At 37.1% G+C, this 576,716-nt stretch overlaps 11 protein-coding genes and 1 pseudogene across 18 annotated transcripts; 6 read left to right on the top strand and 6 right to left on the bottom strand.

The window, feature by feature from the left end:
* Positions 1–54,455: 54,455 nt before the first annotated feature.
* Positions 54,456–72,571, bottom strand: LOC131429732 (tRNA-specific adenosine deaminase 1). Its single transcript, XM_058594055.1, has 2 exons — positions 71,624–72,571; positions 54,456–54,855 (listed from the first exon to the last, which is right to left on the bottom strand). Exons 1-2 carry the CDS (start codon positions 72,568–72,570, stop codon positions 54,468–54,470), a joined length of 1,335 nt encoding a protein of 444 aa, XP_058450038.1. The 5' UTR covers position 72,571; the 3' UTR covers positions 54,456–54,467.
* Position 72,572: 1 nt separating this feature from the next.
* On the bottom strand, positions 72,573–90,308 carry LOC131429733 (glyoxal reductase-like). Of its 2 annotated transcripts, XM_058594057.1 has the most exons (7): positions 90,150–90,308; positions 89,787–89,867; positions 89,613–89,720; positions 89,274–89,387; positions 88,955–89,127; positions 73,434–73,790; positions 72,573–72,704 (listed from the first exon to the last, which is right to left on the bottom strand). In XM_058594057.1, exons 1-6 carry the CDS (start codon positions 90,199–90,201, stop codon positions 73,440–73,442), a joined length of 879 nt encoding a protein of 292 aa, XP_058450040.1. In that variant the 5' UTR covers positions 90,202–90,308; the 3' UTR covers positions 72,573–72,704; positions 73,434–73,439. The 2 variants fall into 2 exon arrangements, with proteins under 2 accessions (XP_058450040.1, XP_058450039.1); XM_058594056.1 differs by having other exon boundaries at positions 72,573–73,790.
* Positions 90,309–98,228: 7,920 nt separating this feature from the next.
* LOC131429730 (coiled-coil and C2 domain-containing protein 2A) lies at positions 98,229–102,912 on the top strand. The gene is made up of 6 exons (XM_058594053.1): positions 98,229–99,445; positions 99,645–101,097; positions 101,160–101,452; positions 101,527–101,988; positions 102,043–102,530; positions 102,582–102,912. Exons 1-6 carry the CDS (start codon positions 98,321–98,323, stop codon positions 102,883–102,885), a joined length of 4,125 nt encoding a protein of 1,374 aa, XP_058450036.1. The 5' UTR covers positions 98,229–98,320; the 3' UTR covers positions 102,886–102,912.
* Positions 102,913–102,919: 7 nt separating this feature from the next.
* LOC131429731 (peptidyl-prolyl cis-trans isomerase E) lies at positions 102,920–104,145 on the bottom strand. The gene is made up of 3 exons (XM_058594054.1): positions 103,449–104,145; positions 103,214–103,386; positions 102,920–103,097 (listed from the first exon to the last, which is right to left on the bottom strand). Exons 1-3 carry the CDS (start codon positions 104,031–104,033, stop codon positions 102,950–102,952), a joined length of 906 nt encoding a protein of 301 aa, XP_058450037.1. The 5' UTR covers positions 104,034–104,145; the 3' UTR covers positions 102,920–102,949.
* Positions 104,146–117,572: 13,427 nt separating this feature from the next.
* Positions 117,573–119,228, top strand: LOC131429727 (ATP-dependent RNA helicase DDX47). Its single transcript, XM_058594048.1, has 2 exons — positions 117,573–117,842; positions 117,898–119,228. Exons 1-2 carry the CDS (start codon positions 117,663–117,665, stop codon positions 119,194–119,196), a joined length of 1,479 nt encoding a protein of 492 aa, XP_058450031.1. The 5' UTR covers positions 117,573–117,662; the 3' UTR covers positions 119,197–119,228.
* A 678-nt stretch (positions 119,229–119,906) lies between these two features.
* LOC131429725 (transcription factor E2F5) lies at positions 119,907–121,920 on the top strand. Its single transcript, XM_058594047.1, has 3 exons — positions 119,907–120,297; positions 120,378–120,487; positions 120,756–121,920. Exons 1-3 carry the CDS (start codon positions 120,115–120,117, stop codon positions 121,543–121,545), a joined length of 1,083 nt encoding a protein of 360 aa, XP_058450030.1. The 5' UTR covers positions 119,907–120,114; the 3' UTR covers positions 121,546–121,920.
* Positions 121,921–129,882: 7,962 nt separating this feature from the next.
* On the bottom strand, positions 129,883–277,008 carry LOC131429722 (MLX-interacting protein). Of its 2 annotated transcripts, XM_058594042.1 has the most exons (14): positions 275,930–277,008; positions 275,124–275,856; positions 223,108–223,214; positions 214,596–214,669; positions 214,407–214,526; positions 136,964–137,093; positions 136,722–136,895; positions 136,186–136,663; positions 135,098–136,131; positions 132,895–133,523; positions 132,702–132,829; positions 131,156–131,279; positions 130,965–131,094; positions 129,883–130,905 (listed from the first exon to the last, which is right to left on the bottom strand). In XM_058594042.1, the coding sequence occupies exons 2-14, from the start codon at positions 275,624–275,626 to the stop codon at positions 130,712–130,714; spliced, it is 3,825 nt and encodes a 1,274-aa protein (XP_058450025.1). In that variant the 5' UTR covers positions 275,627–275,856; positions 275,930–277,008; the 3' UTR covers positions 129,883–130,711. The 2 variants fall into 2 exon arrangements, with proteins under 2 accessions (XP_058450025.1, XP_058450026.1); XM_058594043.1 differs by lacking the exons at positions 223,108–223,214; positions 275,124–275,856; positions 275,930–277,008 and adding an exon at positions 214,854–215,255.
* On the top strand, positions 177,866–214,414 carry LOC131429723 (gustatory receptor 68a). Its single transcript, XM_058594044.1, has 3 exons — positions 177,866–178,412; positions 207,815–207,976; positions 213,796–214,414. The coding sequence occupies exons 1-3, from the start codon at positions 177,876–177,878 to the stop codon at positions 213,901–213,903; spliced, it is 807 nt and encodes a 268-aa protein (XP_058450027.1). The 5' UTR covers positions 177,866–177,875; the 3' UTR covers positions 213,904–214,414.
* A 5,429-nt stretch (positions 277,009–282,437) lies between the features above and the next one.
* On the bottom strand, positions 282,438–283,404 carry LOC131433043 (RIP-like protein). Its single transcript, XM_058599771.1, has 2 exons — positions 283,136–283,404; positions 282,438–283,067 (listed from the first exon to the last, which is right to left on the bottom strand). Exons 1-2 carry the CDS (start codon positions 283,253–283,255, stop codon positions 282,576–282,578), a joined length of 612 nt encoding a protein of 203 aa, XP_058455754.1. The 5' UTR covers positions 283,256–283,404; the 3' UTR covers positions 282,438–282,575.
* Positions 283,405–289,449: 6,045 nt separating this feature from the next.
* Positions 289,450–499,220, top strand: LOC131429719 (ATP-binding cassette sub-family C member Sur). 6 transcript variants are annotated; one of them, XM_058594034.1, is made up of 29 exons: positions 289,450–289,521; positions 312,401–312,895; positions 339,568–339,890; positions 346,711–346,892; positions 355,238–355,465; positions 372,915–373,515; positions 380,254–380,780; positions 394,806–394,943; positions 395,366–395,528; positions 412,591–413,094; positions 413,384–413,899; positions 414,322–414,427; positions 421,927–422,188; positions 422,381–422,518; positions 426,346–426,479; positions 426,893–426,986; positions 435,724–435,962; positions 457,186–457,341; positions 457,425–457,586; positions 457,678–457,826; positions 470,459–470,691; positions 470,884–471,105; positions 471,191–471,348; positions 480,153–480,598; positions 480,829–480,956; positions 494,713–495,004; positions 495,078–495,274; positions 498,608–498,811; positions 498,904–499,220. In XM_058594034.1, the coding sequence occupies exons 2-28, from the start codon at positions 312,675–312,677 to the stop codon at positions 498,788–498,790; spliced, it is 6,702 nt and encodes a 2,233-aa protein (XP_058450017.1). In that variant the 5' UTR covers positions 289,450–289,521; positions 312,401–312,674; the 3' UTR covers positions 498,791–498,811; positions 498,904–499,220. The 6 variants fall into 6 exon arrangements, with proteins under 6 accessions (XP_058450017.1, XP_058450021.1, XP_058450018.1 ...); XM_058594038.1 differs by having other exon boundaries at positions 289,450–289,656; positions 312,738–312,895; XM_058594035.1 differs by having other exon boundaries at positions 289,450–289,656; positions 413,387–413,899.
* LOC131433365 (U4 spliceosomal RNA) lies at positions 473,309–473,475 on the bottom strand (annotated as a pseudogene).
* Positions 499,221–529,447: 30,227 nt separating the features above from the next.
* Positions 529,448–570,362, top strand: LOC131429720 (cGMP-dependent protein kinase 1). The gene is made up of 9 exons (XM_058594040.1): positions 529,448–530,034; positions 557,951–558,826; positions 558,894–559,583; positions 559,642–559,880; positions 568,477–568,574; positions 568,805–569,015; positions 569,389–569,620; positions 569,695–570,044; positions 570,147–570,362. The coding sequence occupies exons 1-9, from the start codon at positions 529,951–529,953 to the stop codon at positions 570,307–570,309; spliced, it is 2,943 nt and encodes a 980-aa protein (XP_058450023.1). The 5' UTR covers positions 529,448–529,950; the 3' UTR covers positions 570,310–570,362.
* Positions 570,363–576,716: the final 6,354 nt, after the last annotated feature.

Below are 576,716 nucleotides of genomic sequence, written 5' to 3'. Positions count from 1 at the left end.
CAACTTCTCAACCTGTTTCCCGCTCAGTATTTGTAAAATCAGATTCGAATTCGGATTGAGTGCCTAATCGATTGATTTTCTCTTGCTCACCGTTCAAAAATACAACTTACAGTTTCCAAGTTAAAAGGATTTGAAAAGTAGTGTTGGTCTCTCCATCGGTGTAAAATACTGAAAACGTTTACAAATTTCATCTAAATCGAAATATCACTTCCGGTGAAGCTCTCGTGGCTCGGCGGTGTGACACCGCGAAATACCATCGGTGGTCAAAAACAGTGAAGTTCATGTGACTATAAACGAAACCGCTGAATGTATTATTGTAACCTTTCCAATCAAACAAAGAAATAAGAAGAAGAAATCGAAATATGTAAAATTCAGTGGAATTGATCAATGGCAAGATGCCAAATCCTCTCAAAGCTGAATGCATTAGTTTTTTTCAATTCACGTAAGATTTCATGATTTTATATGAAACATTCAGTTAGAAACTATAGGTTCAACTTCTCAACATAATTTCATACATTGACATGTGTCAAGAGATAAATTCCAAAACAATGTTTAGCCTTGCATTTATCTAGAGGTGACGGTTTTTCGCGATTGTGATTCAGGATAGATAAGCAGCTTATATGATCAAGTTTATGCCTATGCTTCTCATACACACGAAATGGCTCTCTCTAGGAAAAAGTTTAATAACGTTGCTTAGTTTGTCCCTCCCGGTCGCAACATATTGCACAAACTCCCACACGAGAACCAAGCAGTGTCACTATTATGTATACTTAGGAAAGCGATACGTGGACCGATTCCCTACCATTTCTCAATCCATATCGAACGTACATAGATTAACACCAGATCGAGAGTATAACTAAGCGGAGAAAATACCACCATGAACGTGTCAGGTCTTATTTATTCAATCCGGTGCCTAGAGAAAGGATGCTTATCCTTTCCTATTCGCATATGTATACTGATGGTAGCTACGAAACGAACAATTGAAAAATTGGATTTTCCCGTCCACACCAACAACTTATGGGTCACGTTTCACAGTGGGATGTATTTCCGACAGTGATAAAGCTAAAGAGAGCAAAAAAAAACAAATGACTCCGGCGGTCGTGTGACGACATTAACTTAGGGCTTGTTTGGATTCCAGTACCGTTAATGGAAAGGCGCGCGACCACTCGATTCACTTTTTTTATTATTCCCGTTTGACCCAGCTCTGTTTGATTTGGCCTGAAGGTTCTTTTCGCTGTGTACCACGAGCAAGAAATTTATTCAAAACCTTTGACCTTCCGCGCTCGTGAAATGCTCACTTGCAATTTACTTGCAAATTCACAGCAGGATGATCAAAAATGACATTTTGACGAACTGTTCCGGAAAACCACTACAATCCGTTTTTTTTTTGTTTTTCACTTCTATGAGCACTGACCACTGGATATGCAATCAACATGTGCTATCTTTATTCCATTCTTACATTGTTGACTCGAGGACCATTGAAAAACTGTGTTGCAGAAGTAGATCCGATGCATGTCTGGTAAGCAACAAATTCGGTAACAATCTGACTAACATTTTTGTATATATTATAGGATTATGAGATTAGACGATAACACAATAGTGAAATGAATAAAACAAAGCCTACGATTGCTAGATTTACTTAATATAGAGACGCAAGAACACAAACTCATCCTCGAGAATGTTCTGATGAAATGAATCAGTTGAGCAGTTAATTTCCTTCTTTCGGTTTCCATCTGTTGCTTTTACAAGACCTTATTAACCGCAATAAAATTATACTAAATTTCCCAAACACACTACAATCCAAAAACAACTAGCTGGCCACTACAAGTGCTGTAAGAGATGACAGTCCATTTGCTGCGTTTATCATAATTAGCCCAATGATTGATTTAGTACCTACTATTTTTTCCGAAATTCGCCAAACAAAACTTAAATTCGAAATGGATTATCGTCGAAAGCATTTGGATCATTTCGTATTCCACGAAAGCTTTTTTCCACGTTTTTCAGCTCCACCCCAGCAAATTAATCCGTCATGCTCAATTTGGGTGGTTTCATGCTGCTTTCATGAGAGTTATTGTATAATGATGTTCCCCTTTCCTCGCAATCGAAGTGAATAATGTTTCATGCTGTACTTAAGCCGCTTTTCAGAACATTCAAGCTACCCGTTGCACGGAAATTGGATTAAATACATATTTACCATTGGGACCAGCCCCAGCAAACAATTTCATCGTCCAGCGTGACATCACTGGTTTCGGTTTGGTTGTGGGTCGTTGCGGGGCAAAGACTAAATTCAGAAGAAAAATCAACCCGACAGGCTCTGATAAACCGTGCATGTGAGCATGAAAACGGGCGAAAAGCTATTTACGATGTCACTTGATTAAAGTTATGATTTATTTTACACCTTCATTGTCGCCTCGTTCTGTCAGCTGTCCTCGGCTTGGGTGCCCGGGAGACCCAGTAACCGGGCCAAGCAGTAATATGCACATAATGTGTGGGTGGCTTAACGCTGCTATCCGACGCGTTTTCCCTCGTTATATCCCACTCCAGTCTACTCCAGAGACATTAGATGAGAAATAGCTCGTTTCCTGTGTTGTGAGTCCGAGACTCTCGCAATATCCTTTTTTCATGTTTATTTATGTCTGTACCGAAGTGCAAACTAAGGGAGCCTTTCCTGGCCTGAAAACAACTCTCGTAATAAGGCACTCTCTGTCATTCCGTACCGTTTCGTATGTACACCAAAAGAGCCACTTCGTGGGTTCGCCGTTTGCCCCAGCGGCTGTTTGGTAGCGAGCAGGATTCCGCCAGATGATGCTTGAGGTGGCCCGGCATAAACTAATATACGTACGTTGAAACTGAGACAGCACGGCAAGGTTATGCCGTTGAATGATGCTCAAGTATTTTTCTCGCAGCAAAACGGGAATACTGTAGCCGAGCTGGCGCAGGACGTGCCAACATCAATACAACAACAAACACACCGCCGGCAGCCATCTGTTGATCGTGCTCGTGCCAACATTGGTTGATGAAACGGTTTAGCGAGCAGTCAGGTGTCATGTAGCAGCTTCGAAATTTAGACGACTGCTCATAAATCATAGACGAGAGTGTGTTTCACAGTCCAGGGGTAGATTTGTATATATCTTACTGAAGTCACAACAGTGCGACTCCATCATCAAATAGAAGTGATAATATGTTCCATTGTGGTGGTGTCGTTCAAGTGACAAGTCACTTTGAATGTTTTTGCCTTTCCTGTACAGAAATGCTATGCCATCGCTATTAAAGCCGACTTTAGAACCGAAATTCCGAGGTCAGAATTTCATATACCATTCAAATCAGTTCTTCAAGAAAGGAAAATGTCTACGGTTCCGGAATTACAGGGCGATATTTGCAAAATAAGTCGAATAATATGCATTCCATTTATTCAAATATGATCACATCATTCTTCACCAACTAAAAATAAATTGTGGCATATTGAGATCCCATATCGAAATCCTGAATTCAAACCAATTTCCCAGTTTCATAATTACAGGGTGATTAGTGTAAAAATATCAAGTTCCAAGTGACTGAGTGAAAATACGAATTTTGCGCCAAATCGTATTCACAGTTGGCAACACTCTTTCAGATTCAGATGAAACCAGCCCCCTGCTATAACTGTGGCCAGCATCCTTCTGCCAAAAAACCAAAACAACAAAAACTTCGAGATTACTAACTACTTGTTTATTCAGTACCCTTTACCGCACTTCCCCACAAATTATCGATCAGAATATCAGAACTACGATAAAAAAATTAAGATTTTACTCGATTTGAAATGCTCGAATGTTGTTTACCATACTCTGAGCACTCTGATTGCCCACCAAATATCCCAGATGTTGGCTACGATAGCACTTGCTTGAGCGCCTTATCCTTGCCACCGGACTGAATAAAACTTTCTGAACATGTAGACTTTGTCGCAAAGCGCCTTTTTGCATACATTGTTTTTGTCTTCTGATAAGGGCCAAATTTTTTCTATTTGTTTTTTGCCTTTCTCATATCGAAAGGCTATGCAATCGCTGTGAAAACCGATTTTTGAGGCCCGAAGACCATTCGACTCAGTTCGTCGAGATCACAAAATGTCTGTGTGTGTATGTATGCGTGTAAGTGACAAATAATGTCACTGGATTTTCTCAAAGATGGCTGAACCGATTTTCACAAACTCGGATTCAAATTAAAAGTCTTATGGTCCCATAGATCGCTATTGAATTTTATCCCGATCCTACTTCCGGTTCCGGAATTACAGGGAGATATGCTTTTCTCAAAGATGGCGTGACCGATTTTCACAAACTTAGGCGGAATTACAAGGAAATATGTGCAAATTTATGAGTAAATGTGCACTGAATTTTCTCGGATATTTCTTAACCGATTTTCACAAACTAAGAAACATATAAAAGGTCTTAAAATTCTTTAAAAAGTCTCTGAAAAGTTGATCCAGATCCGACTTCCGGTTACGGTATTACAGTGCGAATACTGAAAATTTTCAATTTCATGAATATTTTTTCACAAGTGATGGTGAAACGAGGTGCACATTTTATTAAAACTTACTGCTAAATTCATCTAGTTGGCAGATCTTGTTAGTTAGTGAATATAAATATACCTACTTTGGGAGTACTAGTCTCCTGGTTCCGCTTCCGGAACCACCGATAATAGTGAAGGAAAGCCCCAAAAACGGAAATCAATTCGATTTCTCGGAAACGGTTAAAAAGATTTCCACAAATCATGATTCAAATCAAATCTCTCAGTGTCTTGAAATGTTCTGTGCAATTTAATCCAGATCCGACTTCCGGTTCCGAAATTATAGGGCGATGAGTGTAAAAACATTCAAATCGTCATTCAAAATGACGATGGAAAACTGGTACGCATCGGTACGTGCGGCTTTGCTCTATTCGCAGCGTGCTTTGTTCAATTTCGTATAGCGTGCAGAATTGCCACATTTAAATCTTTATTTTTCATGTGAAAAATATGCAAATTTGTAAATCTTTTATTCAATTCCTACCTACTATTTAGTGTTATTACAAAATCATGGTAACGATGCTTGTCTATAAAGGAACAATCACTTGAAAAATTGACTAGTGAAATAGTGAAAATTGGCCGGAGGGCTAAGTGTTGTATATCGGTCGATACAGTTCATCGAGCTGAGCAATGTCTGTGTGTGAGTATGTGTCAAATAATGTCACTCATCAAATAAAAAATCTCATAGTCCCATAGATTGCTGTTGAATATCATTATGCTTTCATAGGGTAAAGTGTGTTTAAAATTGCTTACCGTCATTTAGAGCGACGATGCAAAAAAGTGTAAAATTCTTCTATATTTGGCTCAAAACTGATTTAATTTGTAGGCTATATGAGTTACTTACGAAACGAACCGACTTCAGCTATACTGGTTGCAAGTTCCCGGTTCAAGAAATTGTGGCCAAAAACTATGGAACGAGACTCACTCAATTTTCTCAGAAATGATTTGATCGATTTCCACAAACTTAGGCTCAAATAAAAATTTCTATAGTCTCATAGCTTGCTGTTTAATCATTTAGTGCGACGATGCAAAATAAAGAAAAATTCCTATCGAATGAATCTTCCAATGAAATTTTTGAAAAATGACTAAAAAGTGTTGTGCTAGTAATTTTCCAAAATCAGTCAAATTTTCGAAAAAAATACTGAATGTCTGAAGTCCCACACTGAACAAAATTGACTTTAAAAATTGTAAATCGATTTAAAAAAACCATTTTTTGATTTTGAAAATAAATTGTCACAAGATAAGTGTTTATATTCCCTGCAAACCGTTCATACATTGCAAGATGAACACTTTTGAGAAAAAAAGATTCTCTAACAAAAACTTCGGAGAGTTGGCAGCACTGAGAGTACGATGCGGTGCCTAAGTGATACCTAAGTCTAATTTCAATGTGTATCAAACAACTTAAAGTAAAGTAATTGATCGGAACAGTTATTTTGAGTAATAGTGAAGCTGTGACTAGTCAGTGTCATTTATTGAATAATGTTGATTCTCTAAACTAGAACACGTTCATGCGATGGATACTGCGAATTTATCGCCCAAAATTGAATTATGTCAACCAATCGAAGCGCCATCTGCATATCATTGTCGATGTTATCAGATTTATATTATCAGATTTGTATGGAAAATGTGAAAATATACAAGTCAATTGTGTTTTAAGCTAAAAATTTAAAATTGGTCTGCAGAAAACCCATCCACGAGTGTTTATTTTATTTTATTTTTAGTAGTAGGGTGTCATCTTGCGTTGTTTACAGCAATGCAAATAGGAGAAGCAGAATACTGGCAGAAGCGTTCCTTGGAGATATTTCACATTTTTCTTATTTACAATTTAATTTATTTACAATGTCACCAAAACCAAACTACGCGATAGTTGTAGTGATGGACAATACGGCCCATTTCAATAAGTGGTTCTGAACCGAACGCTCTTTCGTAATAGCCGATTCAATTAAACGGCTCATTGGCTCTTTCTCAATAAATGTCAATGTGGAGTAGCGGTTTCAGAGAGTGAGTGTGAGTGCCACGGAAATACACGAACGATATGACAGATCTTACGTTGTGATGTGTTTAACGTGTGCAAGAATGATGACTGCAAGTTTTACTAAACGCAAGAGAAAACAAATTTCGACTTCTAAAATCATTTACACATTATTTATTACGATGGCTGTTACGACTGAAAGATGAGTTTTTACAAGTATTGGCGGTTTTCTCAGTCACAAATCACTATGCAAACGTTTTAATTCTTAAATTATCCGACGTTTTATGATGGCCTTTTTCAAGGGAAATATAGTCAACAAAGCTAAGTTTAAGTATTAAATCGTTTGCCTAGTGATTGAGAAAGCAGTCAATGCTTATAAAAACTATCTATAACATTGGTTATACATGCGAAAAGTTATTTTTAATTTAAGATAAATCATTTTCTGCCTCTGTTATTTTTGCAGCACCCAGTTTCAAACAATACAAATTTTCAGTTCCGATTTCAACATATGAGAAAATGTTATGTTGATCAGTTTCAAATGATTTTATTCGTTTCGTTCATTATGAAACGAAATGTCACTTGAAGGACCGTACAGATGCGCTAACTCAACCAAATATACGATATTATGATGATTTTTACTGCCTTTTTACCTTTTTTTATAAATATAAAAAATAGGTATAGAATTCGCTCAAACTTTAGAAAATTTTTCCGAGGCCCGGAGGGCCGAGTGTCATATACCAATCGATTCAGCTCGACGAACTGAGCAAATGTCCGTGTGTGTGTATGTGTGTGTGTCTGTATGTGTGTTGTCAACTAAGAGGTCGAGATCTCAGAGATGGCTGAACCGATTTTGATCAAACTAGTCGCAAATGAAAGGTTTCCCCGTCACCCAGAACGCTATTGAATAGTTTTGAGATCAGATGTTTACTTTTTAGTTATACGAAGTTTTATGTCAAAATTTTCAGTTTTTTGACAGTATCTGTCACAATTGACCTTGAAAACAGAATATATTCTCAGACTTAGATTCCGCACCGTAATATCTATTCAACAAGCCATAGTTTGTTGAAATTCGTTCATTTTTAACGGAGATATCGATATTTTCGTGTAAGCGACTTTTCGCCTTATTCCAGTAGTAGGAGTTTTGAGCGCTGTATGACAAAGCAATGCTTATGAGCAACGTGAAACTCGATTTTTATACTGTTACATACAATTGTTTCTGAGTACCAAAAAGACTGTGTACAGCATCCTTTTTTATGTCATTTTGCCTCGGACCGATTTTAGCACGATTGTTTTTGGCAACATAATCGTTCGAATATGACATATGTAAATTAGATGATGGCAAAGATGGCAGCATTTTCGAGTTGAAAACAATTGCATAACTATACTGATTCAAACTAATGGCAGTAATTAATATTGGAAGAACATAACACCAATATACCATTCGAATCAGTTCGTCGAGATCAGCAAATGCGTGTGTGGAAAATAATTTCACTCAATTGTCTCAGAGATGACTCAACCATTTTCAACAAACTCAGATTCATACGAAAAGCTGTATGCTCCCAAACAAATTTCCTGAATTACAGGGCGTCCGACTTCTGGGTCCTAAGCTACAGGATGATATGTCAAACGATATTAAAATAGTGTAACTCATTTTTCTCATAGATGGCCGAACCGATCTAAGATTCATACGAAAGGTATTAAGATTCTATAACACATCTTACTTTTTTGTCAGATACAACTTCCGGTTTAGGGGATACAGGGTGATTAGTATAAAAGCGTCCATTTCACATAAATTAATCAGGTTTATCGGGTATGCAGATTTGGATAGTCGATAACCAAATAAACTTATTTCAGTTTCAGTGGTATTCAGTTTTCGATTCGGAAATTTAATTCGCATTACGATTTCTCAAACATGCCTGCACTGATTTTCGAACATTTTGAATCAAATGTAAAATAAACAACTCCTCAGGTGAATTTAACTGACTTCGCGTACACTGATTTTCGAATTCCAGTTCCAGCATCGAATCATTTCTCAAAGCACAATCGTTTTCTCAAAAAAAAAACCGTATCGAATTTCAAAAACTCAAAACAAAGTATTTATGGTCCCATGCAAAATTAATGAATTTTATCCAATTCTGATTTCCGATTCTGGAATTACATAGTGATGAGTTTTTAAAATTCAAGCCGAAATAGAAGATGATAATTCCAAAAAGTTTCAAAGTTGGACTCAAAACTATTGCAATTTCGTCATATTATTTTTTGACCATACGAATCGTTTTGGGTTATACTGAATACCGGCGCTGGAAGTAGCGTAAATAACCATAGACTCTAAACTGGAACTTACTTCGCAATCTCATGGAATGTTCAATCGATTGTCACACGTTTTGATTCAAATTCGATCCGGTTTGCAACTTCGACATTACAGGGTAATGAGTGAATAGAACTTTGAATTGTCACTAGAAACGACGGTCATTAAAATAATTTCATGAGCACTAAAACACCGAAGAATATTCATGCAAAAAACTCATGCGGATTGATAAAAAAAAGGTATTATCTCACTGTTGGGTGGATTAAGCACGTTTTTCTCTAGCGTTCGAAATAACCTCAACTGAACCGAAACAAATTCCGCATCTTGGTCAACATTTCTTATATAATTAAACTTCCAAAATAAATAAAATAGATTTATTTTCAAACGGGATATTGAAATAAACTAGTTGTGTTTCTAATTGGAAGAAATCAATGTTGTTTCATTTTGTGAGGTTATGTCATGTTCGTGTAGAACCTTGGCTTGGCTTGGCTACACATTTGGAGAAAAACGTGTAAATTTTCGTCTCTACAGGTGCAAAAGGATTGTCGTAATTCACTTAAATTTACAATTCAAAGCATATAAAAATAAGTCATATCTTTAACTTCAAATTCAATATCGATATAGACTTGGAAGTTATTTTTCATGTTAACAGATGTAACATAGTGCCATAATAGTTCAATCTTCAAGAGCCCTGATTCGTTCGCTCATTGCTACAAGTCAGTTTAAATGAATGGCTTTTCTGCATAAGAACAAATAATAGCAACTTCGGTTCATGGCCTTTCGCTATTGGCTAATCTAGATCGATTATTGGCTAACAATTACTAATCGTTAAACCATCCAGTGTTTATCCAAAGTGCTCACCAATATACATACTTCACCACCGCCGAGGTTTTTATTGTCCATGAAAGTAGCGATCCGTACGCACACATTTCGGAAACCGGATTTATGTGGTGCTAAATTGTAAAAAAATCCACGCCAAACATTCGAAACTCTCCAAATACCAGAAGACCACTTGCAATGGTCTTGAAAGTGATTATTTATTTTTATGGCACCTTTGATAATAAAAATAAATATATTATCCGCAACAATCCGCTCAGCACGAACATTTTTGTTCTGCCGTGCACAATCACAGTCCCTGGTAGTTGGTGACAGGATCCACGCCGGCTTGACTGGCTTGCGGTCTGAAATACCTATGCACAAGGCAGCAGTAGATAATTTCGTCGAGCTTTGCGGAAGAAGGAAGACAGTTTGGCAATGTAAATATGCGCTTAACAGAGATGATTTATTCCGTTAGTTAAAAAATTTCGGATGGCACACTTCCAGTCTGTTCGCTTGTTGCGCGTCCGTTGCTTCGAGCTCCAGAAAGAAAAATGGGACGTTATGGCTTGATTGACGAAGTGGCATGTCGGGAAGGAAATGACCCAATTTGCTCAAGCAACTTCGAATAAAAAACAAACTTTACGTTTCCAATTTGTTGGGCTTTTCTTGAACCAACTCTGCAGCAGGTGAGAATGTTTGAAAAAAAAAAGAAAATGTATTTTTTTTCTTCATTCGGTACCGTGATTCGTACAAAATTCAGATAGGCCCAAAACAAGTTCACTTCTTGGTAGGAAAACGTCCCACGGGAATTAAAATCGAACGAAAATAGAACGGGACTGTAAAAAGCTAACATTCTACCTCTACATGTTTCGCTCGTGAATCACAATCAGTCCGACAGGACCGACCATTCATTTCCCGGCAACTAGCGTGGCAAATACGCACAAAAAGAGTTAATCATTTATTTACCACTTTCCAAGAAGAAAAAAGTAAACTGCTCAAACAAGCCACAATCAGAAAAACCGTACAGTCCTGTTCAGGTTTTTTGCTACCAGCAGCGCCATCCGTTTTTTTTTTGCGACAGTGAACGGTCGACTACTGGAAAAGGCGCTCCTATTCCACAAGAAATATTCAACCATCCGGCTATTGGATGCCACTATGAATCATAAATGAAAGCGGAGATTCGGGTAATTAAAATAATTAATGGTAAATTTGGATGAAGCTCGAGCTCAGGAAAAAGCTCTGTGAAAATACTGGCAGATGTTTGCTAAAACACAGTGATGAGAAATTTCTCCTGACGAGTATACCAGTCTATGCCCATATAAAAACTGTAATCCATGTAGTAAAATCATTTCTTATGCATACTTTGGAGAAACAATCTTTAAAATATATGAGCTATAATAAAAATAGTGAAGAGACATCAAACAGAAGCTGTTCGTTCCAATCTTCAGCTGCATTTGAACAGATCTATCATGGTTTCCATGGTTGTTTTTTTTTTGGAAAGAAAAAACCTCCGCTGTACCCCAGGGAAGTCACCTTAAACCACTTTTGCCTTAAACCACTTTTGGTCATGGTTAACATCGAAGACGGTGATCTCTTTTTTAAGTACTTGAAAATTCTGCAAATTAATCTTCAACATATAAATTCAAAGTGATACCCGGATTCGTCGGAAACCACTTGATATTTTCGATAACTCAGAACAACAAAAACTACAAAAATCTGAATCAACATTCTCTAATTTCAATGGAACTATGCACATATCTTCAGTATGGCAAACCATTAATTTGGCACGGAGGAAGGCACCGATTCCCCTCAAGGCTGGTTTTTCAAAAAGAGTGTGCAAGTTTTGTGTGCACTTTACTTAAATCCTTGTAACCCGAAAACTATTAGTTTTATAAAACGGTGTCAGAAAATCAAGTTGACACAATACAAAAATGAACTGAAAGTTTGTTTAATCCATTTTGAACTTGTTTTTAGAACCCATATTCAAAACTGCGCAATCCAAAAGTAATCTATGTATGGGTTGTTGGTTTATTGGTTTATTGGTTTATTGGTTTATTGGTTTATTGGTTTATTGGTTTATTGGTTTATTGGTTTATTGGTTTATTGGTTTATTGGTTTATTGGTTTATTGGTTTATTGGTTTATTGGTTTATTGGTTTATTGGTTTATTGGTTTATTGGTTTATTGGTTTATTGGTTTATTGGTTTATTGTTTTATTGGTTTATTGATTTATTGGTTTATTGGTTTATTGGTTTATTGGTTTATTGGTTTATTGGTTTATTGGTTTATTGGTTTATTGGTTTATTGGTTTATTGGTTTATTGGTTTATTGGTTTATTGGTTTATTGGTTTATTGGTTTATTGGTTTATTGGTTTATTGGTTTATTGGTTTATTGGTTTATTGGTTTATTGGTTTATTGGTTTATTGGTTTATTGGTTTATTGGTTTATTGGTTTATTGGTTTATTGGTTTATTGGTTTATTGGTTTATTGGTTTATTGGTTTATTGGTTTATTGGTTTATTGGTTTATTGGTTTATTGGTTTATTGGTTTATTGGTTTATTGGTTTATTGGTTTATTGGTTTATTGGTTTATTGGTTTATTGGTTTATTGGTTTATTGGTTTATTGGTTTATTGGTTTATTGGTTTATTGGTTTATTGGTTTATTGGTTTATTGGTTTATTGGTTTATTGGTTTATTGGTTTATTGGTTTATTGGTTTATTGGTTTATTGGTTTATTGGTTTATTGGTTTATTGGTTTATTGGTTTATTGGTTTATTGGTTTATTGGTTTATTGGTTTATTGGTTTATTGGTTTATTGGTTTATTGGTTTATTGGTTTATTGGTTTATCGGTTTATTGGTATATTGGTTTATTGGTTTATTGGTTTATTGGTTTATTGGTTTATTGGTTTATTGGTTTATTGGTTTATTGGTTTATTGGTTTATTGGTTTATTGGTTTATTGGTTTATTGGTTTATTGGTTTATTGGTTTATTGGTTTATTGGTTTATTGGTTTATTGGTTTATTGGTTTATTGGTTTATTGGTTTATTGGTTTATTGGTTTATTGGTTTATTGGTTTATTGGTTTATTGGTTTATTGGTTTATTGGTTTATTGGTTTATTGGTTTATTGGTTTATTGGTTTATTGGTTTATTGGTTTATTGGTTTATTGGTTTATTGGTTTATTGGTTTATTGGTTTATTGGTTTATTGGTTTATTGGTTTATTGGTTTATTGGTTTATTGGTTTATTGGTTTATTGGTTTATTGGTTTATTGGTTTATTGGTTTATTGGTTTATTGGTTTATTGGTTTATTTTTTTATTGGTTTATTGGTTTATTTTTTTATTGGTTTATTGGTTTATTGGTTATCGAATCGATAATTGAATATAACTTTCATTTCTGCTATTTCATCAAAGTAAAACTAAGCTCAAGTCGATTCATACGTCATGAAGAACAGCACTAAAATAATTCGGTATGTCGTTATTCGCATGATGACATCCGAAGGGTTCCTAAACACTAAATAGTGAAATTATCCAGCATTAACGTGTTAGAGCAGTGTATTAAAAACACACCCCTCATGTGTGTCAGAAATGCCAGGTCTCCAGATTTCTTATATAGTGCTGCAGGCGTTTTTTGTTGCAGACTTTCATCAAAATCTACAGACTTTCAAATAGCCGCGATTTTTTTTTAGTTAGTTTTTTGTATCAATATACTTTAAAGAGAAATTGAAGCCCGCAGACATTTTTCCAGGTTTACAGACTTTTTCAACCCTATCTGAAAATATTTGATATTTTTATCTGGCATCTTTGGTCTGTCACCTTACCCACCGTTTGAATTAGATGTAGCTCTTTGATTATGGAAATGTCATCGCAAGAGGAGGAGCAATGCATCAAAATTTTGTTCACACATCGCGAAAACCCGAACTACTCGCTCGGTCAGCTGGTGAGACTATTAAACGTGGTCAAATTAACTGTCGCCAATGCAATAAAAGTGTTCGTAGGACATTTTTCGATAGCCAGGAAGACTATATCGGAAAGGAATTGAAAGCCGGAGACTACAGAAATGTCAAAAAAGTAGCCAGCTGACTTTAAACAGTGCTTTTGTATAAGCATATTATACAACAACTGGAAGAAACTCTTATCTACTTCCAATTGCGGTAAGGAAAAGAGAGTGCTCTACTTCATTTCAATCGAATATTATTAGATGAAAATGAAATTTATGGCCATTGACTGTCAGCATATACAGTAAAAAAGGTGGAATGAATAGGCATGAACATCAACTCGATAACAAAAACTCTCTCTGGCCAGAATTATAAATAGAAGATGGCGGTTTTCATTTAAGTTTTCGATAATTTTCAACTGTTTGAAATGTATTGAGATGTTTTCCAAAGTATTGCAAATGAAAACTGAAAGAGAGAATAAATAATTTATTATTTTTTTTAAAGTTATTTTTATTCAGGCCTATTTGCGTACAAGCTTTACGTGGCCGATTATGTTGAGTTTTTAGCTAAAAAAATAAGTAATTTATGTTTATTTTGTAATTGATATTTCAGTTATCATTACTGGTTTACCTTTCATCCATCTTCTTGAACCAATTCGAATGTTTACATGAACCTCTTTTGAAGGCCGCACTCTCTCATTCAACTGTAAGAGATATTTTATTTCAAGTGATCAACTGACTGTCGTAGTTGAACTAAGTTTCGATTGGAAGAGAAACGAATCAAGAACTGAATGCTACCCGTTCTGTACGTCAGCAGAGGTTGTGTGTTAGAATGTGAAGTTCACTGCAGTAGAGTGGTAGTCAGTGTGTTCCTCATTCGGTTTCAATTGAATTGAGTGAAGTTTTGCAGCACTGGGAGAAATACATTAAGCTGTGGAAGTTCGCAACGAAATATCTCGTATAGTCAGCCGTCTGTTTATGTTTCTCGTAGAGCGTTATTTACATAGCGACCGGAACAATCAAACAAAAAAATTAAGTGCTAAAGTACCTTCGAAAACAACCGATATCTTTCCTCGAGTAACATAATTATTCCATTCTGATTTGATCGTATTTGACATCATGCCATTACGGATTATGGAAATTTCTTGTTCGCTAAAGCTAGAGCGAATCATTTTTTTTTTATTCAGTATGATTCTTAAGGTGAAAGAAAAAAAATATCTTCATTTAGTATTTGTTGGCTTTGGTTAACAGTTCGATATAATAATTCGGCTGTCTTTAACATAATGTTTATAACATTGGTTACACGCATTTCAGTTCTAATTTCAATTTGTATCATACACACTAGGATTTGATTCCATCGTTCGGTAATTTTTTTTTGACGAAAACTTGCGGTAATGATTAGGAATAACCGATTTTGCAGTACATCAGTTATATGTTAGATTTTATTACAGAATTCTGTAAATAATTATACGATTCATATGGTAAATCTGAATAGTCACCAAGTCGTGATAACTAACTGTCAAACATTTATTGAAATTTTCAGTGTCTTTGAAATTACCAAACAAAAAAAAACATTTAGAGAGGCTCGTCGAATGGATTGAAAACATTAGAATTACAGAATTTGAATTAGCAGAAATCAGAAGAAATAGTTAAATCCCATCTTACTATGCCCTCGTCACCGACTAGTAAAAAAAAAGCTTAAAATGAAATTCGTGAGGTTGAACTAAAAGCTAAACTGAATACCCAAAATTGTCACCCGCATGAGCAAAGTAATATCTAATTTAATTTTATTTTATTTATATTTTAAAGTATTTCGAATACCAAAATAATAGCACAGAAAAATCCAAATGTAGAATACAGTGACTAAACTTAAAATGTATTTGAATTATCTTTGAGGGAATACAATTGACGGTTTCGAAAAGTATTTTTCTACTGTTAACTCATACCAAATGACACAATAATACAAAACGATGAGTGACTATTTTACTAACTCTGTACATTTTATAATCCAAAATTTTCACGAATATCACCTAAAATTTGAGTTGTTCTTGCATTTTTACTACATTCTCTGAAAAAATCAAAAACTTCTCTACAAGCTCTAAAAATTTTCTAACAATTTATTCAATACGTTAATCTTATATCTACATAAATTTTATTTTCTCTGAATTGCGGAATGATAACAAAACAGGTATTGGGGGAAGTGTAGAGCGTGATTGGTTAGTTGACACCTTTCACGAAGCCCACCTGGGTTCGATCTCAAACCCCGAACATAGGGTCAGAAAGCTTTTCTGGCCCGAAAGTGCGAATGACGTTAAGATTAAAACCTCTATAATTGAAACAAAAAAAATCGTGAATTGAAAACTAGTGAAAGATGATTAGTCGACCGTACAAATATTTTGCATTAATTATGGTTTCCGCTTTAGCGGTCTGTTAAATAATCACGGCTGTTATATACTGCCCGACGTTTCGACCACTGGTTATGGTCTTTTTCAAGGGAAATATCTTATCGTTCCTCGTCTAAAAATCGTATGCCCACGAACGGTTGTTTACATTCGTGGGCATGTAAACAGACCGCTAAAGCCGAAACCATAATTAATTGAAAACTAGTGTTGTATTTTTTTTTGGAAAGTCTAGCTGTTATTGTCATTCGTCTTTCCAAACTGCAATCGTGTGCGTTGACCAAGATATTAAAATGCGAGGTGGGAAAAGAGGCCCAAAAATTAGATCAAACAAGTGTTCGTAATTTTGTTTCATTTCACCGCTCAACCACGTGTTACGTTCCTAGTTAAAGTCTATTCAAATGAGAGTATAATAACAATTTCATCTCGACAGAGCCTAAAAAGTTTACGTCTGCGTGGTAAGTAAATCGTCAACACTTAGAACAAATTGCGTAAATTTACGTCTCTATAGATGCACATAAAAGGACTGTCGCTATTCACTGAAATTTACATCATAAAGCAAGTAAAAATGAGTCATATTATTAACTTCACAACTAGTTTTGCTGAAGTTGACATCAAAATAGACACAACATTTTTTTTTACATGTAAAAAGATGTAATACTCTGTCGTCACCCAAGAGCTTACGGCATATTTGGATTCAAATTCCAAATACAGCAAATTTTCATTTTCTTTGTTTCCTTTATATTTCATAATAATGGATTCTGTTATATTTGTTTTCATAATTTTTTCCCTGCGAGTTACAGTTTTTTTTTCATCCAAATAGTCTCAAAACAAGTTACCGTAATATTTCCCAGCAATGGTCGCGAAAACATCTCCAATCTTAACAGAACCGAAAGTTTTGGAATTTTTGATTCTCTTTTTTCTTCAGGAAGTAAACAAAACATTAACTTTAAATAGAAAACAGGTTAATAGTCTTCCACATATAAGATTGTTTTCAATAGACGAGTAACGATACCGTAGGCTTGCTTTATTCTGAATTAATTTTTGCATTGTATAACAAAATGATTAGGCATAATATGTGAAAAAATTCGAAGAAACTCTGTTAGCCTTGTCATGACTGTGTTGCATCATCTCTCAATACTCCACGTAAGGTGAATCGACTGCATCAATTGTGCCATCTTCAGCACATTGTCCGGTATCGGAAAGGCACGTGTGTTGCATTATTTAAACAACACGTGTGTTAAATGGAAAGAAAGTACATCGTTATCATATATACGACCTGAATGATAACAAAATCGTATCAGGTAAGACAGCATAAGATTCTTCGGCCGTGTTGCCCTGTGTATATTTATTTTATTTTAACGCAATGTGATTTTACCGTGATCAAAATTTGCTATGGTTATTAGTATAAACAATTACTTAAAATTTATGAAAATTATACATATTTAAAAGCTGTGGAAATTGACCTTCGGTTTCAATAGACTCAATTTGCAGTAAAATCACTTTTACAATCTTAGCTGAGCATGAGCTCAGAATAACTGTTACGTTCTATTCTCGTGCTTTTTAAGAAATGTAAAACCGAACATTTTTGCCCTCTACGAACCTCAAACTAAATGAAAACACTATCTTTATTTCGTTTACCGGTACATTGAAACACACTAATTTCAAATGAGAATTTAAAAATGCATCGCCTTATTTGGACTGATGATTGGAGATACAACAAACCGAATAAAACATAACGGAATGTTGAATTTTTCAAATAGGCATCAAACTTTAGTCGAGTTAAGTAAAATTCAAATGAAAAACACTGAATATCAGTAGAGCCACGTAGCTAGAAGTTTCATAAGGTTCATATGTTGTTGTATTTTGAAAAATTTCTACATCTAATTTCTAATGAAATTCTCGAGGATAGATTTGGGAAACGAACGAGTAATTCACCTCCTATTCATTATTGAACAAACTAATCAAATCCGGCTGCCTATTGAATGTTGAGAAGAAAACAACTGCTGGAAAATATGGAACTCAATCGAAAACAATTTTCCACATAACTGGCTGTTACAGTGCGAAACAATCGGTGTTATGGAAAATACTAACTAGAGTGGAAAAGTTTTTCCTCTGGAACGGAAAACATCCCGGCCACTCAGTGTGATTGCATTGTTTCTGTGCACTAATGGAGCGATACTGGTTGCAGCAGACAATTGCACGGTTAGAAGATGGGTTGGACCAAACATTTATTCCGAGAAAGAGAGATAGAGAGACAGAGAAAGTGAAAGAGTGCCAAGATAGTTCACGCATCTAGCAGTAGCAGAGAGTACAGTTGAAAATAGTTTCAATTCACATTCGCATCTGATTGGTTACTGATAGGAGTCCGTCCGCCCTTCTGTCCAGAGTCTGCATACGATAAATGTGCATATGTATGCGAAGGAAAGCGCAACGGATTTATCGTTTTCAATTCCATGCGATAACCATCCGATCGAGCATTTTTATTCCGCATTTTTCCAGGATTCGGTTGTTTAGCTGGGATAGGGATGGTCGAAACATTCGGAGGTAATTTTTGAGTCATTGCCGCAGCAAAGCAAAGTCTTGAAACTGCATTCCGTTGTGGATCTCGTACTTCAGTTTTGAATTTGGAAATCACTTAGGAATTTTTGAAGTCACTTATAACTGTTTATGTATTTATTCAGGGGTAAGGGAAAATCCAACTGAAGCTAGGATTCTGTCATTCTCCTTTTCAAACAGGCATAAAACCTTGTCATCTCTTGTATCAACATACATCCACATGATACATAACAATCATCTTATCTTATATTATCATTATCACAATCAGAAACTTTAACGCTAACACTATTAAAATAGTATTATTAATAAAGTTAGCAGAAAAAGAATCTTAGTGTTCTTAGTGTCAGTATGATCCATAGTACTAGCCATGCAATGATTCTGTACACTAAGAATCGGCTGCGAAGTCTGTTGAAACAGAAAGGCCAAATTCCACCAAAGGAATGTAATGCCAAGACTTTGCTTCAGAAAAAGAATCTAATAAATAGGTTTTTAACAGTATTGCGAGATAAATGAAGATCGAACTCGTTAGAGCACCTGTTGAACAAGCGGCACATACTGAAGACTGGTTAAATGAAACTCTAGTTAGTTGTAGCGCGAGGAACTCGGAGAAAAGGATTGAATCGCAAATTACGACGATTAATGTCAAAATTCAGCAGTTGTTGGAGGTCTACGCAATCAATCCAGGACTGCGTTAAATCCGACACGAAAACAGCTTTGATAGTATCCCCGAGAGTAGACAGCAAATCGAGATATATGAGTGCAAACGCGCAAAGCGAAACGAACGAGTTTCCGCTGAACAGCTTCAATTCGCAGCTTATCAGTTTGATACAAGCAGTGCCCAAATAACGACAACGTACTTAAAGGTTGAGCGAACTAAAGCACTATATACCGCGTAATGAGATGACGAAAAATTGTGAAGGATTTAGAACCATCCTGTTAAAGAATACATTCAATTGAGACTGCAAGAAACCGGTGTCATCAGAATTCTTGGTGAGATGAAATAGTGTAAAATCATCGGCAAAAATAGCTTCGTGCACTTCCACGAAAAATTCAAAACATGAACGGCCCCAGATGGCTTCCTTGGGGGCTCCGAAACATGCGATAAATGATGAAGTGACACAGTTACCTAGGTATGATTCACGCCAATTAAGGAATGATTCGCTGAATCCTAGCCTATCAAGTTTGGCAACTTAAATAGCAATCAATTGATGTTGTGAAGCAATAGCAATCATTTGAAAGTGATGTAATTTGAGTCCATACACCCTTTAAAGTGTTGCATCGAGTGAGATCGATTTCCATCTATATATAACTATTTCCTATCTTCGATCAAATACAACGACTCAATTATCGCAATCCACAGTTCCAACAAATCTCCATAATTTTATTGTCATTATCATTGTTCTTCTTAGTGTAAACCTGTTGCCAACACCATTCATCCAAAGACACTTGAATTTAAATTTAGATCCTAACTGAATTGAAAAATACCACAAGCTCCAAACTAGCTTGTAGTGAAGTCCCCGTGGGTGGTGAGAATAAAGCTCTGAAAATTTTCCGGAAGGAACGAACGACATAGTTGCACCCGTATTGTTACAATAACAATCAATTATCACAATCCAAATGTCTTGCAGGCCGTTCGGGAAGCATAGCAGAGACATCCCTACGTTCCAATTGTTTTCACAGCTTGAATTGTTCCACTGCCGTGCTTTTCCGAATGGATATACTGTACTTATATCGTATCAACTGGATGAAGCCCTAGTAGACTGAATCTCTCCAGCGTATAATCTACTTGATGCCATAATTCTGCCTTTATGTTTCTATAAACAATTAACTTTTATGAAAGCAGAACGTCAGTGGATGGTTTGTTTCCAACTCACTCCCCGCTGCCAATACTGAATAAAGAAAACTTTTCAATTTCATATTTTATATTTCCCCTTTTCTAAAGCTACTATTGTCAACGATAGGGCAGTATAGCGGAATCCTCTTTTTTTCCTGCTTGGAATTTTAAAACAGTATCTCTTTCATACTGTTTTCTCCCCGCTGGGTCTCGGGCAGTTTCCATCACGTAAATGAGTCCTTTTGTCTATTTTGTGTTGCAATTGCAAGAAAGCTTTTAATGCCGCTTCACGCTTGGTGTAAATTTTGGAGGGCGCCTTCGCTGATGGCTCGTTCACGCACTCGGAAAAGCGATTCAGAGGAAAAACAAAATCTCACTATCGCCGACAAGCAACAAAATAAAACAACTCACAAAGCACTGGTCCAAAGAAATCACTTCAGCCACATCCGGGACAAGCGGGATTGAAGGGCTGAAACAATTAAATAAATCTTCTCACTCTAGCGGGCCACAGCGTTCCAGTGAAATGTTAAGTGCTTTATTGATTTTACCCCAGATTACAGAATAACCGTTTTCACTCCAATAAACACTGGCAAGGATGTTTTCCACCACAAATTAGGACAAAAACTGAACTCATTAACCCTCTTAACGTTCGCAGTAGGATGCTGTTGTACCATCAAATTTAACCTTGAAAAAGCTCTTTCATTCAAAACATATTTCAATGAAATGATTCCCCCCGCCGATTCGATATTATCCCATCAAATTAGTTTGTTGTTGGCGTTGACTGCCAAAATCAAGCACTGCTGGAGGCCACGATTCCACGGAAAATAATTTAGTTTTGAGAATTTACATATGTCTGAGAGTTTTTGGCCCAAAGCGTGGGCTTGAGAGAAGTCGAAAATTAAATTCTACCGGAATGGTGGAAAGTTTTAACAACGGAACTCGAGATGATACTGGCTAAAGGCGATCGAACAGATGCCGCCATCTTAATAACAACTTTCCGATGATTGTGCCCCGCGATAACCCGATCTTTGCTCTGTGGAAGAATCGCGCACGGTGTGAGTTTTAGTGCATCACATTTTTCGGTACGGATAAGTTTCGCCCTGCGAGGTTACTTCGACGTTTTATGTTCTAATCTTTCGCAATTCTGAAATTAATTTTTGTTTTAAATTTATGCTGGGAACTATGATTATACTGGCAAAACATTCGATGGTTTGATATTAACCAACAAAACTGACTATTTGTGAATATTGAGATTTTGCAGAACAGTGCAGCCTTGTGAAATACGTATATAAACATTGCATGGCTGGTTCTACTACGATTCTACTGACACTAAGAATTCTTCACGGTCGGGGCTCGAACATACGACAACTGGCTTGTAAGACCAACGCCCTATGCATTGCATCGCTCGATCCGGATAAAGCATGTGTATGAACTCCAATTTGGTGGTCCATATTGATAGATTGAATAAGACTGACGAGCATAGAGTATGACTAAAGCTATTCATTAATATTCAATATAATATACGTCCTTAAAAAATATTCTTGAAATACGTTCAACCAAATCTTCAATCAAACCCCAGTATACGAGTAATTGAAAAAAAAAACCTTTTTTAATCCACCTAGAGAACAGAAAGTCGGATCCGGATTAAATTCAGGAATTCCGTATGGCATCGTGAAACCATTTAATTGAATCGCAGTTTGTGGAAGTCGATTCAACCATCGCTGAGAAAAGTGAGTCAGATCCATTTTGAAATATATAACCACTATTTCCGGTGCTTCCGGAACCAGAGACCGGGATCCAGGATAGCCGGAAACAGTTTGTTTAGTTGCCTATTAATAATGGCTATAAATTTGTGGAGTTTTGAGTCCGATTTTTGTTTGTTGTTTCACCGGTTTGAGTAACGGTGTACAATATTTAACACACTTTACCCTATAACTCCGGAACTGGAAGTCAGATCCAGATAAAATTCAGGAATTCCGTATGGCACCGTAAAACCTTTCATTTGAATCTAAATTTGTGGAAATCGATCAAACCATTACTGAGAAAAGTAAGTGATCTAATTTGGAATATATGACCACTATTTCCAGTGCTTCCGGAACCGAAGGCCGGGATCCAGGATAGCCGGAATCGGTTTGTTTAGTTACCTACTAATAATGGTTATCAATTTGTGAAATTTTGAGTTCAGTTTAGAAAAAAATTTGAATGAATCTCAGTTGAAAAAAATCTGTTGAGCGGTCTCTGAGAAAATCGAGTGCACTTTTTCTTCATTTTTTTTAGCACCCTATTGGGCCAAGAGTTTCATTTGAGTCAAAGTTTGTGAAAATCGGTCCAGCCATCTCCGAGAAAATCGAGTGCTCATTTTTGTTACACGCACACACACATACACACACATACACACACATACACACGTAAATACATACACACATACATACATACACACATACACAGAGAGAGAGAGAGATTTGCTCAGTTCGTCGAGCTGAGTCAAATGGTATATGACATTTTTAACTACGATTGTATAGCCGTTCTATATGCCAAATTATATGAGAAAGGCAAAAAACGATCAAATGATGTTAGATCCAACTTGGATCACCCATGGGCATAGTATTTTAATGGAAATTAGAACATACCTGTTTACGTCCGTGTCGACCATTCGACAAATAAATACTTTGGAACGTATACGAACAAGCCAGTTTTGTTTTCACTCGAATGTATTCGAACGCGACTCTCTTTTGCCACAAAATATTGAAATAGCTGTAAATTTCTTCAAACACTTTTCTTTACTCTTAAAAAATTCTTCAAACAAAAGCTAATCCATTTAGCAATCGCTTGATTAACCATACACGAAACGCTAGAATTTATGGTAGTTTAGTTTATAGCGTATATTCGAACATCATTCGTACAAACGAGAAGTCCCACTCTGGTTCACAGACGAATACACGAAATGCAGATTTCTTCGCAACTTTCGACAATATAAACCACCAAATCGCAGTTTCTAAACTCGAAAAACTTGGATTCAGCGGATCTTTACTCAACTGGCTTCAATCATATCTTATTGATCGGAAAATGTTTGGGAAAATCGGTGAATACACTACAACAACGTTTGTCGTAGGTTCTGGAGTCCCTCAAGGCAGTCACTCTACCTCAATGATCTCAACTTTCTATTGAAATAGCACAAACTATCTTTCGCAGATGATTTTAAGCTATATCATCTAGTAAGATCGCCCGACGACATTGTATTTTTACAGTCACAGCTTGAATTATTCGTTGACTGGTGTAATGACAATAGAATGGTTTTAAATGCCTAGAAATGTTCCGTTACGTCATTTACTCGCAAACACTCGCTAATAAGCTACGACTATAACATTCCGCAGAAGGTTCTGAAACGAGAGTCAACCGATAAAGATTTAGGTATCAATCTTGATACCAAGTTGAATTTCAAAAGTCATATCGATTATGTGATCTCTGTGGCCCCTAAGCTTTTAGGTTTTGTTTTTCGCATTACTAAGAGCTTTGTCAATATGCATTGCCTTAAAGCATTATATTGTGCTCTAGTCCGCTCGACGCTTGTATATGCAGCTGTTGTCTGGTCACCCCATTATCAAATCGATATAGAGCGAATCGAAGCTATTCAACATAAATTTGTTATATTTGCTCGTTTAGCACCCCCTATGCACCCCATCCACTATGCTCCTCTCTCTCACCTTTTAAGTAAAAGCACGCTTACTGACCTGTTATGCTTGGTGTTATCAACTAGTTATAGTGTTATAAATTTAGTTTTACTGTTAGTTATAATTGTAGTATTAAGCCTAACTGTATCTGTTGGATCAGTCAGTTCAATGTTGCGAATGAACCGTTCAGCTGCATTGGAACTAGTTGAACTGATTTTCAACAGTTTTCCTTTCGAATGTGAAGGAGACTTGCAATCAAATGATAAATTTGTTTTTTTGAATTTAACAGACATAGTAAAAGGCTTGTTTTTTTCATAGTAAAAGACTTGTTTTTTCAGGTTTAAAGTTAGGTGCTGTTCTTATGTTTTAAAGTACGATTAAAAAGCAAACAGTAATACGAATTTGACATACTTTCGAAAGTTTCGCATACGACTGTAAACAAGAATGGAGTTGATTATGTCAAACTAATTAAAAAAATAGGGAAATGAGTTTGAATAACATATTTTGATTCACCTTGACAGAAATTTACTTCTAGAAATTTGACAACTACTTCCGTTATTTCCAGAACTTGTTTCCGAAAGAGGTATAGAAAGAAGTATCTATGGACTCCAACAAAACCCTCATTCAGGCTTCGACTCGTCAGTGCATAACAGTTTACGCCGAACAGTTATGCCACCTGGCAGAACAACATAACCGCCCAACAGACGTAAACCACATACTTTATTTGAGTCGACAACGAAGTATGTCGTGCCTACTGACGTGCTGAACGTAAACGAGTTTCGACTTACTGGTCTTCACGATTCTGTTTGTGGTCATTCAGGAGCTATCCCAATTTTGTGCTAAGAGCACATAACCATACTAAATTTTGATTACGAAGAGTCGAAATTTAAACGTGAAGAAAATAAATTTTGTTATGTGCCTCTAGCACAAAATTTACATAAATACAAACTGAATAGAAACTTTTTTATGTTCGATACACTTCTGTGTACGTGTGTAATTTTAAAAAGTGGTAACTCAAGTAGAGTTATAGTTTTACGTTTGCTTATCGGTTTATGTTGAACTGCTAGGTGACATAACAGTTCAACATAAACTGTTATTCACTGACTAGCCGTAGACGAAACGTAAGGAAAATTTAAATAAAAAAAAACAAGTTCCGTTTTAGAATTCTTGGTCACAGTTTTTAATATTTTCAGAACCGGAAACTGGTTACTGATATAAATAAAGTCGGCTTGCTTTACCACCAACTGACAAGTTCCCCGAATAAGAAAAGTATAGATATAATTGTAGTTAAAAATCTGATTTAATCTACCTAGTGAAGTGATAATGCTTTTCACATATCACTCATACTTTTAAGAATATTACTATGGTATTATTAAAAACTTCTCATTGAATAGAAACAGGAAAGCTTGTCCCGACTTAAACTAACATAACCTATAAATCGAAATAGATTTTAGACACTCATAACATTCCGGAATACCTTTTATTTGGATCTTTTGTTTGTGAAAATTGGTTTAGCCATCTCTAAGTAAAGTAACCAAATTTATTTTGAAGGTTTTTAAAAATATATTTCAGTATCTCAAATTACTGAGAGTCCGTATATCCGATGTGAGTTAGTGGTAGTCAGCTTCCAATAAAAGCAAACTAATGAATTTCCAATTCTTCCACTCGACACTCTGTATTTTCGGATCCGGGAGTCAGATTCATATGAAATTCAAAAGTTATCTATAAGGCAGAAATGCCTTTCATTTAAGTCTGAGCTTGTGAAAATCGGTGTCTTTCTTTATGAGATAAGGAAAACGCTTCTACGATCTTTACGTTATCATTTTAAACGGCGGTTTGTAATTTTCAACACCCACCTTATAACACCGAATGTTAGTTTTGGATAAATTTTATCAATCACCTAGTTTTATTAGAATTATTGGTATATAATTTCAAAAAAAAAATTAACTACCATATCTACGAGAATTCATGATAAATTTCAATTCGAAATGTTTGACCACTATTCACGGTACTGCCAAAAATAGGAACTGCCAACCATCAACTAACAAAATCTACAAAGTTGAAATTGACATTAATGCAGCTTTGAAGAGTTTTCACGTGATTTACGTCGTCACTTTTTACAGCGGTTAAAAATTTTCAACATTTATATACACAGATAAAAATATTTTGTGATTTTACATTTATTTTCATGCACATATTTGGAGCAGGCAATTGAATGGAAATTTACATTACTAAACGAAGCGGTTTGTAAATATACAGTCTTGTTCAATGAAAAACTAAATGAATTTTTATGTAATTTTACATCAATCATGGTTTAAATCAGATTTTCGTTTCAACTGATGTCTATTTCATAGTACTATCGGTTTACATGTCGTGTAAGTTTCATCTTTTCTTTCTGTGTAATATTTGAACCGGAAGTCCATTCATTACTCTTCTGGTACTTCTGGAAATGAAAATCTAGAATCAGTATTGAGTTTATTAAGTCATCAACTAACGAGTTCGAATTGATAGAAAAATGAATTATAGATTACAAAAATTTTCTATGGGATCCTTGAACTGAAACCGAGTTTATAAAAATTTTCCGTATCTCTCTAAAGGATTTCGGTTGCATTTTTCGCCTTATCAATTCATATAAACTTCGAATACCATCCGGGTCCTGTGCATTTCTAGAATTGGTGACCAAGTCATTACATACTTCGATTTGGATGACTCTTTGCACACGATTTCCGTATAGGTTGTTTGTTTTGTAACGGGTGTTGTTTGGCAAATCATCATGGATAGGTTGGCTCCAGAACAACGCTTCCAAATCGTGGAAATTTATTTCCAAAGTCGGTATTCAATAAAAACTCTTTATAGCGCAAAATTCTCTTCTGTGATGAGACGCATTTTTGGTTGAATGGATACGTCAACAAGCAAAATTGCCATATTTGGAACAATGATGATCCCCAAACCGTCCAAGAATTACCGATGCATTCTGATGAATATACTGTTTGTTGCAGTCTATTGGCTGATGAAATTATCGGTTTTTATTTCTTCAAAAATGAGGAACGAAAACGCATTACCGTGAATAAAAATAGATATAGAACCATGATCAATGAATTTTTGTTGCTAAATCTTCGATATATGGATGAGGACGAAATGTGGTTTCAACAGGATGGTGCCACTTGTCACACTGCGGCCGAAACAATCGACTTTCCGAAAGAACATTTCAACGACAACATTATATCGAGCAATGGACCGGTAAATTGACCTCCGCGATTTTGTGATTTGACACCTCTCTATTATTTTTTTTATGGGGATACGTGATGTCATTGGTTTATGTGGATAAACCAGCAACGACTGATGCTTTGGAAACCAATATCCAACGTGCAATTGCTGAAATACACTCTTAAATGCCTGAGCAAGTGGTCGAAAATTGTACCTTCAGAATGACCTTTGTGAAAAATAGTCGTGACGACCATATGCCCTCAAACATATGTAAATGTTAAATGCCAAGAAATTATTTACCAAATAAAAAAAAATTGATCATTTCTTAATTTGGCATGTGTTTTATTTAAATTTCAAATCAGCTCTTAAAAAACTTTATTTTTGCTACTACCTGATTACCTTTCAACCGAGAACATGCTTTGTGTTCAGAATAATCAGAACTAATTGGCTCAAGTGGCACGTTCCCCTAGTTATTTGGAGATTTGTGCCTATAAGAATCTTATTTCTTCTTGCGATGTTTCGATGGAACATTTTTACAAATTCCACAATAACAGTGAACCTTCACTTATGAAAAATCTTGTGATGATTCAGGTACATACGGAAAACACATTCGTTTACTCAAACTGTTAAAAAAACGCTTTGCACAATCAGGTTTCCTTAGACACCAGATTCAGCCGATATTCAATTTTTGAAAAACAAATAATGTCATGTTTCAACTAAAAACAAACTAACAAATTACATCCTTTTACAGAAACTGTCAACATATCGGCAAACCCATCTACCACATGGAGTTTTTCACTTAATTACATTAATGCATGTGCAACCTTGCATAATCAGCAGGCATCCTGAATTCGTCGGCGTTTTTTTTTCCAGAATGTCCCGGTGCTTCCTTTTTCCCTATCTTAAAGCGAACAAAGATGACTACCTCGTGCGTTTTCCATTCATGCGGTGATTTCCCGGAGAACGACGCTGAAACTCGACCACATCCGCCAAACCGCAAATTGGATGAAAGCTTTAACTGTGTGCAATCGTCGAAAATGAAACCAAGTACTAACGTTAAATGTTCAAAGATTCACTGGTGCAGTGATGGGTAAACCGAAACGCCATTCGAAACCGGCTCACGAGCTCCGATGGTGTACCATTCAGCACTAGCAGCATAATGTGATTTTCAATTTTCTTAGTGTATTCTTTCCTCTTCCGACGAACCTTCATTCTGCCAATTCTTTTCTCTTATTTTTTTCCCTGTCCATACGGAAAAGTGGAAACGTTTGAATTCAAACAGTATTATGGCGATTATGTAATCATGGTGCCATCAGGAGTGAATCGCTTTTAGATTATGCGAACGGTTTTTTAATTGCTTCGTTACCAAGTACGGTTTGTGCGAGTGAGAAACGGATCTGTCTGTCCTGGGATGGCTAGCAGAATATAGCCGTTTTGTTCCGTCTTGCCGGAGGTCAGTGTGGTTTCAGAATTGAAAACGGCACCAGGACATTTTATCGTGGAATTGTAAACATCTTGTTTTGGTCGTTTGATGTTCGTAGCAGTTAAGAACATGTTCAGCGTTTGCACTCGCAAAAAAACGTCTTTTCAGCTGTTTCTGAAGCAGCTTGAAAAGCGGATGACAGATGGTAATGATTGTAGTTATCGTTGATTTTCTTTCGGTGAGGATAATGTTTTCTACATTTGGCATTTTTTTATTACAAACCGGAAAAATGGTGTTTTTAAGCCATTTGAATTATGCCGGGGCTTCTTTCGTTAGGGTAACATTAAAGTCCCATTTTTTAAGTTAATTAATAAGTGAATTTTCTTATGTCTTGCTTATCCTCGCTACTTTCGAGCATCTATATATATAAAAATCCAGAGATCATTCTTTCTAATCGCATCACGTGAGAACGGCTGGACGGATTGAGATGCTTTTTTTTTGTTTGATCAGTTTTTACCCCCACCAGGTTCGTACATCAAAAATATTAGAAAAACTTATCGGAAAAGTGGGAAAAACCAATAAAGTTATTTTGTATGGACAATGGAATTTTCCACTGAAAAAGTCGCCAATGATTGCTAGATCATCGATAGGTGTTTGGCGCATAACGAGTTGCATAAGTGTTTGGCCGTCGAAGAAAGGAATACTAGATCGTTGAAAGAATCATTTGGCGCGCAACGAGTTGTTTTGTGTGAATTCATGTGGTTCGTCATTTCGAGCCACGTGCCTAATTGGGTATCAACATTATTGATTGCCAAATGATTCAATGATGGAACGCATATGGGTGTTCTAGCTATACCGTAAACATGATCAAAAGTTCTGATACTGTTTAGCAGAAGATGCATTGTGTGCAATGTAATCAGTTAGTTGTTTATTGTTGGCCATCGTAGGCGTGAGTTGAACAAATCACCTTATAAATAGAACGATTTTTGTACGAATCAATGATAAGATGCTGCTGTTTAAATAATGAGATCAATCATAGAGGTTTGCTTTGAATTTAGCATGCTGAAGTTCGTTCGCGTCGGGTAAATTCTGGTGGATTGAAAACCATTAGTTGTGAGATTTTATGCATTGACTCGAACGATAAGCTGCATACTGGTACAATCACTCCTCATCTTCACTCCTCTATAACAGAAGAACTGCACATTATTTTCATATAAAACTTTCTGATATAGATTCTCAGTGCCGAACTCCACCATTCATTAATTGTAGGTGGGGTACTAAACAAAATAATGTGGTGTTGACTAATGAGATGACTATTGATAAAGCTATTAAACGAATGCAGTGTTCATGTAAAAGTTAATGGATACAATATTTAAAAGAATGGTAACTTGAACTTACGAATGTCCAAGAATTACTCATTCTATCATTCGATTTTTTAACAATATCAAACTAACCATAGTACTCAAGGAGGAGTAAGGATTTGAAGATAAAGTGCGGAAAATTCGACGTAACAACGTTCATTTAAGTAAGAAGAAGATTTCTCGCATCTAAACTTTCACCCTCTACCAGAGGAGTCGAACTTAGCGATGCGAAACATCCGAGTCTCTGATATGTTAAAATTTTTTTTTGCCCACCACTCCCCCACACCAAAAAATATACTAAATAGTTACTGACTGACCAGAAGTCATACATTAAAAGTAAAAATAAAGTTTTATCGCTAAATTGTTTCTTCCTGTGATTGTCACGCTACGAACATTCATCAAACACGATTAAATAATATCACCAGACTAGCGAAAAGTGACGAACTACAAGTCGCGAGGGCAGCTTGTGTAAATTTGTTCTAATCAATTTAAAGTAGTCATCTCAGTTATTTTTGCTTCACTTTTTATTCCATATGTCGAAACCATAGTCTGAGAGAGATCAACAATCGCTATTCGATGCACCGACTCAAAAGATGATTCGCGGTGCATTCGCTTTATTTTTGCGTAACAAAAGCTTTTAACATATTCACAATATTTTTATGAATTCATCGCAACCAAGTAATCAGTAAAATAATGGAAAGATACATTAACAGCATAACGTTTCACAATTCTACTGTCCGAAAACATAAATAAAAAAAAAACGGGCGAGACGAAGTTCGACGGGTCAGCTAGTGTTTTATATTTTCTCATTCTCATGAAAAGGCTATGTAATCACTATTAAAACTTAGGCCCGGAGGAAGTAATCATGTATCATGTCTCTCTGTGTGAATGTAATCATTTTGTGCACTTGTTTATTTTTCGGAGATGATTGAACCAATCTTCACAAATGTACATTCAAATGAAAGGTTTTATGACGTAAATGTCTTGTAAATTAAAGACCAAAGGAACTTACTCCGGAATTATGTTCCGGTAAAACCGCAAGTAGTAATGAAACAAATTCTAAAATGAAAGTTTCATTACTTTATCGTATTAAAAGTAATGAGAAGGGATGTGGATAAGAAAGTTTCCCTATCGATTTATATACGTTAATAGGTGCAGTCACTTAGAATTTTCATACAATTAAGCTGAGTGTAGAAGCTTCGTTTTTCAAAGCAGTGGACAAAAAATCATCTACCACGAGGATAACGGGACCCAAGCAACCCCAGTACTTCTGAGACAGCCATCAACTACAATCAAACACACTAATCATAGTGCAAATTTTGCAAAAAATAAAACAAAGTACGCCAGCTCTAGCTAACAACAAACCTGGGTGAATAGGATTGATAATGATGTTTCTGCCTAAATTAGCGACTCTGAAACAATGGACGGAGGCATGAATAGCGAACCATTACTCCTCCTCCATTCGTTGAATAGCAATGAGAACCATAACATCTGACACATAATTCGTGAAAAAGTTGTTCAAGAGTTGATAATTTAGTTAGAAGAAACATTGAAAAAATATAATGTCCGGCCAGCGACTGGCACCATTAAAAAAGGTGACGAGCGATTATAAATACACTCTCATACTCAATGCTTGATCGGATAAATAGGTATAAAGCGAGAGGACTAGTGTTTGATGGACAGAGAAGATGTTTGGATGTAAGGTATCGGTCGGGTGACGGCCAGGATGTAGACCATGTTCGATGTACGTTGCTACTATGTCTGTTTCGAGTTTTAGAGTGGCTAAAACAAGATCAGAGTGGCGAAATGGTAGCGCGTATGCACGGAATGCATAAGAACGCAGGTTCGAGTCCTGTCTCTGAGCGTATCTTTTTCCAAAAATTCATCTTTTCTGTTAGTTTTTCTTTCACTTGGCTTCTCCAACATATATTTCCGCTCAGTCATTGCAAAAACTGAACTTAGTCATGGCGGTTTTACGTCAAACTAAAAATTAATAAATCGTTAAAAACAATTGCGGTTTTGATTTTCCGTAACAATCTGCTTCTGGTAGGAAAGGGCAGACAATCAATACAACCTTCATAGGTGTCTGTCGCAGACGATGTCCAGCCAGCGACTGGCACCATTAAAAAAGGTGACGAGCGATTATAAATACACTCTCCTACTCAATGCTTGATCGGAGAAATAGGTATAAAGCGAGAGGACTAGTGTTTGATGGACAGAGAAGATGTTTGGATGTAAGGTATCGGTCGGGTGACGGCCAGGATGTAGACCATGTTCGATGTACGTTGCTACTATGTCTGTTTCGAGTTTTAGAGTGGCTAAAACAAGATCAGAGTGGCGAAATGGTAGCGCGTATGCACGGAATGCATAAGAACGCAGGTTCGAGTCCTGTCTCTGAGCGTATCTTTTTCCAAAAATTCATCTTTTCTGTTAGTTTTTCTTTCACTTGGCTTCTCCAACATATATTTCCGCTCAGTCATTGCAAAAACTGAACTTAGTCATGGCGGTTTTACGTCAAACTAAAAATTAATAAATTGTTAAAAACAATTGCGGTTTTGATTTTCCGTAACAATCTGCTTCTGGTAGGAAAGGGCAGACAATCAATACAACCTTCATAGGGGTCTGTCGCAGACGATGTCCAGCCAGCGACTGGCACCATTAAAAAAGGTGACGAGCGATTATAAATACACTCTCCTACTCAATGCTTGATCGGAGAAATAGGTATAAAGCGAGAGGACTAGTGTTTGATGGACAGAGAAGATGTTTGGATGTAAGGTATCGGTCGGGTGACGGCCAGGATGTAGACCATGTTCGATGTACGTTGCTACTATGTCTGTTTCGAGTTTTAGAGTGGCTAAAACAAGATCAGAGTGGCGAAATGGTAGCACACTCTTGTTTCGCCTTTTTTCTCCGTTTGTTAAACCGATATTAACAAGCTTCGGCTCGTTTCAGAGACACAATTGAGCCGTGTAGCATGTTTGAAGATCAAATGGCTGTTACCTCCGATTCCAGAGATAGGATGGTATAAGTGATGTCACCAACAAAACGCGCTTTTCCTTTCCGTAGATGACTGAACCGATTTTCACAAGGTTTGGTTCGTTTGGAATTTACTATTGGTTCCTTAAACAGGTTTCAAGTTCAAATAGCACTTACTTACACTTACACTTGGGATTTGCACAATTTACGGCACCTCGTGCTTTAAATCGGTACAACGAACGTTCAACTATTGAACGGAGGTGAAAAAGAGGTCAAAATGGATTTCCGTATATTGGAAAGGATCACAAGCGGGTAGTTCAAGCTTTCAAGAGCAATCCAAACAGCTGTGTAAGAGATATGGCGAAAACACTGCATTTCAGTAAAACGTTCTTGCTAGACGCGAAACAACGTGAAGATACTATACACGTATAAAGCTCAGAAGGCACTGAATGGCAATGAACGGCAGAATACGGCGGGAAATTCACATGCACGGAAGCTCTACATCGGGATGTTGACAAAACCGCTATTGTGGTTGACGAGACATACGTGAAAGCAGATTTCTGGCAGCTTCCGGAAGCCTTGTTTTTTATTACTTATCATAAGACTGATGTTCCAGAAGACGTGCGGAATCAGAAGATGTAAAAGTTTGCCACAAAATACACTATTTGGCAAGCAATTTGCTGATGTGTAAATTGGAGCATTTTAAATTTGTGACAACCAGTACGATAAACGGATGGGAATGCCTCAAAAAGCATCTACTTTCACAGCTAAGATCACTACGCTTATCTGTCCAGATTTAGCCTGTGTCATTACTCGAAAGATGCTTTGGCAAATGAAGTCAACTTTGTCACAAAGGACTTCAATCCTCCGAATGCACCGGAACTGCTAATCGCAAATTGAACAGTACTAGAACATCATGAAGCAGGCACTTCGGGCAGAAGGTTAACCCCTAAATGACCATCCTAAGTAAGTCTGGGAAAAATATAAAGGAAAAATGGGTGTTGGTCCAAACGTTGTACAAGACCCTATGAGTAGTGTTAAGAGGAAGGTTCGTGCATTTGGATATGGTATTGAAATTGAATAAAGCGAACATGTAAAATGATAAAAAAAGGCATTGAGTTGATTTCCTGGAAGTTTGGAGATGATCGGTTGGAATGGGTGAATTTTTCCGAATATTTTCTTGAGTCCGTACACCTTATATAGGCAGTCGAAGAATGACACAATGAGGAGAAAAGCGGAACAATCAATTCTATTGCTGAAAGCATAGGCAGAAGCCCGAGCCATATCCCGTCGTACTCATTGCGTATCAAGACTAATAAGTAACCTGACAATGCAATAGCTTGGTAGTTGGCGAAAATTGTTTCACGATGTCGACCGAAATCTACACGGATAGACCGAAATCAGCATTTTGGTGAAAAGAAATAGTTGATTTTCGGATTTTAGTTAGTTATTTTTTAAAACTGCTTAAAAAAATCTTACTTTTGCCAATTTAGATATTTTAATTCTCATTCCCTTGATAATGATAAAATATTAGTTCAAATGGCTACATTCTCAGTTGAATTCACCAATGAAACCTGCTGTCATTGCTTAGCTAAGGCACACTCCATTTCCATTCTACAAATTTGTTAGTTGAATTGGAAAAAGAAATATTTTTAACCAACATGAATGGTTGAATTAGCCTCTGCAATCTTAACTACATGGCGCACTGTCACCGAAAAAGTGTTAACACTGTAATGACTACTTGTCACTAAATGGCACACTACCACCGAAGAGATATTTGCCGTCGTGGTTGTCTTTTCTATGTTGGCAGGTAGAAATATAATAGCGACTTCTCATGTTGTATTTGCGGCAAAAAACATAAACGAAACACAAACTTCTTTTTCATGAAAATTTTTCTTCTGATATACTCGACTACGCGAAATCGATTCTTTCACTAGAAACTTTCAACACTCGTAAAGCAAAAACTGAATACAAGTAGTACTCTGAACGGCGTAGCCCGTGCCAAACATACCATGGAATATTAAGAAGGCACAGAGAAGAGCAACCGTCTACTACGAGTATTCTACACAAACTATGAAGGATCTTATTTTCCTGATCCAAAACTACATTTTTAACATTCATAAATGTACCTTTCTTTTTGTTTCGATTAGCCTTCAACTGAAAAAACTAGTACCAGTTGTAAAATAGGTTGGAAAGTACAACGAACTTCGTTTGACATATACAATTAGAGTGAAACATTCGAAAACCACTTCACTTTTCCACTCAAAAACATTATTACGCATAATCGCTTCAAATGAGCACAAATTCTGAATAAATACAATTTTCACTAAGAGTTTGCCGCATTTTTACATATTTTTGCGTATATCCGAATGCATGCAAAAAAATCAAAACATTTGCAAGTAGTTTCAGCAAGACTATCGTTTTTAGCTATTTAATGGATCGTTTTGTTTTGACACTTCTCATGAGTGTTTGGCTAAGAAATTAATTCATAAAACCAATTTCATCTTTATTTTCTTTGTGCTGCCTTTCTGCAATCATGGTGACAGATAGATAAAGTCAAATTCTCTGATTTCAATCACAAAATTAGTTGCCATTAGTTGAGAATTTCGTGTTGGGTTGAAATTTTACTGGTTTGTGTCCAGGATATTCACCAACTAAACACATTCTTCAAGAAGAAGAGTTTTCCTTAAGCAAAGTAAATTCTGAAATACAACTAATGTAATAGTTATTTAGGAAATTTTAATGTTAAAATCAACTAATTCAAAAACAGTAATACGAATTAAACGCAGAGCTAATTTCCGTCGTTCCGTGTATGAGCTCCGTTTAAATGGTGAAAATGCTAAACCACAGAAAGCAGTACTCGAACGATGAGCAAAGAAGTGAGCAGTAATGCGATCAGAAGCAGTATATGTACATGTGTAAACCGTTAAGCATTACGGGTCGTCAAATGGTGAGAAAACTAAGTCCTCACCAGTTCCTATCTCATGCCTCCCCGTGTGTCTATGATGACATTTGGTCAATAGAACGGTGTCGCCTGGGTGCTATCGCCTTCTGCGTTAGTAGCAGAATGAGAGGGTGCGAAATGACTTATAAGTTAAAGCCGATCCTAAAGTATTTATCATAGTATATTACAACATATAATTCTGTTGTTTATTGCATCGTGTATTATTATTATTATTATTATTATTTTTATTATTTTTATTATTATTATTATTATTATTATTATTATTATTATTATTATTATTATTATTATTATTATTATTATTATTATTATTATTATTATTATTATTATTAGAAGAGCATAACTTACATTGCGATATCAACTGTTATATTGTATCATAGCATATTATTTCATATATTATCGTCTTACATTATTTTATGGTATTATATATGTTGTATATTATTATACTGCATTGCATTATATCATATTCTATTGTATTATATTATATTATGATATATTGTAGTATATTGTATTGTATTATATTATATTATAGGGCTTATTATGAGTACTATGTACCACTGCGCAACATATAAATTTGTTTTCTTTGAAAGTCATCACCTTTAAAATAATCTTTTAACTAAATATCAAGGTCGTCACAAGGTGAGCTTGGTCCTCACATGTTCCTGTCTCATGCCTACACGTGTGTCTTTGGTGACAATTGGTCAATGGAATGCGTTGACGGCAGAATGATAGGATGCGAAATGGTATATAAATTCAAGGCCACTATATATCACAGCATATCGCAACATATCATTTTTTTATTCTATTATTTATTATATATTTGATTGCACTATATTTTATTGTTTTTTATTATTATTGTCATTATTATATTTATTGTTATTGTTATTAATTTGTCATCAATAATAATACCATATATTATTTTTATAAATGAGGATATTAATATTATTATTAGAAGAGAAATATTTTACTTCCTGCAATATTGCGAAGATAGAAGAGCATAACTGACACTCTACATTAACTGTTATTTTGTATATTGTTTTGTAAATAATATATTACAGTTAATTATAGTATATTTATTATAGTTAATTATAGTATATTTATTATGTTATATTGTAAGACATTGTATTATATAATATTAAATTAAATTAAATTATATTATATTGTGTTGCATTATATTATATTATATTATATTATATTATATTATATTATATTATATTATATTATATTATATTATATTATATTATATTATATTATATTACATTATTTTGTAATCTATTATATCATTTTGTATTATATTAATTTCATTACACTATGTTTCATCGTATTTATCAATATAAAACATTTATCACGGGGACGTAAAGAGAAGGGAGCATCATGGCATCGGACGAATTGATGACTAGAAGAGGGATTGTGGATAGCCAGCCCAAGTCACTTGAAGGAAACTTGTTTCCTTCTGAAGGTTTGACATGAGTCTGACGCGCCCTTCTCAAACAAACCATCAGGCGGGTTCAAGCATGTATAGCGATATGCTTCATCCATGCACTGGATATTATGGTTGGAAGAGCATCTTTTATTCCCGCGGAATACGAGTAAGTGACTCTACTTAAATATCCGCCCAACCCTTTGTGGTTCATGTCTGCTTTGAATGCAATCCGTAAGAATATATTAGATTGGGGACGGGTATAGCGTGATGGGTAAGTCGATGCCTTTCACGCAGCCCGCTTGGGTTCGATTCCCAACCCCACACATAGAGTCAGAAAGTTTTTCTGTCCCGAAGAGGTGAATGACATTAATGTTAAAGCCTCTATAATAGGAAAAAAATATATTAGATTTTAATTACGAGTTTGAGGCTTGTCCGAAGGTAAAAACTTCATGCGCTTATATTTTCATCGTGAATGTATGGATAAAAATAAGAATTATTACTAATCGCCTTGAAATAAAAGCAGTTTTTGGCGAATGCTCCCATGATTTATGAAAATTATTTTTTGTGATTCATCGTCATTTTTGTACAAAACTATTTCGTGGCGTTAAAACTTGTGCATACGTTCTGAAAATGAATCATGAAAGTTCATCATATTTCCTCGTTTTTGCATTTCGAGGTTTATTTGATGTCACTAAAGGCTACCGGAGTAAAAATTTCTGAAGTGGCCTCCCCATTTTTCACGAGGTAACCGATTTTACAATAAGTGTTATTGTTTTGTAGTATTAGTATCTACGAACATGTTCATGAAATATTTCGTCGATATTCAAATTTTTTCTACTATTTTTAGTTACATTAACTTTTATATACCTTTTCATTGTAATGCTTCCTGAAACTCAAGCTCTCTTTCGTATTATACGAAATTTGCAAATGGATAAACAACTATTTTTGGCATAGAATGAAGAAAAACTTGTTTAAAAATGTTCAATTTTACTCAAATTTCTACTTAAGTTTTCCAAAGAAATTGATATGAAAGTACCTTCTTCACGCGATTTTTGTCTCTGTTAAATGCTAAAATGTTGCATATGTTATTGGTTTTCATAATCAACAAAAAAATTTTTGTGCTCAAATAGGGTTTTTGAAATATTTGATTTTTTGTATACGCGCGCTGTATGCAAAGTGCACCGCGTGAGCGAATCGGTATGGTGCGGCAGGGTTCGGTAGGGTGCGATGTCGTCGGTGCGACTGAAGCGAGCTGCGACAAGTTTTGAAAAGTAGGCATGGAAAATGATTTTTTGCCTTTCTCATCTCAACTTTTTTAAATTGTAGTATTTCGATGAGTTTTTGGTGTAATATATAAGAGAAAATGAATAATATGAAAAGAGCATCATTACAGCACTAGGTAGATTTAAACAGGTTTCTCTATTAAATGTACGTCAGGAAATTTATTAATTACATATTATTTCACAAGTTCGACTCTAGATTATTCTATATTTTCTGGTGGTTTGAACAGAACATTTACTACAAATTCTTCGTTGTCAGTAAAAATCTTACATTCGCGTGTAGTTTTAATCGTCATTACGTTTTTAAATCGATGTTTTTGTTGTCTATCCTGAATGTCTGGTTCGTTTATCATGCAAAAATCAAAATTTGTGTTTTTGAATGAATCCTTTACTCAATTGAATAGATTATGCGCAGTTGGAATTCGATTGGTTTTGATTTGATGCAAACTAACTTTGTACGCGTGTCTTTTCACGGTTCTTCGAAAGATAACTTTTTTTCCCATGTGAGGCTGCGAAAGAATTCCACTCGGTCCCAATTTTATAATCTTTCTCATGAAGTGCAGTAAATGCACTGAACTTGTATCGTTAATCTTTTTTCCGGAATAACCACAAACTTTTGTGTTTTCCTGGGCTATTTTCGCGTAAATTTTTTTGTTGATTATGAAAACCAATAACATATGCAACATTTTAGCATTTAACAGAGACAAAAATCGCGTGAAGAAGGTACTTTAATATCGATTTCTTTGGAAAACTTAAGTAGAAATTTTAGTAAAATTTAACATTTTTAAACAAGTTTTTCTTCATTCTATGCCAAAAATAGTTGTTTATCCATTTGCAAAGTTTCGTATAATTCGAAAGAGAGCTGTTGTTAATGTTAATGTAACTAAAACTAGTATAAAAAATTCGAATATCGACGAAATATTTCACGATCTTGTTCGTAGATACTAATACTACAAAACAATAACACTTATTGTAAAATCGGTTACCTAGTGAAAAATGGGGGGGCCACTTCAGAAATTTTTACTCTACGGCAAAGAACATCATAGTGGCGGCCATGAAATTTTCTTTAATGAATATTCTACTTAACCTAAGAAGCAATAAATCAAATAGCTCATAACAAATGTGCCATAAATGCACTTTGGAGGCCTCAAATTTGCTCTGAGTGAAACTGTCATCCAATGAACAGGCAAACACACAAAACTAGATTTATGAAAGAATTTAACTGACAATAATGTTTTAAAGAAAATGTTTGAAAGCAATATTAAGAGTGTTTGCATGGTTTTATTCTTGTACAAATTGTTTTAATTTTAATCCAGTTTTTAGTCTAGGAAAAGGGTTTTATAAATGCTTTAAAAACTATGCTATTACTTGTCAAAAGAGACACTTATTATAGTTGTCATAAAACAGGTGGTGATTGAAAAATGAATTACAAAACTCCTATAAATTATAATCAAAACCATGAGCCATTCGAATTGTTACTTGGGTACTGACAGCTGCCAGAATCTAGTCAAATTTCACAAATGGGTCCGGAACACGAAGAGAGTCATGATATTCGAACCTTATTAATTCTATCCATCGTATCTGTGATCAAGTGCATAAATTTATGAGGAAACCTTATTGGTGCTTTCTAAAATATGCATTCAAATCAACATTCAATTTTACTGTATTTTTTTCGTATAATAAAAACAAGAAATTTACTCCAAATCATAAAACCATATGCCGCATATTATTAATTACCAATCCATCAATAAATTCAACTCTTTTCGCTTCCACTGAAATTTCATAGGAATTCATTACATCAAAGCTCGCAAATTTTATTTGATATGCTTGAACGGAATCATAACACATATCGACAGTTAATCATGTATGGAAACAATGTTTACCTCCAAATCAACCCAATGAAATAACCGACAAATTAAATCAAACGTATTCCAAATAGGATTCCAACGAACTTACTTGGTTTCCAGGAAAAGGAGCGAGCTACCTGGCAGCGTACATCTGCCATCGGTGTTTTTCTGTCCCTATTATTATTCATCGCCAACCAGGTATCCAGGGCTGCACAAACTCGGTTTTATTCGACGGTAAACGTACTACCGCTGCTGATGTGGCTTCCTCTGATCTTCCGATACCACAGCACTTCTGTTCTTCTGGGTGGAAATAATCTGATGATAATGTTATGATAATGCTTACGAGAATAAGAAAAAAACTCGTAGCCGCCGAAAATTTCCTGCACATTTTACCTATCCGTCGTTGCATGGCATCTCGGGGTTGGCTTCTGCATCGAAGCCTAGTTTTTCCGACCTGACGAAAGATACATACAACTGTGGGATGTAGAAGATGTTGATAGTAGTACCCTTACATCGGCGTGGAGTATCGCTCATCTCGAGGATACTCTCCACTAAGATGTTCGGTATTAATTAAGGAATAGTTTTGAGTAAAAATCAACAAAAATGAGAGCGACATTAAATTCAACCAGCACATGGACTATTCTTTAAATTTGTTTGTAAAAATCAGCATTTTATCTCATGTAGATTTTTTTTTAAACTTTGTATATTCAAGCACCGTTCCACTGGTTTCAGAAAATATACCAACGGTGAAAAAGAAAAATCTCTACTGATGCGGTAGGAGGAGGCGCGTATGCACAACTATGTTTTACATTCAGATTATGATGCCAAGCGAAGTAGTTTAAATGTTCGTTTATCCCAACCGTGTTGAAACTCTAGTCAGCCAAATGATTATAGCTATCCTGCTTCGAAAGCGGATAAGTACTGGCGTGAAAAAGGCTAATAGAGTTGTACTGCAATAGAATAAATAGTGCGGCTAAAGCGGAAACGTACACAACACAACTAGGTAGTGCAGGTTCCACTCGTATTTGGAACACGGAAAAATAAAGCTATTGTAAAACTCGTTAGAGCACTGGTAGTTTGCGGGCAAACTTCGCAACCCATTCATTCTGCCTGCATGTGTGTCTTTCGCCATTGACTGGCTGCAAAATAATAGACTGGAGGCCTTTTACTAGTTCATCTAGCAATTTCCCCGGAACAATTCATATGCACAGATTTTTTACCGCAAAACTCAGTTGTTGTTTTTTTTTATTATTTTCCAGAATTTTACACTAGCCCTCTACCGAACGAATCCAGTGCAGAGAAGGACAGATAGCCTAAGGTCTCCATGCTTCACAGCGAATCCATACTGCATACGAATATTGTTAACTCCAAAATTGATAGCTCTGTTGGGTTTCGTTCTCGCCTGCAACCTAAACCACACTATTCGCATATAGGATTTTCACGGTTCGGATCTTTACAACAATAATACAGAATACAGTCATACGATGGGACTGGGACGAATCATCCAGAGCTATTAAATCTGCTTCAGAACGTGATTCCTGGTCAGTTCAGTACGATGGAAATGGTTTATGTGTGCACACTGGTATTCCCATAAATAATTCTAGGGGGAGGGGGGGGTCATGGAAACACGTGTTTCCGGCTGACAAAGATTTTTCCAAAGCTGTTATAGCATTGTCGAGTTGTTGATAATTAAATCACTGGACTGAACTAATATATACTACTATACAGAATGAATAAATTAAAGTTACCCAAAGGTAGCGCAAAACTAGAAACAATGAACAAAGCAAATTTTTGCAATCTAGAACAGAATTGTTGTTTAGTCCATTCGGTGATCCGTACTATCTATTGTGCTCTGTTCAGTCCATTTTAGTCAGTTTTATTACAGCAGGAAACATCTTTTAATTTGCATTAAATACCGTCACGCATCTGCTGCGCTGGAAAATGTGAACCGTCAAAAAATACGAATTCAAGTACGGATACAAGGAAGTTACAACGAGACAATGATTTTGAAAAGTTTTAACATGTCCGCTGTATGCAACACTTTCCTTAGTAAACGACTTTCCATTGCGCGGGTAAAAATTGACGCATTTTGGTAATGTTTATATGTTCCATATTTTGTTACAATCTGTCTGTCTAGAAAGTTTGGGTACGGTCGTAAAAAATCCCGACCAGTCACACAGCTGTTTCCGTCTGAATGGTCCAAAGACGCTCCGGAGAGTGAAAGTCGTCAAATCTCAATCTGTGGTTACGGGAAATCCAGCAAACCGTAACACATGGGCTGAAAAGTCCCGGATCTAACACATAGATAGCGCTAGTTTTATTGCGTCACCTTTTTGCCTTTCTCATATAGAAAGGTTATGCAATCACTTGAAAAACCGACCAGTGAAAATTGGCCCGGAGGGCCAAGTGTCATATACCATTCGACTCAGTTCATCAAGCTTAGCAATGTCTGTGTGTGTGTATGTGTCAAATAATCTCACTAGGTTTCTCGGAGATGGCTGAACCGATTTTCACAAACTAAGATTCAAATGAAAGGTCTCGTGGTCCCATACGGAATTCCTCAATTTCATCCGGATCCGACTTCCGGTTCCGGAATTATAGGGTAAAGTGTGTTCAATATTGTACACCGTCACTTAAACCGGCGAAACAAAAAAACGTAAAAAAATTCTAAACTGGTCTCAAAACTACACAAATCGATAGTCATCATCAGTAGGTAACTAATCAAACCGATTCCGACTATCCTGGTTCCCGGTATTCGGTTCCGGAAATACCGGAAATAGTGGTCATATATACCAAAATGGATCTCACTCTCTTTTCTGAGCGATGGTTAGACCGATTTCTACAAACTTAAATTCAAATGAAAGGTCCCCCAGTCCCATACGGAATTCCTGAATTTCACTCGGATCCGACTTCCGGTTCCGGAGTTATAGGGTAAAGTGTGTTCAATATTGTACACCGTCACTTAAACCGGCGAAACAAAAAAACGTAAAAAAAATCTAAACTGGTCTCAAAACTACACAAATCGATAGTCATCATCAGTAGGTAACTAATCAAAACGATTTCGACTATCCTGGCTCCCGGTATTCGGTTCCGGAAATACCGGAAATAGTGATCATATATACCAAAATGGATCTCACTCTCTTTTCTGAGCGATGGTTAGACCGAATTCTACAAACTTAAATTCAAATGAAAGGTCCCCCAGTCCCATACGGAATTCCTGAATTTCACTCGGATCCGACTTCCGGTTCCGGAGTTATAGGGTAAAGTGTGTTCAATATTGTACACCGTCACTTAAACCGGCGAAACAAAACACGAAAAAAAATTTCTAAACTGGTCTCAAAACTACACAAATCGATAGTCATTATCAGTAGGCAACTAAACAAACCGATTCCGGCTATCCTGGTTCCCGGTATCCGGATCCGGAAATACCGGAAATAGTGGTCATATATACCAAAATGGATCTCACTCACTTTTCTCAGCGACGGTTAGACCGATTTCCACAAACTTAGATTCAAATAAAAGGTCTCCGAGTCCCATACGGAATTCCTGAATTTCATCCGGATTCGACTTTCGGTTCCGGAGTTATAGGGTAAAGTGTGTTCAATATTGTACACCGTCACTTAAACCGGCGAGACAAAAAACGTAAAAAATGTTATAAACTGGACTGTAAACCGTTATTCCCAATCTTAGAGTCAATTGAAAGTTCTTATGGTCCTACCAAAAATTACTGCATATTTTCGGATGCAACAAACATTTGAATCGTAATTTAGAGTGCGTACTAGTAGAGTTTGTATGTTAGTTGGTGGCCGTACGAACCGACTTTGATTATACCGGTTCTCGGGTTCCGGTGCCGGAAAAGCATATAATAGTGAACCCACTTCGTTTTCTTAAGGTTGACCTACGCAATCAAAGCACTGTTTTATTCTGTATGTTATACTAGTTAATGCCCAAACAATCTCTTGGTTTCTTTCAAAAATCGAAGAAAACATTTTTGAATACAATACCACAATATTATACATGACAAAAGTGATATTGAAAGGTTAGAGCGGCGCTGGAATGATTGCGTTGCGTTGCTCTTGATGGAGATTACGTTGATGTATTTTGAACCAAAGAAAAATATGTGTTCTCTTTGTTAAGCCCGAGACTTTTCAGCCCATGCGTTACATATAGAGTGAGCCAGTCTCTGTTGATTAGTGAATCACTAGTGAGCTTTGAATGGAAAAATAAAAGAAATCATAGTATTAACCATTGTTAATATCTGGTCCACCTTTCTGGCACGGATAGAAATGTTCGTCTCTAGAAACAAAACAGTCTGACACCCAATTTTTCACTTATTCGCTCAGCCCATCGTCGAAAACAAATGGTAGTCGTAAGGGGCCAAATATGATGAATACCCCTGATGGGATAACAGCTCCCAGCCAAGGACTCTGGTTGTATCCTGAACCGGTTTTACTTTGTGTGCCGGTGCATAAGGAGTGTATCGAAAATAAACGATCCACATACATTTGTGTTGTACGCATGTATTTGTGATAGTTTTTTATGCTCATATCGCAGCATGCTGTGCGTTTGGCTGTCATCTTTCGATTCTTTACTTGTTTGTGCGGTTGAAATTCTGCGTTTTCAAAATGTCGCGTATTGAAAAGGAAGTGGAAATTAAAGTTCTGGACACATGGCTAAGTAAGAAGGGTATTACTATGCGAAAATTGACGAAGCGGTTTGGATTTCATCATGCCAGTGTTAAAACATAATTAATAAGTTAGGGGAACATTATTCTTAGGGTGAGCTACCAGGCAGAGATGGCATTTCACCAGAGTGATACACGCTGGAGTCAGATTCTTGTCCACACCGAGGATGCAAAAAACGAAGCACCGCACAAAGAGGAAAGCGCACTTCTTCTCAGTGTCGAATAGACAGCATTTGAGTGTGTGCTTGTGGTTAAAGCAGCTGGCGCGAGTGAAACACATTCTCTTCGCATGAATCGCTCACACGCGCTCTTGTCTAAATACACCCAAGTGACCACTGGCGCGCGATGGTGAGCGAACACTTCTGTGAACTTCAATTAATAGAGAGTATATCTGGCCTTGCTATGAAAAATTTGCAAGGAAAACCGAAAATTTTACGATAAATTGTTTTATTTTGCTGATTTTGCGTGTCCACGCTTCTTCTACGCAAACGATACAGCAGAGTGCTCACCGGCGTGTACACCTCTGTGAAAGTATCTGCATCCACCTCAGAGAATTTATTAGCTAATGCTCTAGCACTTTGGTGCGATTCAGTGGAAGAGGTGAAGGAAATAAACAAAACAGAACAAGTCAGAAAACCCGGTTCGTCCAACCCGAAACAGGATCAGAAAGTTGTATCTCTAATCATGAAGAACAAATCAATGTCAATACGTGATTTTGCCAAAACAGCAGGAGCGAGTGTCGGAATGGTCCAGCGTATCAACACGCGAAATCACCTAAAGACCTGCAAGAAGCAGAAAATCTCGGAACAAAGTGTAAAACAGAAGAAGCAAGCAGCAAGAAGGGCTCGGAAAATGTATTCGGGTCTATTGCAGGGTCCGGATGCATGTGTTTTGATGGACGATGAGACTCGAAAACCCTTCCAGGTCCACAATACTTCACTGTCGTCGTTGGGGAGAATGTGAGCGATGCGGACAGGTCGATTCAAGTGGAGAAACTCGGTCGAAAGGTACTGGTATGCCAAGCAATATGTTCCTATGGTTTGAAGTCAACCAAAAAGAAATCTATCGATCTGAGTGTTTCCAGAAGAGATTGCTGCCTTTATATAAGAAACATAGTACACCTCTACTGTTTTGGCTGGATCTGGCGTCGGCTCACTATGCCAAAAGAACTCTCAATTGGCTTGCGGAAGAGGGTATACATTTCGTTGAGAAAAATATCAATCCACCAAATTGGCCAGCTTCGACCCATCGAACGTTACTGGGCAATCGTGAAGAGGGTCTTCAAGAAGACTGGTTAGGCAGCTGGGAACATGCAGGAGTTCAAAAAAATTTAGGCTCAAGCGTCCAAAAAATGCGATGCAACACTTGTCCGGAACTTGATGAAGAGCCTTCGATCAAAAGTTCGAAAACTCGTGAAGAAATAACTTAAATTTCATCCGGTTTTCTTTATGCTCAAGTTTAACCTCGTACAATAAAGGATCTTTTTTTAGTTTGAATAAAATATCGTTTTTAATCAGAATTTGAAAGAAAAAAGTGTGGATAGCTTATTTTCGATACACTCCTTAGTCCTGTAACAAAATTACTTTTCCATGTCTTCTTGCCCATTTTGGTTCGTTTTTCGATCAAGTCATGATACAAATTGTTGACTGTGGTAATTAGTATTAACAATTTCACCATAGATAGATCACACCTTTCTAATCCCACTAAACAAAGAGCATTTCCTTCTTAACGTATCGATCCAGTTTGCAGTCGATGTTAATGATTGTCCCGAATTAACCTATTCTTTTTTTGTTTAGGATTCTTAAAATAAATCCGTTTTCATCGTCAGAAACAATTCGATGCAAAACTGATTTTCTCTCGTGTTCTTGAAGCACAATTGCACAAATGTTTTTTTCGGTTTTCCTTCCGTCTTTCATTCAATTCATGTGGCACCTATTTTCCACCTTTTTGAACTTTTTCCATAGCTTTTCAACGATCCGAAATTGTTTGTTGTGCAACATTTAACATTGCTGCCATTCGTTTTTGACAAGAAATATCAACTTCATACAATATTGCTTGAACTTCGGGTTTTTATGGCCTTCCTCATTCTTCACTCCTCAGATCAAAATCATTATCTGTGAACCGTTCAAACCATACATGTAGTTCTAAATCTAATAGAACATGATCACCATTATCACTTACTGGTAGATGGGGTAAATCGTACCCCCTAAGGAAATGTTTCTATATCTAATATCTATAAAACTTCTTAAGTTTTCCGGTTCTCTGGTTTTGTCTTAGAAATGCATGAAACGTCGAAGTCTGGCGTTATTCGATTTTTTTTTCGAAAAAAATTTCGTGTTTAGATTAAACCAGATCTTGACGTTCATTTCTAAAACACTAGAAATCAAAAACAAAACTCTCCCCCGGTGAACGAACAAAATGGTGAAAATCGGGGTAAAATAAATTATATAAAAATGATAATGGAAATCTAAAAATTTGTCTAAGTCTCAGAGTCGACTACTTTCAAATTCTTTTTTTTTTCAGAGATTAGACTAGATCTGGACGTTTCATGCATTTCTAAGACATTTGACATACAAAAAAGAATTTTCATTTTTGAGTTTTTTTGTGCGGATTTCTGAAGTTACGGTCCAAAATTCTCACGTCTCAAAGACGATTTTTTTTTAAATTTTTCGGAAATTACATCATATCTCAACGTTTCGTCCATTTCTATGACATCTGGCATACAAATTTTTTTCAATTTCGGAAATATTTTCTTTTTTTTTTTTTGTTTTGCGGATTTCCGAAGTTTCTTGTTTTTTCCGCAGATTTCCGAAGCTACGCGGTTTTATTACGTGGTAAGATTCCTCATCGTAAAAAGAGATCTAAGTTCATGAAATCTACTGAACCGAAATAAAAATTTTGATGCCAAATAGCTTAGCATTGCATGAAACATGTTTGAGATAATCGACTCAAATCTCTTGAGATTTCCGAGATCGAAACGAAAATTTTGCTAACAAATTATATTTGATATCTGAAATGTTGTTTTTAAGTCTCAAAGTCGATATTTTCAAAAAAAAAATATTTTTCTAGATGACACCAGATCTTGACGTTTCATGCAACTGTTTCATGAAATCTTACCTTTATTACTAGATTTTTCGACGTGAATCGATGTCTTGGAATTGCATTGAAAAATATTTATCTCTTATTTTTCAAAACTCTTTACAATTGTCATTTGAAATATACGGCATGACGCTCGATCGTGGAAAACATGGAAAATATAAAAAATTACATATAACACGGACATAATTGGTTTTTGATTATTTTTTCAGTTATGATTGAATCATCACTACACAAATTTTATAGTAATCTATTGTCATGACACATTTTTAGTTTCATGAAAATTTCAGTGAAAAAAATTGGTAACGTTTGAAAAAAGCAAGAGGTGCATTTTTCTTGTCATACCAACCAAACGAAAAAAGGCATAGGTATAGCGTTCACAACCGATTATAATATTCTAATGAAGGACACATTAATTCGCTGGGTTAATTAATAATACAATAGGCCTATGATATGAAAAGTATGAAATATATCTACGGCTTTCTACATTAATATTTCTAGCAAATACGAGATCAATACATGGACCTGCAAGCATAGTAGCTTCGCTTTGTGGATTGTTTCTGGCGAAATATATAAATTACTTAACAGAGTTTTTATGTCATTTAGAGTAATATCAATTGCACATATATCACCGAAATTGTCAGCCAAAGGCAAATTTTTGGAATCAGGTTCATTTCGCCGAAAGGGTTATTGCGCCGAATGACATTTCGCCGAATGGGCCACTTCGTCGAATGCCATTTTGCCGAATGCCATTTCGTCGAATTCTGAGATCGTCTTTAAACCGTAATTAGAATTGATTTAAAATAAAGACAAACGAAAGATGATAGCGTTAACGCCCGTTTTGTTGACCTACAATTGTACTTCTCGAATAAAGATTGATTCATGAACCTCAGAACGGAGTTTCCAAGAAAACTTGTTGACTATTAGCTACTAAGCATCAAAGCAATTGCATAAGTGTATCTAGGCAAATGTATGTAGTATTTTCCGTTTATTACGTGAAAATGAAAAAAAAATCTAATGCGTCAACGCCACATCGTTTTGGTTCAGGTGCTGTGACCTAACTAAAGCAAAGAAACCTAACTCTGAGTAAACCGGACAAACGAGGCGGTTACAGGTTTGTATGCAAGGGACCGCTGCTTCCGACGGCGGGTCGGCGGCCGACTCAGCTGGCGTCGGCGGCTTTGTGCCGCCGAGCCATCTTGGTTTCGGTTATGTGGCTGCGCCAAATCATTTATACAGGACACATAACATACAGGAGACATTACACCACCATCTCTACAATTAGAACGTTTGGATTCGGCGGTACAATTATCGCCTGGTGTATTCACTGCAGAAAAGTTGTCTAACCAAGGTTCACTAAATGCTAAAATATCAACTTTGGATAGTATATATTATATTATTCCTTCTACAGATCACTGAGCAATGAGCTTTCAAAATACGAGAAAGGCAAACACGCGTCATGAGTTTTCCTCTTTGATACTCGTTCTTTCTTTTCGTCACAATTAAATCTGTATTTTTCAGGAGAAATATAATACAGATTAATCTGTATATGTGGCAACCCTGTTTCGCAAGACATATTTCGAAACGACACCCCTACTAGTATAAAGATGTGCTCTACATCAATGGTCGCACTGCGTGGGAGTGCTGTCCGTCGTAATTGAATGTGTTAGTGACGGCGCAAACTTTTTCGACTTCCATTTAGATGAATCTGATGCTTTAGGTAGAAATGGAGAAAATTCAATTAATGGTGATCTGTGGGACTGAAAAGTTCCTTGAATTGTCACGACCAACAGGATTTGCATTTAGATCTGAGATGGTTCTTTGTGTGTACACTCGGTAAACTCGTTAAAAATTTGACTCGGAATTCATTGTGATTTCCAATTGGATTCCAAAGAAGATGAAACAATTGTTTACGGGCGAAATTAGTAGGTGCATTTGGAACTCACAATGACTTGCGACTCAAATTCCGAAAAACTTAACTGAGCAGCGCTCCCATGACGACTGACGACTTCCACTGGCAGGCCTTTGGTGTGGTTTTGCTATATGCCCGGTTGCGACTGTTCTTCGGAACAATTCTGCTGTTTGGTGCTCGCTTCATTCCAAAAGCGTGAGGTGCTCGATGTTGCTCTCCCGTATGTTTTGCTTCGACAACCGTTGTTCAGAAAATCTGGTGATTGGCTGGTGCTCACATGACTCAAAACAGACAGGGTTTTCAATGGTGTACTATTGAAACACAAAATATCCATAATGTAAGGATTTTTCAAGAATATCAATGAATCGGAAGTCGTCATATTGGATTTCCAGAACACCTCAAACATCATTTTCCGGAATGTACTCTTTAAACCCGTTCCAAAAATAAATGAGCTGGATATTTTTTCACTGTATGCAAAAACCTTTTTTACGAAGTAGGTTCGTAAGAAAAGTTTACGTTACACCCAAACCTCCTTTTACGAACCTTATATATGTATGTATGTATGTATGTATGCTTACACACTCACTCGTCTGCATATATGTGTAAATATTTACACAAATAAATGATCGCTTTTACTTCACCAATATTTATATGTATTAGGAAATACAAATATTTGCACACATGTGTACGTATATTAATACATATATACATATATAGATTACGTAAATGGAGGTTTGGGTGTATTTGGGATTTGGTTTGTCAAAAAGATTTACGTAAAAAGAGGTAACGTAAAAAAAGTGTTCGTAAACGGAGGTTTAGGTGTATTTGTTAATTTTTTTTATATTGAGCCTCTCTACGCTCACTGAAATTGTAAAAGACTATCAATTTCAAAAAGCTACTACTAATAGTTCCCTACTCAACAGAGCAGCGGCTCGATAGCAGTTATAAAATATTATTTTTCATATTTATCACCCTACGTGCATCTAAAATATCGCAATCATTGTTTCTCAGTTGCGTTTTCGTTGCGAATTTATTCAGCAGAGATTGTTTGATGAGAACACATTAATTAAATCTTGCACGAATCACTTCCGTGTCGAGCTGAAGCGTAGTGGAAATTCAGCATCGAAACTACCATCGGTGACTCTTCTCCCGCTTTCGGTAATCTCTTAAGCAATATTTATGTGAGTAAAAAAATTGTTATGTTCGCTGACACAATAAGTGATTTGTGAACTTTGAGATTCAGAGGATGCTTGTTTCATAAATAAAAATCTCGGAAGGTAAAACAATAAATAAAAATCACGACGGGTAATAAAAAGAACTTTTTCTGATTATGTTTGATGTTAATTAAAGAATTGCAAAATTTACCAAAAAAATTAAAACAAAATGGTTCTTCCAATGCAACTATAGGAAACTAATTGTAATCTGGTGTTAAACAAAACTTCTTAACAATATTTATTTTTCAATATTCAGAAGTAAATTTTAGGAATAAATTCGAAGTCGGCAGTCTTGTGGTTGCAGAGAGACAACCATGTCCACCGAGTTTCGTGAAAAAATAAGACAGTTCTCGAAAACAATGCTACAGTCAAGGATGATTACCTGAAACTGAAAAACCTGTTTTAATCCACCTAGTGGTGTAATGATGCCTTTATCATATTACTCATTACATCATAAATATTACCGTGAAATTCACAAAAACAACTGTTCTTTGAGTAGAAATAGGAAAATTTGTTCGGACCTAATCTCACAAATTCTATAAATCCTGTTTACCCTGTAGTTCTGGAAATAGTATCCACAACAAATTTAGGAATTCCGTGTGAAACTGTAAGATTTTTCCTTTGAACATAAGTTTGTGAAAATCGATTTGGCCATCTTGAAGTAAGTTGGGCGATTTGCTGTTTTCGATCACAGTAGCTTTAAAGACTCATATTATCTTTGATTCAAATCAAGATTTGTGAATGTCGGTTCAAGCATCGCAGAGAAATCGAATTCTATTTTTAGAGTTTTTCATCAGCACTTTCGGTGCTTCCAGAACTGGAAAAGGGGGGACCAGTAGTGTCGAATGAAGTTTTTATGCCCACAAATTAACAAACTCTGCAATTAGAAAAATTGATCAGAGTTTTATGGGATTTGTACCTGTTTTAACCAACGTTCGTGAAAAAATGCTGATGAAATTGGTAGTTTTCCACTAATTACGCTTTAGTTCCGGAACCGGAAGTCGGATCCAGATAAAATGTTTTGGAAACTATAAGACCTTTCATTTGAATCTTAGTTTGCGAATATTGGTTGAGCTGTTCCAGAGATAAATGATTAATTTTTTCTAAAATTTTCACATTTCACCATATAACTCCAGAACCGTAAGTCGGATCCAAATGAAATTCAATAGCAGACTATGGGATCATAATTGCTTTTATTTGAATCTTAGTTTGTGAAAATCGGTTCAGCTATCTCTGAAAAAAGTGAGTGCATATTTTTTCCTGTTTTTTGGTACATATCATCCTATATCTCCGGAACCGGAAGTCGGATCGGGATGAAATTGAATAGCAAGCTATTGAAAGAAGAGACCTTTAATCTGAATCTTATTTAGTTAAAATCGGTTCTGCCACCTCTGAGAAAAGTGAGTGCATATTTTTGTTATATACACATACACACACGGAGGGGACACGCACACAGACATTTGCTCTGTTCGTCGAGCTGAGTCGAATGGTATATGACATTCGGCCCTCCGGCTTTCAGTTAAAAATTCGGTTTTCACAGTGATTGCATAGCCTTTCTATATGATAAAGCAAAAAGGTGACTGCGATAAAACTAGCGCCATCTATGTGTTACGTACGGGACTATTCAGCCCATGTTTTATTTTCGTCAAAATAGGTTGATTCCACCTCTTGCCCTAAGCACCTTTGACTAAACTCCATTTATGTAATCCTATGGAAAATTTGAGTCTTATTCTGTACACAATTTCAACTGCTTTTCCTACAAATCCCTTCATAATATTTTTCTAGGGCGAAATTCTTGAGATTTCGGTACAAAATCAACACCATTAGCTTTGAAGAACTACTTAACCGGTTTCGTGTAATTTTCCGATATTAGATTCGGCCAAAAGTGAGTGTCACCGTCATGGGACCGAAAGGAAGGCAGCAAGCGCTTCGGCTTTTTTATATTTAGCCAGTGCCGGTCGTTATGTTCGGTTTGCTGAATTTGCCGCACCAACAGATCGCCTGCTATACCATGGCAAATTGCTCGACCTTCTTCTTCCGAAAATTCTCCGGAACAACCAAGCGGGGCTTGCCGACGAAAAACTCCAGTCCGAGGATTTGCTTGGTGCTTGAATTTCAAAGCATACCGATTGCTAATTAAGCATCATTAAACAACTCTTGAAGAAACTGAATTATGAAAGCACTCAGTATTCAGACTGCGTTCACAGTATAACGCAAAACAATCAGGACTGCAATAATGGCGAATCCTACTTAATTCTAAATTGAAACTAATTACCAATCGTATTTGGCTTTCCGGAACATCTCTCTATCGACCAAATTTCTAATCTTCTGCTAGTAGGTTTCTATACTGGAACAATTTTCTGCTAATCGATGCTCATAATCCAGTTTTTGTAGATTTCCAATCCTTTTTCTCACACCGTATGTCGAAAGTCCATGTACTTCTGTTTTTCACCTATAGTGACTTCAGTACTAAACTCTCAGTGCAAGAGTAAAAGCTGTTCATAAATGTAAGTTGCTGTCGTCTAGCTTAATACAAACTCCTGTTTTCAAAATGAACACATTAAACTATATCGGGTACAGCAGCCCCAAATTTTCACACGAACGAATTTATTTTCAATCCGAAATGCAATTATGATCTTTGTAGTTCTAGGCCAATTAAAGCATTACCTTCATATTACCTTAAAGGCAAGCATGTCTTTTGGAAATCTGTATCATGTAGCAAGTCTATAAATTAATTATAATAGACTCTACTCTCGAGCTTGCCCAACACTGGAGAGCGTCTTTATCTATGTGGAGACTGTATTTGAGACGTTACTCATACCATACGACCACTGACGATGTTATGCATGCTTAATTGAATCTCAACCCGCACTAACAAGCATTTGAGTGAATGCGGTGTCGCCATGGCCCGTAGAATGGGTAACATTCTTCACTAGGCTTACAACCTAACCTTCCCGTTCATCCAATGAATCAACTGATTTTAGAATTATATTATAAATGTCATCCTAGTCTGATATTAAAAAAAATGCGCTTGAAAAACATTTATTTCAGTATTTCCTATCTTTTGACAAAGCACCCGATTCGAGGGTGAAATTCAGCAAACTGCTCGGTTTCTCACTCCAGATCCGAAACACTCGAGTCCGCAGCCTGGTCCACTGTTCATGATACGCCCGAGACAGCGCCTTTGCGTCAACGTACCGTAAGCTGCTACAATCAGCAACAACCGTCCCAGCATCAGACGATAAATTCATCCCAACGTCAGAGCAATTTGTTCCATCGCCCAAGTTGTCCTTTGGAAACGCCAGCAGCTCATTCCTTACTGCAACGAACGCTGAGAATAATTCAATTTTCGAGATCTTCAGTCGGGCTGCCGGTGTGCCAAGGATTTTCTTGGTGATGCCCTGCCGTCGGCCACCAATCTCCACCTCCAATTCCCTGGCAGAACAACATCCCGTGACAGGCAGGTGTGCGAGAATCAGGGATCATAACCAGTCATCCAGAGGTGCAAGTCAACGCCCATCAGCAAAGTGTACCGTGTAATCGTGGTTTCCGAGAACAGCAGCAAGTCGCAGCGCATGAAGAACAAGAAGAATAAGAAGAAAAAGAAATTGAATGAAAATAAGAAAATAATTATCCGCCGTTAATTATAATCACCAACAGAGGTGGAACCATTTTAAAGACCGAGCAGTCGTAGATTGCAGCTGTGTGCAAGGTAGAAAATAATTATTTGATCGCCCTTCGGAAAACTGTGTTACTGCTGGCGACACAGAAAAGATGGAGTCACAGTCTCAAAGAAGAGTTTTTATTGTTGCTAAAGATTTACTGCCAGTGGAATTGTTAGTTCATCATAAGCGAATGAAAAACGAGCACAAATTAAAAATACACTCACTACCTATTTAATGCTCTTCGATTTCGGTTGATATTTGAGTGGCCGGTTTCTTACATTTGGAAATTTTATGAACTGATTTAAATATGCTCTACTCGGTTTATTGAGTGGTCATAAACAGACCACACAGAATTAATTCCAATAGTGATTCACTTACACAGAAACCACTTACATACAAGAACTTTATATATTTCAGTTTTGAAATTTCTTCTGATTTATAATTGCGATCAGTTTTATTTGAGTTGCAACAACCGCCCAATACACTTGAGCACGATAGTGTTTTTCACCGTAACTTGTTTATTAAAGATTCCTCCCCATTTAGACGTCTGTTCGCTGTGTTCTTCTGCTCGTCACGCCTCATCATAGAACAGATCTTCCCTCAAAATTGCACAGAGTATTCGTCAATGCGTAAGGGCTAATTAGGTTCTTTCTCTGCAGACAACCATGGAAAGGAAAACTAGTTGCAGGGGGAAATAATAATTAAGGAAATTGGTCTACTCAGCTCAGTTTAATTGCAATGCTGAGGAAAACTGCCGTACTTCTTTCGCAGATTCAATTTATCCGCAAACGTTTGTAATTTGTTCCTTAGATGCCAAACAGTGCCGAACAAACTGCAGAATAAACTGCACCGCTGTTAGCAATTAAAATCCATGCTTCATTGATCATCGGGGTTGCGAACAAATTGCTTACTTAGTTCGCATCTGAATTTTCCTGTATAGCAGTGCTACTTTCTTCGTTGTTTTTAAATAATGACTAATCGTATCTTGAAGGTTGTCCAATCCCAAGTCGTTTCTGATATAAATCGAGCAAACCGCTATATCTTACCACGTATCACAAAACCTATCAAATTTTCCTGTAATTAATATATTTAAGGCAGGCAGAGTTAAGCCCTAAGATTTTGAGGGCAGAGACCTATCAGTTGCCATATGTAGCCTAATCTGAATACAGAGATACTGAGTCAATTTTGAAGATTTGTCTTGTTTCGTATTCATTTATAACTTCGCACAACCAGTGCAGTTATTAAAAAGTATTGGTTAAATAATGGAACAGATATAATATATTGCGCATCTTTCGTTTTCTATAATGCAAGCATACGAGAAGTCATTGAGAACGGTGGAGAGGTTATGACAAAGGCATAACCGGATCACTGTGAATAGGAGAAAGTATTATAAAGCGCTCCTACTGGTCAAAATGCGCCCTTCCTTTTTTTAAGTATTCAAGACTTTTCTAAACAAAAGTTTTATCACTAACACTATCTTTTCGTAAGATCTTTCTGCTGTGCAAGTGAGGCAGTTGTTGTTTGCTGGGAAATATGAAAAAAACTGAAAATATCATTAGGCAGCTTTTCGATGTAAGGTTTAGCTTCGACTAAACAAGCATTTTAACCGTGTAAAACGTCTGAAGGTCGATTGCTACTTAGTAATTAACTTTTAGCAGTGCTAATGTCTCTATTCACAGTATAAAAATCCAGAGAAACAAAGCCATTTCTTTGATATACGAATTTTCTCACTCAACGGAAGTTATGCCCCACCTTCGATTCAACAGTATGCTTCAAATTAAAATATTGGTTTGAAGATTTATAACGGTTATTAAAACAAAATGTAGCGTTGGGTGGATCAAAAATTTTGGTTTCCAACAATGTTGCAAATATTCTTCGTGTAACTAATTCATTCACGCATCCACGCTGTGATTATACTGCCTTCGAATATGCCAGTCTCGAACAACGTTGAACTATTCACTTCTCGAAAGCGAGAAGGGTGCAAAAGGAATAAGCATAATCGTAGAGAACCCGAATATACTAATACATTCTTCGCTGCTTGTATACACCCAAACCTCCGTTTACGTAAACCTTTTTTACGTTACCTCTTTTTACGTAACTCTTTTTACGACATAAATCCCAAATAACGTAATATTTTTTTACGATGAAAATACTTCGTAAAAAGAGGTTTTTGCATACAATGAAAATCGTTTCCGGCTCATTTATATTCCATGGATATTAGTACAATTTAGGTATTTTCGGAACGGGTTTGATGAGTAGATGTCGGAAAATGATGTTTAAGGTGGTTCTGAATTCCAAGATGGCGACTTCCGGTTTATTGATATTCCTTGAAAACCCTTACAATGTGGATATTTTCGGAACAGGTTTGATGACTAGATGTCGGAAAACGATGTTTGAGGTGGTTCTGGATACCAAGATGGCGACTTCCGGTTTATTGATATTCCTTGAAAACCCTTACAATATGGGTATTTTCGGTACGGGTTTGATGAGTAGATATCGGAAAATGAAGTTTAAGGTGGTTCTGAAAACCAAGATGGCGACTTCCGGTTCATTGATATTCTTTGAAAACCCTTACAATATGGGTGTTTTCGGAACGGATTTGATGAGTAGATGTCGGAAAACGATGTTTGAGGTGGTTCTGGATACCAAGATGGCGACTTCCGGTTCATTGATATTCATTGAAAACCCTTACAATATGGGTATTTTCGGAACGGGTTTGATGAGTAGATGTCGGAAAACGATGTTTGAGGTGGTTTTGGATACCAAGATGGCGACTTCCGGTTTATTGATATTCTTTGAAAACCCTTACAATATGGGTATTTTCGGAACGGGTTTGATGAGAAGATGACGGAAAACGATGTTTGAGGTGGTTCTGGATACCAAGATGGCGACTTCCGGTAGATTGATATTCCTTGAAAACCCTTACAATATGGGTATTTTCGGAACGGGTTTGACAAGTAGATGTCGGAAAACGATGTTTGAGGTGGTTCTGGATACCAAGATGGCGACTTCCGGTAGATTGATATTCCTTGAAAACCCTTACAATATGGGTATTTTCGGAACGGGTTTGATGAGTAGATGTCGGAAAACGATGTTTCAGGTGGTTTTGGATACCAAGATGGCGACTTCCGGTTTATTGATATTCTTTGAAAACCCTTACAATATGGGTGTTTTCGGAACGGATTTGATGAGTAGATGTCGGAAAACGATGTTTGAGGTGGTTCTGGATACCAAGATGGCGACTTCCGGTTCATTGATATTCATTGAAAACCCTTACAATATGGGTATTTTCGGAACGGGTTTGATGAGTAGATGTCGGAAAACGATGTTTGAGGTGGTTCTCGATACCAAGATGGCGACTTCCGGTTCATTGATATTCCTTGAAAACCCTTACAATATGGGTATTTTCGCAACGGGTTTGATAAGTAGATGTCGGAAAACGATGTTTGAGGTGGTTCTGGATACCAAGATGGCGACTTCCGGTTCATTGATATTCCTTGAAAACCCTTACAATGTGGGTATTTTTGGAACGGGTTTGATGAGTACATGTCGGAAAACGATGTTTGAGGTGGTTCTGGATACCAAGATGGCGACTTCCGGTAGATTGATATTCCTTGAAAACCCTTACAATATGGGTATTTTCGGAACGGGTTTGACAAGTAGATGTCGGAAAACGATGTTTGAGGTGGTTCTGGATTCCAAGATGGCGACTTCCGGTAGATTGATATTCCTTGAAAACCCTTACAATATGGGTATTTTTGGAACGGGTTTGACAAGTAGATGTCGGAAAACGATGTTTGAGGTGGTTCTGGATACCAAGATGGCGACTTCCGGTTCATTGATATTCCTTGAAAACCCTTACAATATGGGTATTTTTGGAACGGGTTTGATGAGTACATGTTGGAAAACGATCATTGAGGTGGTTCTGGATACCAAGATGGCGACTTCCGGTTCATTGATATTCCTTGAAAACCCTTACAATGTGGGTATTTTTGGAACGGGTTTGATGAGTACATGTCGGAAAACGATGTTTGAGGTGGTTTTGGATACCAAGATGGCGACTTCCGGTTCATTGATATTCCTTGAAAACCCTTACAATATGGGTATTTTTGGAACGGATTTGATGAATACATGTCGGAAAACGATGTTTGAGGTGGTTTCGGATACCAAAATTGCGACTTCCGGTTTATTGATATTCCTTGAAAACCCTTACAATATGGGTATTTTCGGTACGGGTTTGATGAGTAGATGTCGGAAAACGATGTTTGAGGTGATTCTGGATACCAAGATGGCGACTTCCGGTAGATTGATATTCCTTGAAAACCCTTACAATATGGGTATTTTCGGAACGGGTTTGACAAGTAGATGTCGGAAAACGATGTTTGAGGTGGTTCTGGATACCAAGATGGCGACTTCCGGTTCATTGATATTCCTTGAAAACCCTTACAATATGGGTATTTTTGGAACGGGTTTGATGAGTACATGTTGGAAAACGATGTTTGAGGTGGTTTTGGATACCAAGATGGCGACTTCCGGTTTATTGATATTCTTTGAAAACCCTTACAATATGGGTATTTTCGCAACGGGTTTGATAAGTAGATGTCGGAAAACGATGTTTGAGGTGGTTCTGGATACCAAGATGGCGACTTCCGGTTCATTGATATTCCTTGAAAACCCTTACAATGTGGGTATTTTTGGAACGGGTTTGATGAGTACATGTCGGAAAACGATGTTTGAGGTGGTTTTGGATACCAAGATGGCGACTTCCGGTTTATTGATATTCTTTGAAAACCCTTACAATATGGGTATTTTCGGAACGGGTTTAATAAGTACATGTCGGAAAACGATGTTTTAGGTGGTTCTGGATACCAAGATGGCGACTTCCGGTTCATTGATATTCCTTGAAAACCTTTACAATATGGGTATTTTCAGAACGGGTTTCATAAGTAGATGTCGGAAAACGATGTTTGAGGTGGTTCTGAATTCCAAGATGGTGACTTCCGGTTTATTGATTTTTCTTGAAACCCCTTACAATATGGGTATTTTTGGAGCTGGTTTAGTGCATAATACGTAGAAAATAATGTGGATTGCTGATCGTATCCTATGTTATATTATTAGTGGATTGCTGATCGTATCCTATGTTGTATTAATATTTTCGAAATGGGAAGAGTCGCTTAAAACAAACTATGTTGTGCCTCTAAAAATCACGTGATATACTGTGAGTCCAAGTGTTTCACTCTGTACTCCAGTTCTTTCACACTTGATGAATAAAAAATTTATTGTAATCCGTCCAATGTAATGTAAAATTATATTGGCTATTTTATGCAAATATTATTTAATTCTCAATTTATCGAATAACTAAGGTTTTCATTGTTTAAGTCATAGTCCTCCATTGATACCTTTCACTATCTATATATGTAACACATGGTGACTGGTAATAGGTGTTACACCCGGAAAGAGGTGATAGTAAACCTTTTATATAGCCAAAATTTGTACAGGAAGGTAGGTCCGAAAATCATCCTCAATGAGTTTTTGCCAAAATCAATTTGATTATTGTGTTTACTCTCTAATATGGTCGTCGACGTTTCAAACATATACCGAACGCTTTTGGATGGAAAACTGTGGTTATTTAAAAATAGAACTAAAATGTCTTAGTTCATCATTCATCGAGCTGAGTTGAATGATATATAACGATAAGTGTCTCCGAGCTTTAAACAAATTTTTATTTTCATTCAAATCTATATTCTTTCTATAGAGAAATGCAAAAATAATGGAATGTACACGACTCAACAGTGATCAAAATCGAAATAGATGTTGAATATGGTTGACAGTGCCAAACCATATGATGTACGTTTTCTTAAATCGGTCAGTTTAAACTGGAGCTTAAGTTTTAGTGTAGGAAATGTACTTGTGAGATTGTTTTAAGCCTCACCGCCTTTATAACAGGAATTCAAAATTTAAAAAAAATCACTTTTTGTGTACTATTAAATCCGTAAAGAATATTGAAACATTTGCAAAAAACCTGCCGGTTGAGTAAAATATGCAGCTAAAAATTAGAAAACTTCAGAATTGAAAATAGTTTTGTTAAATGTGTTTTGCCTTTCTCGTATAAAAAGGTTATGCTAGTCGAATTTCTAACCGAGACCCGGAGGGCCGAGTGTCATATGCCATTCGACTGAGTTCGTCGAGTACGCAAAATGTCTGTGTGTGTATGTGCGCATGTGTATGTAACGTTTTATTACACTAAACTTTATAGGAGATGGCTGCACAGATTTTCACACTCTTAGATTCAAATGAAAGGTCTTGAGATCTCATACAAAATGTGAAAATAAGTACAGCATTTTCATCAATTTATGTATTTGTTTGACAATTCGATTGTAAGTGTCAAGCTAATATTATATTGAATTTAGAATAAAATTCCTGAAGTTTAGTTTTAAAAACTTTCTTCCTCATATTGGCTCGTAAAATCCATTCCAAAAGTAACAATATTATAAAATATTCGACAGTAAGTCGTAATTACTCAAACAACGTTTAATAAGAACTCTTATTTAAACTCGTTCCGAAAACATTCGTTTTGCTACGGGTTTCGAGAAACACCATCTTGGATTTTGAAATGACTTTAAACATCATTTTCCGATATCTACTCACCATACCCGTTCCAAAAATACCCATATTGTAAGGGTTTTCAAGGAATATCAATAAACCGGAAGTCGCCATCTTGGAATTCAGAACCTCGTCAATCATCATTTTCCGACATCTACTCATCAAACCCGTTCCGAAAATACCCATATTGTAAGGGTTTTCAATGAATATCAAGAAACCGGAAGTCGCCGTCTTGGAATTCAGAAACACCTCAAATATCGTTTTCCGACATCTACTTATCAAACCCGTACCGAAAATACCCATATTGTAAGGGTTTTCAAGGAATATCAATTAACCGGAAGTCGCCATCTTGGAATTCAGAACCACCTCAATCATCATTTTCCGACATCTACTCATCAAACCCGTGCCGAAAATACCCATATTGTAAGGGTTTTCAAGGAATATCAATAAACCGGAAGTCGCCGTCTTGGAATTCAGAAACACCTCAAATATCGTTTTCCGACATCTACTCATCAAACCCGTACCGAAAATACCCATATTGTAAGGGTTTTCAAGGAATATCAATAAACCAGAAGTCGCCGTCTTGGAATTCAGAAACACCTTAAATATCGTTTTCCGACATCTACTCATCAAACCCGTACCTAAAATACCCATATCAAACGGGTTTTCAAGGAATATCAATTAACCGGAAGTCGCCATCTTGGAATTCAGAACCACCTCAATCATCATTTTCCGACATCTACTCATCAAACCCGTGTCGAAAATACCCATATTGTAAGGGTTTCAAGGAATATCAATAAACCGGAAGTCGCCGTCTTGGAATTCAGAAACACCTCAAATATCGTTTTCCGACATCTACTCATCAAACCCGTACCGAAAATACCCATATTGTAAGGGTTTTCAAGGAATATCAATCTACCGGAAGTCGCCATCTTGGAATTCAGAACCACCTCAATTATCATTTTCCGACATCTACTCATCAAACCCGTTCCGAAAATACCCATATTGTAAGGGTTTTCAATTAATATCAATCTACCGGAAGTCGCCATCTTGGAATTCAGAACCACCTCAATTATCATTTTCCGACATCTACTCATCAAACCCGTGCCGAAAATACCCATATTGTGAGTGTTTTCAAGGAATATCAATCTACCGGAAGTCGCCGTCTTGGAATTCAGAAACACCTCAAATATCGTTTTCCGACACCTATTCATCAAACCCGTTCCGAAAATACCCATATTGTAAGAGTTTTCAATGAATATCAATAAACCGGAAGCCGCCATCTTTGAATTCAGAACCATCTCAAATATCATTTTCCGACATCTGTTCATCAAACCCATTCCGAAAATACCCATATTGTAAGGGTTTTCAAAGAATATCAATAAACCGGAAGTCGCCATCTTGGAATTCAGAAACACCTCAAATATCGTTTTCCGACATCTACTTATCAAACCCGTACCGAAAATACCCATATTACAAGGGTTTTCAAGGAATATCAATTAACCGGAAGTCGCCATCTTGGAATTCAGAACCACCTCAATCATCATTTTCCGACATCTACTCATCAAACCCGTGCCGAAAATACTCATATTGTAAGGGTTTTCAATGAATATCAAGAAACCGGAAGTCGCCGTCTTGGAATTCAGAACCACCTCAAATATCGTTTTCCGACATCTACTTAACAAACCCGTACCGAAAATACCCATATTGTAAGGGTTTTCAAGGAATATCAATTAACCGGAAGTCGCCATCTTGGAATTCAGAACCACCTCAATCATCATTTTCCGACATCTACTCATCAAACCCGTGCCGAAAATACCCATATTGTAAGGGTTTTCAAGGAATATCAATAAACCGGAAGTCGCCGTCTTGGAATTCAGAAACACCTCAAATATCGTTTTCCGACATCTACTCATCAAACCCGTACCGAAAATACCCATATTGTAAGGGTTTTCAAGGAATATCAATAAACCAGAAGTCGCCGTCTTGGAATTCAGAAACACCTTAAATATCGTTTTCCGACATCTACTCATCAAACCCGTACCTAAAATACCCATATCAAAAGGGTTTTCAAGGAATATCAATTAACCGGAAGTCGCCATCTTGGAATTCAGAACCACCTCAATCATCATTTTCCGACATCTACTCATCAAACCCGTGTCGAAAATACCCATATTGTAAGGGTTTCAAGGAATATCAATGAACCGGAAGTCGCCGTCTTGGAATTCAGAAACACCTCAAATATCGTTTTCCGACATCTACTCATCAAACCCGTACCGAAAATACCCATATTGTAAGGGTTTTCAAGGAATATCAATCTACCGGAAGTCGCCATCTTGGAATTCAGAACCACCTCAATTATCATTTTCCGACATCTACTCATCAAACCCGTTCCGAAAATACCCATATTGTAAGGGTTTTCAAGGAATATCAATCTACCGGAAGTCGCCATCTTGGAATTCAGAACCACCTCAATTATCATTTTCCGACATCTACTCATCAAACCCGTTCCGAAAATACCCATATTGTAAGGGTTTTCAATGAATATCAATAAACCGGAAGCCGCCATCTTTGAATTCAGAACCATCTCAAATATCATTTTCCGACATCTGTTCATCAAACCCATTCCGAAAATACCCATATTGTAAGGGTTTTCAAGGAATATCAATAAACCGTAAGTCGCCATCTTTTAATTCAGAACCACCTTAATCATCATTTTCCGACATCTACTCATCAAACCCGTACCGAAAATACCCATATTGTAAGGGTTTTCAAGGAATATCAATAAACCGGATGTCGCCATCTTGGAATTCAGAACCACCTTAATCATCATTTTCCGACATCTACTCATCAAACCCGTTCCGAAAATACCCATATTGTAAGGGTTTTCAATGAATATCAATAAACCGGAAGCCGCCATCTTTGAATTCAGAACCATCTCAAATATCATTTTCCGACATCTGTTCATCAAACCCATTCCGAAAATACCCATATTGTAAGGGTTTTCAAGGAATATCAATAAACCGGAAGTCGCCATCTTTTAATTCAGAACCACCTTAAAGGACTATTCACACATTTCAGTTCCGTGACGGTTCAGTGAAAGTGCCTTCAGGGCGCCGTCAGTGTTCTTTTTTTATCGGAACCCTTTCGTTCCGTTTCCGTGCTGGTTTCGTTCCGGCACAGCCAATGCAATGACATACCGACTTCAGTAAAAATAAAAAATATCGGTGACGACGAATTTGAATTTGCCGGACGGACGCTACACTGACAGCGAGCTACACTGAAACGGCACGGTGCCGGATAGGTGTGAATGCGCGCATAGAAAACGAATGAAATAATATCAGTATTCGTGCACGGTGTCGTGCCGGCACTGAACCGGACCGGATATTTGTGAATAGTCCTTAATCATCATTTTCCGACATCTACTCATCAAACCCGTACCGAAAATACCCATATTGTAAGGGTTTTCAAGGAATATCAATAAACCGGATGTCGCCATCTTGGAATTCAGAACCACCTTAAACATCATTTTCCGACACCTATTCATCAAACCCGTTCCGAAAATACTCATATTGTAAGGTTTTTCAAGGAATATCAATAAACCGGAAGTCGCCATCTTGGAAATTTATGCTGCTTAGAACATCCTTTTCCTGTAAATACTCGTAATTTTCGTTCCATAACTATCCAATATATTATACATATCTAATAATACATATACATAAGGAAAACTTTTTTTACGTTGAAAATTCCAAATAACGTAAACTTTTTTTACGTTGAAAATTCCAAATAACGTAAACTTATTTTACGTCGAAAATTCCAAATAACGTAAACTTTTTTTACGTCATAATTCGATTTACGTAGTCCCGATTATTACGTAAAAGGAGGTTCGGGTGTACATCGTGCATGTTCGTTTTATACATTCGTTTGTCATTCGTTCATTTATTTTATTCTTCGAGTTGGATCGAATAGCGTCACGGCGAAGATCGTTGGTTTCCATTCTTCGCGAAGCATTCATCATATTTCGTTGGGTAGCAGCAATGGGAGAATGCTGGAATATGGTTCATCACATACACATAAGACTATGGTAATAGTGCGGGGGGAAACATCTTAATTTGCATGTTTCAAAAACAGCACGAACGATCATCGCGAATTAGGTTTGGCGATGATCGCTGTATGAATATTCGTTCGATATTCGCGTTAAGTCATTCGGGGGTATGTCCAATGCGAATAACAACTGCAAGGAATAGGGCAACGGCTCCCTATTTCATCTGAGCTCCTATTTCCATCTCATCCCTTCACCTCATAACTTTGAATATGAATTATATTTTACAACTTACCGGAAACAAACTGTGAAATGTTTTAAAATGATTTGAACAGCTATTGTCACACTTTCCTATTGAAAGAAATGGTTTTAAATTCTTCGGTGATCGATTTTTTCGTTTAAAATAAACTCACTTTTCGATTTAGGACACATTTTCGTCTCAAGATTTACAGTTCGTCATGTTTCTAATTATCTACTAATCGATTCGTCTTAAAACATGATCACTATTTCGCACATTTACACTTCTAATGAATGCTTGATGACTTCATAATTAGTAATGTTCACTTGTCACTTGTTTAATCAACGATTAAAAACTTAAAAAACTACCCGACAAGCAATAAAAGTCTTCGAAAATATGAGATGAAAGTTTTTCACTTCGTTCACTTGATTATGCTTTGTTTTCATCTCATTTGGTTTCGCAAAGTTGCCAAGTTATCTCATAATGTTACAAAACAAAAATTGTTTATCTTCTTCAAATTATCATCAAAAAGTATGTTTTTGGTATCCGTGACATTAGTTTAATTATATTATTGATATTAATATTTCAATAAAACTGTTTCTGCTTCGAATATTGCCAGAAAGAACGTGTTAAATACTAATGAAATAACCATTGTGGCAAATCTAGTGGCACTGGTTTCATTCCGCTATACGCCAACATAACGCTGTGAAGTGTGTGTGTGTTTCATCGGCTGTGCACAGAGATGCCAGGTATTTTCATAGCAAATATGTATTACTTTGCATAGAATATCTATATCTGTTCTATCTGTTTTCACTAATAAAATGATGTTAAAAGATAGTTCTTTAGATCTCCGTAAGTCATTGCCCCATTATTTAGATAATTCAACGAGTAAATTTTTTACCAATATAATGTGGAAAAATCCTGGTGGGTACGGTTGTATCGTTTGAGTTGTATATCTGGCAGCGGTAAGGCAGTCGGTCACCAGAATGTCTGCAAGCCATATTTTTCCAGCTGGCAGCGTTTACTCAGCCATCTGGCAGCCATGCTAATGCGGGTGAGAGTGTAATAGTGGAATATTTTGTTTTGATTGCTGTCGCCATTGCTAATTTATAGGATGAATAAAAGATCAACGATAGGATGGATAAAAATCCATTGAGATGAAATTAGGAGCAGAGTAGTGAAAACATCATTAGTGTTTTTAGCTGTTTTATAAATATTAGTTGAATTTTCAAGAAATGTGAATCAATTTTCAACGTGGAGCAAGGCGAATGAAGCAGTAATATGAAATAGTTACAGTGATTTTAGTGGCTAAATCGGAGTTTGAAGGCGACGTCCTTACAAATGAGATGAAATAGGGAGCCCTTACCCTAGATATTCGTGCGAGTAACGCAGCAGGGTCGGTTTCGTTCGCACTCGAATATACGGACAAGTCCGAATACCAGAACGATTATCGAACAAAGGCGAAGGGAAGCGAGCGATGATCATTAATATTCCTTGTATTTCTGATATTCGAGCAACATTGGCTTCCAATTGTAATTAATGGATTATGAAATTGATTTCTGATGCAAAGAATATCTTCTTTATCTGCTTTTCTTCTATATCGACATTTCAAGGGACATATTGCATCATTATTGTGGGACATACCACTGATTTGTTGTGAAGCATATTATACGGGGCATTATGCCTAACGCAAACGAAAAAACTGAGAATGTGGTCATTTTGAAAAATGTGTTTATGTCAATCGATTCTCATCACTTCTGCCGAAATTATAGAAAACTATGTTCCTCGGGCATATTTCAAAGAAATACATACATTCTCGAAGCAAATATATCAGCACATTTAGATATATCTCAATGTTTTCTTAAGACGGTAATATTATAACACTTTACCCTACGAATGAAATTGAAAAGTTTTTCTTTTCACTATATATTAGCTTATTTCAATATCATAATCGCTTCTTTGAAATCGACTTATCTAAAATTGATCTCTTTTTAGTACAATGACAGCAGATGATACTTTACTTTATGACAGTGTTGCATTGCTGGGAATTTCTGTCTTCAAAGTTTTGGGGTTGCTTTGGATCAGTGCCCACTCAGCAAGCGATTATATTTTGTTTGTCGTTGAGCGTTTGTTGGACGGCATACTGCACGAAATAATCGTTCAGTTTGCAAGAACGGTTTGTTGTTGTTTTTACTCCTCCAAAAGTAGTGCGAAAATTTAGTGTTATCTTCATATAAAAAGAAAATTGGTTTTTCTACATAAAGTAGAAGTATTCTACAGGTATGTAATGTTCATTTAAAAAAGCGTGCTCAATCCACCTAGCAGTGAGATGGAACCTTTTTGCCTTTCTCATATAGAAAGGTTATGCAATCACTGTGAAAACCGACTTTTGAAGCAAGGCCCGGAGGGCCGAGTGTCATATACCATTCGACTCAGTTCGTCGAGTACGCAAAATACCTGTATGTAACGTTTTTTTTGCAAACTTAGATTCAAATGAAAGGTCTTGTGGTTCCATACAAAACTCCTGAATATTATTTGGATCCGACTTCCGGTTCGGGAGTTATGGGGTAAAATGCGAAAAAAAAAAGAAAATATGTGTTCTAACTTTTCTCATAGATGGCGTGACCGATTTGGGTTCAAATGAAAGGTCCTGTGGTCTCATACGTAATTACTGAATTTCATGCGGATCGGACTTCCGGATCCGGAAATATAGGGTATAGTGGGTTAAAAATTGTATACGATCACTGAAATCCACCTCAAATCTTTTCCAATTGATAGTTTTTATCAGTAGACGGTCAAACAAACCGATTTCGGTTATTCTTTTAAGAATCGAAGAAAATTATTTTGAAGAACACCACAGTATTATTTATGATAGTATGATTGATATGAGAAAGGCATCATTACACCACTATGTAGATTAAAACAGGTTTTTTATCAATCCGCATGTGTTTTTGCATGAATATTCTTCGGTGTTTCAGTTTACACGACATTATTCTAATGTCCGTCGTTTTAAGTGGCAATTTGAGATTACTCTGTAATGTCGAAACTGCAAATCGGATCGAATTTGAATCAAAAAGTGTAACAATCGATTAAACAACCCGATAAACCTGATTAATTTATGTGAAATAGACATTTTTATACTAATCACCCTGTATATCCGAAACCGGAAGTTGTATCTGACTGAAAGATAAGATGTTTTATAAAATCTTAAAACTTTTCATTTGAATCTTAGATGATTCTTAGATTTCATTTGAATCTTAGATCGGTTCAGCCATCTACGAGAAAAATGAGTTATACAGTTTTAATTTCGTTTCACATATCATCCTGTAGTTCCGGAACCAGAGGTCGGAACCAAACACAATTCAGGAACCTTGTTTGGGAGTATACGACTTTTTATATGAATCTGAGTTTGTAGAAAACGGTTGAGTCATCTACGAAAAAAATTGAGTGAAATTATTTGTCACACACGCATTTGCTGATCTCGACGAACTGATTCGAATGGTATATGGCTGTTATGTTCTTCCTGCATTTATTGCTGTAAGTAGTTTAAATCAATATAATTTTGGAATAGCTTTCAACTCGAAAAATCTGCCATCATCTGGTTTACATATATTTTATGTTGCTCCCAAGCATTTCTTTGCCAGACAGCGCTCAAAACTTCTACTGCTGGAATAGAGGAAAAAGTCGCTTACACAAAAATTTCGATATCTCCGTTAAAAATGGACGGATTTTAACAATCTATGGCTCGTTGGATAGGTATTACAGTATGGAATCTATATATTTTGTTTTCAAGGTCAACTGTGACAGATACTGTCAAAAAACTGAAAATTTCGACATAAAACTTCGTATAACTCAAAAAGTAAACATCTGATCTCAAAACCATTCAAAAAAACTTCCAAAATTCTCCAGTAAAACTAGCCCAACAGTGTACCAACTCCTCATATTGAAAATGGATCAACAATGGACCTCTGTCTGCCAGATTTATTGAACGAAAAAATTGCGCTAGGTTCAATGGTCTGTTTCAAAACCGGCAAACGAAGGTCCCGTTTTGGCCTCCCGTTGAACGATTAATTGGACGTTGATTGGACCAACGATACAACGTATTGGACCAACGAAAGGCTACCGTTGAACGTTTTATTTTTCTAAGAGGGATATGCCCCTTGAAATTTCGATATAGAAGAAAAGCAGAACAAGGATTATTTGCATCAGAAATTACTTGCGTAATCAATTAATAGTAATCGGGAAGCAACATTTTCGATCCTCTCAACGCTACATTTTGTTTTAATAATCATCATAAAACGGTGATTTTTAACGAATTTTTACGTGTATGCTTTTCACAGTCTTTTTTGCAAAAGACTGTACTAACTTGGTCGCCTGTTCTCTGTGCTTTCAACAATCAGACTGAACCCAATATGAATTTTAGATTAATAGTGATAAATCATTTTGCTATTAAGATATCAATTAAACCATTTTAGCTTAATCACTTCAATTGTTACTCGTACTAATCATTAATTGGAATTCATCAAAATCAAGATCACCCAAGTCGCACAGTCCTAACGGGACATTTTCCCACATTCCCAACACTCACACGATCTCTAATGAATCCTTCTCACGTCACACATCATAACAATCAAAGCAACATGCACCAAAAGTATCCTTAATAAGAACTCATACATCCTTTACAGCAAAGCCAACATCGATCCCAAATTTTCCCAAGAGCCAGTTGCGAAACCAGATAGCTCATATTAAGTTCCCATATACTAGCCAGCCGCGTTACAACATACTGCACACGACGAGAAAACAACATTCCCATCGTGCCGCCGTTCTACACAAGCGACAAAATAGATCTTGCATAATACACTATCGGTGCTACATCACTCTCTTTTACGTTGTTCCTTCTCCCTTTCTTCGGGCTACGTGAGCCATAAGTAAAATAGATAGCTGTAAATTAAACTGGCTCCTTCTACTATAGCATGTATTAACTAGAAACAGTAAGTTAGCTAGATTAGGTTAGGGTTCAATCGAGAATAAAATCATCATTGTTGCAACCATCAACTTATGTAGTTTGATTATTAAGATATGACACATATGCGATAATCGATTTTTTTTTTCGAAAGCTATTAATCGTGTCTTCTAATCCATTGCTCAAGCTAAGCTATCTGTTGTTAATAAAAAGAATAAATAACTGCACTATAGTTTTCAAAACACTGAGACCTTTTATTCTATTCGCATTCATTTTTCAATAATAAGATAGTGAAAATAACTCTCCAAGTCGCGATCCAATCGTAACATTGAGCTACTCTGAAATGTGAAAGACTACAATTGAAAATTCAATCCAACAGAACAGTGCACCGCAGATATACACTGTGTACGGTCGGTAAAGGTCCAATTTGATCTTGGATCCGCCGTTGTCTTACATCACACATCACACATCTATACACAAGTAAACCCCGAGGATTAACAGTCTCCCTACAAGCTTTGTTGAAAACTATCAGCTGATGTATGATCGTGGAGGAAATACTTTTTCGCATATTCTTTTTACATTAATTTAATCATTTATCTCTTCTAATTTACTAAACATTGAGATTTCAAAGCAAACATAAATCGACGGATTCTAACCTATACGGCACATTCCTAAGTTCAATTCATACTCACTTATCAACTCCACTGCACCAGACGATGCCCCCGGGTGCCGGTTGAAATTTACTTCCAGATGGAACGGATCTATTTTTCCTAAATCGAAAATGCTTTCCATTGTCGGCGATAACAATTTTTGGTCGATTCTGTCTGAAAGGAGAGTTCACCGTCTCCTGTATCACTTCCTCGTCCCACCGTTTCCATAAAGCTCGCTCAATTGCTTCTCTGTTGTGATCAGTTCCGGCACACAATACAATGCTCTCCAGATAAATGGGAGCATCTAGAAGCGACATAAGAAGGGAACCCTGCACACCTAGAACATTCCAACGGGCCATCTTGTCACTGCAAGACAGCGACAACGTACGAATACCTTTGCCCGGTTTCGTCCGTATCATACCAACGTGTTGTGCCATCAAATCATCTCCATCCGCTGAACTCACCAACTTTCCACCAGTCATTCCATCAGCATGTTCTACAATCGTCCCAACGTCGGAAGTACCACCGGTCGACCTGAATCTTTTCGCCGTCGGTTCATCGTTCAATACGTCAGATCGAGCATAAATACTTGCATCACCACAAGGACTGTGGGTGGTGAAAAAATGAAAGGACACGCTTTCTTTCAATACAAACTTTCCAATGTCCTTGCAGCAGTTGAAAACATTCGACCGATTCGATAAACTTTTCTTCATTTCATTCAATAAGTATCGTACAAACGCTCTTCTGGCCAAAACTTCCGCATGACTGTCGTTAATGATATCACCTTTATCGCTAAGTTCGGTAGATCCTAAACATTTCGTTCCCGTACCAAGTGCCACAACAGCCAATTTCGGATCCCCGTCGCTGATTTCAACCTTCACAATGGTCGACAAAATTGTCCATTCAAACTCCACATTAGGTTTCCCTGTTTTGGGCAAACTATCGAACTTTTCAAGGCATATTTTCGAAATTTTATCAGCTAACTCCATGATAATAGATGAAAAGTTTATTGCGAGAAAGTAACTGTAACAGTACACCGTTCTTAAATAAATATGAATGATAAAACTGACTTCTCTAAAAGGCACCAAATGAACAATGAAAGCGTTTCTATCCTGTCATCCACATGGTTGCCACATATACAGATTAATCTGCATTTTACAGATTTTTCAGATAAATTTGTGACCAAGATTCTGTATATGCAGATTTGCAGATTTTTGGCAAAAAATACAGATTTGTACAGATTTTTGATAGCGTGGATTAAAAATTGAATAAAGATCAAGTTAAAATATATTAAATAATGGTATTGATTATTTTTTCAAAGTGAAAACATTATCCTGATTGTGTGTTAATTCTAAGAAGAGGATAAAACTAAATATAAAAGAGTAAAGACAGTAAACACAGATGTTCTATCTGCTAATAAAAATTTGTTATTGCTTACTTTTATTTACAACTAGTGTAGCGTAATTGCTTATGCTTTCAAAAATTGCTTCCGATAAGATGAAAAGATGATGGCCTCGGCCATAACGTAAAGATTGCCAATTGATCAATCAGATTAAGTTTCACTTTCAGATTGGATTTCGAAAGTTTTTCGTCAAATCATTATTTCGAGAGGCTCCAACGCAAAAAAACAATTTCCAGCGTTTTTTCAATTACAAAATCATAAAATTCAGATTAAGAAAAGTTTTGGTTTCTTCAAATTTGGGTTCTAAAGACTTTTTCATTCCGTTGTGTTTCGATTTCTTATCACTTCTATATACAGATTTTCAATGCAGGTTTTTGAGCTCCCGATACAGATTTACAGATTTTTCTTCTGAAAAATGCAGATTTAAATGTGGCAACCCTGGTCATCCACCAAACATTAAACGACCGTGTCCGGATCCCACGCATATTTCGCACCACTAGTGACCCTGAGACCATCGAGCAATTCCATATCCTGCGGGGGAATTTCGAAGTCTAGAGCAATGTTCTCTTCGATGTGATCTCGTGATCGCGCTTTCGGTATGATGCCGACGTTTCGCTCGATTGCCCAGCGCAGCAGAATTTGCGCCGGGGAACGACAAAGTCGGACCGCCACCTCCCCGACCACAGGATCGTCCCTCAGATCGGTACTGAGTGAGGTACCGAGCGAAGAGTACGCTTGCAGGAATATTCCCTCCGTCTTGCACAGCTCAAGCAGCTCCAGCTGGAAGTAGTGTGGGTGCCATTCCACCTAAAAAAAATAAAAAGCAATTTAGTGTGGGGATTCAAATCATTCGGTTAGGGATTTGGAAGTGTTTTTTTATTATGTGAAAAATTTCATTTAAATTCGAAGGTCGTTTTTTTTGACACAAGTTTTGCATAAAAAATAAACAGCGTAATCAAGTAACATTTGATCGATCAAATAAGGCCCGGCCTGGCGGTTCTGTGCATAGGGCACTGGTCTTACAAGCCAGTTGTGTCGTATGTTCGAGCCCCGACCTGGATTCTTTAACGATTCTAAATCGGCTACGAACTCTGTTAAACCAGAAAGGCCAAATTCCACAAAAGGAATGTGTAGTACCAAAACATTAATTTTTTAACACTAATAATCGATTATTAAACTAATTAAATAATTCGAAAAATCTCGTTACAATAATCAAATAATTAATCGAGTATTCGAATAATAACTCAGATAATCGATGAAAATTTAATTGATTAGTTTGAAAACTATACTAGATTATTGAATTATCAAGTAGTTGGAAAAATCCGACATCCCTACTGGCAACATTCGTGTACAATTTTGATTCTAGTCAAACTTTTGTGAAGAACTTAGGCAAAAATTCCTTGATAATTTTCAGAAACATAGTGGCTCTAAACTTTGTCTGAACTCATACAAGATATAGGAGTGTAAGGAAGGTTTAACAAAGATTAGGTGGAATCAGCAAGTGGAAGCAAGTTTAAGAAGGATAGCACGGGATCGGAAAAGTCTAGGGGGATTTCACGAGACTCGAGAGGTTTACTACGGATTGCAAAAAAGTTTTAAAAAGTTTAACAGGGATTAAAGTTTCAGAGAGGGATAAGAGTTAGTTCAAAGTTTAGAGTGATTTGCCTCTTGTCTTCAACAATATTTAAGGTATTTACTGGGGCTATTGGAGAAAGAATACACTGTATGAAACTTCTTGAAATTTCAAAACAATAATAAACGACATTCATTCAAAACCGATGATCTCTAAAAAAGAATTTCTGGTTTTTTTTTTTAATATTCAGCAACTGATATTCTGTTCTTTTTTACTTGCCAATCAAAATTTTGCTAAATGAAAAAGGTCTAGAAAATTTAATGACTTTCTATACCCTTGTGACAAATCATTGAACATAACAAAATTGTCAACGTTGACGTTAATTATGCTTTCTGACAGCTTCTTTACAACCACTAATTCAAATCCGGCTTAAAGCAGACGGACGAACAATGTCACAGACGTAGGGTAAGGGCTCCCTATTTCATCTCATTTGTAAGGACGTTACCTTAAAAACCTGATTTAGCCACCAAAATCACTACGATTTTTTCACATTTCTGCTTAATTTGCCTTGCTCCACATTGGGAATTAATTCACATTCCTTGGAAATTAAAATAATAATTAAAAAATCAGCTAAAAACACTTCTGATATGTTCACTACTGTGCTCCTAATTTCATCTCAAAGGTTTTGTATTCATCCTATCGTTGGTCCTTTCTTCATCCCATAAATTAGTAATGGCGAGAGCAATCAAAACCTTAAAAAGGGCCTAATGCCAACTATGACACAACACACGATATTTAAAAAAAACAATTTGGAATCATTTCGACGTTTAAAATTTTTTGGATCGTTTTTATTATCTTTCGTTTCAAATTTAAAATTTTACTCTGCAGTTAATTTGGAGCACTTAAAAAAACAAAAAAAGTTATGTTATGTTACTATTTAGGCATTTGCCCTTCTAAAAACAAAATGTAGAACCAGAGATGCCATTCATACACATTTATCTGTATTGTATAGATTTTTGCGTTCGCGTTCGTTAAATCAGATTGCAGATTTTCTAAATTTAATACAGATTTGTAAAGGTTCATAAAAAGTAAGAAGTAACACGTTAGACTTTCCTCTCTGTGTATCTATTAGTATTTGATTACAGTACTTCTTTAAAAGTTTATTAATCAACGAACAAATCACATGTTAAAATGGAAATCTTTTGTGCAAATGTTTGATTATGAACACTGATAAACATTTATATCAAAATTTAAAACCAATCTGAATTTAATTTGAATTTGAATTTGATTCATTTTATTAGTGAAAACAGATAGAGCAGATACATATTTTCTATGAAAATATCTGGCATCTCTGTGCACAGCCGATGAAACACACACATTTAACAGTGTTATGGTGACGTATAGCGGAAAGAAACCAGTGCTACTAGATTTGCCACAATGGTTATTTGATTAGTATTTACCACGCTCTATTTGGTAATATTAGAATCCGAAACAGTTTTATTTATATATAAAAATCAATGATATAATTAAACTAATGTCACGGATACCAAAGAATAATTTAAAGAAGAAAAAATAATTTTTTTTAACATTACGAGAAAACTTGGCAACCTTGCGATACGAAATGAGATGAAAACAAAGCGCAATCAAGTGAATTAGGTGCAAATTTTCATTTCATATTTTCCATTGCTTTTATTGCTTATCAGGTGATCTCAGAAGTCTTTATTCGATGAATAAACAAGTGGAAAGTGAACAACAACAACTTTTACTGCTTCGCATCTAAATTGTAACGATCCATCTACACTAAAATACGACTTTTTGACGACAAACATATTCTGCATACCGAGAAAAAATCTTGTAAATAAACGTTTTCTGAGAAAAAAAAACATATTAGAGCGTCAAAAATGACTCATTTTTACTGTTTTAAACACTTAAACATGTAGGTTTACATGTCTGCTTGGAAGTTTGACACATATTTAAATCATTTTTGTAAAACTCTGTCTTTTTTCTATTTCCCTTCCTATGTATTGTGTCAAAAGGTGATTTGCGTCACCTGTAAATTTCATTATTTTATCGTGAAAACGATTTACTTTACAATGGTGCGATTTTTCAGAATTTGCCCTGTACAAGAATGGGTAGAACTTAGAGCAAATTCAGCAGCTGCAAGATTCATATGGGTAATCCATAATATAACTGAAACTAAAACAGACGTATCCCCAGCAAGCCGTTTTAGTTTTATTTATTCGAACAGTTCTACTGTCAAATTTAAAACTGGTATACGCTGCCGTTCTATTTTTCTATATTTCAAAACACAGATAAAACGCTGCTTGGGCTGTCAGTTTATTTTGTTATAAATTCTAGATTAAATTGTTTAAAACTGACATAAATTACGCATCTAGAACTAGAACACTCCTGAAAATGCCCTTAATCGTTAGGACATATTCAGAAATGTTCTAGTTCTAGATGCATAATTTATGTCAGTTTTAAAATTTAAATCTAGAAATTATAACAAAGCGAAACATGTCACTATATTTATTCAATATTTTTACTTGCAAGTGGTTCCACGTTTCTTCGAAGATTATCCATTTTTTCACTCGAGAATTTCATCAGAAAATAATCGCACAATGCGAAGCGAAAATATAACGCGGCAATAAATGACAGCTGTCGTGCTGAATATCGGCAACAGCTAGCGCATTTTCCGAAATCTCGGCAAACGTCTCTGCTGATGTCGGCATATCTGTTGTTTACTGATAAAGTCAGCAAGCAATTATGCCAAATTTCGGCAAAGTGAAGCATTTTACCGAAATATCAGTGAATGCATTTAACGAAGTTCAGAAACATGCGTATTGATTACTGAGCAATCAGCAAATTTAGGTGTTGCTGATCAGTTTCGGCATTTTATTATGCCGAGCTCAAGAAATGGTTTTAAGTGTGTATACCAGTTTTAAATTTGACAGTAGAACTGGTCGAAAAAATAAAACTAAACGGATTGCTGGGGATACGTTAGAGCAATCAAAACCTTAAAAAGGGCCTAATGCCAACTATGACACAACACACGATATTTAAAAAAAACAATTTGGAATCATTTCGACGTTTAAAATTTTTTGGATCGTTTTTATTATCTTTCGTTTCAAATTTAAAATTTTACTCTGCAGTTAATTTGGAGCACTTAAAAAAACAAAAAAAGTTATGTTATGTTACTATTTAGGCATTTGCCCTTCTAAAAACAAAATGTAGAACCAGAGATGCCATTCATACACATTTATCTGTATTGTATAGATTTTTGCGTTCGCGTTCGTTAAATCAGATTGCAGATTTTCTAAATTTAATACAGATTTGTAAAGGTTCATAAAAAGTAAGAAGTAACACGTTAGACTTTCCTCTCTGTGTATCTATTAGTATTTGATTACAGTACTTCTTTAAAAGTTTATTAATCAACGAACAAATCACATGTTAAAATGGAAATCTTTTGTGCAAATGTTTGATTATGAACACTGATAAACATTTATATCAAAATTTAAAACCAATCTGAATTTAATTTGAATTTGAATTTGATTCATTTTATTAGTGAAAACAGATAGAGCAGATACATATTTTCTATGAAAATATCTGGCATCTCTGTGCACAGCCGATGAAACACATACATTTAACAGTGTTATGGTGACGTATAGCGGAAAGAAACCAGTGCTACTAGATTTGCCACAATGGTTATTTGATTAGTATTTACCACGCTCTATTTGGTAATATTAGAATCCGAAACAGTTTTATTTATATATAAAAATCAATGATATAATTAAACTAATGTCACGGATACCAAAGAATAATTTAAAGAAGAAAAAATAATTTTTTTTAACATTACGAGAAAACTTGGCAACCTTGCGATACGAAATGAGATGAAAACAAAGCGCAATCAAGTGAATTAGGTGCAAATTTTCATTTCATATTTTCCATTGCTTTTATTGCTTATCAGGTGATCTCAGAAGTCTTTATTCGATGAATAAACAAGTGGAAAGTGAACAACAACAACTTTTACTGCTTCGCATCTAAATTGTAACGATCCATCTACACTAAAATACGACTTTTTGACGACAAACATATTCTGCATACCGAGAAAAAATCTTGTAAATAAACGTTTTCTGAGAAAAAAAAACATATTAGAGCGTCAAAAATGACTCATTTTTACTGTTTTAAACACTTAAACATGTAGGTTTACATGTCTGCTTGGAAGTTTGACACATATTTAAATCATTTTTGTAAAACTCTGTCTTTTTTCTATTTCCCTTCCTATGTATTGTGTCAAAAGGTGATTTGCGTCACCTGTAAATTTCATTATTTTATCGTGAAAACGATTTACTTTACAATGGTGCGATTTTTCAGAATTTGCCCTGTACAAGAATGGGTAGAACTTAGAGCAAATTCAGCAGCTGCAAGATTCATATGGGTAATCCATAATATAACTGAAACTAAAACAGACGTATCCCCAGCAAGCCGTTTTAGTTTTATTTATTCGAACAGTTCTACTGTCAAATTTAAAACTGGTATACGCTGCCGTTCTATTTTTCTATATTTCAAAACACAGATAAAACGCTGCTTGGGCTGTCAGTTTATTTTGTTATAAATTCTAGATTAAATTGTTTAAAACTGACATAAATTACGCATCTAGAACTAGAACACTCCTGAAAATGCCCTTAATCGTTAGGGCATATTCAGAAATGTTCTAGTTCTAGATGCATAATTTATGTCAGTTTTAAAATTTAAATCTAGAAATTATAACAAAATAAACTAGCAGCCCTAGCAGCGTGTTATCTGTGTTTCAAATATAGAAAAAATAGAACGGCAATGTATACCAGTTTTAAATTTGACAGTAGAACTGGTCGAAAAAATAAAACTAAAACGGATTGCTGGGGATACGTTTGTTTCAGTTTCATTTACATTATAGACCACCCATATGAATCTTGCAGCTGCTGAATTTGCTCTTAATATCGCTTGTTGTATTTGAGGCAACAACATAATTTTTTCTCCATATCATCGGAAATATGGTCAGTAATTTATGATAAGATTTTCAGTACTATGAGATAAACACAAACAACTCAAAAATGAAGTTTTCTAAAATGTTTGGTATGAACGAGCATTACGATGAAATTCAGTGCCAAAATAAAGCCTGAACTGAACGAATAATTGCACAAAGCGTATTGTGCAAAATCGACACATAGTAATGCGGTATGAATCAGGGTCATTTCGCCGAAAGCCATTTCGCCGAAAGCCGTTTCTCCGAAAGTCATTTCGCCGAAAGGGTTATTTCGCCGAATGGGTCACTTCGCCGAATGCCATTTCGCCGAAAGGGTCATTTCGCCGAATCCTGAAATCGTCTTGAAATCGTAATTAGAATTGATTTAAATTAAAGACAAACGAAAGATGATAGCGTTAACGCCCGTTTTGTTAACTTACCATTGTACTTCTTGAATAATGATTGATTGTTGTACTCTTGAATAACGATTGATTCATGAACCTCAGAAAGTAGTTCCCAAGAAAACTTGTTGACTATTAGCTAGTAAACATCAAAGCAATTCCATAGGTGTATCTACCAGGCAAATGTAGGTGGTATTTTCCGTTTATTAAGTGAAAATGAAAAAATACTAATGCGGCTACGCCACATCGTTTTAGTTCATGTGCTGTCCGACCTCGCTACCGCTCGTTCGGACCTAACTAAAGCAAAGAAACATAGCTTAGAGTAGACCGGGCAAACGAGGCGGTTACAGGTTTGTATGCAAGAGACCGCCGCTTCCGACGGCGAGTCGGCGGCCGACTCTGATGGCGTCGGCTATGTTGCTGCACCACATCAGTTATACAAGAGGCATAACATGCAGGAGATATGACCCTTACGGCAAAATTACCCTTTCGGCAAAATTGCCCTTTCGGCGAGATTACCCTTTCGGCAAATTGACCCTTTCGGCGAAACGACTTTCGGCGAAATGACCTATTCGGCGAAATGGCTTTCGGCGATATGACCCGCTCCCATGGGGTATATTTTCATTGATTGAGTACAGTTATGTTTTGTACGTCAGTGAAACAGACATTGACTATGTACGGTTATAAATCATAAGTGTTTTCAATTGACTAATATGATAAGGACACATTTAGCTGATTCCAACTATGCATCATTTTATAAAACAACTAAATAATATTCGAACAAGTTCTATTTTGTTTGAAATTACAAATGACTGGTAAGATGTTCACTAAAAATGTCTAGCTTGTGAAATGCATATCATATTAATATATAAGTGAATATTGTAATATCTTATGAATGTTGAAGGAATTATAGATACTGTTTGTTCACTTTTGCCGAGTGGTTATTAATAATTTTATTTTTAAAATGCATAAAATCGAAAATGACGGCTTTCGGTTTGTGGATATTATTTCAAACCGCTATACAATTTATATCTTCGAAACAGGATTCACAAGTAAGTTATTGAAATCAATGTTATATTAATTCCTAATTTAGACCCGAAATTCCTAGATGACTTAAACACGTTTTTTGTGGATTTTTCATTTCATGAAGGAATTCGAACATCTCGTGTGTTCTGCCTACAATTCGATAGTCCCAGGACAAAAAGGCCTAACTGCAAATGAGAGCCTCTCTTTGTTTACTTTCTCTTTTGATTATTACTGAGCCATTATTGCAAATTCTCTAAAGTTTCCAATATAAATCGAAAGCTTGTAGTTTTCCCTTAAAATTTTTGCGAAGAGTAAAGCGTCGAAAAATTCACACAATCAATTAACTAGTACGTGCGATTAACGATATTCGAAAGTGTGGGAAGAGCATGTCAGCTTCATTCGTTTACACGTCATCCCGTTATGTCTCTAACATTACCCACCCACTTTTTTTTGCTGTGTACCAGTCAATATTATGCAATAAATAAGAGTAAAAATTCAAAAATCATGTTATAGTTACTAATAGTACTGTTGTTGTACCGTTGAATTCCACTATATCACGTCATTACACTCTCACAAAATCACTATTTTCACAGTCACTATTTTTTCGAAAGTGTATCAAACGTTTTAATACAGATACGTATTTCGGAATGCTATTTGCATCCTTCTTCAGTGTATCGGTTTTATAAGTTTATTCTTATAAACTTCACTTCAATAAACTTATAAAACCGATACACTGAAGAAGGATGCAAATAGCATTCCGAAATACGTATCTGTATTATAACGTTTGATACACTTTCGGAAAAATAGTGACTGTGAAAATAGTGACTTTGTAAGAGTGTAATGACGTGATATAGTGGAATTCGGTACAACGGTACAACAACAGTACTATCAGTGAGAATATTCTACTAACAGCTCAAACAGAAATTTAGTGAAGTTATAGTTGTTTTGACGTGAATACGTCTTATTTTTGCTATGGTACGATTTTCCAAAATTCCTTATTTACAATAATGGGTAAAACTCAATCGCAAATATCTCTTGTTATATTGAACGTAGCCACATAATTTTTACTCCATATCATCGAAAATATGGTCAGTAATTTATGATAAAATTTTCAGTTACATGAGATAACCGCAGATAACTCAAAATTGAAGATTTCTAAAACGTTTGGTATGAACGAGCATTAAGGTGAAATTCTGTGCCAAAATAAGACGCGTAAAATTTCAACAGCATGAATTGTACGAATCATTGCACAAAACGTATCATGCAAAACCAGTGGGCTTACGACATGTTTAGTTCACTAGTAAAACCGACACTAACTATGTATCGTTATAAACCATGAGTATTTTTAATTGACTACTATGAGGGAGACACATTTGTGCATGTCGTTTAAGATGGTCAATTTAATCATTCAATTTATAATCAAAATTCTCTTACAATTGATTTTCTCACCTTTGGCATGATTACAATACTTCACCAGACTCTGACTCCCATCATGCATCATTTTATAAACTGAACAATATTCAAACAAAATTTTTTTTTATTGAATTCAACTGGCTTGGAAGATGTTTACTTTAAATATCTAGTTTGATAAGTGCATGTCATATCAGTATATCAGCGAATAATATTTTACCATTTGTCATGAACTTTTTTAAGGAATTATAGATGCTGTTTGTCCACGCACAGCAACGGAATATTATTAATTTATAGTTTAAGAATTCTTTAAATAGAAGATAAATTTGTATTTTCGAGACGGGTTTGACAATTGGGTTAATGAAATTGATGTCATATTAATTTTTACTTAGATTCAGAAATCATAGACGGCTAAATATGATTTGTTAAAGATTTTTCAAATTATTAATGAATTTAAAGAACGCATTTTTGATTTAATCGGTCTTGTCCCCAACACAATCCAGTGTTCCGCCTTATAATTGTATCGTTACAATTATGCAAGTGTCAGTTTTATTCAAATTCACGTCATCAAGTTATGTTTCTGACATCACCCTCCCACCTTTTTTGTAGATTTACATACATATCATATCCTGGATTTGTTGCAGAACACTGAAGTTGAAACCCTAAATCACCCTAAATACTGGAATAAAATTTTGAACACAAATTAAAGAACTAAATCTAAATCTGACAGACACATGCAAGCAGAAGTTTTTTTCCAAGAACGGTCGGGATCGGGCTCGGAAAAAAATTTCGAAATCTTGCCGGGTACGGGTAAATTTTTATTTTTAATCGGGTTGGGTCCGGAATAAAGAATTTGCATACCCGTCCATCTCCAGTGTGCATTGTGTGGAGTTTATTAATAAAGCCTGAACTGAACGAATAATTGCACAAAGCGTATTGTGCAAAATCGACACATAGTAATGCGGTATGAATCAGGGTCATTTCGCCGAAAGCCATTTCGCCGAAAGCCGTTTCTCCGAAAGTCATTTCGCCGAAAGGGTTATTTCGCCGAATGGGTCACTTCGCCGAATGCCATTTCGCCGAAAGGGTCATTTCGCCGAATCCTGAAATCGTCTTGAAATCGTAATTAGAATTGATTTAAATTAAAGACAAACGAAAGATGATAGCGTTAACGCCCGTTTTGTTAACTTACCATTGTACTTCTTGAATAATGATTGATTGTTGTACTCTTGAATAACGATTGATTCATGAACCTCAGAAAGTAGTTCCCAAGAAAACTTGTTGACTATTAGCTAGTAAACATCAAAGCAATTCCATAGGTGTATCTACCAGGCAAATGTAGGTGGTATTTTCCGTTTATTAAGTGAAAATGAAAAAATACTAATGCGGCTACGCCACATCGTTTTAGTTCATGTGCTGTCCGACCTCGCTACCGCTCGTTCGGACCTAACTAAAGCAAAGAAACATAGCTTAGAGTAGACCGGGCAAACGAGGCGGTTACAGGTTTGTATGCAAGAGACCGCCGCTTCCGACGGCGAGTCGGCGGCCGACTCTGATGGCGTCGGCTATGTTGCTGCACCACATCAGTTATACAAGAGGCATAACATGCAGGAGATATGACCCTTACGGCAAAATTACCCTTTCGGCAAAATTGCCCTTTCGGCGAGATTACCCTTTCGGCAAATTGACCCTTTCGGCGAAACGACTTTCGGCGAAATGACCTATTCGGCGAAACGATTTTCGGCGAAATGGCTTTCGGCGATATGACCCGCTCCCATGGGGTATATTTTCATTGATTGAGTACAGTTATGTTTTGTACGTCAGTGAAACAGACATTGACTATGTACGGTTATAAATCATAAGTGTTTTCAATTGACTAATATGATAAGGACACATTTAGCTGATTCCAACTATGCATCATTTTATAAAACAACTAAATAATATTCGAACAAGTTCTATTTTGTTTGAAATTACAAATGACTGGTAAGATGTTCACTAAAAATGTCTAGCTTGTGAAATGCATATCATATTAATATATAAGTGAATATTGTAATATCTTATGAATGTTGAAGGAATTATAGATACTGTTTGTTCACTTTTGCCGAGTGGTTATTAATAATTTTATTTTTAAAATGCATAAAATCGAAAATGACGGCTTTCGGTTTGTGGATATTATTTCAAACCGCTATACAATTTATATCTTCGAAACAGGATTCACAAGTAAGTTATTGAAATCAATGTTATATTAATTCCTAATTTAGACCCGAAATTCCTAGATGACTTAAACACGTTTTTTGTGGATTTTTCATTTCATGAAGGAATTCGAACATCTCGTGTGTTCTGCCTACAATTCGATAGTTCCAGGACAAAAAGGCCTAACTGCAAATGAGAGCCTCTCTTTGTTTACTTTCTCTTTTGATTATTACTGAGCCATTATTGCAAATTCTCTAAAGTTTCCAATATAAATCGAAAGCTTGTAGTTTTCCCTTAAAATTTTTGCGAAGAGTAAAGCGTCGAAAAATTCACACAATCAATTAACTAGTACGTGCGATTAACGATATTCGAAAGTGTGGGAAGAGCATGTCAGCTTCATTCGTTTACACGTCATCCCGTTATGTCTCTAACATTACCCACCCACTTTTTTTTGCTGTGTACCAGTCAATATTATGCAATAAATAAGAGTAAAAATTCAAAAATCATGTTATAGTTACTAATAGTACTGTTGTTGTACCGTTGAATTCCACTATATCACGTCATTACACTCTCACAAAATCACTATTTTCACAGTCACTATTTTTTCGAAAGTGTATCAAACGTTTTAATACAGATACGTATTTCGGAATGCTATTTGCATCCTTCTTCAGTGTATCGCTTTTATAAGTTTATTCTTATAAACTTCACTTCAATAAACTTATAAAACCGATACACTGAAGAAGGATGCAAATAGCATTCCGAAATACGTATCTGTATTATAACGTTTGATACACTTTCGGAAAAATAGTGACTGTGAAAATAGTGACTTTGTAAGAGTGTAATGACGTGATATAGTGGAATTCGGTACAACGGTACAACAACAGTACTATCAGTGAGAATATTCTACTAACAGCTCAAACAGAAATTTAGTGAAGTTATAGTTGTTTTGACGTGAATACGTCTTATTTTTGCTATGGTACGATTTTCCAAAATTCCTTATTTACAATAATGGGTAAAACTCAATCGCAAATATCTCTTGTTATATTGAACGTAGCCACATAATTTTTACTCCATATCATCGAAAATATGGTCAGTAATTTATGATAAAATTTTCAGTTACATGAGATAACCGCAGATAACTCAAAATTGAAGATTTCTAAAACGTTTGGTATGAACGAGCATTAAGGTGAAATTCTGTGCCAAAATAAGACGCGTAAAATTTCAACAGCATGAATTGTACGAATCATTGCACAAAACGTATCATGCAAAACCAGTGGGCTTACGACATGTTTAGTTCACTAGTAAAACCGACACTAACTATGTATCGTTATAAACCATGAGTATTTTTAATTGACTACTATGAGGGAGACACATTTGTGCATGTCGTTTAAGATGGTCAATTTAATCATTCAATTTATAATCAAAATTCTCTTACAATTGATTTTCTCACCTTTGGCATGATTACAATACTTCACCAGACTCTGACTCCCATCATGCATCATTTTATAAACTGAACAATATTCAAACAAAAATTTTTTTTATTGAATTCAACTGGCTTGGAAGATGTTTACTTTAAATATCTAGTTTGATAAGTGCATGTCATATCAGTATATCAGCGAATAATATTTTACCATTTGTCATGAACTTTTTTAAGGAATTATAGATGCTGTTTGTCCACGCACAGCAACGGAATATTATTAATTTATAGTTCTTTAAATAGAAGATAAATCGGTATATAATTTGTATTTTCGAGACGGGTTTGACAATTGGGTTAATGAAATTGATGTCATATTAATTTTTACTTAGATTCAGAAATCATAGACGGCTAAATATGATTTGTTAAAGATTTTTCAAATTATTAATGAATTTAAAGAACGCATTTTTGATTTAATCGGTCTTGTCCCCAACACAATCCAGTGTTCCGCCTTATAATTGTATCGTTACAATTATGCAAGTGTCAGTTTTATTCAAATTCACGTCATCAAGTTATGTTTCTGACATCACCCTCCCACCTTTTTTGTAGATTTACATACATATCATATCCTGGATTTGTTGCAGAACACTGAAGTTGAAACCCTAAATCACCCTAAATACTGGAATAAAATTTTGAACACAAATTAAAGAACTAAATCTAAATCTGACAGACACATGCAAGCAGAAGTTTTTTTCCAAGAACGGTCGGGATCGGGCTCGGAAAAAAATTTCGAAATCTTGCCGGGTACGGGTAAATTTTTATTTTTAATCGGGTTGGGTCCGGAATAAAGAATTTGCATACCCGTCCATCTCCAGTGTGCATTGTGTGGAGTTTATTTTGCTCAATGAAAATGGTTTTAAGTGCCATGAACAAACAATAATTTATAACTGAACAACCTGACACTCGGTTTCAAAATTACGAGCTGATGAGTTATGCCAACTTTCAATTCTTTCAATTTGCAGCTTTTGGTTATTGAAACCCAAACAAAGCCATTGCCAGCTACACTGTTCTTTCCGGATCGAAAAGAAGTATTACTCTTAACCACCAAGTGCTAATCAAATAGTAATTCACGGTCTCCTGTGTCGTGCCCATGGTTACTCTTCTTGTTTCCGTCAAACAGACAAGTCACAACGCTCAAATATGCAAGATCGGTAATTACGTTAGAATCATTTGCCTCTGATATCTAACTTCAATAATTGCACTCCAATTCAATCATAATCACACGATTCATACTGGTGTCAGTTTTAAGTTCAATAACAGCGCAGGTTAACCCTACAGCAATTAACGTTACTCATTAATTCTAATATTTAGTCTATCATAGGGAAAAATGTACCACTTTAAGATTGTCATGCTTTCAATTGTCTATTATCCCAACCAATACTGTAGCAATGATGTTATTTATATTTCTGTTAATTAACATATGAACGACAGAATGCAAAAATCGGATAAGTGAAACTTGGTTTGGAGAACCGGTTTAAAAATTTTTGAATGCGAAATCCAGTTGTAAACATTGAGTGCAAAAACTGGAAACTGATTTTTCAATGCATGAATCGTTTAAAAACATTTTTTTGCAAGAACTGGACAAATAAATTTTAAATGTTGAAACCGATTATAAGCATAACAAGTTCTTCTGAAACAAATGTTTGTATCTGGTTTTTCACCGACTCACTGTCACTGTGGATCGCGGTATGGATCAGGTTCACAGCAGCAAAAATTGTATTAAAATATTTCTTTCGAAAGAACCTAAAGCATTCGAAAATACCTAAACTAGTTAGTTTATCAAGTTTTTGTATTCTGCCGTTCATATCAAATTAAATATATATAAAACCAAAGTCTTGGTATTACATTCCTTTTGTAGAATTTGACCTTCTGTTTCAACAGACCTCGCAGCCGATTTTTGGCGTACAGAACCATTGCGTGGCTGGTGCTACGATCCTACTGACACTAAGAATCCTCCTAAGGCTCGATCAAACGAGAACTGGTTTGTAAAACCAGAGCCCCATGCATTGAACCGCCAACCCGGACATGGCATGATTTAATATACGCACAATTGAATTCAATGACCTTCGCCTTAGCTTTTACTTAGACGAATTTTCCCCAGTTGCACATTTATGAACCGTATTTATAAGTAAGTCATATCTCTATAGCTTGTTTTTACAATAATTACTTTATCCATTTGAAATCATTATATTCACTAAACACACGAAGCAAAATTGTTGCCAACATATCCATATATCTATTTCTTTAGTTCAAATTGAACTGCCATCTCTGCCTAGCAGCAGTTACACTATTTATGTAACACTCTATGGATGGCCGGAGATGGTAGTTCAATTTGAAATGTTTTTCTACGTGAAGAATTTGAAATAAAATATGTACTTTTTGCATAGAGTAACGAAAGCCTCAAACGTTCATATTAAATCTAGTCAAACTTTTAATCGCATTCAGCTTACTTTTCAGCCTGCATCTCTTATCAAACAAAATTCGGTATATTTAGCACGTTACAAACACGCAAACAGGTGAGCTTCGTTACCGGAACTGAGTACATCTTGTTATCTCTCAACTCTGCAATAAAAATGGTCTGACCGATGATGCAACTTCAGTGCACCACTCAAGATTGAAGTATTCTGCGTGCCAATATTGTGACGTATTGTTCTTTCAATAGTAGCGTGGATGTGGAATTGTCCTGAACGATACTGATCAGCTGTTCGGAAACGGAAAGTGGTGCCTAGACACGACGTTCCTTTTAAACCTTGGATAAATTCATGTTTGTTGGAATGAAAAATTTTCAATACTTTTCCTTAGCGTCCTATCCCGGTTAGCATATGTTTATGTATGTTAGACAGGTAAAGGTGAGTAAAATGGCCTCATCCCAACGGTGCTAGTTCCTACCTGGTTCACTGCCGGACGAACACCGTTACAATCTTCCAACAGCTCTCGGATGTGCTTGACCGTATAGTTGGATACACCAATCGATCGACACTTGCCCTCGTGGTGCAGTTTACAGAGCACTTTCCACGCTTTTTTGCGATACGGAACGTTATCGGGATGAGATACTTGCAGGCCTGTAACGGATTATTAAAAGTCGTCACTCAAAGTTTCCCCCGTATCGGAAGCACGCGTTGCAAGCGTTTCCACAATAGAGCTGTAGTAGCTTATGGTGTAAAAAGCGCCATTTTTGTTCGCACGATCAACTAAAGAATCAGCTTACCGTTAACACCGGGCCAGTGGATGAGGAAAAGGTCAATGTATTCGGTTTGTAAATTGTCCAATGACTTCAGGACGAGTTCCTCTATGAACCGTTCGTCTTTATTGTATTGAGATACTACACGGAAATTAAGCAAGTTTAATAACAGTTCTGAATCAATTATAGTATAATGATCCCTTGACTTATCCGAACTATGAGGTCAGATGGGAGGTAATAGTAGAGTATCCAATGAGCAATTTCGTTAGAAAATGAGCTTTTTATTCCACTCATTCTCCTCATTGTCGTTTGTTGGGTGATAAGGTTAAAGGGATCAAAGGTGTTTCCATGAAAACTAAAACTTACTCAACTTTGAAGTAATAAATATATCTTCCCGTTTCAAGTTGTATTTTGGAAGTAAAGTCTGCAGGGCTTTTCCAATGTGCTCCTCATTACGATAAACGAGGGCAGTGTCTGTCAAGAGGCATGAAAAAACGATTTTTTTTAAACTAAGCACAACATTGCGAATAAGTTACTGACCAATATGTCGATAGCCGGCCTTTAGAGCATAGTCCAACGTTTCGTTGATCAAATGGTTGCCACGAATCTGGTACGTACCGACTGAAAATGTAGGTAGATGAACAGTAGTTTGCCACCGAATTCAAATAAATTTAAAGAACATCGAAGCGTTATAGACTAAGCTGCGCTAAGCTAGGTCGAATGTCCCATAGCCTCATTTCTTAGCTATCACAACCCAAGAAATTTACATTTCACTGAATGAATAAGTAATTTCTCCCCATTAAATAGTGTTGTTGTGTAGCAATAATCCCAATTAATTACATAAGTTTATGTGTTATCGATTTCGAAATGGATTATCATTTCCTGAATCAAAAAGGTACTCACAACCGATCAATGGAATACTATGTCCTGTATTTAGTTTGAATGTAAGATTCATATCTCACCGGGCTCCTAAGCTACTTTTCACAAGAACACACAACGAAACACGATCGGCGAACAACAAACGTATACTGTCGGTCGATACAGAACTGTCAGAGTGACTACGGTTCCAACTACACGCGACGGCAAACCATTGGCTCTGTATATGGACAAAATATACAACACATGCAACAGGTCGAACGTAGAACAGTGACAGACAGTCGGGTCGTTAAGCAAAACGGGAAAAGCTACAGCTAAATGTTTCGCTTTCGATTATGTTTGAAATGACAGTTGGGCGTAGAAAAATAACATAAAATGATATTTTTCAATGCATTCTAATTAAATTCGTTTATTTAACCACTGTTTTTACATCTAGAATACTGGCAGGGTTTTCGAAACTGATATAATCTCTCAAAGATACAAGAAAGTAATAGATTTGTGATTAATAATGTCAAGTTTCTTCTATCTTTTATTAAAAAAACCAAAAAAGAACCTTATTATTTTTTCTAGCGAAAGACTTTCCGTTAACAATATCGCCCGGAGAACTGTGACTAATCTACGAACTTCAAAAAACTTGTAACAAGCTCGATGTGATTGTCAATTGATATGCAAAAAAATTATACGTACTGAACATAAAAGGCAATAATTTTCTGTTTTCGAAATATCGTACGTTATTACATCAAAGCAACGTATTGAGTACATTACATCACCTTAACTGAATACTATATATGATTTTGATATGAAATTATGCACCTTTTCGTGTAATATTCACCCTTATTCTGAATAACGACGTATTGATTTTTCGATCGTATTTCATTTGTATTCCTAATAACGCAAGCAAAATCAAAGGTAGCTAGGATTCGATCGAACCACATTCCATCGAAAAATCAACACGTCGTTATTCAGAAAAAGGGTGATTACTACCATTATAACGACACCAAAGCAGCCCTTACACGTGACAATATTATTGTCAATCCAAAGTATTGTCAATACCGTCAATCCAATTGACTTGGTAACTTGAGTCCGCATTTTTCGAAATAATTAAGCGTTTGAAGCTTCAAATATTGCAACTGAACATTGAAACATTGAGAGAAGAGTCCATTGTACATATTTGACAGTTTCCTCTCTGGAGAAAAAGTATTGTCGGATTGATGAGCAGTTTTGATTTTTTGACAATATTTTCGTCAATCCAATGAAGTTTCCATTACACGATCAAAAGTATTGTCAATACTCCTTGTATTGACAATAATATTGTCTCGTGTAAGGGCTGCTCAAGATTGTTGTGCTATTATACCGTAATCGCTGCACATCAGTAGTGAGTAGTGATGTCGTCGGCCTACACTGAAATGAAAGTCTTACTTATATTCATTAGATTTGTCATATGAATCGTATGCAGAATATAATTTATAAAGGTTATATGGAAACTTATTATCTTTATTTAAAGTGTACGTTAAATCTAAATAGACGTTGCCACAATGAAAGTTATAAGAATATCCCATATTATGTATATCGGAATCCGATGAAACCTAACTCGTTACATAATTTATATTCATTGGATGTGTCTTATGAATCGTACGCAGATGGTATTTCACAAAAGATATATGACAACTTATGACCTTTAATGGAACTCTACATAAAATTGAAATGATGTTCAATAAATTTTATATCTTCGCAATCTTTATGCTTTGATAAAAATACCATATACAAGCTATGCGAAAAGTCGTTAAACCTAAGCCAATATAATTTTAATATTCATTACATAGCATGCTGATTATGTTTAATAAAAGTGATGCGAAAACTTATAATTTTCATTGGAAGCGTACATCAAATCTGCAACAAGGAAGAAAACGAGACAGCTGAAGAAAATAACAAGAAATAATATTTTAACTTAGACATATAATGGAGGTTGTTTTTACGAAAGAATAGTTGTGAATCGTACTACTTGAAGCTGAAGAAAGTGTTGTGTCCTCGATGTTCATCGACTGCTCCAGACAGTGTTTTAGGAACTTCTGTTATTTGAAATCGCTGACAAGACAGCTCATTCAACTTCGTTCAAGGATATGCCCTAATGGACCATGAAATAAATATCCGATACGTTTCATTACTCTGTCTGTCTAGTATGAGGATTTAAATTTTTCATTTATAGTTTCTGGATCCCACGTCTCCTCCGCAGGTCATATGGTATAGATAAACCTATCTATATTAATTCGAAGTGAATATAATATGCGCTTCATGAATTGTTTCAATGTATGTTGTGTGGATATCTAGTAATGGTTGTAGGGCGTGCCAATAAATTTGACTCAGACTGGCAATTTCATTCGTTATATGAAAATCTTGTAAAAATAACGTTACGAAGAGTTTTAAGTTCCATAAGATTATCTTATATTTTTGACATGATGTTTAAAATACTTTGTAGCTATCATTGGAATTGCTAATAGTGAAAAATCATTGAAATATCATATAATGTGAAAATGAAAATTTAGCTCAGTGTAGCATTTCGAGTATTTTGTCCGCAAACGATAAACGAACTCCATAATATGCCGGTTTCAACTGCTGGGTGATTTTGACGATCTTATATGAATGAAACGATAAATGTTCTTTGACCATTCGATGGACAGAACTACGAGAAATTGAAGAGCAGCCGCAAAGCACAGAACCTATTTTTACGAAATGTTTCACCAACAGCTTCACATTGTTAAGCGAAGGCACCGGAATTTTCGCCTTCAATTTAAAATATTTTTTAAACTCACGAATAATTGTAAAGTACGACTGATTCTTCAAAAACGAGTCATAAGTTAAAACGCTGTGTGCGACACTCCAGTGCTCCATGATAGAAAACTACAAGACTAAAATAAACCTTCTGCTTTCCGATGCCGTGTTCGGTTTCTGTGTAACCGTAGAACAAAAAGTGTCAATTTTCTTTCGCGCAATTCTGTACAAACTCAAGATTACAAAGCTCAAAACAAACCATCCAAATATTCGATCACGAGCCGTAAGAACTGAACCTAGTTGCGGTGTAGGAACAGATTAGGAGCTTACGAAACGTTTTTTTTTGTACTTTCCACGATCACAATTCTTCATATCTGTAAGTATTGAACTTTAGTATGACAGTAATTGTAACTTTCAATACATTCTTTTCATCAACAATAATCTGTTTTGTCAAAATTTAAAATACATGAAACGAAATACTTATGGAATACAATACAATCAATCCAAATCGCGATAAATGCGTGTAAAAAATTGTGAATATGCCTTGTGAGGATGATCTTGTCTGATATCATTAAGTTATTTTTCTGATTGACTAATTCGAGTTGCTTCGGAAACGGTATTGGAAATTGATACCATTCCAATATCTCAGCAGTGTGATTATCAGCATTACCGGCTGCCCCATATCTATCGATTATTGTTGGTAATGTGGACGGGTATACGGGATCTAGGAATCGCTCTATACACCAATCCTCTCTTTTTGGGTTCAGTAATAATTTTTTACGGTTGGCGTCTGTAAATATAATTTCTTCTGAACGATCTGTAGAATTTATCCACGTTGCAGTAAAAATTGTTTGGTGTGTGAGCAAGCGATGCGGTTAATTTCACGCGTTTTTTTTTTTTCTTAAGAACGGCCAATAAGCCACCTGTCAACTTCCACAATTGCAAGCGAGCTATGAAAGATAGAGTATTAAATTTAACACCAGACGAAAGAGAAAACTTTTCTCTGCCGTTTATTATTATGACTTACTTTCAGCGAGTGCCGAGTCATTCGAAATTACTCTTCAAAGTGAATGTTGATGGATGGCTTATTGATCGTTCTAAAAAAAAGGCGTGATTTTAACTTTTGGTTTGATGTTGTCAAAAATCTAATGACACTTGTTTGTCTTTCTGTGCTCGAGCGACGGTTTTGATGAAGTGAGTGATATTTTCGAGTTATCAACTGAGTAGGCATAAAATATAAAAATTGACACGTTACATTCATTCTAGCCTGCACTTTTAAGGTCTGAGGACATAGGGCCACGTGTTGAGTTTTAAATCGACCACGTGGCTCGCTCAATTTCCTTTGCACATCGTAAGATTGAATGTCTGTGTGTTTGGCAGCCTTGTCGAGCCAATTTTACTTCTCTCTCCTTTTTCAGAATGCTATCAGGAAACCAAAACAAAAAAAATGGCGGATGCATTGAAACTGACTTTGTTTCACAGAAAAATATAAGACTTTATTTTTATCGCGATAACATATATGTTTTTATGTACTAATCGCATCTAAACTAAATTATCTAGACTTTGTCACGGTAGATTTATGATACAAGCCTTCAAAGCCGAGATATTCGATGAACAAATAAAGGTATGCATTTCCGAGCGTTCCAATTTTCAGCAGTTCTTCAGTCAGAAAAAATACAACACGACCGCTAAACTCAATGAATGATTCTGAAAATTTCACAGAATATTCTCAACTAAATTTCGAAGACATTGTCAGGTGGGATTTTCTATATTCTGCACCGTTTCCAAGAAAATTTAATTTGAAACGGGAAAATATCAAAAAACCTACCACTTTACGGTACTGTCCTCAGCCCTTAATATCAGCAAATTAATGATCAAATAATTGTTCTGATAATTTCTTCCATTCAAATTATTTTTAATCATACCGTATGTACTTCTTTTTTCATACCAAATTTTCGGTAACTCATAGAAGAGCGATTTCTCCTAAAAAAACTCGATTTTCAGTGAATGCATATATCTAATGTCGTTTTCGCTTAATGTTAAACCTAACCCAGTTTCCACCTTAATTACTGTTAAACCATTTGTTTGACATCAGTTTCGAATCCAGTTTCAACGTCATTGAACTGAAATTCGAGTCGGTTTAGAGAATCAGTCTTATATCGGGTTTCCTAACACCTCGTTGCTAGGTGGGATCTCGAAGGTAGCTAAATTTTTCAATATCGTTCATATTACAATTCGATTTCAGCGTTTTTCCAAAATGAGTACCGCGTACGCTACGTGCTTCGAAGTAGTTTTTTGTGCTCGCACCCGAATGGTCCCCAAATGACCCAAGCTGCTGAGGCGAAATATGAAAAAATCGAAACAGTTTGTGAGCAAGTGGGTTTTAAAGAGGTGAAAAATGTCGACGACTTTCCAAATCACGGCTCTGTCGGTGCATTGTCGGAAAAATACGAAAAAGTGATTTGTGAAGGTGCTTCAAAATTGACCAAAAAAGGTTCAAATATATCGTACGGAACTGTTCGCAGATATTTGATCGCAAATAATTGGAAATTTCGAAGTACTTTACAAAAACCGATGTCGAGTGAAAAACATGTGCAAAAACGTCTTGAATGGGCAAAGGAGCAAAATGGTGTCGTGACCTTGAATTGGCCCTCTCAGTCGCCGATGCCAATCCAATTGAGAACGTTTGGGTTCAAATGAAGATGAAGCTTGGGAAGAACTGACCACACAATTTGAAACAGCTTGTTCGCCGAATACACAAATTTGGAGGTCGTTTTCAGAAGAATACGCGCAAAATCTTAATCAAAGTATGCCTCGAAGATGTTAACGCTGAAGGGAATTGGACTTGCTATTAATGTATTTGCATGCAAGTTTTTGATCTAGTAAAACAAAAAAAAAAACAATATAATATTTTCATGTCTTTTCATTTTCTCACAACAGTGATCACGCTCTTATGTAACAGACTGTAAACTGTCGATGAATCAAATTCATCTTTGACAATTATCGGTGGTTTGTTTTCACTGGAATGACAAGAAACCAGGCGCGTATACAGGGGGGTGTTTTAGGGGTTCAAACCCCCTCCGAAACTCAAAAAAGTATGATATTATGTAAACTCTTTTTTTCAAATAAGTAAAAAATAAAATGAATAATTTTCAACAAACGACTCCACAATAAAAAAATTTCAAATAATTATATAAAAAGTTCCATTTGTATGGAAATTGATCAACATGTTCTGAAACACCCCCCGAAATTTTTTTCTGGGTACGCGCCTGCAAGAAACACAATGGAACGATACAAGAATAGTATGGTATTGAATGGAATGATGCAGAATAAACATATAAAAAAAAACCACTGAAAGCTGTCAAACGATGTTCATTCGGCTCATTTTGTGAAGCTATGTCATTTTCGTGCAAAACCTAATAGTACGACGTCGACTGGGTTTTATGTTGTAGCCTCTATCGCAATTGTAATGAATTCAGTTGTTATTTTATATTTAAATTGGTCAAAATTAAAATTGCAAATATTCAGATTATTCACTGGAACGAATTCTGATTATTCTGCTTACTTAAATGACCCTGGTCACGTCTCACTTTTCCGCACTTTATTCTTCACATCCTTGCTCTTCCTTAAGTACTATGGCTCTATCATTTCATATTCTTTCTCTTCTTATAATCTCTAGTTAGTTTGATATCGTTAAAAATCGAAAAAAGTAAAAATTACTGACTGACCAGATGTTATAAATAGAAAAGTAAAAAGAAAAATTTTATGGGATTCCATCACACACAGTGATGAATGGAGCGCTGTCCGTGCGCCGCTTGCACCCTGGGACGCATAGCCATACGCTACAACTCCAGGCACTCAAGCAATAGTTTCGGACAAATCTTCCATTCCGGTGTTATAACTAACTATATAGAGATGAGGAAACATCAACACAATGAAACACTTTGTGTGAGAAACCGTCGTGGGCAGAATGTGACAACTTCTCGTAACTTTAGTTTTGCCGGTTCGGATAGTAAATGGCAGACGACCTTTGCCTTTACTTTCTGACATATCAGAGACTCGGATGACTCGTATCGCTAAGATGCCTAAGTTCGACTCCTCTGGTAGAAGGTAAAAATTTAGATACGAGAAGCCTTCTGCTTACTTAAATGACCCTTGTCACGTCTCACTTTTCCGCACTTTATTCTTCACATCCTTGCTCTTCCTTGAGTACTATGGCTCTATAATTTCATATTCTTTCTTTTCTTATAATCTCTAGTTAGTTTGATATCGTTAAAAACCGAAAAAAAAAGTCTGAAGAAAAACTATACTTGCTTACTTGGTGGCTTTTTATTTGCTCTAGCCGCTCCGTTCCCTTTATAAAAATGTTTTATATAATGCAAAATTTAGTGATCTGTAGTAATAATTTTTTGTGTTCGACCGATTTTTACCAACTACCTTTGACTGGTGTTGAGCTTTTCTTCGATTTCAGGTGTCGTATTTACAGAGTGATGAGTGAGTGAAATTTCTTTCCGTCATACAACTGACGAAACAAAAAAAAAATTTTTCTAAACATGTTCTAAAACTATTCTAATTTGTAGGTCCGTCAACTAACTAACGATCATTCAAAGTCATTTGAGGCATTGGAACCCCTTGGGTTCCGGTTTGTGCTAAAGTGCACAAGACTAATTTGAATTATTTACGTTTCGCATTCAGCTCATCAGTGCATTAGCAGATTATGTTGATCTACTAATGCCACCTCACGGATCAACATAATCCGCTAATGCACTGATGAACCGAATGCGAAACGTAAATAGACCATTAAAAAAATTAATTATTCGAGTTTACTCAAGTCAAAATCATCAGTCAGAATTTTTTGAGATACGAAAACAAAAATCAAGGTACTACATTTCATCAAAAGTAAAATCTCGAATATATCACTGCTGACTTGCGAGACCAGTGACTCATATTCTAAATCTCTGACCTTATTTTTTTCAATATTACTTTAATTTAGAAGTAAATTTTTATCACAAAATTTACAAATCAGTGTCAGATCGTCAATGCCAAAAAAAACAATTATAATGTGAAAATCTAATCATATTTACTAAGCAGGAATAATTTTGAAAACGAAAAAAACTACGAAACGAACTACTGAACTGACAAAATTGAACTTCAAGTTGAAAATCCACAAATGATTTCAATTTACCTAGTTTCTAATAACACAATTATTCTATCAGTTGTATCGTTGCGGTATTTCACGCAGATGCAACAGGTGTCACTTGAAATCGCCCCAATAATTTATATAGCAACCGTTGCTAAGGAACAGTAAAACATCACAAATAAATCACCAAATGATAGTCTGTAAACATCATATTGAGAATTATGGAAATTCTACATTAAAATTAGTTAAATAACGAGAAGCAATTCAATAACTCAAACGGGACTTAGAAATGAGTGATTCGAAACCGAAGTCTCCACGTAAACGCCGATCACGCGGTCGACATAGGAAACGCCATTCAATACCAGCGAAAACCACCAAGCAACCACAATCCGACGCAGTATCCGCTGTCACACAGGCACCAGAACCAGCTATCGTGCGGAAACCAAAGCCCAAGTTAAATCCTGACTTCATCCAAGAAGAACAGGATATACAAAAGTCTCTGGAGCAACTGCAAAACGATTCCAATGGTAGTATACAAAATGAATATGATCAGGAAGTGCTGTTTTTCCTTGATGCCATTCCGGAAATATATCACGATACACTAGAACATCCGTTCCAGGATCCAACCGGAGCAGAAAATGAGCCTGTCACGCATGAGAAATCTCCCTCGATTGAATCGGCATCCAACGAACATGAATCTCCGACACACCTGGCCTCGTCCTACATTCAAACCGATGAAGACCGCGTGTTTGAACGTTACCGGCTACAAAAATTAACATTTGACGACACATTGCTATTCGTACCCGCCAAAACTCTATCCGATGTACGGGGAATTCTCGAGCAGGTGACGATTTGCTCGGAAGGCGACGACAGTGCGGATCCCGTGCCAACTCCAGTAAAACCAATTCTCAATGAAGCTAACAAATCACGCCTACTGAATCGGTTGATCGAGGAAGAACAGGAAGAATGGTTCGATGCTAGCGGCGATTTGGTGCAACTGCAAAGTTTCGTCACCGACAAACGAGTCAAAGGAATCTGCAGTAAAAAGTTCCATCCCTTCTATGTACCACCGATACCGTTATGGCAAACGGCAGAACAGCTCCCAGTGGAAAGAACCGTCAAGATACTGATAGGGAAGCTTCAGTTCGAGAATCATCCTTCGCTCGGAGAAAGCATGAGATTGCGACTGAAGTTGGAACAAGTCTACAAACAGTATTACAAAACAAGAAAGCTTCAAGTGGTCAAAAATTTGCTGAAGACTTTGAATGATATAAGACGTAAAGCAGAGGTTGGTGGCGAGGAGAGCAGATCCTTGAAAATTCAACGAAGAGATTTGAGAAAATTGCTCTACAAGGAAGCCAAAGTCGAACGTCAGCTGGAGAAAAAAATAGTTGAAATCTGGAAGGAACTCAAAGTGTGTAAAAATCTTTTTTTATTGTATTTTTTCAATGCTTACAAAAATCTCAACAAAAAAAATCCCTAAATGAGCAATAATTACGCATAGTTCTGTAAATTTTATGTCAAAATTTGGTTCTTATACATGGTCCTTTCAATTCATTTAATTGAATCAAAGGAAGATTGTGTTAAATTTTTTTTTTCGTTCATTACAACAGGACCAAAAGGCCGACCACGGGTACAAAATGACCATTACCAGCGAGGAAGTTGATCCGGATCAAAACAGTACAGAGTGGAATGATCGCCTAATCGCGGAATTGGAGGAAACTTTGGAGGATGAACAAGAGTTGTATGCCAAAGAAAAGCAGGATTACAAGACGTATCTGCGCGAACTGGAGCAAAACCTGGACGAAGATGGAGTCGTAGCTGTTACTAAACCAAAGAAACCGGATCTGACTCGCATCAAACAGGAGTTCCGAAAATCATACATTGAATCTTTTCGCACTCCTGGGGAACCAATAGTGGATATAACGCATCAGAGGGATCCCGAAAATGACGTAGACGGGAACCTGAACAAAGATATCCGTTTTAAAGTCAAATTCTACATCGACAACAATCATGTAGCGTCCACGAAAGCTCGACACTTTCAGAACGGATTTTTAGTAGATTTCAACACCTCTTTTTCAGTCAAATTAACTACAAAAATTCCGGAAACAATGAATATACAGTTATATGAGAAAAATCGTCTTAACATAAAAACCAAATTGCTAGACCTTTCCATTTCTCTGCCGGACTCAAAGAAGCTGTTTGATGACGAAGATTATGTACCGTATGAATTCTCCACGAGAAAATCATTAAGATCGAATGAATATCGAAGCGGTACAATCGATTTGAAAGTGGGTTGGTTGGAGGCAATAGAACTTAACGGTTCGAGTCCTTCAAAGAACAAAAATAGTAAAAAAGAGGCTCATCTTTCGAAAAAGCAAATTGAGAAATGGTTCGACGAACAGGCTTTGAATCCAAACGATTCGGACGCCGAACAGCTTGTCGAAGCTTTGGAGAAACAAAACGCCAGTCATGATTCAGAGGACGAGAAAGAAGACCAACAGGAAAAGGACGACGCTTTTGTGTTCAACGAAGATCTCTTAGCATTCTGCTCTGAAGAAGAAATCAACGGTAATGAGCGCTTGAACATGTTATGTCAAAGATTCAACAACAATCTGAAGTACAAGAACATAAAATTTATACCTCAAATGGAACGAGAAATTGAAGTCCCCGACGAAATGAGGATAATCGACGAAACGCTGGGAACTGATCCGATTGACCTGCAGAGGCACCGCGGAAAACGATATCTTAAGACGATTTACGACACGATCACCAACCATTGCAACGTGATCAATCAAGATAAAATTGACGACAACTTGCTAATTGGTGATCAGATTCCAACGTTTGGTTCCTTAAGTTTGGCATTCCTTGAAATTTTTGGCCCCAGAAGACCATTGAAGCCATCGCGACGTTCTCCTTTGAGCCGAACATCTATCCGGGTATCCGACGTGAATCAGTTTCGGATTGTGGTAACTGTTGTCCGAGCGTTCGGAATTCCCATGCGATCGGACGATCATGTTTCCTCAGCTGGACGAAGAAATAGCAACCTCTCTTCTACCAAATTTTGTACGAATAATCATAATGATCCGTTATATCCAAATTTACTCACTAAACCGATGCACTTTCAGCAATCCGATCATCGAACGTACGTCCGTACATCACGATTTCCATCAAAGACAAAATACAGCGAACATCAACAGCGGACGGAACGAATCCCACGTGGAATGAGCAACTGTCGATTCCACTCGATACCAAAAGTGATCAGATTCGGAGGTTTTTAAATATCGACCTATACGACGAATTTATGGAAGATTTACTCGAAGACGATCGATCCCGACCTACGGAGGTATATCAGAGAATAACAAGTAAATGGCTCGGGCAGCTAAGGATCCCGATCAGTACGATTTATCTGAACCAGAGGGTAAAAGTTGATGTTGAAATGTTTTGTGGACGACGCAAAAAAATCACGTTTTTCATTTTTTTTTTCACAATTAGATCGAAGGAACGTTTGAAATCAAAACGCCATCGGTGTTGTTTGGGTACACGCGCAGTAACGATGAATCGCCGGAATACACATCGATGCTGATCGGATCTGACTTACCAGGCATGCGAGAGTTAACTCACATCTCCCTGTTCATAAATCTGGAACCGAATGTTGAGATTCCGAAATTTGACACCAACGGACTGGAATGCGTAGAATTGGAACAAACGATGACTCGCATATATCTATGGTTCGAAGAATACCGCAATGAATTCCCAATGAGAGCAAAACTACCGCTGGTAACACTACTCAGCGGTAAACGGGTTTGCATTACAAGACTGCTTGGACCCATCAACGTTCCCTTTGTGCTCGATGACAACGTGGAGAGAATGGTGCGGCGATATGTGTCCCTTATACCGGTTCACTACAACACGGACCCCTGCTCGCAACTTGGTGGCATTTGGCTTACCAATAGGGTAAATATTTAAGACCACACGTGAACGCTTACGGTAACTTGATTCGTTTTTCAGGAAATAATGAATATGATGTGCGCTTCGCCGAAGGATTTAGGCGTTTTACTGTTTTGCTTTTATACTGTCCTGGAATATGATGTCTATTTGATCTTGGGGCATAGTTTGCTCACTGGTGAAAGTACGTTTGTTCTTTTACGAATGGATAACGAGTTCTATATTGTAGACCCTATCACCGGTACGAAATACAATAGTTCCGACACGTACTGTCCTTTGAGTAGAATATACTACATTGTCAATCAGGATAACGTCTGGGGAAATATTCAAAAAGAGAACAGAGTTTTTCTAACGCAGCTGAACGTCAACAAGTCATCCTTTTGGAGACCGCTCTTCAATCGAACTTATGATGCACCGACAGGTTGTGTTCACGAAGGAAATTACAAGTACAGCAATGCTCTTAGTGTACGAGATCTTCAGAAAACAATTGAAAGAAAACTCATTAAAAAGATCGCTTTCTGGAGAACTCACCGCAAAACTATTTGGAATCGGTATGTCTAAGAAATGGCTCTCAACTTTAACCAAACAACTCTCAATTTCAGTTACGTTAGTGACCAACTTAAACACATCCTTCCTAGTTTTGAAATAGATGCCTGTCTAGAAACCAAAACGGATCATCAACTGGAACTTTTGAACCAGTTATTTCCTTCCTTCAAAATCAACGGATTTCCCATCAATTTACCGTACATCAACCTTTCCACTATTGTTGCCAAAATCAAAGGCACAGGAATTCACCTAAATTCCGAAAATAAAGTAGAATTTGCACTAGGTGTATATGTAAAAGATTATCCCAACAATGTCTACTCGGTATGGATATTTTTAATTTCACTGACACCAAAAACTTAAGACTGTAACTTCATCGCGGTAATAAAAACACGGCTTTTAAATAAAACTGAACAATTTATTACCATCATCCTTTTAGTTCCCCACACGCAACTATCATCACTTTTTGGTTTACTTTCCCGGCTTTCGTGCCACATCGTTCCATTTTACGAACTACATCTGCTCCACTGATTACATTACCAAAAACAACATGTTTACCGTCCAGCCAATCGGTTCTGAAAAGATTTCAGATATTTTGATTAGAAGCATCAAAACCGAAAAGTGCTTCCCGGCGAACGACCAAAATTAGGTTAAAGCCGGGTATAAATAAACGATATAAAAAAGTGCTTACTTTTCCGTGCATATGAAGAACTGAGAACCGTTCGTGTTCGGACCAGAGTTTGCCATGGACAACACACCAAATCCAGTGTGTTTTAAAATAAAATTTTCATCGGCAAACTTTTTCCCGTAAATCGATTTTCCGCCCGTTCCATTGTTGGCAGTGAAATCGCCCCCTTGGCACATCTAAAATGGTATGTCGATGCTGATGAAAATGAACAGTTAAAAAAAATCAAAGCAATACTCACGAATTCTGGGATAATCCTATGAAAAGTAGATCCCTTATAGCCGAAACCTTGTTCGTTAGTACAAAGTGCTCTGAAATTTTCCGCCGTCTTCGGTACAATATCAGCCCGAAGCGACATAATAATCCTACCCACATCGTTGCTTCCCACCCGAATATCAAAATATACCTGAGGATTTCGTTTCTTCTCCTCCGGAGCTTTGGCCTCACTCGGCTGAGTGGCCTCGATCGCTCCGTCTTCCGCTTCCTCTTGGTTGTTCAACGTCGCTCCGGCATGCTGCATCAGCCAGGCATCCTCCGCCCAAACCGGCTTATTGCTGCCTTCCTTTATCCGCTGAGGTTTTGCTACATTAACCCGTATCGTTCTGCCGCATAGTTCCGAGTCATTCATGTTATCCACTGCGGCGGCAGCATCTTCGGCGCTTTCGAACTCGATGAACGCAAACCCGCGGTGCTTCTGGGATTCGTAATCAACCGGCATTTGTATATCGACCAGATCTCCGAACGGTATGAACGCATCGTTTATTAACTTTTCGGTTACCTCGTCCGATAGACCTCCCACATACACCGTCCGTTTGTCGTTGGCCATTTGTTACAAACAGCACTACTCTCCGCTAAATAATACTATTAGTTTGTAATCGTTTTAAAGTATTCACACTTCTTCTTCTTCTTCTTCTTCGTTCTTTTGTGACTTACTGACATTTCATGTCTGTCACACTGTTTTATGGCACAGCACCTTGCTATAATGCCAGTTAGTTTTTGCTCAATTCGAGTATTGGTCGTATTGGTAGATTTTTGTTTATTTTTGTTTGGATTGTGTTATGTTTGCTATATTTCTATTTTCAGTTCTTGGAGTAAACTTAACATGTTTTTCATCAAATCGATGTTTTTTGTTTCAAATACTTCCTGAATTGTCTTATAATTGGATAGCTTATACTTATCGCGTATCGCTGTATGTTCTACACATTGTAGAATGATGTGCTCGGCATTGTTCCTTTTCTCGCATATACTGCAATATCTGTTGTTAGTGTTTTGCATTATACTAAGCCAGTAAGGCGAGTAGTCGTGTCCAGCAATTAATCGGTTCAGTGTTCGTACATCCGTATTTGATATTGGTAGATTATGAAACCATGAATGTTTATTAATGCCCGTCTGGTAATTAAAGAATTTTCTGCCTTTTCCTTGTTCCTGAGTGTAGTTAACATACCACTGTTGTACTTCTTCTATGTTCCTCGAATTGCATATATTGTACACATCATGTGGGAAGAGCATATTACGTGATCTTTCATTCTGGCACAAACCGTTTTTTGCCAGGGTGTCTGCTATTTCGTTTCCTGGTGTTCCGATGTGACCGGGAATCCATTGGATGCACGTATTCGTATGTGCTGCCTTTTGTATAATTTCGTGTATTACTTCGTCCCTTTCCGTACTATCTAGTTGTTTTTTTATAAATTCGCATCCTGCTTTCGAGTCCGTTAATATTACTACATTGGAAAAGTGGTTTCTTTCTACGTATTGTAGTGCTACATAAATCGCTTCAATTTCCGCTGACATAGAACATACTTCATTTTCCAGCCTTAGACTGATCCTGAATTTACTTCTGTCATCGTATATTCCTATACCACACTTCTCGTTCGCCTTCGATGCATCCGTATAGATGTGAATACGGTCTTTGTATTTGCCGTTTAGTAGGCCTAAGGTTAATTGTCGCAGTACTTTATCCGATGTGTCTGATTTGGTCCATTGATGCTTCTCCAGGGCAGCTTCCACTGTTATTCGTGGTAAACTGCAATCATGTACCATCGTGTGTGACATCTTTTCTAGAATGTGTTTGTTGTTCCAAAAAGCCATTTCAAGGCTCGATTTAACGGGTGAATTAGCTTTACTTTCGTCCATCTGTAAGAGCTGTTTATAGACAGGTGACTGATATTGGACATGTTTGATTAATTCTTTGTTGATCGAGAGATTTCTTCGGAGATTTAAGGGCGTTTGGCTTGCAATCGCATGAAGGGTGTTTATTGGAGTGGTTTTTGTGCAACCAGTGACTTTTCGTAAGCAAGCGTTGTTTGCGACCGTTATTGCTTCTTTGCTTGTTTTTTTCGCGTTGTCGTATATAGAAGCTCCGTAATCTAAGTAACCTCTGATGATTCCATTATATACAAGTCCAATTGTTTGAGGGTGACCTCCATATTTCGTGCTGTTAATCACCTTTAGCATGTTTATTCTATCCATTGTGCTGCGTTTCATCTCTCCTAAATGGGCACTGAAATGTATTCCTCTATCGAACGTAATTCCCAGATATTTGTGTGTATTAACGGTTTCAATTTCTTCGTTATTTAGTTTTATTTGGTTTTTTTTATTGCTCATTTGAAATAGAATCGTTTTGGTTTTATCAGTATTTATTTCGAAATTTAAACTTATTGCTTTCTGGTTGAACTTTGTTATGTATCGTTGTGCTCTGGCTTCTACTAACTCCCGTGTTTCTCCCTCTACCACAACAGCAAAGTCATCCGCGAATTGTACTAACACTACGACTTTTTCCTGTATTTCATGTAACGGTGTGGTATAGATGTTGAACAAAGTCGGAGAAAGGACGTCTCCCTGTGGTAACCCATCGCTGATTGTCCTTTCTAGGGTTTCTGTGCCTACTTGAATTTGCATTCTTCTATCTGTCAGAAATGTTGATGTCCAATTCATTATTTCTCGGGGTGTGTTATATTTTTGCAAGATTTCTTCTAATGTTGATGTTTTAACTGAATTATATGCGTTAGCCAGGTCTATAAAGACTATGGCAGTCACTTTTTTTTCCCTTTTTGTTTTTGTAATTTGATTTAGCACAAAATTTAAACATGTGATTGTTGACCTATGTTTTCTAAATCCGAATGATGTGTCCGAAAGTATCGTATTTTTAACTAAAAATTTTTCCAGACGTTCCAGTACCGCTGTGTTAAGCACTTTCAACATGCAATTTATCATTGCTATAGGTCTTATATTCTGTATTTGTTCGGGGTCTTTTCTCGGTTTGGGTACTCCGATAACTCTGATAGATTTTAGAGATGGGTCAATTTTTCCAATTTTCCACATTCTGTTTAATTCTTTTATGATTTCCAACGTTATTTCAGGTTTCAGGTTTCTTAGCATCTCATAAGTAATCGCATCCGGTCCGGGTGCGGATCGTTTGGTTTTCTTACTTAAAATATGCGTCCAGTTTTCAACTGTCAGGATATCGAAACTGCATTGTGCATTTTGTATTACTGAATATCTTTCTCCGAATGGGAAGTGTATGTCCAAAAATTCTGATGCTAACTTAGCGTCAACGTGTACAATCGCTCGATCGCATTTTCTTTTTTTACCTGTAAAGTTACTTATTTTTTGCCATAGTACTTTTGAGCTTGTTTTTGGATCTATCTGGCTCGCAAACTCTCTGAACTTTTTAGTTTTTTCGTCTTTTTTGCATTTGTTAAATATGGCTTCATATTTTTTAAATTTTATTAGATCTCCTATGCTTCCGCTTTTATTGAAATTTGCTCTTGCCTCATTTTTCTTTTTCCATGTCGTTTCTAATTCGTCCGTCCACCAAAATTTTGGGACATATTTATTTCTTTGTCTTGCTCTTTTGAGAATTTTTTTTGTTTCTTGTTGTAGTATTGTAACGTTATTGATTTTCAGTGGATTAAGATTTTTCCATGCTGTCGCGACTATTTTTTTGTTGGTAAACCATCTGTTCCTCTCTATTTCATCGTTTTTAATCTTGATACTCAATGCGAGGTGTCTACTTCCGACTCCGTAGTCTAACACTTCCATTTCTGTTTCAGCAAATTGAGTTGCTGAGCATATCACGAGATCTATAGTTGATGAATTTTTATTTAATTCCGCTGGTATGAAAGTTGGTTGGGTACTATTCAGTAGGATAGCGTTTTCTTCGTTGATAATATTATACAGTATGTCTCCTCTCTTGTTTTGCCCTTTGATATCCCACGATATGTGTCGAGCATTAAAGTCTCCTCCTATTATATATTTTGTCGTGAATACGACTTACTTTACTATGGGGCGCCTTTTCGAAATTAGCCATATGGAAGAATGGGCAGAACTTAATCGTGAATATCTCGACTTGTATTAATGGTAGCAACATAATTCTTTCACCATTTCATCAAAAATATGATCAGGAATTCAGGATAATATTTTGATCAGTGTGCGATAACCACAAACAACTCAAAAATTAAGTTTTCTTAAAATTTGAAAACAACGCGGAAAACACCTTACTTTCGCTTGGGTTTTTCGCGCAAGGACGACGATTTTGAGGTAGTCAGGCACATATCTTCAACTGAATGCGTATAAAAGGGGAACCGTGGTCAAAAATCGATCATTTCTTTTCGTGCGTTCGATGGAAGCAGACGTCGTGGGAGTGGAATCATCAACCAGCAGCGACGGACCAAATTGAGTTCCTCAATTTGGTCCTTGTGAATGCTAGAACAGAATCCCTACAGCATATTGATAATTTCTTTCAATAAATTATGCAAATCCGAAATGAAATAATCGACAATAAAATTCTGTATGTGGCTATTTTTATAGCCGTTAGGACCGCCCATTAGTGAAAAAGCTACAAACGAAATCACATAAAAGGAAATCTCTTAACAAAAATTCAATCAGTTTGGATTCAATCACCACTGCGAGCAGATGTGTTTTGTGTCGTCTGCACGCTTTCGACAACAGCGATTACGTCACAGTTGCCAGTCATTAGCAGTGGGAAAAAAACAACGGTGGAGAGCATTGCACAATATCAGCCGTTCTAATGGCTCTAAAAGTTTTCTAAAGAACTATTAGGATTTGTTGTTCGCAAATCGTAGGGAAATATCCTCAGTTTACTACAAATCAAGAATAGTTTGCTTAGATTTGTGCGCTTTCGCTGTGTGAAATTCACAGTAATCGAGATCATGTGAAGCCTTTTTTGCAAAAAATGTTTTAGAGTTTAATGTCGTAGAGAATTACGCAATTTGACTCTTCTGAATGCTGGAAACGAATCCCTACAGCATATTGATAGTTTCTTTCAATAAAATATGCAAATCCGAAATGAAATAATCGACATTAAAATTCTGTATGCGGCTATTTTTATAGCCGTTAGGACCGCCCATTAATGAAAAAGCTACAAACGAAATCAGGTAGAAACAAGCCTCTCAACAAAACTTAAATCAGTTTGGATTGTATCGCCACTGCGAGCAGATGTGTTTTGTGTCGTCTGCACGCTTTCGACAAGAGCGATTACGTCACAGCTGCCAGTCATTAGCATTGGGAACAGCATTCAGAAGAGTCAAATTGCGTAATTCTCTACGACATTAAACTCTGGAACATTTTTCGCAAAAAAAGGCTTCACTTGATCTCGATTACTGTGAATTTCACACAGCGAAAAGTGCACAAATCTAAGCAAACTGTTCTTGATTTGCAGTAAACTGAGGATATTTCCCTACGATTTGCGAACAACAAATCCTAATAGTTCTTTAGAAAACTTTTAGAGCCATTAGAACGGCTGATATTGTGCAATGCTCTCCACCGATGTTTTTTTGTCGTGAATACGACTTACTTTACTATGGGGTGCCTTTTCAAAATTTACCCTCTGAGAGAGTGATAAGTTTTTGATCGTGAATATCTATTGTTGTATCTAATGAATCAACATAATTCTTGCGACATGCCATCGGAAATATGATCACAATTATATGATAAAATTTTCAGTTTTGTGACATAGTCTCAAATAATTCAAAATTAAACTTTTCTGAAATGTTTGGTATAAACGAGTATCAAAGAGGATAATTCATAAGGCGCGTTTGCCTTTCTCGTATTTTTAAAGTTCATAGCTCAGTGATCTGTGAAAGGATTTATATAATATAACTACCAATAGAATCGAAATTTTTCAATTTTAACGTGTATAGCAAAAGCATTGAAGTATTTCAATAGTACACTATTGAAAAACCTATCTCATTTGACCCATATCAACACCAGCCAATCAGAACGCGTTCTGAGGAAGAGAACAAAATAGCTGCTGCTGTACAACAAATCGTCCGGGAAAAATGTTCCGAAAAGTGGTGAATATCGCAGTGAGTTCCTCAATTTGGTCCTTGTGAATGCTAGAAACGAATCCCTTCAGCATATTGATAGTTTCTTTCAATAAATTATGCAAATCCGAAATGAAATAATCGACATTAAAATTCTGAATGCGGCTATTTTTATAGCCGTTAGGACCGCCCATTAGTGAAAAGGTACAAACGAAATAACATAAAAGGAAATCTCTTAACAAAAATTTAATCAGTTTGGATTCTATCGCCACTGCGAGCAGATGTGTTTTGTGTCGTCTGCACAGCTAGTTTCGCTTTCGACAAGAGCGATTACGTCACAGCTGCCAGTCATTAGCATTGGTGAAAAAACGACGGTGGAGAGCATTGCACAAAATCAGCCGTTCTAATGGCTCTAAACGTTTTCTAAAGAACTATTAGGATTTGTTGTTCGCAAATCGTAGGGAAATATTCTCAGTTTACTGCAAATCTAGAACAGTTTGGTTAGATTTGTGCACATTTCGCTGTGTGAAACTCACAGTAAACGAGATCAAGTGAAGCCTTCTTTGTTTTTGCGAAAAATGTTCCAGAGTTTAATGTCGTAGATAATTACGCAATTTGACCTTTCTGAATGCTAGAAACGAGTCCCTTCAGCATATTGATAGTTTGTTTCAAGAAATTATGCAAATCTGAAATGAAATAATCAACATTAAAATTCTGAATGCGGCTATTTTTATAGCCGTTAGGACCGCCCATTAGTGAAAAAGCTTTAAACGAAATCAGGTAGAAAAGAGCCTCTCAACAAAAAGTGAAGCCTTCTTTGTTTTTGCGAAAAATGTGCAAAGGGGAATGCTTGCATAATTCATACAATTGATCAACTAATTGATATTCGGAAGTGTTAAGGAACATGTCAGTTGTTTTCGTATTCACGACATCCAGTTATGTCTCTGACATTACCCACCCGCCTTTTTTGAACCGCGATACACTCTGGAATATACTCTGTATATGATTTTTAAATTCTATTAAGGGTGTCTTGGGCGCAGCATATACGGATACAACTGCCAGATCATATGTGTATATAAACCTTCCAACACATTGTATGTTTTCTGAACTTTTCATGTCAATCGCGCGGTTTGATACCGATTTGTGTATCAGTATCATTGCTCCGCCATAACCATCCTCTCTGGAATCATAGTAATTGTTATAATGGGCTATTTTATACTTTGACTCTTCTGATTCTTTTTTTGTCCAGCTTTCTGATATGATAGCGATTTTGTATTCTTCTTCGATTAAGATTTTATTTAACTCATCTCGATATTTGTCAATACTCTGGATGTTGTTTTGCCAAATTTTAATGGACATTTTGTGTTTCAATATGGTTTGCTGTAATTATATCTGATTTTACTAGCAGGATTGCATTGACCTACCTGATTTCTATCGATTGCTTTTTCCATTCGAGAATTTTGTAATATCATCTCTTTTGAGGCTCTGTTATAGGTTTGATTTTGAGAATCCATTATTTCGTCGGTCCAGGCCGCTTGTTGATTCATATTTTTCCCTGTGTAGGGCTGTAGTTCTTTGCGCCATCGAAGTTTTTCAGACTCACTGACTTTGTATTTGTTGAACAGCGCTGTGCCGTTTGTAGAAGTACTATTCGTTGTTTTTTGTCATGTAGCGTTTGGCTTGTTTCTTCGTCGTCGCTGTAATCCGTTTCGAGGGCTGCTCTCTTTCCTATTTGGGCATTTGTTTTGTTTTTCGTTTTTGTCAACGTTTTACGTTGGACTACTTCTGCAAAGGATTCCATTAGTGTGGGGTGACTATCTATGTTTTCTAGGATGCTATATTGGTTTTCCGTGTAGATAGGGTATTGTTCACGCGCTTCTACTATCGTCATGTTTGATTTTGACATTATAATTTTTATATTGTTTTGCCGGGTTCTCTCTGGACAGTTATAATCTCCCGATGCGTGATCTCCTTCTGTGTGACAGTTGAGACATTTTACGACTTTATTGCACTCGCCGTATCCGATTTCGTCGTGGAATTGTGCGCATTGACTACATCTTTGACGTGATCTGCAATTGATTTCCTTGTGGTTGTATCGTAGGCATTTCTGACAGAATACCACTTTGTTTGTGAAAGGTTTGACCGTGTTATTGCAACAGAATATTCTGACTTCGGCAGGTAGTTTATTACTTCTGAACGTAACGGCGATTCTGGTGGTTTCTACTTTTTTTTCGGCTTCATATTTGTGCAATCTGTTTACTCCCAGTATCGGAACTGAACTAATCATGTTCTCCTGTATTTCTTCGACTGTCAGTTCAACGGGTACTCCCGTAATTACTCCCGAAATTGCAATGAAGTGTTTTGGTATGTAGACTTTATAATTTAGCTCGTTCAAAGTTTTATCTGCTTGCATTTTGTTAGCAGTTCGAGCCGATTTGACGAATATAAATAGCTTCTGTCGTCCCATTGGTTTCATATTTATAACATTATCTTTATATTCATTCGTATTTGTCAGTATTTTTCCAAATGAAAGTTTTTTGATTGTTCTCGTATTATCCAGTGTGTCAATAAGCTCTACCATAACCCTGTATGGTGCTGCATCATTTTCTGTATATTCATATGTTAGTCGTTTTGGAATGGCTCCAGTGTCCATTTTCCCGCCACCTGGGTCCCCAGGATCCTTCATCTTCTCCTTTACTTTACTCTTATCACACTTGTACAGTTATTGAAAAGGTTTGATTTTTTCCGTTCCCGAAATAAGCTCTGCGAAAAATAAACGTGTTCACGTAGTCTGAATTGCCCTACAACAAATGAGCTGGTTGATCTTTCTAAATATTTTGAAAGTATTCACACAAAAATTGTTTTGAGCCAAATTATGAACTCAAACGAAAATAAACAAATCTGGAATACCTTCTTTCGCAAATAAAGCCGCAAAAAACAGAAGCAGGGATGCCAGTCAAATTAAAAAATATTAGGTTTGTGAAGTAGCATTTTTCGGATAACGGTCAATAAGCCATCTCTCGGTTGATTTTGCAAAAGGACATATAAGCACAGACTAACAGACATAACAGTATGAGTAAATTCTTATAAAAATAATTTTTCGTGATGCACTAGTTCCACCTATATTGTACTGCGCGAAATATTTACTATCTGTACATCCCTTGTGTTATGTAAAAGTTTTTTTTTTACTAGTTGGTTTCCCCTCGTTTGTCAACACCGAACAGCTGCTTGCAGGGATGCCTGATTTCATCAAAATATTCGAAAATGAATCGAAATGAATAAATTATTGGATTACGTTGATAATATATTTAACTTTGTTCATATAGATCTATTTTTTATTGTGTTGGTAGTTTTCACCCGAAATTGAGTGGCGGCAGACCAGAAGCAAGTAAATATTGTAACAAAACGGGTTCGATTTTGAATTGCGTTGGAGGATGAGAAGTAGGCACAATTATGTATATAGTTTTGGCAATATGTATTAAATCTGTATCCTGCATGAAATTCGCATGGACGTATACAAATCAATACATTACAGGTAATTCTGTATGAATGGCAACTCTGTTGGTAAATGAAAAAAATAAACACAGTCTAGATGACAGACAGAATGTTTTTGATAGGGTAACGTGGCGCCATCATGACACATGTGAGTACTGTCCCAAATAAAGGAATATTCGAAATGATCGTTAAAATAATTGAAGAATCTAATTTGAGTGTCCTGTCTGTTAGTCTGTGATATAAGCAAGTGACAGTTTCTCTTTGTTTACTTTCTCTTCTAATAATTACCAAGCGGTTTCCACGTTTATCACTCAACTCTTTGCATGAAATTATACCCGAAACTTTCGACTATCAAACAGAATAGTGATATCAAAGAAAATCTTATTAATCACATCACAATAATCGAAAGAGAGAGTGATTAAAGAGAAACTGTCACTTGCTTATACGCCCTAATGAAAAATTAACCGAGATCTGTCAACGCGGTAATTTACAGTCATCTAATATACGAATTCCATTACTTAGAGTGATATAAACTGTCTCTCTTAAAGTACGATAATTCTTTTAGAGTAAGATGAAAATAGGAACATTGCCTTCGAGTTTTTCCGTCTCTATAATAGCAGTAATTCACTCTTCTCAATCTATTTTTTCTACGGTATTACGGTAGCCGAAGCAAAGATGTTGTATCCAATTTTATCATAATTGGTTGATTGTAAGTCAAGTAATACATGGTAATAACATGGTGACTCTACTAATGAAATGACTTGTTGAAAAAAAAAGTTTTTATGACGCTATTTTAATGCAAGAGTATGCCATATCACACCACTAGGTGGATTGGGAACAGGTTTCTTCAAGTATCAAACGAAGCAAAGTATTTGATGAGGTATGAGTATTCATCATCATTCTGACTGACGGGATCATCGCGCCGACAGGACGCAGTAATTTGTCAATTTTTTTTTATATCTTGAATTCGATACGATAGCGGATTATTCATCAGTTCAATCGGTTTTTCCAGTTGTTGTTTTGAATATTTTTCTGTGATATTGATAGTGTCCCTCAATATCAACCGGTAGACTTCATTCTATTGAATTGTCATATATCGCAGCTTTGACCGAGAATCTAGTGAACTTTTGTGCTGAGTCTGAAGCATTATTAAAACTACTTGGATTGAGCTTGAAGCATTGGTAAAACTACTTCAAATTTCCGTTTGGCTCTCGCTGGCAAAAATAATGTTTTCTCTTTCGATTAATGTTAAAATTATTACTCGAACAGTCATCGTTTGTCAGAAATTCCTCTTCGAAAAAGGTGTTGACAGTTTAATCAGGAATGAACGTGTGAAGTAGGGATGGTACTCGGAGGGCAAAGTATCGATACCTAGGGTATCGGAAAACCGAAATTTTTTGTATCGATACAAGGTATCAAAAGGCAATAAAGTATCGATACTTGTAATTATCAATTGATACTTGCGCAGCAATCATTTCGGAATAAAATAAAATTGTCGACTATGGCGTTATTTTATGATGTACAGAAAAGTTTTTCCATAAATTTGTAGCATCACCAGTATACGTGTTACGACCAACAGTGAACCCCTGGATGATGTTCTCACCTTCACATAAAATACATTCATATTTTTATTTTTTGTTGTTGCCAATACTGTTATTAAAATTAGAATAAATAAGCAACTTGCGAGAAAGGACGTAATTTCTTTACAACAGTTTTTTTTCTTTAGCCTCTTTTCTTGCCACATAGCACTGATGAGTCGAAGGCGAAACGTGAAGAAATAGAAACAATTCCTGTTTCCATTACGACGGGACCGGGGACGTTCTCGACAATCTCGTGTCGTCCCACAGGCGCACTGAGAGAAAGTAATATGAGTGTCGAAGCCGAAGAAAAAAAAAAGTTCCATTGGGGACGGGTATAAACTGTACCCACAGACTAACAGACATGACAGAATGAGTAACTTCTTATAAAAATAATTTTTCGTGATGCACTAGTTCCACCTATATTGTACTGCGCTAACTATTTACTATCTGTACACCCCTTGTGTTATGTACAAGTTTTTTTACTAGTTGGTTTCCCCTCGTTTGTCAACACCGATCAGCTGCTTGCAGGGATGCCTGATTTCATCAAAATATTTGAAAATGAATCGTCACAATAAATTATTGGATTACGTTGATAATATATTTAACTTTTTCGCGATGTTGGAATGTAACCATTTATTTGACTCAACGTTGTTCATCTAGACTATTTTTTATTGTGTTGGTAGTTTTCACCCGAAATTAAGTGGCGGCAGACCAGAAGCAAGTAAATATTGTAACAAAACGGGTTCGATTTTGTATTGCGTTGGAGGATGAGAAGTAGGTACAATTATGTATATAGTTTTGGCAATGTGTAATTAATCTGTATCCTGCATGAAATTCGCATGAACATATACAAATCAATACATTACAGGTAATCCTGTATGAATGGCAACTCTGTTGGTAAATAAAAAAAATCTCGGTTGATTTTTCATTAGGGCGTATAAGCAAGTGACAGTTTCTCTTTAATCACTCTCTCTTTCGATTATTGTGATGTAATTAAAAAGATTTTCATTGATATCACTATTCTGTTTGAAAGTCGAAAGTTTCGGGTATCATTTCATGCAAAGAGTTGAGTGATAAACGTAGAAACCGCTTGTTAATTAATAGAAGAGAAAGTAAACAAAGAGAAACTGTCACTTGCTTATACGCCCTTTTGAAAAATTGGCCGAGAAATAAACACAGTCTAGATATCAGACAGGATGTTTTTGATACACGCTCTTTGAACATAACTCATGGTTTGAGTTGCGTTTACTTAAATTCATAAACTGGAACAATATGTCAAAACTTGAGTATGGATTTGAGTAAAGTTTACTAAGGCCATGAGTTATCTCGCATTTATTCATACATTAGAGAAAGCGTTGATTTTCCAAACATTTGAGTGAAAAAAATACTTCTAGCAGTTCAGTGCGTTTTCTTTATCGGAATATTCTTATCGAATTTAAGAGTCCAAGAGCACGCCGTTTTTCATTACCTTTTCTAGATCCGGCTTTTGAAATCATGAATCATCAATCATAGGTGTGTTCAATAGTAATTTTGTGGTTTCAATTATGCTAAGTGAGAGATCCTACATAAGGATATCGAAATCGTTCAATTTTGACTCCAATGCGGTCAAATTGAACGCTTTTCAATAACTGTTTTGCCCTTCCGATTTAAAAGAAAGAAGAATGATTTTAATTAGGGAATCCTTTTATATAAACATTAACGGAAAAGAATTTATTTATTTTGAGTGCAAAAAACTCAAATTTAGAAAAATATATTTTTTCCATATTTTGAGTAAAATATACTCAAATTTTGACAGCTTCGTCCCTTACTCAAAAATAAGTAGATAGGTGGTAACTCAAGTTCAGAGTACGTGCACTTTTTAATGAATTTGAGTGGTGTGTCACTCAATTTTGAGTTATGTTCAATGAGAGTGTAGGGTAACGTGGTGCCATCATGACACATGTGAGTACTGTCCCAAATAAAGGAATATTCGAAATAACCGTTAAAATGATTGAAGAATCTAATTTGAGTGTCCTGTCTGTTAGTCTGTGGTATCGATACCTCAAAGTATCGACTCGGTATCGGACATCCCTAGTGTGAAGAAGACTGTTGTCTGGTCTGGTCATAGTAGAAAACTTGCGTAATTTGCAAATGCAAAACTAAACTGAATCGATGGCAACTATGTGTGTTAAACTTTATCAGAGATGCCATTTATACAGATTTATCTGTATTATACAGATTTTTACATACGCATACAGATTTAATACAGAGTACAGATTTTATACAGATTTTCTAAATTTTATACAGATTTATACAGATGTCACAGAAAGTAAGAAAGAACAAATTTAACTTTTCTGTCTGAGCTATCTTTTAGTATTTGATTCCAGTGACGATATAAAAGTCTATCAATCAACGGACAAATCACAAATTAATATGAAAATCTGGGAAATCCATTTATATTATAATTTGAAACCAATTTGAACTGATATTCAATTTTTTCAATGACTGAGTGAAAATTGGAGAAGCCAAGTGAATGAGAAACTAACAGAAAAGATGATTTTTTGGATACGCTCAGAGACAGTTCTTTATTTAAGGAAGTAATGGCATCATGAAACTTGACTGTCAAACTGAGAGTTGTATGAACCGACTTGACGTTGCATATTGGGCGTTGAAATTCCATGTCAAATTATAAAGTCATCAATTTCAAATTAGATAAATATATGGAATTGCAATTCAATTGTGGATAAAAAAAAACTATGAAACTTTGTCGTTGAATTGACTGATTGAATCTACCATCCTACAATCACAATCTATTGGAATAACATCTTTTATCATCATTTTGTTGTAAGAATTTCATTTTATTACTGAATACATATTAATACAGATTTTTTATACAAAGAATACAGATTTTCTATGAAAATATCTGGCATCTCTGAACTTTATAGAAGAGGGTGTGCCACAGCCAAGGCCTTTTCAATTTTTTTTGTCTGAAATCAACAAGAAAAGACTTTTGCTTTCGAGTCTCGATATGCTGTCATTTGGTTAACAGGCAAAACACGTTTTAGTTCATTCGTTCGGTTGTATTTCTATCGTATTGTAAAATAGTTATACTTTAAAATGGATAGTTCAGATAGCGAAAACGGAAATTTAACTGATATGGAGCAAGAAGGACAGGTGGAAGCCTACTCCAGTTCAAATGGACAGCAAAGCAATAATGATAGTGGTCAAGACTCTGGTGGTGAGCAAATGGTTGAAAATGGTGATTCGGCTGAAAAGTCTGCTACTTGGGAAGATATGGTATGTTTCATCACTCGGTAAAATAAACAGCAAGCTATATCTTTAGCAATTACAGGGTTTAATCGATACATTATGCAAGGCTTGTCGATCATTAAAGTGGAAAGTACCGTCTAAGATTCAGCGAGAAGCGATTCCACTCGCTTTGCAGGGAAAAGACATCATCGGACTGGCCGAGACTGGTTCCGGTAAAACTGGAGCGTTTGCATTGCCCATCTTGCAGGCATTGCTAGATAACCCTCAGCGTTATTTCGCTGTTGTCCTAACGCCAACTCGCGAGTTGGCCTATCAGATTTCGGAACAGTTCGAGGCTCTGGGAGTATCCATTGGAGTCAAGTGCTGTGTAGTCGTCGGTGGAATGGATATGGTTTCGCAAGCACTTCAGTTGGCGAGGAAGCCGCATATTATTATTGCTACCCCTGGTCGGTTGGTGGATCATCTGGAAAACACGAAAGGGTTCAATCTGAAAGCAGTGAAATACTTGGTAATGGACGAAGCTGATCGAATTTTGAATCTGGATTTTGAAGTCGAGCTGGAAAAAATTTTGAAGGTTATTCCGCGGGAAAGGAGAACCTTCTTGTTCAGTGCCACAATGACTAAAAAGGTGAAGAAGTTGGAAAGGGCATCACTTCAAGATCCTGTAAAAGTTGAAGTTTCGAACAAATATCAAACAGTGGATAAGCTGTTGCAATATTATATTTTTATTCCTGCTAAATATAAAGATGTTTACTTGGTTCATATTTTGAACGAGCTAGCTGGGAATAGTTTCATGATATTTTGCAGTACATGCAACAACACCGTTCGTACTGCGCTCATGTTACGTGCCCTTGGTCTAGCCGCTGTGCCTTTGCACGGTCAAATGTCACAAAACAATCGACTGGCGGCTTTGAACAAGTTCAAAGGTAAAACCCGTCAGATTCTCATTTCAACGGACGTCGCTTCTCGTGGACTGGACATACCCCATGTGGATGTGGTTTTGAACTTTGACATTCCCACGCATAGCAAAGATTACATCCATCGGGTGGGTCGTACTGCACGTGCCGGACGGGCGGGAAAGGCGGTCACCTTCGTAACGCAGTACGATGTGGAATTGTACCAGCGGATTGAGCATTTGCTTGGCAAAAAACTACCGCAGTTCAAATACGAGGAGGACGAGGTGATGGCTCTGCAAGAACGAGTCAGTGAAGCTCAGCGAACGGCACGTCTCGAGCAGAAGGACATTGAAGATCGTAAGGGTAGCAAACGAAAAAATCATGCACGCGTTGGGGAGTCGGACGACGATGATACGGAGCAGTTTAATGGAGCACGGAAGCGTATCAAACAGGGTGGAAAATGGAAGGGAAAGTTTAAAAAATAAACCTCAATAGTAGTGATGACCTGTGGAAAGTATTGACATGTTTGTTCTAAATCGAAAGAAATCATTTTATTTTATCAATTATTACACAGCCCGTGTGATTTCAGTAATAGTTTAGGTATGGATACATTTTTTATAGTTTGAAGTAAACATTATCACAATTCAAAAATGCTTTCAAAGCCAAAATTCAGTAAGATTGTGGACAAGATTATCGACCATGAATAGCAGCTTTGAACGAAAAGGACTATTCTGCTTTAATCTATTAAATTTTATAAACGGGCGATAGCCATCAATCCATGATCTGTCAAATACTCTGAAGTGTGCGTTTGTGACGTCAAATATATTTTGCCAGTAAAATCACATCAAAATGGGTATGTGCACCTAGCATAAATTTGTGGGTAAAAAATAACTTTTTTTCTTCAAATTGCTGTTTCCACACAAAAACATAACTCGTTCAAAATGAAGAATGTGAATTTTTACATTCGATCGAAATGCAGAATTGGATGATGTTTGCAAAACTGTCTATATTTCCGTAAGGTATTCAGTAGCATCAAGTTAATTTGCTTTATAACCAATTTTGTGATTTTATAAATAAAAAAAGTATGCACATACCCCTTGACGCTAGGAAAAATGCATTTAGCCAGGACCATGTTCTTATAAATAAGTGAAGACACAAACCCGTTCCCAGAACACACTGACATTTACCCATATGATGTCACAGAGTGCATCTAATGGCGGAATTCTGCTCCAAATCGGTCTGATCCTCCTATTTTTTCTGTCCTAGCGGCAACTGTGACACGTTATTGTATGTTTTACCATTAGAAAGTGATTTTAGATGTTCTGTTACTGTCGCTGATGATGTGTTTATGTGCAATAAGATAGATTTTTTTCACATGTCAGTAAACTAGTCGTGTGTCGTGAATGGTATCATTGCAGTCAGTGACGATGGAGATGCAAAAGACAGATAGCGCTAAGAAGCGCCAGCAGGCAGAAGATGAGCTTGAATCCGGAGTAAAACGACCGGAAAAGTCACTTGCTATAGTGACGGTCAGTGTCGTGGATCTGCTGAAAAAAGCCCCCAACGGAATATTGAATTTGGGCAAAGTAATTCACTGCAAATGTCGAAATGACGAGCGCTTATTTTTTTTTGTTGACTTCATATACTACCTTGCACTTGATTACAGGCCACTCAAATTTTGGACATACGCCAGAAACGTCGTATTTACGATGTGACCAATGTGCTCGAAGGAATCGGATTGATCGAAAAGCACGAGAAAAATAGCGTGAAGTGGCGGTAAGTAGGATCTAGTCCGGTAAAAACCCTTTTTTCTTCCTCCTATGGAGGAGGCGCGCAAGGTTGCATTTCAAAATAATGAAAATGGCGCTTGCAAAGTACCTGTGAAAATTGCGCGCTCAGCACAAATGGATTGGCTGAAAGTGAAGGGTTGCTATGTTGAAATTATTATTTACTCGTTACTCTTCTCATATAATGTTGTACCTAATTGTTGTTGGTCCTCGTCTAATTATTCAATTATAATTAATCAAGTTTTGTAATTTTCCAGCGGTGACTCTATTGCTCCGGATCCAAGAGATGTGGCACGGCGTACCCGAGTGCTAAAGCACGAACGGAACTCTTTACTGCAATACGAAGCTGCTATTAACCGGCATCTGAAAGTCATTCAAGAAGCCAATGCAAACTCGAGGGCCGACGAGTGCAACACTTCCTTTGCATACCTCACAAGTCAAGACCTTACAGAAGCTTTCGGAGATCGAACAACCAATCTGGTGGTAAAGCACCAGTCCAAGCAACCCGAAGCAATCAATGTCGACAGAAAGACGAGTGTTCTCCATGTTTCCTCTACCGAAGGACTCCCACTGGACGTTAGATTGCTCCGTGAACCGCACGGATCGTGCTTTACACGACCTACAAGAAGAGCCAACATTCAACGAAGGCAAAGAAAACACCAGTTTAAGCGGATAGATGATCACTGGCGGGACAAAACGAGTGCAATTCAAGTGCAGCAGCAGCAGATGGAAACAAAACACAAACAAACAGTACAGACAGAAAAAGCCGAACAAGAACGCCTTGGTGCCGAAGAATTACTCGGTTGTAAACTAACCAATCACAGCCACTTCCAACCTGAGAGATTTTCGGAACATGAGGATTGTGATCCCGATTCACCTTTTGTTTCCATCAAACTGCAGGAAACCATTTGTTATCCTTTCGTGCTAACTCCCAAAGAGGGCATATCGGATTTATTCGACATGAATCCTCCGTCCACCGTTACGCTAGAGTCCCAAGACTCAACCAATTCAATTGATCAAAACGGCACAGAACCAAGCATGGCTTAGAACCTTTCGACATAAATTAATTATTCGGGATTGTGAATAGCTGTAGCAAAAATATATCCTTCCTCCGAATGTGCGGAAAATTTCCATGTCTAGGCTTAGTCAATAATTTATGTGACCAATTATGTATATCAAGTTTAAAATTATACATTTTTATTCTGGATCATGATGGTGGTAATTGACGAACGAAACTGATTAGCTTATTTCTATGCACTCGAGTTTGTTCGAGTAGTCCGTCATTATGCAGAATAATAGCGATACGCATCACACCACAGCATGTTGTAGTCCACCAATAACCGAATACGAATATAGTCACTAAAGTATATAATATCCCGGATATAGTCACTAAATAAAGTATTCTATGATTGTTGCAATAAATGTTGACTGTTTATTTGCTAGAATAATCCACTGCTGTTAGGTAGCTTACTTCGTACAGTGTCGTAGTGAAACATATAATGAAATCCAATCAAAACTACGAAGCAAGTAAACCTAAACGAATGTGGTTGTATGCTTCATACTTCTCAGACTCTATTAAATTACCGTCTGAAGTAAAATTCGGTTCAAATTGAACACTTTGTTCGGTGGCTGGTAATTAAACGGATTCTGTATTTTTTATCGAATCGTATACTATAGTTTTCCGATCGAATATCAAACTCCCATTCTGTAATTTTATTGAGTGCTGTTTTTTGTATGGAAAAATGGAACTTGATCGAAATACATAACCGGTATTATAATATCATAGAAAATTTATTGTAGCATTCGAGTATTTGCAATTACAACACTGCGAGAGCTGGATTCTGAAACGGAAATTTATTTGGCAAAGTTTGACTTCAATCAGTAACAGCGGTACGGAAAATTGATTCAGAAAACACTATCCGAGCTATGCGTTGGTATGCGATACGTTCGAAAGTATGCCAAGTTCGTATTACCGTTTACGTTCGAATCAATCACACTTTCAAACATCGTACATGCGTAAGAACAACGCCAATCCAACTTTAAATCATCAGTTCTGGTACGAACTTAAGTTTTAATGGAAAATATTTGGTATTATATGTTATTTGACTTGTTTTTTCGCTGATTTTGTGTCATCATGCTTGTTTACGTCCGTATCGACTATTCGGCGAACACATACTTTCGAACGAATGCGAGCAAGCCATTCTTGTTTTCACTTGAATGTGTTCGAACGCGTTCCCTGTGCTAAAGAAGGGTCGGCATCGCAGGCATTTTTTTAGGAAGAGGAGAAAATAAGTTTACTGATATTTCAATATGCTGTGGCAAACGAGTCGCGTTCGAATACATTTGAGTGAAAACAAGAATGGTTTATTCGTATACGTTCGAAAGTATCCGTTCGTCGTATGGTCGATACGGACGTAAACAAGCATGATGACACAAAATCAGCGAAAAAACAAGTCAAATAACATATGATACCAAATATTTTCCATTACAACTTAAGTCTGTACCAGAGATGATGATTTAAAGTTGGATTGGTAAACAGAATGAGATCATTTTTGATTGGAATAATTAAGTTACTCTTCAAAGAAAATACATTGATGAATAAAATCGTAATTTGCCAAAAATGTTGTTATCTTTGTCCGAGCGGGGACTTTTTAATCGACGTATTAGGTTACTTGAGTTCAAGCTTGAGCGACCACCCCTGGTTGCTACTCCGTTACTGATCGGGATTAGCTGAAATTGTACAGGGAGTTTCTAGATGATATGACTTGGGACTGGTAAATCATCCTTCAATGTACATCAGTACCGGCGCCGGCCAGGCCCGAACGTAGACCGTCTAAGGAATGGGAAGGGATGATAGTTGTTACTAGAGGCCGTATATACTACTGCGCACTTCACAAGTGTCACGGGAGATGGATTTTGTTAGTAAAAATTTCAGTATTGGTATTATTCGCGCGCGACTCAGTATGTTCCGATTTCAAGATGCTCGGATGCACCACTAAACTCACTGACTTCCCGAGCGAACGTTTCAACAATATCCTATATTGAAGTCCTGGGAAGTCTTGATTCGCAGCTCTTATTCGAGAAAACTGAACAAAAATTTGCAATACTATCGCGTAAAGTATAAAAACTTCAGAATTTTTTATAAATGAAATTACGTGATACAAAATAAACGAGTGAACAGGATTCAGACAAAATAGTTGATTCATTACATTGACATATTCTAAACGGTTGTTATAAAATCATTTTAAATCACCAAATAAAGGTCAACAGATTTCACGCGAGTCTTGATTCTTTATTATTTTAATTATTTATTAAAATTATTAATTGGTTATATTGATTAATCTGGCAGCCGGCTACCGAGAAAAATATTAATTTATTGTTTGAATATTAATATCAAGTGTTTTTGCCTTTTCTATAGAAAGGTATTAGAATTGCTGGAAAAATCGACTTTCGAACGGAGCCTCGGAGACCCATAGTGTTATATACCATTCGACTCAGTTCGACGAGATCGGAAAATATCTGTGTATATATGTGTGTGTGCACTTTTCGAAGATATTTGAACGCGCTCAATTTTCTCAGAGATGGCTGAACCGATTTTAACAAACTTAGGCTTGTTTGAAAGCCACTGTTGCGCCATTGATCAAGTTCAAAGATCAAATGGCTGTGACTTTTGGTTCCGGAGATATGATTGTATAAGTGACGAAGCCGACAAAATACGTTGATTTTTACCGCTCTTATATATATATATATATATATATATATATATATATATATAAGGGTGCCAATATTTTGGGATCACCTCTAATTTCTTAAAGTGCTAGTGCTCAAAAGTTCAAGCACCTTGAAAAAAATCCTCATGCAAAATTTGAGCTAAATCGGACATGCTTAAGAGGTGCTGCCTGGCGGTAAAAGTTTGAAAATTTTGGATCTTGGAAAAGCACCATAGGGGAGAGTACATGAAATTTCCAAAATAAAAATTTTTTTTGATGCCAAAAGTCTCAAAACTGCATGAAACGTCGAAATTTAGTAACATCTACAAAAAAAAATTTTTTTGAAATTCATAAACCATACTGCATACAATCGAAAATGTACTAAAAAACTGGACCGACCGTATGGCGTACTACAAGGCCAGCCAAGGCAGCCATTTGAATGAAATTATATTTCACAATTTACCGGAAGGATTGTACTTTAATATGAAAAAATTAATCTTGAAATCGAATGAACCGTTTGTGTATTATTGCATGTTTAAAAAAAAGTTACATGGCGGACTCTGTACATAAGGGTGCCAATATTTTGGGATCACCTCTAATTTCGTAAAGCGCTATTGTTCAGAAGTTTAAACATCTCGAAAAAAATCCTCATGCAAAATTTGAGCTAAATCGGACATGGGTAAGCGGTTAAAAAGTTTAAAAATTTTCGATCTTGAAAAAGCATGAAATTTCCGAAATCAAAAATTTTTTTGATGCCAAAAACCTTAAAGATGCATGAAATGTCGAGATTTAGTTGTTATCTAAAAAAAATTCCCAGAAAGTCGATATTTTCCAAAAAAAAAATTTTCAAGATGACACTAAATCTCGACGTTTCATGCAATTCTAAGACTTTTGCCATCAAACTTTTTTTTCGATTTCGAAAATTTCATGTACCACCCCTACCCAGCCCCTTTTTTAATCGATGTATTAGGTTACTGGAGATAAAGTTTCCAGTATTCAGTTCGATAAGCACAATCAATCTCCTGCAAGATTGTACAACTTTATGTCAATCTCACCTTCAGGAACAAGGTACAGTTTCTTTACCATTGGTTCCAGTATCATTACGGTAAGTGTTGAATCTAGTGATTGCTTGTTTCAACAAGGCTGACATGACTATTCCTCGCAAAAAGCATCGTGCAGACATTAGTTCAAATGGTTCTACATATAGGTGCATCCCTTATATCTGCACTTGAAACTCTAGATACTTGTAAATGTACTAGAGATGGTCAGGTTTCGGGTAATTGTACACTCAAATGAAAATTCACATTCGATTTACTTGAAAAATCACGAAAAATGGTTTTAAATGTCAAATTGAATATATTACGTGACAAAATGAATGTTATACGAACATCCCTTAAAATGAATAGAATCATCACATAAGGTTTACGTGAACTTCCGGTGTGTTCGATTTTGAAAATGATCCTTAAAGTGTAAGTAGTTTGACCATTTGCGGGAAATGTTTATTGATTACAATTTTTGGTAATAAAAGTGGCCACTTAATTGATATTGTTTTCAAAAGCTAGTCTAAAAATGGTAAGGAATCAAACTGAATGTAAATACATCGCTTATAGAAATCGGTTTTGTTTCTCAAAATTTTTCAATGTTTACATACCGACATAAAAGATGGAGCACCCTGTTCATTTCAGACCGATTCAGGGTGCGATCGAATACTGCACAATAGCGGCCATTACACGAGCATTATTTTTGTCATTTTTAATGATGACTAAGTAATAGCGGCCCTTACACCAGTCATTAAAAATGTCATTACTAAAAAATAATATCATTTTAATGAACGTGTAATGGTGCAGTAATGACGAGATTTCTATCAAATTTGAAATACATCATTACTTAGTCATCATTAAAAATGACAAAAATAATTCTCGTGTAAGGGCCGCTAATAATGTATTTCAAATTTGATAAGCGGCCCTTACACGCGTCATTAAAAATGTCATTAGTAAAAAATAATATCATTTTAATGAACGTGTAATAGTGCAGTAATGACGAGATTTCTAACAAATTTGAAATACATTATTACTTAGTCATAATTTAAAATGACATTTTTAATGTTCGTGTAAGGGCCGCTATAGAAATCTCGTCATTACTGCACCATTACACGTTCATTAAAATGATATAATTTTTTAGTAATGACATTTTTAATGACTCGTGTAAGAGTCGCTAATGAGTTGAAAACTTGCAAATTCGATGTCGCAGCAGGACTTCCGGTGAGTTCTTAACGAGTGAACACGTTGTACCTTGTTAGTGCGGTAAAAATTTGAGTATTTTCGCGAGAAAGAAAGGATTTTCATCCGTACTTTGGCAACTCCACGTTGTCACATAGCGAGGTTTTCACTTGTAGTCCAGTGAAAATAAAGTACATTGGACTATAAACGAAAATTTACTGACAATATATCTAAGTCGCTGTGCCATTAATCGGTGTCATCTCAAGTGAGGTGACGCCACCAGAAGTGAAAAAAGAAGAAAAAGATGTCGCAGCAGTGCAGGAATTTTGTTGGACTAGACAAATCGGATGGAAAAGGGGGCATCGAACGGTTATCGTGATTTTTAACGAATTTCCACTTGTACACGGTTTTTAAAAAAAGTGAAAATGGTTCTTCATTCTACTCCGTTAGGGTGACCGTGGACAGAAGCCAAGGAAAATAAATGTAAAAGTATTGGTGAAACAATACTTTTTCATATAGTAATATAGGGTGATTTTTTAAGAGCTTGAGAACTTTTTTAAACAATAAAACGCATAAAATTTGCAAAATCTCATCGGTTCTTTATTTTAAACGTTAGATTGGTACATGACATTTACTTTTTGAAGATAATTTCATTTAAATGTTGACCGCGGCTGCGTCTTAGGTGGTCCATTCGGAAAGTCCAATTTTGGGCAACTTTTTCGAGCATTTCGGCCGGAATAGCCCGAATTTCTTCGGAAATGTTGTCTTCCAAAGCTGGAATAGTTACTGGCTTATTTCTGTAGACTTTAGACTTGACGTAGCCCCACAAAAAATAGTCTAAAGGCGTCAAATCGCATGATCTTGGTGGCCAACTTACCGGTCCATTTCTTGAGATGAATTGTTCTCCGAAGTTTTCCCTCAAAATGGCCATAGAATCGCGAGCTGTGTGGCATGTAGCGCCATCTTGTTGAAACCACATGTCAACCAAGTTCAGTTCTTCCATTTTTGGCAACAAAAAGTTTGTTAGCATCGAACGATATCGATCGCCATTCACTGTAACGTTGCGTCCAACAGCATCTTTGAAAAAATACGGTCCAATGATTCCACCAGCGTACAAACCACACCAAACAGTGCATTTTTCGGGATGCATGGGCAGTTCTTGAACGGCTTCTGGTTGCTCTTCACTCCAAATGCGGCAATTTTGCTTATTTACGTAGCCATTCAACCAGAAATGAGCCTCATCGCTGAACAAAATTTGTCGATAAAAAAGCGGATTTTCCGAATGGACCACCTAAGACGCAGCCGCGGTCAACATTTAAATGAAATTATCTTCAAAAAGTAAATGTCATGTACCAATCTAACGTTTAAAATAAAGAACCGATGAGATTTTGCAAATTTTATGCGTTTTATTGTTTAAAAAAGTTATCAAGCTCTTAAAAAATCACCCTGTAGTATTTGTGAGTAGAGAGGAATGAAATAATAATATTTGTGTGCTGAGAGGAATACAGGTGCAAGAACAAAATGTAAACATTGAAACTATTCAAATCACAGAGTGGATCTCATCTTCATGCTCATTCTGGAGTTAACAAATTGCAATCATGCGACCAAAAAAATTGTGCCAAAGAAGATAGTTTACTGTTTGCCCTCGCTTGGTTCTTTGCATTTTTCTTACATTACAAAGTAAAAAGGAAGCTGTTACATTGATGGCTTAAGTATAGTAACACGAAATCAGAACAAACTCTGTTGCAATGGCTTTTTATATAGATTTTAATTTTTCAATATGAAGCTCCCATATTCAAAAAACACAAACCAACAAATTCTACATTTTCCGTTTTATCAACAACATCATCGTTTTCGGATTGGAAAGCAACCTCACCCAGAGAACAGTCAAGTGGCACTTGACGAGAGGGCTTGATTTATTTATTTATTTATTTATTTAGGTATAATCAACAGACACAATATGGTCCTAATGATAATTTCTAGTAATATATAAAAAATTTCCAAGTATCCTACTGCGTGATAGATTGAAGTCAAATCCTGATGAAACGCGGTTGAATGATCTCTGCAAGCCAATAATAGCATTGTTAGCACCGTAGTTAGTTCGTCGTAAAGGAAGTCGAAGAAATGCACTGTTGCGAAGAGCCCGGGGTCGGACGTTGATATTAATTTCGCGGAGCAAAGCAGGGCAGTCAATCCTATCGGTCAAAACATCCGCTATCAGTGAAGCACGTGCCACATCTCGACGAACTTGTAGTGTATCGAGACCGATTAATAACCCGCGACTTTCGTAGCTTGGTAGTTGGTGAGGATTGTTCCACGGTAAGCGCCGTAGGGCGAAGCGAATGAATCTGCGTTGTATCGATTCGATTCTATGAGCTCCGTTTATGTAGTGAGGGTTCCAAACGACAGAACAGTACTCCAAGGATGAACGAACAAGCGAGCAAAACAGAGATTTTAAACAGTGCACGTCTGTAAAATGTTTAGCCATCCTCATAACAAATCCTAGGTTGCGAGAAGCTTTAGAAACGATATAGCTGATGTGTTGCTTGAATGTCAGTTGCTCATCGAGAAAGACACCAAGGTCTTTAACACACGTCGTTCTGACTATCGGGGATCCTTCCAGAAAGTAATCAAAATGAAATGGCTCTTTCTTCTTCGAGAATGTGATGGTCGAGCATTTGTCAGGATTCAATTTCATACGATGACAAATCGGCACGAGAGGGCTTTGTCATCGGCTATTTGCTCTAAAAAGATTTATCATGCAAATTTGACAATATAATTTCATATATTGACTAAAATATTTTAGAACTTTACCTATTGATACCAAATTATTGGATCCAGTACAGTTTCTAAAATACTTGGTATTGTTTTGAACCGGCACATCTGCCATTTCTTCCACTGTTTGAACTGATGAGTCCCGCACATACTCACTACCCAAAACACACTCTATCAACGTATTCCATCTATTTTTCTATTGATTTTCGCGAATAAGCGCTGCTTTCCTCTTCTTAGCTGGACGAGGCATTTTGACAAGATTGCAATACTTGAACTGTTTGTTTATTTTTTGCATTCCATAGCGGCGGTAAATAAGACAACAGGGAGAGGGAAGGAGAAGCAATGTTTGAAATGGAAATAAGCGGAAGGTGGAGTGAGAGGGTAGGTGGATTCTTAGTTGCCATTTGTGGCTCGCTTCCATGGTCACCTTAGGCACAAGAAAAGAAAGAGCATAGCGTGAAAGGTGGATCGATCAAGTGAAAGGTGACTTACGAAGCATCCGTGTCTTGAGTGGCTGGCGAAAAACGGTCATGGATTGAGCTACATGGAGAGGTTTGCTGGATACAGCAAAAAACACCACAGGATAAGGCTGAAAGGGAATTGGTAAGTTCAACCGTTGGCGATCTATTAATTCACTCTTCAGAATGATTATTCGGATATATGACACTATCAGCGACTAGTAGTCTTCAAAAATATATTTTATTCTTTTTTGTTTGGCTTATTCTAACATGGTATGTTGTGTTACCATTTGTTAAAACTAGGCAAAAATGTAATAACTAATTAACCCACTAGATAGTGGTTACACTTATTCAACTAGCCGGTATTAAATTCGCTCTGGATTTCTCAACACTCGCACATACAATAACTTGTTCCGCGGAAAATACAACAAACAAAAAAGTGATACGGTATGACACTTCAATAATCATACTCTTAGTGGTTTTCCAACAAAAACCATCAATGTGATGACACAACAATGGGTTAATGAGTAAATTTCTTTCCCGTTTATGGAAACATGCTTAATCAATCCAGTAAAAATGCTATGCCGAGTAATTCCTTTGGGCGGAACTGAAGCTGCTCTGCATTACGTGACTCTCTGCGTTCATATGAGGCATGACCGAGCAGTGTACTGCTGTGCTGTGCTGTGCTGTGCTTTGTGGCAATCTATGAAACAATTTAATCATATGTTTAGTTTAAAGCATCAGCGATCGATCACGTAATTGTATCAAGCCGCAAAATTAATTTTAAAAACAGATGAAATGGTTAGCCAGCAATCGATATATGTACTGCAAGAGATCGTAACTCAGTTGTTGAACTGTTCTGACCATTTTGTTACGCGATCATATCTATTTTTTCAGATAGTTCCAAACTCTTCACTTGTGAGATGAAGCACAACCTGCGCTGACGGAGTGTCGTGCATTTACTAAGGCACTACTGAATTTATTCCACCCAATAGATTTCAAATGGACTATTTGTATTTCTGATGTGTCAAATAAAAACTGCGGCGTTCGTCTACTGTAATCCACCAGAGTTTCGGTTGGGGCTGCTGCCGTTGCTTCCACATCGACTTCCAGAACTGTCGCCATTGGAACCGGGCAAGGGCAGTGAGTTGGAAATTGCTTTCAATACTTCTTCGTGCAGGGAAGTTGGAGGATCCGACAAGATATCTGTCGTCGTTGACAACTGTCGTAGTTTATTGGAAACAGCTGAAAATTTGCACCGTAAAACGATTGAATTTCATCGCAAAAGGGAGAGTAGCTCCTACCTGGCCTAAGTTCAACTAGTGAGCAGTGTTGATCGACCCAAAGCTGCGAGGTTCGACACATTTCGTCCAGACTTGCGACCGACACGGTTTGGTTAAAGGTGTTCATCAGTGGCTCGAAGATAAGACCAAACTACAACACCAATGAAAGATTGCTGTAGAAGATTGTGGGTTACATACAGTAAAATACTTACGATCCAAAACTTCCAATTGTCGAGGGTACGCTGTCGAACGTATTGGTGGTAAAGTTCCTTAACACGTCCGGTTCGTTGGCGTGAAACCGGAGCACCACTGGCTGGTAGAGCGGTTTGTAGGTTACTGAAATGAAAAGTAGATTAGTTTAGCTTCAAGCGAGGAAGCTAAATTGTTTTAATTGTACATAAGAATTATTTTAAACGAACTTGCAAAAAAAGGTTCAAATTGTAATCACCATCGTCATTGGATTGATATTTTTTTAAGGATCCTGCATGCGATACAGGTAGTCGATTTTTGGAAACACTGTTCTCAACTGGAATCTTTATATACCAAAACATTTCATATTCAAAATTTAGAAATGAATGGAAATGTGGAAAATCAATATTTTAGAAATGAATGGAAATGTGGAAAATGAAGGAGATTAGCAGGAAATTGAAGGTGTTAATGAACCATTTCATATGTACACATTGCATAGACGGAGAGATAATATGAAAATGCATGAAATAGCGAAAAATTTTGCGAAAAAGTATCGCCCAGAAGAAGGACTCAAACCTTAACGCTTCTCCTTCAGCCCTCTGGACGATATTTTCTTTCGCCAGATTTTTATTTTTCGCTGTTTTAAGCCTTTTCACTTTTCGAATAAGCCCCGTATAACAAGTTCCTTCTGCCCTTGGCATCTTAGAGCTGCTTAGTACCTTAAACTTATATTATTATTAAATCATTTCAATTGAAATTAAATGTGTGCACACACTGACTATCACTTTACTGCAGTAAACATTATTAATGTTTCGAAACACATCTCAATACATTTCAAACAGTCGAAATAATCTGTTTTGACTTGCTGGTGATAATTGAAAGCTTGACTACTTGGCACTACAAACTGAGCAAGCAAAACTTCGGTTATTCAATTAACGATGAATAATGAGAGCTTCGGCAACAAAAGTAAAATGAATGATAAGGGATATACTGACAGTCAACAAATTTCATTTTCATCTAATAATTTTCGATTGAAATGAAGTTTTACCGCACTGCTCAAGACTGTAAATAGTACACACTTAAAACTTATTTTTGATCTCACTGAGATAAGATGCCGAAAACGAACGGGGAGGCGATATTTTACTGAAATTTCGGCTAAGATAACTTTTTCCAAAATACCTGGTATATTTTTCCCGGTTTCTCGGTAATTCAAAATATTATACTGATATCCGGTTTTGCAATTTACCGTGTTTACCAGCAATTGGTCGTTTTATCGAAATCAGCAAAATAATGATATCAACTTAACTCGGTAAACTACTTCAAAAACAACCGAAATTCGGTGATTCATCAAAGTAGTTATTTTTCTTCAGGGCAAAACTGAGCAATGTTAATGTGGTGATTCAGTTGCAACTAAAAATTTAATCCGAATATAACGATATGTTCCGTGATATTAAAAAACTCCTAATTCAAAATTCATCCCTGTATAGAAATCAAAGATGTATTCCACATAAGAAAGAAAAAAAATGCCCCGAAAACTCGGGTCGAAAGCTTCTCATTCGTGTTACTTACCTCAGAGAATTGTTAAGGGCCTCAATCTCCCTGCGCAGTGCGTCCATCTGTTCACTGGTAGCTGACCGCTCCGATCGAAGTTGCTTGATATAGTCGGCCCCTTTCTGCAGCATGGCGGCTTTGCTTAGCTGCGATAATATGACATAAAAAGCATATCAAAAATGTTTTTTTGACTGAAATTTCAAGACCCAACCTTGGCATTCGGGTTCTGCTGCAACTGGGGAATGAGCGAGTGCAGCATATCAAAACCATTCTTAATGTTGTACCGACGTTTTTGCTCTGCGTGAATGTGCCCTGTACGGCGCTGGTTGTCACTGCGAGCGCATTGCTGCTGATGGAACTTGTTACCAACTCCACCGCTGCTTCCGCCATTACCACCACTGCTGCAACTTCCGGTGCCTTCACACGCTAGGCCACCAATGCAAACCGGTGACATCGGTGCGTCATGATCGAGCACGGACTCTGGTGAAAGGCTCTGTGATGACAGTGAAATACCAGCGCTGGGAGATGAAGATGCAAAACTGAGCACCGATGTACCCCCCGATGAATTTACCACGGGAACCAAATGCCCTTGTGTCTGAAGCTGTGGACTATGCTGGGACTGATTGAGCTGTAACTGGGAGGATGTAGGCGAAATCGAGGCAGCCAACGATATTGGCTGGTAGATCGATTGGTGCGATTGTTGCTGTTGCTGCTGCTGTTGGTGCTGTTGCGTGATCTGCTGGTGCGATTGTTGCTGATGCTGCTGCTGCTGTGGTGAAAGACTTCCTATGGCACTTGTTGACGAATTCGTCTGCTTAGCGTTTAGTAAGGTACTAGAATCTGCGGGGAGGGTTAAGATTTAGAATAGTATTTGAATATTTTGAAAAAATTAATGCTTGAAGTAAACGAAATAAACAAACTAAAGAAAAAACATTGCATTTGCAATTGTGTAGCAAAAAGTCCGCTCGAAATCATAGCAGTTCACATTGAACTGACATAGTAGTTGTACATGCATTGTATTGCACTAACTAATCGAAGACAAAACTGACTCTTCAACGAGAATACTGAAGAAAAATAATAACCTATACACTCAAGTCTTTTTTCGTGCGAGGTATACGTATCGCATAAATAAAATTGCATAAATTTGAAAGGCTACGATGAATCGAGTATTGTGCGTTGTTCGAGTAGTGGGGATAAACTCGAGTCCCTTCGAAACTAGCAGAGGGTTACGGCAATGTGATGGCCTTTCGTGTCTGCTATTCAACATGGCTTTGGAGAGTGTGACAAGAAGAGAGGGGATAGACACGAGTGGCACGATTTTCAGAAGGTCCGTCCAGTTACTCGGTTTCGCTGATGACATTGACGTTGCTGCACGCAACTTTGAGAAGATTGAAGAAACGCACATCGGACTAGAAACTGAAGCCAGCGGATCGGACTTGACATCAATGTATCAGTATATGAAAGGCAGGAGTTCTGGAACGGATAATGTCAGCCACCCATTACAAGTTCTGATTGGCGGAGATGAAATCAAAATAGTCGACGAGACGAGTGTTGTTGGACTCACTAGTAACTGCGATAATGACACTAGCAGAGAAATTCAAAGACGCATCTTGTTCGGAAATCGTGCTTACTTTGGACTCCGCAGGACGCTTCGATCAAGCAAAATTCGTCATCGTACGAAATTAACTATCTACAGAACTCTGGCTAGACCGGTTATCCTCTACAAGTCCTGGACAATGCTTGTGGCGGATCATCGTGCACTAGATGCTTTTGAACGGAAGGTGTTTCGAAGCATCTATGGCGAAGTGCGGATGGGAGACGGTACGTGGAGAAAACGAACGAACCATGAACTGCATCAGTTCATGAAAGGACCAACCTTCGTTCAAACGGCCAAGGTCGAGCGGTTACGGTGGGCCGGGGATGTTGCTAGAATATCGGAGAACAATCTGGTTAAAATGGCAATGATTTGACCGGTATAAGAAGAAGACGACTTGCGCACCCTTCACCGATACCGAGGCTGGCGGAGAAAAGCCATAAATCGAGTGGACTAGAAGCGCTTCCTGAATACAGCAGAGACTCGCGTGGCCTATAACTGAAAGAGTAAGAGTAACTTTGGAAATTTGCATAAAAAATCGCATAGCTTAGAAAATTCGCTTGAAAAGCGATATAACTCATAAAATCCACATCAAAAGAAACCGCATAAAAAAAGACTTGAGCGTAATTGCTTTTTCGGAAAAAAACATTCAAACCCTGAATATTAGTATCAAAAACATCTCAATGTTTAGTGGTGATAAGAAATAATGAATCGTTCTCAAAATGGTGAAGACAGTTCCAAGACTACCCTTGATAGAGCCACGAAACTTTTTCACACCTTAGCATTCGGAGTGTTAAATATGTAATCTGTGTCAACTTACTGTTATTGGTCAACAGCTGGGCTAGCAACGCACTGCTACCAACGTTCAACATCGGTTCACTGGTGGTCGTATGTAGCGATGGCAGTAGATTCGTACTACCGATAGCAACCATTGCACTGCCACTGTTGCCACCGGGTGCTTTCATGATCATCGAATTGCTTCGATTCTTGAGCTTTGGGGTCGATTTGGCTTGGTACCGTGGTACGGCAAAGTTTTCCTCCTTCGGTGGCAACGGGAAGGTAGCGTTAATGGGCAGGCTGTTAGAGCGGAACATTTCTTTGGTCGGATGCGGCGGGTGTCGTTTCGGTTGCGATTGTTGCGACTGCGCCTGCGGAGATAGCTGTTGTTGCTGGAGATCTTGCAATTGCTGCTGTGTTTGTTCTATCGTTGACTGTTGAATCAGGGATACTGCCTGGGATTGATGCCCATGGGGCGGCGAGGAATGTCGCATACTGCGACCACCACTACCATAGCTGCCGGAAGACTGGGAAGGAATTTTGTATGGCTGCGGCTGGTGGCTGTGGTAAAATTTGTAATTTGAGCTTTGTGTTGGATGTAACGATCCCTTGAATGCATCCTGTTGGTGTTGTTGGTGAATGTTTCCTGGAGGGGAGCTCTGCGATGCGAGGATGTGTGGATAGTTTTGAGCTGTGGGCATCGAGTTTGAGCGCGGTTGAGTCTTTTGTTGGTTGTTTTGCACCGGTAGCGACTGGCTATGTGTTAGCAATTTTGAACTCATGCTCTGCAGTAGATAGTTTGGAGTGTTGTTTCCGGGAACGGAGTTACTGGACAAGTTCATCGGGTTCGGTGAAGATGCTGTAGGTTGCATTTGAAGGCTGTTGTAACTGAGCACATTTTGATTGGGAGGAGTACCGGACATTTGAATGATTCCTCCCGGTTGAATTTGATACGTTGAGGAAGGGTACGCAGCACTGTTGAGAAGATTTGGGTTCAGATGAGGTTGCTGCACCAGATTGTACGCCATAGTTTGATGCGTTGTCGGTGGACACTTGTCGTAATTGTGAGGCTCACGACTGAAAGTATAAAGTCTCAGAACGAAAATCAAAAGGGAACATTAAAAAGCTTACCCTAAATGTTTCAGAAAGTTGCGAGAATACTTCGCCTTTGCGTCCTTTATAGATTCCTCACTGGAAGTCACCACTGGAATGACGGTAGCTGTATTTTCACTGGAACTAGATGCAACAGGTACGTTGGCCGTTATAATCGGCTGTTGAAGTTGAGCAGATATATAAGATCCTATTGCGTTACTCAATTGTTGACGCTGTTGCGGAGACACACTCGACACAGAAGATGTCGTTGAATCGCCGCTCACGTTGAGGTTCTGTGTAAAAATTTTTGCTGAATAGTGGATTGCGGCAGGGGCAATAGAGTTTAGGGTTGTTTGCTGTTGCTGCTGCTGCTGCCCTAGGTTCAACAGGGCACCAGGCCCCGTAATCACAGAACTGGTATTACCACTGGGTCGTGTGGATGTTTGTTGTTCAGCTGCACTCGCAGATGTATCTGTAATATCTTGAATGCTACTGCTGCTGTTCGCTTGATTAGAAGCTATGGACACGAAACGATTAGAAGCTATGAAGAACATACAAAATATACTGTGACCAACCTAATGGATAATTGTAATCAATTGCCTTCAGGATATCTTCCGATCCCTCCTCGGGCACTGGGGCCAATCGTGTAAAGTTAAGGAAATCTAAATCTAAGTCCATCAAATCGTCAAGATTCGGCTGCAACGGACCGAGGCTTGGCTGAATGAAGTCTGCTCTACCAGCTCCGCGTGCTGTGGATGAAACGAATCGATCAGAAATTAGTTGGCAATTGCGTACCATTTATGCTTGAATTAGTTACCTATTTCTCTAGAATCGGGAAATGGATACTGCGATAGGGTTGAGAACAGGGTATCCGTGGGCATATTATCGGTAATCATAAACAGTGGTTCACTGCTCGGAGACCATTCTAAAAAGTCTAATTCACTAGCCTGAAATATAAAATAGAAACATTAGTTTCGTCTATGACCGTATAATTACTGCAAGAAGAGTGAGCATGTCTTTGTGCAATTCGTAAGAAAACCTGATGGGATACAATTGAATGAAATGTAGATCACCACAATTGTAATTGATTTTTGTCGTTTTGCTGGGATGGATGAAACTACAGCTAGGAGATTCTAACTTGTTTTATGGAAGTTAATTGAATGAAATGAATAGTATTAATCTCGAGTTGGCAGTTATACGCAGAGAACGCTGCTGTAGTAAGTTCGAGTCCTAATCCGGGAGAGAGATTCTTAGTGTCAATAAAATCGTAACATTAGCCATGCAATGGCTCTGCACGCTAAGAATCGGCTTCGAAGCCTGTTGTAACAGAATGGTTAAATTTTGAAAAAAGGAACATTATTCCAAGACTTTTCGTCTAGAATAATACTAATATTTACTAAACTCACCCTCCAGGGAGTTGACATTGAGTACAAAGTTAATAGTAACATTTCCGTTTCCGTTTGTTGAACTCACTGACTGACTGTTCCAAAGTCCGTAAGTTTTTTTAACCAGCAAAAACAAAAATCAAATTTAAAATACACGTCACCCTGTAACTCCGGAGTCGGAAGTCGGATCCGGATAAAATTGAATTGCAACATATGTTACCATAAAATCTGTCCAAGCAATCCAAGCAATTCTGTCTCACCTTGTGAAAATATGTTCTATCGTTTCGGAGAAAACGAAATGAGCTCCATTCTGGAGTTTTTAGTCAATATTTCCGGCAATTCCGGAGCCGGAAAGCGGGCACCGATAAAGCTAAAGCTAGCAAAAAACTTAAAAATGAAATTTTTAGCATTTCTGAGTTTTCAAGTTCTTTGCACAGCCTCATTAAAAAAAAGTTTGAAATTTTCAACTACCTTCGCTCAATAATTCCGGAACGGTAAGCCTGATGCGAATAACATCTCGTAGCAACCTATGAGACTACATGACCGTTCATTTGAAAATAAAAATCGGTTTAACGGTCTCTGATAAATCGAGACTCAGGTTGGCGGCTCAATACATACGGCGCTGGCCTTTCAAGCTAGTTGTCATATGTTCGAGCCTCGACCTGGAAGGATTCAAAGTGTCAGTAGGATCGTAGTACTAGAGAAGAAATGATTCTGTACGCTAAGAATCGGCTGCGAAGTCTGTTGAAACAGAAAGGCCAAATTCCACAAAAGGAATGTAATGTCAAGACTATGTTTTGCTTCGTTTGTTTTGGAGGGTTTGACCTCTACTTCCGGTACTTCTGGAAACGGAAACCATTATAGCCAAAATCATTTCGTTTGACTATCGGCTTACAAAACAGTTTCGCATAATTTTTACGTTCTTTGAATAGTTACTAAATAATATTTTAATATTTTTTACCTTTAATTCCGAAAACGAAAATCGAATCTGAATAAATTTTTATCGCAATCTATGCGATTATACAATCTTTCAATTGAATCAAAATTTGTGAAATTCAGTCGAACCGTCTCCGAAAAATCGAAGTAAGTTTCAAGAAGAGAACCGATACCACCAACATGAAATTGTTTGGCCATCAACTAACAAGATCTTGCTACCCAGTTTTGAATATTGCGCTTCTGTTTGCATGGTCACACTCATGAAATTGATTGTTTTTATCACATTGTAACTCCGGAACCAAACGGCAGTTCTAAACAAAATTCAAGATTTTTCTATAGGATCTTGAGCCTTTAAATTTTAAACTAAGCTCGTGAAAATCGGTTCAGTCATGTTCGAGAAAAGTACGGTACCGGAAGGCAGATCCGGATAAAATTCAGAAGGGACCACAAGACCTTTCATTTGAATTTGACCTTCAAATTGTGATCATTGTTTGTACGGTTTTTGACCTAGTTTCAATATGTATTTCTATATAGAAAACAAAGATGTGGTCTAGCGTTAGCAAATATGTTAAATTGAGAGGATTATTGAAAGTCCAGCTTTGAAAGTCTTTTTTTGCGGTTTTTTATGCGACTTTTTTATGCGAAGTTTAAGAGTTATGCGCTTTTTTTTATGCGAATTTTCAGAATTATTCGTTTTTTTATGCAATTTTTTCAGAGTTATGGAAGTTTTGTTGGTTTTTCATGCGAATTTTTAAAGTCATGTGATTTTTTGAACAAATTATCAGTCTATGGCTTTTTAGGTGATTTTCTGAATAATTTTTTTTGTATGCGAATTTTCAGAGTTATACGGTTTTTTTATGCGAATTTTCAGAGCTATGCGGTTTTTTTATGCGGTACGTAAACTCGTACACTTGCGGTACGTAAACTCGTAACTTCAGTGTACACTGAGGTCTCTTTTTACGCGGGGGATACGTACCGCGTAAAAAACCGCGCAAAAAAACGCGTTACTTCGGAAATCCGCGTAAAAAAAAAAACAAACCAAAAAAAAACCCTATTTTGATGCCGAATATCTTAGAAATGCATGAAACGGCCAGATCTGGTGTAATCTCAAAAAAAATTTTTTTAGTGACTTTGGGACATAGAAAAATTTTGAGACTTCCAAAATCGAAATTTTTTTTGGTGCCGAAAAAAATCCCGTAACTTTGAAAATTCGCGTAAAAAAAAACGGGTAACTTCGGAAATCTGCGTAAAACAAATCGCGTTACTTCGGAAATCCACGTAAAAAAGCCGCGTAAAAAGAAACTGCATAAAAAAAACGCGTAAAAAGAGACCCCAGTGTATAGAATAGTAACTTATATGGTTTAAAAGATGTATCTCAAAATATTTCCTCATGAAATTTTACTATTTTTTTGTTCTTATGCATCAAATTATTTATATCAGCTATTTCCAACCTGTGGTCTGCGAATCCCTGGTTTTTTTGGAGGTCGCGAAGTTTTTCCATACATACACTGCCGTGACAAAGTGTAGAAATATTCTCACTGGTAGAGAGAATGTACTTCCCAAAGCGAAACAAGTTTGCTTCGCACATGTACCGGCGAAAAAATTGCGTATAAGCGCTGATTTAACTATAGCCAATTTTTTAAACTGAAAGAATTTTCTACTTCTTCTACTCATTGATTTAATATTATTGTTTGGGATAATGTACGGAAGCTTTCAACCGACACTGTAATTGTATTTCTTTGTTGCATCACAACGAATACGGAAACCGATATGAAATCAATACTTAACTTTGTCTTGTAATCTTTCACTTTTTCATTGTCACATTTCGTTACGGTGACCAGTTGCCGACTAAAAACAGTCAATGCGAGCACGTTGTAAGTGTTAGATTACCGAAAAGTTACGTTGGAACTTATTGTAACTTAGTGGGATGAGATGTCAATTCGTAACATTATTTTGACTCCATTGTCACCATCATAATACGACTTGTTTCGTCGTGTTTGTCATGCGACCATTATGCAGCATCTGTTTTATTTCGTTTTTTATGAACAAGTTACATGTGCTACTTGGGTAGAAACTCCGGAAGCTTTTAGTACAAAACGGTGCAAGTTTGACCCAAATCCGAGAATCCAAAACAAGTAAAAGCAAGTTTTGTTATTCACATGATGGACTTTCCCCCAACCTGATATAATTTTGTCACACAGTAGGGAGTACGATCATTTACTACAATAGTTACATAAATTACAAGTAGCAGGTTCCAACTACGATTCATTCGAAACCCACTCACTTCGATATCACCACGACTTCCAAATCCCTAACCACAGATAATCAGAATGAATATTCTGATGAAAATGGACTTTTAGTCCTATCCGTAGTCGCGCACCGAGTGCAATATGGGTATGTTCGCAATGTTTTCTAGTCGTCACAAAAATGCACCACAAATGGATAAATTGCATTGCATTATTCATATGCGGCAATGATTAGCATAACTCGTCCTGACATTTTCGAATGAATGTCACTGTCCTCACCCATATTGCCATGGCATTCAGTCGAATGCCATTATTATCCTGAATGTTTAGTAGCATTTATATAGTTGATTTTAATTCACGTTGCCTAGTTGCGTGAGATGGATTTGCGACAGTTGTTTACCAGCATTACCAAAAACACAAATGTTTTTGCCCTGACGTCGGTTAAGTTGGATCCTCGAAGCGGTTTGTTTCGTACTTCTAGAAGTACCTTTCTCGTGTTGTTCAACGTTACTATGTTGCTTTTGCTTTGCACATGGATTATCGGGTATGCAGTGGATGTTGAACTTACGCTTCTCGGTGAAGATAGTAGGACGGTGTTGATATTTTTCCTAGTCGATTGCTGTGCATATCCGCTACAACTTTTGACGGCAGTAGGAACAAATTTGATTAATTCGAATAAGCTCGCCAAACTGTTGAATCAAATTCTACAGCTGGAAGAAGCAATGCAGATGCAACTACTTTACCGACCCGACGTGAAACGGATAAACGACTTGCGCAAACGGATGCTGGGCATCATTTTGATTTGCTATGGCAGCATCAATATCGTTTTGGCATTGTTCATTAGTCACGCTGTTGGCAGTTGGACTTTCATTCGAAATGTTTGTGTTTTCACCTTCTTTTCCGCCTCGAGTGGTATGAACCTGATTCTATCCATAACGGTTACTGTAGTGGTGAAAGATAAAAGTGATTTCCTGATTTCAGCATTAAAAACTCTAGATATGAAATCATTCGGAAGCCTAACGAGCATCTTCATGTGTCAGGACAGCATTTACAGGACGGTTGTGATCTTTGGTAACTACTTCGGACCATATGTTATCGTTGTATCGATAACTGCGCTGTCTGAAGGCACCATGCAGGGCTATCACCTATACAAAAGTATTCTGGTGCAGGATTACTTTGGAGTAGGTATAACAGGTAGTCTACATGCGGCCGCAAATGTACTGTGGTTGCTGGCACAGCTGGCAGGATTGATGACCATCGTTGTTACTCTTGGAAGTGTTTCGCATAAGGTTCGTACTGTAGCATTTGGTATTCCTTTTAAGAACTGTGATTTTGTATCCCAAAATGATACCGAATCGTGAACATTGATGCCAACCAAACTTTCAGATCTTCCCATATTGGAACATAATCTTAGAGCAATTCTGAATTGCTCTTTAAACTAATTACTCGGTGGATTTAGTAGGATTAATACAGGAATGACAATGATTAATCACCTTGTCATGTTCGAATGATTTCACATTTCAAATGTGCTATCAGCACATTCAAGCGCCATTCAATCGAACACTGTTATACATAATTTATACTAGTTTATAAGTTCAGCAGATACATTTGAAATTGTGAAATTACGTGGGATGGATGTGCGGCAACTGTTTGCTAGTATTATTAAAACAACAAACATTTTTGGATTGACCTCGGTGAAGTTCGACACTCGAAGTGGCCTTTTTCGTAGCACCAGAAATGCTTATATAGTATTGATCAATGTTTTTACGATAATATTGCTTTGTATGTGGATGGTGACGTGTGCAGTGAACGTTGAATTGTCATTCTTTGAAGAGAGTGGTAAAACAATGGTAGCATTTCATCTAGTCGATTATTGTGCCTATCCATTGCAAAATTTAATAACCCTTGGAATAAATGCGATAAATTCGAAGGAACTCGCTAAGCTTCTGAATCAGATTATTGAACTGGACGTAACAATGCAACTGAAATTATCTTATCGACCCAATGTGGATCGAATTAATGTGTTGCGCAAACGAATGCTGTATGGACTATTGATTTACTATGGGTTTGTTAATATATCTTTGCGCTTGCTTCTTAGTTACTTTCTTGAAAATTGGTTCCATATTCTAAACGTCATTGTGTTCACATTTGTCGTCATTTTGAGTGGTATGTATTTGATATTATTAATAACAGTAGCTCAGGTAGTTAAAAATGGAAGTGATTTTCTTATGGTATTATTAAGAACCTTGGGCAATAATCTACAAAACGAACGAAAGAAAAAATATCTTGTCTTAACGAATATATTCAAGTGTCAAGACGAAATACGACGCATTATAGTAACATTCAGTAACTATTTCGGGACATACCTTATTGTCATGGCATTGACTGTTCTGTCTGAAGGCGCTGTGCAAGGATTTTATCTATATGAAAGCTTAATGTTGCGAGGATATCGAAAAAGAGGATCGATAGGTGGTCTACATGCAACTGTAAATTTGATGTGGCTGTCGTGTCAGCTAATAGGCCTAATGGCAATAGTCGTGACCTTGGGAAAAGTAGCTCAAAAGGTTTGTATTAAAACGTTTGCAGTGTTAGTACAATTAACGTTAATCAATAATAATAACTTGTTAGATATTTGCAATCATTTTGAACACTAAATGTAGAAAAAATTCTAACCTTGTTTTAATTCACCTTGTGGTGCAAAGGTGCCTATTTCATCAAAGTTTATATAAAACCGTTTTGTAGATTTTTTAATCCAAAGAAATTGGTCAAACGCACGCAACTGTTATTTTCCAATGGGTATTATAAATTAAATAAAGTAATTCCGGAACGGGAAGACGGATTTAGACAAAAAATCAGTAATACAGTCGTGGTGGAGTAATATCATCAATGAAAACTGCTAATAATATTAACATATACGCTGCGATGAATAATAATTATAATGATAAGAAAAACATGCCCAATTACAAAGCAATGATAAGAAAAACATGCCCAATCAGCGCTATGCAGCTGGTTAATCCCTATTTAGTTTGAATATCCTACACAGAAGTAACAGGAGTGGAGGATTTTGCTACACCAATTCAAATGCACCATTCAAACGCTGCATCAAATGTTGCGCTCCTGTTATATCTATAAATCAAATTCATGTCAAATAGGGGTTTGTTGGGTTCAATCTAAGTAGTGCACGAAAATTATCATCAGCATCAGCCAACTGGAAGTAAAACAAAGTCTTTTGTCACTATAATCACTATTTGGTGTGGCATACCTTTTAAATAATTTTGCATTGCATATTGCTATTGCGCAGGGAAAACTGTTAAATTCACATTATCAATGTGATTGCAATCCAAACTGATTATTTCCATAAACCCTCCATCTAGCATTCATTTCCCTTCATCTAGTATTCATTTTATCGCGAATTAAACAATAGGTTCCGAAATCGAACACGGTTTGTATCAAACGAGAACATGTGTTGAAACTTCGTAAGCCGTGCCGTAACGAAACCGGTGTTTTTCCCAACTCTAGTGATTAGGACTGTTAAAGGAGCATTCCCGAAAGTTACACATTGACAATTTTTCCCAATTTGAGCGCCCTAATGCATTCAAATTGACAAGAATCATTTATGTACATGCGTCTTTAACATTCCTTATCACCCATCACTAAACTTAACAAAGTAAAAAAATTGGCAATTTTCAACGATTATAAAAGTCTCAAGTTTTCAACTACAGTTCGTGCTCGCATCTCAGCCAACACAGTCCAAAATCGTTTGCGGTCGAAGCAAAAGAAACAAAGACAATACAGTGCAGTGAACAATAGAGTGTACGAAATGGGCAAATACGATTTAACAAAGCCTGAAACTTGGCCAACAAGGCCAAATTCAATTTGTATAGATTTCAAGCGTTGCAAAGTTAGACCAGCAGCAAATGAAATTGAAATCTTACTTAAAGAACGAATGCATCTAGATGCTAATAATGTAACTGAGATTCAATTCAACAAGGCGTCGAACTGTGTGTACATTATGTTTAAACGTGAAAGCGATGCAATTGCATTCGCTTCGGTTAACAACGAGGTGCACAGCGTTGAGTGTGACAATATTAAATACAAAATTCCTGTGCACATGGTGGACAATGCCATACAAGTACGCGTGCATGACCTTCCCCCGCAGTCCAGCGATCAGTGCGTTCGGGAAATTATGTCGCAATACGGTGAAGTTCTTTCCATCGAAAGAGAAGTATGGCGGAATTTTTTCCCCGGCATCCGGAATGGCGTGCGAGTGGTACGTATGCAACTACGTAAGGCAATTCCATCATACATCATTTGTGGTCAAGGTGGGACACATCCGTGTAAAACGCTGATTACCTATGAAAATCAGCTGGTTACATGTCAGTTTTGTGAACAACCTGCACACTACGGTAAACCTTGCACTGAAACTGCGAAAAGAACATCTTCAACAAAAGACAAGGTCAACCGTTCAACAACGAAAACTAGTGAGCGTAGTACTCCTGTTTCACCATCAAACCAACTAACAACTGCAACCAATGTACAACAAGGCGCTCCTACAGCAACTAGCAACGAGCTCAAGACTGCGAACAACAAGGAAAACGAAAAGAAGACGGAAATCAACAACAAAACCACCGATGCGGCAATGGAGGACGAGACGAGCCACGAACAAAGTGCCCCTCAACCCTCGCAGGAGGGAAATGGAAGCTCTCCTCCTAGAAAAAGAGTGACAACGAGATCCACTTCGAAAAATTGTTTATTTAAAAAATCGGCTAATTCGGCCACGTAAAGCTTGTACGCAAATAGGCCTGAATAAAAACATCTTTTAAATAAAAAGTTTTCAACTAAGGATTACAGTTGTCACTAATTTTCACATCCCCGACGAGGGGACAATTTAGACGTATATCAATCTGCACTCATGTCTGATATTGCTTATATGTGATTTTCTTCCACAATGTTCAGAGCTGATCGAATCGTCCAGTGATTTGATCTTACAGAAATCAGTGATAGTAGTAGCTAAAAATCACTATCGATGTTGTGTGATGGAAGATCAGTATTAATTTTGATCGATGTGATTCAAAGATCGCTGATCAACTGATCTTAAAAATATTTTTTTTATCATTTATTTTACCCCGGCTTTAACCATTTTGGTTGTTCACCGGGGACATCTTAAAATGATTAGATCAGTAGTGATCTTTATTGGGAAAGATCACGAACGATCATTATCGCTAGTGATCATGATTTCATGATTTTTCGATCTTGATCCAGCCCTGACTCAAGAGTATCTTCAGTTTCACTGCCTGTAAAGTTCAAGAATTCAACTGCAGCATTTTTAACATATGGATATCGCTTTCTAATAAGGTGCAAAAATTTGAAAAAAATGATGTCTAAACTATTCGTAGATCCTCAGCAAAACGTTCTATCGAATGAGCATACAAAGCAAACTATTTTTGCCTTTCTCTATAGAAAGGTATTAGAATTGCTGAAAAACCGACTTTCGAACGGAGCCTCGGAGACCCATAGTATTATATACCATTCGACTCAGTTCGACGAGATCGGAAAATGTCTGTGTGTGTGCACTTTTCGAAGATATTTTTATCGCTCAATCTTCCCAGAGATGGCTGAACCGATTTTAACAAACTTAGGCTCGTTTGAAAGCTACTGTCGGGCCATGGATCAAGTTCGAAGATCAAATGGCTGTGACTTTTGGTTCCGGAGATATGATGGTATAAATGACGTAACCGACAAAACGTGTTGTTTTTTTACCGCGCAAGTTTCTCAGAGATGGATGAACAGATTTTAACAAGTCTAGGCCCGTTTGAAAGCTATTGTTACTTTTCCAATTTTAAATCTTATTTAAACTTACATTACATCGAAACAAACACATATCGTAACTTGCATTTGATCAAAGCAAACTGAAGCATTAGCAATAATTTCATTATTTATAGATTCGCGTGCTTTCACAGTTTCGCTTGAACATTGAATGACCAATCATATTCCTAACTGATATGTCACATACTCCTTCAAAATCACCGTCTATGTTAGGGAAAGCCTGTAAGCCAGCAGTCCATCATTCATTTCTAGCTGGCACAATATGACACTGCTCGCAATTTTTCAAAATTTCTAATTATCATAAACAATTGAAAATGCATGGCATTATCCATTCAAATCGATTCATTCGAACAAATCTTAAGTCTCTCTATAAGACGAAAGAAAAATAAAGAAACTGATCGGTAAATATGTGTCGTTGTGAATGATACTTGCGACATGAGACCTGGGCAAAATTAATTATAACTTCGACAGTGCTTAATCAAATGATTATTCATCTTCTTTCTACGAATAGTTTAGACATGTCTTTGAACTTGATCATTGGTCACTTTCTGAAAAAAAATATGCGAATGGAAAAAAATGATTTGTCGGTTGCGTCACTTATACGATTATATCTTCGGAACAGGAAGCATCAACCATTTAATTGTCGAACTTGATCAACATTCCAGTATTCGTCTCAACCGTGCTTAAAATCTTTGAAATCTGTTCATTCATATCCAATAACATTGAGCGGCAAAAGAAAAAAAAAGTTTTGTCGGTCACGCCACTTATACCATTATATTTCCGGAACCAGAAATGACAGCCATAAGATCTTCGAACTTGATTCACAATCAAAGAGTAGCTTTAAAACGAGCCTGAGATTGTTGAAACTGGTTTATACATCTCCGACAAAATTGAACGGATAGAATGCTAAACCGATGTCAACAAGCTTAGGTTCGATTGGAAGTTACTATTGGGTCATTGATCAAATTCGCAATTGAATTGGCTGTCATTTCTGGTTCCGAAGATATAGTAGCATAAGTGACGTAACCGACTAACCGCATTTTTGTCGGCACAATTTTCTCGAAGATTATTCAACGAATATTTATGAACTTAGGCTTATCTCGAAGCTACTGAAGCGAAAAATTATATTACGTATTCTTTGAGTATACCTGCTACTGCTTTTACTGAACGCGAGGTGTACAACAATCTACGACAAGTCGATGGATCGAAAGGGCCAGGATCTGACGGGTTACCTCCGACGCTCGTGAAGGAATGTTCTTCTGCTTTGGCTTTACCTGCACTATTTTCCAGCGAAGTGGAAAGAAGCTCTAATAGTTTCTGTTCACAAAACTGGAAACGTGCACGATGTCACTATAGAGGATTTTCTATTCTAAGCTGTTTACCAAAAGTATTCGAACGCATGGTGTTGGATGTTCTTTACCCTTCAGTAAAGCACATTATCGTCACTGATCAGCATGGGTTTGTCAAAAAGCGTTCTACTACCATCAATTTAATGAGCTACGTTTCTTTATTGATCGACAAACTTGAAAAACGACAGCAAATCGATGCGGTGTATTTTGATTTTTCAAAAGCATTCGATTGTGTTCCTCATCAGTTCGCTGTGGAAAAATTGAGGCGTAGTGGATTCCCTGATTGGTTAACCAATTGGATTCTATCATATCTCACGGATCGTAATGCTTCCTTACGAATCGGATTTGCACTCTCGGATTCGCATCACGTTACTTCGGGTGTACCGCAAGGGCCCATACTGTTCCATCTCGGACCATTTCTTTTCGTGTTATTCGTGAACGATCTTTACAGTGAATTGTGACTAATCAAACGAAACACTCAAAACTTCAACGACGTGTATTGCCTCAAGACAGTTTACATCGCACTAGTACGCAGTATTCTGGAGTATGGAGTTACAATTTGGGCTCCGTATGACAGTGTTCACATCGATCGGATTGAAAGGGTGCAGAAGTGCTTCGTCCGATTCGCACTCCGAAGACTACCTTGGATAAATCGTCCTCAACTACCTCGTTACGAGAATTTCTGTGCTCTCATCAACCTACCTACTTTACAAAACAGACGAATATTCCTTCAACAACTCTTCGTGTTCGACCTACTGAATGACAACATTGATTGCCCCATACTACTGGAAAGAATAAATTTTAACGTTCCGGGAGAAGATCATTGCGAAGAACGGAATTTCTTCGTCGCTCACTTCATCGCACACAGTATGGCCAAAACAACCCAATGGATGTCTGTTGTCATCGTTTCAATAGCGTGTATCATTTATTTGATTTTAATATGAGCAAAGACACATTCGAATCGTAAATAATATTTTTAAGTTAACATAAGTGTGTAGCTATAGAGTAAAAGTCTGGTCACCTCTAGTCGAAGACAATAAAGAAATAAATAAAAAATTATATTTTGTTTTTCAATTATAGAGGTTTTAACCTTAAGGTCATTCGACTCTTTGGGCCAGAAAAGCTTGAAAAGCGTGAAAGGCATCGGCTTGAAGCCAGCGTGAAAGGCATCGACTCTATACCCGCCCCCAGCGAAAAATTACGTTTCAGAAGATGTAATTTTACAGGTGACATAACTGACAGTTCGCAGTATCAGTCCCATATCGATTTTGGCCAATTTTGAGTTAGCTTGTGGAATGACATCTATCCTCAGTATACTCTCAGAAATTGCAAGAAAAATTGAGGGATTTGTTCAGTAAAATGTGAAAAAATATCAATTCATGTCTGTCCCATATGCAAAGTCCCCGCATATCAGTGCAAATTTCAATAATTTCATTTGTTGCCACATTGAAATAGAAAAGGTGTATTACCGATATTTCATGTAATAATACCATGATTTAGCTTTAAGTAGCACAAAAAATAAAAAATATCGGAAATAAAATTTTGATCGTCTTTTTCTCGACATGCCGATTTTCCATATGGGACTGATATGCAACTATGGGCAGTGTATCGGTGTCTAACGTTTTAAACGCGTTTGAAAGTTACTATTAGGTTATTTGATTAGCTCACAATACTAATGTCGAACATTAATGATGCTAATTAAATGAAAAGAGAATGGCATTATCATACCACTAGGTGGATTGAGAGCGTTTTTTTAAATCCTTGATACCGAAGCGATTTACAACTCCACAGTCAATCTGTTCAATTTATTCTGAATTGTTATTGGATTGGAATTGCAGTTATCTGTAGCATGAGAAAACCAGTAAACCCAGGAATCCAAAGAACTGTGTACGATCCACATATCACAAATGACATACACAACAGGTCACCGTATAGTCACGATCAAGCTGTGCACATTTATTGCATCTACTTTCATATCTCTAGAAGTAATTGATTATCTACTATCTACTGATACAAAAAAATATTACAGTAACTGAAAATAATCATTCCATTTGCAAGCGGGAATGACAAATGAATTAAAAATTGATGAGAAATCACCTTGGAAATTTTCCGTTAAGTGAACACACACCATTCAATTAAACATTATTATCCTAAGTGTTGATTTTTTTTAATTTAACGATGCGGAATCATTTTTATCATACTTTATTTCATGTTACGGACTTGTGTGCGATGGACTTGCGGCAGTTATTTTCCAACATAACTGTTGTAACTAATACGTTGACCTTAACGTCGGTAAAGTTGAATCCTCGCAGAGAGTTATTCCATTCTAATAGAGGCACTTGTTCTGTGTTGCTTAGCATTAGTATATCGATTATGCTTAGCATATTCATTGTTTTGTATGCCGTGGACGGTGAATTATTACTTATTGGCGAAAAGAGTCACACAGTAGAGGTATTCTCCGTAATCGAAAGCTGTACATATCCATTACAACTTACTATAACGATTGGAATGAATCTGATCAATTCGAAAAGACTTGCCAAACTTTTGAATCAAATTATTCAACTAGACGAGGTAATGCAGTTACAACTACTTTACCGACCCGATGTGAAACGAGTAAATGGCTTGCGTAAACGAATGCTGTGCGTACTCATGATTTTCTACGGATGCATTAATACAGGTTTAGCGATGATTGTTAGCTACCTCATGAACGACTGGACAATCATTAGAAGTGTTTGTATTTTCACGTTTGTTTCCGTTTCGAGTGGTTTATACTTGATATTATCAATGACAGTTGCTATAGTGGTGAAAGATAAATGTGAATTCTTGATTTACGTTTTGAAAACGTTAAATGAGAACACAACCGGTAAAAGTAAAGTAGGCTATCAAATCCTAACGAACATTTTCATGTGTCAGGATAGCATTCAAAATATTGTGGAAACATTTAGTAGTTACTTCGGGGCATATGTCATTGTTTTGTCAATCGTTATCGTTTCGGAAGGCACTATGCAGGGATATCACATATACACGAGTTTTACGGTGCGTGACTACTTCGGAACAGGATTAGCACGTGACTTACATGTAAGCGGAAAAGCACTTTGGTTATTGTCACAGCTGGTAGGATTGATAGCTATAATTTTCACCCTTGGAAGAATTGCTCATAAGGTTTGTATTGTAGCATTTTCGTTGCAAGAAATATATGGAAAGCGTAATCGTAGCTTTATAATGAAAAGATGAAGAAGCATACAAAATTCTCGTTTGTTATTCAGGTTACAATCATTCTGGACACAACAAAAACTGATTTTCTTTCGGAACCAATCACAATGTTAGGTACTCAAAATGAAGATAATTTGTTGCACTTCAACGGGGAAATAGTGAAGATATATTTCCGATATGGGTTCAAATTAATCTCGAATCATAATTTAAACACTCTGTTGGCTAACCTGAGTTACCTCCATTTCTGTTGCATCCCGAGTCATCTTTCCACTATTCTTCAACGGAGTCGGGGGCAGTTAGGTGGATTGAATTTATTTTCGAAGTAACAACCAGGCCTTCCGAATGCTCATGTGTACACAAATGCGACAGCGAGAGCGCACCGATAATGTGTGTGTCGCATATTTATCCTGTGAGCGTGAGCACCGACTCAAAGAGCAAACCAAAAGCAAGTTAGAGACGCATAGCGGGTACATAGAAACGGGATGTGCTGCTTGAAATTTCAGAGCATCGCATTTTCTTCTGCGCGCGACTCGTGCGCTTTGGTCTCACGAGACAGCGCACGAGATTTTTTATGAGCGCAGCTTGTGTGCTATGTGAGCCACAGTAAAAGCTGCTGTTATAATTATTTTTTCGTGCCTAGAGCGGTTCGTGCGACTTGTGTCCTAACCTAAAGGAAGAGATGAAGAGGATGAAAATAACGTACAAACCGCTCGTAGATCGCATGAAACGAGCGTGCCGCGCTATCTCATGCGACGAGAGCGCTTGAGCCTCGATCTTGGCAGAATGCGATGAGATTATACAACGAAGCGTGCATCAGTTTCTGGTGCGGTGCGTAAATGTGCCAAAGAGTTCTCTTTAGAGCGGCAAAAGCACGTCGCATGCGCGTGGTTGTTTTATGAGAATGAGAATTAATTTGTCTCAGCGCAAAATAAAGAGCGCGCGTGCATAAGGCCTGACAACATGTCCACTTTGGTAAAAACTTACCAAATCAGACCAAAACTCTACAGGTCCATTGCGAGCATTGTTGTACGGAAGAACCACTGTAGCACTTTTTCACTACGCTTGTTCAGGTACTCCGGTTTGTACATTTGGAAGTTCATAGTGTGGTTTGTCACGAAAACCGCAGTTACAAATATCTTGTCAGATCATAAGCTTTTTTGCAAATTTATCGACAAAAATTAATTTAACTTCGCGAGAGATAGCACTATGACCACCAATTCCATAGGGATCGTCTATTGGCCACAAGATTCTAATTAAGTGTCCTATTCGTTTGCTTACTGTTCCGACGACAAGAGCGAAATCTTTCTCGCAGAAGAGTCTTTCAGGTATTGCTTTGGCTGGCATTGAGTTTCTTGACGATATAAAAATCCGACTACCCACCTTCAGTGTCTGATTTTTAGCTTTAGGAAGAAGATGATTACGACTGCATAATTTTATGTTATCAAATGATATTAAACAAAGTGACGAGAAACGCGATGAGATGAACAAAGGGAGAGTCCTAAGCGCAGAAACTCATGGGTTGACCTTGATCAAACAACGACATGAGCTGCAAAGCCTAATCGCGTCTGAAATCTGATGGAATTTAACCCAGCATTGTTCGAAAAACGATCAGAATCAGAAGCACGACAACGCATCATTTCGTAGCTCAGCTGGGAACTTTTGCCAGACCCGCCATACTGCCCGGACTTTATCCCACTTTGGCTATTATTTATTTTGATTTCGGTGTCTCACTATTACTTTCACAGAAAAAAATGGATTTTACAGGTGACATAATTCTATACAAACGATACAACTCATAACAACTTAATTTGCTAAATGAAGGAAAATTCCATCCGTGCATAATTTCACAGGTTTCCTAGTGTAATTTCCTCTCGGCTACCAAGTGTTGCTGTATGGGTTTATATGTATCAATTATTCATTAGGCAGATATATGCTTCTGTGGCTCAGTCGATTAACGGACGTGCTTCGTGATCTCATGTTTCTCGGTTAAAGTCGCGCTGTTGCAATCTATCCTTTGTTTTTTATTTCATTCGATTTCAAGCCATGATGTAATTTACAAATCACATAATTTTACATGTTCTTGAATACAAATTTATGTGAAATACGACGCTCCATTTATGTTCACCTTATAAGATGTGAAATCACAAAAAAAAATTCGAGCTGTGTATAATTAACGTATTGTCATCCAAAAATCACGCATTTTTAACTGGCACACCTAGTAGAAGATGTTAGTTGATACCGATACTTTCAGCAATCTGAATATTATGAGAAACATTTTCAGCGGTCAATTTGACCTAATTCACACTAAATCAAAGTATTAAGTTGAAATAATCAATACCACTTTCTAATTGAGCATCCTATCGCTTATAGAGGACCCACACACTCATGCATCTTTTACTGTTTGATGTGCTGTACACAATTTGAAATCATAATACAAATGTGCTACGTCTAAGTGAAATATTGCTTTACATTATTTACATACATGAATGACAAATGATAAATGGAAATTGAATGGTGAATCACCTCGACCTTTTCGAACAAATTCCACTGGCATCATACCTGCCGCATGCTATTATCCTGATTGTCGACTTTATCATTTAACGACGTGCGATCCTGAATCATTTGTTAACATGTGCCATTATTTGACATTCCGGAATTGTGCGCGATGGACCTGCGCCAGTTGTTTTCCAAAACAATTGAAAAAACGAATATTGTTACGTTAACGTCAGTGAAATTCAATCCTCGCAGCGGTTTATTTCAATCTAACAGAAGTGCTTGTCTCGTTCTGATTAACATTAGTATATTGCTTATGGTCAGTATGTGGATTGCTAAGTATGCATTGGACGGAGAACTACCAATTCTTACTGAAAAGAGTCAAACAGTGCAGGCATTTTATGTTGTGGATAGCTGTATATATCCGCTACATCTTCTTGTTACGGTTGTGATAAATTTAATTGACTCAAATAAGCTGGCCAAACTACTGAATCAAATTATTCAACTAGACGAAACAATGCAGTTACAACTTCTTTATCGACCCGACGTCAAACGGATAAATGGCCTGCGCAAGCGAATGTTGTACGTACTTTTTCTTTGCTACTGCTGCGCTAACCTAAGTTTGGCTGCACTATTTAGTTACTTTGACGGCAGTTGGATTTTCGTTCGAAATGTGTGTATTTTCACTTTCGTTTCCGCTGCCAGTGGTATGTACTTGATTCTATCAATAACGGTTGCTATTGTGGTGAAACATAAATGTGGTTTCTTAATTTCAGTGATGAAATCTTTTGATATGAACACACTGTGTAGAGTGAAAGGAAATTATAGACACGTAACGAACATTTTCATGTGTCTGGACAGCATTCACAAAATCATGGTGACAATTAGCAACTATTTCGGGATGTATGTTCTCGTTGTAGCAATTAACGTTTTATCTGAAGGCACCAAGAGGGATATCACATGTACACAAGTTTCACAGTGCAGAATTACTTTGGAAAGGGATTAGTGGGTGGCTTACATGCAACCTCAAATGCACTGTGGTTGTCGGCGGAGCTGGTAGGATTGATGACTATAATTTTAACACTTGGAAGTGCCGCTCGTCAGGTTTGTAACATTTTGTTTGAAAGGTTTTGCTGTCAGACTTCCGAACGAGAGTCGATCGAATCATACAAGTCGAACGGAATAAAGAATGCAAAATTCAAACCCGAACGAAAGTGTAGAAAAATCGGGACCTGAAAGTCTTAGAAAGCAGATTTCCAGTTTTGAGACTATTTTTTGAATTGTGTATACAGAAACGATTTGTGATTCAGTCTATTTTCATTAATTTATTCTGTGTGGCAGTGGCACCCTTGTTCGCACCCTTTGCCGGTTGCTGATCTAGAATAAACACTAGATAAGTTTAGGAGCCTAAGAACATGTTTAACGTCACGAGTCACTATTAAGGAGTGTATCGAAAATAAGCTATCCACAAATTTTTCTTTCAAATTATGATAAAAAACGACATTTTATTCAAATTTAAGTTATTCCTTCACGAATTTTCGAACTTTTGATTGAACGCTATTCATCAAGTTCCGGACAAGTGTTGCATTGCATTTTTTGGACGCTTGAGCCCAAATTTTTTTTGAACTCCTCCATGTTCCCAGCTGTTTTACCAGTCTTCTTGAAGACCCTCTTCACGATTGCCCAGTTACGTTCGATGGGTCGAAGCTGATGGCAATTGGGTGAATTGATATTTTTCTCAACGATTTTTATACCCTTTTCTGCAAACCAATTGACAGTGGTTTTGGCATAGTGATCCGACGCTAAATCCTGCCAAAATAGTGGAGGTGTACTATGCTTCTTATATAAAGACAGCAATCGCTACTGGGATCAGATCGAAAAATTTCTGCATTTATAGTTTCGGTAGTGTAAAAATGGTTGATTTCAAACCACAGGAACATATTGCTTGCCATACCAGTACCTTTCGACCGAATTTCTCCACTTGAATCGACCTGTCCGCATCGCTCACATCCTCCCCAACGACAACAGTAAAGTATTGTGGATCTGGAAGGGTTTTTGAGTCCTCTTTTCATAAGTGTCATCGTCCATCAGAACATCCGGACACTGCAAAAGACGCGAATACAATTTCCGAGCCCTTGTTGCTGGTCGCTTCTTCTGTTCTACACTTTGTTTCGAGATTTTCTGCTTCTTGTAGGTCTTCAGGTGATTTCGCCTCTTGATACGCTGGATCATTCCGATACTCGTACCTGCTTTTTTGGCCAAATCACGTATTGACATTGATTTGTTCTTCATGATTAGAGATACAACTTTCTAGTCCAGTTACGGGATGGAAGAACCGGGTTTTCTGTCTCTTCCTGGTAGCTCATCCAAAGAATTGTGTTCCCCAAACTAATTAATGATGGTTTTAACACTGTCATGATGAATTCCAAACCACTTCGTCAATTTTCGCATAGTTATACCCTTCTCACTTAGCCATGTGTCCAGAACCTAACTTTTCACTTCCCTTTTAATACGCAACATTTTGAAAACGCAGAATTTCAACCACACAAACATAAGTAAACAAACGAAACCTGACAGCCAAACGCACAGCATGCTGTGATCTGAGCATAAAAAACCTTCACAAATACATGCGTACAACACAAATGTATGTGAATAGTTTATTTTCGATACACTCTTTTATAGCTCATGTCTCGACCCTGGAGAGTAGAGTCGATGGTCGGTGAAATTATGAACGCGCCACACATTAGGCTGACGAAGATAACTTAAGTAAACTCAACACAATGGATTAAGAAATGCTGGATGACTCGATGCTCGCTGAGAGTTAGTTTTAAAAGCAAGCGGAAAAGATTTGTTCCTCTTCCGTAAGGTTAAAGCTGATATTCGAAAGGTCATCGTTCGTCCGAAATTTCTCCTCAAAGTAGATGTTGATAGATGGATTATTGGCTGTTATCAGAAAAAAGCGTACAATGTTTTCTACGCATTTTATGCGATCTTTTCAGGCAAATTTCTCACGTTAAGCGGTTTTCATGTGAATTGATTTACGTGGTTTTCATGCGGTGCGGATTTTTGTATTTCAAAAAGGAATTAAAACAGAAGTTTTTAAAGTATTTTCCAAAAATGTGTTTTGTCTTTCTCCCATAAAAAAAGCTATACTCTACCGACTGCGACTGGGAAAAATCGGCTTTTCAGCCGAGGGCAGAGCCGAAGCCAAGTGTCATCTACCATTTGTGCATGTAATAAAATATTTGCTTGAAAAAGGCTGGAACGATTTACAGAAACTCAGATACAGATAAAAGCGCCTATAACCTGCCATTCAATCATATTTGGAGTCGATCTTCGGTTCCAGAATCAAAGTTTGATATGTGCACCTAATTTAATTTTGCGCAAACAATGAAAAAATGTGCACCTAATTTTAAGAGATGACTGAACACATTTTGTCCTGAATACGACTTACTTTACTATGGGGCTTTATTTTTTGAATATAATTCAAGGTTCAGAATTCAGTTCCAGAAACAGAATCAAGCATTCAGTTCTGCTGCGGGACGGATTTGTTTTGTGCACCGTTCGCAGTGTGAGTTTTGTTTCAAACAAGGGCAATTACATCAGCATTCAGCTGCTGGTCGTTTGCATTGGAGAAAAAAACACACCGAAAAGTAGATCTTTTAAGGGCTATAAATGTATACAAAAGAACTATTAAAATTACTTATTTGTTTAAATATGCAAATCAAAGAGAGAATAAATATTTTAGTGCACCTTCGCACCAAACGAGAGAAAATAAAACCATCATTCAGCCGCTTTGTGTTCGAGAAAAAGGCATGTTGGTGATGCCAGAGACGTAACTGGGTAGACGTGAATACAAATAACATTGGCTCGCTAGCACTCAAACTGTGCCCTTATAAAGCAATATCAAATATGACAACATACAACGCACGTATTTAAAATAATATCATTTATTTAGCCCAATTTTACCCTGAATTTATCTGTATTTCGCCGGGGTTGATATCGTGCTATATAAGGGCACAGTTTGAGTTTCAGTGAGCCAATGTTATTCGTATTCACGTCAGTTCGGTTATATCTCTGATATTACCCACCCACCTTTTTATTTTTAGTTATTTTATTTCAGTTTTTTTTTGGTGCAGGGAAAAGCCCGGTGGAGTTAGTATCTATCAAACTTGCTCTCCAACAGGCAAGCAATCTCCCCTTCTCTTACATCAACAGATTACAATTATCCAAATGATATATTTTATTCAAATCTCATATTCAGTGATGGCCCAGCACACGAGCCAGCTCTCATACAGTCCGTGTGCTGTACCTTTTCAAAAATACGCACACGAAGTCTGAAGCACAAGCTCGTGTGCCGTGTTGCTACTAGATTGAGAGTCGTATGTTTCGAAGAACCAGCTCGCGATGCTGGCTCATCTGCTGGTTCATGAGCTGGAATGGGGAGCTAGCTCGTAAGCTGACTCATGTGCTAGCTCACGAGCTGAGTTGAGTGTCCGTTTTTTCTATTCAATAATACATATAATATAATTTTTAAGCACACAGTGTTTGCTCTTGTATTGTCTCTTGTCAGTAGGTGGACACGTGGACACACAAATAGCACACGCTCATGAGTCTGGGTTGAAAAGCACAGCACACGAGTTTAATAGGCATACACTGCAGGTATAGAGCAGCTCGTGTGCTGAGCTCGGACATCACTGCTCATATTTCTAAAGTAACTAAAAGTAATTAGATAGTAGCCTGAGGAATAAATTCTTGACAACATTTGTAACCAATGAAAATCTAATGAACTGGAACACAGGCTAGCAAAAGGCTCGTTATACCCATTATTAGGTCTAGCATAGGGAAGAAATAAATAGTTACGAAGATTAGGGAAATAAATATTCAATTGTAAAAGCAGTAAGAGTTCGAAGCTATCGATTCGTAATTAAAGTAGTCTCACTAAAATTTCGACGGATATCTGTCATGGTAATTCGAAAGATATAAAATACATGCGTACAACACAAATGTATGTGAATAGTTTATTTTCGATACACTCTCTTATAGCTCATGTCTCGACCCTGGAGAGTAGAGTCGATGGTCGGTGAAATTATGAACGCGCCACACATTAGGCTGACGAAGATAACTTAAGTAAACTCAACACAATGGATTAAGAAATGCTGGATGACTCGGTGCTCGCTGAGAGTTAGTTTTAAAAGTAAGCGGAAAAGATTTGTTCCTCTTCCGTAAGATTAAAGCTGATATTCGAAAGGTCATCGTTCGTCCGAAATTTCTCCTCAAAGTAGATGTTGATAGATGGATTATTGGCTGTTATCAGAAAAAAGCGTACAATGTTTTCTACGCATTTTATGCGATCTTTTCAGGCAAATTTCTCACGTTAAGCGGTTTTCATGTGAATTGATTTACGTGGTTTTCATGCGGTGCGGATTTTTGTATTTCAAAAAGGAATTAAAACAGAAGTTTTTAAAGTATTTTCCAAAAATGTGTTTTGTCTTTCTCCCATAAAAAAAGCTATACTCTACCGACTGCGACTGGGAAAAATCGGCTTTTCAGCCGAGGGCAGAGCCGAAGCCAAGTGTCATCTACCATTTGTGCATGTAATAAAATATTTGCTTGAAAAAGGCTGGAACGATTTACAGAAACTCAGATACAGATAAAAGCGCCTATAACCTGCCATTCAATCATATTTGGAGTCGATCTTCGGTTCCAGAATCAAAGTTTGATATGTGCACCTAATTTAATTTTGCGCAAACAATGAAAAAATGTGCACCTAATTTTAAGAGATGACTGAACACATTTTGTCCTGAATACGACTTACTTTACTATGGGGCTTTATTTTTTGAATATAATTCAAGGTTCAGAATTCAGTTCCAGAAACAGAATCAAGCATTCAGTTCTGCTGCGGGACGGATTTGTTTTGTGCACCGTTCGCAGTGTGAGTTTTGTTTCAAACAAGGGCAATTACATCAGCATTCAGCTGCTGGTCGTTTGCATTGGAGAAAAAAACACACCGAAAAGTAGATCTTTTAAGGGCTATAAATGTATACAAAAGAACTATTAAAATTACTTATTTGTTTAAATATGCAAATCAAAGAGAGAATAAATATTTTAGTGCACCTTCGCACCAAACGAGAGAAAATAAAACCATCATTCAGCCGCTTTGTGTTCGAGAAAAAGGCATGTTGGTGATGCCAGAGACGTAACTGGGTAGACGTGAATACAAATAACATTGGCTCGCTAGCACTCAAACTGTGCCCTTATAAAGCAATATCAAATATGACAACATACAACGCACGTATTTAAAATATCATTTATTTAGCCCAATTTTACCCTGAATTTATCTGTATTTCGCCGGGGTTGATATCGTGCTATATAAGGGCACAGTTTGAGTTTCAGTGAGCCAATGTTATTCGTATTCACGTCAGTTCGGTTATATCTCTGATATTACCCACCCACCTTTTTATTTTTAGTTATTTTATTTCAGTTTTTTTTTGGTGCAGGGAAAAGCCCGGTGGAGTTAGTATCTATCAAACTTGCTCTCCAACAGGCAAGCAATCTCCCCTTCTCTTACATCAACAGATTACAATTATCCAAATGATATATTTTATTCAAATCTCATATTCAGTGATGGCCCAGCACACGAGCCAGCTCTCATACAGTCCGTGTGCTGTACCTTTTCAAAAATACGCACACGAAGTCTGAAGCACAAGCTCGTGTGCCGTGTTGCTACTAGATTGAGAGTCGTATGTTTCGAAGAACCAGCTCGCGATGCTGGCTCATCTGCTGGTTCATGAGCTGGAATGGGGAGCTAGCTCGTAAGCTTACTCATGTGCTAGCTCACGAGCTGAGTTGAGTGTCCGTTTTTTCTATTCAATAATACATATAATATAATTTTTAAGCACACAGTGTTTGCTCTTGTATTGTCTCTTGTCAGTAGGTGGACACGTGGACACACAAATAGCACACGCTCATGAGTCTGGGTTGAAAAGCACAGCACACGAGTTTAATAGGCATACACTGCAGGTATAGAGCAGCTCGTGTGCTGAGCTCGGACATCACTGCTCATATTTCTAAAGTAACTAAAAGTAATTAGATAGTAGCCTGAGGAATAAATTCTTGACAACATTTGTAACCAATGAAAATCTAATGAACTGGAACACAGGCTAGCAAAAGGCTCGTTATACCCATTATTAGGTCTAGCATAGGGAAGAAATAAATAGTTACGAAGATTAGGGAAATAAATATTCAATTGTAAAAGCAGTAAGAGTTCGAAGCTATCGATTCGTAATTAAAGTAGTCTCACTAAAATTTCGACGGATATCTGTCATGGTAATTCGAAAGATTCAAAAGGTATCTTCGTGTCAAACTTGAACACAGACTGTTTGTAACTAAAGTAGATGACGGAGCATTTGAAGGCAATCGAAACCGCTCTGTTGATATTACACCAATCAGTCAAATTATTCAACTCCTTTTGTAAAAATTCGGTGTCAGCTGTGGATTTGATGATATGCAATAGTTTGAAGTCATCGGTGAACCATGGATTCATACACTTGAGCGGAAAATAAAAATATAAATGGAACTCAAGAGGCAACAGCGAATGGTAAGGTTGTATAGTCTCCTATTCCTAGTATCATTTCACGACTAGTAAGTTATGATGAAAGGCAATTGAAAAAATGGTCCATCCCTGTCTACTTAACTTGGAGATTATCTTGTCATACACCGCGGAGAAATCGGTGTAAATAGAATCTACTTGTAGTCGTGCTCGTGACGAAAGTATGATAGAGGAAGTGTAGGATACTAACTTTGTAGATGTTGAACACTGCGGCATAGGGAAAAGAGTCTCCGAAGATATTTCGATGCAGAATTTCCACTACGCTTCAGTTCGACACCGAAGTGATTCGTGCAAGATTGAGTTATTATATTCTCTTCAATAAAAAATCTCTACTGAATAAATTCGCAGCTGAATCGCAACTGAGAAATAATTACTGCGATATTCTCGATGCACGTAGGGTGGTCAATATGAACAATAATATTTTTTTCCACATTCTAAACAATGATTATAGCGACGAAAGGCTGATTTAATTCTAGCTGGCTGGTTACACTGTACTATTCCGATTAAACCTTTTAAAACGCTATTTAGCATGAATTTGATTCATAGAAGTAACAGGAGCGCAGCATTGGCAGTATGTCTCGAACACACAGTAGGCGGAGTGTTTGAGTGGTGCGTTTGAATTGGCATAAGGGTAGATTGCGCTCCTGTTACTTCTGCGTACTTTATTCAAGCTGAATTGGTGAATATTTTTTAATCAGTTGCATAACATGATTTGTGATTGTTTTTATCAATTGTCATTATAACTATTAGATAACTATCGATTATCATTATAAATATTATTAATATTAAGCACTTGCTACTTTTATAAATGATATTACTCCACCATCCTACGCACACTGAATATTTTCAGAAAGGTTCAGTTTTTTGTATTCTGCAAAGTGTCGAGATACAACGGCTAATTCATTTCCTAAAAATCTTCTGTTCGAAAATCATATCAGATTTATTCAATATGCGAACTTTTTTCTTGAATATCATCGAGTAGAATGTTCGCTAGTGAACCTTTCACAACTGATTTTTTGCCATGTGAAATCAGTTTCAGTGAGAATCGCGTTCTCAAAATATCAGTGCTTAACTTTTTTTGCAGTGAGTTTTCTGATCGATGATTTTTTTATCTAAAAATCACGTGTGATATTTTGATTTTTTCCCAACACTGAGTGGAACCAGTAAACTGTTGGAACCATAGATGGCATTTCACCAGAGTTATACACGCTAGAGTCAGATTTTTGCCACACCGAGGATGAAAAAAACGAAGCACCGCACAAAGAGGAAAGCGCACTTCTTCTCAGTGTCAAATAGACAGCATTTGAGTGTGTGCTTGTGGTTAAAGCAACTGGCGCGAGTGAAACACACTCTCTTCGCATGAATCGCTCACACGCGCTCTCGTCTAAATACACCCAAGTGACCACTGGCGCGTGATTGTGAGCGAACACTTCTGTGAACTTCAATTAATAGAGAGTAGATCTGGCCTTGCTATGAAAAATTTGCAAGGAAAACCGAAAATTTTACGATAAATTGTTTTATTTAGCTGATTTTGCGTGTCCACACTTCATCTACGAAAACCATACAGCAGAGTGCTCACCGGCGTGTACATCTCTGTGAAAGTATCTGCATCCTCCTCAGAGAATTTATTAGCTAATGCTCTAGCACTTTGGTGCGATTCAGTGGAAGAGGTAAAAGGAAATAAACAAACGCACTCATGATGCGTGCACACTTACACAACAGTGGTGTATAAATGTGAAAGAGAAGAGCTCTCGTTGAAGTTGTCAGTGCGAGGGGAGAAATTTTGCTTGCTCTTCGTCACACAGAGGAGATAGACATCTCTGGTTGGAACTCCATCGGGACCAGAACTAGATGAACATTTAAACTTGGCACTATGCTGAACTTTCCTAAACTTTGATTAAAATGAAAGGTCTTACGATTCCATATGCTGATTTTTGTTCAGATATTCAGCAATTCTCAGAAATAACTGTGCCGATTCTAACAAACTTCGTAAGGCCAAAATAATTGATTTCGGATGTGTCGGTTCTCAGTTACTGATTCGAATAAAAACACCAAAACAGAATCTATCCCTTTTTCGCAAACAAATTTCATAGACTGCTTTTGAATTTCATCCGGATTCGACTTCCGGTTCCGAAAATACAGGGAGAAGTGTGTTCAAGTTTTTAAACTGTCATTTAGAGCAACGAAGAAAAAAATGGAAAAAATACTAAACTTGACTCAAAACTAGCGGTTATCGCTTCAATTTGTAGGTTATTTGTAGTTTGCGCCCGAACAAATTTTATTATTTTCATTCAAGATTTGATGAACAGTTTTTTCGAAAAATACCACTGTAATGTTGGTTGTTAGTTCCACATAAACTGTTATGCACTGACGAGTCTATGATGTAAATACGGTTATGTGTACCAAGCACAAGCGTAGGACAACCCCTTAATGGCCATACCTGAATCGGTCAGTATAAGCCGAAAATAATGTTCTCGTTCAGCACGTTGCTTTTAGGTGCTGAGCTGAGCTGAGCTGAAGTAGATCACCCGTAGTTGCACTTCGTGATTGACCGAGTGAGTGGAAATGTACAATGAACCGAGAAAATGAAGCTTGGGAGAAGCAAATCATTTTCACTGTACATACCCACTCATTCCTAACTTTTTATTAAATGATCAATAACGACGCTGGCTACGACCAAAGGCTGTGCTACTGAGGGAAAGGAAGGAATGTTAGTCCGATACTCGTTGTTTCTAGAGACCGCGGGTACCACTGTATCTCCACAAGCATCACAGGATAGGAGATGTGTTAGTAGGGAGGGAAAGAGATCCGGATATGTTTTGGTAAACAATATGATCTCAACAAAACCTGATTTGCGATATTCAGGAGAAATATAATGAACAAGAAAAATATAAAATATCTTCAAGGAACGATCTCACCAGTATCCCTTTTCTCCTGCTCGCTCTGCTGTCAGCAACGCGAGATGAAAGACGACCACTGAAAGAATAAAATAAAAACACTCGCGAATGGGTTCGCTACAGACCAACTCTAGACCTTCAGTCTGAATGACACGATCGACTTGTAAACTTTCACACATTCTACAGAAATCCCACAAAACCGACAATGACATGCAGACGGCGCTTCGATCGATTAACAGGTTAACATCATTGAATTTTGGGACGGCAAATTCACAGTATCCGCCGCTTGAGCATCTTTAGTGTCGCGGATCAATATTATTCAATAAATAGCACTCTCATTGCTAAACACACACTTGTCACACCTGCACTATCACTCAAAATAACTATTTCAACCAAATTCCTAACTATACGTATCAAAAAACACATTAAAATTATACTTTTTTGAGAACAGCACCAGGACACCGCATCGCACTCACAGTGATGCCAACTCTCCTCCGTTCAGCACGTTGTTTTTAGGTGCAAAACAAAAAGTATTTCGCAAATAGGATTAACTTAGAGTTTGCTTAGCGGTTTACGTTGGACTGCTAAGAGATATAACAGTTCAACATAAACTGTTATGCACAGTCTAAGACGAATCGTAAAAAAAAAGTAAACCGCAGTAACATTTAAAAGTAATAGGAGAAAGGTATTTCCACACCGCTAGGTGGATTAAAACAGGTTTTTTTTCATTGGTGACAGTGTGTATATTTGGGTCTTGTTAGTTAATAGTTAAATTCGAATAATAATGATAGCGTTGCGTTGCGTTGAAAATATTGCCCAATTTTATGAAGTGCTGTGCCATTAAGCTACCCAGTAAATGTGGTGGAAACACAGTTCAGAATTTATTCGATAAAGTTATGTTAAGGTAGATGTTTGTTGACCCAATTGAGAAACATTCTTGCAGTTAAATAGATTTTAAGAGCGCGGTAATAAAGCAACCAGGGCTACACCAAACACGTATTCGATATCTGCTTTGAAATCGTAACAAAAATTTTACCGACCAGATAAGAATATTGTATTGCGTTATTTGTTTGCGAAAATGATAAATGATGGAATGTATGAATTATTTATCACCGCGACCTTTTCGTGAAAGTGACCTCATATGTGACACATTTTTCTACACCGTTAAATTGAACGCTATCATCGAAAGCATCGAATGTATAATTTAGCAATGTGGAATTCTGAATCCATTTCAATGTTTGCCATTATTTGACGCTCCGGAATGGTTCGTGATGGACCTGCGACAGTTGTTATCCACCACAATTGTAAGAACGAACATTTTCACCTTAACGTCGGTGAAGCTTAATCCACGGAGCGGATTATTTTATTCTACTAGAAGCATTTGGCTTGTGTTACTCAACATCAGTTCTTTGCTTATGCTTAGTATATGGATTGTTTTGTATGCGGTACACGGTGAACCTCAACTTTTTGGTGAAACGAGTACAACAGGAGTGATATTTTCCGTAATCGATTGCTGTGCATATCCATTACAACTTACTATAACGGTGGGAATGAATCTGATCAATTCGAATAAGCTGGCCAAACTTTTGAATCAAATTATTCAATTGGACGAGGTAATGCAGTTAAAACTACTTTACCGACACGATGTGAAACGGATAAATGACTTGCGTAAACGAATGCTGAGTGTACTCTTGATTTATTATGGCATCGTTAACATAGCTTTGGTGATACTGGTTAGCTATCTTATGAACAACTGGACTTTCACTCGAAATGTTTGTCTAGTTACATTTTTGATCGTTTCAAGTGGTTTATATCTGATACTATCAATAACGGTTGCTATTGTGCTGAAAGAAAAAAGTGATTTCTTAGTTTCAGTGACGAAAACGTTAGATATGAACACTTCTGATAAAGGAAAAAGAGATTATCGAATCCTAACGAACATTTTTATTTGCCAGGACAGCGTACGTAAAATTATGGTGATTTTTAGTAATTATTTCGGGGTTTATGTTGTTGTTAAAGCAATCAATTTTTTGTTGGAAGGCACTATGCAGGGTTATCACTTATACACAAGTTTTACAGTGCAGGATTACTTTGGAACCGGATTGCCGGGTGGATTACTTGCAACTGTAAATGTGCTGTGGTTTATGATGCAGCTAGTAGGATTCATAACTATAATTTTCACTATTGGAAGAGTTGCTCAAAAGGTTTGTATTGCAACAATTCTACTTGAAAGAATTTGCGATGACGAAGCTTGTGCCATAGTACATTGATAAATTGATTATTAGATTAGCACCGAGTATCGAGTATCGAATAATAGTTGCGTTGAACAACTCAAATCGGCGAACCCATTCGAATTCATAGAACTGCTCTGCCGTTGAGCAACCTTGGTAATGAGGGGAAACTTCATTGTTTTCTATTCGTAACAAATATGCACCTTGAACTGATAAAAATATTGCATTGAATTATTTGCATGTGAAAATGTCAAATGATTAGTCACATCAGCGGCACATATAGCTACATCATTCAATCAACCCAAAGTGCCTTATTAATTATTTCACGAAGTGAGATGGTGAATCATTTTTCACAGTACATTATTCGTCGATCCGGAATTGTGTGCGATGGACCTGCGAAAATTGTTATCCAACATAACTATAAGAACGAATATTTTTACCTTAACGTCGGTAAAGTTTGAACCTCGAAGTGGTTTATTTCATTCTACTAGAAGCATTTGGCTTGTGTTGCTTAGCGTCAGTATACTGAGTATGCTTAATATGTGGATCGCGTTGCATGTACTGGACGGTGAACCTCTGCTTTTTGGAGAAACGAGTACAACAGGATTGGCATTTTTCATGATCGGTAGCTGTGTGTATCCATTACAATTGACTACAACAATTGGAATGAATCTAATTAATTCGAACAAGTTAGTCGAACTTCTGAATCAAATTATTCATCTAGACGAAGTAATGCAACTACAACTACTGTACCGACCTGATGTGAATCGAATATATGGCTTGCGTAAACGAATGCAATGGGTACTGTTGACTTACTATGGCATCTTTAACATAGCTTTGGTGATGCTCATCAGCTATCTCAAGGATAACTGGACTTTCATCCGAAATGTTTGTATTTTTACGGTCATTTCCGTTTCGAGTGGTTTTTACCTGATACTTTTGATAACAGTTGCTACACTGGTGAAAGATAAGTGCGAGTTCTTACTATATGTGCTAAAAACGTTAGACATGAACACATCCGATAAAGTAACAAGCAATTATCGAATCCTAACGAACATTTTCATGTGTCAGGACAGCATACGTAGTGTGATGGTCACATTTACTGATTACTTCGGAGCATATGCTATTGTTCTATCGATAAATATTGTGTCGGAAGGCACTATGCAGGGCTTTCACATATACACAAGTTTCCTAGTGCAGGATTACTTTGGAAAATGTCTAGCAGGGGGCTTACTTGCAATTGATAACGGACTGTGGTTGTTATCCCAGCTGGTTGGACTGATGACCGTAATTTTTACACTAGGAAAAGTTGCTAAAAAGGTTTGTATTTTCATTTCAAATAACTTCTAGGAAGTAATTATAAAATATTAAGAAGTGGAATAGTTTTTTTTTAAATAACTATTCATTGGAATATGAGTTAAAATTAAATTATTAAGATTTAAATTGGGTGTTCAGCCACAAGTGGTGACTTTTCAGCCCTATTATATATATATATATATATATATATATATATATATATATATATATATATATATATATATATATATATATATATATATATATATATATATATATATATATATATATATATATATATATATATATATATATATATATATATATATATATATATATATATATATATATATATATATATATATATATATATATATATATATATATATAGGTAGTGCATAGTGGTAAAACAGGCTAATGTTCAAAACAAACGTTATTAGTGCAACGTAAGAAATCAATTTAATTAAAATATTTTAATGATTGTAAGTGAATAGGTTTTTGTGATCGCACATATATTCTTTGTATCTTTTAGAAAAGTGACGAAAGAAGCTTTGACCGCACTGGTAGATCATGTCATACGGTACCAACATAATTTTGATTTAAGTCAGACTAAAATCATAGATCGTAGTTTCAAATCCACCTCTTTACCCATATTAGAAATGTGTCATATTGTAAACACTCCTAACACTATCAATCACCGCACAGATATAGACGGTTTAAGTACTACATACGCAGGCGTACTCCACACAGTTAAAACTACCCACTCTAAGATCTCTAGATCAAAAGCACAACAGAATGATAAATTACCATCTCACCATTCTCACTCAAGCTCAGTCACGCAAATAAGTTCACTGAATTCAGCACCATCTAATCATTTACCCACCATCTTTGAAAGTGACGTTAGGTAGTGCATAGTGGTAAAACAGGCTAATGTTCAAAACAAACGTTATTAGTGCAACGTAAGAAATCAATTTAATTAAAATATTTTAATGATTGTAAGTGAATAGGTTTTTGTGATCGCACATATATTCTTTGTATCTTTTAGAAAAGTGACGAAAGAAGCTTTGATATTATGTAAACAACCGTTCGTGGGCATACGATTTTTAGACGAGGAACGATAAGATAGTGAGTTTTTAAATATTTTTGTAATATCTTTTATAACCAATAAACTTACAGTTTCCCTTGAAAAAGACCATAACCAGTGGTCGAAACGTCGGGCAGTATATAACAGCCGTTCTTATTTAACAGACCGCTAAAGCCGAAACCATAATTAATGCAATATATATATATATATATGATTTGGTTGTTACTATGAGGACATCATTTGCTTCCGCAATTCTGAGATTTTTGTGTAGGGAAAATTCTAAACCTACTTGTATTGTGTAATGGGGAAAAGGAACTTATATACTAACTTACTAACTAATACAGAGAGCGAATCGATTCAATTGAAGATTGCATCGATTTTTGTCGGAATTTAGTGGAATAGTTTTGATTTTCGACATATCCAAGAGACAAGAACACAAACATTTATACCGCGAAAAAATGGATGAAAAGATGACTTTTTAAAATGATTACTTGACGTTATTTGGGACGCGGGAATGACAAATATTAATTACCTTGTCATGTTCGAATGCTTCCACAGTGGCATCACTTCATTCAAACGCCATATAATCAAGCACTATCGCACCGAGTTTCTACTTTATAAGTTCAACATTTGAAATTGTGAATTTGCGTGGGATGGATGTGCAGCAATTGTTTTCTAGTATGATTACAAAAACGAATGTTTTTGGTCTGACCTCAGTGAAATTCGATTCTCGAAGTGGTCTGTTTTATTCTACTAGAAATGTTTACATAGTGTTGGTCAACATTTTTACGATACTTTTGCTCAGTATGTGAATTGTTACATATACAGTGTACATTGAACTGTCACTTCTTGGTGAAAATAGCAAAACTTTGGCAGTCATTCATCTGGTCGATTATTGTGCCTATCCGTTGCAGAACCTAATAACCCTAGCAATAAATGCGATAAATTCTAAAGAACTCGCCAAGCTTCTGAATCGGATTATATAATTAGACAGAACGATGCAATTAAAACTGTACTACCGACCCAATGTAAAACGAATTAACGTTTTATGCAAACGAATGTTATACGGACTTCTACTTTATTATGGATGTGTTAATGTATTCATGCGCTTGCTTCTCAGTTTTTTCGTTGGAAATTGGAACCATATTCTAAATGTATTTGTTTTAACCTTCATGGTCGTTTTGAGTGGCATTTATTTAGTATTATTAATCATAATTTGTCAAGCTGTAAAAAGAGGAAGTGACTTTCTAATTTTAGTATTGAAGACGTTGAATAGCGGTGCACATGACGAAGGAAAGCAAAACTTTCAAATCTTAACAGATGTTTTCTTGTGTCAAGACGAAGTACGTCGTATTATGGTCACATTTAGTAATTATTTCGGATCGTACGTTATCACCATGATATTAACTGTTCTGTCTGAAGGAGCTGTTCAAGGGTATCACATATACGAAAGTTTACTGATGCGAGGCTACCGTAGAAAAGGATTAATAGGATGCCTACATGCGACTGTAAATGTGATGTGGTTGCTGTTTCAGCTGATGTGACTAATTGTAATAATTTTGACCCTGGGAAGAGTGGTTCAGCAGGTTTGTATACAAAACGTTAGTGCCTCACAAACTGAACTTAATTTCTGGTCTGGTTTAGGAATCGTTGAATCGTAACAGAATAATCGAAGTAAGATAATTGTGCTTATATGAATCTCAGATCGCCAATTCAGCTCATCTACTCAAACTATTGACTACACCTTTTTTGTCACAATGGTTAAAATTCCACGTTTTTCAAAACAATAATGTTTTGCTGCAATAATGTTTTAATGTTTAACATATTGGCTCTCATAACAGCAATATCGTTGGTTGTAGACCGAGTAATCAATAAAATATAGTATTGCTTCGGTTAATGAGAAAAACTGTTAGCTTGATCGTGGTTTATTTCCATATCAATAGAAACAGAAGGAATTAGGAAAGGTGTGTGGGTTCAATTAAACAAAACGAAGAGTTCTACATACATTCAATTCTACTTGGCGTGCAATGCAGTTAAATTCGCAGTCCTCAACAACAATAAATACTATGTCTAACATGAAAATGTCAACTTCAACACACTGATGTAAGTAAATAATTATAATTAGAATATAATTAGCATTTCAAACGCTAAACACGATTTCATTTAAAGCAGCATGTCGCAGTACGATGATATTCTTTCCTTTAAAAGAGAAGTATAGTTTCCGTATATTGCAAATGCTCCTGAACACACTGAGTACTTTTTATGTAATTTTGTAATAACAATCGGCAGGCCAACCCTCGAATGTTGTGAATTTTCATCTTCTGACATATTCAAGTGTCAAAAATGACTTATTTTTATGATCGATTTAACACATGTTTAATGCGTCAAGGCATATTTTTAAATACTTAAACATGTAATTTTTTACGCCTTTTCGAAAACAGGGGGAAGGTTTGACACATATTTAAGTCATTCATGTAAAGTCATTTTACGAATTGCGTTCTCATGAATTGTGTCAGACCAGTGAACCAATAGACCCAGCGTCATTGGATGATAATGAGTGTAGGATAAAACAAAAAATTAGAAAGACCAGAATTCTTAAAAGCAAAGTCGGAGGATTTTAAACTTGTTTAAGCAGTTTCGTTAGTTTGGGAGTTATTTTGCTGGGAGTGATGCTACTTTTGTTATTTTGATGCGTGGTGTAATATTTATCGACTATCTTGAGAAAGGAAATACCATTAACAGTGAATATTATATAGCGTTATTGGAGCGTTTGAAGGCTAAAATTGTTACCGCATATTGCAAAGAAAAAAAGTTGTTTCATCAAGACAACGCACCACGTCACAAGTCAATCAAAACATTGACAAAACTACATGAACTTCGAATTACTCCTACATCCACCGTATTCGCCAGATTTGGCTCCCAGTGTTTACTGGCTGTTCGCAGACCTGAAAAAAATGCTCGCCGGTAAGAAATTTCGCACGAATCAAGAGGTTATCGTTGAAATTAAGGCCTATTTTTAAGCAAAAGATAAATCGTTCTACAAAAGTGGTATCAAAATGTTAGAGCGGCGATGGAAGGATTGTGTTGCTCTTGATGAAGATTACGTTGATGTTTCGCAATCTCGGGACGGTTAATGCCGGGGTTAAATAAAACTAAATAATGCTAGTTATAACAGAATAATAGACTCAATTCTCAACAGTATTGTACAAGAGAGTGTTTAGTGTTGAAAAGCAACAAGTGTCCTACTTAAAGTCCTACATTAGTATGTCGAAAGATTCACACCGAAACGACAGAAACATTGTACAATGTAGTGAACAATAAGATGAAATGGAAATAAACTAACCCAAGGAACAAAAGGGGCTGGGGTCACAATTGAAGAATACAATTGATGTTGACTTCAAACGGTGTCGTTTTAAGCCATCTGTACAACGCACTGGAACCTTACATAAATAGTAAATGTAGGGGAAGGTGTTCGGTTGCCGGCAGTGTTCGGTTGCCGGCACCCCACCGTAACTTTTGACAGAAAGCTCAATCCGACAAATGTCATGTGTGTGTGTAATAGCAGCACGTTCTTTTTGTGCCGAATTACGAAGCAAACAGTCACTTGTACTTTTTGCTGCGTTCAAAATAACTTTTAATTACGTGAATATCAACACAAAAGTTTTTTCTGACTTTTTTAGAGTATCATAAATTGAAGAGAATCAATCGAAAAGGTGAGTGCATTGAATATTTATGAGGTGAAATAGACCTATTTCGTGATTTAATACCGGATGCTACCAAAATTTTCGCAACCAAAGATTTTTTTTTGTAATTTTCAAAATGTCTACCAATTTCGGTTACCGGCACTCCAGATGTTCGGTTACAGGCACCCCATTTTTTTTCGACAAATCGTGAAAAATTGTCAGTGATATGCAGGCTGCTGTCGAGACAAACATCTAGCTGCTCATACAGCAGATGCTCCGGCTAAGAAAAAACGTTGAAGACCGGCCAAATTAATACCACAGGCGCCACCATCCAAATATTCGACCAAAAGAGCCAAGGCGAAGTCACAATCAGACAATGAAGACTTTTGCCAAAAACGCTTCCAAAAAGAATAAATTCTGTTTTTTCTTTGAATAGCTGCAGTCTTTACTTATATTTTTCCATTTTTAGCGAAATTTCTTGGAGTGCCGGTAACAGAACACCTTTTTTAAAATGACCAAATTTATCGCTTTACTAAATTGATAACAATTTTTTTTCAATCAAATGAATCAACTTAGTTTCTTAATCAGGTATTACCTTATGATCAAAAAAGAACTGGAATTTTCATTTTAAAATTCCCGCGCTTGTCTAATCGGTAAACTTTTATTCTCTCAACGTTGACAACACTTTTATACACATTCTGTCAAATTTTGACGCATATCGTACGATTAGTTTTTGTTTGGCGTCTATACAAAGAAGTTGAAAAATTTTCGTGTGGCGATTTTTATAAGGGATGAAAATTTAGAACAACGTGCGTGCATCAAATTTTGTGTTGCAAATGGATTTAAGTGTTCCGAAACGTTAAAAATGTTAGAAAAGGCCTTTGGTGAATCGTGTCTAGGAAAAACACAGGCATACGAGTGGTATAAACGCTTCAAAGGTGGTCGTACAAGCTTGGATCATGATGAGATCCCTGGCCGCCCAACAACATCTGTTACTGAAGAAAACATTGAATCGGCGAAGCAAATCGTGTTGCAAAATCGTTCTGTACCGATTAGAGAGATTGCTGTGTTGTTGGGCATCTCTTATGGATCAGCCGAACACATTTTAACTGATGTTTTGGGTTTGAAACGCGTCGCTTCTCGGCTGGTGCAAAAAAAGCTGAATTTCATTCAAAAACAGCGTTGATGTGGCCAAAGAGATGATTTCCAACGCAGATAGTGACCCCACATTCATCGAATGCATCATAACTGGTGATGAGGTGTGGATATATGAATATGACGTCGAAACCGCACAACAATCGACCGAATGGCGCTTCGAAGGCGAGCCGAAACCGGAAAAAGAACGCCAAACTCGGTCCAAAATCAAAGTTATGCTGACTGTTTTTTTTTCTCGATGTTCGTTGTGTGGTGCACTATGAATTCCTTCCGGACGGTCAAACGGTTAATAAGGAATATTATTTGGCCGTTATGCGTCGTTTTCGTGAGGCCATTCGCAAAAAAAGGCCAGACTTATAGAAGGAAAACTCATGGATTTTACACCACGATAATGCGCCGGCTCACACAGCGTTGGTTGTGTCGCAGTTTTTGGCCAAAAACTCAACCAATATCATCAACCAAGAACCGTACTCTCCAGATATGACCCCGTGTGACTTTTTCCTCTTCTCCAGACTCAAATTTCCATTGCGGGGAACGCGTTTTGAGACCATAGATACCATAAAAGAGAATTCGCTGCGTGAACTAAAGGGCATACCTTCGGCGGCCTATAAAACTTGTATGGAAAATTGGATCAAGCGTTGGCATGCATGTATTGCTGCAGGAGAAGAGTACTTTGAAGGCGATAATAAAGAAATTTATTAAAAATTGAAATTTTGCGTTTCTTAATAAAATTCCGGTTCTTTTTTGATCATAAGGTATAAGGCAATATGTGCAAATTTATGAGAAAATGTGCACTCAATTTTCTCGGAAATTTCTCAATCGGTTTTTACAAACTAAGATGCAAATGAAAGGTCCTGAAATTCTCTAAAAGGCCCTCGGAATGTTAATACAGATCCGACTTTTGGTTCCGCTATTACAACGCGATAAGTAAAAAAATTCAATTTCATGAGAATTTTTTTCAAAAGTGGTGGCGAACCTAGGTGCAAATTTTTATAAAATTTACTGGCAAATTCATCTAGTTAGGTAGTGGATTTATATATCTACTAGATAGCTATATCTATAAGAATAGTGGAGAAAAGCTCCAAAAACGGAACTCACTTCGGTTTCTCAGCAACGGCTCAACCGATCTTTACAAATCATGATTCAAACTAAAGTTCTCAATGTCTTGAAAGATACTGTGCAACTTCATCCAGATCCGACTCCCGGTTCCGAAATTATAGGGCGATGAGTATCAAAACTTTCAAACTGTTATACAAAATGATGCAAAATTGGTACGAATCGGTACAAATTGAAAAGGTTATGGTAGTTTGTACCCAAATATAGTTTTCGATTTTATTGAAGTTTTAAAAAAATCTTGACAGAATCTTCTAGTGATGTCTTCGAAAATATAAGTAATATGAGAAAGGCATCATTACACCACTAGGTGGATTGAGAAAGGTTTTTAATACAGTTCGCTTTCACATCTCATCCAAGTCAGTCGATAAAACAAAACCGCTTACGTTCGGGACAGAAGAAACCGAGTACAGTATAGTGTAGTGAACAATAGAACGACCTCGAAACGAGTGAACCAAACGAACAAAAGCTACCGCCGACACGAAGGAATACAATTGTTGTTGACTTCAGGCAATGCAAAACCCTTCGATACGAGAACTTGAAGGTTTGCTTAAGGAGCAAATGCATCTTGACATTAAAATTGTGCATTTACTTCAATACAATAAGACGAATAATGTTGTTTACATCCAGTTTTATAAAGAGTTGGATGCAATTCAATTCGCAAAAGACAATAACATTGTGCACTATATGGAGCACGAGAACATTAAGTACAACATTCCAGTATATATGGAAGATAGTGCTATAGAAGTGCGTGTGCATGAACTTTCCTCAAGCGTCACCGATTCATATATTCGCAAAACTATGTCCCAATACGGAGAGATTCTCTCTATCGAAAATGAAAAGTGGAAGAATTTTTTCCCCGGTATTCTGAATGGCGTACGTTTATTTCGCAAACACTTGAAGAAGGCTATACCTTCTTATGTGATTTTCGGTCAAGATACAAGAATTCCGTGCAAATCACTTGTTACCTATGACAATCAGATGGCCACATGTCAATATTGCCAAAAAGCTGTTCACTACGGTAAGCCTTGTGATAAACTGGACAAGGACAACTACAACTACACCAAAGGACAACGGTGCTTCCTTCACACCAACCCCAGTACACCTGTGACAGCCACCAACAACAATGAAGCATCCCCTTCAACGAATCCATTATCATCCCCTATAGAACAAAGTACACCAGCTGCATTTAACAACTTACCCTCCAACCAACCAGTAATTGCAACCAATGTACAACAAGGTGCATCTACAGCAACTAGCAACGAAAAGAAGACGGAAATCGACAACAATACCATCGATGTAGCAATGGATGACGAGACGAACCACGAACGAAGTGCCCCTCAATCCTCGCAGGAGGGAAACGGAAGCTCCTCTCCTCCTAGAGAAAGGGTGACAACGAAATCCAACTAAAAAAAAATTATTTAAAAAATCGGCTCAATCGGCCACGTAAAGCTTGTACGCAAATAGGCCTGAATAAAAATATCTTTTAAATAAAAAAAAAAGGTTTATAGTAAATATATCACGAAGTATAAGATCACCACGAAGATGAAACAATAAGTATTCTCTTTGCTATGATAAACTGTGACGATATCAGTAGTGATATTATCTGCCCATACTTGCATATCAGTCCCATATGGAAAATCGGCATGTCAATAAAAGGACGATTAAAATTTTATTTCTGATTTTTTGATTTATTGGCCTATATAATGCTAAATCATGGTATTATTACATGAAATATCAGTAATACACCTTTGCTATGCCAATACTGCAACAAATGAAATTATTGGTTTTTGCACTAAATGGGACTGATATGCGGGTACTTTGCATATATATTTTTTTCGCATTTTAAGAAACGAACCATCAACTTTTTTTGCAATTTCTGAAAGTATATTGAGGATAGATTTCATTCATCAAGCTAATTCAACATTGGCGAAAATCGATATGGGACTGATATGCGTGTATGGGCAGTTAATATCGAACAAATTTAAGCTATCTACACATTTAAGTGGTCAGATTTTGAGAGTTGTTAACTCAGTCATGCCTCATGGTGTTGGCTTATTTTACCATTAGTATTAACCAGTAATACTTTTTCAATCAGATTTCAACACGTCAATCAGTGAATGAATTATTGGAAGCATACTCAACATTTAAGAACTCGGTTTTGCCAGATTCTTGGTAATGCTTCAGTCTCGTTTGACAAATTGTACCCTTAGAAGTAAACAATCAAATTTGCCACCAAAATTCTGAATTAAACGAAAAGCTTTGTTTTTTTTTTGCTTAGTAGTTTACGTTTTAACGAAAAAATATAGTTCAAGTAGACAACGAAAAACCAGATTAGTAAACGACCAACCAAACCAACAAACGACCATTCACTTTTTCCAATTGGCTAAAGACAATCTGAAAAAAATAAAACAAATTTATTTTTATTTATAAGGTCTATACAAACTTCAGATTTTAAGGGATGATTGATTAAAAACTAATCAGAAGCTATTCGAAAATGTTCACGAATTCGTCAGAGCCAAGGCACAGAAGAATGCAAAACTTAATCTTCTTCAACCTAAGCAATTGCTGTAAAATTGAGATTCAAGAACATCAATGGTTGAATTTATGAGTTTTTTTTAGGAGACGCTAATTAATGAAGGATGATTAATAGTGCCTTAAGCTGAAGCTGCCATGTCAAAATGTCAAATTCACGATTTATCGAGCATTTCATAGCATGTCCCTTTACATTCACATGTCACAGCAAGAAAAACAACACTACTCGCAGGTGAAATGGTGATAATTTGAAAAGCGATTTCCGCACAGTGTTCTACCAGTTACCAAGGCGTGATGGCCCTGGTCGAACCGGTTAGTGTTGTTCTGACTTTTACAAATCTTTTCAACGAAACATCGGTCGTCTACGATCGCCAGGCGATGCAATTTCGCTCGGTGAAATTTTCCTTTCCCCGGATAGTGGTTTACTGTGGAACCATTCTGTTCGTGTGCTACAACTGGTTGACGTGGTCTCGAGCAATATTCGAAGTTCAATTTCATCGGAAACTAAGCGTACTGGAACTTGTGATTGAGTATCTTTATATTATATTCTTCGTATGCAGCAATTATGCATCGGTTTGGAATGGATTGATGCATAACGGCACAATTATTAATTTGTTGAATGCCCTTTTGGAAATTGAGGTTGACTTGGAGCTGCAGTTCAATCATGCCTTTAAAATGAAACAAATCAGCCGAATCATGAAGCTCGTGATTGCGATATCTGTGTTTTATTATATCGTCATCATAGGGGGACTTTATCTACTCAACAGTGTTCTTGCTGATGATTACACGTTGCTGTTTACATCGTTCATGCTCTGCATTTTCACAATTCCCAGTATAGGGAATGTTCTACTATGTGCCACCATAATTTTAATAGTGAAACAATATTTCACAATACTTAACAGAGAAATTGGCAGGACTGTTGCGAGCAATGTCAGTTACAGAAAAGTTTTTACTTGTTTAAATTTTGTATCCAGACTTTTTCGGCTGAGAATAGTCTTCTTGACCTATTTCACCGGGCCATTCATGATGTTCTCGTTATTCTGCATACTGGTTAGTAGTTTGCAGTGTTTCGAATTAATTCAGCTAATGATTAGAACGAATCGAATAACACTCGCTGAACAAATACATATGAGTACGACCACGTTATGGCTGCTGTCGCTGCTGTGTCAATTCGTGATAGGAATCCTAGTGATAGGGCGTACCGATGCACAGGTAAATAAGTTATTTATACGTTTCATTACTTAGGCGATATTGAATGATGAATGTAAAATAAGCAAAATAATAGCTTACAGGTTTAATCATATCTTCTCTTTCAGCACTGTGAAGCAAACGAGAGTCACTCGATTTAGTTATACTGCTGTCGTTATGCGTAACTGTTCAGTTTTATTTGTAAAACTACTTTTATTACGTTATAATTTTAATAGAAACATCTAGCCATCCTAACTCGGATAGGTAAACTTTTCAATAATACTGGTTTCTGATTTTTCACCAGATCCACATAATTATTCAAGAGAACAGTCTGTTAGCATTTTTTTTTGCAATTACTGAGTGGAAACATATATTGGAGAAGCCAAATGAATGAGAAACTCACAGGAAGGATGATTTTTTGGAAAAAGATACGATCAGAAACAGGACTGGAACCTGTGTTCTTATGCAATCCGTGCATACGCGTTACCATTTCGCCACCCTGAAGCTGTGATAGACACGGCTCTATGACACGACTGGGTCTGGTAAGCGTACATCGAACATGGCCTAAATGTAAATGTCGCTCTTCATGCTACAGGAACAGGTCGCCGGATACACTTGATATTTCTGTGTAAGCTTTGACCGGTTTATGTGTTTGAAAATCTCTAGGAAGGAGTTTAGATTCTGTCTTGACGTAGATTAAGTCATCCTGTACCACGCAATCAAACCTCGTCAGCATCTTCATATGCTGCTTCCGCGACTGTTCGCACACCGATTTGTTTTGCTCATCGTCACGATTTGGAGTAATCACAAGTGGATAGTTCGGCTTGTTTTTCTGCTTGATGTACGGTTTCATACAACACTCCCAGTTTGCTTGCGATATCTCGGATTAAGAAGTTGAGGTTGTGCCTGTTGAAATGGCCGATCACTCATTCCCGCGGTTTTAGATATCTCCCCGATCCAGTTAAAAGATATTTTATTCAGGCCTATTTGCGTACAAGCTCTACGTGGCCGATTTAGCTGAGTTTTTAGATAAAACTTTTTTGTGTTGGATCTCGTTGTCACCCTTTTTCTAGGGGGAGAGGAGCTTCCATTTTCCTCCTGCGAGGATTGAGGGGCAGTTTGTTCGTGGTTCGTCTCGTCATCCATTGCCGTGGTATTGTTGTTGATTTCGTTGCTAGTTGCTGTAGATGCGCCTTGTTGTAGATTGTTTGCAGTTACTGGTTGGTTAGATGGTAAGCTGTTAACTGCAGCTGGTGTACTTTGTTCTATAGGGTTTACGTTGGATGGTTTCGTTGAAGGGGATACTCCCTGTTGTTGTTGACTGTCACAGGAGTACTGGGGTTGCTTGGGGTTGATGTGAAGGAAGCACCGTTGTCCTTTGGTATAGTTGTCTCCTTGTCCGGTTTCTCACATGGCTTACCGTAGTGAACAGCTTTTTGGCAAAATTGACATGTGGCCATCTGATTGTCATAGGTAACAAGTGATTTGCACGGTATTCTTGTATCCTGACCGAATGTCACATAATAAGGTATAGGCCTCCTCAAGCGCATGCGTAACAAACGTACGCCATTTAGAATACCGGGGAAAAAATTCTTCCACTTTTCTTTTTCGATAGAGAGAATCTCTCCGTATTGGGACATGGTATGGCGAATATAAGGATCGATGACGCTTGAGGGAAGATCATGCACACGCACTTCTATAGCACTAGCTTCCATATATACTGGAATGTTGCACTTGATATTTTCATGCTCCACATAGTGCACATTGTTATTGTCTTTTGCGAATTGAATTGCATCCAACTCTTTATAGAACGGGATATAAACAACATTATTGGTCTTATTGCATTGAAGTAAATGCACACGTTTAATGTCAAGATGCATTTGCTCCTTAAACAAACCTTCAAGTTCTCGTATCGAAGGTCGAATTTTGCACTGTCTGAAGTCAACAATAATTGTATTCTTTCGTACCGGCGGTAGCTTTTGTTCGTTTGGTTCACTCATTTTCGAGGTCTACTGTTCACTACACAATACTGTACTTGGTTTCTTCTGTCCCCAACGTAAGCGGTTTTGTTTTATCGACTGACTTGGATGAGATGTAAACCCGAACTGATGGTGATAACAGTTAATTTGGCCTCAAACCACAATTTCATCAACTTGGCGTGCGAGTAGTTCGGATTTTGGTGATGCACGAACGAAATTCTGATTCGTTTCTGCTCTTTCATCGTTATCATTTTCCATATCATTCCAATGCTGAATTCGATTTTCTGTTTCAACGAACTGAAACATATTTTGGGGATTTCACGATATTAGCTATCCTAAAAACTTCGACCACGGCTGGAATAGTCTACTTTATAATCGTTGAATGAAAAATCAGAAATGATTTTTTTTTTAATTAATACCTCACAGACTGTATTGAAATCTGTAATCTTCTCCAATGTGGGCAAATCTTTCTGCCAATTGAATTGCTCTGGATATGCTAAAAACATTGCTCAGACAGTAATCCGATTGAACAAAACTTGATCTCGACACAGTACGGATATTTACTTTTCACGATCTAGTTACACTGCTGTCATGCGTAACTGTTCAGCTTTATTTGTAAAACAACTTTTATTACGTTATAATTTTAGTAGTGCAAAAATCCATCCAGCCTAACTCGATTAGGTGTATTTTTCAATAATACAGAATTCTGACCAGATCCACATACATAATTATTCGAGAGAACAGAATAATAGCATTTTTTTGCAATGACTGAGTGGGAACATATATTGGAGAAGCCAAATGAATGAGAATCTCACAGAAAAATGATTTTTTTTTTTGGAAAAAGACGCTCAGAGACAGGACTCGAACCTGCGTTCTTATGCAATCCGTGCATACGCGTTACCATTTCGTCACCCTGAAGCTATGATAGACACGGCCTTACCACCTTAATAAATTTGTTCAACAAGAAAAAATATTATTCAAACTTTTATCAATTGAAACAATTATAAATTCGATTCTAATAGTTGTGAACCAAGGCCCCCGCCATTGCGAATGTGTTGGGCCAAATATCAACAAATCTTCAAGTTCAATTTGTATGTATAAATTACAAAAGAATCTGTTTACAAAAAATTCACAACGAAGAAGGTAAAATATCAAGGTGGGGAATTTTGAAATGCCTTTCATTCACAGTCATAAGAAAATGTCAAGTGAAAAATGGCCAAAGACTGTCGTTTCTCCCCTACCACTGTCTGTCCTATTTGTGCTAAGCGTTCATTTTTATTTTTAGGATACATTTTAATATGCTAAAAGTTTCCTCTTGCTTTCGGACAACATGAAGCTGCTTTGGTCTAATTTTGCAGCTGAATGGAAACTTCACCCTCGGAAGCAGCAGCTCGTTTATGACATTCACAATAAAAGATCACAAATCATCTAATATTCGTGCAACTATGTTGTTCAATCATGTTTCGAGCACAAAAGCTGTAAGCGCATATGAAAAAAATTTTCACCTTCATGTATCATTAGTGTCACAAATTTCATTTGTTTTTCGATGTGGAAAATGTTATTCATTATCTTGAAACCAATTCATTTAATGGCAAATAAATCGATTTCATCAGCTTATCACGTTACATCATTCCTGCGAAGCATACAAATTTGAATACCAGTGAAGGAATCGACTAGTGCATAGCATCATCTCCGATGAATCGAAGCGACCCACTGGAAGCTATTTTATCGGTGTCCAATGCACTGGGCCATGTTCTAGTGCGGTTTGATAGAACTTCCGGTCGTTATTCGCTTTTGAGAAGACGAAAGTTCATAGTTCTTGTGAATGCTGTTTTTCTTGTCACTTTGAATATAGTATACACATGTTACAGGATAACCACGCATGACGAATATTTTGAAAAGAACGCCCAAGCGTTTCTTTTACTAATTGGTGTAGATAATCAAATTTATTTCTGTTGGTGCTTTGTAATGATCTACAACGGATGGACGAAATCGAAGGATATGTCGAAGCTACTCAACTTATTCCATGGTGTTAGACAACGAATCGTATCTTCGTTCGGGGTGGCAAATTTCGCGTACATTCGTTGGTTCGTTATTTTAGGGATAACCGTTAGTGTGTTGTATAATGGTGTTTTTATTAACGTTTATTATTTCACAATTGCTTGGACAGATCTGTTGTTTGGTTTACTACAATTCATTAGTGACATGCATTTCACTCAGTTTAACGTAATTCTGCTGATGCTTCTGAAAGAACTGAACTTGATTGAGAACATTTTCGCGAGTTCCGCGCTACATCAAAGACGTAGTTCCATGCTAGCTTTGGTTGAGATTCACTTTGATGTGTTATCGATGATGAGATTATTGACAAAATACTTTGCCACACCGATCTTGATCTGTGCTCTGTTGACATTCATTGAAGGTACAGCACAGATGTATCAGTTCTTTTGTATCTACTCCGATGGTATATTCGCGGAAATGGATTTCCGAAATTCCGCAAGTTACATTGTTTGGACAGTTCCACTAGTTTTGAAGACGTGTATTACTGTGTGGTTAGCAAATGAAGTTAGTAGTAAGGTAAAATTTAACTGATATCTGATACATCTAGATTACCTGGTATTTAATGTCGCATGATTTTATTCCGCATAGTATAAAAATTAGTTTCTGTTTACGTACATTCTATAAATTTCAACATTAACCGGTGTATTTGTTCCAATGTCTAAATTGAATTTAGACTGAAAAAAAATACAATAATCGAGAACGCGATAATCGACTCCATTGAAAATAAATCATTTTTTATTGTAATATGATAAAACGAAAGTATATGTAACAAACTATAATGATGTACATCGACTTTAGCGGTTTATTAAAAAAGATTGGCTGTTTTATACTACCCGACTTTCCGACCGCTGGTTGTGGACTTTATCAAAAGGGGGGCACACAATTTTCAGACAAAGAGCATTAAGATATTTCCCTAGATAAAGATCAATACCAGTGGCCTAAAGTGGTGGTCAACAACCATTCTTGTTTAAGGGGGGCACGCTATGAAACGGTAGAAAAATTGTTATTTTCTTTATTTTTTTTAGGTAATAAAACAATAGTAGGTCGGAAAATACCATTTGGAAAATCTGTTGATGTTCGCTTGAATTCTTTATGTTTTCGTCAAAAATAAAATATTAAAACAATTTCTATTATACAAGCCATCTCTGTTCGTATAACTTGAACACAGATTCGTGTCAATTGGGGCGGCTTTGAGAGAACGAGCTACAAAGTTTAGGACAGTAGTTCCCAAACTTTTTTGGTCGATTGTCCATTTTCGATACATTAATATTTGCTCTACCCACCAAGGGATAAACTTTAAAACTCTGTGATATTCAGGATTTTTTCTAGATTTCGTTTGATTTTTCAAAGTAAAATAGGAAGAAATGGAGAAAACTACAAGATTAAAAGAAAAGCAAACCGTTATTTTCATAAAATTGGCCTAAAAAAAATAAACAATAGAATTATCTTCATAATTTAGCTAAAAAAATGAAATGTTTTAGGTGAATACTGCTTTAGTCATGAGAAGAATTACAAGTTAACTCCATTGAATTTAGTGTACAAATGTGCTGTGTACGCGATGTCACATTTGCACTCGTTCAAATACCATGATAGAGTCAAAAAGTTCATTGAACGACTGATATAATTTCTACTTGAAAGCCAATGAGCTTCCATATTTAGTGACAATTGAAACAAGACCTTATAAATGATTCCACAGAGCTTAGTTATCAAAAATCCCACTGTAAATAGCATTACTCCGATAAAATTGTAAATATACAGGGTGCTCCATCTTTTATGTCGTTATGTAAACATTGAATAACATTGAGAAAAGACAACCGATTTCTATAAGTGATGTATTTTTATTCAGTTCAGTTTAGTTTGGTTCCATACGAATTTTTGGACTAGTTTTCGAAAACAATATCAATTAAGTGGCCACCTTTATTAGCAATTACAAAATGACTACTTTTTTCTGCGATTGGGGTTTACGTTTTCGAGCATCTCGGATGTTATAGCGTCGAATTCAGCACGAATGTTTGCCTTGAGCTCGGGGGGAATCCATGGCAAAAATTGACTGAATTGACGTTTCCAAAACATATTTGAAGTTCGGTTGATCAATGTTAAAGTAATTCAGTGTTTTCAAACCGACATAAAAGTTGGAGCACCCTGTAGTAACTCCAAACGCTGTAAAATGGCTGATAGTAGCGCCAATTTGAAGAATATGAAACTTGTTACACTGACAATTTTTTCTCGAGCCGGTGCTGGCGTATATTGCCGTGAAATGAGATTCGAGTAATCTCCTTCACAGGGTGATTTCTGCAACGTATTTCAATTAAATTCTCTGCGATCCAATTGTTTTGTGCTGTAATCTCTTAAATTCTCATCTACCGTTCCTTCTTCCCCTGTTCTTTTCTTTCTAGAAATAACAGGAAGACACAGAAAACCCTAAATCTCTGAATTTGACAGGGAACGTGTTATAATTACTTTGTTATGTGTTTCTACAGGGCTTGATTATCCATAATCCTACTGTTCAAAACACCAACATTTTATTTTCTAAACGAACTTCGTATTATACGATAAAATTGTGAATGTAGTAAATTGTACCATCAGAAAAGAACCGGAATTTTCATTTTAAAATTCCCGCGCTTGTCCTATCGGTAAACTTTTATTCTCTCAACTTTCTTTTCCACTGGAACTGATATTGTGTTACATTTTATTACGTTTACTGTTTTGTTTTTTCTCTAACACATGTCTGAGACCTTCTAAATAATTATATGTTTTTGATTTCGGGGTACGTGACTGAATTGTAATCATATTATACGAATATGTGTAAATGGAATTAATTAGGGTCAGTCAAGCCATGAATTTTACATACCGTTAAGACTGCAATGAATAATTTGAAGACTATAATAATCTAGGGTAACATTTTGTTTTCTCGTTGTCTGGTGCAAATATTGGTTATCTAACCAGAGACAATCGACTAGGAATCATTCGAATCATGGAACTGTTGATAGCTGTAGTTTTCTCCATCAATCGAACATCATTAACAACAACAGGGTCTGGTCTGACAATCGCATTATCAGTGGACTCCATCAAATTGCCAGTGGACTCCATCAAATTAGCATTTCGGTTTTTACTCAAATGGGTACCGTTCTCTCCGGGAGAACCGGTGACCTTGATACAGGATGTTGTACTACTTTTCTGTGTTCAATTAATTTGCTGTATTAGTAGAGTATCAACCTTGCAATGGAGTAAATCGTGCACGGAACGGATCGGGTTCCACTATGACCGAAAAGGATCCTTTGACAAATATTTTGCTATTACCCTTGGCATCTTAGAGCTTAAGCAGTGTGCCTTAATATTATATTATATTATTGAATAAAAAAAAAAAAAAAAAATATTTTGCTAGCGAACAGACTAGTTGCCCACACTTTGGTTTCATTTAATGAGACTTCCGGTCGGTTTCAGACGACGAACAAACGTGTTTTCATTGTGTTTAGCAATGTGCTTAGTTTTCTTGTGGTGAATTCGTTGTATTTATGGTATACTGTTGAAAATACATCCATCAGATTGGAACAGTACGGAATAGTTTTGGGTTGGATGTTTGTACTTGACAGTCAATTATGTTTTTGTTTGAATTACGTGATGGTGATAAACGGATGTTTCAAGTCGAAAGTTATATTAAAGTTTTTGAACTCATTAGTGAGTGTTCGTAGAAAAATCCAAACCACATTTGGTGGTCCGATTTATCAGAAAACTTACTTACTGGTAAACTCGTGCATTATAGCAAGTGTATTCTACAATTTTGTGTTCGTGTGCTGCTTTCAAATATGGACTTCGAACAATTGCAACGATTGGATCAGAACGGCACTGGATTTAATGTTCGCTACCATCTCAGTTGTTAATGATTTGTATATAATACAGTTCGGAGCATTTCTGATCGTATTACAAGCGGAGATTGACATTATTAACAAACATGGAGCCAGAACCGATTGTGATGCAAACGATCTACCGTTTCTGGCGGAAGTGTATTTTGAATTATTATCCCTGATGCATTTACTGGTGCAAGCATTTATTCTTCCGATGATATTCTTCCTGCTACTAATGTTCTTCGAGGGAACCTTACAGTTGTTCCAACTGTTTCAATTTATTATAGATTCAACGGGTAAGGTGCCGCTGGAAATTATCATGCGGGAGGTGGCCGGTTATGCCGTTTGGCTCGTTCCACTTATACTTGAGGTGTGTCTATCGATGAGTTTAGCCAATGACGTAAGTCGAACGGTGAGTTTACAAATTACAAACCAAAGATTTGTTTTGTTTTTGTTAGATTTGGATCAGCAGATTCGGAAAAGAGAAAAATATAGCGTTTTGTCGATCACGATCGATCGATAATGGTACAAGTACATTATATCTCCGAGTTCGAGCCCCGACCTGGAAGGATTCTTAGTGTCAGTAGGATCCATAGTACTAGCCATGCAATGATTCTGTACACTAAGAATCGGCTGCGAAGTCTGTTGAAACAGAAAGGCCAAATTCCACCAAAGGAATGTAATGCCAAGACTTTGCTTGACATTATATCTCCGAAACTGAAAATAGCAGCCATTTTATTTTTGAGCTTGATCAATGAACCAATACTAGCCATCAAATGAGCCTAAGCTTGTTGAACTCGTTTCAATCATCTCCGAGGGAATTAAGCGAATAGAAAAATGTTTGAAGTGAACATATACATCCACAGACTTTTCCGATCTCATCGAGCTTTCGCTGTGTTCGAGTGTCAGAACGAATAACTATGAACAACAAAGTTTGTTTGCACCCTGTTTTTGTTTACCCTGTCATTTCGGAAGTTCAGTATCATAAGACATTTAATTCGAATTTATGTTAGTCCAGACACCTCTGAATAAATATAGTGCTCATTCATCATTTTGTGCATATCTTACCTCGTAATTCCAGAACCGAAAGTCAACTCTGGAAAAAATTAACAGTGTTCCATGAATTTATAAGGCCTTTATTTTGACTCTACGATTTCGAACCATCTTCGAGAAAACCAAAGTGAAAAAATCTTTTGTTACACACACAGAAATTTTGCGACCTCAGTAGAGTCGAATGTTATATTACTCGGTTCAAAAATAAGTATTCCCAGCGATTGCAAAGCATTTAAACATGAGAAAGGCAAAGTTTGAATACGTGTATTAGAAAAGAACCGCAAACCATTCTCCTACCACTTTTGAAAAGTCAATTTTATTTCTTTGTATTTTCTTATGGTAAATTATTTCAAGAATGTTTTGTCAAACTTTCAAGTCCATCGAAACAAACCTCCGGAAGTTATGGACCTTTATTTCCTCTTGTCTCATACTGCGATGAGGCAAGAGCTCGGCGTCATGTCACTAGAGCAAGCGAGCGAAGGGCAGAAAAAGAAAGAGAATAAGACGGAAATTTGAAGAAAAAAAGAAACCGAAGACAACGAATGTACTTTATGGAGTTGGAGTCGAGTCTACTCAGTGTGTTGAAAATTTATTGTTTCCTTCGATTTAATAGACAGTAAACTTTAAACGCGTTCCTCTCTAAAGCACATTTTCATAGTCCGTGTCCATCGTCACAAATTTTGCACACACTTCTGCATATAAAATATTTTTTTTTTATATCGTTTTATTTATACCCGGCTTTAACCAAGTTGCGGTCGTTCGCCGGAGGCACATAAAATACTCAACCCAAACGTTTCCTTTTTTTTTTTTGTTATTCGGGGATGTTTTACAGCTACAAAATGGCGATTTTTTCGTGAAAAATTGCAGTTGTGACGTCAAACAACCACCAAAAACACAAACATATAAAAGGCCTAGGGGTCGCTGAAAATATCTATTATAACTATGCTGCTTTGATTTTTGACTTCAGAAAATTCTGCACTGAGAAACAGTAGAACACTACATATCGTGGTTTCTAAAAAACGTCCTGGTGCTAATCATAAGTATTTTTCAAATAAAAATAACTTTACGTCAGTTTTAGTAATGAAAAAAAAAGATACGCTCAAAGACAGGACTCGAACCTGCGTTCTTATGCATTCCGTGCATACGCGGTACCATTTCGCCACCCTAAGCCTTATGATACACACGACTAGGAATGATAGATCGTACATCGAATATGGTTGTACATCCTGACCGTCTCACGACCGGTACCATACATCCAAACATCTTCTCTGTTCATCAAACACTAGCCTTCTCGCTCTATACAAGCACTGAGTAGAAGAGTGTATTTATAATCGCTTGTCACCTTCTCTACTGGTGCCAGTCGCTGACTGGATATCGTCAGCGACAGACCCTATGAAGGTTGTATGATAGTCGCCCTCTACTACCAGAAGTACGTCTGCCTAGCGGTTTATGTTGAACTGCAGGTGGCATAACAGTTCAACATAAACTGTTTTGCACTTACGAGTCTAAGACGAAATGTAAAGTTAATGAAATTGGTTATGTACCCTAGCGCAAACAAGGTTGATCCCTAAATGACCATATGAATCGGCCAGTAATAGCTGAAACTTGTTTTCGTTCGGCACGTCAGGAAGGACTTGGCACTTCGGTGCTAATCATAAGTGTTTTGCAAATAAAAATAACTTTAACAAATCGGCTGAAAAGTTCGTATCGTTTCTATGAGAGGGCGCCACTAGAATTAAATCCATATCATTTTCAGTTAGTACCAACCTTCAAAAGATACGTGTATAAATTTGACAGCTATCTGATTATTAGTTTGTGAGATATTGCATTTTGAGTGAAGCTACTTTTGTTATTGTGAAAAAAATGGAAAAAAAAGGAATTTCGTGTGTTGATGAAACACTACTTTTTGATGAAAAAAAGTGCCGCCGATACCAAAAAATGGCTTGATGAGTGTTATCCAGACTCTGCACCGGGCGAAGCAACAATTCGTAAGTGGTTTGCAAAATTTCGTACTGGTCATATGAGCACCGAAGACGATGAACGCAGTGGACGTCCAATGAAAACGTGAAAAAAATCCACAAAATGATTTTCAATTACCGTAAAGTGAAGTTGATCGAGATAGCTGGCACCCTAAAGATATCAAAGGAACGTGTTGGACATATTATTCACGAATATTTGGATATGAGAAAGCTTTGTGCAAAATGGGTGCCGCGTGAGCTCACAATCGATAAAAAACAACAACGAATAGATGATTCTGAGCAGTGTTTGGAGCTGTTATATCGAAACAAAACCGATTTTTTTCGTCGATATATAACAATGGACGAAACATGACTCCATCACTTCACTCCGGAGTCCAATCGACAGTCAGCTGAGTGGACTGCACGCGATGAACCGAACCCAAAGCGTGGAAAGACTCAACAACCGGCCGGTAAGGTTATGGCGTCTGTATTTTGGGATTCGCATGGTATAATTTTCATCGACTACCTTGAAAAGAGAAAAACCATCAACAGTGACTATTATATAGCGTTATTAGAGCGTTTGAAGGACGAAATTTCAAAAAAACGGCCTCATTTGAAGAAGAAAAAGGTTTTGTTTCGTCAAGACAATGCACCGTGTCACAAGTCGATGAAAACCATGCTGAAATTGAACGAATTGGGCTTCGAATTGCTCCCTCATCCACCGTATTCTCCAGATTTGGCCCCCAGTGACTTTTTCCTGTTCTCAGACCTCAAGAGAATGCTCGCTGGTAAAAAATTTAGAAGCAATGAAGAGGTAATCGCTGAAACTGAGGCCTATTTTGAGGCAAAGGACAAATCGTACTACAAAAATGGTATCGAAAAGTTGGAAGATCGCTATAATCGCTGTATCGCCTCTGATGGCAATTATGTTGAATAATAAAAACGAATTTTGGCAAAAAAATGTGTGTTTCTATTAAACGATACGAACTTTTCAGCCAAACTGTTACGACTGCTTAGCGGTTTATGTTGAACTGCAGGTGGCATAACAGTTCAACATGAACTGTTATGCACTGACGAATCTAAGACAAAACGTAAAGATAACAAAAATATCCATTTTCTAAGTTTAATTTGATTGTTGTATAACGGGTGGCAACTTAAATTTTTTTAAATTTCTTTCTCAAGCTGTCAAAAAAGACAAACATACTTGGAGAAGATCTGATTTATTGAAATTAAAGATCATTGTTGAAAAAAAAATAGTGAACATTTGAAAACGATCCGTAATCGGATGTTCGGCGAAGCTTCCGTTTGATGTCAGAACAGGAGCGTTGTACAGCCTTCATGTTAACTTTGCGAATGCATCTCTTGATTTTATTAATCAACTGTTAGCAATTCGTGGCTCTCCAGTTATTTCTGTACACCAAGGAGCTCAAAATCCCGAAGAAATTTTCGATTGGGAGACACTGAGGTAGATTTATCGGGTTGTGGTTTTTGGGTACAAATGGGATCGAATGGGTATTCAGGAACGATTGTGTTTTTTGGCGCAATGCGATGACGCTTTATCCAGCCAAAACACGTATTGTTCATCAGCATGATGTTTTTGAAAAAACGGGATCAAAACTTTCTACAAACATTCGTTCTGGTACACATCTTGATTGATTGCCAACCCAGATGGCTTGAACCATGGCTTAGAAATGCCTTTCTCGAAATTGACAATGTACAGCATCACTTTCTGTTAAACTTATGTTAAAACTTATATTTTATGTTCGGAGGTGCAATAGAACTATCCGTTGAATAGTATCGATCGTTTGCGGGAATCTGTCTTCGAAAGAGGGGAGTAACTTTCGTCGTCCAAAACAAAACTTTTTCCGGAAAATTTTTTAATCAACCAGCGGCATTGGGAATTCAGCGTTGAAATCTGTGCGTCAGTATATCCCGGGGCTCGTGTCTTCTTTCGGTACTTTATTCCGAGTCTTTTCAATGTTTTGCAGATGTACTGGAGAGAACAGTTGAACATTTTTGCGGCATCCTTTTGACTCAGTTAATCCTTGTTGTTGAAGGCACGAGAAAGAGAACGAAGTCCTTTTGCGTCCATAATTTTGCTGGTCTTCCACTACCTTCCTTACGAGCAGTTGTTGGGCATCTTAGGATATTGTAAACTGTCGAAGCCGCAACATTTTTGCTTTTAAAATGTTGTACCGTATTCTATTTGCCGAGATTTCTGTGCAGTTCGTAGAACTGTACAATGCGCTCGTGAAATACTTCTTGTTTCGACGGCATTTTGAGCAAGACTGATCAAGCATGAACAGAACAGAAAATACTAGCAGAAAGAGGAGAAAGAGAGCTAACACATACACACTCTTAGTTCTTTCTGAGCTCGTTTGTTTTTGAGCATACAGGCCTCGAAAAAATTCCTAAATTTTAGTTGCCACCCATTATTTCTAATTTCATAGGACGCTGGTTATAAGCCAGTTGTCGTTTGTTCGAGCCTCGACCTGGAAGGATTATTAGTGTCAGTAGGATCCATAGTACTAGCCATGTAATGATTCTGTACACTAAGAATCGGCTGTGAAGTATGTTGAAACAGAAAGGCCAAATTCCACAAAAAGAATGTAATGCCAAGACTTTGCTTTGATATTTCTAATTTTACAGTTACTTCAGGGTTTGAGTATCGTTTATGAGTAGCTTCGCGTTTTTCGGAAAAGCATGCTCCGCTGTGATTGAAAATGATGTCGTGAACGAAAAACAGACCGGAAGGGGAAAATATATGAACGAAATAGATAAGAATGGAATTTGCGAAAAAGAATTCGTCATACTTAAACCCGCAACCTTCTGCTAAATGACCTAAATGACCATACCTGCATCGGACATAGGGCCAAAATGGCCCGAAGAGGCGAATGACTTTAAAGACAAAACCTCTTTTCTTGAAAATAATAAAGTAATAAAGACGTTTTCGTTCGGCACATCAGTAAAGACATGGCAATTCGGTGCCAAATAAAAAAAAAGTGTTTTGCAAATATCTGCTTAGCGGTTTAAGTTTGCACTAAGCAGTTCAATTTGAACTGTTCTGCATTCACGAGATGTAAAGAAAAGATTATTTAGTGAAACACGTAGGGTGGGGGGCTTCCTTCCCCTACATAATTTTTTTCATGGCATTTAACAAAATACGGTCCATCAATCGTAATAATTTCCTCTGTTCAATCATGGGATTCTCACTTTTGTAGTGGCACATTTCCATGGAATTGTTTTGAATCTTCTCTCGGGCCAAATTCAATTCACGTAAAATAATGAAAGGTAAAAAAAAAGAGAAAAATCACAATGTTGAACTTACCTCGCTATTTCAACACTATTCACGTCGGTTACATTCTTAGTGTACAGCTAGTGCTACGATTCTATTGGTACTAAACTAATCCTGACCTATCAGCCATCGCTTTACCCTTTTTCGATAAAATTATTAAGTAGGCTCCAGCCGTGCTGATGGCCTTAACAGATACCGCAGGAAACGGACAAATGTCACAGGATAATTACATGGTAAACAACTAAATTAAACCCGTGAAGGGATCTGGAATAGGAACGGTTAACACTATCGTTTGATAAGCATGGCCGAAAAGAACCCCTTGAGCATAATTCTGCCAGTGACCAAATGTTTGGCCCATACTATGGTATCGTTCGACCATACTTTCAATCGTTATAAGCGTGCGAATAAATATGCTGTAATTGTTTTCAGCAATATTTGTTGTATCATAACAATGAATACTCTTTATCTGTGGTACGTCGTAAACACTACTTCCGCAAGACTTAAATGGAATGGCCATGTTCTGGGTTGGTTGGTTGTACTGGACAGACAATTTGGTTTTTTCTGGAGTTATGTGATGGTGTTAAATGGATGTTGGCAGTTAAAAGCCATGATGAAATTTTTGAATCTACTAGTTAGTGTTCAACGGGAAATAGAATCTTCGTTCGGTAGTCCAAAATACCACAAAATATGATTACTGGTTAAAGCATGTATCATTGCAAGTATATCGTACAATTTTCTGTTAGTGTGCATCTCTAATCTGTTTCCCAGTGTGGATAATGTATGGATCGATTCGGGAATAGATGCTATATTTGCTATAATAACAGTCATGAACGATGCACACGTCATACAGTTCAACACATTTATGATCATTCTTCGAACGGATTTAGTGCTCATCAACCAACGCATCCTCAAAACAGCCGGAAAACCAAATGAAATTCGGCTTCTCTTGGGAATATATTTCAAAATTCTCTCATTGATGCGCAACCTAGTGCAAGCTTTTGCTCTACCTCTGATGTTCTCTTTACTACTGTTGTTCTTCGAGAGCACTATGCACTTGTTCCAACTATTTCATCTGTTCTCCAGTGCATGGAGCAAAACTCGATTGGAAACTGTCATACTGGACGGCGTAGGCTACACTATTTGGCTGTTACCGTTTATTGTGAAAGTGTGTCTAACGATCGGTTTGGCAAATGATCTCAATCGGAAGGTGAGTATTAAAATGGATTAAAATTGGGAACCCACGTGAATAATTACGATTAGTTTGAGATTCCACTAAGCGGTTGTAAACTTTAAGTCGATATGCCTTTAAAAAGGTTCGATAACTTTACCTATACTTTCCACATAATTACTATACGAAATTATCTCAATTAGACAAATTCGTGCTCATAGACAGAACAGTAATTGTTCAGTCTAACTTATTATCAGTTTTTATATTATTCGAGAGACAGACTGAAAGACTGATGCATTAAATTGAAAAAAAATATTCAGAAACGGGACTCTAGCCCGCGGTTTTCTTCCACCGAGAAAATTTTCTACATCAAGAGCAAAGAGTCACCCAATTCTTCCAAATTTCGTACATATTCAGACTTCATACGGATAGTGTGTGGTTCGATTCTTAGTTTCGGCCCTCCACTCCATATGCAATAACCTATTTAACACCTCTTTCGCCGCTTGGGTTTTACATCTTCATCATCAACGCAATTCTCTTGGTAGTGAAAATTCCCGATCAACAAAGCATAATAGAAATCTCTCAAAATTATATCTGATCTTGGTATTTATATCTCATTCAGTTATAAATATGATTCCAAATCAGAAGCAAACGTTCAGATCGAATTAAAATTGTAGTAATTCTGAATATTATAACAAGGGTTGTTATATTTCAGGTAAAAATATACTAAAGAGTTGAAATATAATAATCCTCTTCAGTTAAGAGCTGAGGCCAGTAGGTCGCGTAAAACCACGTGGATCGCTGTAAGTATTACATTTCTCCCCATGCTCTCTCGCAAATAATGTGCAAAATGACTCTCGATGTGGTCGGGTGGCCAAGAAAGTTTTGATATTTTCGGTTACAAGTTTGACTACATCACTAAAAAATCCAATGAAGCTATCGTTTGTTTTCAGCCTTTCTGAGCCGATTTTATTTCTCTCTCAGAAAAAATGGCGCCGTCATAGAAATCGACTTACCTTCACTTCATTTTTATCGCGACAACATATATGTTTTTATGCACTAATCGCATCTAAATTAAATTATCTAGACATTGTTAAGATAGATTTTTGATCCATGGTTTTTAAGGCGAGATATTCAAAGAACAAGTTGAAAGACGGCGTTTTCAGGTATGCAATTCTTCCTTCAGAAAAAAATACTTTCCCGACCGCTAAAGTCAATGAATCATTCTGAAACTTTCACAGAATAATATAAACTTTTTTTTTTATATTCGTCACCGTTTCTGAAAATCAGGTTTGAAACGAGAAAATAGCCCTCTAAATCACTCTAAAACACACTGGCCTCAGCCCTTAAGCCTTTTGTTCCTTAAAAGAGTTCAAGTACTTTTATCGCTCATGATTTGATTTTCAACACGAGTAATGCCAAGCTATGCCTCAATAAAGAGGTCTAGAGCAGGAACAAAAACATTTTACTATTTCACATAATTCAAAATACTTTATGAGAACAATATTTTGGTATTTGTTTTTTAAATGGTCTTGATTTAAAATTTTAGAACGTTCCTAAGTAACTCCTACTTTCATTGAGTATAGTTTTTATTCAAGAAATAGTACAAAAGATTTCTTCAAGCCACTTGCTAAAGAATATTTCTGGGAAACTCTTGCGAAAAACCACTTATACGCATCTTCTAGAGATGAAATGAAATGGTCCCTTATTACGGAGTGGATATCGAAACTTCTTGTGACATTTGGTGATCAGAATATTGGTGTTTTGGATTCTTCGATTTATGCGTGTGTCATAGCGCGCATATGACAGTCGATAACGGAAAACCACGTTAGAAGAAGTTAAATATTTTTGATAATACAGTAATTCCATTAGAAAAAGATATACGACCTCTCAGAAATTCGTAATATTTTGTACAATCGTTATCCATCGAAAAATATCCTGTCTTTTTATAATTTTGCCATTAGGATGACCATTTTAATGTTAGGGAAAAATACCTTCTTTTGAAAATTCATAACTTGATAACCGATTTTCTCAATTTTTGGGTATGTTGTCTAGAAATAGTAAATAGTTTCTAGGAAAAATGCGTAGATACACAGATAAAAATATTTTGTGAATTTACATTTATTTTCATGCACATATTTGGAGCAGGCATTTGAATGAAAAGTTACATTACAAATCTAAGCGGTTTGTAAATATACAGTTTTGTTCAATGAAAAACTAAATGAATCTTAATGTAATTTTACATCAATCATGGTTTTAAATCAGATTTTCGTTTCAACTGATGTCTATTTCATAGTACTATCGGCTTACAGGTCGTGTAAGTTTCATCTTTTCTTTCTGTGTAGATAAAGTTGGAGCTTTGTGGTTCATAACGTCCAATGCATTTTTTTTAGCGGTTTTCATGTTTGTAAATAGAAGACCCCAATTTTTTTTGGCCGAATGTCATATACCATTCGACTCAGCTCGACGAACTGGGCAAATGTCTGTGTGTGTGACAAAAATTGTCTCTCACTTTTCTTGGAGATGACTGAACCGATTTTCACTAACTTAGAATCAAATGAAAAGTCTTATGGTCCCATACAACGTTTCAGAGTTTTATTTGGATCCGACTTCCGGTTCCGGAATTACAGGGTAATATGCACCAAAAGTGTAAAATAATGTCACTCACTTTCTTTGGAGAATGAACCGATTTTCACCATCTTAGATTCTACTGAAAGGTCTTAAGATGCCATAAGAATATACCAATTTTCATTCAGATCGAACCCCAGGTTCCGGAGGTATAAAAATATCAATTTCATAAATACTTTTTTTCATAAGCTATCTCTTTATATTAGCTAGTTTGCGGACCATAATAGTCTGTATCTAAATATCTAAATAAACCATAAATGATTTTCCAGAAAATTGAATAAGCATTTTCTCATAGATTTGCACATATTGCCTTGTAATTCCAAAACCGGAAGTCGGATTGGGATAAAATTCAATATGGGACCATGTGATTTTCAATCACGACGACAAGTGTCATGTAGATCGTAGGTCACCTACGAAAACCAATAAGTCACATATCAATACTGACCGTTCACAATAGCAAGTATTGCACAAAAATGAACAAAAAAGCTTCCCGACTCCTAGACAGTGGATTTTCTTTTGCAAGTCACATTTAAAACCAGTACTTTGGAGACAGAAACTAAGCACACTCTAACACATTCATCAAACAATCCATCAACTGCTACCAATATACAACTAAACGAAAACAAGACAGACAAATTTGTGCAATACAACAAAAATCTGAGTTCTGTGGATTTCACGACTAAATTATATTTGGGGCGACTACTGCTAGGGGCAAGTCCACTATGAGAATATTCATGGTATTTGATCTGGTGTTAAAATATTTTTTTTTTCACATCAAAAGTTTCAACTTTTACCAATGTCTGTTAATTGTTTAAACCCTAACTTTTCGGAAAGTACAAATCGCATTAACTTCAAGTATGGGTGCTGCGTTACTGATCGGGATTAGCTGAAATTGTACAAAGTATTTCTAGTTATCAGACCTGGGTCTGACAAATCATCCTTCAAAGAACATCTACTGGTAACCCCAGAATTTATTGATCAGTACCGTTGCTGGCCAGGCCCGAACGTAGAATGGAATGGGGAAGGATGTTAGTCCAACACTTGTTGCTAGAGGCCGTATATACTACTGCGCACTCCACAAGTGACACGGGAGAAGGGTATCTGTTAGTATATGATAGTATTAGTATGACTTAGTATATTCCGGTTTCAAGGTGCTCGGATGCACCACGAAACTCATGGACTTCCCGAGTAAACGTTTCAACAATATCTGATACTCAAGTCCCAGAAAATCTTGATTATTATTCGTGGAAATTAAAGGCAAATTTTAAACGCTATCGTGAGACGAATAAAAGCTTCCCTAAATTTTTCATCCAAAAGCTCAATTTCACAGATGATTTACGTGTATTAAGTATTCACGAAAAATGGTTAGTTGATTACATTCATTGATTTAATATACCGTTTTACGTTATTTCTGTTATTAATATAGTAATATCATGGGATTTTCGCGATAGTTGATTTCAATCGTTCAACTTATAGTCTTAAAAGACAAGTAATAACATGAAGGAGAAAAAAATACCAATTAAAACTTTTCTCAGAACTTTGATGGAGTTAGATAAGAAATACTTTTGTCGTGAAATCATGAGACAATATTTATTAAAAAAATACTATTCAATAAAGGGATAATTAAGTAACACAGAGCAACCAAATGTAAAACGTTCAGAAAAAATCTGATAACGATCTCTTTGCTGTTTCTGTCCGGATAACGGTAATAGGTACTATCAATCTCCTAATGGATCCTATGCTCTAAATAAATCCATATTCTATACAAAAAATATTTCATAGTTAGAAATATTCATAAAATCATTTACTTAACTAAGTCAACACCAAAATGACACATTCTTATTGCATTTACACGGTTGAACATACAATACAAATATAAAATACGTTTCAAATCATCTTTTAGTCAACGTAAATTATTATGTTCACATCTGAAACCTATAAATCCGTGTGCTTTAATGTACAGTGAAAAAAATTTACTACAAGCACTTTTGAGGTACTACAAAACATACTTTTCCTTTTTTCTGTAGTTTGCATCAATGCGCGAAATGCGGCTTGTTTCAAACTGCATTAATTTCCGTTGAAAATTATGGTATCCGTGCAAGGTGATCGCAGTCAAACATTATCTCTTAATTTCTTCGAAATAGATTGTAAACACCGTCCAATGTCCGTTTTCCGACAGTACAGTTTTCTTGCCAATATTCCAAAAGTTTTTTTTTAAGATTCAACACATTAATAAGTACGGCAAATGGGTCGTACACGGTAATTAGTAGTCAATACTAGTAATGTTTCCTACTTGCGATAGTAAAAATAGATATGCCCAGTATTCGGGCACGTGTTTCAGGATAATTATACTGCAAACGACTGTGGCTGGAAAGATACAAACTAAATAAAAATTGCTGCGAAATTAGATTTCACAGTTGTTTGGTGAACATGTTCGAGAAGGACCCATTGAAAGTTATCTTGCCAGTGTCCAAATTTTTTGCTCATACCACTGTATCGTTCGACGGGGCGTCTGGTCAGTTCCAACATTCGAAAATTCATGCTAACATTGTACTGACTAACATCTTAGGTCTGTTAACATTGAATGGTCTATATTTATGGCATTCTGTTGAAACTATAGCTAGAAGACTGGAAGTGAACGGAAATGTTCTCGGATGGTTGCTCGTGCTGGACAGTCAATTGTGCTTTGGTTGGGTGTACATAATACTATTGAACGGATGCTTCAACTCAAGAACCATACTAAAATTTTTAAACTCCCTAACTAGTGTTCGTAGGAAAATCACATACTCATACGGTGTTCAAGACTATTCAAAGACATGCTTGTTAATAGTGTCATGTATTATATTGAGCGTATTGTATAATATCGTCTTCATGTGCATTTTTCAAATGTTGATACCGAGTTATTCCAACGATTGGGCAAGTGCCGGGATAGATCTTATATTCGGTACAATTGCGGTCATAACCGATGCTTACATGATTCAGTTCAACGTTTTTATGATTATACTACGATCGGAGCTTGCGTTCGTGGAAAAATGTGCCACAAGAGCAGCTATTCAAGTGAGTGAAATCATGATTATGGAAGAGATATATTTTGAACTGTTAGCTCTAATGCATTTACTAATGCGGGCGTATGTTCTGCCGATAATGTACTGCTTGCTGTTATTTGTCTACGAAGGAACCGTGCAATTGTTCCAGCTGTTCTATCTGAGCATCGATTTGGCCGGTATAGTGCAAGTGGAAACCATTCTACTGGAAACCGCAGATTATGCTCTTTGGTTGTGGCCGCTTGCAATAAAAGTATGCATAACGATGGGCCTAGCTAACGACATTTCACGTAAGGTAGGTATTGCTCAGATGAGAAAATCTGAGTGAAATCAAGCATATTGACACTGTATTTTAGTCAAAACAAATTGCAATTGCAATGTTTTTAGTCGAAACTTTGATTTCAAATTTACTAGGTGATAAGCACGGCCAGCCAGGGAATCTTCAAAATAAACCGAACCCGCAATAGTATTAAAACGATACCAAGCTCTCTAAAAAGAGTACCAAAATGAATGGCCTTGTAAAGAAAGTTTAGTTCGTATTAAGTAATAGTGTTGGCCAAAATCGTCACTTCTAAGGCCTCAGAATGAATCCTTAACAGATTCACTATCTGTTCTTCGATAAAGAATTTAAAAAAAAGTTGCTTACTTCAGTATGTGTACACATCTATCTGAGAGCCGAATACGACTTACGAAAATTACTTCTTGTTTTGTTCCTGATTGATATCTAAATGACAATCAAGTCTAAATACAATTAGGTGCACAAGTTTGCTTTCACCTCGACGCAAGCATAGCCAACAAGATCGGCAGGCAAGGACATCCAGCTAATATGATGTGTTCGAGATTTTGTTCGAGCTGGAAAAATGTAACGATCTAATGCTGTAACCAGTGTTAGGAAAAAATAAAAATTTCGAAAAAAAATGATTTTCGAACAAAAAACCTTTTTTAATCCATGTTTTCAAAATCATCACTAGAAGATCCTGTCAAGATTTGTTTTCAAACTTGAATAAAATCAAAAACTTTATTTTGTATAAATTACCATTACTGTTTTAATTTTAAAACAGTTGTCATGTTAATATAGATTTAAATGTGGCAACCCTGCACGCTATACAAAATTGAACACAGCACGCTGTGTGCTAGGCGGGACCGTTTTCTTCTTCTTCCGTACCAGCACGTACCGATGCGTACCGATTTTGCATCATTTTGTATGACAGTTTGATAGTTTTGATACTCATTGCCCTAAAACATCGGAGCCGGAAGTCGGATCTGGATGAAATTGCACAGTATCTTTGAAGGCACTGAGAGCTTTAATTTGAATCATGATTTGTGAAAAGCGGTTCAACCGTTGCTGAAAAATCGAAGTGAATTCCATTTTTGGAGCTTTTCATCGTTATTACCGTAGTCCCAAAGTAGATTTATATATCCACCAACAAACAAGGTCTGCCAACTAGATGAATTTACCACTACATGTTATAAAAATGTGCACCTCGTTCGCCATCGCTTGTACAAAAATACTCATGAATTTGAAAATTATTACTAATGGCACTGTGATACCGGAACCGAAAGTCGTATCTGAATCAACTTATAGGAGACTTTTGAAAGAATTTCAAGACCTTTCATTTGCATCTTAGTTTGTAAAAATCGGAAATTTCCCATAAAATTGAGTGCCCCTTTCTCATATATTTGCACGTAATATATTTGCATGTAATTCCGGAACCGGAAGTCGAATAAAGATAAAATTCAATAGCCATTTATGGGACCATAAGACGTTTTGTTTGAATCTAAGTTTGTGAAAATCGGTCAAACCATCGCTGAGAAAAGTGTGTGACTTTTTTTTTGGTACATATCACCCTGTAATTCCGGAACCGGAAATCGGATCGTTATAAAATTCAATAACGATCTATGGGCTGCTCGGCCATCCATGGAAGTTGACCATCAATGTTAACTTCCCTCTCTGAGCAGCCTAGATAGCCGTGTAGTGTCGGTAGCGGTTTCCCAACTGGCTAAGAATAACGCTACGGTCCACCTGTACCGGTGGTATAAGTCCACCAAACAGGTAAGCCGTGTGGCATCCGGCGGAATTATTTTTTACCAAGAATTGATCCACTGGTTTCCTGTTCCATGTCGTAAAAGGCCACAAAAATAGGAACTCCTAAGTCAAGGTGTATTTCCGTGCCGATGGCTGAATGGCTGCAGGAGGTTAAACATTGCAGTCGTAAACGGAATAGCTTGGGTTTTTCCTCAAGGTGGTGTACTATCCCCACTTTTATGGAACCTAGTCGCTGATGGTTTGTTAAGGAAACTTAATAACCTTGGATTCCCGACTTATGGTTTTGCCGACGATTATCATATATTGATGACCGGTATAAGCATTAACACTCTCTTTGATTTAATGCAGCAAGCCCTGCGATCTGTTGAACAATGGTGTTGCCAGGTTGGATTATCTGTAAATTCGGGCAAAACATCAATGGTGCTTTTCACTCATCGTAGGATAATTACAAGAGCTCGTCCGTTGCAGTTCTTTGGTTCAGAGGTCACTGTGGTCGATCAAGTTAAATACGTCGGGGTTATTCTTGACTCAAAACTGAATTGGTCTGCTCACATTGACTTCAGGATTGAAGGAGCTTGCATGGCTTTCGGCCAATGCAGACGAGCTTTTGGAAAATCATGGGGACTCAAACCCAGATATATTCATTGGATCTACACAACTATTGTTAGACCAATTTTAGCATATGGATGTCTTGTATGGTGGCAGGAAGGAGAAGTCGCGACAGTTCAGTCAAAGCTAAATCATCTCCAAAGGATGGTCCAAATGGCGATGACAGGAGCATTCACGACAACTCCTAATGCTGCTCTAGAGGCGCTATTGTGTATTAAACCACTACATGTGTTCCTAAAACAAGAAGCATTATCTTGTGTATACCGTCTTAGGGTTACAGGACTTCGGAACACAGTCATTATATTATGCTACCATTTGCTATGCTACCAGCCACACTCGCTTGTGGTCTCAAATGGTTACGTGGGAAGAGTATTTACTCGCTCCTAGTGACCTAACTCTCACATGCAGTTTTCCTTTTAAAACATTCAATGTGAGCTATCCTCTTCGTTAGGAATGGTTGTCTGGTTGTCTGGAACGACAACTTTATGAACACATAGTTTGTTTTACGGACGGTTCTCTGTTGAATGGTCGTGCTGGTGCTGGTGTCTACTGTCGTGAAATGAGGCTGGAGCAGTCTCATTCACTTGGTAGATACTGTACTGTGTTCCAAGCAGAAATCTACGTAATTCTGTGTGGAGTACAATCGGCTCTTCAGCAGAGGATCTGTGGTAAACGTATTTATTTTTGTTCCGACAGTCAGGCAGCCTTAAAAGCACTCAGTTCGAATGACTCACGGTCGAATCAAGTGATCGCATGTCGAACTCAAATTGAAGACCTCAGCATTTCAAATGCTGTTTACTTCTTATGGGTACCCGGCCATTCTGGTATTACTGGGAATGAATGGGCTGATGAGTTGGCTAGAGCTGGTGCAACGAATGATTTCGTTGGTCCTGAACCAGCTTTACCACTTTCAACTAGTTGGATAAAGCACAAGATACGTTCTTGGGCTGCATCCAAACATGCCAGCTACTGGCGCAGCTTGCAAACTTGCGCTCAGACAAAAGCATTTCTACCAGATTTAAATCTGAAAATGTCAAAGTGTCTACTGCATTTCTCCAAGTATCATTGAAGTATTCTGGTCAGAGCTCTGACTGGACATTGCAAACTCAATTATCACATGGCTACTATTCAACGTGCTGAGTATTATTCGTGTGATTTGTGTAAATGCGATTATGGTACTTTATATCATCTGATATGTAACTGTCCCGCATTGACGCAGCTACGTATCCGGGTTTTTGGTTCTCCATACATGGTTGAGTCTGTGTATGCGGAGCTAAAATTGAAGGATATTCTCTCGTTTCTCACCCAATGTGGTAAGGAGCTATAGTCAGAAGGGTTCATCGTTCTTCCTGGAGTGAATGAATCCCTTCTGTATTCACCTTAAATAGGGTTTAGCAGATTGTTTGGCATCCTTTGGGGGGTACCGAATTTACTTATGCTCGTACATACTGCGAATCGTTCTGCATTCTTCCGGGAGTGCAGAATGGTGTCGCTTTTGTAAGATCTCTAAATCCTCTCGGGGGTTGGAGGTTTTATTAACAGCAGACTGTTCGGGACCTCGTAGAGGTTCAGAATTTCCTTCTGCTTCCACTAAATGTGATCCTCAGCAGATTGTTCAGCATCCCTTGGGGGTGCAGAATCTACTTCTGCTTTTATGTGTTTTTGTGTCGTCAATTTTTCCCATCCTCCTAGTCCAACACTTACCATTTCCTTTCAATCCTTCCCTCTTATATATCGGGAAAATGATGCTAAAAACAAGTTGATGGCAAGGCACAAATCTCCAAATATCAAGGGGAACGTGCCATTTGAGCCAATTTGTTCTGATTTCTGATTCCTGATGGGTCTTAACCTTTGATCTGAGCTTGTAAAAATCGGTGCAGCCATCTCTGAGAAAATCGAGTGACATTATTTGTCACATACATACGTACATACATATATACATACATACATACACACACACTCGTCGAGCTGAGTCGAATGGTATATGACATTCGGCCTCGGTTCAAAAGTCGGGTTTTACAGTGATTGTATAGCCTTTCCATATGAGAAAGGCAAAAATCATCGACCAGAAAACTTACTGTTCAAAATTGCAGTACTGATTTTTTGCAAACGTAATTCTCACTGGAACTGATTTCACATGGCAAAAAATCAGTTGTGAAAAGTTCACTAGCGAACATTCTCTTCGATGATATTTAAGAAAAAAGTTCGCGCAATTCAGTAAATGAATTTTCATAGCCGTTTTATCTCAACCCTTTGCTGAATATATTCGCGATGAACAAAAACTGGATCTTTCTGAAAATGTTCAGTGCACGTAGGGTGATAACTGGATCGATTGAAGTGGTGTATTCGGAATTTATTCGACAATACCGTGGTGGTGGGATAATATCATTTATAGAACAGTTAATAAAAGTTATGATGATTTTTTCAGATTTTAGAGGTTTTAACCTTAAGACCATTCGTCTTTTCGGGCCAGGAAAACTTTCTGACTCTATGTGCGGGGTGGGGAATCGAACCCAAGTGGGCTGCGTGAAAGGTATTGACTTACCCATCACGCGTTACCTGTTTCCTTCGTTCTAATGATAATAAAAATATTAACGAAAAAACAATCACAATGTTATATAGCTGATTAAAAAATATTAGCCGATTTGGCTTAAATATTACACGCGGAAGTAACAGGAGCGCAGGTTATCACTACGCTGCGCCTGCTGTGTGTTTGAGACATGCACAATGCTGCACTCTTGTTACTTCTACAGACCAAATTCATGCTAAATAGCGTTCTATTGGGTTTAATCTGAATAGTAGAATGTAATCAAGCAGCTGGAATTAAAACAGCCTTTCGTCGCTATAATGACTAGTTGGAATGTCGAAAAAAATGTTGTTCATTATGACCACCACACGTGCATCGAAAATATCGCAATCATTAATTCTCAGTTGCAAATTTATTATAATTAAATTTTGCACGAATCACTTCGGTGCTGAACAGTTCATCATAGTTTTATGGTTGCTTGTTTCATGAATTAAAATCTCGGTTGCAAAGCACCCATTAATGAATTTTTCAATGAATAATAAATGCAATAATGAATTACAGTATTTCTGTGCGTTACAATTTAAATGCCTAAATTTTGTTTTTTGAAGCATCCTCTCCAATCTGTGAAGCTTTGTAGTCAATTGAAAATATCAGGAGATGCATTTTTAATGAAAATAATGATAATAATAAATCTATATTATCTAAGCAAAGCGATAGAAGAGAACAGATATACAATTATACTAATTGCTTGTGTATTCTTGTGTGCGATATAAATCTGCAAAACTGAGCAGGGATGCAGAATGATTTGTTCTTTGTTGTTTTGTCCTTCCATCTTACACCACACCACATATGCCCTTTCCATGCCGCTTTTATTCTTCGCTTCGCATTAGGAAAATGATCAGAGCAGCACCAGTTTAACGTATGACAAAAAACTCACTTTCAAGGATCACATTGAAGGAATCCAGGCAAAGTGTAATAAATATATTAAATGTTTATATCCTCTTATAAACAGAAATTCTAAGCTCTGTCTAAAAAACAAATTGTTAATTTATAAACAAATTTTCAGACCAGCCATGCTTTATGCAGTACCAATTTGGTCAAGTTGTTGTTCCACCAGGAAGAAAACGCTTCAAAGGATTCAGAATAAAATTCTGAAAATGATTTTGAAGCGTCCTCCCTGGTTTAGTACAAATGAGTTACACAGACTCACAAATATAGAACCATTAGATGTAATGTCACATAATATTATAAGCAAATTCCGACAAAAATCGATGCAATCTTCAATTGAATCGATTCGCTCTCTGTATTAGTTAGTAAGTTAGTATATAAGTTCCTTTTCCCCATTACACAATACAAGTAGGTTTAGAATTTTCCCTACACAAAAAACACTCAATTTAAATCTTAATAATTTAATTTTAACTCATATTCCAATAAATAGTTATTTAAAAAACATCAGAGCAGAAGCATGGCAGCTAATTACTTGAACTAACTACTTCTGATTCTGATTGCTTGCTTGATTGTCTTTTAAGTCTAACAGGTGATACTGCAAATAGAATTACACCTTACCGTGCAAAGTGTACGGTGTTCTGTGTTCTGTTTTTAGTGTTGGTAGATGAGTTGACAGTATAAGTTCGCGATTTGCCACTGAGATTATGCCCTTTTTCATGTTTTTCCGAAACTTTTTTTTTTTGTTCAATGGAGAGGTTTGTCTAATTTTATTGATTCGAACGCGGTTAGTCACGAATGTTGCAGTAAAAAACAATGACTAGACTACTTAAGAAAATGTAATTCATTTGTTAAATAGATATGAATTATATAGACTATGCTTGTGATTGGCACTTTTGCTGATATTGACAGTTTTAATACGCACTACAATGGAAAGTGAAAATAAGACCCCGTGTAAAAATGTTAAATTGCATGAAAAATAAATGACTTTAATTTGCAAATGCTTAGGCAAATACAGTGAGTGGTATTTTATTCTAACCTGTCTGCAGTAGATGATCAGTATGTGAGAGACTTTCCACTGTATTGGATCGAAATGAAGCTAGAGAAACGCTTCTGGCTTATCTATGCCTACTTGTGTGTGCTGGGGTTGTGTTTGAACCGTAGATACATCCAACATAAGAGGAATCGGATCTTATATTTCATTTACATCAACTTCATTTCTTTAGCATGCTTTGTGCAGCTGTCAGTGAATGCTTTCTACGGAGAATTATTCCAGAAGATCTTGAATCGAACGGGAAAGTTAACTATTTTTTGGATGGAAATTGCGCTGGCATATCAATCGCTGGTGACACTGTGGATTCTCAGAAATTACTATCTATTTCATTGGAATGAACATGCAAGACTGCGTGAAGTGATGGGGGATTTGTGTGTTGAGTTTCGAACTAGAGCTGAAAAAATTAAGCGGACTAGTCTCGTTCTGCTTGTGCTAGTATTGCTCCCGAAAATAATAATTTTACTTCCATCTTATCGATTTTTGTTAAACTGTAACGGGTGGGCACTGATCCAGTTGGCCTCTATTCTGATAGACTCAATGACTATCAATGCCATCGAACAAGAGTGTACCGTAATTGTAGGTGTTCTTGGCGAATTATTCAGTGTACTGAACAATGCAGACAAACCGAGCGAATATTATGACCGTTTTGCCATTTATCTACTAGAATTCGTCGATGTTTTAAATGATTTCTATGGGCCTGTGTTTCTTCTTGTGTTTCTCCAGCAATTACTCGCGATGATAGTGTTGACCTATAAACATGTTTTGTTCGCCCATGAGATGCATTCCTTTCAAACCTTTACTTTGCGAAAGTTGAACTCGTTTGTCCGGGGAGCTTCCGTTATAGTTACTTTAGTGTTGGTAGTGACGTGTAATCGAACAATCTCTAAGGTTAGTGCTTCTTGGAAATTGCAATTTTTTCGATTACAATTTTACGTGTCATTCAAACTCTCCACGATTCTCGGTCATACGGTAGGAGTTTAATTCTCGTATATACGAAAAATTTTTTGTACTAAATCACACGGTTTCAAATGCATATATTATCGAGCAATAAAAATCTACCTTAACAACCGTTTTACATATTCTACGAATAATGATGGTGTATTTTTACGACATGCTATGAAAAAACTACTTTACTTGCAGCTATTAAAAAAATACATACTTCCTGTATTTAAAAAAAATGATTTAAGTTGAACTTCTATCCGCTTTGTACTTTCAGGCGAACGAAACCGCTCTCTGTACGCGACATTTCGATGATTACACGATGAAAAACACAAAGGTGGCCAAACAGATCAACAAGTTTTTGCTGAAAAATTTGCACCAGAAGAAAAAGTTCTCGGCCTATGGTTTTTTTGATATCGACAACAGTGTGATATACACGGTAAGTCGAATGGAAATTATTAGAATGCGACAAATGTTTATTTTGCAATTCATTTCATTTTTTTTTTCGATATACAGGAAACACGTAGATTTAAATTGTTTCTATTACATCGTATCATTTGTGTTTTCATGGGGTTTTCCTAAAATAGACTTCACATTCAGCAATGGCTTCTTTGTTTGAGATGAATTTCTTACTATCGAGCTTTTTTTTTAGGTCATCGAATAGTTATTAGTCATTGGGTCCAGATTTGGACTATATGGTGAATACAATTCGAAGTGTAATTCGTTCAACTTAACCTTCGTTTCCATGAACTTGTGAATCGGTACATTGCCTTGGTGAAATAGTGGTATTTTCTTCGACATGTGAGGTCGTTTTTTCTTGATTTCGCTTTTGGTCGTTTTTCTTTTCTCAAGATAGTCGATGAAGATTATACAATTTGTGTTCCAAAATTCTTCCAAGCCATATCATTCTCAGCTGACTGTTGTGTCTTCGGACGCTTCGGACGGGATTCACCGGCTGCAGTCTACTCAGATGATGATCGTTTTGATTCTGGAGAGAAATGATGGCTCCATGTTTCATTCATTGTCACATATCGACGTCAAAAAACTGATTTAATTATTGTAAATATGGCCAAATACTGCTCTAAATCATTAAAACGTTGTTGTTTTTGATCGACTGTGAGTACCCACTTTCAAAAAAGCCGTCTCATGGTCGAATGGTCATGGATAATTTTAAATACACTGGTTTCCAATATCTTTACGGCCTCACCTATATCAAACAATTTAGCTTTTTTTTCTATTAGATCTAACCGATTTGTGGACTTTTCTGATGTTTGATGGAGTAAGCATCTCGATTGGACGACCAGAACATCCACCTTCATCGGTGTTCACGTTCAAATTCAGCAAGCCAATAACAAACTGTTCTTTTCGATTGGAGTAGACACTTTTGAAGCCATTGCTGAACTTGTACAGTATCTTTTTTTCATCAAGAAGCACGCCCGTACTCAGAATTTCGTTTCGTCAACTGGCAGAATTTCGTTTCGGGAGAGTCAACTGACCTTTATCAGATCCTGAAGCACCGGTAAAAGCAATCAAAAACGTCAGAACTCCGATTTCTCAGATATTGCTTGGCCTGTTTCACGAGCTTATATTCAAACGAAAGGTGTTATTATCCCGTATGATATTAAATTTAATCGAGATCCAACTTCTAGGCCCGGAAATTATCAGAAGTAACGATGCAACGCAAAAACAGAAAAATCTTTTTCGCTTAATTCAAAACAGTTTTAATTTCAAGGTCTTATTAGTTAGTTTTTCCATACAAAATTGGCTTAACCGGTTTTCAGTTCCGGAAGTACCGGCCAAAAATTCTAAAACAGAACGCACATAGCGCATTTACCTGATATGACTAGGCCGATTTTCACAAATGTAAGAATGGATCAAATACGTATCCGGCTTCTGGTTCCAGAAATTTGAGCGCCGAAAATCTCAAACAGTCATACACGTTTCTGTTTCCGCATTGACTTCTATTAGAGTTGAAGAAGTACTCGTCGTTTTTTTGCAGAGTTGGTAAGTTGATGAGGGCACAGCGATTCACGTAAAGTGGCAATTGAAGACGATTCAGCCAAGGCCGATGTGAACCCAAATTGTAACTTCATATTTACGAATACTGCGTACTAGTGCAATGTAATGTTTCTTGAGGCAATAACCAACGTGAAAGCTAGAGCAGAGATTTGGGAACAAGTAATAGTTAGAGGGAGCCAAATCAGGTGAGCAAGGTGGATGGACAAGTAATTGGAACCCTAAACCGTTGATTTTAACCATGGTATCGATGCTCATATGCTTCAAATCAAGCCATTTCACAGCGAATTCGTTCTTTAATCGCCTCATTAATGTACGCTAATGCTCGCATTTCTGCTATACCAGGACAATCCCAGAAAATCGGCATTATCATCGTTCCAACTCGTTGAGCCGTGTCGCTTGGAAGCACTCGTTCTGACTTCAGTCCATTGTCGGGTAACCATTCTGCTCTCTGACGTATAATAATGGATCCAGCCAAACACGTGTTTGAAGTGCGCTTGCGTTCGTCTTTTTAGTCTAGAAATAAGTATGCGCGGGATCCAGCGAGAGGACATCGTTCTTATCTGCAGAATCTTACCCAACTATGGTATTCTTGCGCATTTTGTCTTCCAGTTGAAATTTTTTGTATTATTATTATCGTTTATTTTGTCATAGTTTTAACCTTCATTTTATGTACTTTGGACTGACAGCAGTGGAGTTTCGACCATTACGAAACTCTTAAAACCTCTATTTCATTATGTAATCTTAAGGAACAACAGCCATTTTTTTTGTTTCGGTTTCTGATTTCGGCAGGGGGCAGAGTCCTTCCCCTCCCCTCTTGGTACGTGCCTGTCAAGAAGCAATGATAAAATAACACACGAAATTGTTTTGAACCCATTGTTTTGAAAATGACAAAAGTATAGATTCACTTAAATGACTTATCGAAATGTCTTGAAATTTCACATATAACCTTTCGAAAGTTGGTACTCCATAAACGTCATATGCATTTGACAATGATAGCACCAACTGCAGGTCAGTCACACAACTTATTGAGTGATGTCGTACATTGGTCGTTCATTGTTGTTGATGACTGTTTCAGAAGGACTAGGACTTGTTCCTCCATGTAGACTGGTATATATGTTGAACTTGAAGTTCTCACGCTCAACGTAATGCACGCTGTTGTTGTCTTTAGAAAATACAATTTCTTACCACCCCTTACAGAACTGGATAGAGATTACGCCATTCGTCTTATTTAGCTGTAGTAAATGCACCTGCTTAAATTCAAGGTACATTTGTTCCTTAAGCAAGGTTTCAATATCTTACAACGAAGTTAGAAAGTCACTTTTGTTCGTTTGGATAACGCATTTCGAAATCGATTTATTGTTGATCCACTGTCTTGTTTTTTTTTTATTTCTATCATCTCGGCCGTTAACGGGTTCTCATGAGTGATAGTCTTGGATGCAGTATGAAAGCAAACTGAAGTAACCTGCATTGATTTGACCATGTCGCGTGAATGCCAGAGTAGAATCCGGTCTATTGAATTGATACACTGATGAATGTTGCAAATGCGCTCCGAAATGCTAGTATCTGTGTGTTATTATTTCGTGATATTAGTGCGAAATAGTAAAGCGTTTTTAATTCAGTGGAAATAAAACGAATCTATTTTCTTTTGAAACGATTAAGTTTATTCCACTAACCGCTCAAAAAAAGTAGTTTTAGGAATAACTCATAATTCAGCAAAAATATCCAATACCGTATATAAATCAGATTGACATATTGAAAAGATCACAGAGATTTATGAAATTACAGATTTTTACACTAGTTATATTAAACCTGCTTTTCGATTTAATGTTTGATTTTCTCTAGTCTGCACAACACTGTTTAACATCGCAGAGTATGCGCAGACATTTGAGCGTCATTAGATAATAACACATGGACTGAAAAGTCTCGGGCCTAACACATAGATGGCGCTAATTTTATTGCAGTCACTTTTTTCTGTTAATACTAATCTTTGAAAGACAGCTGTTAAAATTTCATCATATTCTATTCATTAGTTTCTGAGTTATGGTGCTAAGAGTGACGGTACTTTTGTAGAACAATGGAGCAAAAACAATTTCGTGTGTTTTACAACTGCTTCTTGATGGAAAAAATACCGTTCAAGCGAAGTGATAGCTTGAAAAGTGTTATGGAGTCTCCGCTTCATCAGAAATAACAATAAAACGTTGGTTTGCTGACACCAAACGTATTTGTAGAGACACCAATGATGCAAAACGCAGTGGACGTCCAAATAAGGCGGTAATACTAGAAAACATAAAAAAATTCACAACATCGTTTTGAATGATCGAAAAGTGAAGCTGCGTGAGTTAGCGGACATCGTAAAAATATCAAAAGAACTTAATATTGCATGAGCATTTTACTATGAGAGAGCTCTGAGCGTTTACTCGCTATTGACCAAAAACGAGAACGTGTTGATGATTCTGAGCAGTGTTTGGCCATGTTTAAACGTAACAAACCGGAATTATTATATGTGACAATGGATGAAACATGGATTTATCACTTCACTCCGGATTCAAAACGATCGTCATCTGAGTGCACAGCAACTGGTGAACCTCGTCCAAAGCTCCAAAGGAATGTGCGTGGTGTGATATTTATCCACTATCTTGAGAAAGGAAATGCCATTTACAGTTAATGTTATATAGCGTTATTGGGGCGTTTGAAGGCTGAAATTGCAAAGAAACAACCGCATATGGAAAAGAAAAAAAAAATGTTTCATTAAGATAACGCACCGTGTCACAAGTCAATCAAAACAATGACAAAACTACATTAATTGAACTTCGAATTGTTTCCATATCCACCGTATACGCCAGATTTGGTTCCCAGCGACTACTGGCTGTTCGCCGGAAAGGCCTATATTGGTGCAAAAGAGAAATCGTTCTACAAAAGTGGTATTGAAATGTTAGAGCGGCGCTGGAACGATTGCGTTGCTCTTTATGGAGATTACGTTGATGAATAAAGTTAATTTTGAACCAAAAAAATCGTGTTCTCTTTGTTAGGCCCGGGACTCTGCTGCTTCCATATACGATTTATTCGATGTGTTGGAAAAACCGATATGAGTATCTTGCCTACCTAATAGTACGCAGACTTTGCTATTTTCACAACGTCTTATCACTGGAGACGAAAAAACCTAAGATAATTCCAATCGCAAAAAAAAAAACAACATAGTCATGTTAAGTTAGCCGGTCAGCGATCTCACACACTATCAGACTTGACTCGGCGGAATCGTAAAACCACTTGTTCCGAACCTTGGGAAATGTATCAAGCGAAACACGTTCCGCTTTAGTCGTTAAAATGTTGTTTAATTTCTCCTTGGACTCATAAAATGTTGAAATAGTGTGTTAGAAAATCAGAAATTGCTAGAAAGATGGGAGAAGATTTTAGTTCCCGTTTGACAACTTAGAAACTTAGTCATTCAGAGGTTTCGGTACCTCAAAGGTGCCGGTTTGTGCTGAATGCACATGGCTTTTCTAGTTCGGTTAACGTATCATCGGCTTCGACTCGTCAGTGCATTAGCAGTTTATGTTGAAGTGCTAATGCCACCGCTTATGTCGTAGCTCTGTATTCGTCTGAGACGTCAGTATAGACATTGTACCTAGTGGCAGAATACAACATTTACTTTTCGTCTGCTTAGTGGTTTATGTTGAACCACGAGGTGGCGCATTGTAGCACCAATATAAAACCGTCGCCGTCGAGATATGGATGCAGAATCGTTGAGAAAAGGAAACATTTACGTAGATATTAGGCAATGACTTTAAAACTACTCTGAATGTGTTGACAAGTGCTTTAGAAATTTTAACTAAATGAGGACTGAGTATTGGACAGTAAATAATAACTCATCTGCTTGAGGTTGGTTATCACAATCTTAACAATTCAGCTGTAGGGGTAAAAATAATTTCAGTACACTAGGTCCGTGGGATGTATAAGGTTCATTTCACGATACATTTAGACTGTAATATGCAAAAATGGGTTGCAGTGTACGGTAAATTTGTCCTGTACGCTAAGAACCTTCATCAAAGTCTAATCAAAACTGAAAATTGAGTTCAGTAACGAAATATACCATTAAGGATTTGTTTGGAAATAATCGTCACGTAATTCATACATCCGGATCCCAGTTCAATTCCGTTCCAACCGGTTCGGCTCTATTTTTATCCAAAAGCTGTTCGCATTCCCGAAACTGATAGCATTGTTTGCCATTTTTATTTGCAGGTTTTCAGCTCCATCATCACATATCTCGTGATACTGATACAATTCAAGCAACTCGAGAGTGATCTGACGCAAAATGACCGAAACAGAACTGTCGCAGGTGGCACCTAAATGTTAAAAAGTGGAGGTTGGATTTTTTACCCGCATTGGACTCTAAATGAAACGTCATATCAGTAATACAAGTCAGTACCGGTGATTTCGCACAAAAAACACGCTATTTGTGAGTGAACTGGCTATTACTGGCTCCACGTGCTGCTGTTATCATTAAATAATTGCCAGAAAATTGAAAGCTCAGGATTACACTGCGAAGAAAACCAGTTTGAAGCGAATTGATTCAGATTACAAACTGCTGGAGGAACCACGTTTGCTAAAATCATGTGATACATTGCCGTAGACCACGCCTTTTTTTCTTCGGAAACATCGGAAGATTTATACTCAAGTCACATTTTTGAATTTCGCATATAACACAATAAAAGTAGGAAAACAAGAAATGAATTGCACAGAAAACATGTTCTCATTTCATCTTGCCGCGTGTCTTATCTTCGTAGTTATATGACGACATAAAAGCACTTTGATGGAAGGGACGATTTATCTAAGGGTTTTAAGCTACTTACCGTATCTGCGATGTTAGTTGCACCAAGCACTTTGTTCACATAAAATCGACGCCATTTTTTGTACTCTGCCTTAATAACGTTGCACTTCCGTTTCCAATATTTTCCTTCGAGTAAGATGGCCTGAATTGAAATTGAATGCAATGTAAACGGTAATGAACTGTTCAACTGTAATTCCATAAGTTTATTTACCTGAGGTGTATTGTGCACGTCTACGTCTAGAGGAGATGCAAATTGACAGACTAGAGTTTTTCGTTTCATGATAACTGTAAGAAAGGAAAAAGGAAATATAAATACAGATACGAATATATTTGTTGACAAACAGTTGTCTTTTTAATACACGATCCACATAAAAAGCATGAATCGAAGACGATGAGAAACTAAATAAGAGTGACACTACCGAAACAAGTAAAACTTGGTTTCCACAATGCTAAAATAAATTATATTTACCAAACGGAAACGACGTTTCTGACTTTTCTTGTATCGGCTGCGTCGAATGACGCAAAATTCAAGAACTATTTGAAACATTTTACACAGATGATATTGTTTTATTATCACACTCGTTGGGAAAACTGTTCTTCACTAAAATCGTCCCCCAGTTCAGTCGGTCGATCCTAAACACTAAAGCTTAAATCTAGGCACCACCGTCTCGCACACAAACGCTTTAATTGATTGATAGTTTCGTGTAAGGATTCGAGAAAAAAAGAGAAAAAACCAAGAGACACCCACGGCACCGCAAACACTGTCTCTCAATAACAAAAACACTTTCTAGTCCGAATCAAACAATCTAGTGTAAGTAATAACTTTTTTTCACTTGATAATAACAAACTGCAACGCGGTTACTGTTACCAAAGCCTCCGACGATGAGTACCGGGTAGAAATAACTGATCTGGTGGTAGTCAAAACACTTGACGGTTGCCAACAGACGAATCACGTTCGTTTCCTACTTTACGCGCAACTGTACTTTGACTGATTAGAGCTTCCAACCGGTATCAGCACTCTCCGGTAGAAGTGAAAAATAGGAAAAAAGTATAAGCCTACCATGCACTTGAATAGCACTGATAACGTCTTCGACCGGGGGCGGATTGTTGTTTCATCTACCGGGTGAAACTCAACTGGACAGACTTTATCGTCTGATCTCGAGTATGAGTGGGGCTCATTCAAAGTTGTGTTTTACTAATTATTGAGTATTCACACGATTTAGAATTTAAAAAAAATTATTGATTTAGAAAGCGATTTGTTCATGCAAAAAGTGAAGCGCCACTGCAACTGTTGAATTCTTTCAGTATATAAATTTCACAGGATTGGTATTCACACAGTACTCTACGACAATTTGATCTACTGGATTATTGGATCACTACTTCATTCATGTGCTGGAATGGTACAATGTATAGAAAATTCTATTGTTCTACAAAGGATGGTTGATGTAAATATAACCATTAAAATCGATTTCAATTACTGGAAAAAGGCAAAGCCTAGGTATTACATTCCTGTAGTGGAATTTGACCTTCTGTTTCAACAGACTTCGCAGCCGATTCAGAGTGTACAGAACCATTGCATGGCTAGTGCTACGATTACTGGAACTCGATTAATAATTTTTCTTGGGAAAGAATCGCCACCTTTGTAGCTCAAAGCACCATTGAGGGTTTTTGTGTTTCTTATCGTTTATATAATTGGTCTAGATGTTAAAATCAGACATAACTTGTTGCTCATTGTTTGCAATTGCCAACGATGACAGAGTTTTACCTTTTTTTTTTATAAATTTAAAAAATAGATATAGAGTTCACTCGAAGTTTAGAAAAATTTCCGAGTGTCATATACCAATCGATTCAGTTGGACGAACTGAGCAAATGTCCATGAATGTGTGTATGTTGTCTATAAAGAGGTCGAGATCTGAGAGATGACTGGACCGATTTTGATCAAACTAGTCGCAAATGGAAGGTCTCCCCATCACCCTGAAAGCTATTGATTGGTTTAGAGATCGGATGTTCACTTTTTGAGTTATACGAAGTTTGATGTCAAAATTTTAAGGTTTTTTACAATATCTGTCACAATTGACTTTGAAAACAGAATATGTTTCTAGACTTAGATTCCGCACGAAACGAGTTATTCAACAAGCCATAGATTGTTAAAATTCGTCTATTTTTAATGGAGATATCGACATTTTTGTGTAAGCGACTTCCCGCCTTATTCCAGTAGTAGGAGTTTTACGCGCTTGATGATAAAGCGATGTTTCGGAGCAAAGTGAAACACGATTTTCAATACTGTTTTATTCAATTGTTTCTTAGCACCTTTAAGACTATGCACAACACACTTTTTCATAACGTTTCGATTTAAGCACGGTTCGTATTTGGCTACATAATCGTTCGAACATGACATAAGTAATAGAAAGATGGCAGTATTTTCAAATTCAAAACAATTTCATATTTTTATTGATTTATATTGCTTGCAACAATAATTGCTGGAAGAATGTAACTTCTTTCAACCTTATACCATTCGAAAAAGTGTGATGATGAGAGATACCGGTTGGAAGCTTTAATCTAAAAATAATTTCATTAATTTTCCTCGGACATGAGTTAACTGATTATGCTCCCATATAGGGTTTCTGAATTTCATTTGGATCCGTCTTCTGGTTCCGGAGCTACAGGATGATATATGAAATGAAATTGAAATAATGTCACTCATTTTGCTAGTAGATGGCTGATCCGATTTTGTCCATTTAAAATTCAAATAAAACGGTTTAAGGTCCCATAAAAACTGCTTGTTTTGCCTTTCTCATATAGAAAGGTTATGCAATCACTGTGAAAACCGACTTTTGAACCGAGGCCCGGAGGGCCGAGTGTCATATACCATTGGACTCAGTTCGTCGAGTACGCAAAATGTCTGTGTGTGTATGTATGTGTGTGTGTATGTGCGTATGTGTGTATGTAATGTTTTTTTGCACTAACTTTTCTCGGAGATGGCTGAACCGATTTTCACAAACTTAGATTCAAATGAAAGATCTTGTGGTCCCATACAAAATTCCTGAATATTATTTGGATCCGACTTCCGGTTCCGGAATTATGGGGTAAAATTTGCAAAAAATTGTGAAAATAAGTGCACTAACTTTTCTCAGAGATGGCTGAATCGATTTTCACAAACTTAGATTCAAATGAAAGGTCTTGAGGTCCCATAAAAAATTCCTGGATATTATTTGGTTCCGACTTCCGGTTCGGGAGTTATGGGGTAAAATGTGCAAAAATAAGAAAATATGTGTTCTAACTTTTCTCATAGATGGCGCGACCGATTTTGACAAACTTAGGTTCAAATGAAAGGTCCTGTGGTCCCATGCGTTATTCCTGAATTTCATGCGGATCCGACTTCCGGATCCGGAAATATAGGGTAAAGTGTGTTAAAAATTGTATACCATCACTGAAAATGGGGAAAAACCTTGAAAAAAAATTCATCAGTTTTTATCAGTAGACGGTCAAACAAACCGATTTCGGTTATTTTTTAAAGAATCGAAGAAAAATTTTTTTTGCCTTTCTCATATAGAAAGGTTATGCAATCACTGTGTGATGTGTGTATGTGTGTGTATGTGCGTATGTGTGTATGTAACGGTTTTTGCACTAACTTTCCGACTTCCGGATCCGGAAATATAGGGTATAGTGTGTTAAAAATTTTCTACCATCACGGAAAAGAGCGAAAACCCGTAAAAAGTTTTCTAAATCGACCTCAAATCTTTTCCAATTGATAGTTTTTATCGGTAGACGGTCAAACAAATCTATTTCGGTTATTCTTTTAAGAATCGAAGAAAAATAATTTTGAAGAATTCCACAGTATTATATATGATAGTATGATTGATATGAGAAAGGCATCATTACACCACTAGGTGGATTAAAACAGATTTTTTTTAATCAGATCCGACTTCCGACTCAGGAGATACAAGGTGATTAGTATAAAAATTTCACCTAAATTTATCGGGTTTATCGGGTTCACAGATTTTGAGAGTCGACGACCAAATAAACTTATTTCAGTTTAACCGGTATTCGGTTTTTGATCCTTTTTGCCTTTTTGTATAGAAAGGTATTAGAATTGCTGGAAAAACCGACTTTTGAACGGAGCCTCGGAGACCCATAGTGTTATATACCATTCGACTCAGTTCGACGAGATCGGAAAATGTGTGTGTGTGTGTGTGTGTGTGTGTGTGTGTGTGTGTGTGTGTGTGTGTGTGTGTGTGTGTGTGTGTGTGTGTGTGTGTGTGTGTGTGTGTGTGTGTGTGTGTGTGTGTGTGTGTGTGTGTGTGTGTGTGTGTGTGTGTGTGTGTGTGTGTGTGTGTGTGTGTGTTGGTGTCAAAATTAGTATTCGAAATTATTTAATAAAAGTATGAAATATATTTTCATGAGACTGTTATTATCACACCACTAGGTGGATTAAGGCATTATCACACCACTAGGTGGATTAAGAAGGGTTTTTTTTATTTAATAACATATATTAAGGGACACTGCGTTAAGCTATAAGATGCCGAGGGCATTTTTTAACTACGTAAAATTAAAGTAAATTAATTTCTTCAATTTCATGATCTGATTTCGAGGAGATCAGCTTTGGGAAATCTAGTCTCCAACTAGTCATCGGTAGCGAATTCAACTGATTTCGGCTACAACAATTTCCGAATTCTGTTTTCCAAAGTATCGGAAATTGGTGAATTTGATCCGGTTCCGACTTTCAATTTTGAAATTACAGGGTTAAGAGTTTTTAAAATTCAAACCGCCATCGAAGATACCGAAAAATATTCAAAGTTAGGCTCAAAACTATTTTAATTTATTAGTCATACTAATTCATGAACATACGCACTATTTTTGTAATGTTGGTCTCTGAATACCGTACCTGGAAGTACCATAAATAATGACAAAACTTTTAAGAGGAACTCACTTCTACATCTCATGGAATGCTTAATCGATTGTCGATTGTAGGTATTTTGTTATTTCAATAAGACACGTGGAGTTTTCAAGAAATGATTTTTTTGAAATTTCGCGTTCATAAAATAGCCTTCTTTCAACAGCCTATACTGAAGAATCTTAAAAAGATACAAAAATTCGTCCAAGATATGAAATGTGCATCTTTTATTTAGCATTTAAATGAACGATTCCAAAAAAACACAGAAAAATATTATACATTTTACAGGTAACTACTTAACTTGTCAGGTGACGCAATATTCCATTCGTACATAATTTTACAGGTCCCGAGTGAAATTTGCACTCGGCTACCAAGTGCCGCTGTATGGATTTATATGTATCAATTATTCATTAAACAGATATGTGCTTCTGTGGCTTAGTCGATTAACGGCGTGCTTTGTAATCTAATGTTTCTCGGTTCAAATCGCGCTGTTGTTATCGATCTTTTGTTTTTTATTCCACTCGATTTCAAGGCGTGTAAGTTTTAAATCACACAATTTCACATGTTATTGAATATGAATTTGTGTGAAATATGACGCTCTATTTATGTGGATCTTTTAAGATGAAAAATTACAAGATTTTTTGGATTTGAGCATTGATCAATTTTGTAAAGTGAAAATGTCGGTGCAAGTACTATGCATCGCAACAATTGTTGAGAAACTGGACATCTTTCGCGATAACCTACGCTTGTTTCATTCACACTAGTGATGAGTTATCAGAATCAGGATTCGAGTTTGGCTTCGAAGGAATCAAACATTTCCACAAAATTACAAGTTAGTGTTAGTCTACATTGATCTAAACAGTCCAAAAAATCCATTGATACCAAAATTATCCAAATCGGTTCAGTACCAACGAAGATACAGCCATTTCAAAATATCGTTCCGACTGTTTTTGAGGCTTGGTAGTCGGAATGTGAAGAAATGCAAAACTGCACAAGCGCGCTACGGTACGCTCCCCGTGTGTGGGTCGTGGTTGAAAAGTTCACTGCTCCAAATCTTTCCACTCTGAAACTGTGCCAGAATTGAGTCAAGCCCCAAAACCTTCTATTTTCAACAACAAAAAAAGAAAAAAAAATCAGGCCCAAGTTTGGATTTTTTTAAATTTATTTATTGATTTTTAACTTTTCTCATTGAACAATGTTGTTTTTGGAATCGCTCATTTGAAAGCTAAAGAAAAGACACACATTTCACGTATTGAGCGAATTTTTGTATCTTTATTAAATTTTTCAGTATAGGCTGTTGACAAAAGGCTCTTTTTTGTGAACGCCGAACTTCAAAAAATTCTTTCTCGAAAATTACCTGTATCATATTGAAATAAAAAATACGTATGAAATATTTTTGTGTTCTTAACCGAAAAAACTGAATAATATGGAAAAAATTTTGGTGACGGTGGAATGCCCCATATACTACCAACTTACAACTAATCGACTCGGCTAGGTCGAAAGCAATGTAAACACTGAAATGTAATAAAATTTTAATTAAAAATTTTCCCGATGTTTCTTTTAGACTTTGCCATAAATTTTGCAAATGTGTTGAATACTTATTCTAAATTCTAATTTTTTCAAAATTTTCAGTTATTGTCTCCTACTTTTTACATGTTGAAAAAAAAAATCATGATGCTAACAACTGTTACTAATATTTGAGCTAGTAATATTTTTCCCAGTTTTGCACTAAAATTCCCGACTTTTTACCGGTTTTCCCGATTTTCCCGGTCACTTGCCACTCTAAAAACGGAACACAATTCTTCGAATACTTAAATTTAATTGATTTTATTTTTGCGACAGATTAGCTAATATCAATTCGAATTATCGAAGGTTTTAAAGAAAACTATTAGAGAAATTTAACACTATAAAAATCACTGCTTGCATACAAAACTTGAACACAAGCTCGACGAAGAGAAGCTTTAATATCAAAATCCGTATCGCAAGTATGTATAAAGATATAATTGCATACATTTGGGACATTGGTGTTATTTCGTCGGCTATAAAACAAACAATGTTTGGTGTTGGTTCCTAATCAAGATAAAGATGTACTTTTTTGTATAATTCTAAACCCTCTTACAAGCCTTCTCTTGATGACAATTTCCATTCACTAATAAAGTTTTACCTAGATGGTAATTGTTTGGTGTTAAATCCAGACAATACAGTGGATATATCAAAACTTCCCAGCCAAACTGCCGAAGTTTCTGACTAGTCACTATAGAAGTGCCTCGATGGAACATGCCACCTCTTCAATTAGCCAACTCGGAACGGGACGGTTTTGATCAATCGCTAGTTTTGAAAGGTCCTGTTGTTGGCAGGCATTGTCATGAATGTTAATTTTTTTTTTTCAAATTTGTTGAAGATGAATCTTTTGCATTGAAAAATACTTCAAAATTTTAAAACTTATTTTTACACACTTCCGATTTTGGTGCCACACAAAATTTGTTAGTAATAAATAAATGATTATTGAACGCGTCAAAGTGCTTCGGTTTAATTTTTTTTAAATGTGGACGACCATAATATTGATTTTTTTCAAAAAAATAACAACCATGCATTACCATTGAAGCTCTATTAGTTCAAGTAGTTATGTACCATGCGTTCACTTCTAATAGCTTTTCAATGGAGACGCATGGTTGAACGTTATTTTTTTAAGAAAAACTAAAAAAAAGTGGTGTTTTTTACTTTTAAATATATAAAACTCAAGCACTTTAACGTGTCAAAAAATTATTTATCTATTACTAAAAAATCTCTAGGTGGCTCAACATCGCAAGCGTTAAATTTTTAGGTAGTTTTGTATGACAAAAATACATTATCCAAAAAATTGCAAAAAATGGTAAACCTTCCTGACAAAGCCTAAAACATCTCTGACTTTTTTTTCAAATTTTTCGGTAGAGCGGTTGTTTCTAAAATCAAATAAAATGAAAACCAATTGAACTACCATAGCCCCGTCAATATGGCAGTTAAAGAGTTAAAATTTTGGCAAAATTGTCGACAGTTCTAGCTCTTTCCAATATGGTAAAACGATATGAATTCCGTTGGAAGGCAGATTTCACATGCTTACCCGACTATAGCCTCTATCTGCTGCATCTAAGCTTTTCAACCCAATGGTAGTTTCTTCACTGGATTACGGTTTTGTTGTATATAAGACCCTTCATTTGAATATGAGTGAATTTGACATATTTGAGTGTACTATTTTAAACCAAGCACGAGTAAAAAGAAGAAAATAGCTATGTGCATGTAGCACATATCGATACCCATGCGGTACCAAAACCCCTAAATAACATTTAAATCGATTTTCAACTCATTGAAAGGAAAGAGTTAGTATTTCCATTATGTCCACGCCACTCACTATTGAGAAGCAGGTATACTCACTTCTTATACGATACAATTAATTTTTAAAAGATGTTCACTACCTTATACCCTTTCTCCTAATTCTGCTTGGTTTATGAACGTCTTACTATTATTTTTTATTTACAAGACATGTCACTGTTGCGACTAAATTATCCAATATGAATGCGCAATGCGGATATGACATTTGTGAAATGGACTTCTATTAGCATTTTCATCGCATTCCATATTCGTGCACAATAACAAACCTATACAAATATAATTTCTCTACCTAGATGAGCAGATCACAAAACGCTAAAATGGGAACTCTCTTATCAGTTAAATGAATAGTGGAAAGTTATTTGGTGTTTGGATGCTTGTTTGTTGTTTGAATTGTAAAATTATAGGGCGTTCATAAAACCTATATAGTATAAAGAGCGTGAGGGAGTACTTCTATACATACATTGCATGTGCCAGCATCGCCAGATAACGTTGTTTAGGCGAATTTTCTCCTTCCAACGTAGCCGGATGCCCTTGAACGGATTCCATTTGGGAGATGTCAGTTTTTGTCTGAAAAGAGAATGTAATGGGTCGATGTTAGTTGAGGATTGGTTGACTGTATCGTATGGAATAATAAAATCAAATCAAAAATAGTCCCAAAGTAATTGGTCATCATTTGTGAATAAATAATTCGACACGACGACTTACGAAATTAATTGCGTGTACAAAAAAAAAGAACGGAATACATTGATTATATTACCACTTGGAGCTAATATTTAATTGTTTGAAATGATTTCAGAAATCCAGGAACTTTCGTCAAAAAAATGTTAGTTCAGAAATGCGATATATAAGATGAGAGATACTATATTTTCAGCAATCAAAACCATCAAACTCAATTTTATTACGAAAATATAATGGATCTAGAAAAAAAAACAAAAGATTTAAACGCCTGCCGTTATACTAGAGCAGTAACACGGCCATCAAATTATTAAAGGCATCAGCCCTCCTCGAAGAAACGACGATCATATATGACGCCAGGCGAGAATCTACTACAGTATTAGTATACCAAACAAACTTGCTAGTCTGACGCGATAACTCGGCGCTCGATGACGGCAGCGAAGCTACTTCGTGTCGCATATTCTATACTTGCCGAGCGGTTAAAAATATGAGGGGCCCGTGCGCTTGAAGTTAATAAACCTACACTTGTACATTCGGGTAGTCCAATCAAATACAAGACACGGCTGTTTTCACATATGTATACTATATGCATAAATAAAAAGCTGCACACGTTTTTTTTTCTGTCAGAGGCGGAGGTAAATCGCGATCGAGCAACACAACGGGGGAATACCATATGGCGTGCCCCTTTTGGCGGGCGCGCGCACTCTCTAACCAACTATAACCGGCATCCAATTGCAGGGAGGAACGGAATGCACTAGAGTATGACCTTCAGTATTTGAAGCAATGGGTGGAAAGAGGAGTGTAAGATATGTAGTTCCTTTTCTCCTCAATAGGAAATTGCGTAGAAAGAACGGACAAACATGTTTTGATCGCACGTCAGGACAATTAGATTCGAATCAAATTTGAATAGACATTTGACGATGGTGAATATTCTGAGATATTTCTTTCGGGTGATTATTTTCCTTACACACTAAGATTTAATTCCTTTATTCGGGAATATTTTTGACGAGAAATTTCCGTAATCTATAGAAATGATCGATATTTCGGTACATGAGTTTTTTTTTACATCAATTATGCAAATTTTTAACGGACGATCAGTTTTAAAGAGTCCTAGAAAGTATGGACGCACTTTGATTTCGCTGTAAATAATTCACAAGTGTTAGATACTCAAATTTTATTCGATATACGGATAATATTAGACTACAACAACAGAATATTATTCTCAACATTTGCTACTTAGCCATTGTAGACTAGCTGGCGCACCTTCTTGCGAACGTTCCACATTAAATTCCGTACAGGCTTATTGGCGACAAGTTTTGACACTTTTTTCCAATCTTTTTCGAGCTGTTGAATGGTTTCGGCTGCCGAGACATGTTTCCTAAGATGTGCCTTCGTTAATGCCCAAAATTCCTCAATTGGTCGAAGTTGTGGCAATTTGGTGGATTCATGTCTTTTGGGACGAAAGTGACATTTTCGGTAGTATACCATTCTACCGTTGATTTCGAGTAGTGGCAAGAAGCAAGATCTGGCCAGAAGACAACAGGATCCTTGTGGCTTCGAATCATGGGTAGAAGTCGTTTTTGTAAACATTCCTTTGATGCATTATTTCCACATTTTTGGTGCACCCTGTAGTTCCGGAACCGAAAGTCGGTAAAGTAAAAATCGGAAATCCACCTAGTGGTGTAAAGATGCCTTTCTCATTTTCATTTTCTCCTGTATATTACAGCAGAAGTTTCCCGAAATACTAAAATTTAAAAAAGTTTAGAAAATAGTTTTGAAGATTTCTGTTGTATAATACTGCTACATTGATATACTACATTAAAATTTAAGTTAGTGAAAATCTATTCAATCATGTGTGAAAAAGTGAAGTGAGCTCCATTTTATTACATTTAATTACTATTGTTGGTACTTCCCCAACCAAAAGCTGGATATCGGCATAGTGACATTCTGTTCTGGCATCTCCGAGAAAAGTGAGTGACATTATTTCACTATTTTGGTGTATATCTAAATGAAAGTCAGGAACTTTGCATGGGGCTATGAGACCTTTCATTTGAATCTAAGTTTGTGAAAATCGGTTGAGCCATCTCCGCGAAAATTGAGTAACAATAAATAACAATATTCGAGATAATTGTGAGTGTTGCAATTTTGGATCGCGCAAAGAATTATATCTCATTCGATCAGTATGGTTTTATGCCGGGGAGATCAGTTACAACGAATTTGTTGGCCTTCACATCCCAGTGCATAACTAGTATGGAAGCTAAAACACAAATGGATGTTATCTATACCGATCTCAAAGCTGCTTTTGACAAAATAGATCATAAAATACTTCTTTGCAAATTATCTCGCCTTGGATTATCTTCGCAACTCGTATCTTGGTTGGACTCATATCTTTCCGATAGGAAATTACGCGTGAAAATAGACCACAGCACATCATCCGAGTTTTCGAGTAAATCAGGTGTCCCACAAGGTAGTAACTTAGGACCCCTGTTGTTCGTATTATTCTTCAACGATGTGGCGTTGCTTTTGGGAGCTGGATGTAAATTAGTCTACGCAGATGATTTAAAACTGTATCTCACTGTTCGTAGTGTAGATGATTGCCAGCGACTACAATGTCTGCTTACATTGTTCAGCGATTGGTGCAGGAAAAACAAACTCATGATAAGTGTAGCCAAGTGCCAAGTCATCACATTTCATAGGATTTCATCTCCAGTCATATTTGACTATAACATTGATGGTACAATTATCTCTAGAGTGGATCAAGTGTGTGATCTTGGTGTACAGTTGGATGCTAAACTGACGTTCGATGCTCATCGTTCTCAAATCGTTTCGAAAGCAACACGTCAATTGGGTTTCATCGCTAAGATTGCAAAGGACTTTAAAGACCCGCATTGCCTTAAGGCTTTGTATTGCTCACTCGTTCGCCCAATTCTCGAAAACGCGTCGGTAATCTGGACTCCGTATCAAGTATCGTGGAGCCTTCGAATTGAACGAGTGCAGAAACGATTTGTTCGTATGGCATTACGAAATTTACCGTGGAGAGATCCAGTAAACTTGCCACCATATTGAAACAGATGCCAATTGTTAGGAATCGACACGTTACAGCGACGTAGAAAAATTCAACAGGCGTTGATAATTGCAAAGTTGATCAACGGAGAGATTGATGCTCCTGAACTGCTTTATGACTTTAATTTTCGAATACCGAATAGATCACTGCGTAACACAAACCTGCTTCACAACAGATTCCATAGGACTGTATTCGGATACAACGAGCCAATTACTGCATCCATAAGAACATTCACTACAGTAGAAGAGTTGTTTGAGTTTGTAGAGCCTTCCCGCCGCTTCGTTGAAAAAATCAAGCATTCTGAAATAATCTGACTATGGATAATTTTATTTGTTATTAGTTGTTTGTAATAGCTTTTAAGTAGTTGTGTAGTTGTCATGTAATTTTTGTGATTGTTTTAAAAGATAGTGGTTTTTATGCCTATCTGAGAATGATATACATTTTTTCAACTCAGATGGGCTTTTTCCCACTCTGTTAGTCCATTTAGACATCAGTCCGATGGATTTTGTTTAATAAATAAATAAATATTTGTCACAAACACATACACATACATACACACAGACATTTGCTCAGTTCGTCGAGCTGAGTAGAATGGTATATGACATAAGTCGGTTCTTGCAGTGATTGTATAACCTTTCTATATGAGAAAGGCAAATCGATATAAAATTTATTTTCTTCGACCCAAAAACGCTAAGAGAATGACAGATTTTGTATTTTCGTCTGTCAATCTTTATCGCAAGAAATACAGCGATAAACATTAACAGAAGAGATGCGCACTAGTATGTACCGCGCTCTTTTGCTCGACTTTCCCCTACAAATAAGTATATGTAGAACACAAAAGAAAAACTGGTGCCCAAATACATAAGAATCAGCAATCATTTTGACAACAGTTGTGTAGTCCTATTCCAACAATCCAAGCAGCCCCATAGGGCTGTTCTTTGTAGTGTTATTTCTAGCTTGTGAGAAATCAGGAAAAACGTCTGTCTCAGTCTTATAATACAAACGAATGTTGTTAACTGTCCGACGTTTCGGCCTATGGCGTAAGCTTTCTTCAAGGAAAACTGGAAGATTTATTATGTTAAATTAACAAAAGCATAAAGCGTTGAACAAATTGTGCAATGTGAGTCAAAGTCTATCGTTTATAGTCAAAATGTTGATGTCTACGTTGCCTGGTCAATTTTAGAACATGCTTTAGGATACTACGAATACAAATGGTCATTTGCATCAGATATAAATCAAAAACTACAAGGATCAGCCCCATGTGGTTGTTCGAGTCATTGATGTGGAACAAGGTAATCAAAATTTCTAATGATCTACAATCAAACAGTTCAATCAATCGTCACACTTTTCAGTTCGTGCTCGCATCTCAGCCAACACAGTCGAAAATCGTTTGCGGTCGAAGCAAAAGAAACAAAGACAATACAGTGCAGTGAACAATGTACAGTGTACGGAATGGTCAAATACGATTTAACAAAGCCTGAAACTTGGCCAACAAGACCAAATTCAATTTGTATAAATTTCAAGCGTTGCAAAGTTAGACCAGTAGCAAATGAAATTGAAATAGTATTTAAAGAACGAATGCATCTAGACGCTAATAATGTAACTGAGATTCAAATCAACAAGGCGTCTAACTGTGTGTACATTATGTTTAAACGTGAAAGCGATGCAATTGCATTCGCTTCGGTTAACAATGAGGTGCACAGCGTTGAGTGTGACAACATTAAATACAAAATTCCTGTGCACATGGTGGACAATGCCATACAAGTACGGGTGCATGACCTTCCCCCGCAGACCAGCGATCAGTGCGTTCGGGAAATCATGTCGCAGTACGGTGAAGTTCTTTCCATCGAAAGAGAAGTATGGCGGAATTTTTTCCCCGGCATCCGGAATGGCGTGCGAGTGGTACGTATGCAACTACGTAAGGCAATTCTATCATACATCATTTGTGGTCAAGGTAGGACACATCCGTGTAAAACGCTGATTACCTATGAAAATCAGCTGATTACATGTCAGTTTTGTGAACAACCTGCACACTACGGTAAACCTTGCACTGAAACTAGTGAGCGTAGCACTCCTGTTTCACCATCAAACCAACCAACAACTGCAACCAATGTACAACAAGGCGCTCCTACAGCAACTAGCAACGGGCTCAAGACTGCGAACAACAAGAAAAACGAAAAGAAGACGGAAATCAACAACAAAATCACCGATGCGGCAATGGAGGACGAGACGAGCCACGAACAAAGTGCCCCTCAACCCTCGCAGGAGGGAAATGGAAGTTCTTCTCCTTTTAGAAAAAGAGTGACAACGAGATCCACTTCAAAAAATTGTTTATTTAAAAAATCGGCTAATTCGGCCACGTAAAGCTTGTACGCAAATAGGCCTGAATAAAAACATCTTTTAAATAAAAAAAAAATCGTCACACTTTTGAATCCGCTGTTGCACGAGAGTCTGCCTAGATTTATCTTGATTAGGAACTAACACCCAACATTGTTTGTTTTATAGCCGACGAAATTACACCAATATCCCAAATGTATGCAATTATATCTTTGTACATACTTGCGATAAGGATTTTGATATTAAAGCTTCTCTTCGTCGAGCTTGTGTTCAAGTTTTGTACGCAAGCAGTGATTTTTATAGCGTTAAGTTTTTCTCCCATTCTGGGATTTCGGCTGAAGCGATAAACTATTTCTCATTATCGATCGAGTTCATCTTATATGAATTAGAAATTAATCTCACGCACTCAACATTTACCCTGGGGTAGTTGTTAATTTTCGACATAACATGGAATTTCATCCGAGCTTGCATGACACAAGATCAGAGCATACCAATTAAAGCTTCAAATCGTTTTATGGCACTTTTTGTCTAGCTGTCTAGCAACAACCTACCTCTAGCATGCTACGCGTAGGACTGAAACGTTAGCTATAATTTTGCTTATATTTATAGATTCGTGTGCTTCCAACAGCTTCGCTTTTGCATCGATTGACCAATCAGAGCGATGCTTTCCCTTTGATACATCGCTTACTCCTTCAAAACCGTCGTCTATGGCAGGGAAATCCGATATGCCGGAGAATTTTGGCAGACAAAATAGGACACTGCTCTCTGCTAATAAAAATTTCAATCATTTATAATTGAAAATACGTGGCTTGATACATTCAAATCGAATCTTAGAAATATTTCCAATCAAATAATGAAATTATATTAATAATTGATACAAAATATACTGAGCTGTAAGTGTTTAAAACCTGACCACATTTCTACGTGTATTTTTCCTTGAGTTTCTAATTTGCACCCCTATATAGAAAATAAAGATGTGTTCCACATCAAAAACTCTTACTATTGACTGCATAACATAACAAATATTTTGTTTACATGAACGTACAGTGTCAACAACTACTTAATTTAACGGCTATACAAACCATTTCCCAAAATTATCACCCCAGTCGATATCAAACATAACCTCAAGTTATTTCTTCCAAAATACCAGAATATTGGTCAAAAACTCTAAAATTGCAATTGTAAATAAGGTGGTGGGTGCTTGAACTTTCCAACAGTTGAATGACGATTGAAATAATGCAAAAAACCTTCCAAAGTGTAGGCCTTTAGAACTGACTACAGCTATATCAGTACCTGGATTCTGGTTCCGGAAGTATCGGAAATAGTGACCGAAAACAGCTACATGAAACTCACAAAGATATGTTGGATACGGCTAAATCGGTTCTCACAAACTATGATTCAAATTAAAGGAAATTACACGGTGATGAGTGATTGAAATTTCAAACCGACTCCTGGAATCCGGTTCCAGAAGTATCTGAAATAGTGTTTTTTTTAAAGAGATGGCTTGGCAGATCTGAGAACTGTTTCAATTTGTATGTTATACTAGATCACCGCAATAAACCGTATTGTTTTCTTTCAAGAGTCAAGAGTCAGTTCTTTCAAACAGCTTTTTTTGACGAGTGAACGGGATCTAAGCTATCGACAACGATCAGTGAAACCCATAGATTTTATACCGTGTGATCAGTTATCGATTTAAATAGATCGACTACAAAGATGAATACATGTGCAATCACCCTATGTCATTAAAGGGAAAAAAATCAAAACCGATTCAATGTAACACATAAACCTTCAATTTTGTGATCGGTGACTAATATTTTTTAAAGACCTAAATTGTACATATACAAATACCACATCTTCGCTATCGCTTTATCTGATACTCTAGCGATCGAATGTTGATGCTGTTACTTGTCAAAACACTTAGTAATCAGTTTGTGGAAAATAGAAAAAGTAAACCAGCATTCACACATCCACATCCGAACTCTCATACTAACCACCGGTGTTCTCTATCAAAACAAATAGTTGTGTTATAAATATACAACAGCTCTATTCAGAAACTTGCTAAGTCAAAAGGTAAACAATTCACTTACCACGAGAGCTTCAGCGTTCGTGAGAAGTGAAATTTGTTCAAGCGTCACACAAATACAGTGGAACATCGGGCCAGTTATCAGTCGTCACTTTCAGATTCAGATGAGAATATTTTGTGTTTTGCATCAAACTTTGATTGGAAACGATTGCGACGCGATCATCGTTAACGCGGGAAAAAGCTACCCGGAGTGGCATTTTGTCAGGAATTAATTGTTGAATTTTATAACAGCAATGAAAACCGTTTCACTCTACCTCGAGTTTTGAGATTGTACATGTTGCAGTAGAAAATGTGTTCATATTTCTGTCGGGTTTTCGTTGACGTCAAATGTTGTACACTACAATGAATGGGGAACGTTAATAGGACCATCATTTTTCTGCCACTGACGGCAAACATGAAGTGGATAAATTTTAGTGTCAAGAATTGTTCTATTTATATTAAAACACATGAATCAAGTTATTAACAATCAAGTTTATCTGTGATGACGTATTTTCAGCTAGTTGAAAATCGCACACTGATAAGTTAAACGTGATGATCCACAAAGCAAAATATTGATTTTATTCGAATTTTCATCAATTCACATCTAGAATGAAATTGATAGAAAGGCAGTAATGGAATAGTGAAAATTGATTGTTTAGATTTCTGTCCACTGTTTGTAGCTTCAAGATTACATATATTCCATGCCAAATAGTATAAGTCACATTAGTCACCTTAAACACCCACATCGAATAGTCAAGAGAAGACCATCAATAAAAGAATTGGTTCTTCATTAGAAATGTACTCACCTTGGTCACCAATAAATATTGGTTTGAGTGCTGTATGCGTACGAACATCTGTCCATATTCCCGTTCGAGCTTAGACACGTTTGCTTGTGCGGAACTCGACATATTCGAATATAGAAGTACATTAGTTTGACCAAACAGTCTGGTTAGTCTACGGAATTCCCGAGAACATTTATCAAGTGTGCCGTAGTTTCATGTGTTTATTGATTGGTGTGTCCGTACATTGTTTTAGGTGCGTTTTCGTTTTAAAGTTTAGAGCTTTTTGCTGCATATTCGTCATATATTTTTCCAATTCCATTTTTTGTAATATCACCAAATTACGAAGGTGAGCGCATACTTTATGTGAGGTTTTTTTCTGCAGACTCACGAATTCTTTTTTTTTTAAATAACTATGTATTGGAATATGAGTTAAAATTAAATTATTAAGATTTAAATTGGGTGTTCAGCCACAAGTGGCTACTTTTCAGCCCTATTATATACATGATTTGGTTAATACCATGAGGACATCATTTGCTTCCGCAATTCTGAGATTTTTGTGTAGGGAAAATTCTAAACCTACTTGTATTGTGTAATGGGGAAAAGGAACTTATATACTAACTTACTAATTAATACATGAAGATTGCATCGATTTTTGTCGGAATTTGCTTGTAATATTATGCGACATTACATCTAATGGTTCTATATTTGTGAGTCTTAGTAACTTATTTGTACTAAACCAGGGACGACGTTTCAAAATCATTTTCAGACATTTATTCTGAATCCTTTGAAGCGTTTTCTTCCTGGTGGAACAACAACTTGACCAAAAGCATGGCTGGTCTGAAAATTTGTTTATAAATTAACAATTTGTTTTTTAGACAGTACCTACGAATTCTTTAGATTTTGTAACGTTCTCACTTCGAAAAAAAAACCCTGCGATTTCACATTTTAGAGAGCCGCAGATCGTGAAAGTTTGCGTGGGAGAACATTCAATATTGATTCTAAAATTACATGGCATGAAATCATTGAAGTAAAAAAAATGTATGCTGATAGTGACCGCAGCGACTTGAACCGAGAATCATTGGATCACAACGTACGTCTGTTAATCGACAGAGCCACAGGAGCACACATCGCGGGACCCTGCTAGTAGGTGCGACTGTATGAATTTGAGTAAGCCAATCAGTAAAAGGTGCATTCAAATTCATACAGTCGCACCTACTAGCAGGGTCCCGGGTTGGCGGTTCAATGCATAGGGCGCTGGTCTCACAGTTATATATGTTCGAGCCCCGACCTGGAAGCAAGGTTGCTGATCCTATCAATGAAACATTACTCGTGAACTATTCTTTTCACCGGCGATGCTCTACCCGTGCGGCGAGCAGTTTGTATATATTCCGTGTCTGCTTTATTCATTCTTTCCTTCCACTCAGAGAATTGAACCGCTTGGCAAAGCAAGCAAGCATCATATATGCACTCTGTTCGCTCGCAGTGAGTTCGTTTCGAAGCGTTTAGGTAGAAAGCTATTGACTCGCGTTGAGTCGAATTTTCTACTCACGGTGATTCGTTCTCTGCGACGTATGGCGGTACAACTGAATGACCGCCCAGGATAAAATTTTATTCCTGTATAAAACTTATAAGAAAATTGTCTTCACTGCACATTTCTTCGGTGTTTGCTATACTTTAATCGTGATTTGTAGCGTTAGGGACAACTTTGATACCTGCAAGAATATGTTATTGATTAACCATCAAACTGTAAAAGGGTAATTAATGGAGCGTTTTTGTGTGTCGTAAATATGTAACTTTCACTCCTATTCCGTAGTTCTATAATAAATTCATTTTGTGTTTCGATCGAGTTCGACTTTTCCAAACAAATTATACCTCATTCGAAATGCCAACTTGGTATTTTTCATTCGGTCGAATTTAGGGTTGTTTATTATGCCTGAGAAGCAATAGTCCCAAGTTTTTGTCAATTATTATTGTTTCTCATGATCGTGAAACTATTTATATACCGATTACAAAGCCATTCGACGATCGGTACCTTAATAATTATAAACATATGTGATGACACTAATAGTTGCTTTTAATTTCATGTTAATCATTCATAATAAACTAATAGTATTTGTATTGACTTCGAGACAAGTTGTGTCGAACCAAGTCAACTACCAAAAATATTGAGACCAACTTTGATGATAAACACTATCAGTTTGTACAAATACTAGAAGAACCATAAACACCAAATAATTCCGTCACATTCAATATACAGGGCGTTAGAGCTACAATATAATAGAAACTAAAACCGAAATAGAACTTCTATAATTTTGTATAAGGCACTAATTTGGAGGACAACATAAGATTCTACTGAAGAATGATATTTCTATTATTATCAAAAACAAACAAACTCTCTACAGTTACTTGTTGGAAACTGTGCCATAGATAATCGTGCAATGAAGACCTTCCGCAGTTTCCAATAACGAAATAAATATCTAAAAATCAAGTATAATACAATCAAACACAACACAATCATCTGTCTCGTGACATTAGTGACGTTAAATAAAGTGGAATTAAATGCATATTTTTTTCTTGATCCTATATTCTCCTACTATCTCCTGATTATGTGATAACAGAATTATATTTCATTTGGACTCTTTGTATGTGATCCTTGAAGTATTCACGTAAAAATTTTTTTGCTCAACATAGTTTTAAGGTAAATAATACAATGAGTAGTTTCAAAACTGAATGTGTGATATGAGTAACAAAAATTCTAAATCGCACTATCTGACAAATCGATAAACCACGCGGATTGTGTTATTTTTCAAATTGAAATCGTTTCCTCTGTAATATGAATATTGTAAAATGTTATGAAATTGAATTTACAATTTCTTCTAGCGGAGGTTCTTTTTTTAAAAAAAGCTAAACCGATCACTTCGGGAGTCAATTGAAAAACATTTTATTTTCAATACATTTTTGACAGCAATATCAAATTGTAATCTTAATTTGATTTCAGCTCATCAATTTCTCAACTGATATCACATTACGTTATTATTTTGCTGTTTGCTTTTGGGAAAAAAACTTACGAGGCAATAGTTTTGTGAAACTCCAAAAATGATAATATTAAATGCAAAAATTTAATGAATGCATTAAAATAGGACTAAGTTAATAAGACGATACAAAAATGCAAAAGTAAATTTCAATGGAACATCTATTCCTCCAATTTTATGTTGCGTTTTACAAAATGCTTCGACATCCTGTGGCAGTTGGCCGGAACCACAATCGTGATTCTCAATTTAAAAGTCTTAATTTCCTGATCGTAGTACAGTTATTCTAATCGATAATTTGCGTAGATGTATGGTAAAAGATGCTGAATGAGTATTTAGTTAGTAATGACTATTTCTTTGTTAGCCATTCTTCTTAATTGCTTTGATTTTTGCAGAGCAAGCAGTTACATGGCGTCTCAGTAGGTTCAAACGTTGTGGAAAACCCTGCACTCCTATTACTTCTATAAATCAAATCTATGCGAAGAAGCGTTAAATTGTGTTTAATATAATAAAAACATGAGAAAATAAATCATCCCTGGAATTAAAAGATTAGACTTGCCTCTATAATCAATATTCAGAATATATTTTTGTCACTCTATTTGCATTGCATATTGATATTGCGTATTGGACTTGATCATTCATAATCATATGTGATTTTAAAAAATATCACTGTAGATATTTCAGTCCATTTTCAAAATCATAAATAAAATAAATATCAAACCAACCCGAAAGAGAATCAAAAGTGTTGCTACAGTTATATGTGGAAAATAATTCCTTTTATTTTATTTCTTATATAAGCCATATAAACTGCAAAATTTTCACTTTACAAAAGTGATTGTCCTCAGGTGATTCAACGCCAGATTTTTTTTAAATCTATCTGCCATTACTTGCCGCAAAATTTCAACAGCACGGATTACGAACGTGAGAATAGTATTCGGTGAAATCTGAATAAACTGTTTCATTAGTTTTATTGCAGTAGGAAGTACATTATAACAGTTCGGCTGAAAAGTTCGTATCGTTTAATAGAAACACACATTTTTTTGCCAAAATTCGTTTTTATTATTCAACATAATTGCCATCAGAGGCGATACAGCGATTATAGTGATCTTTCAACTTTTCGATACCATTTTTGTAGTACGATTTGTCCTTTGCCTCAAAATAGGCCTCAGTTTCAGCGAGTACCTCTTCATTGCTTCTAAATTTTTTACTAGCGAGCATTCTCTTGAGGTCTGAGAACAGGAAAAAGTCACTGGGGGCCAAATCTGGAGAATACGGTGCATGAGGGAGCAATTCGAAGCCCAATTCGTTCAATCTCAGCATGGTTTTTCGTTGTTGTTTTTGATCGATTGTGAGCTCACGCGGCACCCATTTTGCACAAAGCTTTCTCATATCCAAATATTCGTGAATAATATGTCCAACACGTTCCTTTGATATCTTTAGGGTGTCAGCTATCTCGATCAACTTCACTTTACGGTCATTGAAAATCATTTTGTGGATTTTTTTCACGTTTTCATCGGTAACTGCCTCTTTTGGACGTCCACTGCGTTCATCGTCTTCGGTGCTCATATGACCAGTACGAAATTTTGCAAACCACTTACGAATTGTTGCTTCGCCCGGTGCAGAGTCTGGAAAACACTCATCAAGCCATTTTTTGGTATCGGCGGCACTTTTTTTCATCAAAAAGTAGTGTTTCATCAACACACGAAATTCCTTTTTTTCATTTTTTTCACAATAACAAAAGTAGCTTCATTTAAAATGCAATATCTCACAAACTAATAATCAGACAGCTGTCAAACTTATACACGTATCTTTTGAAGGTTGGTACTAACTGGAAATGGTATGGATTTAATTCTAGTGGCGCCCTCTCATAGAAACGATACGAACTTTTCAGCCGATCTGTTATGTACATTAGTATACGATTTTAAACGACGTTTTGAAGTGGACTATCAGTTTTATTTATCAGTTTAATTTTTATCCAACCCAATCGTTTTGCCATCTTCCAATGATAAGTAATGATATTACGTTTAAAGTTTTCCAAGCTAATTTGTGATGTTCAACGCACACTTTTTATCAGGGCAATATCTACGAGACAATTAAACTAAGCAAAATAAAAAATTGCTTCCATCGCATCGCTAATTTTTGTCTTCAATTTTTTTCCAACACTTGCACTCATGATTGCTGGCATTTTGACTCGCAGTGAGTCAAAAATTGACTCAATGTAAGCGCTATTCGTGCCTGATGATACCTGCTCTTGAAATGGTAGAGAATGGCTCACGGCGGAATAGCAACCAGCATGACAAAGCAAGATCTCTTCTCTCTTGCGAGTCGCTCAGGCAGTCACATATTAAGCATAGCTTTTGCCTCGTCCGGCATTACATGCTTTGCTGTCTCCGTTCTTGAATCGTTCGCAGGCGGTGAACGTTAATGAGTTGCGTGAGGCGTATTTCAGCAACCGTGCCTGGAAGGATTCTTAGTGTCAGTAGGATCCATAGGTACTAGCCATGCAATGATTCTGTACACTAAGAATCGGCTGCGAAGTCTGTTGAAACAGAAGGGCCAAATTCCACAAAAAGGAATGTAATTCCAGGACTTTGCTTTGCTACCTACTAGCTGAATGCAAGTCACAGTCGAAACCAGTAAAAGTCATGCTAATCTTACATTAAGTCATTACAAATGAAATTTTCCGTCATTTGACAAAATAGGTCTTCATGAATTACATCGTATGAGGGATATTAAGTCACCTGTAAAATTCAATTTTTTTTGTGTAGTTAGTTGCGTTCACTCTGCCGCATGTACCTAGTTTTTTGTATATTCGAGAAATTCATATATAATGCATCGTGAATTGCCTACAAAGTTGTCCTTTCTCATCACGGAGGATGGTTTTTGTTCATAAATTTCGAATTGTTAGTGTTCGTTCAATTTCTACGAGATAGAAATATGTGGTTGGATATTGATATTTTTGATAGTCAGTTCATGGCTATATAAGAAGTGTGCCCCGCTTCCTTTGATTTAAAATGGTATACTGAAAATCCTGCCTTATCCTTGCCTCAAAGTCAGCTGCGTATTCTTTGAAATTTTCAGCGTTTCGGTTTTTGCAATGACTGAGTGGAAACATATATTAGAGGAGCCAAATGAATTAAAAACTTACAGAAAAAATGATGTTTTGGAAAAAGATTCGCTCAGAGACAGGACAAACTGAATTTAGTTATGGCGACTTCACCTAAGACCAACTAAAAAAAATAATAACTCGCTTCAGCGTTTGTTATGATTGTGGGTCAACTTGAAATTGCTTAAAAAACAGGTTTTATCCTTCAAATGGTGTTATAATGCATTTCTCATGACCTATTTCATAAGAAATCGTTGTAGTTCGATGCTCTATTCGGCAGTTTTTGACCGCTTATTTCGGTACATTCGGAACTGAAAACCGGAAACCGATATAACCGAAGTCAGTTCGTTTGGCTTTCAAAGAAATTGAATATTGATTTATTTCAATCCTTCCCTATAATCTTGAAACGGATTCGTATGAAATAAGTTTTTTATAAAACTATAGGACATTTCATTTGAATCTAAGTTGATGCAAATCCGTCCAGCCATTTTGAAGAAAATATGGTAAACATTTCATTAATATGTTTACACATATTACCCTAGAAGTCCGGAACCTGATGTTGGATGCAGATAATATTCAATAGCTGGTTATAGGTTTGCAAGACCACCTCTGAGAAAAATGAGTGCGCACTTTTGTCACATATCCACACTTTTTTGCTGATCTTTACGAGCTGATTCGACTGGTGGCACCCGACTTTTCTCGGAGATGGCTGAACCGATTTTCAAAAACTTAGATTCAAATGAAAGGTCTTGTGGTCCCATACAGAATTCCAGAATATTATTTGAACCCGACTTCCGGTTCGGGAGTTATGGCGTAAAATTTGCAAAAAAAAAGAAAATATGTGTTCTAACTTTTCTCATAGACGGCGCGACCGATTTTCACAAACTTAGGTTCAAATGAAAGGTCCTGTGGTCCCATACGTAATTCCTGAATTTCATCCGGATCCGACTTCCGGATCTTGAAACATAGGGTAAAGTGGGTTAAAAATTGTATACCATCACTGAAAATGGAGAAAAACCTTTAAAAAAAATTCTAAATCGACCTCAAATCTTTTCCAATTGATAGTTTTTATCAGTAGACGGTCAAACAAACCGATTTCGGTTATTCTTTTAAGAATCGAAGAAAATTATTTCCAAGAATACCACAGTATTATATATGATAGTATGATTGATATGAGAAAGGCATCATTACGCCACTAGATGGATTAAAAAAGGTTTTTTATATTGATAATAGTTTGTTCCACGATAGGTTATTATGTTCCCTACCAACCATTCATACCGTTCATTCATTAGTAAAATAGCAAAATCTAGCCCTTTTCAGGAGCAATTTACCGCGAAGTTCGTCTATTCGAATCCTACACTAAAAAACGTGATTAATCCACCTAGCAGTGAGATGATACCTTTTTTTATCAATCCGCATGTGTTTTTCTCATGAATATTCTTCGGTGTTTAAGTTCTCATTACATTATTTTAATGACCGTCGTTTAAAGCGACAATTTGAGATTGTAATCACTCATTACTCTGTAATGTCGAAACTGCAAATACAATCGAATTTAAATCTAGAAGTGTGATAATCGATTAAACATGCCATGATATGTAAGTTCCACTTTAGAGTTTACGGTAATTTAAGGTACTTCCAGAGCCGGTATTCAGGAACCAGCATAACCCAAACCGATTCGTATGGCCATATAACGAATAAATTACAGTTTTGAGTACAACTTTGAAGCTTAATTGGATAAAATTCATTAAATTTTGTATGTATGTATAAAACTAATTAATTTTGTATATAAGTTTAATTCAATTTGAATTTTTGTTTCTGAAATTTGATTAGGCTTTTTTGAGAAAACGATTGAGCTTTGAGAAACGATTTTATACTGGAACCGGAATTCTAGAATCGGTATGGCCGAAGTCAGATAAATTCACCTGAATAGCTGTATAGTTTACATTTGTTTCAAAATATTTGAAAATCAGTGAATCCTTGAGAAATCATAGCACGAGTTAAATTTTTAGGTGCCTTCTGAATCGAAAACTGAATACCACTAAAACTGAAAAAAGTTAAATTTTTTTATCGACTATCCAAATCTGCTAACACGATAAACCTGATTCATTTATGTGGAATAGACATTTTTATACCAATCACCCTGTATCCCCGAAACCGGAAGTTGGATCTGACTGACGAGCAAGATGTTTTAAAGAATCTTGAAACTTTTCATTTGCATCTTAGATGATTCTTAGATTTCATTTGAATCTTAGATCGGTTCAGCCATCTACGAGAAGAATGAGTTACACAATTTTGATTTCGTTTCATATATCATCCTGTAGTTCCGGAACCAGAGGTCGGAACCAAACATAATTCAGGAACTTTGTTTGGGAGCATACGAATTTTCGTATGAATCTGAATTTGTAGAAAAGAAATTTTCAGAGAAAATTGAGTGAAATTATTTGTCACACACGCATTTGCTGATCTCGACGAACTGATTCGAATGGTATATGGATGTTATGTTCTTTCAGCATTTATTGCTGTCAGTAGTTTGAAACAATATAATTAAAAAAATTCTGCCATCATCTGGTATATATATGTCATATTCGAACGATTATGTTGCCAAAAACGAGCCGTGCTAAAATCGGTCCGAGGCAAATTGTCATGAAAAAGGATGCTGCACACAGTCTTTTTGGTACTTAGAAACAATTGTATGTAACAGAATAAAAAATCGTGTTTTCCGTTGCTCCCAAGCATTGCTTTGTCATACAGCGCTCAAAACTCCTACTGCTGGAATAGGGGGAAAAGTCGTTTAAACAAAAATTTCGATATCTCCGTTAAAAATGGACGGATTTTAACAATCTATGGCTCGTTGAATAGGTATTATCGTGCGAAATCTAAGTCTGAAAACATATTCTGTTTTCAAGGTCAATTGTGACAGATACTGTCAAAAAACTGAAAATTTTGACATAAAACTTCGAATAACTCAAAAAGTAAACATCCGATCTCAAAACCATTCAATAGCGTTTTGGGTGACGGGGAGACCTTTCATTTGCGACTAGTTTGATCAAAATCGGTCCAGCCATCTCTGAGATCTCGACCTCTTAGTTGACAACACACATACAGACACACACACATACACACACACACACACACAGACATTTGCTCAGTTCGTCGAGCTGAATCGATTGGTATATGTCATTCAGCCCTCTGGGCCTCGGAAAAATTTTCGAAAGTTTGAGCGAATTCTATACCTATTTTTTATATATATAAAAAAAGGTAAAAAAAACAATTTCCAAAATTTTAAGTAGATCTATTAAAAATCCTCATTTTCCAGTTCAATGAAATTTTGTCGCAAGGTAGGTAAATATTTTTCCTGTCAACCTTCCATATGTTGCCAGATGAACTTTTTAAAGAAAAAAAGTAGTCTTACATTTTTGCCTTTCTCATATAGAAAGGTTATGCAATCACTGTGAAAACCGACTTTTGAACCGAGGCCCGGAGGGCCGAGTGTCATATACCATTCGACTCAGTTCGTCGCGTACGCAAAATGTCTGTGTGTGTATGTGTGTGTGTGTATGTGTGTGTGTGTATGTGCGTATGTGTGTATGTAACGTTTTTTTGCACTAACTTTTCTCGGAGATGGCTGAACCGATTTTCACAAACTTAGATTCAAATGAAAGGTCTTGTGGTCCCATACAAAATTCCTGAATATTATTTGGATCCGACTTCCGGTTCCGGAATTATGGGGTAAAATGTGCAAAAAATCGTGAAAATAAGTGCACTAACTTTTCTCAGAGATGGCTGATCCGATTTTCACAAACTTAGATTCAAATGGAAGGTCTTGAGGTCCCATACAAAATTCCTGAATATTATTTGGATCCGACTCCCGGTTCGAGAGTTATGGGGTAAAATGTGCAAAAAAAAGAAAATATGTGTTTTAACTTTTCTCATAGATGGCGCGACCGATTTTCACAAACTTAGGTTCAAATGAAAGGTCCTGTGGTCCCATGCGTTATTCCTGAATTTCATGCGGATCCGACTGCCGGATCCGGAAATATAGGGTAAAGTGTGTTAAAAATTGTACACCATCACTGAAAATGGGGAAAAACCTTAAAAAAATTTCTAAAACCTCAAATCTTTTCCAATTTGATGGTTTTTATCAGTAGACGGTCAAACAAACCGATTTCGGTTATTCTTTTAAGAATCGAAGAAAAAATTTTTTTTTACCTTTCTCATATAGAAAGGTTATGCAATCACTGTGAAAACCAACGTTTGAACCGAGGTCCGGAGGGCCGAGTGTCATATAACATTCGACTCAGTTTGTCGAGTACGCAAAATGTCTGTGTGTGTATGTGTGTGTGTGTGTTTGTATGTGTGTATGTGCGTATTTGTGTATGTAACGTTTTTTGCACTAACTTCATGGGGTAAAATGTGCAAAAAAATGAAAATATGTGTTCTAACTTTTCTCATAGATGGCGCGACCAATTTTCTCAAACTTAGGTTCAAATGAAAGGTCCTGTGGTCCCATACGTAATTCCTGAATTTCATCCGGATCCGGAAATATAGGGTATAGTGTGTTAAAAATTTTATACCATCACTGAAAAGAGCGAAAAACCGTAAAAAGTTTTCTAAATCGACCTCAAATCTTTTTCAATTGATAGTTTTTATCAGTAGACGGTCAAATAAATCTATTTCGATTATTCTTTTAAGAATCGAAGAAAAATAATTTTGAAGAATACCACAGTATTATATATGATAGTTTGATTGATATGAGAAAGGCATCATTACACCACTAGGTGGATTAAAACAGTTTTTTTTTATTATCCATCACTGATACTTTGTGCTATAATATTACGCATTTAGCAATAGGGTATTCGGTGTAATTTTCTCAAGAAAATGAGAACCTTGGATGATAAAGATTTTCAATTTAGTTTCCGATAAAAAGACACTGAGCAAAAAATTCATTTTGGAGTTTGGTAAAAAGCTTTTTTTTCCAAAATGTACCCTTGCAATCTTGCAACGTAATTATTGTTACTAGGGATGAACATAATCATCTATCTTAGGACAAAATTTTATAAAAGTAAAAAAAAATTTTTTTGTTAATTGAATTTAAATTTTTAAAGTCAATTTTTATCAATGTGGAACTCGACAAGGAATTTTTCAGCTTTTTTATTCAAAAGTTTGAATGATTTTGTGAACATCCCGATACTTTTTTGTAGGATTTATTATTTTTCGACAATAACTATTTCAAAAATAAATGGTTAACAAAGTTTGGCCCTTTTCAAAAGACAGTCTAGATCATTTTTGGTAAAACAAAGTATGTAAAGTTGATCTTTGTGGCAAAGTCTACATGTACAGAAAGTGTCATCTTAATCTGAGAGATTAAGATGACACTTTCTGTACATGTACAGAGCGAATTTCGCGCTGTACTATTGTAGTTTGGCAGTAGTAGACACGATTCTGTAGATTATTAAGGTTAAATTAACTTTGAATTATGAATAACTGAAGTTACTTGTACTTATTTTTCAGAATAAGTTTTTAAAATTTCAAGTAGTTCGGTTACACTTTATGTAACTTTTAGTTAACTAGGATACAAGAACCCAGTCTTACTTTATCGAACCGCCTAGTGTTCCAACACTAGAGTTCAGTGAAATCACTATTAACATTTTTAACTGCAGAGTGATCTGTCACAGTGAATAGATTTTCAAATTCAGATTGAAGAATCGGAGTTAATCAGTTCAAGTGAAATGTTCTCCCGGTTTTTTGTAGATTCGTCACATGCAATATCTTTGTATCATTCCCAGGGAGAGAAGGAGAGGATAAAACAAAACATGGAACAGTTTCGAGTAAATAAACCCGTAAAAGGTTTTAGAAATTTTAGTAAAACGATAACATTCTCTGACGAACGTTTTCTAATATTTGTGAATAAAATAGAATCCTGCAATCCATTAGATGTTCTTAGCATTAGCATTAGAGACCACCCGCGTGTTTTTACCGAAAGTTTACACCGTAACATTTTTTTAATCCAAGCTCAAAAAGAAGGAAACAAAAAACCAGTAATATTTTACCATAGTTTGGTACTCCATGAAAGATTCTAAATGAAATGTCAAAACTTTTCGAGATTAAATACAACTTCTTCCAGGAATGATGAAGAACCTTTTCAGTTCCGCAATACTTTGGGTATGAAACGAGAGAATTTCCGAAATATGATTGGCGAAATGCTCTTTCGTTATGCAAATGACGATGACTATTTTTGCCTTTCTCTATAGATAGGTAAAAGAATTGCTGGGAAAAACGACTTTCGAACGGAGCCTCGGAGACCCATATTGTTATATACCATTCGACTCAGCTCGATGAGATCGGAAAATGTCTGTGTGTGAAGATATTTTTACCACTCGATTTCCTCGGAGATGGCAGAACCGATTTCAACAAATTTAGGCTCGTTTGAATGCTACTATTGGGTTGTGAATCAAGTTCGAAGATCAAATAGCTGTCGTTTCTGGTTCCGGAGATAACCGGATATAAGTGACGTAACCGAAAAAAAAACGCATTTTTTTCCATCCGCATTTTTTTCAGAAAAATTGTAAAAAATTGGAAAAATTGTACATTCAAATGTATCATTGTTGAAACTTTTGGTTTCAAAAATGTTTTCAAATATTCGAGAAACAATCTGAATTAATTTGTGTTATACATCAACCCAAATTCGTGTCAGAAATGATCCAAACGAAAAATATTTGTTTTCTTGAGACCGTTTGAATGACAATAGACAGGCATTATCACACAACTAGGTAAATTGAGAAAGGTTTTTATTAGAAAATTAGCATCCTTATACTAAATCCCATATACACTTTAAACCTCTAGCGCGAAAATATAGTTTCACCGTTCGAGCTCAAATTTAGCATAGTTCTTATGGGACCCGCAAGGAGCACGAAAAATTTTGTGAGGCGAAAAAATAATCCTTTTTATTTTTCCCTATACAACCTTGCCCCATCCTAGCGGGTGGTGGTGGGCTCCCTTCGTCCGCGTCCCTTGTAGCTATTTTTTTTAAATAGCGATTCGTCAGCAAAGCTAACATTTTTTTCACCAGTTCATATCATTGCGATTTTAAATTGTGTCGTTATTTGGCATTGTAAGGAAACACGTATCCACCGGGTTATGTCAATCAAGCACACACCCATTTTTTGTAATTGTATTATTTTGATTTTTTAACAGTTCGTGGTATATTTAAGCAAAAAATGTGATCTTACACTAAATTTTCAGTCGGTTTTGAGGTGAAAAACTACCATAATATGAAAATGGAAAAATTTCAAAAACATAGAGGGGAGGCATTTTATACCAAGAAAGTATGTTTCAAGTTTGAGAAGAATCGGTTCAGTAGATTTTGCAGGATCGTGTTCACGGACTTCGAAAAATTTGTTTTAAAAAAACGCATTTAATTTTTTTCTCAAAAAGTGAGCAAAAAATATTTTTGGTAACTTACACTGAATCATCGATCTCAGGTCCACATAAAGATAAACCGAAACTGTTTATCTTTTACAAGCAAAGTCCTGGCATTACATTCCTTTTGTGGAATTTGGCCTTTCTGTTTCATAAACAGACTTCGCAGCCGATTCTTAGTGTACAGAATCATTGCATGGCTAGTACTATGAATCCTACTGACACTAAGAATCCTTCCAGGTCGAGGCTCGAACATACGACAACTGGCTTGTAAGACCAGCGCCCTATGCATTGAACCACCAACCCGGGCCATCCCTTACCCTTCCCCTAATAAACATACAATACTGAATCAATTGAAGCGAGAGCACCAGGACATCAGGGCATCTGAGGAACTTATGTAATGGTGCATATGGCACTGTAATGAATTATGTTATCGTATATTATATTGTAGTATATTATATCATACTGTATTACATTGTGTTGTGTCATTATAAAACATGGGAGGAAGCATCGGGGCATCGGACGAATTGATGATTGTACGAGGGGTTGTGGATAGCCAGCCCTAATCACTTGAGGGGAACTTGTTTCTTTCTGAAGATTTGAAATGAGTCTAACTTCATCCATGCACTGGATATTCTGGTTGAAAGAGCTTCTTTTCTGCCCGCGGAATACGAGTAAGTGACTCTGCTCACACGGGTAAAAATCCATTGCCGGTACCATTATTAAAAATCATGAAATCATGAATCATGTCTATCATGAATAATAAGTCATGATTTCATAAGCAAAATGATTAATATCATGAACAATAATATATCTTTCATTAAAATTTTTATGATGTCAATCATTTTCCTCATGAAATTTCATGAGAAGGCATGGTTCATGATTTCATGATTAAAAAATCATGGTACCGCTAATAGATTTTTATCCGTGTACATATCCGCCCAACTCTTTTTGCTTGCTTTTCGGTAAAAGCTATAGTAAGAAGATGAAAAGATGAATGGATGAGTCATATCGGGACTACTGTAAGTCTACCCGGATCCACTGGCAAGTTCTTGAACTGATGGTGGTTTCACTTCACATCACATCACAAGCTTATCCCACCCTAGCGTCTTTCGAAGCTGTCTTTCCGTTCCCACGACGTCATCTAAAATTGAACTCTGATACATCGATATAAAAATGATGATTCAATGTGTTTTGTTGGATTATGTACTGTTTCGTACATCATAAAATAATTGAGCCCATAGCCGTTCGTCACAAGCCAGACTTCTTAAGTCTCTCTATTATTTATCGACTCACCGCGATCAAAGTGTTCATTTTGATTTTGTTCCTATCGGTTCTCATTTTACGACTGTATTTCTCTGCTGGTAACAGAGAAGGCATTATCTGTGACGAATTCATCAAGCACCTCGATAATAACTCAAAAGCACAAACACACATCACTTAATCCATCACTGCTTTGACCAATCGCGTCAATGTATCAGGAAACCCCAAATTCGTGGGAAATCTGTCAGAGCTTATCTGGATCGATAGTGTCGTAGTCCGCTTAAAATTCAATAAATAAGAGATGCGTGGGTACGTTGAATTCGCGACACTCTAGGACTATATTTCCCTTGAATTTTTCGATTGATAACAGTGCGATTTAAGTTGGTCATTTATACACGCTTAGTTGTTATCTGATTGGCAAGATAAGATACTTTTCTTTACGTTTCGTCTTAGACTCGTCAGTGCAGAGCAGTTCAAATTGAACTGCTTATTGCAAACTTAAACAGTTCAACTTGAACCGCTAAGCAGACGTAAAGTTAATGCTATTTGCAAAACACTTATATACTTGGTACCGAAGTACCACGTCTTTCCTGACGTGCCGAACGAAAACGTTGTTTTCGGCTTATTCTGGCCGATGCAGGTATGGTCATTTAGGGGTTATCCTATGTTTGTGCTTAGGGCACATAACCGTTTTTACTTTTCTTTACGTTTCGTCTTAGACTCGTCAGTGCAGAGCAGTTCAAATTGAACTGCTTATTGCAAACTTAAACAGTTCAACTTGAACCGCTAAGCAGACGTAAAGTTAATGCTATTTGCAAAACACTTATATACTTGGTACCGAAGTACCACGTCTTTCCTGACGTGCCGAACGAAAACGTTGTTTTCGGCTTATTCTGGCCGATGCAGGTATGGTCAGGTATGGCCGATGCAGGTATGGTTAAGCCGAAAACAACGTTTTCGTTCGGCACGTCAGGAAAGACGTGGTACTTCGGTACCAAGTATATAAGTGTTTTGCAAATAGCATTAACTTTACGTCTGCTTAGCGGTTCAAGTTGAACTGTTTAAGTTTGCAATAAGCAGTTCAATTTGAACTGCTCTGCACTGACGAGTCTAAGACGAAACGTAAAGAAAAGTAAAAACGGTTATGTGCCCTAAGCACAAACATAGGATAACCCCTAAATGACCATACCTGCATCGGCCAGAATAAGCCGAAAACAACGTTTTCGTTCGGCACGTCAGGAAAGACGTGGTACTTCGGTACCAAGTATATAAGTGTTTTGCAAATAGCATTAACTTTACGTCTGCTTAGCGGTTCAAGTTGAACTGTTTAAGTTTGCAATAAGCAGTTCAATTTGAACTGCTCTGCACTGACGAGTCTAAGACGAAACGTAAAGAAAAGTAAAAACGGTTATGTGCCCTAAGCACAAACATAGGATAACCCCTAAATGACCATACCTGCATCGGCCAGAATAAGCCGAAAACAACGTTTTCGTTCGGCACGTCAGGAAAGACGTGGTACTTCGGTACCAAGTATATAAGTGTTTTGCAAATAGCATTAACTTTACGTCTGCTTAGCGGTTCAAGTTGAACTGTTTAAGTTTGCAATAAGCAGTTCAATTTGAACTGCTCTGCACTGACGAGTCTAAGACGAAACGTAAAGAAAAGTAAAAACGGTTATGTGCCCTAAGCACAAACATAGGATAACCCCTAAATGACCATACCTGCATCGGCCAGAATAAGCCGAAAACAACGTTTTCGTTCGGCACGTCAGGAAAGACGTGGTACTTCGGTACCAAGTATATAAGTGTTTTGCAAATAGCATTAACTTTACGTCTGCTTAGCGGTTCAAGTTGAACTGTTTAAGTTTGCAATAAGCAGTTCAATTTGAACTGCTCTGCACTGACGAGTCTAAGACGAAACGTAAAGAAAAGTAAAAACGGTTATGTGCCCTAAGCACAAACATAGGATAACCCCTAAATGACCATACCTGCATCGGCCAGAATAAGCCGAAAACAACGTTTTCGTTCGGCACGTCAGGAAAGACGTGGTACTTCGGTACCAAGTATATAAGTGTTTTGCAAATAGCATTAACTTTACGTCTGCTTAGCGGTTCAAGTTGAACTGTTTAAGTTTGCAATAAGCAGTTCAATTTGAACTGCTCTGCACTGACGAGTCTAAGACGAAACGTAAAGAAAAGTAAAAACGGTTATGTGCCCTAAGCACAAACATAGGATAACCCCTAAATGAAGATAAGATAGATAAGTTGTGATGCTCTAGTCATGCAATTGCCTTGTACTGTAAGAACCGGCAACGATGTCTATTGAAACTGCGGATCACGTTACGCAAATGTAGCACCAATATTTCATATTCTTATAAACGCAAATTAGTCATTCAAATGTATGATCATTTGTCCCATCCAAAATCGTAATTCCATAACTAAATAAATGAGAGAAATGCTAAACATGATAAGCTAGTGCAAAATAGCTTTTTGAGTAACTTTACTCAACAGATTTCATGCAAATTCTGGTTATCTGAGCAATGAGAGCAGAATTTTTCATGCAGCTCTACTATTCGGTCACAAATGCAAGAACAAATTTCATACTTGTTCCGTATTGACACTGACACGGAGCAAAACGAGATTCAGAATACTATTTGATAAGAAGTAACAGGTTCGATGCTACAAAGAATGTTATCTGAGATCATTGCGATAAGCAGCTTCGTCAAGTCGTTCGTTAATTTAACTTGGGCACACTTCGAGTGTCCAATCTGATGTGACTTCACAGAGAGAGCAGAAACGAAACTTTCTGGGTTTGCTAGTTGCAGCGAACACATTTTATTTGAAGCTTTCCTGTGTTTATTCCGCGCGTGGTATGTGATTGCAGATAACCTATTGAGCTCCTTGAAATGCAAGCGTGTGTGTGTAAGGCAGAGATCGCTTCAACCGTGCACTCGGTATCTAGGTGTGCATGGTGGCGGTGCTGTCGATTAATTGTAAGGCACATGTGAAAGAAAGTTTTTTTTTTGTTTATCTGTGAAAGTTATTTTGTGTTTATGGTCTATTAGAATTAATCTACTACTGTGAGAAATTAGAAAAAGTTTATGAATTTTTAACAATTTGGAAGTTTGGTTTCGTTCCACCTTGGATACTACCTACTACTTCAAAGAGTTTGACCAGTTTTTTTCTACATAAAACGTTTGATAAAGTAAATATTATTACGTAGTACTATTACCAGTAATTAGTGATAAGAAAGTATTTTTGCATGTGCATTGAACTTGGGTGAATCTCAGGAGATTAATCTGTTATTCATAATCTCAATTTACTTGAATGATGTTTGTAGTCTGTCAAGATTTTGCTGTTCGAATGTGTTTGAATAAAATACTACATTCCGATGCGAAACTTGACCTTTTGTTTCAACAGACTTCAAATCCGATTCATGGAAGTACCGGACAGTGTCGTGGAATATAAAACAATCCAGACGAAAGCATTAAGGAAAATCAAAATTTCAAACGATGTTTATTTGGAAGAAAAGTTCAAGTAACTAATTAATAGACTCCCCGGTCTGACAAAAAAAATAGCTATTCTTTTGTCAATTGGGGGCTTGGTACCTCGTGAGTCGAAGACGAAAAACCGGACTGACGTGAATAAGAATAGCATTGGCTCCCTGAAAATTAAACTGTGCCCTTATGAATATGATATCAATTTCGAATCGATTGGTAGTAGGGTTATATAAATCCACCTATAGATCGCTGAGCTATAAGCATATGAAATTATGACAGAAAAATACGCGACTAGTTTTCAATTTTTGAATTGACACCCGGCTCCGTATAAGGAAAAGCAAGACATTTTTATGAATTCGAAATAATGGATATGAAGAAATCGAATTAACTCTTTTGCTTGATTCGATATAGAGACACTAAAAAGGCAAGAAATTGAATGATTTGACCGCAATCGCAATTTACAACAATCATTTTGGCATTCAAAGCTATCTTCCGATATATTAAAAGCAGCAATATTCCTGAAACGAAACCAACTGTTTGAGCGTGGAGGAATTTCCACTTCGTGTTGCGTGTTTGTTTCGAGCCAATATTTGCAGAATATTCAGGAACGGAATTCTTAATACTGGAACTGAGCTGAGGATCTGAACCAATCGAAATGAGGTGCTTAATTTTTTTTCCCTTTATGGGCTAATCTGGCCGAGGGGGGTGGTTACAACGATCCGCACTTTCCATACCGGACGAACTAGGCTATGGTGCCCAAATGAACACTAGTAACGAAGGAGGAAACCGGCCTATCATTGATAGGTTCCCTCCACCATGTAACCCAAGCGACAGATTCCTTTACGGTCAATCATTGAGTCGTGCGTCTGTATCGTATTAGTATTTTGTCATCCTACCAACTGCTTCTGTGACTTAAATGTCCTCGTCAATGAAACTTTGAAAAATTTCGCTTTGTAACCGCTTCGGTCTTGGCCCTGCTTTCCTATATAGTCTTTTATGTCAGAAGCGGTTCAAACGATTATTACTTTTAAGTTCCTAAGTAGATATGTTTGGTCTACCAACACTATCCATTCTAATCTGCTCTGATTGTTCCCCATTGCATCGCTTTTTTGACTATGCCGGAGAAACCTGTTAATATCTCAAGCTGATAATTTATCAAGAATAAAGAAATAATAATAATTACTTTTTATAGCCCTGTCCAAAACGTATTGCCCTCTCCGTTAATTTGTATCAGGCCGAATTAGCGCAATATGAGGAAATTATATTATTACCCAACAGTTTCTATTATTTATTCATGTTGGTTTTCTTACCTTTGGTCATAGTTTATATTCTGTTTTACCTTAATTCCAGTGTTCTATTCAATTGTGTTTCGTAAGTGTCTTTTGTTGTCCTTCTATTTTATTTCCATTCCGTACTTTTGCTTATGTTATTTTATTTCCTGAAATGTAAAAGTAAGTTGTATGCAGTGGTGTTTTTATTCTCACCGATGTTCCATTTTGTATCTAAGATTTCCTAAGAGTGTTAATTAAATTATTTTCCAATTTTTCAGCTCCACATCTATCACATTTGTTCCTGCTTTTCTTGAGTATCTTATTCTTTAGTACGGATTTCTTGTTCATGCTCAGTCATCCATTTCCGAAAAAAGAGAGACAAAAAAGGATTAGTGTTATTTAATGATATCTTTGTACGGTCGGTCATGATGGTTTGACGGAAAAAAACTGAGAATATGCAATTTTATTTAAATTATATTGACACTTGGGTCCCATAAGTATTGCTACAGCATGTTCACATTTAGTTGTCTTCGGTTGATCCTTGACAGTGTTACCATCCGCTTAGGCACTTTTGAGCATCTGGTGTACACTGACCCACAATCGAAATGCATCACTACCAATTTGATACAACGCACTCAAAGGCACGGTAAAATGTATATTGTATATACACACAAAAACACATACATACACACACAGTCACACACATACACACATGCATACATACCCACATGTATTCCACACGCAAGCATTACAACATTGAGTTACTATTTTTACTCTGATAGATCCTAGCTAAAACTAGTGTGCCAATAGTCATCTCATTAGTAGAGTCACCATGTTATTTTAGCGATCACTCGACTTTTAATAAATGAATTGTGATAAATACAAAGTCTTTGCCTCGTCTCTAAGAAGCAATAACGCATAGCAGTAGTTCGGAAGTGGTTCAATACTGCTGTTTTAGCGGAGCAAAATGCTCCAAAATTCATGTTACTTCTGAAATTAATCTATCAAACAGAGATAACAGATCTCACTATAACTAATGGTTCTCGTATATGAAATGACTAATGGATTTGAGATGAATGGAGGTACCGTTACCCAATTTCTATCTCTTCTAATGGTCGATCGTTAGTCCTGAACTGAAACGGTGGCCTTTATTACCATTCTTGCATGCACTTACTCTTACTTTTCACTCACACATCATCTCACCCATCAGGTCCCAAACGATACATCCTTACAATACAAACTGGATGAACATCGTTTGACAGCTATCAGTGGTTTGTCCATTGGTTAAGTCATTATTATTTCGTTCTATTCTACAATATTCTATCTCATTCCACAGTAATCCATTGTACACAAACCACCAATAAACGTCAAATATGGACTCGATGCACCGTTCACCTGTTGTCATCGTGTGAAACCAAATTGGGATATGTTCACTCCACTTAACATCCACTTCACACTGGTAACAGGGACCGGTAGTATGAAAATAAAACATAAAAAGAGCTCAGTTAAGCCCTACCGGCCTCTCCAACCCCGTATGTTGGAGCGTAATGCAATCAACATCTTATTCATTCACAATCAAAAGGTATCACCATGTACGGTTTGATACAACGCATACATACATACATGTATAAATATATACAGGCACCAAGGCATACTGACGTACACACATAAATACATACATACACACACATGTGTACATACATATACATATATACAAATATGTATTTCACACGCAAATATTGTAACATTGATTTACTATTTCTATTCTAATAGATTTTAACTAAATTCACTGTGCAAATAGTCATTTCCTTAATAGAGTCACCATATTATTCTACCAATTACTCGACTTTCAATAAATGAATTGTGATGAAATCAAATACAAAATCTTTGCTTCATCTCTGATAAGCAATACCACATAAAAGTAGTTCAGAAAATGTACGATATCGCTGTTATAGCGACGCGAAATACTCCTAACCTCATCTCACTCTCGAAGTCAATCTATCGAACAGACACAGCAGATCTCGCTCTAACCAATGGTTTTCATATATGAAATGACTAATGGATTTGAGATGAATGGAGGTGCCGTCACCCATTTTCTATCTCTTTTATTGGTCGATCGTTAGTCCTGAGCTGAAACGGTGGCCTTTATTACCGTTCTTGCATTCCACTTCACTTATACTTCACTCACATATCACCTCATCCATCAGATCCCACACGAGCACAACAAACCTCACAGAATAAACGTCAAAGATGAACTTAATTCACCATTCAACTATTCCGGTATCGTGTGAAACCTGACTGAGGTACGTTCATTTCGCTTAATTTACACTTCACACCGGTAATAAGGGCCGGTAGTATGAAAATGAAACATAAAAAAGAGCTCAGTTAAGCCCTACCGGCCTCTCCAACCCCGGATGTTGGAGCGTATTGCAATCAACATCTTATTCAAATCGTTTCATGCCTCACTCAATAAACTCAATAATTAAACTAAAAGTTATAACACATACATATTTATATTAAATTGTAACAATAAATAATCGTATCTGATGATGTTTGCAATACCGTCAAGCTCATCAACCACAGGAGGGTGAAATGAGGTGCTTAATTCATCAAAATCGATATTGTCCCCTTCAAAGTACTCCCCGTCGACTGCAACACACTTATGCCAGCGCCTGATCCAATCCTCGAAACATTTTTAACATTCAGTTTTCGGTAGTTCAGAGCCATCTGCGATTTTTCCATAATGCTAAACGCGTTCCACGGAGCGGTTTCTTGAGTCGACCGAATAAGAAAAAGTCGCAAGGAGCTAAATTAGGTGAATTCGATGGTTGCTGAACAGTATTCGTTTCGTTTTTAACCAAATGTTCACGGATAACGATGGTATGCAAAATCTTAACCGAGAAAAGGTTGTTTATATATTATTTCCTCAAAATACATTAAAAACTTCATAATTCCTTAACTGTTTTATTTCAACAATGCTATCGCGACATAGAGTTTATTTCTTACGTCCAGAATACAGCATTAGAGTGGGTAATGGGTAATCAATTCAAAGGTATATTGTACTTTAATTTTATTTTTACCACAGACTCAACAATGACAATTATTTAATCATTAGAACTATGATATAATGTTTTAAATGAGCCACTCAATTTGTGCGGATCAAACCAACAACCAACATTTCGCTGAATCTTTTCCATTTTGAGAATGAAATAGCTATTTTGCTTCCTTTATTGTCGATTCTTTCGGCAGTTGTGATAAGCATTAGAATACGTTTCTTGAAAGTCACACAGTACGTTGGCTAAAACACCTTATCAGATGATTATGGCGTGGATTCAAGGTCTATCGTTCAATGTGGGAAAATGTGAGAATGATTGGACAATGATTCTTATAAAATTTCCTACTACATGAAGAACGGGGTTATCAGACGGTAGAGTGCTGTTCGTATGATTGGTGAATTTCCTGTGGTAATGGACTAGACAAAACTGGACTAGACCGGAACCATTTTGCACACTCGACAGGTGCTGGCGGAATCAGGGACATAGGTTTGTTAATTGTATTTATTACTCATTTCAAGAAAGTAACCCCTAGAAACACGAATTTACATCGCGCAGAAATCTACTGTCTACTGCATGACCTCACATCGTATGCAATATATTTGAAATTTCCTTTAATACAAGTTTTTCGGCATGTCTAGAAATATTTCGAGAAAACTCTTCAAACAATCTCGTGTATTGGAAACAGTTTTTTTAGGCTTTTCTTTACGTTTCGTCTTAGGCTCATCAGTGCAGAGCAATTCAAATGGAACTGCTTAGTGCAAACTTAAACAGTTCAATTTGAACCGCTAAGCAGACGTAAAGTTAATGCTATTTACAAAACACTTCTTGATTGGCACCGAAATGCCATGTCTTTGCTGACGTGCCGAACGAAAACGGTGTTTCCGGCTAATACTGGCCGATTCAGGTATGGTCATTTAGGGGTTAGCCTAAGCTGAGCCTTATACTGCTCCGCAACTGACGAATCGAAGACGAAACGTAAAGAAAAGCCTAAAATACTGTTTCGAATACGGGAGAATTCAGATAAACTGTTGTTTGAAGAGTTTAAAACAAGTAAAAACGGTTATGTGCCCTAAGCACAAACTTAAGTTAACCCCTAAATGAGTTTTTTAGAGCCAAATTCCAAAAAATTACTCTGGAGCCCTAGAGGAAGTTTGCTTTCGTGTCTCGTTCGTGTTCGTTTGGTCATGAGCAGTTACCTCGCGCAAGGTGTGAACAATGATTATCAAAATTTATGTTGAGCTACTGAATCACATTAGCAGTTCAATTAAAACTCTTAATACACTGATAGTTGGAGGACGTAGCAAAAAGCCTTTTTTAATTCACCTAGTTGTGTAATGATGCCTGATTGTGACAGTGGTATTCTTCAAAATACAAATAGAGTTTAATCTTAAAAAAAATTGTTTGGACACGAACAAGCATAACCTACAAACTAAAAAGGGGTTGAAAGCACACTTTATTTTAAATTCATTTTGTGAAAATCGGTTAAGCCATCTCGGAGATTAGCTAGATTAATTTTGAAATTTTCGATTGCTTCATCCGAAATCCGAGGATCGGTATAGCCGAAGTACGTTTGTATAGCCAGCAACTAACATCACTTACAAATTCTTACATCGTCGCTCGGCTCAAAATTTGTAAACACTAATCTAATTCTAATGTAATTCTGGAACCGGAAGTTGTATCCGGACAAAATTCTGCTGATATGCATGTGACCGTAACAACTAAGTTTGAGAAAATCGGTCACGCCATCCGTGAGAAGAGTTTGTGAGCACAATTTTGCAGTTTTAGACTATTTTTGGTACAGTTTTTGACTGTTCCTGGTACTCGGAAACCGAAGTCTGTGGACTGCTGTAACCGAAATCTGCTGGTTTGGCTATCAAATAATATTATCAACAAATTGAAACAGTTGTGTGCCCAAGTTAGTACGTTCCTTACGTTTTTGATACATCACTTTTATTGACGGTTTAAAATGTTGAAAGATTTATCACCCGGTAATTCCGAAACCAAAAATCGGATCCGGATTAAATTACGAAACTTTGCATGGAATCGTAGGACCTTTCATTTGAATCAAAGTTTGTGAAAATTGATTGGAATGTCTATGTGAAAATGAAGCGAGTTCCATTTGGCAGTTTTTGAGGAATACTCTAAGTACTTCCGGTACCGGAATTAAGAGACCGGATTATCCGACGTGAGTTTTTTGTGGTAATCAGCAGACAAAACCGGTAATATTTAGTTACTATTTTTGAGAAATTACCTCATATTTATGACTTCTTTTATAATAACAAACTTAAATTGAATATGCAGTTTTTTCACTCATCAGCCTTTCTTTTGAGACTAAGTTTATGAAAATTTGTTCAGACATCTTGGAGACAAGTGAGTGCATATTTGCTACAATATTTGCACATTTTTCATAGTAGTATCGAAATCGGAAGTCGAACCCAGATGAAATTTCAAACATATCTATGGTACTATAAAACCATAAAGTTAATGCATATTTCTGTCACATACACACACAGTCATTTTGCGATCTCGAAGAACGAATTCGAATGGAATGTGATACTCTTTAAAGCTGTACTTTAAAAGTAAGAAATTTCCTAGAGATTACAACGCCTTTTTTTACGAGAAAGGAAAAACATATTGAGAAATATGTATGAAGTTTCTAATCTCAAAAGCTCTTACGCATATTTTGAAATCTTTTTGCCTTTCACATATAGGAAGGCTATGCAATCACTGTGAAAACCAACTTCTGAACGGAGACCCGGAGGGCCAGAGTGTCATATACCATTCGACTCAGTTCGTCGAGATCACGAAATGTCTGTGTGCGAATGTATGTGTATATGTATGTCTGTATGTATGGGACAAATAATGTCACTCGATTTTCTCAGAGATGGGTGAGCCGATTTTCACAGCCTCAGATTCAAATGAAAGGTCTTACGGTCTCATGAACTGCTATTGAATTTATCCCGATCCGACCTCCGGTTCTGAAATTACAGGGTGATATGCACCAAAGAAATAAAAAAAACATTGTCACTCACTTTTCTCAGAGATGGCTAAAAAGATTTTCACAAACTTTAATTCAAACAAAAGGTCTTATAGCTTGCAATTGAATTTTATCTTCATCCGACTTCCGGTTCCGGAATTGCAAGATAATATGCGCAAATCTATGAGAAAATGCGCACTCAATTTTCTCGGAAATTTCTTAACCAACTTTTAAAATTAAAGATGCAAATAAAAAGTCTTGAAATTCTTTAAAAAGTCACCGGAAAGATGATTCAGATCCGACTTCCAGTATTACAGCGCGATAAGTGAAAAACTTTCATTTTCATGAGTATTTTTTCACAAGTGATGGCGAAACGAGGTACAATTTTTTTCAAAACTTCCTGGTATATTCATCTAGTTGGTAGACTTTGTTAGTTAGTGGATATATAAAAATACTACCGATTCCGAAAGCACCGGTAATAGCCAAGAAACACTCCAAAAATGAAGCTCACTTCAATTTCTCAGCAAAGGTTAAACCGATTTCCACAAATTATGATTCAAATTAAAGCTCTTATTGTCTTGAAAAATGCTATGAAATTTCATCATGATCTGACCTCCGGTTCCGAAATTATAGGGCGATGAGTGTCAAACCTTTAAAATTGTCATACAAAATGATGCAAAACCGGTACGCATCGGTATGTGCTGGTACGGAAGAAGAAAACATCACCGCCTAGCACTCAGTGTGCTTTATTCAATTTTGTATGGCGTGCAGGGTTACCACATTTAAATCTATATTAACTTGACATAACTTTTTACAAATCGAAAAGGTTATGGTAGTTTATACCTAAAGAAAGTTTTTTATTTAATTCAAGTTTGAAAAAAAATTCTTGACAGAATCTTCTAGTGATGTTTTTGAAAATATAAGTAATATGAGAAAGGCATCATTACACCACTAAAGCATGCTTCAGATAGAATTGGAACAAAGACAATTGCCTGTATTTCAGTTATTTATTATTGAATTCAAGATCTTTTTTTTATACAAATGTAGCGTTTTCTTCATACTTTTAAGAAAAAATACGGATAAAATTATTAGTCACGGTTTCGAAGGAATTCTGTAACACGGCTCATTAGGCGGCCCACACCTTTTTCGTCCATCGTTTTAGCTATCTTATTCCACCAGGTCGTCATCTGATTGATGTCTTTGACAACCTTTCCCTTTGCCTTGAGTCTCCTCTTCATGATTGCCCAGTATTTCTCAATAGGGCGGAACTGGGGGCAATTGGGTGGATTAAAGTTTTTCGGAACAAACTGGACCCCTTTCTCAGCATACCATTCTTGAACGATTTTGCTGTAATGACAGCTTGCCAAATCCGGCCAAAACATTACGGGATGGTCGTGGGATCGAATGAACGGCAAAATTCGTTTATGGAGACACTCTTTTTGGTACAGTTCCGATGTCATTGTCTTATTTGTAACGAAAACTTTTGTTTTTTTTTGCCACAGCTGCAAATGCCCTGCCAAATCATAAATTTTCTTGCAAATTTGTCGGCAAAAACATATTTAAATTTGGCTGAAACATCCCCCGAGCCGTTGCCAAGTAAAATTTTTGACCTGGGATTTGCCCGAAGTCAACCTTGACATAGGTTTCATCGTCCATCAGAAGACACCCGTCGAACTTGGTCAGCACCTGGTCATATAGTTTGCGAGCACGAATTTTGACCACACATTCTGTTTTATGGTCCGATTTAGCGGTTTGCTAGCTCGATACGACTTGATTCCTTCCCGGAGTCGAGTTCCCCTCACGGTACTATGGGTAGCACCGAATTTTCTGGCCAAATCACGATCCGACAGATTAGGATTCCTCTTAATCGTCTTCAAAATTTTACCACGCAGTTTCCGGTCGACAGTTCCACTCCGACGATTGGCTTGAGGCTTCCAAATCGTCGTCAATGTTTCCTTATACCGTTTGATAACGCGTCATATGATATTTCTGGGCAATTTCAGCTGTTTAGCTAGCCTAGATGCAGACCACAATGGATTTTCCAAAAAACTGCACAATTTTTTCCCTTCTTTCGGCTTCCATGTTTATTGTTTACAAAGTACAGTCGATTTGCGGAATATCAGAAATCATACGTGAAGCTGACAAAATTCCCGACACGTGGGCGCCAAGAACTTCCAAATCCGTCCACCAGGAGCGCCACAATATGAGCAAAAGTTTGTTCCAATTCTAAATGAAACAAGCTTTAGGTGGATTAGAAAAGGTTTTTTATCATAAGTTCATCTGAAATTTTCAAAGAAAGATCAAAACAATAACCATTTTACCATCATATCTTGTCTTGATGTTTCTGTGCTGTCATAGTGGTACTTGATATTTTCTTGACATTTCATCGAAGGAATCAAGAAATTGCACAATATCAAATAAAATACTATTGATTAAACTGCATCAGAATCAGATAAGATTAATGCTTATGATGTTATTCTATTCTAAATGCTAGAATATGAAATTACTGAAAAATTCTTCTCTAAATATTTTGTTTTTGGTTTGATATTACAATGACAGAATTTTATATTTTGTTTATATTTTCTCTTGAAGACTTTGTTATGATTTTGATGTTTTAACTAATCTGAAAACAATAAAATAATGTCAATTCTTACCATTGAAATGTTTGGTTTTATTGGTTCGATATTCTACCCGGATAGAGGTCCAATTAAACAAGGTGAAACAGTGAAATATTCAAACATTTCTTTTCCGACCACGAATCGAGTAAATTCGCTGCCGAAAATAATAATGCGTATCGTATCAAGTAACACATGGGCTGAAAAATCCTGTGGGCCGAACAAAGAGAACACGATTTTTTCGGTTCAAAATTAACTTTATTCATCAACGCAATCTCCACCAAAAGCAATGCAATCATTCCAGCGCCGCTCTAACATTTCAATAGCACTTTTGTAGAACGATTTATCTTTTGTCTCAAAATAGGCCTCAGTTTCAGCGATAACTTCTTCATTCGTGCCGGTGAGCATTTTTTTCAGGTCTGCGAACAGCCAGTAGTCGCTGGGAGCTAAATCTGGCAAATACGGTGGATGTGGGAGCAATTCGAAGCACAATTCATGTAGTTTTGCCATTGGATTGATTGACTTGTGTCACAGTGCGTTGTCTTGATGAAACAATTTTTTTTTTCTTTTCCATATGCGGTCGTATCTTTGCAATGTCAGCTTTCAAACGCTTCAATAACGCTTTATAATATTCACTGTTAATAAAATTTCCTTTCTCAAGATAGCCGATAAATTTTGCACCACGCACATCCCGAAATATCGAGACCATAACCTTTCCAGCCGATTGTTGCGCTTTCGAGCGCTTTGGACGAGGTTCACTCAGATGACGATCGTTTTGATTCCGGAGTGAAGTGATGAATCCATGTTTCATCCATTATCACATATCGATGCAAAAATTTCGGTTTGTTACGTTTAAACATTGCCAAACACTGATCAGAATCATTAACACGTTCTCGTTTTTGGTCGACAGTGAGCAAACGCGGAACCCACTTTGAACAGAGCTTTCTCATAGTCAAATGCTCATGCAATATAAAGCCAACACGCTCTGTTGATATCTTTACGACGTCAGCTAACTCACGCAACTTCACTTTTCGATCATTCAAAACGATTTTGTGGATTTTTCAAATGTTTTCTTGTGTTACCACCTCATTTGGACGTCCACTGGGTTCTGCATCATCGGTGTCTCTATGACCGCGTTTGAAGTGTTTTAGGTTCTTCAAAGCCTCAGATGAAATGTAATTATGAGTTTTGCTCCACACAATTCTTACTATGGTTTCCTCATAAACCTAATTGAATGAACTCCAAGTAAGTTTAAAATAAATTCGACGGAAAGCGGTTGATTTCGTAAGGATATCTGAAGTTCTGGAAGTAAATTAAAGACATTTATTTTTGGAACAACTGTGAACAATTTTGGAAATTACCGCGAAAAATCATAGTCAGGTAAAATTCTGTGCCTTATTATGTACCAAAAGCTAATATGTCCAGAATATTAATCATTGAGTACAATAATGTTCAGGAGCAACAATAAATTAAAATTTAAAATGCATCAACCTCTAAGCATTCGGACGCCGTGAGGTGAGATAACTAAGTGCTCACAAGTTCCCATCTCATGACTCTTCTTTTTCAATATGATGACAACTATTATGTACAAACTACACACATATCAAGCTCCAAACTAGCATTCAGCATGCTTTGATTACAGAGAGAGTATGTTTTGACGTAGATTTTTTCCATGAAAACTCTCCGGAATTGATACCGTGACAATCTAGCATCGCTGTTCAACGCATGACTGTTGCATTGTTGATACAAGAAATTCTAAGCCGGATTGGTTCTATAAATCACAAATTTTCCACCGTGACCTTATGCTGTGTATGCAGGGCAAACATGAGATACGAAACAGCGGGATTCAAGTGCAGAGCAAAAGTCCTTCACCCAACGGCCAATCACTCGATCAGTGCGTGTCATTACATCACCGTCTGGAAAGGGGCCGGAATCGAAGTCGCGCGTGTGTTTTGAGAGAGAGAAATCCAGAATAGCAGCTGTCAGCTTATCAGCAGCTAGCTCCAACCATACGGACGAGAAAGTTTATCTCTTCGTCAAAAAAAAAGTAATAACAATAATAATTACGTGAACCCGGCTGAATTATGGGATGTTACTATAGAGCATAATCATGTGGCTTTTCGGAGTTGCGATGGTACGGTCTTTGAGCAGAATCAATTTATTAATTAATAAATTCAAGTACCTTTGCTTTCTTTTATTTCGAGCAAATTTTTTGTTAGTATCTATGAACACGGCTCAATTAAGCTGTCGTACCCAAAATGGCAGTAGATAGCTAATCTTATCGAAATAATCAATCGGTCCGAGGAGAAATTGAGCGCGTTTTCAAGATCACCACCAGCAGGAGTCACATCTTTACCAGACAACACAAGCTGACTACAATATTTTACCGATCAGATACGATTTGCGTAAATGCGAGCGAGTCACTTAACCAGTTCGAGCAGGTTCCGATCTTTTCAGTGTGTGTGTGTGTTGGTCATTGGCTTGTCTTATCACAAAGCGCAATACTGCCTAACTTCAGTGTTAAATATCGGCATGACTGCTATATTGTTTTGAATGCAGACAGTTTGTCGTAATTAACTCCCGATACGCACTTGTATCAAATTAAGAGTTCTCATCACACGATACTGTAATCTAAATGCTGACGATATTGAGTAAGTGACGTAAATAAATTGAAACAAAAACCACATTAAAAACGATAAAAAAGGTGCGAAAAGTAACAAAAATCAATAATATTCGGTTTCTTTTTGAAGCAATGAGCATAATTTATTTCACTTTTTCGCACTACGGCGCGAAGAGGGTTAATTGGATATTTTTAGCAACATTGCGTTTGTGTTGTTTGTGTCGGTAAAATATTTTGAGCTGTTGCTCGTGGTGGATATTGACCGCGCGTCAGCATAAGCCATTACACTTGAGAAAACTAAAAATTTTAAAGAATGATCAGATGAAAACAAACTCTACCTGACGATAGTGGGAGAGGGGGGGGTTGAATGAGAAGAGAATGTTTCGCCCATAACTTTCGGTATGTGCGAAGTCAGGATCTAAACTAAATAACGCGGGGTAGTATGCAAATTTAGCTTTGAAATAATTCCATTTTAGTTTGGTCTTGTATCTGACTATGTTTAAATAATGTTACAAAAAAAAACAGAAGCCATTCCTATTTATGAAAATGCTTGCACATCGATATTCACAACGAAACAGGTATTGGCATTTGCGTTACATCACTTGGATGGATAATTCTGATGAAACTTTGATGCATTTGTTGCATCAGATTTTTAGGTATTTCAAACTACTTCGTAAATAAAATCATTGATGGATCATTGCTTCTCATATGACTTTTGCTGTTTCGAAGATCTCGAATTAACAACTCACTATGAGTTGCCCCCGGAGTTTTCGGACAACTATAATGTGGAACGAGACAGGCTAGAAGTGTCACAGCGTTTGAAAAACCTCAATATGATTCGTCGTAACCTATAGAAGGTGCAATCGACTGAAAGCTAGAGTGAAGAAAGTATGTCTGCTCATCAAGAACATTAAACTTCGTTCCATAGGCAGTTTAAAGTTGACCACCATTCCTAATGATTCACAACTACTTCGGAGTCATCCCACAATTAGGGACCTAAAATTACCATCATGGTTTCAGAATTTCGTAGGAGATTATAAAAAAAATATAAAGTGTTTCTCATAACCCAAATTCACCGATCGGTTATCAATCGTGAACGGACCACTGGAAAATAAAGATACACAGAAAACTCTTTCAGCGTGGTCATTTTATCTTTCATAGACCTGGCTATTTGAAGACCGTAAAAACCTACAGCAACTTCGGCTGTCTCCTGATTCCGCAAACTAACCCAACTAACCAGAAGTACGGATAAAAGGAAAGAACATAGAGGCGTAGATCTCAAAGAAGGCTGAAGCGATTTTGATCAAACTAGTATCAGACAAAATTGATCTGTAAAACAAAACATTGAATACCAATCCAACAAGTTATAGACTATTGAAATTCGTCTATTTTCAATTGAGATAATGATGTTCTTGTGTAACAATTTTTTTCCTCTCTATCCCCGTAAGACCTGTTCGCGACCAAATCTGAGGTGGCATTACGTATCTCGATTCGACTAAAATATTACCGAATCGATCATGTTTCGTATTATGGTTCTCGATTCGAACTCGATCATCGACCTTCGTTCGACTTCACTCGAAGAAGTATTAGATTATCGAGAAATTTTGGCATTATGAAACCAAAACAATCGAGCTCGTCAACGACTAAACTCGATAATAAATGGGCGAAAGCTTTATTGATATCGACTTTGAAATTTTTTTTAATACGTTCCGTTTTATTTAAAGGTAGTTAATGATAGCGTCATAGATTTTCATGACCATATTAGTATTTATAAACTTCAGTCTAATACATTGTTTTATATAGCATGATATGCGTTTATACGTTTGGCATATTATGTTTGAGTAAGACTGTTTTAAAACCATATCAATCGAAAGCTGCACGGTATTTAATTACAGGGTTGTTACGAAAAATTTCAAAATCAAAACGCGCGAAATCCGCGCGAAGTCGAAAACTAAAACGCGCGAAATTCGCGCGAAGTCGAAAACTAAAACGCGCGATATTCGAGTGAAGCGTTAGACAACTATTTTTATGCAGTACTTGAAAATTCACTTAAATATAATTTAAAAATCTGCATAAGTTTGTCATATGAACACAATAAATAAGTCCGCATACAGCACGTCACTTCGAGAAACCCCATGAAAACGATTCCATTGTCATTCTCCGATGCCCTTAGTTAAGGAGCAAGACTTTTTGCAAGCGTATGAGTAATGTCAACAATATGAGCGTAAAAACAAATTCCGGCGCTTCTTTTCCTGATTTTAATCAATAAATCATCCATATGGTTGAAAAATAAACCAATCAGTTCATTCTGCTTAAAATCGCAATTCGAGAAAAGTGTCTTAGTCTAGAACTCTTCGGTTTTCCTTAAAACTGCTCGAGAAAAATTATCTCAGTTTCAGCTTACTTCCACTGACGCATTTGATTAGCAACAAACGCATTCCTATATGGATTTCCTCTTGCAGAAATTTTTTTCGTAGCTTCTATAAGTAAACCCATAAAATAGAAACCTTTAATTTAACATGCGAAAGGCAATAAAAATGGCATGTTGTCGTAAAACTATTTATTTTTCCGGAAACTACTTTTGTAACAGAAAATATTTAGTTTTGCTTATTTTGTGTAGCGCAATCTAATACAAATGCTTTGAAGCAGTGTTGCCAAACTTTTTATTAGGGAATTAAAATCTACATTCATAAAATGTAAGCAATTTCCCATCAAACGTTTGTGAAAAATTATTGAAAACTGATATTTCATACAAAATGTCAGGCTTAACATTCATTTGAGAATAAATTATTGTTAAAAAATATTGAAACTCAATCCTGCAAGTCACTTTAATAAACTCGTTGCACTGCATATATCATCGCACTGAATAAAATGTACGTAATACACGAATTACCAACACAAGTTAACTTGGTTTACTCTTGATCCTTAATTAATACTCTCTGATGTACGACAAATGTTACAGTAAAAATAAAAATGCTTACTATTGTGATTTTGAAAGAAGTGAAACAGATTTCATCGAAGATATTTTTTGATTCGACATCTTTTTGCTCGGCAAACAATTCCTTCTTGGTAAGAAGAATTTTAAGGTAGACCACATCAGAATGATCTGATTTACTCTTTTTAATTTCAGTTTCAATTATAATAACGCCTTCTTCTGTTGTCAGATTATACTCTGAATGTCTTTCCTTTCCTTCTCATCTTTTATTCTTTTATTTGGATCAGGTAAAAGCCCACTGGAATTAGTTTCTGTTAAACTTGTTCTTCAGCAGGCATAAAACCTCCTCATCTTTTGCATCAATAGATCAAAATCATCTGAAAGATACATTTCCTTAAATCTAGTGCTTCTATAGTAACTAAATCTAATGAGACAGTAACATTAGAAACGATTTCTTGATAACATTACGTGATAAATGAAAGTCGAAAGAATTGAAACGTTTGTTAAATATGCGGCACATGCTAGCAATGAGCTCGTTATATCCATAATTAGCTCTAACATAGGGAATTCGAAGAAAAAAATAGGAAAACTACGACGTCGAATGTCAAATTGTAACAATTGAAAGCTCTATGTGCTCTTTAAAGTTTAACTTGGTTTCCAGAACACCCAGGTCCTTAACAGACGATGCGCGTTCGAGAACAGTTTGTGGCATATTATAGTCGAACTTGAATACAGACGGAGCATTTAGTGGCATTTAAACCATTTTGAAATATGAAATACGAAAGTCATCGGCGAACGATAGTTTCATACACTTGATCGAAAAATTTAGATCGTTGAGATACAATAAAATTATGAATGGTCCAAGGTGACTTCCTTGAGTAAGTCCAGATGTACAGGTGTACAGGCTAACATTTTCACTATCATTTCGTTACCAGTTAGATATGATCGAAGCCAATTAAAACATGATCCGTTTAATCCCAGTCTACTTAACTTGGAGATCGTTATGTAATGATTGATATTCGTCGAACGCAGCAGGGGAAGTTGAAAACTTTGGCATGGATCCAAGCTGAGTCTCTAATATGTAGTCAGAGCAACTATGTGTTATAAAATCCAGAACTATAATTTCAAACAGCTTCGATACAGCGCACAAAGCAACAATTCCAAGGTAATTGGATACTATACCCTTGTTAACATAGGATTTCTTCCATATTTCAGGAGAAATTCCAGAACGCAAAGAACAATTGAAAATGTTTGATAGTGGAACCAACAAACTATTAGAACACTTTCTTATCACCACGGTTGGAATCCCAGAACTTCGTCGTTTCTTTTATTGTCAGACTTTGATTCGTAAGCATGTCGTGTAAATTTTGCTTTAAGAATGCGATTTTTATCATACACAAAATTGGTTACCATATTATTGAAGAATCGCATTCCATTTATTACGTTCTTTGCATTATTGAATGTATTATCATTGAGACGATATCTTCCATCTGACATCAATATCCTTGAGTGCGAAATGTTGAAATAGCAACTTGTACCACTCGAGATCGAAAAGCATAATTAGCATAATCTTTCATGTTTTAGGGTTTCATAAAACTCACAAGCTTCAAAAATTTGCAAAGAATTTTGTGGAATGATGTTTTTTTAAAATTCGCGCGAAATCCGCGCCATAGCATCAAAATCTTAGCAGAAACCGCACCAAATCCGCGAAAATCGCGAAATCCGCGCGACCGTAACAACCCTGCAATTAATATAACAAAAGTATGTCAAAACTAAACTATGACCAGTAACCGTAGTTTGTTATCAAATTTCTGGAACCGGTGGACGGAAAACGTTACCAAAACGAATTGTGGGGAAAGGCGTAGGGAAGTGGGTGGTGTTGAAAAAGATTTAGAATCCGGAAGGGGATTCCCGGGTCGATTCCCGGGTCGATTCCCAACCCCGCACATAGTTTCAGAAAGTTTTTCTGGTCCGAAAAGGCGAATGACCTTAAGGCTAAAACCTCTATAATCGAGACAAAAAAAGAATCCGGAATAATAAAATCAACTGCATCTCTATAAAGAATTGACGTACAAATAACTCTTTTTTCTTGATTCCTCCCATCAAGCGCTGCACACCTCCGGAGTCAACTTCCTTGGCACATTTGTACCACATTTTGGTCACCCGAGTTTTGCCGTGAAACGTTTTTCCACTTTTCTTAAGATTATGCTTCATTATAGTCCAAAATCTCTCGACGGGTCGGAACACTGGACGATTTCCCGGCTGTAGTTGCAACTTGTCAAATCTGCCCAAAACTTCACGGGACCTTTAATCAATGGTAATACGAAGATTTTGAAGCATTCTTCCTTGTACAGCTTCGAATCCATCTTAATCGTCTTATTCGTCACGAACACTTTGGTCTTTACTTCGCAGCTGCATATCACTTGCCAAATCATCAGTTTTTCTCCTCGTGCTGTCGGCATATAGAATTTTTGACCAGAAAGCTGTCCGAAATCCTTTTTGATGTAGGTTTCATCATCGATGAGCATGCATCCTTATTACTTGGTTTTGACGAAGGATGAATGCTGGTACAATTTCATTAAAAGCTTTAGTCCTAAGTTTTAGGACCCTTACACAATGAAATAATTATATGCAACTTATGTTAGGCCAATTTTGAAATACTGCAGCATAGTATGGAAGGATTCTTAGTGTCAGTAGGATCGTAACATCAGCCATGAAATGGTTGTGTACACTATGAATCGGCTGCGAAGTTTGCTGAAATAGAGGGCCAAATTCCACAAAAGAAATGTTATACTAAGGTTTTGCAGAATAGTATGAAACCAATGCACCTTCCTACACGAAGAATGCATCGCATTAGTTCTACTGATTCTATTCAACTGAACTACATTTCCTCTTCCATCATAAATAGCGCATCGTATGCTCATAAACGTTGTAATACTTATTCAACAGACCATTGTAATCGGGGGCTTTGGGCAAAGCAGGATAGAGTGATCCGAAAGGAAGATTAGATACAATTTTCAATACAATTGTTTATGAGTACTTGAAAAGCATGAATAGTTTTCGGCAGGGTTCGTTTTTAGCAACGTAATTGTTCGAGTATGATCTAATATCAAGGTTTAATCGATTAACTTCCTTCCAAACCAGAATTTTGGAGATACGAAAACTTCCAAAAATGTTAAAGAAATAAGAAGTTTTTACGAATCATTGAAATTAATCTGAACACTAGACACCGAATATTAAGGCAAAAACTAAAAGGTGAATTTTTTGCTGGTATCTTTTTGGCAACACTGTTTTTGACAGATTACGCATGAACCATGTTTTGTGTTATTGTGAAACTCGTTAAGTTTGATCAGTAATTTTATCATTAATCGACTTACGAACGAACAACGCTTGCAAATTATTGAATTTTACTATCAAAATAGATGCTCGGTTAAGAGAGTATTTATCGAAAAATTGTGTTCAGCGATGAAGCTCATTTCTGCTTGAATGGATACGCCGCAAAATTGCCGCATCTGAAGTGAAGACGAGTCAGAAATATTGCAAGAGCTACCTATGCATCCCAGAAAAGTAACTGTTTGGTGTAAATAATGGGCCAGCGGCATCATCAGGCCGTACTTCTTCAAAGGCGACGATAGGCGAAACGTTATTGTGAATGGCGAGCGCTACCGTGTGATGATTTTTTTTTTGCCCAAAATGGAAGAATTGGACACACTTGTATTTATTTATTTAGGTATAATCAACAGACACAATATGGTCCTAATGATAATTTCTAGTAATATATAAAAAATTTCCAAGTATCCTACTGCGTGATAGATTGAAGTCAAATCCTGATGAAACGCGGTTGAATGATCTCTGCAAGCCAATAATAGCATTGTTAGCACCGTAGTTAGTTCGTCGTAAAGGAAGTCGAAGAAATGCACTGTTGCGAAGAGCCCGGGGTCGGACGTTGATATTAATTTCGCGGAGCAAAGCAGGGCAGTCAATCCTATCGGTCAAAACATCCGCTATCAGTGAAGCACGTGCCACATCTCGACGAACTTGTAGTGTATCGAGACCGATTAATAACCCGCGACTTTCGTAGCTTGGTAGTTGGTGAGGATTGTTCCACGGTAAGCGCCGTAGGGCGAAGCGAATGAATCTGCGTTGTATCGATTCGATTCTATGAGCTCCGTTTATGTAGTGAGGGTTCCAAACGACAGAACAGTACTCCAAGGATGAACGAACAAGCGAGCAAAACAGAGATTTTAAACAGTGCACGTCTGTAAAATGTTTAGCCATCCTCATAACAAATCCTAGGTTGCGAGAAGCTTTAGAAACGATATAGCTGATGTGTTGCTTGAATGTCAGTTGCTCATCGAGAAAGACACCAAGGTCTTTAACACACGTCGTTCTGACTATCGGGGATCCTTCCAGAAAGTAATCAAAATGAAATGGCTCTTTCTTCTTCGAGAATGTGATGGTCGAGCATTTGTCAGGATTCAATTTCATACGGTTTACTTTACACCACTCGGCGAAGCTCAACAACTGTCGTTGAAGGAAACCTGCATCTTCTGGGCTTCGAATGTAATAGTAGATCTTAACGTCATCGGCAAACGATAGACGAGGGCCCTCTAGAGTAAAGTTGACGTCGTTGAAATACAGTAAAAATATTAAAGGCCCGAAATGACTACCCTGCGGAATTCCGGACGAAGCGATAAACTCATTGGAAACGTGATCGCCGATTTTCACTGCTAAACGACGATCTACAAGATATGACTGCAGCCACCGAAGGATGCTAGAGCCGAATCCAAGTCTTTCCAATTTAGCAATTGTTATATTGTGATTTATTATATCAAAGGCAGCAGAGAGATCGGTGTAAATAGCGTCTGTTTGTAAGCCTTTTGACATACCATCAGTCACGTAGCACATGAATGACAATAGGTTGGTGGTTGTGGAGCGCTTGGGCATAAAACCATGTTGAGTGTCAACAATATATTGCTTGCAGTGGTTGAAAATCGGTGCCAGAATAACCTTTTCAAACAGTTTAGGAACTGCACTAAGCGATGTGATGCCACGGTAATTGTTCACGTCTTTTTTGTCACCTTTCTTATACACTGGGAACATAAAAGAAGATTTCCATAAGTTGGGAAAAACTTCTTTAGAGAGTGACATCCGAAATAGTCGACAAAGGGGAGCAATTACACCAGTCGAGCAATTTTTCAATATAACTGCCGGTAAACCGTCAGGGCCAGAGGAGGTAGACGACTTCATGCAAGCGATTGCCGTCCGAATCGAATCCTCGTCAATATGAATGAGATTTAAAGAATTATTAGATTCTGGAACGTTGAGCGCGGCGAGTGTAATTTGTTGCGGGCTTAAAGTTTCGTTTGTAAAGACACGAGAAAATTTTTCCGAAAACAGCTGGCAGATTTCCCGCTTACACGAACCAGTAAACTCTCCAAACTTCATTATAGAAGGTAACTCAGACTCCTTCCTTTGCTCGTTCACGTGTTTCCAAAATGACTTCGGATTGGATTTCAATTTCCGTTGTACATTTTTCAAGTAGCTGACATGACAACGCTTGACAGTTTTCTTATATAATTGATTGATCTGGACATATTGATTACGCAGTGTGTATCCGCCATGTTTTGAATACCGTTTTAGGACGGCTCTTTTAGTCGTTTTCAGTTGTCTCACTACGGTGGTCTGCCATGGTGGATGCAGGGACAGCCGTTTGGATCGTTTTGGTACAAAGAAGTCAATCGCGTAGCTCATGACGTTAGAGAACGTTTGTACAGCAGCGTTGACATCATCATTGTCGAGAATTTCCTCCCAGTCAATATGTATTAGAAAGTCGGTCATTTTAGTGTAGTCAGCTTTATTAAAATTATAGCTGATGATGTCGGTCGTGTTGTAGCCATCTGGTGGAAGATTAGAGTTGAGCACAATATGAAGTGGCGGGTGATGTCGAACAGATTTGACCAAAGGAAACGGTGAGGCACTAATTATAGGTGCAACATCTGCTCTGCTCGAGAAGCATAGATCCAGCATTCGGTCGTTTTCGTTGGCAACAGGATTCGATTGGCGAAGTAAGTTCACACTATAACCGTCGAGCAAGGTCGTAATGCCAACATGGAATGTTGAAAGCGTCGGATCAGCGAAAAAGAATCCACCGGAAGTTCCTTGCCATTTGATTCCGGGAAAATTGAAGTCTCCAACAATTAAAATTTCGTCGATTGGACGCGCGTGAGTTGAAAAAATTTCATGAAGGGACTCTAAGTGAGCATTGATTAGAGCAAGATCGCGACATCGATCAGGTGGAAGATAGACCACGCAGAGGAAGAGTGTGAACTCGGCTAGCTTGACACTGATCCACAATTGCTCGACACGACTACCAGGCGTTGATTCGATCAACTGCGCTTCGAAACGTCTATGTACCGCAACGAGCACCCCGCCTCCGGTAGATTTGGGACTGTTAAGAGTACTGCGATCGGTTCGAAAAACTTCGTAACTGGCACCAAACCCCTGGACAGACAGCGTGTTTTCTCGGAGCCAAGTTTCGGTAAGAGCGATAATGTCAAAACAATCGTCTGAACTTGCTAACAAATACTCGTCGACACATGAGTTCATACCACCGACGTTTTGGTAGTAAATCTGCAGATTGGAGTTACTTGATCGGACTTGCGATGGAAGGCTGGAAACTGGGATCGGATCAGTGCTAGAACCGTTCAATGCAGATGAGTACTTGCCATTTGTGGTGGTTTGGAAGACCCCCTTTTCGTTTCCGCACACAGGACCGGGACGGCTGACGATCGCTGGCGGCAGTGGCTCGACTGTGGGGAACGTATCGGGGGCTTCCATGATGCTAACTATGTTGCGTCCCAGTCCAACCTCAAACGATAAATCACGCGCATCAATGGTGCTGGGCAGCAAGAGGTTTCCAACGAGGGGTAGACATCTACAAGCGCGAGCAAGATCAGGACTTGGATGCAAATAAAAAAGACAATACTTGCCGTGGAGAAATGTTTGGAAGACTCCTTCATCACACCCACACACAGGACCAGGACGGCTGGAGGACGCTGGCTGCAATGGCTCGACTGTGGTGAGGGGTTCAGGAGCTTCCAAAATGCCTATAACAGTGCGTCCCGGTATATTTCCATGCAATCTCATAACGTCATTGGTGTTGTCAAGAGGGAAAAAGGCGATCCAGATGTACCTTGCTGTTCCATACTCACAGGCGTACTACGGTCATTCTTATCTGGAGTAGGCGGAGAAACATCGATAGGCGGACACCAGACATCCTGCTTCCGGTTGTCCTCAAACTCGCGAAAGAGGACACCTTGAGGCCATGTGTCAGGATTAAGTGCAACATCACGATACTTAGCAGGAATTCCAACTTTGAAGGAGATAAAGTTCAGGGTGTTGACGTCCATTCCTTTTTTCACCAGCGGGATGACCGAAATTTCGTCATTGCAATTCAGTCCATCTTTCGTTAGTTTTTCGACCATCTCTTTACTAACGCTGGGATGAAAGCGAGAGAGGTAGATCCATGCAAGAGGGGAAGCTAGCGGAACCGTTGCAATATTGCAGTTTTCGGCTGGTTTCCGCCCACCCATCAATGAACTGCTTGTCTCAAATACCTCTTCGCGACGACGTTTAGCAGCCGGACGAGAAACTGGATTCGCTGGCACCGATGACGAAGTAGAAACGATGCGAGACAGGCGAGATATTTGCTGGCTATTTTTTGTTATTTCGGCTTTCAGCTCAGCACATATTGACTCAGTTTTTTCAGCAATAGCTGAGACAGCACACCCAATGGGGGAAACTGTCTTGCGAAAACGAGCAAGTTTTATCAATTTACAACATTCGTCACAAATCCAGAGCAAATTGGGGTTCTCGTCAATTACTTTCAAAAACGGCTTGTTTAGTTTTGCGCACTTCATGTGGACTACATGATTGCAAAAACCCGAACACCCTATGAAATCATCATCTGATTTAACGGTTTTAGCACACCGATCACAAGCACTAGCCATCGTGCACAAAACTCACAATGCTGACACTGAGGTTCAGATGGCGCCTCGAACGGGAAAAATAGAGTGAGTAGTTGGATTTCTATATAAAACGAAATCTTCGGTAGCCGGCACTATCGTTCCAAACAAATCACAAACAGCGACCAAACGGATCGAAAAAACACTTCGAAGTCCTTCGCCTCGACACGACACGAAACACAATCCGGATCTCGTCGAAATCGTCAATAACGCAGTGGGAAAAACGCTCAAAAAACTCCGAAATAATCAGAAAAACTACCAGAGCGAACAAACACACAACAATGGCGGTAAGTTGTTTACAAACAATGACGCTTGACATGTTATTTCAATAACTCTTGAAACACACTCTCGATTTGAGTAATTCTTGAGAAAGACTGATTTTCTGGTAGTTTTAAGAAAGGCTAATTGGCCATAAAATAATTATCAATTGTTAGTTAGTTCAACGTAAAATCGAAACAAATAAGTTAAGTTTTTGCAATGACTGAGCCGAAAAACAGGTTGATAAGATGCACAAATGAATACCACAGCTCTGGGTAGCAGAAATGGTAAAAACGTATGCATGGAATGCATAAGAACGCAGGTTCGAATCCTACATTTGGATGTATCTTTTTCCATTCATCTAACTTCTCAATCTGTTTTTCTGCTCAGTGGTTTTAAGTCTCAATACGACAGTCAGTGTTTTAGGTAGCGTTGAAAAAGACTGTTAGAACCAAAACAACTCTTGGTTACCGCAAAAAATTCCGGAAGCAAACACTAATGTGGTGCGAAGCTGTTGTTTTCAAGAATAGCATTAAATTCACTCAGATCAAACAATGCGTATCTCCAACGCATCGATAACCATTCGATGAATGGATTCACAGTTAGTTAGAAATATATCTTTCAAATTAAATTCCAAGAGATGTATTCGTGGTGATGAACCCGTTATATATTTGGATTGTGACGAGATTAGAGAGGAAAAAATCTTCCTCCGTTTGTGAAATTCTGTTCCAGGTAACTGCTGCAGTTTATGTACGTAACACGCTCGATATAAGTTGTTGCTTTATTCGAATAGAAACCAGCTCGTGTATAACTAAATGACAATCTGATAAAACATCACCTCTCAGAAGCTAAGCAAATGTATTAGCACTAATTTGATCGAAACCGTGTACTGTCCTGCTCGCCTAATATGGCAAAAATTACGAAACACACAATTAATTTGCTATATAACAAATAAAAACCATGCGATGGAAATTCAATTCGCACCAAATGCTAATAACAGAGAATATTGAGCATCATTTTTCTGATCGATCGAAGTAGTGAAGTAAGTGAAACTATTAGTAGCTAAAGCTTTGTGCATGCTTTAACCATGAATAGACACACAAAGCGAACTGTGCTGATAATGGTTGATGTTGTGATTCATAGATTGATGTCACAAATTAGTGTCCAGCTCTTTGAAGGTATTTGTGCATTTTTGAATGCACACTTCCCTAAGAGCAAATAGTCATTTTAGCATGTTTACTAAACGGGAGTTTCCAGCTAAACTATTCGATTAATCGGGAATTGGTCGATCGCAAATCAATTGTTTCGAAATTCCTGAATTTGTGAAAAAGAAAGTTGAGGCGATTTTTATATTGCACCTATCTTCTCCTAATCACGAAAGTTTGAACAGTTTCCTGCAATTACACCTGTGTGACACAGTGCATGTACCAAACCAAAAAAAAACACCTCCATCGTGTTTAGTGTAAACATATCCGTACTTACGTGTAGGTAACGTTGAGAGTGTTAAACACCGTCGACAAGTCCGTGTCGATCTCGACCTGGGAACAGGTGTAGCGACCAGTCAACTGCAGCGGTTGCCGTTTCTGTGCGTAACGAATCAGCTCCGTACCGCTGGGACCACTACGCATCGGAACGATTGTGTTCGAGCTGCCCCCCGTCGTATCCATCGACAGATAGGGATTTCGTTTGGATATGATGTTGGAAATCACGGTGTCCACTATAGCCGGTTTCACATCTTCCACAACGACCTGCATTCCCAAATCATCATCATCCTCATCCTCCTGGCCTTCGGTTTCAAAATGCGAAACCATAAACTGACCGGAATGGATCGTTTCACCGGTTCGCTTACGTTCCTCGCTGCAAATACCACCACTGCTACCGGCCGCACCAGGAACGCCTAGCGCCGAACCCAGCTTACCACGCGTCATTCTGTTTGTACCTCCCGGAGTCATGTTTAAAAACGGGCTGTGATCCGTCAGAGACATCTACACTAACCACAGTCAGAAATTACCAACAGTGGAAATTACCGAATACACACATTCACACTTGAGACGATTCCAACACAACACAACGCTCAAACCGCGCGAACAAGCAGGAATAGTGAGTATATACTGAATTTAGGAAAAAAGAGTGTATACTTCTTATTGCCTGCTATTCAGTTGTCTGCTAGCTGATAATTTTGCGCTATATCACACTATATCACATTACGAAAAGGCTGTCAGAGAAAAATAACGAAAAGTAAAATTAGTATTTACATTCCTGAATAAACGTACAGTTCAAGAGCATACCTTTATCCATACTCGATGATAATTTACTTCCGGAATTTCTATTTGGGATATTTTTGAAGGACTCAGATGGATCGTCGCCGAAAGATAGATGAAGATGAGTTTGATGTTTTAGTAGGATGATATTGAATGCAGCAGAAACCACACACGTAGGTTCGGTATTAACGGCTGCACATGCAGGTCAAAATGAATGTTATATATCTGAACGATGATCTTCTGGCCATAGCTACCACCCGACTTTCCGCGAATTCAGTACCTTTCCAGATAGTTCTGTACGCGAGCACAGCTGATCTACGACTGACAATGGATGCTCCAGTGTCAAGAGTCTCCCAAAACAATTTGCTTTCTTTTCGCTTTGCGAGATTATATTTTTGTTATTGTTGCTTTCCTGCACCGTTCAGTTCAGTCGGTGGGTAAAGTACATCTAATAATTTTCCGCTTTTCTGTTGAACAGGTTCGTGGTGATATTTTTAGAAATCTTTCCTGTCCAGTTATGCACTCCCGAACTTGTCGTAACCTTGACGATTTGTTTATCCACTTGATGGTATGGAAGAAAATAAACCTCAATAGATGCAAAACTTGATTGAAAAGAAAATTTCCCCGGTTGCTACTGCGGTGTAGAAATGCAATTGCGAAAAGTGGTGATGACGTTATATCACCGAAGCCACTTACTTTTACCGACCGATCAAAACAAGTCAAAACGATCGCATTTATTTTTTTAGAAACTTGCCACACACACCTCCGACATTCACTATCCCGTTTATTTCCACCAGCATAATAGAAACCAACATTTTTCTCACTCACTCGCTACTAAGCAGATGGAATCCGAATTTTCTCCATGTAAAATCGTAAACACACAATTCACCCGATTTTTAAGGCATAGAAAAATGTTTATGAGCAACCGAAATACTCTATACAATATGACGAAACACTAATTTCAACCTGATAAGGATCTCTGAGTGATGTTTAATTACTTTTAACCACACGAAAACCAATATAAACTGCGTTCTACGACCGATGCTTTGAGCCACGAACGACCATAAGAACAAAATGCACTTCGAACAAAAGTGCATCGAATACGCACAACTCAGCAAAACAACGATCATGTCAGTGCTGTCATCACATATTGCAGTCCACAATGTCAAAATTTCAAACTGAACGAAGGGTAGGAATCAACGTTGCCAGGTATACCGATTTATCCACGATGTGAAATACACTGGTGGCGTGATAAGACATTTTTGGTTGTTTGGTAATTTTTTCACGAAATTAAGTATGGCGCGCCGGGATTCAAACATGTAAACATAAACAAACGACCAGTTCAGATCGGGATTTCACTACTAAGTTACTACGGTTGTCGCGCAGCCTGGCGAATTTTTGGCACTAATTGAAAATCTGGACAGTTTTCTTCAAGGGCTTAAAAGGTAACGTCGAAATATAGAAAATTGTACCCACATCCGATTCTGTTCATTTCGGTGGAGGAAGGATTTGGCGGATCGCACTGTGGAATCTATGACAGTTATCATGGATAATGGAGTGATTGTGCTGTGGCTGGCAATTCAAACGCTACGTTACCCTATCAAAAACATCCAGTCTGTCATTTAGACTGTATTTATTTTTGTTTCATTTCTCGGTTGATTTTCCAGAAGGCCGTAACAGCAAGTGACAGTTTCTCTTTGTTCACTCTCTCTTTCGATTATTGTGATGTGATCTAAAAAGATTTTCTTGGATTTCACAGTTCTGTTTGGAAGTCGAACGTTTCGAGCATCATTCTATGCAAAGAGTTAAGTCAGTCGACGACACGACCAGGCACATTAAAACTGTTAAGTTGCTATGGACTAGTTACCAAGGAACCCCAAAACAAATAAACATGTTTTGAAAGCGGTGGAATAGTTCTATTAGTGTTAAACTTTTTCCAAATTAAGCATAAATGCATTTAAATTAACTCGATTTTCGGAATTTAATCGAAACTATGGATGAAACATCATAAATATGTATTTATTGGTTAAACTATATTTATAAATACTCAGAATCCGAAGTCATCGGATAGGGAGATACAGAATTGTTGTCGTGATGTTAGGATTCATAACAAATGGTCACTAAATTACCTGCACCCAATATCATCTGTAGATCTTCCGTAGTTTTATCATACTGTCATTTTCGAGAGCCGCGAAAGAAAGAGCCGAAAAAAATCACTATTTGATCTTACCTTTCCTCCAGTAACGGAAAACTTGCTAAGATGCAGTTTTTCTCACTCTTGTGGCCGGTATATGTATGTTTTGAAACAATTACCATTACAGTAGTATCGGTGTAATATGCCGGTATCAAAATTGTTTTGTGTCGGTTGATTGCGCAGCAGTCGAAACAGTATTTCACCTTGTTGGCCACTATTCAAGGATTACTAGTGGAATTCCACAAAGAAATCATTCTACCGTACGTTATGTAGGTACCGCAGAGCACTAGCCTCGCTCGGCTCGTTGTCGGTCATTTCCATGTCTTCTTCGTTGGTTTGCGCTGAGCTGTTATCACACAACGGTTTCAAGTCAGCAGTGAGTTATTCATCCCAATGTCCCTAAGACTGAATTTTGAACTTGGCATTATAAAAGACATAACTCATACTCCTCAATTTTTACATTCCGCTCGAGGTAGATAAATCCATTAAAATGTTCCGTAATATAATAACCGATCTGAAACTTATTTTGTTTACATTCATCTTGCCTTCGATATGCAGTAACCAAGGTTATGGTTACTGTTATTCAAAATCAATAATATATCAACTTGTGCTGCCAGTTTAAAAAAATTCACTAGCGTTCTCGATTTGACATTTCCAGTTACTGAGGGGTAGTTAAATTTACGATACAGTTTTGATAGACGAGTGGCAGGTCGTGTCGTCGGTTAAGTGATAAACGTGTAAACCGCTTGGTAATTAATAGAAGAGAAGAGAAAGTAAACAAAGAGAAACTGTCACTTGCTGTTACGGCCTTCTGGAAAATCAACCGAGATTTATCAACAGAGTTATCATTCGTACAGAATTATCTGTAATGGACTGATTTGTATACGTCCATGTGGATTTCCTGAAGGATACAGGTTTAATACATATTGCCAAAACTAAATATAGAATTGTGTGTACTTCTCATCCTCCAACGCAATACAAAATCGAACCCATGTTTTGTAAAATTATTTCCTTACTTCTGGCCTACCGCCACCTAAAATGCCTTACTTTTCACAACACGGAGCTGGGCGTCAATAAAAAAATGCAAAATTAGCTCATAAACTTTTTACTGATTTAATTTTGAACGCTTACAACTCAGTCATTTGTTTATAGATTTATATAGTTTAATTACCAATCGATTCGGAAACATTCAACTTTAGCACATGGGGAAACGTCGTTTAAGTATTTCAGCAGTATACCATTGAATAGCTTGCCATAATGATGTCATCCGCAACCGTTCTGGATAGGAACTATCGCACAAAATTTTAAAATGATTTTAAATATATCTTGATTTTGATAATTCATTTATGGCTTGCATATTTTAAACACACTTTGCATTCCCGAATTCTCAACGTTCTCCAGATTGTGGCGAGATTAACAAGTGCTCAGTTCGCTTGATGTAGGATTACTGTAGGAGAGAGATGGCACTAGATTTGCACGTTTCTGGCATTTAGAGGTAGGTCATGCAAAGGGGATCTCATTTGCCAAAACGTCACGGACTGGAACATAGGGTGGTCTACTTCGGGCCATAATGGAATCAATTATCTGGAGTACTCGGAACACGCTCAAACAACATGCTCAATGTCATGATAACCCTTACCGCAAACGCAATGATTACTCTCAATGAGGACAAAGGACAACACGATGAAGATGCGCTTTGAGCAAAGAGTGGTTGGACATAAGCCCTGACATTGAGCGACTAAAGTCTCGGTTCACATTCAACCCTCGAAGCCAAGTTTTCGTTTATACCAGCGGTATAATGAAATGTAACCAAAGTTACCCCTATTCTGTACATCGATCGATTCGAAATATTCCGATCGAATATGCAATTTCCATTCTGCATTCTGTTCGAGTTGGGTATGAACTCGAATATCATTCGTTCGAGTTGTGCAATTTTCGATCATTACTCGATCGATTTGCGTACGTATTACTACTGTTCGGTTTATAATCGTTCTAATTTGTTTATACAAGTGTGACGGTTTCGTTTACTAAGAAATGAATAAAATAAATAATATAGAACGTGTAAGTAGTGTTGACAGCTTTCATGGTTAGTGTTCAAAATTTCAAGTGTTCCTGAACGAGAGTCGATCGAATCATATAAGTCGAACGGAATAAAGAATGCAAAATTCGAACTCGAACGAAAGTGTAGATTCGTTCGTATCACAAATCCGTCGGATTGCAGAATCGGGGTGGTTGTAACTTCGAGATTACCACCCCGATTCTGCAATCCGACGGATTTGTGATACGAACGATTCTATACTTTCGTTCGAGTTCAAATTTTGCATTCTTTATTCCGTTCGACTTGTATGATTCGTTCGGGACACTTGAAATTTCGAACACTAACTGTCAAAGCTATCAACACAGTACACCCTCGAGATCATTGAAACCATGCCCAAAGACCATTACTTCATTGTCACGGACAGTCTAAGTTCAATAGAAGCTCTCCGGGCAATGAAGCCAGGAAAGTATCCCCCATATTTCCTGGGGAAAATACGGGAACATTTGAGAACTTTATCTGAACGGTCTTATTTAATATCGTTATTCTGGGTCCCTTCGCATTGTTCCATTCCGGGCAATGAAAAGGCAGACTTATTGGCTAAAGTGGGCGCATTGGAAAGTGATATTTATGAAAGACCAATCTGCTTCAATGAATTTTTCAGTATTTCTCGTCAGAAAACTCTCGAAAGTTGGCAAACTTCATGGACGAATGACGAACTGGGACGATGGCTACACTCCATTATCCCTAAGGTATCGACGAAACCTTGGTTCAAGGGGATGAACATGAGTCGTGATTTCATTCGCGTTATGTCACGGCTCATGTCAAATCACTATACATTCAACGCACATCTCCGGCGTATCGGGATCGTGGAGAACGGGCTCTGCACCTGTGGCGACGGTTATCAGGACATCGAGCATGTCGTGTGGTCGTGCGTAGAGTATCGTGACGCCAGGTCGAAGCTACTGGAATCCCTCAGGGCCCGAGGTAGACCGCCTGAGGTGCCGGTTCGGGATGTGTTGGCGAGTCGGGATAGTTCATATATGCTTCTCATATACCAGTACCTTAAACACATTGATATACAAGTGTAATGTGTTATTCCTCGCTCAGAAAATATAATCTCCACCTACAGGTTCGACACTAACATCCGCCCGATTCTCTCGATCCCCGTCCCTGTTCACCATCTTCATTGGAATTAACAAGATCTTTTTTTTTTGTCACTAACTTTTTCGTTCCCCTTTCCCTGTTTTTTCACCATCTCGATGGCAACTAATTAGATCTCTGTCGTTTTCAAACATTTTGTTCCCACACCCCTTTTTTACCCCGTTTCCCACAGTATTTACTTCTTTTTTTCATTCTCTTCCGTAACATCACCATCACCGGAAGACCGCTCCAGTCAATGACCAGCATGCGGGCCACCCGCCGGGCCTTCGTAGCCTGGGGGTGTTTCCCGCGGACCCTCACGGACCGAAGAATGCGGCCAACATAGAAAATTACCATCGCCATCTGGAATCATCTCATCCTAAATTCAATTCACCGGCCACTACCGATCGCCAGATACTATATTACATAATGAAACTACTCTAGTTTTAAGTTAGACGATAATTAAGATTAGTAAATACCCTTGGCATCTTAGAGCTTAAGCAGTGTGCCTTAATATTATATTATATTATTGAATAAAAAAAAAAAGCTATCAACACTACTTACACGTTCTTTTTTTTTATATTCTTTTCTTGGTAAAAGAAAACGGTCACACTTGTATAAACAAATTAGAACGATTCTAAACCGAACAGAAGTAATACGAACGCAAGTCGATCGAGTAATGTTCGAAATTTTAACAACTCGAACGAATGATATTCGAGTTCATACCCAACTCGAACGGAATGCAGAATGGAAATTGCACATTCGATCGGAATATTTCGAATCGATCGACGTACAGAATAGGGGTGTACAGGCGTTCTAATATTCCCAACATTAAGCTTTGAAACGATTTGGATGGAGAGAGTGAAGTCGGAAGTTTTCTCTTGTAAACGTTTCGTGGAATTCGAGAGGACTTTTCTCCTTACTTATTGTGCTACATTTTTTTCTGTACTCTGATCGAATTACGCGCAAAACTTTACATTCAATCGAAATGCACAATAGTGCTGAATAAATAATAGCAAAACCAATCATACATCCTTTTACGCATTTGTTAGAAATTTTTCAGACTAACAAATCACGATTATCTGCCCATGTAGGGAACAATGATTATAACATATCCATCTAGAAGAAACGAATTAATAAGAGGTTATTGAATTAGAATAACATATTATGTTCAATATAGAGCTCATAACACACGTGTAATATCAAATTTTTCGAAAATAATTGTCATTTGCATACAATAATTTTGATTTCTTAACCTAGAACAAAAACATATAACAATGAAAGCTAACAGAAATATCGTTCTAGTGAGTCAAATTTTTATAGTAATCACAGTTGGGACAAAACGCATTTAGCTGTCCATAATCCCTAAGTGGTTCCACGAAAAACTGCAAATTTGCACCACAAGATGCCTCATGCTCCTCTACTGTGTGTCGTAGCATGCTTCCAAAATGGTCAATGCTATCCGTGTGTCTTACTTGGATGCCACAAGGGCATCGTATTATTTGTGATTCTGCTTGTTTCAACTCGTTTTTCTGACAAATCGGACAAAACACTACCTCCTGTCCGTATTCGTCAATCATGTAATTTTCCGAACGTTCGTATTCTTCGAACAACCACTCATTGGTTTCGGCGATAAGCTCCTGGAAAATCAGTTCTTGTAATTCGATATCTTTCTCGATTTCGGACAGTTCTTGTCGAACTATTGATTCTAGTAAAGCTTTTTCCTCATTCACGATATTACGTTTTCGGAGAAGATGATCGTTTCGTGCTTCTTTTATCCGGAGACGACATTTCTGGAAATTGACCAAGATCGTAAATAAATCTTGCAAGCTAAAATTAGCACACTAAAACAATAGATAACCTCTCGCATCATATCCACTAGCTTTGGGGAGCCATACTTAAATCGATGGGCAGCGTTCTTTGACCGACATTTTTGTGCAGCACTCGTGTGGTATACTGGCGAAGAACTTATCAGCTCCATTTTCTATAGACTCTCGTTTAAACAAACACAACAAACGGATTGATTATCCAAATGAAAACAATAATATAAAATAAACGGAAATTTGTGCGACCAAATAGTTTACTTGGAAACTCTACCGAACAGAATATGTAATGAAAAAATATTGATTGGCGCGATTATTCGTGTTTAGAAATCATCAGCTGAGTTTGACAGTTATAATGACAGCTGCTGTGTTTTCAAAGGGGCTGATGCAGCAAAAGACCAGAGATGCCATTTATACAGATTTTTCCGTGCGCATACAGATTCAATAGGGTGCATATATTTCAAAGATTTCCAGAATTTAATACAGATTTCACAAAAAGTAGTAAAGTTAAATTAAACCTTTCCGTGTTTAATTGCAGTGACGAGATAAAAGTTTATTAGTCAACGGACAAATCACAAATTCAAAGGAAATCTATGTGCAAATATTTGATGGTCAGAGCAAATTCAGCAGCTGCAAGATTCATATGGGTGGTCTATAATGTAAATGAAACTGAAACAAACGTATTCGTATTATTTATTCGACCAGTTCTACTGTCAAATTTAAAACTGGTTTACATTGCCGCTCTATTTTTTCTATATTTGAAACACAGATAAAACGCTGCTGGGGCAGCCAGTTTATTTTGTTCTAATTTCTAGATTTAAATTTTAAACCTGACCTAATTTATGCATCTAGAACTAGAACACTCCTGAATATGCCCTCAACATTGAAATACATTATAATTTGAAACTAATTTGAACTGATATTCAAAGAAGTTATAGCATCCCGAAACTTTACTGTCAGACTGAGAATTGTATGACCTAGCTTGAGGTTGTGCCAACTTTTGAAGTCAACATTTTTAATTGTTGTTGAAAAAAATTATGAAGTTTCGTCGTTGTAAACTCTTGTGAACTACGAAGATATGAAATATGCTCATTGAATGTCTCATTTTATTGCCATAACCTGTTGGAATATCCTCTAGCATCACTTCATTACAGAAATATCATTTTGTTGAAGTATACAGATGACTACAGAGTTTTTACACATTGCAATTCAGATTATCTACGAAAATATCTGGCATCTCTGCGAAAGGCATCCCACTACAAGGGGCTTTCAAATTCCGAAGCATTCTTATTACACGTCACAGGTAAATTATTGAAAATGGAACTAACTTTTATTAATATACCTATTCGTGTACGCGGTATGTACAAATACAAATTATAATACGGAGTACTCCGACAAATTTTCAAGGACACATTTTGCATCGTGCGGTACATTGTCATGATACACTGTCAGAGTGACAATGTACTTTAACGAATTTTCTATAAAACTAGCAACACTGAAGGGTAAGAACAAGTTCACTATAGTTACTGTTTATTATAGTGAAAAATATGTAAACATATTACTTACATATTTTGATCCTTAGGAAAACTATGAAGCGAAATTTCGGTCGACCCTGTTCGTGTGTCACATCCCTCTACTAAGAAACTTCTCACCATTTCGAAAGCTTCTCGGTTTATTAGCCGGCGATATTTAGACTAATTGTTGCAGTTTAATACAGCAACGATAAACAAACAAGTTTGTTTTGCACCGTAGCAACTAGCATAAAGCGTTGCCAGAAACGATCTCCTTTCACATTTTCACGCTATCGCAACGAAAGGGAGATATTTGCTAGGCTTACTTGTTCATGCTGTGAACCAAACATTGGCGATTCGTTTATATGGGACTTAGGGGTATTATTATTTGTATTTGGTATGTATATCCGTCGCTTAAAATCATACAACGCAGAAATGAGTATGAGTATGAGTATGAGTATGAGTTCACATCGCGCCACATTTTTGAAAGAGAAGCTACTAGAATAGAAATATACAGAACACACAAAAATAAAATATAATAAAATAAATTTTTCTAATGTTGTTTTCGTATGATGCCAACTGAAGACAAACACGAGAAAAGGTCCTAAGTGCAAAAGACAGTTTCTCTTTGTTTACTTTCTCTTTCGAGTATTACGGTAAATCAGTAATCTTTCCATCTAACACTTCACATAGGATAACAGCAAAAACCATCCACTTTCGATATGCACTGTAGAATTTGTTGGAAATTACTGGAATTTGTCGTGATAATTGAAAGAGGAAGTAAACCAAGAGAAACTGTCATTTGAACTTGGGACCTTTTCTAATGTTCATCGAGAACTGTTGTCAAACCTTTTGTTTGAAACCAGAATTTAGTTTCAACGTGATTGAATTAAAAATACCTTCAGTTTCGAAATTTAATCCTAAAACGGGTTTGCTCACTCCTCCGTTGCTAAGTTCTAACCCAACTGAGTTATTTGAAAAGTGTTTTTTTTATGAAACTGCATCAAACAAAAACGACAATAATAAAATCGTTTGGAGCGCAACGAGCTGTGTTGTGTGACTATTTTATTGAGCCTACTAGATTCATGTGCTCCACTATTTCGAACCACATGCTTGATTGAGTATGGACCAAACCACAAGAACAGCATACATCTTTCCTACGTCATAACAAAATATGACGTAGGAAAGATGTATGCTGTTCATGTGACTATATAAATTGTGTTCAATACCGTTATAGTTATTGAAAATTCCTTTGTGGAGAAAAGAAAAGGAATGATTAAAATATGGACCGGTTCTTAAATAATTCATGGTTTTCCAGAAAAGTTCATCTCTAACTTTCAGAGTTGATCCTTGGGTGCGATTTTTACTGTAGTAATGTGTTAAAATGTCATTCATAGACAAAAGGATGTATACACCCACATGAAAAAGTCAAACTATTACTGTAATCTCAAACGTTCAATCAGCCTAACTTTTCTACGTAGTAGAAACTCCTGTTGAATCGATAAATTACTTGAAAAATCACATTCTTACGTAGCCCTCTAATCGATTTTACTTTGTTTATCACAATTAAATTCTATTATCCACTGTTACGTCACTACACTTTCACTAAAGTGTAATACTTACAATACGAGTACGTATTTTATGAATACTTTTTGCAGTATTCATTAGTTCGTAGCAACAAATTTATAAAACTATAATACAATGACGAAGACTACAAAAAGTAGTTCGGAATTGGTATCTGTATTTTAATTAGTTAGAGTATCGTTCCCAAACATAACATTTGATTTAAAATCACCCCAAAATAGAATATATAGACAAAATTGCACCAATTAAAAAACTAAGCAATGGCTCATACAACCGATTTGGATAATTTAAGTAACAATGGATTTTTTGGTGTGTTTGAATTTATGTAGATAAATACTGACTTGGATTTAAGTATTGGTCAGTTTTGAAAACTGAAAATGTCAGAGCAAGTACTGTAAAATGACCTAGGCATCGTAACAGTTGTCGAGAAACTTAACATCTATCGCGATAACCTCCATTTTTCAAATTTTATATCATTCATATTCACACTAGTGATAAGTACGTAGTGGTCTTAAATTTCAAAACGAAACTCACATGAATTTCTCAGAGATAAATTACCGTTTTGGAACATATCCAAGTAATTTTCACCTAAACTGTTGATTTTAACCATGGTAGCGATGCTCGTGTGCTTTTTGTAAGGCCATCTCACAGCGATTTCGGTCTTCAATCGCTTTATTAATGCTCGCTAATACTAGCTTTTTCTGATTTGAGGTAGTCCTCCAAAAGCATACTATTCCGATCCCAGAAAATCGACATTGTGATTTTTTCGTCCCATTGAGACGCCCTTCATCGAGGCACTCGTACCGCTTCGAAGCACTCGTGCAGACTTCAGTCCATTGTCGGGTAATTATTCTGTTCTCTGGCGTATAATAATGGATTCAACCAAACATGTACTCGAAGTGCGCTTGCGTTCGTCTTTCTAGCCCCAAATAAGTGTGTGCTGGATTCAGCGGCAGGATATCTTTCTCATCTGCAAAATCTTGCTTAACGAAGGCGTGTTCGTGACTTTCTCTTTCCGGTCGCCCAGTACAATTTTATGTATTATTATTATCGTCATTTATTTTATCCCGGTTTGATCCTGCATTTTATGCGGTTTTGACTCGGTTCTGCTTCTTAGGACCTGCCACTGCGTGCTTTATCGGCAGTGGAGTTTTAACTATCACGTAACTCTCAAAAGTTTTTTTCTGTTTCTGATTTCAGGAGGGGCCAGGGCCTTTCGCCGTGACTGTCGGTAACATTTAAAATAGAGAAACCATCGAGTTATGTAAAATAACATTTCAATTTACTGAATACTCTCGTATCAAGAAAAGTACTAATGTACCCTTCATGGATAGAATAGAACAATTCGGTAGTAACATGTGATTAGGGCATATCGCACGATAGGCCCTTGCGAATGTTACAAAATATAATGCTAATTGCTCGGCTCTACAACCTTCATTAACACAATAATCGATATGATCTCGTATATAGAAGTCCAATCTACGAAATTGTGCGCAATATGCTTGAATTTCGTGTTTAAAACTTGAGTAATGAGAATTATTTCTCGTAACTTTCTAAAGGGCATATCGCACGATATGCCCTAATCACATGTTAGTACCGAATTAATTCACGTGAATAATATTTATGCTCATTTTTCCTCAAAATTAGTTCCATTTTTTCGTTTCGATAAGATATGCCATCGTGCTAATTTTGATCAGTGTATTCAATGTCGCTGTAGGATGATTTCATAATTTTAACATTTCCAGTAGATTTAGCAAATAAGTGTTAAAATTGTGATGCCAAAACTCTTGAAATGCTTTTTAACACCTATGATTTACATAAAATAACACATATAACGCTTCGTAACACACAAAACGTACAAAAGAGTGACGAATGTAACGCCTCGTAACACTTGTACCATTTAAAAATGTAACTCATGTTACGTTTTTTAACACCTAAAACTTACATAAAAAGTTACGCATGTAACGATTTGTAACGTCTATAACTTACAAAAGAGTAATGCATGTAATACTTAGTAACGCCTAAAAATTATTTAACGTAACGAATGTATTGCTTCATAACGCTTCGTAACACCTATAACTTACTGAAAAGCAATGCTTCGTAACGCTCCGTAACGCAACTTAATAAAAAGTAACTCGAGTAACGCGCCGTAACACCTATAGCTATGACTCACAAAAAAGTAACGAAAGTAACGCTTCGTAACACCTATAGCTTGCAAAACTTACCTGTAACTTACTAAAATATAACGCATGTAACGCTTCGTAACGTCATAAATCACAAAAAAGTAACGCATGTAACACTTCGTAACGCTTGTAACTTACAAAAAATTAATACGTGTAACGCTGTGTAACGCCTATAACTCACGAAAAATTACGCATGTAATGTTTCGTAACGTTTATATCTTATTGAAAAATATCGTAAAAACGTTAAAACCTCTGTAATCGGAACAAAAAATAGTACCTTTACTCAGGCGTTTACTCAGATAGGCATAAAAAACCATCGTAACGTAGATAGCTTCAAAAACTAAACCACCATTTGATGTATTTTATGTTGTATTTTATATATTATTATTATTATTATTATTATTATTATTATTATTATTATTATTATTATTATTATTATTATTATTATTATTATTATTATTATTATTATTATTATTATTATTATTATTATTATTATTGTAATTGATTTAATTTGTTTTAATTTAATTTCATGTTTTCAATGATTTTTCCACTAAAAGAAATGAAAATTTAGATGGGCGATAGAACAGATCCAGAGAACTAAGAGAGAGAGAGAGAGCTCAAGTGAAGCTTTGTTACTACAATCCAGTTCGGAACTTGACCTTCTGTTTCAAAACACGGTGCATTCGGATTATGATTATGACAGGAAAACTGGAACGATTCAATTGATAATAAGAACTATTGCTAGTCGGGACTTCAAACAAATGGAATCTGGCTTGTTGGACGTTCACCTTATAATCCGCCGATCCAGGATGAACACATTGAACTATATTCTGCGATGTACCAAAGAAAAGACTTCGTGGTAAAATAATAGGTAGTTAGATAGTATACTGGTAAATACTATGTTCAAAACAAACCGACCGCAATAAATCAAGTGTCATTCTTCGGAATCACAGCCAGACGCTTAAAACCCGACGTAAGCAATTCGTGGGAAGCTCATACTAATCTAATTACGCAAATTGTCCATTTACCAGTGACCAGTGAAATAAATATGAAATGCACGTTAGTTTCCTTACATGTATCAACTACGACAGAAGTTACTCGCGTTTTCAATTCTTTATGAATGTGTGGAAAAATAATAGAGTGAATGTGATTACCGCAGGATTAGTTTAAATCGTTGATAATTATTGTTCCGACACGACATCATTAAATGCGCGAAAGGAACAGTGAAATACACAATGGAGAGACAGCTGGACTAGACTTACAGATTGAACCGGGGGCTGGGTAAAATTTGTACCGCCCGTTGTTCATATCAACTGCAATTTTGAGTTTGATGTGGATGCTTATTACTCTGAAAATATTGCTTCAGTCGGTGACAGAACCGGATGTCATTAGTAAAACTGGTCAATTCATGAGTGATATATGGAAAATATTTGACATACGTGGTTCTGTTTTAAAGTGCGGTTGTACCGTGCCAGACTCGAAAAGTATTTGAAATTATACATGGACACTTGTCGAGTTTTGTTTATGGCTTAATATTCGGCGGTACAAATGCTATAGAATCAGGAACCATGCAAGGCATATATACTTCGTGTTGCATATTAAATATTGATTTATGACATATGACACCTTCGTGGTAAGCGAATGTGATAAATAACAATATGAGTATGGTGCAACGAACAACGGCGGCAGGCCCCACGAATCGGTTACACAGAACAGTATCAAAACTACATAAAATGGAAATTGAAACCGGGGTAAAATAAACGACAATAATAATAAAATAAACGACAATAATAATAAAATGGTACTGAATGACCGGGAAGAAAAAGTGCGCGAGCATTCCATAATTGGGCAAGACTCTGCAGATGAGAAAGATATCCTGCCGGAAGATAAATCCTACTCATTTGAGACTAAAAAGACGAACGCAAGCGTACTTTGAATACATGTTTGGCTGAATCCATTATTATACGTTAGAGAACAGAATGATTACCCGACAATGCACGAGTGCTTCGAAGCAGCACAAGTGTCTTGAAGGGAGGCTCAATGGGTCGGAAAGGTCGGTTTTCTGGGATTGTCATAGTATAGTTTTGGAAGACTACCTTAAAATAGAAAAAAAAACTGCAAGATTAGCGTGCATTAATGGAGCGGTTGAAGACCGAAATCGCTGTGAAATAACCTTAAAGGAAACAAATGAACATAGCTATCATGGTTAATTCAACGGTTGTAGGTTCCAATTACCTGCCCATCCACCTTGTTCACCTGATTTCATTTCCTCGAACTATTATCTTTTTCCGAACCTCTAGTTAGCTCTAAGAAATCGATGTGAATTTCGTTTTGGAATTTTGAACCGCTACCTGACACCGAAACCAGTATAACCAAAGTAAGTTTGTATAGCAATCAGCTAACTTGATCTACAAATTTAGACATGTTTTCGTTCTCCACAAATCGGCATAAGGGAGCTATCTCGGACCTCTTTTTTCTGTTACCTACTGAATAGGTATAAAAGGTTATCATTTCTCGGTTGATTTTTCAATAGGCCGTACCGCTTGATAATTAATAAAAGAAAAAAGTAAACAAAGAAAAACTGTCACTTGCTTTTACGGCCTTCAGAAAAATCAACCGAGATTTGATACGTTCCGTTCATTCTAGTTAGTTCTAATTGCAGTTGACTAGGGATGTCAGATTTTTCGAATTACTTGATTGTTCAATAATCGAGTTTAATTTTCCAACTAATCGATTACATTTTAATCATCAAATTTTCATCGATTATCTGGATATTAATTTTATCAATTGTTTACTCGATTAATTATTCGATTATTCTAATGGTATTCTTTAAATTATTCGATTAGTTCAATAATCAAATATCAGTTTCAAACTAATCGATTAAATATTGATCGATTAATCGATCGATAAAAAGCAAGTGCATCTTAAGCACCTCAACTCGGTTGGTTCAGATCTGCTCCAGTATCAAGAAATAAGTTCCTGATTGTAGTTACAGTTTCATGTTCATAATTCAGTTTCAGATACAGAATCAAGCATTCAGTTTCGAAAGGAGAAGAAATATTCTGCTGATCCTGCGTTTACATTCGAAGGAAATATTGTGTTGATATTGTAGAGCATCGAAGTGATTTAATTAATCGATTCTTTTTAGAGTCTGCATCATTTTCTGCAAATAATTACAACGGTTTTTTCTTCCTTTGGTATCAGCAAATCAACATTTGCATGTTACCTTTGGACGCCGTTCGGAATTCACGAAGTGCTTACACTGGTGTGGGAAAAATTACGTTGAGAATTATTTTGTGCACTGTTCGCAGTGTGAGTTTTGCTTCAATTTCGGAGATAATACCTCAATTTGGCCCTTCTGAAAACCGAAAATGAATTCCCTGTATCGTTACGATTGTTTATTTCCTTGAACCATGAGCATCGGATGCGAAAATAATAATTTAGTGCACCGTTCGCACTGTGAACTGCGCGCAATTCAAGAATAAAAGTATTGATGTAGAACACATATACTAGTACGGGTGTCATTTCGAAATTTGAAATATTTCTTCATTAATATACTCGGTTCATGCACTCCGAATTATCATGGGTAGTTTTTAATGAAATAGTGTATTGTTTATTTTTAATCCAACACCTTTTCGAAATGTTTAATAAAATCATAAGCGACCGAGTTTCCTAAAAATGGTGTGAGCAATCAAAGAGAAAATCTTTGAAAATATTTTTATGAAAGCGTCGGAACAGAGATACAATGCAATCTGTATGTTTCGAAAATTAAAACTGATGAAACCTGTTGTCCTATTAGCCTTCTCATGACAGTTCGACTGTGATTCAAACAATGATGATTTCGAATGAAGCTGTCAAAATACATAACAATTTTTATTCCCCAGTGAATATTTAATTATTTGTGATTGAAATCGAATTCTGTTAGAATTGAGGAAAAAAAACTTTGATTTCTCTTGACTAGAATGACAATGCCAGAAAACAGACGTCATGACGTTTTCGACACATGGAGTCTTCATAGGCCGCTTCAGACCAATCGTAAGGATTTCAGTTCATTCCAAAAATACTTGCGAAATGCACTCGCGTTCGCCCGAATAAGTATGCTTTTGCACCCAGAAGCTGGATATCTTATCAATCTGCAGAATCTTTCCCAAACAACGACGTGTGCGCTTAGTAGTAATCCTTGTAGCATCTGTTAAAGAATGTCCCAGAAAGTATGGACGCAACCAAAAACCGCTGCCATTTCGCAATGGTTCAGAATCTGTCAAATTTTTATGGCTGCGTCCTGTTGTTCACACTCTTCTCTAACCACTTGTGCAGTTGTGTATTCGATTTCATTAGTTTGTTTCGAAATGCGCGGACTTTCAGCAGAACAACGTCGAAAAATTGTGTACAAATGATGAACAGAACGCGGACTGTCACTGAGAAAGATAGCAAAAATGGAAGGAGTAAGTGAAAAAGCCGTGCGAAATGCAATCAGGAAGTTCGGTGAGGATAACACCTTTAAGGATAAACCGAAAACGGGTCGAAAAAAGGTCCTGCTAACCCTGCTAACTGTTGGATAAACGTATACTGAAGGCGTTCGAGCAAAAGAAGGAGGTTTCAGTTCGGAATGTGGCGAAAAAAGTGGGCACTTAGAAGTCAAATGTTCTTCCTGCTAAAGAACGTTTGAATCTTCGAACCTATAAGAAGCAGAAACAACCAAAACGAAACAAGAAGCATCGATCAGGCCGAGGGTTCGAAAGCTGTACACTACGATTCTTGCTGAAAAATTGGAACTGCATAATCATGGACGACGAAACCTACATGAAACTCGATTACAAATCCTTGCTGGGACCACAATATTGTACGGTGCGAGAAGGGCAAGTGTTGAACCAGTCCGAGACATCGATTGAAGTCGAAATATTTGGTAAGAAAGCTATGGTCTGGCAAGCAATTTGTAACTGCGGTAAGATTTCGAAACCCTTCATCACATCATTCATTTATACATCAAGGAATGGCTACAAAAACGACTTCTACCCATGATTCGAAGCCACAAGGATCCTGTTGTCTTCTGGTTAGATCTTGCTTCTTGCCACTACTCGAAATCAACGGTAGAATGGTATATTACCAAAAATGTCACATTCGTCCCAAAAGACATGAATCCACCAAATTGCCCACAACTTCGACCAATTAAGGAATTTTGGGCATTAACGAAGGCACATCTTAGGAAACGAAAAAGATTGGAAAAAAATGTCAAAACTTGTCGCCAAGAAGTCTGTACGGAATTTAATGAGGAACGTTCGCAAGAAGGTGCGTTAGCTAGTCTACAATGGCTAAGTAGCAAATGTTGAGAATAATATTCTGTTGTTGTAGTCTAATATTATCAGTATATCGAATAAAATTTGAATATCTAACACTTGTGAATTATTTACAGCGAAATCAAAGTGCGTCCATACTTTCTGGAACATTCTTTACTTCGCGCACATTCACTTTAAAATCATCCAGCTCCATTTGAAATAGTTTCGATACTCTCTATTGAACCGTTTCGTAGGGCCTTTCGCTGCGAGCTTGATCGGTGCTGATTTCTTCAGCACATTAACTTATCAAATAAGAACATTTTTGTATTCGGCTTAGTGTACAATTTTTAATAGGGGAGTGAAACATTGAAATCTTTAAATCTTTTTAGCTTCTTTCTTATATCGACAGACCTATAGGTATTAACTAGTAATTGGCCCTTCACATTTCGAATTGTCGCACATCTCCGGTCATTTACTAACTTAGTAAATTACCAGAAGGCAGTTACATTTCCGGTAGATGCACTGCACGACAGTGGTCGGTGACATCTTCTATCCCCAGTGATTCGAACGAAGTTTACACCTAATGTGCCTAATCTGTTAACCGGTCCATAAATATCCTCTGCGACAACCGAGAAAGTCCAAGTGCACTGGCACGTTCCTACGTGAGCATTCCCACATCATTCCCTCCGATGATATCCATCTGTGATTACGCGTTTATTTATGGCTTCACATTTTGCGGGCTCAAATTGAGCCGGGGAATTGTTTACTCCCAAACCTGCCTGATTGTCTTTCTCCCGGAATCAACCCGGCAACCGTTAACAGCTTCGCAGCGGAGCAGCAGAGAAAACAAACAGTAAGCGGATTCCACCTTTGAAGCTGTTGAATCTCGGCAGCTGTGTAGCTGCGTATTAAGAACCGATCTGGGAAAACACCCCCTTCACAGCTGTGATGTAAATCAAGTCCCCGTTTAACCTCGATCTTGTTCGACACCGATTTTCCGTCGATAGGTATATCTACCGTTCACTGTTGTGACAGGACGCTTTCCGGTTCGGGTTTGGTTTACGGATCAATTCGTTTGGTGGAAGCCCTGTGTGTCACTTACAGTCATGAATTTAGTATTTTCCAGGTGGAGCAATTACATTTGGAATTATTATACCGTTGAAGTCCAACGAACGATAAAACGATTTATTTATACCATAAATATCAGCTGAACTGTATTGTAATTAAATCTTAAAAAAAACGCGGCGGTTCAGTTTCCCATTGATTTACAGCCGTGAGGAAGTTGTGTTCATGAAACATAGATTTAAATATTTTTGTTGTTTGTTTTGAGCTCCCGTCCAGGAGAATGCGATGCATTTTCATTGTAAATTGTTGCAACTTCTGGACTTGGTGTATCAATTTTCACTATTCGGATGCTATACTGTTATTAAATGCTGTTGGACTATGATTTATTTACAAATTTATGCTAATCCTATTTCGTTCGATTTCGGTTTATTATCGTTTTATATAACGTTTTTTTTCTCGCTGAAATGATTCGTTATTTTTCAGTTCGTTTGATTTGCGATTGCCAAGTTTTTGTAGTAAAAAAAGAGCTTTTTCATGCATCGCTGCTGGGCTCTGTTCGGAGTCAGTATGTAAATATTTTTTTCGGATAAAAATAGATTAACTGTTCCACCATTCATCTCCGCTCCACTGTTCATCTTATACCCAAGTAGCATGTTAAGTTGCTGTCCTGTATATTGCTACTGATTGTGCAATTTATCAAGATAGTTTATATCACTATTCTAGTAACTGTTGTGTTATGAAAAAATCGCAATTTTTCTGTGTTGTGCAACATACTTTCATGTTCATCCGTTAATACGAACATTTATTCACAACGATTGTGCAACTGATACAAAAACTCATGCGTCGATCCCATCAAAAAGGCAGTAATAAAATAAGCGAAAAAACAATTGTGAAACTCGTGCAATCTACTTCGTAATGTAAACAAGACGTTTACAAAAAATAACAAACATAATTTCTAATAAAGAAGTTTCACATTTGATTTCCAATACAACTGATCTCAACACAAACATGGATCTTGTAATATAATCTGCACATGAAAAATGATATTGTAGAATTAATCTTTTGTGTTTTTGTTAATGAAAAATCGACAACGAACTGCATTTTTATGGTGAAACATTATTCGTACGCCCAAAATTTTCAAGTGCCTTTAAATTAACGTGTTTTGATGACTGTACACAAATTTATGTGAAAATAACAGTCTATTATTTTTAATGAGAATCATCGGAATGGTGTTTAAAATACGTGTATTCAAACATTCTTTAAAATTCTCAGACGATTTTGATCAAACTAATGTGTAATTAAACCTGAAAAATCTCGAAATGATTTTTTATTGAATATTTTCCAATGTGGCATCGATTGTAACAGTGAGTTGAATAGAAAATGGTTCACCCAGCGTAATGCCAATATTGTCTAAATAACAGGAAACATTAACATGTTAATATTTCGGAAAGAAATTCTCTACGTTTTGTTTTTTATCAGTTTTAATCTTCTACACAGATAAAAATATTTTGTAATTTTACATTTATTTTCATGCACATATTTGGAGCAGGCAATTGAATGGAAATTTACATTACAAAACGAAGCGGTTTGTAAATATACAGTCTTGTTCAAGAAAAACTAAATGAATTTTAATGTAATTTTTCATCAATCATGGTTTTAAATCAGATTTCCGTTTCAATTGATGTCTAGTTCATAGTACTATCGGTTTACATGTCGTGTAAGTTTCATTTTTTCTTTCTGTGTAGTTGAATTAAACAACAATACAGTATAGTCATTTATCTTAGAGGGCCCGACTTTTGTGATACGCACTGTAGGTATGATTTTGGCAAGTCCGTGTGCTGGAGTTGCAAAAACAAGTTGCACAAGCGGTAATATATAACTATGGGGGTAACTATGATGAAATTAACTTTTCGTTCAATATCTTTGAAAAGTGATGTCAGGTCTGCTTATTTTTTTTTCGCGAGATGAAAACCGAATCCAAATTATCTGATTGATTTTTGTTTTCATTGCGTATATAACGCTGTATTCCTGCAACTTTTATGATACTAATCTCATGTCTGCAAGTTTTGCGTTCAATTCAAACATCTTGCACAACTTTTTTGCAAGTTTTATATCAATGTTTTTCTAAAACTGAAGAAAACTGCACACACTGATTTAAAAATTCATGAGGCAGCCAAAACAATGCAGACTCTGCAGAAATATATTTTTTACAGCAAGATTATCAATTCGGCTTAGCATTTTTTGCCTTGCGGAGAGCATCAATCATTACAATAATTTTTCTTCCAGAGATTGAAACCAATTTCGACGTATATTGTGTCCGGTACAATTATGACAGCCGTTTGGAAAGTTTTTGATAAGTTGCACAATTGTTATAGTTACTCCCGTTTCACATGACGATGTGAAATTTTTTGTAGAGCTTCTAGTGAAACATTAACAAGTTGGTGATTTGCTGCACAATTGTTTTAGATGTGATTTTTTCGGTAGTATTGTGAAACTTAGTAGTGATAAGTTACACAACCAATTTTAATATATATTTCTAAACATATCTAACATAAACAACATTTCTAAATCAATTGTAAAACATCTTGAAAGTTCAATAAGTTACATTTGCTACTTGGGTATACTAGAATCATCAGTTAGAGTAAGATCGACTGTGTCTGTTCGATCCTCTAAAGGTAAATGAATAGGAAATAGGTATAGAAAGATTTTATAACCGTTCGTTGATTGGAATTAGAGTAATCCGTAAAATATCATGGCGACCCCAGTAATGAGATGTCTATTGGTATAATAACATTAGATCGAATGACCGAATAGTATGATATTTGCATTCAAAAAAATATTTGATCGAAAATGGTTTTATTTTTCTTCAATATATTCCCTTAGATAATGTATGTACTCAAATATATTATATATCAATATGCATCACTCTTGCGATTCACGAGGGACATCACAGTAAAGTGCGGTGGTAAAAAAGGTTACTAATACACTACAAATTTTTTAATGCACATATGACAGCCATGGATTCAGTACACTGAATCAAACAAACCCAAATATATGGAATATTTCTCGATATACACTGCACGAAAAAATAAGCTGTAAATACGGTTTAGAATTGCAATCTGATACTAACTCGGAAGAGAACACATTGTTATATAAAAATTCCCTATTTATATAAATGAGTGTGAAATGTAAACGCAGAACTAAACGAATTAATCTTAATGCTAATTCCAGAATTTTACCAATATTTCCGAATTAAGTATTGCAATTTCTTGATTTGAAAATTTAATCCATTTGTATTCAGGTTTACTGTGATAATGATTCCCGATTCCAGTCCAGTTTGTTCAGAGCATATCATTGAACAGCAGATATGTAATACTACGGTATATTATTGTTTGTAATGCTGTTGGCACTACTGGTATTGCTCTATGTCTTTAATTTACTGTTTATCCGTGAGACAAACAGGTCGAAATCATAGTAAGTTTACAGTTAACAAATCTTTTTTGCTTACACATTAATTCACTAGAAAGAAGAACGGCTGATTTTAATTACACAGTGCTGCCACTATGAACATTTATTACAAATGAAATTGAAGAAAGTGAAACATCCTCCGAAAATTTTCATTTTCATTGGTGATTAAGACGATAGGTCTTAAAGAACGTAATTCTACATTATTTATAGGCAATATTTACTTTCGTCAGAAAAACACATGAAAATGTGCACACCTCTATTTGGGCATCATGCTCAATTAGTTGTGACATTTCACTTCTGGGTGCACGATAAACGCAAACTATTAAATTTGACTGAACTAATAGCCTTGAGCGTCACGAGATGGTGTTACTGTGATGTCCTTTTCGATTTGTATTGAATTCGTTAAAGTGATCCATATTGATATATAATATATTTGATGTACTTTTGCATAAGCTTGAACCATTTTTCATAACATTTTTTCCACTCTTCTTGAGATACCTCCAAGATATGGCTTTTTAACGCTTCAACAGCTTCTTCAGTAGTATCGAATCTCTCTCCTCGCAATTTGTTCTTCACGAAAGGGGAGTCGTTAGGTGCCAAGTCAGGACAATACGGTGGGTGGACCATCATTTTGACGTTTTGGGTGGGTCAAATATTAGGTTGTTTGAGCCGATGTTGGAGAGCTTGCATTATCGTGTTGAAGAATGATTTTACATCTTGCGTTTGTTTTCCTTATTTCACGAAAAACTACTGGCAAACAAATGGTGTTATACCAATCTGAATTGACGGTCTTACGACACTCTAAAGCAACGTTCGATATGTTCGTTTATATAAGAAAAAAAAAACAAACCATTATTTACTTTGAAGTGCTTCGAGCGCGAACACCTTTTGTTGTATTTGGTTCTTCTTGGAAAACCTAAACAGTCTACTGCTATTTAGTTTCGTTCTCATATGAGTAAATCCATGTTTCGTGTAGATGTTATACACCAAATTTGAAGCATCGCGATAGAATTCTTTCAGTCTTTTTTGTGCACTAATCGAAACGAGTCTTACTTTACTATGGGGCGCCTTTTCAAAATTTACCCTCTGAGAGAGTGATAAGTTTTTGATGGTGAATATCTCTTGCTGTATCTAATGAATCAACATAATTTTTGCTACATGCCATCGGAAATATGATCACTATTTTATGATAAAATTTTCAGTTGTGTGACATAATCTCAAATAATTTAAAATTAAACTTTTCTGAAATGTTTGGTATTAACGAGTATTAAAGAGGAAAACACATGACGATTGTTTGCCTTTCTCGTATTTTGAAAGCTCATAGCTCAGTGATCTGTGAAAGAATTTATATAATCTAACTACCAATAGAATCGAAATTTTTCAAGTTAAACGTGTATTGCAACAGAGTAGTGAGCTCCTCAATTGGGTCCTTCTGAAAGGCAGGATTGACTCCCGTACAGCATCCTAATAGTTTCTTTCCATGAAATGCAATTCCAAAATGAAATAATCGACATTAAAATTCTGTATGTGGCTATTTTTATAGCCGTAAGGATCGCCCATTAGTGAAAAAGCTACAAACGAAATCACGTAAAAAGAAACCTCTTAACAAAAATTGGATCAGTTTGGATTCTATTGCCACTGCGAGCAGATGTATTGTGTGTCGTTTGCAAAGCTAGTTTCGCTTCCTACTGCATTGGTGAAAAAACAAAGAAAAGAGGACAACGTTTGGGAGCATCACACAAAATCAGCCGTTCTAATGGCTCTAAAAGTTTTCTAAAGAACTATTAGGATTTCTTGCTCGCAAATCGAAGATAAATATCCTCAGTTTAGTGCAAATCTAGAACAGTTTGATTAGATTTGTGCACTTTACGCTGTGTGAAATTCATAGTAATCGAGATCAAGTGAAACCTTCTTTGTATTTGCGAAAAATGTGAAAAAAGGGAATGCTTGCATAATTCATACAATTGATCAACTAATTGATATTCGGAAGTGTTAAGGAAATGTCAGTTGTTTTCGTATTCACGACATCCAGTTATGTCTCTGACATTACCCACCGTCTTTTTAGCGATTCTCAAATTATGTGGGATCCAACGTGAACAAATTTTTTCATGACTAAATGTTCATGCAAAATAACATGTAAGCTTTTCACACCCAAGCTTTTATGCCCAAGGCTGCCTTCATTTCCCAGTACGTCTCCCATAATCAGATTCTTCACAACATCGATGTTTTCTGGCAAAACAACTGATTTTGCACGACCTTGTTTGAATTTATCGGCAAGCGAACTACGACCAAGATTGAATCCGTTATACTATAGTTTTTTACAGTCACATAGGATGGTACTGCAGAGCCAAAAGTCGAACTAAGTTGATTGACGCACTCTTGTCTTGATAATCCACGACTAAGATCGTAATAAATCATAGCACGAAAATGTTCACGATTCAATTCCATTTTTTTGCTTAGGTAAAATTTTCAACTCACTGTAAACAAAACAAATTGCGCTCAAAGGACAGTATGTTCTGAAGATGGTAATGGTTAAAATGTCAAACCTTATAATAAAAGCGACAAATCCACCGGACAACATTCAGTGTTGCTAAAGTTAAATACATAAGTAACAACCTACGTACTCTGTAACTCGATAGAAACTATATGAAATTTTAGCAAGTGAACTATAAATAAATTTTTGTGGGACAAAAATCTGAAATATATCGACGAACAAATTTGATCATTTCATGTTTTGGATTAACTTTATAGCATGATTGTTCGATAGCTACACACTAAAACAATTTGAATTTTACAAGTGACTTATTTCTTCAAACGATGTAATCCATAAAGGCCTAATTTGTCAAATGACGGGAAATTTCATTCGTAATGACTTAATGTTAGATTAGCTTGAATTATACTGGTCTCGACTGTAACTTGCATTTTGCTAGCAGGTGCGACTGTATGAATTTAAATGCACCATTTACCAGTCAAGCTAATGTGTGCTTCTGTGGTTCAGTCGATTACCAGACGTGCTTTGCGATCTAATAATTCTCGGTTCAAGTTGCGGCTGTTGCTATCAGTATACATTTTCTTATTTCAATGAATTTCATGTCATGGAATTTTAGACACAATATTAAATGTTCTTCCACTTAAATTTGTGTGAACTGGGACTGTATTTCGTAGTATTGTGCCAAAGGTTATGTTCTAAAAATGACTCAATTCTTCCAACCAATTCTTCAATTTTCGTCTAAAAGTAGATATCAAGTGTTTTTATTACTCAAAATTGACGTCTTTATTGACAACAAATTGAAGTAATAATTATTATATTCAAAGTATTGACCATCGTTGATTGTATAAACTTTTCTCTATAGATGTTTCGTTATGTTGTGTGTTGTGCTCGCTTGGCGTATGAGTGATTTTTGCATTTGGGACTACATTTTGTCATATGTAATGATACGTCGTAAAAAAACTTCTTTTTAATTCCACTCTGGTTTCATTTCGAGCAGGCGTTATTGGACATCACTCGATTTGCAGTCGTTTGGCATTCAATTCCCAACCTTCTGTATGCATGCGTCAGACACAAGATGCCAAGACACCTTTTTGATCCCACTAAGTGCATAGAATCGTTTTCTATCCGAAGTTATCAGGTTTGGCAGTCAATGTCGATGGTTGGTCAGAGTCGACCCATCAATTTATGACATTGGAATTTAAAAACAATTCCATTTCGTATCTCCCGTCACGATCCGGCACATAGAAACGTCACTCGTCGTTTTTCGCTTTTCCTAGTATCTATCATTCAACTCACTAGGAGCCCATTTTTACACTTTTTAAATAATTCAGTGAAGTGTAGAAATGATTTGACAATTAACGTCTAACATATCTGCCATTTATTTTTGTAATTGAGTATTGTCTTCGCTCAACAATCGTTGAAATTTAGCATTTTTATTTATTTTTAGATGACCCGTGTCTTGTTTTGTGCCTTTCGCACTGAGATCCTTACACAGAAAAAACATCAATTTTACTAGTGACATTATTTCTACAACCGATACAATTCATAACTACTTAAATTTTCAAATCGCTTATGACCTCTTGCGTTCAACCTTGCATACCATAGTAATTATTGCAAGCAAAATCGTATGCAACGGTGATTTTTAAGGATTTTCGCTTGAATGCTTTACACAGGTTTTTAAAAAGTTTCTATGAACACGGATGTCTGCTCTTTGTACTGTAACACTTCCTGAAAATGCTATTCACTTGACAAGAATTTTGACATGTTTACTCTATTTCCGCCCGGCGAACTAACCGGCTGCTCGGCCATCCATGGAAGTTGACCATCAATGTCAACTTCCCTCTCTGAGCAGCCTAGATAGCCGTGTAGTGTCGGTAGCGGTTCACCAACTGGCTAAGAATAACGCTACGGTCCACCTGTACCGGTGGTATAAGTCCACCAAACAGGTAAGCCGTGTGGCATCCGGCGGAATTATTTTTTACCAAGAATTGATCCACTGGTTTCCTGTTCCATGTCGTAAAAGGCCACAAAAATAGGAACTCCTAAGTCAAGGTGTATTTCCGTGCCGATGGCTGAATGGCTGCAGGAGGTTAAACATTGCAGTCGTGAACGGAATATCTTGGGTTTTTCCCTTACTGGATACACGCAATGCTTAGCAATCAACTTCTTTGATCATCGCTTCGGCGAGCCAGAGATTAGAAAGCTGAGTGTCTGTGGGTGTCCTCAAGGTGGTGTACTATCCCCACTTTTATGGAACCTAGTCGCTGATGGTTTGTTAAGGAAACTTAATAACCTTGGATTTCCGACTTATGGTTTTGCCGACGATTATCATATATTGATGACCGGTATAAGCATTAACACTCTCTATGATTTAATGCAGCAAGCCCTGCGATCTGTTGAACAATGGTGTTTTCAGGTTGGATTATCTGTAAATCCAAGCAAAACATCAATGGTGCTTTTCACTCATCGTAGGATAATTACAGGAGCTCGTCCGTTGCAGTTCTTTGGTTCAGATGTCACTGTGGTCGATCAAGTTAAATACGTCGGGGTTATTCTTGACTCGAAACTGAATTGGTCTGCTCACATTGACTTCAGGATTGAAAGAGCTTGCATGGCTTTCGGCCAATGCAGACGAGCTTTTGGAAAATCATGGGGACTCAAACCCAGATACATTGATTGGATCTACACAACTATTGTTAGACCAATTTTAGCATATGGATGTCTTGTATGGTGGCAGAAAGGAGAAGTCGCGACAGTTCAGTCAAAGCTAAATCATCTCCAAAGGATGGTCCTAATGGCGATGACAGGAGCATTCACGACAACTCCTAATGCTGCTCTAGAGGCGCTACTGTGTATTAAACCACTAGATGTTTTCCTAAAACAAGAAGCATTATCTTGTGCATACCGTCTTAGGGTTACAGGGCTTTGGAACAGTAACCCATTAGATTATGCTACCAGTCACACTCGCTTGTGGTCTCAAATGGTTACGTGGGATAAGTATTTACTCGCTCCTAGTGACCTAACTCTCACATGCAGTTTTCCTTTCAAAACATTCAATGTGAGCTATCCTCTTCGTCAGGAATGGTTGTCTGGTTGTCTGGAACGACAACTTGATGAACACATAGTTTGTTATACGGACGGTTCTCTGTTGAATGGTCGTGCTGGTGCTGGTGTCTACTGTCGTGAAATGAGGCTGAGCAGTCTCATTCTCTTGGTAGATACTGTACTGTGTTCCAAGCAGAAATCTACGCAATTCTGTGTGGAGTACAATCGGCACTTCAGCAGAGGATCTGTGGTAAACGTATTTATTTTTGTTCCGACAGTCAGGCAGCCTTAAAAGCACTCAGTTCGAATGACTCACGGTCGAATCTAGTGATCGCATGTCGAACTCAAATTGAAGACCTCAGCATTTCAAATGCTGTTTACTTCTTATGGGTACCCGGCCATTCTCGTATTACTGGAAATGAATGGGCTGATGAGTTGGCTAGAGCTGGTGCAACGAATGATTTCGTTGGTCCTGAACCAGCTTTACCACTTTCAACTAGTTGGATAAAGCACAAGATTCGTTCTTGGGCTGCATCCAAACATGCCAGCTACTGGCGCAGCTTGCAAACTTGCGCTCAGACAAAAGCATTTCTACCAGATTTAAATCTGAAAATGTCAAAGTGTCTACTGCATTTCTCCAAGTATCATTGCAGTATTCTGATCAGAGCTCTGACTGGACATTGCAAACTCAATTATCACATGGCTACTATTCAACGTGCTGAGTATTATTCGTGTGATTTGTGTGAATGCGATTATGGTACTTCATATCATCTGATATGTAACTGCCCCGCATTGACGCAGCTACGTATCCGGGTTTTTGGTTCTCCATACATGGTTGAGTCTGTGTATGCGAAGCTAAAATTGAAGGATATTCTCTCGTTTCTCACCCAATGTGGTAAGGAGCTATAGTCAAAAGGGTTCATCGTTCTTCCTGGAGTGAATGAATCCCTTCTGTATTCACCTTAAATAGGGTTTAGCAGATTGTTTGGCATCCTTTGGGGGGTACCGAATTTACTTCTGCTCGTACATACTGCGAGTCGTTCTGCATTCTTCCGAGAATGGTCTCGCTTTTGTAAGATCTCTAAATCCTCTCGGGGGTTGGAGGTTTTATTAACAGCAGACTGTTCGGGACCTCGTAGAGGTTCAGAATTTCCTTCTGCTTCCAATAAATGTGATCCTCAGCAGATTATTCAGCATCCCTTAGGGGTGCAGAATTTACTTCTGCATTTATGTGTTTTTGTGTCGTCAATTTTTCCCATCCTCCTAGTCCAACCCTTACCATTTCCTTTCAATCCTTCCCTCTTATATATCGGGAAAATGATGCTAAAAACAAATTGATGGCAAGGCACAAATCTCCAAATATCAAGGGGAACGTGCCATTTGAGCCAATTTGTTCTGATTCCTGATTCCTGAACCATCGAGTTCGTGTTCGGGTCGGGTACAAATACTCGAGTACAAATCTCTACAGTATTTCTCAACTAGACGTTGATGTTACTTAGAACTGGGTGGATGCTAAATTTAGTCAATGCAGAGCTCGACTTCAGCAATGCAATGTGATAAGTAAGTGATTCAATATAGCAAGAGTTTATTCTGCGCACAGAAAATCCAGATTAGAGTTCAAGTCATTCAATATCTGAACACAAACAAACCTTATATATTAATGAAATAGAAATGTTGAGAACTAAAAATACAGGTCTTCTATTGAATGAATGTATGATGTATGAATGAAATGTATGATAGAATACTCACTACTGCTTGTACATTGCCTTGTTTGTCACAAAAATCAGGGTTTTTCATCCCAAGTTGCGCATTCCTTGCCAGATAAAAAGCTTTGTTGCGAGTTTATCGGTAGAAACAATTTCGAACAGGCTAAAGACATCTGTTCGATCAACGGTTTCCATAATGCATCTTCACGAATGTTTCGTCGTCCATGAGGATGCATCCTTCGTATTTCGTAAGAACCCCATTGGGTAACTTCCAGGCACATCTTTGGCCACTTAGTTCTGTTTCAGTGCCTGTTTGGTTACGTACTGGTCCAAACAAAGAAAACAACAGATTTAGCATCAGCCATTTGATAGTACATTGTTTACGTTGGGCCCCTCGCGTTTTGAGTCCCAAACATTGCGATTTTTTTATTCATCGCTGGATTTCAAATTGTAAAAATTACTTCCACTCCATTCCATTTAGTCCATTTTAAAATGTAAAAGAAATATATTCTTTTGTTTGTAATTACATTTATATTCAGAATTTGTTTCGGCTCGATTGAGGTTATTTTGAACGCTAGAGGAAAAATCTGTTTTCATTTGTCACGAGAAATCGATACAAGTTTCATATTTGACATTTTGAATAACTGTTACTGGAACCGGAATCGGGGGACTGTCACAGTTGTGTATGGAATCATAAGGCTTTTCATTAGAACGTAAGCTTGTAAAAATCGGCCGAGCCATAGCTAAGAAAAGTAAGTTCGTTACATTTCAGAGATTCTGGCCACTATTTCTGGTGCGTCCGGAACCGGAAGCCCGGAACCGGAAGCCCGGAACCGACCGATATAGTCGGAATGGATACGTTTGGCTGTCAACTGACAAGGTTTATCGATTAGAACTGATTTAAGCCCCCAGCAACCCCTTTTTTCGTGTTTTGTATCACTGCTCTGTATAACTGCTTGAAATGTTCAATACTCTTTATCCTGTAATTCCAGAACCGGAAGTCAAATTCAGATAAAATTCAGTAGTTGTGTAAAGGACCATAAGACCATTCAAGTCTTATAGTCCCATTACGGGGCGATACATGTGAAAAGTTGCAACAAAGTATGCACTTAATTATTTCGGAGATGGCTGCACCAATTTTTACAAATTCACACGAAAGGGCATACGTTCCCATGGAACGCTTTTAATTTTTTCCCGGATCCAATTCTCGGTTTCAGAGTTACGGGCTGATATATGCAAAAAATAACCACTCAATGTTCTCGCAGATGGCTGAATCCACTTTGAATCAAATAAAAGCTCTTATATACCCGTATAACATTACTGACAATTATTTGGATAGAACTTTTGGTTCCGAAATTACATTGTGATGAGTTAAAAAATATTCATTTTAATATCGTATAGTCATATAAAACTTAGGTTGTGTACATTTTGCTAGATACGCAAAAAATGATCTAGGATATATCGGTTTTTAGTTCCGGAAGTACCGTAAATAGTAGTCGAACACCTTCGTCATTCAGAGAGATTTAGCAAAAATTGAAAAATTTTCTTCAAATTAAGGCGACGATAAACAAAACGGAAAAATATCTACTAAATTTGATTATTGAAAACTGTTTCAATTTTTACGTTATGATAGTTTATACCCGAACATGTTTTTTGTGCCTATCCAAGATTCAATGAAAAGTTTCTTGTAAAATGCTACAGTAATATTTATGAGAGTATGAGTAATATGAGAATGGCACCACCATTCAGATTGTTAGTTAGTTCACAGATTATCAGTTAGTTATTTCGAAGCAGCGGATGAGAAAATATCTAAAATCTGTTAAAATTTGTCAAGCTGTAGATGTACAAAACCGGATAACGGTTTGTACGACATTATTTTCCGAATTTCAAATTTGCATTCTTGTGTAGAAAACAAAGACGTAGTCCTACGTAAGAAAAGGATTCTCGAAATCTCCATCTAGTAATAGCAAAATCGATTAGATATTTAATTTGTGCAGAATTTTTAAAGCGATGCCACAAATATCGCCTTTTTGCCTTTCTCATATTGAAAGGCTATGCAATCACTGTGAAAACCGACTTTTCAACCGAGGCCCGGAGGGCCGAATGTCATATACCATTCGACTCAGTTCGACGAACAAATGACAGACACACAGACTGTATGTGTGTATGCATGTAACAATAATATGCACTCACTTTTCTTGGAGATGGCTGAACGGATTTTTACAAACTTAGATTAAAATAAAAGATTTTATGGCCTCATAGCCTGCTATTGAATTTCATTTGGATCCGACTTCCGGTTCCAGAGTTACAGAGTAATATGTGAGAATTGGAGAAAACTACTACTCAATTTTCTCGGAAACGGCTTAATCGATTTTCACAAACTAAGATTGAAAGGAAAGGTCTTATAGTCTTCTAAATATTTTTGGAACATTTTATCCGAATCCGACGTTTGGTTCCGGAACTAAAGCGTGATAGGTGGAAAATTACCAATTTCATGAGTATTTTTTCACGAACGATGATCAAAAACAGGTAGAAATCCTATAAAACTGTCCGATAAATTCTTCTAGTTTACAGAACTCGTTAGTTTGTGGGCATTTAAACTTAATTCGGTACTATTGGTTCCCCTTTTTCTTGTTCCGGAAGCGTGAAGTAAAACTCCAAAAATAGAACTTACTTCGATTTCTCAGCGATGCTTGAACCGATTTTCACAAATCTTTGTTTTAATCAAAGCTCACAATGTTTCAAAAGCTACTGTAAAATTTTAATCGGACCCGACTTTTGGTTCCGCAGTTACAGAGCGATGAGTGTCAAAGCTTTCAAACCGCCAAATAGAATGACAATAGAGCACCGGAACGCACCGGTACGTGCAACGTGGAAAAAGAAAACACAACACGAATGATGCGTGCTTTGTTCTCCCAAGTAGCACGTTAAGATACTGTTACTATTTTGGTGACAGTTGTGTTATGGAAAAAGCACAATTTTTCTTTGTTGTGCAACATATCTTTAAGTTCTTCCGGTGTTATGAACATTTATTGACAATTATTGTGCAACTAACAAAAAAACTCATGCATCGATCCCATTACAAATGCAGCAATTAAATCAGCGAAAAAACAATTGTGAAACTCATGGAAACTACTTCGTAATGTAAACAAAAATTGAATTGATGTTTACAAAAACATAGTGAACATAATTTCTAATGAAAAAGTTTCACATTTGATTTTCTATACAACTGCTCGTAACACAAACATGGAACTTTAAAAATATTCTGCACATAAATAAACGGTAATACTACATATTGTAGAAATAATCTTTTATGTTTTAGTAAATAGAAAATCAACAACGAACTGCATTTTTATGGTGAAACATGTCTTCGTACGCCTGAAATTTTCAAGCGCCTTTGAATGTACGTGTTTTGATCATTGAACATCAATTTCTATGAAAATAACAATCCATTCTTTTCAATGAATATGATCGAGATAGTGTTTGAAATATGTATAAGAAAGTTATCAAACATTCATACACCTTTTCAGACGATTTTAATCATATATATGATTCAAATATTATAAAAAATCTTGAGATGAATTTTTCTTCAATATTTTCTATTATGAAATCGAGGGTAACAGGGTGTTGAAAAGAAAATGGTTCACCCAACGCAATGATTTATTTTACCTAAGTAAATGGAAATATAAACATGTAAATATTGAAAAGAGAAATTTTTGTTTTTGTTTTTATCAAAATAGTTGACTAAAACAACAATACAGTTTAGTCATTCATCTTAGTGAACCCGACATTTGTGATACGCACTGTAGGTATTATTTTGGTGAGCCCATGTGCTTTAGTTGCAAAAACAAGTTGCTCAAGCGGTTATATATAACTATGAGAGTAACTATGATGAACTTAACTTTTCGTTCAATATCTTTGAAAAGTGATGTCAGGTCTGTTCATTTTTTCGCGAGATGAAAACCGAATACCAATTATCTGATTTGATTTTTGTTTTCATTGCGTATGTAATGCTGTATTTCTAAAACTTTTATGATAATATTCTCATGTCGGCGAGTTTTGCGTTCATTTCAAGCAGATAAATCTGGTACAATTTATTTGCAAAATTCGAATTGTTTTTCTTAAAATGAAGAAAACTGCACACACTTACCTAAAATTTCATGAGGCTGCCGAGACTATGCGGACTCGACAGCAAAATAGTTTTTAGTGTGAGGTTTTCAATTCATTTTTTGCCTTGCGGAGAGCATAAATTCACTAATTTTGTTCTTCACTCGAAATATAGAGCCATTTTGGCACATATTGTACCCAATGCCAATTATGACAGCCATTTGGAAAATTTTTGATAAGTTGAACAATTGTTTTAGTTACGTCGTTTTTACAACGGTTAGGGATGTCTGCTACTGTGTGTGATATTGCTAAAAGACGGTGCTGGAGTTGATAAAAAATTATAGTTATTTTATGATAAGTGTGACGAAGGAATAAAAGAATGTCAATTAATTGAAATTTATTTTGTTAAAATAAACATACATCGGAATTTCAAGCTTCGCGATGTAAATGCAATTTTCACAGCCGGTCGTGCAGTATTACTGGTGGTGTAAAATTGTCAATTGTAACAATAGGCTTAATAATCCTACAACATGTTTTATGCTGCTGATTCATGCTGTTTAGCTTGACTTACATATGCAAAAGTAACAGAAACGCAGGTTTCGTTTCGTTTAATTGGTTCATTCGAAATAGAGCATGAGATAGTAAGTCTAGGTTTAACTAGGTTCAAAACTGCTCCAAATTGGAGGTCATATTTGTTGATAGCAAACGAACCAACTTCGGCTATTCCGGTCATCTGAATCCGGTTTCGAAAGTATTGGAAATAGTGATCATAAACTGCACTTTTCTTCAAGATGGCCAAATCGATTTTCACAAACTTAAAGGTTCGAAGGAATAGTCCTACAGTTTCATACGGAATTCCTAAATTGTAGATACTACTTCCGGTTTCGGAACTACAGGGTAAACAGGATTTCTAGATTTTGTTAGATTAAGTCCGAACAAACTTTCCTATTTCTGTTCATTGAACAGTTGTTATTGCGAATTCCACAGTAATATTTATGATCTTATGAGTAATAATCATTACACCACTAGGTGGATTCAAACAGTTTTTCTATTAAATATCACGATGGTGTGAGTGTGCGAGTGCGGCTTATCTTACCACCTGGCTAATTTATACATCGTGATTGTATATTACAGCTTGAAAGTAAAAAGTCTCATGTGATTGCGATCATGATAATACTCTCCCTTAGAATTATTCAACTTTGTTTGGAATCTATTACACTCTTACTGGAAATACCCGCAACTCTCGGGTTTGATAGCCTATTGACTTGATAGTCGTAACTCCGAGAATCTTGTATTATTTTAAAGTGGATCAAGTGGGTTTCAGAAATGCTTTTCGTTTGTACGATTCCTCGTATAACTCAGTTACGGTTGTTTTTAGAAAATTCATCTTCCTTCACTTCTTCACATTTAGTTTCACTAGAATGACAGCTTAAACAATCGATTCCAATTACCCTGCGAAAACAACACAGCAGTAAGCTCTAGGTATCACAAGATTAAATCGAATTGTCCGGCAGCAAAAAAATGGGAACTATATTTTAGAGGATGTATGCACTAGCAGCAGGGAGTGTAAATTAATGCACTTATTCTCGTCATGTAATCTCAAGGATACGGCCACGTTCTGAACGAGACTGTGCTGCGGTTGGCAGATGAGTAATTTATCAGATTGAGAAAATGCAACCGAGAATCCAGCTCGAATGCGGGGATAACTGGTCCACTAGAAGAAAGAACACAAGAAAATAAATATTTTCATTTTTCTACAATCCCTCCCCTCCTCTTCCGGTGTTTGGAGAACAGACGACAGACAGAAAGAGGTGGAATTGCAAGAGCTAGGGGGTGTCTGGTTGCGTTCGTAGGAGGTATCATGGCGCGCAACAGATGCTATTCACTTTGCGGGAGTTCTCTGGTTTGGCACAGTCTAGTCGGACGACTTTGGCAACGTCTTAAATAGAATTTTGTTTGGCCGTGGGGGTGAGGTTAGACATTGTTTAAAGATAACATTCGAGCAGAGATAAAAATAAATAGGAGAATCTCGTGTTCTCTCCAGATGGAACGAACTTGCATTGTAAAGTTAGTGATCACAATTACGAAGTATGTAAACAATATCTGTAAGAATCCGAAACATAATTTCGGTGTTATTCAAAAAATGTTTAAAGATGCCAGAAATTCGTAAGACAAGTTTTTTTTCTAACCTACACAGATAAAAATATTTTGTGAATTTACATTTATTTTCATGCACATATTTGGAGCAGGCAATTGAATGAAAATTTACATTACAAAACGAAACGGTTTGTAAATATACAGTCTTGTGCAATGAAAAACTGAATGAATTTTAATGTAATTTTACATCAATCATGGTTTTAAATCAGATTTTCGTTTCAACTGATGTCTATTTCATAGTACTATCGGTTTACATGTCGTGTAAGTTTCATCTTTTCTTTCTGTGTATTCTAAGTATCCAAACGGAACACAACACGCAGCTTCTGAAATAACTCAGAGCACGATCAACGAATAGACTATCCAAATAATTCTGTTTCATATCCTGTGAACGAATGTAGCACACTCGGTGCTAGAAATCTGAAACAATATTGCCGCTTGATCACAGTGATATTCGCGTACGATTCGATTTGTTGATGTTTGATTTTGTATACTCGGACTACCACCGGCCGTGGGTGCGGATGCGTGAGAGTGTGCACAAGTCGCGATCCAGCCAGTCGCTTCGGACGGTTGCCAACGGACGGTATCGTTCGAGATCATTTACCGACTCCATTTACGAACCACCGAGCCGCCAAACGTTTGCGAAGAGAATTCCCGGTTCCCTGTTGATTGCCCGTCCGTCTCACGACTGAAGCAATTATTGTGATTTACAGGTCTGTGAAATTTAATTACAAGCAATTTGCGGTGAAGACGTGAAGACATCCGGAAAATGCACAACCGTAAATGTCGTAACCCAGCCAAATTGTTCGGTGAAAATTCAAATCATCATGTGAAACGAAGTTAAGCATTTCAAAGTCCGTTCGTTTGCCGGGTAATGTGTCGAGCGGATGGGAAAATAAAAGTTAAAAACCAATAGCGAGAAAGCCAAGACTAGTGCCGGAAAAGAAAATTGTTGAGCGTTTTTTTTTTTGTTTGTTCTCAAGAAAAATGATTTGCAACATTGCCCTGTCGGGTTCGGCTCGAATTTTCACGGATAAAACTTCATCCCAGCAGATACAGGTTTATGGTGTCCTCATGGGTGGAAATTTCACACCGGAACAGGTGGTGGATGTTTGTTATTTGAATTTGTACGGCCTCATTGCCAATGTGCTAACCCTGACCGGACTGTGTGGGGCACTTCTCTACGTCAGCTGGAAGCTCGATTGCAGGTGAGTAAACGATGAAGACGATGTTGGCTTTGCTACTAGTTTGCATAATTGAACATATTTCCAATAGGAAAATCCAAGTCTATTTGATCGAAACCGACCAACAGTGAACGGAGAAAAGACTGACCCAAAGGTAAAAATTTGCGGTTTCCTGATGTTGGCTTCAAAGCTAATTCCGCTGGAGTCAGACCCGTGCCCGGGATTCCGGTCGGGAGGGGTGCGCAGATGAAAAAAAAAATATAACGATGATTGGTTTTGTATTTTTGGTGTGCCCTTAGCACCTTCCGTTTCTTGGAAGCGTGAACCGCGATTCAAAAGTACAAATAAATTAATTAGAATTTCCGGATTCGCATAGAAAATAATGCGAAAAGTGAATAGTCATATTTTTGGGATTGTAATGTGAGGGGTTGAAGTTTTAGAAGGGATGAGTTTGATTTTCACCTTTCTTTCCAAGTAACAAATGTAACTTGTTGGAGTTTTGAGATGTTTTGGAATTTCTGCAGAATTGTTATTTATGTTAGATATATTAGGAAAGATTTTTCTCTGTGATAATAAAATCGATGATGAAACTTATCGTTGCTAAGATTCACAGTAGTTAGCATAGGCATTAGCAGAAGCATATGAGGCCGTCCGTGATGAAAACCAATTAAGCTTGCACAACGTTTTTTCCTGAAACAACATAATTAGTAAACACATGTTGATCTACATTGTGCAAACTGCATGCTGATTAATTCCGATGTCGGCCACGTCCTAATGCCGATTTACTTGGAATTAACATTACCATATGAATTAACATTACCATATTTATTGTTCTGGGTAGCCGAATACCGAGAATTTTGTGTAAATATGTAATATTGGATACGATTACTTTCCGAAATTCGTAAAACTACAGACAGCCCTTTGCGTTCTATATTTTTAATAGACAACCGTCACTGGCAAGATATCACCAGATCGATCTTTTTTGTTTGTTTCGATTATAGAGGTTTTAACCTCAAGGTCATTCGCCTCTTCGGATAAGAAAAGCTTTCTGACCCTATGTGCGGGGTTGGGAATCGAACCCAGGCGGGCTGCGTGAAAGGCATGGACTTACCCATCACACTATACCCGTCCCCTGAGATCGATCTTTCAATCACACAACTACGCGTTTCACGTTGTGAATTTATGTCGGTATATCAGCGTATCTTTTACGTTTCAATGGGCCTGGGGCAAGATTTATTTGAGTTCGCGTGCTAATATCCGTTTCCTTTCTTTTCATAGCCATTTCGATTGAAACACAGTTTAATAGCAGTTAACAATGAATTTTATTACAGACCTATAGCAGCTGACAGATGTTAATATATGACACTGATATAAAACACCTCAAAATTTTTCGATTAACAAGTGTATAGAATACTACATTTTGCTACATTGAAAACGCCTCATTTATCATATTTTCGATTTTTTTAAAATACATTTTACATAACACTTTTTGCCTCTCCACAAATTTATTAGATTCAAATGAAAGGTCCCACGGTCCCATAAAATGTTCCTGAATTTCATTTGGATCCGACTTCCGGTTCCGGCGCTACAGGGTGATATGTACAAAATTGTGAAAAAAAATGTCACTCACTTTTCTCGTACATGGCTAAACCGATTTTCTCAAACTTAGACTCTAATGAACGGAGTCATGGTCACGGTTCCATAAAAAGTTCCTGAATTCATTTGGATCCGACTTCCGGTACCGGAATTACAGGGTGATATGCACCAAAATGTGAAAATAATGTCAACCTTTTTACTTGGAGATGGCTGAACCGATTTTCACAAACTTAGATTCAAATGGAAGGTCTCATGGTTTCATACATAGTTCCTTAATTTCATTTCAATCCGACTTCCGGTTCCGGAATTACAGGGTGATATGCACCAAAAAAGGGAAAATAATGCATTAAAAATGTGAAAAAAAAATGTCACTCACTTTTCTCGGAGATGGCTTAACTGATTTTCACAAACTTAGATTCAAATGAAAGGTCCCACGGTCCCATAAAAAGTTCCTGAATTTCATTTGGATCCGACTTCCGGTTCCGGAGCTACAGGGTGATATGTACCAAAAATGGGAAAATAATGTCACTCACTTTTCTCGGAGATGGCAGAAACGATTTTCACAAACTTAGATTCAAATGAAAGGCCCTACGGTCCCATACAAAGTTCCTGAATTCTATTTGGATCCGACTTCCGGTACCGGAATTACAGGGTGATATGCACCAAAAATGTAAAAATAATGTCAACCATTTTACTCGGAGATGGCTTATTCGATTTTTACAAACTTAGATTCAAATGAAAGGTCTCATGGCCCCATACATAGTTCCTAAATTTCATTTTAATTCGACTTCCGGTTCCGGAATTACAGGGTGATATGCACCAAAAATGGGAAAATAATGCATTAAAAATGTGAAAATAACGTCACTCACTTTTCTCGGAAGTTCCTGAATATCATTTAGATCCAAATTCTGATTCCGGAAATACAGAGTGATATGCATAAAAAATGTGAAAGTAATACATAAAAACATGCTTAATCCACCTAGCAGTGAGATGATACCTTTTTTTATCAATCCGCATGTGTTTTTTGCATGAATATTCTTCGGTGCTTCAGTTTTCATGACATTATTTTAACGACCTTCGTTTTAAGCGGCGAAACTGCAAATCGGATCGAATTTGAATCTAAAAGTGTGACAATCGATTAAACATTCCATGATATGTCGAAGTAATTTCCACTTTAGGGTTTAGGGTAATTAAGGTACTTCCAGAGCCGGTATTCAGGAACCAGCATAACCCAAACCGATTCGTTTGGCCATATGACGAATAAATTGCAATATTTTTGAGTCCAGCTTTTCGGGATTGTCATCTTCTATATCGCTTTGAATTTTAAAAATTCATCATCCTACAATTCCAGAATCGGAAGTTAGAATTGGGTAAAATTTAATTTATTTTAATTTGAACTTTTGTTTCTGAAATTCGATTTGGTTTCTTTTTGAGAAAACAATTGAGCTTTAAGAAACGATTCGATACTGGAACCGGAATTCGAAATTCGGTGTAGCCGAAGTCAGACAAATTTACCTGAGTAGCTGTATAGTTTACATTTGTTTCAAAATGTTTGAAAATCAATGTAGACATCTTTGAGGAATCGTAGTTCGAATTATATTTTTGGGTGCCTTCCGAAACGAAAACTGAATACAACCAAAAATTAAATAAGTTTATTTGGTTATCGACTATCCAAATCTGCTAACCCATGTTTATGTGAAATAGACATTAGTATAATCACCCTGTATCTCCGAAACCGGAAGTTGGATCTGACTGAAAAACAAGATGTTTTATAGAATCTTAAAACTTTTCATTTGAATCTTAAATGATTCTTAGAATTCAATTGAATCTTAGATCGGCTCAGCCATCTACGAGAAAAATGAGTTACACTGTTTTAATTTCGTTTCACATATCATCCTGTAGTTCCGGAACCAGAGGTCAGAACCAAACATAATTCAGGAACCTTGTTTGGGAGTATACGACTTTTCATATGAATCTGAGTTTGTAGAAAAAGGTTGAGTCATCTCCGAAAAAATTGAGTGAAATTATTTGTCACGCACGCATTTGCTGATCTCGACGAACTGATTCGAATGGTATATGGCTGTTATGTTCTTCCAGCATTTATTGCAGTAAGTAGTTTAAATCAATATAATTATAGAACTACTTTCAACTCAAAACTTCTGCCATCGTCTGGTTTACATATGGCATATTCGAACGATTATGTTGCCAAAAACGAACCGTGCTAAAATCGGTCCGAGGCAAAATATCATGCTGTACACAGTCTTTTGGGTACTTAGAAACAAATGTATGTGACAGTATAAAAAATCGTGTTTTATGTTGCTCTCAAGCATTTCTTTGCCAGACAGCGCTCAGAACTTCTACTGCTGGAATAGGGGAAAAAGTCGCTTACACAAAAATGTCGATATCTCCGTTAAAAATGGACGGATTTCAACAATCTATGGCTTGTTGGATAGGTATTACCGTGTAGAATCTAAGTCTGAAAATATATTTTGTTTTCAAGGTATATTGTGACAGATACTGTCAAAAAACTGAATATTTTGACATAAAACTTCGTATAACTCAAAAAGTAAACATCCGATCTCAAAACCATTCAATAGCGTTTTCGGTGACGGGGAGACCTTTCATTTGCGACTAGCTCGATCAAAGTCGGTCCAGCCATCTCTGAGATCTCGACCTCTTAGTTGACAACACACATACAGACACACACACATACACACACACGGACATTTGCTCAGTTCGTCGAGAATCGATTGGTATATGTCATTCGGCCCTCGGAAAAAATTTCTAAGGTTTGAGCGAATTCTATACCTATTTTTTATATATATAAAAAAAGGTAAAAATGTGATAATAATGTCACTCACATTACTCTGGGATGGTTAAACCGATTTTAACAAACTTAGATTTAAATGACAGGTCTAATGGTCCCATACAAAGTTCCGAAATATCATGCGGATCCGACTTCCGGTTCAGTAATTACAGGGTGATAGATACCAGAAATGTGAAAATAATGTCACTCGTTTTTTTTAGATTAGCATCACTTTTCTCATACGAATAGGCAACGCAAATGTAAGCACTAGTTTGGAAAAATGATGCTGACTGTGTGACATAAACATTGAAGCATGCTTTTGTGAACTATTCTAATCAATCTGAATCAATTGGTGTCAAAATTAGTATCCGAAATTATTTAATAAAAGTATGAAATATATTTTCATGAGATTGTTATGAAAGAAGAGAAAGGCATTATCACACCACTAGGGTTTTTCTATTATATCCGTAGTTCGTTTCCGTAATCGTTCATATTTCTCAACTAAGTTACTATAATTTTCAAACAAATTTACTACAATGTGAAATGTGCCATACTCTACCACTTTCGAATATTACTTATTATTGGAATAGTAAGTGAAATGTTTGTGATCGTGTGCTTTTTATTTGCTCTAACCTCTCCGCTCCCTTTATAAAAATGTTTTATACATTGCAAAGTTTTATGATCTCTAGTTATAATTCTTTGTGAACACATATAAGATTACATCTCTCGAACTGGAAACGTTCCCCTTCCAAATTTGATTGGCATTGCTAGCTTTCAAATGAGCCCAAGTTTATCGAAATTCGTGGAGTCATCTTCGAGAAAATTCAACCGATAAAAAAGTCTGCAGATAGTCGGTAATCTGTGCAAAGTGTACACACTTAGCCATTTTTTGTTCTCGTCGAGCTGAGTCGAATGATATATAACACTTTGGGTCTCCGAAGCTAAGTCCGAAAGTCAATTTTGCAGCAATTTTATTGCCTGGAACCAGTGCAGTATAATTTCATTCATTTCATTTAATTTCATTCTATTGAAATCGACTATACTAATTTTTTTTCATTTACCTATTTTTTCGGTAAAGAACTCGCATATATTCGACACGTTTTCTTTATTTCAAAATGGTACGTGGAATGTGCGAGATATGATTTTGACTGAAATGTTGCTTACAATAAACTGTCAATATTAGGAATCGATCAGTGGCGCGACATGTGTCGAAAAGTTAAGCCCCTATTCGAGCGAGTTGCGTTGCGGTACGTTCCGCGCGTACAGGTTGTGATTGAAAAATTCACTGCTCCGAAAGTATTAATTTTTCCTCTCTTTTTTTCAACTAAAAAAGAAAAAAAATTAGGCCAAGTTTGAAATTGTTTTATTTGTTTATTAATTTTTAACATTTTTCATGAAACTAATTTTAATAGTTGTTTCATGTAATCACTTATATGAAAGCTAAGGAAAAGACACATATTTCATGTCTTGGACGAATTTTTGTATTTTTATTAGATTTTACAGTATAGGCTGTTGAAAAAAGGCTCTTTTTTGTAAACGCGAAACTTCAAAAAATCATATCTCGAAAATTCCACGTACCATATTGAAATAAAAAAATACGTGTCGATTATGTTCGAGTTCTTTACCTAAAAAAAAAGTTAGATGAAAAAAAAAAGTTGAGTGGCTGATTTTGCGTGGAATGCACCACATACATCGCTCACTGGCGCGAAATGCAGTTAAACTGTCGTCAATTTCTTCCTTGAAATAATACACATTTCAATTGTCTATCAAATGAGCTCCTAGTGAACTTCCAGAAGGTTCAAGATAAAAAATGAACGGTAAACCAGTCTTGATAACTGAGAGTTTTTAAATTTTTTGCTTCCTCTTCCAATCCTTATTTTGAGTACTTTAAGCGACCCATACACACTCAGTTTTCCGAACAGTTTCTCGTGTGTGACTGTGATTCCCATTCATTCGAATTTGTTCACTTCCGGCGGCTGAAACAATGAAACAGGTAGATTCATTGGCACAAACATGACATAATCTCACAAAATGAGCTGGATGAACATCGCTTGACAACTATCAATGGTTTGTTTACATGTTCATTCCGTTTTATTGCATTCTGTTCCATGGTATTCCTGTATCATTCCATTGTGTTCCTTGTTATTCAGTGTAAACAAACCACCGATAGCTATCGAAGATGAATTTGATTCATCGGCAGTTCATGTATGTCGTCATCGTGCAAAATCTACTTGCAAAGGGAGCAAGCGGAACATCGAATGAATTGGCATGGTTATTCAATTAATACCGTTTTCGTTTATTGGTCAGAGCAGCCCGAAAGCTGACCCAGAGTCGCCCAAACAACGTTTGATATGTTTGTTTTAGCAACCTGATGTCGCTCTAGATCGGACTCCAATCGCGTAGTTTCGCTCTGAAAATTTTCTTGGGTCGCACCACGCATCCAGCCGAGTTTGTTTATTTTTTTCTTTTTTTCACGAGTTGTTGTTTAGGGCGCGTACCACGTGTTCGTGTTACTCGGAGTCAGAGTAGCCCGCGTCTAGGTTCAAAAACGAAAACGGTATAAGTTTTGCACGATGACGACCCAAATGAATTGTCGATGAATCAAATTTATCTTTGACAGGTATCGGTGGATTGTTTACATTTCCAAATACACGTATACAAAGTAGAATGAACCATAACTTTTTTTCCTGAAAAGGTAGAATTTTTTTTCTTCTACAAAGTTTTAAAACTATTAAAAATTATTTACTTTGTCAAATATTTCAAAAGTCTAGGTCGCACCGTTTCGGATATACAAAGCGTTTTTATGGCAACCCCCTTTGTTCGGAATAATAGTAGAAAATAAAAAATCACATATTTTTGTTGAAGGTAGTGCATAGCATCATTCGAACAACATTTTGTGATTTTTTCGTGGTAAAATATTGAGAAATAAGTCGGTGAAGAGGTATTTTTGAGGACGCGTCTTAGAAATCATGATTTGCGGTGTCCATTGTATCTCAGCGCAAACTAATAAGAAGTGAACAAATCAAAGCAGCAAAGTTAGAGTAGAAGTTTTTCTAGACACCAAAGTTTCTGTGTTTTTTTTTGAATTTTTGGTGGTTGTTCAAAGGGAAAAACCCGCCATTCGTAGCTGTAAAATCTACCCGAAGTAACAAACAACGGAAAGGAAAACGTTGAAGTCTGGTTTTCTTATATGTAGAAAGTCTGCAAAGTTTGAAAAAAATTGATGCAGTAGTTTTTGATGGACACGGTCTTTCAAACCCTGCTTTCGAGAAAAGTCTAATATTTTGTCTCTTATAATTTATTATAATGAAATATTTCAAGAATGTTTTGTCAAGTTTTGAAGTCAATCGAAGTAGACATCTTGGGCCTGTGCGCCGAGCTCTTGCTTTTTCTCAGAATGAGATGGCCATAGATATAGGTCCATAACTTCCAGAGTTTCGTTCCAATAGGCTTGAAAATTTCACAGAATATTCTTGAAATGTTTTACTATAAGGAAATATAAAGAAAATAATTAATAATTTTTCAACAGTGTTAGACCTTACCCGCCCCTTAATGCAGCAAACTCTTTCTTTTACAATACTTATAGGAAAATATATTCCTAATCCAATTTATTCTCCAATGAGAATATCTTGAGTACTATTTGTGTGACTCATTTTCACTATGGCCATGCTGAAACCATGAATGGTTAAGAAACGAAGGGCATCACGCGTCTGCTATTTCTGTAACTCACTTTTGCAGTGAGCGTCGCACGATCAACATCTAGTCTTACAAATCGTGTTGCTTCCCACATTTTCCCATTTTCTAAATATGCGTTGAACTGTTGATAATTTTTCGGATTTACAATAATTAAAACTAACTTTGAAAAGACCTAAAAAATTGTATCAAGTTCTGCTTAGATTTTTTCTAATACATATTGTTAATTGTTAAAAAGTAAACAAAATAAAAATCGCAACAATTTGCTTAAGTTGCGCGTGTAAGCATTAGCTTGTTTATGCGTGTTTACGCGCGTCCAAACTGGTAGTCCCGGGCTTCACTCCTCCTCAGAAATCGGATAGAAATATTTTTCATATATTTGCATACATGCATAGCATGTTTAGTAATAATCAATATACATTATTATCTTGTTATACAATGTATTAATTTGAAAGCTGGAAAGGAATTGTCACTGGAAGCAATTGATATGTTAGAACTTACAACAGAACAAAAAAATACAGAGCAAGAAATTAGCGACACAGAAAACTCGGACGATAGCGTGTCTGATACTGATTGATCGAATGCAGTGCGACTAAGTGACATATTGTAATGATTTATTAGGTAACATTGATTACCTAATTAATTGATTTGGATGTGAAAAGTATTGGGAAAACTAACTCATTTAAATGCTATCTGAAACTTTATAGTAGATACTTAGGTAATAGAGGTAGATTATACGTAGATAAATCCAAAAAAAAACTGTTTTTAAAATAAAGCGAATATATCTCAAAAAATATTTTTTTTACATTATTTATATCTTCAGCAAAAATACTTCAAATGCTTTAGCTTTTTTTATATATATAAAAAATAGGTATAGAATTCGCTCAAACTTTCGAAAAATTTTCCGAGGCCCGGAGGGCCGAATGTCATATACCAATCGATTCAGCTCGACGAACTGAGTAAATGTCTGTGTGTGTGTGTGTATGTGTGTGTGTCTGTATGTGTGTTGTCAACTAAGAGGTCGAGATCTCAGAGATGGCTGGACCGATTTTGATCAAACTAGTCGCAAATGAAAGGTCTCCCCGTCACCCAGAACGCTATTGAATGGTTTTGAGATCGGATGTTTACTTTTTGAGTTATACGAAGTTTTATGTCAAAATTTTCAGTTTTTTGACAGTATCTGTCACAATTGACCTTGAAAACAGAATATGTTTTCAGACTTAGATTCCGCACGGTAATAGCTATCCAACAAGCCATAGATTATTAAAATCCGTCCATTTTTAACGGAGATATCGATTTTTTTTGTGTAAGCGACTTTTCCCCCATATTCCAGCAGTAGAAGTTCTGAGCGCTGTATGGCAAAGAAAGGCTTGGGAGCAACGTAAAACACGATTTTTTATACTGTTACATACAATAGTTTCTAAGTACCAAAAAGACTGTGAACAGCATTATTTTTCATGACATTTTGCCTCGGACCAATTTTAGCACGGTTCGTTTTTGGCAACATAATCGTTCGAATATGACATATTGGAAAGATGGCAGTACTTCCGAATTCTGAACAATTTCATAATTATATTGATTTAAACTGCTTACAGCAATAGATGCTGGAAGAACAAAACACCCATATACCATTTGAATCAGTTCGTCGAAATCAGCAAATGCGTATGTGACAAATAATTTCACTCAATTTTTTACCTTATTTTCGAAGATGACTCAACCGTTTTCTACAAACTCAGATTCATATGAAAATTCGTATGCTCCTAAACAAGGTTCCTGAATTATGTTTGGATCCGACTTCTGGTTCCGGAACTACAGGATGATATGTGAAACGAAATTAAAATTGTGTAACTTATTTTCCTCGTAGATGGCTGAACCGATCTAAGATTCAAATGATATCTAAGAATCATCTTAGATCTTAGAAGATTTGCTGATTTGAATAGTCGACAACAAAATACACTTATTTCAGTTTTAGTGGTATTCAGTTTTCGATTCGGAAGACACCTAACAATTTAACTCGTACTACGATTTCTCAAAGATGTCTATACTGATTTTTAAACATATTGAAACAAATGTAAACTAATCAGGTGAATTTGTCTGACTTCGGCAACACCGATTTTCGAATTCCGGCTGCAGTATCGAATCGTTTCTCAAAGCTCAATCGTTTTCTCAAATAAAGCCAAATCGAATTTCAGAAAAAAAATCAAATTAAAATAAACTTATAGTCCCACACAAAATTAATTAATTTTATTCAATGCTGACTTCCGATTCTGGAATTTTTAAAATTCAAACCGATATAGAAGATGATAATCCCGAAAAGCTTGAAAGTTGGACTCAAAACTATTGCAATTTATTCGTCATATGGCCATACGAATCGGTTTGGTTTATGCTGGTTCCTGAATACCGGCTCTGGAAGTACCTTAAATTTCCGTAAATTCTAAAGTGGAACTCACTTCGACATATCATGAAAAGTTTAATCGATTGTAACCTTTTTAGATAGAGTAATGAGTGATTAAAATGTCAAATTGCAGCTTAAAACGACGGTCATTAAAATAATGTCATGAAAACCGAAGAATATTCATGAAAAAAACACATGCGGATTGATAAAAAAAAGGTATCATCTCACTGATAGGTGGATTAAGCACGTTTTTTTCTTCAAAATGAGATAGAAAAAAAATTTTTTTTTGTTAAAAAAGAATTATTTTTATGCGAAATTGACACTACTCCCTTAACAAAAATTAAGGTGCCACTTTCAAAAGAAGCGTTATATAAGTTTGTAAAACTTCTTCGAAGACACGTTGAGCAATTCCAGAAATGCTAAGCAGATCATCAGACTCGACCTTCTTCGATTTGGATGAAACTTTGCACATGACTTCAGTATGGCAAACCATAAGTTTTGAAACGATGGAGAGGTCAATCCGACTCACGAATGATTTTTAAAAAGGGCGTATGTATTTTTGCATATCACGAAAATTGCCTTTTTCAAATCGTTGTAACTCGGAAACCGTTAATTATACAAAAATGGCGTTCAGGAAGAAGTTGTAGGGAATCGATTGGGCACTCTAATATACAATGAAAAAATCTTTCAGTGTAATGTAATGTAATCAATAATTACAAAATAATCCGAAAAAGTTAAATAAAAAATATCATGTTTTCAATTTTTTTTGATAATTTTTATTTTAAAGCTTTATTCATGTACATGTAATAATTGTAGATATAGCAAGCAAATAAACAATTCATGGAAATATAAAAAATGATGTTATAATTAAATATCCACGGATCTCAAGAACAGCTACTTTTAGAAGAAAGGATATCATAAACAAATTTTTTGCCTTTAACCTTTAATATTCTACTGTTTAAATGATTATCTTTCAACGAGAACTTGAAATTTCGAATATATCTGTAAATTGTTTTAGCTGAAACTTCTTCATTTTTCAAAAGGCACGGATGGGATAGCCATCAATCTATAGGTTTTAATAAGAGCTTTAAAATAGAAATTATCAAAATAATCCAAACCCTGATTTTTTTAATTTTATTTTTTTGGTTCATTTTGAAATTATTGAGGAAAAACTACAAGGATCAGCCCCATGGGGTTGTTCGAGCCATTGATGTGGAACAAGGCAACCAAAATTTCTAATGATCTACAATAAATCAATCAATCCAAACCAACACCAACACATCATTTGAAGACAAACACGAGAAAAGGTTTTAAGTGCAAATGACAGTTTCTCTTTGTTTACTTTCTCTTTCGAGTACTACGGCGAATCAGCAATCTTCCCATCTAACACTTTACATAGGATTATAGCAAAAACCATCAACTTTCGATATGCACTGTAGAATTTGTTGGAAATTACTGGAATTTGCCGTAATAGTTGAAAGAGAAAGTAAACCAAGAGTAACTGTCACTTGCACTTTGGACCTTTTCTAATGTTCTTCGTGATTTGTCTTGATTTGCATTTGTTTTATAACCGACGAAATTGCACCAAAATGTATGCAATTATATCTTTGTACATACTTGCGATTTCGATAATTAAGCTTCTCTTCGTCAAGCTTGTGTTCAAGTTTTTTTAATGTTTTTTAGCGTTAAGTTTCTCTACCATTCCGCGATTTCGGTTGAAGCGATAAACTATTTTTCATTATCAATCGAGTTCATCTAATATAAATTAGAAATTAATCTTAAACACTCAAAATTTATCCAGGGGTAGTTGTCAATTTCTCATGGGGAAACGACTTAACATGGAATTCCGAACTTGCATGACACAAGATCAGAGCATACCAATTAAGGGCTGAGGCCAGTGTGTTTTAGGACGATTTAAAGGTCTATTTTATCGCTTCAAATCAGATTTTCTCAGAAACGGTGACGAATATCAAAAAACCCAACTGACAATCTTTTAGCAAATTAGTTTAGATTATTCTGTGAAAATTTCAGAATGATTGTTTGACTTTAGCGGTCGGGAATGTCTTTTTTTCTGAAGGAAGAATTGCATAGCTGAAAACGGCAACTTTCAACTTGTTCATTGAATATCTCGCCTTCAAAAGCATGGATCGAAAATCTATCATGACAATGTTTAGATAACTTAGTTTGGATGCGATTAGTGCATAAAAACATATATGTTGACGCGATAAAAATTAAGTGAATGTTATTTTTGTAATGGTAAGTCCATTTCTATGGCGGCACTATTTTTTTCTGCTCTTGTATCCTGGTAACGTAACGAAACATGAAAGAGAAATAAAATCGGCTCAGCAAAGCTGCCAAACAAGCGGTAGCTTTATTGGATTTTATGTGATGTAGTCAAACTTGTAACCGCAAATATTAACTATGGCCACCCGGCCACATCGAGAGTCATTTTACACATTTACGAGAGAGCATGGAGAGAAATGTAATACGCACAGCGAGCGACACGGTTTCACGCTAACAACTGGCCTCAGCCCTTAAAGCTTCAAATCGTTTTATGACACGTTTTTGTCTTGCACTCTAGCAACAACCTACCTCTAGCATGCTACGAGTAGGATTGAAACGTTAGCTTTAATTTCGCTTCTATTTATAGATTCGCGTGCTTCCAACGGCTTCGCTTTTGCATCGATTGACCAATCAGAGCGATGCTCTCTCTTTGATACATCACTTACTCCTTCAAAACCGTCGTCTATGGCAGGGAAATCCGGTATGCCAAAGATTTTTAGCAGCCAAATAGGACACTGCTTGCTACTAATCGAAATTTCTATCAAATATAATTGAAAATACGTGGCTTGATACATTCAAATCGAAACGTAGAAATATTTTTTATCAAATGATGAAATAATATTAATAATTGATACAAAATATACTGAGCTGTAAGTGTTTAAAACCTGACCACATTTCTACGTGTAGTTTTAATATATATAGAAAATAAAAAGATGTGTTCCACATCAAAAAATCAAAAATTTTTTTCAGTGTATATTTTTTTAGAGTGCCCTATTGATTCCCTACAACTTCTTCCTGGACGCCATTTTTGTACGATGAACGGTTTCCGAATTACAACGAGTCCCGTAAACTGTTTTGTCTTTAACTTCTTCATTTTTCAAAAGGCACGAATGGGATAGCCATCAATCTGTAGGTTTTAATAACAACTTTAAAATAAAAAATATCAAAAAAATTAAAACCATGCTTTTTTTTATTAAATTTTTTCGGATTGTTTTGTAATTATTGAGAAAAAAATCCATGTTCCACATCAAAAAATCAAAAAATTTTTTCAGTGTATATTTTTTTTAGAGTGCCCCATCGATTCCCTACAGCTTCTTCCTGAACGCCATTTTTGTGCAATTAATGGTTTCCGAGTTACAACGATTTGAAAAAGGCAATTTTTGTGAAATGCAAAAATACATACCCCCTTTTTACAAATCAGTCGTGAGTCGGATTGACCTTTCAATTGGTTAAAAACTTATGGTTTGCCATACTGAAGCCATGTGCAAAGTTCCATCCAAATCGGAGAAGGTCGATTCTGATTTTTTCACTCATTCCTGGAATTGCTCCGTTAGCTCTTAAAAATCAATGAAAGTCTGAACAGACTTTTGACCGTCTTTTTCCAGTTTTGGACCACTGTGCATTGTTCTGAAAATAGCAAAAGTAGCAGCTGTCTTTTAAAGGTTTTAAGTGATTAAAGGATTTTAAACGCGAAGCTTGTGGCTAAGGCCATTCGCCACCTTCACCCCCCCGGTGGGTTCGTTCCTGGTTGGAGTTGTTTGGTTTGTAGAATAAGACCGTACGAATTCTCGAGAGGAATACTGTTAGTAGGTGCGAAACGTTGAAATTGAATAGCCCACTAGACTACGTCAACAATAACATATTTCCGGTGATTTCACAAACACTCGTCTGCAGAAAGCATGTGAACCATTCATGTTTCGACTGAGATGTACAAAGAACCCCCCAACCGTCTTTCAGATATTGAACCTATCCGATGCGAAACGGCAACAATAAGCAATATGTGCTCATCAAACATCAAACATCAAACAACCGAAAAACAAATATCCTTTTCTGGTATCATTCGTATCTGAGAGCGATCCGCACCGGTGTGAAGCCCGACAAACAGACATCGATGCTGAAGTTTCTTACTGTACGACAATCATCCCGTGTTCCGTTTGTATGCCGCAGATTTAAAGCAGAACATTGTGTAGTTGGTACATATTAGGGTTTGTTCAGCTTGAATAAACAAATCGTTTCATTCAAAAGTTTGTGACTCCAACTTAGATAGGTAATTGATTACGGTGCCAACCAATTCCTAATTATCTTAATTTCTAAGCAAGTTGGGTTATTTCCACATATTTATTTTTCCTGTTCATTTCTGATTAAGGTTGCGTGTAATATCGTGGTATGTACAATAAAGTTTATCTCATTGCTCATCCCAGCTTGCACAAGCTTGGTTGGAGAATATTTTCCCATCCGAATCCATGTGGGCTAAATTTACATATTCGCATCGGAATGATGTTTTCTTTTTGTCTTTTCCATTTTCAACACGTTCTCGACTGAATCATCTCTCACACGCGGGTCCCGGGGACGAATGGGTAAGCATTTTCCGGGCCAACCGGAATCGTCACCCATTTAGGAAATGTGATACGATTAGAAAGTTTACGGTCCCACTGCGGAGATAACTTGCTGCCAAGGGGTTTTGTGCGTAGTGCCGGGGTCGCTTTTTGTCGGGGCTGGCTACGGTCGAACCATACGAACGGCAGAAGCGTCGCGTCATTGCTACGTTCGTGCCCGGATTATGAATATCAATGAGTAATTTCGTGCGGAAAAGCACCGTCTTGGGAAACGAACAATACCAAATCAGCTTACATTTCCGCAAATTATATGAGAAGTTCTTGGTGCGAATGAGCGTGGATCGGTTTTGTTCCATTTCCAATGCAAATTGATTGAAGCACTGCAACAATTTGGTGGTTACTAAAATTTTAGGACTTTTGCCTGAGCAGTTAGCAAACAGTTCGGAAACAACGTGGCAGATGATTCACCACGATTGGTTACATTTGCTTTGAGTAGTTTTCATCTGCAACAATTTGATGGATTTGTGTTTCTCTGTTTTGTCACCATAAATCTCTAAACTTTCCCACAGCCTGGATTACATGTCAGTTTGGAGAAGGATTATCTCGATTATTTCATCGAACACATGATTATGATAGGATTACTTCATTACTGGAAAAGTTATCCGATATGTTTGGAGAATTATTTTCGAGGGAAGCTAATTCACGTATATAACTTTTCAAAGAGTTCATAAAGAACAAAAGTGGTTTTTGAAGATTTGTTCCTTTACATGTAATACTTGGGTTGGAAAATCCCGGGCCTAACACATAGATGGTGCTAGGTTTATTACAGTCACCTTTTTTCAGTTAATAGTAACCTTTATAAGACAGCTGTTAAAATTTCATGATATTCTATTCATTAGTTTGTGAGCTATTGTGCTAAGAGTGACGCTACTTTTGTTACTTTCAGAACAATGGATCAAATACCATTTCGTGTTTTAATTTTACACTGCTTCTTGATGGGGAAAATACCGTTCAGCAAATCAATGGCTTGAAAAGTGTTATGGAAACTCCGCTCCATCAGAAACAACAATAAAACGTTGGTTTGCTGAATTCAAACGTGGTCGTGGAGACACCGATGATGCAGAACGCTGTGGACGTCTAAATGAGGCGGTAACACCAGAAAATATTAAAAATTGGGCACAAAATCGTTTTGACTGATCGAAAAGTGAAGTTGCGTGAGTTAGCTGACTATGAGATAGCTCTGTTCAAAGCGGGTGCCGCGTTTGGTCACTGTTGACCAAAAACGAGAACGTGTTGATGATTTTGAGCAGTTCTTAGTCATGTTTAAACGTAACAAACCCGAATTTTCGAATCGACATGTGACAATGGATGAAACATGGATTCATCACTTCACTCCGGAATCAAAACGATAGTCATCTGAGTGGATAGAAACCGATCACCCACGTCCAAAGCAAAGTGTAATATTTATCGACCATCTTGAGAAAGGAAATACCATTAATAGTGAATATTATATAGCATTATTGGAGCGTTTGAAAGCTGAACTTGCAAAGAAACGGCCGCAGTTCTGTTCTCAGCCCTGAAAAAAATGCACGAATGAAGAGGTTATCGCGTAAACTGAGGCTAATTTTGGGGCAAAAGATAAATCGTTCTACAAAAGTAGTATTGAAATGTTAGAGCGGCGCTGGAATGATTCCGTTGATTACGTTGATGAATAAAGCTACTTTTGAACCAACAAAATCGTGTTCTCTTTGTTAGGCCCGGGATTCCATGTGTTACGGTATAATGGAGTAGCATCGCACTTTGAGATCAATGATATCTAACGTAACCATAAGCATTTAGCGATAGCACTGAACTGGCATGAAATCAACACTAATAGTACATAAGTGTCGTACTGTAACCTCAGCATCATAGTTAGCTGAATATAATTATAAAGGGCTAAAATATAATTTACAAGCCTTTATGATGTAAATTTTCATTTAGTGCTATTATCGAACAAGCGTAATGTTAAAATTCGCCTAAACCCTTTACTTAAAAAGTCTTTTTGATGTGGAACACATCTTTATTTTCTATATAGGTGTGCAAATCAGAAACTCAAGAAAAGCTACACGTAGAAATGTGGTCAGGTTTTAAACTCTTACAGCTCAGTCTATTTTGTATCAATTATTAATATTATTTCATCATTTGATAGGAAGTATTTCTACGTTTCGATTTGAATGTATCAAGCCACGTATTTTCAATAATAAATGATTGAAATTTTGATTAGTAGCGAGTAGTGTCCTATTTGGCTGCTAAAAATCTTTGGTATACCGGATTTCCCTGCCATAGACGACGGTTTTGAAGGAGTAAGCAATGTATCAAAGAGAGAGCATCGCTCTGATTGGTCAATCGATGCAAAAGCGAAGCTGTTGGAAGCACGCGAATCTATAAATAGAAGCGAAATTGAAGCTAACGTTTTAGTCCTACTCATAGCATGCTAGACGTAGATGGTTGCTAGACAGTAAGACAAAAACGTGTCATAAAACGATTTGAAGCTTTAAGGGCTGAGGCCAGTTGTTAGCGTAAAACCGTGTCGCTCGCTGTGCGTATTACATTTCTCTCCATGCTCTCTCGTAAATGTGTAAAATGACTCTCGATGTGGCCGGGTGGCCAAGATAGTTTTGATATTTTCGGTTACAAGTTTGACTACATCACACAAAATCCAATAAAACTACCGCTTGTTTGGCAGCCTTGCTGAGCCGATTTTATTTCTCTATCTTGTTTTGTTACGTTACCAGAATACAAGAGCAGAAAAAAATGGTGCCGCCATAGAAATGGACTTACCATTACAAAAATAACATTCACTTAATTTTTATCGCGACAACATATGTTTTTTTTTAAATTTATTTATGGAGCAAGGGAAAATCCCGATGGAGATGAAATTTGGTAATCTCTCTCTCAAGCAGGCATAAAATCTTCTCATTACTTGTATCAACTTGTTTTTATGCACTAATCGCATCTAAACTAAATTATCCAGACATTGCCAGGATAGATTTTTGATCCATGCTTTTGAAGGCGAGATATTGAATGAACAAGTTGAAATGTGCCGTTTTCAGCTATGCAATTCTTCCTTCAGAAAAAAGACTTTCCCGACCGCCAAAGTCAAACAATCATTCTGAAATTTTCAAAGAATAATCTAAACTAATTTTCTAAGAGATTGTCAGTGGGATTTTTTGATATTCGTCACCGTTTCTGAGAAAATCAGATTTGAAGCGTGAAAATAGCCCTTTAAAACGCCCTAAAACACACTGGCCGCAGCCCGTAATCGGTATGCTCTGATCTTGTGTCATGCATGCTCGGAATTCCATGATATGTCGTTTTCCCATGAGAAAATGACAACTACCCCCGGATAAATTTTGAGTGCTTAAGATTAATTTTTAATTTATATTAGATGATCTCGATTGATAATGAGAAATAGTTTATCGCTTCAACCGAAATCGCAGAATGGTAGAGAAACTTAACGCTAAGAAAACTGCTTGCATAAAAAACTTGAACACAAGCTTAGCGAACAGAGGATTAATTATCGAATTCGCAAGTATGTACAAAGATATAATTGCATACATTTGGGATAATGGTGTAATTTCGTCGGTTATAAAACAAATGCAAATCAAGACAAGCGATTTTCGGTGTTGGTTCGGATTGATTGAACTTTTTGATTGTAAATCATTACAAATTTTGGTTGCTTGTTCCACATCAATGGCTCGAACAATCCCATGGGGCTGATCCTTGTAGTTTTTATGAAGTATTCGGTTTACGTAACTCGTTTTACAAACCAAATCTACTTATGAACGACTTATGGTTTATCAATATTACTTGAAAATCGTTACATTAAAGATAATTGAAGGCTTTTATGATTAGATGTCTGAAAACGATGCTGAAGTCGTTCCGAAATCCAAGATGGCGATTTCTAGATACTTGATATTCCTTGAGAATCCTTGTAAAGACTGTCCCAGAAAGTATGGACGCAACCGAAAACCGCTGCCATTTCGCAGTGGTTCAGAATCTGTCAATTTTTATGGCTGCGTCCAGTTGTTTACACTCTTCTCTAACCACTTGTGCAGTTGTTTATTCGTTTTCATTAGTTTGTTTCGAAATGCGTGGACTTTCAGCAGAACAATGTCGAAAAATTGTGTACAAATGGTGCACAGAACGCGGACTGTCACTGAGAAAGATAGCAAAATGGAAGGAGTAAGTGAAAAAGCCGTGCGAAATGCAATCAGGAAGTTCGGTGAGGATGACACCTTTAAGGATAAACCGAAAACAGGTCGAAAAAAAAGTCCAGCTAACCCTCAGTTGGATAAACGTATACTGAAGGCGTTCGAGCAAAAAAAGAAGGTTCAGTTCGGGGTGTGGCCAAAAAAGTGGACACTTCGAAGTCAAATGTTCTTAGTGTTAAAGAACGTTTGAATCTTCGAACCTATAAGAAGCAGAAACAACCAAAACGTAGTCCGAAACAAGAAGCATCGATCAGGCCGAGGGTTCGAAAGCTGTAGAATACGATTCTTGCTGGAAATTTGAACTGCATAATCATGGACGACGAAACCTACGTGAAACTCGATTACAAATCCTTGCCGGGACCACAATGATATACGGTGCGAGAAGGGCAAGTGTTAAACCAGTCCGAGACATCGATTGAAGTCGAAAAATTTGGTAAGAAAGCTAAGGTCTGGCAAGCAATTTGTAGCTGCGGTAAGATTTCGAAACCCTTCATAACCACTGCTTCAATGAACAGCGAAATATACATCAAGGAATGTTTACAAAAACGACTTCTACCCATGATTCGAAGTCACAAGGATTCTGTTGTCTTCTGGCCAGATCTTGCTTCTTGCCACTACTCGAAATCAACGGTAGAATGGTCCAAAAATGTCTCTTTCGTCCCAAAAGACATAAATCCACCAAATTTTCCACAACTTCGACCAATTGAGGAATTTTGGGCATTAACGAAGGCACATCTTAGGAAACATGTCTCGGCAGCCGAAAAAAATTGGAAAAAAGTGTTAAAACTTGACGCCAAGAAGTCTGTACGGAATTTAATGAGGAACGTTCGCAAGAAGATGCACCAGCTAGTCTAGCTAAGTAGCAATTCGCAACTGATACGACAAAGTCCAAACTATGTTGCAACAAAGGCATGAATATGTTTTTTATGTTATAATGGGTAAAACGTGGTGACAGCATTGTTTCATCATAACTAGTTACGAAATAGTTATTTAGGTTTCCAATCATAACATCTTTGTGCCATATTGAATTAAATATAATTTATAAGCTACCGTTACTTAATCCAAACATATCTTTAATCACAACAATGCTTCTAGCTACTTGTTGAAAATAAGTTTATTTGACTTCAATAGTAGCAACCCGTAACTAGTTTTGATACCACTTAACCCAACTGTGTTGCAACAAGAGCACGAACATGTTTTTTATGTTATACCGGTTAAAACAAGATGACAGCAGTGTTTTTTTATAACGTAAACATTGAGCTAACTATCATTTGTAAGTTATCGTTACTTGATTCTAACATATCTTTAATCACAGCTATGTTTTTGCTACTATTTGAAAAAAGGTTTATTTTCCGTTTCGAAACCATTATAAATACGTTAACGTTTATGTGAATTGTTACTGTGAATTGATATAGCAATAACTTGGATATTATAAGATTATAACATATAATTTCTTCATTGATTCAGATAGATTGAGCGAATTTTTATATTTATGGAAAAGGTAGAAAAGTAAACAGCTAAAAAAGGGAAAACTACTTTTAGGAGCCACCGATAAACCAGGATTCATATCTCGCCACCAACCCATTTTAAAGTTACCACAGAGATGGGACTCGAACCCGTAGCTAGCTCTCAACCGGGGCTATTGTTTTGCCAATTAAACTACCCTGCATATGAAAACACATGAAGAGATAGCCCAATTGAATAGAAGAAACAAGCATGCTTCGCTGTACTTGGCCGCCACAGCATTGAATTATAGTCCTATCTCTATGGGACCACATCCAACAGAAAAACTTCACACCGCATCACAAGTCTATCTTCACTTCTGCTTTGCCAGTTGGTTCTTCTAATCAATTGGGCTGTCCCTCCATGTGTTTTCATATGCAGGGTAGTTTAATTGGCGAAACAATTTCCCCGGTTAGGAGCTAGCTACGGGTTTGAGCCCTGTCTCTGCGGTACCATATTCATGGTTTTCATTAGATAGTTACATTCACATGTCATTTTTCCAATCTGTTTGACTCGTTAGATAATGATCAAATTCAAAGCCATAGATTGTTAAAATCCGACCATCTATTGCAGTGCACAGTGGTCCCAATTACACCAAAAGGTGTTTTTGTTGGCGCTTCTGAGGTTGATTTTGGAGCCAAATTCCTTCACAAGAATTTTTGATTGGAACTGTCCCCTTCTCTTGATATGAGTTAAGCTGTCAGTAATCCACCTAGAAATGAGGTTAAACTTATATCTTACCTACATTGAGTGATAGAGAATTCATTTCTTCGTAGAAGTTGTGGACAATATTATTACAAGAAAACTTGAACTCTTTAAGTTGGGTTGATGTTGAGATATGAAGCATTGTTGATCGGATGCCCCAAAAATGTAGTTTTCCCTTTTTTTAACTTTTCCATAAATTTAAAAAGTGGGTCTTAAATTCGCTCAAATTTTGAAAAACGAACTGAGCAAATGTCTATACATATGTGTATTTATGTGTGTCTGTCTGTAAGGGCGTGAATCTCAGAGAAAGCTGGACCGATTTCGAAAAAACTAGTTGCAAATGAAAGGTCTTCCTGGAAGTAGGTGCACAATTATTTTTGTTTTTGGATCTGTTGATTACTTTTCGAGTTATACAAACTTTCATGTCAAAATTTGTAGTTTTTCTACAATATTCGACAATAATCGACCTTGAAAGTTAGATTTTAAATTCAGATATCTTATCGTTATACCAATCAAACAAGTTATAGATTGCAAGAATCCGTCAACTATTCGCAGAGATATCGATTTTTTTGCTATATCCCAATAGTAGGGATTTTGAACGAAGCACGATTAAATGACGCTTGGAATTAAAATTAGACACAATTTTCAATACAATCATTTCTGAGTAATTGAAAGATTGAATACAGTACTCTTCAGCAAAGTATTTTGGCACGGTTTGTTTTTAGCACGGTTCCTTTTTAGCAACATAATTGTTCGACGTGTTAATCCTTATATTTAAAATTCTGCACAATCTTCGAATTCAAAGTGATATCCCATAAGTTTTTATAACCAAAAAGATTGTAACTGTCATCAGCTACAACCACTGAAAAAAAAATTTCATATTACTCAAATATATTCAAGAAAATGTGTATAAAATATTTTGAACCTGTTTTGATTATTTAATTAAATATCTTGTCCCGCCTATTCTAATGAAGCAATCGATGACCGGTCTTTCTAGTCACACTTTTTGAGATACAAGCAGATATTGATGGTGGAAACATGTGGATCGATAATAAAAAGTATCAACAGAAGTGATTGTATTTTACTAGAGTGATACCCCATTGTGCAAGTGTGGTGTATATGTGTAAAAGAGAAAAGCTCTTGTTGATGTTGTCAGTGCGGTTAGTTCTAGTTATTGTTATAGTTAGTTATAGTTATAGTTTTCTAAATATGACTAAATATTTTAAAAATTCCTTTTCTTGACACGATTCTATGAAAAAAAAAATCAAATTTTTAGTAAAAAAGTTGTTAAATGAAATTTTGTTAAATACCGTTCTCAAGGAATAGCGAATAACCGTTTTTTAGAAATCTGGTAATTTCTTTTCGGTTTGACAAGCAATTTGCTTCTGGAACAGTAAATAATTTTTTACCTCTATTCGTGTAGCAACTCTGTAATATAGTGATTTTATATAGTACTAGGTTGTGTAAAATAATACTGTATGAAATTTTCTCAGTTTCTCAATTCTTCGAAAACAATATTCTCGGAAAATATTCCAAGTTACAATTCGAAAGCCTTATGGTTCTGGCTATAATTTATGAGAGTGTTGTAATTGATTTTGCAAGCACTACCAGTTTTACGACAACTATAATTAGCGCCTCTTTTGACAAGTAATAAAATAGATTTTTAAAGCTACTATAAAACCTTTTACCCGAAATAACAACTGAGCTGAAAATAGGATAACTTGTACTAGAATAAAACCATGCATGTCTCCCTAACATTGCTTTCAAACATACTCTTTTGAAATTTGTTGTCAGTTCAATTCTTCTATAAATCTACTCGTGTGTGTATGTGTGTGCATGTTTATTGGATGACAACTAGAGTCACTCAGAGCGAATTTGACGGTTCTAAAATACAATTATGACACACACAGATAAAAATATTTTGTGAATTTACATTTATTTACATTTTATTCAACTATTGCACATAGTTGAAGCAGGCAATTGAATGGGAAATTACATTACAAAACTAAGCGGTTTGTTAATATCTCTTGTCTTGTTCAAAGAAATGAATCTTAATGTAATTTTACTTCAATCATGGTTTTAAATCAGATTTTCGTTTCAGCTGATATTTGTTTCATAGTACTATCGGTTTACACGTCGTGTAAGTTTCACCTTTTCTTTCAGTGCATTTGTTGTTGGCTATTTGATTTATTACTTCTTAGGTTAGGTGTAATTTGCATTAAGTAAAATTTCATGGCCATCTATTTGATGTTCTATCAAAAACAAATAGTGAATCGGTGGTCGGATTAGGGTTATAGGTTCTTTTTCAGCTTCATTGAACGAAATGGCTGCCCCGTTTTCCTACTGTTAGTCCCGTCCCATCTCAAAATAACACACGTCCAGGTAACAATCGTTAAATTAAAACTCATTGTTCTCGATACAATGAAACATGTATCATGGCCAAGTATTTGCTGACATTCTTCATGCAATTTGAATCAGTATTTAAAAATTTTGACGTTTATATTGTAAGTATTGGAACTTAGCTGCCAGTTTAACGGAGGACCGTGATGTGATTCAAAAAACGATCGTCAGTGTCTAGTCTATATATTCGTTTGTGGTTGTATTTCGTAGCATTTATTGACATCAAATAAACTTCGAAAAACAAAAACTACTGGACTTCTATGAATAATTATCAGAATGTATGCACAAGTTTTGACGCAACGAAATATATATTTATACAAAATGATGATGAATCACAAAGTTTAATTTCTAAAAATCATGTAGGCTTTCATAGAAACCATTCTTTCATTCATTTTAAAGCGATTATAATTCTTATTTTCATGTTTACATTCACGATAAAAGTAAAACCGTATGAAGTTTTTAAAGACAGAAAAAGCTTCTAAGTCTTGATAACATTCTAAGGGCATATTCAGGAGTGTTCTAGTTCTAGATGCATAATTTATGTCAGTTTTATAATTTAAATCTAGAAATTATAACAAAATAAACTGGCAGCCCCAGCAGCGTTTTATCTGTGTTCCAAATATAGAAAAAATAGAACGGCAGTGTATACCATTTTTAAATTTGACAGTAGAACTGGTCGAATAAATGAAACTAAACTGATTGCTGGGGATACGTTTGTTTCAGTTTCATTTACATTATAGACCACCCATATGAATCTTGCAGCTGCTGAATTTGCTCTAAGACATTCTTATTGATTGTATTCAAACCCGACATGTTCGGACACATATTCAAGCAAAATATCGTCAAAATGACAGTTTACTCCTTGCGGAATTCATTCCGGAATTAAATTTAATGTTGCTCATAAAGCTGGTCAGTGTTGGTGATTGCCAAAAATTAGACAGAAGCTGCTATATTGCTATCTATATTGTATATAACATTTTCAATCCGGTAGAAGATGCTACAAGAACTCGAGTCTCTCAATGTATGAACCGTGAGAGAATTTTGCTACATTTCTTCGCAGTATTTCACGGCCCTTAAAAAAATCTACAGTCTGATAATGATCGTTGCTGTGTGAAATTTCCCAAGAGGGAATCGCAAGTTGACAATTATCGCAGAAAATCGAATCGATGACTCAACATACTCATGATTCAACATTCTCATACTAGGTTGCAATATTTCAAAACCCTTGTGTGGAGCATTCACAGACATTTTCATAGACACAACTTATACAAAGGTTATATGCACATAGTTAGAATAAGCGGCAATAGTAAAATGATTCTATCGCAATTATAAACTACCTATATAGAATCGGATCGCGAAACGAGAATGAGCGACCGTTTGTTGCTTCAGATAGGATCCCCACAGCAGCGTGCTAACCTTTGATTCTCAGAAATGTCATCGAGAGAAATTCGCTCTCGCACTGGTGTCTATTCTATTTTAAATGAGACATGCCGGGTTCTTGTTGTTGCGATGCTATCCGCCTCTCTTTGATGGCACTGATTCAATCGTGTGAAGAGTTGCCAGTGAGCGTTCTTTGATACGATAAAAGCCATCCTTGAAGCTGGTTTCCAAATTTTCTTGAATTTTGAATCATATCGAAAAAGATTCAATGCAGGTCCCAATAGTTACCTAAAACTAGAGATACAGATCTTCAAAAATTTTCACTTTTGCTTAGGCACTTCTCAAAAGTAAATCTGAACTGAGGATCAAATTGTTCTTTTTGATCATATATATTACATATGCAAAATTTGAGCCAAATAAAAAAATACGAAAATTTGATAATGTTGTTTACTTGTTTATGTGTTCAGAAGTACCGTAAATAGAGGTCGAACATTTCAAAACGGAGTTCGCATCGATTTATCAACGATGTATTTGATGATAGTGTGAACGATAATCGACGACGATTTAATAATTTAATTGACCCTAGCCCCATACAGTGAAGAGTAATGGATATTTAATGCCGAAAACTTCACTACAAAAGTCGTCATATAAGTAAATATAGGACTTCTTCCGGCAAGCATATAATTTTAATCTACTCAAAAAGCTTTCAATTATGTCTTCTTCGTGTTGTAAGTCTTACATGATTCGAAAACTGCACCAACGAGTATAATAGATACAAACAGTCCTTTTTGGTCTAGTTCATCATGATACAAACCACAACTGAATAGACTTGAAACTTCCTCAGTTTTGCTACAATTATGCCGTACCTACAAAACGATTATTCTTGTTCTTCTTATCGGTTCGAAACCGAATGAAACTGCATAAACTAAATCAATTAGGAACTCACCCCTAACAAAACACTGTGGTTTCGGTATCCGGCACATATGCACATTGAACCGTTGGCACTGGTGAAGAAGCGGGTGGTTGGACAATTCCTTCAAGGCAGCAAATAGCAAACCATCCAGGCACTTACTCTTACATAGTTCCATTTATTTTCATTCAAAATAACCGATGATTTACTACGAATTCATTGTGTCCAGTTGGTATTGCCACATCCAGACAGTTGAGTAGTATCTTCCTTTGTATCGTGACCCGTAATATGCCATCTTGGTCTCACTAGAACAAAGTATCGGCCGTAACGGCTTTGGTTCGGTTGAAACTAGACCAAAACCAAAGCCATTTTACGCCTACTATTTGCTCGCTTTGACATTCATATTCTACCGTCTGTTTCGTTTTGTGTATTCCAGGCGTCATAAACTGCTGGCCTTGCATAATTTGCGGTCAATGCTTGTCCTGGCATCGATCCTGACGGGCATCTGTGAAGTGGCCCAGTACAGTCTTGTTGTGCATCGACTCGGTACGCTCGGTCGCAAGGTGAACCTGCCCGTGACGACGGGACAACAATTGGCAATGACCGGGACGGATCAAATTTCCGAGACTCACCAACTAGACGCCAACGGTGTACCGCTTGCGACTGCAGTACTGGGGCTGTGTTGCGCTTGTACCGGCCTATTGACGATACTGACGGTGGCTGCCTTCGTGCGGGTTGTGGAACTGAAGGATAGATGTGGTGAGTATTTACTAATATGCCATCAATGGTTTGCGGAAAGTTTTCTGTTGTTTACACTAATTTAATCATCGTCATCAGGGTTAAATAGCACGATTGTTCTCTCTTGCTATTGTTGGAAGCCAACATGTTTGCTTTACTGGTAAGGCGATTAATGTAATGTTTGCTGTCTATATCATTAATTAGGGGTCTCCCATCGAGTACACGTTTGTATGGGATATTTTCGAACGATTTTCAACCGAAGGATAATCAGAGTAATAATAATTCCACCAAACCAATTCATCTGTTATATGGGTTTTGATGCACTTAAATAATTGTTTTTCAGCAGTTCATTGAAATTTCTAAAATAAAATCAATTCATTATCATCGTTAAGGTAATATTTAAATAACTGTTTTTTTTTAAAGATGCAATTCGTGAGGAATTTCTAAATTTGTTGAAACTTTTTGTTAAAAATACATTCGTCAATAAACTAAAGCTAAATTTATTCGATAAAAAATTCGATGTGATCTGTGTATGATGAACCTAGGGGCGCGTATCCCAAATAATTGAACTTTTAGTTTCTAAAGTCAAATAAGGGTGTACAGGTCGACCAGAAACTAATATAAACTTACTGAGTTTTATTCGAATCTGACTTCCGGTTTTGGAATTACAGGGTGATTAGTGTGAAAATTCTAATTTCAAATCACTTTCTCACCTTACTCAGAGATGGCGCGACCGATTCTAACAAACTTACATTCAATTCGGTTAAAATTTGATACCGTTAGTTAAAGCAGCGGTACAGAAAAAAAACGTAAAATAATCTTAACTGTCCTCGAAACTAATCCAATCGGTAGTCATTATCAGTAGACAACCAAACAAACCCATTTCGGCTATCTTGATTCTTGAATCTCTCTTACTTTCCTAGACATGGCTTGACCGATTTGAACAAACTTGGAATGAAAGATCCCGTGGTCCCATACAAAACTCTTAAATTTCATACAGATGCGACTTCCGGTTACGGAATTATAGGGTAAAGTGTGTTAAAGATAACTAATCAGAAAACTGTTTCATTCTGTAGGTTATACGAGGGCAGTTACTTATGTATTTAGCCTAAAAATGAAAATAAAAGAAACAGTAATTTTTGGAAACGACTTCAAACGTCGTTTTCCGACATCTCTCATCATACCCGTTCGAAAAGTACCCATATTTTGAAGAATTATAATGAATATCGATGTACCGGAATATATTAAGCTGAAATCACTTTTTACGTTATTTGGAATTTACTTCGAAAAAAGAGCTACGAAAATGGAGGCAACGTAAAAAAAGTTTACGTATACGGAAGTTTGGATGCATTGGGATATGGCGGAAAAATCGAGTAAACAAAAATATCGATATCTCTGTGAATAGTTGACGGAATTTTATGAGCTGTAGCTTGTTTGATTGGTATTTTGATGAGGAATCTAAATTTGAAATTATATGTACTATTCAAGGTCAGTTGTGCCTGATATTGTTAAAAAACTGCTAATTTTGACATAAATGGTTTGTATAACTCGGAAAGTAATCATCAGACCCAAAACCCCAGACAATAGCTTACGTATTTCCAGAAAGACCTTTCATTTGTAACTAGTTTTTTCCCAAATCGATCCAGAAATCCACGCATCTTTATTTTACATACATTTACAGACACACAGACATTTACTCAGTTCGTTCAGCTGAATAGATTGGTATATGACACCCGGCTCTCCGAGCATTGGAAAACTTTTCCAAACTTTTAACAAACTCTATATCTTTTTGCCTTTCTCATATAGAAAGGTTATGCAATCACTGTGAAAACCGACTTGTGAACCGAGGCCCGGAGGGCCGAGTGTCATATACCATTCGACTCAGTTCGTCGAGTACGCAAAATGTCTGTGTGTGTGTGTATGTGTGTGTGTGTGTATGTGTGTGTGTGTATGTGTGTGTGTGTATGTGCGTATGTGTGTATGTAACGTTTTTTTGCACTAACTTTTCTCGGAGATGGCTGAACCGATTTTCACAAACTTAGATTCAAATGAAAGGTCTTGTGGTCCCATACAAAATTCCTGAATATTATTTGGATCCGACTTCCGGTTCCGGAATTATGGGGTAAAATGTGCAAAAAATTGTGAAAATAAGTGCACTAACTTTTCTCAGAGATGGCTGAATCGATTTTCACAAACTTAGATTCAAATGAAAGGTATTGAGGTCCCATACAAAATTCCTGAATATTATTTGGATCCGACTTCCGGTTCAAGAGTTATGGGGTAAAATGTGCAAAAAAAAGAAAATATGTGTTTTAATTTTTCTCATAGATGGCGCGACCGATTTTCACAAACTTAGGTTCAAATGAAAGGTCCTGTGGTCCGATGCGTTATTCCTGAATTTCATGCGAATCCGACTTCCGGATCCGGAAATAAAGGGTAAAGTGTGTTTAAAATTGTACACCATCACTGAAAATGGGGAAAAACCTTGAAAAATTTTTCTAAATCGACCTCAAATCTTTTCCAATTTGATGGTTTTTATCAGTAGACGGTCAAATAAACCGATTTCGGTTATTCTTTTAAGAATCGAAGAAAATTTTTTTTTCGCCTCTTTTGGTTATGCAATCACTGTGAAAACCGACGTTTGAACCGAGGCCCGGAGGGCCGAGTGTCATATACCATTCGACTCAGTTCGTCGAGTACGCAAAATGTCCGTGTGTGTATGTGTGTGTTTGTGTGTGTGTGTATGTGCGTATGTGTGTATGTAACGTTTTTTGCACTAACTTTATGGGGTAAAATGTGCAAAAAAATGAAAATATGTGTTCTAACTTTTCTCATAGGTGGCGCGACCGATTTTCACAAACTTAGGTTCAAATGAAAGTTCCTGTGGTCCCATACGTAATTCCTGAATTTTATCCGGATCCGACTTCCGGATCCGGAAATATAGGGTAAAGTGTGTTAAAAATTTTATACCATCACTGAAAAGAGCGAAAAACCGTAAAAAGTTTTCTAAATCGACCTCAAATCTTTTCCAATTGATAGTTTTTATCAGTAGACGGTCAAACAAATCTATTTCGATTCTTCTTTTAAGAATCGAAGAAAAATAATTTTGTAGAATACCACAGTATTATATAGGAATGATAGTATGATTGATATGAGAAAGGCATCATTACACCACTAGGTGGATTAAAACAGGTTTTTTTATATTTATTGAAATGGTAAAACCCATTAACGCAATGCGAAATTCCTCTCGCTTGATAAAAAATTCAAAGGTTTATAGAGCCAATGTATTCAAAGTTTTTGGAGTCAATTCATTAAGTAATAATTTTAGTGTCAATAAGATTGTAGCACGAATTCTGTACGCTAAGAATTGGCTGCGAAGTCTGTTGAAAGTGAGAGTCTAGTTTCACATCGCAATGTAGTTCCATGGTTTTGTAGGGGCTGGAGTCCACTAGGAGATTGATAGTACCTATTAGCTCTCTCCGCACAGTACCAGCCTAGATGCCGTGTGGAATCCGGCGGAAAAAAATGAACCAAGAATAGATCCATTGGGTTCCTGCTTCCATGTCGTAAAAGATGACATTTGCAGGAGTTTCTTTTTCCTTTCAGTTATCAGATATTTTCAATGTTTCACTTCTGATTACTCTATTTTACTACATTTTCTCTTCCGTCTAGCTTCGGAGAAAAGTTTTATTTGGAATGTTTTCTTCTTCCATGTTATTGATTGTCTTTCAGGATGATTAATTGAATGATAAAAATCAACTATTGCGCAAATCCGTTGATATTACAAACAGGCGCGTACACAGGGGGGGGGGGTTTAGGGGTTCAAACCCCCCCCGAAACAAAAAATTATAACCCATGGGAAACATTGTGATATAAATTGTACATGTGTTGATTTATCACCATGTTCTAAAACCCCCCCCCCCCCACCCCCCGAAAATTTTCTCTGACTACGCGCCTGATTACAAAGTTAATAACAGAGATAACATTTATCGGTATATTGAATACATAGTAAAAAAACACTTGATATTACTATTTCAAACAATAAAATAATATTTTTCTCGGTAGCCGGCTGCCCAGATCGACCAATATAACCAAATAATAATTTTAATAAATAAATAAAACAATAAAGCAGAAATAATAAAGAATCAAGACGCGCGTGAAATCCGTTGACCTTTATTTGGTGATTTAAATTGATTTGATAACAACTGTTTAGAATATGTCAATGCAATGAATCAACTATTTTGTTTAAATCCTATTCACTCGTTTATTTTGTATCACGTAGTTATACAGTTATAGTTTTATTCTTTACGCGATAGTATTGCAAAATTTTCTTCAGTTTCCTCGAATAAGAGCTGTGAATCAAGACTTCCCGGGACTTTAATTGTTGAAACGTTCACTCGGGAAGTTAATGAGTTTAGTGGTGCATCCGAGCATCTTGAAATCGGAACACACTGAGTCGCGCGCGAATAATACCAATACTGAAATTTTTACTAACAAATATCTTTCTCCCGTGACACTTGTGGAGTGCGCAGTAGTATATACGGCCTCTAGTAACAACAAGTGTTGGACTAACATCTCTTCCCATTCATTAGACGATCTACGTTTCGGGCCTGGCCGGCGCCGGTACTGATTAATGAATTCTGGGATTACCAGAAGATGTACACAAGGATGGCTTTAATCGTATCAAAGAACGTTCTTTGGCAACTCTTCAACGATTGAATCAGTGCCATAAAAGAGAGTTGAAAATCATCGCAACAACAAAAACCCGGCATGGCTCATTTAACATATAATCGACACCAGTGCGAGAGCGAATTTCTCTCGATGACATTTCTGAGAATCAAAGGTTAGCACGCTGCTGTAGGGATCTTCTCTGAAGCAACAAACGGTCGCTTATTCTCGTTTCGCGATCCGATTCTATACAGGCAGTTGATAATTGCGATAGAATCATTTTACTATTGCCGCTTATTCTAACTATGTGCATATAACCTTTGTATAAGTTGTGTCTATGAAAATGTCTGTGAATGCTCCACACAAGGGTTTTGAAATATTGCAACCTAGTATGAGAATCATCAAGTTGAATCATCGACTCGATTTTCTGCGATAATTGTCAACTTGCGATTCTCTCTTGGGAAATTCCACACAGCAACGATCATTATCAGACTGTAATTTTTTTTTAGGGGCCGTGAAATACTCAGAGTATGAAGTGGAGCGAAGGAATGTAGAAAAATTCTCTCGCGGTTCATGCATTGAGAGACTCGAGTTCTTGTAGCATCTTCTACCGGATTGAAAATGTTGTATACAATTTAGATAGCAATATAGCAGCTTCTGTCAAATTTTCGGCAATCACCAATACTGGATGTACATTGAAGGATGATTTACCAGTCCCAGGTCAGATCATCTAAAAACTCCCTGTACAATTTCAGCTAATCCCGATCAGTAACGGAGTAGCAATCAGGGGTGGTCGCTCAAGCTCAAGCTCAAGCAATCTAGTTCCAAGGTTTTGCTGTTTACCTTCTAAAGTGTCGAATCAAAACTATTTACATGATTCTCAAGTGCTCAATTAGCTAATGATGAAATTAATTGTTTGCTGGAATCTGAAAAGTTTGTTAGAACTTGGAAACTTTCATATACTAAACCTTGATTTTGATTTCAATTGAAATTAGCAACATAAATGCTGATTCCTGTTTGTTCGGAAAATTATTCAGCTGAAATGTGGAAACAAAAATTATAAAAGCAGGTTCATAACCATGCATGAAAACCCAAACTGAAAGTTGGAGTTTGTTTTTACCATTTATGTTTTTCCTATTTGATTGCCAAACGAATAATTTTCTAAAGTTGGTACTACAATTTGTATGACGAAAATAAGCGAAATGCAATTATTTTGTGCAATCACGTTTTCTCGCGGGTATCACAGGTTGCAAAAAACATGATTTAGCTTTGATGTTATGCTTATTTTTACTTTCGGAGGCAAAACAGTTTACAACCAATTTATTGTAACTTTTTTTTTCTCGATTCAAATGGATTATTAAACCAACAGTGGAAACTATATGCTTTTCGTTGAATTATGGCACACCGTCGGTAAAGCGCGAATTATCTTGACAAGTTCAATATTGTTCCAAAACTCAAAGCAAAATATAAAATAACACGAAATGGAAAATACAAAGACCGCCTGTTTGCCGCCGAGGTGTTGCGTGGATTAATGCGTGTGAAAATCGCCGCTACACTATGCTGGCTCCCGATTGCACCGACGCACGATGCGAGGTCGAATGAAACACACACGCACGCACGCACACTGGTGCCCAAACTTTGAAACCAAGTGGGGTGTAAAATAGCGTTCGGCAAGTACTAAGTTATTTACATCTCGGCATAAATTTTCACATTGAAGTGCGGCCATAAATTATGCAGACACACAACAGGCATATATTCGATTGCCGTCGCCAGGAGATGGGTTGGTCTGGAAAGAAGGAAACAGTTTTTTTCTGTTATTGTCAGAATGTGCTGAATGCAGTGCAAACTGTGCATGTTTCGGGGAATATTGCCTAGGGTTGTCGAAATATTTTGAAGGTTGCCGAATTCTACAATCTGAAATGAAAAATGTAGGTAATTCGGTAGATAAACATGTCTCACTTTTTGGTGAGACCGTTTGTTTCATTTGGTGAAGCACATATTTTGTACCCTAATTTGATTGCAGATTGATCGTATTTCGTACATTTTCTGATTTTGACTTGTTTTATAAACAGTAACTCGGCCCCATCGGATATTTGATGTTAAACGAAAGATAACCACCCTTTCCCTCTGTTAAAATTACTCTTTTGCTTCTTTTTATTTATTATCCCTGCAGGGCTGTTATATATCGTCCTGGTGGCTCAAGGCGTTGTGTTCGTTGCAAAGTGGTGCAAATTTGAATACATCAATAATGTCATAGACACAGCAGTAGCCGGACTTCCATGCTGTCTTGCACTGGTATCGGCCCTCTCGCTAGCAGCTTTGACTTCGGTCGATGGAATCACCATATACTTGGAGGTAAGTTGACATTCCCCATGATTGGCTTTCGGTGCTTTCGGTGACTGTACGACAACTGGATGGCTGTGCATTCATTTTGCAGCACAACGAAATGCTTTGCAATGCTATTAGTGTTCAGTGAACCCTGTCATCTTATCAAATCTACGTCGACTTCTGGGGGCTTTCCGAAAAGGAACACTGTTGATTCAGATGGTGAAACTATGCTCTGTAGTCCGTGTGTGCTGTATGCATTCTGAAGTATGATGTGTAAGTACAGACTCTACAGCATACTTTTCGAAGCGACTGATTAACACATTGACGCAGTGACACATGATTCTCTGTTTGATATGTGCTCAAGTTGTCAATTTTTTTTACTGAAGTTGAATCTTCACATTTAATACCTGGAAATAATGATTTATGTAGTATAATATTTCATATGAGCTATTCCAGAGATTAACCACTAAAATATAGACAAAATCAAATTGGACTTACTTCGATTTTGATGAATCTTTGCACATGTCCTTACTTTAGCAAACCATCAGTTTCGCACAGATGGAGTAAACTATTAGATTCATTTTCCATTCCCATAAATCATAATTAGCTGGTTTTGATGACTAAAGGTTCAATAAATACTTTTCAATTGCTTGCCATCCGCAAAAAATTTGAAAGTAATGTTTGAATCCATTTGATGAAAGCATTGTATTGAAACGGGACAGATCGATAGAACCATGACATACACGGAAACACCGAAATCAGCATTTTGGCGAAAAAAATAATTGATTTTCTGATTTTAGTTACTTATTTTTTGACACCACTGAATAAATCTTATTTTTGCTAATATAAATTTTTCAATTTTCATTCCCTTAATAATGATAAAATATTAGTTTAAATGGCTATTTTTTTAGTTGAATTCACCAATTAAACGTGCTGTCATTTCTTAGTTAAGGCACCTTCCATTTCCATTCAACTAATTTTTTTTGTTGAATTAGAAAAATAAAATATTGCTTTCAACCAACATGAATGGTTGAATTAGCCTTTGCAACCTGCAGCTATACGGTGCACTGTCACCGAAAATACATTAACACTGTAATGACTACTAGTCACTAGATGGCATACTACTACCGAAAAGTATTTTTCAGTCGAAGTCTCTTCTATATTGGCAGATATGAATACGACAGCGACTTCCCGTGTTGTGTTAGAGGAAAAGAAATAAACGTAACATAAACTTTATAAATTTTTTCTTCTGAATCACTGTTTTCTTTATTCGACTCTTTCACTGAAAACTTTGAGCACTCGGAAAGCAAAAACTGAATACAAGTAGTACTCCGGACGGCGTAGCTCGAGCGAAACATACCTTGAAATAATAAGAAGCCACAGAGAAGAGCAACCGCCTACTACGGATATTCTACACAAACTATGAAGGATCTTATTTTCTTGATCCAAAACCATGAAAACCATCATAAAGATATTCGATTGACGTTTTCAAACACAAAAATCCAACTTTATCTTTATCATACATTTTTCCAGAAAACTATACACATCCTTCGATACCAAATCTTTATGATAACTTTTGCCACTGTAATGAAATTTTCATTTTTCCTTTCATTATTCTTTCATTACATCCATCAGCAACACGTAAAAAACTGACACCCACTCTAGTTCTTGACTGCCGTAACCGAATTTCATATTTGTGATACCAGTGATACCACATACCAGTACGTGCTTTGTAACTTTCTCGGTTGTACCCGGAGTATGATCGTGTATGTATTATGGAAAGGTTGAAACTTATTTCCTCCTTTTCGTTACTTTGATTTCTAAGCCCTGCGCTTGAGTTGCATAAACTACTAGAACAAAGCACCATGTGTTTCCTTCTCTCAGAATTTCATGGGGACGCATGGTCGACTGTTATTTATTTTTTAGAAAAAATCGAATATTTTGGTCGTCCACATTTTTTAAAAATATGAAAACATACCACTTTAACATGTCCAAAAATTCTTTATTTATCACTAAAAAATCCAGGGTGGTGCAAAAATTGGAAGAGGGAAAAAATATGTTTCAAAATTTTCTAGTGTGTTTTAATGGAAGAAATACATATTCAAAAATTTTGAAAAAAAAAAATTGTAAAGCATCCCCATAATGCCTTAAACATGCCTGATTTTTTTTTCAAAGGAGGGGCAGTTTCTTCAAAAATCAAATAAAATAAGAATCAATCAATCACCCTAGCTCCGTCAATATGGCAGTTAAAGGGTAGAAACCTTGAGAAAATTGTTTACAGTCTATGACCTTTCGAATGTGGTATAACAATATGAATTCCCTTTGGGGGCAGATTTCAAATGCTTATCCTGCTATAACCTTTTATCTCGTTTTGTAAAAATGTGTGCCTCCTACTGGAATACGAAATTTCTTCCGAAACTCGTAAAACTCTGGCTGCTGCAGACCAATTTAAGATTTTCAGCTTGAGTCACTCGATTGACTTGTAAATTTTCACACATTCCATGTAAAACGGTAAACACCGACAATGATATGTAGATGGTGCTTCGATCGGTTAACGTCGTTCAGTTTTGGGCGGTAAATTCGCAGTTTCCGTCGCTTGGACATTTTTTAGTTTCGTGAATCAGCTAAATTCAATAAATAACACTTTTAACACTTTCAACTAATTAACATACACTTGCCAGTGCATAGTGCCACTTGATGCACTATCACTCAAAATAACTGTTTACGGTAGCGATCATCTACCTATCGTGATTTCAATCGCCTACGGATTAAGACACGGAGACAATCAATGTTTCGTATGAACTCACACGAAATATTGATTGGAAATGCTACACAAATTTGATATCTGAGAAACTAGAAACAACACAAGAACTTCCTCCGGAGGAAGAGTACACGTTTTTGGCTGGTTTGATTCTCGACACCGCGACTCAAGCTCAGACGAAACGTGTACCCGGCGCGAAAACTAACATCCGTCCCCCCAACCTGTGGTGGGACAAAGAGTGCTCAGAATTAAACGCGGAGAGAACTTCATCATTTGTCGAGTTTAGGAAAAACGGAACACCTGATAATTTTAGAAAGTACGCGGCATTGGACGCTAAAATGAAGAGCTTGATTAAGGCGAAGAAAAGCGGATGGCGTCGATTCGTAGACGGATTATCGTGAGAAACATCAATGAGCACTCTTTGGAACACAGCCCGACGAATGCGCAACAAAAACACCACAAACGAAAGCGAGGAATATTCTAACCGCTGGATATTCGATTTCGCTAAAAAAGTAGGATCTCCCGCGCCGGGACGTCAAATACAAACGAAACACCTTTTTCGATGGTAGAGTTTTCACTTGCGCTTTTATCGTGTAACAATAAAGCTCTGGGGTTGTATAATCTGTTGTCCGAGAAATACATGTATTTCGCACATGGTGATTTGTCGACAATACGATTCAGTTACATGGGTCTTCCTCAGGGCTCATGCTTAAGCCCCCTTTTATACAACTTTTACGTAAACAACATTGACGAATGTATCAACACATCTTGCACGCTAAGACAACTTGCCGACGACAGCGTTGTGTCTATTATAGGACCCAAAGCTTCCGATCTCCAAGGACCATTGTAAGATACCCTCAACAATTTGTCAACATGGGCTCTTCAAATGGGTATCGAGTTTTCTACGGAGAAGCTAAGCTGGTTGTATTTTCAAGGAAGCGAGAACCAGCACAATTACAGCTTCAACTAGGGGGTGGAACCATAACTCAGGTCATCACATTTAAATATCTCGGGGTCTGGTTCGACTCCAAAGGCACCTGGGGATGTCACATTAGGTATCTGAAACAAGAATGCCAACAGAGAATCAATTTTCTTCGCACAATAACTGGAACTTGGTGGGGTGCCCACCCAGGAGACCTGATCAGGCTTTACCAAACAACGATATTGTCCGTAATGGAATATGGATGCTTCTGCTTCCGATCCGCCGCGAACACCCATTTCATTAAACTGGAAAGAATTCAGTATCGTTGTTTGCGTATTGCCTTAGGTTGCATTCAGTCGACTCATACGATGAGTCTCGAAGTGCTCGCGGGCGTCTTACCGTTGAAAAATCGATTCTGGGATCTCTCATATCGATTGCTAATCCGATGCGACATATTGAATCCGATGGTGATTGAAAACTTCGAAAGGCTTGTCGAGCTCAATTCTCAGACCCGTTTTATGTCCTTGTATTTTGATTACATGGCTCAGAATATTAATTCTTCTTCCTTTGTTTCCAACCGTGCACATTTCGTGGATACTTCTGATTCTACTGTGTTTTTCGACACATCCATGAGAGAAGAAATTCGTGGAATCCCGGATCACGTGTGCCCTCAAGTGGCCCCAAATATTTTTTATAATAAATTTAGAACAGTCAACTGTAAAAAGGTGTTTTACACTGACGGATCAAACATCAACAGGTCCACAGGCTTCGGCATCTTCAATCAAAACATCACCGCTTCTTACAAACTCAGTGATCCGGCTTCAGTTTACGTCGCAGAATTAGCTGCTATTCAGTACACCCTCGAGATCATTGAAACCTTGCCCAAAGACCATTACTTCATTGTCACGGACAGTCTAAGCTCAATAGAAGTTCTCCGGGCCATGAAGCCAGGAAAGTATCCCCCATATTTCCTGGGGAAAATATGGGAACACTTGAGAACTTTATCTGAACGGTCTTATTCAATATCGTTAGTCTGGGTCCCTTCGCATTGTTCCATTCCGGGCAATGAAAAGGCAGTTTCATTGGCTAAAGTGGGCGCATTGGAAGGTGATATTTATGAAAGACCAGTGGCGGCTCGTCCTCATGTGCACCTCGTGCACTGCACAACCGGTCGAATTGAAGGAATGAACTGCGTCCCCAACCGCAACCAAATCCAATTATTTTTTTGGAATCTTTATTTATTCGATGAAAGCAGGTTGAATCGCATCGAAATTGCGTGTATTTACACGTATCTCGTATACATCTGACATAAAATTTCAAGTATCTGTTGTTGCAGTGTTAGTGTCTTTTCCGTGCACATGAGTTACTGCACAGATTCGAGAAGAGAAAGAATTACTCAGCTCAGCTCTGAGATTTGTTTATTTAAAAAAAAATTCGAAAGTATATCGTTATTTCATTGTATTGAAAAACACAAGCGAATCAATTTTTTTTCACTTACAACGAACTGTTCCATCTGCTATCATATCACATAAGCAGTGCTCAACCAGTCAATTTTGTCACGAGACGCCACTGTGAAAGACCAATTTGCTTCAATGAATTTTTCAGTATCTCTCGTCAGAAAACTCTCGAAAGTTGGCAAACTTCATGGAGCAATGGCGAACTGGGACGATGGCTGCATTCCAGTATCCCTAGGGTATCGACGAAACCTTGGTTCAGGGGGATGAACGTGAGTCGCGATTTCATTCGTGTTATGTCGCGGCTCATGTCAAATCACTACACTTTCAACGCACATCTCCGGCGTGTTGGGCTCGCGGAGAGCGGTCTCTGCACCTGTGGCGACGGTTATCAGGACATCGAGCATGTCGTGTGGTCGTGCGTAGAGTATCGTGACGCCAGGTCGAAGCTACTGGAATCCCTTAGGGCCCGAGGTAGACCGCCTGAGGTTCCGGTTCGGGATGTGTTGGCGAGTCGTGATAATTTGTATATGCTTCTCATATACCAGTACCTTAAACACATTGATATACAAGCGTAATGTGTTATTCCTCGCTCAGAAAGTATAAACTCCACCTACAGGTTCGACACTAACATCCGCCCGATTCTCTCGATCCCCGTTCCTGTCCACCATCTTCATTGGAACTAACAAGATCTTTTTTTGTCACTAACTTTTTCGTTCCCCCTTCCCTGTCTCTTCACCATCTCGATGGCAACTAATTAGATCTCTATCGTTTTCAGATATTTTGTTCCCACATCCCCTTTTTACCCCGTTTCCGCAATATTTACTGTTTTTTCATTCTCTTCCGCAACATCACCATCATCGTCCACGGAAGACCGCTCCAGTCGAAAACCAGCATGCGGGCCCCCCGCCGGGCCTTCGTAGCCTGGGGGTGTTTCTCGCGGACCCACACGGACCGAAGGATGCGGCCAACATGGATAGTCGCCTGCTGAAGGCTGAATACTCGAGAATCCGCTACCCCGATACTACATTACATAATGATACTATTCTAGATTTAAGTTAGTCGAAATTAAGATTAGTAAATACCCTTGGCATCTTAGAGCTTAAGCAGTGTGCCTAAAAATTATATTATAATATTGAATAAAAAAAAATAACTGTTTCAACCAATTACTTTACCATAAATTGTTTGATACACGTTGAAATTAGACTGTTTTTAGAGCAACACTTAGGCATCGCATCGTACTCCCAGTGATGTCAATTCTCTCTGAGAAGTGAACAATAAAAATGTTAGAGTAAAAAAGATGTGCTTCTGAAAACGCTAGAGAGCAACCCTCTGCCTCACTAACTCAACGCAAACTAATTTTCGAATCACCCTAATGATAAAAGTCACCCTAATACCGCCTTCCTCCAAAGAAGGCTTCTTTGACGCTGATTATTTGTTTTGAAGACATTGCAGCTCCAATGTATATAGCTAGGATCCATATATTTTTGGGTTAGTTCATCTGGTACGAGATGTATGTAACACGTAAGTATCGCGTTTAGCCGTAGTAATCCGTAACATCTTTGTGCGGTAAATTATCTCGGCAGGAAATATCTTGAATATTTATGATCCAAAATATTTTCTCCGCAAAATGGTACAGTCTCATGTGCCCAATTATCTGTGAAACGTTCAAAACTGCTATCAACTATCTTATCACGACCACAGATTCTAGAAGTAATTCACTTAATCCACCCGAAAATCATCATCAAACTAATTGCTCATATTATGTAAACTATTCCCCGTCGAGCTCGATTTTACCCTTTTGGAGGGACGCCGGCACTTCTCGTGCCGTCTTGGATACCGAAACTCCGTAACGACGAAACTTTTAATGCACGACAATCTAATTATGAATTATTTTCTACATCACCCGGCTCTTCTTTGGCCAATTTCCTCCATCGTTGGCACAGCATTCCAGAAGCTTAAGTTATGATGATCGCTGTCATACCCAAAGCCAACCGTCGCCATTGCAGTCAGTTTAGTTCTCCATCCGCCGGGGATCTTGTATTGGAAAACCTGACGGGCATTGTATCATCATTGCATTGTCAGATGAGAGAGCAACCATCAAGTAACTATCGTAAATGGAATCAAGATCCTGGCACCGGACTGAACGCTAGGTACAGTTTCAATGCAGTACCAACCGTCACTGGCCTAGCCATGTTTGCGGACATCGTAGTTGGAGTTTTAGGTATGCGGGAAATTTTACCGTCTAGTGACCCGCCGCGGCCTGTGGTCCACTGTCGGCCGCGCAAAGTATATACATACATAGTGCAAAATGATAAAAACGGGCCGTTTCCGGTTGCTGGCGGCAACGACGAAACGGGACGCAGTCGACCAAATAGGGAATAAATTCCACCAAAATTTACGATGTTGGCTGGCTTCAAAATATGCAGCATGATGATGGTGGTACTTGTTCGGCCCGAAGCTTTCACGATGCGACACAAATTATGCTAAACAGGTGCACGTGTTTTTACCTTGGGAATTGGGCTAGAAGTGGAACTTCTCCTAATGCACTAGATAGGAGAGTGTACTTTAATATAACCGAAAATATTACCATTCGAAGCATGGCAAATATTTTAACATTTACAAAATGTAGGAGGGTCGTTTCCAAGGATGCAATGCTCTTCAAATGTAATCGCATGTGTGTGTGTGTTTGTGAAGCGAATTCAGCTCGGGTGTCCAAGAGCAGAATGATGACAAAATTGTGATGGTAATTAGGAACAAGAGAAAGTCAATTGAGGTTTTCGGTCTATTAATGTAACGCACAAAAGCAAGAAAACTGGGTTGTTCGCACAACGAAAGCAAACAACGATTCAGTCATTTAAAATAAGTCCTTGTAGAGCATGTAATGCCATCTTCGATGAATTGAAGGTTGTACACACAAACTCTCTCTCTCGCTCTCCCTCGCATTGTTATCAGAAATAAACTGTTTCATTTTCCGTTTCATTTGCTCCAATAAGGAAGCATGATTTTCAATTTCAAGATTTGTGAAAGTAAGTATTCTAACGTCATTCGCTCGACATAATGCCATCATGTTCGCTACTGAATAATTTATGAGCCACCATTAATAAAGTGAACTGTATCAGCTCTATTTACTTCAATCGATTAATCATCTCGTCACGGTTCTCCATGTTTCATCCTTCCGCAAAGCAAAAAAAAAACGAGTCCGTAATCTTCGTTCACTTTTCCTTACTTTCAGAGCTCTGCCAATCGGCGCCACATATCGACGATAATGTCAAGGAATCCGACCGGGTACAAGTCAACCGTCTCGCCCTTCCTGTCACGCATCACTTTCTGGTGGATTACACCGCTGCTGTGGCGCGGTTTTGCCGAACCGTTGGAGCTGGAAAATCTGGGAGAGCTGCCGGAAAGCGATACCAGCCGGTATCACTATGATCAGTTTCTGTTCATTTATCAAAGTTTTAAGGTGAGTATTTACTCTACCTGGTGCGCCGGATTTTGGAGCTTTGGATAACACTGGAGGAAGCGATGTCGAACGATTCAATTTTATAATAGCTTCGGAAGCTGTTACATTAAGAAGTAATCAACAATTATCCAAATCGAATCACACTTACCGAGCACACAACCGATATTTTCTCATATCAGACCAGGCTTTTCGTTTGATGTTATAGATTATGTGGAGCTTTCGGTTGACAACTGCTAATAAATCAGAACTTCTCGTAAGTTAGCCTACGTGATATGTGTGCGTTTTGGGAATTCGAAAGGCTTCACGGTGGGAATCCCTCAGGTGCATGGTAGCTTTCTTTTACGGAGTAAGTGGATGGATCTGTTTCTTTCGTCGAGCAGAACCACTAAGCTTATTCGGTGGCCCGGACGTAGAGTGCGACACAATGACATGATTAATTAACGCTCTGTTAGACTGACCGCCGGAGGGAGATTCCTGAGTAACAAACTTTTCTTTTAACCGGATGCTAACGCTAGCGTAGTGTGCCGGCCCGGTTTGGCTAGTCCTTCTGAACTATTGTAAACGTAGCTTCATGAAAAAGCGGCTCACGTTCGTGTCGTACGATTTTAATTACACTGTCGTGTAATAATTTTAGTGTCTTTTTGGGATTTCTTGGCTTGATTCTCCATTGTTTTTGGCTAGTCATGGTTCGTTTGGGTCCGAGAGCAAAAAAAAATATGAAGAAAGATGCCGGGTGAATGCTGTGTCTGCGTTCTTAGTTTGCACAGAAAGAAAACCAAGTATAATGGTAAAGTTAAGGGGTTTCAGGGATGCTCTCGAGGATGGTAAATTGCTTCCGAGATGATAACTGGCTTTATGTTAACATATTAAAGAGATTTCTTTACTGGAATTTGAAAATCGAATGCGAGTCTTATTTGTGTTTGTGTCTATTTGTGTGTGTATGTAACAAAAATGTGCACTCGACTTCCTCAGAGATGGATGGACCAATTGTCACAAATTAATATTCAAATGAAAAATTTCTTGATCCCATAGCCTGCAAATGAATTTATTTTGGATCGAACTTCCAGCTCAGGAGAAACGGGGTGCAAAAATCAAAAAAAAATTTACTCGATTTACTCAGAGAAAGCTCATCGCATTTTCTTCAACTCATATTCAAATGAAAAGCCCTATAGTCCGAAAGCTTGCTATCGAGTTTCCTTTCGGATTCGAATTATGGTCCCAGAGCTACGTGGTATAATGTAAAAAAATAAAAAAACCCTTCTTAATCCACCTAGTGGTGTGATAATGCCTTTCTCTTCTTTCATAACAGTCTCATGAAAATATATTTCTTACTTTTATTAAATCATTTCGGATACTAATTCTGACACCAATTGATTCAGATTGATTCGAGTAGTTCACAAAAGCATGCTTCAGTGTTTATGTCACACAGTCAGCATCATTTTTCCAAACTAGTGCTTGACATTTGCGTTGCCTATTTGTATGAGAACAGTGATGCTAATCTAAAAAAACCCTTCTCATTCCAATTAGTGGAATTTTCATATATCTTGAAAAATCACCATAGGGAGAAGTACATGAAATTTTCGAAATCGAAAAAAAATTTTGATGCCAAAAGGCTTAAGTCCCAGAAAGTTGATTTTTTCAAAAAAAAATTTTTTTGAGATAACACTAAATTTCGATGTTTTATGCAGTTTTAAGAGTTTCGGCATCAAAGAAAATTTTCGATTTTGGAAATTTCATGTACTTCCCCCTATGGTGCTTTTTCAAGATCGAAAATTGTCAAACCTTTACTACCGGGCAGCACCCCTTACGCATGTCCGATTTAGCTCAAATTTTGCATGAAGGCTTTTTTCGAGGTGCTTAAACTTTTGAGCACTAGGGCTTAACAAAAATAGAGGTGATCCCAAACTTTTGGCACCCTTATATATATAAAAGCGGTAAAAATCAACGTGTTTTGTCGGTTACGTCACTTATACCATCATATATCTGGAACCAAAAGTCTCAGCCATTTGATCTTCGAACTTGATCAATGGCCCGACAGTAGCTTTCAAACGAGCCGAAGTTTGTTAAAATCGGTTCAGTCATCTCTGAGAAAATTGAGCGCGTTCAAATATCTTCGAAAAGTGCACACACATACACACACATACATACATACACACACACAGACATTTTCCGATCTCGTCGAACTTAGTCGAATGGTATATAATATTATGGGTCTCCGAGGTTCAGTTCGAAAGTCGGTTTTTCCAGCAATTCCAATACCTTTCTATAGAGAAAGGCAAAAAGTGTACTCGATTTTCTCAGAGAACGCACATCGGATTTTCTTCAACTCATGTTCAAATGAAAGGCCCTGTAGTCCCAAAGCTTGCTATTGCGTTTCATTCGGATTCAATTTCTGGTCCCAGAGCTACGTGGTAAGTGAGCAAAAATAATAAAAAAGTGTAATCGATTTTCTGAGAACCGCTTGACCAATTTTCACAAGCTTAGTATCAAATGAAAGGTTTTACAATCCCGGGTTGGCGGTTCAATGCATAGGACGCTGGTCTTACAAGCCAGTTGTCGTATGTTCGAGCCCCGACCTGGAAGGATTCTTAGTGTCAGTAGGATCCATAGTACTAGTCATGCAATGATTCTCTACACTAAGAATCGGCTACGAAGTCTGTTGAAACAGAAAGGCCAAACTCCACAAAAGGAATGTAATGCCAGGACTTTCCTTTTTACAATCCCATAGAACCTTACCGAATTTCAAGCTGGTACGACTTCCGGTTTCGGTATTACAGACTGTTATGTACAAACATTTAATTTTCAAGAATGTGTTTTTTACATGACACGAAAATATTGAGCAAAATATTCTCAACTAACCGTATAATTCTTCAATTGGACAGATCGGATTAGTTGATGACCAAATACATTGATCTTCGGTTTTCCGGATCTTCGTTCCCGATCCCGGAAGCACGTGTGAGTTTGCTAAGCTATGGTTCGAATGTTTATTATTTTAGTATTTCCTGGTTATTTAGGGGTTTGACTAAAAGTTGGCTCTGCGCTGACGAGTCGAATTTGTGCTGCTCTGCTCTAACGGGTCGAAGTCGAAATGTAAAGAATAGTGAAAACGGTAATGTAACCATAGACTAAAAACCGACTTTTAGCCATACCTCTAAATAACCAAAATCTGTGGTCGGCTAGATCAGTCGCCTATTCGTTTCCTTCGAAATCTAAGGAAAGACATTGCGCTTCGCGCAATATAAAAAAAGTGTTTTAGAAGTAGAGCAATTTCATGCGGAATCGGCTGACTGTTGGCACGGCCCCTTCGATTTGCATGAAACTTTGCATGTGTGTTCGTTATAGCAAATGAAGTACTTTTCACTGATCTAGAGTTTTTTCCACCAAAGATGAAAAAGGGCGTATGTATTTTGAGCACCTTATTTTCAAACAATTATACCTAGAAATTTAAAGCTCTTACAAAAAAATTGTTTAAAAAGAAGTTGTTGGTTATCAATTGAACTTTTTTTCAAAAAATATACACTGAAAAAAAAACATCTTCCGATTTTTCGTGAAATTATAAATAAAATTTTTTTTTCAAAACTCTCAGGTATTTTATCGTACGATTTTTTCCAATTTTATATAGTTCGGGGGCGGGTATAGCTTAAGTCGATGCCTTTCACGCAGCCCACCTGGGTTCGATTCTCAACCCTGCACATAGAGTCAGAAGGATTTTTTTGGGCCAAAGAGGTGAATGACCTCAAGGTTAAGGCCTAAAAAAATGTGTCTGTTGAAAATAAATTCGCTAAAGTTGGTTTGCAAAACGACAATTGTCTTATTACTACTCGCAAATCATATCTTCAATATTGTACTTCGCAACTTGAATACAGTCCGCCTTTTATTTTGAATTTTGAAATTTATGAAAATGCGATTTTTCTTCGATTTTTTTTCAAACTCGCATCGTCTTGATGTCAAAGAGTAATTAATTCAAAATTTCATGAGGATTACAAAAATAATAAATTTGGCGACGGAGAATCCAGACTAATTAAAAAAGAAAGGGCGTATTCTCATGAAATATCCATTTTCTCGATTTAGTTCGTCATATATCTCGAGAATGACTGCATTTAGAAAGTAGCTCACTATGAGCTTTTTCATTGAACGTAGCTATTATTCCTAAAAATTTCGTTTTTCGAAAAGTTTTAAAAAGTTTTGCCTCGGGAATTTTTATATTTATTATCTCTCCAACTTTTTTAAATATTCATTATTTACCTTGTAACTTGACGTTTTTTGTTATTTATAATTTTAAAAAATCGTGCGGTAAAATACCTGAGAATTTTGAAAAATCAAATTTTATTTTCGATTTCATAAATTTTTTTCAATGTAAATTTTTCTAAGAAAGCTAAATTTATTACCTACAACTTCTTCCTAGACATATTTTTTGTGAATGCTATACATTTCTAGTTATAATTGTTCGAAAATAAGGTGATAAAACATATACGCCCTTTTCAAAAATTAGTCTTGAGTGAAAGAAATCTCTAGACCGGTGAAAAATACTTCATTTGCTATACCGATTACACATGTGAAGTCTCATACATATCGAAAGGGGTCGTGCCATTTTTTAGCTATTTGGCGTGGAATTGTTCAGTAGTGTTAACTTTACGTCTGCTTAACGGTTTAAGTTGAACTGGTTTAAGTATGAACTGCCTTGCACTGTCGAGTCGAAGGCGAAACGTAAAGAATAGTATTTCCTGGTGTTAATTATTAAACAAAAACTCTTGTTTTAATTGGCATTGACGAATTTTGTGCCCAATCGTATTTGCAGTGGGTAACAATCTCTCAAACACTGAATAAAACTGTTTGGACATGTAGACTATGTCACAAAAAGCCACTTGCATACTTTGTTTTTACCTTTTTTATAAATATAAAAAATAGGTATAGAATTAGCTCAAACTTTAGAAAATTTTTCCGAGGCCGAGTGTCATATACCAATCGATTCAGCTCGACGAACTGAACAAATGTCCGTGTGTGTGTGTGTTGTCAACTAAGAGGTCGAGATCTCAGAGATGGCTGGACCGATTTTGATCAAACTAGTCGCAAATGAAAGGTCTCCCCGTCAGCCAGAACGCTATTGAATGGTTTTGAGATCGGATGTTTACTTTTTGAGTTTTACGAAGTTTTATGTCAAAATTTTCAGTTTTTTGACAGTATCTGTCACATTTGACCTTGAAAACAGAATATGTTCTCAGAATTAGATTCCGCACGGTAATACCTATCCAACAAGCCATAGATTGTTAGAATCCGTCCATTTTTAACGGAGATATCGAAATTTTTGTATAAGCGACTTTTCCCCCTATTCCAGCAGTAGAAGTATTAAGCGCTGTCTGGCAAAGAAATGCTTGGGAGCAACATAAAACACGATTTTTTATACTGTTACATACATTTGTTTCTAAGTACCCAAAAGACTGTGTACAGCATAATATTTCGCCTCGGACCGATTTTAGCACGGTTCGATTTTGGCAACATAATCGTTCGAATATGACATATGTAAACCAGATGATGGCAGAATTTTCTAGTTGAAAGCAATTCCATAATTATATTGATTTAAACTACTTACAGCAATAAATGCTGGAAGAACAGAACAACCATATACCATTCGAATCAGTTCGTCGAGATCAGCAAATGCGTGTGTGACAAATAATTTCACTCAATTTTTTTCGGAGATGACTCAACCGTTTTCTACAAACTCAGATTCATATGAATAGTCGTATACTCCCAAACAAGGTTCCTGAATTATGTTTGGTTGTGACCTCTGGTTCTGGAACTACAGGATGATATGTGAAACGAAATTAAAACTGTGTAACTCACTTTCCTCGTAGATGGCTGAGCCGACCTAAGATTCAAATGAATTCTAAGAATCATTTAAGATTCAAATGAAAAGTTTTAAGATTCTATAAAAGATCTTGTTTTTCAGTCAGATCCAACTTCCGGTGTCGGAGATACAGGGTGATTATACTAATGTCTATTTCACATAAATTAATCAGATTTATCGCAGCAGATTTGGATAGTCGATAACCAAATAAATTTATTTAATTTTTGGTTGATTCAGTTTTCGTTTCGGAAGGCACCCAAAAATTTAATTCGCACTACAATTCCTCAAAGATGTCTACATTGATTTTCAAACATTTTGAAACAAATGTAAACTATACAGCTACTCACGTGAATTTATCTGACTTCGGCTACACCGAATTTCGAATTCCGGTTCTAGTATCGAATCATTTCTCAAAGCTCAATCGTTTTTTTTTTTAAAAAAGCCAAATCGAATTTCGGAAACAAAAGTTCATCCAATTTTGACTTCCGATTCTGGAATTGTAGGATGATGAATTTTTAAAATTCAAAGTGATATAGAAGATGACAATCCCGAAAAGCTTTAAAGTTGGGCATATGAGCAAACTGTACCGGGTTGCCAGCATACATTTTATTATTTTGATGAGAAATTTTATCACACAAATCTATCGTATGGATTGGACATTACATGGATTTCAATGAACAATGAAAAAATATTCAACTTTCACAAAGATTGAATGTCTGTGTGTTTGTAAGCCTTGTCGAGCCAATTTTATTTCTCTCCTTTTTCAGAATGTCATCAGGAAACCAAAGCAAAAAAAAATGGCGGGTGCATTGAAACTGACTTTGTTTCACAGAAAAATACAAGACTTTATATTTTTCGCGATAACATATAAGTTTTTATGTACTAATCGCATCTAAACTAAATTATCTAGACTTTGTCACGGTAGATTTATGATACAAGCCTTCAAAGCCGAGATATTCGAGGTATGTTCAGCAGTTCTTCAGTCTGAAAAATATACTCGTTCCAATTTTCAGCAGTTCTTCAGTCTGAAAAAAATACAACTCGACCGCTAAACTCAATGAATCATTCTAAAAACCACCTACCACTTTACGGTACCCTTTACCTCAGCCCTTGAGGTAAAAAAGCTTTTTCTAAGAATAACTATTTCTTGTCCAAATTGAACTTTTTCCCTGAAAAATGTCCCTCTTGCAACATATGTAAAGTTGACAGAGAAAACAATTACCTACCTTGGGAAACATTTATACTGAATCCCAAAATGGCGTTTTGTTTTGAATAAACTTTAAATTTTGAAAATCGCTTTTTTCCAGTGCAGTAAACAAATAGACGAATTCCGCTTCAAATCGTGATCGTGGCTCAAAATATGGACTTTACCACAAAAGGCAATTCGCCTACTTCATTTTTTCCAAAATTGACATAAAGACTGTCTTTTGAAAAGGAATACACATCTTTTTCATCACTTTTTTGCGAAAAATATATCGCCGGGAAATGATAAATCCCATGAAAAATTTTTGGCAAAATTAGTTAAATTTTCAAATGAAAATACTGAAGAATTGACTTGTCTAACCCTATACTGAAAAACCCGATCCTAAACATTTTAAGTCTAATTACAAGCACACTTTATTTGAATGAAATTGTCTCAACATTGATAGTTATGTTCCCTATCAACCTTCCATATCTCGGAAGATTGGCGCTTTTTACGGAAAAAAGCTTTTTTAACAAAAACTGATACTTCTTGTTAATATCGGGCAAATTGAAATAGAATACAATGACGTCTTTTTTATATGTTTTTATGCGATTTTTTACGCGGCTTTTTTACGGGGATTTCCGAAGCAAAGAGGTTTTTTAACGTGGATTTCCGAAGTTACACGGTTTTTTTATACGCGTATTTCCGAAGAAACGTGCCTTTCTTGTTTTGTCTTAGAAATGCATGAAACGTCGAGATCTGGTGTTATCCCGAAATTTTTTTGAAGTAAACTCTATGACATGGGAAAATTTTCTGTCTTTCAAAACAAATTTTTTTTCATATTACACCAGATCTCGACGTTTCATGCATTTCTAAGACATTTGGCATAAAAAAAATTCGATTTCGTGAATCTTAAAATTCCCAAAATCGATTTCAAAAATAAGTTTCAAGACGTATAGCTTAAAAAAATCTTCAATATTTGGTTTTTTTCAACGCGGATCTCCAATTCTCTAAGTCCCAAAGTCGATTCGTTAAAAAAAAAATGTTTTTGAAATTACACCAGACCTAGACGTTTCATGCATTTCTAAGATATTGGCATCATACAAAAATTTTATTCAGTTTTGCGGTTTTTATTACGCTGATTTCCGAAGTTACTCGATACGTATCCCCCGCGTGAAAAGATACTGCAGTGTATTCAGTGTATTTTTTTCACAAATTGAGTTTCATTTGAATCTTGAATGAATGACCATACTTGCATATCAGTCCCATATGAAAAATCGGCATGTCGAGAAAAAGACGATCAAAATTTTATTTCCGATTTTTTTGATTTATTGTGCCCTAATGCTAAATCATGGTATTGTTACTTGAAATATCGGTAAACACCTTGGCTATTCCAATATTGCAGGACACTTTGCATATGGGACAGTCAAGAGTTGATATTTTTTTTGAGGATAGTGGTCATTCCTCCAGCTAACTCAAAAATGGCGAAAATCGATATGGGACTGATATGCGAGTATGGGCAGTTAACTTAGGTTTAGTTCTAAAAAAAAGGCACTAGATAAAAATATCAGTTTGGACAAGAAATACTCTAGTTAGAAAAACTTTTTTTCTCTAAAAATGCCTTGCAAAATATGAACGGATGGTTGAGAACATAATCACTTATATTAGGACAAATTTTGTTAAAATAAAAAATGAATTCATTTTTGCAAACCGATTCTAAATTTCAATGTTTTTACTCAAAAATTTGACTGATTTTGTGGAAGCTGCTAAATACAACACTTTTTTGTAGGATTTGTCGTTTTTCCAGTATAAATATTTGTTGTAAAATATATGTTGTATTTTGAACTATATGTTATGTTTTGAACTACTAGGTTAAAAAACTTTTTTTTTCAAAAGACGGTCTAGATCAATTTTGTGAAAAGAAAGTATGCAAAGTGCCTGTTTGTGACAAAGTCTACATGTTTAAAAAGTTTCATTCAAATCTGAGAGGGTGCTGCCAACATTTGTTCCAGTTGGCGCGAAATTCGTTAATAGTAAATAATAGTCTAAAACAAACCATGATTAAAAATTTTTTCCAAATTTTGGATGAGATATAACAATGCATTCTTCCACAGTAATTTAGAACAATCATTTTTTTGCCCTTGGCATCTTAGAGCTTAAGCACTGTGCCTTGTAAATTATATTATTGAATAAAAAACAATCATTTTTTGTTGAAAATTATTAGATCCGTATCTCAAACCGTTTTTATATTAGAACGGTTTAAACATGCTAAATTAGGGTGCTTTCTCAAATAACAGTGGTTTTTAAACAATTTTTTTATTTGAACTTTCTCATTCAAGTTATGTTTTTTTTATTCAATAATATATATTAAGACACACTGCGTTAAGCTATAAGATGCCGAGGGCATGTTTTTTACTACTTAAAATTAGAGTAATTTCTTAAATTTCGTGATCTGATTTCGAGGAGATCAGATTTGAAAGATGTAGTCTCCAACTAGTCATCGGCAGCGGCTGGTCGGTTGGAACTTGTACGCTGAATTAACCTGGTGACGTTGGTACGCATCGATGGTGGTCGTATATTCAAGTTATGTTCTAAAAACTTCGAATGTTTGAGAAGACGCAACTTTTAATGAAAGAAACTTGCTATGAAAAATTTTAACAAGAAAATATACCTTTTTCAAATAACTGTTGAGATACAGTGAGAATGGGACAAAAATTCTTTTGATTGCATATGAAAGTTTGTATGGGAAAACCTCTATTTTTCTTTTTCATTTAAATCAAAATTTCGTGCAAGCATTTTTGTACGTTATCATAGAACATCTACCTTAGTAATATACTAAGGAAAGTTAGAAAAAGAAATTGAGAGTGTGTTTTCATAACAAATATTCACAAACAATTTTATCGGACGTTTGTTGTACGATTAGTAAAATATTTATTTTAAAACTTTTACCTTTCTCATGAAGAAAGGTTAGGCAATCACGATGAAAACCAACCTCTGAACCGGGGTCCGGAGAGCTGAATGTCGTGCCATACAAACTTTAAACCTCGGGTGCGATAATATAGTTTCATCGATCGAGCTAAAATTTTGCATAGTTCTTATGGGACCTAGTGAACTAGATACTGCAAACTTTTTAAAGAGCCCCAAAATCTTTGTTTACCAACAATAAATAGTAGTTGAATAATTTTTATTTTTCATAATAAACTAATTCCAAATGGCTCAGTGGATGTAGTTACTGTTTATGTAAGCAGGATTTACTATATATGTTGGAGTAGTTTTGTTGACTGGTTCAATTCTTCTTCAAAATAATTACTTTTTCTTCGAAGCGAACCAATTCTCGTGTCATAGGCATAGGCTGGGTTTTCTGTCCTTGCAGTTTTATTGCGTTTTCATTTGAAGTAAAACTCATCTCAGTTCTAAGTGCAACTACTATCAAATATATGGAACAAATCTCCAAATAACCAGGGGAACGTGTCACTTGAGCCAATTTGATTTAATTTCGTTGTTCGGTAATTTTTTAACGAAGACTTTTGGTGAATATAAAAAAACCATCATGTTTTTAGAAAATATGCGAATTTTTACAGACAGATCAGTTTATCACACGTTGTTTTTATGAATTCGCCTAAATATTTTTCAAGTTGTACGGTAAATCTGGCTAATCAACGAGTACGGTAAAATACAGCATAAAGTGTATAATTATTTTACAATTACTGAACTTCAATGACAATCAACTGTCAAACTTTGACCACTTTGTGCTATAGTCGGGAAAGCATGTGAAATCTGTCCCAAGGAGAATGCATCCTGTTATACCACATTTGAAACAGCTTGGACTGGAAACAATTCTTCCAAAATTTCAACCCTTTAACTGCCAAATTTTTTGCACCATCGAAAATATGTTCAGCAGTTTGTGATAACATTTTCAGTAGTAGGAGATAACCACGAATAACTCAAAATTGAAGATTTCTAAAATGTTTAGTATGAAAGAGCATTAAGATGAAATTTAGTGCCTCCATAAGGAGCGTAAAATTTAAACCGCATGAATTCAACGAATCATTGCACAAAGCGAATCGTACAAACCGACACATAGATATACGCATTATTTTCAATGATTGAGTGCAGTACATAAATCTGCATCTCCAAGTTCCAGTTCCACGAGATAGTAGAACACTGTACATTTAACAACAAGCGTGATACTATATTATATTAACGGTATAGGTTTTAGATACAAGGAACTATATTCTTTACATAATGTTTTCAAGGATTTGTTAAACAACTCAAATTTAAATGTTTATTATGTTGAATAGCGCTGACGGTGTTATGAAGAATTATTTCTATTATTTTGTATACTTCGTCGTTTGTTATCATATTTGATATTGAAATTATTATGATTATGTATCTATTATTTAGGCCCAATTTTAACCTGGATTTATCGGTCGCCGAAGTTGATATCGTGCTTTATAAGAGTATAGATTAATTTCAGCGAGCTCATATTTTTCTTTTTCACGTCAATCCGGTTATGTACGGCATTACCCACCCACCTTTTTTTTATCTGAAATGGAACAAGTGATGCGGAAATCATGAAAGAAAATTTAACACTCGTTGAATTTCCAAAAATATCACTAGAAGATTCTGTCAAAAAAATTTTTTTTTCAATCTTGAATAAAATAAAAAACTTTCTTTGGGTATGAACTAACATAACCTTTTCCATTTGTAAACAGTTATGTCAAATTAATAAGAATTTTTCTTTATTTGGCATCGTCGCACTGAATAATTAAACACACTTTACTCTAGAGATCTGGAACCGGAAGTCGGACCAGGATGAAACTAAGCAGCAACCATGAGACTATAGGAACTTTTATTTGAGTCTAAGTTTGTTGAAATCGATCAAATCATCTCTAATAAAATTGAGTAAGTCTCGTTTTAGAGTTTTTGACTACTATTTCCGGTATTTCTGGAATCGGGAAGTGGGAACCAGTATAGCTGGACTCAGAAAAACCCTCCGATCAAGAAAAGTACGCCGGAGACGTATGCTTGATACAGCAAAGGACACCCCAGGCCTATAGCTGTTAGATAAGGAAAGTATAGCTGAAGTCGGTTCGTTTAGAAAGTAACTAATATAGCCTACAAACTAAATCAGTTTTGGCCAAATCTAGAAGAATTTTAACCTTTTTGCATTGTCGCTCTAAATGATGGTGTGCAATTTTAAACACACTTTACCCTATGAAAGCACGATGAAAATCAATAGCAACCCATGGGACTATGAGATTTTTTATTTTATGAGTGACATTATTTGACACATACTCACACACATACATACACACAAAGCCATTGCTCAGCTCGATGAACTGTGTCGAATGATATAGAACACTTAGCCGATATAACACTAACAACAAATTAAATAACAGATTTAGCAAATTTACATTTTTTTCACATGAAGAATATAAATTTTAATGTGGCAACCCTGCACGCTATAAGAAATTGAACAAAGCACGCTGCGAACGGAGCAAAGCCGCACGTACCGTCGCGCATTAGTTTTGCATCGTCATTGACGTCATGACATCATGCATCAACATGACGATTTCAATGTTTTGACATTCATCGCCCTATAATTTCGGATCTGGAAGTCGGATCAGGATGAAATTGCACAGCATATTTAAAGACAATAAGAGCTTTAATTTGAATCATGATTCGTGAAAATCGACTACACCCTTGCTGATAAATCGAAGTGAGTTCTGTTTTTTTGGAAATTTTCTTCACTATTATAGGTGCTTTCGGAAGCTGAAATCGGGGACTAGTAGTCCCCAAGTAGTTTTATAGATTCACTTGCTAACAAAGTCTGCCAACTAGATGAATTTAGTTTTATAATTATGTGCACTTCGTTTCGCCATTGTTTCTAAAAAATTTTCACTAATTGCACTGTAATACCGGAACCGGAAGTCGGATCTTTAAAGAATTTCAAGACCTTTTATTTGCTTCTTAGTTTGTGAAAATCTGAAAACAGGTAGATTGCCGATCCCTTTTTTCTTACACCGCGTCTCTGAACCTTGAAAATGTTTAGTACGCTTGAGACGCTCGAATCACTGATTTGCAACATGTTCCCCATAGCATGATGGGACTGCAACGGATTTTTCATCTGAGCGAATTGGTTTTCATTGACTTCCATCTTGGTTGGCTCATTCAGTCCGGCACGAAACTAGATTTTCTGCTGGAAGTCGACCTTCGAAATTTTCGACAGTCGACTCTTAGTAACAGATCGGCTGAAAAGTTCGTATCGTTTCTATGAGAGGACGCCACTAGAATTAAATCCATTCCATTTTCAGTTAGTACCAACCTTCAAAAGATACGTGTATAAATTTGACAGCTGTCGGATTATTAGTTTGTGAGATATTGCATTTTGAGTGAAGCTACTTTTGTTATTGTGAAAAAAAAAAGGAATTTCGTGTGTTGATGAAACACAACTTTTTGATGAAAAAAAGTGCCGCCGATTCCAAAAAATGACTTGATGAGTGTTATCCAGACTCTGCACCGGGCAAAGCAACAATTCGTAAGTGGTTTGCAAAATTTCGTACTGGTCATATGAGCACCGAAGACGATGAACGCAGTGGACGTCCAAAAGAGGCTGTTACCGATGAAAACGTGAAAAAGTCCACAAAATGATTTTCAATGACCGTAAAGTGAAGTTGATCGAGATAGCTGACACCCTAAAGATATCAAAGGAACGTGTTGGACATATTATTCACGAATATTTGGATATGAGAAAGCTTTGTGCCAAATGGGTGCCGCGTGAGCTCACAATCGATCAAAAACAACAACGAATTGATGATTCTGAGCAGTGTTTGGAGCTGTTATATCGAAATAAAACCGATTTTTTTCGTCGATATATAACAATGGACGAAACATGGCTCCATCACTTCACTCCGGAGTCCAATCGACAGTCAGCTGAGTGGACTGCACGCGATGAACCGAACCCAAAGCGTGGAAAGACTCAACAATCGGCCGGTAAGGTTATGGCGTCTTTATTTTGGGATTCGCATGGTATAATTTTCATCGACTACCTTGAAAAGGGAAAAACCATCAACATTGACTAATTCAGTCACGTACCCAGAGGGGCCCGGGCCCCTCCCGAAATCGAAACAGATATACAATTATTTAGAAGTTCTAAGACATGTGTTGCAGAAATAACAAGACAGTAAACGTAAAGAAATGTAATACAATAACAGTTCCAGTGGAAAAGTTTAAAGTGTCTGTTAAAAGAACCCGTAAAAGGCACACCGAGAATTAGGTACATAAGCAATCTTCAGTAACATTATTTTTTATCTCTGGGCCCCTCCCGAAACGAAATCCTGCGTACGGGCCTGGTGACTATTGGCGTTATTAGAGCGAAATTTCAAAAAAACGGTCCTCATTTGAAGAAGAAAAAAGTTTTGTTTCATCAAGACAATGCACCGTGTCGCAAGTCGATGAAAACCATGCTGAAATTGAACGAATTGGGCTTCGAATTGCTCCCTCATCCACCGTATTCTCCAGATTTGGCCCCCAGTGACTTTTTCCTGTTCTCAGACCTCAAGAGAATGCTCGCTGGTGAAAAAATTAGAAGCAATGAAGGGGTAATCGCTGAAACTGAGGCCTATTTTGAGGCAAAGGACAAATCGTACTACAAAAATGGTATCGAAAAGTTAGAAGATCGCTATAATCGCTGTATCGCATCTGATGGCAATTATGTTGAATAATAAAAACGAATTTTGGCAAAAAAATGTGTGTTTCTATTAAACGATATGAACTTTTCAGCCGAACTGTTATTGCGTTGAAAATATCGTTTCGATGATCGAGTTAGTTTTTACTTTAACCAAATGAATCACGAAAAATTTACATGAAGTGAGAAAATAAGCTTCGCTAAAGCTTGCGCTTCAGATAGAATTGGAACAAAGACAATTGCCTGTATTTCAATTATTTATTATTGAATTCAAAAATTTTTTTTCGCATATGTAACGTTTTCTTCATACTTTTAAGAAAAAATACGAATAAAATTATTCGTCACGGTTTCGAAGGAATTCTCAAATTTTTCCTGTAACACGGCTCATTAGGCGGCGCACACCTTCTTCGTCCATCGTTTCAGCTATCTTATTCCACCAGGTCGTCATCTGATTGATGTCTTTGACAACCTTTCCCTTTGCCTTGGGTCTCCTCTTCATGATTGCCCAGTATTTCTCAATAGGGCCGAACTGGGGACAGTTGGGTGGGTTAAGGTAATTTTTCGGAACAAACTGGACCCCTTTCTCTGCATACCATTCTTGAACAACGTTGCTGTAATGACAGCTTGCCAAATCTGGCCAAAACATTACGGGATGGTCGTGGGATCGAATGAACAGTAAAATTCGTTTTTGGAGACACTCTTTTTGGTATAGTTCCGGCGTCATTGTCTTATTTGTAACGAAAACTTTCGTTTTTTTTTTGCCACAGCTGCAAATGCCTGCCAAATCATAAATTTTCTTGCAAATTCGTCGGCAGAAACAAATTTAAATTTAGCTGGAACATCCCCCCGAGCCGTTGCCAAGTCAAATTTTTGACCTGGGATTTGCTCGAAGTCAATCCTTGACATAGGTTTCATCGTTCATCAGAAGACACCCGTCGAACTTGGTCAGCACCTGGTCATATAGTTTGCGAGCACGAATTTTGACCACACATTCTGTTTTATGGTCCGATTTGGCGGTTTCCTAGCTCGATACGACTTGATTCCATCCCGGAGTCGAGTTCTCCTCACGGTACTATGGGCAGCACCGAATTTTCTGGCCAAATCACGATCCGACAGATTAGGATTCCTCTTCATCGTCTTCAAAATCTTACCACGCAATTTCCGGTCGACAGTTCCACTCCGACCATTGGCTTGAGGCTACCGAATCGTCGTCAATGATTCCTTATACCGTTTGATAACGCGCCATACGGTATTTCTGGCCAGTTTCAGCTGTTTAGCTAGGCTGTGCACAATTTTTTTCCATCTTTCGGCTTCCATGTTGATTGTTCACAAAATACAGTCGTTTTGCGGAATGTCAAAAAACATACGTGAAGCTGACAAAATTTCCGACACGTGGGCGCCAAGAACTTCCAAATCCGTCGACCAGGAGCGCCACAATATGAGCGAAAGTTTGTTCTAGTTCTAAATGAAGCAAGCTTTATATTTTTATCGTATAATTGTGTTCCGTAAAGGCACTTACACTAGAGGTTCTATTCCATAAAATTTATTAATGCTAATTTTGTATGTGTATGCAGTATTCAATCGGTAAAATATCACGGCTTCACTTACAACTTGGAACCAATGCAGAAGCACGGTGTCCGGTAAACCTTTTTCATTATAAACTACCATGCATACTCATCAGTGAAGTGCTAGACGTTTGTTCGTTGAATGCTCTCACATTATCTTTCTCTGAAACTAAAACTAGTACTTTCATTAGAGCAGCTTGAAAAAAAAACGGTTCCCTTACTCTATCAACTGAACTATTCAGCGATAACAAAACTTGAACTGACCTAAAATACACAGTCTCCGCCCTCTGCCGTAGTTGAAACGATGAGAGATGTAATGTGCATTACATCATGCAACCATTACCATTACCGGTAGTGGTCACCGTTGACTAGGGATCTTGCCCTGGAGATTTGATTTATGTCTTTGGCCCTTGCCATTGCACTGAAGAGGGAGGACGGTAGATTGGTACTGAAGAAGAGAAACGTTACGCTGACCAAAATTTTAGCATGGATGATTAACCACTCCGAATCCGTGGCACACGATGATCTTGATAAATTTCTGAAAAGGTATGACCAAAAATGTGGACCACTAACCGTACTGAGAAAGAAAAGTTAGTTTTTCGTTTCGCTTTGATAATCGGATAACATCGGTGCTAATGTGCTCCACGGATTCCCATGTCAAAGCGTTGACAATGATAACCCAGCTAATTAATGTCATGTTCATTAGGTGATGCATAAGAAAGAACTATTACCAAACTTCAACATTTTCTGGAGTTTTGAAGTAAAAATTTAGACAGTGGTAGTATAATTTCCAAGATATTTTTTTAAACATCGCGCTATTTTTTCGATATCGATAACATGTGAACTAATCGCAACATAAAAAAACACACACACATCTAGGAACGTGCAGTGCCATAAATTTGTCTTTGGTGTTATGCATGCTTCAGCATTGATTGAACGGTTTGACTCGTGGAATTCAACATACGGTGCACTTCTTTTGCTCGCCCAAGTGATGTTCACGATTAAAACGTTTGGTCTTGCCCGGAACATGGAGGCAAACATTCCTCCCCGGTAACCAATCAACCAATCAGAAATTTATGACCGAACCCTTCGACGGGATAGAAGTGATATGCCGTTTAATCCTTTGATGTGATTTCCTTTCTTTCTCGTACTCCGTCTCTCCGCAGAATTCGGTGTCCCTGTGGCGGTGTTACGTGCTCAATTGCTGGCAAATGTTTCTCGCCGGTGGAGTGCTAAAGCTGCTGGGCGACCTTTGCGCTCTGGTGGGACCACTTTGCATATCCAATATCGTCGATTACATCGCAAAACCCGTGACAGCTTCATCATCATCAGCATCATCGCCGTCGTCGTCGTCGGCGTCGTTCACGGTGGGACTGGCAGCTAGGGAAACAATCGGTGGGGGTGTTATTCTTTCGAATGACACTGCACCAACATCGTTTAATGATCGGAATCGGTCGACGGCGGTGCCGGATGGTTTCGACGGAACAGCTACTCCGCTGGACCCCCTGACATGGACGGAACTGTTGGCCAACGGATGGTTTGTGGCTCTGTTGGTTCTGGTCTCTGCGTTGGCTCAGGGTACATTCTCGCAGGCTAGCACACACATCATGGACATGGAAGGCATTAAGTTGAAGAATGCCTTGCAGGGATTGGTGTACAGGAAAACTCTGCTGCTCAGATTATCTGGGTCACCGAAATGCGTTCGACAGCCGGGTGAGAAAGTCTCCAGCACGGACGATGTGCTAGCAGCTACTGAAACCAGTGACGGTGAGTATGCATAGTACCGCTTAATTTTATTGAAGTGTGCCGCATTGTCCTCATAATTTTTCTGTTTGATTTATATTATCAATATCTAAGCTAGCCTACGCATATATCATAGTTATTATTCAAGTTTATTTAACCCCGGTTTAAACGCATGTATCACTGATGTATGCACAAACTCCAATATTTTGCTCAACACTTTTTCAATGCGTTGGTTATGTTCGTTTATGCCCGAGCAAACTTGTTTTTGCTTAAGATTCAATGGAAAGTTTTTATAGTATATCACAGTAATATAAATGAGAATATCAATAATATTAGAAAGCAATAATCTAATGCAAAGAGTTTTGATATGTTGTTTAAGAAACAGTAAAGGGTTACAAGCAAGAATTGTAAGTTTTTATCGTATCAAAGAACGCTCTCTAGCAACTCATCACACGATTCAATCAGTGCCATCAAAGAGAGACGGATATCATCTCTGCAACAAAAATCCGGCATGGCTCATTTAACATTGAATGGACACCAGTGCGAGAGCAAATTTCTCTCGATGACCCGCTTGAGCATCACAGGTTAGCACATTGCTGTGGGGATTCGCTCTGAAGCAACAAATGATCGCTCGTTCTCGTTTTGCGATTTGATTCTATACGGGGAGTAAATAATTGCTATAGAATCATTTTCCTATTGACGCTATTGAATAAAAAAAATTTCCTATTGGTGCTTATTCTAACTATGTGCACCTTTAACCTTTGTATAAGTTGTGTGTATGAGAATGTCTGTGAATCAAAACAAGGGTTTTGAAATATTGCAACCTAGTCATCGATTCGATTTTCTGCGAAAATTGTCAACTTGCAATTCTCTCTTGGTAAATTTCACACAGCGCCGATCATTGCAAAACTGTATCTATTTTGGTAACGGCCGCGAAATACTCAGAGTATGAGGTGGAGCAATGATATGTAGAAGAATTCGCACACGGTTCATGCATTGAGAGGCGGCGAGTTCTTGTAGCATCTTCTACCAGATTGAAAATGTTGTGTACAATGTAGAGAAATATCGAGCTGATCTCTGCCAAATTATCGGCTATCACCAGCACTGGTTATAAGTCATCCGACTTTACATAACAACTTCGATTTGAATGAAGCTTTGAACATGCCTTCAGTATAACAAACCATTTGTTTTGAACGGAATGAAATATCATTTCAACTCAAGACTGATATTTAAAAGGGGCGGATGTATATGCACTTCCATTAAATTGTTGGAACTTAGAAACTGCTATTTTAACCAAAAAGGGGTCTACGAAAAAGTTGTAAGAAATGCTTTTTTAACTTCTGCGAAAATATCAAATAATCAAATATCACCTCTGACAATTATGTTCGATTTTCAACATCGATTCTTTCTTTCCGCAAATCAACAATAATTGTAATCACTTGGAGACAGTATGAATAAAATCTCATTCCATACAATATAATAATAGTGATATTCTATGAACTAATAATAAACATGATAATAAAATGACAATCATTCAAAATCATGCTCATGAAGTAATTTTCACTTAACAAGATGATGTTCAGTGAGATGATGCAGTAATATTGTCAAAAAGAACAGTTAGTAAAATTTCCTAACATGCTGCTGTTTCAAAAATATTACACTATTCGCTCACAAAAGTAACAGGAATGCAATATTTTGCTTGTCTGGTGATCCAACAAATACAGCGATCACAAACAAGCAAGCACTCAAGCGCTGGGCATAAAGGGTGCTTCTGATAAGTAAAATTCTGCGTCTCTGTTACTTGCATAAATCTATTTCTGGCTAAATAGCGTTCAATTGGTTTTGATCGAAATAATGCATGGGATTGAATCTGTTATCTGGAAATCAAACAATACCGTTTGTCTCTGTAATTAATATTTAGAATGTCATTTTGTTCTGTTGTATTTGCATTGCATATTGCTGTTGCGTATTGCAAGCTAGATAAATAATATAATCAATTTTGTAACAAGATGACTGCCAATATCTGAAAAAAACATCAGGTTCTAGTGAAAATCGCCGCAAGGTTGTTTCTCATAAGATTGATCATTTATAATCGTGTTTTCCGCATATTTAGCGGCTTATTATGATTATTTCATAATTTTGCAGCACCGATTAGGGGTAATAATGCTGCCCCAATATATCATCCACGATTAATATCAATGATGACATCCGAAATGATGCACAATAGTGCAAAGAAAATTGAAGACGCGTTTTTTATTTTTAGTTATTTCTCTGATTCGTGGAAAAACATTATATTTTTTCTGCGTCTTTTTTAGAGTGCCCATTTTCTACAACTGTTTCTTAGTCACTTTTTGTGCAAATAGCAGTTTCTGAGTTACATCGATTTGAAGAAAGATGAGCAAATTCAACAACAACCTGAGTTCTTTGAATTCCATGGCTGAATGTCTCGATAAGCGAAAATGAACCAATGAAAAGAATCTAATCAAGCAAAATTAGAGATTTTTTTCATTTAAAAAGTATTTTTATTCAGGCCTATTTGCGTACAAGCTTTACGTGGCCGAATTAGCCGATTTTTTAAATAATGTATTTTTTGAAGTTGATCTCGTTGTCACTCTTTTTCTAGGAGGAGAGGAGCTTCCATTTCCCTCCTGCGAGGGTTGAGGGGCACTTTGTTCGTGACTCGTCTCGTCATCCATTGCCGCATCGGTGGTTGTGTTGTTGATTGCCGTCTTCTTTTCGTTTTCCTTGATGTTCGCAGTCTTGAGCTCGTTGCTAGTGGCTGTAGATGCGCCTTGTTGTACATTGGTTGCAGTTGCTGGTTGGTTTGACGGTGAAACAGGAGTACTGCGCTCACTAGTTTCCATTGTTAAACGGTTGACCTTGTCTTTGGTTGAAGATGTCCTTTTCGCAGTTTCGGTGCAAGGTTTACCGTAGTGTGCAGGTTGTTCACAAAACTGGCATGTAACCAGCTGATTTTCATAGGTAATCAGCGTTTTACACGGATGTGTCCCACCTTGACCACAAATGATGTAAGATGGAATTGCCTTACGTAGATGCATACGTACCACTCGCACGCCATTCCGGATACCGGGGAAAAAATTCCGCCATACTTCCTTTTCGATGGAAAGGATTTCACCGTACCGCGAAATATTCTCCCGAACATACTGATCGGTGACCTGCGGGGGGAGGTCATGCACGCGTACTTCAATGGCATTGTCCACCATGTGCACAAGGTTTTTGTATTCAATGTTATCACACTCAACACTGTGCACCTCGTTGTTAACCGAAGCGAATGCAATTGCATCGCTCTCACGTTTAAACATAATGTACACACAGTTAGACGCCTTGTTGAATTGAATCTCAGTTACTTTATTAGCGTCTAGATGCATTCGTTCTTTAAGTAAGATTTCAATTTCATTTGCTGCTGGTCTAACTTTGCAACGCTTGAAATCTATACAAATTAAATTTGGTCTTGTAGGCCAAGATTCCGGCTTTGTTAAATAGTAATTGACCATTCCGTACACTCTATTGTTCACTGTACTGTATTGTCTTTGTTTCTGTTGTTTCGACCGTAAATGATTTGCGACCGTAAATGATTTTCGACTGCGTCGTGTGAGATGTGAGCACGAACTGGAAATTAGAGATTTTGATTTTATGAAATGAATTCTTATGTTTAAAAGATTTTTTTTGGAACTTCAGAATATGAGAATACATTTAAATTTTTTTATCCGTTACTTTTCATTTTTATTAGTTCTGATCTAGATTTTTTAAATGAACGTTAAGTCTTTGATCTTACGTTTCGTTTTTGACTCATCAGTGCGCAGCAGTTTATGTTGAACTGCTAGCGCGACCTGCCGTTTTTCCCTTTCAAACTATCACAATCTGTACGACTAGTAAGCCGAAACTTGTTTCGTCCGAAACGTCAGTACAGACATTACGCAAGTGGTTTGCAAACTACGTCTGCCTATCGGTTTATGTTGTTTTGTCTTTTTTTGGGAAGGTTATATAATTGCTGGTGAAACCGACTTCTGATCGAAACTCCGGAGACCCACTATATCATATACCATTCAACTCAGCTCGATGAGATTGGAGAACGTCTGTATGTGTATGTGTGTGCACCTTTCGAAGATGTTTTACCGCTCAATGTTCTCGGAGATGGATCGTCTCAAATTCTACTATTGGACCATGGAATGAGATCAAATGACTGTCACTTCTGATTCTGGAAAGATGTTGATATAAGTGACTTAACCGACAAAACGCGTCATGTTTTTTTCCACTCAGTTGTCTCAGTGTTGGCTGAACCGATTTAAATGAGCTCAGACCCGTTTGAAAGCTACTATAGTATTGTGCAACTTCTGGTTCCGGAGATATAATGGTATAAGTGACGTAACCGACAAATCGCACACCTTTCATCAGCAGAATGTTCTCGAAGATGACTTAACGAATTTAGGTAAATTTGGGCTTATTTGAAAGTTAATAATGAAAAACAAATTTGGACGGGTTATGGCGATCAATGCCGGTCTGAGGGATGTAATCTTATATGTGACGTAACTGACAAAGCTCAGGGGTTTTTAATGCACCAAAGTTTACCGGAGATGAAGGAATCAATTCCAAAATATAGCTGCTATTTGGTTATTTGATAAACTAATAATACTAATAGCTAAGGATGGAATCTTACAAATGTTATGACGATTTTAAAGGCAAGAGAAAGACATTATCACACCACTAGGTGGATTAAGAAGGTTTTTTTTTGGAGTGTTATTGCTGATTCTTTCGCTTCCAGGAATGCTACCGAATAGGCGTTGGGCTCATCAAAGCACATTTCGGGAAATATTTGAATCAATTTTTCTGTTCTATCTAAAATCACAAAATAGATCACAATTTTTTCAAAATTTAAGATTATACCTATTTTTTTTAAACAAATTGAATTTGAAACATCTTCTCGGCGCGATAGTTGTTGCGTTCAGGTAGTAAAATGTTGCCAATATTAAAAGTTTTCATTATAAACAAAACAATTTTTTGGGCAAACATAGGGTTTTGGAAATATTTTAGAAACTGTTACTCTCCTAGAGGTAGGATCGTTTATCGTTTGACATTATTCATTTAATCTAGCGTGATTTACTTGATAATAATAGTTAGGCGATGATTTATTTTAGTTTTGTTAAGACGTACAGTCGATTTGAGCAAAGTTTTGAAATTTGATCAGTATCTAACGAAGGAAACAGATTCCAAAAAAGTCCTGTGAATACAATTATGCAATGAATACTGCGAAAAAGCTACTGACAGGACGGGACTCGAACCCTGTAGCTAGCTCCTATCCGGGAAAATCGTTCTGCTAATTAGACTACTCTGCATGTCAAACACACGAAGAAACAGCCTAATTGAACAGAAGAACCGAGCATGCTTCGCTGTGCTCTGGCGCTACACCGTTCAATTATAGTCAATTGCAATACCTTCGCCAGCAATCATTACACGTCACATCGGAAGTCTATTTTCACACTCCGCTTTGTAGTCATACGCTGATTTGAGATTTTGCTTTTGTCTTTTTTCTGCAAGAACTAACTTATTTTTGATGCTTAACTGTTCTATTTCTTCAAAACATTTTCAATCTAGGATTGATTTCATACATTCAAAAATCACATTATTGAATCGAAATTTACAGCCATTCATGTGTAATGCGGGTCTCGGGTTGGCGGTTCAATGCATAGGACACTGGTCTTACAAACTAGTTGTCGTATGTTCGAGCCCCGACCTGGAAGGATTCGTAGTGTCAGTAGAATCATAGCACCAGCCATGCAATGTTCTGAACAATCTGAATCGGCTGCGAAGTCTGTTGAAACAGAATGTCAAATTCCACTACAGGAATATAATACCAAGGCTTTGCTTTGTGTAATGCGTGTGAATTGAAAACAATAAAAAAAATCACAGATGCATTTTTCTGATTAAAAAACTCCTTAAAATTAACCTTTATTCGTTTCGTTTCGTCTTCAACTCGTCAGTGCAGAGCAGTTCAAATTAAACTGATTGCTGCAAAAACTTAAACAGTTCAATCAAGTAGACGTAAAGTTAACGCTATTTACGAAACACTTTTTCATATAATATCTTTTCTGAAGTCCCGAGCGAACGGAATAGGCGACTGAACTGTCCAATGTAAAATCCGACTCCAGTTTTTCACTGCAAAGTTTGTTTGAAACAATCTGCATTGTAAAATGAGAAAACTGAATTTTTCAATGCTTGTCCCGGTTAAAAAAAATAGCCTTAATCGTAATAGTTTTAAAACTTATAGGAGATAAGTACACGTTTTCTTATTGTTACACTACGCAGAGGACAGACGACAGACAACTATAATCTCTGGTTAGGAGAATATCGCAAAAAGGAAAAAAGATAATCAATATATCTTTGCAATCTGAGGGACTGCTCTGCCATTGAGCTACTTTGGAATATGGCAAAGCTGAGCTTCATGCATTTAACCGATTGATTAAGTTATTATCATATCTCACCTAACCTCTCATCATAACCCACACCTATAATCAAACTCACCTATGCTCATACCGATTGAATACAGACGAGAACACCTTCCCTTTCGTTTTCCTTTCGTAATTCATTGTAAATTGTTGTTTTTGTCGACAGACGTTGAAGTTTGGTTAAAAAATTAAACTTTTATATGGTAAACTGATTTTGTGCTATTTGTTATGATGTTAAAAATTTCAAAAGAAAAAAAATGCAATGAATGATTAATGTGTCTTTTCCCTTTTTTTACAGCAATCGACGGCGATGGCATCCAGGACCATGACCATGCAAAATGCGATATCGGTGCATCGTTCAAGGTCAACTCGAATGGTGGATCCAGTACACGATGCGGTACAGATGCTGCAACGGTAGCCGAATTCAAAGCAAGCAATCGAAATTCGTTGCAAACTTTGAAGGATGAGATAAAACATGAAATAGCTCTTGCCATCGATTCCGATGATCAGCAACAGTTTGCATCTGGGACCGCTACTCGAGTAGACCGTCGATGCAATCCCATGGGCAATAGCCGGGCAGACGCTTCCGGAGCAACAGCAAGTGAAAAACAAGCAAAAGCCACTGCCGACGATGTTGATAGTGCAAGCGCAACGGCATCGGAACCGTTTGGACTAGGAAACAGTGTCGACGGAGCGGATCATAAGGGAGGCTACGCTGGCACTGCATCCGATGCAGGTACCATAACAAATTTAATGTCCGATGATGCCTTTAACGTCATGTCGTTTGTACGGATTGCGCATTACGTGTGGGCGATTCCATTGAAGGTAAAAATCAGCATACATTGTGGTGCTTTGTTGTTCATTCGATTAGGGATGTTGATAATTTGTTTCCTAACCAGCATTGGCTGAGAAATGTGCCCTAGAGAAAGACGGCGATTTTTAAATTTGAATTTATTTCACAACGTCAACGACAGACGGATTATATTGGAAATTGCAAACGTGCTGCTGCTGCTCAGTCGACATCCCTAGCAGTGGTCGTGTCCTTTCGGTGAACCTTGGAAGATAACGCTCCCGGGAAATGACTTTTCTCCTCATCTCGCAATGTGCTCAATTTTCGTTGTTTGTTTTCCGGTTCGCCACAGACATAGCAGCGATGTTGTTTGTCCGCTTCCGATAATGTAATTATCTATAAGTTACTTCAGTGAACGAACATTGTTTGCCGTATGTTGACTCGTAAACTATTGTTCATATTCGGCCAGTGGCTTACGACTCGAACTGAAGCGAAAAAGGATTGTACGCTGTTTTCATTTATATCAACTGATCAATTTTCGTCCCACAAAAAATCAACGTTAAGAACACTCAAATGAAAGACACTATAATAAAGGAAATTTTTACATTGAACGCTTTTTATAGCCATCACTGGTTCTTTTTGAATAACTGGTCGCTAATTTATTTTGTGTCATTACTTTAAAGTATTATCTCTTGATATGCAATTTGATTTCTTGTAAAAAAATTCATGGTTCTAAAATAGTATTTGACGTTGTTTACAGTGTTTACAGCAAATTTGAACTGTTGAAATTTTCAATGCAATATGAAAAACGTATGATTTATAAAGCGGTTTCTACTGCAACGATGTATTGTATTTGGCTACTGAATAGTTTATTTCATATCATTTCTGAGATGGTTATGACGGAAAGATGAAATAGTGCAATTCCCTGATATTGTTTTTACACTTCAATTGTTCACATTACTGCTCGGCACAATTGTAGATTTCGTGATCACTCAATCTTAGTCCGTCGTTCTTTAATTTTCATGTTTGTTTCCTTAGCCACATCTTATAGGTGGTAGCTCTGTCACGGAGCCGAGAACCTGTTGCTGGTTCTTCACTGAATATCAGTTGGTTTGGTTTGTCTCGGCTGGTATCCAACAAAGCCTCCCCTGGCGATGTTGGAATACTTGGTTCACGATCCATGATTTTGTGTCATTTTTCAATTTCTGTTTTAACCGCCGAATATTGAAAGTATTTTCGAAGTGAATACGTCTTACTTTACTATGTAGCGCATTTTGAAAATTCGACCTGTGGATGAAAGGGTGTAACTTCATCGTGAATATCTCGAGTTGTACTAAACGAAACAACATAATAATAGTTGTTTCCAATGTATAGAAAATTTGGAATTTTACATAGGATTTTGAAAATTTTTGTTCGAGCCTGTACATCAGTTGTCTGTGATTCATCTTAAAACGACAAAAAATCTGTTGATATCAAATTAGCCAAATCGGTGCAGTTTCAACGAAAATACAGTCATTTTAAAAGTTCACAAAATTAGCACGTAATCAGCTGATTCTCGTAGGTAACCAGCAATTCACAAGGATGTCTCCCGCCCTTGCTAAAAATCGCGTAAGACGGAATTTGCTTATGTAGTCGCATGCTGCTCCGAATACCGGAGAAAAAATTCGCCACTTCAATGAACAGATTTTTTCCGTTCCACACAGAAAAAAATTAGGAATTTTACAGGTGACAGAATTCTACAAACGATGCAATTCACAACTACTCGATTTTTCAAATGACGTAATATTCCACTCACACAGAATTTTACATGCTTCAAGTGTAGTTTGCAGTCGGCTATCAAGTACCACTGTATGGATTTATATTTATCAATTATTCAATGGACAGATATAAGTTCTGTGGTTCAGTCGAGTAATCGATGTGCTTGTGATCTAATGTTTCTCGGTTCAAGTCGCGCGCTGCCTGCTATCGATCTTTTGTTTTTTATTTCATTCGAATTCAAGACATGTAATTTTTAAATCACACAATTTTACATGTTCTTGAATATAAATTTGTATGAAATACGACGCTCCATTTATGTGCATCTTATAAGATGTAAAATCGCAAGATTTTTTCAAACTGTGCAGAAGTGTGTAGCAGATCATCAGACTTCACATATTCCGACGTGTGCAAAGATTAATTCTTCAATATTGGTTTATTTGCTTATTTGCTCTTATAATTTATCTGACAATATGTAATAATAATAAAAACTAAAGCATGTTCAATTTAAACTGTATCATTGCTGGGAAAAGGTCTAGTAGCTTTTTGATAAAAAGCTTTGGGTGACAAACTAAAATTAAAAATCTCGGTTATGTGCCCTAGCACAAAATTTGGCTAACCCCTGAATGACCAAACCTGCGTCGGCCAGAAAAAGTCGAAAGCACGTTTTCGTTCGGCACGTCAGTATTGACATTGCATTTCGATGCAAAAAAAGTGTTTTGCAAATAGCAGAAACTTAACGTCTGCTTAGCGGTTCAAATTGAACTGCCGAGTTTTTCATAAAGCAGTTCAATTTGAATTGCTATGCACTGATGAGTCAAAGACGAAACGTAAACATATTAAAATCTCAGTAAATTCGTTGAATTGTCGGAAAATGAATCTGATTGGCTCATACTGTCCGTATTGTACTGTGTTCTGTTAGATTCACGAATTGACCGAATCAGCGAGCAATATAAAGGTTGAATTTTAAGATGAATTCAAAATGTTGATACACTTTTCTGATGATATTGTCAAAGCGAAGTTTGAAGGTTAGCTCAGGATCTAAAATCACACCAAGTTTTTTTACACGTTTCGTCCTCGTTATCGAGTGTGCTGTTATTTATATGACAAACCATTTACTTTTTCACGGATCGGAAACTCAATATGACCGAGCTGACATTTAAAAAGAACGAAAGGTTTTTGTATGCAATTTTTTAATTTGTACAAAAATGGTGTCCTAGATAGAGGAGCTCACTTCGTCCGCATCCCTTGTTGCCGTTTTTTCAAGTAGCGATTTGTCAACAATACTATCGCTTTCAATCAGTTTATATCTCATTGCAGACATAAATTGTGATGTACTCTTATAATCAATTCCATATTTTGTGTCATATGTACGCGAAAGTGATTGTAAAGGAACACGTATCCACCGGGTGACGCCAATCGAGTCTACATATTTTCTTACTAAACTGGCTGTTTTGATGCTTAGTTTAGTGTTTATATGACCAGCTAGGAATATTTGCAAATGTGAAAAGAGAGATCGAATTAGTTTGTTTGAGCAGGTTGTTGAAAGATGATTTCGCTTTAATGATTTTGTTGAGATTTAGAGATATATGTTAGCAAATTTCATGCAGTTTCATACTTCGTGCTGCCACATTTGCAGGTGTTTCTATTGTTCGAATTTCGATTACCATGTTTATTAGTATTTTAACCAGAGGCATTTCGTGACAAAATTTACGAGTTGTGCACTGATTATGTGCTTTGATACCAGGTGTAACAGTTCGTTGTAAGTGAAAACTAAAGATTGAGGAATGGATATTCAATACTTTGAATTAACAATATACTTTTGGATGGGAATTTTTTATTAAACATATTTCATATCATCGATACAATAGAAGAATTCGGTGCGCTGCATGTTAATCAATTCTGTCAAAAACTTCGACAATAGAACCGCTTGAACGTTGCAACTGAGATAGCAATTTGTATTCTACTGCCATAAGCTTAAGCCAAGGATGCCAGGTCATTTTTTAAAAAATCTGATGTTACCAAAATTCAGTCTGTGCAAAATCTGTGCACACTATCCAAAACAACATTGTAGATCGGAAAAAAAGGTTCAGCGAGCAAAAAATAAACAAGACTCGTTACTTTTAAACGCTCAGCCGGAAATATATTTCAACTGTGTTTTGAAGACGGTTAGGGGTCCTTTGTCAGTCTGTGATCGACTTCAGTAATCTGTATTTAAAATATATGCAGCATATTGAAAATCTGTGAACTTGGCATCTCTGGTATAAGCCACTGAAGCTTCTCCTGAATGTGTGCATACAAGTTCTCACAGAGCCAAAGTGACTGAGAGAACAATCAATCTTAGAGCCGAGCTGAGTAATTCCTTATCTTCTTGAATCTGAGCAGTAACTCATGTGCACGGAAAAGACACTAACATGGCTGCAAGAGATAGGTACTTGAAGTTTTAAGTTGAATGTATATGAGATGTGTGTAAATACACGCAATTTAGCCGTAAAAGGCAATGTGCTTAAGTTCAGAGTGCCACGTATTGGCTACGGCAATGCACTATGAAAAGGGGGTAAATTTGTTACACTTTTGGGGTTACGTTCACTTCACTTGATTTCTCTGTGTACCGTCAAAATAGGTCTTGTAAATTGTAATGTCTGTATAGTACCAGACAAAAACTTTACTGCTCTTTTCATAGAGGCAGATAGCTTGCCAAATCAAGTAATTCGATGCAAGCTTCTTTTTGAAACATCTTTTTCGCAGTGACGGTATGCCATTTTTCTCAGAAACACAGGACGTAATATAATGCCTATAAATTTAACAATTTTTTTTGTGTTTAACAAAAGTTTTTTGTCAGACACAAACATTACAATTGTAAACCATATTTATGCTTATTGTCTACAATTCACGTTATTATTTTCTAAATTTGCCTGTATTGAGCTAATGGAAGAGTTAGATTCCATTACAACAATTAAATGGGATTTTTGAGCTGTGACTATTTACTATTTGAACGAGGTATTCTCGTGTGTCTAGAGTTCGAACTCGAACGGTTTTCATCCATAGCTCCTGCCCAACTATGATTTATTTCAAACAAGTAAAACAAAATTTGCAGAAACTAATGCGTTAATCTAAACTACATAATTAGATTGGATGTTTCCTTAATTAGCTTGGAATTGTTTACCATGAATTTCTCGGAACAAATGAAAAAAAAAAAACATTTCCCTCGTGATATTGTTAGACTCTTATAGCTCCTGGCCGCAGCTCTGTATACCCATACAAAAAAAAGGAAAATAATGCTACCGAAGAGATTATTTATTTCGCAATCCCGGCAAGGTTGTTTCCATGGAATGAGAAAAGATTTATTTTAATGGCATGTGGCATCGCACACTGCAGAGCCTGGATAACGTTAGATAGTATGGAAATGACCTCGAATGAATCGGGAATTCTGGTTTATATCAAATTCTAGCGTCACTGCTGACAGCTAGAGAGTGTGATACGTAGTTGCGTAAAACGTTGATTGCGGCTCGACCCGTATCAGTTATTAAAAACAAGTGTTCTTCAGAAAGAAATATCATCCAGTTCTGACGTGGGTTCACTTCAGCAAAGATGCACTATGGTTCGAATGTTTCTCATCTAATCTCTCGATTATTACTTTCTTTCATTCAAACTAAACTTTTCAATACGGGTGCTGATGTGCTTTGGCCGTACTGTTTGCCAACGTGTCAACAACATTCAACTGGATACAGGTGATTTCGGGATTTCAAGAGATACTTTTGTCCGACGATTTCCAAAGTGAATGGCTACAGTTTCCTTCTGTAGGAGGGCTGGTAGCGAGACGGACAGTCCGGAAAGGATCAGCCGGCTTTAGTTTCCGGCAGGCAGCCCTGTTGTCTCAGATTATTTTGACAAGGGACAACGAAGGTTTCTGATTAGAATGAACTTAGTGCGGCTTTTACAAGTGACGTCCGGGGCGGGTGTGTGTGTGTCAGATGGTGGCCAGGAAAAACTTGACTTAGCAAATGCTCTGCTCGGTTGTCCACAAGCCGGGTCACCGCTGATTGTTTGTGAGATTTCGTGTGGTGGGTTCTGTGACAGGAGATTTTAGTATTTCATAACCAGATGGAGACCGTAATTTTGAGAGGACTTGTAAGTTGTGATGATTCAGAGGGTTTGATGAATTGTATCATCACTTTAATAGGGAACCGAATAATGAAGCTTATGAAACCGGTTGGGAACAGAAGTATGTGTTAGTCGCCAAGTGATTGAGCTTGAGTGGATGTTCATCAATTACTTTGCTGAAAATCCTCCAGTTTTATTGTTCTTAATGCTCTGTTGACACTGATAGAAAGAGTTATTTCATTGTTTAGTTACCCAATTACCAACTGCAAAAAGGTATTTATTCGAATTTTCAATGAGTGAAAGTAGCTTTCGACTTCAGAAAAATTTAGTGCATACAATTTCAATAAGGTCTATAATTGTTAGATACTAAAAATATTCCATAGTTTATTTTCATCAGTCTGCTCCACAACAAATTCTTCACAGTGCAATTCATTGAACAAAATTTGACGTAGTCAACTAGTGTACAACTTGAAGGGTGATTTTTAAGAGGCATAGGATTTGATTTTCAAAAAAAAAAAACTACAAAATATGAGAAAATTGATGGAATCGTCATTGCAATTGATAGAACGATCAATATAATTCAATATTAGAAGATGATTTCATGCAAATTTTGGCCGCGACTCTGCTTAAGATGGCCCATGCGCAAGGTCCTATTTTAGCATACTCTGCCCAACATATCGGCCGGTATTTCACGAATAAATGCTTCAATATTGGCTTCCAGTGCGTCAATCGTTGTTGGTTTATCCTTGTAGACATGAGCCTTAATATGGCCCCACAAGACATAGTCCGAAAGCGTTGAATCACACGATCTAGGGACCAATTGAGGGGTTAAAACGTGAGATAAACTGTTAATCGAAGGCGGCTCTCGATTTGGTCATTGTTTCGCGTGCCGTGTGGGATGTGGCACCGGCATTTTGGAACCACATGTCAGACATGCTCAATTCTTCCATTTTGGGCAGTAACGCTTGCCATTTACATTAACGTTCCGCTAATCGTCGCCTTAGGAAAGGTACGGCTCGATGATGCCATCAGCCGCTAATCCACACCAAACAGTGACATTTTTGGGATGCATTGGTAGCTCTTGCAATGCTTCTGGCTGGTCTTCTTCAACTTGTGAACAGGCTTTCCTGAAAATTCTAAAGAATAGAAGTGCTAGTCCAACGCGGTGAGGTAGTTTTTCTCTTTCCTGGGACGTCAGAGTGATTTTGATGTTTTTGGTTTTGTCGATCTTCTGCATGTATCCAATTTCTATTATCAGCTCCAAGCAACAAAATCCTTGCTATGAGAAAAATTCGAAAACATCAACTTTTACGGAATGGTTTACAATACGCGGAACCAAACCCGGTAATGTTTCCCAACCAGGCACGCTCCACTCAAATCTACGCCCCAGAAAGTAGCCTTATTCGACCAATCGCGATCATTATACTTCTCTGTCTAGTTCAGGCGTTTTCTCATAAGGATTATGCAGGCATAGTTTTCGAGCTGTAGAACACGAAATTGCCTTCGTCGCTTGTTTGAAGCTGACATGAATTACTTTACTGACAAGTTTTACCTCAGCTTCACACGAGCGCAAGGCGAGGTTATTCCTGAACATCTGAAGACTGTCCCAGAAACTATGGACGCACTTTGATTTCGCTGTAAATAATTCACAAGTGTTAGATATTCAAATTTTATTCGATTTACTGATAATATTAGACTACAACAACAGAATATTATTCTCAACATTTGCTACTTAGCCACACCAAACAGTGCCTTCGTTAATGCCCAAAATTCCTCAATTGGTCGAAGTTGTGGGCAATTTGGTGGATTCATATCTTTTGGGACGAAAGTGACATTTTTGGTAGTATACCATTCTACCGTTGATTTCGAGTAGTGGCAAGAAGCAAGATCTGGCCAGAAGACAACAGTATCCTCCTTCAGTTCGTGCTCGCATCGCAAACGACACAGTCGAAAATTTCTTACGGTCGCGACGACAGAAACAAAGACAATACAGTGCAGTGAACAATAGAGTGTACGAAATGGGCAAATACGATTTAACAAAGCCTGAAACTTGGCCTACAAGGCCAAATTCAATTTGTATTGATTTCAAGCGCTGCAAAGTTAGACCTGCAGCAACCGAAATTGAAATCTTGCTTAAGGAACGAATGCATCTAGACGCTAACAATGTAAGTGAGATTCAATTCAACAAGGCGTCGAACTGTGTGTACATTATGTTTAAACGTGAAAAAGATGCAATTGCATTTGCTTCGGGTAATAACGGGGTGCACAGTATTGATCATGACAATGTTAAATATAAAATCCCTGTGTTCATGGTGGACAATGCCATAGAAGTACGCGTGCATGACCTTCCCCCGCAGACCAGCGAGGGGTATGTTCGGGAATGTATGTCGCAGTACGGTGAAGTTCTTTCCATCGAAAAGGAAGTATGGCGGAATTTTTTTCCGGGTATCCGGAATGGCGTGCGAGTGGTACGTATGCAACTACGTAAAGCAATTCCATCTTACATCATTTGTGGTCAAGACGGGATACATCCGTGTAAAACGTTGATTACGTATGAAAATCAATTGGTTACATGTCAGTTTTGTGAACAACCTGCACACTACGGCAAACCATGCACTGAAACTACGAAAACAAACAAAACAAACAAAAACAAGGACAACCACCCGACAACGGAAACTAGTGAATGCAGTGCTCCTGTTTCAAAAGCACCTTCACCATCTAACCAACTATCAACGGCAATCAATGTACAAAGCGCATCTACAGCAACTGCAAATGAACCCAAGACTGCGATCAACAATGAAAACAAGGAAACGGAAACCACTCACAATTCCAACGATGTAGCAATGGATGATATGAGCAACGGACAAAATGACGGACAATCTTCGCTAGAAGGAAATGGAAGCTCCTCTCCCCCTAGAAGAAGGGTGACAACGAGATCCAACAATAAAAAAATAATTTTATGTAACAAAAACATGGGTAAATCGGCCACGTAAAGCTATACGCAAATTGGCCTGAATAAAAATTGTTATAAATAAAAAAAAACAGTATCCTTGTGGCTTCGATTCATGGGTAGAAGTCGTTTTTGTAAACATTCATTGATGTATATTTCACTGTTCATTGAAGCAGTGGTGATGAAGGGTTTCGAAATCCTACCGCAGCTACAAATTGCTTGCCAGACCATAGCTTTCTTACCAAATTTTTCGACTTCAATCGATGTCTCGGACTGGTTTAACACTTGCCCTTCTTGCATAATTCCGGCAAGAATTTGAAATCGAGTTTCACGTAGGTTTCGTCGTCCATGATTATGCAGTTCAAATTTCCAGCAAGAATCATATTGTATAGCTTTCGAACCCTCGGCCTGGTCGATGTTTCTTGTTTCGGACTACGTTTTGGTTGTTTCTGCTTCGAAGATTCAAACGTTCTTTAGCACGAAGAACATTTGACTTCGAATTGCCCATTTTTTTGGCCACATCCTGAACTGAAACCTCCTTCTTTTGCTCGAACGCCTTCAGTATACGTTTATCCAACTGAGGGTTAGCAGGACCTTTTTTCGACCCGTTTTCGGTTTATCCTCAAATGTGTTATCCTCACCGAACTTCCTGATTGCATTTCGCACGGATTTTTCACTTACTCCTTCCATTTTTGCTATCTTTTTCAGTGACAGTCCGCGTTCTGTGCACCATTTGTACACAATTTTTCGACGTTGTTCTGCTGAAAGTCCACGCATTTCGAAACAAACTAATGAAAACGAATAAACAACAGCACAAGTGGTTAGAAAAGAGTGTAAACAACAGTACGCAGCCATAGAAATTGACAGATTCTGAACCATTGCGAAATGGCAGCGGGTTTTGGTTGCGTTCATACTTTCTGGGACAGTCTTTACTCTATCACTCTGTCATCTATTCTGAAGGTTTGATAACAACCTATAAGCCATACTGATAAGAGGCTTTTTTGTTTAGATTCTAAGTTTTTGAAAATCGGTTCAGCTATCTTTAAGAAAACTAAGGAAATTTTGAGCCCTATTTCTGGTATGATATACCCAAAAACAGTTTTTCAGATCAATTTAGATTTAGTTATATCAAAAAATATTGTTGGTTTTTACTGTTAGATCAACAAATTTCTTTCCGGTTATGCAATCACTGTGAAAATCGAAGAATCGAGTGTCGTATAGCATTTTCGATTCAGTTCGTCGAGATCAGAAAATTTCTGTACTTGTGTGTGTATGCAAGGATGTAGGTAACTCAATTCGATTTTCTCGCGGATTACTGAACCGTTTTGGTGACATAAGCTTCGAATAATAGGTCTCGTGATCCCATTGTCTACTATTAAATGTTATTTAAATACAACTCCGGTTTCGGAGTAACGAGGAGAAATGTATTAAAAATTCAAGAAACGCGATTTCCATATACTTAGGTTCAAACGAAAGGTCTCATTGTTTTAAAGCCTGCAATTTAATTTTATTCGGATCCGACTTTCTGTTCCGGAGTGACGGGTTTACTCGATTTCCGCTTTTGAAGTAACCGAGTAAAATGTGCAATAAAGTTTGAAAAAGTTCACGCAAATTTCTCGTACACAGAGACCACTAAACCAATTCTCACCAACGTAAATTCGAATTAGAGGTCCCATAGTTCGATAGCATGATATCAAATTGCCTGGATCTGGAATAAATTTCGACTTCCGGTTCGGGAGTGACGAGACAAAATGAGCGAAAACATGGGATACCGTGTATTCGTTTCACTCAGAAGCCGCTGAAACAATTTTAGCAAGCAAAGATGGTCTTATGGTCCCAATGTCTGTCATTAAATTATATACATGTTACGGAATGGCGGAGTAAAATAAAAAAATAATGAAAGAAGTGCATTCGATTTTCTCAAGCACTACTAAACCAATTTTTGTAAATTTTATTTCAAATATAAGGTCTGATTGTCACATAGCCCACTGTAAAATTTTATCCGAATCTAACTTCCTGTTCAAATCGTTATTTAGGGTGATGATTCAAAGACCGAGCAAACTGTTCAAAACTGTGGTAAAAAACTGTTCCAATTCAGATCTTGTCAGTTGATGGTCAAACAAATCGGTTTTGGGTACTACTACCATGAATAACTAGAACGGTAGTACCAAAAACTCTAGGAAATGGAACGGTCCTAAGGCCTTATAGGTGGCTACAAAATGTATCCGGATCCCACTTCTGGTTCCAGAGTAATTTGGTGATAAATTATATACATTATAAATGGAAAAAGGGCACTTGCAATTAAAAGTGTAATGGTCACATAGCTCGCTGCGAAATTTTATCCGGATCCGATTTCCTGTTCAAATCGTTATTCAAAGTGACTATGCAAAGACCGTACAAACTTTACGTAAATGAGACAAAAAACTGTTCCGTATAAATCGAATTTGGCTCTAGTGGTCTCTAATTTTCGGTTCCGGAAATGACAGTTTAAACTCTAAAAAATGGATCTGTTTTATGGTCTCATAAGTTGATACGAAATTTTATCCCACTTTCGGTTCCAGAATTATACGGCGAAAAGTGTTAAATGTTTAAAGGCATCATTTCAAAGGATGACTCAAGATACTAAACAACCAATAAAACTTTTCCTACATGTTAATCTTGCTAGTTGATCGCCATACAAATTTGCTTGGCTATTCCGATACCGGAAATAATTGTCAAAAAATCTGAAAATTTACTTGCATCAATTTCTGAGAAAGACATCATTACAACACACAACAACAGATTTTCAAAGTCATGTTCACGCTGTTGAAATGGATTTTTTTCTGTCGGTCAACCTATAACTCTGGAACTATTTTTTCTCTGTATTTTCTTATAGTATGAAATGTTCTTTAAGAATATTTTGCCAAATTTGCTGCTCTATCGGAACAAAACTCTGAGAGTTGTGAGCCTTTATCCTATCTTATCTCATACTGTGAAAAGGCAAGAGCTCGGTGCACAGGCCCAAGAGTTCTGTTTCGATTGACTCGAAAAATTGACGAAACATTCTTGAAATGTTTTCTTATTACAAAATATAAAGAAAAAATATGACTTTTCCTTACCTTTCCGCTAGAAAAATAAATTGTTTCCTTCGGTTTGATAGACAATAAACTTCAATCTTGTTTTTCTCGAAAATACGTTTAAGAATTCCTTCTCCATTGTCATTTAAAAACTATTTCAACAATTTTTTCAAATATGTGCACATACTTTCTACATAAGAAATACCCAAACCCAATGTTTTCTTTTTCGTTTTTTTGTTATTTTGGGGAGGTTTTACAGCTACAAAATGGCGGATGTGATCGTGAAAAATCAAAGTTTTGACTTTAAACTACCACCAAAAATTATAAAAATAAAGGAATAACAAATAAAAACGTTGGGGTCTAGAAGAACATGTACTACAACTATTCTACTTGGATTTTTTGACTGCTGATAATTCAGCGCTGAGATTCAGTGGACACCGCAAATCATGATTTCTAAAACGATTATTTGTCAATATGTTGTTCGAATGATGCTTAGTAACGGGTGTTTTTAGTAGGTATGTTTTTTCAATAGGGATTACTCTAATAGGTTGAAAGTTGTGTTGACAGTGTAAAGTGACGTCTCTACTCAGTATTGTTTGGCAAATCATCATGAATAGATTAACTGCCGAACAACGCTTCCAAATCGTGGGAATTAATTTTCAATATCAGTGTATAATTAAAACTGTTTATAGCGAAAAATTATCTTCAGTGATGAGGCGAATTTTTGGTTGAATGGACCCGTCAACAAGCCAAATTGCCGTATTTGGAGGAAAAATAATTCACACATCGTTCTAGAATAACCTATGCATCCCGATAAATGTACTGTTTGGTGCGGTTTATGGGCTGGTTGAATCTTCGGTCCTTATTCCTTCAAAAACTAGGAACGATGACGCGTTACCGTGTGTGTAAATCGATACAGAACCATGATCAATGAATGTTGCCAAATGTTCAAGATATGGATGTGTACGAAATATGATTTCCACAAGATGAAGCCACTTGTTATACTGCGGCCGAAACAATCGACTTATTGAAAGAACATTTCAACAACAACATTATTTCGAGAAATAGACCTGTGAATTGATCTCCGCGTTTATGTGATTTTTTTTTGTGGGAATGCGTGGAATCATTGGTTTATGCGAATAATACAGAAACGATTGATGCTTTTGAAATCAATATTCAAAGTGTCATTGCTGAAATACACCCTCAAATGCTTAAAAAGGTGGTCGAAAATTGGACCTCCAGAATGGTCTTTGTGCTTCCCGACTTCCCTTAAGATCTTTTATTCAAAACTAAGCTAGTGTAAATCGATTCAGCCATCTCTGCGAAAATTGAATGCATATTTTTCCGTTTTTTTGCACATATCGTTTCGGAATCGAAAGTTGGACACGACAGCAAGCCATACTATTTGATCTTTTTGAAACGATTTGAAAATTTCGATGATTCGATGCGAGCAACTAAAGAGTGATTTTTAAGAGGTATAGAATTTTAAAAAACTACACAGAACAATTGAAAAAATTGATCAAACCGTTATTGGAATCGATAGAACGACCGATATAATTTAATGTTTGAAGATGCTTTCATGCAAATGTAGGCCGCGGTTCCGCTTTAGATGGTCCATGCGCAAGATACAATTTTGGCACACTCTCTCCAGCATATCGGCCAGTTTTCACGGGTAATGCCTCCGGCCCATAATTCACATTAAACAGACCAAACTGAACAAGTTTAACAAAGACTCAAGACACGATTCACGCTTGATCTGTCAAAAACAGTGTTGCCAAAAAGATACCGGCAAAAATCACCTCTTAGTGTACATATATTATTTTTACTTAAACGTTTTAGAAGTGTTACTATTTTTCTATTATATGTTGATTGAAATTCACGTACGATGTCACCTTTCTTGTAATTTAATTTTATTGGTTTAGTTCAACGAATTCCTCCGAAGGAACAGAGTTTCCTTAATGGTCTCTTTTACTGGTACTTTCTGCTTGGGCGGTAAACCACAAGTATCATTCATAGTCTATTCGTTCGTCGAATAAATCGTCTTTTGAAAAGATACCGACCTTTCTCTTTTAACAGGTTGCACATATCTCACCTTCTGTGAGATCTCAGCTTTGTCGTTTTTTTTTTGTTGAGCTACATTAATTATCATGATAGTTTATTGGGTATATTTTTCCTTTCTCTCCCACTGCCCACAGATCGGTGTTGTAATGTACCTTCTCTATCAGTTGCTCGGCATAAGCACCATCATTGGATCGGTCGTCTGTATCGCCACGATGACTCCCATGCAGTTTCTCTTGGGAAAAATGATGTCATCCAATTCCAAGAAAGCTTCCGTAAGTAGTTATGTATGAAATAATTTCTTATGATGTGGTTGTAGTTTCCATCGAACAACATTTTAATTAAATATTCTGTGGTGTCGATTTCCAGTAGCACATGACAAAATGCCTTTCAGAATATTTATTCATGCAGTTTCAAAGCACATTCATTCATCAAGATTGAACCGATGCGGGTCCGCTGCTGAAGTACGGTTCCGAATAATGACTCGGTCATGCTCCAGAAGGATGCTTTCTATCGATACAGAAGTGTGTGCCACCGTTGTCCTAGTTTCCCCATCCAGAACACTTATTATTCTGTCAACCAGTTTTCTCAATTTGCATCGAACCCTGTGTTGACATACTTAATTTGCACTATTTTTCTCTTTTTTCTCCATTTCTCATCTATCCAACGGCGACTGCTGGGCATGTAATCTGGTCAGGAATGCACCGACGAACGGCTCCGGCGAATCAATGAGGTTCTACTGGGGATAAAATTAATTAAACTCAACGCTTGGGAGAATGTCTTCCGGGAGAAGATCACAAAGGCCCGGAAGCAGGAACTTCGGCATCTGGATCTGGACTCATGCTACTGGACGTTAATGAGTAAGTAGATTTCGGACTGTGGGCTTCGTTTTGGCGATAGCCCCGTCGAGGTATGTGAGATTTAAAATACGGTTACTTCGATCTCGGGATTTTCTCATTGTAATTTTAGAACTTGTTTAACCTTTTAATGTTTGAAAGAGTCTTCAATTTTCCTAAAACCCTCTAGAATGAGAAAAAATGTCTTGTGGTCAAAACGAATCTCGAACTGGTTGTTTACGACAGTTTGGGAAGGCGCCTCGCGTCGTGTTTCATATGCATCTTGAGACAACTTTAAAGACGGTTCTCTCGAAACACGATCTTCTAAATCGGACGAACTCATAGCTGCTAAAAATCTCTATCGATTTTTTTCTAATTTTGAGGAGGCTTTTATAAACACATTATCTACACGGAACGACCGAAATTAGCTCTGTGCCTAATTCGTATTACTGTTTTTGAATTAGTTGATTTTAACAACAAAATTTCCAAAATAACTATGAAATTAGTTAAAATTGAGAATTTACTTTGCTGGAAAAAACTCTTATTTTTAGAGAATTTGTTTAGTTGGCGAATATCCTGGACAAAAACCAGCAATATTTCAATCCAAAACGAAATTCTCATTGACAACTAATTTGTTATTAAAATGCAGAAAATTTGTTTCTATTTTCTATCACCATCAGTACTGAAGGACAGCACAAAGAACACAAAAATGAAATTGGTTTAATTAACAAGTTAGTTTATTAGTCAAAAACCCATGAGAAGTGTCAAAGCAAAACAATCCATTAAAAAGCTAAAAAGGACAGTCTTGTTGAAACTGCTTGCAAATTGTTTTGATGTTTTTCGCATGTGATACGATATATCCATATATAAATTTCTGATTCGATTTGTGAAAATGACGTAAACTGTTAGTGGAAAGTGTATTTATTCAGAATTTGTGCGCATTTGAAGCGATTGTGCGAAATAAATACACGGAACAGTGAAATGAGTTTCGAATGTTGCACTCTAATTGTATATGTCAAATGATGTTTTTTATATCTTCCAACCTTCCGGGCTACGCCGTCCGGTGTATTACTTGTATTCGGTTTTTGTTTTCCGAGTGCTCAAAATTTGCAGTGAGAGTGTCGATTTCGCGAAGTCTAATGAAGAAAGCAGCGATTTAGAAGATAAATTTTCAAAAAGAAGTTTATGTTTCGCTTATGTCTTTTTCTCCAATACAACATCGTATTTATACCTGCCAATATAGAAAAGATTACCGCGACTGAAATATTTTTCGGCAGTAGTGTGCCATCTAGTGGCTAGTAGTCATTACGGTGTTAACGTTTTTTTCGGTGACAGTGCGCCACATAGCTGCAAATTGCCGAAGCCAATTCAACCATTTATGTTGGTTGAAAACAACGTTTTATTTCTCTAATTGAACTAAAAAATTAGTTGAATGGAAATGAAGTGTGCCTTAGCTAAGAAATGACAGCACGTTGAATTGGTGAATTCAACTAAAAAATAGCCATTTCAAAAAATATTTTATTATTATTAAGGGAATCAGAAATAAAAAATCTAAATTAGCAAAAGTAAGATTTTTTTAGTTGTCTCAAAAAATAACTAACTAAAATCAGAAAATCAACTAATTTTTTCGCCAAAATGCTGATTTCGGTCTTTCCGTGTAGTATACCACGTAGGGGTTTCTTGATATACTGATATGTGATATATGATATACTATTTTATGATATAAAAAAAAAAAAAAAAACCATCAACAGTGACTATTATATAGCGTTATTAGAGCGTCTGAAGGACGAAATTTAAAAAAAAACGGCCTCATTTGAAGAAGAAAAAAGTTTTGTTTCATCAAGACAATGCACCGTGTCACAAGTCGATGAAAACCATGCTGAAATTGAACGAATTGGGCTTCGAATTGCTCCCTCATCCACCGTATGCTCCAGATTTGGCCCCCAGTGACTTTTTCCTGTTCTCAGACCTCAAGAGAATGCTCGCTGGTAAAAAATTTAGAAGCAATGAAGAGGTAATCGCTGAAACTGAGACCTATTTTGAGGCAAAAGACAAATCGTACTACAAAAATGGTATCGAAAAGTTGGAAGATCCTATAATCGCTGTATCGCCTCTGATGGCAATTATGTTGAATAATAAAAACGAATTTTGGCAAAAAACGTGATTAATCCACCTAACAGTGAGATGATACCTTTTTTATCAATCCGCATGTGTTTTTTGCATGGATATTCTTAGGTGTTTTAGTTCTCATGACATTATTTTAATTATCGTCATTTTAAACGGCAAATTAATCACTTATCACCCTGTAATGTCGAAACTGCAAATCGTATCGAATTTCAATCTTAACGTGTGACAATCGATTGAACATTCCATGAGATGTCGAAGTAAGTTCCACTTTAGAGTTTTTCGTCATTATTTATGGTACTTCCAGAGCCGGTATTCAGGAATTAGCATAGCCCAAAACGATTCGAATGGCCATAAATTATTACGCCAAACAATTTACATGAAATTTATAAACTCATCATCTGTAATTCCATAATCGGATAAAATTCACCAATTTTGTATGGGACCTTAAGTCCTGTAATATTTGTTTTTGAAGTTCGATTTGGTCTTTTTTGAGAAAATGATTGAGCTTTGAGAATCGATTCGATACTGGAACCGGAATTCTAAAATCGGTGTAGCCGAAATCAGTTAAATTCACCTGAGCAGTGTGTAGACATCTTTGAGAAATTGTAGTGCGAATTAAAATTTGGGGGTACATTCCGAATCCAAAAACGAATACCGCTCAAACTGAAATAAATTTATTTGGTAATCGACTATCCAAATCTGCAAACCCGATAAACCTGATTAATTTATGTGAAATGGACATTTTTATACTAATCACCCTGCATTTTCTAAACCGGAAGTCGGATCTGACTAAAAAGTAAAAGGTTTTATAGGATTTTACGACCTCTCATTTGAATCATAGATGATTCTTGAATTTCATTTGAATCTTAGATCGGTTCAGCCATCTACGAGAAAAATTAATTGCATTATTTTAATTTCGTTTCACATATCATCCTGTGGTTCCGCAATCAGAAGTCGGATCCAAACGTAATTCAGGAACCTTGTTTGAATATACGACTTTTCATATGAATCTGAGTTTGAAGAAAACGGTTTAACCATCTCCGAGAAAATTGAGTGAAATTATTTGTCACACACGCATTTGCTGATCTCGACGAACTGAGTCGTATGGTATATGGAAGTCATGTTCTTCCAGCATTTATTGCTGTGAGTAGTTTAAATCAATATAATTATGGAATTACTTCCAACTCGATAATGCTGGTATCATCTGGTTTATATATGCCATATTCGAAAGATTATGTTGCCAAAAATGAACCGTGCTAAAATTGGTCCGAGGCAAATTGTCATAAAAAAGGATGTCCTTTTGGTACTTAGAAACAATTATATGTAACAGTATAAAAAATCGTGTTTCATGTTGCTCCCAAGCATTGCTTTTTCATACAGCGCTCAAAATTCCTTCTACTGGAATAAGGCTTACACAAAAATATCGATATCTCCGTTAAAAATGGACGGATTTCAACAATCTATGGCTTGTTGGATAGGTATTACCGAGCGAAATCTAAGTCTGGAAACATATTCTGTTTTCAAGGTCAAATGTGACAGATACTGTCAAAAAACTGAAAATTTTGACATAAAACTTCGTATAACTCAAAAAGTAAACATCCGATCTCAAAACCATTCAATACCGTTCTGGGTGACGGGGAGACCTTTTATTTGCGACTAGTTTGATCAAAATCGGTCCAGCCATCTCTGACATCTCGACCTCTTAGTTGACAACACACATACAGACACACACACATACACACACACACACAGACATTTGCTCAGTTCGTCGAGCTGAATCGATTGGTATATGACATTCGGCCCTCCGGGCCTCGGAAAATTTTTCGAAAGTTTGAGCGAATTCTATACCTATTTTTTATGTATATAAAAAAAGGTAAAAACTTTGGTTTTTGTTCCTGCTTCAAATATGAAGACATAGCCGGTTCGCCCATATCGGACCTCCAGGAAAACTAGCCGCAGCAACTTGTTAACGAAGAGGCTATTTTCAATCGGAATTATTTAACAATATGTTTTTTTTCTGTACATTGAAGTGCACTTGATTAAACACTGAAAAATAAATTTCCATAGCTTTCACTATATTTTCGGAAAGCGCAAATAAAATTGTTCTATTTTGTGGACGCACATGGTGGCCTTACCCCTTAAATTGTCTTTTGCAATGTTGCTCAATTTATAAGCTATGATCATTATTTTATTAAGAGTTTATATTCTAGTGAATAAAACTAAATGTAAGAAGTAAGAAATTCATTAGTGTAAATCGCGGAGGCTCTGGAGGTCAGACCATACAGTCAGTATGATCATAGTATCAGTCATGCCATTGTCTTGTGTTCTAGAAATAGACTGCGGAGTTGGTCGATCCAGAATGTCTTGTTCCGCTTTATAGTACTGAATCCTTCCGTTTGTTGAAGTCATAACAAATTAAAAATATCATATTCTTACATTTCGTCTTCGACTTATCAGTGAACTACCAGTTAATATAGATCATCCAATGTCACCTCGCGGTTAAAAACAAATCGCTGACGTAACGAAACGAAAAAACAAGTAACGATTTTCTGGTAGTTAGCAGATAGCACTCATTTAGGTCATTTGGTACCTGGTAGGTGACATTAGCATTGCAACATAAACTGCAAATGCACTGATGAATCGAAGGCAAAATGTAAAAATATTAAATGAGTCATCTGCATTAACTGGATAAAAACCTAAGCGGAGACAAAACCCTTAAATGCAATATTACCAAATAAACCAAAGTAGAAGATTTAGGCAGAATCAGTGCTGTAAAACTGCATTCAATTCAATTGAAATCTAATATCTGCACACACTGACCAGCACACTACTGCAGTAAACTTCACATTCTAACACACACCCTTCTCATTCGCACCGAATGGGCATCATCCCGTTCTTCATTCGTTTCTCTCTCTACCGAAGCTCAGTTAAACTACCGTCAGTTTATCTCTTGAATTAACAAAATATCTCTTACAATTGAATGAGAGAGCGGCCTTTAAGTCAGATTCATGTGAAAAAACATGTAAACAAACATGTAAACATTGGAATTGGTTCAGGATAATGTATGAAAGGTAAATCAGTCATGATATGATATTTCAGTTATAACATAAATAAACATAAATTAATTGTCCCCTCTTTCGGTTTTCATTTTTAATATATCGATTTTAACTTGCTGGTGATAATTGAAAACTCAAATTAGAACCGCTACCCTCTATTTATCGTTATGGTAGGAGAGAGTTTTGTGTTTTCGAGCTGATGTTTATGCCTAATCACTCGCACTTGCTCACTACCCGCAGTGAAGACAAGGAAGATAATAAAACAGGTAGACTACTTGACACTACAAACTGAGTAAGCAAAACTTCAAGTGAAAAATTGACGATGAATTCTGGGAGCTTCGGTCACAAAAGTAAAATGAATGAGAACAGATATGCTGATAGTCAAAGGCCATAAAATATCGATTGAAATGAAGTTTTACCGCACTGTGCAGAATACACATTTAGACATTTTTTGTGTGTATCAGCTTCAAAGACTCAGACATGGATTCTAGAAATGGTAGGAACCTTCCTGCTACAGCAATGACAACAGACCTTCTGCGTGGTGTAAAGCTCCATTGGTTTCTGGCACTGAATTTCCGAAATGAAATTAGAACTTGGATTCCGGTAAACCTGAATTCTGAACCTATTTAAAAAAATCAGTTTCAGAATTAAGATTCTGAATACAGAATTAAGTTCCTGAATACAGGCAACGAAGACTTCGTAACTGAATCCTTAAAGTCTATTCGCAATATTCCATTTCATTAAAATCCATTTGGTTGCCACCGATATTTCTCGCCGAGTTTTTCCCGGTGCCGACGGTGCGATGGATTTTATGCCGGATCTGGCATGCCATGCACACGCAGGCAGCTCAGTCATCGCCGATGAGGAAAAAAAACGTCCCGGATCGTCTCGGATGGTCCCGTCCCGGAATAGTGCGAATTGACTTTTATTCTAGATTCTGGAACTAGATTTTTGGAACTGATTTTATGACTAGATTTTGTAACAAAATTTAGTGACTTTGTATCGAGAATTCTGATTCAGAAATTGAACTTCAGAATTCTTGAAAAAAAATTCAAGATTTGAACTCTAGATCTGTATTTTGGGACAATATTGTAGACACAAATTCCGAACCAGAATTTTGGAACTGATTTCTGAACCATAATTTACTTACTGAGTTTAGTTTCGGAATTTACTTCCTGAATTCAGATTTAGAACTTAATTCCTAAATTCAGTTTCAGAGTACATTGCCAGACTTCAAGTTCATTATTCAGAACCTGCATGCTGGAATTGAATTCCGAACTAGATTTTGAAACTGAATTTAGTTCCTTAGACTAGGTTCGGAATTTAAGTTCTAGAATTAAAATTTGAGACCCGGATTCTGAAAATAAATTCAGTTCCTGAGTATGCAAAAAAAAAAAAAACTACTACATTGTTTGTTGTATTGTTCTACTTTTATTGGTTCAGCGATATTTGTTTGGTTAAATATGTTTGTCGTCAATAAGTCATGCTTTAGTATGAGTGTACCCGTTACAAAAAAAAAGCGAAGCAGTAAAATTAACAATACTCACACAATCACTCCACTAATACGAACGATTATTGGTATTCGGAAGTGTGAAAGAAGCATGTCAGTTTTATTCGTATTCACGTCCTCCAGTTATAAGTCTGACATAACCCACCCGTCTTTTTTATGAAGAACGTAAAGTTTATTTTAAAGAATTTGAATTGATTTAGCTGTCGCTTCATCGTGCAAAAAATCGTTTTCAAATATACGACTTTTTTTCAGTGTCTAATCTATTTCGTGGACATCAGTTTTGTACAAGTACTAAGTTTCCGAATTACAAAAATCATTCTTGAAACGAATCAGTCAACGAATCAAATTAATGGCTTGCCATACGAAACACATGTTCAAAGCTCCATCTGAATTCTAGAATTCTAGTTTCGGGAATTACTCAAAGGATATCAAGAAAATAATTGCATTTTGTGTGACATCTTTCATAATCCACCAGTTACAGACCAGTCAAAGATAAAACAATGCAATCTAATGCACTACGGTCATGTTCTCAATGTAGCTCGAAAAAGTGAACACAATGCACATCAAGAGCTTAAAATTTCAGTGACTTTGACCGCACTGAGTTTATCCTGAAGCACATTACGGTAGCCGGAATGTTAGTGACTGTTGTTGATTACCCTTTTACGTGTGGCTCCTGTCCGAATTAACGGTAGATGCAATGTGTGTTTTTTTCTCCACTTCACGCCACTCTGGTTATGAAAGTGTGAAATTTTTTTCACCGATAATGGGTTCATGTTTGTCTGTGCTCTGTGAGCTATGATTTGACATGTAGAATTAACCGGGGACGTTGGCCTACTTTTTCCTATTGTAATTCATTCGTCAAGTGTTTCTCAAAGTAGAGCAAACGCATGCAGAATGTATGAGTAGAATAGCAAGATTGAATAAATGATGAAAATATGTTAATTTGTATTTCACTACGCTACAGACTACGCAGCAGTCCAATGTGCGAGCCAAAAAAAATTTAAGGTCATCACTCTGCATGAGGCCGTAGACAAACATATGAAAAGCAACAAATCCAGATGGTATTTAGGATGACCGCACGAAACGTTATCATGTTTAATTTACCCCAAGTTCCCTTTTTGTACTAAATAGTATTCATGTTTAACTATACAACATAAAGCAGAAGTATTTGCAGAAGACCGGATCGAATGTTTCTGATGTAAAAAGTCTAACAAATCGTTTGCATAAAGTTTTAATGATAGCAGGAAACTCGTTGTACCGTTTTAACACATTTTATTCTTGTCATAACATTCAGTTGAAATCCAATCTCCAATCCAATACGATAAATATTGGTCCATATTACGTGAAAACCTCTGCTATTCAAGTAAATACAATGTGAATGGACGTACTAGTTCTTTTAACTCATTTTGCCGTATTTTATTTCATAAATCGTATCAATGGTTAAGCTTTCTATCGCATTCCAAAAGGAGGCTGATTACGGTTGTTTAAAATGGACTGATATTACATAAAAAGTCTCAAAACAGTAGATTATCAATAGATTCAATGATTGCACTAACCCTGTTATACCGTTTTACCCCAAAATTTATAGGATAAATTGGAGTAAACTGGCGTTTTTTATCATTTTTTCCTCACTGTGCATTGTGTTAGTCACTTCGGAAATCCCAAAATTTAAATTTTTCAACAGCACGGCAATGAAGGACCTTATTAAATGTCATGGATAAATCAACGTGAATCACTTCTACTTGAAACTTGTTCTCTATTTTATCGTTTAAATTAGAGATGGTTTTACATCTATTGGGTTCTTTAAATAAAGCTTGCTTCCTTTAGAATTGGAACACACTTTTGCTCATATTGTGGCGCTCCTGGTGGACGGATTTGGAAGTTCCCCACGTGTCGGGAATTCTGTCAGTTTCACGTATGATCTTTGACATTCCGCAAATCGACTGTACTTTGTAAACAATCAACATGGAAGCCGAAAGAAGAGAAAAAATTGTGCATAGTTTTTTGAAAAATCCATTGTGGTCTGCATCTAGGCAAGTTAAACAGCTGAAATTGCCCAGAAATACCGTATGGCGCGTTATCAAACGGTACAAGGAAACATTGACGACGATTCGGAAGCCTCATGCCAATCGTCGGAGTGGAACTGTCGACTGGAAACTGCGCGGTAAGATTTTGAAGACGATTAAGAGGAATCCTAATCTGTCGGACCGTGATTTGGCCAGAAAATTCGGTGTTGCCCATAGTACCGTGAGGAGAACTCGACTCCGGGAAGGAATCAAGTCGTATCGAGCTAGCAAACAGCCAAATCGGACCATAAAACAGAATAGTGTGGTCAAAATTCGTGCTCGGAAACTATAGAGCAATTCCAGGAATGAGTAGACGACAGTTGGCTTGTAAGACCAGCGTCCTATGCATTAAACCGCCAACCCGGGCCAATCGTTGTAACTCGGAAACCGTTAATTGTACAAAAATGGCGTTCAGGAAGAAGTTGTAGGGAATCGATTGGGCACTCTAAAAAAATATACACTGAAAAATTTTGTTGTATTTTTTCTCAATAATTGCAAAATAATCCGAAAAAGTTAGATTAAAAAAATCAGGGTTTTAACATATTTTTTTTCATAATTTTTATTTTAAAGCTGTTATTAAAACCTACAGATTGATGGCTATCCCATGCGTGCCTTTTGAAAAATGAAGAAGTTACAGCTAAAACAATTTACAGATATATTCGAAATTTCAAGTTCTCGTTGAAAGATAATCATTTTTTAAGTGTATATTTTTTTAGAGTGCCCAATCGATTCCCTACAACTTCTTCCTGAACGCCATTTTTGTACAATTAACGGTTCCGAGTTACAACGATTTGAAAAAGGCAATTTTTTGCGGCTTCCAGCCGAATTTAAATTTGTTTTTGCCGAAAAATTTGCAAGAAAATTTATGATTTGGCATTTGCAGCTGTGGCAAAAAAACGAAAGTTTTCGTTACAAATAAGACAATGACATCGGAACTATTCCAAAAAGAGTGTCTCCAAAAACGAATTTTGCCGTTTATTCGATCCCACGACCATCCCGTAATGTTTTGGCCAGATTTGGCAAGCTGTCATTACAGTAAAGTCGTTCAAGAATGGTATACAGAGAAAGGGGTCCAGTTTGTTCCGAAAAACCTTAACCCACCCAACTGCCTCCAGTTCCGCCCTATTGAGGAATACTGAGCAATCATGAATAGGAGACTCAAGGCAAAGGGGAAGGTTGTCAAAGACATCAATCAGATGACGACCTGGTGGAATAAGATAGCTAAAACGATGGACGAAGAAGGTGTGCGCCGCCTAATGAGCCGTGTTACAGGAAAAATTCGAGGATTCCTTCGAAACCGTGACGAATAATTTTATCCGTATTTTTTCTTAAAAGTACGCTACATTTGTATAAATAAAGATCTTGAATTCAATAATAAACAACTGAAATACAGGCAATTGTCTTTGATCCAATTCTATCTGAAACAAGCTTTATATGATACATGGGAAAGGAAACGATTTGTTCCAAAATTACGCAAAAAAGTAAACAAAAAGTCGCATCTTATGCTTTGTACATGATGTTTTAGTTTTAAGCTAGTCACAAAAACTAACATTTGATGTAAATTTGATCAGTATCGTTTTAAATAAGAAGAAGTTATAGTTAGAACAGTTTGATTTGTAAAACTTTTTTTTAATACAAAATAATCATTTAAACACTGACAGACTAATCAGAGTAGGCTTGCGCATCGAACACGAATAATATTCCTTCGATTTCGCTTGATACCAAACCAAAACGACATTAGTGTAGCACAGCTTTTCATGCAAAGTTTGTTGTGGAAATTTTGATCAAGAAATAGGTCAAAGTTGAAATATTTAGGTGAATTCAAAACCAAATAATTGAAAATATGGGACGTCCCAATCGATAATAGCAATATTATACAATTTTCGTATTATTTTTTTGCGGTATTTGTCCTTAGAGCCGCAGCAAAGTTATTGTAGTCACAATTCGTTGATGGAAAGTTGAATAATTGACATAATATCACGGAAACTCTAATAATGAGATGACTATTGGTACAGTAGCCCTAGGACTTTGAAATTTTGAAATTATGTTCTCAGACAACATGTCTATCGATTATAACGATAAATGAAAAATCGATTTTTCCTAGGGATTCCCCATTGAACGTTTTTTTCTGTGTGTATTTTTGCCGTTCTTTATAGAAAGGTAATAGAATTGCTGGAAAAACCGACTTTTGATCGACTCAACTCGACGAGATCGAAAAACGTTTGTGAGTGTATGAGTGTGTGATTTTTAAAATTAAGACGCGTTTGGTTAATAATGAATTTTATTTCTCCTTTCAATTTTAGCCTGACCTAGCTAAATACTACTACTAGGTGATCTATGGTGTAGTAGGAGGAGCCAGTTTCAGTTACATCGGTACAATGAATTACGATCGGACCGATAGCACGGATAGTGTATTATGCAAGATTCATTTTGTCGCCTATGCAGAACGGCGGTACATGGGGCCGCTGCTTGCTCGCCGTGTGCAGCAAATGTTGCAACGCGGCTGGCTAGTATGGGAACTTGATGTGAGCCATCTGGTTTTGGGTTCGATATTGGCTTTGCTGTAAAGGATGCATGAGTTCTTATTAAGGATACTTTCGATGCATGTTACTTTGATTGTTATGATGTGTGACGTGAGAAGGATTCGTTAGAGATCGTGTGAATGTTAGGAATGTGGGAAAGTGTTTCGTTAGGATTGTGCGACTTGGGTGATCTTAGTTTTTATGAGTCTAAATTAATAGTGTCAATATTATTATGCTACAAGTGAGTGTGTGCACTTTTTAAAAGATGTTTCTCTCCGTAAAATTTCAAGTTCTAAGATCACGTGGCTGTCATTTTCGGTTCCGGAGATATAATGATATAAGGGAGGCAACCGAAAAAATGCCTTTTTTTCTCTTCGTCCAATTTTCTCGGAGATTGATGAATAGATTTCAACCAACTCAAGCTTGTATGGAAGCTACTATTGAGTTGTGATTCAATTTTGAAGCTCAAATGGCTGTCACTTTCGGTTCCGAAAATAAACGCGTTTTTTTGTTTCTATTCGCACTTCTTTCAGAAAGTAACCAATGATCAAGTTCAAATGTAGTATTGCTGATACTTTTGGTTTCGAAAATGTTGTCTTCACGCTTATCTGAACTAACCGAAAGGGGACGGGTATAGCGTGATGGGATAGTCGATGCCTTTCACGCAGCCCACCTGGGTTCGATTCCCAACTCCGCATATAGGGTCAGTCAGAAAACTTTTCTGGCCCGAAGAGGCGAATGACCTTAAGGTTAAAATCTCTATAATTGAAACAAAATAAAACTAACCGAAACAATATGAACGCATTTTTGTTTCAAATTAGACCGAATTCGGGTCAGAAATTATTCTAACAAAAAATATTTGTGTTATAAGATTGTTTGAATAAACGGAGATAGGCATTATCACACCACTAGTGGATTGAGAAAAGTTTTTTCCATAGTTCCCAACTACTTTCCTTAATCTTCTTCTCCGATTTTGTTCAAGTAGCGGTTTTTGAGTTAGAAACATTTGAAGGGAGTACATACAAAAGTATATCCGTACTTTTGAAAAGTCAGTTTTGAGTCGATTTAGTATCTACGACAAAGTAAAAGAAATGGTTGGCTATACCGAAGACATGTGTCAAGTTTCACCCCAATCGGAGTATGCTATGCAGTGATGTACCGTGGGGAAAAAACCTTTCAACCCGGTTTTTAGTATTTGGGTTTTAACCGGGTTTTTTCCTGAAGAGCTTGAAAAAAAGAACTTGGATTTTTTGTTTTTTCGTTCCAAATTATAAACTTTCATAATTTTATTTTAAAATCTCACTTCTCTACATATTTTATACTGTTTAAATTTCATCACATGTAGTTAGTTTGCAGGAGAAACTATTGTAAACGTCATTTTGCATTGACAGCGGGAAGGAATCTTGGGCCGTTTGTTTATTTGGAAAACGGTAGAGACTATGAGCCCTCTGTTATGGTGGAAAACATACGCTCCGAGAACAAGTTGCCATTCGAATTCTTTCATCACCAACGACATCAGCAGCGACAGAGAGATCCTTTATCACATTCGATTGGATACATAATAAGAGGTGCAATTGCCTAACCACCGAACGAGCGCGAAAATTAACTTATCTTTCTTATAATTACAAATTGTGCAAAGAAATGTGGGCTCAACCCGATATTGCGAATAATTGAAGGGATAATGACTCAACAAATTTTTCATATTCTTCGGAAAATCAATAAAACCTTATTAAATAAATATGTGATTTCGGAAACAAGATTTGTTAGTGTTTTACTTAGAAATATACCCAAAAAAGGAAAAAAAACATTTTCCCATGAAAAATCCCACTTGACCGGGTTTTTTCACACGGAATTATTCCCGAACATTAAAAAAAATCGATTTGGTACATCATGATGCTAAGTATGATGACTGGCTATCCATTTCTGGAACTGCTCAAGATATAAGCACATTACCCAAATTTACTCTAGTAATTGATGTGGTGTGTGTGAGCTCATGGTAGAAAATTAAATGAATTGAAATTCAGAATTTACTTTACTGAAAAAAAAATCTTGTTTTTAGAGAATGTGTTTATTTGGCAAATATCCTGGACTCACACCAGCAAAATTTAAATCCAACATGAAATTCTCACTGGCAACCAATTTTGTGCTGAAAATCAGAAAATTTATCGCTATCTATCTATCTATCTGTCACCATCACTGCTGAAAGGCAGCACAATGAAAACAAAAATGAAATTGGTTTTATTAACAAGGTTATTAGCGAAAAACTCATGAGAAGTGTCAAAACAAAACAATCCACTAAAAAGCTAAAAATGATAAAAATCTGGTTGAAACTGCTTGCAAATTGTTTAAATGTTTTTCGCATGTGTTATGATATATTCATAGTTGAATTTCTAAACCGATATTTAAAAATGCCGTAAGGTCTCAGTGGAAAGTGTATTTATTCAGAATTTTTGTGCATCTGATGCGATTGTGCGTAATAATGTTTTTACGTGGAACAGTGAAGTGAGTTTTGAATGTTGTACTCTAATTGTGTGTCAAACCTTCCAACCAATATTGCAACGGGTTGTAGTTGTTTCAGCTGAACGCTATATCGACACAAAAAAAGTTAGGTTTATATTAGCTCAAAACATAGGTTTGGATGAATAAAATAAAATCCTGCACAGTTTGTGTAGAATACTCGTAGTAGACGGTTGCTCTTCTCTGTGGCGTCTACGGGCTAGTACTTGTATTCGGTTTTGCTTTCCGAGTGCTTAAAGTTTTCAGTGAGAAAGTCAATTTCGAGGAGTCGAATGAAGAAAGCAGTGATTTGGAAGTTTATGTCTTTTTCCGTAAATACGACACGGAAATACTATCGTATTTATACCAGTCTATATACAACCGCGACGGCAAAATTCTTTTCAGTTGTAGTGTGCCATCTAGTGGCTAGTAGTAATTACCGGTTAACGTATTTTTCGGTAACAGTGCGCCATATTTTTCCAATTCAACTAAAAAATGAATTGATTGGAAATGGAGTATTACTTAGCTAAGAAATGATAGCACGTATAATTGGTAAATTCAGCAAAAAAAAGCTATTTTAATTAATATTTTATCATTATAAAGGGGATTAAGAATTAAGAAATCTAAATTAGCAAAAGTATCAGGTGTACAACTTTGCTTCTGCCGTTTTTTTTTCCAAAATTAAAAGCTTTATTACGGAAAAGTGCTTACAGATGTATTATTCAAAGTATTGTCCGTGGTTAGCGACAACTTTCTCGCATCTTTCCGGCAATTTTCGGATCCCGGCTCGAAAAAAGGAGTCCTCTTTTGACACTATCCATGAAGCAATCCATTTTTCCTACTCTTCGAAGGATTGAAAATGTTGATCTGCCAAGCCGTGTGCCACCGAACGGAATAGGTGGAAGTCAGAAGGGGCGACATCTGAGGAATACGGCGGGTGGGGTAAGACTTCCCATTTCAGCGTTTCCAGGTACTTTTTGACCACTTTTGCGACGTGAGGCCGAGCATTGTCGTGTTGGAGGATGACTTTGTCATGTCGCTCTTGATATTGTGGCCGCTTTTCTTTTAGCGCGCGACTAAGGCGCATCAGTTGCGTTCGGTAGCGATCTCCTGTGATGGTTTCACCCGGTTTTAAGAGCTCGTAGTAAATCACACCGAGCTGATCTCACCAAAAACAAATCATAACCTTGGAGCCGTGAATATTCGGCCTCCGACGAAGTAGTATGTATGGCTTTCCCCATGATTTTCTGCGTTTAGGATTATCGTATCGAACCCACTTTCCATCACCGGTTATGATTCGATGTAAAAACCGCTTACAATTTTGTCTTTGAAGCAGTTGCTCACATGCACTCGATGCCCCTCGGTTTCAACTCGTACGGCACCCAGTTTCCTTCTTTATGAATTATGCCCAGGGCCTTGAGCCGTTTTGAAATAGCTTGCTGACTCACTACCAACGATTCGGCAAGCTCTTTTGGGTTTGGCACGAATCTTCATCAAGCAATGCTTCTAGTTGTTCATCTTTGAAGGTTTTTTCTCTTTCACCACCATGTTTGTCTGCGACATCGAAATCACCATTTTTAAAACGTTGAAACCACTCCGGACACGTTCTTTTACTCAGAGCAGCATCACCGTAAGTTTTTGAGAGCATTCGATGCGCTTCAGTTGCATTTTTTTTCGAAATATAACAAAAAAGTAAAACTTCCCTCAAATGGCGAGAATTGGGTACATAAACAGACATTTTCGAGCGTGAATAATACGAAAACAAGAACAACTGTCACTGAAACGGCGATGACAATTCGTTAGGTACTGTACACACTCACTTCAAAGGCCATCTAACGGAAATCGGCGGAAGCAAAGTTGTACATCTGATAAGAGTTTTTAGTGGTCTCAAAAAATAATTAACTAAAATTAGAAAATCAACTAATTTTTTCGCCAGAATGCTAATTTCGGTCTTTCCGTGTAGGAATTTTCACTTAAACTACCATGCGCTTACTTGAAAATAAAACATGGTGTAGACGCATGGTTATTTACTACACGATTGATGACCTACGAAGGAACAATGCTCTAAAAATTGTTTTTTATTTAGAGGTTGAGGTAAATTGTAACCGTTTGCGCTAAGGACATATAAATACTTAAGGATGGCTTTTATCGTACCAAAGAACGCTCTCTAGCAATTACCTGTCTCTCTCTCTCGATGACCTGTCTGAGAATCAAAGGTTAGCACGCTGCTGTGGGGATTCTCTCTGAAGCAACAAACGGTCGCTTATTGTCGTTTCGTGATCCGATTCTATACGGGCAGTTGATAATTGCGATAGAATCATTTTACTATCGCTGCTTATTCTAACTATGTGCATATAACCTTTGTATAAGTTGTGTCTATGAAAATGTATGTGAATGCTCTACACAAGGGTTTTGAAATATACCAACCTAGTATGAGAATCACCAAGTCGAATCATCATTTCGATTTTCTGCGATAATTGTCAACTTGTAGCATCTTCTACCGGATTGAAAATGTTGTATACAATATAGATAAATATCGATCAGCTTCTGTCAAATTATCGGCAATCACCAACACTGTAAATACTTTATTTTTTTTCTTTATGTTTCGTTTTTGACTTGTTAGTTCAAAGCAGTTCAAATTGAACTGTCAGCTTGACGTAAAGAAACGTACAACTCTACTTGAGTGTCACTAGTTAAAATTTCATACTGATACGTACTGCATACTGACCGACCACTGGTTTAATTCGAACGGTTTTGTACGGATGAGTCGGAAACAAAACGTAAAAGGAAATAAATGAAGTGCTATTTATAAGTGTGTCTTCGTTTCGCCACTATGTTCTGAAGTACTATAAAATGCTAAATGAAAGGAAAAATAATGCTCATGCTTAATTCAGAAGATAGTATCGTATTTTATATCGTGTACAGTTTTTCAAAGTTAACGGACTGATTGTTTTGTACGCACCATATTCCCGACCTCAAAATCTCAACCTGAAAGGATTGTTCCAATAAGAATCTAAAACTCACCAGTTAAATGTTATAGACACAAAGAATTTGTTATGAAAAGACTTGAAGCAAACAGTTCAGTTCCGTATCGGAATGTAGTACCGAGGCGTTTCTTCACCCATTCATTATGTGATGCTTTCCCATTGATTGGCGGTATGAAATCTCCGGTTTAGTATTCAAATATTTGAAAATGTCTACCTCATTCCGTCGGTTTCAGTAATACGAGCGCTCAATATCAAACAAATCTGTACCATTCGTCCGGTGATACCAATGGAATTCTATTTTTATTATATCCCGAAATGACAGTGCTACTCACCCACATCTCCTCGGTGCTGATAACCTTCGTCACCGTGGCAGTATTCACCCATCTGGAGGAGCCGGACGATCCTGACTCGAAGAGCATCCAATTTACCGCGGCCCGTTTGTTTGCCTCGCTAGCCCTGTTCAATCAACTGACGGTACCATTGTTTATCTTTCCAATCACGATTCCGATTATTCTGTCGGCAATTGTGAGTACGAGAAGACTGGAAGCGTTCCTGGGTCGACCGGAAGTGTCCGGCACAAGGCGTGCTACTACGACGGTACCTGCTGACGACACCCGAGACGGTGGCACCAGTGATATATCGGTACAGCATCATTGCGAAGAAAATGAAGGCGACGACGACGATGACAACGACGACGACGACGACGACGACGGCAACGTCAACGATCATGATATGGAGGAAGTCACTCACCGTTTGGCCAGCGAGAGAACAACCTCCGGGGTTAACGGTTTCCTACAAAATAATGGGTTGCATAAACTGATGGCAGGTTAGTGTGAAGGAGAACTGTAATGAGTTTGATTTTGTTTTAAAACACAAACTATTTCTTGACTTTTTAACCCGCTGATTGTCCTAAGGTCAAATGCCATTCGATTTTCGACTTTAAATTTACCTATTTCTCTTCAACTGAAGTACTGTCTAGTAATAATCGATCATACAAAGCAAAACTTTTCCGCTGAAAATTGCTAATCAATTTGCCATTTTCCCGTCCATTTCATCTTTGCAGCGTATCTCAACCGTACTTTCCAATCAAAATTACTGACTTATCTTTCTCGAAGCAGGTGCACAGCGAGAACTATCGCCGAGGGCAAGTGGAAAATCAAACGATAATTTATGCCACGAATCACCGGAGCGGGAAAGTGAAAACGAGCAGGATTTGCAGCCCCGGGAAGTGAAATCGCTGGATTCCCATCCAGAATCCAGTTCGGGAACCGGTAGTAGTAGCACTCCTTTGCTACCGAAAGTTACTACTGCCAACCGGATGGCACAAAGACGGACGTTCGTGGGAGGTTCAAAAGAGCAGCACCGGGAAATAAATCCCCAAGTGGTGTCGCCTGCGGACTGTGACCGTCAACCGGCTGAGTGCGATCGATTGGAGCAGAACCGTCTGGAGCAGCAATCGCGTGGATCGGTGCCTGCTAATGAGTCGAGATTCGGTACGCCCCCGAGCCACAATGATGATGTAGCGATTTGTGTGAGAGATGCTCGTTTTCAGTGGGACTGCAATGACAGTACGGACAGAATTGACACATCTAGGGCTGTTTTGAAGATTGACTCGCTGAGTATTCCCAAAGGTAGGTGAGTTCACACAGGTAAACCATCGGTACGTATTCCAATATCCATTACATGAAATTGATTCACAGAACAATCCAATTTCGGTGCTCGGTTCCTGCGATGTCTAGAAAATGGGCAGAGATTACTGAATACCTTATATAAACCATGGAGATGTTACATGTTTCGGTTCCGCGAATCGTGATCCTATTTTGTTCTGTTCAACTTTTTGTTGTTTTAACCCTTTTTTTCCTGCCTTCACTATCCTTACGTGCCGATACAAGCAGCAAATTCATTTGATTTCTATTTTCTCCCTTTCTTTCCGGACTCACCATCCACTAATACAAAAATACTGTCATATCGTGTTTTCTGCATGCCGGCAAAATCATCCCGTTGCTGGTGCGCCGACTGTTGCGACGGATTGTATCTACATCTCGGCTGTCAGGAAAACTAACGATTATTGTCGGTCGCAGTGGTAGTGGTAAATCATCATTACTGGCGGCATTATTGAAGGAAATAAATCATCTGTCCGGTGAAGTGAAATGGAACAAGTGAGTATTATCGGGTGCAAATTGCTGCCAATTGTGGGTCGGGATTGTCTATTCTCGTACGGGTTCAGCGGACCTGAGCTGACATTGATGGTTGCTATAAATTTCACACTCTCGGAAATCAGACTGGTCATATAGCATCGAAGAATATGCGATTGCTCAGAAAATTATTTGCCTGTTTCATTTCAAGTAATCTACTTGACTGATAAAATGCAATTGCACAGAAAAAGATCATGTTAAATTTTAGCGCGTTAGTTTTAACAGCCGATTTTTCCTTGTTTTGGAATCATGTTGCGATTTTTATTCTCTCATGAAGAGCTTCCTAATGACAAAGGAAATCACGAAAAGGCTAGTGCTCCTTTAGATTAGTAAGTGTCACATTGGTTTCGAGAGTTTTGTGGCCAAAATTCGACTACCGATAATATTATCCTGCCGCTGGACATCGCACATGGTATTTCTGTACCAAAAACACGAACGCGAGCGCACTTCTGAGAACTGTTGATGGAACCTGTGTCCACTAATACCACACCAGAGAACAGAATTAGGAAATGAACTGAAACTGGGTCGAAATGCTCATGGAATATTTTTAGTGGACTACATCGAAAAAGGGAATACCATCAACAGTAACAAGACAATACACCGGAATACAACAGCATCGCAATCAATGCTGAAATAGACTATTTAGAACTCCAAATAAATTAAATTAATAAATTATACACGTTTTATTCCACCAAGTGGTGCAATGATACCTCTATTATTACCATTTTACATGAACGCTAAAAAATTCCGATATTTCCGAACCCGGAGATCGGAACGAGTAAAGCCAAGGTTATTTTGAATGGTCATCGACTAACAAATTGAAACAGCTTTAAACATGTTTTCATTGCTACTTTAAATTTCGGATCCGAAGAAAATTCTACAATCAGAGTCCTTCCTCTGAGCGATACTTTTTCGCAAAATTTTCGCTATTTCAAGTATTTTCAACTTTTCTCTCTGTCTGTTGCCATAGTAGTGATGTGTACAAATTGAGTTCAAGACTACTTTATGTCTCAAGACAAACCCCAAAATAGTATTTTACAATAGTCTATGAATGGTGAAAATCGGTTCACTATTTTAGAGAAAAATGAATGTATGATTTTTGTGCATATCACCCTGTAATTCCGGAACCGGAAGTCGGATCCAAAAGAAATCCAAGAACTTTGTATGAGACTATAACATCTATCATTTGAATCTAAGTTTGTGAAAATCGGTTCAGCCATCTCCGAGAAAATTGTGTGACATTATTTTCACAATTTTGGTACATATCACCTTAAAACTCCGGCACCGGAAGTCGAATCCAAAGAAAATTAAGAGGTTTGCATTTCCGAGAAAAGTGTGTGACAATATGTGTCACACACACATAGACATTTACTCAATTCGTTGAGCTGAATCGAATGATATTTGACATTCGAACCTGCGGGACTTGGATCAAAAGTCAGTTTCCACAGTGATTGCATAGTCTTTCTAGAAGAGAAAGGTAAATATTTCAATAGATTAAAGTTTATTTGAAAAGACACATGATTGCATGCTTTGCGATGTACATATTTGAAGTTTTCACAGCCGGTAGTACAGTAATACACCCAAACCTCCGTTTACGAACACTTTTTTTTTACGTTACCTCTTTTTACGTAACTCTTTTTACGAATTAAATCCCAAATAACGTAATCTTTTTTTACGAACCAAATCCCAAATAACGTAAACTTTTTTCACGAACCAACTTCGTAACTCTTTTTACGGAGTTGGTTCGTGAAAAAAGTTTACGTTATTTGGGATTTGATTCGTAAAAAAAGATTACGTTATTTGGGATTTGGTTCGTAAAAAGAGTTACGTAAAAAGAGGTAACGTAAAAACGTTTTTGCATCCAATGAAAACAATTTCCGGCTCCATGGAAATTACTACAATATGGGTATTTTCGGAACGGGATTGATGAGTAGATGACGGAAAACGATGTTTGAAGTGGTTCGGAAATCCAAAATGGCATCTTCCGGTTCTTTGATATTGCTTAAAACCATATACAATATGGGTATTTTCGAGACGGGTTTGATGAGTATATACCGGGAAATTATGTTTGAAAGCGCATCAAAAATCAAAATGATGAGTTCAGTTGTATCGGTATTCTTTGACGATCATTACGATATTATTATATATCGTTTAAAAAAAAGTTATGTTTCTGACAAAGGTGTTTCCTGCTAATCATTATTGTTTGAATATTGTACTATATTTTCGAAATGACCATAACAAGTAGAAGTCTGAACAGCTATAATAATTTTACATTGTTATAGTTATATTGTGTGCTTTCAATATATTATTGAACAACTGGAAGTCTCATTCTAATATTTGGAAGCAATCACAAACATTAAAATTTGGTTTCAAATCAATGATCGTGTTCCCCCCTTTTTTTTATTTTCAGTGTTACACTTATAGTTTCACTTATAATTTCATAATCCTTTTCCGAAAATACCCACATTGTAATGGTTTTTAAGGAATATCGACAAACCGGAAGTCGCCATCTTGGATTTCCAAACCACTTCAAACATCGTTTTCCGTCAACTACTCATCAATCCCGTTCCGAAAATACCCACATTGTGAAGGTTTTTAAGGAATATCGACAAACCGGAAGCCGCCATCTTGGATTTCCGAACTACGTCAAACATCGTTCTCCATCATCTACTCATCAATACCGTTCCGAAAATTTAAGCGTTTTTAAGGACTATTCACACATATCCGGTCCGGTTCAGTGCCGGCACGACACCGTGCACGGATACTGATATTATTTCATTCGTTTTCTATACGCGCATTTACACCTATTCGGCACCGTGCCGTTTCAGTGCAGCTCGCCGTCAGTGTAGTGTCCGTCCGGCAAACTCAAATTCGTCGTCACCGATATTTTTTATTTTCACTGAAGTCGGTATGTTATTACATTGGCTGTGCCGGAACGGAAACAGTACGGAAACGGAACGGAAGGGCTCCGATAAAAAAGAACACTGACGGCGCACTGAAGGCACTTTCACTGAACCGTCACGGAACTGAAATGTGTGAATAGTCCTTTAATGTATATCGACAAACCGGAGTCGCTATCATGGATTTACAAACCACTTCAAACATCGTTTTCCGTCAACTACTCATCAATTCCGGTTAGAAAATACCCCCATTGTAAGGGTTTTTAGGAATATTGATAAACCGGAAGTCGCCATCTTGGATTTTGAACCGACCCACAGTGGGGAAAAAACTATCAAAAACGCGACTTTGCTCAATAATTTTATAAGAACCTAAGCAAATATTTATAAAGTTAGTATTTCTTATGCAAATTTTTCCGTAGAATCGATTTATGATAGTTAGAAGATTCGTAAAATTCACTATCATGCCCGTTTTGCTCCAATTCCTCTTTTTTCTGACTTTACTTCGAAAACTAACGGTGAAACTCAGGAAAAAATTCAATTCGACCAATCGGAAGGTATTCCTGATATGTTCATAAGTTATATAAATGGATTGTTTTTAATAAGATTGACCACAAATAACTATATTCTGTTTTACCCCCAGTCATCTTCTTCCATGGATTTACAGAAAAAAAAGTTCAAGTGATCGGTGTTTGGACCAATATTGGTTAAACAAGACAGTTCTATGTTTCGCATATAACCTCAAATAATAATCAACAGATAGTCTCCATGATCGCATACGTCGTGCTACATCTACATCGTTTTAAACCAATTTTTCCACAAATATAATTTTATGTTGAATTTAGATTTACAATCCCGAAGCAGATCCAATATGACCTGCCAATATTGGTTCATATCACGTACAAAACATCTGTAATCCAATCAAACACAATGGGAATCTAACCCATTTACCGCCTATCTAACCCGTTTTACCCCAATTTATTTCATAAGTCGTTTTTCTGGTTAAACGTTCTTCTGCATACCGTAAGCAGGCTGATTGCGGTTGATGAAAATCGATTGATATTACGAAGAAAGCCCTAAAAATAAGATTACAGATGAATTCAATGGTCGCATGAATCTTGGTATACCGTTTTACCCCAATTTATCTTTTAACTGAGTCTTAAGATTTTGCTCCACATTTGGAAAATAGTTCGTAATATAAATCGGTTTTCATCAACCGCAATCATCCTGCTTTCGGTATGCGAAAGAAAGTTTAACCAGAAATACGACTTATTAAATAAATTGGGGTAAAACGGTATAACAAGATTCGTGCGGTCATTGAATTCATTTGTAATCCTATTTTTAGGGCTTTTTGCGTAATATCAATCGATTTTCATCAACCGCAATCATCTTGCTTTCGGTATGCGAAAGAAAGTTTAACCAGAAATACGACTTATGGAATAAATTGGGGTAAAACGGTATAACAAGATTCGTGCGGTTATTGAATTCATTTGTAATCCTATTTTTAGGACTTTTTTCATAATATCAATCGATTTTCATCAACCGCAATCATCCTGCTTTCGGTATGCGAAAAAAAGTTTAACCAGAAATACGACTTATGATATAAATTGGGGTAAAACGGAGTAAACAGGCTAGTACTGTCATTCACAATGTGTTTAATTGGATCACAGATGTTTTGCACGTAGTATGAACCAATATTGATAGATCGTATTGGATCTGCTTTTGGATTGTAGATCATGTTTCAACTGAGTATTATAACTAGAAAAGAAATGGGGTAAAACGGTACAGTGAGTTTTCTGCTGTCAATAAAACTACATGCAATCGATTTGTTAGACTTTTTCACATCGGAAACACTCTATTCGCTCTTCTGCAAGTTCTTCGGTTTCATGTTATATAGTTAAGCTTGAATACAATGCAGTATAAAAAGGGAATTTGGGGTAAAATGAACATTTCGTGCGGTCCTTCTAAGTACATGGAATCGATTCTACTGACCATTTTACACAAAAAAGTGCTTTGTGGTCAGCTGTATCACGCCTCCAAAAAAATCGTCGCGCTTTTGGTCTATTTTTCCCCACTGTGCGACCCCAAACATCTTTTTCTTGCACCCACTTATCACATCCGTTCCCAAATGGCCATGTGATTGGGTGAACCGGACGAACTTTGATTCAAATAAATATCTTATTGTCATATATTTCATATAGCTTACGATACGAAAAAGTACCACATTTTTTTAACTTGTAGGTCTGGCTATTTGATGGTTGTTAAAACTTACTGCAACTGCTATAGTCTTCGGATTCAGGGACCGGAAACAAATATTCGAAATGTCTAATAGGAAACTTGCATGGATTTCTCGTGAAATGTTATTGAGAGTTACACCATTACACCACTAGGTGGATTCAAACAGGTTTTTTTCTTTGGGGGTTACCCTATTATGTGCATAGGGCATAAGCGACTTCTAAAGGACCATGCTTGAATCGACCAGTATAAGTCGAAATCATGTTTTCGTTCGGCACGTCAGCTAAAACATTGCGCTTCTGTGCAATCTAATAAGGTTGAAACTAAAGTAGAATTTGAGCTTTATGTCTGCTTAGCTATTTATGTTTTGTTATGTTTTCATAAATTGATGTAGCATTTTATCCAGATCTGGCTCCCGGTTCCGAAAATACAAAATAGTGTGTATGAAATTACAATAATGCAAAAAGGTTAAAAATTCATATGAATTTTATTCAAAACTGTTTCAATTTTTAGGATATGCTAGTTGCTAGCCAAACGAACCTATTTCAGCTATACCGGTTCCCAGTTCCCAGTTCCAGAAGTACCGGAAATAGTAGTCGAAAACTTAAAAACAGAAGTCTTCTCATTTTCTCCGAAACAGCTAAAATAAAAGGGTAAACGTCAATAAAAATAGACTGTTTTTAATCTCTGTTCGGATCTCACTTCCGGTTCCGGTACAACAGGGTTAGATGTGTTAAGGATTTTAAACCGTCTTTTGGAGCGAAAATGCAAAAAAATAAAGAAGTCCAATTAACTTGGACGAAAACAGTTGAAAATTGGAAAGGTTCGGCTAATAAATGCCCAAACAAACTTTATTTTTTCTTATTCAATATTCAAAGTGAAGTTTTTTGAAGAATCGTTCATTATCATAGTGAAAGTATGAGTTATTTGAGGAAGGCATCATGGCACCATTAGATGGATTAAAACAGATTTTTATTTTAGAAAAAGCATTAAACTTTTTTTAGTTCATAGTTTCTGGAGCGCCCTGTAAGTTCTTCTGGACCATCCGAAGGAACATTATTTTTTGTGCGAGTAACAATTCCTGAATTTCATCAATTTTGAGAAACTACATTCGAAAACTTTTCTCTCACATTTTAATTGGCTCTCTATCCGTGCAACAAATGATTCGCCACACTGAAGACGTGTACAAAGTTTCATCCGAATCGGAGCCATTCGATCCTGATTCTGTCAAATTTTAAACTGCTGATTTTTTAAGGCAAATATTTTACCATTTATGTACGACCGATAAAGCTCACAATCGAACAGAGCAGTTCGACATAAAGTTTACACTAACCACATAAAGTTTACACTAACCAATTATTATGGTAAGAAATTTCATCATGTGAGACGTGAGGCGAATGTCACAAACACACACAGGTGGTTCTGATAAAAACTTATCAAACTATTGTACTCTTGTGTATCAACTCTGCTGGCAGGTTCCGTTCGTGACATTCATCAAGTTGGCCAACTTTGATATTGAACGGGTTTGTTTTCAAAATATATCATTCTCTGTCAACTTTCCATCGCTTTCCAGCACTCTACCTTCAAAGCACCCAAAGTTATCAGATTCGTTCCACGCATCGATGCAAATCGCTCTATGGAACAAACACAACAACGGCGTCATGCATCAATCGAGGTCAAATAAATATTACGGAAAGAGCATCATCGTACTGAAGCTGGCAGCTGGGTGAACACCGGCTAACCGGCAGCCGTAAGGGAAAAACTGTTTCGATAGAATTCAGTAGCTCTACCTCTGGGAGCGATTGGAAGCTCTCACTCAACAGTTTGCTACTCAATCGACTGGGTGGGTGGGTAGGTTGTTTCTGTGGGCCCGTCACTGACTTTCCTCGTTTGTGGTGTACTGCCGCGGTCACTGGATGTGTCACTGTTCGTACCGTTGAACGATGGATGCCCGAAGATGGAGCGACCTGGTGCGCGATATGAGGTCTTTGTATCGCAATTGGGATTTTTTATTTGACTTCGTACTTCGCTAATTTAGTATTGACTGAGACGATTCATGGTGGATAGTAGCGATATTTACTGGCAACGAAAGGAAAAAACCACGGGTCATACTATTTAGACAAAAATGCTATTGATTTTCGTGAAACAATTTATGCGACGGTTGATGTAGCTCAGGTTCTGCACGAGACTCCCCTTTCGAACAAGCCGCCACCCAGTTCATACATTTAATCAAGGTGAAAAATCTTCACTTAATTTATAGTCCCCATTGGGTGTTATTATTCACAGCTCGCTTGCTTGCTAGTATGCTCATACTTTCCGATATATTTGCAGCTGTTCAACCGTGGCGTATGTCCCCCAGCACCCGTGGCTGTTGGATGCCACAGTTCGAGATAACATCCTGTTCGGAGAACCGTATCGACCGAAACGTTTCGAACGGGTGCTGAAAGTTTGTGCACTGAAGCCTGATATCGAACTGATGCCAAACGGCGATATGAGCGAGATTGGCGAACGGGGAATTAAACTGTCCGGAGGTCAACGCCAGCGAATCGTGATGGCCCGGGCACTCTATTCCACGGCATGCGTCGTCATTATGGTAGGCACCGGGATCGGGTGGGTTGACAGGTTGACGGTAGCTGGCAACACCACAGTCCACGGGTTTTGATTATTTTCCAACGGTACTTGTCTGTACCGTCAAATGACCCCAAAGATTTATTTATTCGGAACAGATTGATCGATTAAACGAGCGCTATAATTCTTCGGTACTATTTTCTTCCGGTTTTCGTAGGATGATCCACTCTCATCGCTGGATAACGAGGTCGGAAAGTTTATTTTTGAGCACGGAATCCATCGAATGCTGCGACAGCAGAAACGAACAGTCATTATTGTTACGCAAAAGCTGCAACTCGTGTTCAGAGCTGATTACGTGAGTATATTTCAGGGAATGGGAAGCAAGAACGGATGTGATATATCCGGTACGTGCATCGACATTTTTTTACTGAGATAAGCAATGGAAAAGTAAAAAAAAGATTAGTGCTTCTATGATTAACCTATTCATTTCGATGCGCGAGTTGCATCGGAATTCGCATACTAATTACTCCAACGAATGAGAAAATTGTGCCTCCATGTCTTGGCTTCAAACATTTACGACTTTTATGCCACACGTCGAAGGCATACTCATTTCTTAGTATTATAGGCGAGGCATGAAAATAATTTCATGTGATACGAAAAAATATCTAGGTTGGCATTGCATAATTCGCGCAAAAGTAAACTATTTGAACGCATAATCTAACAATCTCCAGAGCAATCTAATGCAATTTTTCTAATGATCTAATTTTCTATACTTATTAGACTATGATTTGAGCTACATTTTACATTTACATCATTTGGTGATTATCATTTACCTCTCCTAGTTCCTAGTTAGTTGAAAAATTATAAATCTGCTGTCTCCCACAAATTCAATTTAAGTAGTAACTTTGAGATTAGTTTAATTTTTATCAGCATCTAACGTGGAAACAATCTGTAAAAGGAACTGATGAAGCGAATAGCAGAAATCAAAATTTGTGAAAAAATGGCCGCAGGGAAAGGATTCGGAATCGTAACTTTTTCTACACACCAAAAAAATTTAACTTTACAGGTGACCCAATCTTTCATACGATGCAATTTATAAATGATGGAACATTTTACATCTAAACCTCCGTTTACGGTTCGTGAAAAGAGTTTCTTTTTACGTAACTCTTTTCACGAACCAAATAAACTTGGAATTCGAAACGACATCAAACATCGTTTTCCGGCATCTGTTGATTGAACCCCTTCCAAAAATATCCTTATTTTGCAAGGGTTTTTAAAGAAAATAGATAAATCGGAGGTCCCAGCATGGATTTCGGAACAACCTCAAACATTGTTTTCTTGAATCTTATCATCAAATCCGTTCCAAAAGTATCCCAATTATAAGGGTTTCAAAGAATATCTATAGACTGGAAGTCGCCATCTTGAATTTCGAAACGACCCCAAACATAATTTTTCGGTTCCTACTAATAAAAACCGTTCCGAAAATACTCATATTGTAAGGGTTTTCTAGGAATATCTATAAACCGGAAGTCACCATCTTGGAATTCAGAGCCAAACATCGTTTCCAACATTTACTCATCAAACCCGTCCCGAAAATATCTAGATTTTTTAATGATCAATAAACCGGAAGTCGCCATTTTGGATTTTGAAACGACCCAAAACATCATTTTCTTACACCTACTCTTCACATCCGTTCCGAAAAAAGCCATATGATAGGAGGTTTCTACATTCATTGCACAAAACTATTTTGACAAAGAAAATTTCGAATAACGTAAATTTTTTTTACGAACCTAGTCCCAAATAAATAATTTTACTGGTTTCGACCATAATATGTGTTCGGCTAGCAAGTGTGACTGTATGAATTTCTATTTATCAGTCAAATAGATGTGTGAATCAGTCGGTTAACGGACGTACTTTGTGATCAAAAGATTCGCAGTTCAAGTCGTGGTTGGCTCTAGGTATCAGTGTTTTTTTTATTTCAATGAATTTTTTTATTTCTCGAATTTCGTGTCATGGTACTTTCAAATCACACAATAGTACATGTTCTTACACGTAATTTTGCGTGAACTGCGACGCTCCCTTTATGTGTATCTTATTAGATGTAAAATTTCGAAGTCTTCCAGTCGTTTTGCATATGGAATACCGGATAGTTGCGGGTCTTGTATCGAAGTAACATTTTCAAAAATAATAAATATTTGTAACTGTAATAAATCTTGCATTAAAACTTTACACTTTAAATTATTTCCTCGTTTTTGTATTTCGAAATTTATATGATTTCAATAAATGTTACGGTATTCAATTTCCTTAATGTGAAACACACTTAACCTAAGAGGTAAAAAAAAAATCAAATAGTTCATAACAAATGTGTCATAAATGTACTTTAGAAACACAAAATTTAGCTCTGAGTGAAACTGTCAACCAATGAGCACAGACAATCACCCACACACACACTCTTGCACGCACACACACACAAACTCGCAAACACACACACACAAACTCGTAAACGCATACATACACACACATGAACACACACATTAACACACACATACACAAACACAAACACACACACACACACACAGAGAGAGAGTGAGAGAGAGAGAGTGAGAGAGAGAGTGAGAGAGAGAGAGTGAGAGAGAGTGAGAGAGAGAGAGAGAGACGATTTAAGAAAGAATTGAATTGATAATAATGTTTTAAAGAGAATTTTTAAAAATAATTTGTGGAAAGTTTTTTAAAAATTCTCTTTAAAACATTATTATCAATTATACCACATTCGGAAGGTTATAAACTGGAAAAGAATTTTCTCAAAGTTTCAACCCTTTAACTGCCATATTGACGGCACTATGGTGGTTCTATTGATTTTTATTTGATTTGATTATTGAAGAAACCGCTTATCCGAAAAATTTGAAAACAATCAGGTATATTTAAGGCATTATGGGGAAAGTTTAAAATTTTTTTAAAATTTTTGAACATGTATTTCTTGAATTAAAAAATACTTGAAAATTTTGAAACTTATTTTTTCCCTCTTCCAATTTTTGCACCACCCTGGATTTTTTAGTGATAAATACAAATTGTTTGGACATGTTAAAGTGGTATGTTTTCATTTTTCAAAAAAATGTGGACGACCACAATATTTGATTTTTTCTAAAAAATAAATAACAGTCGACCATGCGTCCCCATCAAGTTCTGTTAGACGGAAACGCATGGTGGTTTTTTTTCTTGTAGTTAATGCAACTCAAGCGCAGGACTTAGAAATCAAAGTAACTCTCATACTTGGAGTACAACCTAGAAAGCCGCAAAGCAAGAACTTACTGGTATGTGGTTTATATATGAATGGTAGTAATATATGAACGTTGCGAGTATCACACATATGCAGTTCGGTTACGGCAGTCAAGAACTAGAACGGGTGTCAGTTTTTTACGTGTTACTGATGGATGTAATGAAAGAATAATGAAAGAAAGAATGAAAATTTCGTTACAGTTTCAAGAGTGATTGTATATAATTGATAATTCGACAGTGTTCCATGAAATGGTCAAATCGTTTTGCACTGTGGGGTCTCGTACAACGCGGTTTCCTTTTTGCCAGCTCTGTACATTTCACTAAATGCATATCGAATGGAAACAACAGCGAATTGAATTTTTCTTTTTTATATTGGTGTCAAACAGAAGTGGTCATTGATAAAGGTTGGAATCGATTAGTTAGAATTATTGACTGTATATTTCATTTAAATAGGAAATGGGATAAAAAATGTTATAAAAATACATTGGTATTTGAAAGCACACATTTTCTCTCTGATTATATTCGTCTATTCTATAGACTTATCATCGTCACTTCTTTCATTGATATTCGTTGGTAGCAGTTCTGATTTAAGCTTCATTAAAAATGCATATTACTGGTTAATTTATAATAGAAACTTTGTTGTATAAAAAAGTAATTTTTTCTTCACAAACGAATCCTTAAGTTGCTTAAAATTTCTCATTGGAATTTATTTTTAGAAACATGAATTGCTCTCAGAACGCATATCCTAGAATCAGCTGCCTTATGATGTTCAATAAACACTGAGTTGAAAGCCCCTTGTGAACCAGATTATCTTAAAAATTAGAAATCCTGGCAACTAACATAACACGTTAAACAACCATACACATCGGAATGCTAAAACGGTTGAAATGCTTTCATTTTAAACAGATAATCGCCATGGAAAACTTTGCTCTTAATGCAACAGGCTCGCTATCGGAAATTGAAAACAATTATCCACAAGTACTGCGACAATGGAATGCAATTATCGCAAAGGAACAGCAATCGAGAGAAGCAGGATCAAGGTAATTACCAGGAGTGGCAACTTAGCCTCCCGACCGCTGGCCAAACCCTCTCCCACCGACTGCGGTGCTTCGTTTGCTGGGAATAGGGGTTTTAGAGCTAATGACTATTGTTTTCACTGAAAACGGCTAGAAATGGTCTGCAATGGAATCGTTCTGGATAAAAAAGGGAAATGCTAGTGCTGGTATCATAAATGATATGAAAAATCATGTGCATGCGCTACTAATGTCAGTACAGGCAATTCCTAGCAGTCTGATATGAGGAAAAATAGTTGACGCTCGGCCATCTCTAGCCGGCGGGGTCTGGAGTGGGATAGATTCTTATTCGAGAGCCATTGTCTTTCGATGAGCGGATTTATTTACCATTGTTTTCTCCATTGCATGTTGCATCATTACCGCACGATTGGAACGAATAGCCCAGGAAAGACGGCACGGGAACGATGGAAACTGTTTAAAATTGTTTCCCGCATCAGTTTGCAGAAACGACACACCACCGAGGAGTACTACCAGGTAAGTCTGAAAGTCGGAAAAACTTTTCTTAAACCATTTTCTAGAAATAGTTGCTACAATTTCATTGCTTCAATGGAATTTTCCCATTTTTTTCGGAAATACGTCTCCTATTTGTGTCTGTGTCAAAATGATTGGAATGATTTTTTAGATTCATTGCAGATTTGTCTGAGAAAAAGTTTTTAATTGAATTATGGTGCAAGGAAAACGTGCCTTATTTTAAATCGAGTTATGTTTGCCGAAAAAGTTGTTTTCCTAACCAAGAATTAGCGGAATGATCCCCGATATTTATTTTGTTTAAACAATAATTTGTTTGTAAAACGATTTTGTGCATATTGCTCGAAATCAGTTTTATGCAATGGTATTTGTATAGAGAATATAAGTCCTTAGGAGAAACTTAAATTTGTTGAGTTGAATCCGTGCACTAGCAGAGAAAATGGAAATGTTTTGAATCACAGAACCATAGAAATCTGAACAGCTAACTGGGATCGTTCGAAATCAGGCGGATATTATTGGGTCTGGACGTCTTTTTTTTCTGTTCATACTTCGTAATTATAGGGATCGTCCAGAATTTTCAAAATTCTGGCACAACCCACTTCGATTTGCATGAAACTTTTCGAGTGTGATCGGTATAGGAATTAAAGTATTTTTCACTGGTTTAGAGATTTTTTCCACTCCAAACTAATTTTTGAAAAGGGCGTATGTGTTTTAAGCCACTTCATTTTTAAACAATTATAACTCCAAATCAACAGGTTCCTCAAAAATTATGTCTAAGAAGAAGTTGTAGGTAACTAAGAGAAATTTAAAAAAAAGTATGCGCTGAAAAAAAATCTTCCGACTAAAAATAAAATTTATTTTCTGAAATTTTTAGTTATTCCACCGCACGATGTTTTTTTATGTTATATCTCAAAAAACTTCAAGCTACAAGGAAACTTATGAAAGTTTAGAAAAGTTGAAGAGATGATCGATTAAAAAGTTTCCCGAAGAAAAACTTTTTAACGGTTTTCGAAAAAATGATGTTTTGATGGAATTCTCATAAAATTTTGAACAATTTCTTCTTCGACGTCAAGACAATGGTGCAGTTGTTTTCGAAATCTTTTGTAAACAAAATCGGAAAAAAATCTCTGGTTCGTAGAAATACACTTTTTTAAAATTAGTAGCTTTCGCATTTGTTATTGGATGTTCACGTTCTCTTGCCAAGCTAGCTCTTGTTACCATTCGTTTCAATGTTCCACCGATTGAATCACATGGTCCCTTACCGTGCAAGTTTCCGAAGAAATGCCACTCCGAATCATAGTTTTGTTTTAAATTTACAGACTCACGAAATTTTTTCTATTTCTATATTGAGAAGCTGCTCCGTCCGATACAAAAATTGCCTTTTTTATATTAACTCGTTGTTTTAAAAACGTTATTAATCTGGAAATGAAAACCGTCACAGCAATTGTGTTATGCTCAAATACTTCGGATATTAGAACGAAACTGAAGTTTTTAATCGTGCCTGATTCTTTATAATATATTACAAATGAATGAGCTGTTGCTTGATCATTGTTCCAATGATGACTTTGAACAGCATCTTGAAGAACGAATGAATAATTCTCGGAAAAATCACAAATTACAACTACGTCTCCTTCAGTTAATGAAAATTTCAATTAAGTCTTTCAAAAATTGTGATTGTTGTTTTTTATATAGTCATGAGTTACAAGTTTTTCTAATTTTTTTGTTAAAAATGCTACAAAATCATTAACATTACATCTATCCATTGTTCAAAAGAGATCTCATTTACTCAAGTTCCTCTAACAAGCTTTCCTCAAGAACTAAAAAGGTGGAGCATTTATGGCATTCACGGAGATAACAATCCTTTGTTCTTACTGGAGAATTACACAGTAATTTTGTCCAAAGGCGCTTTACAATCAATTTGAAAGAAATACTGTTTGAGACTGTGAAGCATTAAGTTAACATTTTCATGAATTGTACAACCACATACATTATGACAACCTGCAGTATTAAGAAGTTTACAATGGTTTGGCCTTATCGCCTCAAATGTACCGAATAAAATTTGAAAATGAAATGAAAGCCGTTTCTAAACTGGTTCACGCCCATTATTAGTTCGTAATCTCGTTGTCCTGGCATAGTTCTATTTATATCATCGTTATTGAAGAACTGCAGTACTTCACGTTTTATATTGGGATCCAATGGACGGCCACATTTTTTGTTAGGAACAGCCAATACTCCTTGCTATTTAGCCAATTCTTTTACCAGTGAGACCGTGTTTTCATTTAAATTTATTTTTTTCATCGTCATTAGTACAGACCAATAGTTGGTTAAAATTGAGAGTATCCGTATTTTATCAAATCTTGAGCAATCTGGTTCGGTTAATTTCGCCTTTAATTTATCAATGATTTTGTTAAATGGTTTAGGTTCATTTTGTGGTGGATGGTCGAACAGTTGTTTCCTGATGCCTTCAAAGATTTTGGAATACTTTTCTTGACGATAGTTATCAGATCTGAGGTTTCTTTTTAGGTTTCTAGGAGATACATTAATATCAGAAATACCTTTATCAAATACCTCAACATTTTGATACCTCAAATCATTCGCTAGATCATTGTGTTGGGAGGATGCTGAGACGAGTGAAGCTGCTGATGGCATTTTTTCTAAATCATATCTCGATGTAGCAAGCGGTATTTCTTCTAACTTATTTCTCGATGTTGCTGGCAAAGCTGTCGTATAATCTGGCATCTCGTTGTCGCTGGCAGCAAGTTCTTGCACACTTTCAACAGGCACTCAGGTCAGGTCTCAGAGATTTAGTGTCATCTCGATTTTTTTTTAAATCGACTTTCTGGGACAAGTTCCTGAAAGTCGATTTTTTCAAAAAAGTTTTTTCAGATAACACTAAATCTCAAAGTTTCATGCAGTTTTATAATTTTTGGCATCAACCAAATTTTCGATTTCGGAAATTTCATGTACTTCCCCCTATGGTGATTTTTCAAGATAGAAAATTATCAAACTTTAACCGCTGTCCATGTCCGATTTAGCTCAAATTTTCCATGAGGACTTTTTTTGAGGTGCTTAAGCTTTTGAACAATTTATCGGTTACGTCACTTATACAATCATATCTCCGGAACCAAAAGTCTCAGCCATTGGATCTTCGAACTTGATCAATGACCTAACAATAGCTTTCAAACGGGCCTAGACTTGTTAAAATCGGTTCAGCTATCTCCAAGAAATTTGCGCGGTAAAAAACTACACGTTTTGTCGGTTACGTCATTTATACCATCATATCTCCTGAACCAAAAGTCATAAGTTTGTTAAAATCGGTTCAGCCATCTCTGAGAAAATTGAGCGCGTATAAATATCTTCGAAAAGTGCACACACACCCATACACACGCAGACATTTTCCGATGTTGTCGAACTGAGTCGAATGGTATATAACACTATGGGTCTCCGAGGCTCAGTGATCGTGACTAAACAAACCGAAAATCACTCCAACTTTTTAGAAACGGATAAACCGATTTTTACAAACTCAGATTCAAATGAAAGGTCTTGTAGTCCCATACCAAATTCCTGAATATTATTTGGATGTCGGCTCCGGAAATATGGGGTAAAATGTGCATAAAATTGTTAAAATTAGTGTACCAACTTTTCTCAGAGATTGCTGAACCGTTTTCACAAGCTTGAATTCAAATGAAAGGTCTTGTGATCCCATACTAAATTTGGTTTGGATAGGACTTCCGGTGAAAATATGTGTACTAATTTTTCTCAAAGATGGACTAACCGATTTTTACAAACTTAGCTTTAAATTATCGGTCTTATGTTTATAAACAAAACATCTCAATTTCATCTGGATCCGACTTCCGGTTTCGAAATCATAGGGTAAAGTGTTTTAAAAGTTGTATACCATCACTTAAATGGAGGAAACAAACACTTGAAAAATGTTCTAAACTGGCCTCAAAACTACTCCATTCGATAGTCATTATAAGAAGATGGCCAAAAAACTGATTCCGGCTATCATGGTTCCCGGTTTCCGAATCCGGAGGCACCGGATATAGCGGTAATATTTTTGCCTTTCTCTATAGAAAGGTATTAGAATTGCTGGAAAAACCGACTTTCGAACGGAGCCTCGGAGACCCATAGTGTTATATACCATTCGACTCAGCTCGACGAGATCGGAAAATGTCTGTGTGTGTGTGTGTGTGTGTGTGTGTGTGTGTGTGTGTGTGTGTGTGTGTGTGTGTGTGTGTGTGTGTGTGTGTGTGTGTGTGTGTGTGGGTGTGTGTGTGTGTATGTGTGTGCACTTTTCGAAGATATTTGAACGCGCTCAATTTTATTAGAGATGGCTGAACCGATTTTAACAAACTTGGGCTCGTTTGAAAGCTACTATCGAATCATTGATCAAGTTCGAAGATCAAATGGCTGTGACTTTTGGTTCCGGAGATATGATTGTATAAGTGACGTAACCGACAAAAAGCGTTGTATTTGAACGCGCTCAATTTTCTCAGAGATGGCTGAACCGATTTGAACAAACTTGGGCTCGTTTGAAAGCTACTGGCGGGCCATTGATCAAGTTTCAAGATCAAATGGCTGTGACTTTTGGTTCCGGAGATATGATTGTATAAGTGACGTAACCGACAAAACACGTTGATTTTTACCGCTCTTATATATATAAGGGTGCCAAAATTTTGGTATCACCTCTATTTCCGTTGAGTTCTAGTGCTCAAAAGTTTAAGCACCTCGAAAAAAGCCTTCATGCAAAATTTGACCTAAATCGGACATGCTTAAGGAGTGCTGCCCGGTGGTAAAGGTTTGACAATTTTCGATCTTGAAAAAGCACCATAGGGGGGAGTACATGAAATTTCCAAAATCGAAAATTTTTTTTGATGCCAAAACTCTTAAATCTGTATAAAACATCGAAATTTAGTGTCATCTCAAAAAAAAATTTTTTTTGAAAAAATCAACTTTCTGTACTCCCCCCTATGGTGATTTTTCAAGATATATGAAAATTCCACTAAGTGGACTAAGAAGGCTTTTTTATTTAGATTAGCATCACTGATTACAAATAGGCAACACAAATGTCAATCACTAGTTTGGAAAAATGATGCTGACTGTGTGACATAAACACTGAAGAATGCTTTTGAGAACTACTCTAATCAATCTGAATCAATTGGTGTCAAAATTAGTGACAGAAATTATTTAATAAAAGTATGAAATATATTTTTATGAGACTGTTATGAAAGAAGAGAAAGGCATTATCACACCACTAGGTGGATTAAGAAGGGTTTTTAAATGAATCTCACTCACTTTTCTCAGCGATGGTTTGACCGATTTTCACAAACTTAGATTCAAATGAAAGGTCTTGTGCTTCCATAAGGGATGCCTGAATTTTATCCTGATCCGACTTCCGGTTTCGGAATTATAGGGTGAAGTGTGTTTAAAATTTATAACGTCACTTAAAGTAAAAAATGTAATGCAAAAAAATCTAAATCAACATCAAATCGGTAGTCATTACTAGTAGACGGCCAAACAAATCGATTTCAGTTATTCCTTCAAAAATCGAACATAATTATTTTGAAGAATACCACAGTATTATATATGATATATGATTTATGTGAGAAAGGCATCATTACACCACTAGGTGTATTAAAACAGATTTTTCAATATGGCTGTTACTTCCTTGCCGAACCTGTGATTTTTATAAATCAACGATTTTTTCTCGATTTTGTTTTTTCAAAATATCTCGAAAACAGCTACTGACATTGTCTTGATGTTAAAGAATAATTTATAACTAACTTTCATGAGGAATACAAAAATAATCAGTTTGGCGGTGGAGAACCCAGACTAATTTGATAAAGAGGGTGTATTCTCAAGAAATATCAATTTTCTAGATTTACTTCCTCATATCTCATATCTCATATCTCGAAAATAACTGTGCTTTTTCATTTAACGTAGCTTGAAGAATAATATTTCATTATTAAAATACATTTATTCATATAAAAACATGTTTTAATCCACCTAGTGGTGTAATGATGCCTTTCTCATATTACACATAACATAAAAAATTCTGTTTTATTATTCCAAACGCGGAAGTCGGATCCATATCAATTTTCATTGTTACCTATGGGATGATATAATCTTTCGCTTGAATCTAAGTTTGTGAAAATCGGTCGAATATTCTCCGAAAAATTTATTTTGGGATTTTTAATTATTATTTCCGGAATCGGTAACAGAAATGAGTTTTTTGTCCAACTCAACTAACAAGACCTGCTTTAAGTTTTAAATAACTCTTTTTGCAATCGAGTTTTTTTGTGCATCACTTTGTAACTTCAGACCCGGAAGTCGGATCTAAATAAAATGCAGGATTTTTCTATTGGATCTTAAACCCGCACATTTACTATTAAGTTTATGAACATAGGTTCCGCCATTTCCGAGAAAAGTTAGTGCACATATTTTCACTTTTGAACACTAATAACTCTGTAATTCCGGACCCGGAAGTCGGAGCCAGATAAAATTCCGGAGCGTCATACCTGACCACAAGACGTCTCAAATAAATTTAAGTTTGTTTTGAAGTTTAAGTTTGGTTTATCTCTACGAACTTATTCGAATTCAGCTTTCCGGGCCTCGGCTCAAAAGTCGGTTTTCACAGTGATTATGTGAGACTATGTGAGAAATGCAAAAAGGTTTTCGTTCTCGAAAAAATTTTTTTGGGAGGCACAAGTTGAATAAATGTTATATAGTGGTTTCGAGAGAAGTCCGCAGCGGCAGGTTTTCTATTGCGATTACCAAAATCAATGGTAAAATTAAAGGAAATGATACTGGATGACCAGAAAGTGCTATAAGGATTAGTACTGAGCAAACTGAGCACTTGCATACTCAGGTTTAAAAAGTGGAACGCGAGCACACTTCGGAAGTATGTTCGCCTATGCTGATGCAAATTGGTGTCGGTTGGTTACTTGTTGACCAAGCTTGGATCCTTTATTATACGCCAGTTATCATCAGTAAAATGCGTTATTTCTTATTTGTAGGTCTCTCCCGAAACAACTGGGTACGAACCTGCGTGATAGTCAAAAGCGTCGCGAAAGTTTATATCTCCATGATTCGAAAAACAATATGACTCCTCAAAAAGGCTAATTTCGGTGAGTCGCCCACGTATTCTTACGTTACCTACGACTGTATCGGTTTCCGCACTCCTTCCACACCAACCGCAAAATTATTCAAAATTCGGCAGAACGACAATGCAGCTCGAGTAGAGTGAAATAAAAAAAAACAATCAACTTAACAACTTTGCTCCCGAACGCATAAAATGGAAGAGATGAACAAGTTTTCGCCGAACATTTCACACGCTCGACAAAACATTAAGCAAAGGAATTTATTTATATATATACATATCTCGTTCTCTCTGGCTTTGGAAGATGGCTCATACCTCACCGCTTGGAAAAGTAAATAGTTATTTTCAGGACAGCCGAACCATGAAAGCGAACGTAACCCAGAAGATGCACGAACTTGCCGCTACCGGAGATCCCCTGCGATGATGAACCGGCGGAGCACAATGCTTCATCGCCGCGTTATTATCTTTATAGTAAATTGGAAAGACTTTTTTTCGAGGGTAACAACTTTGGTCTACGGTTGCGAGCGGTGTACCGAACTTTGAACAAACTTACTTCGTTTCGGCGCATCATCCGACCTAATGCTGGTCAATTTTTCTTTGGAACTTTCCTGCGCCACCACCGGCCGACTGGTTCGGTTTCCTACTCAAGGGATGCCGAAGTTTTTCGCAAATTTAAGGCAAAAGTTGTTCCGAAGACCTACGGGGATAATTTTCCGGAAACAAAGGCTTAGCCTATGTTCGACGCTGGAGCGATTTTAGCCTGCTTTATTGTTCGTAGCAACAGAACTTCGGTGTAGCGGGAAACTGTTGAAATGGAAATTTGAAAATTCTCTTATGTGAATTTCGTTCAATAATAAGTTTCAGATCGTTTTCACATTTTGATGATTGAATCATGCTCACCACTAATAACTAGATCGTAGAATTTTTGCTAGAAATCGAATGAAAAATACTCTGCTCATATCGAATAGCTTCAATTAAAACACTCAATTGAAGCTTTCCCCAAAAAGAACAACTCATTTGAACTAATTCGTAGGACCCTTCCGAGTTTTTTTTCCCTACCCAGCTTGTTATAATTCAACCGAGCAATAACCATAATTGTATAATGACATAACCAGAATGAGATTGTCCCTGCAAGACTGAAATTATAGCTCTCAAAAGTTCCGTTGCACTTTTCCCTGTTCTGAGCTGTGCCTTTCCCACCATCATCGTTCAATGCGGAAATTATGGGGTAGCTTTCGGAAGTACAGCTTCTATTTCAAAACCGGTTCGCTCTCTGTTTCCCACTGAACGACCACAGTATCAACTGCACCACGCTGTATCAAATTTATTGGAACAAATGATCTTTGGTACCCCCCAAGGGGAGGACGAACACAGAGGGAGCAGAGACTCTCGCCGACACACTCCGGATCCTGGAGTGACGTTCGAGAACCCACACAATGCCAGTTGAAATCCGTGCAGCCACATTCAGTTTGAAGTTTTTATTGTACTCTTATGACTGCTCTGCGCCTCATTGCATCTTACTTTCAGTGAAGAAAAAATTGAAACCAATCTTTTTCATATTTCTCTACTTTGTTTTTTTTTGTTCCTTTGTTCCGGCATTTGCTGCAACACACCTACACACGGTTGAATTTGGTTGGATAGCCTGCCAGCAAGCTGCTCTACGACCCACGGGCACTCCAGCGTAATTCCAGTTTATTTGGATCACGTTTTCATACACACGATTTGCCACTTCCCATCGACGAGTGCCACGGTGAGAATGTCCAGCTGCGACGTCATTACTCGAAAAGGTACCGAAGCGAGTCCCGAACCGTACGAGGATACAGCGATGGAGCGGCGCTGGCATCACCGGCAGGCCGTTCCCCGATGAGGCCGATGGAAGGGTAAGTTTTCATTTTGGTTACACTCTTCCGTAGTGGGGATTTGCTAATGTTTTTTAGTATTGTTGGTTGGTGTTATTTTTGTAAACATTTTTGGTTCATAGCGTTCATAGATTTGCATTTTCAAATAAAAATTTTTACCTATTGTTTGGGTGATCCTGAAATATTCAATTCTATTTCACATTTTTTTAAATATTTCAAACACATAAAATTGTAATAATATTTGACGTAGGACTACATCTTTCTTTTCCATACAAAGCTGGATTCTTTAAATTTCACACTTCGAGAGCGTAACAAAACTATTCCAGATTTGATTTCTTAACATTTCCTTGCTGGAGTGTTTTCTGTAGTTGTTTAACAAAACAGATAGAAGAAGGTGTAAGATTGTTGTCAATTGTACGTTTATTACGTAAACATTGTTTAAATAGTGAATAATGTGTTTAAATACAACACATAAAACTCAATCGAATCTATAAATATACCCTATGGTACGATTGCTAGCATTAGTCTATGATAATCAGCGATGCCAGATCTACGAAAATCTCGGCAGATCTACGGATTCGGATCAACGGAAATCAATTTTTTCTAAGAAAATCTACAGAAAGAATTTTGTCCACTGAGCAAAGCGAAAAAAAGGGTTCCTTTTGTCTGTTTCGTGCTTGGCAGCACAACTACAATCGTGTTTTACACTAAACTATACCTATTTTCGGGTCGAAACCTACACAATATCAACTAAAGTGCATCTCCACATTTTTAGGTAACAAGTGATGACTTCAATACTTAGGTATATGTAAGATTACCCAAAGTGTTGTCATGGCAACTTTGGCAATGTTCGCTACCTATTTTTTACGATCAAGCCAAAGTTTGAGTAGACGACGGTCTAATTTTGGGTAGCTCATAGAGCGATTTATTATCGAAAACTAAGTAAACTCGATTTTCAGTGTACATAGTATAGCATTGACAATTCATGGATTGGACAGCAAAGAATATCAACAAATCAGGTTACCGAAAAGAATATTCCATGCATCAGTTTTGTGCATCGTTAATTTCACAGGTATTTAGCTGCTGGTCGTTTGCATTCGAGAAAATTGCACCGAAAAATGAAAAACTATAAATATTAACTAAGGAACTCTAGGGGACACAGGAGTTGGCCGAAGGGGGAGGTTGGTTGAGTGCACTTTCTGATAAGGCTATTATGCATATTGGTGACATCTATAGTGATTTTGGTGAAGTACTAACACATGGGCTGACAAGAAGTTCCGGGCCTAACACATAGATGGCGCTAATTTGATTGCAGACACCTTTTTCAGTTTATACTAACCTTTAAAAGACAGCTGTTCAAATTTCATGCTATTTTATTCATTAGTTTGTTAGTTGTTGTGCTAAGAGTGACGCTACATTTGTTATTTTCAGAACAGTTGATCAAAAACAATTTCGTGTTATAATTTTACACTGCTTCTAGATGGGAACAAATACCGTTCAAGTAAAACAATGGCTTGAAAAGTGTTATGAAGAGTTCGCTCTATCACAAACAACAATAAAACGTTGGTTTGCTGACCTCAAACGTGGTCGTGAGACACCGATGATGCAGAACGCAGAGGACGTCCAAATGAGGCGGTAAAACTAAAAAACATTAAAAAATCCACAAAATCGTTTCGAATGATCGAAAAGTTAAGTTGCGTTAGTTGGCTGAAATCGTAAAGACATCAAAAGAACGTGTTGGCTTTATATTGCATGAGCATTTGATTATGAGAAAGCTCTGTTCAAAGCTGCCGCGTATGCTTACGGTTGACCAAAAGCTCCGCTCCGAGAACGTGTTGATGATTCTGAGTAGTGTTTGACCGTGTTTAAACGTAACAAACCGGATTTTTTTGCGTCGATATGTGACAATGGATGAAACATGGATTCATCGCTTCACTCCGGAATGCAAACGATCGTCATCTGAGTGGACAGCAACTAGTGAACCTCGTCCAAAGCGCCCGAAAGCACAACAATCAGCTGGAAATGTTGTGGTTTCGATATTTTGAGATGTGCGTGATGTAATATTTATCGGCTATCTTGAGAAAGGAAATAGCATTAACGATGAATATTATATAGCGTTATTGAAGTGTTTAAAAGCTGAAATTGCAAAGAAACGAGCGCAATGAAAAAAAAATAAGTTTCATCAAAACAACGCACCGTGTCACAAGTCAATCAAAACAATGGCAAAACTACATGAATTGAACTTCGAATCGCTCACACATCCACCGTATTCGCCAGATTTGGCCCACAGCGATTAGTGGCTCTTCACAGATCTGAAAAAAATGCTCACCGGTAACAAATTTCGCACGAATGAAGAGGTTATCGCTGACACTGAGGCCTATTTTGAGGCCAAAGATAAACAAAAGTTCTACAAAAGTGGTTTCAAGAGAGAGCGGCGCTGGAATGATTGCATTGTTCGTTTGTACAGGAGCACGTCTCTTCTTTATCCGGTACTGGGGAGTAAGTTTCTGTTTTTTTGTGAAGTAAACGTGTAACGCGGATAAAAAACGTGGTACCATTGGAAAGGGTATTTTAAACTCTATAAAATGGTATATTGAATTTGTTAATCGTGATTGTTATCTAAAACCGGGACCCGAATTCAGAAACAGAATTCTGGACATGGAACTGAGTTTTGGAACCTAGATTCGGAATCTGAATTCTGGACATGGATTTTGGAACTGATTTCTGAGCTCGAGTACTACACCTGAATTCGGAAACTGAATTCTGAACCTGGATTCAGGAAATTAACTTTTAAAATAATTTGATTACTAAATTCAAAAATTAAATTTTGGATCTGAATTCTGAACCTTAATTCTGATGAATTCTGGAATTCATTGCAATTCCGTGGACCATTCGCGAATTATTTTAACTTTTAGTTAAAATTTTACAGCCGAGCAGTTATGTTTAGTCGAATAGTTAAATTAAACTACAACTGCGGTCCATTTTAAAGTATGGTAGATGGAAAGTTATTTGGGTTAATTGTGCTCTGAAAATATAATGATATCAATTGATATAATCATTGCATTGCAGAGAACGTAAGAAGAACTTCGACAAAAAATGTATGCCGTTTGACAATGTATTGAAACTTTCTATTGGGGTATTTTTTTTGCTGAAGGTAAAAAAAAAATAAATCACGCAGAAGAAATTTTCACTGAAGATCTGAAACTGAAGATCTGAAACTGAAGATCTGAAACTAGAATTTCAGTGTAGAAAAATAACTAGAGAACTGTCAAAAATAACCACTTTCGAGCAGGGTTATTTTTGACAATGACAAAATAACTGCTCGACTGTCAAATTTTAACTAGAAGTTGAAATAATTCGCGATTTGGTCCAGGACCCAAATATACAGTTTTAGAATTCTTCTCCTGACCAATGTCAAAAATTTCAATTGCAGAGTTCTGTACCTGAGTTCAGTTCCAGAATCCAGGTTTAGAATTCCGATGCACATTCCAGATTAAAATTTCAGTTTCAGAATCCATTTAAAGAATTCGTGTCCAGAATTCATGTCTTGCACTCAGTTTCAGAATTCAAATCCAGAATCCGAGTCCAAAATTCAGAACCTGCCCTCTGGACATGTAACTGAATTCTAGAACTTAAATTCTGGAACTGATTCTAAGCCCGAATTCTGGACTGGAATTCTGGATCTGGATTCTGGAAATTAATTTTAGAACAAATTCAGTTGTTAAATTTAAATACGAGATCGGGAGCTAAATTTCGAATTTGAGTTCTGATCTTTTTTATTCTTCAGTATAATCTTCATCTAGAGCGATAAACTTGAGCCCTTTGAAAAAAAAACCTTCAAAATAGGCTCCCGTTACTGCAATGACCTCGGCATTCGACGAAAAAAAAAATTCCCTGTAGAAACGTTTTCAGCTTTGGAAATAGCTAATAGTCACTGGGGGCCAAGTCTGGAGAGTATGGGGGACGGTGGACCATTCCGTACCGCAAATCATTCAATTTCACCGTTGCTTTTATACTGAATGGTGAAACTTGTCTTAGCCATAGTTTGAACTAGAGAACTAGAACTCATCTGACACGATCAGCTGTTATTCAAGAGACATAATAGAGTCGGACGGGTATGCAACTTCTTGTACCCTACCCCAGTCCGTGCGCAATCAGAAATAAAATGTAGGCTGAAAAGCCGTATCTAACAAAAGCCGAATACACTTTTTTCTAGGACTCAAACCTGATCGGAGTCTGTCGGGATAGTTTTCGAGTAACTGAGCTGCAAATTCGGGGTAGGTTATCTTACTTTTGTGACCGAACTGTAATTTTAGCTTAGAACAACAAGCTTAGAACTTGGATATTCATGAAGTGTTAGCCTGTTTTTGAACAGAATTTGCTAGTATTGAGGGTTGTAAGAATAAATATATATAAGAAATAAGTACTGAAAATAAAATAAAATTACTAACAAATAGAAGTAAGAGGCTATAATTGTTATTAGTTGAAAACCTAAAAATTTTCAGCATTTTCGACAAAATTTGTCACAGATTGACACAATTCGGAGGAGTGTCAATGTCGTACCCAATGCCGGGGTAGGTTGGTCTAGTTTGAAAAAATATGCGAAACATATAAAATGCATCAATCAAAAACGAAAACAGCGAATCGGCTTTCGGCGAAACGGTTTTTGGTGAAATGGCTTTCGGCGAAACGACTTTCGGCGAAATGGCTTTCGATATGCGATATCGTTAAAGAACAGCCCAAAGTCTAGTGTTCCCATTATACTACCTTGCAAGCATTAGTTTTTGTAAGGAAAATATAGTCATGATCTTGAATGTTTAACAAGCCAACAAGGTCTTACAAGCCAGTTGTCGTATTTTCGAGTCCCGACTTGGAAGGATTCTTAGTGTCAGTAGGATCCATAGTACTAGCCATGCAATGATTCTGAAAGGCCAAATTTCACAAAAGGAATGTAATGCCAGGACTTTGCTTTAGATGTTCAACAGAACTGACTGATTATCCAAATCTTGTCTGAACTGGAACTAAATGACTAAAATCGAGAAAATTCTTTACGTGAACTTGACATGCTTCTACTGATTTTTTTTTCATTCAAAATATAGTGATTGGGTCTAGAGAAAGAAACACACTTTAATAAAGTTATAAATTGAACCGTAGAGTAATCAAGAGGCCATTCAAAACTGTTTCCCGAGCTTTCCTTGCACCGGCGTTGCTCAAGATTCTAGATATCGATTTAGTGAAACATACTTCGAAACCGATGGCAGTCTCTTCTACCGGTATTTCTAATGACACATTTAGAACGCAGTTACGAAACCATTTGAATAGCAATCCGTTTGCCCTGCCCTTGTTAACATCATTGCGGTCAGCAAAAGTCAACTCGTTTCTGATCTTGCTAATGGTGTTTCACTGATTTGAAGCACTTGTGAAGCTTTGAAGCGGCGAGTCTGGAATCGAGCGTAAATCACGATAGCGGATTTGTGCTGTCCTGAGAGGAGTGTCCCACTCTCTAGCACCGTTCGTGGTTGACGATGATTCGTTTGTAGATTGCAATCTAAAGCTTTTTTTTGTCATTCGACAGATCTGATGTTTCCACATTCATGGGAATTGGAATTTTGTGACGTTATGCGACAATAGGGAACACTGATTCAGGCAAACAGATTCTCTTTTTTCTGTAGATAATCAAAAATCTCGCATGCAACCGATCGCTGTTTGACGAAAATAAAAATGAAATGCTACGTAAATATTGTCTCTCATTCAATTCCTCGGCCATGCAAGTCAGCTTAGAATTGTTTTCTGTGAGCTGTCGTCGGCAATCATAATCACTGAACAAAAACATCACCGATCGAGATAGTTCTCGTTTAAACGAGTAATAGTTCATATGAAAGTTGATGTTTTATTATTGATATGCAAATTTTTTTCGCTCTTGGCACAGTTTAATAGAGAATATTTCTAGTATTTAAAAGTTTACTTTCTGAACAGTGATTTTCTTGGCTTCAATTAGTGTTGTGTCGTTTCTTATTTACTTATTCATTTATTTATTATCATTATTATGTCTGATGGAATCTACAAATTTTCTTCAACTTGCATGCAAGCTACACATCTCTGATTGCTATTAAGGGCTGTTTGGTTGATAAGGCGAGAGTAATCATCCAAACCGATTCAACTCCTCCATCTTACCCGATTCGATGTAAGGTAGCTCGAAAGCGGGAGTGTAAGTTAGGTAACACTGATTGAGCGCGTTCCCCCTAGTTAGTATGCAAGTGGTTAGAGAAGGCGGCAGTGGTGATTAATAAAGGAAGCTATATGTTTCACGGAAATAGAACCATTATAAGTAAAATAAAGAAGAGAGTTAAATAAAATGATTAATTATAATCTTTTCGGGTTGTGCTAAAACCAAAAATAAAGTTAGCATAAATTATTCTGCAAAAAAAGGGAAAGAAATATTCAGTTCTTGCACAATCTCCTTCAATGTCCATTGGATAAAAAAATCTAAATGGACGAGGATGGGAAAAAGCCCATTTGAGTAGCAAATCGAATGGGCGCAAAAATCATCATCTTTAGAAACAAAAAATATGAATAACAATAATTACAATACGAGAATAAAAATAATCACAAATTAACATACATATGACGAAAAACATCAAAACAAAGATTGTAAAATATATAGTCAAAGTTCAACAGATCTTATAATTTTCCTAACAAAGCTGCTAGATGATTCTTCAAACTCGAAATGATTTTCCACAGAAGTGAACGTTCGAATACATGCAGCTATCGGCTCATTATATCCAAATAGAGTTCTGTGAAAACTGTTCTGAAGCAGAGTTGAATTTCGCAGCGTTCTGCATGGAATCCGAAAATTGACTTTGGAACGTAGCTCGGGAGCATCAATCTATCCGTTTATCAATTTTGCGATGATGCCTGTTGAATTTTTCGTCGGCGTAGCAACGTACCAATCCCTAAAAGCTGACATGGTGGTAGATTTGCAGGGTCTCGCCATGGTAAGTGTCGCAGCGCCAAACGAACAAAGCGTTTTTGAACTCTTTCTATCCGTGAATTCCACGAAATTTGATAAGGCAACTAAACCACTGATGCATTTTCAAGAATTGGCCGGACAAGTGAACAGTACAACGCTTTCAGACAATGAGGATCCTTATAATCCTTAGCAATTTTTGAAATGAAACCCAATTGACGTAAAGCCTTAGTGATTATAAGTGATCGATGCAAATCAAACGATAGTTTTTCATCAAGCTGTACTCCAAGGCCGCTCACCTGATTAACTCTAGTCAGGACTATAATATGCATCAAACAGAGAATAATTAAATTATTAGTTTCTGCGACTTTTCTAATAAAGGGTGTTTTTTTAAGAGCTTGCTGATGTGAACTTCAAATAAAACAAATCTCTAATTATGGAACGGCCGAATATTTTTTTATTTGGTAGATAATTTCTTGGCATTTAACTTTTAAATATGATTTCGGGCATATGGCTGCCACGACTGTTTCTCACAAAGGTCATTCTGGAGGTCCAATTTTTGATCACTTTTTCCAAGCATTGAAGGGCGTACTTCAGCAATGACACGTTGAATATTGGTTTCCAAATCATCACACATCTAGAAAAAATCGTGTAGATTTATTTCTTCTTTCACCGACATATTCGAGCGTCAGAAATAACTCGTTTATACAGCTGATATAACAGAAATTTAATGCATTCTGACATATTATTTTACACACCTGTTTGAAAAGCTGGATGTGTTTGATAAATATTTGAATCATTATTGTAAAATTCCATTATTTTACGAATTTTGTTTTTATGAATTGAGCCATATTTCGATTTGTGTCAGCAGTAATTTTCATAATTTTTTGCTGTGCACATAAACCAATAACTTCACTTATCCGAAAAAAAAAAACATAATAATCGAATGACGTAAAATCACACGAACTTGGAGGGCAATTCACCAGTCCACTTCTCAAAATAATGATGTCGTTGAAATGTTCTTTCAATAAGTCGGTTGTTTCGGCCGCAGTATGACATGTGGCACAATCCTGTTGAAATCACATTTCCTCCACATCCATATCATGAACTTTTGGTAACAGATTTTACCAGCCCGTAGAGTACATTTATCAGGAGACATCGGTAAATCTTGAACGACGTGTGGATTATCTTTGCCACAAATACGGCAATTTTGCTTGTTGACGTATCCATTCAAACAAAAATGAAGAGAGTTATACAAACAGTTTTAATTGAACACTGATTTTGAAAATAAATTTTCACGATTTGGAAGCGTTGTTCTGGAGTTAACCTCATGATGTCATGATGATTTGCCAAACAATACTGAGTAGAGACGTCACTTTACACTGTCAAAACAACTTTCAGATAATAGAGTAATCGCTATTGAAAAAACAAACATCTTAAAAAAAATCCGTTATATATTTACAAGAGTTTTGTTACCTGTACAGTCAAAGAAAAATATTTTAGCTGGTTCGGTCGGACGGGTTGACGATGTCAAAAAAACGATAAATTAAATACATGTTGCCCCGGGCGCAAATTATACTAGGTACGCCACTCTTCGAATAATATACGACACACTTTTTCCCCCGGGGCTTGGTTCGAAAGTTGATCTCCACCGTAATTACTGTTGCCTATCTATGCGAGAATGGACAAAATTTACGTGATTATAAATTCTGATCTGATCATGAGTAATTCCAGAAATGCATAATAAGTCATCAGTCTTCGCCTACTCTGATTTTGGTGAAACTTTGCTTCGTTCTCAGTACAGCTCGACTCAGGACTGATTTTCAAAGAGAGCGTTTTCAGAATTAGAAAATTGACAAGAAAAAAAAAATTTATAATGGAATGTTGACATTTTATGCTATAATTAATATTTTTTGCGTTGGGGCAGCTAAAGACTGTCCCAGAAAGTTGTTTATTCTTTTTCATTAGTTTGTTTCGAAATGCGTGGACTTTCAGCAGAATTACGTCGAAAAATTGTGTACAAATGGTGCACAGAACGCGGACTGTCACTGAAAAAGATAGTAAAAATGAAAGGAATTTTCCACTTATGGAAAAGCCTTGCGAAATGCAATCAGGAATTCCGGTCAGGATAACACCTTTGAGGATAAACCGAAAACGGGTCGAAAAAAAGGTCCTGCTAACCCTCAGTTGGATAAACGTATACTGAAGGCGTTCGAGCAAAAGAAGGAGGTTTCAGTTCGGGATGTGGCCAAAAAAGTCAAATGTTCTTCGTGCTAAAGAACGTTTGAATCTTCGAACCTATAAGAAGCAGAAACAACCAAAACGTATCGATCAGGCCGAGGGTTCGAAAGCTGTACAATACGATTCTTGCTGGAAATTTGAACTGCATAATCATGGACGACGAAATCTACGTGAAACTCGATTACAAATCCTTGCCGGGACTACAATATTATACGGTACGAGAAGGGCAAGTGTTAAACCAGTCCGAGACATCGATTGAAGTCGAAATATTTGGTAAGAAAGCTATGGTCTGGCAAGCAATTTGCAGCTGCGGTAAGATTTCGAAACCCTTCATCACCGCTGCTTCAATGAACAGCGAAATATACATCAAGGAATGTTTACAAAAACGACTTCTACCCATGATTCGAAGCCACAAGGATCCTTTTGTCTTCTTCCAGATCTTGCTTCTTGCCACTACTCGAAATCAACGGTAGAATGGTATACTACCAAAAATGTCACTTTCGTCCCAAAAGACATGAATCCAACAAATTGCCCACAACTTCGACCAATTGAGGAATTTTGGGCATTAACGAAGGCACATCTTAGGAAACATGTCTCGGCAGCCGAAACCATTCAACAGTTCGAAAAAGATTGGAAAAAAGTGTCAAAACTTGTCGCCAAGAAATCTGTACGGAATTTAATGAGGAACGTTCGCAAGAAGGTGCGCCAGCTAATCTACAATGGCTAAGTAGCAAATGTTGAGAATAATATTCTGTTGTTGTAGTCTAATATTATCAGTAAATCGAATAAAATTTGAATATCTAACACTTGTGAATTATTTACAGCGAAATCAAAGTACGTTCATACTTTCTGGGACAGTCTTTAGTGTGTCAGGTAAAAAAAAGCTTTTTAATTTTTTCATAAATCACGTCTAAAATATGTATAAAAGGCGCGATCGAAAGGATTTTCGAAAATTTCAACCGGTTGAAAAGTTGCATGCACTAGAATACGAGCCATTATTCGGAGTCGTACCAAACTTGCTTAACTTTCGAACGCGTTTATCTCAAAACATTTTTTTATAACTGCTGCATGATATTTCGAAAACTATTGGACTAATTCTGCTCAATTTTATATAACCTCTTTAGAACATGTGCAGCTTCGAAATGAACTTGGGGAGTCGTAGATCATGCAACCTAAACTGAATTAGAACATGGACTGATCAACGACTAAAATGGTTAAAGCCGGAGTAAAATAATTGATAAAAAATCTACTTATTACTTATAATATTATCATGTGTTTATTGCTCTGGGTAGCCGGCTACCGAGGATACGTTGCAATTTTATCGCGTTTTGTATTATTATGTGCCTCCTACTAAAATACGAAATTTCTTCCGAAACTTGTAAAAATCTGGACAGCCAACTATCGGGAGGTTTGCAATTAACTCATATATTATGCATTGTGTACTATTTTTTTTGTAATAGACAGCCGTAATACTCGATCATTATCAATCGAACAACAACGCCTTACGCGATACGAAGTAATGTCGATATCTACTCTCTAACAAAAATAAAAAATACCTCCTCGCAGTCTGAACTATATTTACCTTCTAGTTGAGCACGATCGCCAAAAACATCTGCACGGTAATAAACTGCACGCGCGCATTTTAAACTTAGCGTTTAACCGGAAGAAAAATAGATCGAACGTTCCCCGAACAATCGACGAAGTTTAGTCTAGCCCGATTTTTAGTAAAGAGAAACAGGCGCGTACACAGGGGGGGGGGTTTAGGGGTTCAAATCCCCCCCCCCCCCCCCCCCCCCCGAAACAAAAAATTATAACCCATGGGAAACATTGTGATATAAATTGTACATGTGTTGATTTATCACCATGTTCTAAAACCTCCCCCGAAAATTTTCTCTGGCTACGCGCCTGAAGAGAAATATAACAAAATTGTAAATCAGATAAAATATCTCTAAAGAACGATCTCACCAGTGTCCTGCTTATCCTGTTCGCATTGCTGTAAACAATGCGAGATGGTCAGTTCGCTCGTACATCTCAACCAAGTCAGTCGATAAACCAAAACCGCTTACGTTCGGGACAGAAGAAATCAAGTACAGTATTGTGTAGTGAACAATAGAACGATCTCGAAATGAGTGAACCAAACGAACAAAAGCTACCGCCGGTACGAAAGAATATAATTATTGTTGACTTCAGACAGTGCAAAATTCGACCTTCGATACGAGAACTTGAAGGTTTGCTTAAGGAGCAAATGCATCTTGACATTAAACGTGTGCATTCAATGCAATAAGACCAATAATGTTGTTTATATCCAGTTCTATAAAGAGTTGGATGCAATTCAATTCGCTAAAGACAATAATAATGTGCACTATGTGGAGCATGAAAATATCAAGTACCCAATCTGCCTCTACGTCCTGTTGTGCCTAACATAACCGCCCCAACATACAACTTAGCGAAGTACATAGCAGTGATTTTGAAACAGAGCTTCAACAGTAAATATAGCATTGCCGATAGTTTCGAATTTTCGAAGTATATAAACATGATAACAATACCAAAAGACTATATTTTGGTTTCGTTCGACGTAGTATCGCTATTCACGAACATTCCAAAGAACTTAGTCATCAACAACATAATCATGAACTGGCCTAGCATCAAAACAGCAACAAATATTAACTTGGATTTATTCATCGAGATGGTTGAATTCTGTCTTAACAACAGTTATTTCCGCTTTCGAGACAAATTTTATCTACAGACGTTTGGAACCGCCATGGGTAGTCCGCTATCACCAATATTAGCTGACATTGTCATGGAAACCCTCATCGAAACAGTAATTAAAAATGTACCGTTTAAAATACCGGTGCTCCGCAAATATGTTGACGATTTAATTCTATCGTTACCTCACGATCAAGTCCAATACACATTACAAAAATTCAACAGCTATAATGAACACATCCAATTTACCGTAGAAGTAGAATCAGAACAAAAACTACCCTTTCTGGACACTTTACCAATACGAAATGAAGATCAAACCATAAGCACACAGTGGTATTCAAAACCTATTGCATCTGGAAGATTGTTGAACTATCACTCGTTTCATCCAATGACAATGAAAATTAATGTAGCCTTAAATCTCATAAAACGAGTTACCGCTTTAACCCTCAGGGTACGGACTATAAAAAAGTTACGTTCAGTACGGACAGGGTTAGCCTAACCCGGCGACTTTGATTGGGTGTATATCGAGCTGTACTTTGTCAATTTGAATAATTTTTTTTTTATTTTGTGTGAAATTGTCTCAAAAATATAATAGAATTGTCAGATTAATCATTTAACTGATTGAAAAAAAAATTTAATGAAAAATGTGAACGGGTCTTGAATTTTTTTTGTAAAAAACGTTTTTTTTTCAAAATGCTGTAACTTTTTGAAAAAAAAAATATTAACATTGTATAACTCGCATTTGAAAGGTAAAAAGTAGTTCTTATAAATGTCCATAACGGTTTTTTGATTTATTCCAAAAACTATATTTTTTTTGAAAAATGAAAATACGCGTTTTTTCGAGTTAGCGAAGAAACGTTGTTTCGTTGATTTATGATGATAAAGGTTAAAATTAATTACTTTGAGCAGCAACGCTTCGAGTGATTCGACGCGTTGCCATGTTTTTAATGCGTGTTCTTTAACAAAAAATTACAAAAAACAAAATTTAACGAGTTATAATTCACTACGAGCAGCAAAGATTTCGATATAAGACGTACGTTCAAGTGATTGAGATCTACTACAATACTTCGCTTACACCATGTACAACGCGTTATTTTGAGGTTAGAATCTACAAAATTAAGTAAAGAGTACGTATTCTTACTTACCTTTTTATTCCTCAGCGGCAAACAGACGAAAATTAAAACTTAATTTTTTTGAAAATTTTGGATTTTGTAACGTTCGATACGGACTGGGTGTACCACACCCGAGCACAATGTTTATATGTGTCTAGCTCGGACACAAAGCGGAGACTGACTCTGCCGCTTGGGCCTCTAATAGTGTGTACCTATAAGTTTTTTCCCCCCCCTGGTCCGGACCCCCCTCGCCGACTTCTCTTCGTATGGCGCTTCTTTCAAATTTCGCTCGGGTTACGGTAACCCAGTCCGTACCCTGAGGGTTAACTACAAACAAATCAGCAGATCAACAAAAACATATCATATACCAACATCTGAAGCAAAATGATTATCCATCATCACTCATAAACAGGCTTACCAACAATTTTCACACAAACCAGCCTCACAATAACACACAACCATCAAATTTAGTTGCTAAAGCACAGACCGATATAACCCAGGAGACAGAAACTGAAATCACCGATAAAACCGCTATGCCAACCAACGATATGCAACAACAAATTCACTATAGATCCATACCATTCATACCCATTCTCAGCAAACAAATTACAAAAGCACTAAAACCGGACTTCCCAACAACAAAACTGAGCCATAGACCGATTAAAACAACACGATCTCTACTCCGACCGATTAAATATCCTGTTGATCCATTTAAACAATCAAACGTCATCTATAGCATTCCCTGTAATGACTGTGAAAATGCATACATTGGAATGACAACCAATCAACTGAAAACCAGACTCAGTGGTCATCGATCCAACATTAATCAATTTTTAAAATTAACTGAAAATCCACCACCACACGCATATGAAGAAATATCAAGGCTAAAAGAAAAAACAGCACTCATTCATCACACCATCAATGAAGGACACAATTTTGCATTGGAGAAAACAAAGATTATAGATCGATCATTGCGATCTACAGCTTTGCCTCTGTTGGAAATGTGTCATATTTCCAATACTACCAAAACAGTTAATCATCGCACCGATGTACAAGGCCTCAACACCACTTACGCTGGTATTCTACATTCTATCAAATCCATCAAATACGATAAGAAATGAAAACTCTCCGATAAACACCAATACTACCGTACTCTACACAGCACTTTGCTGAGCTTTTTCAACGATAACGTTACTTAATAACGTTGATAAGCTCATTATTTTTGATAACCATGATGAAAGCTTCAGAATAGTCGTTAAACTAAGTAGTTGTGACACTGTACGTGATTTATGCAAACAAAATATTTATTATGCAGTCAATAGTAAGAATTGTTTTTAAATAACTTTTGATTCAGTTTTTAAGTAAATGACCATTTTCTCGTAGTATTTTAAAGCATGTTCTAAAATTGACCAGACAACGTAGCGTCAGACATCGACAAATTTTGACTATAAACGATAGACTTTAGTAAGTTTTTACATTGTATTATTTGTTCAACGCTCTATGTTTTTGTCAATGTAACACAATAAATTTTCCAGTTTTCCTTGAAAAAGGCCTACATCAAAGGCCGAAACGTCGGACAGTAAACAACATTCGTTTGTATTATAAGACTGAGACAGCCGTTTTACAGTTTTCCACGATTATCACCCCAGTCGAAATCAAGTATAATATCAAGTACAACATTCCAGTATATATGGAAGATAGTGCTATAGAAGTGCGTGTGCATGATCTACCCTCATGCGTCCCCGATCCTTATATTCGCGCAACTATGTCCCAATACGGAGAGATTCTCTCTATCGAAAAAGAAAAGTGGAAGAATTTTTTCCCCGGTATTCTAAATGGCGTACGTTTGTTACGTATGCGCTTGAGGAGGCCTATACCTTCTTATGTGACATTCGGTCAGGATACAAGAATACCGTGCAAATCACTTGTTACCTATGACAATCAGATGGCCACATGTCAATATTGCCAAAAAGCTATTCACTACGGTAAGCCATGTGTTAAACCGGACAAGGAGACAACTATACCAAAGGACAACGGTGCTTCCTTTACACCAACCCCAAGCAACCCCAGTACTCCTGTGACAGTCACCAACAACAGGGAAGTATCCCCTTCAACAAAACCATCTCACGTAACCCCTATAGAACAAAGTACACCAGCTGCAGATAACAACTTACCCTCCAACCAACCAGCAACTGCAAACAATGTACAACAAGGCGCATCTACAGCAACTAGCAACGAAATCAACAACAATACCACGGCAATGGCTGACGAGACGAATCACGAACAAACTGCCCCTCAATCCTCGCAGGAGGAAAATGGAAGCTCCTCTCCCCCTAGAAAAAGGGGCCGCTAAATCGGCCACGTAGAGCTTGTACGCAAATAGGCCTGAATAAAAAAATGCGAGATGACATACCTCTACTGAAAAAATAACATAAACACTCGAACTTTGCTGCAGACCACGATTGACTTCACACACACTTCACACATTCCATCTAAATCTGATAACATAAATCAGATAACACCGACAATGATATGTAGAGGGCGCTTCAATCAGTTGACATCGTTTAATTTTGGGCGGTAAATTCGCAGTTTCCGTTGCTTGAACATTTTTTTAGTTTCGCGAATCAGCAATATTCAATAAATAATACTTTTCACTTATCAACACACACTTGTCACAGCTGCATTATCACTCGAAATAACTGTTTCTATCTATCACTTCACTATAAGTTGTGTTGTTTGATACACATTGTAATGAGACTTCTTCGAGGGCAACACTTAGACACCGCATCGTACTCCCAGTGATGCCAACTCTCTTCTTTGTTTAGCACAGACTAACAGACAGGACACTAAAATTGGATTCTTTAATCATTTCAACGGACATTTCGAATATTCCTTCAGTTGGAACAGAACTCGCATGCGTCAACCTAAAAAAAAACATCCAGCCTGTCATCTGGACTGTGTTTCTTGTTAGCTTTTTTTAGAACATATATAAGCCCAAAAAAGTAAAAAAATGTTTTTTTTTTTGTTTGAAACTTTCCAAAACAATTCTTTTCTCAATTTTGTTCTTTATTTTAGTTCCAAACATAGCATAAAGTACCATGAATAAAATGGTGTATGGTCTTTTGATTTCCGATAAACAAAACAGTTGGAATCATGGCAGTAGTGGAGCACATTTTCTTTTATATATGTCCCTTTTGATCGATGTATCTCCGAAAATATTCTATGTCAAATTTATAGGAATTCTTCGTTTTCACGTTTTTACATGATGGTATGAACACACTTCACCTTGTTGTTGTTGTGTTTTTTTCTGTTCCGGAACCGGAAGTCGCATCTGAACAAAAGTCAATAGAAGTTAATGAGACCATAAATTCTTCTTTTTGAGTCCAAATTTGTAAAAACTTACTCAGCTGTCCTTGAGAAAATAAAGAGAGTTTCGTTTTTTGAGTGTTTTACCTCTATTTTTCGGAATTCCGGAACCGTGAACTGGGAACCGGCTTAGCTGAAATCGATTCGATTGAGCAGCAATTAACACAACCTACAAATTGGAACAATTTTGTGCCAAATTATGAATAATATTTCCTTGTTTTGCGTTATCGCTTCAAATCACGGGTTGCAATTTCATACTCATTTAACCCTGTATTTCCGGGACCGGAAGTCGGAATCGGACGAAACTCTACACTGACTGATGAGAACAAAATACTTTTCATTTGAATCTAAGTTCTAAGTGAAAATCGGTTCAGCCGTTTCTGAGAAATTGCATTGATTTCCGGTTTGGAGTACACGATCACTTTTTTCGGTACTTCCGGAATCGTGAACGAAGATTCGACGTACTCGAAATCAAAGTATTTGGTCATCAACTAACCAGACCTAACCAGACCTGTCCAAATGAAAAATCATTTGGCTAGTTGAAAGTATTTGACTCGATTTATCTGTGTCATGTATAAAAACACGCTCTTGAAAATGAAATGTTTTACCTATCAGCCTCTAATCGCGGAACCTGAGCTCGAATCCGGATGAAATTCGGTAGAGTTCTATGGAATTGTAACACGTTTTGTTTGGATTTAAATTTGTGAAAATTGGTTGCCCGTTCTCTGAGAAAATCGAGTTTTCTTTTAATGTGGAACACATTTTTGTTTTCTATATAGGGATGCAAATTAGAAACTCAAGAAAAATACAAGTGAAAATGTGGTCAGGTTTTGAACAATTACAGCTCAGTCAATTTTGTATTAATTATTAATATTATGTCACCATTTGATTGGAAATATTTCTACGTATTGATTTGAATGTTTAGAGCCATGTATTTTTAATTGTATATCATTGAAATGTTGATTAATAGCTAGCAGTGTCCTATTTTGTCTGCAAAAAATCTCCGGCATATCGGATTTCCCTGCCATAGTCGACGGTTTTGAAGGAGTAAGCGATATATCAAAGGGAAAGCATCGCTCTGATTGGTCAATCGATGCAAAAGTGAAGCTGTTGGAAGCACGCGAATCTATAAATATAAGCAAAATTATAGCTAACGTTTCAGTCCTACGCGTAGTATGCTTGAGGTAGGTTGTTGCTAGACAGCAAGACAAAAAGTGCCATAAAACGATTTGAAGCTTTAACTGGTATGCTCTGATCTTGTGTCATGCAAGATAGGATGAAATTCCATGTTATGTCGTTTTGCCTGAGAAAATAACAACTACCCCAGGGTAAATTGTGAATGCTTAAGATTATTATATAAGATGAACTCGATTGATGATGAGATAAAGTTTATCGCTTCAACCAAAATCGCAGAAGGATAGTAATGGTAGAGAAACGCTATAAAAATAACTGCTTGCGTACAAATCTTGAACACAAGCTTGGCGAAGAGAAGCTTAAATATCGATATCCGTATCGTAAGCATATAAAAACATATAATTGCATACATTTGGGCTATTGATGTAATTTTGTCACCTACAAAACAAATACAAATCACGACTATTAGGTTACTCGCAACGCTGTTTTATTTCATATGGACTGATCTACTTTAGATCTACAACTGAAACATTTCAATCACGACGCTGAGATTTAGTTCTATTTTTCGAGTACAAATTTAAAACAGATTTAAAACTGCTCGACGAAATTGTTTTAAATTAATGAATAATTGAAACACGAGTAGAACACAGTTTTAATTTTTTTTGCGTGAGCGTGTGTTACGAAATCTGAGAGACGAGATGTCAAAGCGTCGAATGACATTTCAGAAATTATCAATATAAGCGTTAAATGTTTTGCACTGAATAATACAGTTTCATTTAGAAGCACTCCAGCTCACTATGATCTGTAAAAATATTCATATCGTTTTCGAAATCATTAATTTAGTTTGTTTGTTTCTGATTTGAAACAGTGAAGTGAATAGACACAACACCAATACATTTACAGAAATATATAGAACAGATAGATTTTAAATCTTTCCGTTGAGATCGTCAAGCTCGAGTTTTATTTTTGACAGTTTTAAATCATACAACAGTATGTCATTTTAGAACAGATATTCATCACCGCGTTGCGAATAGCCTTAGAGTCTATATTCTGGGTTCGCGTGTTCGGTGTTGGTTCCTAATAAAGATCAATCAAAGCAAACTCTCGTGCATTTGCGGATTCAAAAGTGTGACGATTAATTGAAAATATCGATCATTAGAAATTTTGATTGCCTTGTTCCACATTAATGGCTCGAACAACCTCATGGGGCTGATCCTTGTAGTTTTTTTAATTTATTTTGCTCATTTTACCCCGTAACTCCGGAACCGGAAGTTGTATCCGGAGGAGACTCAATTGCAGGCTATGGTATGGTTTAGGGCTTCTCATTTGAATCTAAGTTGAAGAAAATCGCGGTTAAGCGGTCTCCGAAAAAATCGATTAAACCTTTTCTCATTTTTTACACATTTTACCTTCACTCTAAACAATTTTGAATTTTACAGCTGACTTAATCCCTCATACGATGTAATTCATAAAGACCTAATTTGTCAAATGACGGAAAATTTTATTTGTAATGACTAAATGTTACATGAGTTTGAATTTTATTGGTTTCGACTGTAACTTGCGTTCTGCTAGCAGGTTCGACTATATAAATTTAAAATGCACCCTCTACCAGCCAAGCAGATGCATGCTTCTGTGACTCAGTCGATTAACAGACGTACTTGCGATCCAATGATTCTCGATGGTTGCTATCAGTATTCTTTTTTTTATTTCAATGAATTTCATGTCATGGAGTCTTAGACACAATATTAAATGTTCTTCGACGTAAATTTGCGTGAACTGTGACGCTCCATTTATATGCATCTAATAAGATGTAAAATCACAGTCTTTTTTAAAGTGTGTTGTTACTCTCGAACCGGAAGTTCAATCCGAATAAAATTCAACAGAGGCTATGGGACCAAGAAACTTTTCATTTGAATCTAATTTTGTTTGAAATCGATCGAGCCATCTTCGAGAAAATCGAGTTCACATTTTGCACCCACAGACATTTTCCTTGCCCGAGGAACTGAGTCGAATGGTATGCGACACTGGGCGCTCCGGGTCTCGGTTCAAAAGTCGGGTTTCACAGTGAGTGCATAGCCTTTCGAAACGAGAATGGCAAAACGACAAATTCGACAAAAAAGTGATGTTCCCAGCATTAGTGAAATTTTTTGAATGAAATTATTTCCTTATAAATTGAGTTTCATTTGATTTTTGGATTGGATTCTCATTGGATTTTTGGTAGAAAGCATAATCTTTCGCCAAAATCTCATTAAAACCAAAAAAGGGTGTTTAGATAACATGAGCAAATATCTTTTTTTCGTTTATATAGGGTTTAACCTTAAGATCATTCGCCTCTTCGGGTCTTTCGGGCAAAACTTTCTGACCCTATGTGTGGGGTTGAGAATCGAACTCAGGTAGGCTGAGTGAAAGGCATCGACTTACCCATCACGCTGTACCCGTACCCTGCAAATATCTTTGAAACGTCTGCGTCTAGGAGAAGGAAAAGAATATTTTTTTGAAAAAATCAATAATCGGCTTAACGAAAAATATTTGTTCTAGTAAAAAGATTAAAACAAAACATTGGATTTGCTTCAAAATTTTCAGTAATATATGTAAGATGCTGTTGGATTCTCTGTAGGCTTGAGAAGCAACAATATATTTGTTATGAAATTTTTAGTTTTAAGCGCTTAGCCTTTTTTGAATTTTTGCATTAAATGGAGATGCGTCCCATTCAGAAATGAAAAAAAAATTCAAATTTTCTGATCAAATATAGAATTTTTTTCCAATGCTTTGCTTAGAGTGTTTAATCGATTTCTTGCGACTTCTACTTGGTACCTTCTTTTGGTATAATTGTTGCAGGAGATACAACTATTTGAAGAATGTTTATGAAACGATTGCATTTACCCTTGTTAAAAACCAGTCTTCTGTCAAATCGGTCTCTCTATCCGTCCGTGAAAAATTAATAGTTTGCTATACTGAGGACGTGTACAAAATTTCATCCAAAACGGAACAAATCGATTCTGATTTTGGCACTTTTTTGAGGATAAGCTCTGCTGGATAAGCGACAGGAAACAACTGTCGTGTTTTCATAATTCTCATGCCATCGAGCTCAGAATTTTCTATAATATAAGTAAGATAAGCAAATTTACGAATGCTGTTCGATTCTCTGTAGGGTTGAGAAACAACAATATATTTGTTATAAGATTGGTTCAACTAGTTTTGAGCGCTTAGCCGTATTTGAATTTTTGCATCCAATGACGCTGCGTCCCATTCAGAAATGAAAATAAAAAACAACTAACCGGCGCCAATACAACAGTTGCAGCACTACATAAAAAATGTAAATGTTTTCTCTCCGTAAAACTTAAGCCCTGAAATTCCTGAAAAATTGATTAAATTATCCATTATCTTTCAGTACATTTGAGTTATCAAACTGTTATTGTTCGAAGCTTTCACCAAATTGAAGTGTTATCAATTAGTTATACATTTGGAGAATTGCAAGCGTTTTTGTTTTAATCGAACCGGATTCCGTTCATAGTTTGTGTCGAGTACAAGCAAAGGGCCCTTGAAGTAACTCATTTTTAATCAACGTTGCGCAGCAATTTATTCCATTTTCATGTTTGTCATATGACCGGTATTGTGCATGTATCTCTCCATTTAAAACTACTAGAAAACAGATTTTTTTTGTTCACTTTAGATCGTCTGATTTTTCTGTTTTCACATTGTACCCACTTATGAACAGCATCTGTGCCACTCACACTCAATCGCTTCCAGCCGGACGGGACATCGAACAGGCAGGCGATCGATTGCTGCCGCTGGTCAGCCCGGCCACTTCTGTTCCGAGCCACTCTAGCCGGGAGGAAATCTCGCCGACAACGGTTGAGGCAAAATGCGAAAGGTTCCGCACGATTACATCTTATGTTCAATTTGCACCACAAGCTAATCTTTTTCCGCTTTGCTTCGATGGTTCTCCATTTTCAGATTTCACTTTTCCGACTCGTATCGGGGAGATATGAACCAAATCGGCTTACGGCAGTTCCTTCGCCGCATGAGTGTCCGCTTGTGGCCGACGCAACGTTACTCAATTCCGGCAGATTGCCGAAGCAGAAAACCGTCCATCATCAGTAAGGCCAGTTCCGTCATGTTTGTATTGTTTTTCTTTCACTTGATGCATAAATAGCCATGGTTTGGGTGATGCAAACCATAAACTGACAGAACGTCTTTTTTTTTGCAGAAGTTCCCCCAACAAGCGTCTTCCGCAACGGGACCATGTCGAACAACAGCACCAGCAAAAACAGCACGGAGATGAGCCCCAATCACTTCGCAGGATGTATTCCGGTAGCTCTCGCAGCAGTGATGACAACGAGGAGGAACCGACTGGAGGTAGTTATAATTTGTGGAAACGATGTGAAGTTGATTCTAAGATCGTTATTTCCAATCAGTCTCCAGTGGGGGATTACTTGGTTGAATGGACTTTTGTTTTCGTGCACCATTTTGTACCTCCGACTCGCTGTACAGGATGGCAAGGGAACTAATTTGTGTGGAATATTGTTTGGGATCTCAATTGAAATGCTCGGTGGAGAAGTATGAATAGAGCAGCTTCTCATATACATTTTTCTCATTTTTGAGCTTTGAGAAATACAGTGGAATCTCATGCAATGCGGATTCCATCTTGCTGCCAATCCATGTTCCGCTTTTCTGCGGCAATAAGGTAGTGCAAATGGTATTTGGACTGATTGGTGCTGTGATAAAACATACCTCATCTACTCATACTTACTCGTTTCAGCGCTTAAAAATATATCAGAACGCATGAAGCATGTGTTATTTACAGTAATCTTGTTGAGTATCTAACATGGAAATAAATTGGAGAATTTAAATGCGAAAGCAACTATGCAATGCCAAGTAAAGTAAAGCATGCTCGGTTCTTCTAGTCAATTGGGTTCAATTGGCAAAACAATTTCTAGCTAGCATGAGCTATCTTCGGGTTCGAGTCCCGTCTTTTCTGCAACAATTTCGCGATTTGCACTACATAGTTGCATTCGCATGTCATTTACCCAATTCGTTTTCCTAGATTTTCCTAAATACTGATCAAATTTGATGTATTATTTAAAACAACTGTAGAATGAGTCATTGCTGATGCATGAATATTCCGGTCTCAGACGATCTATATTTGCTTTATTGTATCTTAATGTTTTGTCAAACGGTGTAAATATATATACGGAAGTTAAAAATTCATTCACTTGACGGCGCTAGTGTGCAATTAAAGTTTGGAAGTTCAAGATCATAGCAGTTTATAAAGGGAGCATCTGTTGAAAGTACTGAAAAATGGACATTTATTTTGTTTTACTATACAGAAATATAAAAAATCGCAAACGGAGAATCTATTTAGGTGTGAGGATGTATAGAAACGTGTTTATAAAAAAATGTTGGAGTCTAAAAGATTGGTGCGAATGATATACTTGTTCCATGTGGTCATAAAATAATATTGAAATATTTTACCAAAGGAATTCAAAGTTTGACCAGTGCTGTTTTTGTTAAATTTTTTTTGGTTCGTGGCTAGTTTTTTTTTGAAGGGGCGCCATAATTTCTTCCGGTAGGGGCGACAATTACTTGCAGCAAGATACATTCACTGGGGAATCGTGCTAAAGGATTTCCAAACTAAATTTGATTATCGGGATTTCAATGAAACCCAAATGTTTGAAAATTAAAATGATTTGAAAATTTAGGGGTTTTTTATTTGTACGTAAAGTACATATTTAGTTTCGATTTCTTCGCGTTTCGCCTTCGGCTCATCAGTGCTTAAAGCAGTTCAAATCTATTTGTAAGTTGAAGTTTTGGTTTGAAATGATCAAATTGTTTTTCGATTTCTTCGCTTTTCGCCTTCGGCTCATCAGTGCTTAAAGCAGTTCAAATTGAACCGCCATCTCCGCCTAACAGTTCAAGTTGAACCGCTAAGCAGACGCAAAGTCCACACTAAAGGGTCACATAAATAGTGTGAACTTTGCGACAAACCAAAATTTCAACTTACAAAGAGATTCCCATATAATCAATCATAACGATTCGTTGTTAGTACAGTTTTACCTTTTCTATAAATATAAAAAAATGTATAGAATTCACTCAAAATTTTCCGAGGTCCGGAGGGTCGAGTGTCATATACCAATCGATTCAGCTCGACGAACTGAGCAAATGTCCGTGTGTTTGTGTGTATGTGTGTTGTCAATAATAACATGTAAACTATATGATGGCAGGATTTTCAAGTTGAAAATAATTCCATGATTATTTTGATATAAACTACTTACAATAATAAATGCTGGAAGAACATAACTCCCATACACTATTCGACTCAGTTTGTCGAGATCAGTAGATGCGTGTGTGACAAATAATTTCACTCACTTTTCTCGGAGATGGCTAAACCGTTTTCTACAAGCTCAGATTCATATGGAAAGTTGCATACTCCCAAACTAGATTCCTGAATTACGTTTGGATCCGACTTCTGATTTCGGAACTACAGGATAACATATGTGAAACAAAATTAAAATACTGCAACTCATTTTTCTCGTAGATGGCTGAACCGATCTAATACTATGTTCACACTATGAATTAAAACATGTTATAACTCCGATTTCAAGTTTTAAGCGAAATAACATGTTTTACTTTTGCGTTATTTCATATTCATAAACGTCACATTAAAACATGTTTTCCCGAAATAACATGATATAATTGTCAGTAAAGCACAACCCTGCTAGCATTTTCCATCACTTTTCGACTATGTCAATTGACAAGCTGTTCAACAACAGTAGTTTTCCATCAAAGTAGCCATGTAATCATAATAAAACAAAACTGAAAACTGGTACCAACGTTGCCAGGTATGCCGATTTCTCGGTATTTATACATATTTTTTTAATTTGTGTGGAATATTGTTTGGGATCTCAATTGAAATGCTCGGTGGAGAAGTATGAATAGAGCAGCTTCTCATATACATTTTTCTCATTTTTGAGCTTTGAGAAATACAGTGGAATCTCATGCAATGCGGATTCCATCTTGCTGCCAATCCATGTTCCGCTTTTCTGCGGCAATAAGGTAGTGCAAATGGTATTTGGACTGATTGGTGCTGTGATAAAACATACCTCATCTACTCATACTTACTCGTTTCAGCGCTTAAAAATATATCAGAACGCATGAAGCATGTGTTATTTACAGTAATCTTGTTGAGTATCTAACATGGAAATAAATTGGAGAATTTAAATGCGAAAGCAACTATGCAATGCCAAGTAAAGTAAAGCATGCTCGGTTCTTCTAGTCAATTGGGTTCAATTGGCAAAACAATTTCTAGCTAGCATGAGCTATCTTCGGGTTCGAGTCCCGTCTTTTCTGCAACAATTTCGCGATTTGCACTACATAGTTGCATTCGCATGTCATTTACCCAATTCGTTTTCCTAGATTTTCCTAAATACTGATCAAATTTGATGTATTATTTAAAACAACTGTAGAATGAGTCATTGCTGATGCATGAATATTCCGGTCTCAGACGATCTATATTTGCTTTATTGTATCTTAATGTTTTGTCAAACGGTGTAAATATATATACGGAAGTTAAAAATTCATTCACTTGACGGCGCTAGTGTGCAATTAAAGTTTGGAAGTTCAAGATCATAGCAGTTTATAAAGGGAGCATCTGTTGAAAGTACTGAAAAATGGACATTTATTTTGTTTTACTATACAGAAATATAAAAAATCGCAAACGGAGAATCTATTTAGGTGTGAGGATGTATAGAAACGTGTTTATAAAAAAATGTTGGAGTCTAAAAGATTGGTGCGAATGATATACTTGTTCCATGTGGTCATAAAATAATATTGAAATATTTTACCAAAGGAATTCAAAGTTTGACCAGTGCTGTTTTTGTTAAATTTTTTTTGGTTCGTGGCTAGTTTTTTTTTGAAGGGGCGCCATAATTTCTTCCGGTAGGGGCGACAATTACTTGCAGCAAGATACATTCACTGGGGAATCGTGCTAAAGGATTTCCAAACTAAATTTGATTATCGGGATTTCAATGAAACCCAAATGTTTGAAAATTAAAATGATTTGAAAATTTAGGGGTTTTTTATTTGTACGTAAAGTACATATTTAGTTTCGATTTCTTCGCGTTTCGCCTTCGGCTCATCAGTGCTTAAAGCAGTTCAAATCTATTTGTAAGTTGAAGTTTTGGTTTGAAATGATCAAATTGTTTTTCGATTTCTTCGCTTTTCGCCTTCGGCTCATCAGTGCTTAAAGCAGTTCAAATTGAACCGCCATCTCCGCCTAACAGTTCAAGTTGAACCGCTAAGCAGACGCAAAGTCCACACTAAAGGGTCACATAAATAGTGTGAACTTTGCGACAAACCAAAATTTCAACTTACAAAGAGATTCCCATATAATCAATCATAACGATTCGTTGTTAGTACAGTTTTACCTTTTCTATAAATATAAAAAAATGTATAGAATTCACTCAAAATTTTCCGAGGTCCGGAGGGTCGAGTGTCATATACCAATCGATTCAGCTCGACGAACTGAGCAAATGTCCGTGTGTTTGTGTGTATGTGTGTTGTCAATAATAACATGTAAACTATATGATGGCAGGATTTTCAAGTTGAAAATAATTCCATGATTATTTTGATATAAACTACTTACAATAATAAATGCTGGAAGAACATAACTCCCATACACTATTCGACTCAGTTTGTCGAGATCAGTAGATGCGTGTGTGACAAATAATTTCACTCACTTTTCTCGGAGATGGCTAAACCGTTTTCTACAAGCTCAGATTCATATGGAAAGTTGCATACTCCCAAACTAGATTCCTGAATTACGTTTGGATCCGACTTCTGATTTCGGAACTACAGGATAACATATGTGAAACAAAATTAAAATACTGCAACTCATTTTTCTCGTAGATGGCTGAACCGATCTAATACTATGTTCACACTATGAATTAAAACATGTTATAACTCCGATTTCAAGTTTTAAGCGAAATAACATGTTTTACTTTTGCGTTATTTCATATTCATAAACGTCACATTAAAACATGTTTTCCCGAAATAACATGATATAATTGTCAGTAAAGCACAACCCTGCTAGCATTTTCCATCACTTTTCGACTATGTCAATTGACAAGCTGTTCAACAACAGTAGTTTTCCATCAAAGTAGCCATGTAATCATAATAAAACAAAACTGAAAACTGGTACCAACGTTGCCAGGTATGCCGATTTCTCGGTATTTATACATATTTTTGCCGTCTATACCGCAATACAGATATGTACTCCCGAAATACCGATAACTCACGAATCATACAGATAAGTACCGATTTTGATTTTAAGCTTGAATAGACATGAGAAAAGGTTGTCGTGGGACCTCTGATACCGATATGGTACAGATAGATTTTTGCGCCGAATATAGATTTTTGGAAAAACGACCTGGCAACGCAGACTGGTAAAACCACTTTTGTTTTTGAATTAAAAGATGACTTTTTTGATCATTTGCTGCCTAAAAATATTGGAAACGTTGGCAATAAGCGTGAAACGATAATATAGCTAGGAGAAGCACCTGGCTTATTTCTTATTTTTCGGATGTTGTGAAAATACTTTTTTCTTTCCTACCTACGACGTAGGCGTTTTTGCAGTTTGATCATAAACAAACTCAATACCAAGTAATATGTCATGCGTATAACATAATCTTAGTGTGAACAGTGCGGTTTTAACATTATATTACTATCGTTAAAACATGTTATTTTCTGCAGGTGTGAACATAGTATAAGATTCAAATGAAATCTAAAAACCGTCTATGATTCAAATGAAAAAAAATCCTATAAAACATCTTACTTGTTAGTCTGATCCGACTTCTGGTTTAGGAGTTACAGGGTGATTAGTATAAAAATGTCCATTTCACATTAATTAATCAGGATAGTCGATTATCAAATAAATTAATTTCAGTTTAGGCGGTATTCAATTTGATTCGGAAGGTACTTAAAAATTTAATTCGCACTACAATTTCTCAAAGATATCCACACGCTCCTCAGGGGAATTTAACTGATTTCGGCTACACCGATTTTAGAATTCCGGTTCCAGTATCGAAACGTTTCTCAAAGCTTAATCATTCTCTCAAAAAGGCCATTTCGTTTTTCAATAGCAAGTTCCATGAACAATATAAAAGGATAAAAAAACTTGACAATTCATACTTCGTTCTCAGAACGAACAAACTGAAACAGTTTTGAACCTAGTTTAATGTGGACTTACTATATCATGTTCTTTTTCGATTAAACCAATTAAACGATATGTAACCAACGAATAAAATTTTAAAATCCACCTAGTGGTGTAATGATGCCTCTCATATCATTCATACTATCATATATAATAGTGTAGTATTCTTCAAAATAATATTCTTCGATTCCTTAAAGAATAGCTGAAATCGGTTTGTTTGACCGTCTACTGATTAAAACTACCAATTGAAGAAGATTTGAGGTCGATTTAGACATTTTTTACGGTTTTTCGCTCTTTTCAGTGATGGTATAAAATTTTTAACACACATAACCTAAGTTTGTGAAAATCGGTCGCGCCATCTATGAGAAAAGTTAGAACACATATTTTCATTTTTTTGTCGATTTTACCCCATAACTCCGGAACCGGAAGTCCGATCCAAACTTCAAAACGCTTCACGCTTCAAGCGCTCAAAACTCTTACTGCTGGAATAGGGGGAAAAGTCGTTTACACAAAAAATTCGATATCTCCGTTAAAAATAGACGGATTTTAACAATCTATGGCTTGTTGAATAGGTATTATCGTGCGGAATCTAAGTCTGAAAACATATTCTGTTTTCAAGGTCAATTGTGACAGATACTGTCAAAAAGCTGAAAATTTTGACATAAAACTTCGAATAACTCAAAAAGTAAACATCCGATCTCAAAACCATTCAATAGCGTTTTGGGTGACGGGGAGACCTTTCATTTGCGACTAGTTTGATCAAAATCGGTTCAGCCATCTCTGAGATCTCGACCTCTTAGTTGACAACACACATACAGACACACACACACATACACACACACAGATATTTGCTCAGTTCGTCGAGCTGAATCGATTGGTATATGTCATTCGGCCCTCCGGGCCTCGGAAAAAATTTCGAAAGTTTGAGCGAATTCTATACCTATTTTTTATATATATAAAAAAAGGTAAAACGTTACATACACACATACGCACATACACATTTTGCGTACTCGACGAACTGAATCGAATGGTATATGATACTCGGCCCTTTCGGGCCTCGGTTCAAAAGTCGGTTTTCACAGTGATTGCATAACTTTTCTATATGAGAAAGGCAAAACCAACGAAGCGAGTATGCATTTCTATTACTTCTGCGTATATAAGTCCAGCGAAACAGCATGAATCAGCAGCATAAAACATGTAGAAGGATGAATATTATTATTATTATTATTATTATTATTATTATTATTATTATTATTATTATTATTATTATTATTATTATTATTATTATTATTATTATTATTATTATTATTATTATTATTATTATTATTATTATTATTATTATTATTATTATTATTATTACTATAATTATTATTATTATTATTATTATTATTATTATTATTATTATTATTATTATTATTATTATTATTATTATTATTATTATTATTATTATTATTGACATCACTACACCGCCGGCACGGTATTACTGCACTACCGGCTGTGAAAATAGCATTTACATCGCGAAGCTTGAAGTTCCGATGTTTATTTTTTTTTTTTCAAATAAATCCCGGTGTTGTATTGTCATTCTATTGGGCGGTTTGAAAGCTTCGATACTCATTGCCCTGTAACTGCGGAACCGGAAGTAGGATTCGGATGAATTTCAACGCTAAGAAATCGAAGTGAGTTCTACTTTTGAAGTTTTCTTCACTACTTTCGTTGCTTCGGGAATAGGAAAAGGGGGGACCAGTAGTGCTGAATTGAATTTATATGCCCACAAACTAACAAGTTGGAATGGATTTGGAGAGCAGATGCCGTAAAAGAATGTTTGGGATCATTCCGAACTTCAAGACGGTGACTTCCAAATTATTGATATTCTTTAAAAACTCTTATAGTGGAGATATTTTCGAAACGGGTTTTGATATGTAGCTTCCGAAAAACGATGTTTGGGGTCGCTCCGATACCCAGGTAGAAAATGTAATTTATTGAACTTTCAAGATGTTTTACAATTGATTTAGAAATGTTATTTATGTTAGATATGTTTAGAAATAAATATTAAAATTGGTTGTGCAACTTATCATTGTTAAGTTTCACAATACTACCGAAAAAATCACTGTAGAACAACTTCAAGTACATTTGTTCACATTTCACATCGTCATGTAAAACTGGAGTAACTATAACTATTGTGCAACTTATGCAACTTTCTAAACGGCTGTCATAATTGTACCGGACACAATATACGTCGAAATTGCTATAAATCTCGTGTGGAAGAAAAATTAGTGAAATGATTGATGCTCTCCGTAAGGCAAAAATGCTACGCCGAATTGATAACCTTGCTGTAAAAAATATATTTCTGCAGTGTCCGCATTTTTGTTGTTGCCTCATGATTTTTTAGACCAGTGTGAGCAGTTTTCTTCAGTTTTAGAAAAACATTGATATAAAATTCAAAACTTGCAAAAAAGTTGCGCAAGATGTTTGAATTGAACGCAAAACTTGCAGACATAAGATTATTATCATAAAAGTTGCAGGAATACAGCGTTATATACGCAATGAAAACAAAAATCAATATTTGTATTCGGTTTTCATCTCGCGAAAAAAAATAAGCAGACCTGACATCACTTTTTAAAGATATTGAACGAAAAGTTAATTTCATCATAGTTACTTCCATCAGTTCGCTCGTACATCTCAACCAAGTCAGTCGATAAACCAAAACCGCTTACGTTCGGGACAGAAGAAACCAAGTACAGTATTGTGTAGTGAACAATAGAACGATCTCGAAATGAGTGAACCAAACGAACAAAAGCTACCGCCGATACGAAAGAATGCAATTATTGTTGACTCCAGACAGTGCAAAATTCGACCTTCGATACGAGAACTTGAAGGTTGGCTTAAGGAGCAAATGCATCTTGACATTAAACGTGTGCATTTACTTCAATGCAATAAGACCAATTATGTTGTTTATATCCAGTTCTGTAAAGAGTTGGATGCAATTCAATTCGCTAAAGACAATAATAATGTGCACTATGTGGAGCATGAAAATATCAAGTACAACATTCCAGTATATATGGAAGATAGTGATATAGAAGTGCGTATGCATGATCTACCCTCATGCGTCCCCGATCCTTATATTCGCACAACTATGTCCCAATACGAAGAGATTCTCTCTATCGAAAAAGAAAAGTGGAAGAATTTTTTCCCCGGTATTCTAAATGGCGTACGTTTGTTACGCATGCGCTTGAGGAGGCCTATACCTTCTTATGTGACATTCGGTCAGGATACAAGAATACCGTGCAAATCACTTGTTACCTATGACAATCAGATGGCCACATGTCAATATTGCCAAAAAGCTGTTCACTACGGTAAGCCATGTGATAAACCGGACAAGGAGACAACTATACCAAAGGACGACGGTTCTTCCTTCACATCACCCCCAGTACACCTGTGACAGTCACCAACAACAGGGAAGTATCCCCTTCAACGAAACCATCCAACGTAACCCTTATAGAACAAAGTACACCAGCTGCAGTTAACAGCTTACCATCCAACCAACCAGTAACTGCAAACAATGTACAACAAGGCGCATCTACAGCAACTAGCAACGAAATCAACAACAATACCACGGCAATGGATGACGAGACGAACCACGAACAAACTGCCCCTCAATCCTCGCAGGAGGAAAATGGAAGCTCCTCTCCCCCTAGAAAAAGGGTGACAACGAGATCCAATACAAAAAAGTTTTATCTAAAAACTCAGCTAAATCGGCCACGTAGAGCTTGTACGCAAATAGGCCTGAATAAAATATCTTTTAAATAAAAAAAAAATATTACATGTAGAGAACATGTTAATGTTTCCTGTTATTTAGATAATATATGTCATTACGTTGGGTGAACCATTTTCTATTAACTCACTGTTACCATCGATGCCATATTGGAAAATATTAAAGAAAAATTCATTTCGAGATTTTTCAGGTTTAATTACACCTTAGTTTGATCGAAATCGTCTGAGAATTTTAAAGAATGTTTGAATACACGTATTTTAAACACCTTTCCGATTATTCTCATTAAAAATAATAGACTGTTATTTTTACAGAAATTGGTTTAGAATCATAAAAACACGTTAATTCATAGGCGCTTGAAAATTTCGATCTTACGAAAACATGAAAATGCAGTTCGTTGTCTATTTTTCATTTACAAAAACACAAAAGATCAATTCTACAATATGTTGCATTATAATTTTTCATGAGCAGATTATTTAACAAGATCCATGTTTGTGTTAAGAGCAGTTGTATTGAAAATCGAATGTGAAACTTAATCATTAGAAATTAAGTTTGCATATTATTGTGAACGTCATTCCAGTTATGGTAACACAACAGTTACTAGAATAGTGATATAAACTAACTTGATAAATTGCACAATCAGTAGAAAAATACAGGACAGCAACTTAACATGCTACTTGGGTATTCAAGATGGTGACTTCCGGTCCATTGATATTCCATGAAAACTCTTACATGTATGAGTGTTTTGCGAACGGAGTTGATATTTCGGGTCGTTTCGAATGGTAACTTTCGGTTGATTGTTGTTCCTTGGAAACCCTTACAGTATGAGTAAAACTTTTCATGGAATATCGATGAATTCGTGGGGATTATCTTGTAATTCAATACGACATAAAACATCGTTTCCCGGTATCTGTTTATCAAACTTCTTTCGAAAATAGTAATAGTTGGGTTTTTAAGAAATATCGATAAATTGAATGTCGCCATCTTGGATTGCGAAACAACCTCAAACATTGTTTTCTAACATCTAATCATCAAGTCCGTTCCAAAAGTATTCTAATTATAAGAGTTTTCCATGAATACCTATAAACCGGAAGTCTCCATCTTGGATTTCGAAACGATCCCAAACATTATTTATCGGTACTTTTTAATCAAATATGGTCCGAGAATACCCATATTGTAAAAGTTTTCAAGAAAATTTCAACCAGATGTTGCCATCTTGGATTTCGCAAGAATATCGTTTCCTGATATCTAATCAGCTAATCCGTTCCATAAATACGCATATTGTTCCTAAAATGCCTAGGTTGTAAGGGTTTTCAAGGAATATCAATAAACTTGGACCGCCATCCTGGATCTCAAAACAACCTCAAACAACGTTTTCTGGAATCTACACACTTCGAAATAACCGATAAATTCGATTTTACATCTTACTAGATGCACATAAATGGATCATCGCAGCTCACGATAATTTACGTGGAAGAACATTCATTATTGTATCTTAAATTCCATGACATGAAATTCATTGAAAAAAAACTGATTGTGACCACCGCGTGATTTGAACCGAGACTAGATTTTGATTAACAGACGTACTTTGTGATCTTTGGATTACAAAGTAAACACTTAAACAAAATCTGGGATTTTACATCTTATTAGATGCACATAAATGGAGCGTCGCAGTTTACGCAAATTTAAGTCGAAGAACATTTAATATTGTGTCTAAGACTCCATGACATGAAATTCATTGAAATAAAAAAAAAGAATACTGATATCAACCGCCGCGACATGAACCGAGAATCATTGGATCACAAGTACGTCTGTTAATCGACTGAGCCACAAAAGCATGCATCTGCTTGGGTGGTAAAAGGTGCATTTAAATTCATACAGTCGCACATGTTAGAAGAACGCAAGGTACTGTCGAAACCAGTTAAATTCAAGCTCATCTAACATTAAGTCATTACATCGTAAGAGGAATTAAGTCAACTGTAGAATCAAAATTTGTTTGGTGTGTACTCTTCAAATCCGTTACAAAAATACTCACGCAGATAAAAATATTAACATCTATTTTCATGCACATATTTAGAGCAGAAAATTGTTACTCTTCAGATCTGTATAATACATTGGAGAATCATGGCATTCTAATTTAATTTTACCTCAATGATGGTTTTCAATCAAAGTTTTGATTCAATTGATATCTATTTCAAAGTATCATTGAATTACATGTCGTGTAAATTCCATTATTTTTTTCTGTGCATATAATAGTTGTTTCCATGTAATATCAATTAGCCGGAAATCGTTTTCATTTTATTCAAAAATTTTTTTTTACGAAGTAGGATTGTAAGAAAAGTTTGCGGTATTTGGGATTTGGTTCGTAAAAAAAGTTACGTAAAATGAGATAACGTAAAAAAATGTGTTCGTAAACGGAGGTTTGTCTATACCTGATTATGAAAAGATCAACAGAAGTGTTAGTTGTATCAATAACTATGTAATCGCAACAGCCAAGGCAAGAATAAAAAAAACCATATTGATGTTTCGAAAATGTGGTGTTTGCAGTTTTTTTTTTAAAATTGGATAAGCCGTAAGAAGCCCTCTTGGATTTTAAAATAACTATTCAACATGTTTTGAACTCCTGTACATCCCTTTCGAAAACTTCGACATTCTGCAACATCAGATTTTAAAGCTAGTGTTTTCTGTTGACAGGTGATCGACACAGCTCAAATGTGTCGAAATATTATATGCTCTGGGATTCCTTTTTCGCGCTCCCGGTGAATCGCGTTGTAGGAAACTTATTCGAGTATTCGAGATCACTATAAAAAAGCAGCTAACATGAGCAATTCAGCCTAGTGCTTAGGGTTATTGAAATGTTGTTCCCTCCAAAAGCCATGCAGATGAAGGGCAAAATTTTACAGCAGCCAGCCTTGTTATTCAAGGACTCTTCCGTCGTCATGAGTGAATTTATTTTTATGACATTCTTTTTAACTTCACTATCCACTTTCCGTTGTTTTCATTTTTTTCTAGACCAGACTAGCAATGATGGCTATAATCGGCTAATTGTCGACGACGAGCGAAAATATGGCACGATTCCAACCCGCATTTACTGGCTGTATCTGAAGGCAAGTGGATTGAATATGGCAAGCACTTTTTTGCTTAGTGCTTTGGCCCAGCAGTGTCTTCGCGTGTACACGGACTTTTGGCTGCAGAACTGGACCGAGAGAACCCAGCAGCATCCGGAAGGGGTTGATCCGCTTGATGTAAGGCAACTGACCTGCAAAATAGTTTCATTTTTTGTTGTTGGCAAATCCTTCCACTGCACGCTAGATTGTATGTAGCATTCGTAGAATATCTGCACAAGAAACGTAAATCTGTCGCGTTTATGCTTCCCTCATTGAGTTATCAATTGAGTCTTGAGTCCGCTCCAAAATCTTTAATCTGTATGTTTTCAGATCAAGTACAATTTCCGAGTGTACGCGCTGCTTTCTGGAATGTGCATCCTGTTGGCGGCCGTATCTTTTCCGACCGGTCAGATGGCGGGTAGTAATGCACGCAGACGACTGCATCGGCAGCTGGTGGGATCGGTACTGCGAAACTCCATCCACTTCTTCCAAACGGTACCGCTGGGTCGAATCATGAATAGATTAAGCATCGATATCGGTGTAGTCGATAAGGTAGGTTGACAGTTTGAAATTTGCGGCGACAAAAGTTCCAGATTTAATCCCATTTCCGTCGTGGATTTGCATTTCACCTTCACAGAAAATCGCCGCAACAAGTCAGAAATTGCTGCAATTCGTTTCGCTGTGCCTTTGTGCGGTGCTCATAAATAGTATCGTGACGCCGTATTTCATCCTGTTAACAATACCAATTTGCGGCATTTATTACGCCGTCCAGAAGTTCTACCGGTGCTCCTCCAGGTGAGTCGATGCAATTTATGTTCGTACTGTGCACAAAAAAAAAACAGTTCAATCTGCACACACTCACACTAACACAGACATGGTTACTTGAACATTTTTCATGTTTCGGTGGTGACCGTACACGAGAAATATGGGAGATAATTCACAGGATCGAATGTGTTAATGGTGTGTCGGTTTAGCAACTGATAAGAACTCTGTATTATTGGATACATATGTTAACGTCAATATTAGTTTGATTAAAATGTATCTTTTGGAAGGGCAGAAACAGATTGGTTCTTTCAGACGAATTCAATCGAAATGGAACCTAACTGAGGAGCTCTCGTTCTTTGTTATTAAAGAATATGGTTTACATTGGTAGTCATGGATAGTTTTTTTTTCAAACAATCTAAGTTCTAAAGCTGGGCGGACCCGAGATCAGAACAAAATGGATCAGATGGCACGTTCCCCACGAAAGATTTCAATGAGCTGGGTTTCTTCGATACTTGTTTTCTTGAGGGAAAGGCAGTCTCATTACACTAAAACTTAATTTACGCCACGAAAAGTTTTTGCATGATGATGGAAACTTTTATTTATACGTATACGAAACAATCCAATATGCTCCAGTGAATTGAAACTTATGAAATGTACATTACGAAATAGTTTCCAAGAATTAATGCACGAACGCGTGACTGGCAACTTTTGCATAACTTTTGAGTGCTGTATGTTCACGTAGTACTACATTCAGCAAATTGACATACTGTGGTAAAGTCTGTGGAAGTTCTTGTTCAACCAAAACCTCTTTGGAATATAGGTCTACCAACGCAATCGATGACATTAGTGAGTTTATTTTTTGTGGCCCATACTCGTGGTATCACATTCAATCAATTGGATCATTGTGATAAGTTATGAGGTAGTGTTTGTTCATCCAAAAACTACTTGGAGTATGGGCCTTAAGATCTACCAGCACAATCAAGTGAACTGTCAAGCTCCTTGTAAAGACTGTCCCAGAAAGTATGGACGCACTTTGATTTCGCTGTAAATTATTCACAAGTGTTAGATATTCGAATTTTATTCGATATACTGATAATATTAGACTACAACAACAGAATATTATTCTCAACATTTACTACTTAGCCATTGTAAACTGAAGGTTCCTAATTAAATTCCGTACAGACTTCTTGGCGACAAGTTTTGACATTTTTTTCCAAACCTTTTCGAACTGTTGAATGGTTTCGGCTGCCGAGACATATTTCCTAAGATGTGCCTTCGTCAATTCCCAATATTCTTCAATTGATCGAAGTTGTGGGAAATTTGGTGGATTCATGTATTTTGGGACGAAAGTCACATTTTTGGTAGTATACCATTCAACCGTTGATTTCGAGTAGTGGCAAGAAGCAAGATCTGGTCAGAAGACAACAGAATCCTTGTGGTTTCGAAGCATGGGTAGAAGTCATTTTTATAAACATTCTTTGGTGTATATTTCGCTGTTCATTGAAGCAGTGGTGATGAAGGATTTCGAAATCTTATCGCAGCTACAAATTTCTTGCCAGACCATAGCTTTCTTACCAAATTTTTAACACTCGCACCGTATAATATTATGGTCCCGGCAAGGATTTATAATCGAGTTTCACGTAGGTTTCGTCGTCCATGATTATCCAGTTCAAATTTCCAGCAAGAATCGTATTGTTCCATTTTTGCTTTCTTTCTCAGTGACAGTCCGCGTTCTGTGCACCATTTTCACACAATTTTTCGACGTTGTTGTGCTGAAAGTCCACGCATTTCGAAACAAACTAATGAAAACGAATAAACAACTGCACAAGTGGTTAGAGAAGAGTGTAAACAACAGGACGCAGCCGTAAAAATTGACAGATTCTGAACCATTGCGAAATGGCAGCGGTTTTTGGTTGCGTCCATACTTTCTGGGACAGTCTTTACACGGTTCATGTTCGTAATACCACATGCAAATCATTTGCTTATTGTGAATATTCTAAGTCATCCAAAAATTACATGGAGTTCAGGCATAAAAATCTACCAGCATAACAATGGGCAATGAAGAACTCATTGATCACGGTCTATACTAGTTTCGACTAGCAATAATCGCACCTCGGTTAAACCTCATTGGTTACGATATCGCCACTGCGCAAAGCTACGGTCTATACTAGTGATTCCACTTACAACTGAAAAATTTTGTGAAGACGCTCTGGGGCACCCAAAAACTACTTGGATCCCAAGCTTTATAATCTACCAGCACAAAGAACTGCGTTTTTGTCTTCAGCCCATACTCGTGAGACCACATTCAAAAACTACATGCAGCTCAGACCGTAAGATCTACCAGATTAACAAAGTGATTAACAAAATTTAATCTTCACGCGCCATACTCGTGATTCACTGAAGTCCTTGGATGACTGAAAATATTCCTAAAACTGATCAGACTAGACAATTAGGCAGTATGTCGTGAAGCTACGACTATGACCAGCATTGAAACATTATATGTAAGTTGCTGATTGCTCCTGTAGATCTTAAGATCTGTTTTCAATGAAGTTCTTGAATGACTGTGAACATACCTGGAACGGCTATAAATAAATAAGTCTAGCTTTAAAAATATGAACAGCAAACAAAACAAAAACATTAGCCGTTTTAGATCTTGTTGTGGAACAGTGTAGTCCCTAAAGGCAATATTCCAAGTAGTTCTTGGATCTTGAAATATCTCTTACGGATTTTCGTAGTCTCAAAATATACTCAGATGATCCAGATGGTTTTGCGTATGAACGTAGTTAGTTTCTTGTGTGTTATTTACACTTAAATCGAATCGAAGTTATTAAAACCTATTACGCGGAAGATTTGAAATAACGCGATATTTTATTTAATTTACGCTAAGTTTAATTTACGAACCGCCGATTTTGCGCGTAAATTGAGGGTCCAGTGTACCATCTTGCGTGGTTTGGAAGTAAGGGTTGACGGTGTTGGTTCGCTAATCGCGCCTTCATCAAATGATTCCTCGTCAATGTTGCTGTTGTTACTTTCGTCGCTGTTGGAAGTATTTTTATTATAAATTTGTATTGAAATGTTCCGAATCCAAACGTTTTTAATGTGGATCAATATTATTTTAGTATGTTTAAGCAATTGACACTGTGTTTGTAGATTATATCTACAAGTTCCGGATACGTGTTGCATCGCATTTTTTTGAACTCCTGCCTGTTCCCAGCCGTCTTACCAGCCTTCTTGAAGACCCTCTTCACGATTGCCCAGTAACGTTTGATGGGTCGAAGCTGAGGGCAATTTGGTGGATTGATATTATTCTCCACGAAATTTATACCGTTTTTCGCAAGCCAATTGAGAGTTGTTTTTGGCATAGTGAGCCGATGCTAAATCCTGCCAAAACAGTGGAGGTGTACTATGCTTCTTAGATAAAGGCAGCAATCTCTTCTGGAGGCACTCAGATCGATAGATTTTGCATTTATAGTTCCGGTAGTGTGAAAAATGGTTGACTTCAAACCACATGAACATATCGCTTGCAATACAAGTACCTTTCGACCGAATTTCTTCACTTGAATCGACCTGTCCGCATCGCTCACTAATTCAGCCTAGTTAAATTAATTTCAAATTTCATCCATTTCAATAAATCACAATCCGTTATTCAACATTTTTCTAATAACATTCACGATCTTATTGAATCTGAATGTAAAAATAAAAGACAACGGACGGATTTCCCTTCCGTTGATTCTATGCCGTCTAACAATATTTACGAGATTCTTCCTGAATCCGATTGTAACGACATAGAAGAAAATTCTTCAAAAATTCCCAAAATGGACGCTTGTCGTTCTGGAAAGCATTCCGTACTGAGCTTTCTACTTCTATCCCGGAAGTAAAAGTCTCATTTCAAATCGGACGAAGAGGAGAATGTCGAGTCTTGGTTGATGGTTTGTAAGATTATGAACGTCTTATCTGATATTGGTCCGAGAAATTTCATAAATTTTATTCATATGATATAAAATCAAACAGACCCTTCAAGGTTCATTTGAAAGGCTTATCAAATGATCAAAGTACTAATAAAATTAAAAATGAAATAAAAGAATTGCTTGGTTTTGCCCCTTCCCAAGTAATACTTATGAAAAAAGAGCGAATGGTACTTCTAAACCACGCTCTGGAATTTCCCATGAGCTTTACTTAATACACTTCAATCGAAGTGATGTAAACAATTTGAAAACTTTAGAAAAAGTACGTTTCATTTCCCACATTAAAATTTATTGGGAACATTATAAACGGCATAATCGTATTACAAACTTAACGCAATGTCGTCGTTGCCAAGGCTTCGGCCATGGAACCAAAAATTGTCATATGGATATACGGTGTTTGAATTGTGGTAAATCGCATTCGAACGACGTTTGTCCAATGAATGAAACCAGTGATAAATTTTCATGTTCAAATTGCGATGGAAATCATAAATCCAATTATTTAAAATGTCCTGTCAGGAAAAAATTTTAATCGCTCGTTCGCTTAGACAACAAGTCAAATCAACGACCTTAAATTTACAGAACATACCTGAAAATCAAAAAACCGTTACAAATGCCACGCCTAATTTTTCTAAGGCACTTATTTTTTTGGATTTTAAAACAAAAAATAAGTACGCCTTCCAATTCGTCTTCTAACGAAAACAATTTATTGACAGGTAGATCGGCATCATCTTCTTCTAATGTCAGTGCAACAGGTAGAAATCTACCACTTAATTCTGCTCAAAACACAGGATCGCCTTGCAGTTCATCTTCTAACGAATACAAATTATTAATAGGTAGATCGGCCAAATCATCTTCTTCTAATGGCCTTCAATGCCATTCGCTTCTTTAAATGAAGTCGATTTAGGCGATATAACAGAAAATAAAATGATCTACCTACAAGATCAACTTTTTCAAATGATCATCCGAATTAATTCGACTTCATCACTTTTTGAAGCAATTCAAATCGGATGGCAATTTGCAAATAATATTATAATGAATTTAAAATTTAACAGTGATGTTAAATAATTGAATATTTTAAATTGGAATGCTCGATCTTTAAAATCGAGTGAAGATGAATTTTATAATTTTCTCAAAGTTCACAAAATTCATATTGCCATACTTTTCTTAAACCAAATGTCAAATTTAAAAGTAATCCACATTATGGGCTTCATCGATTTGACAGGTTCACTGGAATGGGTGGTGGAGTTGCCATTTTTGTCCAACGGCAAATTAAACATCGAATTTTACCTTCTTTCAGTACTAAAGTTATTGAAAGCTTGGGAATCGAAGTTGAAACCATTAATGGAATTTATTTCATCGTTGGAGCATATTTACCATTCCAATGCATCGGCGAACAATTAAATTTCTTTAAAGGCGATTTGCAAAAACTCACAAGATATCGACCGAAATTTTCGTAAAAGGGGACTTAAATGCTAAGCGTGTCCAGTGGAATTGTAGGCAAAATAACAGTAATGGTAAAATACTTCATAATCAACTCTCAGCTGGTTACTTCACAGTTCTTCATCCCAGTAATCCGACTTGTTTCTCTTCCGTGAAAAACTCGTCTACAATTGATCTGGTTCTAACATTTGTAGTGAACCAATTACACATGCTGACTTTGACTCAGATAATCTTCCTGTAACATTCAGACTTTCCAACGAAGCTATAATTATTCCAATTAGTTCTATATTCAACTATCATAGAGTTAATTGGTTGGATTACAGATCTTACATTGAAAATCATGTGGATCATGGTACTATTTTAAAAAATTCTGCGGGCATCGACACAGCAATTGATAATTTGAATCATTACATTATCGAAGCTAGAAATCTTGGTTGAAGAATGTTCGTCGACGATAATATTAACGTTCTCGTGATCCTGCTATGAAAAACATAGGTAAGGATTTACAAAAAGAAATTAATCATAGATTTACTCTTTTGCGAAATGAAAATTTCACTAAAGAAGTTGAACAAATTAAACCATATTCTAAACCTTTCTGGAAACTTTCTAAGGTTCTTAAGAAACTTCAGAAACCAATTCTTGCTCTCAAAAAAGGAAATCAAATACTTCTTACAAATGGCGAAAAAGCTCAGAAACTTGCTCAGCAGTTCGAGAGTGTCCACAATTTTAATTTGAACGTTGTGAGTCCTATTGAAAATGAAATCTCACTGAAATATGATCATATTTCAACTCAAGTGTTATTACAAGATGACGTTATTGAGACGAATTTTGATGAAAGTCAATTATTAGGAAACTTAAAAACATGAAGGCTCCTGGTAATGATGGAATCTTCAATATTCTTATTAAAAATCTTTCCGATGTTGCCTTGAGACTCCTGGTTAAAATTTTCAACAAGTGTTTTTCATTAGCTTACTTCGCAAAAATATGGAAAAACGCTAAAGTAATTCCTATCCTCAAACCTGATAAAAACTCAGCAGAAACATCAAGTTATCGACCAATTAGCTTACTTTCTTCTATCAGTCAACTTTTTGAAAATTTATCTTGTTGAGAATGATGTCTCATATAAATGAGAATTCAATTTTTTTACCAGAACAGTTTGGATTTCGTCACGAACATTCAACTACTCATCAACTTGTCAGAGTAACGAACATGATAAAAGCAAATAAATCTTCTGGGTTATCCACTGGAGTTGCTCTTCTAGACATAAAAAAGGCATTCGACAGTGTTTGGCACAAAGGTTTAATAGCAAAAATGTCTGATTTCCAGTTTCCTATTTATTTGATCAAAATGATTCAATATTATTTAATTGATCGTACTCTCCAAGTTAGCTATCAGAATTGTAAATCTGAATTGCTACCCGTACGAGCCGGTGTTCCGCAGGGTTCGAGCCTGGCTCCAATCTTGTATAATATTTTCACTTCTGATCTTCCAAATCTACCCGTTGGTTGTCAGAAATCGCTATTCTGTGACGACACAAGTCTGTTAGCCACAGGTAGAAATCTAAGAGTGATCTGCAGTCGCCTACAAAGAAGTTTAAATATTTTCAGTGATTATCTGTCAAAATGGAAAATTAAACCAAATGCAGCAAAAACTCAATTAGTTATCTTTCCTCATAAGCCAAGAGCTTCTTTTATTGAACCAAACAATAATCACATTCTCAAATTGAATGGCTTGGGATTGACATGGTCTGATCAAGCAAAATACTTAGGTTTAACGCAGTGGTGGAAATAAGCCCATTTTGTACATGAAAATGTGAATCAAGATTTCCCATTGTGAACCAAAAAACCGAACATGTTTTATGTTCATTTTGTGGCAAATATTTCAGTTACCATGACTGGTTTACCTTTCATCCATTATGTTTACATGAACTTCACTTGAAGGCCGCTCATGTTCATTCGGTGCGACAGCGAAGGTGGTGTGTTAGAATGTGAAGTTTACTGCAGTAGACTGATCGTGGAAGAAGAGTGGAGAAGCTGACGACGGCCTTACTGATTTTCAATTGACGGTGCAACTGGTGACCAACTGTGTTGCATATGTAAAGGGGCCCATGCATGTTCAGTTTTCCGGACAGTTCAAATGATTTTTGGACGGAATGAATAACTAAACGATTATCTGAACGGAGCGTGTTTGGCATTAGCTCAGTTTTGTGTTTTGTTCCTCAAGTTTTTATGTCAGTTTTCTTGATACACTCATTGTACTGGTTGAAAAAAAAAGACTGACGAATGAAACTGAGCTTCACTACTTCAGTTAAAACACTGGACGCTTGGGCGGATGAAATCAACAGTCATTTGAGTTAATCGTTCTGGTATGTACGAAAAACTGTCCGTCAAATTGAACGTACGAAACGGAAATTACCGAATTTTGTACAATGTACAAAACACAACCAGAACCGACCATTAGCAGCATTGTTGAAAATTATAACTATTCTAAGATCATGGTAATAATTGATTCAAACCAATGGCTATAATAGTACCAAAATAAAACGAGCCCACTCACCATAATTCATAAAAAAAATTTCCTATGGGTTGAAAAAAATTAAGAAAAAATTCCTTTGTATGTTGGGACGTGTTTCTAGTTTTGCTGGTGCGGGAGAAGTTTCTCCATTAGCATACTATCTTTTATATTCTAGTGCATGCAAACAATTGCAACCTAAAGTTCACCGTCAAGCATTGAAAAGTTACTCATGATAAATGGATCTTGAGGAACTCAGCAGCTCGGACAATTAATTAAAACTCATACCACGTAAGATCAACTGTCCATGCATTCATACTGGACGGTTCGAAGACATTCTTCGGGACACTTAATTGGATCGCAAGAAGAAGAAGCTACTAGGGGCACCTAAACCAATTTACTCGTTATTCCAGCACTGGACGAAAAGTTGTTTGCTTGATTTATTCTAATTGGGCCACATACGGACCAGTAGTTATTTTCTTGTAGAACAACTTCAAACATTCGCTTTCACGTTGGCCATACGGTGGAAAAAGAAAAGAGCTCTTATGCAAAAGTTTTCTCCTAAAATTGTATGCATACTCGGTGATATCTCTCCCGTCATTATTTATACATGAACTGTTCTGATTGCTCCTCACTTTTTGCCCAGTTTTATTTAGAAAGTAACATTGCTGTATAGTTTCAAGGTTCACTGCTTTTTTATTCATTTCGACGCTGATACCGGTTGACATCAGATGTGCTTCGGGATTCTTTCGAATCTGTGCACTCGATGTTTACTAAGCGAATGTAAAAGATTTCGTTTTTCTTTAATAAAAATACGTTAAGTACGTTGAAACGGTCCAACCTTCTAGATTGGAATGCTACAGTCAGGAAACTTTATCTTTCGGTGGAATATCATTGACTTTTCTCATTGCCACACAGGGAACTGCAACGACTGGAGAGCATTACTTATTCGCCAATTATCGCACACTTTTCCGAAACTATCGACGGTGTAACGACGATACGGGCTTACCGGCAGGAGTCCCGGTTCACCGATACGCTATTTCGGCGGATGGAGGCCAACAACGTGGCCCAGGTAATACTGAACAGTAGCAATCGGTGGCTGGGAATTACGCTGGATTACCTCGGCGCCTTTATCGTGTTTATTGCAATTGTGAGCGGTTTGGTCACGGCTAGTTTAAACCCGGACATGACCAGTTCATCCCTGATTGGGCTGGCCATTAACTATGCCCTGTTGGTTCCGATCTACCTCAATTGGGTGGTGAAGCTGGCAGCCGAAATGGAGATGTTCATCGGTGCGGTCGAACGGATACAGTGCTTTATCGAGAGCAGCCAGGAGCGTGCCAGGGAACGCAACAAAGTGAAATGTAAGTACGTGATTAGATGGGTTTCTAGTCGATAGAATCGACTATGAATTTACCTATGCATAACGGTAATCTAGATGTGCGTGCATATTGAATAAATTATTCAATACGAATCGATAAGTGTTTGACTGTTTTAAATGTTCATATCTTGCCAAGCTTGAGTTTTTAAAAGAAGTCCTTTTAATTCCGTCTCTAATGATTCACACTAATGCTTGTCCTTTGATTTCCAACAGACAAACCTGTACCGATTTCGTGGCCCCAGAAAGGTGACATCGTGTTCGAGAACGTCTCGTTGCGCTACGAGAGCCAAAAGGAAAACATTATAACAAATTTGAATTTAACTATCCCCACTGGACAGCGGGTAAGTTGACAACGGGATAGCATTTCGCCGTTCTGTTTTCCACGATACTTTCCTCCGGTCGTAGCGTACGAAACTTCTAATGCAAAAATAATACAAACCAACAAAAGATCCAAAATACAAGGACACGGGAAGGTGACAAGGGGGAATGCATGGCGGGTAATTTCCACTAGAATGGATACAATTAATTATTAAAGTTGCAACCGGAAGCGGAGCGGCCTGTTGAGTGTCGTGCAAAACTAGTGCACGGGAATGAAGATGGGTAACAAGTTTTGTGCAACTACAGATACCATTTTCTTGTCGCTGTGTGACCCCGACAACAGAACGAAAAGTTAACTTGGGAGGCGGGTGTTTGTTGACATAGTTAGATAAGCTGGGTTGTTGATTCTAAAGTGGGTGGCTTTGTAAGCAGCTCGCTCAGTAGCTGAACTGGTTGCTGTGTGGAACTACCAGCGACCGGCATCAAAATTCGCTTCAGCAAATCAACTCAGTGTCATGACGTATTTGGAGAAGTTTTTGATGCTTTTTGAGAGATTTGCGAAATTGTTTTATTTTATCTGTTACGTAAATAACATAAAAACCTATTGAATCCACCTAGTGGTGTAATGCTTTTTTCTGTTGCAGTCAGCCATCAAATAGACGAGCCTGCAAGTTCAAATAGTTCTTCAATCTGTTTAGAAAATCTCATACTGAGCAAATGTCCGTGTGTGTTGTCGACAAAGAGGTCGAGATCTCAGAGATGATTGGACTGATTTCGATCAAACTAGTCGCAAATGAAAGGTCTCCCCGCCACCCTGAACGCTATTGAATGGTTTTGAGATGTTTACTTTTTGAGTTTTACAATGTTTTATGTTCAGTTTTTTGCAATATCGTTCTCAATCGACCTTAAAAACAGAATATGTTTTCAGATTTAGATCCCGCGTGGTAATAACTATTCAATAAGCCATAGATTGTTCAAATCCGTCCATTTTTAACGGATTTATCGGTATTTTTGTGTAGGCGACTTTTCGCCTTATTCTAGTAGCAGAAGTTCTACGCGCTTGATGATGAAGCGATGTTTCGGAGCGAAGTGAAACATAATTTTCAATAATGTTACATGCAATTGTTTCTTACCACCTAAAAGACTATGCACAGCACCGATTTTCATGACGTTTCGATTTTAGTACGGTTCGTTTTTGGCAACATAGTCGTTCAAACATGACATATGTGCTAGAAAAATGGCAGTATTTTCAAATTCAAAACAATTTCATATTTATATTGATTTATATTGCTTGTAACAATAATTTCTGGAAGAACAAAACTTCTTACATCCTTATACTATTCGGAGAAGTTCGTCGAGATAAGCAAATTTGTGTGTGAAAAATAATTTCATTAATCGGAGATGGCTTAACTGATTCCCATAAAAACTGCTTGTTTTTAATCAGATTTGACTTCCGGTTCAGAAGATACAGGGTGATTAGTGTAAAAAATTGGACATAAATTTATCGGGTTCACAGATTTTGAGAGTCGACGACCAAATAAACTTATTACCGGTATTTGGTTTTCGATCCCGGAAAGCAAGGATTTTCAAATATTTTGAATATAATGAAATGGTTAGCAATCCATTAGGCGAATTTAACTGAGTTCGGCTACACCGATTTCCGAATTCCGTGTCCGAAAGTATCGGGAATATCGGGTGATAAACAAAAATTCAAATGAAAATAAACTTATGATCCCATTCAAAATTGATGAATTTTATCCGATTCTGACTTCTAATTTTGAAATTACAGTTCAAACTATTTCAATTTATTGTTGTTGTTGTTTCTATTATAGAGGCTTTAACATTAATGTCATTCACCTCTTCGGGCCAGAAAAACTTTCTGACCCTATGTGCGGGGTTGGGAATCGAACCCAGGCGGGCAGCGTGAAGGCATCGACTTACCCATCACACTATACCCGTCCCCATTTCAATTTATTCGTTATACTTATTTATAGGCATATGAACTATATTTGGTTATGCTAGACTCTGAACACCGTTTCTGGAAGTACCATAAATGACAAAAAAAAACTTCGAAGGGGAACTCATCTCTACATCTGAGGGGCTGTCCATAAAAGACGTCACGCCACAAGGGGTAGGGGGGTGTTTCATAAAACGGAAGTGGGGGAGGTTCTTGGAATGTGACGTCCAATATTTTCAATGAGCGCATTTTTGAAATACTTAATTATATTACTGCTTTGCCCTATTTCCTGAAAAAATCTCCACAATAAACGTTTACATTCTATAGGAAAACGTGAATTTGTTGATGTAAAAGCTTCTTCTTGTAAATTCGGAAATGAATGATGCAAGAAATCATTTCTGTTGTGATCAGCAAAAGTGCACGGAGGAGCGAGTAAATCAGTGAAATTAATAAATTGTGCCTAATATGAGTAAAAAAGAAAAAGATGCCTTCAAACGGTTTAACTTAAGTTAGGCACTGACAATTTTTTCAGTAATTTGAATTTTTAGCATTGATAATAGTATATTATAAGAATTTCTCTTATCTGATTCTGATGCAGTTTATTCAATTAGGGCGGGAGATCAACGATTTCAGACGTAGATCATATGTGATTTTCCTCCACCAACGTCAAAGCTTATCGAATCATCCAATGATTGAACTTACATAAATCAAGAATCATTTTAGCTCAAAATCACTACCCATTGTGTGACGGAAGATCAGTACCGATATTGATCGATGTGATTTAAAATTCACTGATCAACTGATCATGAAAAGATTCTCCGGCAGTGATCTCGTTTTGATGAGGTTTTGGTCTTTATTTTCTCAGCCCTGTATGTTACACTAAGGAAATATTATTCTTTACCTAAAACAATAATATATCTGTGTACCTCTAGGAGGAATAAAACAGATGATTTAAATGTTTCATCAATTCCAACCAAATACTTTTGTTTATTTATATAATTGATATTAATAAAATAATTCCGATGATTTTGTAGTTTTAGGGATATTTTTTAATCTAATGACAGCATGTAATAAATCGATTTTTCCCTCATATTTGTATGGTTTGTCATACATATTGAGTGTGTATGGAGATGAATTTTATTTATTTTGAACTCGTGACATGTGACATAGGCGGAGGTGGGGGTCTTTACTTCTGTGACAATTTGTGACAAAGGGGGGGTGGGGAGTCAAAAATCTTCAAAAAAAGCGTGACGTCTTTTATGGACAGCCCCTGATGGAATGCTAAATCGTTTGTCACACGTTTAGATTAGAAGGAACAATATTAAGCTTTCATACAATGTCTATCTTCGATTCGTCTTGCAGGTCGAAAATTTTAGTACTAATTCGATTAAAACAACTGTCATCAAAATAATCTCATGAAAACTTAACACAACGAATAATATTCACGCAAAAACACATGCTGATTGATAAAAAACTGCTAAGTGGATTAAGCACGTTTTTTTAATTCCAGTTGATTGATTGTAGCTTAATTATTCCAAAACAAACAAAGCGAAATCCTGCTTTTCTGTTACTTTTGTATATGAAATTCTAGCTAAACAGGATCTTATTGCAAAATAATCTTTATATACCATGTTGTGTGATAGGATTTTTAATTAATTTTAATCACAACTTGTATGTAAATATTATTTGCAGTTTTCATTGACATAACTATACCACCGGTACGGTTGTGAGAAGCTCATATACATCGCACAGCATGCAATCCCATGCATGTGTCTTTTCAAAAAAAAAACTTCAATCAATTCAGTTTTCGCAATGACTAAGTGGAAACATATAATGAAGAAGAAAAATGAAAAAGCTAAGTTCAGAGACAGGACTCGAACCTGCGTTCGTATGCAATCCGTGCATACGCATTTTTGCCACCCTGAGCTGTGGTAGGCACGATTCTACCACAATACTGGGTTTGGTCAGCGTACATCGAACATGGTCTAAATCCTAGCCGCCTCACGACCGGTATTATATATCCATCTATTCTGTTCATCAAAAAAACAAACACTAGTCTATAGACTCTATATCTATTCTTCCGGTCAAGCACTGGGTGGAAGAGTTTATTTATAATCACTTGTTGCCTTTTCTACTGTGCTTCACGGGATCATTTCTGTAGGCTAATTTTCACCCCTTCAATATTTTTGTATTTTTTTCCATAAATACGTTTATTAATTAAGGCAGTTTACATAAGTTTTTCTTCGACGTAGCATCACTTTTACATAAAATTCTTGTCTTAATATAATTCTAAAATAGTCACAACGATTTAAATTTATTAAAACATTATTCCTCGGAAATATTATTTGAACCAAACGATTAACTTCTATAAATTATAAAATAAGCTGTCATTTTCAGACATTTTGTTGATAATTTCATAAAGTATTTCGAGTTTGTTTGTACCATTACATAATCTCTATTCTAATTTAGCTATTGGTTGAACTCATGATCGCAGCTGGAATCAGAACTAAGTCTTAAAAGGGTCCTTTATTAAATTAAAACTCCAATTATCTTTATGAAACGATAAAAAAAGTTTCATGTATGGAAGGTCACGACAAGCAAGAATGTCTCGAACTGGGACATTGGATAGTCTACCTTGAATACGCAAAGAATTTATTAGTTGAGTTCTGACATCACGATACTCCACGCATGTCCAAACGACATGATCAATATCGCCACAAGCACAAGATTAGTCTCGGAGAGCCCAATTCGAAGGAGATGTGCGTCTAACGTGTAGTGATTGGACATGAGTCTGGACATCATACGAATGAAATCCCTACTCACATTCAGTCCCCTGAACCATGCTTTCGTCGATATTTTAGGAATAATTGAATGCATCCACCGTCCCAGATCATCTCTATCCCAAGAAGCTTGCCAGCTGGCAAGTATTCTTTGGCGAGACGAGCTAAAGAATTCGTTGAAAGCAATCGGTCTCTCATAAATTTCACCCTCAATAGCACCACGTTTGGCTAAAATATCGGCTCTTTCATTGCCAGGAATGGAGCAATGAGCCGGGACCCAAACTATTGTGATTTGATAACTATTGTTCAATATGTCGTTCAGGCACTGTTTTATTTTGCCCAGGAAAAACGGTTCATTCTTGCCAGTCATGTTTGAACGAATGGCTTCAATTGCACTCAGACTATCTGTGAAGAGGAAATAATGGTTTGGAGATAATGTGACGATTACATTCAAGCTATAATGAACTTGTGCTAGCTCTGCTATATAAACAGATGCAGATTCTTGAAGCTCGAATGAGGCCGAAACATTATTGTTGAACATACCAAACCCTGTCGCTTCTTCAATTCGCGATCCGTCCGTGCAAAACATTTTCTCCTGAACTTACTTGAAAATATTTTTTGGATTTCCTTAGAGCGTAGGTGATCCGGGATTCCACGCACTTCGCGTTGCATGGATATGTCGAAAAATAAAGTTGAGTCAGGGACATTTAGGAGACTGACACGGATAGGAATATATCTTGATGGGTTGATTTCCTGTGACATGTGGTTAAAATATACTGTCATGAATTTTGTTTTCGATCGAAGCTCGACTAGTCGTTCGAAATTATTAATTACTATGGGATTCAGCACCTCACATCTTATTAGCAGGCATAATGAAAGCTCCCAAAATCGATCTTTTAATGGAAGAACTCCCGCCAGAACTTCAAGACTCATTGTATGTGTCGAATGCATGCAGCCTTAGGCAATTCGCAAACAACGATACGCTCAAGTTTGATAATATGAGAGTTTGCAGCGGAACGAAAGTAAACGCATCCATATTCCATCACTGAAAGTATCGTTGTCTGATACAGTTTTATTAGATCTTGCGGATGAGCATTGGCATTTTGTTATCAGATACCTAATGTGTCCTCCCCACGTGCATTTGGAATCAAACCACACCCCGATGTATTTGAAAGTCAAAACCTGCGCGATCATTCTTCCCATCATATGGAGCTGGAGTTGCGCGGGATCATGCTTTCTTGAAAAGACGACCAGCTCTGTTTTCTCCGTAGAGAATTCGATACCCAGATGAACAGCCCAAACGGACAAGTTATCTAAGGTATCTTGCAATGGTTTTTGCAAATCAACGGCTTTGAGTCCAGTAACTGAAACCACGCCATCATCTGCCAATTGTCTTAGTGTGCAGGGGGTTACTAGACAGCTATCAATGTCATTCACGTAAAAATGATAGAGAAGCGGACTGAGGCATGAGCCTTGCAGGAGACCCATGTAGCTAATTCTGAATGTTGTCAAATCATCATGTGAAAAATACATGCGCTCCTCTGACAAAAGGTTGTGCAAATAATTATTTATAACCACTGGAAGTCCATGTTGATGGAGCTTGTCTGAAAGAACATCAATGGAAAATGAATCAAATGCTCCTTTTATGTTAAAAAATACAGATGCCAATATTTTTGTATTTGTTTGTAGTTTTAGTTGTTGTAGTTTACTTATATAAATCAAACTGTCTCTCAGTTAAACTGTTAAATAGAAATTTAATCAAAAATTATGAGCTAGAAAATTTCCGTTAATTAAATGATGCAAAGTATCATTACTTCAAGTGATGTATCATCATACAGAAATGTAAACAAAGAGAAACAATAAATATTTAATGTAAAAAAAATATTTTCTGCTGTGCCCGTTGCTGCCTGGCGACGGACCCTAACAGTTCGGCTGAAAAGTTCGTATCGTTTAATAGAAACACACATTTTTTTGCCAAAATTCGTTTTTATTATTCAACATAATTGCCATCAGAGGCGATACAGCGATTATAGCGATCTTCCAACTTATCGATACCATTTTTGTAGTACGATTTGTCCTTTGCCTCAAAATAAGCCTCAGTTTCAGCGATTACCTCTTCATTGCATCTAAATTTTTTACCAGCGAGCATTCTCTTGAGGTCTGAGAACAGGAAAAAGTCACTGGGGGTCAAATCTGGAGAATACGGTGGATGAGGGAGCATTTCGAAGCCCAATTCGTTCAATTTCAGCATAGTTTTCATCGACTTGTGATACGGTGCATTGGCTTGATGAAACAAAACTTTTTTCTTCTTCAAATGAGGCCTTTTTTTCGAAATTTCGTCCTTCAAACGCTCTAATAACGCTATATAATAGTCACTGTTGATGGTTTTTCCCTTTTCAAGGTAGTCGATGAAAATTATACCATGCGAATCCCAAAATACAGACGCCATAAGCTTACCGGCCGATTGTTGAGTCTTTCCACGCTTTAGGTTCGGTTCATCGCGTGCAGTCCACTCAGCTGACTATCGATTGGACTCCGGAGTGAAGTGATGGAGCCATGTTTCGTCCATTGTTATATATCGACGAAAAAAATCGGTTTTATTTCGATATAACAGCTCCAAACACTGCTCAGAATCATCAATTCGTTGTTGTTTTTGATCGATTGTGAGCTCACGCGGCACCCATTTTGCACAAATGGGTCAACTTCACTTTACGGTCTTTGAAAATCATTTTGTGGATTTTCATCGGTAACAGCCTCTTTTGGACGTCCACTGCGTTCATCGTCTTCGGTGCTCATATGACCAGAACGAAATTTTGCAAACCACTTACGAATTGTTGCTTCGCCCGGTGCAGAGTCTGGATAACACTCATAAAGCCATTTTTTGGTATCGGCGGCACTTTTTTTCATCAAAAAGTAGTGTTTCATCAACACAAGAAATTCCTTTTTTTCCATTTTTTTCACAATAACAAAAGTAGCTTCACTCAAAATGCAATATCTCACAAACTAATAATCAGACAGCTGTCAAATTTATACACGTATCTTTTGAAGGTTGGTACTAACTGAAAATGGTATGGATTTAATTCTAGTGACGCCCTCTCATAGAAACGATACGAACTTTTCAGCCGATCTGTTATGAAGGCTGTTTGATAGTCTGTCGTTTACTACCAGAAGTAGATTGTTACGGAAAATCAAACCGTTAATTTTTTTAACAATTTATTAAATTTAATAAATTCAATCTATTGATTTGATTCACTGTGAAGCGAAGCCCGAAGGGCATTCAACTCAGTTCGTAGAGTACGCAAAATGTTTGTATGTGTATATGTACGTATGTAACATTTTTGCACTCACTTTTCTTGAAGATGGCAAAACCGATCTTCATGAACTTTAATTGAATTGAAAGTTCCTGAATTGTATTTGAATCCGACTTTCGGTTCCAGAATTATGTGTGAAAAATATGAAAATAAGTGCACTAACTTTTCTTAAAGATGGCTGAACCGGTTCTCACAAACTAAGATTCAAGTAAAATATTCAATCGTCCCATACAAAATTCCTGATTGTCACGAATTGGTGTCAATGAACTCGCTTGCGTTTTTAAAACCCGAGCCCTTCGATGTCGGTTTTCGTTTTCTTAACCGCGTGCTTCGTTCGTAGAGGCGTTGTTGTGTTTTCTTCTTCCGTACCAGCGCATGTACGAACCGGTTCGTTTCAAAAAACGGTTTGAAAAATTTTACGCTCATCACCGTGTATTTCTGAACCTTCCATTTGAATCTTAGTTTGTTAAAATTGGTCAAGCCATCGCTGAAAAGTGTTAGTTCGTTTTATTTTAGAGTTTGTTACCACTATTATCGTAGTTTTCGGTACCGGAATCAGGAGAATGGTATAGCCGGAATGGATACGTTTTTGATGGCCTATCAATTGGAACCCGTTTTAAATTATTTGACTAAAAAACTAAACATTTTGTTTGAGTTTGCACTAGCATGGATCAGGGTTATTTCACCGAAAGCCATTTCGCCGAATGTCATTGCGCCGAAAGGGTCATTTCGCCGAATTCTTCATAATTCTTAATATCGTGATTGAAATTGATTAAAAAAAGACAAATGAAAAATGATTATGTTTACTCCCGTTTTGTTGATCTACAATAGTACTTCTGAAATGATCCAGAGACTTGAAAATTTTTTGTGGGGTGCTCAGAACGGAATTCCCAAAAATACTTGTTGACATTATTAGTGTATCTACCAGACAATTGTTTGCGGTATGTCCGATAACTGAGTGCAGGCTTCGCCACATCGTTTTGTACATAATTGTCAAATAATTTTTATTTTTCGTATAATTATTTAAGACAGTGACTAATGATCACATTCAAATGTTTTAATGTTGATACGCTTGGCCTAGGAAATGTTTCCGAATATGTGACCAACACGCTCAAGCAGGTGGATAAAAACTGTTTTTTTTTCAGGATGGAACTCCATTAGAAATTTTTGACTTGTTTCCCCATTGAAACCGTTTTAACACAAAATTTAGTGCAAACTCGTTGTTGCAAATTCAATTTCATCTTGAAAATTGAACAAAACTGAGGACACGCACAATCTCAAATGTACTCAATACAGCGTAACTTTTACAAATGTCCACGGATCAAGTTGAAAATTGATATAATATCAATGACGGATGATGTCCAATTGGGTGACTAAGAGCGCCATACGGTGGTAATTCCGGGAACTTTTTTTATCAAGGTAGTACATGTTCAGGAATCTATGGCGGAGTGCAGATGGAAGACGGAACGTGGAGACGACGTATGAATCACGAATTGCAACAGCTGCTAGGAGAACCACCTATCGTACGGACAGCAAAAATCGGACGTCTACGATGGGCTGGGCATGTCATAAGGATGTCGGACGACAGCCCAGTGAAAATGGTTCTTGAATCTAATCCGACTGGTACAAGAAGAAGAGGAGCGCAGCGAGCAAGGTGGATCGATCAAGTGGAGGGTGATCTCAGAAGCATCCGTGCCTTGAGTGGCTGGCGACAAGCAGCCATGGACCGAGTTATGTGGAGACGTATGCTTGATACAGCAAAGGACACCCCAGGCCTATAGCTGTTAGGTAAGGTAAGGTACAGAAGCCATTTATTCTGTCTCCGACCCCCCGACCGTATGCGTAAAAACAATGTTGTATAAATAGCGAAGTCATTCCCGTTTTGGGTCGGTTTCGGAGAGTGCACGTGGTCTCCTCCTGCCTGACGACCCAGATAGCCAAAAGCGAAAGCTGTTCCAACATGTTCAGGAAGCTAAAATCAGAGAAGGTGGTGCCATCTCCGAAGTTGATTTGGCGAGAAATTCGTCATCTATCAGGAATCAGAACAAATTGGCTCAAATGGCACGTTCCCTTTGATATTTGGAGATTTGTGCCTTGCCATCAATTTGTTTTTAGCATTATTTTCCCGATATATAAGAGGGAAGGATTGAAAGGAAATGGTAAGGGTTGGACTAGGAGGATGGGAAAAATTGACGACACAAAAACACATAAAAGCAGAAGTAAATTCTGCACCCCTAAGGGATGCTGAACAATCTGCTGAGGATCACATTTAGTGGAAGCAGAAGGAAATTCTGAACCTCTACGAGGTCCCGAACAGTCTGCTGTTAATAAAACCTGTTGGAGAAATGCAGTAGACACTTTGACATTTTCAGATTTAAATCTGGTAGAAATGCTTTTGTCTGAGCGCAAGTTTGCAAGCTGCGCCAGTAGCTGGCATGTTTGGATGCAGCCCAAGAACGTATCTTGTGCTTTATCCAACTAGTTGAAAGTGGTAAAGCTGGTTCAGGACCAACGAAATCATTCGTTGCACCAGCTCTAGCCAACTCATCAGCCCATTCATTTCCAGTAATACCAGAATGGCCGGGTACCCATATGAAGTAAACAGCATTTGAAATGCTGAGGTCTTCAATTTGAGTTCGACATGCGATCACTAGATTCGACCGTGAGTCATTCGAACTGAGTGCTTTTAAGGCTGCCTGACTGTCGGAACAAAAATAAATACGTTTACCACAGATCCTCTGCTGAAGTGCCGATTGTACTCCACACAGAATCGCGTAGATTTCTGCTTGAAACACAGTACAGTATCTACCAAGTGAATGAGACTGCTCCAGCCTCATTTCACGACAGTAGACACCAGCACCAGCACGACCATTCAACAGAGAACCGTCCGTATAACAAACTATGTGTTCATCAAGTTGTCGTTCCAGACAACCAGACAACCATTCCTCACGAAAAGGATAGCTCACATTGAATGTTTTGAAAGGAAAACTGCATGTGAGAGTTAGGTCACTAGGAGCGAGTAAATACTCATCCCACGGAACCATTTGAGACCACAAGCGAGTGTGGCTGGTAGCATATTCTAATGGGTTACTGTTCCAAAGCCCTGTAACCCTAAGACGGTATGCACAAGATAATGCTTCTTGTTTTAGGAACACATGTAGTGGTTTAATGCACAGTAGCGCCTCTAGAGCAGCAGTAAGAGTTGTCGTGAATGCTCCTGTCATCGCCATTAGGACCATCCTTTGGAGATGATTTAGCTTTGACTGAACTGTCGCGACTTCTCCTTTCTGCCACCATACAAGACATCCATATGCTAAAATTGGTCTAACGATAGTTGTGTAGATCTAATGAATATATCCGGGTTTGAGTCCCCATGATTTTCCAAAAGCTCGTCTGCATTGGCCGAAAGCCATGCAAGCTCTTTTAATCCTGAAATCAATGTGAGCAGACCAATTCAGTTTTGAGTCAAGAATAACCCCGACGTATTTAACTTGATCGACCACAGTGACCCCTGAACCAAAGAACTGCAACGGACGAGCTCCTGTAATTCTCCTACGATGAGTGAAAAGCACCATTGATGTTTTGCCCGGATTTACAGATAATCCAAACCTGACAACACCATTGTTCAACAGATCGCAGGGCTTGCTGCATTAAATCAAAGAGAGTGTTAATGCTTATACCGGTCATCAATATATGATAATCGTCGGCAAAACCATAAGTCGGAAATCCAAGGTTATTAAGTTTCCTTAACAAACTATCAGCGACTAGGTTCCATAAAAGTGGGGATAGTACACCACCTTGAGGACACCCACAGACACTCAGCTTTCTAATCTCTGGCCTGCCGAAGCGATGATCAAAGAAGTTGATTGCTAAGCATTGCGTGTATCCAGTAAGGGAAAAACCCAAGATATTCCGTTCACGACTGCAATGTTTAACCTCCTGCAGCCATTCAGCCATCGGCACGGAAATACACCTTGACTTAGGAGTTCCTATTTTTGTGGCCTTTTACGACATGGAATAGGAAACCAGTGGATCAATTCTTGGTAAAAAATAATTCCGCCGGATGCCACACGGCTTACCTGTTTGGTGGACTTATACCACCGGTACAGGTGGACCGTAGCGTTATTCTTAGCAGTTGGGAAACCGCTACCGACACTACACGGCTATCTAGGCTGCTCAGAGAGGGAAGTTAACATTGATGGTTAACTTCCATGGATGGCCGAGCAGCCGGTTAATGTGGAGACGTATGCTTGATACAGCAAAGGACACCCCAGGCCTATAGCTGTTAGGTAAGGTAAGGTACAGGAGCCATTTATTCTGTCTCCGACCCCCCGACCGTATGCGTAAAAACAATGTTGTATAAATAGCGAAGTCATTCCCGTTTTGGGTCGGTTTCGGAGAGTGCACGTGGTCTCCTCCTGCCTGACGACCCAGATAGCCAAAAGCGAAAGCTGTTCCAACATGTTCAGGAAGCTAAAATCAGAGAAGGTGGTGCCATCTCCGAAGTTGATTTGGCGAGACATTCGTCATCTAACTTTATATTCAACTTTTGAGTGTATTGAATTCCAAAACGATCATTCGGGGGCTTGGGTTTTCCAGCCAACGGCTTATTAAATTCATATGGTATAAGTACAGGGTTGCGCAAAAGAAACGGACACATTTTGTTTTCCGATTACACTGGAACCAAACAAGGGAAGGAACAACCAAACACGGTATCGGAAAGTAGAAGAATGAAGGTGTGTTTAAAAAGTATTATAAATTAAAACCGGACCGGTGCCTTCGCGTAATACTGTGCAGCTGTGGGTGAAATATTTTGTAAGAGCAGGTTCTGTGGCTAAAACCTGCGGGTCACGTCCGGACTGTCCGGACACCAGAGAATGTCGAAAGATACGTTGAAAAAAGTTGCTGGTTAGTTTTTTTCGTCTGTCACTTCGCTGTTTCTGTAAACTTACATAGCAAATGTGTCAGGTTCCTCAGCGCAACCCTGTATTTTCTTTCTTTAAACATTCGCTTCGTCCTCGACCTTCCATTACATAAGCGCGACTAGCAATTTCATTTGAGTTGCAATCCGCAGAAAAACTAATTGTATGAAAAATTGAATGTAAATGATATTGTTCAATTAGCACAAAACTGTTGAATGAGTAGTTGTGGTGTTATTCTCAATAAGGCAAATTGAAAAACAGATGCTCCATTTTTAAACAAAACATAATTACATATTCACGGCAACGATCAGTCAACGGCAATTATTAGTGCAAGTAAAATCAATTGCGTTTTAGCATGAATTACCACCAATCACTGCAATCAATTTATGTAAATTTTAACTGGAAAGATGGGAGGACATTGATGTAATTCTCCAAGTTGTTATAAAATATCAAAGTCAGAAATGACTGTAGATGCTCCCCATGCTAGTCTGCTACCTACGCTCCTGACTGACTTCGGTGTAACTCACCGACCCAAAACTGCAGAACTGGTATGCTATCCAAATTGATGATCCAATATTAGCGTCAATTCGGGCTGGAAATTAAAAAGTTCTTTACCAGCAACAGCTATCCCTATCCTAACACAGAAGAACACTACCCATTACCGGCAGACGGCAAGATCGAGCTCGAGAGTTTTCAAACTGTGGTGACAGTTTTTCCATTTCCGGGGCGTTCCATTTATGCATTCCCCTATCTTCTATTTCATTGATTTTTTTCCTTTTCACTCTCTGGTCTCTACCCGAACGCTACAGATTGGCATATGCGGACGAACCGGAAGCGGTAAATCTTCACTGGCACTCTCCCTGTTCGGGGCCCTCGAACTTGTCAAGGGGCGGATATTGATCGATGATGTGGACATCGCCGGTATTAACAGCGAGGAGCTGCGTTGCCGACTTTCCATCATTCCCCAGGAAGTGATGTTATTCAGGGGCAGCTTACGCGAAAATCTGGACCCTCGGGGACACTTCGGCGATTTGGAGCTGTGGAATTGTCTGGAAATGGCACAACTGAAGGAGGTGGTGGTGGCATTGTCAGATGGGTTGGGTAAGTTTCTAACCAAAGTATTACTGAAAAGCCACAACGGCAAAATCGATCGCTGTGTTTTATTTCGTTGCAGATACTCAAATAGATGAAGGCCAGGCCCTGCTTAGTGCCGGTCAGCGACAGTTATTCTGTTTGGCACGGGCCGTCCTGCGGGGCTCGGTTTGTCTGGTGCTGGATGAGGCTACCTCCTCGCTCGATTTGGAAACGGAAAAACTGGTCCTGGAGGCAGCCGGGAAAGCGTTCAAAGGACGAACAGTAATCACGATAGCGGTAATTAAATCAGTATTAGCTTTTCGGTTGTTTATTATTTTACTTGTTAGGGGAGATTTGTCGAACAAGCGTTCACTCTGTACCTACTACCTACCCGCTGATGAATATTTATTTGTTTTGCTGATGCGCTCGATGAATATACATATGTATGTTACGAAGCACAACAGTGTGTTCCATCGAATGAGTGTCTTACGAGAGATGCCAGGGTAAAACATATGCACATCGCTGATGAGACAATGTCGCTCTCGGATGAGTAGGCCGATGATTTAATGTACAGTTGCAAGGCAACTGCAATTATGAATCAGCTTGAAATGACAAAACAGGACAAGCAGTTCACATTGTTTCAGAGATTAAATGATGTTAAGAGTGGTTAAGTTTGTTACGTTACAAACCTAGATTCCGATGATTAGACAAACCTTTTTGATGGCCTAATGTTCGTGCAGTATTGAATGTATGGAAGTTGAAGAAATGCCGAGGTAGTCTGACTCTCACGGTAAACCACATGTTGATCTTTTGAAATCAGGTCACGCACAGCATCAATGTTTTCTGGTACAATGACTAATTTTGGATGTCCCTCACGGATTTTTTTCTGAAGCGCCTAAAATAGTTTATAAATGCAGAATATAAGTATATAAACGCTGCATATGTATAAATGCTGATAGCGACCACCGCGACTTGAACCGAGAATCATTAGATTGCAAAGCACGTCCGTTAATCGACTGTGCCATAGAAACACTCGTTTGCTTGAATGGTAAATGGTACATATAAAATCATACAGTCGCACTGGCTAGTTGAATACAAACTACAGTAAGTTTTCTTGGAAACTCCGTTCTGAGGTTCATGAATCAATCTTTATTTAAGAAGTATAATTGTTCGTCAATGAAACGGGCGTTCACGCTATAATTTTTCATTTGTTTTTATTTTAAATCAATTCCGATTACGGTATTACGATTCCAGGATTCCGCGATATGACCCTTTCGGCAAAATAACCCTTTCGGCAAAATGGATTTCGGTGAAACGGCTTTCGGCGAAATGACACTGATCCAAATTTTCTGTCGTTTGATAAATCAGGTCTTTATGAATTGCGTCGTATGAGAAATTAAATCATGTGAAAATTTGTTTTTGGGTGCAGATTTAGTTTCTTCTTACCTAAGGTTGGTGGAGAATATCGTTAACGACATGCGCTAATATTTGTTTAAAAAAATTCTATCAATCTCTTCTCGTTGTCCATTTTTTTTGTTGGCTGAGATTTCTCTAATTAGGCAAAACCGGCACATCATGCAACATTGGAAAAATAGACTAAATGAAAGGAAAATGTACGAAATAAACAAAATGCACAAAAAAAAGATAATAAAATTTACACAACATATTACAATTATAAAAAGTCATTTGAAACAGACATGAAAGACGAGAAAAAGAAGTGCGTTCCACTATTTTAGGTACTTCCGGTACCGGGACCCAAGAACTGGTATAATCGATGTCGGTTTGTATGGCCGTCAACTGATGTACGAACTCCATTATTTTTTATTCAAATTTTGGAAGTTTTATATGATTTTGACATCGTACTCTAAACCACGGTGTAACTTTTTGTTGTATCCGAAAATATCATTTAGTGAGATTATTTGACACGTACACACTCAAACACATAAATCCATACATACAGACATTGCTCAGTTCAACGAACTGCGTAGAATGGTATATGACATTTGGCCATCCCTCCCTATGAGGCAAAATAGGAAAAATAGGCAAAATAGACCAAATAGGCAAAATAGACAAAATAGGCAAAATAGGCAAAATAGGCAAAATAGGCAAAATAGGCAAAATAGGCAAAATAGGCAAAATAGGCAAAATAGGCAAAATAGGCAAAATAGGCAAAATAGGCAAAATAGGCAAAATAGGCAAAATAGGCAAAATAGGCAAAATAGGCAAAATAGGCAAAATAGGCAAAATAGGCAAAATAGGCAAAATAGGCAAAATAGGCAAAATAGGCAAAATAGGCTAAATTGATCAAAATAGGCACTATAGGCAAAAATGGTGAGATAGGCAAAATGGGTAATCGGCACCAAGGCATACTGTGCATTAAGGCACTAAGGCACTAAGGCACTAAGGCACTAAGGCACTAAGGCACTAAGGCACTAAGGCACTAAGGCACTAAGGCACTAAGGCACTAAGGCACTAAGGCACTAAGGCACTAAGGCACTAAGGCACTAAGGCACTAAGGCACTAAGGCACTAAGGCACTAAGGCACTAAGGCACTAAGGCACTAAGGCACTAAGGCACTAAGGCACTAAGGCACTAAGGCACTAAGGCACTAAGGCACTAAGGCACTAAGGCACTAAGGCACTAAGGCACTAAGGCACTAAGGCACTAAGGCACTAAGGCACTAAGGCACTAAGGCACTAAGGCACTAAGGCACTAAGGCACTAAGGCACTAAGGCACTAAGGCACTAAGGCACTAAGGCACTAAGGCACTAAGGCACTAAGGCACTAAGGCACTAAGGCACTAAGGCACAAATTCTAAAAAGGCTTAAACCCAATATGGCAAGAAGGCGAAGGCGCACCTAATTCGTAAGTCTATAGTGTACAGATGGATAACTTGTGCTACGATCCTTCTAACACTACGAATCTTCTCAGGTCGAAGTTTGAAAGAGTGGCAACAGACTACGGTACAAAAATTGTAAAAGGGTACGAAAATTATTGTCAGTTTAAAATAAGCATTCTAAGACAATCAATAGTTTAATTAATCTACAAAAGATAATAGTTTGAGTGAGAACAAAATATGAATTTATTAAACCTGACAGCAAGGACATACAATACTAATTAACTAGTCTTCCTGTAGATTTCTGAGTATCTCTCAGTATATCGTATTAGTAGCATCTGAGATTTGATAAAGATAAGTTCTTAATTGGAAAACATATTACTCGCGGTTATGAACCCTCATAACTCGAACGAGTCCTAAATGCATGATTCCAAGAATTCTCGAGTGGGAGTGAGATGAATCATTGATTTTTTCATACAATCCAATACTTTATGGCTGAATCGCTTCTGGTTAAAACTGGAATATCAGATAGCACTTACCAAATTGGGTGAATCTTCGCACATTCTTGAATTTATGACAGAACTGAACCTTCAACAGCACAGAATTTTGATTTGATCATTTCCCAAAAAAATAATTATATCCAGTTAACAAATTAGAATGAAACGAATTAAATTCACAAAAGTAGAAAAAGAAAAAGTCTTGCATTGAACAGAAAAGCTATTCTCAATACTAAATTGGAGTTCTTTCTCTTCTCTAACCGAATTTTCCTAATCCCTTTTTTTTCACCCAATTAGCATCGATTGCATTCGCTGTTCGATTACGACCGAGTCATCGTGCTGGATCATGGCAGCATCGTTGAGGACGGGAACCCCCGAGTGCTGAGGAAAAAATCTGACTCCAAGTTTGCAGCCATGCTGAAAGCATCGACCGACTACCAGCAACAGCAAAGTCTGGCTACTGTTCGCATTGCGGAGTAGCACCGATGGGTGAACTGGCAGGTAGATCCGATGGTTCTAATTCAACCCTCCCACCGAAGGGTTGGTTGATATCACAATCTGGTTGAATGAATTGCAATTTTGCTTCATTGCAGTTAGCGGCTGGCTTCACTGTGTGTGTAGTTGAATTGTTATTCCTTGTCTGACCGATTCGCACGGGATCTAGTACATACATACGGGTAAACGGGGACGAGTTTGAGGCAGTTATCGATAAACACTTCGTTGAATCGGCAAGAGCAGAGGGATACAGCACACAATCTAAATTAATCTCCAGTGAGTATAATTATAGAACTGTTAGTAATGATACTAAACGCTAATATGTTCAACAGACTAAGATTACTGTTATCTATAATGTTTTACTATTTATTAAAGAAAAGAAGATGTGGAGATCGGTGACAACCATTTGGAATAATGTATTTTTGTATTCAAAACATGAAAGAACAGTATTCAAACTCTAAAAAGAACCTATCTTTCCGAAGGATGCCGCTGTTTTTCCGTCCTCTACTTACAAAAAAACCTGTAGCTTGTAGGAACGATATTGAATGAGGAATGAAAGGCTTCTACTGCAAAATATTACAATTGCCACTTGTTCGGCGTGTACGGTATACAAAGCTAATTCGACGAACGTAAAATAACCAAATTTCCTAACCGCATAGCTGCACTCGATGTGAATTAAATTAATACGGATGCTGGGGACGAGTATAGCGTGATGAGTCTGTCGATTTCTTTCACGCAGCCCACCTGGGTTCGGTTCCCAACCCCGCGCACATATGATCGGTGCATTTGTCTTAAACGCGAAAATGCTACTGAAACAATTCGGGTCTAGTTCTAGCACACAATGTAGGGTGGGCCGCCGAGAGAAAATGCGGGCCCAGGGGTACTGCAATTTAACGGGCCCCTGCACATGAGAATAAACCCTCCGTGTATTTCGGCTTACCCAAACGCGACTCTCGCATGAATTGCACCTTGAGGTCTGTCCGCACTCGACCGGTGAGGTCTGTCAGGCACGCTTTTTTTTATCTCCGGCTTTGTCTGAGCGCGCTGTTTGTGCATGTATTTGTATGACGGATATGGCAAAATTTGTAGATCGTTTGCAACGATACAAAAAATTTGGATTATTGAATTTTTTTTTAGCGCATAAACAAGTCAGAATTAGACAGACATTATTTTTAAATTTTTTGTGCATAATTTCGCATTTTTTGGTACATATCACCCTGTAACTCCGGAACCGGAAGTCCGATTCAAATCAAATTCCGGAACTTTGTATGGAACCATAAGATCTCTAATTCGGAAGTAAGTTTGTGAAACTCGGTTCAACCATCTTGGAGAAAATTAACTGATATTGATTTCACATTTTTGGTGCACATCATCCTGTAATTCCGGAAGCGGAAGTCGGATCCAAATGGGCCTCGGTTCAAAAGTTTTTTTCTTATTTCTATATGAGAAAGGCAAGAAATGGATACAAGATTGTTTATGAAAATGTCTGCATGATTTTAAACTAGTTTAATTTTGATCAAAAGATAATGATTTTCCAGAACACGCGGAACTAAGGAATATTGTTTTGCCTTTCTCATATAGAAAGGCTAATTACAAATGGAAGGTCACTTGGTCCCATAGCCTGCTGTTGAATTTTATTTGGATCAACATTACCGTTTAAGACTAACGCTGTGAAATATGTAAAAAATGTAAAAGTACACTCGATTTTCTCTAAGACAACTCAATCGATTTTCACAAGCTTAGGATCAAATGAAAGGTCTTACAATTTCATAGAATCCTATCAAATCTCATTCGGGTATGACTTCCGATTCCGGAACTACAGGCTGATTAGCATAGATATTGAAAAAATGGAAAAATCCAGCAAAATACTTTCAATTAAAGTATTTATACTTCAAGTTAGTTTCACGTCTTATTGAACCGAGCAAAAGTATAAAAAATATCAGATTGGTGTGATTTACACAGACCTTAAGGCTGCTTTTGACTCAGTTAACCACGAAATTTTATTTACTAAGCTAGGTTGCTCGATTCGATATTGTCAATGGCTTCGATCATATCTCATCAACCGTCTAGTTGTAGTACAAATTAGAAGCACTGTATCTAATTCATTGACTAACAATTCCGTAGTTCTTCAAGGAAGCACACTTGGACCACTTCTTTTTTTGATGTTTATTAACGATGTTGTCTTTATCTTAAGGCTGGAAAGCTTTTGTTCGCTGATGATTTGAAAATATTCCTCGTTATTCGCAAACAATCTGATTGTCAAGAATTGCAGTTTCTCGTCGACATGTTTTATGAATGGTGTGTACGAAACATGATGGTTCTCTGTGTTACAAAAAGTTATGTTATAAGCTATTATCGTACGAGAAACAAACTTAGTTTCAATTATACTGTGGCTGGCACTGAACTGCAACGCGTGGACCACGTCAAAAATTTAGGTGTTATTCTGGATGAGAAACTAACATACACTCGTCATCTTGCGGCTACGATTGACAAAGCAAATCGGTTACTCGGATTCATATTCAAAATATCAGGAGAATTTCGTGATCAACTCTGTGTGAAGGCGCTCTATTGTGCCTTGGTGCGAATTTGCGAATGTTGTTTGGTGTACTTATCACGTCACGTGGATTCAAAAACTTGAAGCTGTTCAACGAAAATGTGTACGTTATGCATTACGTAAAACGTCCTGGAGCAACCAATTGAGTCCCGTACGCCGTACGAAGATCGTCGTCAACTATTAGGACTTAAATCTTTAGTCGATCGACGACATGCATCACAAGCGATTTTCATATTTAAGCTACTACTGGCTGAATATGATGCTCCTAATCTTTTATCCCAAGTGAGCTTGTAAGGAGTGTATCGAATAGTAGTTAGCAACATTGATTATTGAATAAAAAAGCGAAAAAAAAACATATTTTGACATCAGTTTTCGATATATTGTAGAAAAATTACATTTTTATACATTTCACTGATTATATTGAAGAAAAAACAAACATGTCACCGTAAAACACGCTGCAAAAAATTAAGCCATTTCAGAGTAATAACTGTTTGAATGTTGCTAACTACTTATCGATACACTCCTTATGCTCCTACACGTATTCTTCGACCGCGACCTTTACTGCATACTGATCTACGCAATACCAACTACGATACAAACAGCCTGATTTTGGCAAAGATTCGCCGCTTTAACTGTCGTTAATGTTTAACGTTCCGATTCCGGAGCAGCAGGGTGAAGTGTGATGATATGCTCAATCAAGATTCAAGTGAATTTTTTCCTTATGAATTCCTCAGTAATCTTTATAAAAACATGAATTATATAGGACAGGCATCATTACACCACTAGGTGGATTAAAACAGATTTTTGAGTTATTTCATCGAAATAAAGTACAACATACTCGGTTCACATTTGTGCTATTCCTCCCTTCGCGAGCGCGGAGCGTCATATTTTATTCAAGAACATGAAAAATTATGTGATTTGAAATTTACATGGCTTGAATTCGAACGAAATAAAAAACAAAAGCTCATTAGCAGCATCGCGACTTGAACCGAGAAACATTAGATCACAAGCACATCGGTTACACGACTGAACCACGGAGCTCATATCTGTTCGTTGGATAAGTGATACATATAAATCCAAACAGTGGCACTTGGTAGCCCAGTGCAAATTACATTTGGAGCATGTAAAATTTTAGGCGAGTGGAATATTGCGTCATTTGAAAAATTAAGTAGTTGTTTATTGTATCGTTTGTAGAATTCTGTCGCCAATAAAATTCATATTTTTTTCTGTGTACAATAAGTAGCAAATTATGTAAAAGTACCGATTCAATAGGAAATCAGAACGCTAAATACCTTCACTAACCAGCACCCCCAGGACCACCCCTCTGATGAAACATTGTTGTTAAGACCAAATTTGGCTCACTCAGGCAAAACCATGCGCAACTACCAAAACATCGTAGATTTTCCGGTAATTAGATCTCCAGTTAGATACACGAAGTGCGAATAATATATTGCAATCAATACTCAAGTACGTCTCCAGCAAAACTCGTTTCGTGAGTTTAATTTTACTTTTTGTCTCTTCCACCCTTTTTTGCTGTTTGTCTAATCAGATCATTTGCGTACTCAGATAACGAAGTGCAGAAAAAAATATCTATCGACTGTTAGTTTAGAAACATCTGCCTCATACTAAGAGCCTCTCAAATATAGATGAACTGTAAATAGCTCTTGTTTCACAGCCGTGTGCATCGCGGATTGAAAGTAAACACCAAGCTTGCCGGTTATCTTCATGAATGCAATTTTTTTCAAAGCCGTATGACTTCAAAAGGAAAACATCGGGGTGCTGAAAAGAAATACAATTCACCGTACAGAGAAACGTATCGTACGCTTTTGACGAAGGAAAGTAGAAATGTAACACAAGTGAATCAAGCAAACCGAATTTCCTGTAGCCGTTGAACTTGTCCGTAATCGTAAAAGTAGAAAAGAAACCCCCATGCTCTGCCGGCATCATCGGTGCGAATCTTTCCATCTTTGTCCCGAATTGCAGCGAGACAGCGCTCTGTGCAAGCATGCACCCATTGCTTTGCTTCCCAATTCAATCCACGTTCGCACCATCTTTCGAATCTATCGCGGGGCATCTTTTGCATTTGAATGGATCCGGGTAAGCGAACACGGGTTCCATTCAAGCAGAAAACTACATATGAACTGTCGGGTGGGTAATTTCGTTTACCACATAGGAAGAAACTAAGTGAGACTGACTACGGAATGCAGTAAGTAGGAAATCGAATTTCTCCTATAAATTACCACCGTGCCAGGCGCTGAAATGTAGCGACTTCCAAAAACTTTATAAACTACGCCGAACGGTACGAATAGCGGTTTTACTACAGACTGGCAAGTTCCGAGCACGAATCGACAATCGAACCCTGAACTTCGGTACATCCGTCAGCGAAACTCAACTTTCGTTACCATTCGCTTCGACAAGCATATTCGTTTAGCAGCATACTTTTCTGGCGAAGTGAGGCAATGATAAAATATTAAAAATTTCGCAACTTTCCACATTCGCCACATGATGTCGGAACAAGTGAACTGTCAGGATAGTAGTAAGGGGTGTTTCGCCAATCTTGCCCTACGCTCTGTTGCTGTTTGCGTATCTCGCGGTGCTGATTGGAAATCTAGTGGCTTCGACGTGATTCCGCTGTACATGTGCGGCTCATATTTTGCTCAAACCGACAGCTACGACACAAAGTCAACCGAACCCGTGACGCGTGGAATGCATCACGGTATGGTGAGGAAGCACGCGGAAGATATGTCGTCAGAGGACTTATCGAGTTTTTTTTCTAAAGATTTTTATCGGGTTGATATGAGGGTCTTATAAGACGGTTATAATCGATGTCATGCGACAACGAAGTTCGGTTGGGTTTGATGTTCGGGCAAAAGTGACAGCACTGCACAGGAATCAGTGAATTTTATCAATGTTGGGGGTTTCCTGGCAACGATGACGTAGTGCGAGTCATGCGAGTTTTTAAAAACAAACTGCACTGGAATTAAAAAAGATACGAAATAAAGATAAATGAAGATAACGACCAAATAATCGGGTGGCGCAGAAGGTTTTTATCATTTTCCTGCATAGAAGTTCTTTTCAAATGTTTCCTAAATTCCATCAGAGGTTCGAAGTTTACTGCAATCAGTTTGCCGTCATAGACGAATTACTACTTAGTACTAGCGGACTTGTAATTCTTTTATATCCACAGAATAGTATTCATGAAATAGTATCCACTATGAAGCATTTAAAAGCCACAGCATCAGGACTCGAGCTGCAAATGTTCTCTAATCTCTGCTCTAACAATTGAGTTTCACGGTCAAAAGGTGACTCAAACGACCTGGACTTATAGGACATTGATCGGTGCAAGCGTCAGTCAAGGCAAGCTATGTCTTAGTAGGCCAGAAGGGGAGTACCGTTTTCGTTTACTGATCAAAACAGCCCGACATGTGACCCAGAGTCGCCCAAACAACTTTTGAGATGTTAAGGGTTGTTACGAAAAATTTCAAAATCAAAACGCGCGAAATCCGCGCGAAGTTGAAAGCTAAAACACGCGACATTCGAGCGAAGCGTTAGGCAACTATTTTTATGCAGGTGATACTTTCCGCAGTGTTTGAAAATTCACTTAAATATAATTTAAAAATCTGCATAAGTTTGTCATACGAGCACAATAAATAATTCCGCATACAACACGTCACTTCGAGAAACCTAATGAAAACGATTTCATTTTTATTCTCCATATTGTTCGATGTCCTTAGTTAAGGAGCCAAACTTTTTTCAAGCGTATGAGTAATGTCAACAATATGTGCGTAATAACAAATTCCGGCGCTTCTTTTTCTGATTTTAATCAATAAATCTTCCATATGATTGAAAAATAAACAAATCAGTTCATTCTGCCTAAACTCGCAATTCAAGAAAAGCGAAAATCTTAGTCTAAAACTCTTCCACAAAACGAACACATTCTTATATGGATTTTCTCTTGCAGAAATTATAGCGATATAAAGATTTACGTATGTTCTACGAGTAAAATCGGAACTTTTAATTCAACACGCAAAAGGCAATGGATATGGAATGTTGTCGTGAAACTATTTACTTTTCCGGAAAACTGCTTTTGTAACAGAAAATATTTAGTTTTATTTATTTTGTGTTACGCAATCTAACACAAATGCATTGAAGCAGTGTTGCTAACTTTTTTATTAGAGAATTAATAGCTACATTCATAAAATGTAAGCAATTATCCATCAAACGTTGGTGAAAAATTGTTCAAAACTGATATTCCATACAAAACATTCATTTGAGAATAAATTATTGTTAAAAAGATTGTTTGAAACTCAATCCTGCAAGTTACTATGATAAACTCGTTGCACTGCATATATGAACGTAGATCTATGACATACGTACCAAATAAAAAGTACGTAATATACAAATTACCAACACAAGTTAACTTGTTGATTCTTAATCCTTAATTAATACTCTCTGATGTACGGAAAATGTTATGGTAAAAATAAAAATGCTTACAATTGTGATTTTAAAAGAAGTTTAACAGATTTCACCGAAAATATTTTTTTTTTGCTTCGACTTCTTTTTGCTCGGCTCGGAAATGTTCTTCTTGGTAAGAAGAATTTCAGGGTAGACCACATCAGGATTATCTGATTCACTCGTTTTAATTTCAGTTTTAATATAATAGCGCCTTCTGCTGTTGTCAGATTTTACTCAGAATGTCTTTCTTTTCCTCCTCATCTTTTATTCTTTTATTTAGATCAGGGAAAATCCCACTGAAATTAGTTTCTGTCAAACTTGTTCTCTAGCAGGCATAAAACCTCCTCACCTTCTGCATTAATAGATCATAATCATCCAAATGACATATTTCCTTAAATCTAGTGCTCCTATAGTAGCTAAATCTAATGAGACAGTTACATAAGAAAAGAATTTTTGATAACATTACGTGATAAATGAAAGTCGAAAGAATTGAAACATTTGTTAAATATGCGGCACATGCTAGCAATGGGCTTGTTATGTCCAATATTAGTTCTAACATAGGGAATCAGAAGAAAAAAATAAGAAAACTACGATGTCGAATGTCAAATTGTAACAATTGAAAGCTCTATGTGCTCTTTAATTATTTTTTTTGGTTTCCAGAACACCCAAGTCCTTAACAGACGATGCGCGTTCGAGGACAGTTTGTGGAATATTATAGTCGAACTTGAATACAGACTTTTTGCTACTAAAAGAGATGACGGAGCATTTAGTGGCATTTAAACCATTTTGAAATATGAAATATGAAAGTCATCGGCGAACGATAGTTTCATGCACTTTATCGAAAAATTTAAATCGTTGAGATACGATAAAATCATAAACGGTCCAAGGTGACTTCATTGAGGAATTCCAGATGTAACAGCACATGGTGAGGTTGTACAAGCTCCTATTTTCACTATCATTTAATTACCAGTTAGATATGATCGAAGCCAATTAAAAATGATCCGTTTAATCCCACTCTACTTAACTAAGAGATCGTTATGTGATGATTGATTTCATCGAACGCAGCAGGGGGTTGCAAGCTTTGTCATGGATCCAATCTGAGTCTCAGATATGTAGTCAGAGTAACTATGTGTTATAAAACCCAGAACTATGTGTTATAAACCCAGAATTTCAAAAAGCTTTGAAACAGCGCACATAGCAGCAATTCCACGGTAGTTGGATACTATACCCTTGTTCATATTGGATTTTCTCCATATTTCAGGAAAAATTCCAGAACGCAAAGAACAATTGAAAATGTTGGATAGTGCAACCAACAAATTATATGGAATCCCAGAATTTCTTCGTTTCTTTTATTGTTAGACTTGGCTTAGTAAGCATATCGTGCAAATTTTTCTTTATGAATGCGTTCTTTATCATACACAAAATTTGTTATCATATTATTGAAAAATCGCATTCCATTTATTACGTTCTTTGCATTATTGAATGTATTTTCACTGCAACGGATCAGGGTCATGTCGCCGAAAGCCATTTCGCCGAAAGCCGTTTCGCCGAAAGTCATTTCGCCGAAAGGGTCATTTCGCCGAATGTCATTTCGCCGAATGTGCCACTTCGCTGAATGTCATTTCGCCGAAAGCCATTTCGCCGAAAGGGTCATTTCGCCGATTCCTACAAATGTCTTTAAATCGTAATAGGAATCGATTTAAAATAAAGACAAATTATAGATAATAACGTGACGCCCGTTTTGTTGACCTACAATTGTACTTCTTGAATAAAGATTGATTCATGAACCTTAGAACGGAGTTCCCAAAGAAACTTGTTGACTACTAATCATCAAAGCAATTCCATAGGTATCTACCAAGCAAATGTATGTGGTATTTTCCGTTTACTAAATAAACAAATATTTAATGCGGCTTCGCCACATCGATTTGATTCGTGTGCTGTCCGACCTCGCTACCGCTCGTTCGGACCTAACTAAAGCAAAGAAACCTAGCTTTGAGTAGACCGGGCAAACGAGGCGGTTACAGGTTTGTATGCAAGAAGCCGCCGCTTCCGACGGCGGGTCGACGGCCAACTCAGCCGGCGTCGCTTCGGCGGCTTTATGCCGCCGAGCCATCTTGGCTTCGGTTATGTGGCTGCGCCACATCAGTTATACAGGAAGCATAAAAAATAATTATGTATTCGAAATTTCCCTTTCGGCGAAATGACCCTTTCGGCGAAATGACCCTTTCGGGGAAACGACTTTCGGCGAAATGACCTATTCGGCGAAACGACTTTCGGCGGAACGACTTTCGGCGAAATGGCTTTCGGCGCAATGACCCGCTCCCCACTGAAACGATATCTTCCATCAGACATCAATATTCTTTAGTGCGAAAATCTTCTTTCGATTTCCGCATTGGAACGGGAAAACGCAACCACATATATCGAAAATTTTTTGTAATTTCTGGTAACAGCTCTGTTGAAATAGAAACTTGTATCACTCGAGTTCGAAAAGCATAAAATCGAAATTTTGTCCACTGAAAAAAACATTTGCTAGAACCGCCTTCTAGTAAATTTTAGTTTTATCAAGGAGAAAATTCACTAATACGGCCAGCTCGAGCAATTGCTGAAACGTTCGCCCATCTTTAATTTTTTAGGGTTTCATAAAACTCACGAGAACCGAAAATTTGCAAAGATTTTTTTTTCATTTGAACAAATGATTCACAAATGTGGAATGATGTTTTTTGAAATTCGCGCGAAATCCGCGCCATAACATCAAAATCTTAGCAGAAACCGCGCTAAATCCGCGAAAATCGTGATATCCGCGAAATCCGCGCGACCGTAACAACCCTGGATGTTTGTTTTAGCAACCTGGGGTCGCTCTAGATCGGACTCCAAGCGCGTAGTTTCGCTCTGAAAATTTTCTCGGATCACACCACGCATCCATGCGAGTTTGTTTATTTTTTATTTTTTTATGAGTTGTTGGTTAGGGCGCGTATCACGTGTTCGTTTTACTCGGAGTCAAAGTCGCCCGCGTGTAGGTTCAAAAACGAAAACGGTATAAAGATCCTGGTCCGTAAAATGTTGAAAAGAAACGTTGCTTGGAAAAACAAAATTTTTCCATCCTTAATTAGTAAAGTACGATTCAGACGGTCCGTCTCCTTCCATGATCGTCATCGGAATGTCAGCATATTTTCGCTTTTTGAAAATCAGTCTTTAGCAAGGCCGCTTTTACAAGAGGAAGTGGGGCTCACGGTCTTAGGGAGCCTTTGACACCGACAGCTTTTGAAGTTTGAGAAAGATTATGAGACTGTTGATCCGGTAGATCACACCGTGAGTTAGAGGTTTTGAGAGTTACGTGATGGTCAAAACTCCACTGCCGATAAAGCACGCAGTGGCAGGTCTTACGAAGCACAACAGAATCAAAACCACATAAAATGTTGGATGAAACCGGGGTAAAATAAATGACAATAATAATAATACATGAAAATGTACTGGACGACCCGAAAGAGAGAGTGCGCGAGCATGCCTTAGTTAAGTAAGATTCTGCAGATGAGAAAGATATCCTGCCGCTGGATCCTACTCGTACTTATTTATGGCTAGAAAGACGAACGCAAGCGCACTTCGAGTACATATTTGGCTGAATCCATTATTATACGCCAGAGAATAGAATAATTACCCGACAATGGACTGAAGTCTGCACGAGTGTTTCGAAGCGGCACGTGTGTCTCGATGAAGAGCGTCTCAATGGGCCGGAAAAATCACAATGTCAATTTTCTGGGATCGGCATAGTATACTTTTGGAGGACTACCTCAAATTAGAAAAAAAGGTGTGAAATGGTCTTACATGGTTTCAATTACTTGGGCATCAAACTCGTTCACCTGATTTGACTTCCTCGTACTATTTCTGTAATGTTACTTTACCTCTGAGAAATTTATGTGAGTTTCGTTTTAGAATTTCAGATCACTACTTTCGGAACCTGGATCCGAAACCAGTATTGCCAAAGTAAATTTGTATGACCATCTACTAATATGTTATGACCAGTAAAATTAGAGGATGTTCTCCTTTCTCTACCACGAATCGGTCACAAATTTATGCAGCGAATTGTCGTCATTCAAAGTAGGAATGTTAATGTTCTCAGAATATATGGTATCATAACAAGTCTTTGGGATTGTTGTGCTATAAAAATATTTAGAAGGTCTTAGACATGTATTACAGAAATAACGTAAAAAAATACAATATAATAACCTTCTCTCGGGCACCGTCACAAATTTTATTGGAATACTCCATAATGACAGTTCTAGTGGAAAAGTTTAAAGCGTCTGTTAAAAAAACACCGGAAAAAGGGACACCGAAATTAGATAATAAGCGTAAGTAATCTTATTTTTGCCTTTCTCATTTAGGCCAGCTCAACGAACTGAGCAAATATCTCTCTCTCTCTCTCTCTCTCTCTCTCTCTCTCTCTCTTTTCTTAGAGATGGCTGAACCGATTTTCACAAACTCAGATTCAAATGAAAGGTCCCATAGAATTTTATCTCGATCCGACTTCCGGTTCTAGAATTACAGGGTACAAAAAAAAATTGAATTAAATGTCACTCACTTTTCTCAGAGATGACGTGACCGATTCACAAAAACCTAGATTCAAACGAAAGCTCTTATAGTCCCATAGATCGCTATTGAATTTTATCTTTATCCGACTTCCGGTTCCGGAATTACAAGGCAATATGTGCAAATCTATGAGATAATGTGCATTCAAATTTCTCGGGAATTTCTCAACCGGTTTTTACAAACTAAGCTGCAAATGAAAGGTCTTGAGATTTTTCGAAAAGTTCTCGAAAAGTTGATCCAGATCCGACTTCTGGTTCCAGTATTACAGTAAATTAGCAAAAATTTTCACTTTCATGAGGATTTTTTCACAAGCGATGGCGAAACGAGGTAAAAATGTTATAAAATTTACTGGTTAATTCATCTAGTTGCCAGATCTTGTTAGTTAGTGGATATATAAATCTACTTTGGGACTACTAGTTCGAGGTTTCCGCTTCGGAAAGCACCGGTAATAGTAAAGAAATGCTCCAAAAACGGAACTCACTTCGATTTCTCAGCAACGGTTAAACCGATTTTCACAAATCATGATTCAAATTAAAGCTCTCATTGTCTTAAAAGACACTGTGCAATTTCATCAAGATCCGACTTTCGGTTCCGAGATTATAGGGCAATTAATATGAAAAGTTTCAAACTTTCATACAAAATGATGCAAAATCGGTAGGCATCGGTACGTGGTGGTACGGAAGAAGAAGAAAACGCACCCGCCTAGCAATCAACGTGCGTTGTTCGATTTTGTATAGCGTGCAGGGTTGCCACTTTTAAATCTTTATTAATTTGACATAACTGAAAAGGTGATGGTAATTTATACCGAAGAAAGTTTTTGATTTTATTCAAGTTCAAAAAAAGAAACTTTACAGTATCTTCTAGTAATTTTTTTGAAAATATAAGTAATATGTGAAAGGCATCATTACTAGGTGGATTAAAAAAGGTTTTTATCTGAGAGCTCCCAGGTACGAAATCCGTGGTACGGGCCTGCCTACCGAGTAAAAAAAACGATCATTCAGTTAGCTAGGGGCACACAAATAAATCTTTCCCCTGGGCCCATCAATTTGTAAAAGCATCACTGGTCCTTAGTCGAATTGGTCTTTCCAATCGTGCCATATAAACAGTTTGTCGTACTAGAAGCGTGTTCGAAGTTTCGAAAAGTAGTTAGCAACATTGATTATTGAATAAAAAAGCGAAAAAAAAACATATTTTGACATCAGTTTTCGATATATTGTAGAAAAATTACATTTTTATGCATTTCACTGATTATATTGAAGAAAATCCTAGTTTCTGTGAAACGCTCGCACTTTGGACTTGACATTCTTCATTAAATTCTGCACAGATACTTTTGTGACTTTCTTGGTGGCAGCTGTCCAGTTTTTTTTAACTCCTGCATGTTTTGGGACACTGTACATTCCTTCCGAAAATGCCGCTTGACAATTGTCCAATACCTTTCAATTGGCCGAAGATCCGGGCAATTCGGTGGGTTGATGTCCTTTTCCACGAATTGGGCATTATTTTTTGACAACCACTGTAAACTACCGTAGTTGGCGTAGTGGGCTGAAGCGGCCGGAAGAGAGGAGGAGCCTTATGCTTTCTGTACTGTGGCAGCATTCTCTTCTTCAAACATTCTTCCTCGTACACCTTGGCGTTAATTGTGCCCTTCGTAAAGAAAATCGACGACCGCAAACCACAGGTACAAATTGCTTGCAAGACCAACACCTTCTGCCCAAAGTTTTCCATCGTCACCGTGGTGTCAGCGTCGTCCAGGTCCTGGTACACCGATTTCGTATAATATTGCGGTCCGGGCAGCGCTCGAGAGTCTTCCTTGGCGTAGGTTTCGTCGTCGATCAGGATGCATCCGTCCCTATTCTGTAGAATCCGGTTATACAGTTTTCGCGCTCTTGTTTTGGGCTGAACTTGCTGTACCAGGGACTTTTTCGGCACTTCTGTTTCTTGTATGTTTTCAGGGAGTTCCGAACTTTTTGAATCATCCCGATGCTGGTGTTGAACTTCTTGGCTAAATCCCGTGTCGACGCCGATGGGTTTTTCCTGATGTACTCAACCACTTTTAAGTCCTGGCCGGGCTGGCTGCGACCCGTTTTCCTACCGGATCGGGGCAAATCCTTCATGGAAAGGGTCTTATCGAACTTTTCGATAATATTTTTGATACTGATGTGGTGCACTTTCACCCGTTTTGCAATTTCGTTGTACGTGACACCACTTTCTGAGCACCAATTGTGCAGAATTTTATTTCGCGTTTCCGGATTAATTAGACTCATCATTGAAACGATAAACCGTACCGAAACCAATCGATTGCGCAGCACAAACATGTCACCGCAAAACACGCTGCAAAAATTAAGCCATTTCAGAGTAATAACTGTTTGAATGTTGCTAACTACTTATCAGTGTATCGACCTTATATTGGTATGAATTTTAAAAACTCTTCACCCTGTAATTCCAGAATCGGATAAAATTCACTAATTTTTTATGGGACCATAAGTCCTTTAATTTGAATTTTGGTTTTTTAAATTCGATTCGGCCTTTTTGAGAAAACGATTGAGCTTTGAGGAACGATTTGATACTCTAACCGAAATTCGAAAATTGGTGTAGCTGAAGTCAGTTATATTCACCTGAGGATCTGTACAGTTTCAGAACAAATTGGCTCAAATGGCATTGGATTGGAAATTGGACATTTTTATACTCATCACCCTGTATCTTCTGAACCGGATTCATTTGAATCTTAGATCGGCTCAGCAATGTACGAGAAAAGTGAGTTACATTATTTTAATTTCGTTCCACATATCATCCTGTAGTTCCGGAACTAGAGGTCGGAACTTTGTTTGGGAGCATACGACTTTTCATATGAATCTGAGTTTGTAGAAAACGGTTTTTTTTTTATTCAACAATATAATATAATTTTTTAGGCACACTGCTTAAGCTCTAAGATGCCGGCTTTTTCTAATTTTAGTTAACGACTAATATAAAACTGTAATATTGGTGTTGAAATTGTCTATTCTCGAGAATCCAGTCTACAGCTGGCAATCCGCAGTGGTTGATGAACTGAATATAGCGTGTGTCTTCCAGATGACGTTGGTAAATATTTATGCTGGCCGCATCCTTTGGTCCGTATGGGTCCGCGGAAAACACCCCCAGGCTACGAATGCTGGTCATCGATTGGAGCGGTCTTCCATTGGGGTTGATTGTTATGTTACGGAAGAGAATAAAAGAGACATAGACTAGTAAATATTGTAGAAAAACGGGGTAAAAAGGGGATATGGGAACGAAATGCCTAGAAAACGACAGAGATCTAATTAGTTGACAACGAGATGGTGAAGAAACGGGGAAAGGGAGAACAGAAAAGTTAGTGACAACAAAAAGATCTAGTTAGTTCCAATGAAGATGGTGGACAGGACGAGGGGTCGATAGAATCGGGCGGATGTTAGTGTCGAACCTGCAGTTGGAGATTATTCTTAGTCATAGTTAAAATATCGCCGAGGAATGGGAGGAACTTTCTCTGCAAGATATAATAGATTACACTTGTATACGAATGTGTTTAAGGAATTGGTATATGAGAAGCATGTATGAACTATCCCGACTCGCCAACACATCCCGAACCGGAACCTCAGGCGGTCTACCTCGGGCCCTAAGGGATTCCAGTAGCTTCGACCTGGCGTCACGATACTCTACGCACGACCACACGACATGCTCGATGTCCTGGTAACCGTCGCCACAGGTGCAGAGATTGCTCTCCACGAGCCCAATACGCCGGAGAGTAGAAAACGGTTGAGCAATCTTCGAGAAAATTGAGTGCAATTATTTGTCACACATGTGTTTTCTGATCTCGACGAACTGATTCGAATACTAAATGGGTGTGATGTTCTTCCAGCATTTATTATAAGTTGTTTAAATCAATATAATTATGGAATTGCTTTCAACTCGAAAATGCTGCCATCATCTGGTTTACATATGTCAAAACGAACCGTGATAAAATCGGTCCGAGGCAAAATGTCATAAAAAAGGATACTGTACACAGTTTTTTGGTACTTAGGAATAATTGTATGAAACAGTTTAAAATATCATGTTTCATCATCCCAAGCATTGCTTTGTCATACAATGCTCAAAACTCCTATCGCTGGAATATTGGGAAAAGTCACTTACACAAAAATATCGATATATCCGTTAAAAATGGACGGATCTCAACAATCTATGGCTTGTTGGATAGCTATTACCGTGCGAAATCTAAGTCTAAAAACATATTATGTTTTCAAGTTCAATTGTGACAGATATTGTTAAAAAACTGCAAATTTTGACATAAAATTTCGCATAACTCAAAAAGTAAACATCCGATTTCAAAACCATTAAACAACGTTCAGGGTGACGGGGAAATCTTTAATTTGCGACTAGTTTGATCAAAATCGGTCCAGCCATTTCCGAGACCTCGACCGATTATTGACGACACACATACACACATGGACATTTGTTCAGTTTGTCGAGCTGAATCGATTGGTATATATTGGTATTTCTCGAAACACTAACACATGGGCTGAAAAATCCCGGGCCTAACAAAGAAAACGCGTTTATTTTAAATTAACTTTATTCTTAAACGTAATCTCCATCAATAGCAACGCAATTATTTCAGTGCCGCTTCTAAACCCGGGTTAGCGGTTCAATGCATAGGGCGCTGGTCTTACAAACCAGTTATCGTAAGTTCGAGTGTCGACCTGGAAGGATTCTTAGTGTCAGTAGGATCGTAGTACTAGCCATGCAATGATTCTGTACGTTAAGAATCGACAGCGAAGTCTGTTCAAATAGAAAGGCCAAATTCCACAAATGGAATGTAATGCCAGGACTTTGCTTTGTTTTTCTCAAGATAGTCGATAAATATTACACCACGCACATCCCAAAATACCGAGGCCATAGCCTATCCAGCCGATTTTTGTACTTTCTGGCGCTTTGGATGAGGTTCGTGAGTTGCTGTTCACTCAGTTGACGATTGCTTTGATTCCGGAGTGAAATGATGAATCCATGATCCATCCATTGTCACATATCGACGCAAAAATTCCGTTTGTCACGTTTAAACATGGCCAAACACTGCTCAGAATCATCAACACGTTTTCATTTTGGGAGCGGGTCATTACGCCGAAAGCCATTTCGCCGAAAGCCATTTCGCCGAAAGTCATTTCGCCGAAAGGGTAACTTTGAATACATCAAATATTTTTTTGTGTTATTATGCCTTCTATATAACTGATGTGGCGCAGCCACATAACCGAAGCCAAGATGGCGCAGTCACATAACCGAAGCCAAGCAGGCGACGCCGGCTGAGTTGACTGCTGACCCGCCGTCGGAAGCGGCGGCCTCTTGCATACAAACCGCCTCGTTTGCCCGGTCTACTCAAAGCTAGGTTTCTTTGCTTTAGTTAGGTCCGAACGAGCGGTAGCGAGGTCGGACAGCACACGAATCAAATCGAAGTGGCGAAGCCGCATTAGATGGTTTTCTATTTAGTAAACGGAAAATACCACATACATTTGCTATTACAGGAATCGGCGAAATGACCCTTTCGGATAAATGGCTTTCGGCGAAATGACATTCGGCGAAGTGGCCCATTCGGCGAAATGACATTCGGTGAAATGACCCTTTCGGCGAAATGACTTTCGGCAAAACGGCTTTCGGCGAAATGGCTTTCGGCGAAATGGCTTTCGGCGAAATGGCTTTCGGCGACTTGACCCTGATCCCTCATTTTTGGTCGACAGTGAGCATATGCGGCTCCAACTTTGAATACAGCTTTTTCATAGTCAAATGCTTATGCAATATAAAGCCCACACGTTCTTTTGATATCTTTACGATGAATTTTTGAAAAAATATACCAATAATCGGGCTTGGATAAAATTCAGTAAATCATGTATGGGACTACTAATGGAGAATCTGCAACCCCTCATGAAACTCACTAGCCAATATAAAGAGGTAACTTATGTAAAAAAATTCTTGAACTTGACATTTTTACACTAAACACCCTACCTCCGGAACCAGGGGTTTGATTCGAATGAAAATTGGAATATTTTTATGGTATCTTCAGACCTTTCATTTGAATTCAAGTTTGTGGAAATCGGCTTAGTCATATCCTACAAAAGTGGGTGATATTATTTTCACATTTTTGTTGCATATCACCCTGTAATTCCGGAACCGGAGGTCGGATCCAGTTGTAATTCAGGAACTTTGTTAGGTACCATACGACCTTTCATTTGAATTTAAGTTTGTGAAAATTGGTTTAGCCATCTCCGAGAAAAGTGAGTGACAATATTTATCGCACACACGTACAGACGTATGCTCAGTTCGTCGAACAGAGTGGAATGGCATATGACATTTGGCCCTCCGGGCCTCGGTTCAAAAGTCAATTTTCACAGTGATTGTAAAGCCTTACTCTATGATCGATAAGGAATTTCGTTTTCATGGGAGCCAATACTAGTAATATACTCAGCCACGTAAATTGTTTAAAAATGCTAGCTAATTATTATGCGTCGATAAAACTTTGCTAGAAATCAGTTTTATTATTATACGACGGTGTTGATTTAAACAAATAAGATAAGTCTTAGAATCGAATGAATTGTTTCCTCTTATCTGTACTGCATAATTTATGCGATCACAGATGTACAGGAGCATCGACCATTGGCACAGGTAAATTTTCGCATCTTATAAATATAAGCTGATGAAATTATTCTTAAACTTGTAAGGAAACTACTTTACTTTATAATCTCATACATACTGACAGATTGAGAAATATCGAAAACTTTCGCTGCTCCGATTTCAATTCCAGGAAACGGAATACGATACAGCGATGAGTAAATCAAATTAGAACAACATCTGTTCACGCCGACCACGTAGCATTAGCTTTCACGAAGATTTAACACAGTCATTCATATTCATCGGCATTTAGCACGCAATGGCTTAACAAAGTACGAAATGAATCCTAAATAACGATGAAAACATGTCTTGGTGAAACAACTCCAGTCAATCCTTTCAACTTTTTGTCAAGTCTGGAGACGGACGACGTCGGCGAAGATGTTAGCAGCAGTAGTATCAGGAGTAAATTGAATCTTCCACCCATTAAAGTGGCAGTCTTGATTGCTTATGGGAACATTAAAAGCGACGCGTGATTTTTGCCGAACGCGATAAAAATGACAAATGGGAAAGTAAATCGTGCAAAATGATTTCAGTGGTCTTTTCCGCAACAACAGCGTCGTTGTTCTAGTTCTTTCCGGCACATCCTGCAACGGTGGAAGTATTTCATTTCCACATGCTGCATTACGAGTTCAAACGTCGTATGGCAGGACATTTGGCAATAATGTTTGATGATGTGAGCCGTGAGTGGAGTTCCGGAAATCGCGTGAAACAGTTCTTGTCGTTCGTATCAATGTTTCCGTGATGGAGTGTTATTGCAGCTGTCCGTAAGCATCAAGATAAACTAGATGTTGATCGCTCACGCAGAACACAGAATTGATTTGGTTTCGTGAAATGCGAGTATACGGTTATCTTTGTCTCATACAAAAATATTTATCATGTTTTAATACATTCTCATTATTGATTCTGATTAAAATTACAAATGAGCACACTCGAATCGTGTGCATCGCAATCGATGCTGGCTTCCTGCATTCGCACGGCTCAAATTACCAGAATCTGTTTCCACTTGCAAAATTCCCGCTACGGCATTCGAACAATTTTCACTTTCAACGAAAAAGAGGAACGACCGCAACGCAAATGTCAGCCTAGATGTTTTTCCAAATTCTCGCGTGAAAATTCATATAATCACATTTGCCAATGATAATGACACCCATTCGCATTCGTCCCACATGACTGCTCCGAAGTTGAAGTCGAAGGCATGCTGCAGATATGCGAAACGTCTGTCCGTACGTGAACTGGAATGAATTTCGATAGCCAACGAACACTGAACGGTTTGGATCGGTAATGGAACCGGGATAACTATCCTAGAGCCGTGTCAGCAAACAATGAAAACAATCGCAATTGACAAGACATCGAATAGAATTGTGCCACTTTTGCGGAGATTATGCTTTCGTTATGTTAGTTTGTGCACTACATCGAACTAGTCAGAAGCAGTAGATATTGAGTTAGACAAGGAGAATTCTAAATCTACTGAATCAACTAAATGCAAAACGATAATACGAAGGCACTGGAACTTTTTGAGTGAAACTATTGTAAAGCAATAGTTCTCTTTGATGATATGTCTTAAGGTACTTCCCCCGTTCACGTAGTTTCACATGCACTCAAGTGTATATCAATAACGCTATAACCGATAACCGTTCAAATAGATGGTATATTGTCTAGATAGCATGGACTACAAATCCGAAACAAAACTTTCCATACGTTTATAAATAGGTGCGATTTGAAGTGCACTTGTTCAAATGTCCATGTAAATAAAGTTGAATTGTGGTCTGCAATCGTATTTCTGCCACTATGCCTCTTGAGCATTGGCTTTGGTAGAATTGAACTTTGAACGTGTCATTCGGAATTTTATTTCTAGATTGCCAGGATCACGGTTCGATGAAATCTTTAGGAACAGATATGAGTATCTCACAAAATCATCACCGAGCTAATAGCGAAAATCGTTTAATTTTCTGAGATTGATATTGGGACATTATTAACACTTCTGATAAGTGTTGCCCAATTATCACTTAGTCAAATATCACCGCTGAGTATAATTTCTGTCCATTGAATATCGCTACAGTGATATTCTTCAAATTCACACATGAATAAGAATTATCATTCGCGATTTTCACAAGCAGGAATCAGGAATCAGGAATCAGAACAAATTGGCTCAAATGGCACGTTCCCCTTGATATTTGGAGATTTGTGCCTTGCCATCAATTTGTTTTTAGCATCATTTTCCCGATATATAAGAGGGAAGGATTGAAAGGAAATGGTAAGGGTTGGACTAGGAGGATGGGAAAAATTGACGACACAAAAACACATAAAAGCAGAAGTAAATTCTGCACCCCTAAGGGATGCCGAACAATCTGCTGAGGATCACATTTAGTGGAAGCAGAAGTAAATTCTGAACCTCTACGAGGTCCCGAACAGTCCGCTGTTAATAAAACCTCCAACCCCCGAGAGGATTTGAAGATCTTACAAAAGTGACACCATTCTGCACTCCCGGAAGAATGCAGAACGATTCGCAGTATGTACGAGCAGAAGTAAATTCGGCACCCCCTAAAAGATGCCAAACAATCTGCTAAACCCTATTTAAGGTAAATACAGAAGGGATTCATTCACTCCAGGAAGAACGATGAACCCTTCTGACTATAGCTCCTTACCACATTGGGTAAGAAACGAGAGAATATCCTTCAATTTTAGCTCCGCATACACAGACTCAACCATGTATGGAGAACCAAAAACCCGGATACGTAGCTGCGTCAATGCGGGACAGTTACATATCAGATGATATGAAGTACCATAATCGCATTCACACAAATCACACGAATAATACTCAGCACGTTGAATAGTAGCCATGTGATAATTGAGTTTGCAATGTCCAGTCAGAGCTCTGACCAGAATACTGCAATGATGCTTGGAGAAATGCAGTAGACACTTTGACATTTTCAGATTTAAATCTGGTAGAAATGCTTTTGTCTGAGCGCAAGTTTGCAAGCTGCGCCAGTAGCTGGCATGTTTGGATACAGCCCAAGAACGAATCTTGTGCTTTATCCAACTAGTTGAAAGTGGTAAAGCTGGTTCAGGATCAACGAAATCATTCGTTGCACCAGCTCTAGCCAACTCATCAGCCCATTCATTTCCAGTAATACCAGAATGGCCGGGTACCCATAAGAAGTAAACAGCATTTGAAATGTTGAGGTCTTCAATTTGAGTTCGACATGCGATCACTAGATTCGACCGTGAGTCATTCGAACTGAGTGCTTTTAAGGCTGCCTGACTGTCGGAACAAAAATAAATTCGCTTACCACAGATCCTCTGCTGAAGTGCCGATTGTACTCCACACAGAATCGCGTAGATTTCTGCTTGAAACACAGTACAGTATCTACCAAGTGAATGAGACTGCTCCAGCCTCATTTCACGACAGTAGACACCAGCACCAGCACGACCATTCAACAGAGAACCGTCCGTATAACAAACTATGTGTTCATCAAGTTGTCGTTCCAGACAACCAGACAACCATTCCTCACGAAAAGGATAGCTCACATTGAATGTTTTGAAAGGAAAACTGCATGTGAGAGTTAGGTCACTAGGAGCGAGTAAATACTCATCCCACGGAACCATTTGAGACCACAAGCGAGTGTGGCTGGTAGCATAATCTAATGGGTTACTGTTCCAAAGCCCTGTAACCTTAAGACGATATGCACAAGATAATGCTTCTTGTTTTAGGAACACATGTAGTGGTTTAATGCACAGTAGCGCCTGTAGAGCAGCAGTAGGAAATGTCGTGAATGCTCCTGTCATCGCCATTAGGACCATCCTTTGGAGATGATTTAGCTTTGACTGAACTGTCGCGACTTCTCCTTTCTGCCACCATACAAGACATCCATATGCTAAAATTGGTCTAACAATAGTTGTGTAGATCCAATGAATATATCTGGGTTTGAGTCCCCATGATTTTCCAAAAGCTCGTCTACATTGGCCGAAAGCCATGCAAGCTCTTTTAATTCTGAAGTCAATGTGAGCAGACCAATTCAGTTTTGAGTCAAGAATAACCCCGACGTATTTAACTTGTTCGACCACAGTGACCTCTGAACCAAAGAACTGCAACGGACGAGCTCCTGTGATTATCCTACGATGAGTGAAAAGCACCATTGATGTTTTGCCCGGATTTACAGATAATCCAACCTGACAACACCATTGTTCAACAGATCGCAGGGCTTGCTGCATTAAATCAAAGAGAGTGTTAATGCTTATACCGGTCATCAATATATGATAATCGTCGGCAAAACCATAAGTCGGAAATCCAAGGTTATTAAGTTTCCTTAACAAACCATCAGCGACAAGGTTCCATAAAAGTGGGGATAGTACACCACCTTGAGGACACCCACAGACACTTAGCTTTCTAATCTCTGCTTGCCGAAGCGATGAACAAAGAAGTCGATTGCTAAGCATTGCGTGTATCCAATTTGTGATACTTGAAGGTATGCCATGACCACGGGCTGCTTCCAGAATTGAATTGAAAGACACGTTATCAAAGGCACCTTCAATATCTAGGAAAACTCCCAAGCAAGATTGCTTTTGTGAGAAAGCTTTTTCAATGTTGTACACAACATCATGTAACAGGGTTGTAGTGGACTTTCCACGCTGGTAAGCATGTTGCATTCCATGTAGCGGATGCAGGCCCAAACTAACATTTCTGATATAGTGATCGACTATGCGTTCCACTGTTTTAAGAAGAAATGAGCTTAGACTGATAGGCCTGAAACTCTTCGCTTCCTCATAAGTGTCGCGACCGCCTTTGGGAATAAATTTGACAATTATTTCCTGCCAGTCTCTTGGAATATATCCTGTCGCAAGACTAAAAGTAAGTATTTTCTTCAAAACATGTTTGAAATGTTCATACCCTTTCTGCAGTAACACTGGGAAAACTCCATCCTTTCCAGGAGACTTGTACGGAGCAAAACTCTCAACTGCCCATTTGACCGATTCAATCGTCACAACGCTTCGAGCAAGGGCCCAAGAATCGTAACTACCTGAAAAAGTCTCGGGAAGAGCTGTCGGTGATGGATCCATACATCCTGGAAAGTGAGTGTTAAAAAGATAGTGAAGTACATCACCTTCATCAGACAAGTGTTCACCATCTGAAGTTCTTAAGAAACTGACATTAAAGTCCTTAGACTTCGAAAGTAACTTATTTAATCTGCTAGCCTCGTTGAGACTAGAGACATTTGTGCAGAGGCTTTTCCAACCACTTCGCTCAGACGATCGAAGAGCATTTTTGTAAGCCCTTCGAGCCAACACGAATGCCTCCGACCCATTTCTGCGACGGTGGTTCCAAGCTCTTCTGCATAGTTTCCTTAGTCTAGCAAGTTCAGCATTCCACCAAGGAGTTCCTCTAGTAGCTCGCACAATCCGAAGTGGACAAGCCTCTTCATATGCTGCAACTATGAGTGAGTTTGTCTCGTCGACAACATTTTCCAAATCAATTGGGGTTTCAATTGTTGGTTGGTACCCGTAAAATCTAGTCGCCAAGCCCTCTTCATAGAGGTCCCAGTTTGTAGATTTGGGATTACGATATGTGATAATATCAAATTTAACGTTTGAATGATCAAAGAATATGTACTTATGATCAGACAACGAAGGTTCGAGCTCATCGGAGACGAGCCAATTCACCAAATCATGCGCAATTCTATCAGAGCAGAGAGTTACGTCCAAAACCTCCTCTCTGCCAGATCTCGCAAAAGTTGGACGGTTTCCTGCATTGACTATGTGCAGGTTTGTACTGCTCACAAATTCCATCATATCAGAGCCTCTCGAATTTATATCTGTGCTGCCCTAAATGATATGGTGAGCATTTATGTCACTGCCGATTACAAGCGGTAAATCACTTTTGCAGCAGTATGATACAACCTTTTTGAAGTCATCGCTTGGCGAAGGTTGGTTATGCGGTAAATATGCCGAACAATAGACATATTTCCTGTCTATGCCATCAACAGTCATACCAACTGTGACAGCACAAATATCCCGAGTTGTGAGCTCCGATATGAGAGAGACATCGAGAGCACTATTTGCAAGTATGCATGCTCGAGGCATTTCACGTGGATTAGTCATTCCGGTCTTGTTAAAGGCAACAAAGACTGGGTTTAACAATTTTCCAACGTAGAAGTTTCCCTTTTGGAAATATGGTTCTTGAACCAAAGCTAAAGAAGCTTTACCTTCTTGCAGAAGTCTGGATAGATTCATAGTTGCTGTACGTTTATGCTGAAGATTGATTTGTGCCACTCTAACCATTATAAATTAGAGTAACGAACATTCCACCTCCAGCACCAACCGTACAACAACTACAAGAAACCAAATATATTGGCTTATAATCGCCTATAGCGAACCATGTAAGGATTTTTTTAAATGTTATTATCATTTAAATCCCACGAGTTGCGAAGAAAGAAGTCGTCCACTGTGCCAGAGCTTCGCATAACACAGTAAGGGAAAATCCCAAGATATTCCGTTCACGACTGCATTGTTTAACCTCCTGCAGCCATTCAGCCATCGGCACGGAAATACACCTTGACTTAGGAGTTCCTATTTTTGTGGCCTTTTACGACATGGAATAGGAAACCAGTGGATCAATTCTTGGTAAAAAATAATTCCGCCGGATGCCACACGGCTTACCTGTTTGGTGGACTTATACCACCGGTACAGGTGGACCGTAGCGTTATTCTTAGCCAGTTGGGAAACCGCTACCGACACTACACGGCTATCTAGGCTGCTCAGAGAGGGAAATTGACATTGATGGTCAACTTCCATGGATGGCCGAGCAGCCGACAATAAGTGATAAGTGTTGCCCAATTATCACTTAGTCAAATATCACCGCTGAGTAAAATTTCTGTCCATTGAATATCGCTACAGTGATATTCTTCAAATTCACACATGAATAAGAATTATCATTCGCGATTTTCACAAGCAGACTATGATATTCAGATGTCGGAAGTCCAATACGCAACAGCTATATGAAATGCAAGTGCATACAGCGAAAATAAAAAAAAACATGCTAAATATTGACTAATCAGATTAAACCCAATTAAAGGTTATTTAGCTTGAATTTGATTTATAGAAGTAACAGGAGTGCAGGATTTTGCGCAATGTTTGAATTAGCCCTTCACTGAGAAGCCATGTTGGCTACGATAGCACTTGGTAGAGCACACCCTTCCACCGGGTCGGTTTGAACGCTTGTCTGTGTTCGCCCCAGTCAAATCCTGCGCTCCTGTTACTTCTCTGTATGAAATTCAAGTAGGGGAAAGAAGAAGAATAGAAAACTGAGATATTTCTAAATGTAGTATATTTTCTTCGAGAACGTGAGTATTTCATTGCAACACGGCTGACGAACATAGTTTTCAATGATTCTGGTAGAAGTGATGAAAATTGATTGATATAAACACACTTTCGAAAGTGGTCAAATTCTTTCTGATATTAAAGTTTGGCAGTTGTCGTTCGCTGGAAAATATGAAAAAGGCACTCGGCAGCTTTTCAATGATTTATTGAGCGGAAAATAGGTATAGAGCGAGAATACTAGTGTATTGTTGTCTGATGAACACAGAAGATGTTTGGATATGTGGTACCGGTCATGAGGCGGCTAAGATTTGGATCATTGATCGATGTACGCTTACCGGTACTGTTGTAGAACTGTGTCTATCGCAGCTCAGGGTGGCTTCAATATATGTTTCGACTTCGTCATTGTAAAACTGAACTTAGTTATGGCGACTTTACGCCAATCAACTAAAAATTAATGAATCGGATTCAACTAGATTTTAGGAAAAGAGACGATTTTTACCAGTGATTCCGGAACTTCTGCGACCGGAAACTGGATACCGATATATTGAATTTCGGATCAATAAACCATCGGATAATGCAAACAGAAACAGTTTTAAGCACAATTTAAAAGAATTTCCAAAATTATCTGCACCTTTGATTTAAATGGCGGTTTAAAATAAATAATGGGTCATGTATAACATAAAACAGAAAGACTCTCAGTCCTGTTAATTTGAATTTGACTTGATGAGAATCTGATGGAAATTAGAGAAATTTATTAACCAATTGTTAGCCAAATTATTCATGAAAAAAAAATTCTTGAAATTGACATTTTTACTGTAAGCACTTTTCTCCGGAACCGGAAGTTGGATCCGAATAAAATTTGGGAAATTCTTATGATATCTGAAGACCTCTCAGTTAAATCTCTGATTGTGAAAATCGGTTGAGTCATTTCCGAAAAAAAGCTTCTGAAATTAGTTCTTTTCCAAATGAAATTTGGTAACTTTGTATGAAATCGCAAGTCCTTTCATTTGAATCTAATGGTGTGATGATCGGTTCAATCGTCTCCGTGAAAGTTGAGTGACATTATTTTCATTTCTTTGGTGCATATCATCCTGCAATTCCGGCACTTCATTTGAGACCGTAAGACAATTCATTTGAATCCTAGTTTATGGAAATCAGTTTAACCGTCTCCGAGGAAATTGAGTTTATTTGTCATACACACACAGATATTTGCTTAATTCGATGAGCTGAATCGAATTGTATATGACATTTGGTTCTAAGAACTAAAGGTGAAAAGTCAGGTTTCACAATGGTAGCCTTTCTACATGAGAAAAGTAAAAATCCACTTCTTGTATTTTTAAAACATAAGAAATAATCGTGTGTAGCTTCGAAACGATTCATTTTTAAACAGGTTTCTGAAATTCTGTAGGTTACATGTATGTTAATTTAGATGGCTATTGATTGATTGATAGTGATGGTAATAAAAATTCGAAACATTTTTTTATGATAGACTAACATAGATACTAATACGTTGCTTGAATACTGCTAATATTTTATGGTGTAACAGCAACTATATGAAACATGAATAAATCAAACATATCACATTTTTCTAACATGATTTTTTGCCAAAACAATATTAGGAAGCCTTATATCCGTTTTACTTAAATGCATTTCCATAAATACAAAGAAATGAACATATTAAACAAAAATCTATCAAAATATTTGGAACAATGTAATAAATTTTAATTTTTTAGTATCGTTAAACAGCGTTTATTTGAAGGCGCATTGAAAACAAAAACTGAACTTCGCTAGACAACATCATGAGCAGTGCGGTAAAACTTCATTTAATTCAATTGAAACCGAATGTGGAACACACTGACTATGACTCTACCGCAGAAAACTTCACACTCTAACATTCAACCTTCGCTGCCGTGTCGAACGGGCAGCATTTAGTTCTTCATTCTTTTCTCTTCCATTCGAAACTCAGTTTACCCACTTCAGTTTGATGTAACAAAATATTCTTTTCAAAAGTCTGAGAGCGGTCTTCAAATGATGTTTATGTAAACATTCGAATTGGTTCGAAGATAATAGATGAAAAGGTAAACCAGTTTTGATAGCTGAAATATCAATTACAGAATAAACATAAATTAATTGTTTCCTTCTGTGTGTGTGTGTGTGTGTGTATGTGCGTATGTGTGTATGTAACGTTTTTTTTTTGCACTAACTTTTCTAGGAGATGGCTGAACCGATTTTCACAAACCTAGATTCAAATGAAAGGTCTTGTGGTCCCATACAAAATTCCTGAATATTATTGGGATCCGACTTCCGTTTCCAGAGTTATGGGGTCAAATGTGCAAAAAAAGTCAAAATATGTGTTCTAACTTTTCTCATAGATGGCGCGACTTATTTTCACAAACTTAGGTTCAAGTGAAAGGTCCTGTGGTCCCATACGTAATTCCTGAATTTCATGCGAAACCGACTTCGCGATCCGGAAATATAGGGTAAAGTGTGTTAAAAATTTTATACCATCACTGAAAAGAGCGAAAAACCGCAAAAAGTTTTCTAAATTGACCTCAAATCTTTTTCAATTGATAGTTTTTATCAGTAGACGGTCAAGAAAATCGATTTCGGTTATTCTTTTAAGAATCGAAGAAAAAAAAATATTTTGAAGAATACCACAGTATTATATATGATGGTATGATTGATATGAGAAAGGCATCATTACACCACTAGCTGGATTAAAGCAGGTTTTTTATGGTCAGATCACAGCATGCTGTGCATTTGGCTGTCAGCTTTCGTTTGTTTACATGTTTGTGCGGTTGAACTTCTGCGTTTTCAAAATGTCGCGTATTGAAAAGAAAGTGAAAACTAAGGTTCTGGACACATGGCTAAGTGAGAAGAATATTACTATGCGAAAATTGCCGAAGCGGTTTGGAATTCATCATGCCAGAGTTGAAACCATCATTAATAAGTTAGGGGAACACTATTCTTTGGATGAGCTACCAGGAAGAGGCAGAAAACTCGGTTCTTCCAAGCCGAAACTGGACCAGAAAGTGGTATCTCTAATCATGAACAACAAATCAATGTCAATACGTAATTTGGCAAAAAAGCAGGAACGAGTGTCGGAATGATCCAGCGTATCAAGAGGCGAAATCGCCTGAAGACTTATAAGAAGCAGAAAATCTCGAAACAAAGTGTAAAACAGAAGAAGCGAGTAGCAACAAGGGCCCGTAAATTGTATTCGTGTCTTTTGCAGTGTCCAGAGGCATGCGTGTTAATGGACGATGAGACTTATGTAAAGGAGGACTCAAAAACCCTTACAGGACCACAATACTTTACTGTCGTCGGTGGGGAGGATGTGAGCGATGCGGACAGGTCGATTCAAGTGAAGAAATTCGGTCGAAAGGTACTGGTATGGCAAGCAATATGTTCCTGTGGTTTGAAGTCAACCATTTTTACACTGCCGGAACTATAAATGCAGAAATCTATCGATCTGAGTGCCTCCAGAAGAGATTTCTGCCTTTATATTAGAAGCATAGTACACCTCCACTGTTTTGGCCGGATTTAGCGTCGGCTCACTATGCCAAAACCATTCTAAATTGGCTTGCGGAAAAGAGTATAAATTTCGTTGAGAAAAATATCAATCCACCAAATTGCCCTCAGCTTCGACCCATCGAACGTTATTGGTCAATCGTGAAGAGGGTCTTCAAGAAGACTGGTAAGGCAGCTGGGAACATGCAGGAGTTCAAAAAAATTTGGGCTTAAGCGTCCAAAAAATGCGATGCAACGCTTGTCCGGAACTTGATGAAGAGCGTTCGATCAAAAGTTCGAAAATTCGTGCAGGAATAACTTAAATTTCATCCAGTTTTCATTATGTTCAAGTTTAACCTCGTACAATAAAGGATTAGTTTTTAGTTTGAATAAAATATCGATTTTTATCATAATTTGAAAGAAAAAGTTATGGATAGCTTATTTTCGATACACTCCTTAGTTTAAAATTACCAATTCAAACTTGCTACTCCAAAACTCAAATGTGAACCGCCACCCTCTATTCATAATTCTGGCTGCAGATATTTTCTGATTTTGAGCTGATGTTTGTGCCTATTCTTTCGAGCTTGCTCACTACCAACAGCGAATACAATGAAACAGCTACTTGGCACTCGAAACTGAGCCAGCAAAACTTCAAATGACGATTACGATTATTCAATTGACGAAGAATTCTTGGGGCTTCACTTGATTATGGCAAGAAATGTGGAATGAATGAGAAGGGATATGCTGACAGTCAGTGGCCGTAAGATTAATTTTCATCTTATATTATTCGATTGAATTCGATTTTACCGCACTGATGATGAGAAACACATTAAATTTGTAATTTTGAATATCTTCTCTTCTATTACTTTCAGCAGAAAATTGCAAGAAAATCATCGATGTACTAATTGTGTTCATCTCAGTGCCGATATCGGTACCGAAAGTATGTGAATATACTTCCCAATTTTGTATTGTAACATCACGAGTAGAAGTCATTAAAAAATTACTTCACCGAGAAACCATACCATGGTTTCCGAAATCGTCAATAAATGAAAAACAAACAAAAAAACTGCGGAGGAATTCAATTAGTCAAAGTGTCAACTTTGATCGGACTTCACCGGTAGCTATCTAGCGGTACCTTCTAATCTACAATCAGAGTTACTAGCATCAACAGCGAACACCGGCGTGCGGCCTTCATTTAGAAATTACTTGAATAAAATAATCGACTTAAGAGGTTGGGTTTTTTTCCTTTGAATGCTACCTGCACAGTTGTAAACTAGTTGAAAAATATTTGATGAATTAAAAACTATCAGTAACATAAGAATTCGGGAATGAGCTTTCCGCGTAAGTCGGTCAACCGGACGGACGCTCCGTTTGCTGCTGTGGGGCGATGTTGGTTGGCAGATTTCGCCTTGGTGTCTTCACCCGTGCCGTGTCTTGCTTCTGCCCATCCTACCGTTGCTTATCAGAGCGTGGAAAAGTCGTTCGTTCTGCCGAAACAAACTGATAACGAGCTATTATAGGTGTTGACCAGGCCAAAGCAAAGATTCCCGCTGCTAGCTGATAGGCGTATATGGGCCGCCTTCGCCAAGGTGGACAGTTGCCCTCGAGGTATCGCACCGGTTGAACGCAAAAGAATGCGTTCTTAAGAAATGAAATTCGCGGTAGTCCAAAAAAGTGATGATCGTTTTCTGAGATACGGTGTGCGTGTTTATTTTTTTTATCAAAAGTGCTCAAATGAATAATTAATTGGGTGTGACATCAAGAAGTAGATTATTAATTATAAGAACTCCGTTAAAAACAGAAAACGAAAATGTGACGGCTTGGATTAAAACTCTGAACACTTGGAAGTCAGGTAAAAAAGTGCAAAGAAGAAAAAAATACGAAACATACACTGGTAAGATTTTCTGCTCATGGCCTAGGAAGAAGCCGTGCAGTGAAGCAAACATATTAAAATTTATGAATCAAGCGGCAAGTTTATTCGTCGTCGGTGAATAAATAAAACCAATCTGGTAGCGAAACGCACCTGTACCACCTCACGAAACCGATAGAAGTAGTACCTTTATTGATGGCGTGCTTCGCGAAATTTTTCTCCAGAAAGCATGGTTCCTTCAATCTGCCTGACGTTGGGCTGGCTGACGGTGGAATTGTGGTGAGTAGCAAAAAAAAAAAAAATAAATGGAAAATAAAATGAGCTCACGAGATAATTCTTTTTGTTACTGTCAGATCAAGAAGGGTGGTCCGGAATAAACGACGGTGGATGAATGTGTTCGTTGACGTTTTTTTTGACGAATGACATCGTTCCTTTAGAATTGACGCGGGACGGGGTATTCTTTGAATGATTCAATGAATACAGAAAAAATAAATCATTTCTCATTGCTTTGCCATATCAAGCCATTGTGCAGATTTTCAACATTCTTTTACACCTGCAGAAATGCTTTTCAATGGAGAATGTTTCTGTTGTTTGTGCTCAGATAAACATTTGTTATTCCAGACGCACCTAGAATAACTTTTGTTGAGTCCTAGACAAAATAGTAAGATGGTTTATTCAGTGCACAGTTTTTTAGTCGAGAATTATGAAAAACAAACAAAGTAGTAAGTTTATTCCAAAGTTTCTGCCTGAACGTAAAATAATAGTTATGCTTTTGTTATAAATTAATCGAAAAATAATAGTTATGCTTTTGTTATAATTATAAATCGAGAAATCCGTTACTCGCGCAATGTATCCTTTTTATCGTTTATTTAGGCCCGGCTTTAACTATGACGGTAACATTAGAAAACATAAAAAATCTACAAAATCGTTTTGAATAATCGAAAAGTGAAATTGCGTGAGTTAGCTGACATCGTAAAGATATCAAAGGAACGTCTTGGCTTTGTATTGCATGAGCGTTTGTCTATGAGAAAGCTTTGTTCAAAAAGGGTGCCGCGTTTCCTCACTGTTGACCAAAAACGAGAATGTGTTGATGAATCTGAGCAGTGTTTCGCTATATTTAAACGAAACAAACCGGAATTTTTGCACGGATATATGACAATGAATGAAACATGGATTCATCACTTCACTCCGGAACCAACACGATCGTGTACTCTTTGTTAGCCCCGGGACTTCTCAGCCCATGTGCTACTATAGAAGTACTAGATTTAAGTAAAATGTATCATATGGATGATTGTAATCTGTTGATGCAAAAGATGGGGAGGTTTTATGTCTACTGGAGAGCAATTTTGACATAAACTAACTCCAATGGGCTTTTCCCTGCTGCAAATAAATAAAAAAAATACAAAAGTATGCCCAATAATGAATAACAATTTCCGAATACTTTCCAAAGTTGGATTGAGAAGCGGAAAAATATAATAAAAAGCGAAACAGTATTTATATTACCTATTACTCGACTTTCAATCAACGAATTGTGATAAAATCGAATGCAATATCTTTGCTTCGGCTCTAAGAAGCAATACAGCAGAGAAAATAGTAAGTAATGGCTACTCCATTTTGAATTTGTACTCAATCATTGTTATGAAAACGGTTTGTATTGCCAATTATTTAATTATTAGAGATGAAAAGAATATAAAAGGCATTAACCTACTCACGGTAGTTCGCCGGAATAATGTTAGTTCCGCGGAAATATGCGAGCAATATTTTTCTAGCTACGATGTGCTGAATTTAGACTCGCGATATCTTTATATGCACTCGAATTTTCAAGTACACTTTTAAGACTATCGATATGAAAAGGCTAGTTTTATGAGTACAGCAATGAGTGGTAGAAATATTTGTTCGATAAGTTATCTTTTGAAATAATTTTCACGCCGTATGCTCCATAGTGAGTCAACCGATTCAAAAAAAAAGTTGTCAGTTTTGCTTTAAGTCCTGAAATCTCGACATTTGTATTAAAAACTACAGACTTAGGGCATATTCAGTAGTGTTCTACCAATGTTAGATGGAAAATTGCTTACATTTCATGATGTAAATTTTAATTCACTAATAGAAAAGTTAACTACACTGGTACAGAGCATCTGTATAAGAACGTGCTACACAAAACTAAATATTTTCTGTTAAAAAAACGTGCTTAATCCACCTAGCAGTGAGATGATACCTTTTTTTTATCAATCCGCATGTGTTTTTTGCTTGAATATTCTTCGGTGTTTCAGATTTCATGACATTATTCTAATGTCCGTCGATTCAAGTGACAATTTGAGATTTTAATCACTCATTACTCTGTAATGTCGAAACAGCAAATCGGATCGAATTTGAATCTGAAAGTGTAACAATCGATTAAACATTCCATGATATGTCGAAATAATTTCCACTTTAGAGTTTAGGGTAATTTAAGGTACTACCAGAGCCGGTATTCAGGAACCAGCATAACCCAAACCCAATCGTATGGCCATATGACGATTAAATTGCAATATTTTTGAGTCCAACTTTGAATCTTTTCGGGATTGTTATCTTCTATATCGCCTTGAATTTTAAAAATTCATCATCCTACAATTCCAGAATCGGAAGTCAGAATTCGATAAAATTGGATTTATTTTAATTTGAACTTTTGTTTCTGAAATTCGATTTGGCTTTTATTTAGAAAACGATTGAGCTTTGAGAAACGATTCGATACTGGAACCGGAATTCAAAATTCGGTGTAGCCAAAGTCAGACAAATTTATCTGAATAGCTATGTAGTTTACATTTGATTTAAAATGTTTAAAAATCAGTGCAGACATCTTTGAGAAGTCGTAGCGCAAATTAAATTTTTGAATACCTTCCGAATCGAAAACTGAGTACAACCAAAAATGAAATAAGTTTTTTTGGTTATCGACTATACAAATCTGCTAACCCGATAAATCTGATTAATTTATTTGAAATAGACATTTTTATACTAATCACCATGTATCTCTCTAAACCGGAAGTTGGATCTAACTGAAAAGCAAGATGTTTTATAGAATCTTAAAACTTTTCATTTGAATCTTAGATGATTCTTAGATTTTCATATGAATCTGAGTTTGTAGAACATGGTTGAGTCATCTCCGAAAAAAATTGAGTGAAATTATTGGTCACACGCGGATTTGCTGATCTCGACGAACTGATTCGAATGGTATATGGCTGATATTTTCTTCCAGCATTTATTTCTGTAAGTCGTTTAAATCAATATAATTATGGAATTGCTTTCAACTCGAAAATTCGTCTGGTTTACATATGTCATATTCGAACGATTATGTTGCCAAAAACGAACCGTGCTAAAATCGGTCCGAGGCAAAATATCATGTTGTACACAGTCTTTTGGGTACTTAAAACCAAATGTATGTAACAGTATAAAAAATCGTGTTTTATGTTGTTCCAAAGCATTTCTTTGCCAGACAGCGATCCAAACTTCTACTGCTGGAATAGGGGAAAAAGTCGTTTACACAAAAATTTCGATATCTCCGTTAAAAATGGACGGATTTTAACAATCCATGGCTTGTTGGATAGGTATTATCGTGCGGAATCTAAGTCTGAAAACATATTCTGTTTTCAAGGTCAATTGTGACAGATGCTGTCAAAAAACTGAAAATTTTGACATAAAACTTCGTATAACTCAAAAAGTAAACATCCGATCTCAAAACCATTCAATAGCGTTTTGGGTGACGGGGAGACCTTTCATTTGCGACTAGTTTGATCAAAATCGGTCCAGCCATTTCTGAGATCTCGACCTCTTAGTTGACAACACACATACAGACACACACGGAAATTTGTTCAATTCGTCGAGCTGAATCGATTGGTATATGACACTCGGTCCTTCGGGCCTCGGAAAATTTTTCTAAAATTTGAGCGAATTATATACCTTTCCCCTATTCCAGCAGTAGGAGTTTTGAGCGCTGTATGACAAAGCAATGCTTGGGAGCAACGTGAAACACGATTTTTTATACTGTTACATACAAGTATTTCTAAGTACCATCAAGACAGAGTACAGCATCCTTTTTCATGATATTTTGCCTCGGACCGATTTTAGCACGGTTCGGTTTTGGCAACATAATCGTTCGAATATGGCATGTAAATCAGATGATGAGCATTTTCTAGTTGAAAGTAATTCCATAGTTATATTTTTTTAAACTACTTGTTGGAAGAACATAACACCCATATACCATTCGAATCAGTTCGTTGAGATCAGCAAATATGTGTGTGAAAAATAATTTCACTCAATTTTCTCTGAGATGACTCAATCGTTTTCTACAAACTCAGATTCATATGAAAAGTCGTATACTCCCAAACAAGGTTCCTGAATTATGTTTGGCTCTGACCTCTGGTTTCGGAACTACAGGATGATATGTGAAACGAAATCAAAACTGTGTAACTAATTTTTCTCGTAGATGGCTGAACCGATCTAAGATTCAAATGAAAGGCCTGTAGAACATTTTGCTTTTCAGTCAGATCTGATTTCCGGTTTAGAACAATGTGATTAATATAAAGGTGGTGATTAGTATAAAAATGTTCATTTCACATAAACTAATCAGCTTTATCGGGTTTGCAGGTTTGGATAGTCGACAACCAAATAAACTTATTTCAGTTTTAGCGATATTCAGTTTCCGATTCGGAAGATACCTAAAACTTTAATTCGCACTACAATTTCTCAAAGATGTCTACACTGATTTTCAAACATTTTGAATCAAATGTAAACTGTACAGCTCCTCTGGTGAATTTAACTGACTTCGGCGGATTTTAGAATTCCGATTCTAGTATCAAATCGTTTCTCAAAGCTCAATCGTTTTCTCAAAAAGCTAAATCGAGTTTCAAAAACAAGAATTCAAATTAAAAGTTTTGTGGTTTCATACAAAATTAATGAATTCATCCAATTCTGACTTCCGATTCTGGAATTAAAGGGTGATGAGTTTTCAAAATTCAAACCGATATAGAAGATGACAGTCCCAAAAAGCTTCAAAGTTGCACTCGAAACTATTGTAATTTATTCGTCATATGGCCATACGAATCGTTTTGCGTTAGGTTGGTTTCTTAATACCGGCTCTGAAAGTACCGCAAACTCTAAAGTGGAACTTACTTCGACATCGCATGGAATGTTCAATCGATTGTCACACGTTTAGATTCAAATTCGATCTGATTTTCAACTTCGACATTACAGGGTAATGAGTGATTAAAATCTCAAATAGCCACTTAAAACGATGGTCATTAAAATAATGTTATCAGAACTAAAACACCGAAGAATATTCATGCAAAAAACGCATGTGGATTTATAAAAAATGTATCATCTCACTGCTAGGTGGATTAAGCACGTTTTTTTAGTATTATAAAATGAAAAGCATCAATCGACAAGTTGAGTGGATTGAATAATTATGAAGTGAAATCGATCTATTTCGTGATTTAATACTATCAAAATTTTCGCAACCAAAGTTTTTTTTTCGTTATTTTTAAAATGTCAACCGATTTCGGTTGCCGATACCCTATTTGTTTCGACAATTCGCGAAAAATTGTCAGTGATATGCAGAGATGCCAAGTCTGTAAATTTGTCTGTAAATTATCAAATTTCTTAGTTAACATGTAAACCTTTTTTCGTCAAAAGACTTTTCGCAGACTTTTGAAACTTCGATTTTTTGCAGACATTCGTCAGAAATTACACACTTTTGAAAATTGGCGCGATCTTTTCATTTGTGCTAGCTAAAATTATTGTATTACCTGGCATCTCAGGTGATATGGAACACGTGGACAACTTGACAGCTTCAAAACATCCGTCATATAAGTAAAAACTTTGGTTCGGTTAGCCATGGCGAATCCAAAAAAATCGTCAAAATCGAGGAAAATGAAATTTAATGCACTGATAAATGCCAATAATTAGTGCATAAGAAGCTAATAAAATCGGCTGCAGTGACGTGTTCAATGCCACGAAGCCGGCGAAAGAGCGAGCAAGTTAACACCAAAGGCACCACCATCCAAATCATCGGCCAAGAGAGCCAAGGCAAAATCACCACCAGGCAATAAAGACTTTTGTCCAAAACGTCTCCGAAAAAAAAATCCGTTTTTTCTTTGAATAATTGCAGTTTTTGATTATATTTTTCCATTTTTAGCGAAATTTCTTGGGGTGCGTAACCCTTTTTCGAAATAGCCAGAATTGATCACATTACTAAATTGATAATGTAGGTTTTTCAATCGATTGAATCAACTTAGTTTCTTATTCAGTTGATAGCTAGGGACTTTAGCTTTTCATTGATGTATATATGTCCGCATAATGTGCACTTAGTCAGAAGTTATAAGCTTACAAGAATAGGGTACCGGTAACCGGACACTCACCCTTGCGTAAATTATTATTTCGCTATAATTTCTTCAAGAGAAAATCAATATAGTAATGTGTTCGTTGCTAATCAAACGTGTTAGTTGAAGTAAGTTGAAGCTGAAATAATTTTTCTCGAGTAGTTTTCGGAAAAACGGAAGAGTTTTCAGCTAAGATTTTCGCTTTTCTTGAAATACAATTCTAAGCAGAATGATCCAATTTGTTTATTTTTCAACTATATGGAAGATTTATTGATTAAAATCAGGATAAAAAGCGCAGGAATTTGTTTTCACGCACACATTGTTGACATTACTCGTTACTTTCAAAATGTCTTGCTGCTTCAAATATAGCAAAAAAAAAGGGCATCGTATGCCAGTTTTAAATTTGACAGAAGAACTGTTCGAATAAATTAAAATAGAACGACTTGTTGGGGATACGTTTGTTCCAGTTTCAGTTCTATTATAGATCTTCCATATAAAAATTCTTGCTGCTGAAATCGCTCCTATGATTTAATTATTTGTTTGCTGAACACAGTTCACGTTTCGTACAGAGCAGAGCTTAAAAATGTCACGCATTCTCAATGAAAGAATCCAATCCAACAGCCTCATTTTCAATATTTTACTGTCTCATTCGTGAATGACCGACACCAGAACAAACGAAGAGAGACGAAGCATTTTCGTTTCTCATTGAAAAAATGAGAGAGAATAATTGCCAACGTCACTCTATGACAAGACAAAACCAAACTAACGTCTGCAGGGAGCATCAACAGAATTTAAATTCTCATTCTTTCATCGATGTATTGAAAATCTGTGACGTTTGGCTATAAATAGTGACTAAAATATGACAAATCAAAGTAATTATATCCCAGAAACTCTTTGGAAAGCAAAACTACTACAAATTCGAGCACCAACAGGTAAAAGTTATTGTGAAACCTTTTTCTGTCATTTTCGATTCTCACAGCTCCCGCTTATGTCATTGACTGGACATGAACTTCGTTCTCATAGTTTGCAAGCGAAGCTGAGAGTGACAGTAATTTCTCGTCATTTTCGTCTATTTTGAGTCAATGAAAATGACTTTTATTAGCTCTGGTACAGAGTAACTAGGAGTGTCAGTTACTAGTGCAGAATGAATTTTTAAAGGGCGACAAAAACACAAGTTTTATTGTTAAGAATCAAATAGCGTAATAACACATACGAACAAAACAATTTTTCAATGAAAATTTATTTTTCATTTAGCTCCTGTTCCAAATTAATCAGCTCAATCAGTGAAACTAAGTCTACAAAGGAAAACCGGTGGGTGTGAATGAGTGAGTGTGACGAAAAGTTGCACGTTCTTCATTCTGTCCCATTTAATTTTGATCCGGATCTGACCTCCCACTTCGGAGCTACGGATAGCTGAGTGCGGTTAGGTAGAAAATTCTCTTTCAAGTCACGGCGCCGAAGAGCAATTTCAGAAATGGATAACAAATCATTAGATTTTACATACCATTTAGATAAAACTTTGCATACTTTTTCAGTATAGCAAAGCATTACAGACTGATTTGATAAGGGCGTTTGTATTTTGGTACGCACATTCTTCTTCAATGATGTTTCTTAAAAACTGTTAATTAGATTAAAACAGGGTTTAAAAACCTGTTTTAATCCACCTAGTGGTGTAATGATGCCTTTCTCATATCAATCGTACTATCATATACCTTATGACAAAAAAAGAACCGGAATTTTCATTTTAAAATTCCCGCGCTTGTCCAATCGGTAAACCTTTATTCTCTCAACGTTGGCAATTTTGAACAACGTGCGTGCATCAAATTTTGTGTTGCAAATGGATTTAAGTGTTCCGAAACAACAAGTGTTCCGCCCAACAACATCTGTTACTGAAGAAAACTTTGAATCGACAAAGCAAATCGTGTTGCAAAATCGTTCTGTACCGATTAGAGAGATTGCTGTGTTGTTGGGCATCTCTTTTGGATCAGCCGAATACATTTTAACTGATGTTTTGGGTTTGAAACACGTCGCTTCTCGGCTGGTGCCAAAAAAACTGAATTTCATTCAAAAACAGCGTCGTGTTGATGTGGCCAAAGAGATGATTTCCAACGCAGATAGTGACCCCACATTTATCGAATGCATCATAACTGGTGATGAGGTGTGGATCTATGAATATGACGTCGAAACCGCACAACAATCGACCGAATGGCGCTTCGAAGGCGAGCCGTTGTTCTAAATTTTCATTCATTATAAAAATCGTCACACGAAAATTTTTCAACTTCTTTGTATAGACGCCAAACAAAAACTAATCGTACGATATGCGTCAAAATTTGACAGAATGTGTATAAAAGTGTTCACAGTGATTGCATAACCTTTCTATATGAGAAAGGCAAAAATGTTATCGAAACTGTAAATAAATGTAATCCAGAGTAAACAATGATTTTTCAACCGTAAAACGCTATTTTTGCATAAATTTTATTTTGAGTCTTATTTAACACAATTTGAAACTAATTTTTATTCAAATTTTTAGAACTTTTTAGTTAAAGGTCAAACAAACTCGCTTTGGTTACTTTAATTCCTGGTATCTGGTTCCGAAAACACTGGAGATAAAACTGAAAAACCTTCAAAGTGGGAATCACGTCGATTTTTATAAATAGTCATTGATGAGGAAGACATCATCGCACTGTTAGATGGATTAAAATGGATGTTTGCCTTACTCTATTGGAAATATATGGAATTGTAGTAAAAGCCGACATTTGGTTGGGGCTCTGGAGACCCTATCGTTACATATCATTCGACTCAGCTGGACGAGCACAATTTTCACGAAGATTGTTAAACCGGTTTCAACCATCTTAGGCTTGTTGGGATGTTGATCAAGTTTGATCAAGATCTAATAGCGAACACTTCCGATTCCGGAGATATAATAGTGTAAGTGACATAACCGACAAACCGCATTTTATTAAATTTTTTTCTGCAATCACTGTCCACAACGTTCTTAAATCTTTCGATACACGTTTGACAACAGCCTGAAAGGCTATAGGAGCGCAACAAAAACGGAACTCAGGATGAAATAGAAATGTTCCCAACTTTCGTGCATACTTCCAAGCACCGGTAAGGTGAAAACTGTTCCGAACCGTAATGATAAACAGAATGTGACGGCTAGAATTCGGGCTCGCAAGTTGTATTGCGAATATTTAACGAAGTTTTTCCGTTTTTTATGCTGCCATGCAACGGAACGGCGTAGAGTAGCATTTTAAATATTCGGTTTGGCAGGAAGGTTATCTTTTTTTCCACCCTCAATATCGTGATTTTTTATCAAATTTGCAAAAAAACATAAAGTAAATAATGTTTGACGCAAATCTAATGCGGAACTAATGTGCTATCGATCATTTTTGTTTTCAAATAACATCGCATTTAACCGTATAAATACCGCGTCTCATCAAGATATAAGACGTTATTTCGGGGGCACGAGCCTTTCAAACATTAATGAAAAATTTATAAATATACCCTCCATTATCAACTGAAAGTCACACGTTTGTTGTATTGACAAACGTGTGCTGTCGCGTTACGGTTTCAATTTTTCGATTCATGAAGAGAAGTTAATATCACAGTTTTGTTTCCAGTTCCCCTGAGGCGCCACCCAGCGGTAGTTTGCACGGGTGCGTTATGTGTTTGTGTGTTCCACCTACCGGTACACGCATACGGCAGTTCATTCATTATCGAACGTTCTGGCTCCGGCCAACAGTTCTTATCAGCAATGATTCGGTCAGTCAGATAGTGCGCATTGTTGCCTTTTGTTAATCGACTATGTGTAAAGTTTGATTTATTTACCCGAAGCTTTGGAGCCCTGGACGATTGCGAATGAATACCACCGGCAGTTTTGTAAGACCTGATTATGTGAGTGCGATTGCAGGTTGTAATTCAATATCACTACGATATAGGGTAACAGAGGTATTTTGGCCATGGGTTACTTAACATCGATTAAAAACCATGAAGTTTGTTAGGTGGGCCAAAATGTGTATATGAAGTGGCCAAAATACCTCACAGATAAAAATATTTTGTGAATTTACATTTATTTTCATGCACATATTTGGAGCAGGTAATTGAAAGGAAAGTTGCATTACAAAACTAAGCGATTTGTAAATATACAGGCTTGTTCAATGAAAAAGTAAATGCATTTCAATGTAATTTTACATTAATCATGGTTTTACATCAGATTTTCGTTTCAACTGATGTCTGTTTAATAGTACTATTGGTTTATATGTCGTGTAAGTTTCATCTTTTCTTTCTGTGCTCTGTTACCCTTGCTGTTACCGATTGCTGATTCTAGTATTTTTGAAATCCAATTTATTTCCACCTTAATCATTCGGATGAAAATTATAGTACTAATTCAAGAAGAACAGAATAATCAAACGAAATTCAAAATCTAATTTTCTTCTACTCTTGATCTTATCTGTTTGCTCTACGTCTTTCTTACCGGTTGTATAAAAGTCTTCAGACTTTTGAACCTTCTATTTGAGTACATCTTCACAGCTCGAAAAAATCTTGTGATTTTACATCTTATAAAATGCACATAAATGGAGCGTCGTTTTTCACACAAATATATTCAAGAACATGTAAAATTGTGTGATTTGAAAATTACATGGCTTGAATTCGAATGAAATAAAAAACAAAAGATCGATAGCAGTAGCGCGACTTGAACCGAGAAACATTAGATCACAAGTACATCGGTTATTTGACTGAACCACAGTGCTTATATCTGTTTAAAGAATAATAGATACATATCAATCCATACAGCGGCACTTGGTAGCCGAGTGCAAATTACACTCGGAGCGTGTAAAATTTTGTACGAGTGGAATAATAACGTCATTTGAAAAATTAAGTAGTTGTGAATTGTATCGTTTGTAGAATTCTGTCACCAGTAAAATTCATAATTTTTTTTCTGTGTTAGATTAGATACTTCGTTAGATATAACCATTCAAACTGCGTCTTATATTCTGACCCAATGGATATTAATTTATTGTAGCTGGTGAATATTTTCGATGAGCAGTTAGGGAGAATACCCAAGTAATCAATAAGCATCGAAACGATGTCGTATAAGGAGCAGTGCAGTAAAACTTCATTCAATTCAATTGAAACTGAACTCCACGCACATTGACGATCTCTCGAATGCAGTACACTTCACTCTCTGACACACACAATGTTTGCTGACGGCCCGAACGGGCAGCATTCAGTTTATCACTAGTTTCTCTTCAATCGAGGCTCTGTTTAACCACAGTCAGTTGATCTCTTGAAGTAACAAAATATCTCTTTCAATGGTGTGAGAGCGGCCTTCAAATGAGGTTCTTGTAAACATTCCAATTGGTTCAAGATAATAGATGAAATACAAATCAGATAGCTGAAATATCAATTACAGAATACACAAATAAATTAATTGTTTCCTCCTTCAGTTTTCATTTGTAGTACTTTAACCCATTTATAATTCTATTCGTTCGAAATTGCTTGCTACCAAGAACGAAGGCAATGAAGGAGCTACACTACTTGGCACTCGAAACTGAGCAAGCAAAACTTCACATGACTAGGTACGATTATTCAACTGACGATGAATTCCGGGAGCTTCACTTGAAAATGGCAGCAAAAGTCAAGTGAATTAGCAGGGATATTCTGACGGTCAGCGGCCATAAATTTCATTTTCATCTTATATTATTCGATTGAAAATGAAATTTTACCGCACTGATAAGGAGTGTATCGAAAAGTACATATTTACATCAGATTTTCGTTATTAGTAAAAGAACATATTTTGACATCAGTTTTCGATATATTGTAAAAAAATTACATTTATATGCATTTCCCTCATTATCTTGAAGAAAATCCTAGTTTCTGTGAAACGCTCGCACTTTGGACTTGAAATTCTTCATTAAATTCTGCACAGTTACCTTTGTGACTTTCCTTGTGGCAGCTGTCCAGTTTTTTTAAACTTCTGCATGTTTTGGGACACTGTACCTTCCTTCCGAAAGTGCCGCTTGACAATTGCCCAATTCCTTTCAATTGGCCGAAGATCCGGGCAGTTCGGTGGGTTGATGTCCTTTTACACGAATTGTACATTATTTTTTGACAACCACTGTAGAACGGAGTTGGCGTAGTGGGCTGAAACCAAACCGGCCAAAAGAGAGGAGGAGCCTTATGCTCTCTGTACAGTGTGTAGGCTCCCGGCCGAGCGGTGGCGGGTGGCAGAATAACGAAGATGACGTTTCTTTTAGTTCTATACGGAGTAATACCACGAAATTCACCTTTTTTCTGAGTTTATAGTTTATCTTTTTATGCTTTTCACTTAACAGCTACTTATTCTCAATAGTGCAGGATTAGGCTGTTTTGGGAGTTCTTTCCCACAATCTAACAAAAGTCACTAACGATTGTTAATAAGGCTAACACTTCACGCAGTCTCACTAAGTTCGGCATATCATTAAGTTTACGCACATATGAACGTATGTCCTACTGCAGTACAATCTAGTGCATACTCCACTAGTTAGAAAATCTATTCACAACACTTCATGGTGATCTTAAACACTACACATGAATCTGTTAAATCTCTATTCATTACAGCAATTTTCACTTCTTTAGATGCCTTCCGAAAACATTATTTCTTGCTTGATTTTGAGGTCACTTGATACTTGACCCTTACAATGCCCACTATGCATACTCCTACGGCTTACTGTATTACACTCCGAACTAGACTTAACTTTTCACTTAATTCTTCAGAAATTGAGTCTGGTCTGTGCTGAACCGAGCTGAATTCTAACTTTTCACTTAATTCTTCAGAAATTGAGTCTGGTCTGTGCTGAACCGAGCTGAACTCTACTGAACTGAACTCTGATTTTTTTCGACTAGTGGTTTTTATGTTCCTAACATTTCACTAGCTGTTCGGCCTAAACCCGAGACCATCGTGAACGTTACCGCGGTTGTCCGTGAAATTTCTTTGTTTACGCAGAGCACCTCAGTGTCGCGTAAACAAAAAACACCTCAGCAACCCCGAGCACATTCCAAGAGCGCGTAAACAAAAACTGCTGCGCCAATGCAAACCAGCAAATTTGCTAAGGACGCTGCATGCCCCCTTACTTACTGAGCTTGATGATACCTTAAGGGTTAGCATCAAGTCGATTGTGATGGTATCGGACTTAGGCGCGAGGATATGGGTATTAAAAAATTTTGTATAGTTTTCATAACTTAATGATAATCTTGGATTGTAAATTTTAGCTCGGCTTATTGACTTTGTGGACAGAAAAATATTCCGATTTTATCTAGTCAGCTGTTATCATCCTTAATTGAAGTATCCTGAAACGGATTGCTTAGGTGTTTTTGATTTCATGTGTTTTCGTTTTGCTCTGTATTTTATTATTCCTTTTGTTTAATAAGGCTAGTATACAATATGCGTTTTTAGTTTTGCTGGGAACAATAAAACGTACAAAGGTTATTTGAAAGTTTAGTATGCTATAATTATAATTTTGAGATACATACACGGCTTGGTTTTCTCCCCTAATACTTCGATAGCCGTCATGATACTGGAATGTATACAAGCAGACACATTCCAAACGTGAAAACTCTTGGATTTGTTAATGAAAGAATTTTTTTCTTAAGATTATAGTACAAAAAAAAACAACTGATACTAATAATCCTTAAGAATATGAAATGTGTTTTCGCTGCCCATGCTTAGTCGCGCGCATTCGTCTGCATGCATATTCATAGGTGCTTCTAAATCGAGTTTAGCCTGTATTTTTTTTTCGCGATGGTTTCATTTGTTTTTGCCGAGCGCCCATCGTTCTGGCGCATGCAACGCTTGCTTGGTTTTGCTGTGCGCGGCAGAAAGTTGGACTGTTTAATGTTTACAGCTTACTATGCCGCGTAGTTTTGTTTCTCGAGTGCGTCTGTTGTTGAAAAGAAAAAATTCAAGTCCATATCCGTTTAGCCTGATATTGACCTTGGCGCTAAATTTGTGATACTTTATAGCGATTGAATTTGTGATACTTCAATGATTAACCAAAAACTGTTCCAATATAAATTCCCATTAGAAACTTAATCCGTGTACTTCTTCAATCTGTTGTTATGAATCTTTTCTAATCTGTTTCCGTTTTTGATAGTTGTCGTTTGTTCGCTAGGGAGAGCAACTACTTCGTAGGGTCCTCTCCATAGCGACTGTAATTTCTGTCCTGCTCCTGTGGGGTTGGCTTTAACTAGTACCAAGTCTCCCCACATTGGTTGCCATTCATTGGAGCTTCTATCGTACAACTCCTTCCGTTTTTCTTTGGAATTTACTAGATTTTCTCGTGCTTGAGTATGTAATCGCTTGAATGTCGATCGCATTTCGTTCACGTAGTCTTCGTAGTATAAACCATCATTGTCATATTTGTAAATTGAATTCGGAATATTTGCCCGTTTTCCATATAATAACTCAAACGGCGTGTAGCCAGTAGATGAGTTTATGGTCGTGTTATATTCGAACGTGAAGAATGGTAACAACTGATCCCAGGTTGTTGGGTCGCTACCCACGTACTGTCTAAGATAAGTTTTCAATTCCCTATTTGATCTCTCCACGAGGTTTGCTTGTGGGTGGTAGGTACTTGTAGTAATCTTCTTAATTTTTAAAATTTTACATACGTTTTTCATTAGAGAACTTACGAAATTTGTTCCATTGTCGGTTACCAGTTCGGCCGGTGTCCCAAATTTACATATATAATGGTCTACGAATGTTTGAGCAACTGTGGAGCTCTCTTGATTTGTCATGGGTGCTACGATTAAATATCTGGTCAGATCGTCTTGCATAACCAGACCATATCTGTTACCCCAGTCTGATTCTGGGAGTACTACTATGTCCATATATAATTTCTCGAATGGTTCAGAAGATGTTGTAGTTATCTTCATCGGAATTTTGTTTGCCCTGCCAATCTTATTTTTCTGGCACGAGTCGCATTGTTTGACATAATTCTCGATGTCTTGGCGCATATTTTTCCATTGGAACAGCGGGCTCATTCGCATCCGCATACGTTTGCTACCTACATGTCCGCCTAAGGGAGAATCGTGGAATTCTTTTAATACTGTCTCGCGATCCTCCTCTGCTACAAGCATTCGATCCTTCTCTGGGGCGTATAATGTGAATATCTTGCCAAATTTCTTGGCAATAAACCTTAGTGCCGTCGACTCAGGAGCCCTTTTCAAGTTCCTGAATGAAATGATTTGAATGGTTTCCGCATTTCTTACGTATTCGGGGCAGTTTGTAAAGGCATCCATTAGCCCTCCCAAAAGTACGTGTGTATCTGTTAATGATTTCTTGGACCCGTTCAAAATCAACCCCCATAGCTTCCTATTCGGAATTTCAAAGATCCTTCCGTTCAAGTGGTCCTTTAGACCATGAGGTAATTCTACGATTTCCTCCAATTCCTTGTATGCTGATTTGCTGTTTACTATTACGAATGTAGCCTCAGCGTTGTTTTCGTCGATTTTCTTTGTCGAAATTTTTAATCGATTGAATTCAATGTCGTTCTCTCTGGTACATATATCGTACTCCTCGAGGTACGAGAATCCCCCCAAATCTTCCTTCTCATCGCATCCAAAATCGATGTTTTCCAACCCGTCCATGTGTGGGTTCCATTCAGTTTTCTGTTTATTTTCAAATAACGCGAATCGCCCGGATTCATCCCTAACTTGCTTGGGGTTCACTCTACTCTCTGCATCTTTCTGCTTCGCAAGATCTTCTTCTGCTTGCTGGTGTTGGCGTTTTTGTTGTCTCGTTACTACCGATATGGTGTGTGGGGTCTTATCCTGTTCGGGCAATCTCGATAAAAAGTCTGCTACGACATTGTCCTTGCCTTGTTTGTAGCGAATGTCTATTTCCAATCCTTGTAATTTTAATCGTAACCGTGTTAGCGTTGGCGAAGTTTCCTTCAAGTGCCATATTGAAATTAACGGTCTGTGGTCTGTGTAGACGATGAATTTTTGATTATAAATGAAGTGTTTGAACTTGTTTACCGCCCAGACAATGGCCAACAATTCCTTCTCAATCGTATGGTACCTTCTTTCAGCACCTACTAGGCCTCTACTGGCATATGCTATTGGTCTATCGATAGACTTTTCGTTAGATAGTACAGCTCCAATGGCGTACTCGCTAGCATCTGTTGTGATCACGAACGTATCTTTGTAGTTCGGTCTAACTAACAGTGTGTCGGATGTCAGAAAAAATTTTAATTCCTCGAATGCTTTCTGGCATTCGTCTGTCCAAACAAATTTTACATTTTTCCGCAAGAGGTCGTTCAACGGTTTACGTTTCTCTGCTAGTTGCGGTATGAATTTTCCATAGAAGTTTACCGTTCCTAGAAATGAGCGGACGCCTCTGACCGTTCTAGGTGCTGCCATTTCTTTGATAGCCATTATATTGTCCTCCATAGGACGTACTCCATTCTGATCTATCACATGCCCTAGGTATTTTATTTCATCTTTCAATATCTGGCATTTGCCCGGCTCAACTTTCAAATTATGTTGACGCAAAGCCTTCAGCACCTTACTTAAGTTGTTATTGTGTTCCTCCACGGTAGTGCCAAAAACAATTATATCATCTAAGTATACGATTGCTTTGACGTCTTTTATTTCGTATAGGACAGTATTCATTAATCTTTGGAAAGTAGATGGACTATTTCTTAACCCCATAGGCATCCGCGTAAACTCAAAATGCCCTTTTGGAGTGGAAAAGGCTGTCTTTGCAGCATCCTTTGGGTCGATCGGTACTTGATAAAATCCCGATTTTAAATCCAAAGTTGAAAAATATTTACTGTTCCCTAGGTTGTCTAAGATTTCATCGATCAAGGGGATCGGGTATACAAAGGGTTTTGTCACCAAGTTCAATGCTCTGAAGTCTACTACAATTCGATACTTCTTGTTGCCATATTCATCGTCCTTCTTTGGTACGCATAATACTGGAGCATTCCATGGGCTCTTGCTAGGCCTTATGATACCTTGCCTACGCATTTCTTCGATTTCTTCGTTAATATGCTTCTTTGTAGCTTCCGGAAATCTGTATTGCCGTTTGTTGATAGGCACGTTTGACGTGGTCTCAATTTCGTGCACTGCCGCATCAGTGATAGTTAGTTTATCCCCCTTCAGATAGAATACATCGCTATATGATGCCATAATCATCTCTATATCCCTAAAATTTTCTCTTTTTAGATGATTCATATTTAGTGATTCTAATACTTTTTCCGTTCGGTCTCGACCAGTTATTTGACCGTATCTTTTATTTTCCGTAAGAATTACGTCTTGATTTGTATCTAAATCAAGGAACCATTTGTCTTCCTCGTCATACTCTCTGTCAATAAACTCCTTTTCCTCTTCATTAGTAATAGTAGTTCCACAACCGGGGAGCATACTATCTGAACGATCGTCGTTTTTGTATAACTCATGATTGCTCTGATACGATGCATTATTGTTATCATTTTTATTCACGTGCTTTTTATTTATTTCATATTTATTACGCTTTGATAAACTACCCTCTAAGACTTCAGCATTTAGCACTTCGAGAACTTTTTCTATTCTACGTGATCCTTGTAGTGTCTTAAATTTGTTGTTTTCCACTAAGCTAAGGTCATAGTTGTCTTCTGTGAGAATAGGTTTTTGTTGCCCCGATTTGTTTTCGTTGAATTCGTCTACATCCTTGCATATTGTGGTAAACTTTTCCCTTTTAAAAACTGGTTCATTTATCATTTGTTTGTAATCAAAATCGGCTGTGTCATTTTCATTATTATTCTTGTTATGAACATTGTCATGTACACTATTATATATGTCATAGTTATTTGTTTTGATTTCCGTCTTACCTATTATGTCTACGTTTGCTATAATGAACTCGGTTTGGCAGCTTATGTTATTGGTTTTCGTTATACTACGTATATTTTCTTCAGTTTGACACCCTTTCTCGGTTACCATTGGGTATTGATTTTCCTTATATATTAGGTTGTTTGTATTTGACTTGTATTCTATATTATCATGAAGCGAATTCTGTGCTCCTGTAATTTTCTGATTATGGCCTTCTGCTTGTCGCTCCGTATCTCCCATAGCATATTGTAGCCACTTTGGTATCGGCTTTGCTTCCATGCTAAATACAATTTGCTTTTCTTGTAAGATTATCTTGCCATTTTGGATATCTATATTAGTAACGTGCTTATTTATAAAGTTCATTCCAAGGATGCCTGCAAATCCTAATTCCTCGACGACGTCAAATTTTATTCTAAATTTTAGGTTATCTATTAAAAAGTCTGCTTCTGTAGTACCGAGACTAATTCGCGGAATATTCATTACTCCTGTGTAATGAATTTGTTCTTTAATATTTATTCTGTATGCACCTATCTCTTCCGCGCATCTTCTGCTTATTAGGTTCGAACTAGCGCCGGTATCAATTAGGAATTTTTTCTTAATGTTAGGTCTCGTTGTGGTTCTCATTTCAATTTCGAATGCGTTGAACCAATTTCTTGCCAATGAATGGCTTATAGTATTCGCTTCTCGAGTTTTACTCGAACTTCTTTCTCTGTTTGAAAGATCCGTCATTCTTTCCAATTGGTGGTCAATTTGTTCCACCTTGTTTTGTATTTTCTTAATTACATTCCATGTGTTATACTTTTCATGGGGTGTTCGGTTCTCTGTCAACTCATACGCCCCATAATTTAGTTTTTTCGATAGTTGGATTGTTGATTGTTATATCTTCTGCCGTTATTCTGCGTGCTATCTTGGTGTCTAATCTGTTGATCGTAGTTTCTGCCATCGTACCTTCTTGCGGGAGACTGGTCTCTATACATCATTTCTCGATTTCTGTCTTCTCGCCATGTTCTGCCCTCAGCTTGGTTATTCACGCCCTGGTTTCGTACTTGATATCTTTCGTCTTGACGATTATATTGACGTCTGTTATCATCTCGGTTTCCGTAGCTATTCTGATAATTTGGCATCATGCGTCCGGATTCTCTATACTGATTACCGCGGTTTTCAGGTTCTCGATAATACCTCCTATTATCGTTTGATCGACTTCCGCCAGGTCTTTCCTGGTTCCAAGAATTCCCCCAATTTGGTTGTCGTGGAGCTCTGCCGTGAGCCTGTTGATGCTGACCTGAGAATCTATTTCTAACATGGCCCAACTGATCTGCAGTTCTATGTTTGTTCTCTGACATCCGACAGGCTTGTAATCGTTGTACTATGTTTTCCAGATGATCACATTCCGCATGTTCATCCTGCAAAAATTGTATCAAATCTCTGAATGCAATACCCTTTTGACTTTTCGCTGCCTGTTTCAAGCTTGCGTTTCGTAATCCCCCAATGAAATGTATTTTCAAGCTCCTTTCTGCGAAGGAACTTTCGGTGTGTTGATCTCGTTGCATCTCTTCGATGCATTCATAAATTTGCAGTGCTCTATCAGCATAATTTGTAAATGTCTCCGACGGTCCTTGCTCTAATGTCTCTATTTTCTGTAAAATGCCTTCAACGGTTATTCTTATGCTGAATTGTCTTTTCAGATTTTGAAACATTTCTTCCCATGTGTTAGCTCGTATTCTGTTTATGAATGACGCTGCCTTCCCTTTCAATTTCATCAACACCACATTCAATAGTGGTTTTTGATCCTCCCCCAATGGTATTTCGTCTGCGAAATAGCTTACTTGTATTAAAAATGGTTCGAGTTCATCCACTGAACCATGAAACTCTGGAATACATTGTATCGCCGTTTGCATCGGAAACCGATATCTTTCGGCGTTTTCGTTCCTATTTTGGCTCATGTTTGCGGTGTTTGAGCTGTTACCGGCGCGCTTGTTTGTGTCTAAATCCACACTTAATTGTAATATGGGCGATTTTAGTTGCTCGGCCTCGATAATAGTGGATTCGTCTAATATTCTAATTGCCGCGTCGTATTTTGTTTTTACGCTTTCAAACTGGTCTGTTAATGTATTCCAACAATCTACACTGACGCGCGCTTCGTAACCACCAATTAGTCTCTCTAATTCCCTGAATGCGTCGAGAAGGGTCTCTCTTTTTGCAATTATCCCAGCTAATGATCGGGGTCTAGTTTTATTTTTATAGAGATTTTCGTACTCTTTCACAATATATTCGCCAATTTCATTAATTCTACCGAGCTGATCCATTTAAGATAATTTCAAAATTACTCGCTCCGGTATTTCCCATATGTGAAGATTAGTTGTAAATATAAACCAAAAATCACTACATAAAACCATCGAATCGGTTCTTTATAGAACCATCGAAAATCTATTCTAACGGGCTATCAGAAATTTTACTCCTCAACGTAAAAAAAAACAAACTGTGTGATGTAGATAATTTCCAAGCCGTGTATGTAAATAACTCGTCTTTTAGTATCAATGCACGGTCCTGACATTTTACAATTATGCTATCATTAACTTAGGTTTCATTTTTTTTTTTTTTTTTTTTTTTTTTTTTTTTTCTTTTTGCGAATTTATAGTACTATATTTGACAACGGCCCGATCAGGCGTGGTTGCCCCAATTCACTGTTGAATGTAGATGTCGAACAAAGCGCACTGAATGTGCATGGATTACTTACTCGATCAACATGATGAACATCCCCCTTCTGCCGATCATCTCCGAATTCTGGTAGTCACTTGGGTTTGCGTTCCGATGATGTCTTCCTTTGCCTCGCAAAGGACCACCGCTGTCACCACTTGTAGGCTCCCGGCCGAGCGGTGGCGGGTGGCAGAATAACGAAGATGACGTTTCTTTTAGTTCTATACGGAGTAATACCACGAAATTCACCTTTTTTCTGAGTTTATAGTTTATCTTTTTATGCTTTTCACTTAACAGCTACTTATTCTCAATAGTGCAGGATTAGGCTGTTTTGGGAGTTCTTTCCCACAATCTAACAAAAGTCACTAACGATTGTTAATAAGGCTAACACTTCACGCAGTCTCACTAAGTTCGGCATATCATTAAGTTTACGCACATATGAACGTATGTCCTACTGCAGTACAATCTAGTGCATACTCCACTAGTTAGAAAATCTATTCACAACACTTCATGGTGATCTTAAACACTACACATGAATCTGTTAAATCTCTATTCATTACAGCAATTTTCACTTCTTTAGATGCCTTCCGAAAACATTATTTCTTGCTTGATTTTGAGGTCACTTGATACTTGACCCTTACAATGCCCACTATGCATACTCCTACGGCTTACTGTATTACACTCCGAACTAGACTTAACTTTTCACTTAATTCTTCAGAAATTGAGTCTGGTCTGTGCTGAACCGAGCTGAACTCTAACTTTTCACTTAATTCTTCAGAAATTGAGTCTGGTCTGTGCTGAACCGAGCTGAACTCTACTGAACTGAACTCTGATTTTTTTCGACTAGTGGTTTTTATGTTCCTAACATTTCACTAGCTGTTCGGCCTAAACCCGAGACCATCGTGAACGTTACCGCGGTTGTCCGTGAAATTTCTTTGTTTACGCAGAGCACCTCAGTGTCGCGTAAACAAAAAACACCTCAGCAACCCCGAGCACATTCCAAGAGCGCGTAAACAAAAACTGCTGCGCCAATGCAAACCAGCAAATTTGCTAAGGACGCTGCAAGTGGCTGCATTCTCTTCTTCAAACATTCTTTCTCGTACAACTTGGCGTTAATTGTGCTGTTCGTGAAGAAAATCGACGACCGCAAATCACAGGTACAAATTGCTTGCCAGACCAACATCTTCTGCCCAAACTTTTCCATCGCCACCGTGGTGTCAGCGTCGTCCAGGTCCTGGTACACCGATTTCGTATAATATTGCGGTCCGGGAAGCGCTCGAGAGTCTTCCTTGGCATAGGTTTCGTCGTCGATCAGGATGCATCCGTCTTTATTCTGTAGAATCCGGTTATACAGTTTTCGCGCTCTTGTTTTGGCCTGAACTTGCTGTACCAGGGACTTTTTCGGCACCTTCTGTTTCTTGTACGTTTTCAGGGAGTTCGGAACTTTGATCCGTTGAATCATCCCGATGCTGGTGTTGAACTGCTTGGCCAAATCCCGCGTCGACGCCGATGGGTTTTTCCTGATGTACTCAACCACTTTGAAGTCCCGGCCGGGCTGGCTGGGGCCCGTTTTCCTACCGGATCGGGGCAAATCCTTCATGGAAAGAGTTTTACCGAACTTCTCGATGATATTTTTGACACTGATGTGGTGCACTTTCACCCGTTTTGCAATTTCGTTGTACGTGACACCACTTTCTGAGCACCAATTGTGCAGAATTTTCTTTCGCGTTTCCGGATCAATTCGACTCATCATTGAAACGATAAACCGTACCGAAGCCAATCGCTGGCGCAACTGTTATTGACATACGAGGTCTGTTCAAAAAGTTCCCGGATACTTTTATTTGCGCGCGTCTGGAGAGTCCAGTGGTCAAAATATTTTTTTATTGTGTTGGTACATATGTATGGTGAAATTTTGATAAGTAAGATATACGGGAGAGAAACTTCGAGCTCAAAAAACACGTCTACACCAGCTGCTACAAGACAGAATGTAAACAATGAATACAGCTGAAAAATTTCACCATAATTAGGGACATATGTACCAACACAACAAAAAAAATTTGACCACCGGACTCTCCAGACGCGCGCAATTAAAAAATTCCGGGAACTTTTTGAGCAGACCTCGTATAAAAAAACATGTCACCGCAAAACACGCTGCAAAAAATTAAGCCATTTCAGAGTAATAACTGTTTGAATGTTGCTAACTACTTATCGATACACATCGATTGAATGTTGCTAACTACTTATCGATACACTTCTTATTTGCTTTATATACATAATTGAAATAGCTATTTAAACTCAGAAGTCCAACACAGAGAAAAATTACGAATTTTACATAATTCTACAACCGATACAATTCATAACTACCTACTAAACGACGCATTATTCCACTCGCACAGAATTTTACACGCTCCGAGTTTAATTAGCACTCTGCTACCAAGTGCCGCTGTATGGATACACCCAAACCTCCATTTACGTAATAATCGGGACTACGTAAGTCGAATTATGACGTAAAAAAAGTTTACGTTATTTGGAATTTTCCACGTAAAAAAAGTTTTCCTTATGTATATATATATATATATATTATTGGATATGTTTAATATATTGGATAGTTATGGAACGAAAATTATGAGTATTTATAGGAAAAGGATGTTCTAAGCAGCATCAATTTCCAAGATGGCGACTTCCGGTTCATTGATATTCCTTGAAACCCCTTACAATATGGGTATTTACGGAACGGGTTTGATGAGTAGATGTCGGAAAATACGTTTGAGATGGTTCTGAATTCCAAGATGGCGAAATCTACTTATCAAACCCGTTCCGAAAATACCCATATTGTACTAATTTCCATGGAATATAAATGAGCCGGAAACGATTTTCATTGTATGCAAATACATCTTTTTACGAAGTAGATTCGTAAAAAATGTTTACGTTATTTGGAATTTTCAACGAAAAAAAAGATTACGTTATTTGGGATTTTTGTCGTAAAAAGAGTTACGTAAAAAGAGGTAACGTAAAAAAAGTTTACGTAAACGGAGGGTTGGTGTATATATGTATCAATTATTTAACAGATTAGTGCTTCTGTAGTTCAATGTGTTAACCGACGTGTTTTGTGACGTAATGTACGTAAATGTTTGGTACATTTTTCTATTAAATTAAATTTTTTTTACTTACTTAACAATGGGGCGCCTTTTAAAAATTTACCATCTGAAAGCTTTTGATCGTGAATATCTTTTTATTGTATCTAATATATCAACATAATTTTTGATACACGCCATCGGAATTATGATCATAATTTTATAATAAAATTTAAGCATCAGCCAACCAGAACGCGTTCTGAGGAAGTGAACGAAATATCTGCTGCTGTACAACTGCATCGTTATAAAAGATGAACATTCCACTTTTCCCGTCATTTTCTGAGCAGCACTTGCCGAAGTAAGATATACGGGAGAGAAACTTCGAAGACCTCACGCCTTTGGAAAGAAGCGAATACCGAACAGCAGAATTGTGCCGAAGAACACTCGCTGCTGGACCGGACAGTAAAACCACACCAAAAGCCTGCCAGTGGAAGTCGTCAGTCGTCATGGGAGCGCTGCTTAGTGAAGTTGTCCGGAATTTGAGTCGAAATTCACTGATTTCGCCTGAAATGGATTGTTTCATCTTATTTGGAATCCAATTGGAAATCACAATGAATTCCGAGTTTACCGAGTGTACAGGCCAAGAGACATCTCTGATCAGATCCTGTTAGTCGTGAAAATTCAAGGCACTTTTCAGTCCTTCAGTTCAGTCTTCACTCTCTTGAGGTAGATTTCTAGCCCGAGTCAACTTTAAACGGTCATAGCTCAATCAGTTAGGTGAAATAAAAATGTTCCAACAATGTAAATTGAAAACTAAACATCAGATCGAATTATTGTAAAAGTTGATTATGGTTATAGTAAACCGTAACCAAATAACGGAAATTATTTGATTACTGTCGCAGTTAAATGCATAGGATGCTGGTCTTACAAACCAGTTGTCGTAAGTTCAAGCCCCGACCTGAAAGGATTCTTAGTGTCAGTAGGATCGTAGTAAAGGGTGATTTTTTAAGAGCTTGAGAACTTGTTTATACAATAAAACGCATAAAATTTGCAAAATCTCATCGGTTCTTTATTTTAAACGTTAGATTGGTACATGACATTTACTTTTTGAAGATAATTTCATTTAAATGTTGACCGCGGCTGCGTCTTAGGTGGTCCATTCGGAAAATCCGCTTTTTTATCGACAAATTTTGTTCAGCGATGAGGCTCATTTCTGGTTGAATGGCTACGTAAATAAGCAAAATTGCCGCATTTGGAGTGAAGAGCAACCAGAAGCCGTTCAAGAACTGCCCATGCATCCCGAAAAATGCACTGTTTGGTGTGGTTTGTACGCTGGTGGAATCATTGGACCGTATTTTTTCAAAGATGCTGTTGGACGCAACGTTACAGTGAATGGCGATCGCTATCGTTCGATGCTAACAAACTTTTTGTTGCCAAAAATGGAAGAACTGAACTTGGTTGACATGTGGTTTCAACAAGATGGCGCTACATGCCACACAGCTCGCGATTCTATGGCCATTTTGAGGGAAAACTTCGGAGAACAATTCATCTCAAGAAATGGACCGGTAAGTTGGCCACCAAGATCATGCGATTTGACGCCTTTAGACTATTTTTTGTGGGGCTACGTCAAGTCTAAAGTCTACAGAAATAAGCCAGTAACTATTCCAGCTTTGGAAGACAACATTTCCGAAGAAATTCGGGCTATTCCGGCCGAAATGCTCGAAAAAGTTGCCCAAAATTGGACTTTCCGAATGGACCACATAAGACGCAGCCGCGGTCAACATTTAAATGAAATTATCTTCAAAAAGTAAATGTCATGTACCAATCTAACGTTTAAAATAAAGAACCGATGAGATTTTGCAAATTTTATGCGTTTTATTGTTTAAAAAAGTTCTCAAGCTCTTAAAAAATCACCCTTTACTAGCCATGCAATGATTCTGTACGCTATGAATCGGGTGCGAAGTCTGTTGAAACAGATAGGACAGATTTCACAAAAGGAATCCAGTGCCTTAATCTCAAGAAAGGTAATGGAATTGCTTGAGAAACTGACTTTTGATCGGAGCTTCGGAGATCAATGGTGTTATATACCATACAACAAGGTCGGAAAGACCTTACTCGTTTAGAAGCTACTATTAGACTATTAATCCAGTTCGAAGATCAAATGGCTGTCACTTCTGTCTTCTAAGATATAATGGTATAAGTTACGGAGATCAATGGTGTTATATACCATACAACAAGGTCGGAAAGACCTTACTCGTTTAGAAGCTACTATTAGACTATTAATCCAGTTCGAAGATCAAATGGCTGTCACTTCTGTCTTCTAAGATATAATGGTATAAGTTACGTAGCCGACAAAACGCGTTGATTTTAGCGCGAAGTTTTCTCAAAGATGGTTCAACCGATTTTAACAAATCTATACTCGTTTGAAAGCTACTATTGAACAATTGATCAAGTTCTAAGACAAAATGGCTGTCACTCCTGGTTCTGGATATACAATGGTATAAGTGACGTAAACGACAAAACGCGTTGCTGTTTACCGCTAAATTTTCTCAGAGATGGCTAGATCGATTTTAACGAGTCTCGGCTCGCTAGAAAGTTGCTATTGAATTTTGCATGAAGTTCGAAAGTCAAATTGTATAAGTGACGCAGCCGACTAATTTTTCATCGGCTGAATTTTCTCGAAGATGACTCAACGAATTTCGATCAACTTAGGCTTATGTGACTGTGACAGTGTCAATTAGAGTTATTGCGAACATTTCTGGTTCGAGAGATGTATTCTTATATGTGACGTAACCGACAAATCCCAATATTTTCAATGCAACAACATTTCTTGGAGATGAAAGAATCGATTTCGGAAGACTTGTTTGAAAGCTACTATTAGGTTATTTGATAAGCTCACAATACTAACGGCCGAGAATAGACTCTTACAAATGTGGTTATGAGCCTATTTCAACGGTAAGCGAAAGGAATTGTCACACCACTAGGATTAAGCAGGGTTCTTGATTACTATATTTGGTATATCCGGAACCGAAAACAAGGAACCGATGTAGCCAACATCCGTTCGTTGGCCATAAACTACAGCCTCATTTAGAAGATTTTTTTCGTTTTTTTTTTGCAACGTCGCACCAAATCACGGTTTTGCAATTTTAACACACACTTCATCATGTAGCTCCGGAACTGAAAGTCGAATTCGAATAAAATTCAATAGCAATCTGTGGCACCATAAGACCTTTTATTTAAAAAAGTTCGTAAAAATTGATGAGAATATCTCTGAGAAATATGAGTGACATGATTTGACCCAGAATCTTTTTCCAGCAAAAAAAAAAGTTGGTCTAAATATTACACAAGATTAAAGATTCGTGCATTTGAATGTGCTTTTATAATTCAATAAAACGAACATTGAAAAAAGTTATATGATATCTTTCTCTGAAAGTTTGGTTGAATGGGAGAATATAGACAAATATTTCTGATGCAATTTTATTCCCTTAAATCGAGATTTGAATTGTTGAAGCTATTGAGTAATATTTCAAAACGATCAGCTTCCAAACCAATTTTCGATACGAATAATCGATGACGAAATTTCGCAAAGCTTATTGAATAACCGTTAGGAATTTCCACACTGTTTTATTAATATAGACGCACCGCATAAATTATATTCACAATGTGTGATTATTTATTCCGTATATCGTATGTTTTCACCTACGCCACTGACAACGGGTGAGTAATAATCGGAGCGTTCAGTTCTGGTTAGGCTGCAAATAAATCCTGTCCGTTGAGGTGAATTTATACATCGAATCAGTTTTATTTTCAAGTGAACTTCAGTTATCTGATCTAAGAATAGATAGTCGAATGTACGTACGTACGTGACTGGCGCTTTACTTAATTTCTTCGAATCCTCTTCAAAGTAAGTGTCCTCTAGGAAGGTCGACCGCGTAAAACCACCTTCGCCTGGAATGAGTCAAAATGGATGGATGAGGCAACTAGATAATATTTCAATCAAAATATGATTTCGATCTATTTGCAGTGTCTACATCGTGTTCGATGTAATCTGAACACACATACTGCCGTCTTAATTTACAGCATAAGGCTCTTACCAAATTTGGTTCCTTTTACATGATAACAAGTTTCACTTGGCAATGATACTCTTGTGATAAGCAAATATTTCTTTGAGGACAAAAGAAATTATTAATTACTGTTTTTTTATCATTTTGATTACACCAGCCCGTACGACTCAGCACACGAGTTTACGACCAAGAATTCAACCCATCGCGATATGTGTCAACAAGCAAATCGGATGACCGGACGTCACCGAAAGGAACGGAACGCGAATCTGGTCTGGGAAGCCTGGACGAACGATTGAACGTGTCCAATGGTCTCACCTGGGATACCAGACCAGCTCAGGCCCCTCAGACTCAACAGATTCGTAAAGTGCCTCTGGCGGCGCTTGATGATCGAATTAGTGCTAGCTCACAGGAAAATGGTCCAAACAGTAGCTTCGAACGGCTGAAAGAGATTCACCAGTCTAAGATCCTGCTTCAGCTAGCCCTTGAATCAAAGTTGCGAGATCAGCCCAGCACAGTTGATAGATCAGAGCTATCCAGGCTTGACAAGGAAATCAGTGATCTGCAAAGTGAAATTGATAGACACAGGAATCTATTCTCCGTGAAAGAGAAACTGTTTTTGAAGGAAACGGCACCAGCAGCGGTGGAATCTGCCGTTCCCAAGATCGTTCCACCAACAGCTCAAACGAATCTCCATTCTCCAAAACCAGCCCCACGCAAACCTTTAGCTAAGCCCCGCAAGGTTAAACATGGATCAGAAGTATCGGAGGAAGTTTCCGATGACTATGAAATTATTCCGTTACCGAAGCAGGCGACAGACTCTGTTCCGGAGGTGTTCAGTTCGGAAGAAGATGATCCCCTGCCACCCCAGTTACCACCTCGACAGAACTATGATGGAGAACAGGAAGACACCTCTCAGGACGAAGAACCTACCCCTCCGCAGTTACCTCCACCGAGGACACCTCCCGAGCTGCATGACATAATAAATCGAGCTGATCATGCTGAGCTGAAAATGGCAGAAGTTGTTTCGATAGTGGTAAGCTCTTGTCATTACATTAACACTTAATCACATCGTGTTAAACTATTTTTTTACCTTTTCTTAGAGCAATCCAGTACCGACAAGTGATCCACCAACTCGCATCCCTCCGCCTGTCCCTGTCGAAGATGGCTCAGATCAATTGGAATCACGGAATTCGACGCCACCTCCGAAAATTGAAGAACTGAACAACAGCCGATCAGGTGTTCCGAAAAAAGTTCGGAAAGAGGGCATCTTATCGGACAGGCCGGAAGCCAAAACCTCGCGAGAAATGGTAATTCCTAGTTACGAAAAAACCCGAAGCGCAGAAGTTCTAATCAAGAAAGCCATTTCGGCCAATGAGTTTCTGAACAATCTGATGGACGAGGAACGGTTGAAGGCCGTAACGGATGCGATGAGTTCGGTGACGTTTCCTCCGAACAGTTACATCATCAAAGAAGGTGACATCGGTGCACACTTTTTTGTGTCCGCCACCGGAACGTACGAAGTGGTTGTCGATAACAAGGTCATCAAATCGTTCGGACGGGGTGTCGTCTTTGGAGAACTGGCGATCCTGTACAAGGCAAAGCGGTTCGCATCGATTCGGGTGACAACCGAGGCGAAAGTTTGGATGTTGGAGAGGAAAGTTTTCCAGAAGATTATGATGAAGAGTGGTCGGAAAGAGCGGGAGGAGAATGTCAAGTTTCTTAGTACGGTGTCTATTTTGAAGGATCTGGAGATCGAGAAACTGCACAAGATTTCCGATCTGTTGAAACGGGTAAGGAATTGATGGTTCAGAGACTCGGATCAAGGTTAATGTTTTCTTGTTTATGCAGGAGTTTTACGCTACCGGATCAACGATTATTCAGCAAGGTGATCCGGGAGACAAATTTTATATCATTCGAGGTGGCAGTGTTAGTGTGATCAAGACGGACCGCAACGTGGTGGACAAGCTGGTCGGAACACTTCAGCGGGGTGCGTACTTCGGTGAGCAGGCTCTGCTGCACGAGGATCGTCGGCTGGCCAGTATCATCGCTAACCCACCAGGAACCGAGTGTTTGACGTTGAATCGAATGTGAGTTTGTTTGACTTTAAAAAAAATATGTGATATTTTTTCAAATTTATTTGTACTATTTTTGCAAGTTTTACATTCTCAAGATTATTATCTTATTACCATAGGTATGTTTTCAAAATTAAAAAATAATTAATTGAATTCTTATTGCTGGAAGATAAAGTTTTCGGTGGAACATTAAGGATTGAAACCGTATTATTAAAGGAAACGTTCGAAAAAATTTCCTGCACGGAATGCAATTTTGAACTTTCTCAAAATCGTGAAACAAGAGTTCATTAAAGTATTCTGGAGATGCAATAAAACACATTCCGGATTGCAACTTAATTGAACAGAATGCCGTAAATGGGTAACAAGTCACCAGACTGTACACAGTCTGCTAGAGATGAAATTTTGCACACGTCTTCAATATGGTACACCATTTATTTTGCACAGATTCGACCTACGACTGACTTTTTTTGATTTCGCTGTAAATAATTCACAAGTGTTAGATATTCAAATTTTATTCGATATACTGATAATATTAGACTACAACAACAGAATATTATTCTCAAAATTTGCTACTGAGCCATTGTATACTAGCTGGCGCACCTTCTTGCGAACGTTCCTCATTAAATTCCGTACAGACTTCTTGGCGACAAGTTTTGACACTTTTTTCCAATCTTTTTCGAGCTGTTGAATGATTTCGGCTGCCGAGACATGTTTCCTAAGATGTGCCTTCGTTTATGCCCACAATTCCTCAATTGGTCAAAGTTGTGGGCAATTTGGTGGATTCATGTCATTTGGGACGAAAGTGACATTTTTGGTAGTATACCATTCTACCGTTGATTTCGAGTAGTGACAAGAAGCAAGATCTGGCCAGAAGACAACAGGATCCTTGTGGCTTCGAATCATGGGTAGAAGTCGTTTTTGTAAACATTCCTTGATGTATATTTCGCTTTTCATTGAAGCAGTGGTGACGAAGGGTTTCGAAATCTTACCGCAGCTATAAATTGCTTGCCAGACCATAGCTTTCTTACCAAATTTTTCGACTTCAATCGATGTCTCGGACTGGTTTAACACTTGCCGTTCTCGCACCATATAATATTGTGGTCCCGGCATGTATTTGTAATCGTATTTAATGCCAAGGGGAACGTGCCATTTGAGCCAATTTGTTCTGTTGGTTGTTTCTGCTTCTTATTGGTTCGAAGATTCAAACGTTCTTTAGCACGAAGAACATTTGACTTCGAAGTGCCCACTTTTTTGCCACATCCCGAACTAATACCTCCTTCATTTGCTTCTTGCCTTCAGTATACGTTTATCCAACTGAGGGTTAGCAGGACCTTTTTTTTTTAACCCGTTTTCGGTTTATCCTCGACGGTGTTATCCTCACCGAACTTCCTGATTGCATTTCGCACGGCTTTTTCACTTACTCCTTCCATTTTTCCTATCTTTCTCAGTGACAGTCCGCGTTCTGTGCACCATTTGTACACAATTTTTCGACGTTGTTCTGCTGAAAGTCCATGCATTCCGAAACAAACTAATGAAAACGACGGGACAGTCTTTAGTATCTGATACTGAAAACGTAATCGAGTATTAATTATACCTAATGTTTGAAAAGTTCGAAAGATGAATGATGCGTGGAATATGAGCATTGTTTTGTCTGAGTGGGCTGGTTCTGTTCCTTGACTGTGGGTTGACACATAGTTTGGAGCGTTTGGTTCATAGTTTAAAAAATTCTATTGAATTCATCGAACCTCATTCTAAGGACTGTACTCGAAAAAAAAATGCAACAGATGAAAATTATCACCAAAAATCGAATATTTTTGAAATTATCAAAGAATAAATAAACACATGTCAGCTATGTTTGTGGAAAGTTGGTTTATTCAACATCCTCTCCTAGGGTAATTGTCCGTATCGTGGTCCTAACACTACCCATCTAATTTTGTACAACACTACACATCTTGCTTACACACTTTCATCCACTCTTTTTTCATTTTCTTGCCGGTATTGAAGACCTTCCCTGTTTTCCGAAGCTTATCCTTCAAAATCGCTTAGAATTTTCCTAATGGGCGAACTTCTGGTGAGTTTGGTGAATTCGCTTTTTTCGATACAAAAACAATAACGTTTATTTCATACCACCCCTTCGTCTGTTTCGCATAACGGCACAATGCCAGTTCCCACCAAAAGAGAGCTCGTGGGACCGAAGGAAGAGAAACAGGGGCTTCTGGAAGAACTATCAGAATCTCGTAATATTTGAAAGAATCGTTCTCCATCGAAAAATAGTAGACCCGTATGTTCCTATTTTGTCATTAGAGTGACCATTTTCTTTGTTAGGGTGGATAAAAAATCGATTATTTTTGATTACACAAAAAAAGTTTTTTTTTCAAATCATAACTTTTGAACAATTCGATCGATTCTGCTAAGTTTTGGATATGTTGTCAACAGAAGCTAAAGTGAAGTTGAAGTTTTGTGTTTGAAAAAGTCAATTGTATAATTTTTTAACGGTTTTCATGGTTTGCGAACAATAGGCACTATGTCATTTTATATTTTTTTTCTGAAAGCTGAAACATTTTTACATAACATATCCAAGAAATGGCAATGTACGTTTTTTTTTGTTTTGAGTTTTTGGGAGAAAATCGAAAAAACAAGGAAACTACGAAAACTTGAAATTTTCAAAAAGTTATAACTCAAAAAAAAAAAACATACATCGCCAATTTTTTTATATGTTATGTAAAAATGTTTCAGCTTTCAGAAAAAAATATAAAATGACATAGTGCTTATTGGTCGCAAAAAACACCAAATTCCAATTTTACGACTTTCGCATATTTTCCATAAAACTATAGGCATTTATTGACAACATATCCAAAAATTAGCAGAATCATCCAAGTGGTTCAAAAGTCAAGATGTTTAGAAAAATGTATATTTTGAATAAAATCGAAAATAATTGATTTTTTATCCACCCTAATAAGGAACTGGTTACCTCAATGACAAAATAAAAAAATACGGGTCTAATATTTTTCAAAGGAGAACGATTCTCTCAAATAATACGAAATTCTGACAGATCGTATATCTGTTTCTTATAGAATTGCTGTATATTAAGTTTGCCTTTAAGTTAAGTTTGCCGCACCCACAGATTGTCTGCCACACCAACTGCTTTTTGGTAAATTATTCAACCGCCTGCTTCCAAAACTTCTCCGGAACTTCCAAGTGGGATTTGCGAAGATTTTCGTGATGTCCACTTTAATGTACATCTCGTCATCCATTACGATGGCTTCATCAACCACTCGCGATAGAGATTTCTGGTGCGGGATTTGACCACATAGTTCTGTTGTTGGAGCTGTCGTTTATTAGTAGCTTTAACCACATGTGGGTCGTTCTCTGCAAACCATAATATTCTGTTCATATGTTGGGTTATTCTCACTGGGTTGCATTTCTTCGTTTTTGATCTACTGCCAGTTCGCCTGGGTTTCGTTGAATGCTTTCATCACATGGGATACGGACGAATTTTCGATTTTCTAGTGTTTCACGATCCCCCGGTGAGGTTATTCAGGATATTGCTTGGAAGGCATCTTTGGATTTCTGGATATTGCTTGGAAGGCATCTTTGTACATGTAAATATCACACTCCAAACTAGTTTTTTCATATCATCAATACCCAGAATACCCATCTAATAATACACAAAGGAAAGTGATGCAAAATTTTTCGAGTACAATCCTTAATAATGCAGATGATTGTAGCATACGAACATGAAATCTCAAAGAAAAACCTTTTTTAATCCACCTAGTTGTGTAATGATGCCCTTCTCATATTACTACTTACATTATATTACATCACTAGACGATTCTGTCAAGATTACTTTTCAAACTTGAATAAAATGGGTATTAGGGTGGGACAAGGTTGTATGGGAAGAAGATGAAAAAGTTTATTTTCTCGCTCCACCAAACTTTTCCTGTTCCTTTTGGGTCCCATAAGCACCATGCAAAATTTTAGCTCGAGCGGAGAAACTATATTTTCGCGCCCGAGGTTTAAAGTTTGTATGGGATTTAGTATGGAGAAATTCACTTTTTACAAAAAAAAATCGGCTGGAGATCAACCTATGAACTCTAAAAATCAGTACATATGTTATTTTCGTAGGAAATTTCACGACAAAGAAAACTTTAGAGGACCGCAAAACAATCCGATGTTTGTAGGAAAAGTTATTGAAGGAAAACCGGCACAAGGTCCAAACAATGGCTCAATCCCTAATATATCTAGCACCTTTGCTGCTAGTGGAAGTAATATGATGTGACTTCCTTTTAATGTGCTATAACGATTGATCCGAGTTGTTTGATATCTTCACGATACTTACTCTGCAGAGAATGAAGATTATTTTTAAGTGAAAAATCATGTCCCAAATTTTACTGTAAAGACACAAAAAAGTCATGTAAATTATGTTTTTGTTTGCATAAAATAGTACCGTTTATATCTTCTAAACTTTAAGAGATAGAGAGTTTATATCTTTGGCAAAGTTATTAGATTTGAGCTGATCTAAAATATTGTAGAAGATTCCAAAACCCTATTTCTTCAATTTAAAATGTTAGACATTTTTGTATCTTTACAGTGAGTTTTCGAACCTGGCGTGTCACTTTAAAAATATTCTCATAATACGTTGAGAAACTTTTGTGAAGACATCAAACAACTCAAATCAATCGTTATGGAATAATAAAAGAAAGCAAAATCATATCACCACCACTAGCAGCAGTGGTGCTAGATGTATTAAGGAATGAGCCACTGTCCGAACCTTGTGGCGGTTTTCCTTTAATAACTTTTTCTACAAACGTGGGTTGTTTTGCGGTGTTTTAAAGTTTTCTTCCTCATTAAATTGCCTACGAAAATAGCACATGCACTGATTTTTAGATTCCATACGTTTACCTCCAGCCGATTTTTTGTAAAAAGTGAATTTCTCCATACTAAATCCTATACAAACTTTAAACCTCGGGTGCGAAAATATAGTTTCTCCGATCGAGCTAAAATTTTGCTATGTGTTTATGGGACCCAAAAGGAATAGGAAAAGTTTGGTGGAGCTGAAATCAATATTTTGTCCCACCCTAATGGGTATGCAAAGCAAAGTCTTGGCATTACATTTCTTTTGTGGAATTTGGCCTTTCTGTTTCAACAGACTTCGCAGCCGATTCTTAGTGTACAGAATCATTGCATGGCTAGTACTATGGATCCTACTGACACTAAGAATCCTTCCAGGTTGGGGCTCGAACATACGACAACTGGCTTGTAAGACCAGCGTCCTATGCATTGAACCGCCAACCCGGGACGTATGGGTATGGGTATGCGCACCTAGCAAAAATTTTGTGGGTAAAAAACTAAGCTTTTTTCCTTTTGAAATTATCAAATGTTACGTCAAGTTAATAAAGATTTGAATGTAGCAACCATTCACGCTATACAAAATTGAACAGAGCACGCCGTGTGCTAGGCGGTGGCGTTTTCTTTTTCCGTACCAGCACGTACCGATGCGTACCGATTTTGCATCATTTTGTATGACAGTTTGAAAGTTTTAGTACTCATTACCCTATAATTACAGATCCGGAAGTCGGATCTGGATGAAATTGCACAGTATCTTTTAGGAGACTGAAAGCTTTAATTTTAATCATGATTTGTGAAAATCGGTTTAACCCTTACTGAGAAATCGAAGTGAGTTCTGTCCTAGGTGCTTTTTTCACTATTACCGTTCCGTTCGGAATCGGAAACCGGGGACTAGTAGTCCCAAAGGAGATTTATATATCCACTAACTAACAAAGTCTGCCAACTAGATGAATTTACTGTTAAGTTTAATTAAAATTTGCACCTCGTTTCACCATCACTTTTGAAAAATTCTCATGGAATTGAAAATGTTTCACTTGTCGTACTGTAGTACCGAAACCAAAAGTCGGATCTGGATCAACTTTTCGCGGACTTTTGAATAAATTTCAAGACCTTTCATTTGCATCTTAGTTTGAAAAAATCGGTTGAGAAAGTTCCGAGAAAATTGAGTGCGCATTTTCTCATAGATTTGCACATATTGCCTTGTAATTCCGGAACCGGTAATCGAATAAAGTTAAAACTCAATAGAGAGCTATGAGACCATAAGACCTATATGAGAAAGGCGTAAAGCGGGTTGGTAACGTCAGATGCATAACGTACACTTCTTCGCTTCTAGATTTGTAACGATGCTTCTGTATGATTTCGTCATGATAAACATATTCTCTACCATACTAATTATATGTAATAATAAATTGAATCAATACTGACGCAAACTGATCGAAAAGACTCTATTTAAATACTGCGTCACAATACGTTTGCAGTAAATAAGGCGGAGCAACAAAACTAAAAAATTGCCCGGCTGCAGTACCGCTTACGGTGCGAACTATAACGCTCTTCTCAAATACTAGCACTAGCATACCATAAAACTCCTTTATTATTCACGTATTTTGGAAAATCGACTGTTTAAGTATTATCGAGTAGTCAACAAACACGTGTTTAGGAACACGTACACATTGCAAAAAAATCATGTAAATTCACGTCTCTATGGATGCACATGAAAAGAGCGATGCAATGCTCTTCAACTTAGGAGAGTGTGTTCGGTTACCGGCACCATTTTCTTTTAAGCTTATAACTTCTGACTAAGTTCGGGCGCGAACGAAGCCGACGCTGCTTCGTTACTCGCACGAATATCTATTTCTTGCAGTTGTTATTCGCATTGGACATACCCCCAAATGACTTAACGCGAATATCGAACGAATATTCATACAGCGATCATCGCCAAACCTAAATCGCGATGATCGTTCGTGCTGTCTTTCAAAAAAGCAAATTAAGATTTTTTCCCCCGCACTATTACCATAGTCTTATGTGTATGTGATGAATTATATTCCAGCACTCTCCCATTGCTGCTACCCAACGAGATATGATGAACTTATTAGATGAAGAATGCTTCGTGAAGAATGGAAACCAACGATCTTCGCCGTGACGCTATTCGATCCAACTCGAAGAATAAAATAAATGAACGAATGACAAACGAATGTATAAAACGAACATGCTCGATGTATACCAGCAGCGAAGAATGTATTAGTATATTCGGGTTCTCTACGATTATTGCTTATTCCTTTTGCACCCTTCTATCTTTCGTGCAGTGAATAGTTCAACGTTGTTCGAGACTGGCATATTCGAAGGCAGTATAATCACAGCGAGGATGCGTGAATGAATTAGTTTTGCAACTAAATTAAAGAATATTTGCAACATTGGTGTTGAAGCTGTCAAGTTGTCCACGTGTTGCCTGTCACCAGAGATGCAGGTAATACAATAATTTTAGCTAGCAAAAACGAAAAGATCGCATCAATTTTCAAAAGTCTGTAATTTCTGACCAATGTCTGCTAACAATCGAAGTTTCAAAAGTCTGTGAAAAGTCTTTGGACGAAAAAAGGTTTACATGTTAACTAAGGAATTTGATAATTTACAGACAAATTCTCAGACTTGCCATCTCTGCATATCACTGACAATTTTTTCACGATTTGTCGAAAAAAAAATGAAGTGCCGGTAACCGAACACCTTGGGATACCAGTAACCGAAATCGGTAGACTGCGAAAATTTTGATAACATCTAATATTAAATCACGGAATAGTTCGATTTCACCTCATAAATATTCAATCCACTTACCTTTTCGATTGATGCTTTTCAATTTATGATACTATAAAAAAAAGTCATAAAAAATTTCTGTGTTGATTTTCACGCAATTAAAATTTGTTTTGAGCCCAGCCAAAAGTACAAGCGTCTGTATGCTTTGGTATTCGACACAAAAAGAACGTGCTGCTATTACACACACTTGACATTTGTCGGAAAGACGCCATCTGCTTTTTGTCAAAAGTTACGGTGGGGTGCCGGCAACCGAACATCTTCCCCTACTATTCAAAGCATGTGAAAATGAATCAACATCACAGCAAATTTAATTGAAATTGATATCGAAACGTGAACAAAGTTTATTTTCTTCATCTTAATTGATGTAACATTCTGTCATCAGCCAAGAAAATACGGCAAGCTTGAACTTACGTTAAGTGTAAGTTACATTCGCACTGCACAGCACTAAGGTATAAACTTAACAAGTGATGAAAATTTACAATCAAAGCAAAGCTTTGGTATTATATTCCATTTGTGGAATTTGACCTTCTATTTCAACAGACTTCGCAGCCGATTCATAGCTAATGCTACGATCCTACTGACACTAAAAATCCTTCCTGCTTGGTGCTCGAACATATGACAACTGGCTTTTAAGACCAGTGACCTATGCCTTAGAACTGTCAACCCAGACAAATTTATAAATAACGCATTCAAGAACTAAGTATCAAACATACTCAGCCTTTCCAGCAGGTGTGCTAAATTTACATGTTTTAGCACTTGATAATTGGTGCAGAATGCATTAAATATGTGCTAAAAATTGAATCATTTTGTATGCTCGAATATGTCGCTCTTAAAAAACTTAAATTGAATGCTTTTCTTCATTCTGGTGAAGTTTCACCATCTACCGAAAATATGGATGTGTTCCACATAAAAAGAAAATTTGGAATAAGTCGTCGTAATAATATTCCATCTCTTACAGCGCCTTCAACGAATTTCTCGGAGGATTGGAAACGCTTCGTGAAATAAAGCTGTCGGATGATTTACCGCGATCTTCGGATAATCGAAAACCGGTTTCAGGTAAATCTATCAATCGTTTCACCCTTCAAACTATCCCACATCCTTTCTTTTTGTGAATCCACATGTATAAAGCACCCCCCCGAAACCACCCCTCTCTCTCAAAGAGTGAATGCCATTCCGTTTGAATTCCGAAAATTACCCTTAGTCCAAACCACTTAACTCGCTCAACGCGGCAAGTGGGAATTATTCATATTAAATTCACACTATCTTTCGGGTATCCTCCGGTGCAGAATACGACCACATCCAGCTGCACGATCTGACCTACATCGGAACGCTGGGAATCGGCGGTTTCGGTCGGGTTGAGCTGGTGCAGTACCGCGACAGACAAACGTTTGCCCTCAAATATCTCAAGAAGATCGAAATGGTTCGACAGCAACAGCAGGAGCACGCCTACAGCGAGAAGGACATCATGCTGAGCTGCAACAGTTCATTTATCGTGAGGTAAATATGGGGGGTGGCGGGAGTTGAGTTGTATCCGTTTTGCTAGTGTTTCCTGGAATGTAGAATGTAGCTGCGGTGTAGCATGATTCAAGAATGGATTTTGTACTCCGTTAAACGAGTTTTGCCATGGAATGACATTATTAGAAAACTATTTATTATACCGACGCGATAATTCTCCTCCTAGTCGAGTTTTTGGCTTGACATTGGCCTCAGCTGCATCAAGTGCAGCTCGTTGTCGTTTAGGTGTTAATTAGAATAATAACAATGGTTCTGAATGGTAACAGCTTCATTTTCATTTTGAGCGACTATTTTTCATTCTTATAGTGAATTCAAAGTAGAATCAGAGTGTAACATTGAACATACAATCTTCCAGATTGTACAAAACGTACCGCGACAAAAAATACCTCTACTTCCTGATGGAAGCCTGCCTCGGGGGTGACGTTTGGACCATCCTGCAGAAGAACAAATACTTCGACGAGCGAACGGCACGATTCATGACCGGCTGCGTAGTGGAGGCGCTCGAGTATCTGCACAACCGTAATATGATCTACCGAGATCTGAAGCCGGAAAATTTAATGCTAGACGAGAAGGGCTACATCAAGCTGGTGGGTATAGTTTGAACAAGGCTCCGCTTAATTTTCCAGTACAATACGTGGTAGTTTTTATTGTCTTTCTGCAGGTGGACTTTGGATTCGCTAAACGAATCGGAGCTAATCAGAAAACGTGGACCTTTGCCGGGACACCGGAGTACGTCTCGCCGGAAATCATTCTCAACAAGGGACACGACCGAGCCGTTGACTATTGGGCTCTGGGGGTTTTCATTCATGAGCTGCTGGTCGGCAAGCCACCGTTCCGTGGTAAAAATCACATGAAAACCTACAACGCCATTCTGAGGGGAATCGATATTATCGAGCTGCCGTCGAGAATTCCCAAAAAGGCGCAGGTGCTGATTAAACGACTGTGCCGTCAGACCCCGGCAGAACGGCTCGGGTATGGTAAAAATGGAATTGCTGATATTAAAAATCATTCGTAAGTAATCCCGACTTGGTTTTGCTGTTTTTTTTTGGTACGATTGTCCGATTAACATAAATATCAATTTCGGAATTGTGCTCGTTTGGTTTTTTGTTTCAGCTGGTTTTCGGGCTTCGAATGGTTGCGGCTCAAGGATCGTACCCTACCGGCACCCCTGATTCGACCGATTCAGTCCAACACCGATCTGTCCAATTTCGACGAGTACCCGAAGGACCAGGATGAACCCCCAGATGAGACATCTGGGTGGGACATTAATTTTTAATTCCACTTAAATCGATATCGACTAATTGAAATTAATAAATAACCACGTGCTAGTATCCTGAAAGTTATACATTTTTGTATATCCGAAACCGTTAACTTTCCGCAGGGGTTCCGAGGACCTGTAGAATGTACAGACAATAAGGGACAACCAGAATGTTTTGACCAGAATGAATTGACATATACGTATTAAAAATACACTTCTCTATTTTTTAAAGGTTTGTAGTAATGTTGAACTAACTGAAGGCTATTAGGAAGAGGAAGAATATGAAATCGATTGTGCTATAGTACTTACAGAAGAGCAAGAAAGGAGACGTAATGAAATAAATAAGTGACTTGATAAAAACTTTATAAAGTATTCCGGAAAATCCGTACCTTTATTTCTAACCCTTTTCCTTTGTATACCAAATAGATACGTATTTCGTCTACTTTCTATATAAGTACCAGATTGCCGTTCTACGCATAGTTTTTTTTTTTGTTTCGATTATAGAGGTTTTAACCTTAAGGCCATTCGCCTCTTCGGGCCAGAAAAACTTTCTGACCCTATGTGCGGGGTTGGGAATCGAACCCGGGCGGGCTGCGTGAAAGCCATTGACTTACCCATCACACTATACCCGTCCCCCCTACGCATAGTTGTCCCATATGTATACTGCCCGTACTCGCATATCAGTCCCATATCGATTTTCGCCAATATCGTGTTAGCTTGAGGAATGAAATCTATTCTTAATACACTTTTAGAAATTGAAATAAAAGTTGAGGGTTTGTTCAGTAAAATGTGAAAAAAATATCAACTCTTGTCTGTCCCATATGCAAAGTACCCGCATATCAGTCCCATTTAGTGCAAATTTCAATAATTTCATTTATTGCAATATTGGAATAGCAAAAGTGTATTGCCGATATTTCATGTAATAATACCATGATTTAGCATTAGGTAGCACAATAAAAAAAACTAGGAAATAAAATTTTGGTCGTCTTTTTCTCGACATGCCGATTTTCCATATGGGACTGATATGCAACTATGTGCAGTGTAGGAAATCCCATAGAATATGAGACAATTAAGAGTAGAACGGCAGTAGACAAAATATGTAATTGTCCAGAATACGTAAAAACTAGTATAATTAGGGACCGTTAAACCTTCAGCTTCGAGATTCAGCTATCATGTTTTTGTTAAGACGTACACACTTAAATTTTATTGCTGAATCTCGGCGAACAAAATACCGACATTTGCACAACCGTGTGCTTAGTAATCGTCTCGGAAAAGAATCTCGGCAATCCTAAAGTTCGTAAATGTCAGTTATTTCCAGCGAGACCCAGACAAATCCAGATAAATTTTTGAGTCAAAGACAGATTTTTGAAAAAATAACATGTCAACTCTGGTTATTGCCGAAATTGTCAGCAAATATGTCACTGTTAGCTCAGCAAAAGCACTCTGAAATACACCCAAACCTCCATTTACGTAACAATCGGGACTTCGTAAATCGAATTATGACGTAAAAAAAGTTTACGTTATTTGGAATTTTCAACGTAAAAAGAACGAGTGTGTAATGTCAAAGACATAACTGGATGTCGTGAATACGAATAAAACTGACACTCTTTCTTTATACTTCCGAATATCAATTAGTTGATCGATTGTGTAAATTGTGCAAGCTTTCTTCTTTTTCATTACTAGAATTGGAAACGATACACCTAAACTAAAGTACAGATTAGTTACATTCAACATTCGGACACACAATTGAATATTACGAAATAACCAGTATTGTTCTTTATGATAAATGAATGGTGGTTCTGAAAGGAACCTTTCATTAATGGCTTCTGAGTCGATGCTATGCATTTCATATAGCAAATCATCAGAAAGTTCTACTACAAACTACATGTGGTTGAAAAATGGGCCGTATACAGTATAGTGAGAAAAATTTCGCATAATTTTTTGGGTATACAATTATTGTTCTAAATACCAACATACAGAATTTTGATGTCAATCATTTCTGATTTAAATATTTCAGTGGAAAAAATTATCAAAATGCCATACGAGATAAATTTCTGGCATTCAGAAGGGCCAAATTGTGTAATTCTCAGATATTAAATACTATTGCGAATTTTGTACTGCGAAAATTGCACAAAGCTAATCAAATTATTCTGAAAACTGGCTCTGTGACCTGAGCGTTTGATGCTTTACACCACGCAAAAGGTCTACTTTCATTTCCGACTGCTTCTCCTGACGACCGAAGTCCAAATGAGAAGACGACCTGAGCGTTTCAAGCTTTATACTTGGTTTGTTCTTACTGATGTTGGTGGGAGAACCTCACCTCGACATCCAACTCCGTCTGTAGCAATAGAAGAAATGAACAGTTTTTTTTATCAAAGATTACCTTTTATACTCGTTCAGTAGATAATCGGATCTGATATGTGCCTGACTACCTCAAAATCGTCGTCCGGGTGCGAAAAAGGCAAGCAAGCGTGATGAATTTTCCTCATTATTTCCAAAAGTTTAAGAAAACGTTGTTTTTCAGTTATTTATGGTTATCTCACGCTGTTGAAAATTTAATCACAAATTCCTGATCATATTTCCGATAGCTTGAAGAATAAATTATGTTGTTGGGTTAAGTACATCAAAAGATATTCGCGATAAACTTCTGCCCATTCTTGTACAGGGTAAATTTTGAAAAGGCGCCCCATAGTAAAGTAAGTCGTATTCACGACAAAAAGTTTTCCCTATATATGTATATTATTGGATATGTATAACTATGGAACTATGGAACAAAATTTATTAGTATTTGCAGGAAAAGGATGTTCTAGGTCGCATAAATTTCCAAGATGGCGACTTCCGGTTCATCGATATTTATGACAAACCATCAGAATATAGGTATTTTCGGAACGGGTTTGATGAGTACATGTCAGAAAACGATGTTTGAGGTGGTTCTGAATTCTGAATTCCCGTTTCAAAAATACCTATATTATAAGGGTTTTCTATCAATAAACTGGAAGTCGCCATCTTGGAGTTCAGAACCACCTCGAACATCGTTTTCCGACATCTACTCATCAAACCCATTCCGAAAATACCCTCATTGTAGTAATTTCCATGGAATATAAATGAGCGGGAAATGATTTTAATTGTATGCAAAAACCTCTTTTTACGAAGTAGGTTCGTAAAAAAAGTTCACGTTATTTGGGATTTTGTTCGTAAAAAAAGTTACGTAAAAAGTTTACGTAAACGGAGGTTTGGGAGCAATATGTTCTCGTAGTGTTATATTCAAAACCTCCTTGGAATACAGGCCTTGAGGTCTACCAACGAAACCAAGTGAGCTATCAAGATCCTTGTATACAGCTCATGTTCGTGATAGCACATGCAAACCATTAGCTTGTTGTGAATATTCTAGGACATCAAAAAACCACGTGGAGTTCAGACCTTAAGATCTACCAGTACAAGGAACTGCGTTAATGAACTTTTTGTCCTCGGCCCAAACTTGTGATACCACATGCAATTGAAATGCCTATTGAGAATGAACTACGTTGTCCAAAAACTACCTGTAGTTCAGACCGAATAACAATACTAGAATAACAAAGTGTATAAAAAAAACTTAATCTTCACGCTACACATTCGCGAATCACTGGAATCCTTCGATGACCTGAAACATATCAGAATTGACAAGTAAGCAATATATAGCTCCATGACTATGAATAGCATTGAAAAGTTATTCATATACTGCTGATTGCTCGTGGAGATCTTAGGACTTGTTTTCACTGAAGTTCATGGATTACTGAGAACATACCTGGAACAGCTATAAATAGACAAGTTAGCAATGTGTAGCTCTAAAAATATGAACAGCAAACAGAAAATAGATATTAGCTGTTGTAGTTCTTGCCGTGGCACAGTGCAGTCTCTAACGAAAGTATTCCAAGTAGTTCTTGGATCTTGTGATATCTCTTAAGGATTTCCAGTCTCGGAATATACTCAGATGGTCATAGATGCCTTTGAGTATGAACATAGACTTTTTGTGTTATTTACACAAAAATAGAAAGGAATTGAAAAAACATTTTTGCGCAAAAAATTTCGAAAACTTCCCCGAAATTTAATTTATTTACCCTCGACTTTGCAGGGTATTTTACTTATACGCAGCGTCGCCAGTACGCCAGATTTATCTGGCAAATGCCATATTTTTCTCGTTTCGATAGATACTCTAACTAACCAGATCTTTTTCCAGGTTTTTCAGATTTCATCAGGTTTTGTCAGATCTCACCAGATCCTTACACTTTTGGTCTCTAGATAGGTGGTGAGCAAGGGTGGCAAAAACTCGCTCATAAGATTCGATTTTTTCTATTAATCAGCTCCCTCATGATTTACGATGCAATCCGTAAAATGATGGGAAAGATGAAACTCATCGCTGATCTAAACAAACAAACTCACCTATACAGAGCACCGCTGACATAAAATTATGATGGTATTGATGGTTCTCAGTTTTGATTTCTTAGCATTTAACTCTCATTCCTAGTTTTAAAAAGTGAGTACTGAGTTTGGCATCATCGTACCGAGCTACATCGGTGAGTGTATGCTTATACTACAGAGCTGCCAACACAACCCAGATTTTCGGTTTTGTTTTTGCTGGTACTCAAAATGAGCACGAGCATTAATGTACGAAAACAAAAGTCGAATCGTAGCGTGATGTTCCGTAGCGATTGAATTTCATGTCTCGAGCTAAACACAACTGGCTACTAAAACCGAGTGCGTTTTCCAGCATACGAAAACATGTCTTGAGAATTGGATTGAAATGGCATCTAATCGAACGTTGGCCGCCCATGGCAACTCTGGTGGGTGGGGAATACAAGCGAGACAGTGTCACAAGAATCTGATTCAATGTGTTGATGTACAAACACATCAAATCACAACTCAAAAATCGTCTCTCAGTGGGTTCTAATATTTGATGTACACTCAGCGCTCATCTGCTGATTGCTTGACACTACGATGTTGAGACGATGTTTTCTCTACACAAATGGTTACGCATGTTAATCAACTCGCTCAGCGATGCTTCTGAAACCGATTTGCAGGTGAGCTGAACTCGGTGATGATGAAGTAGGGAGTTGATTATTGCCAGCCCTGGTGGTGAGACCTTTTTTTTGCTCACTGTAAATGAAGCCCGGTCAAAATTTCCTTATACATAGTTAGACACAGACAATTCCAGATAAACTTTTGAGTCAGAAACAGATTTTTGAAAAAATAACATGGCAGCTCTGCTTATACGGTAGCCCACTGAATCACATTCGCTATGCAAACTAAATAAAAATATGCAAATTTTCTGCACCCCGTAACATTGCTCATTAGAAACGCTTGCTGAGGCATGGTTTTGGAATCCCCTTAAAATAATACTAATTTAAAGCACTAATCCAAGTTTCCTCTCTCAACACAAACAACACGTTTGCTCGTTTTTCGGAGCTGGTAGGTAAATTAATGTTGTTGTAAAGTAATATGTGCAACGCGCATCAATGTACATCCAATTTCCAGAAATGTGGCCAAAATCATACACAATGGTATAACAGTTTCTAGTGTAACCTTTGTTTTGTTTTTGTTAATCATGATTTTTCGCGAGAACATTCTTTGGGTAGGCCGAATTTTGTGCGGGGTTGGTTGGCCGAGTTGCAAATTTAGTGTAGAGCAATGTGTACTTTGATATTCGTGAAATGCAAACCTTTTTTTGGCTATAAAATCTCAGAGAAAATCGACTTTTCAACTGAGGCCCGCAGGACCGAATGTCATAAACCATTCGATTCAGCTCGATGAACTGAACAAATGTCGGTTTCCACAAACTTAGATTCAAATGAAAGGTCCTATGGTTTCATACTAAATTCCTGAGTTTCATTTGTATCCGACTCCCGGATCGGGAATCACAGGGTGATATACACCATTTATTTAGATCCAAGATCTAGTTTGCAGTTCAATATAGTCTAGGGCCAAATAAACTCATATCAGATTTCAATAAAATCTAACTCAAATGAACAGGTCTGATAGTAGTCTTAAAAATATACAAGTCTGACTTCCGGTGCAAAGCATTACAAGGTCAAAATTTATGCTCGGTTGAGAGAGTGTTTATTGAAAAATTGTGTCCTGCGACGAAGCTCATTTCTGATTGAATGGATACGTCAACAAACAAAATTGCCGCATCTGGAGTGCAGACCAGCCAGAAGCATTGCAATAGCTAACAATGCATCCCAAAAAGTCACTGTTTGGTGTGGTGGATTATGAACCGGTGGCAACATCGGGCCTTACATCTTCAAAGGTGACCGCTGATGATTTTTTTTTAGCCCAAACGGAAGAATTGGGCATGTCTGACATGTGGTTTCAACAAGACGGTGCCACATCCCACACAGCATGCGAAACAATGACCAAATTGAGAGCCGCCTTCGGTGAACAGTTCATCT

This window comes from Malaya genurostris, chromosome 2 (genome assembly GCF_030247185.1).
Source record: "Malaya genurostris strain Urasoe2022 chromosome 2, Malgen_1.1, whole genome shotgun sequence".
In the NCBI taxonomy this organism is placed as follows: Eukaryota; Metazoa; Arthropoda; class Insecta; order Diptera; family Culicidae; genus Malaya; species Malaya genurostris.
The sequence above is the reverse complement of the archived record's forward strand: the minus strand, read 5'-3'. Positions and strand labels throughout refer to the sequence as shown.

Bases quoted from the DNA above. Each gene is read 5' to 3' on its own strand.
- LOC131429732 (XM_058594055.1), bottom strand. From the start codon at position 72,570: ATGGAGTTAGCTGATAAAATTTCGAAAATATGCCTTGAAAAGTTCGAT. The intron at 54,856-71,623 runs GTGAGTATGAAT...TTGTTCTGCCAG, and splicing joins TGGTGCAGTGGAGTTGATAA to GGAATTGGAGGTGGAGATTG.
- LOC131429733 (XM_058594056.1), bottom strand. From the start codon at position 90,201: ATGAATCTTACATTCAAACTAAATACAGGACATAGTATTCCATTGATC. The intron at 89,128-89,273 runs GTAAGCTGATTC...AATCCGTTACAG, and splicing joins CCACTGGCCCGGTGTTAACG to GCCTGCAAGTATCTCATCCC. The intron at 73,791-88,954 runs GTAGGAACTAGC...TATTTTTTTTAG, and splicing joins TTCGTCCGGCAGTGAACCAG to GTGGAATGGCACCCACACTA.
- LOC131429730 (XM_058594053.1), top strand. From the start codon at position 98,321: ATGAGTGATTCGAAACCGAAGTCTCCACGTAAACGCCGATCACGCGGT. The intron at 101,453-101,526 runs GTAAAAGTTGAT...TTTCACAATTAG, and splicing joins CGATTTATCTGAACCAGAGG to ATCGAAGGAACGTTTGAAAT. The intron at 102,531-102,581 runs GTATGTCTAAGA...TCTCAATTTCAG, and splicing joins CGCAAAACTATTTGGAATCG to TTACGTTAGTGACCAACTTA.
- LOC131429731 (XM_058594054.1), bottom strand. From the start codon at position 104,033: ATGGCCAACGACAAACGGACGGTGTATGTGGGAGGTCTATCGGACGAG. The intron at 103,387-103,448 runs GTGAGTATTGCT...ATACCATTTTAG, and splicing joins ATAGGATTATCCCAGAATTC to ATGTGCCAAGGGGGCGATTT. The intron at 103,098-103,213 runs GTAAGCACTTTT...AAATCTTTTCAG, and splicing joins TTCTTCATATGCACGGAAAA to AACCGATTGGCTGGACGGTA.
- LOC131429727 (XM_058594048.1), top strand. From the start codon at position 117,663: ATGGATAGTTCAGATAGCGAAAACGGAAATTTAACTGATATGGAGCAA. The intron at 117,843-117,897 runs GTATGTTTCATC...TAGCAATTACAG, and splicing joins CTGCTACTTGGGAAGATATG to GGTTTAATCGATACATTATG.
- LOC131429725 (XM_058594047.1), top strand. From the start codon at position 120,115: ATGGTATCATTGCAGTCAGTGACGATGGAGATGCAAAAGACAGATAGC. The intron at 120,298-120,377 runs GTAATTCACTGC...ACTTGATTACAG, and splicing joins GAATATTGAATTTGGGCAAA to GCCACTCAAATTTTGGACAT. The intron at 120,488-120,755 runs GTAAGTAGGATC...GTAATTTTCCAG, and splicing joins AAAAATAGCGTGAAGTGGCG to CGGTGACTCTATTGCTCCGG.
- LOC131429723 (XM_058594044.1), top strand. From the start codon at position 177,876: ATGAAACAAATCAGCCGAATCATGAAGCTCGTGATTGCGATATCTGTG. The intron at 178,413-207,814 runs GTAAATAAGTTA...TTGTACTTTCAG, and splicing joins TAGGGCGTACCGATGCACAG to GCGAACGAAACCGCTCTCTG. The intron at 207,977-213,795 runs GTAAGTCGAATG...TTTTATTTGCAG, and splicing joins ACAACAGTGTGATATACACG to GTTTTCAGCTCCATCATCAC.
- LOC131429722 (XM_058594042.1), bottom strand. From the start codon at position 275,626: ATGTCTCTGACGGATCACAGCCCGTTTTTAAACATGACTCCGGGAGGT. The intron at 136,132-136,185 runs GTAAGCTTTTTA...TTATACTTTCAG, and splicing joins AACTTTCTGAAACATTTAGG to TCGTGAGCCTCACAATTACG. The intron at 132,830-132,894 runs GTTGGGTCTTGA...ATATTATCGCAG, and splicing joins AGCAGAACCCGAATGCCAAG to CTAAGCAAAGCCGCCATGCT.
- LOC131433043 (XM_058599771.1), bottom strand. From the start codon at position 283,255: ATGGAGCTGATAAGTTCTTCGCCAGTATACCACACGAGTGCTGCACAA. The intron at 283,068-283,135 runs GTTATCTATTGT...GTCAATTTCCAG, and splicing joins TAGTGGATATGATGCGAGAG to AAATGTCGTCTCCGGATAAA.
- LOC131429719 (XM_058594034.1), top strand. From the start codon at position 312,675: ATGATTTGCAACATTGCCCTGTCGGGTTCGGCTCGAATTTTCACGGAT. The intron at 312,896-339,567 runs GTGAGTAAACGA...TGTGTATTCCAG, and splicing joins AGCTGGAAGCTCGATTGCAG to GCGTCATAAACTGCTGGCCT. The intron at 373,516-380,253 runs GTGAGTATGCAT...CTTTTTTTACAG, and splicing joins AGCTACTGAAACCAGTGACG to CAATCGACGGCGATGGCATC.
- LOC131429720 (XM_058594040.1), top strand. From the start codon at position 529,951: ATGGCGTGCTTCGCGAAATTTTTCTCCAGAAAGCATGGTTCCTTCAAT. The intron at 530,035-557,950 runs GTGAGTAGCAAA...TGATTACACCAG, and splicing joins TGGCTGACGGTGGAATTGTG to CCCGTACGACTCAGCACACG. The intron at 559,584-559,641 runs GTAAGGAATTGA...TTGTTTATGCAG, and splicing joins TTTCCGATCTGTTGAAACGG to GAGTTTTACGCTACCGGATC.